Raw genomic sequence first — 576,716 nt, 5'->3', positions numbered from 1 at the left:
CTTCCAATGGGCTCACAGAGCATGTCGGAAGAGTAATGGAATTATCATCCCATGAATAACGGGGGGACCAGCCTCACCTCCACCGTCAGGATTACAATGTTGGTTTCTGACAGCCTTTCCATATCAGCCTTTCTGACATGAAAAGGCTGTCAGAAAGTGACTTTGGGGCCCCGGCTGGGCTCCCTTCCCCACTGCCCTCCACTATGGGGCCTGAGGGCACCTAAGGTGCCCCCCTAAACATCCCTGCACCGTGTGGCAGGCACCCTGAGGTGCCAGCCACACGGTGCAGGGATGTTTACAAACATCCATTCTCCAATGGCAGCTTGGGCTGCAGGCCTTTTCCGCCCGGCATACAAGCTGCCGTCCGCCTGACATTGTAATGATGCCCTATAGCTTTTCTTTTGATAATTTTTTTTACATCTTATAAAAATGTACATTGACTATTTATTTAAGTAAAATAAAAATATAATTTCACAATTATATGTGTGTTTTAATAAAAGTAAGATGCTGGACACTAAACATGCATAATTTACTATTCCCATTCCAAGACAACTTAAGTCAGGGAAGATACTGGACATTAAACATACATAATTTACTATTCCCACTCCAATATAAATTAAGTTAGACAAGGCACCGGACACTAAACATACATAATTTACTATTCCTACTCCAATATAACTTAAGTCAGGGAAGGTGCTGGACACTAAACATAAATAATTTACTTTTCCACTCCAATATACCTTATGTCAGGGAAGGTGCTGGACCCTAAACGTACATAATTTACTATTCCCACTGCTATATAAATTAAGTCAGGGAAGGTGCTGGACACTGAACAGACATCATTTAATATTCCCACTCCAATATATCTTAAGTCAGGGAAGGTGCTCGATGTTAAACTCAAATAATGTACTTTAGCAACTCCAAAATAACTGAAATCAAGGAAGGAGCTGGACACTAAACATACATAATTTACTATTCCCACTCCAATATAAATTAAGTCAGGGAAGGTGTTGGACACTAAACATAAATAATTTACTTTTTCACTCCAATATAACTGAAGTCTGGGAAGGTACTGGACACTAAATATTCATCATTTAGTATTCGCACTTCAAGATAACTTAAAACAGGGAAAGTGCTGGACACTAAACATACATAATTTACTATTCCCACTCAAATATAACTAAAGTCTGGGAAGGTGCTAGACACCTAGGGGCCTATTAAGATCTCGGTGGGAAAGCCTTTCTGATGGAGTGCGTTGGTTTCAATTCTGGCAGCCTAATTGCAATCTAGGCGGGTGGAATTGCAACTGGCCGATCATTCCGGCTGGATTTCGACGGACTCAAGGAGCCTGTCTGCCAGTCAGAGACTGGCCTGTAACCCCAACGGACGGTGTTTCCGCCATTGGGATTATGATGCTCGGTTACCGCCAGGCTTTCCATGCCGAGCTTTCGGGCATGGAAAGCCTGTCAGAAATCAAATTTGAGTGCCCCTGGCAGGGCCCCTTTCTCATTGTGGCCTCTAGTTGGGGGCCGAGGGGGCACCTATGGAGCCCCCCTGTTGATCACTGCACTGTGCGGCAGGCACCCTGAGGGGCCTGCCATGCAGTGCAGGAATGGACACAACCTCCCATTTCCCTATGGGAGCTTGTGCTACGGCTGGTTTCGGCCATAGCACAAGCTGTAATAGGGAAATGTGAGTATGCGACCACACCATGTGTAGTCACATCGTAATAAGGCAGTTGGGACAGCCGACCGGAGTTCGGTCGGTCCTGATTCCGCGATGATGTTGGTCGGAGGCAACTCCAACCAACATCATAATCAGCCCCTAAACATACATGCTTTACTATCCCCACTCAAATAAAACTTAGCTCAGAAAAGGTGCAGGACACTAAGGGACTGATTACGATATGGCCTGTAAAGGCTCTGACCTTCAGTCGGAGACTCGGGGCCTTTAGGGCCACATCGCAATGGGCCGGTCGGATTCCTTTCCGGCTGGTTTCCGACAGGCTCAGAGAGCTCATCCACCAGCCGGAATGCGGCCTGTAGTCTCAAGGCCAGCCCTTTCCACCCTTGAGATTACAATCCACGGTTTCCAACATGGTTTCCATGCCAGTCTGTCTGAAACCATGTCGGAAAGCGTGTTAGGGGGCACCCAGCAGGGCCCCTTTGGTGCGCGGTCTCCGGTTGGAGGCCGAGGTGGTACCTATGGTGCCCCCCTGTTGATCCCTGCACCTTGTGGAAGGCAACCTGAGGTGCCTGCCACACAGTGCAGGGCTAAACTGCACCTCCTGTTTCAATATGGGAGCATGCTTTACTGCTGGTTTATGGCCGTAATGCACGCTCCCATAATGAAATATATACGAATGTGACCAAACAGTGTTCGTCACATCCTAATTGAGCGGTCAAGACTGACGACCGGGTGTCAGCTGGTCCCATGACTGAGTTGATGTTGGGCGGAAGTGATCCCACCCAACATCATAATGAGCCCCTAAACTTTACAAATATACTCTACACTCCCCAAACATAAAACAATTCCTGAAAAATACTAGACATTGAACACAAAGAAAAGGGGCCTGATTACAAGTTTGGCGCAGTTGTCCCAGCTCTCCACCAGCACAGCTGCACCAAACGCCTTCAAGGACCGCCTGCCATATTACGAGTTAAACTCATACACCGTGGATGGTCCATCGACTTTCCCATGGTGGCACATTGAAAACAGGCACTTGAATGGGAACGGCATTAAGGTTCAAGCACGGTATGGATACTGATGTGTATTCCAAGCTAGAATTTTGTGGGTATATAGACGGGGGCCATGTTGTGCCCCCCTGAATGTATCCCCATGGCGGGAGGGAATGGGGGCCCTGTTTGTTCCTCTACCACCAACCTTTTTGTGGCGGGGTTACCATTATGAAATGGCTGTTCGAAATTATAATATGCTCTGCGTGACTATGCCAGTCTCACTGAGCATACTACATTTTGGCGCACCTCGACCACCACCAGGGACCAACTTTCCTCAGCCGCAATGACTTTGCAAGTCATAATGCGGCGGACAGCCACCGATAGTCGGGCAGTCGCAAGACCGCCAGACTTGCAATTAGGCCAGAAGTTTCCCCCCTCCAATATAAATAAAAAAAATTAAAAACTGTTAAAACTAATCAAAAAATTTCAAATTTTATAATAAACAGAACATAACTTGAAACACTACACAACAATCCATAAATATAATAATGCATAATATAAATTGTGTAATATTGTAGAATAAATACATTTTGAAACCATTTTAAAATGTAATAAAAAATACAACTATTCCTAACAAAACAAACCACCCATTTCCAAATAATGTATTTTAAATTTCTTGTTACAAATTAGGCCCTGATTATGATGACATCATCACGGTTTCCGGACCGACCGACCTCCGGTCCCGCCCGCAGTATTATAATGTGACCGCACATGGGGGCTTAGAATCGGGACCGACTGACTTGTGGTCGGTGGTTCTGACCGCTGGGCTATGATGCAACCGTACACTGTTCGGTCAGATTCCCATTGTTTCCTATCGGAGCTCGTGTTATGCCCGTGAACCATCCGTAACACAAGCTCCAATGGGGAAATGGGGTGAGTGCGGAAAACCCTGCACCCTGTCACAGGCACCCCACGGTGCAGACTTTTACAGAGGGGTCCCCTAGGTACCATCTCAGCCATCAACCGTAGGCCGCGGGGGCAAGGAGATCTTGCCAGCGGACCCAAAGTCACTTTCCGTTAGCCTTTCTATGTCAGACAGGCCGACACGGAAAGGCTGTTGGAAATCGACATTGCAATCCCGAGGTCGGAAACGCTGTCCATGGGGGTGTATGATGCGGTTCCAACCGACACGAATACTCCGTGAGTTGGTCAGAACTAATTCGGAATGACTGCAAACATCGTAAACGGGCAGGTGGAATGAAAACCAACTGAGTCAGTCAGAACAGCTCTGACATGGTCGAGGAGATTCCACTTGCTGGGAGGAGGCTTTCCGTCCAACATTGTAATCAGCCCCATGGTGTGGTCGCATACTCCCATTTCTTTATGGGGCCGTAAACGGTGGGGCCACATGGTGCAGAGTTTGACATAACGGTACCATAGGTGCCCCCGTGGCCCCCCACTGGAGGTCGCAGGGAGAAGGGGGCCCTGCTGGGGGCCCCCAAAGTCACTTTCCGTCAGGATTTCCATGTTGGAAAGCCCGACATGGAAAGCTTGAGAGAAACCAACAGCGTAATCCTCACGGCAGAATTGCCGTCGTATAGGGATTACGTGCCGGAACTGACTGGCCGACACCTAGATTGATAGAAGGCGGTCGGAATGGAAACTGTTGATGTTGGTCGGAAGTCTTCGACCTGTGGTCGTAGGCATTCTGACCTACATCAAAATCAGGTACTTAATTTCTAATTCAAAATAAAAATAAACATAATTTACAAAAAATATTTACAATATTTAAAATACATTTAACATTTAATGACATACTTTAACATACCTTCTCACCCATATTCTCTTAAAACCCAACATCCCATTCCTACATTTTTAAAATTAAAATCATTTTCAAAAAAGTTATACTTTTTTGGGTAAAAATTATAAAAATTTTTTTTTTTTACAATTTTAAATTACTACCTACCCCATCACCTTTATCACCAACATTCCACTCCTAAATTACTTCAAATATTTAAACTTGTATTTAAAAATAAAATGTAATAAAATATATTTCAATTTTTTTTTAAACTTTATAAATATATTTTCACTCCTATCCACTAAAATTCCAACATCCCACTAATATTTATCCACAAATTCTATATATATTTTAATAATTCCATACATGTTTTTTAATATTATTTTCAAAAATGTTACAATTATTTTTAATTTACTCTCCACCCTTATCCCTGATAAACCCAACATACCACTCCTAAAAAATTTTATTAAACACAAAAAGTAAACAATTCTACAATTTTAATGTATTTATACATAGAAAATTGCACACAAAAAAACTATTTTTTTATTTTATTTTAGTGTTAGACCTTGGTCCGAGTGTAATGCGTGGCAGGCATATGTCCTGATGAAGACCTGCAAGTCCTTAATAAAAGTGCAAGCACCAGCAGAGCGCTGTGGCCAAACCCAGAGGAACCTAGAGCAAGAATTATCTGCAACCAAAATTAATTTGAACGCAGTATCAGTAATTTAGGCACTACAGTGATCTAAGGTAAATTCAGCCAAAAGCTTGTTGCAAATTTAAAGTTCTATCTGCAGTGGCTGAGACACAGTAGAAAACCTAATTTGCTGACATCTGTCACAAGATAAAAGATATTTTCTGGTTTGCTGGTATAAACCTTGCCACCAATATCTTTGCTCTAAGAGTGAAATGATGGCAGCGACACCGGCATGTGCAGAAGCTATACTTTCATGTGCAGCTGCAATTCAATCATGTCTTCAGTCTGTGTTGTGAATCATACAATCACCAATGCCAGGAATAGTTACAAAAGGAACATTCTGGTCGTATTGGGGCTAACTATGTCGGTCCGACGAGCGTCCGACTGACATTATAGTCGAATGGAACCTGCCTGACCATAGGCCGGCGGTTCCACCCGCTGTATTAGGATGCAGTCAGAAACATCCAATTTACAATTGTAGCTTGTGCAGTGGGAGGATACGGCCAGCTTCACAAGCTACAATTTAAAAATGGATGTTTGCAAACATCCCTGCACCTTGCGGTGCCGGCCACACAGTGTGGGTTGTTTAGGGAGGTTCCCATAGAGGAGGGCCAGGAGGAAGCTAGAAGCCCCCAAAGTCACTTTCCGCCTGCCTTTTCATGGTGGGTTGACCACCATTAAAGGGCAGGTGAAATGCTACATCGTAATCCCAAAGGGAAAGCTAAGGCTGGCTCCATCATCATTATGGGATTCACATTCCGCCCGCCACCACTACGGCCTCTGTCAGCCTGTCGGAACCGGAGCAGAATCCCCCCACAGGTTTCCCTCTGACCGCTTGTATTGTCGGAGGGAACCCATTGATATTGGAAAGCCTCTGACTAGCTCTCTGATGGCTTTCCACCCGACATCTTAATCGGACCCTTAATTGATAAGAATACTTAGAAGGAAAACCCTTCTACAAGGTGAGGCCACTTTTAGTTACATTCACAGCAACCAAAATATCATTGTCGATACGAGTCTTAGAGCGAATTTATTGCTGCTATTTTAGTTGTGGCAACTGCTTCATCCGCCGAAGAATTTCCTACGGTGTGTGCTCCCACACAGTGATGACTCAATGTGTGTATAACATGAGTGTATGGCAACCTATCCTTAAGATCTGCCACTTTAGCCCAACGCACTTGTGCATGAGTATACTTCCCTCTGAAACTCTATAATGAGTTTATTTCCAAAAATGTAAATTATCATTAAAAGATTGCACATAATATATGAATCATACACTATAAGTGTGGGGAGTTTAGGATTCGCAATTTCAAGCACAAGGAGTCACGCCTTCAATTCAGCCAACTGCGCAGTGCAGTCACCAAGAGACTGCATGCGAATAGTTTGAGGATAGAAGGCTCCATCGGAGGTAGAGTCCAGAACGATGGTGCATGCGGCAGGAAATTGCTGTTTGGAACCTAAATCCGGTTGTGCATATCCATCACTATAAATGATGGATCAATATTGGTAAAGAGGCAGAAGAGAAGAAGACAAAGGATAAACATGTTCATATTGCAAAAATTCTTGTGCTTGCAAAGAAGGGTCAAAGACGAAGTATACAACCACAGCTGTTAAGGACGTAGCTCACAGAATCCAATGAATGTGGAGGGCTTTTGAATTTGGAACGCTGGCTTTTGTGTCAGTTTCTAAGGTTGGCACATGAGAAACAACAATAATGTATTTACCTTGCGCAAGTGGGCACTCCTTCAGGATGGCCATTTGCACAGAAGTTCAAATTTTTTTAGTTGAAGCAAAACACATTTTCGCAGATGAATACAAATGCGATTTATATGGAATGGGGACTGTCTCACCTTTGTCAAAGGTGACATAAGTAAATCCAATCGACACATGTATGTAAATGGCGTGTTTCAAGCAAATCAGACTGTAACGATCTGAGTGTGGCAGTGTATTCTGATGTCCAGCTGGAAGCAAACAAATCTGAACGTATTAAGGTATAAAAAAGTTTAATGCATTGAGCATATTCAGGTATGCATGTCCTGCCAAAATTCCAAATCCCAACAGGGACTGCTATTTCCTAAGTGTACTTAGAGGCTACAACTGACCACACTTTTCCAGAAAATGGGGGCAAGACTTGTTTCCCTCATTGGTAATTTCATATCCCAAGAGAAGGACACTGAGAAAAGGAATGTAATATTTTTTTTAAATAATCCTATAACCAAGTTCTGCAAACTGCAAAATAATGTGATACACTCTTGCTAAATGGGGGTTTAGGTCATCATCTGTCGAGTAAAATCCATTGTTCTTTTGCTCACCATGCCACCCCAGTTTAGACCCATATATATGGAAATCAGTCTTGACCCTGTGCCTCATGGGAACAGTCAAGCCGTGCTCTCCATGCCACTGGAGTCAAGCTAGCCTGGATGATGAGGGGTGAAATCCCAAAACCGGTCCTATGATGCTTGTTTTCCAGTCCAGGGAGCACCTGGCCTAGCAGTTCGGGCTGGACTGTTCCCATCGGGAACAGCGTCAAGACTGATTTTCATATGGCTGGGTTTAAACTGGAATGGCATGGGGAGCAATAAAACAATGGATTTAGGCCCAGATCTCTGTACTGGGGTGAATGTTTGACATTGTTCAACATTCTGTCAATCAACTGTTGTTTTAACTTTATAAAAGTGGCATTTTCAGAATTGCAATTTAAAATACGACTCTACTATAAGTTGTTATTTTAAATTGTGATTCCATAGAAAACAAACTTGAAATGTCTATTCAAACACAATTGGGATTACACTTAAAAAAGGAAATAAGGTAATCTCAATGTTATCCTATGGGAGAGATAGGCCTTGTAGTGGTGAAAAACGAATTCCTGAGTTTTTCACTACTGGGACATGTAGGGGGCACATTTACGATATTGTCACGCAGTGCAGTGCAGGAAGTAACCTTACTTCAGTGCCCTGAGTGACAAGGAAAGGTCAGAAATGCGCTGTATTTAAGACAATAGGGCACATTCTTACCTTTTCCCCTGCACTGGCACACTTTTAGCTGTCTAACGCCAACACAGGCACCCTTGCACCATTGTTCAAGGGCACCTATGTAGCATGTAGTATTGTTTCTGTACAGGAAGGCCACCAATCTTGAGAGGCAAATTCCTGCAGAATGCAGAACACTTAGAAAGAGTAGGTAACAAGGAGAAATAAAGATATTTCTCCTTGTTACATCTCCCCTAAGGATCTTTTTAGCACATTTACTTATTGACCAGTTCTGGTAAATCTAGGAATGTGTCAAAAACCATGGGAGTTGCATGGGAACACACATGTAATGCCAATGGAATGCTTTCCCAGAGCAGAGTAAGGCAATGCCGTGATTTGCACTGCGTTGCTTTACACCAGATTTATGGAGCAACTCAGTCCCATGCAAAGTGGCCTTGCGTGGCTTCATAAATCGCATTTAAGGTTTACATAATGCATGAACGATGTTGCGTGGTGCAAATGCAACACACACCTGGTCATAAATGTGCCCAGCAAAACATAAAAGTACATGCCCTACCTTTCAAAAACATTGCATCCTGTACTCTGGATTATTCAGTGTCTAGCGTAGGGGTATAAAGAGGGAAGTTTGGCCCTGGTAAAATGTTTATTTTGCCAGGCCGAAATAGCAGTGTAAACTGCACACAGGCTCTGCAATGGCAGGCCTGAGACATAGTTAGACATAGTTAGAGGGGCTACTTAAGTGGGTGGCACAAGAAGTTCTACAGGATCACTAGTAGCATATTATTTACAGGCTCTGGGCACATGTAGTGCACTTTACTAGGGGCTTGTAGACAAATTAAACATGCCAGTTGGGGATGAGCCAATATTACAATGTTTAGGGGAGAGAGCACATTCACTTTAGCACTAGTTTGCAGTGTTAGCGTGGACTAACACTATCAAAAACAAGGTCAGAAACACAGAGGAGGTTTCAGCAGGGGATTATGATCCCAGAGAAGGACCCTTCAAGAGACAGAGGGGCATATCAACAACAACCGGCGATAATTATCGCTCAGCGCTCTTAGCGTGAGGATAATTATCGCCGGCTAGCGTGAATTTTTATCGCTGAGATAGCGTGCTATTAGCAACGCTTATCTCAATAGCGATAAAAATCTACACGCTAACAGGCTAACGTGAGATTATCGCTGGAAACCCAGCGATAATCACACGTTACCTTGTTGATAGGGACAGGCAAACTTAGCCATGATATCCTCCTTCCATAGGATATCATGGCTAAGTCTGAAAATTAGCAGACGTAAAAAAGCAGCGTTAACCGCGGTTAGCGCTGCTTTTTTTGTCTCTAACAGGGTTAGCGACATTCTTGATAATAGGAGAAATGTCACTTAGTGACATTTCTCCTATTATTTTACTCTGGAACGCCCCCTTTGCATCTCATTAGAGATGCAAGGGGAAGCGTAGAGTAAAAGGGTGCTAACATGCAAATTTGCGTGTTAGCACCCTGTTGTTGATAGGGTGCTAGTTTTATCTCTGCTTTTTTGGCTTTTAAAGCCAAAAAAGCAGAGATAAAGCCCTTGTTGATATGCCCCAGAATTCTTTTTTAGACAAGGGCGAACAGAAAACAAGAGTAAGGTTCAAACTGCAACCATGGGAGATGAGGACAAGACGCCAATTTTACAAATCGTGAAAGCAACATCTATAGTGAAATTGTCTCAGAAACAGCTGACTAAAGATGAAGAATCGGTTTTGGAGTTGGGTCTTAAGTTTGTCCCCATTAGACCAACTGATTTAACAAAACTCAAACTAGAAGCAATTGAGTTTTTTCAAAAGATTCATTTGAAAGCATTTTTCGCTGGTAAAGGTAGTGAAGTTTCTGGTCTTGCCAAAAAATCCAAGTTCATTCCTCCAACATACAATATTCCAAAAGAAATTGTGGCTTTTGAACAGGTTATACTGTCATCTCTTAATCAACTGGAGAAGAGAAAATCCTTCTTGAAGAGAAATATATAATTAAAACAGCAAAAAGCTATTTGCGAATTGAAGAAAGATGACTTAGTAGTCATCAAGCAACCCGACAAGGGCAGAGCCCTAGTCGTATGGCCCCTTGGACATGTACCTAACAGAAGGTAGAAACCAAGTCAACAACCAGGAGTGGTATCGTCAAGTGAAAGAAGATCCTACAAGATCAACACAAGAAGCGATCTCAGAGATTTTAAAAACTGGGTTTGAGGAAGGCTTTTTTGGGACCAAAGGAATTTGATTTCCTTTAAAAAAAAATCCCAAGGATCCCGGTGATCTACTTCTTGCCTAAAATCCATAAAAGGCTTAATGATCTGCCAGGAGGACCTATAGTCTCGGGTTGTGACTCCCTCCTGGAGCCAATCTCGAAGTATGTAGATATCTTTCTAAAGCCCTTTTTGACTGAAGTGCCATCATATTTTAGAGATACTACTGACTTCATCACCAAAGTGGAAGGCCATGAGTTTGACGACCAGCTACATTTGATGGTTTCTTTTGACGTAACTTCATTATACACACAGTCCTCAAGATGAGGCTCTACAAGTTATTGAAATCTACTTGGAAAGCAGGCTAAGGCCCCATAGAGTCACTACTGCTTTTACTTTAAAACTTGCTGAAGTAGCAGTCAAAAGGAACTACTTCAAGTTTGAAGATACGTTCTATATTCGGATAAAAATAAAAACTGCGCTGGGTTGTCCCTTCGCTCCTGAAATGGCGGTCCTCTTCATGGCGAAATGGTGAAGAGAGATTCATCTTCAATAAGAACCCTTTCCAAAGTAACATCATACAGTGGCTCCAGTACATAGACAATATCTGGTGCCTTTGGAAAGGCACCGAAGAGGACTTGGAGATGTTTCACGGCTGGCTAAACACCCGACATGAGTACATCAAGTTCAGCCTCAACAAGAGCAAAACAAGTCGGATTTTTCTGGATGTAGAAGTGCTTCCTTATGAGAACAAAGTTACAACCTCACTATATCATAAATCTACTGATAAGAATACGATTCTGCACCATAGGAGTGCACATCCCAGACGTTTGAAGGACAACCTTCCTAATGGCCAACTGCTGCGGATTCGAAGGAATTGCTCCAGAAAAAAAGACTGCATGCTGCAATGTTTTGTGAACAAATGATCAATCGGGGATATCCTAAGAAAATGCTAAAGCATGCCACGAAAAGAGCATGGTGTACACCCTGCGAAGTCCTTCTACAAAATAAAGTCAAACCACCTCTAGAAAGATTGGTCCGTGTATCTACCTTTGGCCCCAACACGAACAAATTTCGGCAAATCATTTTAAAGAACTGGCATCTGTTATAAAACTTGGAATGCCCTTTCCAGAAGCCACTTTTTGCCATGAAAAAGAACACAAGTATCGGTCAACAAATTGTAAGGGCTGATATATTTCCCTCTTGTCAGAAGGGTGGTCAACGGGCCCAGTGGAAATTAAAACCTGTGGAATGCCACCACAAGTGTGGGAACTGTTCCATTTGCGACTCTACAATTGAAGGCACAGGATTTTTACATAATACCATCAAAAGGAGACACACAGAATTTACAAACTGCAAAACAAAATTTTTTATATATGCAGTCCGGTGTCCATGTTCAAAGATCTACATTGGCAAAACCAATCAACAAATAAGCCAATGAATCATTCAGCACTTGTCTAGAATTAAAAAGAAAGTATTGACTGCCCCTATGGTTGAGCACTACATGGCAAATTCACACAGTGAAAAAGACTTATGTACGTTTATGACATTTTGCAATTCACAAATCAATTTTACGAGCGATATTTTTACGACTCTATATCTTTTTATGTGTGGAGTCTCTGCCCCGAGTGCAGAGACGCATCAGTCATACAGATACTACTCGTAAAATACCTTTGCGAATTGCAAAAAATTCATTTTACCTTTGTGAATCAGGACCACAGTATCTCTGTGATATTAGAACAGCATTTTAATCACACACTAGCTTTGTGGAGACTTGAACATGATCATCAACCACCATCTTTGTGGTGACTTGAACATGATTACCTTCACATAAAATCATTATGAGGTCTTGAACTTTCCAGTAATCGCTTCATTTCTTTGGGGACTTAAACATCATTATCTACACACACTATACTTGTGAAGTGTTGAACATCATCTTTATACTCTATCTTTGTGGGAACTTGATCATCATTACCTTCTCACACCATCTCTGTGAGGTCTTTATTGCACCTAAAAACACACACAATCTTGGGAAAACATGAACATCCCTATAATCACGCACTATGTATATGCAGATTGGAACATGTCTACAATCATATACTATCCCTGTTTAAATGTGAACATCATTACCTTCACACACTATCTGTGTGGGGGACTTAAAGATTATATTTAAACACTACAATTGTAGGGACTTAGGGCCTGATCTAGATTTCGGTAGATGGGTTACTCTGTCAAAACAGTGACAAGTATCCCGTTCACCAAAATATAAATCCCATAATATCCTATGGGATTTATATTTTGGCAGGTGGGATATTTGTCACTGTTGTTGACAGAGTAACTCTTCTGCCGAAATCTAGATCAGGCCCTTGAACATTATTTTCTTTCCACACTATCTTTGTGGGCACTTGAACAGCCTGATAAACACACACTATCTTTGTGGCAGCTCAGTCATAAAGATACTACTCGTAAAATACCTTTGCGAATTGCAAAAAATTCATTTTACCTTTGTGAATCAGGACCACAGTATCTCTGTGATATTAGAACAGCATTTTAATCACACACTAGCTTTGTGGAGACTTGAACATGATCATCAACCACCATCTTTGTGGTGACTTGAACATGATTACCTTCACATAAAATCATTATGAGGTCTTGAACTTTCCAGTAATCGCTTCATTTCTTTGGGGACTTAAACATCATTATCTACACACATTATACTTGTGAAGTGTTGAACATCATCTTTATACTCTATCTTTGTGAGAACTTGATCATCATTACCTTCTCACACCATCTCTGTGAGGTCTTTATTGCACCTAAAACCACACACAATCTTGGGAAAACATGAACATCCCTATAATCACGCACTATGTATATGCAGATTGGAACATGTCTACAATCATATACTCTCCCTGTTTAAATGTGAACATCATTACCTTCACACACTATCTGTGTGGGGGACTTAAAGATTATATTTAAACACTACAATTGTAGGGACTTAGGGCCTGATCTAGATTTCGGTAGATGGGTTACTCTGTCAAAACAGTGACAAGTATCCCGTCCACCAAAATATAAATCCCATAATATCCTATGGGATTTATATTTTGGCAGGTGGGATATTTGTCACTGTTGTTGACAGAGTAACTCTTCTGCCGAAATCTAGATCAGGCCCTTGAACATTATTATCTTTCCACACTATCTTTGTGGGGACTTGAACAGCCTGATAAACACACACTATCTTTGTGGCAGCTTGAACGTCTCAGTAACCACACACTATCACTGCGGGGACTTGAGCATCCCTGCAACCACACAATATCTTTGTGGGGACTTGAAAATCCTAATAAACACACACTATCTTTGTGGCAGCTTAAATATTCCAGTAACCACACATTATCACTGTGGGGACTTGAGCATCCCTGTAACCACACACTATCTGTGCGGGGACTTGAACATCCTAATAAACACACACTATCTTTGTGGCAGCTTGAACATCTCAATTTACACTATCACTGTGGGGACTTGAGCATCCCTGTAACTACACACTATCTTTGTGAGGACTTGAAAATCCTAATAAACATACACTCTATTTGTGGCAGTTTAAACATCCCAGTAACCACACACTATCACTGTTGGGACTTGAGCATCCCTGTAACCACACACTATCTTTCAGGGGACTTGAACATGTTAATAGTCACACAATTTTTATGGGGAGATTTGAACATCATATTCACACCCTATCTTTGTGGGGACTTGAACAAGATTAATTTCCCACACAATCTGTTTGAGTTCTAGAACAGTCCTATAATCATGCACTATCTGTGTGGCGACCTGAACATCATTTACTTCACACGCAATCTTTTTGAAACAAGAACATCACTATAATAACGCTATGTATGTGCAGGGTTAAACATGCCTGTAATCCCTGGTTGGATGTGAACAATCCTACCTTTACATGCTATATGTGTAAGAACATGAAGATTATTTAAACACTGTCACTGTTGGGACTTGAACACTACTATAGTTGCATACTATCTCTGGGGGTACTTGAACATCATAATAAACGCACAGCTTGAACACCCTAATAACCACATGCTGTCTCAGTTGCGACTCGAACTGATCACTATCCACACACTATCTGTGGGGAGATTTGACTATTATATTCACACACTGTCTTTGTGGGGACTTGAATATGATTAACTTCACACATATTCTGTGGAAGGTCTTGAACATTCCCATAATCACACCGGGCCTGATTCACAAAGGTAAACTTAAACATTTGTGTAAGTTTATGACATTTTGCAATTCACAAAGCAATTTTATGAGCGTTATTTGTAAGACTCCCTACCTTTTTATATGTGGAGTCTCTGCCCCTAGTTCAGAGACTCCCCAGTCATAAAGATACTACTCGTAAAATTCCATGGGAAATTCGAAAAATCGTAAACAAGTGTAAGTTTACCTTTGTGAATCAGGACCACAGTATCTTTCTGATACTAAAACAGCATTACAGACACACACTCTTTATGGCGACTTGTACATTATCATCAACCACTATCGGAAAGGCACTATTCTACTGCAGCTTTGAAAGCTGATCATGCTGTAAAAGAATTGTGTAACCACAGTCCAGTCGCACCCTACATGAGATTACACCTGTTCTGACCATTGCAGTTGCTTTCAGAACCACAGACACATTACATCATTTTAAATTTGCCAGACCATATTTGGCTATGGAAACCCTTATTGCAACTTAGATTTGCAAACCATCTCTTTTTTTATTTTTAACAGTACCATATTATGTGATCTCTCTGTAAACACAAAAATCACTGAACTCTGTAGTGCCTGCCCCGCCTGTAACAGGCAACACTGCTGGAAAAATGGTGCCTTGGGCTGACGCTGTTCTAGTTGTTTGTTAGCTGGGATGTGGTGTTATAAGTATACAATTTCAGTGATGGAATCATCCACGCCTTCCCTTTACAACAATAATATAACTCTGCACCTATATACTTATTTCTTCAAAATTACCATTTTACTTGAAGCTGTTTATTTAATGTTAATTGGCGAGAAAGCAACGTCTGATGCGAACCTGTTAACTACCTCGACTGCACAGTGCGAGGACCACATAAATGCAAGAAGCCACACAGTGCCTTGAAGTCCACCTTTTAATGTCATTAGTAGAATAGAAGCAGTGATTAATCCAGTGGACTACAGAGTGGGCAGCAATCTGCACACTGAAGCCCAACAAGAGCCCAGAGTACAGAGAGTGATTTCACTTACTCACTACTTCCTGTCCTATGTTTTCCATCATACTCCAAGTGCACGCACACAGGGACATCTTAAGGATTTCGGAGGCCCTGGGCAAAATATAATTTGGGGGCCCCTGTTAGGAACAGCTTTGGGATCATGATCTAATTTCAGCTCTTTTCTGCTCTCTTTGACCAGGTCACTCAAAGTGCACAGGCTCACTGGTACATATTCCATGTGCGTTTTCATTTGATACTCAAGGATGGTGACCTGTTTTCAATATTAGAATGTACAGCGCCAGCTCACTAATATTATTGCAAATAGTCTTTGTAACTCCCACCTATTTCTCGTTTGTGAGGCCCTGCTTTGATCTAAAAGATGTTTTTATGAATGTAGCTATTGTTGAGAAACAAACATTTCCCTGAAATATGACTGCAATAACACACATTGCCCACATTCAAATGAAATTAAAGGAAAACAGTGTTTAAAACAATCTGTTTAAAATTTACCAAGGTCATCATGGCAACACTGCAGAACAAAGGTGGCTATATCAAGGAGGGGGGAACCCCCTGAAAGGCTGGGGACCTGGGCCAGGGCCCACTTTGCCTATGCCTTATGCCTTAAAAAGTCTCTGCACGTATGCACACACTCTTTCTATTGGCATTTTAATTTGAGCAGGAAATGGCCCCGTCTGGCTCTCTGACAGAAAAGGAAAGAGGAGAAAGGGTTTTGCACAGTAAGCTGTGGGGAACAAACGCTGCTGACAGCTGCTCTGCTCAGGGCTGCTCAGACAGTACAGTGCTCCAGTCAGTCAAGCAGCCCGGAGACCTCAGTGCTTTGACCGGGGACAGATTAGGCAGATGTTCCCAGAAGTAGACGTTACGGTGAGTGAGCTAACCGTGGAATGGTTTGTTGGACTGAGCTTTACTTTTAATGACAGCACTCACCGTGACAAGTTGATCTGATTCAGAGCCTTGTCTGGAGTCACACGATGTCTTCCTGGAGGCTCGACAGAACTTTCTTAAAAACCTCCTGCCTGGTGCAAGTCAGGCATGCCAGCCTCCTAAACTACGTCATCACCAGCAATGAGGCTGACTCACACTACCCAAAGTGGACCAGAGGGACACTAAGCAGTGCAACAAGGAGAAGCAAAGCTCCTGCCCGTCGCCTTAATTACTCAAATACGATGTTGTATTTTTAATGTGGTGACATGGGGCTGTGACGGGGCAAATGATACCTAGAGCAACCCCGCTGCCTGAAAGGTAGCTTGATCAATGCAGCCCTCAGGCTGCAGTGTCACCATCATTTTGTTTTAGAGTTGTAGCTGCCATGGCCATCGAATTTGCCAATATACTCAGTACAGTCTATGCAGCATCATTCTCAGACAGCAGAAAGTGTTCACTCTGCCAGATGCGCACTCGCGCCGCTACTAATGCAGCACCTCTCATGGTAAGGCTCGCACAGCGCTGTTGGTGTCAGCGTGGCGCTATAAATGCATGACTAACCTATTTTAGTGTGGTGATGTGGACACCACATTAAATGCAGAAGTCTACCGCCTGATGCATGGTACTTGGCAGAACAGACATGCTATCCCTGTTTGAACGTGAACATCATTACTTTCACACACTTTCTGAGCTGGCTGTGGTGAGACGGACGGAGTTCTTGTGTACGATGCTGAGTCCTCCTCCCAGGTGGTTGAGGCAGTCCTTCCTCTGGATTTTGTATTTGTTGGGGATGGCGGTTGCGATGTTTGGGGCGAAGGTGGCATTGGTCAAGGTTTCTGTGAGGAAGGTGACGTCTGGTGACAGGGTGTCGAGGAGGTCCCAGATTTCTACTGCTTGTCTGTGCAGGGAGCATACATTGAGGAGGATGCAGCTCAGGGTTTTGTGTGCGATGGTTACCGCTAGGTGGGCGGTAGCTGTCGGGGCCTGGAGATGGTTCAAGGTGTGGCGGCAGTGTCGGCAGGAGAACTGGCCATGGGTGGTGTTCAACGTTAACAGCTGGCAGTTGTTTCTTTCAGGGTTTAGTGCATGGAGGGCAGCTGAGTCATAGCGGTGGGAGGTCGAGAACCACGGTAGGACCGTAAATATGCAAGTTCAAAGATTTCAGTGGCAATATAGCATCAAAAAGCACAAAGATAACTGTGATTTTTTGATCAAGTTGGACCTATATTGGAGGCCTAGGTCAGAGCTCCCAATTTTCCCAGTTTTGAACTAGTGTAGCTCACTCAGGTAAGATTATTTCCTTTGCAATCTTGGAGTTGCGTTTGGTAATCATGTTAATACCATTAGGCAAAAGCAGTGGCAGATAAGGACAGAAATGGAGGCCCTGCAACACTGCACTCCACATTAAGTAGAATCGCCCGCATCCAGATATAACTTGGCTGTGATATCTGGATTGGATCTACATTACATTTCAAACCGGGGCTCATGTTAAAGAGGGCGATGACACAGATCTGGTCCCTGAAGTAATCCATATAAGTGAGAAGGGGGGGGGGGAATGGAATTGCTCTGGCATCGGCAGATGTGAGCATGCCCTCCAGAATGCAGGTATTGGCATGGGGGCTCAGGGTTGCTTGTGTTTCGGCTGCACTTTTCCCACTGGAACAGAGTCAAGACTGATTAGCATATGTCTGGGTCCCAAATGAGGTGGCATGATATGGGCAAAAGAACAATGGACTTAGTATGTTAGCAGAGTAGCTAAGGGTTATCCGTTTCATCAGTATGGTGACTTCTGTATTTTATATATGTTTTATGAGTGTGGTCATCTGTTAACAGAAAGATAGAGGCTGGATGTGAAGTAATGGGCCATGTGTTTGAAATGGGACATTTACTGAATTTGAGTAGGTGTGTAAAGGATTCAGAGTTCAGAAAGGTAACTTTGTATGTTTTCCAGTCTCATTACAACAGCATGGCTCATATGGACGGTGTTCCTAGCTCAGCTTCCGACTCCAAGAATTCTTGAAGAACAGGTGCCTCTTATTCAGGGAGGCTATGCAATATCCATGTTGTACAAAACATTACAAAAAGACGGGCCTAAACACAGATTACTGATAAAAAACAGACGGGATATTGAATGAATGAACAATTTACAAAAGGAGAGCGGCATTGGATGTGTCAATGTGTTCGTACTGTATATGGAAATACCAGATTCAAATTTACATAGTTTACAGTCTTACATAGAATGTGCCTCACACCTGAAGTGTTGCACATAATTTATCCCTGCTGGACAGACACTTACCACAGGTGCAGGGACAGAACTGTGAGATTTATGCACACAACATTAAATTGTTGGATTATTGCTATATGTTGGATTATTGTAGTTGAAAATCTGGACAGATGGGTTAGACCTAATGTAAGGTGTACTGTTAAGCGTTGCTTATTGGGAATCTATGCAGTGTCCCGGTAAGGCAAAATACAGCATAGGTTTGCAGTTCTATGTTTATTAGCGAGAGGGAGTAATGATAAAAGCTGCTGTTATCAACACATGACATTACCTCCATATTAGGTGAGCTATTTCACAGTAAAGATGGGCAATAACAGCTGGTAACCTTCTTTAAAACAAACTTTATTGGGTTTTGGAAATCAATACAGTACATTTGGTTACTTCATCAATGGACAGTGTTCAATCGTACAGTACTTGTACCTTATACTCAGTGGCGGCTCCTCTAGGGAGTGCTGCGGGGCGGTGAGGAGGGGCCGGGTGGATGGAAGTAAACTCCGGCATCCGGCCGAACGGAGTTAAGTAAATAAATTAATACAACAATTTACATTGCGTGCGCTGCATCGCCGAGTTGGCTTTGCAGCGCGCACAATGTAAATTGTTTTATTTATGTACTTAACACCGTTCGGCCGTATGCCGGAGTTTACTACCCCCCACCATGCCCCTCCCCCACCCGCCCCCCCGCCCTGCAGCACTCCCTCGAGGAGCCGCCACTGCTTATACTGCATCTATGTGTAGTTTAACAGAGGGAATCATAATCATTGAGAAATGTAGCATTTGATAATATTGTCTGTCTTAAAACCCCATAAATTGGTGAACTTCTAAACTCCATCCCCCCTTCCCACCTACTGACTACAATCATGAATTAGATCAGAAAAGAGAGCTTGAGCTGCTTTGAAAACTAATTTTTCGATAATACAACAAGCATAGTTATACATGTCATAAGATCTTGGGGAACCGGGTCATGTGTTAGAGTTATCATGGCTGACCTATTTCGGTACACCTGCAAACAGTGCACAGACACTACCAATGTCAGCAAAAGGCTATACCCCTCATGTGGTAACAGTGTTGTAACCTTGCAGGAAGTTACAAGTTGCGGCAATCAAACAATAGACAAGTCCAGGGCTTTAAAGGACTCTAGTACCCAATCCCAGTCCATGGCTGCTGGCCTCTTCCGTAACCCACAGTGCTCTTCCCTGTGGAGCGCTCCACTCTCCCCCATCTCTCCATACCCCCTCTACCACAAGACAGCATAGTGGGGATGCCTCTTTGTTATTAGACAATTTGCGAGGAGAAGAGTCAGATCTGCAAATCTCGCTTTTACCTCATAACCTTTTGGATGTGGGTATAGACCCAGAAGACAGCTCTCAGTTGTTCACCAGTTATTACATCCTACTATTTGCCCCAGTTATTGTGCTGATATGTGCCCAATAGGATGAAAGGGTTGGGCCAGTCAGTCAGTCAGTCAGTCATAAAGTCTTTATTCGGTTTAAGTGCAAACCATAAAAGCATACTACAATAAATACATATTAAAAAGACAAAGTTCATTTTGGTAGATTACCATACCTAAAAAAAAACACATTGACACAGAATAATTTAACAGGGCAACGTGTCCAATTAAAAACATTAAAAGGGTACAGTTCATTTCTTCAAGGAGCGAATTACCACAGTTAAAAAATTCGCAATATTAAAAGTTTCCCATACATTGTTTAACAACTGAAGATACAAGAAAGCAGGTCTCACTTGAACAAAGCATTTGTCTCTTAATATAGGGATTAAAAAACGTTTCCTAATATCAATAAAGTGCTCACAAAAAAAGAAAAAGTGTATCATATCCTGGGGGGAAAAATTATCACAAGAACAAGGGCCAAGGTCCAACGCCCTTTTCCAACCTTTCTTAGCTCCAATCAGTAGATGTAATTGATTCAATCTAAATCTGGTTAAAAGAAAACGGTGATTTGCATTTGTAACAAATCCAAGATAAGGTTCCATGGAGGATGTTGTTTTACAGAGCTGGTGGGCCCTAACGGTGCCCTTAACCAGCTCCTTCTCTTCCCTTACCGAGGTAGATATGTACATATGAGTTTCTTTACACCATTTGATGTCACCTTTTACCAGGGTCTCAGGAGAATGGAACAATTCTGGTCTACCAAGCTTAATAGCCAGGTTCCGAATATATTTCAACCAGGGTATATGTAGCCCATGATCAAGCGACATACAGTCTCTCAAAATTATGTGATTCAGGTGTAAATCCGGGTTAAGCCAAATGCTGATCCATTTCAGCATCGGGCCAGGGCAATACTGTCTTCTAGAAAACCGATACCAAGTTCCTGATGAACAATATAGTTAGCAGTTGAGATCGGGACTGAGAGGAGGTTTTTTAAAAATCTATCCTCAACAATCTGAATGCTTTTGGCATTATTAATGCCCCAAATCTCAGCTCCGTACAAAGCTATGGAGAGACACTTAGCTTTATAAACCTGGATAAGGGCCTTCATTGGTCTGGCACCTAGTTTTCTGGCGAAGCCCAGAACACCCACAGTTGCTCTTGAAAACACAATCTTTTTTGCCGTAATTTGGGTTACCCAAGAATCTCGATCATCAAAAAGAACACCCAAATAAGGAAAAGAAGAAACCCTGGATAATTGATGACCCCCACATAAAAAGGTTTTAGATTTAGCGGATTTAGGGCCGATAACCATGACATGTGATTTAACAAAGTTAACAGATAAGTCCAAAGCCTTCATAAAATCAGCAAATGAATTAAGCAGTAACTGAAGGCCCACTCCCGTTCTAGCAATTAGGGCGGCGTCGTCAGCATATAAAAGAGCAGGAATTAAACATTTCCCTGCACGGGGGATATCATTACATGAGGCGATTAGGGTATTGTATAATTCATTTATATATAGTGTGAAAAGGAGAGGTGCCAAAATGCACCCCTGCCTAACCCCATATGATATGGGTATATCTTTTGTGCAATTACCCCTTTGATCGTAACGAACTGTTGCTATTAACTCTCTATGTAGATCCGCTAAGTAGTGGACGATGTCTTTGTCTACACCAAGTGCTAGGAGCAGGGGCCACAGTTTTGATCTATTTACACGGTTGAAGGCCGATGACAAATCCATGAAGGCAACCAACAAGGTTCTCTTCTTGGCCACCGTGTATTTACCAATTAATAGTTGTAGATTTAAACATTGGTCTGTGGTACCCATCCCTTTTCTAAATCCATACTGGACCTTAGAGAGTTTTCCTGATTCCTCTAACCAACCATTTAGTTGGGCGAGGACCACCCTCCCCAGAACTTTCACAGAAGAATCTATGAGGGAGATTGGACGGTAGCAGCTCGGGTCGCCTCTATCCCCCTTTTTAAAAATAGGAATGATGACAGATTTTGCCCACGTCGATGGAAGGCCCAGTTGACAAGCATTTGTGAAAACATTAAATAGGATTTTGGACCAGAGTTTTATATCTGATTTAAAAAGATCAGCCGGGACTCCATCAGGTCCCGGCGCCTTATTACTTGTCATTTGCAAGATTGCATTTGTGACCTCTAGTTCTGTGAAAGACAAGGTATAACTCTCAGGGTTAAATGAGGTCCCCACCCTCGGACCATCTCCATCATACACCTGTTTAAAATGGGTATACCATTTGTCCTCTTTGATACCGCATTCAAGCTCATTATTACTTTTACCTTTAAAAAAAGGCTTGTTTACGATAAACCAAAATTTAGCACTGTTTTTGATAACATCAATGGACAGGAGTTCATTCCATGCCTCATCCCTAATTTCATTTTTACGTTTATTCTGAGCCATTTTATAGGCCTTCCTACAAATGACAATTTCTGCTCTATATAGTGGGACCGCTTTCAGAGCTGTCATTAGCTTCCGTTGGGCGGATGAGCAGCTGTGATCAAACCATTTCTCCCCAATTATGGGTTTAACCTTACATACTTTTTTAAGATCACTATTAACCTGACAGCAAATTTTACCATAAGCTGTCAGAACTGCATCACTACAGATCCCGTCTTGTAAACACAAATGTATTTCATCCCCAACCGTTCTCCAAGAGCTTTCAATAAAGTCCTTTGGGACCAGCTGACACCATTTCAGGCGGCGTGTTTGGTCAGTTGGCCTTATTTCCAGTGTTCTGACAGTAGGATTATCAGATTCTCTTTTTTTAAGATCATCAGTGAGAATTAACTGGACAGGGTTATGATCACTATAAACAGACCATTTTACCTTGTATTGACTTACATTATCGGCTAAATTAGATGTGACAAAAATGTAGTCAATGGTGGAACCTAAACCACTTCCTTTGTAGGTCGGGATGTCATTAATGTAATTGACGGGAAGGACCATAGAACTCCCAACAAGGAGCTCATCTAGAAACATCCCCTGTGGCGTGTGATCAAAATGTATATTTCCTTGGTTAGGTGGACCTAAACTGTCCCATATAAAACAATTGTTAAAACAACAATGAACATTAAAATCACCAAGCACAATAACCGAATAAGGATTTTTGCAAGATTCATTATACATTTGCAGAAAATCATATAGACTGAGTAAGTGTTCATTTGGTGTGCTCTTAATAAATGAATTATAAAAATTTACGATGAGCCAAATCCCATTAGAGTTGGATTGGATTTCTACTGCTAGACAATAAGGCGAGCCTGTCTCCACTTTACTGTATTTACCCTCAATAGTCAATGAGATAAGGGTTAGAAGTCCGCCTTTAGCCCTCCCCCTACAAGAGGCCACCGCTGGTGACCAAAAAGCAGAAAACCCATCCAGCAAAAAGGTATTTTCAGTGTCCCAAGTTTCTTGTAAACCAATAATTTCGTGGCCTAATAAACAGTCCCTCCATGTGGGATCATGAGCTTTGCTGTTTAGGCCAGCTATATTCCAGCTAAGGACACTTGTACCTGAGGGCATTCGAGGGGCAACGACAATATCATCCACTCTTTCATCAATGACATTCCCCATCGCAATCATAGCATTTTGGGTGCCCGCTATACTTGTACCTGGCACAGAACCACTAGAAGCCATGTCCTCTTCCCCTGTAGAGGATAAACTTTCCCTAATAAGTCTAGAGGTAGCCCCAACATGGTGCAGTCAGTCATTAGAATCTAAGTTACTCAAAGCCTGAAAACGATTGGAAATAACAAGACCTTGAGGAAACTGACCTTCTGGATAACGTACTCTGCCCTCCAACGGGGCACTACGGGGTACAATTATCTGTTGTTTGTAGAAATAACCCAGTGAGTGAAGGGTAATACCCTCATCTGTGTCAGGGAGCAAAGTAGCTTTTGATAAGATGTTATTCACTATGAAGGGATTTCTAAAATTTATTACAACACAGTCCCCCTTTATGGTCTTACAAGAGCGTCCAACCCAGGAAACTCTTCTCGTTGTTAATATCAGGTGGGCTAGATGTACTGGAAAACCATAATGCTTATTTAACCACGAGACTGATTTATTTTTAAGGGATTCGTGGGTTTCTGGGTTAATTTTCTGGGCAACATCCTTCAAGGGGGGTACGTTTGTTAACACTACAACAAATGGGGCACAGTCAGGGGGTAAATCTGGTTTTGCTCCTCCTGAATGTGTGCTTGCCGTTGCATTATTACTACTTGAACAACTTTCGGGAGGTAAAATGTTGTTCACATTTGTCGTAGGTTCGACAACCAGTGGATCTGCACAGTTTGAAGTATCCTTTGGGAACTTAGAGGTATCGGCAGATACAGATAGACCCTCAGCTACTCTGCACATATTCCCAGAGGAATTATTGTTACGTGCCAAAAGATTACGTAAGCCTTCGATCTCAGCAGATAGTTCGTCAATCTTGGTTACTAAGGGTTCAACAATTTTCAAGATTTTGGACTCTAAAAGACCTACCAAGGAATCAAATTGATGAGAATCGTTCTTGGCCATAGGGTTATTAGGAATGGCTAAGTCCTTGGTAACTCGATTTAATGAAGCAGGACCCGTCTTTTTGTGAGTACTTCGTGCGCAACCCTGTTTCAATTGAGTGCGTTTACGAGATCTTAGCACTCTCTGAGTTGACAGGTCCGGAGAGTCTTCTACGGTCTCATTAACATCAGTTACTAAATCCCTATTAACTTCAGGCGATTCTTGTTCAATAGGAAGTTGATCACCCAAGGTTACCAAATCATTATTCTCATTTAAACAGTTCATAGCATGAGATGGGGGAGAGGATATGGTGACTGTGTTATTTAACAGAGGGCTAGTAGTCGTTGAGTTTGAACCCTGTCCTAAGGATTTACGCCTATCGCTGTTAATTTTGGTGACTACTTTGACTAAGTAATTATCTAACGTTGACGTAGTCGAGGATTTACTGCTTGCTAAAGCTTTGGCCATATTTGGCAAACCCCTGGGAAAACCTTAAAACTTGAATTAAACTATCGCACAATGTGGCAACACCAACACATATGATGATACCTAATGGCCAAAAATGAACAAGTTAAAACCAATACAACACGAACGATATACCATGAGAAGGGCAGATCACCCCCACCGTGTGATTACTTATATAGTCTTGTAAAGTCTTACACGTTAGTGAGGTGGCCCGTCCCGGCCTCAATCGGTCCTCTGAGGGCCACAGAGGGCCCGCCCTTTGCCCGGGCTTAGCCCGGCGCCGCCCGCGCGCGTCCCGCGACACGGAGGGAGCCTCTCAGCTTTAAGCGCCTCCGGGCGCGCAGGAAAGCGGAAGCAGGAGGTGCCGCTAGGGACTCTGGGGGCTGTAGTCCTCCTTCGTGGCGTCCAGCAAGTGCGAGGGAGACCGCAGCATCTCCGACCCCCTAGAGATGCAGAAATGCGCAGCGGAGCGTCCGGGCATCAGGTGAGTGCCTCTGTTGCCCACACAATGCCCCCGCTCCACCGAGGGAGCCTCTCAGCTTTAAGCGCCTCCGGGCGCGCAGGAAAGCGGAAGCAGGAGGTGCCGCTAGGGACTCTGGGGGCTGTAGTCCTCCTTCGTGGCGTCCAGCAAGTGCGAGGGAGACCGCAGCGTCTCCGACCCCCTAGAGATGCAGAAATGCGCAGCGGAGCGTCCGGGCGTCAGGTGAGTGCCTCTGTTGCCCACACAATGCCAGTCCATAGCATATGCAATGGGTCAGCATCTTTTTCAGGGCACCTAGGATGTGCCGCAGAGACACTGGGAGATATAGAATGTAGGTTATGTCGTGTGAGGTAGGCTCAATTTAAAAATTACTATTGTATACATTTGAATCTAGAATTTTGGGAGATTTTCTGGGGGAATTCAAAAAGAGAATTCCAGCCTTTGTCCCGTAATTCCCTGCCATGTCTAGTTCCCACTGGCTCTGGAATTGCGACATAGATATTGCAAAGTATGTGTGTAGGTATCAGTATAGCCATCGTATCAAGTGTCCACCATTACCCATGAGAAAACGTGAATGTCCCTTCTGGAGCCCTTTGCAGTTTGACATATCTACGATATTTGAAAGTGTGAGAAACAGTGAATCAGGCAGCCCTGCTCATTTACAAATTCTGTGTGACTCAGCAGCATCCCATCTCCAAACAGTGCCCCCCACCGTTGTTACTCCTGCTTGTTCCCATGAGTGTAGCTGGTACTGTGTCAGCATTCCTGTTGGGGTAGGGAGACCTATAACAGCTGACAACTTATTTACTAGTTGTGAATGCTACTTCTTTGGGGTACCTGTGTCTAGCAGAGACCATATAATCCCAATTTCTGTATACATGCCTAATGTCTTTTGTGGCTACCTTGATGTTTTTGCATATGAAATATCAGGTGTTACTTAAAAATAACCTACAATGACACGAATGGTTAACTGTGTGCATGCTGGAAATCCTACCATCCCCATAGAAAGAACTTTAGTAAGAAACAAAAATTATTTGAGAGTTATGACTAAACAAAGTAAATGACATCACTCTTGTAACCCCAGTACAAAGTTTTTTAAATCAGTTTTTTATCTTGATATACTTTTATTATGTTCTACTGAGTGTAGTGCACAACCATTGGTCCTCACCCATCTCAGGGCTGACATTTGCAATCATGTATTTTTGAGATCTTATTAGCCTGACAAATACGTTCATGCATTGTGATACTTTGCAAACATATATTCATTTGACAGCAACAATTTGATAACTAAAGAACCATCTCCCTAAAAGTTAATAGCATAAATAGCTAACAAAAAGTTATCGTTTTGGCGGTCCTTTCCAGTTTTGGCGGAGCAAGAGCGCAGCTATAAATTAGCAACACTTTTCCACTGCCAAACAAGTAGTGCGATCGCTGGGTTTCGGTCAGTTGAGCTTCAACCAACTCCAGGAAACCATTGCCCCAGTGGTCTGTCCACTAGACAACCACCAGCTAAAACTCGCACTTGCCCTAGGTTGTAGTTACTATCACTGAAACTGTCTTTGTGGAGCTGCCATGTGAAGCATACCAGTCCTAGGAAGGAACATTTTTAAATAGCCCTGATGCACAAGAAGAAAACATCCTGGGACCTTTGTTTGTTGCTTGAAGTGTTTTATATTGCTGCAAGGAAAAGAGAATAATGCCATTAGGACCACTACAACATAGAGGCCTAATCAGCATTAAGGGTAATGAAAGTGTAACCGTCATATCAGTGGCCACATTTTCATTACAGTGATCAACACTGAATAGTAAATCATAGCAGCCAATTAAACTGTGCACAATATTTCTCTCCTCTCACTGATAAGCTCTACTGTCCAGGACAGGATAAGAACACTTCTGGTCACTCATGCACAGCACCAAAATGCTTTCCACATAGATCTCACTGCAAAACACCATCATTTAAGCTAAGCCTGTAGCATGCTAACCTTCTGATAATGCACTTCTGCACTCCTCAATGGGGTATGAAGCACTATATGAAAACGATTACAATCATCCAGTTTAATGGTACTACATTTACCCACCCCAGAACGATGGAAGACTGAAACATATTTCACTCAGATTCAAACTTGTGAGCATGCAGCTCACACAGACATCATACTACCTGGCGATCCCAAATACATCCACTAGACAGAAACCAGATGTACTTTGGGTGAATATCTGTATAAAAAGTGATATTATTAACTAAGTGTTGTAGGTGTATTTTAAAGCGCAATTATTACTTAGCAACATTGCCTGCTCTTATGTTCAATGCAAACTGAGCAGTTGTCCTTCTAGCATTAACATTCAATCCCATAATAAACACTCACTTTCATCATAAGAAAACACATTGATATATCCAAAAGTAAAATGTAGTTTCTATAAGTGATTTGTTGTGACACTAATGGACTGCAAGTAAAATTGTGTTGCTTAGCGTTAATACTGAGGCTTGCCCTTTTTAGTTATTCATTTCTCTAGCCCTGTCAAATGTTTGCTAAAACGATACAACCAGTAAAAAGCTGCGGGGACCAAGAGATGAAGGCAAAACCCACAGTCCAATAGTGTCTGAACAGCCATGTAGGTACCCTGGAGAGCCTCGGGCCATTGAAAAGTGGTAAAAGAGGCAGTGCTTTGAGGCGGTACAGCTTGAGCAGCCTTCAGCCCTAGAAAGCAATGTATGGAAGAAAAGCAAGGTGGGTCTAATTGGCCCATTAAAATACATACCCACTTAACTTCAAGGGTTGTGATCAGAAGTTTTGTAAGCAGGCTGATGGGAAGAGCAAATCCTATCTGGTCACATGACTGCCTTCTCCTGCCAATAAATGTTTGGGCCTTGGAAGTCTGCAACCAGCACCCTTCTACAGTGCCATAGACATATAGAGTCCATTGATTACTTATATGTACAACTACCATATCTGAATACAGTATCTTTGTTTATCAAATACTCTCCAGAACAGCTGCACAATCTGATGAATTACGACTTCACCAGCCCTGAAATCCTTATAATCTCCCTAAAAAATCAAGGGAACCAAAACTCTCACCATTTCTCTACCAATTGTCAGTGTAAAACAAAATGTGCGCAAAACTTATAGAATGTACAGTATTGCTTTATTAATGCTAGGCATATCACCAGACATTCCTACAACTTCACAGACCTGATTATCAGCCTGGCTTCAGACTATCCCATTGTCACTCAAACCTTAGTCACTGCCTTCTCTCTCCCGACATTTTGCCACATTAGCCCACAGATTACTCCCTCAAACTCACCAACAAACCTAAAGGTAGAGTGCATGTCTCACTCATTATCCATAAGAGTAATGTTCATATTCCCCATCTTACCATCTGTGACAGAAACTCTTTTGAATCCTTGGAAAGACTCTCCTAACCTTTCCATCAAAATCCGTACTTGCTCTCGCCCACCTAGTCCTGCACAAATCTTCTTTGAAGACTTCTCTTCTCTCTTAATCAACGTATTCCTCATATCCAGTCACCTCCTATCCATAGGGGATTCACCTTCAGGCCACAGACCAAACTATCCCACCCTTCAAAGAGTTATTTGGCAAATGCCATAGCAACAGCCTAGAAATAGCAATCTCTGCATTCCTTTAAATCAAAAGCCATTGTTTGACACTATAGTTCACCATGCACATAATATCACCCCGGCCATTTGGTATGACCATCACACCATCTTTGATAACCATATTCTTCAATATAGTCCTCTCTGTAACCAGTGCAATCACTAATAAACACTACACCTCCTACTTCTGCTCCAAGAAAGAAATCAAGTCCTATTCATTCAAATACTTTCTGGAGAAACATCTCTTGCTAGTCATCACCGCTAATTCCCCTCAATGTATCATGAACCCGATACACTCCACAATTTCCCTTACTGCTGATTCATGTTACCACACCTAAAATTATCTATAAGAAATATACACAATATGTGGTACTCAAAAGTACTGACACTGCCAAAAAATAAAATCCATCAACTGGAATCTGTCTGTTTTCCTGCACTTCCCTCAAACATGCCAGAACCACTTATATCACATCTTCAAAACCAAACAAGACTTTTATTCAGGGCAAATCTAAAATGCATTGAACTGCCCCTGAGATTTCTTCAAGATGTTTAAGAACGTTTCCTTATCTTCAAATGCAAAAACGGTTCAGCTACCTCTTACCAACAGTTCAGAATGCAAAGGTATGCCCCAGCCAGACCACTGCATTTCATCAAATTCAACTTCCTCCAAACTCCCAAATCCAATTGCAGTTAACGAGACAGATACTTTTCAGTTGTAAGGCCCCTCCTGTGGAATAGGGATGTATGATGATACAACGCGTACCATCACAACGCGGTATGTTACATCGCGGTTTTGACAACGCAAGTCGTTACATCGACTTGCGTTGGAGGGCGCTGGATTTCGGAGTAGTGTGAATTACTATTCCAACTCCAGTCTACGTACAGTAGGGAAGGTGTTGGAATAGTAATTCACACTATTCCTTAGTCTAGAGCGCCCTCCAGTGCAAGTCGGTGTAACGACTTTCGTTGTAAAAACCACGATGTAACCATACCGCGTTGTAATGGTTGCGTGGTAAAGGATGTTTCCCGTGGAATAGCCTTCTCATTCATGCATGGCAATCAGCCAATGACGCTCAATGGACCTCCCTGACAAGTCAGTATGTGAGCCTGTTTTATGGCAAGGTGGGCTGTTTTTTACTGTTAATTTCCCTGATATTACTGCAAGCATTGGCTGCAGCAAATACAAATGCATGCAGTCTCTCATATCTTGCAAAAGATCCATACAGTGTGATTTTGCAAGTTCAACACTGGTCTGATTTGCAAGTCTGGGGGTCACTTTTCAGCTGTCTGGTTTGTTAATAGGGAACACTTTTATTTTGGTGCACAGACCAATTTTTCGGTCCAGTCCAAACCTGGCTCAAGACCACAACTACAACAAACCCTGCATTATGTAAACCATTTCCCACCAGTCAAACTCTGCTAACAAAGCCACAGCCCTCCATTCGGCTTAGAACCACCATTCCCAGCAAACTGCATCTTTTGACCTGTTTCTAGTAAATTGGACAAAGCAAAGCATTGCTTTAAAGCACTCCCTGGGTTGCCCTCTACCTGTCAGGTCCCATCAAGGAAGACACTGACGAGGCACACGGACGAGACTGGAACCACACATCCCAGGATTCCCAGTGCTGCTCACGTCGATGACGTCATCGCGCTTCCGGAAGGACCTTACTTAGTCCTTGCAGAGGGAGCAGCGGGTGCCGGTTACTCCTACCGCTGAGACGCGGAGTCCTTGAGGTCCGTTAAGGGTGCAAGTTGCATCACTTTTCTTTGAAAACTTCACTCCTAGTTGCTCAGTGGATGTGGCATACCTTGGGCTTACTGTGGTGCTGTCACCGCTATCCCGTTGGCTGAACCTCTTACCAGGTACTTGCGGGAAAGCGGAAATCAGACCCGTTTGTTCTTTGAAAGCAAGCGGGGGGATTGTAAGCTATACTATACCCAGCCGAATCGGAGGGAGGCGGCTGCCTTTTAAAAAAAAAAAGTTTCTGGAGTCATCTCCTTGCAGAGTGATTACCCGTGAGAGAGAGAAAACGTGTTACTTTGTTCTATAAAGGATTTTGGATCCCTTGGTTCCCAACAGTACTATTGTGACTTTGCTATTTACAATGACTCCCTGGAGTCTTCAGCGCTCATAGGGAGCACGAACCTTGGCACACAATGGTTTGTTTGCTTTGTACTTTTCACATGGAGAGTGAGGCTGGTTCTGATCCGGTTGTGCTGTATTAACCTTCTCAGAAGTATCAGACGTTCTTGGGGCTTTCAAGGTTAGAAGCCATAACTTTGAAGCTAGTTAATTATCCTGTTCAGCCATCATAAAGCATATTAGCCTTACCTGCACTGTCTTATTACACGGCCCTCTTCTTATTGTTTTGCTACAGGGGAACCTGCAAGTTATTCGAGTCAGCCCTGCACCCCTGTAAAGCATCGCACCGCATATCCTTGGGTAGGTTGTAGGAGAGTTCGAAGAGAGTCACAGGTGTGTCAACATCATGTATTATTAAATGTGTTGTTTCATTTCTTTAGATATGTGCCATGATATGATCAACCATATATGCTGACTAGAGAAAGAAATAATTTTTCTTTACAGGTATTTACACAGAGTATTAGGTATTAGTGGTCTGGTAGTAAACTCCTAGTTGGGTGTATTGTTGCACATTACTGGATTGTTATTTCTTTGCAGGTCTTCCTCCCTGCTGTCCCCATCCTTCCATTCCCCCGCTTATTCACTCCATGGAGTCTGTACGCTAAATCAGACCGTGGTGGTATCGAGAGGTGGACCATAACAAGCAACATACGACTCTGAGGATCCAAGGCTGTGACACTACCGGGATCATGGTAGACCCTAGTTCCAAATCCTCTTCTTCCACCTGAGCACTACCAAGCACCTGCAGGGTAATGCTGCCTCTTGTCAATCTACAGTTTGAACATATCTCTCTGGGCCATCAAAACCTAACCCCCCAGCTTCCGACATTAATACCCGTCTTGCAAACTTCACTACATTCCGAGAAAACTATGCAGACTTCCATGGACAGATGAATGCACATAAGTATATAACTAAATTATAAGCAGCCTTGTACTCCACGTAACTCGACGTCAACCAACATTTATTGACTAGAAAAAATGGCTTGCCTACCAAAAGGTGTAAAGGTTTGCCAGCACGTGGACTATACTTCAAATTAATGGCTTGGAAAGTCCCCTTCCCCTCTCTATGCACAGCAGCCCACCCTAAAACCATAGAAATAATCTCGGCCTATACTCTGTTTTTGGCCTTTCATATTTTGCCCTGTTGCCTCTAGCTAGGTTTGGGCTACATACATACATATATATATACAAACATACATACATACAAGGCTTTAAGGTGATGGAAAACTGAGGTCTCTCTCAAAGGGGCGTGGTCAATGTAATTAAAGGTGTGGCTTAAAAACACGTAAGCTAAAAATCTGTGTTTAGCACAGTGTGCTGCCCGACTTGTATTTTGCTGTTCCTGTCATTGCATCCAGATATATGATACAACAAGTCACATCATACCTACAAGTCAGGACTATTGGCTTTGGCAATGGTTGCTAATTGCACAAGATAAATAAGCAGCAACTATGGTATGTATATAATATTGAAAAAACTTCCACTTAAAGCCCTGGTGACACCACAACAATGTTGCTGCTCCTGAGTTTCAAAAAGAGAAGGGAAATCCAGAGAGAAAATGACTCTCATTAAAGGATTTCCCTTCCTCTACAACACTCAACACACGCACATCGATGTGCCTGCTGTCCCTGCAGTCCGGAAAAAAAACTGGACCGCATGTGCCAGGGCACAAAACAGAGCCTGATAAGGCCGGTGCTCAGACCCGGTGACACCTGGCCCACTTAAAGCCCTGCATACATAGATACATGTATACACACATAGACACATACGTACAAATACATACATGCATAGATACATACAAACATACATACATGTATACATACATTTATCAAGTTGTTCTACATTCAGCACTTAACTCATCTGCTTTTCTCATTGTGGTGCTGGTAGTACTATATCTGTCAGGGTAAAAATAAAACTACAAGTTACAGAATGCAAAAAATAAAACAATGAATACAATGCTGAGAAACAATGCCAGCACCACATAATAAAAAAATATTCATAAACATTAGACATATAAAATTGATAATACGGAAAAAGCACATATTAGTTCACGTTTCAAAAATTCACTCTCACTAATACCTATAGACAAAGTACTATTCTAAATGAGATTCGAAATTAAACTTATTGGGGCAGATTTATGTTTCCTGGCGCATCCCTGCAAATCAGCAGGGATGCGCCAGGAAAGATGCGTCACGCAGGTTTACCCTTGCGCCACCACAGATGTGCCGCATTTACAATGCAGCGCATCATGGCGCAAGGATAAACAGATGCGTGACGCATCTGATGGCATAAGGGCGGCACATTGCTGGAGTCGTGTCGCAAGCACGACGCAACTCCAGCAATGCTCAGGGGCTGCCCATACCGAACATGCTGCGTCATGCCTTACGCCTGCTTCAAGCAGGCGCAGGTATTTTGACGCAGCAGCATCGGAAAAGTGACTCAGTGAAATCTTGTAGATTTCACTGCGTCACTTTTCTGACGGAATGCCCACCCTGCATACATTAAATCTGACGCAGGTTTAATGTAGCGCAGGGCTTTACAACGTGACGCATCTCCCTAGATGCGTCACGTTGTAAATAAGGCGCAACATGGTGCATGGTTTACGCCGCCGCTGCGTCACAGAAGTGACGCAACGGCGGCGTAAATGTCTCGCAAGGGGCTTGTAAATCTGCCCCATTGCATTTACTAGGAGTGTGAATATAGTTTAGCGATTTGAATTTCATAGTATTCTTAAAAGTACTACTGGATTTTCACAATCGGGTCCCTAGTCAAAATATCAAGGCTCCAATGCACGCTTTCAAGAACCAGGAAATGAAAGCTCCCGTGCCCCTGTCCCTGCCATTTCTGCTGACTAGAGAACACGCAGTGTGTATGAATCATGACTGAGGCGGACAGGCGCCTTAATTTGATGTACTCTGTTACTAAACTCACCCTTCTTCCGAAGTGCCCCATCCTTTGTGGAACCCTCCCCCATAGTCAGGTTGATGCAGGGGAGAGAGCCTCTTCTGTCTGCCTTCGTTGTCATGACTATGGTCGTGGATGAGGTGTGAATGGGCGCTCTCCCAGGTTCAGCATAACAAAGTGCTGAGAGCTCGAAGCTCTCAGCTTCATTCTGACCTGGCCATTTCACACCCTGAGCCAGGGCGTTCACAGCAGCAAGACATCCCGGGGCATCCTTGCATCCCAGACTGTAGTCGTATGGGAGGGGATTCAATGGACTCAACATACACACCTAAGCTGAAAAATGAACTTTACCCGCATCTCTTTAACTTTTCAACCTTTCATTGTGCGAACGTATACTTCGGAGGCAGCTGTCCAACAAAAGGTTATCAAGTGCATCTTCTTATAAAAGACTATGCTAAGACTATTATCTCATGACAAAAAATATATTTCTCAGGCTAGGACCTTTCTCGCTACATGTGAAATGCTGCCATGCCACTAGCTAGCATCATATTTATTTTACACTAACTAATTTTAAATTGTAAAATACTTGAGGACCCTAATAAATTGTGACAGGAACGTTTAGATTGCTATTTTTTTGCTTCTGGAAACATGGGTTCTATTTGTGAATTCTGCACAAGGCAAAACGTTTTTTCAGTTTTGCGGAGTCCCTTTATCTCCCTTCTTAACTGTTCTGCTACTCTCCAAGTCCCTATCACATCATGGTTTCTATAATAAAACGTTACTGATAATGCAGACATATTTCTGCAAACAGCATCTCGTTTTAAAATAAACTAATACAATAGAATCATTCGTTATACTCCTTAACACTATTCGTTGAATTATATGTCCGAGCTTCAGCAAATGCAAAACATTACATGGCAACAGGATAAGGGGAGAGGAAGGTATACGGAGATTGGAGGTGGAGTTAGAGATCTCGGCATCGGCTCAACATCTTTTGATTCTGGGCAAATAGCCTAATCTTCCCGTGCCTGAAAAGTGAACGTAACCTTGTGTAATGTAATTAGGGCTCAAATAAAGCACTTAAATGCCTTTGGGTATAGATTGTGCTATATGCAACTACAAATTTAAAAAAGGCAACAGGACTTCATTTTGCTGATTAGTTCAATTCAAACCCTGGAAAAACAGAACATGAAGAGTCATGGCAAGGAGATGACGGAAGGTTGAAATGGAGATACATATGTGGGAAAACAAAGACAACACAAACCAAGCATTGGCAAAGCCAATAGATCTCGCCTATGCAAGAGTTATTGGTTTTGCCAGTGTGTTTTTAACCATGTTTTACACCAGCGTGGCTGCTATTCAGCATGGCTAAAAGTTAGTGGTGTAGAGGAGAGCGGAGTGAAGTGTCATAGAGTCGAATGGTGAAGAGTGGAGAAGAGTGTTGTGACATAGAGTGTCATGAATTGGAGCGGCGAAGTGGAGTCACATAGAGTCTCGTTCACTGGAGGGTTGTAGCATAGAGTGAGCTGGAGTGGAATGCGTTGGCATAGAGTGTTGCAGAGTATAGCGGCATAGAGTGCAGTGGCATAGAGTACAGAGGCATGGAATTCAGCAGCATACAACACAGTGTTGTATAATCAAGTGGCATAAATTAGAGTGTTGAACAGTAGAGTGCAGTAGTGCAGGGTGAAGTGGTACAGAGTAGATTGGTGTAGAGTGCAGTGGTGCAGGTTAGAATAGGGTTGCAGAGTGTAGTGGCATAGAGTGGTGCAGAATAGAATATAGGGCTGTAGTGTGCAGTGGCATAGAGTGCAGTGGCATAGAGTGAAGTGCTGCAGAGTGCAGTAGCATAGAGTGGAGTAGAAAGGAGTGGCTGGATCTGGTGACTTAGTGGACTGATGCATCTACTGTAGGGGCCTGTGTTTGACCACATGGTTACAGGTTCAAATGGTGGTTTAGAGTGCAGTGGCATCGAGTGCAGTGGCATAGAGCGGAAAGGCGCAGAGTGGAATAAGATGATATAGATTGTAGTGGCATAGAGTGCAGTGGCATAGAATAGATTGTTTTAGAGTAAAGTGAAGTGGCATAGAGTGTAGTGGTGTAGAGTTGCATAGAGTGCAGTGGCATAGAGTAGATTGTTTCAGAATAGAGTGAAGTGACATAGAGTGGGGTGGTGCAGGGTAGAGTGTCAGAGTGCAGTGGTGTAGAGTGGCATAGAGTAGAATGGCAACGGGTACAATGGGGCAGAGTAGAGTGCAGTGGTTTAGAGTGCAGTGATGTAGAGTGCATTGGCATAGAGTGCAGTTGTTTCGAGTACAGTGACATAGAGTGCAGTGGCGCCAAGTGGATAGATGTAGACTAGATTGTTTCAGAGTAAAGTGAAGTGCCATATAGTGTAGTGGCACAGAGTGAAGTTGAGTGGCATAGAGTGCAGTTGCATATAGTGCAGTGGCATGGAGTAGATTGTTTCAGAGCAGAGTGAAGTGATGTAGAGTGGAGTTGTTTAGGTAGAGTGCAGTGGCATAGAGTGCGACAGCATAGAATTCAGCGGCGTGCAACGCAGCATCATAGGATGCAGTGGCGTAGATTAGAGTGGTGCATAGTAGAGCAGTGGTGCGGAGGGGAGTGTGCTGAGTAGAGTGGCAGAGAGTGCAGTCGCATAGAGTGATACAGAGTGGAATGGTGCAGAGTGCAGTGGCATAGAGTGATGCAGATTGCTGTCATGCAAAGTAAAGTGTCATAGAGTTCATTGGCATAGAGTGTCGTAGAGTGCAGTGGTGTAGTGTGGTGTAGAGTGCATTGGTGTAAAGTACAGTGGCATAGAGTACAGTGGTGCAGAGTGGAGTGCATTGGCATAGAGTGTTTTGGCATTTAGTGCAGTGGTTTTGAGTAGAGTGGCATGGAGTGGAGTAGAGTAATAGAGTGCAGTGGCATAGAATAGATTGTTTCAGAGTAAAGTGAAGTTGCGTAGAGTGGGGTGGTGCAGGGTAAAGTGCAGCAGCGTAGATTGGAGTTAATTGGTATAGAATTAATAGGGCAAAGAGTTGAGTGTTACAGAGTAAAATGCATTGGCATGAAGTCTATTAGCATTATGTGCAGTGGTGCAGAATGGTGTACAATGGAGTGGCATAGAGTGGAGTTGTTCAGAGTAGATTGGTGTGAGCTAGATTGGAGTGATGTAGAGGGTGGTGGTGAAGAGTGCAGTGGTGTAGAGCAGAGTGGCATACAGTGCATTTGTATAGAGCGGAGTGTTGCAGAATAGAGTAGAGAGGCGTAGAGTGAAGTGGCGTAGAGTGCAGTGGCGTGGAGTGCAGTGGCATAAATTGAAGGAGTGCAGAGTGGAGTAGAGTGCACTGGCACAGAGTGCAGTGGCATGGAGTGGTGTAAAGTGGAGTGGTGCAGAGTAGAGTGCATTGAAATGGAATGGTGAAGAGCAGAGTGGAGTATGCATGGTATGGTAGCACACTGCCATTACAGACAACACATTTTCAATTGAAATGTCCATTACATTTGCACAGACATACCATTTTACAAATAAAGCTATACAGTACACAAACAATATTGTGTGGAAATTCCATCACCTAGTGTATTGATTTGTTTTGATCATATTAAATAATTTGTTTCCAAAACACTTCAGAGTTAACAAAAAATGTGCTTTATTTGTATGTTGCTATTTTGCAATATTCAGAAATACTTGCACAGTTATTTTAAATGTTGTGTGCTAGAAAAAACCTTTCTTACATCTAGTATACAGCAAGAGTGTCACATAAATCCTCTCACTTTTATGTCGGAAAAAGAAAAGTAAACACCAAGCTCCCTCAGAAGACAGAGCCTGACATTTGACCTCTGTCTTTGAATGCAGAGCAAATGTGACAAGATACAACAAGATGTGCCGTAAGTTTGCCTAGATATTCACTGATGACATTTTATTCAGGAGATGTTCATTCGCAATTGTTTGATTTGCCTTTTGATGAGCAAAGATTGTTCAGCAAGTTTAGACTCTCATCTCCTATCTTTTTGGTACCTGGACATCCCTATAATTAGACAGCTGTCTCTGTGGGGGCCTGGCATCTCTATAATCACACACTATCTCTGGGGGGAGCTGGGCATCCCTATAATCTCATACTATCTCTGTGGGACCTGGGCATCAAAATAATCACACACTATGCTATTATCATGCACTAACTCTACAAGGTCTTCAACATGTCTATCAAAAAAGATTATCCACACACAGACTTGAATTTGACATTCATCACACCATTTCTCCACAGGTCTATAATCGCTAATTCTCTGAGGATGTGACATCCTTGTAATCCTCACTATCACTGTGTATCATCACACAATATCGCTACAGGCCCTGATCAAGAATATAATGACACAATATTTGTGCTGAGATCTGACCATTACTATGAAAACATAGCATCTCTGCAGAGACTTGAGTTTGACTATTATAAATCAGTGTCTCTACTAGGACTAGCAGAGCACTCTCTATGTGAGGACTTGAACCTGCTTATAATCACACACCATCTCTGTGGTATTTGAACATAACTATAATCACATACTACCTCTGGGGGTACTTGATCATGAATATAACCCAACACTATTTCTAGTTGGACTTGAGAGTAACTTTAATTAATGGTATATTTGTGTGGACTTAGTGTAATAAAACCCTATTTCTACCTGGGATTTAACGACTATCATAATACACTATTTCATTGTGGACTTGAACATGACTAAAAGCAAACTATTTATCTGTGGGGACCTTGGCATGACTTTAACAAGTCACTATCTCTTGGAAAGTTAACATGACTATAATCACCCACTATATGTGTGGCGACCTGAGCATCAGTCTCATGACATACTACCACATATGGCTTCAACTTAACTATCATCACACACTATCTATGCATTAACCTTAATATTACTATAATTACACAATATATCTCCAGGACTTGAACATAAATGTAACCACACACGATGTCTATGGGAGCAGGAGAGTGAGTATAATTAAATGCTATCTCTGTGGGGATCTGGGCATCAATATAATCAATCACACACTATCTTTATGAGGAATTGAACATGGCTATCATCACACACTATCTCTGTGGGGACATGGGCATCAATATAATCAATCACACACTATCTTTATGAGGAATTGAACATGACTATCATCACACACTATCTCTGTGGGGACTGGGGCATCAATATAATCACACACTTTCTGTGTAGGGACCAGGGCATCAATATAATCACACACTATCTCTGTGGGGGCCTGGACATCAATATAATCAATCACACACTATCTTTATGAGAAATTGAACATGACTATCATCACACACTATCTCTGTGGGGACTGGGGCATCAATATAATCACACACTTTCTGTGTAGGGACCAGGGCATCAATATAATCACACACTATCTCTGTGGGGGCCTGGACATCAATATAATCAATCACACACTATCTTTATGAGGAATTGAACATGACTATCATCACACACTATCTCTGTGGGGACTGGGGCATCAATATAATCACACACTTTCTGTGTAGGGACCAGGGCATCAATATAATCACACACTATCTCTGTGGGGGCCTGGACATCAATATAATCAATCACACACTATCTTTATGAGAAATTGAACATAACTATCATCACACACTATCTCTGTGGGCGCTGGGGCATCAATATAATCACACACTATCTGTGTGGGGACCTGGACATCAATATAATCACACACTATCTGTGCGGGGACCTGGGCATCAATATAATCACACACTGTCTCTGTGGAGACCTGGGCATCCACATAACCACACACTATCTCTGTGGGGACCTGGGCATCAACAGAATCACACACTAGCTTTTTGAGGAAATTAACAGGAATATCATCACGCACTATCTCAGTGGGGACCTGGACATCAAATAATCGCACACTATCTTCATGAGGAATTGAAAATGACTATTATCACCCACACACTATCTCTGTGGAGACCTGGGCAACAACATAATCACACACTATCTTTGTAGGGACCTGAGCATCAATATAATCACACACTATCTTTATGAGGAATTAAACATGACTATCATCACTCATTATCTGTGTGGGAACCTGGGAATCAATATAATCACACACTAGCTCTGTGGGGACCTGGGGTTCAATATAATCACACACTATCTCTGTTGGGACTTGGGCATCAATATAACCACACACTAGCTCTGCAGGTACTTGAACAGGACTATCAACACACACTCTATGTCAGCTCTAGAAACATTACTATAGTCACATGCCATATATTTTGAAACTATTATTGCACAGTCCTATACAGAAGAGGAGGCCTAGTGGTGAAGGTAATGAAAAAAAGCAGGTAATCCCAACTTGGCTTTCCCATTGGACCACAATTTAGGAGTTTTGGCATCTAAATTATTTTAACTATGCGTTGTATCCTTATTCCTTAAAGTGTGTGAGCACACAGCAATAGACTAAATATGCACTTGATATGCTATTGTTTTCTCCTAAAAAAATGCATTATCATTAAAATCAAATTTATGTGTGTCCCTATGACACATGGGGTTGTTCCTATAAGACTAAACTATCATGTAATTTAGGTATAGCACTGAAAAATTCCATTTAACAATTTGCCCTTGACTATATTCAATCACAAATTAAAAGTTTAGAGTAAGTCCTCACAAGGATAGTAACACACGTTTAAGTCCCCATAAGGATGGTACTGTGCGTGTGCAGAAATAAAGCTATATTTGCAAATTTGAAGCAGGAACCTGTATCTTGATTTTTTTCTTAACAATTTTCTGTAATTATTATGATTTGAGACCATTGGGAAAGGTTAGTCCCCACAAGGCAGGTATCCACACATAGTCCCCACAAGGATGGTAACACGTGTGTGTGTGTGTGTGTGTGTGTGTGTGTGTGTGCGTGCGTGCATGCGTGCGTACGTGTATGTGTGTGTGTGTGTGTGTGTGTGTGTGTTTCCCCCCCACACTAAGGGGTCCGGTCCTCATAGCGTGGGTAAACCCTGACAAACACTATTGTTGTGAGGACCGGTCCCCGTAGTGTGTTCAGGTACTTTCGAGCGAGTGTATCAAAAAACTTAAAGTGCAGTTAGGTTTGCTTCGGTCCACTTTATAACCTTTCCTACTATCAAAGCACGCGTGGAGTTAGAACAGTAATTACATACTTTATTAAGGTCAATGGCCGGTCCTCATAGTGCGTGCCTGCGCGCGCACGGCGGTTATGTAGCCAGTCCATAGTAGTAAGACTTCTTGTGTGGTGAAAGTATACGTGCATGGACTAGTGGGATGATTTTTGCATGACTTAAAAGAGAGTAGACACAGTTTCCCTACACAGGGGCCGTGTATTGATTGCATACTTGTGGATAGAGGGTGAAGACCCTGAACTGAAGTGAGAAAGAATGTAGAAAGGCTACCCAAAGAAATGATGGGAGGTCCTTTTTATCAAAGGGCTACTGATTAGCTCTACCGCAGTGATGATGTAGGGTGGAGGTTAGGAGTGGGGGGTGAGTCAGATGTTTTTCTTGTTAAAGGTGACAAAGTTTCTAAGCAGGGTGCCCTTTGTTTGTGCCTGATGACTGCTCAGGAAGGATGAAGCCAGCCAGGTGCCTAGATCATAGGCTTCCTTGTTCCCTTGGTTTGGATACTCCTGCTTGGAGCCAGCACTATTTCTACTTTAACAGTGTGAGAGACATCACCCAACACAAAGGGTGTGTCTGAGCTACAGCCAGAAAATGATATTTTAAAGAGAATCATCCCATGTCAGCTCTGAAATCTCAATAATGGATCCACATCCTCTCTCTGGTAAATGAGTATTAAAGTGGAACTGTGAAAAGATTGATCTGTAGGCCATAAGAATAAAGGTTAAAAAAAAATCTGTAAAATTGGTGTTTATTTTTTACAATATTTGTAATAAAGTCAATGAATTAAATTCTCCGTGAGTTTCATTTCTTATTGGGATAATTCATTCCTATTCCTATGACATTCAGTTCAATTAAATCTAGTCCCATTCCTTTGCTTGTGGCTCAGTGAAGGAATACTTCCTCTCATGGCCCGACAGAGCAGGAAGCCATCTAAGGAAGGACTTTAAACCATCTACCCTATTTAAAGTAACAGTTGGCTGTGAGGAACAGGAAAACATAATGACCTTGTCACCCTGGAAGAAAACTCCCAGCATGTGGGACCATTTGTTTTAATGTTTTTCAAAACCAAAACATTTTTTAAAGTCTTGCTGGCCAGCAATCATGTCTGGCAGTACTGTCCTTCAAGCATTTTATGTATAGACAGAAACCGCCATGACAAAAGTTCCTATCAATTAAAAGAGTTGTACACAAAGCCAATGGACAATCCAACATTTGTTGGGAAGTAGGTCCGTAAGGATGGCAGAGGTCTGCCATTCTTACAGAGTTCATTAACTTCATCCTCGAAACTCTAAATCAGGACCATAGTTTTATTTCATTCTGTCATGAGATTGAAATAAAGTCTCTCATTTACATTTCATTGTCACACAATAAGAGGCCCTAGGAAATTGTTTCTATGTTGATAAAATCACCCTAAGTATTATATGGCACCAGGTCATTGGGATACAACATTTCCATTTCTTGTTTTGTCATGTATAAATCATTGTATTCAGGTGTTTTAGTCAGATTTGTTTAATTGAACTGAACCAGAATGAATATCTCCAGTATGCACTAATTTGCTGCAGATATCTTTCTGACAACATGGAGCCTTGTGGTAATCCTATATCTGACCCTAGTAAATTCCCATGGCTTTGTGAGTAAGAGTGAATACTTACCTTTAAAAGAGTAAACAGCCTTGACTAATGTCACAAAGGTTTTAATCATCTTTATCATTAGTCACATCTGCAGGTAAACATAAAGGACTAGGTGCATTTGTGGAGCACAAGACAACTCCATAAAGGGCATCTAGTTTAGTGCCTGGACCTAAGTCAGTTTTAGTACTAAGGGCTTCATGTCACAAAATCACAAGGCTTGGGACCACAAAAGTGCTTATCATTATGCACAAACCCTTTTTAAAAATTGGAAAATTCTTTTCACTAGTAAAGGGACGTTTGCGATTGTGTCCGAACTTCAAATAGAAGGGTTCATGAATGGGGGTTCCCCTCTCCTCTTTCCAATTAAATTTTTTTGTTGTTGTTGATAGTTTGTGACTACAATTGGTGTTACAAACTACTGATGAGCTAACGATGCTCGAGTTGGGGTGGTAACTAATTTGCAAAGGAGAAGCAGTCTACTTAGAACCCCTTTTTCTTTCGCAATCATTTAAGCAACTTCAGGTGGGAGATGTTTTCCAAAACTGAAAAATATTAAAACAACACGGGCTGTTTTGAAAAAAAAAGTTTTCCATTTTGGCATGCAGTTATAGAGATAGTGGTTTGCTGTCCCTTGCAGGCCACCATCCCTGTGATTACAGCCAATCACAGAGAGTCGCAAATTGGCAACTGACTAATGAATAATTATTAGGCATGATGTTCTGCAACCACCTGAGAATCAATATTTTTTTAAACGACCAAAAAGTAGATATGTCAGTTTGCAAAATACTATTCCATTCGCAAATAGTGGGTGCGGAATTTGTGACTACTTTTTGCAAATTCAATAGTATTACATCGGAAACTTTCATGAGATGGATGCCAATTGTGGTCTCTCTTTGTTTGAGGTTCTACCTATTGTAAATACATGTTGAAATCTGCATTAAGCATAATAATAAAACGATTGAGCTGTTTAGTAAAGAGTCGGATAAATAGTGAAGTTCCTCTGCTATCTGCATGGCTATTGGCCAGGTTGTCATACTCCTTACTATTTAGCCAGCCACCAGGAGAATAATGAAGTGTAGTTCCTAGATATTTGCAAGGCCACCTGCAATGCAGTACGTCATGTCTACCATTTAGCCAGCTGCCTGGTCAATATTGAAACTTCTTTGGTACTTGCCAGGATACTGGTCAACGAATATATCATTTCTGCCTTTTAACCAGCAGCCACATAATTACCTATATTTGCGTGGCTGTTGGCCTAAGTGTACATTTCTGCTACTTTGCCAGCAGCTGAGTAATGAGTGATGTTTTGGCTAAATAACACAATGCCACTGCTATTTACCCTGTGGCCAAGTGAACAGTGAAGTTTCCTTGTCAGCCACACACAGCAAAACGTAGCAGAATAGCTATTTTGCCAGGGGCTCCGTTAATAGTGATGTTTTTCTGCTATTTCCAAGGCCGTCGGCCAAATAGTAAATAATTTCTACTATTTAGCCAGCGGCCAAGTGCATAGCAGAGAAAATTCACTATTTACGCAGCAGCCGGGTAAATAGCCACAACCAACTGAAAAAGCATGCGAATGTCTGCAGCTCTATCATGATAGGCTTTGGTGGCCCAGCACAGAACCAGGCACCTTTTTGTGCTTGCAGTGTGTAAGGGGAATTTATTTAATCTGCTATTTCCTTGAGTTATTTCTTTACTTGCAGCCAGTACAGTTAAAAAATTATTTCACTTTAAACAATGCAGGCGCATAAAAAGAGACGCTTGGCTCTGTGGCAAATACGGGCCCTTGGTTTCATATGATGCTAACTATCAGTTTCCCAGGAATAGAAACCATGGGGCAGATTTATGAGGGACTTGCGCCCCTTTAACGCCGCCATTGCGTCACTTTTGTGACGCAGCGGCGGCGTAAACCCTGCGCCATGTTGCGCCCCATTTACATCGTGATGCATCTATGGAGATGCGTCACGGTGTAAAGCCCTGCGCCACATGAAACCTGCGTCAGGTTTCATGTGGGCGTGTCTACTCAGGGGGGGCGTTCCATCGCAGGAACGCCCCTGAAAAGTGACTCAGTGAAATCTATAGGATTTCACTGAGTCACTTTCCCAACGCTGATGCGTCAAAACCCTGCGCCTGCTTGAAGCAGGCGTAAGGCTTGACGCACCATGTTAGGGATAGGGTAGGTTGGAACAGTGCTGGAGTTGCGTCGCGCTTCAGCACTGCGCCAACCTTACGCCGGCAGATGCGTCACGTATCTGCTTGTCCTTGCGCCACGATGCGCCGCATTGTAAATGCGGCGCATCTGCGGTGGGGCAAGGGCAAACTTGCGTCCCTGGCGCATCCATGCTGATTTGCAGGGATGCGCCAGGGAACATAAATCTGCCCCCATGAACGCAGTTAAAGAATGTTACTGTGTGATTTCCACTACCATGGAGACAATTCCATGTAAGTTCCAAGGGGAGGAGTCTGAGCCATTGCTTCACCTTTAGCAAACACATATACTGGTCACATCTACCTTCTGTAAAGGATAAAGAGGCTGCAAAACGAGGCAAGCTTCAATCGTTCATTTTTTAGATAATGCTATCTTGATTTTCCTTTCTTGCTTTAGGGCGTCTTTCAACTTTGATGCTACATTAGTTTCAGGAGGTCAGAAAGACAACAACAGCAAGAGTCGGGAACATTAAAAACAGGCAGCCTCTGAGAAAGCCCCCACGGGCTTCAGGGAACCGATCAAAATGCAGCAAAGTGGTTTTACAAACTCCCACCTTTGTTGAAGTATGGAGGCGTCCATCACTGTCACCTGGTAAACGCCGGGCAGTGTGAACTAAAAACTCTCCATGTAAAATATTTTTTCCTGATGCAAGATCCATGGTACACAGCACTGTTGAATACATGTCTTCCCTACGTCTCCCCATGTCAATGTCAGCTGCACCATATGCGATGTGCATTAAAGGTCTCAGTAAAGCATAACATTGGCATTAGCCATGCTGCACTCCCCCAGGAGCCATCAGTTCGAAAAGGAAGGTCTCATGCCGACTCAGGCTGCACCCACACTGCACAACTAACACCTTCCTGATGAACAGCACAAGTCGGAAGAACTGAGCAGTGCTGGCCTCCCGCTGTTTCCAAGCTGTGCTGCCTGCAGTTCATGGATTAACTCTAACACATTCAGAACTATAAATATCATAGCTGAATGAATCTGGTATACTCTGATGCAATGTAGTGTCTGATATGGCTCTTGCACTCGTGGTGGTTAGAAGACATTTGTCAGACGTGGAATGAATACAAAACGCAGCAGCCAGACTCACACTCAGGCTCCCACCCTGCACACACATCACCTCAGACCTCAAAGAGTTCCGCACACAAACACACTATCTTCACGCTCTTCACACACAGTTAGGAAGTCTTGCACAATCTAGGTCTCTTACTTCAACAGCTGCATCGATTTCCAATCCCTGACCACAAAGCTATCTTCAACCGGCCTTCTGCTCACTGACATGCTCTGCATCCGCAGAGTCAGAGCCGTGACTACACCCTCTGGTACCTCACACCCAAGCAATAGCCTGGGACACCCTCCCCCTGCACATCAGAGCCACCTCTCCAGTCCCTGGATTTCACAAGAAACAAAAGACATGGCTGTTCACCTGGACCTCAGACTCGGCCAGCCCAGCGCCCTCTCAACTCATGCCTGGATACCCTCCAGAGTGAGATGTGCGCTCTACAAAGAGTCAAACAGAACATTTGAAGCTATAGTTCAAAAAGATGTGTATATGTCTTTGCTAGCCCTGACAACATCGTTGGGACAATCACCAATAGTCAAAGCATGCTGGCATTCACATATTCACAAAAACTCCGAAATAAAAGAAAACTGCTTCAGCCTCTTTATGGACTGGCTTTGAGTCAGCTTTTATCAAATAATCACTGCACTCCTGGATTTATTGTGCAAGCAACTGCTTGGATATGCCATGGAGCTTTAGTGTCCAACTTGGAGACCCATGGGGTAGCTGCTTTCCGTATGAGCTTAGCACCCATTAAACATATACATTTATGTGGGCTCTTACAAATTCGTCTTTTCTGTATAACCTGGTGTTAAGTGTGGGTACATTTGTTTTATCCCAAAAATGTATATTTTCAAATATATCAACCCAGCATTGACACCCCATTCTGACACATCACATGTTTAGACTCCTGAAGTATTTAAGGTAATTGGCTATTCCAGATTAGAAGACATCTGAAAAGGTGGGTGAAACCTGACTACCATGAAGCTCACACTGTTAAAATATTCTCTTCAGCTCTTTTCTCTAATCTGTGCTTCGCTGCCCAGCTCAAAGAAAACATTGCCCTCTTCAACGCTTTATGTTATGTTATTGGCATTTGTATAGTGCACGCTCTGCAGTTGGTACAACATTGAAGTGGTTTAAGCTTTTTCAGTTTCCCACTCTTCTCAGCCCTCCTCTTGCCCTGCTACATTCTCCAGTGACCTTTACTTTCTTAATATCCCAACCTCACCTCCACCTTCCATTGCTCGCGCCCTTCATTAAGCCTCTGTCTGAGCTCTCTTCTGCCTAAACATGTAGCTCTACCCATTTCACCTATGCCACCCATCTGCCCTTCCCATCCCTATTCTAGGTCTGTGCTCTCTCCAAAAACATCTTATTCTGTCACCTTTATCTGCTGCCCTATTGATCTTTTTGACTTCCTGGCCTATTACCCAACCCTCCTATGTATGTATGTATGTATGCATGTATGTATGTGAGTATGTATATTTATGTGCATGTAAAAGGGAGCTGAGCAGTGCTTTACCATGTAGCAGTCCACGAGTCATTGGAGGGGATGTAGTGTTCTTTAAAAAACTGTCTCTTCAGCTCTTTCTGAAGTTGGAGAAGGCTCGGGCAGTCTTGATGTTCACAGTCATCTCTTTGCGGATTCTGGGTGCACAAATAGAGAAGGCCTGATTTTCTTGTGCACACTTTTCCGTCTCCAGTCTGATTGGTGCTTTGGTGGAGCGCATGCCGAGAACCACCACAGATGATGAGCGTGTCTACAAGATAAGCAGCAGCGCTGGTCATGGTGGATTTGCAGATGATGATGGTGCAGGCGGTTGGAAGTCCATTGGAGGGTGAGGCACTTGATGAGACGCTGCACAGTGCACGATGCCCCGCAAAGGGCCACTAAGGATTCTTGGAGACTGAGGAGTTCGATGTTGACCCCATCAAAATGCAAGAGAAAAAGGGCTTGAATGGCAATTATAAAACCACTCTTGTGTAGATAGGTGGTACCTGGCTGTCCAGCTTTTCTTCTTGGTGTTTCCTTGAGGGTGGAGTCATTTCCCACGTTTTTGAGCTAGGCTCAGACTAGTTGTTTCTTTTTGTTCTTTACAAATAATAGATCATCTGTTTTGGTGATGTTAAACTTGAAATAAATGCCAGACCTTAAGCTCTCGATGACATACACGCAGTGCACGAGGTGCTGAATGTCTGGAGGGAGGAGACTTTCCAGTGGAGTTGTGTGTCATTGGCATGATGCTTGATTTTAGTCCTTTTATGGGTAAATAGAGTTCAAGGGGCTCCATGTTGAGGTTTTAAGGAAGATGATGGAAGATGAATTGTGGGGGGACTAAGCAGGTGACAGGGAGGTTCTTGGACCCAGAGGCATATATGTGAATAAGCTGGCGTTGGTTTGATAGTTGGAGGAGAACCACTGAAGTAAGTTTCCTGTGAATCCCATTCGAGAATTCATGGCAGAGGTATGAAAGATGACTGAGAGACTGAGCAATTTGAGTGAACTGAGCTAATCTTTCGCTGACATCTGCAGAACGTTTCTGATATGTAACATATCTGTCTCTGTGCTGCAGTGTTATCTGGAGCAGAATTGGTAGCTGTGCAGAGGGTCAGTAGGTGTTGATATGATCATGGATCATAAGCTAATGAGGTTTTCAGGGTATAGGGAGGATTTCCTTAGAAGGTGGAGGGTCTGGTATGTATGGAGAGCTAGAAAGATGCCTTGCGTACAGGAGGCATTGACGATTGTGAGTAGGGGGGAGATAGCTTCTCCAGAGAAGCCTTAAACCGAAGGATGAGGGTAAGACATCCTCTTCATACTCGGAGTGACTGGGGGGAAGTTGAGTAAGATCTGTGAGAAACTCACCCTCTGTTTTTCATCAATCATTTCTCAGATATCTCTTCCCAGAGAGCTTCTCCCCATTATTCTTTCCCAAATATCAGAATCAACCCTCTTCAACACCTTTTATTCATCCTTTCACAATCCAATCCCTGTCCTCTTTCAATGTTTCCTCGTTTCTACTCCACCACACCTGTCAGATTAGCTGCATCCTGCCTCACCCTTCATCTCGCAAGTTACCTTTACAGTATTTATGACTCACCCTCCTCCTATCCCCAGCATCTTCCAGCCGGCTTAGCTAGTGCATCTTTGTGCTGATTGAACTGTTGTAGCACCAGGGATCCTCCGCACTCCTATTGAGATGGAACTTAAAGGAAAACTGTCAGGAATTTGGAACAGTGGAGGAAGAGTCACATGACCGGCTCTGAGACAGTGGAAGATGTAGGTTTTATGTCACAGTAGTGGCTGTATTGTACTTTAAATGTGCCAAACAGCTTTTGATGTGCTGTGCATCTGGGCTAAATACATTCTGTTGCATTCTACACATGGATGAAAACCTTTCTCAGTTTCCTGACCCAACGAAAACACCTTCTATCTATTTGCTATGGCCCTTTGCTTACCTTTATGGCAGACTAGTGATGTCTGCTCCATTCCTGCTCTCTGTATGCCATGGAGGCTGTATGAGTTGGCAGGAGACAGAAAGTTGCTATTGTTCTCTGTCTAATCACCCTAATTGCAATCTCAGCACAAGCACCATGGCTGAAATGAGGGTGCAGAGGGGGAGGAAATGTGGAAATGTGTCAGAGTGGTAAACATTTCTGATGACCCAACTTCAGGACATTTTTATTGCTTGCCTGGGTTCTAAATCAGACCCCCAGTATGAAGTGATTAGGATGCTACATGGTCACTTCTAATTCCCTTTTTCTTAAGTTTGAGTTAATTCCAATTTTGGGTAAAACTCTTCAGAATGGGGCTGCAGGTGCATAAATTAGCATTGGTCATGCTCCAATAGGAACAGTCCAGTCAAAAATGCCAGCCCATATTCCTTCTGAACAACAGCAAAAGGAACAGCACACCAGTTTTGACCTAGCTGCACCTCGTCAGTGAGGTATAGATTGAGTTCAGTTGCACAAGGAGCATAGGACCCATGTGCTGGCACAGCTGTAGCACTTAGTATATCACACTGAAGAAAACACAAAGGTGATAGTGGAATGCTTGCAAATATCCATTGCCAGTCACTCGGGTCGCATTCCAGTCCATCATTTTTCACCTGCTATTCAACAGCAGACTGTAGGAAGATTTCACATCTTTATTCACCTTCATAAGAGGCATCTTTTGAATGTAAAATCTTGAAAGCTAATTAGTGTCCCTGCAGGGACCAACATCAGGGACTAAAATACTAATAGGTGTTCAGAGGGGCTAGAATGTAAAAATGGCACCAGTGAATCTGGATATTTCACTGAGCAGGAACCATCTTCATTAAACAATGATCTATTTGGCATACATGTGGCTTGTCAGATATCAAACGTTTACAAGAAGTGAAATTAGTGATTACATTTTCTGTCACTTTGAGGAACCTGACCTTTATTGGCCAAGCGGCGCAGAGTACGCCTGAAATCCTCTAGTTCTCCTGCCTTGCAATACAGAGACACTGGACACTCCATCTGGCGTAAAAGATCGAGTTTTATTAGCTGCAGCTAGTACAGTTGTCCGTGAAGTCACACAGGGATGGGTTCACAAGAGACTGCTCCTGACCTCCGTGGCGCACAAACTTTTATACAGTGAAATACAATGGATACAATGGATAACCCAAACAAATATAGAATTTGAGACATCGACAAATGTTACCAACAATGGTTTAAGCTAAAAACTGACTCGGGTTCCACGTGATGTTTGTTGCCGGCCCCTTTAAGTAAATTGCAAAGAGAATCCACATGATACAGTTTACAAGAAAGGAAAACATGGTTGTATGTTCTAGAAGGACAGTCGTGAGACCAGAGAATGCTTGAGATGTGTAGCGAAGGGCAGTAGATAAGATAAGCGGGAGGAAAGAATGGTGTGAGCTAACAAATAGTTTGGGCGGGGATTATCCGGCTCAGACATGAATTAGTGTATTCGGCCAGACCCTGACACTAGTTAATAAACACGGGACGAAAAGCTACCTGACACGCAAGGGCAGAAATGACAAAAACATCTCGTTTACCAGCTGCCTGAGTGAGGGCAACCTAAGATGGCGGAAAACACAAGATGGAGTCTGGGTACGATCGAGAAACGACACATTTCAGAACCTCAACAGCATGTGTACAAATAAAGCGTAGACATATGTTGCTTGTTTGCTACTTGAGCGCTAGGTGCCTGAGCCTTTAAAAAATGTCCAAATAGAGGGATACTGTTAGGTTTAAATCCTGTAATTGTATGCTCTGTGTAACTTCATTTTGCTACTTGAGTGCTAAGTGCCAGAGCCGCTAAAACATGTCTAACCCAAGGGATACTATTAGGTATAAACCCTGTAATTCTATGACCTGTGTATCTTCATTTTTCCCCTTTCAAGTAGAGTATTGTTCATATAAGCACCCAATGGGAAGTCCTAAGCCAATTAGATGTCTTGCATTAACTCCTGTTCTTTGCCTGCATTAAGATAAAGCCGTAAACAAAGACAAGAAACGTATGCATGCAGGGGGGAATCTGGGGCTTACTTGAACTAGTCACCCCCTACTGCCAGATGTCACCACCACACAGCTATTATTTCCCCTCATCACCCCCAGTTCCCTTGACTCCAGCCCATAATTGTTTCACGAGCAATAACCACCCTCTAACTTAATTTTAACACCCTCAATAGACAGCAATATCACTTAACTATGTGGCGGGTGATGTTCAAGGGGTAGGCAGGGGAGGAAAACAAGGATGTAGGAGGTTGCAAGATCCTTCAAGATGCTTACCGTGAAGACACCTCCTTCCTGAAGTAGCTGTTTTTTATGTGTGTTGAATATAAATGCCATTTCGGTGACACCATTCAGCATGTTACATGGGTCAGTCTTTCACAATCTCCTGGTGCAGAGGCCTTATTCAGGACTCACATATCAATATTTCTAAATATCGTTAGGTTGTCGAGTAGCTATCTCTCCTTCCCATCATTTTCTATACGTTGTAGGTAACTCTTAAAGTGTTCACAAATATCTCAGAGCCTAGATCTGAGTGGGAGTAATTCCGCATATATGCTGTTTTGCTCCTGACAATATGTCATATCTTTTATCCATTCCTTAAATTTAGGGTCTTTCCCTCTTCCCCATCAACACACTACTCTGCTTTTCGCCACGAGTAGTCCTAGCAAAATGAATCGTATGATCGGCCTCTCAATCTTATTCGTGTAGCCTAATAGTCCAATAACCGGGGTTAGATCAATTTGTGCCTCTGCAATGTCATCTAAGGCCTTCCTCCCAGTATTTAGCTTTAGCAGTGCATGACCAGGCCAAATGCATAAAACCAGCTCCTTCCGGCCCACACCTATCACATTTGTCATTTTCCCTCAATTTAAATCTTTACATTATTGCAGGTGAATAGTACATTCGGTGCAGAAATTTAAAATGTATAATTCTCAGTCTGCTGCTCGCTGTGCTTCTGTTTGCTGACAGCAGATTGACCATATCTCATCTTCAAGTGGGAATCCCAATTCCAGTTCCCAGCCCGCTCTTGCCCGCCCAGTGTCCCCCATCCGCAGCCCGATAGTTGGATTATACATGCGTGACACTGCATGGGAGGGCCCGCCAGTGTGCAATAACAGGTGTAGTAGTAGCAAAGTGGGTGGCTCCTCCGGGAATAGTGGTGTGGCTGCTTTGACATCCTGTCTGAGCCTAATTGATAGAAAACGATCCATCGTAGTAGGAGTTTTCCCTCCAAAAAAGGGACCCTCATGTTTGAACCTCCCCTCCTCGAACATTTCTCCCCATGTGTGCATCCCGTATTTTAAGAGCATCCGTCTGCATTTTCCCTCACGCGTAGCTGTGCATTCTTGCTGATATCTTTCCATGTGGAGTTGGTGCATGTGAACGTTGAGTCCTTGCCTCCCGTTGCCTGACTGTTTGTTCCCAGAACTCTGGCTAGGGGAATGGGCGACATATAGCCTTGCTCAACGCTAGGTGAGTCATGAATGGTGGGGGCGTAAACCAATAAATACCATAGTGGGCTTGCGCGCTTAGGTAGTCGAGTTTAGGATCCGGTGCCTCGAATCCTCCCTGAGCGAAGGGTAGCTTGAGCATGCTCCATTTCGTACGAGGCTGTTTCCCCCCCCCCCCATGCTAGTCTAATTGACTTTTCAGTCTCCAAAGAAGGGACGTCCCAGCGGATTTGGAATATTTATGAACAAGTACAGGAAGTTGGGCAGTATCACCATCTTCATTAGCGCAATACGTCCAGCCAAGGATAGAGGCATTGCAATCCATCTGGTTATTGCCTCCTCAACCGAGTTAAGGAACCTTGTCTAGGACTTTAGCATCATAATTGATAAGGGTCTGTATGAGTCTGCACGGTTGGGCGCATTGCCTGGTTTCAGAAGAGATACTATGAGAGCTTCACGCATCCATTGTGCCAATATCCCCGACTGCGCAGCGTCTTCATACATTTGTTTGAGGCATGGGACCAGAATGTCTGTGTACATTTTGTAAAACTCGGCTGTAAGGCCATCACGGCCTGGAGCCTGGAGCCTGGCTGTCACCCATCTGCATTAAGGCTACTCTCATTTCTTCTTCCTCCAGGTCGGCAGCCAGGAATTCCCTGTGTGCATTACTTAGCCAGGCTAGTTCTATCTTCTAGAGGTATGCACCTGTTTCTGCCTGTTTGGAGCTAAGCAAGGTGTATAATGTCGAGTAGTGCACGGTAAATGCGTTTATAATTTCCGCTGTTTCCCTGTGTATTGTGCCATCTTCGTCCATGATTTCTGATATATAATTAGTGTTTTTGAAAGGGCGTGTCAATTCAGCTAGTGCTTTGCCTGACCTGACCCCTGCGCCATATTTCCTGGCTTTGTAGTACTTTCCGCGGAATAGGCATTCTCGCTCCGCCGTCTCTTGGTACTCGGTAATTGTTTCCCTAATGCTTGCAGTGCTTAATTTGTGCCGGTGCTTCCCGGTGCTTAGCACCGGTACTTATATCTCAGGGCCGGGTCTACACTCTAGACGAGCCCACATGCAAATGAGCAATAATTGCGCATTCTCGGAGTAGGTGCAGTCTCTCCCCATCCCTTTGAAGAGCTGATATCAAACATCAATGCACGCGCGCGTAATGTATTTCAAATCTGCCGCCCGGCTAAATGTGAGCCACACACCTCACATTACCGCCAGAAACTGTAACTGCAACTGCCTGGGGTCTGGGCTGAGTCTCGACGTAGGTCACGTCACACCCCATTTCCATTTTGCATTCATTCATTGGTAGGGCGCAAGCGTAATGCACTACCAATAACGATTGAAAAATATAATATTAGCCAGGCCCCACATCCCCCTTTGGTGAATCATGAAGTTTGTTCCCCAAATCGAACCAATCAGTAGTTGTTTTTGCCCGCGGCCCGCCCAGCACACTGCGCAGCTACATTCATCATTATCACGGGACAGAAGCAATCCGCGGGTCGTGAAGCAGGCCTCCTCCGCCGCTGATTCATTTAAACTAAGAAGGCTCTCCCGAAGTCCAGGTAAGAAATGAATGCCTTTGACCAGTGTTATATTGGTCTACAACCCAAGAGTTGAAATGTACGATCCTGCTAAATAACGTTTAATAGTGTGGGGCCCATGGCTGCAGATCTTCCTGTACTGCTGCTGGCTTTTAACTTTTGCAGCAAAATCTTTTTTTAAGTTAAAAGACAGCAGCAGTGGCAGAAGAACTGCAGCCGTGGGCCCCACACGATAAAACGTGATTTTGTATAATGAGAAATTGTAATGCTTTGTAGACAAATATAACACTGAACCCTAGTACACAGCTGATGGCAGAAAAGCAAGACTATCTGAATGTGATACTAGACGAAAAATTGCCTCGAGTTGCAGGTTTAGGTAATCTTGTTTTTCTGTAACCAGTTGTGTGCCATTGTTCAGTGTTATGATATACAAAGCATTCAAATGAGTGGAGTGGAGAAGTTAGCTCAGTTGATTAATGCAACCCTTGATGCTGGCAAAGTGCAACCGGAAGATCACAGGGTTGGATTCCAACAGATGCACTCAGCCTTTCATCCTTACTTCTGTTATTTAAACCTTGAGACTGGACTACTAATGTTCGCCATATGAATATATAATTTATTGTTGCTGCTGTCATTTCGAAGTGAGCTTCTCAAGGTGAAAGTTCTCCTGGCTAAGATAAAACATTGACTTATTATGGCTGCACAGGAAGAAGAAATAGTGCTGTTTGTGATACAGCTCAGCATTTTGTATTGGAGGAGTGCGCTGCAAACCAGGCTCTTTATGAGTGAAGTGGGGGTGAGGGGTGATTCCTCTCAGCCTCCCCTGTGAGTACAGGCCTTAAAGGCACAGTTGTTACATCGAGCCGCCAGGTCAACCTTCAGTGGTCGCTTCCGTTCCATGTCACGGCAAAGATACGCCTGGTCACTGCCAGAAGACACTTTGAGATGACTGTGACCCTGCCTCCCAAGCCATTCTTATAGCTTTGGGGGGCCTGTAATACTATGAATTGTCACACTTGTAAGAGTGTGATGGTTGGTCGATGTGTTTCTACTGCCATTGGCAGGTGGGAGGGGCAATGTGTGGTGCAAGCTGCAGTGGTCTCCCAGCGGGAGCCCCGGCACTTATTTTTTTACAAATTAAGCACTGAATGCTTGCTAATATGGAGTCCGCCTTGGACCCCTGTGCTGTCTTTTCTGATCTTTTAACTTCCAGTTGGGGTAGCATCTTCCTAATGTCTTTTAGGATGTCACCCGCCTTGCCCAGACATACCCCCCTCATAGTGAATTTTAGTGCCTCCCAGACAGACGCGAGCGAGAGGACCGAATCTATGATGTTCCTGAGGAACTCCGCTGTTTCTTGTTCGAGTTGCACCTTGAAGGCTGAGTCTAGCAGCGCATTGGTAGGCAGTCGCTATGCAATATATCTATTTCTGTCTTCCGGTGGGAGTATTCGCATATATACTGGGGAGTGGTCTGAATATGTACGCGCTAGGTGTTGCCTAGTCGTGATATATGAGGCCATCCCTTTGAGATTATCCAGACATCGAGCCTGGACCAGCTATTATGCACTGTGGAGTGAAATGTTACAATTGATGTTCAGCGATGATTTGCTGCATTTGACGCTGTGCTTTGGTATAGTGCTGCTTTTGGGGATGTGAACGGTCTTGTGTGGGACATAATGAGAGATCAAAGTCTCCTCCCCATATAATATGCGTGGAGCCTCTATTCACAACCAATCCCCATAATTTGATGAAAAAAGATTCATCATCAGTAATGGGGCCATAGCAGTTTATGAATGTTACAGTTTGTGACGCCAATGTGCCCCACGCTATGCAGTACCTGTCTTGTCAATCACTTAGCGTTCCCTCTTTAACATATGGTGTGTTTTTTTTAATTAGGATAGCCGTTCCCCTTGAGTATGCAGAGTAGGGAGAGAAATATCTGTGTGAAGCCCATTTTGTGGCAAATATAGGCATTTTTGATGGGGTTGTATGTGTTTCTTGGACCATAGCGATATTTGTATGGTGTCTGTCCATGTGGGACTTGGCCCTTTTTGGCTAAAGTTCCCTAAACTTTTTTGCTTTTCCCCTAGACCTTTTTTCTGACATGTGTTGCCAACTTTGACACTTTGCCACTTCTAAACAGTGTCAAAGTGCAAGTGCTCCCTGTGTAAAGTGTAATGGTGATTGGTTGTCCATTACTGGTGTATTTGCTTTACTAGTACAGTCCCTAGTGAGGTGCACTATGTGTGCCAGGGCTAGTAATACAAATGCTACTGGTGGGCCTGCAGCACTTATTGTACCACCCACTCAAGTAGCCTTGGAAGGAGAACATAGGCCTGCCGTTGCAGGGTCTGGGTGCAGTTTCCTAAACTGCCATGTTGTTTTGGTAAGTGCACGCACTAACCAGACTCTGCCCTTCCTTTTCCATACAGATCAGGCACCCCTATGGTAGGTCTAAGGTATCCCCTGTACAGGGTGCAGTGCATGTGAAAGGTGGGAAATGTACCAAGGTGGGTACCATGTCCTGGCAGTGAAATAATCTCCATTTCGTTTTCACTGCTGAAAGGCCATCTTGCCCATTAGAATAGAATGGAAAGGCTGTGTAATATGTTTTCCAGCCTGTCTTCCCAAAGGGCTTAAGATGGAGAGGTGAAGTTTAGTATGCCTGAACTCACCCTGCAATAACACATCTTTTTATAAAGATGGTTTTTGCATTGTGTGTTTGTAAGCCACTCTTTTAGAAGTGGCTGAGTTTTTGTGCTTTAAACATTTCTGTGTGTCTATGCCTGGTTGTGGATTGACTGGTTGGATTTGAAAGCGATAGGATCTGGGGAATGCCTTGACCCATGGGAGGAGGTGAGTCAGCATGGTCTGACCTGCAGCTGGAGTGTTAGAGGAGGAGTAGGTCTAGAGGTGAAGAGACCTGGGCTGGTGCTGTAAAACAATTGTCCTGTCTCCTGCTGAGTGATTGACAATCCAGACCCCCACTAATCAAAGGAAAAGGTATCACTGGGAGAGAGGCACCCAGAACTGGTTTGAGCAGGGGTCAGTGCCCCCTGTAACACAAAGACTTCAAAGCCATTGAGGGGTATAACTATGTGAGCTGAAGCCCCTGAACTTGAGAATGGCTTGATCAAGTATGTACAAGACTGGAGCTACTTCATGGATCAAGAGGAACCTTTGCCAAGGAAGAAATAACTGAAGAGATTGCTGGATAGGACTGCTCTTGCTGTGTGATCTGGGGCTGGCCTGCAGTTTGCTGTTTCAACTAAGGAAATGCTGTAGGGACTTTGCTGTGTGCTGTGTCCCCCTGCTTGAAGGACTTTGCTGTGTGCTTTGTCCTGAAGTAACTATCCACAAGGGCCCGAGGTGAGTTGGCTCCCTGTTTGGAAACACAGGAACACAAAAGTTTCCAGAGAAGACTCTCAGATACTCCGTGGGTGCGTGTGCTCTGTCTAGCCTGAGACCTTCGCAAGTTGTGTCCTGTGATCTTGGGCACCGGGAGTTCCAACCGAGACTCTGATATGCGGTGTGCGTGTGCTCTGTCTAGCCTGAGTCCTTTGAGAGGATCGTCCTGTGAACGTGTGTACCGGGGAGCCAAGTATGTCTCAGCGATGCAGTGTGTGTGTGCTTGAGGACAGCCTGAGACTTTCGTGTGGATTGGCTGTGATCGTGCACACCAGAAGAGCAAGTGTGTCTCAGCGACGCGGCGTGCATGTCCTTTCTACTGCCTGAGACCTGCGCAAGGGGTGCCCTGTGATCGGGGGCACCGGAGGATAAAGTGTATCTCAAGTGACGCGGAGTGCATCTCCTTTCTACGGCTTGAGATCTGCGCAAGAGGTGCCGTGTGATCGTGGGAACCAGAAGATCAAGTGTGTCTCAGCGACGCTGCGTGCGTGGGCCATGCGCAGCCTGAGACCATCGTGAGGAGTTGTGTGATTATCGTGCACATGGAGGTTCCATGAGTCTGATTGACTCTGTGTGCGGATGTAGTGTATAGCATGGGATCTTCCCATTGTCCGGAAAGTCAGAGAGTGCATTGGAGGCCAAAGTCACGGGACAAGGAGAGGAGAGTGGGTTCGTGCCCCCCAGGTAACGTGTGCTGATTCCTGGGGCAGGACACGGGCTCAGAGGGAGAAGCTCTCCGCCTCGCTCTCTGTCTTGCAGCGCAAGCCTCTACTTCGGCTCAGATCAAGGCCTGTGTGCCAAGGGAGTGGTGCACCAGGGCCTGAGTGCGAAGCTGTATTTAGTGTGTTATATCTTACCCGTGGGGGAGTAGCAACTGTGGCCGGAGACTAACCGCAAACCAGCACGAGTGGTGGAGAGACCGCCGGAGACACCGTGAACGGTGCCGGAGTAACTTACGTATTGCATTACTCCTGCATAGCGGAGTATCTGATGATTGTATGACGCATTGCTTAATTTCTGCACAACGGACTGCCTGTTCTGTCATATTGCCCATTGCATTAGGGTTGCATAACGAACTGCCTGATAGATGTGTTACGCTGTGTCTTAAGTCCTGCATCACGATCTGCTGGATTGTCGTATTGCACATGGTATTATTGTTGCATACTGAACTGCCGTTTGCATTATGGGGACATAAAAGTTTACCACGTTGTTGCGCTACGTATTGCATTACAGTGACAGTACATATCGCCAGATAACCGTGTTACGATCTGCATTATTCTTATGTTGTGGAGTTCCTTGACTGTTGCATAACGAACTGCATATTACGACATTAGGATTACGTAGGATTGTTTAGTTTAGCTCAATAATAATTGGCCAGAGGGAACATCACCCTGATGCATATGTTGGTTTAGTATTGTGTGGTCGCATCGTATATCTTTTTCTAAACATATACTTGTTTTATATGAAACGTGTGTGGAGTCTATTTGTGGTGTCATTATTGGGTTGCTGTGAGTGCAATAGCAAATAGTTCACACATTGGCCTTGAAGATAAGCCTGGCTGCTCGTGCCAAGCTACCAAGGGGGTGGAGCGGGGGCTATCTCTAGAGGCGACCTGTCTTTTCCCTAACGTTGGGGCTCACGGTTCCCTGTTTGGCCTACGGTAACTACCTCAGCCAACCAGGGATCCTGGGGATTCTAACCGTCCATGTATGCTAATAGATGTCTCTTCTTACAGGGATCCCCCAAGCTTCTTAAATTGCAGGTCATTATACCTATACCAGCTAAATGATCTTTGTATTTCCTGTACTGCAACATAGTAGAGAACTATTGTAGTCTTTTGAATTGGTACTGTGTATGCGCTTAAGTTGATTTCTGATTAGCTGCATGCCATCTTGTGTTCTATGTCTGCTGCTGTTCTTACCTAACCCACAACCCCCTCCCACAATGGCCACCCCAACCTGCCATGTGGCACGCCCTCCCATCCCAAATACCCCCAAACAGATATGCAAATCAACTGTTTCCTTGCATTTTCTACATCATCGCTATGGCATTTGTCCAGTATCCCATACACATTATTCACCTAACGGATAATTACAGTATGCTGGGACAGCAGCCTTCTTACTTGTATGGTTTCCTAACTTAACAGTAATTGCATTGCAAACCAATAGAACAATTAACAATCTCCTGTCGTGGGGGTAGCGAGAAGGTATACGTTTCTTCCCCCTCATTGGGAAAGGGAGAGGGATCTCCTTTTGGGGTGTGTCGTCTGGGGGGCGGAGCTGAACCTCCTGCCCGGTTGGCACCATGCAGGAGAGTGCCCGAGGCATAGCATTTTAGTGCATGGATAATTTTGTTGTGAGTTATACAGTTCCACTTGGACAGTATATATAACATATAACAAATAACATTGTGCACATATCGTGTAACAAGCTGTAGTCACATCTTAGAACTATTTTTTGTCGACGTCTGTCTGATTGCAACTATTGTGTTTATTAGTAAGTGGTTACTACTCCTCTTCACGTTGGGGCGACGAACCTCTGCTAGGTGAAGGTGATTTATCTGTGCGCTTAGATTGTCTCTGAAGTGACCCTAGGAACTCTGCTGCCTGCTGCAGTGTATTGCAAAAGTATTGTTTGCCTCTATAGGTAAGACGCAGTTGGGCAGGATATAACATGTTATAGTCCACTCCTGCGTGCTGTAGTTTTTTCATGATCGGTAGAAACCTTTTTCTTGCCTCCTGGACCGCCAAGGGAAAGTCGGGATATAGTGAAATTGTGTTGTTCTCAAACATTATTGTTCTCATTTCCTTGGCCTTACATAAGGCTGTGTCATGATCTCTATAATTCAACAGCTTTGTGACTATGGGCTTTAGAAGTGCTCCTGGCAGAGGTTTTGGTGCTAACATTTTGTGCGCTCTCTCCACAGTCAACAGGGGGGAAATTCTTCTCTACCATAGCAGGTGGTAAGTAATCTTTCTATATATTCCTCCAATTTCCCTGTGTTGATAGACTCTGAAATTCCAAGAATGCGTATGTTATTTCTTCTGGGCCTCACTTCCAGGTCTTCTTTCTTTGCTGTGATCACCTGAGCAATCTGTCCATTTCTGTGATTTGTCCTTTATGTTGGCTGTGATCATCTTCAAGTGTCGAAATTATGTTTCCTGTTTCTCCCAGCCTTCCATGTTGTTTATCTAGTTTCTGTGTTATGAAGTCCATCCTGGTGCACATTTCATCCATCTTTGTTTCAATTGAAGATAGGCTTTTTTTCATTGTGATCAATGAAGACTTCAACTCCACGTCCTCTGGATTTTGTACAGTTTGGTTGGCCGCTTCCATGTCTGTCTCTCTAAGCTTGTCCTCGGGTCATTTTGCAAGCCTCAAATGGTAGCTTAGCTGGTTTCTCATCCATTTTGGCCATTATTACTCATGTGAACGCTGTGTTACAATGGGCAGCGTTATTAGATAGCAGTTCTCTTTCAGGCGGTTGCGGCCCACTCTTGTAGATTGTAAGGAGTTGCAATTCAGTAGTCTCTGCTAGAAGCACTCTCAGTGGTTAGGACTTGTGATGTGCGTGTATCTTGTTGTTGTCATAATGATGACTTACTATAGCAGCCCAGCAATGATCACTGTTGCCTTAGCACCTCTGCATAGCCATTTTATATTCCACAATGTAATTAGTTCCTGGCAGGTATTTAGTGACCATGGGTGACAGTGAGCCCCGGCAATCTGCCATTCTCTGGATGCTCTTCTTGAGTGTCTAAGCAGCTTCGTATTTAGTGTGTTTGGCACCCTTTGCAGTCTCTCTGCTGCTGTAGCTCGGTCCACTGTCTTCTCTTTGACCTCTCCTGGGCTCTTTTCAGAACATCAAGATGGCAGCTGTGCCCTACGCAGTCTTATTTAAGCATGTGTTTCTCATGTCCGATCAGTGGCGTCTAAGAATGTGCGGTGTGCCTGCTTGCTGCCGTTCACAGGTGCGGCTGGGGAGATGAGTTCTGTGTTGGTGCTCCGCTTTTTTCTTTTTTCCTGTGCGCTGCCTGTGCCGGCAGCACTGGTTCGCGATCCCCCTGCCTTTGCCACTGCAACGTACTTGTGTTTTCGCGACGTCCGCTGCGGTACCGCGGTGCCCAGCCAGTGCGCTGTCAGCGTCTTCTTTTTCCCTTGCACCACACGTCGCCTGGTGGGGCCGTCATCGGCCCACATGGACTCTCCCCGATTGCCTGTGCGGTGCAGCTCACCACAAATCATTTTGTGGCAGCTCTGCGCTCTCAGCAGCCTTCGGGTGGCTCCGCAGGTTCCTCACCAAATCAGGTATCTTCTCCCGTCGTGTCGCACCGGCAAATCTTGTCCATACACAGGATATTTTTGGATGTTTTCCCCCGGGCAGATGGGGCCGCACTACAGTGCGGCCATCTTGTTAGCCCACCCCCTAGCGGCCCCTCATTAAGACATACAATTAAACAGACACTACACGAAAAAGTTAATCCATAACGTAAGTACGTTAGATTAATAAACTACACACAACCTAGCTATTAAAGTTATTCATGAAAATTTTAAACATGTAGACATCTCTGGATTTAGTAAGAAACCACAATAGGAATTTTTGCGACTGTAGTGCACTTATTTCAAAGCATGTTAAAACAGAAAATATTTTCTGCTACTTTACTGTTTGGCTGTAGAGAGTGAGTGCTGGGGGAGGGGCACTGAAACAATGACAAGTACTGCGGGAAGTGGAAGGCTACAGTCCGCAGTCTGGTCGCCGTGTCATTAGTCATCAAACAGTATATGGCAGTCCATGTCGCTGTCTAAAGTAAGTGCATCGGAGTGTATCGGGGGTCTGTGGAAGGTCATGAGGCCATGTGCGGCACCAAGCAGAAACAGGCCAGGTGGCGGAAATGAATGCTAGTGCCTCCTGGTCACAAAGCCATCCATGTCCTCGTCCCCGGATGTGTGCTCTGTCCCACCTGTGGGTGTTGCAGTACCAGCTGAGACACTGTGTGCCAGTGACACATCAGGTGCCAGAGTGGATACGTCTGCCGCACTGTGAGGCAATGGCACACCAGGGGGCGGAGATGTGGATGGTGTGGGGGCAGCAGTATTCATCTGCGCCACAATGACATGATGATGGTCTGCAGGACCTCCATCCGCACCATGTCCTCCATGAGCCTCCGCATGTGTGCCAGCTCACGGCTGGTATCGCTGGTGCCCCTCTGAGCGGACAGGTGTTCTTCTCTCCGCGTCAGGACTCCAGTGATGTCAGTCAGGCCTCTTTGGAGATCATGGAGTGGGCCTAGACAGCCATGGTTGGCGTCCAGTTTGGTAGCCGTGAGGTCGAACCCCACCCACACCTGGTCAGCCGTCTCCCTCTGGGCCTCCAGCACACGGCGTTGGAAGGCTGTGTGTTGTTCCTGGGGGTCTTAGGAGACTGCCTGGCCATGGGTGCCTCCTGCTGGGTGGTTTGGGTGGTGGGTGGGGTCTCCTCGATGCAGCTGGTCAGCCCTGGTCCTGGAGGTGAGTTGCGGATGATGTCAATGATGTCTAGGAGGGCGTGTGAGTCAATGCTGGGGTTGTCCTCCTCGTCATCAGTGAAGAGTGGCTGGGACTGCTCTGCAGGTGGTGTTGACGGTGGCCCTGCAATGTGAAGGGGAGATGGTGTATTGCAATGTGTCCATATGTGTGTAGCCACATGGTACATGTTGACATTCAGACAGCATGGCATTGTACATTGTGGCAGTCTATAGATCTGGGCGATGACCCAGAGTCACTGAGGGTGTGCACTGTGCTCTGCTTGATTGTGCATGTGTGCAGTGCTTTAAATGGGCCGGTACTCACCGGTACTGAGTACCAGTACTTTTATATTTTCTCTCCTTGAGTACCGGGACCTTTCCTCGGAAAAGGAGAGTACCGGTACTCATGATGGCCCAGTTTTGATGCGGCTAGTGCTGCACTCCTGAGCTCCATCCTTGCAGCTCTTTCTGCACGGCCTGCAATGGGTTAAAGCGCCTTTGAAACGGAGCTGAAGCCTGGGCTGCGCTGGTTCAAAGGCACCAGCACAGCAGCTCGTCTTCAGTAGAACACAGAGAGCTTTGTGTGCCTCTCTGGAGTGAAAGGTGGAGTATCGCTGCAGGGGCGGGTCGGAAGGTATCCATAAAACCTAATAGGCGTGAGTGTGGGCCACATTGTTCAGGGCATGCAGCTTGTTAGCATGCCCACTGTTTTAAACACCCGCAATTCTTTGCCCATCAACAATGGGATTTGCATGAAACAAAGTCCCTGCCCTCTGGATTAAATCAATGCATTCCTGCTTTTTTTTTTTTTATACTGCAGCACTAGTACTGTTTCATCAGTATGCCATTTATTGATAAACATTTGTTTTATAATCATAAACTTAGGTAAGTACTATGTAAATTGGACAATTCATACATATTTTTTGCATACAAAGCTTAGAAAGGTAACAAACATAGCCCCGCCCCTTGCCCCGCCCCAAACTCCACCCCCTATCCACTGCTTATTTTTGGTGAGTACCTGCACTTATTTTTTTCCATTTAAAGCCCTGCATGTGTGCCATCGTGGCCATCTCCACACGTCCCCCCAGTACCTGGTGGTCACTCATCCTGTTGCGGTTGTGTTGTGTCCTGTCGAGCAGTGTCCGGTCCCCCTGCTCCGGCCACAGTATCCATACTGATGACTGTTGACACCAGCTCCTCCATGTCATCCAGCACGAGCTGTGGCGCTGGGTACCCACCTCCAGTCTGCATTGCTGCCTTCTGGTTGGCTGCGAGTTTCTCCTTGGTCTTCCGCTTGATGTCATGCCATTGCCTCTTGACCTCGTCCATTGTCCTCTTGTGCTCTCCGATGGCATTCACATTGTCCACGATGTCCCGCCATATTCCAGTTTTGGTGCCCAATGACATGTTGGAGGTGACGAACAGTTGTTGATGGTGTTCCATCACCTCTGTGACTATGATCCTGTTCGCCTGCGGACTGAACTTTGTCTCCCTCTTCTTTTTGTCCTTGCCCTTCCCTGAGGTCCCGGGCTGGTCGACTGGGGTGCTTGTGGAGTTGCACTTGTTCTATGGGCATGCTCCGGCTGCCTCCATGGTGCTTGGGTGTTGGTCAGTTTGTGTTTGGGTGGTTTTTTTTACTTTTATGGGGATTTTTCCTGCCTGCCAGGTGTGTGTTGCAGGCCTGGTGCTGCTTATCGCTGAGTTCCTCATCGCGTTTTGGCCCATCGCAGGTTTTTTTGTGTTGTGGGTTGTGTTTTTATCTCCATCAAGGTGGTTGTATCGCAGACATTGTCCACAGTTTCGGCAGACTATCGCATGGTACCGCCTTGTTGTGAATTCCATGTTGACATGGGGTTATTTTCCCGCGATGGGCTGCGATGTCGAGAGTTGCGTTACGCTACTCTAGCGGTAGTTATCACACGTTCTTGTGACTATACCCCTGTGTTTAGCACAGTGTGCCCTCCGACTGGTAAGTAACATCACACCTACAACAAGCCAGGACTATTGGCTTTGTCAATGATTGTTAGTTGCATAAGATGACTAAGCAACAACTATGGCTTTGTTGTATATAATATTATAAATTATCCAGTTCTGAAATTATGAAACCATAAAAGAACTATAACGAGTCTCTTTGGAGTTACATCAAAGGCAGCAAAGGGCCCGATAGGGACCCGTCTCAGCACCTGCTTTTAGAACTGCCAGTGCTAAGCACTGGCAAGACCCAGCGCACTTAAAGCCCTGTTCCGAACTAAACATGGGTTGAAAAAAAGCCTTTTAGAAATGTAATTGTGGATTTCTTGCGTGCACCCTTGTGGCGAAATCTGCTAGAACTTACCACGACAATAAAATAATATGTCTGACAGTCAGTCACTGTTATGTGCTCGATAAGCAATATCTTCAGCAGGGGAACAACCTTTACAACGCAACTTTTACAACGCACTACCATTACAACGAAACTGTTACAACGCGAGTGCATTGACAACGCAGGACATTACAACGCAAGTCTTTACATCGACTTGCACTAGATGGCGTGCTAACATTAAAAATAGTGTAGTTTACTATCCCAACACCTTCCCTACTGTTACGTGGACTGGAGTTGGAATAGTAAATTACACTTTTTTAATGTTAGCACGCCATCTAGTGCAAGTCGTTGTAAAACTTTTGTTGTAACAGCATGCGTTGTAACAGCATGCGTTGTAACGTCATACATCCTCTTCAGCAATATCTCCAGGTAAGCTGAGTCGGGATATGTGCGTCAAATGGTGTCTTTTCCTTCTGTTCAGAATGGTCAAGTTGGTTCAGACTTGTGCTTGGCAAAGAGACAAGACGGATCTAACAAATTGTGTTTATTAAACAAAATGGTCGCACACTGCTGACCTACCTACGTGTTACCCCAATGAAATGTGGTCCCTGTAGTCAGCGTCGGCGGGTATGTGGTGCGTGCAAATCAGAGTAGCGTTAGCCATCCCTGGACACGTGTTTCGAGGTAGTTGCCTCTCGTCAGCAGGGAGTAGGAAGAGTGTAGGGTTGCTAGTGTAGGCTGCTAAAATCATATCAGGTCTGGTACCTCTCGTAGCAACGCAGGTGCGTAACCTAGAGCCCGTCGGCTCTCGGGGCTCAGGGAGCCACTAAATAACTAAACAAAATGGTCGCACACTGCTGACCTACCTACGTGTTACCCCAATGAACTGTGGTCCCTGTAGTCAGCGTCGGCGGGTACGCCTATGCTCAGTGGTGCGTGCAAGTCAGAGTAGCGTTAGCCATCCCTGGATACGTGTTTCGAGGTAGTTGCCTCTCGTCAGCAGGGAGTAGGAAGAGTGTAGGGTTGCTAGTGTAGGCTGCTAAAATCATATCAGGTCTGGTACCTCTCGTAGCAATGCAGGTGCGTAACCTAGAGCCCGTCGGCTCTCGGGGCTCAGGGAGCCACTAAATAACTAAACAAAATGGTCGCACACTGCTGACCTACCTACGTGTTACCCCAATGAACTGTGGTCCCTGTAGTCAGCGTCGGCGGGTACGCCTATGCTCAGTGGTGCATGCAAGTCAGAGTAGCGTTAGCCATCCCTGGACACGTGTTTCGAGGTAGTTGCCTCTCGTCAGCAGGGAGTAGGAAGAGTGTAGGGTTGCTAGTGTAGGCTGCTAAAATCATATCAGGTCTGGTACCTCTCGTAGCAACGCAGGTGCGTAACCTAGAGCCCGTCGGCTCTCGGGGCTCAGGGAGCCACTAAATAACTAAACAAAATGGTCGCACACTGCTGACCTACCTACGTGTTACCCCAATGAACTGTGGTCCCTGTGGTCTGCGTCGGCGGGTACGCCTATGCTCAGTGGTGCGTGCAAGTCAGAGTAGCGTTAGCCATCCCTGGACACGTGTTTCGAGGTAGTTGCCTCTCGTCAGCAGGGAGTAGGAAGAGTGTAGGTTTGCTAGTGTAGGCTGCTAAAATCATATCAGGTCTGGTACCTCTCGTAGCAACGTGTCCAGGGAGGGCTAACGCTACTCTGACTTTAGTTATTAAGCACCTCGGAACCATTTTACTGTTTCAGGATGTGGTCTGTCCGATTTGGCTATGGAGCATTTAATGCAAGTGCTTCGGGTGTTGCTGCTATGTCTGCACACAGGTTGGAAAGACACATTCACTCCTACATCCCTCCTAAACAAAGGAGTTCATTGGGCACTTTCAGTGCACAATTCAAGGAAAAGTTTCAAAACCCTGGACAAAATGCAACCCTGACATTCAAAGTGGTCGATGAGGACAGCGCGTGGTCTTCAGCCTTCCTGAAGAAACATTTGAACATATGAACATTAAAAAAACACCCTGGGGCAGATTTATGAGCCCCCTGCGCCACCAGTGCGTCACTTTTTGTGACGCACTGGAGGCGCATTTCACTTCTCCATATTTACAAGGAGAGGAAAAGCCACCCTGCGTGACTTTTCCTCTCCTTGGGCCCGATTCACAGAACTAACTTAAGACAAAATCCTAAACTTACTACTTTTGGTATTCACAGAAGGCATTTAGTAGTACTAAAGTTAGGATTTTGTCTTAAATCTGTCTTAAGTCTGTCTTAAGTTTGTCTTACGTCTGTCTTAAGTCTGTCTTAAGTCTGTCTTAAGTCTGTCCTACTACTTTTGGTATTCACAGAAGGCATTTAGTAGTAGAAAAGTTAGGATTTTGTCTAAAGTTTGACTTAAGACAGACTTAAGACAGACTTAAGACAGACTTAAGACAAATTTAGGACAGACTTAAGACAGACTTAAGACTGACTTAAGACAAACTTAGTACAGACTTAAGACAGACTTGAGACATACTTAAGACAAAATCCTAACTTTACTACTACTAAATGCCTTCTGTGAATACCAAAAGTAGTAAGTTTAGGATTATGTCTTAAATTAGTTCTGTGAATCGGGCCCCTTGTAAATATGGCCCCTTCACACGCAGCTCTTTGGTTGGAAGGGGAGTTCCATGGGTGTTGTGGTGGGTGTTCCCACGCAACACCCATGGAACAAGACACATTTCCAGATTTACAAGTGTGTGTCAATGCTATGACTCTCTAGGAGAGGCGTAGCGATGCACAACGAGGAGAAATGTTTTCTTTCTCCTCGTTTTTTCCTCTTTCAATGCATGCTGCATACTACAGCACACATTGAAAGAGGAAAATGCCTTTAGTGATTGTTTTTGTGCACAAGAACAATCTTCCCATAGCGCAGGCATCCTTGCACCATGGTGCAAGGGTGCCTGCGCCGGCGCATGGCTGCAGTTTGTGCACCAGGGCAGGGGAGAGCACAGGAATGTGACATATCATTGTAAATATGTTGCATTCCTGTGCTCTGAAAGTGCTGCAGCGTGGGGCAGTCAAAGGGCTTGCGGTGCCGCGCTGCAGCACTTTTTTGTAGATCTGCCCCTCTGTCTTTCTGTTGCCAGTTAACAAAACAGGGAGGTACTGGGCAGTAAGTAGCATGCCCTGTTTTGGTAGAGCTGGCTTTTCAACGAGTGTGCAAAACACCCATTTTTGTTTTAACTTTGTTCAATCCTGCAACTTTGAAGTTGTCATATCAGTCGTTTTGTTTATATAACTTCTTGACATACCTGAACACATGTGACACTCACATATTCGGAGGGTTTCCACTACTGCTCCTCCTGGTTTGTGGGGTTCTTGTACTTCTATTGCTGTTCCACAATGGCTGCTTGAACTGTGGCTCTACCAAGCAGGAACAGTTGCAGCGGCACCATGAGCGGATGCAGCTGCTTTTTCATTTGATGCCATTGGAAGGTCTTAACTGCAACTATTGGCTAACCTTGCGCTATGCCTACTTCAAGTGCAACCTGTGTTCTACCGCATCCGGTGCCCCTTTCAATGGGCCCTGCACGACTGCCTGTCCACCCTGCCCTGGAGTTTGAACTATTGATGGGTCCGTTGATGTCTCATAACCAGGACTGTTCCTTGGGTATGCGGCTTGTGTGCGATCCTTTGCTGGGGCCGGCGGCCGAAGCGAGTCCCTGTGCCCGTGTACAGCACCTCTTGGATCTGAGTTTCATCAAAGTAGACACAGCCTGCCCTGGAATGCTTTGCGCACGTCACTACATGCATTTATTTTACAAATGCCTCTGAAACTTACACACAAGAGCCTACAGTAGTTTTCACACTTTGCGTGTTCCTGAGATTTAGATTGAACATTGTGAACAAGGTCGAACAACAATGTCCCTTGTTATTCTGTTCTGGTCAGGCCCTAGTACCTATACAACACATGCTTTGGTCTTATTGGAATACACGGATAGGTGACACACACTTGGAGAGGGATTTTTCCAGGGAGAAGAGCATAACAGCACCTATGATGTCGATCTACCATCTATAGACTGAAGTACAGGGTCTGCAGATAATGCCCAGAGATCTTCTAATATATAATCATCTTGCTTCTATACAAGGGGAGGGAGATTAGGCTACACTGTCATTCACTATGGCAGCTCCTTTTATGAATTACGGACTACTTGCTATGCTGACCGTATTTCTGTTATGCATTTTTCTGTTTATTGTGGCATGTATACTGCATACTAGAGCACAGTAGTTAAACAATATTTGAAACTTGTTTGTGTCTCTGTCAGACCTTATTGTGGATGAGTATAAGAGTATGAGCAAAAGGGTGTGTCTTGCAACCACAATTCCTGAGAGAATCAGGACTGTTGTGTTCTGGGGTGTCTAATCTCTTGTTCCTCTATCAATGAGTAGGAGGGCAAGTGAGACACTATAGCTAGGCGGTCCTGGGATCATGGGTACTAAGGTGGTAGTATAACTCAGTCCCTACATACTAAGGGCCCAAAAACCAATGCATAGTTCTGTGCTTGTGCAGAATCCCTGCAACACTACATCATTTTATGTGTTTTGCTAAAATCATTGTTTACAATTTGTCTTTTTTCGTTTTTGATATAGCTACTCCTGCTGGTCCTAACAGGCAGGAAATAGCTGCCTGGATGCGGCAGAGGAAACTGGAGGCCATCAGGGCAGAATACCAGTGGCTGGTGGTACTGGAGGAGGAGGAGGCGGCAACAGCTACAGCAGATGCCGGGGGCCCCAGCCAGATCCCAGGGCCTCCAGTTCACTGGTGACGCAGTCCGATGGCAGCCACCCGCTGGCATTCCATCACTGCTGCCCCCCCTAATTCTGTGCATTTCAGCACCGCTTCATGCAGAGACTGACGTGTGTGGAAGCCAGGCAGGAACGGATGAATGTCTGACGTTACTGCGCATACATTTACAACGCAGCATTTTACATTGCGTTCATTACAAAGCAAGTCATTACAACGACTTATGCTGGAGGGTGCTGGACTTAGGAATAGTATGATTTACTCTTCCAACTCCAGTCTACGTACAGTAGGGAAGATGTTGGAATAGTAAATCATACTATTCCTTAGGTTAGAGCGCAATCCAGCGCAAGTCGTTGTAACGACTTGCGTTGTAATGACCGCGATGTAAAGGCATTGCAATGCAATGCCCACGTTGTGATGGAGTTTTTCCGGAACGGATGGAGGGGCACATGAAGAAGCTCCTTGCCCACTGTTGATGACCACTTCTGCCCCTTTTTTAAAGCTGTTTTTTGGTGGGTGGGACTTCTTGGGGAGAGGGTGGGAATGTGGGAGTTGGGAAATCTTTTTTTTATAGACAATTTCATTTTTGAGACTCTCTTCAGTTACTTTGGACCCAACTTTCTTTTGGAACAATGGTTGGAGACAGGGATAGGAGTGGGCCAGTCGTGGTTTAGAATATTTTGTTAGAGGAATACATTTAATATTTCATAGTTTTACATTATGATTAAAAAAAAAAATTGTGGTGTTACTGTTTTACTTCCACTGCTGCCTTTGCCGCAGCCTGTTTTTAAAATCTGCTGATAGTGTATAACAACAAATTAGTAATGCGCTACCCTCCATTGTCTTACCACTCTCTCTTCCTAGTCTACAACTATATTGACCCCTAGTGGGGTGGGGCGATTATCCATTGTATATATATTGCAAAACAACAATGATGAATCACAGTTCTCTTACCTCAGCAAATGAAATGAGGGATGCATGGTTTCCCAAAAGGCCATGGCGGTGGTAGTAGTAGCATGCTAGCACACTAACAGTGAAGGCATCAGAGGTCCCACTCCCTACTAAGTGAACTCAAACTGTAGGAAAATGTTTATTCATCACAGGGAACTAACTAAATTGAAATAAAAACTGTCCATCAGAGAGGGGGAGCGCCAAAGTTTTAATTAAGTAACTGTTCAAAATAGTAATAAATCCTCTGACAATCGAGTTCCATTAGAAAGGATCTTCTTCTTTATTTGTTTTTCCAACACATAAGTTCATGAGAAACGAATTTCATAAGGTTGCGTATCAGTCAATATTTACATTCCAATTTTTGGATTCACGGTTAAACTTTTTATGTCAGCCGACGCGTTTCGTCCTAAACGGACATCATCAGGGCTGAAATAAAATAAACACAAATATATCAGAAATGACAGTAATATCAATTACTGTTCTCAATTAAACCAGTTGTGCCTGCCCATATCCATTCTAAATAATCTACCAACAAGATGGAGTAACTACATAAATATGTCAACAGCATTTCATATGTATTGATTTACAGTACAATAATTCATTTGAAAACAAGAAACTATTCATTGTATGAGTATAATATCCTCTTGGTCATTGGAGAATAGTAAAAACAAACTTAATTATAATTGTCCTAATCTCCTAAATTTTGTTATTGTACAGCGCACCCAGGACCTCCTTTTAAAACAATATTTATATGTCAAATTATTCTTCTCCTATAACTGAGTAGGCCATTCTTCATATTATCCTGCTTATCATCCTAAATTGGTGGTTGGTTTCCTTTAAATTATCAAAAACAAGGAAAATTCTTCATCATGGGTATGAATACTATTTATCACTAATTAATTCCATGTACATGAATTTGAAATACCTACTGTGAAGCTATTTCCCTATTTATATCAATAAGCTTCGCTTAATATAACTCACCAGAATTTATAATTATATTGTCATTGAGTTCCTTGGTTCTAAGTCTTCAAGAGAAAGAATTCTACGGAAACCAGAACATAAACCTATTATTAGTTTGGTTTAAAAGATCTTATTTATCCACTGGTTATTATTCTAAATAATGCTAAACTCACCAATATCCCTGTTCCAAATTCTCTTATTCAAATTCAAATGCTAAAAGTTAAAAGAAATAGAATATCATTCTATCATTAACCATCACACACCTCACTATATTAACAGTTCATAGTGTGCGCCTCACTCGTAATTGACTCACCACTATTCTACCGTCCCGTATGTGCTCCTCATCAGCGTGGCCTGATAAATCCCGCCGATAATGCTTTCTCCCGCGCCCTTGCCTTAAATAATCCAACACAACCAAGTTGATCGCTTGCACCAATGAAAAACTTGCATTTCAAGACTGCCTCTTATAATTCATATGCTCCCTCTCTGGTCCGTTCTTTGCTTCAACCAATCATCACACTGCAGCGGGGAATGTTAAACAGCCTGTGCCGCTTATAATTCCTATGCTCCCTCTGTCGTCCGCTTAATTGCTTCAACCAATCATCATGCTAAAGCGGGGAATGCTAAACAGCCTGTGCCGTATATTATTGCTGAAGCCCGTTTGTTAGTTCACTACGAGCCAATTGTCCGCTATCGTCTCCACCAATTAAAAACTGTTGTTTATACAAGTTAAATACTCAAACTCTGCCTACTCATCTTACTAAAGTCCTGCACTTTGCAAGTATCCGATGTGTCTGTAACACATTCATTTTTGTAATTTCTGTAATCCTCACTAATTTCCATCCATGATTACCACAGCGCCAACAATAAAAAAATCACATTGTCATCTATATTCTACGGCAAAATACAGAGAACAATTTGTGCCCTTAACCCATAGGAGAACAACGTCCTGTTCCGCTTCTGATTAGCTATCGTCTCCACTGTTATTTGCTTTAACCAATCATCACGCTGCAGTGGGTAATGCTAAACAGCGTGTGTCGTGCGTTATTGCAGAAGCCCATGTGTTAGTTCACCACGAGCCAATGAAAATAGCCTCTCATGTCCTTAACCAATCATAGGACTAGCGCTCTGTTTCCTTTCTAGTCCGCTGTCGTCGCCACCAATTAAAACCTGTTGATTTATTACAAGTTAAATGGTCAAAATCTGCCTAATCATCCCGGTAGAATCCTGCACTTTACAAGTATCTGATTTATCAGTAACACTTCGTTTTTGAAATTTATATGATCCTTACTGATTTCCATGATGCCATTTATGAAATGACCACGTCGTCATCTATATTCTACAGAAAAATAAATAAAGAACAGCTTATGTCCATAACCAATTAGAGAACAACGTCCTGTTCTCCTTCTGGTTAACTTCCGTCTCCACCAATTAAAGCCGGTGAGTTATGCATGTTATTTAAGCATTCTCACCTAAACATTTTGAATAAGATAAATCGACTTCCTGCATACCTCTAGTACTTGTTTTAACTGTAAACTGATATCTCTCACAATCTGCATTACGTGAGTCAATCACCAGGAAAGATTTTTGATTATCTTACCACCAATTAATAAAACCTAGTATTCAAGAAAAGTTAATAAAATGTACCATGGTAGTCATATGTGAAGGCCTATAAATTATCGTTTCTTAATACAATTCTAACATGTATAGCCATTCAAACCAATCAATTCCTGCATCCTTATGTGGGAGGGTTACCAATTTGCTATCATCTGATATACCTATGGAATTGCCACTTATCTCTACAAATTAGAGGAAAAAGTGTAATTCATTATCACTGTTCAATCCTTCATAAACAGTCCTGCATCAACTAATCCATTTTGCTTCCTTTTGCCTTAGTGTCAGTTCCCAGTCTCCTCCTCTTGCATGTGGTATAATTCTTTGTAAGCCGTGAAACTTGAAACCTGTTCTTTGTGCATGATTTTTCAGTATATGTTGATCAATTGGTGAATTTTCATCCCTGTTTCTTACGGCTCTCCTATGCTCCTGTATTCCGAGTTTTAAAATCCTTTTTGTGCTTCCGATTTAGATTTTGGGGAAATCACAAATTAGTGCATATATTACTCCTGTACTATTGCAATTCATGAATTCCTTAATAATATATATCTTAATAGTGTTATAACTAAATTCTTTAATACGGTTGATGCCCATGTCACTCACATTACAACTACCACAAGTGTAAAATCCTTTAGGTTGACTGGGTAGCCAATTAGCCCCCTGTGTCTTCAATGGCTCTAAATAGTTCTAGTAATCATGTTTCCTATTGTGGAACCTCTTCTATATATCACCTTGGGTTTATCTGCAAGCACCTCACCTAGACCAGGTACTCCTTTTAATAGTTTCCAGTTTTTATTTAAAAAGAATATTATAAACCTGGTTATGGTGAACACTATATGAGATAATAGAAGACACTTGTTCCTGAGCCCGTTGTCTGGTTTTCTGGATCAGTGTTGATTCACTTTTGACCTGTTCGATTCGTGATCTAGCTTGCGACAGATTTCTGTTAGAATAGCCTCAGTTTCTTAATCTGTGTGTCAGGGCATCTAATTCCAGATTGAAGTCTGCCTTCAATCTGCCTCGCGAGAAATGCGCATGCGCGGGCGTTCGCACATGCACATTTGTGAGAAGAAGTTGCCGTCAACCAGGAAGAGGGAGCCCCGGGACGCCACACCGCAGGTAAGGCATTTTACTTACTTTTAAAATACGTAAACTTATTTTAAAATGAGGGCGGGCGGCGCAAAGAGGGGCTACGCGGAGGGCGCGAGTGTGCGTAGATTTGGCCACACTACGCGATGCTCCTCGTAGCCCCACTATGCCCAGGGTTAGAGATGAGCAGGCGGAGTTTGAGCATTTAACATGTATAAATAACAGTTTTTAATTGGTGGAGACGATAGCAGACAGTTGGCTCGTAGTGAAGTAACACAAACAGGCTTCAGCGATAATATACGGCAGAGGGTGTTTAGCACTCCCCGCTTTAGCATGATGATTGGTTGAAGCAAATAATGGACCAGAGAGGGAGCATAGGAATTATAAGCGGCACAGGCTGTTTAGCATTCCCCGCTGCAGTGTGATGATTGGTTGAAGCAAAGAACGGACCAGAGAGGGAGCATATGAATTATAAGTTCATCAACATTGGAAATCATCATAAACACATTTAAGCGTAATAGTTACAGATATACAAACACCCAGTGTCACTGCCTGCCACCACATGAATCATGTCAACACACTCACAAACAACAATCACTCAGCGTGCAATGCATGCCATTTACCTGTTCTTCTAATTCAGGCGTGGTCACTGTGGTACATTGTAGATCTATTGTTCACGAAACAGACATTGGCCAGTCTAAATCAAATAATGTGGGTCAATCCAGGTAGGGGAAAAATAAACTTCGAAATGATAGATACTCACGGCCCAGGGTTGGAGGCAGGCCCAAATTTGTTTGTGTCTCCAATGTCTCTGCGGAAAATGGAAAGGGGGCTCTTCACTGCATACTTTTGCAACTCCAATCTGACAATACAATGCGTCTCGAGAGTAGAGTAAGACGATGGGGCTGAATTAGTCAACCAGACACAAACAAATAAAATTAACTTATGTTCCCCTAACTATATCTTTTTTTTTTTTGGTGTCAAAGCAGATCAGCGATAGAGAAAGAAAGTTCTATGGTTGTTGGCCCAGGCCTAGTAGTCAGGGATGTAGAGCTCATCATCAAACTCAGGTGGTTCACCCAGAAGTAAGTCATCTAACACACTACTTCCATGACCTGAGTCTCCCTTATCTTCCTCCTGTCGTACTTCAGGTATGGAGTAATCCAGTGGTATAAAGTGCTGATTCATTTTAACCATGGTTAATCTCTCTATGTTTTGGAGTGAGAGATTGGTCCGTCTCACAGTGACAATGGCACCAGCAGCACTGAAAACATGCTCAGCATAGACAGTGGCTACCGGGCAAGCCAGATAGTTTATTGCCAGCCTGCTGAGCACTGGCCATTGGCGCCTTTTCCCATACCAAAACAAACAAATAGACCTAAACCATCCGCTCAATGATGCTCCACCTTGCTGGACATCTTTTGCCTTTGCCTCTGCACTGGACTTAAGCCCTGCTATTAGAAAACATTCTTTTGCAGATTGTGGGGCTGATGCCCCTGTTCTTGTTTTTGTTGGTGTTGTTGATGTTAGCTTTGGCTGCTGTGAGCCAACAGCACTGCCATTAGGCTCTGAACTTGAAGGCTGCCCTGCAGAATTTGCACCCTGGAGAAGTGGGCCTCAAATTCCCGGCTGTTGTTTTTTTTTTTTAGCTCATTGGCTTGCTCAGCTATCCATGTTTTGTATTTTGCAACATCCCCATCTGAAAAAGGAATTAAAGTGGACAGTAATGGTTTGTACCGTTGATCAAGAATTATGGAAGAGATGTAATGTTTGGATGACACAATGTCTCTTTCCACACTTGTATTAACAAATAAGCAAAGGACTAAGCTCCCCACCAACACATACGCATCTTTTTTTCCTCCACACCTGCGTACATTGCAGACACCTCTTTTAGCTGTTCCTGTAGCATGTGAAACAACAGGATAGCTTGGCCCATGGTTCTGTCCTCCTTGATGAATTCCCATGTGAACACCTCAAAAGGAAGCAGCATCTCTGACAGGCATTTGACTAGGTCCCATTGGTCCATCTCAATGATCATGCCTTTCACAGTTGTATCCCTTCTTTGCATAACATATTTATTGATCGGTCTTTACTGCTCAAATAGAAGCTCAAGCATGTAATAATTTGAGTTTCAGATGTCGGCATCTCCTGTATGAGTGCTTTAAATGGTATTCTATTATCACACTGAACGACCCTCGGCTGTTTCCGGGCTTTAAATGAAATGAGTCCAGATTCTTCTGCAGGTAGACAGTAAGTTGCTTACTTTGTCTTCTTTTTTGAAAAAGTCCTATACAATGATGTTGATGTAGTGCCCAAACACAGGACCCTGAAATAGCCACCATCTACCATGGTCTTAAATATATTACTTCAATTGTCCGTGGCAACAAATCCAATGCTAGGCCCTCTTGGTTGCAGCCATTCAAAGAACTTGTTGTTAAAGACTTCCAAAATCTTTGCAGCAGTTTGGGATTTCTCTATGGAGAACATGGGTACTGTTGCATGCTTCCGAGTGGCATTAAATATCTCAGCAGTGTCAACACCTACAGATATCTTTTCTCTAGCCCCCCACAAAAGAGATCCAGTGTGCAGTGACTTGGCAACTGGTCTACATGTCTGTTGTCAGATAGATACTGTGAACAGCACACTGCTACAAAGGTTGTCCAGGCAAATCCAGCACATCATGATGTAGCGCTGAAACAGTAACCAGCTGGGAAACTTACTTTTCAGGCAGATGGCTGCTACAAATTCAAGAAAACCTACCCCTTCCACAAAATAAATAGGAAGGAGGTCCATCACTAACATTTTAACCATTTTTGCATTGTACAAACATGCCGCTATGTGGTTGCATTCATATTGCCCCTCCTCCCTAAAAATGCCAGGAAATGTAGCCTGGATTGTTTTCTTTTCTGGTGCCACTGATGCAGGTGACTTCTTGAGAGCAGATGTTGGTAGGCTCATTGTGCGTTTCAGCGGGGAAGTCACTCTACTCTTTTGCCTAGACTGAGTCTTGTGCCATTCCAATGTTGCTGATGTGAGCATTACCACTGCACTGCTGGGGACAGTGCTGCTTTGCGTAACAAAAATCTCTTCCTCATCTTTACCTTCCACCATGATCGGATCGGATTTCTTGCTCAGACTTTCACCTCCTTCACCAACAACACTTGCAGTTTTTTGTCTGCTAAGATGAGCCTCTCTCATGTGGTGTATTCTCAAATTGGTTGTTTGGCATCTGGTACCATAGTTTGTACCAAGCTTACCCTGACTAACACTTGCTACACAAATGTAGCATATGGCAATGTTCACCTTCTTGCTAACCGTAAAGAAGTCCCAAACTGGGGAGGTCAACTATCTGACAGTGGTGCCACTGCCAATGTTAGATGAACTGGCAGTAGGTGGGAGTTTGGACTTTTGACTCTCTGCAGTACCTACTTCTACTGAGGTGGCTGTGGATGTAGGTCGCTGCCCTGACTTATATGGCAACTGGCAGTGCTGGTATCTGTGGTGCCACATCCCTCACTGCAAGTTTGGATGGGGTTACTTCGGTCTCCACTGGGGCTGGGCTAACATCCATGATGACGGGCTCATTGTCATCCTCCTCTTCTACATCTTCATCCATAAGTCTAAGGCTTTCAGGAACCTTGGCGTGTCTCACTCTCAGACTGAGGTGGGATTCAAGTGGTGTCTAGATCATCAGAAGTTGGCTTGGAAAAGAAGATGGTGCACTAACCCTCCTTTTTCTTGCTGGAGATCTGGAAGACAATGGATCTTCTGAAAGAGTGGCTTCCTCTACTTCAGCATGAAGCTCAATCTCCTGAACTGCTCCTATTTCAGGAAGAACTGCTATTGGTAAAATGATAAGTCAACCTCAACGTCTCTGCTCGTCGGCGTTGCAGTGATTAGACTGGCTGCCTCTGTGACAGACATGGGCTTGGGCCTAGGTTGGGGTGGGTCCACTGATATGGGGGTGCTGGTCCAAGATTGCTCCCTGGAGGCTGGTGTGGTAGGCACAGTTTTTTCCCAAAATAGGTTGGGCTTGACACACCAGTGGCGGTTAGTTCCTTCTTCTCACTGGCCACTTTTATGGTAGCACCTTTCTTTGGGGCTATCTTGAAGCTGTTAGTTGGCAGTGGCATTGAGCTTCACAAGTTGAAGGGATGTCTGTGATGTGTGGACAAACATTACATTGTGCGCAGGCCTTCTGTCTAGCAGTACTGTGGGTGATGTTTCTTCTCTTGTGCACCTAAAAGCAAAGAAGCAAAAAGAACATCAGTGAAATGTGTTGCAGTTCAATTAGTAGCACAAGGACACAAAATATCATTTAGTGTGGTCACCGGTTACTTAAGTTATTAATAATAATAATTAATAATACAGTATATCTATTCATAAAACGGAAAACCACATCAACATAAACTTTCATGGTTTACACTCAGGAAGGATAAGAAAGAGCAACAACTAAAACAACAAAACATACAGATGTAACTTTGCTTTATGTGGATTTTATTTATTTAAGTATTTATATAGCGCACATCTACACGAGGGCATGAAGGCGCTTGAAGAATCGGCACATAGTGTAAACTGAATGTCATATTTCCAGTCCTTACGCAAGGTTACAGAGTAAAGAGCCATGTCTTTAGACCCTTCGTAAAGGATAGCAGATCAGAGGCATTTGTCAAATCAAATGGTAGCTTATTCCACCATCTTGTAGTAATGCTGAAGAAACTTTTTCCACCCCATCTCTGAAGACGGAACGTGGGCTCGGCAATTAACTTCAGTGAAGTCGACCAAGTGTTCGTCCAGGGATATGCCATTTAAAGCGCTTAATCAGGTAAAGGGACCTGAAGTTTGTAATGCTTTAAAGGCAATGCATAAGGCCTTAAACCTTATGTGTTTCTCCATAGGTAGCCAGGGCAGAGTGTTGAGGGCATCTTTAGCTGATGTATGTTTGGCTAATCCAAAGAGCAGTCTTGCGGCGGAGTTCTGAAGTACCTGTAGCTTAGCTGCAACCAATTTGTTTACTCCGACCAGAAGCCTATTGCAGTAATCGAGTTTTGATAACACCAACGCTGACACCACAGTTTTCTGTAGGTTAGTTGGAATAAAAGGGAGGACTTTCCTTAGGATTTTCAAGGTGTAATAAATAGATGTAGTCAGCATTTTTACATGCTGGGAGAAGGAGAGGTTGGGGTCCATAATGACTCCAAGATTTTTAGCCTTGGCGGCTGGGACGGTCCAGTGGGATGTGGCACTGAGGGAGGTGCAGCTGACAAATGACAATGGGATAATCCTTAAATAATGAATGCTGTTGGTCACCGGTAACAGACATCAGGTTGATTCATTGATGCCAGATGTTTTGAAAATGATTAAAAAAGAATTCTAAAATAAAAATAAAAAATGGAAAACGTTAAAAAAATACAAATAAAATAAGAAACTTGAAACTAAAAAAAAAAAATTAGGAACTAAAATTGAAAATGAATAAAATATATATTTTCTATAAATAAGTGAAATTATCCTCAAGCCTGTAATTTTAATGTATTAAACTGTTATCTTATTGCACAGCCATCCATGCAAGCATTTGACAAAGGGCCACACTGGCTGGACACACAAGATGGCTGCCTGCAATTGCCACATGGTAATCAACACTGAGAAAGAAGGCCTTGGGAACAAAGAGAACACTGGAGGTCTATGGCAAAACCACACTGGCTGCCTACAAAAAATGGCCACTGACCGAACACATGATGAACCAGCAAGCAAGGAGGCATGGCCACAACATAATGATAGAAGAACAACACATACAGCTCTATGGCAAAAGCACACTGGATGTGTATGCAAAATGGCCGCCAGCCACATGGTCAAACAGCAAGCAAGGAGACATGGACAACTAAGAGAAGACACGCAGGCCTATGGCAAAAGCACACTGACTGGCTACACAAAATTGCCCCCAGCCACATTGTCAAACAACAAGCAGGCAGCCTGGAAAACAAAGAACACATGCAGGTTTTTGGCAAAAGCAAACTAGCTGCCTACACAAATTGGCCACCAACCACATGGTCACAACAACAAGCAAGAAGGCATGGGGAACAAAGAGAAGACATGTAGGCCTATGGCAAAAGCACACTGTCTGGCTACACAAAATGGTCACCGGCCACATGGTCATAGCAAAAAGCAGGAGGTCTAGAAAACAAAGAACACATGCAGGCCTATGGACACTGACTATACAAAATGGGGAGCAAAGACACATGGTGGCCTATGGCAAATACACTCACACGCTGGCCAGAAAAAGGAGGCATAGCAAAGATTACACAGCAGTAATTCAGCAATGCCAAAAATTGAAAATAACTGGGCAAAACATTTTTACAAGTTACAATAACACACATCCTCCACCTTACACATCGTTTGTAGGGAGAAAAAAACCTGAAATACCAAATAAAAACACTTTTTTGAATTTTAATCCAAATCCATCCATTACCTAAATGCTGTTTCAATTCAACAGACACCACAGAAACTGTTGTTGTATGCACCCATGACTAGCACTGAGACTACTGGATGGAAGGCACATTGGCAGACTATGCCAAATAGTTAAATAAATCAATATTGCAAATTTATTAAAAAAACATGGAGAAAATGTAGTGAACTGCGCAACATTTTTCCGTTATAAAAGAAGAAAAATTATTTGCAATGAAATGCCTATGACCCTACTGAAACTACCGGCCACCCACCACAATTCCTGTTAAAAATCAATTAAAAGTACAAATGAATCCAGGTGCATGGCCCTAATCAAACAAATAACAATAGTTTTTAGGTCTCATCTAGCGCTGCAGCGCAAATGCGCTGCCATCGCTTTGCAAGGCATGCAATATATACTGTAGTGTGGAAGCTTTGTGGAAGCTCCGCCCACTCTCTGCCCATTGGCTTTTGTCTTAAATGCTGCCTTCTGATTAGTTTGAGGCTCGTTAGTCCCTCCTCATTCATCATTTGTATCCTTCCACAGCTAATGGCCCCTTTCCTCCTAACACTATTTTCTTCCCTGTCTCACTACCCCACCGCCCCCTCCCTCAGTCTGTGACTTCTCACCCTCCCCTGCCTCCCACTCCCGTTCGTGTTTTCTTGCCTGCCGGCACTTCCATTTTCATCTTTTCTTATTGCCACCTTCAAATATGCAGGTTTAAGATGCGTGCTGCACAAAAACATCTTGTGTTTAATGAGCTAGATTTTAATGTTACTCTAAATATAATAAGACTCTATATGCAACATTCGGGGTATGCATTGCAACTGACACCTCTTAGTTTACAAATGGCATTGTTGTCAGGCGGGAGGAGCGGCAGTGTTTTAACTCATGCTTAAAACAAGCACTTTTAATAACTTCCTCTCAATTCAGTGCTATGATCTTGTGTACTGAGGTGACGCGCTAAAGAAATGCACTTTTTTGAAATCTAAAGAGACATTATCGCACATTTACATCATGTTTACTGTATGATTAACATGCCAATCATTTTCACGGCTCGCCCACTGGCTCGTATACGCTTGGCTCATCTCCGGCCGGCTGTATCTGTTAATTAATATATTGGCTCGCGCACCTCTAAAAAAGAGAGATGAATGAATACATGACAGTGAGCCCGGTAGATGGTAGAGAAATAGACTGGTGCAGACAAACAAACAAAGTCAATCTCCATTGCCTCACATCAGAATCATCACTTTCAATAACCTGGAAATCTGCTGGCAACTCCCGCATGCCCGAACCTCATCCCCCTCTCCTATTCTTAGCAGATGCAGCAGATTCTGAGCTGTGCCCTGCTAGTGCAGAGGAGCGAGGCAGAGTCTGAAGAAAGCACTGGGAGCCCTAGCCGCTCCGGACCGGCACCTAAGCCTTCCGGGTGCCTTCACACTCAGGATAAATGAATGCATTTTGATCTGTGCTTTAGTCGCCCCTCTGTGAGCACTGTCCGGTAGATGAAGCACTGTGTTAATAAACACATTCAGAGAAGTGGTTGTGTACAAACAAACAACAGCCACAACACCGTACGTTTTGAATGTGTAGTTAAATACCTGCTCCTCGAGTACCACATTGGCTGATCATTCCATGGCACTACCAAAATTACATTTGGACACATTTGCTCAACTGTAAAACACTCTTTTCCATGGGTCTTTTAACAACTCGTGGCTTTGGGGTTAGGTAACCTACTTTGGATGCTTTGTAAAAGAGTAAATACAAAAAATTATGCAATGAAACTGAGCAACCAGTACTGTCTAATACACTGTGAAAACTGACACGCATTCTGGCATTTTGTTAAGTTAATGTCGATTTTCTCATAGATGCGAGTAAAGTACTCTTAATATCTTAATGAAATCTGCACACTTTTAACTAATAGCACCGGGCGACCTTTGACAACTGGGCAATGAGTACATTTTCATGTACCCTCGAACCCCCCCTGAACCCGCCCCCTTGGCAAACTTCATTGCCTCCCAGTGTTTGGGGGATAACCAAGATGCAGGAGAGTGGGTCAAATAGTCTAGAAAATGAGAAGCCGGGATTCGGATTCACATGCTCCGATCCCGATTGCGTTGGTTAGTCTGTAAGCACTACTTTTATTAATGACTTTCGCATTAGTAAAGCACCATGGTTTGCATATGTGGTAACACTTCACCCATGAGGTACGTGCCAAGCAATTGTTAAAAAAATCCACACTTTGCGTCTTTTTCAACATATTTATTACGAAGTGCAGGACCTTTCCAAGGGATTTTGCACACTACATACATTCACTCCAAAAATAAAACATATAGGTAAAAACATTGCCATTTACAATGTCAATAGCTCTAACTCACAAATGCGAGACCTATTTGCATTGCAAATGCTTTTTAAACTTACTTGTGAAATCTGAAATGCAAAGTTCTTAAATCCAATGGTATATGCAGCAGACACAAAGAGTGATCCTTCCAGCTCCAAATCCAAATGAAAAGTGACCGGGAGATGGGCAAAGCATTGGGATCAGTCTGCTGGACAGGAACAGGAAGATGGAGACTCTGGGACACTTCCTTCCATTTCAATTTTTTTTAAAAGGACTCCTCGACAAAAAAAACAATGCCAAAGGTCCATTTGAGGAGGTTTGTGACTCCAAATTGTCATTTTAGGAAACATTTGATGCTCCTCGAGCAGAGAATCTTACCTTGATTGTAGCCACAGTAGATCCTAAATTTTCGGGATTGCGTATGTCTGAAAACATATGCCAGGAGCTGCTGGCAAATAGAATATTGACGTCTGCAAAATCTTGCAGGAGCATGCAGCCGGCTAGCAAATCTCGTAGTGCTGGTGAATGGCTCTGAAAAACTCGTGGGCGATCCCAAGCACCCGGCAAGTCGCTCACGCACTTGCGGACGTAGATTTTGAGCACGCTAACATAAAAAAATCCTCCGATCTGTTGCAGAGTGCGGAGTTTATCCGTAACTCCGCATTCTAATCAAAATGCGGAGATGTCGAACAATGTAAACTCTGCGAGCAACAACTGGACTGTAGTTACCGACCTGGCCCTTCTGCATCATTGAGTAGGTGAAAGGGATGCGAACGTGTGTGGGTCAACCTCTCTGAATTTGCCAGACGCCTTGACATTGGTGTTGATGAGACTCCGATGTACTCCTATCGGCAGGACTGTCACCTCACAATGTTCCCATTGGAAGGGCCATGAGGTTGCCTACTGTGCCTACTAATTTGCTTGTGAATATCTTAGATGATATGGTTCTTGACTACTGCATAGTATTGGCTGATGCTGTGAGTTTTGCCTCTCACCAGGTAGAAGCTGCACCTGATCTTTTGCAACAGGAGCAGTGCCATAACCTCAGCCTGGGGAATTGGAATTTGGTGATGAAACGCATCAGAAATGTATGTCTAGAACCACATAGGAGAGGCCCTTTCAGGTTATCTTGGTCACCAACAGTGCCGTCAAATGTGGTGTACTGCCTTACTCTGTGCATGCCTCCCATAAAAAGCGAGTGAAAAGTCCTGGTGAAGAGATGGCGATGACAAGCACTTCTTTACAAGGTCAAACTACTGATTACCCTGAAGGAGCAGAGGAGGATGGAGAGAGCACTCAGACATCCCAGTATCAACCAATTATTAAAATTCCAGAAGTGACACTAAGTCAAGTTGAAGCAAGTCATGAGGCTGTGGTGAATGAGCCAAGAGTAGCCACAGTGAACCAGCATACGGCACAAGAAAACCACGACTCTAATCCTAGTGAGCGACCCAGTAATGTGACCAAGGGATGACCGTAAAAGAGGAGGGTATCTAAGGGGTCATGGAAGACTGAGACTGAGCCAATATGTGAAACACATCCCACAAATTGTTCCTGAGGAGACTGAGTCAAGGGGGTTACCTGACATCGAAGATGAACAGCCAGTAGTCCAAAGATCAAAGAAAACGTGAGAGTTTAGTCGATGGTACTCTGCTCCAGAGTAGATATACTACGCAGACAGTGAACTTGACCAGATCCTCTTTGATTCGAGTGATTAAAGAGCAGTGCCAACAGAACCTCTGTGATTACAGGTACCAAAGCGAAAGTTTGAGTTCCTGAAATTAATCAGAATCAGCATAACAAACTGTGTCTATGAACTGAACTTTGCTTTATGGAATTCTGAAGATTCCCTGGGGCCAAGGATAATATAGAAAAGAAGGATTGTCATTTTAGAAGGAGATGGATTAGGGCTAGGTATAACTCAAGAAGACTGGTATACATAAGTTAATCATAACCAGTTAAACCTTTTTGCACAATTAGAAGCCAATCACCGAAATCATAAGCCTGCATGCTTCTGTTCTACTTTTAAGGTTTGACTGTAGAGAAACTATGAGTAAGCTTACAAATAACCAATGTAGAGTAGCAGTGGCTATATTGCTGAATATTGCATGCATTTTTGTGACTGCTTTGCAAATAGGGTTAAGTTCCCCTGCCGATACTGGTTCCATTAGTTTCACATCAAACCCACCGCACATGCCTCTTTAGTAGGTTTTAGAACTTCGCACAAGGATGCTTCCAATAAAGATTTTTCATCCAATGCCTTTTTAACTTGCTTTATGAATATACTAATGATAAGGACACTAAAGACTGCTATGTCTGCACCCACTTGCCTGCTTAAGTAGCTGAGGGCATCACCTATCATCATATTCCCGAATTATGATCTAGTCTTTTCAGAGGTCTCCATGTACAAACACTTAAATCCCAATGCTAATGCAAAAGAGATGGAGACAGTTTGGCATAGAAATAATTTGACTTGTATGATGAGTCCCACTGAGATGAAATTTAGTGCTGACTTGGAAGACAGAAGAGCAATGATACACCATAGAACAATGAGAGGGATGGATATTATGAAGTATGTATGGATGGAAGAGGAGGAGAAGTATAAATAGTTTACCCTAAATTTAATCTAGACTGGCAACATCAAGGGAAATCATGTATGTACAGGAGGGAACATAAGGTTCACAACCAGTTTATGGAAGTGACTCAGTGTGATCACAAGTTCGAAGTTCTAGGTAACAAAGATCAAGTGCTTGCAGGAAAGGATCCTATTATTCTTGGAGTTTAATAAGTTGCCTCCACATGCCGCTTAGCTTAAGATTTATCATGTTGCTCAACAAGATGCCCAAGAAGTAGGATTTTCCGCTAGAACAAGGCGTAGTAGTATTATTGTTTTACAAATACTATGATATATTTTTCAAGCTATAATTCCTTTAGTAGATGTTGTTCTAAATGATTCGAAGATTAGGCAGCTTTCCACACTTGTGAACAAACGTGCAACTGTGCAGGTGAATCTCTACAATCTATTGATACTGAGATGATAGCTGCTATGTCTATGGTTCTGCAGAACAGGCTTGCATTAGACATGTTGTTAGAGAAAGAAGGTGGAGTCAGGGAGATCCTGAAGATTCAACAATGTTTTAACTTTTTCCCAGATAAGAGTAAAGAGACAAGAGGGTATGTGAAGAATATTCCTGGAAAGGAAACTGAGTTGACAGGATTGGAAGCATCAAGTGCTTGGGAATCAGTTGCAAAGGGATTTACTGCTATAGGTAGTTGGCTTGCAGTATTGGCATCAAACATTCAGGAGCTATATTTAGGCCTATATTGTCAGAAATCTCTTTCCTCTGAGATAAGTACTCCGCAGAATCCAGGTGGTGCAATAATGGGTCCACCTCCTGACAACTCTGAATATAAGCACAGAGTATTAGGGCGATCAAGTGAGGGAAGGGTAGGAAAGGAATAGGGGGGGAAGGGAACCTGTAAAACAAAGAACAACACCATAAATAAACAAAAACATGAAAACTACTCTCATATGATCTCGCTAGATACTCTGCTCTACCTTGATCATCTGTTGGAAGCCTCCTCATTCTTCATACAACTTGGAATCTCTCTTCCGTCATGGACATAATTCTACAAGGTATAAAGCAACAGATTAATTCACATCAGAAGTCAACACCTCACCGAACAGTATACTTCATGCAGACCCCTTATATACCTGTTCCTAATAACATCATAGGTAATGAGAGGACGTCCAATAAAAAGGAAAAGAATGGAAATGGTCGATAAGCAGAGTCTTAATCCAAAGAAAAATAAACGCTCGATCCTAATCCCCAAATGTTCAGTTTCCAAAAGCAAAGTTAAGTAACACAAAAGAAAGTCATTATCTTCTTTTTCCTCCGACAACAGTAAAAAGTAAGACTCCAGCAAACCGATATTCCCTTAATAGCAAAAAGGTTACTGATCCCTGGCTCGTCGAGCCAAACATGAACAACTAGAAATGGAGGAGAATTAGTGGGAGAGCAACTCCTCCAGAAGCACAGAAACGGTAATGCGTGGTTAGGAATCACCACCGCATTCCGCTCTGAAAATTCAATGCACTCTGAGTCCGCTGAGCAAGAACAAAGCCACAATGCTTAATAAGGACGGCGTGACAGCGGGAAACCTTCGCCGCAGCACGCTCAAAAGTAAAGTCACCGGCCAATAATAAATGCGTGTAAGAACCGGATGCTGGTTCTTACTCACCCGAGATTTGTTCTTCCAGGCGTCGATCCTTCTTGCAGTCAGGTAACTTGCATTGCCCAAATGCGTGAAACAACAAAGCAACAACAGAGCTGCTTCCCAGAAGCTGCAGGACTCTCAGCCAAAAGAGTGAAACCCAGACACCTGAATTAAGCATGCCTGCGAGCGTGCGCCAGCCTGCATATAAGGCCACTCCACTGTCCCAATGCCTCCTGGGATTTGTGGTCCTGGCCACGGCACCAAGGTAGGTGCTACCCGACCCTATTCCTGACAGTGGGCCCTCCTGCCAAGCGCGATCATAGGACCGGGTTTGGAGGGGTACCTCCTATGGATGGAGCGGACAGCAGTTGGAGCATGCACTATCTGCCAGAGCTCCCAAGAATCATCCTCCACCAAGTATCCTCTCCAGGAGACGAGATACCATAGCCGGCGCATCCGAAACTTGGAATCCAGAATGCTCTTGACCTCGTATTCCAGACCCCCAGCACAAGACAACGGGGGGACCGAACGTTGCCTCGCCTTCGCAGCTGGCTTCAGAAGGTTGCAATGGAATACCGGGTGTATTCTGAGACTGCCAGGTAAATTCAGCTTGTAGGCAACCAGGTTGATATGTTTGACTGTAGTATACCGACCGATGTATCTGGGGTGGAACACACTACGTAGTTTGAACTGGATGTTCTTAGTAGACAACCATACCCGATCTCCCAATTGGTACTGAGGGCCTTCTGTTCGGTGACTATCCTCCCACTTTTTATAGACCTGTGTTGCGTGTATCAGATGCCCCCTCGCTCTCTGATGAACCGCCTGCAGCTTCTTCACATGTTCTTTAACCGTAGGCCATTTCGCTATGTCGGCCGGAATGCTGACGGGCAGCGCTCTTGCATTATAACCAAAGTTAACCAAAAATGGGATACCCCCGTCAAACAATGACAGGCGTTAATATCAGCCAATTCAGCCATCCACAACAGAGACACCCATGAGTCCTGAGCCTCTTTAGTATAGCACCGGAGATACTTCTTCAGAGTCTGCTTTAAACTCTCCGTCTGGCCATCAGTTTGCGGATGGAAGGTCATTGACAATGTGGAATGGATTTGTAACGCCTTGCACCACATTTTCCAGAACCTAGCGATGAATTGGGGACCTCGGTCAGACACGATCACCTTTGGATAACCATGGATTCGTATGACATTACTCATCAGTAACTGTGCAGTGTGTCCTGCAGTAGGCACGTTCTTGCAGGGAGTGAAGTGTCCCATTTTAATGACGCTGTCGACAACCACCAATATGGCTGAATAACCCTGTTCCATGGGCAACCCTGTTATAAAATCCAGGCTGATATTCTGCCACGGTTGTTGGGGAGTAGACATGGGCAAAAGCTTCTCTTTCTTCTTGGTGTTTTCCCCTTTGGCTCTAGCACATTCCTCGCACTGAGAATCCTGAGAAGAGATACCTTTACCTAAATTTTCCCACCAAAAATGTCGTTGTACCAACTGAGTCATCTTGAGTGTTCCTGGATGCCCTGCCAAAGGGGATTCATGGCATCAGACATAGGCTTTCTTCTGAAGTTCTGGAGTAGGCAGGTACAACTTGTCTTTATAGAAAGGCAGCCCTTGTTTCACAGTGCGGTCGATATCTTGTTCTGCCCATTCCTCCCACACAGAAGTTGTCTTGTGGTGGCCCACTGCCTCAAGAAAGTTTTCCATGGGGCGTGGCTTAGATGGCTGGAAGATGGCTGCACTCTAAGTGGGCTCTGCCGGCCAAGCCTTAAATCCGTCATTATCCTGCAGATTTCATTGGTGCTGTCTTTCCTACCTCAACGCCCTTGACTCCCTGCCTCACGGGGTGATGAAAGATCCCTCAGTTGGTGCCACACTCTGCTTCCACGCGCTTTCTGCCGAGCTCCTCTGGCCCTTGCGCAGCTGCCGGGCCTGCCTGGAGTTGCGCGGCCGGAGGTGGTTTCGGGACACCGCGGTGCTGGGGACTTCTTGTGCGGCTTCGCTGGATCTGTGGCTGCCTGTTGCTGTTCCCTGGAGTCCAGCCATCTATCCGGTCAGGTAAGGGGGCTCTGCGGGTGGGGTGGCTAGGGGTGAGGTTGGGGGTGCGCAGGCCGTACCATGGGGCTTGGGCTGCCTCTCACGCTGCTGTGTGCCTCCTGGTGCTCAATCGTTCCCGCTCAGCCCGCTCTACCCTCTGCACATATTTTGGCCCCGCGACATGGGTTGTACACTCCCCGCAGCTCCCCGTCGCTTGCCACTCCTCCGGTCACAGACCTCCCACAGCGACCCCGCTATCTTGCTCCTCCACCTCGGTGCGGCACGCTGGCCGGCCTTGGGATCGCCGCTTCTGCTGCCTGGACTGCTGCACCACCCAAGCCCACCACCGTGGCCTGGCCGGTCTGCTGAGCTGCCTTTGTGGCCCATTCTCTACTGCACCCCTCACATTCTCTGGGACTGCTGCACATTAGGAGGCCCTGCCAGTGATTGCCCACTGCCTCACTGTCTGGCCCGTGCTTAGACTGTAGCACACTTCGCCTTCTTTGGCTCCACTGTACATTGGGAGACCCTGCTAGCAATTGCCCACTGCCTCACCATCTGGCTCACATTGTGACTGTTCCCGGCAGTGGGGTCGGCGTAGCCCCCCCTACTTTCGCCTGCCAGTGCCATAGACCTGCTCCTTCCTGTTCCACCTTCTGTCTGAGGGCACGGGCCAGCTACATCATCCACTGTGTATCTTGTGGTTGCAACGTCGCCCTTTGGTCCCCGCCTCCCCTCAGGCCGTCCCACTGCACCTGCTTCCTTGGGGTGCTGGTGATGTGTTATGGGAGCTTGTGGTGGCCTACGTATGGGGAAAGCTGACCCCAAACAGCCAAGGCCAGCCTTCGACCAGTGCAGACTAACGCAACAGGATGGATCTCCCCCCGACACGGGTGACCCTGCCACACAGACTGAGACTGGTCCCACCCGAGAGGACGATCTAAAAGCCATCATGTTGGATGTTAAGGCCACTGTTTCTGGCATCGCTACCCAACTTGACCTTTTGTCTGCTTGCCTGGACACTGTTAAGACTCAGGTGGACGCACATAACTCGGGCGTGCCCAGGTGGAGGCGAGGGTTTCCGATGCTGAGGACGCAGCGACAGGTGACTGCCAAAAGCTTCTCCAAATGGACAAAGTGCTGGAAATTATTAGGAACAAGAATGAGAATTTGGAGGTGCGATCTTGGTGGAGCAACCTACGCATTATGGGCGTACCAGAATCCTCCAACATTTCCAAAATGGAGGACTTTGTTGAGAAACTCCTGAGCGACCTATTTGGCGATGTGCTATCCCCTGTCTTCATTGTCGGGCGGGCTCACTGCTCCCTAGGTCCGCGGCCCGCTCCTGGCTTGCCCGCACGTCCAATATTCGCCAAACTGCTAAACTTTCGGGACTGTGACGCAGTTCTCCGTGCTGCCAGGGAGAAGGGTGAGATCCGTCACCAAGGTAACTCCCTTGCCTTTTATCCTCATTACACGCTGGCAGTGCAGGCTGCTAGACGTGAGTTCCTCCCGGCTAAACGGCTGCTCCAGAAGCTGTAGTATGGCTTAGCCACGCCCTATTTACAACACTAAGTTAGCATAACCGAGAGAACTGTTAGAAAGCCAGCTTGTCATTTCTGCTGCGCTGCACACAACACTGTTGTTATGTGTTATTCAGTTTTAGAAATGTTGACTCGACTTTGCCTTACAGGATAGCATACTGTTTAACACTCTTAACAGAGAAATGTGTCCTTGGTCTGTACATCATGTAAAGAACGAGTCTGGGTCACTAGAAGGTACAGAGTGTTGTGATTAGATTGATCGTACCACTTTATAGACATATCATGCATGCAGCTGCCAATATATGAAGGACGAGTGCTTTTGATATGGCAGAACAGTTTGGTTTTGCATTCATTCGAACAGAAGAACTGATGCATGAGAGAGAGCTAGCTGATTCTTTGATGTGATTCCACTACGCTGATCTATAAGGTATGGGTTCCCCTATGCAAGCCTAAGAGACATTCTATTAGTATAACAATAATAATAAACTATTAGTTGTTAGAGAACGGAGTGTGACTGTATACCACTGTCATTATTATTATAATTGCTCCTTTCATTTTATATGGTATTGTAACAATGCTGATGGTCTTGATCTTAACCATTTGTCTACTAGTGTTAGCCAAAGTACTGCATCTTAGGACGCGACGTTTATAAAATAAACTCTTTAAACTTTCACCGTGTCTTTGTTATTCTGTTGTGGACGGATATATATGTATAAACAGGTATTTCGGATTCCCACCACTCCTGAGAATATCTAAGTCGCTTGTTCTGGGTTGTCTATACATTGGGACCGCCTAGCTAGATCTAGGCTAACAAATGGAACACTAAGCTAGTCGGGTAAGGGGTTCTTGGTTCTAAGGGGAGTTTCTGGTACACCACAATTCTCTGAGGTCCTGGTTTCCTGCGCATAGTTCTGTGCATAAGCAGAATCCCTGCAACATGGCGCACCTAACATTTGGTCTTATGATCTGAGACGCCTTAGTAGTACTTGTATTAGTCCACAACCGCCCTCACTCTAGTTTCCGGTTAACGGGAGTGACGGCTTAGCCTACCGAGGTTTTAGACTAAAGGTTCTTTCAAGCTTGATAATTAAAAAGGTTTCTCTTTTCTAAGCCCAAGTGCTACTGTAAAAATCGTTGTGGCTTTATATTGTGTCCTTATGGTGGTCAATATTCCCGCTCATAGTAGAGTTCCTCTGCGCACTCATTTGAGGGCGTGTGGGGTACCTGATGACGGGATGGCCGTGGTCTTTGTGGTAAGTGCTGATGCCTCCCACCCTTATGAGTTGTTTTACTCTTGGGTGACCTTTGAGGAGGTAAATGCGGACGATAATATGTTCCACGAATATAGAGCCACGCCTGTGCCTGCGGTTTATGCCCCATATAGCACGCTGGAAATACCTATTTCTGCTTGGCAGCATACAATTTGGTTTAATAGCGCCCTTCCCCATGAGGTCGTACCGGCGAGAATGGGCCCGTTGTCCATTGCAGAGGCCACTTGGCCGGTACTGGCCGGATATACACCTCATCCACGCTACCTGACGGTGAGTGTGGGTGACTTACGCACGACACATACGGCCCTGATTACGGTCCATAGGGCTTTAGTGCAGTATGTGTCTCGCACTGTACAGGTGGAGGCACCTGCGGTTGCAGGGCACGCGGCTGACCACCAGCATGCGGTGGTCATAAGCCCTGTTATGGTTAATGCGGTTGTCGGCAAGCGCCCCCTGAGTAAAGATGAATTTCCTTTCTGGCTTGCTGAAAAAATTGATCAACTAGACGCCGTATTTCCAAATACTACTCCTGTAGATAAACACAGGATACTCACCATTACTTTGCCGAAGGACCTGGTCCCTGACATTGTCGATTGTGACAATTGGGGCAAGGTCTTTGCTGCGACCTATTCGAAGTGCTACGGCACTCCGTCTATGTCTGTTCTACCCTCCGTCATCAAGAAGGTCCAAGACAATCATGGTGCGGAGGCAGCTATTGAATTGGGAATGATGCTTGTCGACAGTTTCGATGTGGTTTGTTCCATGGTGATGGGCAACCTCAAAGGAGATGCCATGCAGTTCCAAGTTGGTAATATGCTGGAACTTGTGGATGCAGCCGACAGACCCAGGGAGTTCGCAAAAATTATTGCAAAGGCCTATAGGATGGTTGGACTTAGTGCCTTAGGCGTGAAACCCACCATCAAAATTCCTGATGTAGTACAGCAAACTAAGGTGAGTTCGTCTACAAAAGACGAAAAGCCCAACTTTCCGAAACAAAGTTGGAGAGCTAAAAAACAAGAAAAACAGCAACAGAAACAGGTTTCTCGTTCTGCCTCACCCGTTCAGTCGTATAGTGAACGCACTTATGATTTGCGCGATCGTACTCGTATTAAGTCACCTGATAGGTTTCAGGTTTCTGAACAACGCTCTCCTCGTTCATCACAGGAAACATCGACGTCACAAACTGGTGGTGGAGAGCGTGGGAAAGGACGGGGAACTCAAGGTCGAGACCAGCCCCGCCAGACTGATGGTAAAGGCAAACAGGAAGACGCTGCGAGACAACGTCCCCCATTTCAGAAAAAGAAAGTTGCTGCAATCTCAGCGAGGTATGCCTCAGATGGTACGGACACAGCTTCGGAACCTGACATGGGCACTAACGCTGCTAGACAGCGCGGCGGAGGTTACAGTAGTGCGGCAAGCACTGCGTCCATATCTGGAGGCGACAGCAACTGAAATTTATGTAACAGTCGAAACTGCTGATACTCGCGTAGCCCCCCCAGAAAGATTATTTGAAATAGTACTTAATATTGAGGGTGACATACAGCGCAAAATTAAAGTGGTGTTTTGGGACAATCTAACTACCACCTATGACATTCTTTTGGCGGAGAAAGATTGGCCTCCGGCTTTCGTTTTAAACGCTCCACGAGGGGAGGAAGTTATTCTTCCTTCCTTCGGGCACACAGTGCCCAAGGAAGAGTCTAATAGGTTAGCCGGGGAGTGGGCACAGGTGCTTGCACCTGCGTTGTATCGTAATCAAGTTGGCTGGGATAAATGTTCTCCCAACCATGACATTCCATTGCGGTCCGATCCCCAGCCTCAACCCCAATACCCCATGCGTCGCGAGGCGAGATCTCACGTCGCGTCCATCCTTGAAGAATTAGAATATCAGGGAGTGATTGAGACATGTGTGTCACCCATGAATAATCCTTTATTCACTGTGACGAAGCCTGACGGGTCGTACCGCCTAGTTTTGGATTACCGGCACTTAAACTCGCACTGCCGGATGTGTGCGGTACCGAATACTCATAGTTCGGCTCTCGTCGATAGTCTTGTGAGAAAACGGTTCAAAACCACACTTGACTTGTCCAATGGCTTTTATTGCCATAACCTGTCCCCTCACAGTTATGAGTGGACAGCATTTACCTCGGGTGGAAAACAAAAATTGTTCAAAAGACTCCCGATGGGCTACAAGAACAGCCCTGGAGTTTTTGCTGCTCGTGTGGTCTCTCTCTTAGAGATGATAGACCCGGAGGCATACTCGTATGTTGATGACATCTAACTAACTGATGACGAGTTGCTTCCACACCTTGCTCGCGTGGATAACATAGTAACTATGTTTGCGGACTTCGGTTACAAGTTTAACTTTAAGAAGTCCCACATTGCTGAGTACACAGTGTTATTCTTGGGGTACGCACTCAATAATGAGGGTCGAGGCTTGGCACCGCAGTTCCTTGAGAAGTGCGCACGCCTTTGTATCCCTACGACACTGAAAAGACTACAATCCTTGATGGGTTTTCTGAATTTCCGTCGTTCCTACATTCCTGATTATGCCCAGCGTATCAAGACACTTTATGCCTTGGTACAACCAACTTTTACCAAATCTTGCTGGCTGCCAGAACATTCAGCTGCATTGTATTCATTGCAGACTGACCTTCTTACTGCTAAATACTTACAAACTCGTGATAACCACAAAAACCTGGTCATTAGATTTGTTCCAGGCGTAGAGGGTTTCACGTACTTGACGTTCAATGAGGGCGACACCGTCCCCATTGCTTATAAACCTCATCTGTACACTTCGGCTGAGCTGCGATTTTCCACTGTTGAAAAAGTCTTGACAGCAGTTCAGATGGCGATCCTGAAAGAACGAGCGCTATCACAAGGGAAGCGCATGCTGGTGGTAACACCGTTCCCTGCTCTAGAAGCAGTCACGAAAGCTAGTGTACCGAATTCTAAGGCTTTGCATCCAAGGTGGATACAATGGGCAACCTCCTTAGCTTCGCCTGACGTCGAATACATCTTTGACACGGCGTTGCAGACTCAGGAAAGTTTGAAGTATGAATTTGTTCATCCTGCTCCTCTGTCATTGCGCCCGCTCGAGGAATACCATTGTGTCATATACACTGATGGGTCTGCGCATCCCGCAACTGGATCAAAGCGCGCTTATTCAGCGGCTTGCGCGATTGTTGTCAGTACTTTCGTGAATGGAGATTTCCAATCTGATGCTGTGCATACACAGTCATTGGGTGATTGTACCGCACAGTTGGCGGAGCTTCGTGCTCTAGTGCTTGCACTGGAGTTTGCTGATTACAGGGTCACTACTCTTATAGTGAGTGATTCTTACTATTGTGTTCAATCTTACAACGACAATTTGCCTTTTTGGATTATGAATAAGGGTGGGCGTAGTTCGCGAAGTAGCACTTCGCGAAGCTACGCAAAGTGAAGTTCGCACTACGCGAGCTACGCGTAGCACTTCGCGAACTGCGAAGTAACATGTTCGCACTGTGCAAGATGTTGTTTTCAATGATTGCACAGTGCGGACAAGCAACCGGCACTGTGCAATCATTGAAAATGGCATCTTGCACAGTGCGAGCTGTAGTTTTCTGCTGCTCGAGTAGATTTTTACTCGAGCTGCAGCTTTCTCAACGCGAACTGGTAGTTTCTCATCGCGAGCGGTCGCGAGCATACGCGACCCCTCGCAATGAGAAACCTGACCTTCTCGCGTTGGGAATCTCGCCGGGAGGTTTATTTTCCATGCTCGCGATCGCGAACAAGGAAAAAGTCTCGCCAGGATGTCATTTTGCTTGCTCGCGGTCGCCAACTTGACGTTGAGGACCGCGAGCAAGCAAAAAATGACCGCAGCACTACGCAACACTACGCTACGCGTGTTCGCACTGTGCTACGTGCAGTTCGCGTAGTGCGAAGTAGCGCGAACTTCGCAAACTACGCGAGCGTAGCGTAGTGCTTCGCCCAGGCCTAATTATGAATGGTTTTCATGATTCCAAAGGTAGCACAGTGAAGCATAAAATGCTTTGGGCTCGAGTGGCGGAACTTAAAGGGAGTCTGCCACTTGTGAATGTAGTTCACACTCTTGGTCACCAACGAGTTGGTGTCCATGCTGTAGGTAACAGTTTGGCTGACGAGGCAGCAAAAATGGCAGTGGCAACATATTTAGTAGCAGCAGTTACAAGATCCAAATCTAAGATTGATGATGACATCTTGGCAGCTATTGCTGCTTCAGAGTCTGGGGAAAACTTTCCTAGAGGTTTTCCTTCTCGATACCATTATCGCTTAAGTCCTGATAACGTCCCGTTAGTGAGGATTAACGAAGTTGGTGATAGATTAATTCCCAACGCGGACTGCAGACCATCTTTGATAACAGCTGCCCACGAAGGTGTTGCGTCTGCGCATGCTGGAGTGTCAGCAACTGTGTCTCTATTGCAGGAACGTTACTGGTGGTACGGTCTGTATAAACAAGCGCTGGCTTATGTACTTAATTGTGACATTTGCCAGCAGATTAAACCTTCTTCTGTCGTGCGTTCACCTCAAACGCAACTGCATATATCTAATCAACCACTTGCGTGTGTTTATTTAGATCACTGCGGTCCTTTTACCTCTGATACTGCGTACAAATACATCTTGGTTGCAGTAGATTCGTGCACATGTTTTCTGTGGGTGTGGCCACAAAGGAGTGCTGATGCCAGGACTGTCATCAAAGTATTGCGTGTCTTTATAGGGAGTTTTGCATGTGGTACCCTTCACTCTGATCAGGGCCCTGCGTTCGCCTCTAAGGCGTACAAAGAAGCAATGAGAAGTTTGGGGGTCCAAGTCAAATTTTTGTCTCCATACAGACCTGAGGGCAATAGTGTTGTGGAATGGATGAACCGTGACCTAAAGCAATCGTTGACAGCCAAGGTGTTAGGTACAGGCGGGAACTGGCTTGCCCACTTGTATGACGTCCAACGTGCACTTAATAACCTCCCTAGAAGGTCTCTGGGTGATGCTCTTTGGGGTTCGAATGTTTGTTCCAGACCTTGATGGTCTAGACATGGCAGCGGCGGCTACGCCTTTTGACCTAGATGACCACTGTGCTGTATTGCAGAATCTACAAGAAGCCAGAGACACTCTAGCGAAAGAACACGTACCCTCTACATCCGAAGCTGCGCTCCAGATTCCGGTAGTCGGCTGGCTACCTCGAGTTGGTGACCTGGTCCGTGAGAAGGTGGAGAACAAGAAGGAGTTTGGCCCCTCTTATCGTGCACCGGTCCCGGTGCTTGGAGTACTGGGTACACGTACAGTTGTTTTACCCCCACTTCCTGGTCGCAAGGATAACAGGTACATTTCAATTGAGAATGTCAAGCTACACAGGGTGGCCGATTCTCCATAGTATGACACCTTCGGTTTCTTGCCCTTCGATGCTGAGAAATTCTGTTGTGGTGCCACCCTCTACCATCTTGCCTGATGTTTCCATTAAAATGCTCACAGTAACTGTTCGACCTGTGCCAACTACTGCTGGTGGTTTACCTAATGATCCTGAGTATGCTTATCCTGCAGAAGTACCTTTGCCTCTCTCACCTTCAACAGCACTTGCCCAGTCCCATTCTTCCTTTGAAACTGAATCATTGACTTCCACTGCCCCTTCCAAAATTTCTATATTTTTTGCCTGGTTCAAGAGACATTTTTTGGTTACACCTTGGACTTACATCTGGATGGTGCTGATTTGTATTTTTTTATTCATGACAATTGGTTTTGTGGTAGTGTTTTTTAGACTTATCAATGGACACTACCTGACTGAACGTTCTACAATTCGATTAATTGATGGAACTTTAGCCCCACATTCCTCATCACACATCATGAAAAGGGACCAGACTTATGTGAACATCACCGCCTGGCCTGTACGTGATGGGATTGCGTGGGATGCAGTGAACTTTCAGATTCATGGTCCCACCGAAGTTATTAATGTGCCAACTGTTTTTCGTGTTTCTATGGGTGATGCAGTTAAACAAAACACCAGATCAGATGATTGGGATGTACAAGCAATAGAAGCATTGTTTTCCGATTTGAAATATTATGCTGCTTTTGATGCTGAGGATTTGTATTTCAAAACTGCTAACTACGATGAACAATTTTGTTTTCAATATTATGGCACACATTTCCTACACAGAGCGAATACTTTTCGAAATTTTGTTAATTACACTCAGTGGGAACATTGTCCTGTCCCTATGCATGGCAGTTCTGCCACTTTATTGAAGAAATACACATATTTTTCGGATTTTAGTGTGTCAAACCCGGCGTCTTTCTATTTTAAGTTGGCGATAGAACCCGCATCTAAGGTTAGATTGACACACACCAAATTGTTGTATTCCAAATCCTTTATGGATGATTTGGCTATTGGAGGTTACGACCTATGGAAAGCTACTATCGATCTTAAATCGGTTTGGGGAACTAAACCGTGGCAGGTACAGGGAACAGAAGCTTTGCATCAGGCCTGTCTTATCCCAAACCATATGTTGTTTTTAAATTCATCTATTTTTCAGACCACCTGTATTGGATTGGCTACATCTAAAAAAATTAATTCTCCCTCAATCCCGGATCTGGGTGCTTATCCTGGTTGGGAAAATCGCTCAGATCTGTCCCTTAATATGTTGCAGTCCCTTGTTTCCAACGACACCTTCAACATTTCAACAATGAATCCTGAAGGATGGTTGGTTTGGCAAACAAGCTCGGATTCTTGTCAACGTCGGTTTCTGAATTTGAATCCAGGGTATACACAACTTAGGGTTGACCCTTGTTTTACATCTTCACACACAGTAACAACCTACTCCGTAGGTAAGTTATGTCAATCATGGCTGCAACATTCCACATTAGCTTCAGTTAAGCTTCACTTATCACGCTTACATGACAATATAGATTTAAATGATTTTATTAAAGGTCCCGCGAGTGGCAGGACCAAAAGATGGGTTTATGCTATTTACAATGAAATTTGGAAATTATCGCAAATTGAAGCTGCTTCTAGATTACGTGCTATTGACCAGACCAATATGGAAAAGTATTGGCAGTGATAGATAATAGTATTAATACCTTATCTTCTAGAATTTATACATTAGACAATATTGTTTCTTCTGTCGTAGACATTGTGCAAGATGATATATCTGTGTTGTATCATGGCCAACATCAGTTGCGTTCAATTATGCAGTTTGCATGGACATTGCAAACGTTAAAGGCAGGGAAAGTCCCGTGGGATTACATGAATATTTCATCGTTGTTCCTTCCTTTTAATTTGACAGCAAAACAGCAATTCATGTCCATGAAAGACGCAACTTACGCATTGCTGCACATTGAAAAATTAGAACCTTTACCTTTCTCTATTGCTGAGTTAAATTCCGCGTGTGGCTTGTACATGGATTGGTCACGTTACCTTTTAGTCTGTTTAAATTTAGTTCGTGCATGAAACATTATGCCATTGGCAGATATGAACAACTTGGTGATGCATTCCTGCACGAAGTTTGGTCACTTCCGTTTGCTTATAGATGCGTGAGAGATGGTAAGGAGGTTTATTTAAAAGGTGAAGAATGCTCGTCAGCCCCAGATCATTCAGTAGTTTGTAGACTTATACAATTACATGGCGCTTGCAATATAAATGCCCCTAATTTAGCTTGTGTTCTGAAAGGAATTCCAGTGTCGGTTATAACGCCTTCATTTAAGTTGCTTGTCAATGGTAGTTATTTGCTTTTGAATAGTGAAGCTTGCTGTGGGATGCTGGTCGGTATTCCTTACATAGTAACAGTTTCCCGAAGGGTGATTGCTGTAATAACGTCCTTTTCCCACCCCCGCAAGGCAGGCTCAATATATCTATCTGACCAGCGATTCCAACCTTGAACGCAGAGTTCAATAGGATGAGCAGAATAAGAGCTCTTTTGTCTAAGAAGGAAGTTGCGTTGACTTCATCCCGTGAAACATTTCTTCTTAACGTGGCGAATACCCGCATTTTTACATTCTATTTTTTCAAGTGTCTTCGGAGGGTTTCCCTTAATCCTTGCTCTTGTGGCTGGGATCCTCTTGTTGATCTGCGCTCTTCGCTATGGCTGCACACCTGGCGTTGCGAGACAACATGCTCAGCCTGCTTCATCTTCGTAACCGGATGTTTGAATACAACGGCACTCTACCTCTGGCGACTTTAAGTGTCAAGTATGGATTGTCGTTCCGGTTTCCTTTTTTTACTTGTGTGCAACCTGTTTTTCATTGCCTGGATTGTCCCTTCCAGTGGGCTCTGGATTTGTGCCTGTCAAACTTTGTGTCGCTTGACCCGGATTTTGATGAACTAATGTGTCCCTTAGTGGCTCATGAGTTTGACTGTTCTGGTGTCGGGTTTATGGCCTTGGGTGCTGCGCAAGGAGTCCTTGGTAATTGGGACATCGGCGAAGCCGCTATTGGATTTCTTGACAGGAGTTATATCGAGGATACAGGCACTTGTCCTGTGATGGTGCTATATGCTCCGATGATTGAAGAACACGTGTGTTTCTTTCCCTTGCTCAATTGGATGGCGGATACTTTTGCGGAAAGCTCTAATGATTTCCTCTTGGAAGCTGTTGCCACATACGGTGCTTATACCTTGATGGATTGATGTGTGCACCTTGTCACACCAGGGTGCATCAATGGATGTCAACTTTCCAGAATATTTTTACATATTTTTTCTATTCCTTCATTTCTCGGACTTTACACTTACTTTATATGGACTTGTAGTTCATACTTATGGTTCTGCTCCATCACTATTGAACTCTGCCTTCTTGAGAAAGGTGCCCCTATTGGTTAGTGCTCCGATCATGGGGGGGGGGTGTAGTATGGCTTAGCCACGCCCTATTTACAACACTAAGTTAGCATAACCGAGAGAACTGTTAGAAAGCCAGCTTGTCGTTTCTGCTGCGCTGCACTCAACACTGTTGTTATGTGTTATTCAGTTTTAGAAATGTTGACTCGACTTTGCCTTACAGGATAGCATACTGTTTAACATTCTTAACAGAGAAATGTGTCCTTGGTCTGTACATCATGTAAAGAACGAGTCTGGGTCACTAGAAGGTACAGAGTGTTGTGATTAGATTGATCGTACCACTTTATAGACATATCATGCATGCAGCTGCTAATATCTGAAGGACGAGTGCTTTTGATATGGCAGAACAGTTTGGTTTTGCATTCATTCGAACAGAAGAACTGATGCATGAGAGAGAGCTAGCTGATTCTTTGATGTGATTCCACTACGCTGATCTATAAGGTATGGGGTCCCCTATGCAAGCCTAAGAGACCTTCTATTAGTATAACAATAATAATAAACTATTAGTTGTTAGAGAACGGAGTGTGGCTGTATACCACTGTCATTATTATTATGATTGCTCCTTTCATTTTATATGGTATTGTAACAATGCTGATGGTCTTGATCTTAACCATTTGTCTACTAGTGTTAGCCAAAGTACTGCATCTTAGGACGCAACGTTTATAAAATAAACTCTTTAAACTTTCACCGTGTCTTTGTTATTCTGTTGTGGACGGATATATATGTACAAACAGGTATTTCGGATTCCCACCACTCCTGAGAATATCTAAGTCGCTTGTTCTGGGTTGTCTATACATTGGGACCGCCTAGCTAGATCTAGGCTAACGAATGGGACACTAAGCTAGTCGGGTAAGGGGTTCTTGGTTCTGAAGGGAGTTTCTGGTACACCACAATTCTCTGAGGTCCTGGTTTCCTGCGCATAGTTCTGTGCATAAGCAGAATCCCTGCAACAAAGCATGATGTCTCCTATTCCCTGGCCTACCCGGTCAAGCTGCATGTCAAGCAAGGCTCCCACATGCACGTCTTTACTGAGCCTAAGAATGCCCTGGCCTACGCTAAGAAACTTGAAAAACAGCACCGCTCTACCCCACCCAGTTACCAGCCAGTCGACGATGGTGGTTTGAGCGAAAACGACTGATATCAGCCCTCATGGCCAAGACTTTGCCTTTCTGGTTGCTTGCCTTGTTGTTATCTGATCCCACTGTCTGGCCGACCACTGTTATAATTGCACCTGATGTTTACTCTAGACGTGACTCATATGTTAATGTGTTATTGGTTATCTGTTTGCCTGTGGTGGATCACCTCTGATCCATTCTATTCTTTGCCTCGTTCTCCCTAGCACCCGCGCCACAATTGATGCTTGTTTATTATCTATGTTACACCCTCGTTGCGGGGATGTTCCATGGTCTCTATGGTTCTAGCTCCTGATAACCGCCATCATAGGTGGCTTGGCCACCCTGTCCTTGTGGCAGGGGTTTACTCCTGGTAGAGCCATGCCTCCTTGGGAGGATTCCCTGCTTTGCTCATGACTGCTTCCCTCCCAGTTGGGGTGGCCCCGGGGGGGTGGGTAGGGTTGCTCAACCTAATTGGGGCTTGGCGGGGGGTTATGGCACGGGATGTTGCCTCCTTGTATGTTGCCTCCTTTCCGAGGCCTGTTGTTTGGTTTGTTTTATGACATTTCATCTGCCACATCCCTTCCCAATCACATCTGGCTCCCACTTTGCATCTGTACTCATTCGCCACTCACTTTCACGACACACTTGCTTTCTTTAATTCTGCACTGCACATCTATTCCTTATCGCTCATGACTCTCGTTGCGCATCTGTCCTCATTCGTCATTCGCCTCCTTACTATAGCGGTATGACGGACACCACACTCTGGACCTGGAATGTCCGTGATCTAAATGACCATCGCAAAGCTCGCCTAGTACATGCTCACCTTATCTGCCACAAGGTTGACATCTGTTTCCTCCAGGAGACCCACTTGCAGCCCGCCACATCCTCCAGGCTCAATTCCAAACACTGGGGGGAAATTCACTCTTCTTTCTACTCCAACTACTCTCGCGGAGTATCCATCCTCATGCGCAGAGGGCTCCCCTGGCATACCTCTCAGGTCATCATGGATCCTGGGGGATGCTTTGTTATCTTGCGCGGCACTCTCCTGGCACAACCCCTGATCCTTGCAGTGATATATGGTCCCAATTTTGACGACCCGACTTTTTTGTGCTGGTGTGGCAACACATCTCTTTCCTGGGCCCCGCCGCGCTGCTCTGGGGGAGTGACTTTAACATCACTCCTTCCACCACCCTTGATCGCTCTGGACCTCATATTTGCACCCACGCGCCACCTCTCTTCTGCACTCCTTACTAACCGATAATTCACTGCACGATGCGTGGCGACATACCCGCCCTGAGGCGCGCGAGGGCACATGTGTGAAGGGCTCTCTGGGCTGTTGGTCCCACTTGGACCTCTGAATCACCACTCAGGACGCCTTTGCATGGGTCTCCTCCGTGGAACATATGGTGCGTACCACACTCCTGTACGTCTCTGCATACGTCCACCGTACTCTCCGTGCTGTGAGTTTGTCTGGCGGTTGCCCCCCAATGTGCTCCAGGATTCTGTCTTTTGCGATGAGATTCAAACCGCCATCACAAACTACTTTGACCTTAACGCCGACACCGTTGACTCCCTTTCCACGCTGTGGGAAGGGTTTAAAGTGGTCATCCGTGGCAAATGAATTTCCAAGCAGTCCGGGGTAGCTCTTGAGTGGTTGGAGGTGAAGACCATAGCTCTGGACTCCTTGCATTCTCTCGACCCCCTCCCCGATACCATTGCGCAGCTCAGGAGCAAACTTACCAATTTTAACGACAACGCCACCAGAGAGCTTTCTTTTTTGGGCAGGGAGGCAAGGGCACATCGCTTTGGTGTGGGTGATCGCCCTGGCACATCTTCTGCGGCAGCCTCATGCTGCCTCTTTTATCAATGCGCTTCAGGATGGTGATCCACAAAGAACAACCTCTCCTGAGGAAGTCGCGGCTAGATTCGCGGCCTTCTATTCTCAACTCTACCCTGCAGGGGCTGCACCGTCGCACTACATCCTTGATCAGTACTTTGATACTCTTGAACTTCTTTGGCTGGGAAATAGCTACCGGCAATATCTTGATGAACCCTTTTCTAAGGACGAGTTCCTGGCGGCTATTAATAGCTTATCGGGTGATAAGCCTCCTGGCTCCGACGGACTGCCTGCGTGCTTTTATAAGGCTTTTGTGCCTCTCCTGGTCCCGCACCTCGCCGCTATGTACAATGAATCTTTCAAGCGCGGCCATTTTCCGCCTTCGCTTCGTTAGGCCCTGCTAACGCTTCTCCTTAAGCCGGACAAGTCCCCTGTGCTCCTTGATTCTTAGCGCCTTCTGTCACTCATCAATACCGATAACAAGATCTTTGCCAAGTTACTAGCTTCTCGCCTTCTCCTTCTCATGCCCCTGATAGCTCGTCCAAACCAATCCGACTCCATCCCCAGCCGTGCCTCATCGCATAATCTCCGGACCATATTTGCCGTTCTTCATCAGATCAATCCCGCTCTTCCTGCCGTGGCCACCCTTCTGGATGCCACCAAAGCTTTTATTACTCTCGACTGGCCCTTACTCTTTTACCTTCTCCCTCGCTTGGGCTTTTGCCTGGTTTTTCTGCGCAAAGTCCAGCTTCTCTACACTCTTCCCACAGTCCGCCTTTGGATAAATGGTCAATTCACGGAGCCCATTTCCATTGCCAGGGGCACAAGGCAGGGGTGTCCACTCTCACCCATGCTCTTCTCTTTCGCCATGGAGTCCCTTGCTGCCAGGCTCAGGCAACATCATGCCCAGAGGGGTCTTGGCTTCGCAGCATGCGCCTTGGTTGTCTCCATGTATGCGGACGATGTCACACTCTATGTCCGCCAACCCCAGGAGAATCTCAGCCCCATGGTCTGTGAGGTGGTGGGTTTCGGGGGCCTGTCCGGCATCCAGGTTAACTGGGGTAAGTACATTCTTTTCCTCCTCACGGACGCCACTGTCCCCTTCACACTGGACTACCTGTTTGTATGGGCGTCGGGACCCACTAGGTATCTGGGCATCTGGCTCAGCAGGGACGTGGACGAACTTTGGAAGGCGAATTTCGGCCGGGCAGTGGACTGGTTGGAGTCCAAGATCCACCTCTGGCGTCAACTGCCTCTATCACTGGCGGGACGCATAGCCATCGCCAAGATGGTGGTGCTACCGTAGTTCTTGTACCATTTCTTGAATATCCCCATCCCTCTTACGGTTCACTTTTTTCGCAGACTCCGTTCACTCATCATTACCCTTGTCTGGGCTGGGTGTCAGCCCTGGATCACATACGACACTCTCACACTTACCTTATCACGCGGCAGACTTGGTGCTCCTGATTTCAAACTATACGCCCTTAGCGCCAAAGCCAGCTTCCTACACTTCTGGCCGCACCCAATGCCTTTCCACCCCCAAGTGGCGGTGGAGGCTGACCTTGCTGCCCCCTGGTCGCTTCTGACTGCTCTCTCTGTTCCTGCAAAACCCCCACGTGGCGAAATTGACAAGGTGGATTCCTTATGTTGGGCCTCGGACGGACTCCAGAGATACACCGGCTCTAGCATGCTCTCAGCAAACGCTATACCCAGTGTGTAACATCCATCGTCATCCCCCTTGCAGACTGCCGGAATGGTGAAACGCGCGACTCGTTTGGGTCTGGCCACGGTGTCGGCCCTTTACCCCAACAATACTTTCTTCTCTCTCGCTGCAGGCTCCGGCCTCATGGACACTCTGTTGTATTACCAACTAAGAGCCTGTTGCAGGGAGCTTCATCCTACGTTTCCGCAGCCTCCACCCTCGATGACTGTCCTAAATTTTGCATACACATCAAGTTCTCCTCATAAGCTGGTCACCAAGATTTACGCTCTCGAACTGGCCGCATCTCCGATCTCTGCCGACCGTGCCCGCGTTGCTTGGGGGGAGGATCTGGCGCCGATCTCTCTCATGAGGTCTGGTTGTACTGCTGTAATCAGACTAAAAGTTTGTCCCCCAACTACCTCCTGCACCTAATACATTTTAAATATTTGCATAGATTATACCGCTCCCCTGCCCAGCTGCACAAAATGGGCCTCATCCCCAGCGACAGATGTTTACCATGCTCTGCTCCTACCGCCGACTTCTCTTACCTTGCCTGGCTGTGACTAAGGGTCTCTGCATACTGGCGCAATGTATGCGCTGCCGTCACTGAAATCACCTCCACATCTGTCGTACCTGACCCTCTGCTTTGCCTCCTTGGCTTTGTGAAATACGGCCCAAATGCCTCCCACTGGCTGATCGCTATGCTGCTTGTTCTCGCACGGTGCAGGGTCACCATACATTGGGGTCTGCGCCCAAGGTCAACGCTTGGCTTGCAGATGCTGCGCATTGTCAGACACTTTTATCAGAATTCCGTGACTTGGTGCCGGCAACCAGCCGCCCGATTGACATTTGGGGCCCCCTTGTCTCCTACCTTCTGCGCCGGAGCGCCTCACCCCCCTCGATCTCTCATACGCTCCCAGCCGGCGCTTCGCCCGTGGTGGCTGCTGGAGGTGGCTTGTGAGGTGTAACCTCCGCATCCATACATCCTACTGATACCCTGCATCCCTCTTCACCAGCACTTTGCCTCTCTCATTTGCTCCTCGTTGCCCTTTCTGCTCCACTACATGCTATTTCTTTCTGTGTAATTTAAGGTGATGCTAGCGTTCCTACAATGTATGTAACAGATGTGGTTCTCCCTTTCGAATGCGAACCTTCCGCCTGCATATATTGTAAATTGATGTGCAAGTTTTTCAATAAAGGTTTTTTGAAAACATAAAAAAAAAGAAAGTTTTCCACCCTGATGGCACAAAGCACCTTTGAGGGATCAATGATTGCATCCATGGATTCCTGTCTGGACAGAGAGTCCGCCTTGCAATTTTCAGTACCTTGCCTAAAGGTAACAACAAAGTCATATTCTGCGAGGAACAACATCCATCTCATCTGCCGTTGGAAGAGATGCCGGGCCGTCTTCATATATTGGAGTTTCCTATGGTTGGTGTACACTGTAATGAGGTAACGAGCCCCCCACAGGTACTGCCTCCATTCCTGAAAGGCCTTTTTAATCGCCAATAGTTCCTTTTCAGCAATAGTATAATTTTTTGCCGCTGGGTTCAGTTTCTTAGCCACTGGATGTAGTAGTGTGTTTATCTCTCTGAGAGAGTATAGCGCCAATGGCCTCATCAGAGGCAACTGCTTCCACCAAAAAAGGATTCTCAAGTTTGGGATGTGTAAGTACTGGAGCAATAGTGAACGCTCTCTTTAGGAAAAGGAATCCTTCCTCAGCCTCACCAGTCCAAATGAAAGGGACTCCCTTTCGGAGCAGTCATGAGATTGGGACAGCAACTTGGGAAAAATGCAGAATGAACCTGCGGTAATAGTTCGCAAAGCCCAAAAAACATTGGACGCCTCTCACGTTTTTGGGGGTAGGCCATTCTTGCACCGTCTGTACCTTACGTTCAGCCATGTGCAACCCTTCCAGACAAAGCATAACCCCTAGGAATTCCACTTCATGCCCTCAAAACTCGCATTTTCTCAATTTACAATACAAGTGGTGTTCTCTCAACTTTTTTAGTACTAGCGTGACCTGTTCCCTGTGAACTTCATTAGAAGTGGAGTAAATCAATATGTCATCAATGTAGATGACTACAAAGTGGTCCACATATTCTTTAAGAACATCATTCAAGAAATACTGACAATCTGCCAGGGCGTTGCAAAGCCCAAACGGCATTACAGTATAGTCGAATAAACCATAACAGGTTTTAAAGGCGGTCTTCCACTCATCAACCTCTCGAATATGCACCAGGTGATAGGCCCCTCTCAAATCCAGCCTGGTGTAGACCATAGCTGCCCGCACCTTATTCAAGAACACTGAGATGAGTGGCAAAGGGTATCTGTTGCGTATGATGTGTTTGTTCAACATGCGGTAATCTATACAGGCTCTCAGGTCACCATTCGCTTTGGCTATGAAGAACAGTGGAGAGGCCACCGTGGAACAGGAAGGCCTAATAAACCCAATCTCCAGGTATTGATCGATGTATTCCCTCAAGTGTTTGGTCTCTGGCTCCGACAATGCATACACTCTACAAGCAGGGATGGTTGCTCCTTCTACAAAATCAATCTGGCAATCCTATTGCCTGTGTGGGGGAAGCTGTTCTTTCTGAGTTTCCCTAAAGACATCTGCAACCTGCTCATACCCCAAAGGTAACACTGTCTCCTTCTCAGCTGCAGTTCCCACAAAGAATGGGTAAGTTAACAGTGCAGCCTGAGAAGGTGTGTTCTGAGCAAAATGTTTCTGACACTCTTCTGATAGAAACCGTACCATTTTAGTCCTCCAATCGATAGTGAGATTATGATGACAGAAACAAGACATCCCCAATATCACCTCATACTGTGGGGCCTCGATAATGTTCAAGGATAGTTCCTCCACATGCAGTCTGGTAGGATCTATTACTGATAACCGTATGGACTCAGTTTGATCCGTAATAAGACCAGATGTCAGAGGCTTGCCACCCATGGCCAATACCTCTTCCAGCGTCTCACGGGGAACTCTACCCAACTCAAAGCTTGCCACCAAACCACTATCAATAAAATTCCCCGTGGCCCCGGAATCCAACATGCCGACACCAGATGGCGCCGATGATTCACTCAAGACTCATAGAGAGCACGATGTGGGATTCAGTGTCTTTTAATGCAGTGGTCGATAAAGATGGGATCCTCCAACCCTGGTCTGTGTCACCTTCTGTTCCTGTCACCCCGGGTACCCCTAACTCTGGGCATGTGACTGAAACAGCCACCTTTTTATTCCTAAACCAGGCGCCTGGTGACTTGGTTTTAGAGGGGCAGTCTCACACTTAATGACCTTTTTTCCTGCAGTATATACACAGTCCCTGCACTCTGCGACTCTCCCTTTCTTCGCTTGTTAACGGGGCTCTTATAGCTCCTACTTCCATTAGCTTCGCCCTGTCTCACTGCTTAACATAGCCCTACGGGGTTTTTGACGGACCGATAATAAGCTCTTTCCACCTTTTTCTTCTCTCCCCCTCTTTCTGACATCCGACTATCCTGTCTCAATGTTAAATTAATCAAATCTGTATAATTTGTGCCAACACATCCTTCATGGCATCGAGCAAACCTTGATAAAAGAGAGACATTCTCTTTTCCTACGGCCATGCGGCTTTGGCCACTGACCGGTTGAAGGACATATATTGATTATTTGCATTAGCTTGATTTGCCTATTTGCTTTGGTAAAGGGATGTAACTACATAAAAACAAAATAACTGGTAGTGCAAGAAAAGAGTACGATCAGGAAACATAATGAAGTTGAGATGGAGTAAAAACAGTATAAAGGGGCGTGGCTTGACGAGCCAGCATGGCGGACGGCTTTTAGCTGAGCTCCGGCTAGCCCGCCACATATCCTGTAATTATCCTGCTCCCCTGGCCGAGTTCCATAGCGCCTGACACGGCAGAGGCTCGGGGATCGCGGCGCTCCTGTTTCCCGTGCTCCGGGACCGAAAGCGGCGCCTGACGGCAGAGACGGGTTGGTGCGAAGTTGGGGCCTGGAGGCGACGCGGGAGCCGCGGCCTCGATTGCGGGCCATCAGGCGACTTCAGTGCTTGGCAGGGGCAGCGGCCGCGGAGGGGCTGAGAGCGCCCTGACGGGCGAGAATAGGTCCGCGGAACGACGGACGCTGTGGGGCGCACCAGCGCTGTGAAGGAGGTCGCCATCTTGGGCCCATGCCGGGAGAGTCCTTGAGCCCACGTGGAGGTTGAGGGCTGCGGGTCGTGGCCCCTGCGTGCAGCGGAGTTGATCCAGGAGGGCCTGGCACCTGACGACGGGCGGACGGCGGACTTGGCGGGTGGACCCTCGCCCGGCGCGTCTGGCCGCCTGGACCGCCGGAGACTGCGCCTGGGGACGGCAGCTGAGTCGGGCTGCGGCGCTCGTGGAGGAGCTGCAGGGTGAGTGTCTCGCCCCCGGTGGCTGGGGTATCTGGGCTTCCTCCCCCCCCCCCCATCTCACAGACTTCTACTCATCTGGGGGTTCGGCGGTGCTGTCGGCCCGCGTGGGGGTGCAGGGGGGTGGCCGGGAGGCCCGCAGCGTTTCGGGGATAGCCTCGAGACATATCCGGCTTGTCCCTCTACAGTACACATTGGACCCAGCGTGGGCTCTGGTGGCGCCCGGGGCCCGGGCGGCGTGGCGGCACAGGGATCAGCGTGGTAACTCTGGGGTGCCCCGTGAGTCTTGGAGTGGCTGCGTGACGAGGAGTGGGGCCGCGGGATCCGTGCTGACAGGTGCCACTTGGCTGGGACCCCCATACGGCCACTTCGGCAGTTAAATCGAGCTGCAAGGCCCGGATTTGGTTTGTGGGATTGGACCGCATCGTGCACGGGGCCGGCGAGGGACGCGGGAGCGGCGCCTCTAGAGGGACGAAGGCTTGTGGGGAGACGCCTTCCACACCATGACGAGAGACAAACCTGGCGGAGGGCCTTCTAAACAGAGCACGCTAGAGAAATACGCCTGCCCGGGGGGCTCGGCCGGGGCGGTGGCCGGGGCCCCGGGCGCCGTCCAGGACACTGCAGCCATCCTGGCAGCCATCACCCAGTCCAGACATGCCCTGGACGCCAAGATAGGAGCGGTGGGCTCCGATGTCATGCTGTTGCCCCAGGACCTGCGCAATGCCGTGGCACGTATTACCGAGGCCGAGACCCGGGTCTCCGGGGTAGAGGACGTGGTGACTACCCTGCAGCAACGAGTGGCGGCCCTGGAGACTTCCCAGAGGGGCCTGGCATCTAGGGTTGAGGATGCAGAAGGTCGGGCCCGACTCAACAACCTCCGCTTCATTGGCTTTCCAGAGGGCTGCGAGTCTGGGAATATGGAGGAATTTCTCGCGCGGTGGTTGGAGGGTTGGCTACCCGCCGGCTCCCTATCCACCTGCTTCGTGGTGGAGAGGGGCATAGAGCCCTGATGCAGAAGCCCCCTCCTGGAGCCAGGCCGCGACCTGTGATAGCGAAACTGCTCAACTATCGTGATCATTAAACAAGCCAGAGCCCACGAACCGTTGCAGTTTAATAACACCCGTATCCTCATATTCCCGGACTATACTAAACAAACTCAGCAACTGCGGCAGTCTTTCCTCGCGGCCAAGGCCCGTCTGCGGGAGCTCAAGCTTCCCTATGCTTTGCTGTATCCGGCCCGGCTGCGGGTCGCCTACCGCTCTTCTTTGACTCTCCGGAGGAGGTGTTCACTTGGATGGATGAGACTGTGCGACTGCGTCCTCACTCTCCACCGGGAAAGGATTCTGACTCTTCCTCAAGTGGGGTGGCGCGTGGCGGGCCTGGGGGCCGGGGAAAGAAGTTTCACCGCTCTAGGTCCAGACGGCGGTCCAGGTCTGGGGGGGCGCGCGCGGGCGGGGGGCCGGCGCTGGAACAGGAGGCGCCAGTGGATTGATTCCCTTCCATATGTAGGGTCATGTCTCTTGGACAGTCGTATACGTTGTGGCCAGGGGAGCTTTGCTTGGGCTGCCATCCCGATTGGTCTCGCCAAGAAGGGGTGGAGACTGAGGATTAATGGACTGTAAGTTGGGGATCCATTGGTGGGCGTGGGGTGGTACTCCCTGTTGGGGTCTGCTGGCACTGCCTGCCGCGACAGGTACTTCACTGTTCTTGAGGTGCGGGGTGGGGGGAGGGGGGTGTAGGGGTTGCGTTGGGGATTGTTGCTGTTTTCTTATCGCACTGTCTTATCGTGGGTTGGGGCTGCACCGTGGGACGGATCCTGGACAGCTGGGATTCGGCGGGTCTCTGATGGTTTGCCATGGCGGTAGAAACGGGTAGATTGCTAGGTCCCTTGGGGTCCCTGCGCATTTTGAGCTGGAATATTAGAGGTGCGCTGGATAAGATTAAGCGTGGCGCTCTCCTTAAGCAGGCCAAGCGCGCAGGGGCTGACATCCTGATGCTTCAGGAGACACACCTTATGGGTACGAAGGCGCTGTGCTTTCAAAGGTTTGGTTATGCGCAGGTGTTCCATGCGGGCTTTGTGCGGGGTTCCCGAGGAGTGGCCGTGCTGGTCCATAGGCGAGTTCCCTACCAGCATGTTAAAGCGTGGACCGATACGCAGGGAAGATATATTTTTGTACAAGGGGAATTGTGGGGGGCTCCGGTGATCTTTGGAAGCGTGTACGCCCCACCACCGCTGTCCTGGAGTTTTGTTGAAAAGCTTCTGATTGTATGGGCGGATATATCGAAGGGATTAGCGGTGGTCGGAGGTGACTGGAATGATGTACCGGATCTGGCCCTTAACAGACGGAGGCCCGATGGCGCCCCGGCCGGGGGCGGCTCGACCAAACTCTACTCTCTTATGATGGGTCAGGAATGGGAAGACCCGTGGCGCAGGTTGCATGGCGGGTCCCCGGGTTTCACATACCTCTCGGCGGTCCACGACTCCCTCTCCCGTATTGATTGTATCTTTGTGTCTCGGGACGACGCGGGCAGGGTGGTGGCGGCGGACATACTTTCGGACCACTCGCCAGTAGCGGTTACGCTGCGTGTCGGCCCCAAACAAGGTCCATTCCGATGGCGTCTTTCTGTTTGGAACCTCCAGCAAGCGCAATATAGGGCACACATGGGGGACGCTGTAGATCAGTACCTGCAGCGTAATCTGGGGACGGTGTCGATGGCGGCGTCCCTGTGGGAGGCAATGAAGCCCACGCTCTGCGGGGTTGATATCTCCTACTGTGCCTCGGCGCGCAGGGCCTGTAGAGACTCGCTCGTGCGGGTGGAGGCAAAGATTTTGGAACTCGAGGAGCGCAGTGGAGGCCCGGGGGGACGACAGGCCCGCCGCCAGTTGCTGCTGGCGCAGCGGGAGCTCTCCTCTCTTTCGCTAGATGAGGCCCGTCAGGCGTGGTTGGCGACCCGCAGCAGAATTTACCAGTGGGGGGACAAATCCAGTAAACTCCTGCATAGACTGTGCCAGAGAGCGACACGGCCCCTCACTCTCCCGGGGGTTGTTGAGCCTGAGGGATTGCCGATATCGGACCCGTTGACTATTGCTGAGAGTTTTGCGGAATACTATGCAGAGCTTTATGCGCCCCAAGAATGTTTGCCGGCTGAGGTTATTAACCGGTTCTTGGATGATCTCCCACCCAAGACTCTGACAGATGACGTGAGTGCGGAGCTCGACTGCCCGTTCACGGCGGACGAATTAACCTCCGCTCTTCAGGAGTTGCAGTCTGGTAAGGCACCGGGTCCCAATGGATTCCCGAATGAATTCTTTAAGAGATACTCCCAACAGCTGGGCCCTCACTTTTGCAGAGTGGTGGAGGAGGCCAGGGAGGCGGGCAGCCTGCCCAGTGATTGGCGACACGCGGAGGTCGTGGTATTTCATAAACCCGGTCGGCCCCCGGAGCATCATGCCTCTTATCGCCCCATCTCCCTTCTCAACGTGGAGGCCAAGGTCTTGGCAAAAGTACTTGCCAATCGCCTCCGTCCCCACATCTCGTCTCTTATACACCCCGACCAGGCCGGATTTATGCCCCAGCGGGCGACCCGCCACAATATACGCAGGGCGCATGCGGCCATAGCGGCTGCGGGTCGTTTGGGGGTCCATGCGGCATTATTACTTGCGGATATGGATCGGGCATTCGACTCCTTAAGCTGGACATATTTGTTTGCCCTCCTGCGTCGACTAAACCTAGGGCCTCGTTTTCTCTCCTACTTGACTCTACTCTACACGGACATTACTGCATCTGTGAGAGTGGCGGGCTCTGTCTCCGCTGTCTTCCCTATTGGTCGCGGCACTAGACAGGGGTGTCCTCTGTCGCCCTATTTGTTCGCTCTGGCGATGGAGCCCCTGGCGGCGTGGGTGCGGGTTGACGCGCAAGTATCGGGGTTCGAGTGGGCGGATGGCCTGTCAGATCGTATTGCCCTCTACGCCGACGATGTGTTATTCTTTCTTACACAACTAGATAGGACTGGCCCGCGGTTGCTACGCATTATGCAGGTGTTTGGAGAGACTACGTGCCTGCGTATGAATGAGCATAAATCTACTATTTGGGTTCTGGGGAGCGGGGCGGGTCCGGGTGCTTGGGCGTCTGCGGTTCAGGTGGCGAGTGGAGGGTTGAAATACTTGGGAGTACTCCTCTCCGACGTTAGGTTGACCTCGTGGGAGGGGAATCTGGTGCCTGTGTGGAACAGAGTGCGAGAGGATGTTCGTGCCTGGTCTCACATGCCCCTCTCCATATATGGCCGCTCGGCCATCTTCAAAATGGTTGCCCTGCCTCGGATGCTCTACCAACTGCAGAATCATCCATATCCTATTCCCGGGGGTTGGTTCCGCCAAGTCAACGCACTACTGGGTCAGTTCCTTTGGGGTGGAGGGGTAGTGCGGGTGGCGCTGCGTACATGTTTTAAGTCTACATTTTGTGGGGGACTTGCCACCTCAGATATTCTCTCCTACTATATGGCATCCCACCTGCTGGTCCTGAGTGAATGGTGGTATGGCGACAGGTCGGATCCGGCATATAGCCTTGAACGCCGCCTAATGGGGGATCACTCGCTACATACCCTCCTCTATTCCGCTCCGCTGCGACGGTTACTACCTAGTGTGACGCAACTGGTCTTTCAGATTTGGAGGCAGGCGCTGCGGAAGATGGGTTGGTGGAATCGCCTCGCGGGGGAGACTCCGCTCTGGAGAAACGGGGGTCTGCTGCAGCTGGCGGCCCTCCCCGGATTTCGGGACTGGGATGCGATAGGGATTTCCACCCTGGGTGACGTTATGAGGGGGCCCATCCTGAAATCCTTCCAGGAGCTCCAGAAGGACTTTCATATGCCGCGTACCCAATTCTTTAAATACTTGCAGTTCCGGCATGCTCTTTCCCCCAGTCTGGTGGGTCTTGAGGAGTTGGACGATTTTAGTCCAATTGAGGCGAAGGTTTTCATGGGGGACCTACGAGACCACAAGATTTCGAGAATATATCAGTCCCTGGTAACTCACTGCTCCCCGTCGTTGCAGCATCTCCGTGAGGTTTGGGAGGGGGATGTGGGTCAGCTGGAGGAGGAGGACTGGATGGAGGCTCTGGCCTCGCCGCGCGGGGCGGCTGTCGCTGTGAGCCTTTGGCTCATCCAGTTTAAGTATCTGCACAGAGTCTATTTCACTAGAGTTAGGTTGTATAAGGCGGGCCTGGTGGCCTCTCCGCATTGCCTCCGTTGCCTGAATGCAGAGGGGACGCTGCTACACACGATATGGGACTGCCCTGGGTTAACTAGGTTCTGGCGGGGGGTCTTGACCTGTCTGTCAGAGGTGCTGGGTTGGGATCTCCCACGGTCCCCCAAACTGGTGCTCTTGCATGTGATGGAGGATATAGGGGGCAATGTCTATAAGCGCCATCTGATGCTCCTGGGTTTTACTCTAGCCAAGCGAGATATAGCGAGGGCGTGGAAGGCGACAGTCGCACCTTCACTATCTGTCTGGAAGACCGGTCTCGATTTTTGTATGGGACTGGAGGCCCCCATCTATTTGGCACGGGGCTGCCCCCTTAAACATTATAAAATATGGAAGCGCTGGGCGGACTACAGGGGACTGGACTTAGAGCCCATATTGGAGGAATAGTTGGGTGGGTGGTGGACCATCTCCCTCTAGATTTAAAGAGGCATGGCACACACTGGAGTACCAGGCACAGCCGGGTCTGGGGGGTATGGGTCATGGACGGAACAGAATAGTAGTCGTGCATAGATCTGCTGCTTTGACTGGATGGACAGTGCGATGGGTGGGGGAGTGGGGTGGGGGATGGTGTTATGGGTTTTTGAGGGAGGGGACTGCTTTGGTTCTGCATGTCTCTTTTGTAGTCTGTATACGATACTTCATGAGAAAAATGTCAAAGCTGGTATGTTGTCTTTTGATATGGTTGAAGTCTCTGGGTCACAGAGCTTCGCTGGATGTGTCTTTGACGAATAAAATTTGTTTACAAAAAAAAAAACAGTATAAAGCTTATGATGAGATGAAGGAGTTGGAGAATTCTAGGCGTACTATGTTGAAGACAACAAAGTTATCAAATGGTTTCAGAACGTTGATTTGTTCTGTGTGATGGCTGTTCTAGACATGAGAGGGGGGAGTGGCGCAGTGTAATTTAGTGCTTCATGAACGCGTATATCGTTTTTAGCCATTATGCGATAACAATATATATATTTTTTTTGAAAATTCTTTTTTTATTAATTCGACTGACATACAGCAATTACACATTGGCAGGCGACTTCAGTTTCCATCAGTAGCAATTTACACATTTCAATATATATTACAAGCATAGTTTCTTTGTGTTTAGGGGGTTTCACGAGCTTTGTCATCAACTTGCCTATAAGGTGAAGCCTGGCCTGGGTTGCTACCACCCTCGGGGAGGAGACCGCCTCTTGCCAGTCTTCATCATCCAGTTCTAGGCCTTCACTGTTCCACTTGCCCTTGAGGATCACCAGTGGATCCTCCTTCCTGTAAATCAGGGAAATAGTTTTCTCTGGGATATGCCCGTCCAACACTCTGGCTTCCAGTGGGGAAGCCTCTGGCAGCGTCGCGTCCCTGGGGACCTGCGCTAGCAACGCATGGCGGATCTGGAGATACCGGTAGTATTCAGTGTCCATCATGTTATATTGTCTTTTAAGGGATGCAAATGGCAAAACCGTGTCCTTTCCCCACATGTCCTAGATCTGTGTGATCCCAATAAGATCCCACTTATCAAATCACTTGGATTTCCAGAGGCTCCCTAGCTTTTCCGAGTTCCATAATGGCGTGGCTAGTGTAAGTTTACCATCCCATCCCAAATGCTTATTGACAGCATGCCATATCTGGACTGCGTGCACGGTAGGGCCAGTCAACGGGAATCTACCGGGCTTGGTGTTAGACCTGGCACCATTGGCGTGGTAGGCCCTAGGGCAGGGTTCATTGTAAGGATAAGGTAGGACATGCCCTGAAGTGTGTGGCATGTCGTAATAGTGAATTACAGCCATTTTCGTTTTTCACTATTGTAAGGCTACCTGCTCTCCATAGGCCAGAATGGGCTGCTAGGTTATAACACTCTATAGTCCTAGCAGGCTCAGGAAGCACGGTAGAAATTCATGTTTAGTATGCCTGAACTCAGAATAATAAAATACATCTTTTAGTAAAGTTTATTTTAATATCCTATGTTTGCAAATGCTACTTTTAGAAAGTTAGCCTTTGCGTGCCTAACCATTTCAGTCCACCTCTGCTGGGAGGGGGCTATCTTCTTTGTGTGTAGCTTGAGTGACAGGGCTGGGAAGTTCCAGGAGACAGGCTGGGGCTGCCAGGGGGTGAATAGAGAGATTACACCAGGATGGGTGGGAGGAGTGCACCTTGACTCTGAATAGGGCTGTGCTCTGCCACCACAATGCTGGCTCCACCCCCTGGGGAGCGTCTGATGTCTCTGCCCTGCCTGCTGAAAGGAGAAGCCAGAGTCCCAACAACAAAGTGCTCCTTACTGAAAAGAACTGGACTGGGATTAGGCAAAGGCCCCCCTGGCCTGTAAAGACAAAAGAAACTTGGTATAAATGTAGGAGCCCTGCTCCTAAGATATCAGATCCTGATTGAACCGCGAAGAAACTCTGCCTGACTAGAAGGACCTGGAAGAAGCTGAAGGAGGAGTAACTTTCCCTAACCTGGGGGATTGGCCTACAATTGGTGCCTTGCTGAGAAAGGAGAGGAAAGGACTGAAAGAGACTTTGCAACTTTGTTTCAACAATCTCCAAGAGCTTGGAAGAGAGCTTGCCCCCTGAACTGAGTCCTAGGACCATTGGACTCATCTGCCTTCCAAAATTGAGTTGCCTGGACAATTCTTGCTTGTTTCCCGCTGGATTTGGCCCCCAGTACGACCCGTACCCCATTCGCCGCGAAGCCGTGTCTTTGCCGCCCAGCACCGTGTGTCTACGCTGATTTTAAAGCGTTAGTACGCACCGTATCCCTCCCGGCCGCATTGCACCTAACCTTCCCCGCCGATTCGAGTCGTACAGCCCTGGCTGCCTAATCCTGTACGCCTCAGACACAAGCTTCATTGTCCCGCAGGTACGGTCCGTACGCTGCTAAACGTACTGCACTGTGCCGTGCTCAGAGCTGAGAAGCCGCATCGCACCGATCCTCCCCGTACGCAGTACGGCACCGAGAAGTGTCGCCGCCTATCCGCACCGAAGGTACGGCTCGAACGCCGAACGCCACGGACTCTGCAAGCCGATCCGGGCCATCCGCAACGTATCCCTGAAGGTCCCGTATCAGTGCCGCGTACAGACGCCGCGACCCGACCAGCATCCGAATACGCTGCCGAGCTACGACCTGGACCCATCGACTTGTCCCGCACTGTCCGTCGCGGACCCTACGAAACCAAGGTACTTTGTTCTGTTCGCCCCGCAGCGTGCACGCCACGGACCCCGGAGTCCGCAACACTCGTACTTTCTTTGTTTTTAACGCCAGCGAGCTGCACATCCAGGTACGAACCGTACAGAGCCTTGAAAGAAGCGGACTTAACTAAAAGAAGCCTATTTTTGTGTTTTAAGCCTTTCTACAAGAACATTGAACGTTAAAATAATACTGTGGTCATTTTTACTCTTTATTCTGGTCTTGTGCTAAGCCTTATATAAAGAAAACTATTTTTATACAACCTCAACTGGTGTCCATTTGTGGTGTGTCATTGTATTACTGTATGTGTTCACAAATGCTTAACCTATGACGCCCTGAGAATAGTCTTGACTGCTTGCGCCACACTACCTAAAGGGTGAGCAGGGGTTATTTGAAAGGGTGATCCCCTTATCCTGACTTAGAAGTAAGAGTCCCTGCTTGTCACAAGTGCATACCTGTGCCAACCAGAGATTCCCAATTCTAACACTTGGCATATAGAGCCCTAGTATAGTACCCCCCCGGGAGCAGCCACCTATCCATAATGTACCTGGGATCATCTGGGCTACAATGCATACCATGGTTAATCGCCGCCAGCTGGGCTACCCAATAGTATTTTCTAAGGTCGGGGAGACTAATACCCCCATCGTACCAATTCAGGGTCAGCTTTGAATACGCGATCCGGGGTCTGCCGTCCCAGAGGAGTTTCCTCTGGAGACTCTTAATTTCCTTAAAGTATGACACCGGGACCAGATCCATCGTGTTCTGGAGCGCATATAAGAAACGAGGGAGGGCCATCATCTTAAAGAGGACTGCCCTTCCCAGCATGGAGAGAGGAAGGGACCTCCAACGTGCGACATCTGTTTTGAGTCGCTGCAGGGGTGGGTCCAGATTACGAGCAAAGCGCAGTCTCGGATTCAGGGAAACATAGATCCCGAGATATCGGAAGCCTTCCAAAGCAATCATTATTGGGCAACTCGATGGTATTGCGGGCGGATCGCCTGCCAGCACATAAAGTACTGACTTGGACCAATTAACTGTAAAACCCGAATATTTACCAAAAATAGCTAGTATGTCCAATAGGCAGATCAGTGACGCCATAGGGGCAGCGATATAGAGTAGGATGTCGTCTGCGTACAGGGAGATCTTATCCTCCCAATCGTTAGTTCACCTTAGTCCCCGAATAGATCGGTCTTGCCTAATCCATGCTGCCAGCGGTTCGAGAGCCAGCGCAAAGAGAAGCGGCGACAGGGGGCATCCCTGGCGAGTGGCCCTGCTCAACTGGAAGTCCTTGGACTTTCGGTTATTTACTATTACACGGGCCATCGGGTCGGAATATAGAAGACGGATTCAGCTCAGGAATTCCGGACCAAACCCAAATTTGCTCAACACCGCAAACAAATAGGGCCACTCACCCATGTCAAATGCCATGGTGGCATCCAATGAAACCAGGGCCGCCCGTTCCTGTATAGTAGATGCTCTACTCAGTATTCCATGAAGGCGGCGCAGGTTGAGGGCCGTGTTGCGATGTGGCATAAAGGCTGATGGATCCGGGTGTACCAGCGTATTGATTACCTTAATCAATCGCGTGGCCAACAGTTTTGCCAGTATTTTAGGCTCCACATTTAGGAGCGATATTGGCCTATATGATGCGCAATTCGCTCTGGGTTTGCCCTCTTTATGTATGACGACTATATTGGCCACCCGCTGGTCGTATGGAAGCATTCCTTTCTCTCTACTTTCCTCTAACATTGCACGGATGTGGGGGGCCAGTTTATTAGCCGCCAACTTGTATAGCTCTACGGGAATACCGTTAGGACCGTGCTGCTTTCCCGGACCGCACTCCTCTGATCGCCTGCGCCACTTCTTCATCTGTCAGTGGGGACTCCATGTATGCCCCGTTTTCATCCGAGAGTGTGGGAAGTTTTATGTCCCCTATCATCGCGCTATTGTCCTCTTCTGAATATTTCCCGGAGGTACTATAAACCGAGTGGTAATAGTAAGCGAATGCGTCTGCTATGTCCTGCGGTTCGGTAATAGGAGGCGAGTCGTCTCCCTGTATCTCGGGTACCAGACGTGAGGCCCATTCTCTCCTGTCCAGCCACGCTATCAACTTCCCGGCATTGTCACCCAGTTCGTACACTCTGCTCTGAACCCTGCCGCACTGCGCCTGCGCCCTATTTTTGGCAATGCTATTGAACTCCTCCTGCCTCAACTTCAACCGGTGGAGGCCTTCAGGGGTCACCCCTTTGGCTATCTCCTCCTCTGACCTCAACACGTCCTCCTCCGCTCTCACCAATTCCACATGCCTATCCCTCTTTTTTCCTGCTATTGAAGAAACAACCTCTCCCCTAATGACTGTTTTGTACGCCTCCCACAGGGTCTGCGCAGAGTCGACTGTGCCCCACTTTCCTGAAAGTAATCGTCAGTGGCCTTGATAGCATTTTTGCGGATGGTCGGATCCTTCAGGTACCATGGGTTTATTAGGGCTATCTTGCCTACAGTGATGCTTCCCATTCCCATTTGAAGCCACACAGGGGAGTGATCGGAGATACCCCATCCCAGATGACGAATCTCTTGGATAGTATGGGCCTGTGACGCTGGGACTAGGATGTAATCAATGCGTGACAGACTACGATTTACACTCGATACGTGAGTATACTGTGTCCTGTCAGGGTTGAGGGTACGCCACCCATCCACCATCCCCACCGTTTCTAGAAAGTTTGACAGCCACCTCTGGGAGGGTCGCATGTCCCGCGGTGGGTGCCTATCTACATCCCCGGCTACCACCGCGTTGAAGTCTCCCCCTATTACCAGGACACCCAGCGGGAATGTTAGAAAGATGGAGCCCAGATCTGTAAAGGTATCCGCTTGCAAACCGGGCGGGACATATATGGAGATAAATGTAGCCGTCCCTTCCCACTGACCCGAAACCCTGGCATATCTGCCACGGACATCGGCCCATGAAGCCGTTATTGTGAAAGGGAAAGAGTTCTTCACTAGTATGCCCACCCCTCGGGACCCAGATGTGAATCCCGAGTGTGCCACCATTCTGTAACCCCCCCTGTGCAGGGCCATGCATTTATTCCCAACTAGATGTGTTTCCTGGAGGAGGACTACATCCGGGGCGTGCCTCCTGACGAATTGGCTGACCTTCCCCCGCTTTAGTTTGTCCCCCAGCCCGTTTACGTTCCAACTGAGGACTTTGACCCCCAAACCCCGCTCATTGCTCATTACCATACTGTTGCCGAAGTCGCTCTCGCTCTGCACACTGCACCCCTGCTGATTGGGACCATCCATAACACACTGGCAGAGTGCCTGTCGCCCTATACCCTATCTCTAACGATAACTAAATGTAGTTCCGAGGAGGCAGCCCACCCACCGCCCCCAGGTCCCCTATTTCCAACAGAATTGTGCCCTGAATGTGACTCAGCAGTCCATTGCTGCGATGCCATGTTCCCACTGATTATGTCCCTTTCTGGGGTCCACGGCCCCCATACCTGACCACCAGTACAGTGTCCATAAGCCCGCTCGCCGACTCCAAGCCTGTTCCTGCATCTCTTCTTCCTCGCTTCTGCGGCGCCCTCCAGCCCCCTGAACGTGTTGGCTGTCGACCCAGTCCGCCGCCACTTCGGGGGTATCGAAAAACCACACCCTCCCCTCGCTCTCCACTCGCAGATGCGCCGGGAACATCATAGCGTATTTAATCCCTTTGTCCCTGAGCTGTTTCTTGACTGCGAGGAAAGTCTTTCGTTGTTTCTGCACCAGCTGAGTGAAGTCTGGGAAGAAGGAGAGGGCGGCATTCTCATTGCGCAGATGGGCCGACGCTCGGGCCGACTGCAGGATAGCGTCTCTGTCCCTAAAATTGAGGACTCGTGCAATCAGTGGGCGGGGTGGCGCTCCAGGCTTGGGTCGCCCACCCGGGACCCTGTGCGCCCGCTCGATGGTGAAGAATTTTCCAAAGCCCTTAGGCTTGAGGTGGTTAAGAATCAGGTCTTCCACAAAGAGGTCCGGCACGGGTCCCTCTGATTTCTCGGGCACCCCCAAAATGCGGACGTTGTTCCGTCTAGACCACCCTTCATAATCGTCCAACTTACGTTCAGCCAGTTCACAGAAACCCTTCAGATCTTGGACTTCTCGCTGGAGTCGCGACACGTCCTCTGTCAGGCCGGCCGTTTTAATATCCAGAGATTTGACTTTCTCGTTGACCTTGGTGAGATCTGTCCGTATTAAATTTACTTCTATGGAGACCGTTTCCAGCTTATGTTCCAGGGGTTCCAGCTTGCATTCAAGGGATGACTTGACCCCTCCTATGGTGGTCATTACATCCTGCAGGGTCAGCTCCGGAGAGGGACTCACTGAATCTCTCCCGGCCTTCAATGCCTGTCGCTGGTCCGTTGACGGGTCTTTAGGCTGCGTATAGCGATCTAATTTGTTGGCCTGAATCTGCTTGTTCCCTTTATTAATTCTAGGCTGGGACTTCTCAGCCTCCACCCTGCTCCCCATTTCGCTGGCAGGTCTCTGCACCGTCCCGCTGGCGCCGGTCTATGCCTCTCCGAGTCCGGGGCGATCTCTCTGCAACTACGTCCTCCTCCCGAACTGCGGTTCTGGTGTTGCCAAAGTGTCTTTTGATTTGTGCCCCCGGCCGAAAGAAATCACCTCCCGAGCATCGGCAGTGCGCCGCGGCGTCCAACCAGGTCCAGCGCTTACTCTCATGGACTGGGGCGTGAAGGGCCCTCGGTACCCCTCCCGCCACTCAAAGGTCGCCGCGGTCAGCCACCGTTCACTAGCACCTCCGCTCCACGCCCAGGAGCTATCCCGGCTCAGGGGGGTGAGGGGGGGAACCCACCGGCACCTCCACTTCCGCCTGCGTTGCCCGAATTTACGTTACTGATGGCTCTCCTGGATCGGCGGCCCCCAGTCCGAGTCCTAGGCCCTGTCTCTGCCCTCCAGCACCTGCACAACGCAGCAGTCCCCTGCACGAGCCGTGCAGGCAGGCCCGATCACTCAGCCCCCGGCGGCAGAGGGGGACGGGCCCAGCTATCTCTCACCGGCTACGGAGCGCCCAAGGCAATGCACCGACCGTGCAGCGAAAGTCTTACCCGCGAGGCGCCGCCGCTCCAGGCACCCCGCTCACCCGGAAGCGTCCTCCGGCGTCTCCGGCCTCACATCTCCACCGCGCCCAGGGGAAATTCGCAGTCTGTGCCCGCAGCAGGAGGGAGGGGAAAAAGCCACCAGCGCGCCGAGGAATGGCGTCCCCCCGGCCAGCGACTTCCGGTCCACGCCGCCGCCTCCGTCCCACCCCCTCGCCGTCCCTGTTTCACTCCAGCTCGAAGTCCTCGTGTAGGCCCCTACAAGCGGCGCCGAGAACTCAGCCGTCGAGGGGGGTAGAGACACCGGGTTTTCGGGATTCGGCACCGCTTGCCAAGTGATACCCTTACATATGCAGTTCAGGGCAGGATCTCATGCAGGATAAGGGGCCTCAGGGGTGGCGACCACGGAGCCTGGTGTTCAAGCGGCCATCTTGCTCCAGCGCTTGGCTCCTCCCATGCGATAACAATATTAATCTGTGTGCACTGCATTAATCAAATGACAGTAGGTGGCTGCATTTACCTGTACTGAGAGCCATATACATATAATCATATTTTAATCAATGTAATCACTCACGCTAACTATATCCATTTGATTGCCTTCTTTTTACTCAATGTATTGACCTGATTTGTGCTTAGGCCTTAGTCCCCCAAATAATTCTTTAAAAATGCATTGTAAGTTGTTTCATGTTTTCTCTTCTCTGCAGGTGCTGTCTCAAAGAGTGCTTGTTTGTTATATTAGACTTTTTTTTGTTTATTGTTGGAAACTGTTAAACTAGCTGGCGTAATTGAATATACAAAATGTTGCTAACTTCAAGGCCATGCAGCTGTGTACCTCTTTGTCTGACCATGGGACGTCTACCTGTTCCCAGAGAACATTGTCTTCTGACTAGAATGTCCAGAGGGAGTTGGCTGGAAGAAGGTTCCTGAACCTCCTATTGCGTATTAATTGTTTGTTCCTTAGAATAGTTTAGTAGATCCTGTCCTGACTTCGCTGAGAGAAGACCCTTCTCAAACTCTGCTGATTCCCCTGCCAAGGTGTTGACCACTTGTGCCTTCTTCTTGAATTTTAACTTGGCTCTACTGATGCAGACAAACTTCCCCTTGTCACTTTCAATGGTTTATTCAGAATAGGGAAGTTCATTTATGGAACCAATTTACATTATATTTTGTCTCTACATTGTTACATTTTGCATCTTTTTCTTTATAATATACAACTTCAGACCTCATAATTATATAGTTATTTGTGCTTTTTGAATTCATTGTTTTACCAAATGATTGATTAGTAACTCTTACTAATTTTGCTAATAAAGCCTTCATGATTTCTCTGCTGTGGAGCCAAATTGGTTTCACAGCCATTAATATATGTTGCTGATGCTATCTCCTTTAATACGCTTTCAGTCGACAATCAAAGGTCCATACGACCAGTGGGGACTCCTTTATAGCAACTATACTAGAACCTTTGGACACAAAGAGATCTGCCACATCAGTAGAATAAGAGTAATGCATGTCATCTACTCCCGGAGATGATGTAGTTAAGATTATTAATCAAAACCTTTTTTCCTAAAATCCCAAATTTGCATTGTATTTTACTTCTGCCTAATTTCTTTTATATTTAGGTCTGGATTTTGATAGCATAGCTGTCAAACAGTCCTACTGGAAACAATAAACATCGAGTGGGCTATGCGCCTTTCTCTTGCAACTATTGGCTCTCTTCGTCTAGCTTCTTTCATCCATTGGCTTGAGGCATTGTCAATCACTTCTTGGCTCAGCCCAAAACAGTAATTGTCTTTCACCTACTGCTATTTGCTGTTTGGGTGTATCCACTCAACCGGCTTGCATTGAACTACATGTAAGATCACTTTAAAAGTATTGGTCTCTTTGTTCACTTCTGCAATGTGTCTCTCACTCTGGAGAAGTTAAGACATGAAACCCAGACCTACTGGCTTGGCTAGTGCATGTTCATTTGTTTTGTTTGCTCACTTTCTCAGCTGTGGACCCACACATATAAACACAGGAACTATTTGGAAGTGTACCTGAAGGGCAAGTAGCATAATACAGTGGATAAAGCATTCTTTTAATTTTTTTAGTTAGTGCCACAGGTATATACCATAAGGATCAGATAAGTTGCAAATGTACAATGGCAGCCTCGCCACAAGATGATGAATTGGCAGTGCCGATGCAGACGAAACCCATTTTGGTCGAAACTCCAGGTGTGATGAAACTGAAGCTTAAGTTAAGCTGTATGGAGACATGTGATCTGAGTCACAGATCATGATAATTACACTAGGAAGAAAGGTGCGTTCTGTTTGTGCTTCACTCAGTGCAGAAAGGATCAAGCCAGTGCCAGTCGCACCCACAATCACCTGAGTAGGGGACCCGTAAACTTTCAGACAGCATTGAAGAGAGATCCTGCACGGCCATAGACATGCAAGACAAGAAGACGATCTGCCAGAAGCACAATGAGGGCTTGAAACTGTTTTGTACATATGACTGCACAGCTATCTGCCTGGTGTGTGAAAAGTCACAGGGGCACCGGAACCACGATGAGCGCCACTACCCTATTGAGGAAGCGCCAAAGGAGTACAAGGTATGGGGCGCCCTCTTTTCTTTTGCAGCAAGCAGATGCTTCATCGCAAAATATCCTGGACATAATTCCATTGAGAATAGTTTGTCAGAGGTGCTATTTGTCAGCAGAGCTTATTGTGTATTTAGTGAGCACAGAGATTGGGAACTACATTTTTCAGCAGACCTTATTGTGTATTTAGTGAGCATAGAGAGGGGAACTACATTGTTGCAACTGGTGCAGGTGCAGCAGGGCATTGTACTATAACAGCACATGTATCTGTAGAGCGCATTCACCCCAGGGTGTCCTTTTGGTGGTATTGACAGATAGCAGTTGTTTGATATGTGTGAAGTTTTCAGATTGCTTATCTGTGAAATGTCCATGATTCAGTGTCTATTGTTTTGGCGTGTGTATGAGTGACGTTATACCACCAAATGTGTGACACCTCGAGTGACACTGTCTCACAAGTAAATCAAATTAATAACCAGAATTTGGCTACCTGCCTGAGTTTCCTGTTATTGCATCCTGACAATCAAACAACAAGGAACATATGCCTAAAACAAGCTAGAGATGTTGGTGACGTCAATTCGTGTTAGCTGTATTCGATAAATGTGGAATAACAATGATTGTGTTGTGAATAATTAGAACTGAAAATACTTCTATTCTGAAAATATTAGACTATGAATTAAGTATTCCTATGGTCGGTGAAAAGGCTAGGGCCTCACGCACTCCCCCTCTCCATTAAGCAACACTTTCCTCTACAGTTTCTCACTGTTAGCCACTTCGAGCACTTTTCTCTCCACATCTTTCTGAAATCAGCCATCTACATATCTCACAAGCCTTTCCTTTCTCTTCATCAGTGTCTTTGCACTCTGTCCTTCCACACGTACTTCCTGGTGTTGATTCCCCTTCCTCAATTCTCATCTCTCTCATACTCAACCACCCACTCTCTCTCCTCTCCTGTTAACATGTTTCCTTATTCTTTTGAGCGGTCAATATTTCAGCAGCTGTGTATCCATACTTGTTTGAAAATCACTCCTTAGTTGTAGTAATGTGTCTACATTTGTCCTCCACTGAGGACCAAATATCCCATTGTAGTGAGGTGGTGTGAGTAATACCACTCAATAAATGATTGTTCAGTCTGTGCTTTTCTTTAGAAAAGTAAAAAGTACATATATTACACAAACACTGATCAATACCAAGCAGCAATTTACAAATATACACAAGCCGATGGAATTACGTTTGGATGACATTGCATACACATTCTTACCCCTCCCTAAAGAGGAGGGGTCTAGTACCCCCACTCACATGTCTAAACATTATCTTGTCCCTAAATGCCACAGGTTGAACATAACTTGGAGTAAGAGCGCCTAATACTGGCACCAAAGCAAGTGGCTGTCCACCTCATTATTTCAATAAGCATTTCACCATAGGCATAAATGAAGTCAGTACATATAAACATGACTGAGAGCCCTAAGTACTGCTAATAAAGTATGTCAACTTTGATCACAAGTGGCTGTCAGTCTCTTTCTGGAACTAAAGTATTAGCAGGAGTAAATGTCTAAGAATGATGGGGAGTGTGGTATACTCGTTATCTGGCAACATGAATCACAATTTAATCTCATTTATCTTTACAATATTGTGCAATTACATCATTCACCCCTAGAGGGTGTTGCAGGCTACACTTGAATCACTTTTAGCATAAATACTGTCTTTTATAACATTGTCCCTAAAGGACATTAAGTTTGTAAATGCACATAAGTGCAATTACCACCTTTCACCCCTAGAAGGTGTTTACCACTGTTAAAATCCGCATTAAACACTTTCAGGCCACAATGATTGCATCCATCATCTTTGCCCCCAGGAGGCACATCATTCCAAAACTGAAGAACAAAAGCTCTAGCAGAGGAAGGCCAAGCCTTAAGGGGTTATCTTTTTTTTTTTTCTTTTTTAGTTTGAAAAGATGAGTTTATTGAGAATAAATAAAAGAAAACATCAATGTATCATATAAGATATCGTCAAAAAATACAATGAGAGAAATATCAATGCTACAGTATAAGCTAAAATTAACACATAGGGTGATGTTAATGGTTGCAGATGAAAATAGGTCTTTTACTATATTAAATATGGAGCTAGAACAAATAAGGTTGGGTAAAACATCATATAATAAACAAACAAGTTATATCAAAATTCAAGGAGGCTTGACAACTTCTTGCATATACAGAGCAGGAGCAAAAGATTTTTACCATTATCATCTCAAAATTGTGTAATGGGGGACCATATTTGCAGTCTTTGTTTGGCAAGAGACATAGGAAATGCGAAAGCTGTGTCTAAGCGGTGGTTATGACAGACAGAATACCACCAAGCTAAGTATGAGAGTTTGGAGGCGTTTTTCCAATTTTTAGTTATCTGTTGGTAGTTGTGCTTTGTTAATATTCCAACCGGTGGCAAGGCTACCCAGGAAGATGTTATCAGGCATCAGCGGAACATTGGCGTGAAACATTTACTCGATTTGTGACCAGACTTGATTAAAAAAATGCCACGCCTGTGGGCATGTGAATATTAAGTGCTTTAAACCAGCGTGCTCAAATGTACAGGACCAACAAGTATCAAGGACATCGCCGTACATTTTATGTAAGGAAATCATTGACCAAAGGAGTCTATTATAACTGAAAAACAGATTTTGGGCAGTATTGGCTGCTCTGGATGATTTCCTAATTTTCAACCAGATCTTGACCCATAAGGGAATGGGCCAATGAGTATCCAAGTCATCTTCCCATGAAAGTTCTGTGTTTGTTTTGTTTCTTTCACGGGGGGAAAGAGATAGGTGAAGATAAAAAGTAGAAACTTTGGTTGAGATGTGAAGTAAGTTGTGTCATGTAGGGTCTGGTAACGGAGATGGAGGAGAAAGAGACTTGAAATATGCATAGGATTCTAATGCAGCGGAATATAGGGTTAAAAATGTATGCATAGCAGAAGAAGGCAGTTGAAAGAGAGAGCGTAGGTTAGGAAATGTAAGGAAAGTGTAATTGTCAAATAATTGGTGCACCCATATGATGCCTTTGGCTCTCCAAGTTTTCTAGTAAACAGGTTTATTTTTAATTTATTTGCCAAATGGAGGAGGTGAGAAATGAATCAATGTCATGAGGGGCAGAGGGTAAAAGAGAGTTCAAGACTAAGCCTGGGCGAAGCACTACGCTACGCTCGCGTAGTTTGCGAACTTCGCGCTACTTCGCACTACGCGAACTGCACGTAGCACAGTGCGAACACGCATAGCGTAGTGTTGCGTAGTGCTGCGGTCATTTTTTGCTTGCTCGCGGTCCTCAACGTCCAGTTGGCGACTGCGAGCAAGCAAAATGACATCCCGGCGAGACTTTTTCCTTGTTCGCGATCAGCAACATCAAGTTGGCGATCGCAAGCATGGAAAATAAACCTCCCGGCGAGATTCCCAACGCGAGGAGGTCAGGTTTCTCATTGCGAGGGGTCGCGTATGCTCGCGACCGCTCGCGATGAGAAACTACCAGTTCGCACTGTGCAAGATGCCATTTTCAATGATTGCACAGTGCCGGTTGCTTATCCGCACTGTGCAATCATTGAAAACAACATCTTGCACAGTGCGAACATGTTACTACGCAGTTCGCGAAGTGCTACGCGTAGCTCGCGTAGTGCGAACTTCACTTTGCGTAGCTTCGCGAAGTGCTACTTCGCGAACTACGCCCACCCCTTGCAGGAGTGATTTATAATGGGTGTACAAAGCTTCTGTGGTTTATGCGTGAAAGACAGAAATTCCTGAAACGAAAAAGGAGAAAGAAAGGATCTCTCTAAATCAAACTATAATGGGGATTCAAGAGACGTGTCAGACACCCATCTAGAAAGGTGTCCCAATAGAAAGGCTTTGTGATATTTGGGAAAGTTAGGAAAATTAACACCACCTTCTGATTTTGGCCGAGACAGTTTTAAAAGGGACATTCTGTTTTTTTTATTGAACCATAAAAAGAATATGAGTATCGAGTTAATTTTATGAAATAGTCTCACAGGGATAGGCAGAAGGATATTAGAAATGATGTAAAGGACAATAGGAGTCAACATCATTTTAATTGTATCGAGGCAACCCCACCAAGAGAGATGTAGGGGGTGCCATTTAGTTGTGAGGGTGGTCAATTTTTCCATGCATTTGTAAAAATTTTATGAAATTGATGTTTTGTTAGATGGGGTGAACCACAAACCAAGATATTGGATCTGTTTTGGATTCCAGGTGAAGTTAGAAATTGAATAGTCTTCCTTAAAAGTATATTTGTTTAGGGGTAAAATTTCACTCATCATTATTTAGTTTATAGCCTGAGACCTCTGAGAAGGATTGGACTTCCTCTAAAAAAGCCGGATGGGTGAGGAGGGGTTGAGAGAGAAACAAAAGGACATCATCTGCATAGGCTGCCAATTTAATTTGGAGGGAATTGGAAACAAAGCCGTTAATGAGTTGATTTTGTCTTATTCTGGAAAGGAAAGGTTCCAATGCTAAGTTAAAACGAAAGGGGGACAGAGGGCATCCCTGTCTCACTCCTCTATGCAAAGGGAAATACAGTGAAGTAAGACCATTAGCAAAAGTAGCCGCTTTAGGGTTTGAGTAAAGTAGGGAAATCAAAGATATGATTTTTGGTCCAAAACCAAACCACGACAGTGTACGAAAAGCCTTCTCTGCATCTAGGGCACAGTTACTCATAGTACGGCCCACGGGCCGCCAGCGGCCCGGCAAGCCTTCCTTAGTGGCCCGCGGACCTTGCAGACATCCTACCTGTGTTTTAAAAAAAAAGATTTAAATAGTGTTAGGCAAACACTGCCAGTTGCAGCAGCCCAGGCTCTGCTCTGTGGGGGCCCGGGGGATTCCAGTGATTGTCAAAGTGGAGATGCAGGGGCCTAAGAGGTGAAATTCAACAAAGCTTTATTAACATGTAAATGGTCTTTTAAAGACCTGTTAAGTACTCGGGTGTGGCTATGTGCGCGCGCTGGGAAGCTGTCTCAGCCCGGGCTGAGGGCTGACACACACACGGGTTAGATTACAGACGATGACGGAGGGAGGGAGAGGGAGACAGAGGTTGACAGAGGGAGGGAGACATAGAGGCGCAGTCTGGGGGAGACAGAGAGAGGGAGGCAGAGGGAGGGAGAGGAAGGGAGACAGAGGGAGGCAGAGAGGGAGGCAGAGGGAGACAGAGGGAGGGAGACGGAGGGAGGGAGGGAGACAGAGGGAGAAGGAGGCAGAGGGAGAGGGAGGGAGAGAGACAGGGAGAGATAGAGGGAGAGAGACAGAGAGAGAGATGGAGGAAGACAAAGGGAGAGGGAGGGAGAGGGAGAAAGACGGAGGGAGACAGAGGGAGGGAGGGAGACGGAGGGAGACAGAGGGAGGGAGACAGGGAGGGTGACGGAGGGTGACAGAGGGAGGGATGGTGAGGGAGGGAGGGAGGGAGACGGAGGGAGAGACAGAGGGAGACACATAGAGGGAGGGAGACAGAAAGGGAAAGGGAGGGAGACAGGGAGGGTGACGGAGGGTGACAGAGGGAGGGAGGGTGACATAGAGAGGGAGGGAGACTGAGGGAGGGAGTCACAGGGTGGGAGGGAGACGGAAGGAGACAGGGAGGGAGGGAGACAGAGGGAGGGAGACGGAGGGGGAGGGAGAGGGAGGGAGACAGGGAGGGAGACAGAGGGAGAGAGACAGAGGGAGAGAGACAGAGGGAGAGAGACAGAGGGAGAGGGAGGGAGACAGAGGGAGAGGGAGGGAGACAGAGGGAGGGAGAGAGACAGGGAGGGAGACGGAGGGAGGGAGGCGGAGGGAGGGAGACGGAGACAGGGAGGGAGACGGAGACAGGGAGGGAGAGGGAGGGAGGGAGATAGAGGGAGAGGGAGAGAGACAGAGAGGGAGGGAGAGAGACGGAGGGAGAGGGAGGGAGAGAGAGGGATGGAGAGGGAGGGAGAGAGAGGGAGGGAGAGAGACAGGTAGGGAGACAGAGGGAGGGACAGAGTCAGGGATGGGGACAGAGGGAGGGAGAGAGACAGGGAGGGAGACAGGGAAGGAGACAGAGGGAGGGTGACAGAGGGAGGGCGACAGAGGGAGGGTGACAGAGGGGGAGACAGAGAGGGAGACAGAGACAGAGGGAGGAGGGCAACAGAGAGAGGGAGACAGAGAGAGAGACAGGGGAAGAGAGACAGGGAGAGAGAGACAGGGAGAGAGAGACAGGGGGAGAGAGAGACAGGGGGAGAGAGACAGGGAGAGAGAGACAGGGAGGGATAGTGAGTGGGAGAGAGGGAGTGGGAGAGAGGGAGGGGGAGAGAGGGATGGAGAGGGGGAGGGAGGGGGAGAGGGAGAGAGAGAGAGAGAGAGAGAGAGAGAGAGAGAGATGTGTGTATGCCGGGTCTGGTGGCTCAGTGGACGAAGGCGTCTGCTGCAGGGACCTGTGTTCAAACTCATGGTCACAATTTTTTTTTTGCTTTAGCCCCGCCCCTCCCCCTCTGACCCCGCCCCCACCGGTGCGGCCCTTGGCCACAAACCACACTGTAAATTTGGCCCCCGAGAGAAAGTTTGTGAGTACCCATAATCTAGGGTGATGGCAGCAAGAGGCTCACTGTAATTTGATGATTTAGAAATTATATCAAAAAACAAACGAGTGTTATCGGTTATAGATCGCCCCTTGACAAAACCTGATTGTTACTTGCCCAGCAATGTAGGAAGGAGTGAGTCAATTCTAAGGGCTGAGGCTTGAGAGAAACGTTTGTAATCTATATTAACTAGGGAAATGGGTCTGTAGTTCTTACAGTAACGTAAATCTTTTCCATCTTTTGGGATAAGACAAATCATGGCTTCTAAAAATGTTCCTGAATAGCTTCCTGAATCAGCAAAAGAAGAAATGAGAGTGAGCAATTTTTGGAGAATTATTTGAGCAAAATGTACATAAAATTCAACGGTGAACCCGTCAGGGCCCGGGGCTTTATATTTCTTAAGGGTCTTAAGTACCGTGAGCAGTTCTGTCTGTGAGATGTCAACTTCCAGGAGATCCAAGTTCGGTGAGGGAAATGTTTGTTTGTGAATCGAAGAAAGGTAGAGAGATATATCGTCATCTGTGGGTTCAATCTCTGGTGTAAACAGACGTTCATAGAATTGAACAAATTCTTGCAGGATATCTGAGTCCTTGTGTTTAGAATAATTAGTCATCTATTATAGATTCAATATGAAGTTTATTCTATTTGGATTTAAGAGAATTGGCTAATAATTGGCCTGATTTGTTTAGCCCTCCATAAAATTTCGCACTAGTTTTTAATAAAAATAGGGAGGCGTTGTCTGTTGTGTCTTTATTGTATTTAAGCTTAGCATTAATAAGATCTGTGAGGCATTCTTTTGATTTAGAGGTATATTATTAATGTACCAATCTTTTGATCTTGGAAAGAAGATCAGCATTCACTTGTCTAGAAATCCTCCGTTTATTAGACACATAATTGATAATGAAATCCCGCGCCGAGGCCTTGAAAGCGTCCCAGACTATGTGAAAAGGTAAAGCATCTGTGTTGATAAATTGAAAGTATTCATGGAAAAAGTAGACAAATGAAGCAGTAAAATTAGAGTCTATAGAAGCAAGGAGTTATTAAAACGCCATCTCCTGGGCTGATCAGAATGGGGTAGAATATCAAGCTGAATAGAAACAGGGGCATGGTCAGAAATAACAATAGGGCCTATGTCCACAGAAATTAGGCACTGGGGAATATGTGAAGTGAACATGTAGTCAATTCTTGATTGGGTATGGTGAGGTGCAGAGTAGAAAGTATATTCCTGCAAAATCGGATTAAATAATCTCCAAGCATCCGTTAGGTGTAAATGTTTTATTGATTGTGTGAAAGCTTTGTGTGCTTTGGATGGAATAAAGGATGCCTTAGATTTCCTGTTGATGAAGGGATCCGTTACCAGTGGCGGCTGGTGACATTTAAGTGGTAGGGCGTAAAAGTTCAGGATGATTGCCCTGTGGCGAGTCAGTGCAGTGAGTGAGCAAATTTGAGAAAGCAAGAAGTTTTATAAGGCAATTGTGAAAGGGTAGACTTAAAATACTGAAACACATAAAAATGTTCCACATCTTTCTGAAATAAAACTGTTCAACAACTTATATATTACCGTACCTGTATAACTTACAAGTTATACAGACATTGTCTTCTATCACTGTTAGCAGCAAATCAAGCTGCACAGCCCATTTGCAGGTGCCTGCGTTACACCCCTGCCTGATATGTATAGAGGCACAGATTCTGATATTTATAAAGGGTCAGTTCCCCATCTGCACAAAGGCCTTAATTCATTGCATTTATATCAGCCTTGTGATGAAGCTATATGAGTTTGCCTCATAAGTCCTCAGACAACCTGTGCTCTATCAGTTTAACAGCATCTCCTCGCTGATATCTGCGCTTTGAGCTTACCGACAGCCACCGGGGGAGAACTGCTAGCGTGTCCTGCAGGGTCATAAAACATTTTAGAAACGCATTGTGTCTCGGGTCATCTAATAGTAATGTTTTGCCTTCCTGTTTACATTTTGTAACTGTCAAAGTTGTTAACCTTTCATTGCTTAACTGGTTATGGTTCAGCATCCTGATTCTATGCAAACTTCGAGCGAAACAGATATTGGCTAGAGCAATTGCTGCTTATTGTTCTCAGCAACAACAATCCAGATAGTGTTAAATGGCATGTGAGCAGTTCTGAACATGCCATGAACGCTGTGATCCCACCCACTGCCCCCCTCCCCAGGAGAGCAGCATATCCCCTAAAACACATAGATATGTTTTACACTCATCTGGCAGTCATAGTCCATCTAATTTATTTTTCTTTGTTTTAATGGCACGGGCTGCACCTGCATGCAGTACATTTATTTAATGAAGCAATAAAAAAATGACGCCTTGTCTCAGCCAGTAAGTTCAGCTTATCCCCTTCATCTAAGCCGTGCCACTACATACAACTCACATGCAAGGGGTTGGGTGGGGCTGCCAGGGTACATGTTAAAAACATATACACAAATAAAATACTGCAGTAACAATCTCTCAATCACACGAAGCTCGAGGCTGCCCAAGTCTGTGCCATACACATACTTTATGAGATGTCAATTCAAGGCGGCGAGTTCTACCTAGCAGCCTCCCGCAAGCATGGTGCGAACATGCGAATAAGAGTTTTTCATTTTCAACCAGACAACTAATCACACCTTACTAAAATAACCAAGACATAGTGCTGACGAGCCACGCTATTCCCTCACCTTCCCCTCTAATGAGAAAGACAAGTAGTAACCACCAGCCACTGCCGGCATCAGGGAAGCGGACCTGGCGACTGTAAAGCAATTGCAAACCACCGCTGAATAATACAAGCACCACGTAATTCTCCCAACAAAAGGTGTTTCCAAAATAAGATTACAGTTAAACAGTTACTGAATGATTTCCAGCGCCAGTCCGTGACATGACATTTTAAGCATGCATTAGCATATAGACTATGACGAGTGTTAATGAGAAACCGCACAGGGAAAGGGAACGGCTCGCCACGAAACATGTAGGGGCCCGAGGGATGGTTTCTCCAAGGGAACAAATGTGCAGTCGCAGCTCGCGCGGGGGGGGGGGGGGGTTGCGCACGGGGGGGGGAATTAAATATTTAATAAAAAATTTAAAAACTTACCTCACAGCCGGTCCCGTCCACGCCACCTTGCTCTCAGACCTCTGATCCCCTGGGCGCCTTCACTAGCAACGGTACTGAAGGAGGGGCCTGCCAACCCCTCTCAGCCAGCGCCAGGATTGGCTGACGGCACAGCTTACGCTACGCCGGCCGCCTGCCCATTAGGAGACCGAGGGGCTCCTAATGGGCATGCGCAAGGCAGTAAAATCACAAGTACGCATGACTGGGCACGGAGTAAAAATTAATCTCCATGCCCACTCATGCGCACTTGTGCTGCCTTTCCCTGGCTCGTGACAATGCATGTCAGTCAACATGACGCCGGACCGCCCACGGTCCGACGTCATGCTGCCTGACATGCATTGTCAGTTAGTTCTCCCCCACCCTCGGCGTCTCTGAACTTAAGTAAACTAAGTTCAGAGACACCGAGGGAGCTGCGGGCGCGGGCGGAGGGGGGGTTACGCCCCAACGCCCCAATGGACGATCCGCGCCTGTCCGTTACTAGATTACGATCACCAGCTAGAATTAAATTAGTAGCAGGAGATTGGGCAATTAAACAGTCAATTTTGGTCCAAAAGGGAGCATCTCCAAAAGTGGAAGCATACACGTTGAATAATGAAATCGGGACTTCACCAATCAACAAATTAGTGAATAACCATCTACCCACGCCGTCTGTTTCTCGGGAGATAAGTTGAACATGTAGTGATTTATGACATAAAGTTATGAAACCATTTTGTTTGCCTTCACCTGGCGAGAAAAAAACATCACCGACCCAATGTTTCTTAAGCTTCAAGGATTCAGTATCCGTGAGGTGTGTTTCTTGCAATAAAACAATATGATAAATATGATAATACTTGCTGTCTCTTGATAGGGAAATTCAAGCCTTTAACATTCCACATAACAATTTTTAAAAACAATAGCAATGAGAGAAGTATAATACAATGTAACAGCCATAATGTAAGCCAAGTTCAGAGAAGTATATGATATCAACAAATAAGAAAATGCAGTAAAACTCAAAAGAATAAGGAGAAAAGAGAAAGAGGGAAGAAAGAGAACTCGTAGGTATAGGAGAGTATTGCAAGTAAAGGACATAGATGGAGTCCAAGAGGATGAGAAAAAACTATATGCACATGTGATGTGAAACATTAGAAAGGGAAGGGACAACATACCTACAAAAACTCTTAGACAAATGAAAGGTAGGGGAGGATGAGGCCAAACAGAAGGATGGCACGTCCGAACTCCATGGGGGAAGACGGGTAGGGCAGCACCACAAACAGGTACAACAGATGGATTAGATGACAAATAGGCAAAACCTGTAAGGAAAGAAAAAAGATTAGCATCAAACAAGTATCTTAATATCAAACAACAGTAACTATAATAGCTAAATAGGAAGAGATCATTCAATTAGTGCACACATTTGAACCTGAAAAGCAACAGAGCAAACTGCTTAATATGTGAAGAAGAAGTGTTCATAGTCTCAGCAATACAGGAGTTGAGAAAGCTCTTCAGCCTTGTAGTGTCCTCATAAGTTGTATTTTTATTATTATAAGTCACTTTAAAATCATAAGATCTTGTTGTTCGCTGATGACGTGCTTCTCCCGGTGTCGGACTCCCTGGTCTCTCTTCCGGCCATCCAGACTGTGCTGAAATCGTTCGAAGGGGTGACAGGTTTTAAGGTCAACCTGACAAAGTCCTTCCTATTGAACCTGACAATACCCAAAGACGATTGACGGAGGATCGAAGGGGTGTCGCCTTTCCGCTGTCCTTCTAAGGAGATTCTGGACAAACAGAGTGCGTCTTACATCACCTGGTTAGGCAGGTTTAATGCCATTAAGATGAATGTTCTTCCCCGCTTACTTTATCTTTTCCAGGGGCCTCCTATTCCAGTGGGGGGAGGATTATTTAGGGAATTGCGGCTCATGCTGACCAAATTCATTTGGCAAGGGAAAAAGGCACGACTTCCCTATAAGTTGCTTATTCGACCACGTAAGGAAGGCAGCCTAGCTCTACCGGATTTTCAGTCCTACTATCGAGCGGCGCAAATGCGTGTCATTACGGAATGGTCACTGCGGTTCTCAGAGAAGCACTGGCTTCACATACACAGACAGATAACTGGGCACACTATATGGGATCTTCTCTGGAAACCTAAGCGAGACAGGCCACTCAATGCCAATGTTAGCACACCTACTTCCACCACACTTACGGTCTGGGACATTCTCACCTCCAGACTACAGCTTATAACCTTTCCCTCCCCTCACACACCAATACATTTCAATGTTGCATTCCCGCCCGCTTTACAGGAAGGTCCCTTTGAGGCTTGGCGGGAGGGTGTTTGCCACATGATCTCTCACCTGTTTGACAAGGGAGAACTCCTCACTTTCCAGGAGTGCAAGAAACAATTTGCATTACCTAACAAAGAAGAATACCACTACTTGCAATTGAAACAATGGGTGCAGGAGCCCTTGATGCGGCGGGCTGCTACCAGGGAGTTTCTCCCTATTGAAAAGTTTGCTCAGTCAGGGTCCTCTTCCTAGGGGTGTATCTCCTTTCTTTATGCTCTTATTCAATCGCTGAGTCCCAGAACAACGCCGCGCTTCAAACATTTTTGGAACACACTGGTGGATGCCCCTTTGGAGGACAACCAATGGGAGCATTTGGGTAGGGATATAGTGAAATTCAACCGCTCCATGTATCTTAGGGAAGCACACTATAAGATAATGTACAATTGGTACTTGTACTCCTCAGAAACTACACGCGATTTTTCCTGGTTCATCTGATAGGTGCTGGAGGGGGTGTGGGTTACTAGGCGATTTCAGACATATTTGGTGGGACTGCCCCGTCATCAAACATTTTTGGAAGGAGATCCTGTCCCAAACCAAACTTATCTTAGGCTATCCCATTCCCAGCTCCATGGAACAGATTCTGCTGGGAGTCCGGGACCCGCACTTTAGAAGACAGACACAGGGCGATAAATCCGTGTTGTGGCTCTGCTTGGGGGCGGCCAAAATGGCAGTCGCAGCAGCTTGGAAGAAACAAGAGGCCCCATCCTTAACCCAGTGGCATGCGAGATTGTGGAGGGCTTTGGCTTTGGAGCATATGACTGATATCGTAGAAGATACGAGGAAAGGTTTTGATTACATTTGGTCTCCATATGTCAGATACTTATCAGAGGGGCTTTCTTTGACGGCTTGCAATTCCAGACTTAGGGCTCTTCACTTGTTCCTTATCTAATCAACTCCCATCGGAGGGAGCTATGACAACTGCGCCGAGCACTGGAGCGGAGGCTCCGATTTTCCAATCCTCGCGCCCATTTCTTTTTTTCTCTTCATTTGCACCATGACATCTTAGTTCGATTTATTTCCTTTTTTTCCTTAGGTATAAATAAGTTTCCTTTTCACGTTACTCTCTAGGGTGGGCTGATCGACGTTTGAACACATTGACGGGATTGCGACATTTTATGATGAAACTGTGTTATATATTAAAGTTTATTCACCTTGGACTTAGTGGGCAAACTGTTTCTTTCATGAGCGAACTGTATAGTGGGTGGATGATATTTTCGATTAATGTTGCATCTGTAATGCTTTTGTGGCACTCTCTGAGAAAATTGCAATAAAAACATTTTGAAATAAGTCGCTTTAAAAAGACATGGGTGAAAAAGGCCAAAGCGGGCACCAAGAGAATGAAGACGAGGTCTTAGATTAAGAAATTCTTTACGTCTGTCTGCAGTGGATTTTGCATAGTCCTGTGAAAAAAAAAATGAGTTGCCTTACCATGAAATGCGTTTGATTGATCTTGCAGCCGTTAGGACCTTGAGCAAATCTGTACATTCTAAGAAGTACAAGATGACTCCTCTTGGCCTTCTCATATTGGAAGAAGAAGTAGCGGATGGAGGGCCCAGTCTGTGAGCGCGTTGTGTATTGAGAGGAGTACCATCTGAGATGTTGAGGAGTTTTGGAAGGAAAGATTTTAAGAAGGCGATGGGATCTGATCCTTCTGAGCCTTCGGATAAACCGTAAATGCGAAGATTATCACGCCTGTTTCTATTTTCAAGGTTTTCAACTTGCTTCTGAAGTGATGCTACTTGAGAATGAAGAGCTTCTACTTTAGATTTAGAAGATTCCAGAGATTGAATGCTGTGTTCAGCGATGGTAAGCCTTTCCTCCATACGTGACCAACTGTCTGACAAAGCTTGTATTTTAGAGCTTGTTTCCTCAACAAAAGAGCGAAGCGACGACTGGCTCTATGCACTACAGCAGCGAACATCTGTGATTATCGAGCTGCTGCTAGCGACAAAAACCACCTCCTCCTGGCGGCCTCTTCCATTGTGAACAGAACTCTTTGCACCAAACTTAAGAAAGTAACTCTTCAGCAGGACTAACCTTGCCCCTGTATCTGATCCACTCTCAATTGCGATCAGCCTGACTGTATACCACGAGTGCCACTTTATGCTTCTTTAGTATATTTTCATTGAAAACTTTAAATATTAATATCTCTGATTCTACTGATAGGATTTTGTTAATTTGTGTGTCATTATAATTATTTAACTTTATTCTATTTTTCTAAATTGCTTAGAGATTTTTCATGCGTTGTATTTTCACTTTACTACTGTTTGGGAGATATTCTCAAGAACGTGTGATAACATTGCAAAATTAGCGAAACGCAACTTTGCATATCCCAGTCTATCGTGGGAAAACAACGCTGTGTTAACGTAGTATTCTCAACACGGCGGCACCATGCGATAGTCCCTCGCTATCACGTCAAATGACCGCATTAAAATCAACGCGGCGCTACACAAATGCGGTACATGAACATGAAAAGAGTTGTGATGATGCCAATCGCGATACAAAAATCAGCAAAAACCAGCCACAGGCCTGCAATTCCCACGCGTCAAGTGGGAAAATGCACTATAAAAGTAGAAAAAAACCATACAAACAAAAGCCAAACAACAGCAAAGCACAATGGAGGGAGCCGGAGCAAGTACAGAGGACAACCAGAACCCCACAAGCCCCCCGGAGGACCAGCCTGGGACCTCGAGGGTCAGGGAAGGGCAAGGACAAGAAGAGTAGGAAGAAACGGTTCAGTCCGCAGGAAAACAGGATCCTGATAACGGAGGTGATAGAACACCATCAACTACTGTTTGTCACCTCCACTGTGTCACTGGCAACTAAAAATGGATTATGGCAGACCATCGTGGACAAGGTATATGCAGTCGGAGTGCTGAAGAGGACAATGGAAGAGGTCAAGAGGCGCTGTAATGATGTGAAGCACAAAACCAAGCAGAAACGCGCAAGTCACCGGAAGGCAGCAATGCAGACTGAAGGTGGGAGCCCAGCGCCACAGGAGAAGCTGGACGAGATGAAGGAAATGGTGTCCACGGTCATCAGTGGGGAGACGGTGGCAGGAGTTGGGGGCACGAACACTGCTCAACATGACCGGACACAACAGCAACAGGGTGAGTAACGATCAGGGACTGGGGGAACGGGGGTAGATGGGCACAATAGCACACATGCACAATTAAACATAGTACATCTGCAGACAAATCATGCCCGAGGCCCCCTACTCCCACCAAGAGACCAATGCACCCAAGTATGCAACATCTCAGCACTGTATAAGCACATAAGTCAGAGGCACACTACATGAAAGGGATAAGGGGCAGCTAAATCAGCGCTGCAGGGGCAACTCCCCCAAAAAGCAGCACACACACATTACATGCAGAGCACATCAACATTGAAAACGATGTGGTACAAACCGCAACACGTCCACAACAGAACAGAGGACTCAACTGGTGCCGCATGTGTGTGGAAACTGGCCAATCACATTTGGCATTACAGGGAAATGTGAGTTGACAATGTACAAGTACAAACACACATCCGTGATGTTGTGGGAATGTCCCCTGTCCCACATCAAATAGGCAGCTCTCCCCAAATAGTCACAATATACACTGTCATGCAGTCTGAATGTAAACATGAACAATGCGTCAACATGCATGTGAACACAATGTTAAACTGCATCTCCCCTTCACATTGCCTCTGCAGCCTACTTCCAGGAGCAGGGCACACCAGCTGCTACGAGGAGAACCCATCCCCTGCACGGGACACACAGCAGACAGCACCCACCACCACGGCTGCCTCCCAGGACCCCCATGACGAATACATGGTTTTCCAACGCCGTGTGTTGGGGTGCCAGGAGAAGCTGGCTGAACAGGTGCAGGTAGGGTTCGACCGCATGGCACCCAAACTAAACGCCATATGTGGGTGTCTAAGTCCCATCAGGGACCACTCACAGTCCCTATCGGACACCCACAGTCCGCTCCATGCTCTCCAATGAACCATTGCTGACATTGATAGAGTCCTGACTCTGTGACAAGAACGACTGTCTAGTCAGGGTGCCTCCAGCGATCTCGATCGGGAGTTAGGACACATGCGGAGGATCATGGAGAACATGGAGCGGACGAGGCAGAAAGAGCGGCTTCCACGGCTGCACACCAGCTAGAGGTAGCTGGGTCCCTCAATGCCCTAAAGACCCTCCTCATGGCATTGCTGCCACAAGCCCTGGCGCTGATGCATGCTGCTGCTACCACTCCATCCACATCTCCGGCCCGCGATGTGTCAGTGCCACACAGTGTGGCAGACATTCCACCTCTGGCCCCTGAGGTGTCACTGCCACACAGTGCTGGAGACAGAAAACCCCCAGCCACATGTGAGGCACATGTAACTGCAGAGGACGAAGATGCGGATGAATCTGCCTCCGTGGTCAGAAGCATTCATCTCCGCCATATGGCCTGTTTCTGCTTGGTTCTGCCCTCTGCATCATCACCTTCCAATGTCCCCTGATGCACTCTCCAACACTCACCCTGGACCTCGACATGGACTGCCATAGTCTGTATGGTCACCAATGACACAGCTATCAGACTGCAGACTGAGCTCCTCCTCATCTGATGTACTTGTCATTCCCTGAAGGACTCTGGCTGGCCCCCACGGGCCAACAATGTAAAGTGGGGTTTGCATGGCCCTGTACTGCTCCAGCTACAACACTCCACTGAATGTGCATTAAACATTCATATTCACACAGATGTGTCATGTCTATGATCTTTCAAGTGTGGAAGTATGGATGCATGTAGGGTCAGTGAGTTCCCCTTATGTCCATGTTGCTCATATTGTGGGACTTGGGTCACAGGGAGACACATTGCCGATTGCGGTCTGGGTGGCGCCGACACTACAACGGAGACACACGCATTAGTTACTTCCTTGTCCAGCCCAGAACGGAACCACGCCCAGAGCCCCGGGGTCATTGTTCACACCCTTACGCTGGACTGGCATACGCCAGCCCAGCCCACTCCGCTTATGCTCACAGGGGGGGACGACAATGCTATATGTCCCAGGTCTTCCGTGTAGGGATCTGCTGCTCACAGGTCTAGTTTTCCGCATGCCACAGGCACTCCCTCAGGGCTGGTTTACACCCACACCACACCCATCCAGCACAGCCGTCACATTTATGAGACAGTTGCGTAGGTGTAAATGTTCGGTTTGCACATTTGCAAAATTAACTAGAGGTTGCCAATTTTGAAAGTTATCATATTTTGGTAAAAATATGGGCACTGTGTCAGAGCGAGATAAAGATCTGCCCACGGTTCCACAATTAGGTATAATGGCGACCCCTCACCGCCGCCCTCATTTCTTTGGCTGGGTACTACGTCCATAAAGAAAAAACACACCTTCTCGGAATATATCTGTATCTAAGTGTAAAGTCTAGTCTGTTCCATTGTGCGCTGCCTTGAAATGGTATGTTGCACCTGACTGAATCTGTGAAGTGTGTGTCGTGTGGGGGACGGTGTTTTTTATGCGTGTCTGAGTTAAAAACTGTTCTGATTTCAAAACAACAGCCCACACAATATGTCTACATATCCTCCCCCGCGCAACATTCCAGCCATTGCCTGACAACTTAGGGGTGCATTCTTTCCCCGTCCCCATGCAATGTGTGGCCTCTCTGTTGAGAGTGTCAGTGAGAGGGCTGGGGCCGTTGCTGATGATGTGTAGCTGGACATAGTGAAGCGGGATAAGACGTCTGGAACGTTGCTTGTTGTCATAGATTTTATTATACAGACTCAATAACAGTGGTGAAAAGCTGGTTGCGCGTAGCAGCAGTGAGAAAACATGAAGGCCCACAGTAACCAACCACTTCTGGTGATTGCCCACTCTCTTTGCTGCCTAGTCCTGGAGGTTACATAGTTTAATGAAAAGTTTCATGGCCAGATGCTGTCAAGAGGCTCAGACAAGTACACGTTTGCTGCTGGGGTGAGTGTACCATCTAGGACTACAGGTGTAAACTTCGGTAGGGCCTACTCAGCCTTTCATCCTTCCAAGGTTAATCCATTGAGTAGAAGAGTACCGTTTAGAAAAAAAAGTATGGTATTTCAGCACTACATAAAATGCTGTTATTATGACCATTTTCTAATTGCCAAGTCCTCGACTTTATCCTGGTGGCCGGTATCATATTAGGTAAGAATAGATTTATATGAAAATTAGCTATTGTTGCTCCAAACTAAAACTGAAATGGAAATTAGTTTTTACGGAATTCAACTACTGCTGCCAGAACACTTTATGGGGCGGTCACTACCAACATGGCTGGTTAAAATGCGGCACCACTAATTCAGTTTCACTCCAAGAACTCATTCACTCTGTTTTTAACCCATTAATGGGGGTTGCAAGGGCACACCCACAGAGAGCCCACTTCCTTTCGTAACTTGCTCACCCAAAATCATATTTAAAATTGTAACAACACCTCGTCTTACCTTCCATTAATGGCTGCCAAGTGTTCTGTGTGATTGGATGACAATTATGGCTTGTATAGCGCTTCCAACAATTATCTCAAAGCACTTGTATATTAGGAAACATATTGAGTCAACTTGTTCTACTCATTTTAGTAGCGCCTTATAGGTGAAAGGCTGAGTAACTGACTAAGCCCTGACCATCTGTGGGCTGACTATCTAGGAGGACGTGCTCACCCCACTGACAAAAAAAGTTATTGCCGCAATCTAATATTACCTGTTCATAGTAGTACAGACAACATAAACTATATTTACTCTGGATTTTGTCATGCCTTACTGATTTTCCTTTAAATATAGTAGAAACTCCTTACGTTTGGGTCCTTCGACACAACTCAAGTGTTCAATATTGCTCATGTACTGCCCTATTGCTTTATTCCTTAACATTGGCTGGCATATATTTTTCATGAATGCCTGCCGGAGCGGGCCTCGGGTTTCCAGTAATGATGTGACGAGGCCCTCTCCACAGCTATTCAAGGGTTAACATATTCAAAATTCCTGGTCCCCTTCCGTGATTGCATGAATGAATGAATGCATCAGTTCGTGAGTGACTGAATGAGTGAGTTTTTAAGAGAATGAACAAATTAATGATTGTGATTACCAGTCAGTGAGTGCGTGAGTTAGAGGTTGAGGGACCGAGATAATGTATTAGTTAGGAGTAGAGGTGTACGAGCCGACAAAATTAACAGGGAGAGCCGGGCCAAGGGTCTGGCTCGGATCTTGGAGCCCATGCACGAGCCAAGCCCTGAAAATAAGTGTTTTGTAAATCATACAACAAACCACGTGAAATATGATACAGTCTCTTCGAAGTTCGAAAAAAGTGCTTTCCTTTTTAATTTTTTTTTTATCTTTTATGTAGCGCAAACTCGACCCGAAGGTATTGGCTTTCACACGTGGAAGCTTTGATATTAATTGGGCACATTACAGCACTGCATTCAGAAGTACTTATTAAAAGAGATAGTTGTGCACAACTAATAGTCTAATCTCAAATATTCGAAAGTGCTTATAATGCGATAGTGAAGGAAAAATAGTTTTTGTGAAATTAAATATTTGCCTAAGATCACACAATTTCAGTATGGAAGCCACGATTTATCCAGATTTTCCGGTTTCACTCTGTACAAATCATCCAGTAAATGGGTATCTTTTTGTCTTTCCTTATGTTGAGACTTTGTTTTTAGTTTTAACCTCTTAGTGCATTCTTCTGTCGTTTTTAAAATATAGCTCCAACTTGACCCGAAGGTATTGAAGCGCTTTACATGCGCACCAGTTACATTACACAATTACAACACAAAACATGCATTGTTTATAGGCTTGGGAGATTAAGTGATTTGCCCAGAATCACAGAATGATGAGCCTACGTCGACACCTGCTTCCCCAGTTCCATAGGCGGCAGCTCTGGCCATTACATGACATCCCGGTAGAGAGAGGGCAGCCAGAGTCACATAGGATCTCAATTAGGGTGCGGCATTTTTCAATTCTCGCCTAGGGCGGCAACTAGAAACGGCCCTGCACAAACGCAACACGCGCACTCACAGAATTAATGGGAAACACACTTTTTAGATTCAGCGAGTTCAAGTAAACGTTTCAAGAGATCACTTTTGTCACTTACAGCCCAGTTTCTCTGAAAAAAGTTCAGCAACCACAAACACGTTTCTTTCCCAATGGGGTTCATCATTATAACATTTTTAGAATATTCAGAGTCTGCTTAATAAATTAATTCAGTGATATGCTGAGTAGAACACCAGAAGGGGCCTGCACTGTGTAGTGTTCAGAGTACAGTAGAAACGAGGAATTGCTCAACATTGCTTCAGGGTTTCGCAACAAATTGTATTCGTGCGTCCGATCTGTGGATATGCACTCACTTTCTGTTGGAAGCACCGGGGATTCGAAGCTAAAGCTCAAAACATTGTCCTGAACCGAGGTGTTATCTATTCAAGTGTGATGCCTGACATTCCTCAAGAACGCTCCAAAATCACATGTAGAATGAACACTTGGACTCACTGTGCCTGGCACCCTCTATATTCCTTAATGTAGAACTGCATGCCCTGTAGTATAGCGCCACCTCCCACAGGAACAGTTCAGAATGTCCAGAACTTTTTTTCTCATGAGTACCTCTTATCAAATACTGTAAGTTTCGGGACTCATGTCGGGAATAATAGATAGAGGGGGCTGAGAAATGACTTCCCTTATGCAGAATAATCCTACCTCATTCCTCAGGCTTGGGTCTCATAAAAGTGACTTGGCCAAGGGCCCATCACAAATGGCCAGCATATCTGAATATTTGAACCCCTATCATCCGTCGAGTCCACATATTGTTAGGTGCACAAGATCTAGTATACACAGGAGGATGCCAACAATTTCTAGTAAACATAGCAGGATGTCTCTTGAACACTGAGTTCTGCAGGTCTTTAAAGGGCTCAGTTAGAAGCTGGGCTCTTCCCCTGCACCCTAATTTCATGGTGTGGGCCATGTTGTCTCAAGGTTGTAGTCCTGATCGTGGAAACATTTCAGTTATCTTTATGGTTTTGGAGCCATTATTGTGTGGTAGGACCCTGAACTTGTGATTCACTAGGCTGCGAAGCAGGTATCCCAGCCCCTCATTGACTCAGCCTTTGAAAAAATAGACAGTCTGAAGTTGACATATTTCAAGAGAGTGTTTGATGAGGTCCCCACTATAGGTTATCCCTGTAAAGGGGACTTACTATCAGTGGATCCCTGAATCATTAATTGTCTTAGCACCAATTTGGAGGCAAACGTTGTCTACCTAAAAGTTGTCTGTGCCCCCGTCACTGATCACCATCCTTAGTGTGCCATTTAACTGCACAGAGGGAACTTTGAGGCATATTTACAAGGGGAGTGAGGCGCTAGCCTTCCTGGCTCAACGTCTCACTCCACCACTTCAGAAACACACGGCTGCACCATATTTACAAGAATATGGTGCAGCCCTGCGTTTCCCCCTGCGATGGCAGCCTAGCACCCACGCAGGCACCCTTGCACCGTAGTGCAAGGGTGTCTACGTGTAGGGGAAGATTGTTCATGTGTAAGAAGGTACCCCTTACTGCAAATAAACAATCTTTAAATTCCATTTTGTAACTTCTATGTGTGCTGCTTAATGCAGCACACATAGAAGACGCAAAACAGCATTTAAAAAAAAATATTGTTTATGTGCAGGAAGTGGGACCTTTCTGTACATAAACAATTGTTGGCCTTTTGCTGTTTTCTTGTGTGTTGCACAACACAGCACACATGAAAACAGCAAAAACGAGGAGAAACAAAACATTTCTCCTTGTTTCTCCAGGGTAAGACCAGGTTTTCCCTGGTCTTAATTCTGGCGCTGCTTCCTCTTTACGCCTCTCTTGTAAATAGGGGGCAGCGTCAGAATCAATGGGTGTAACAGTGGAACGCCCACAGCAACACCCATTGCCCTCCCCCTTCACCCTAAACATAGCGTGAAAGGGGGCCTTATATACAAGGCAGCGTTAAGCCACGTTAAGTGGCTTTAAGATGCCTTGTAAATAAGGCAAAGCCCCTATCACCACAAGAACATTGTAAAAAGTGACGTTCCCATGGCGATAGGGGCTTGGAAATATGCCCCTATTACTTTGGGCCAGAGTTACCTTGACAGACATTTTCCCTTTTATGGGTTAGGAATCACCACTTTTTGGTTTTGGGAGTTAATCCATCTTGCACCCAGGGTCATTGGGAAATTAGTACCAAACGCACTCATAGCGTATCATAGTCTACTGCTATGTAAGATTCTCTTTGGCACCTCAATTTAGTGAGAAATAGACCTGTGAGCCAAAGATTTACAGAGATTGCTGACCTTCAGGAGCAGTTTCAGGGTCCAAGACTGCGGTGGCACCCATTGGGGGGCAAGACTCACAGCAGACAGAGTCCAGGTACTGGGTTCAGCTGAAAAGGTGTGTCTAAAAATAGCTAGGGGATTCCAAAAACAATTTTATTCGCTGGATACCGATGCTATGGTTAAAAACAATCGACTGTGAAAGTCGTGGCTGGCAAAGAAAATTTTACCTACTGCAGCTCAAACTGATGTGTGAAAAGTGGAAATGGTCGACATGTTACATGCCCGAGACATCCAGTAGGATCTATGGCATTTTATCAGGACCGGGGGATCCGCATCTACTCTAATATGGACGGTAAAAAGGTGGACTAAGAGATTCCGTCCCCTATGAACTGGACTCGTGGCATAATCCAAGGTGAAAGTGGAAGTGAGTGTAAAAAAAATGTCTACCTTCTGGAGAACACCTAGAAGGGGATGGAGTTAGACCCCAACCTCGATGTCCAAGATACTCGCACACTCGCGAGGCTAGAACAACTCGGTGCGAGGTGCTTTGGTACCTGGGACCTACCCACGTCTGGAAATCAGCTGATGTTTTTGGAATCCCCTAGCTATTGTTAGACGCACCTTTTCACTCCCACTTCTACTCACCATACACACGCCCGCACCTCTTTTTGGCTTCACGTCGGCAACCAGAGAAGACTTCTGGCAAAGAGCCCCCCTGAGGGACCCATTGGGCATTGCAGTGCCGGCCCAATGAGGAGCTGCCCTATGATGAAGCAGGACACCCCTTGGGGCGTGTGAGGGCCCTTGCTCCTTACAGGATTTATGCCACTCCCAGTCCACTTTCCACACCTGGAACACCCAGCCTCTTCTTTCCCTCTTCCCTTTCCTCTCCCTGCCCTCCCATGGAACTGCTTACCTCTGTTTTCACCAATATTACTAGGGGCCTGTATGCAAGACCTACCAAGCCCCTGTCCCTCCATTTGAGAATATTACTGAGATATGTTAGAAAGACTATTCAAGTGGGTGGCACGCTTAGTGCTGCAGGCACACTAGTAGCATTTATTTTCAAGACCTGGGTGCAGGTAGTGCCACTTTACTAGGGATTCATAAGTAAATGATATGTGCCAATTGGGTCTCAGTCAATGTTACCATGTTTTAGGGAGTAAGCACACATACTTTAGTACTGGTTTGCTGGTTTAAAGTGCACAGAGTCCTAAGGCCAATAAACATATATTCAACAAAAGATAGAGGAGTAAGGCCAAATGTTTGGAGGGAGATCATCCTAAGGATGACAGGCCTAACAGCATTATTATAGAACCACACTGGCAACACATTATGAAACTGCTTGGGATTCTACATCTGTGGAGAATTTCTGATTTATGTTGACTATTTTAATTTTTACTGATTTGTATAGTGGTATTGTAAATGTTTGTAAAGATTGTTCTGACTGGACAGCAAGGTTTATTGCATCTTAATATGTTGCATCATACTGTATAATAGTGTACTGAGTAATCAACCTTCAGAAAGTAAGCCTTGACTATTCGACTGCTCAGTCTCTGGGAGAGTAAAGACCCACATATGAATACAATACACTCAGTCAACAGTGAAATACTATCCACACCCCAAGGCCAGAGTAAGCAACTGTTCTGGACATTATTTTCAAAAAGAAAAAGGGAAAAGGGAAAATACCTGATTATTACATTTGAAAGGCTTGCTCAGGTTCTTCAAATTTATACTTACACTGTTTCTGTGAGGAAGTAGCAAACAAATGGATGAGTCAGAAACTGGTTTCTTTCAATCCTTGGTAAACCCCCTTTCACTTTGCCTTATCCACAACTACTCTTAAAATAAGGCACTGCTACTTATTCAGTGAGATATATATTTACAGTGATCCACCTTCCAAACTCAAAAAATCGGACATGTGGAAAGCAGCTGCAAGTGCATTTAGAGACGTATCATCAAGAATCATTAAACCACTTACACAATTACGTAATTTACATAATTTACATCATTCCAACATAGGGTATACATGTTAGACCTGGCATCCTAGGCGTGGTTTACTCCCTAACCTTTTGCTTTCAACCCTCCTGTTTTACTGGCTTCCTTTATGCTGACCTTAGGACTCTGCACACATTACCACTGCTAATCAGTTCTGAAGACCAGTGAGAAATCCTTTGTGGGTGTGCGTTTTCCCTAAAACATGGGAACATTGGCTCATACCAAATTGGCACCTTTAAATTACCTGTAAGACCCTAGTAAAGTGGCTCTACCTGTGCCCAGGGACTCTGAAGGAAATGCTACTAGTGGTCCTGCAGGACTGATTGTGCCATCCACTTAAGTAGTGCTTTCAAAAAGTCTTAGGCCTGCCATTACAGCCTGTGTGTGTGCAGTTTTAAACTGCCATTTCGACCTGCTAAAAAAGCCCTTTTGCCAGGCCCCAAACTTCTTGTTTAATATATAAAAGTCACCCATAAGTTAGGCCCCTGGACAGCCCAGAGCGCAGGGAGCAGTGGATTCAAACATTTAGGGGCCGATTCCGATCCAGGTCGGAAGGGCACCGAACGCGATCCGGCTGGAAAAACTACGAGCCGTACGCGTGTTTCCCGTCTGACTCGTACAGCTGTACGAGCGAGCAAGTACAATGCGAGCTACATGAAATTCACCGACCGAGTTGTTTCCGGGTCCGAACTGCCCTGTACGTCTCGGTCGTAAGCTAACCATGGCGTGCAATGGATGCGATTCACGACCGAGCCAGTACAATGCACGCGTCCGGATCGCAAATTGTCCAGCTGGTTGTCTTTGGGGGTCCGCGTCGGACCCCCTGTTACCCGCAGCCCTACGGCTCGGACACAGGGGGAGACCCATGGGTCTCCCCAACACAGGCATGTACGGTGCAGATGGCACCGATGCGTACCCACTGTAGGGGGCGCACTTGTCTGTGACATACCCATTCAGTCAATGGGAGCCCATGTACACGTCGTACGACCGGCTCCCATTGACTTATATGGGAGTCTGCCCGAACCGAGTCCGGCAGCATACGGCCACATCCTACTCGCTGGGTTAGACTGCAGGATTCCGGCTCGGTCGGAAAACACTCCGGATCCGGTTCGGTCGGAGTGCTTTCCGACCCGGATCGGAATCGGCCCCTTAGAAGTGTACGTTTAAGTTTTAAATGTCCTTGTAGTGAAAAAAAATGTCTTTCATTAATTCAAGGCCTACCTCGCTCCTTGGATAACATTGGATTTACCCAATTACGTTTAATAAACTTTAAATTCTACATGGGAACAGGAAACCACTTCATGTTTGGTGTCTTTGGAATTGTAATGAAAAATCCCCTTTTATGGTGAAGTCAAATTTTAAATTGCAATTTTGAAAATGGCACTTTTAAAAAGTTGGCATTCTCCGTCCTTTGCCATTTGGTGTCTGCAACTTATCTCTGGGTCACATGAGTGGTTGTAGTTGACAGTTGGACTTTGTGTATTCCTCCTAGACAGCCACACCCAATGAGGTGATTAGGTGTGACTGATGGGCTATCACTCACAGGATAGGAGGGAGTAGCTGGGTCCAACCCTTTTTACACTTAAATAGACTATGTCATGTCTCCATACAAAGGGCGGTCGTAGTTAGTAGTTAATCTGGAGGCACAAAGGCATGACACTGTGAACTTCAAAGCCATGCTTCTAGATGCTTCTCCATACAACAAAGGCTCACGGTATATGTACTGAACCTCACTCAGACATCACCACTTCAGTACACTTCTGGGCCTGTGGATACTCTCCATAGAAGAAGGACTACTGTGTTGCTGAAAGGACAGCCATTCTGCTGGACAGCTGCTCTGAAGGAACTGCCACCCTGCTGTGCTGACCTGCTGCCTTCTTCCCTTTTTGCCTGGGTGTGAAGGACTGGACATTTATCTCATGAACCCAGACCCCAGAGTGACTCCAAGGTCTAGTTTGCTGGCCACCTGATCTGAAGCCTCAGGGACACAACAGACTTCCAATGCTTCACCACTGCTGCATGGCATGGACCCATCACAAAGACCCGCATTCCTGCCACAGCCCATAAACCTACTTCAGAACCGTTGCATCCTTTGCGTGGGCCTTCGCATCCCTCTTCGACAGCAGCCTCGACGGCGATGTCGGATTCCTCATCGTAGCCTCGCAGCTCCTGGGACCCGACGCATCACCTGTTGGACTTTGCATTGGAAGCCTGTAAGCCCTCGTCGACTGGGTCTTTGAAGATGATGTGGTATCTCGCACTGCAGCCTCTCCGTGTCTTGGAATGGATGGATCACTTTGGCTGCACGATGCATCTTTGACACGTATCCATGCAATGCATGGCAAAGAAGCCATTTAATCAATAACCCAATTTATTACAGTACAGAAGATCAAAATATTTATATTGTAACCTCAAACTGTGGTCTTATTGGAACCAGAGAACATGACACATGCTGCGCTCTTTGGATTTCCTGTTTCCACTGAGGGTAAGTTGTTGGGTCCCATGCCTAATTTAGAGATGAGTGGTCTGCTTATTTTTTTTTTTAATTCCCACTGGTGGACTTGCTGCTAAAGAACTGCTGTTGAAAAAGCTGTATGCATTGAGAGAAACTCCTTGCACATCAGTGTTTTTTCAAAAACAAACCTCTGTGTTGACTAGGGGTTTTATTCTGTGGAATTCTGCTGCATTACCTAAAAACCCTGCCAGATTCCGTGAAGTTCTGCGAGTGGTGGAATTTCAGTAGGTTGCACTACTCGTGCTGATTTTTAGTGTCTGGAGATTGTCCTGCGCTGTAAAATCAGTATGAACGTCCCACGTGGCATGCCAGAGGGTGCTGCTTCATCTTGCCTCTAAAGTAGATTTTCTACTCGAGCGGCAGCTTTCTCAATGCGAGCGGTAGCGACCTGCCGCGATTGCTCCCGTTCAGAAATTGTGCTGAGACTCGTCCTACTGCCCAATTTTCTCATTTGCCTACTTAATGGTGGCAAGCCGCGAGTGAGAAAAACTGGCTGAGTTTTCAAGAACTCTGTGCTCCAGGCAGAGTGCAGAGTGGGCTAAACTCCACAAACTTTGCCGGCGGAGTGGGGGTAACCACCCACCTCTAGTGTTGACATGGCATCTTGACATGGCGGAATGCCATGACATGGCCAGCATTGTGTTTTCAATGAAAGTGCTTCTACCATTTGGTGGGAGCACTTCAGCAAAGAGTTCTCCTACATATTTGGAGGTTGGCTGCCGTAGGGGAGCTCATATCTAAATCAGTCCCTAAATCAGACTGATACAGTACAGTGGTGACCAGCAATTCTCCAATTTATGGAGCTGAGGGCAGTCAGTGAATTCTACTTCGTCTTTAGACTTATTTCACCAAAATTGACTGATTTTTAATTACCTGCATCAGACCTCTTGATCTCTCTAGCCATGATTTTGATGAGGCTCTTGATTATTGCCTGAGGATCAACAGTATAGAAGACTCTAAGCGCTAGGACACAATCATTTATGTCAAAGATGTGGAGGACATGATTGTCTGCTTGAAAGATTGCCACTGTCAGAGGTTGTGTCTGTTAATGTGAGCTTCCAATCCCACCTTAACTGCCTTAAGAAAGACTTTACCAGGAAAGACAGGTATGTAATGAGATGTGGATTGCTCATTTCCTAAGAGTTTAAAAAGTATTTCTTTGAGTAGCATAAACATGAATCTAGTTTCCAGTGACGGCTGAAAATTCATCTTGTTAAGGAGCATTTTGAAATATCTGGTTATAATATCTAGGAATTATGCAAGACCTGAGACGGGGAACTGCCCCAAATTTGGTGTCTTCCAGTGGCTCAAGATCTGTATATTCTTGAGCCAGAAGGTTCCTTCTTTGTGAGTCATCTCCAGTCTAGGCTCTCTGAGCTGTGAAGACTCTTTACTGCCACCCAAGGCAGCAGACTTTGTCAGCATGTAGCCTCCTCTATAAGTGCAGAGCTAGACACTGTGTCTGGTTTGCTGGCTCTGTAAGCCAGTGTATGTTTGGTGGCCCTGCCAACCAGTGCATGTGCAATGATCAGCACCACAACAAGGATCAGAATGTTAACAGGTTGCATACTTGATGTGAGGCAGTGCAGTCAGATTAATATTAAAGATATCTCTCCAAACTTCTTTCAATAGAGGAGAAATTACTGAACCATAGTCCTGCATAAAACCACAAAACTGAATTACTGAACTGTTTAAAAGCAGGTGGTTAATACTAGTTTGGTGAAATGTGGGCTCTTAGGCAATTCTATTGACAGCTAGCTAGCTTAATCAGGAATAAAACTGAGTTCATGAACCTGAACAAGAGAACACCAATTACTATCCAATCTGAATGTAGTGCAATCCAGTCTGACCTTGGCTTTGAACAGCCAATATATTTATGCAGTTTGTGGATGGAATAATGGTGCCTTAGAACATCATTTAGCGTTTGATGGTTCAAATCTTTAGTTGATGACTATTTTTCTCTGAAATGATTTCTACCACAATGGAGCAGTTTCAACGACAAATACCAGCTGATCCGGCATTGCTTGCTGGTCAAAATGTTTTTGTTCTCAAAAGACAACCCCATAGGCGCAGTTGAATGTTGAAAAAGCAATCAATGCCTGTGATGCACCAGCCATATTGCTTTCAGCCAGTGGCGCACATGTTTTTTCCACCCATGACCATGTCCGTTGGGTATAGGGAAAAAACCTCTTGCAAACCATCTGATATGGCATCAAGAGGCATGCCCTGTATAGGGCAGGCCTTCCGAAGTCATCCCAGCCATTGGTCCAGAGCAGTCCAGAGCAGGTCAGCTGTTGTCCCATTACCACCCATCTATACATTAGGCCCATCATTTTGTGTCCCCAGCATATTGATAAAAGCAGATACCTTAGTGCACCCCCAGACATTCCAACAGATTCATGCACAGGTGAAACAACACAGGAGACAGAATAACACTTAATAGAGTACAGGAAGTGGGACAGACTTAAATAAATCACTCTGCCCACCTGGGTTTTCACAAAGAAAAAAGAGTTGACCCACTCCTGGACCATTCTTACCACCCAAAGTATTTCTGAGTAAAATCTCATACCAGTGGCCCTATTTTAGCTCCCATGTCTTGCACAAACATCCATCGTACACTACCGAGGGGCTGCGGGCTGTCTTTGCTCTCTGTCCTCTGCCACATGAACTAGGCTAAGCCTAGTGTGACACAAGTAGCCCGAGGCCTCTTTGTGCTGCAAAAATGGTTGCTGAACTCAAAAGTAAGGTACAATAAAGCATAGTAAATGGATGTGATGCTTTGTTGCTTGTATAAAAAGGCCCATTTCTGCATACAAATAAACATTTAGCAGCATAATCGTTGTGTTTGTGCAATTGAAAATAATTAACTGGTGATGGCATTTCTCGTATTCTTCTTGACAACTCTGTCTGCTGCAGGTAAGTTACTGTTGCTTCATGAATAAAGATCAATCAGGAGGTTTTCTCTGGGCACATATGCAGTGTTTGTGTAACGTAAAAATAGCTGAAAGGCAGATGAGCATGGTACAAGGGCTGAAGCCAATCAGAGTGTGACTCCGAGGTTGGTACTAGGCAGAAGGGGAATGCACAGTACAATGTGTCATCATAATATTGTGTTCTTTAAAAAGCTGTGTTTTCAGATCTCTCCCAATTTTAAGAATGGTAGGGGCAGTCCTAACGGATACAGCAATGGCATTCCAGATTTGGAGAGTGAAGGTGGGGCTGGCCTCTTGCCTAGTTTTTAGATCTCACCTGCGACAGCCCCTGAGCTGCATGCACTCTAGCGTGCAAGAGATACTGTATGCAAGAAGGGGTTTGCAGCCTGCCTATTCCTTAACATGTGTTGGCGTCATTGTCGTTCTTATGTGCTGCCCTCTGATTGGTCAGAGTGTGCAGGCTTCACTTCCTCTTCTTTCAGCTGGTGCATGGACCAAGTCCTGATTGCTTCCACTTGATTGCTGTCCTTTCACTAGCCACGCTGTGATTGAGATACTATTTTTTTCTTCTTCCTTGCCATCCATTTCGAACCTCTTTCCATTTGCAGCTATGTTTTACTCTGCAACATGCATCTCAAAGAAGCCCTGTTCTCATTTGGAATGGATGTTTATTGTGGTAACTGATGTAACCTGCTTTTATTGCAACATCAAAAAGTACAATTATGTATGAAGTGTTGAAACTTTTGAAACATGGGAATAGTCCAGATCGAACTGCCAAGCTAGGTCCTCTATGGAACGGAAACATGCATCCTGGGACCGGTTTTGGGGTATCACCCCTCATCAGCCAGGTTAACTTGAATCCAGTGGCATAGCAAGCAAGAGACACACGTCTGGGAATACTCTAAGACACTTAGTGCGCACATAGCTAAATCACAAAATAAAATGATGGACGGAGTGTTGAAACTTTTTAAACACTCACCCCCAGTCATAGACTTGGGTTTAAACCATTGTTATTTTGCTCACCACGTACCCCAGTTTGGACCCAGCCATATGTAAATCAGCCTCGACCCTGCCGCTCATGGGAACAGTCCAGCCCAAACTGCCAAGCCAGGTCCTCCCTGGAACAGAAACAAGAATCCTAGGACGGGTTTGGGGAATCGCCCCTCATCAACTGGGTTAGCTTGAATCCAGTTGCGCAGCAAGCAAAGGACCCACTTCTGGGCATACCTTTAGCCACTTAGGGCACTTTTATTGAGACAATAGATGGTATCTGCTTCCAAATGTATTTTCACTAAGATATGGACATGGACACAATTGCTTTCTTTATGTGATATACAGAATGTCATTTGTTTAATCTTTTCCACGCAGAGATTAATTTACAAACAACAAACATTGACCAATCTAATCGGTCTTGCCTTTGAGATGATTGGCTCTGCCACTGCCTTTTGTTCATGCTGTACAGCATAGGCTTTGCTGTCTTTGCCAATGGTTGTGGCCATGCTGTATAGCGGAATGACTGCTGTGCTATATGGCTAAAAATAATGATAATAAAAGACTATAATGCATCTAGCACCAATGCACTTAAGACTGTTTTTTTGTTTTAAAGCGCATTAGCCCTAGCTGAGTCATTGTGCTTTCTTAGATTAGTTGTATCCACACTGCAAAGCATCTGTGCTGCTGTACAGCTTGGCTACAAAACACTGAAAAAGCCAATAGCTGTTATGGGCGAGACCGATTGTCTTTGCCAATACTTATTTCGTTTCTTGAACTTCTTTGTCTCTTGTCTGATGGTGCTCTGGCTGCGGCTGTGCTGATAGCCAATGAAGATAGTGAGTTTGTTAGCGGGTATGCAGCTAGTGACAGCTATGTAGATGATGCAGTCGGCTTTGAAGGTGAAACAGGTGGGCAAGGGGAGTGAGTAGGGTTCTATCAGTGGATTGAGATAGCCATATTTCTTCAGTTCAATAATGAGGTATGCTATGACATGTAGGATACCAATAAAAGGGGGCCAGTGTGGAGCCTGGAAGGCAGCAGAGAAGGGCTTTCCTCCATTCACACACAAGAGTTCAGGTCTAAACTGCAGTTCTGAGGTTGATTTCCGGAAGAATTGGTTTTATTATCTGCAGTGCAGGGAGCTGGTATCAAGCCATCATGAGTTTTTTGGTTATGTGTTTCTTGAGATTGAGACTGGTGGCAAGGGTGAGTCTGAGCGACTTGGCATTTGCGGAAAGCTATTTGTTGAATCCTTCTAAAACTATGTCATTGATTCAGGTTTGGAATACTTGTTGCTCATTGTTGCAGGTTACATGTAGGATCACGTTAAAGAGTTCTGTTTTGATAGAAATAACTTTGAGGGAAGTGCTGGGCGTCCATGTATGGATTAGGTGTAAGCATTGCTTTAGGCATAAGATGTCTAGGGAAGAGGAGTCTTTCAAGTATAGCGCTACTTGAACATGAGTAGGTATCAATAAAGCAGTAAAAATACCTCATGAAGAAAATGTAATTTGGTTCTATGAAATTTTCAGCAGCGTAATGAATGCAACCAGGGATAAAACAAGCATGGGCAAAGCAAATGCATCTCGATTAAAACAAATAAAAACAAGAGTGCTTTTTTATTGATTTGGGCATTTTGAATGTTTGTCTTGTTCTGTGGTTGGGTAAGCAGATTGTTAGAGAAAAAATGCCAAGCGACAGAAAGAATGTGGTTGAGGAGCGCAACCTCACCTCTTACCTCTATCTAGAAATGAAAGAGTTAAGGTCTCTATGCTAACTCAAAAATATTGTTGTGGAGTCCCATCTCTCGAAGCAAAAGCTCCAGGAGCTCTTGGCAGGGTATGCTAAGGGCCATCCATCTGAACAAGGTGAGGACCTCTCAGATGGGGAATGAAGTGGAAGGGATGAGGATACCTTTCAACACCCCTCACTTCATAGGGAGGACAGGGCCCATGTGCCCCTGACTCCAAGAATATTACTCACAGCCCCTAGATCCCACACAGGTGGGTCAGGTACTTCTGAGATCATAGAGGATAGCCTCAATGAAGAGACCAACCTTTTAGTAAGGTTGGCCAAAAGATTAGACCTAGAGACCAGACACCTAGCTCTACAAAAAGAAAGAGCAGAGATGGGCCTAGCTCCCATCAATGGTGGAAGCAACTCAATAAATAGGGACAGAGAGAAATCGTATGATCCCAAAATCCCCAAAGAGATTGTCCTCAAATTTGAGAAGGGTGATGACATCACCAAATGGTTCACAGACTTTGAGAGGGCCTGTGAAATGAGAAAAGTGAAGAAGTCACACTGGGGGGCTCACCTTTGGGAACTGTTCAGTGGTAACTGCAGGGACAGACTCCTGACCCTTACTGGGGCAGATGCTGAGTCTTATGACCTCATGAATAACACTCTGATTGAGGGCTTTGGGCTAACAACTGAGGAATATAGGTCTGGGTTGACTTCGTAGACTACTCAATTAAGACACTAAATAGATGGTTAACTGTAAATAATGTGTATTATTTCAATGGACTTTACAATCTTTTTATGAAAGAAAGAACATATTTTAAGTAATTGCACTAATGAAAAGTTGCATCAACATCTGGTAGACCTAGGTCTAATTTCTCCCCAAGAATTGGAAAAGAAGGCAGACTACTGGGTCAAGGCTAGGGTGAACAAAGCAAAAACAGGGAGATGATTGACGGAGTGCTGAAACTTTTCAGACACTCACCCCCAGTCACAGATTTGGGTTGAATCCATCATCCTTCTTTAGCTCACTTTGCCACCCCAGTTCAAACCCAGCTATATGGGTAACAAAAACAGCCACTGGTGGTGACTAAGAAAGGGGTTACCAAATCTCTTCCAGGGGAAAGGAGGTAAAAACCCCAAAGACAAAAACCAGGAGTCTTCTAAAGGGCCCCAAAAACCTGTTCAGGGGGTGGTTCCCAGACCTCTTCCCAAAACTCTTCTCAGACAACTGGTAGGTGCAAAAGGAAAAGCCTTGATCCCCAAAAGGCCTGTAAGAAGTTGGGACACCTGACTGGGTATGCTACTTACCCTAACAAGTCCCCTAGTCCTCCTCCAGTCAGTACTGTTGTAGCCAATCTCCAGATGGGAGCAACTCTGTGCGCAGAGCAAATCAGGGTTCACACTGAAGTTGTTTTAGTCACTGAAGGGGAAGTTGAGTTTGCCACTTTAGCTGTGTGACCTCCCAACTTGAAAAAGTATTTTAAATACCCCTGGATTAATGGGACTAATATAGAAGCCCTGCGGGATACAGGTGCCAGTGTCACCATGTAGAGAGACACACTGGTTTCCCAAGAGCCATACCTGCTTGGAAAGACATATCCAGTCACCAACGCTGACAGTGCTACTACAAACTATGCCACGGCTATGGTAACATTAGACCGGGGGGGTTTACTGGCCTGAAACAGGTAGTGGTCTCTCCAAGACTTCCAGCTGCCTGTCTTCTTGGAATCGACCTGGAGACCTCAGCATGGGCTGATGTAGAATTGAAAACCCATGCAGCAATGCTGGACATACCTGAGATTGTGTGTGTCAAGACTAGAGCACAGAGACGAGCACAGGGTGAAAAAGAAGTGTTGGAGTCTGGAAGAATGTCCCAACCTTCGACGAGAAAAGTTAAGAAGACTGGGCAACCTCCTTCATGACAGCTAAAGATTCAGGACCCCTCTCCTCAGGAAGAGGACTTGTCAGACCCAGAGGGAATTGAGCCCATGGAACTTGAGCACCTAGGCCCAGGGGAACCCACTAGGGAACAGCTGTGCCTTGGACAGCAGTGTTGTCCAACTCTTGAAGGCCTTAGGCAGCAAGCTGCTGGACATGAAAAGGGAGCTGTTATTGGAACCCACAGAGCCTATTGGGAGGAGGGTCTCCTGTATACTGAGGCCAGAGTCCCCAAACCTGGTGCTACTAGGAGAATGGTAGTGCCTCAGATGATGTACATATAGTTCTTAGTCACATTGGCCAATAACATCCCCCTAGCTGGGCATCTTGGCCAGCCAAAAACTTTGGACTGGCTAGTTAGTCATTTCTACTGGCCCCGGATGTCCCAGAAAGTAAAGAAGTTTGTCTGTTCCTGTGTTACCTGCCAAGCCAGTGGCAAGACAGGTAGACACCCAAAGGCCCCCTTAATTCCAGTACCAGTGGTTGAGGTCCCCTTTGAAAGGGTAGTTGTGGACAAAGTGGGTACACTTGAACCTCCCACAGCCTCAGGAAATAAGTTTATACTGGTGGTAGCAGATCATGCCACCTGATATCATGAAGCAAATTCCTGTAGGACTACTACAGCACCTGAAATAGCCCAGGCCCTCATTGGTGTCTTCACCAGGGTAGGATTTCCTAAGGAGGTGGTGTCAGGCAAAGGCTCCAACTTCATGTCTGCATTCCTAAAGCACATGTGGAATGAGTATGTAGTGCAGTACAAGTTTGCTACAGCCTATCATCCACAAACCAATGGTCTTATTGAAAGATTCAACGCGACATTGAAAAGCATTATTATGGGACTCCCTGAAAAACTCAAAAGGAGATGGAATGTCCTTTTGCCATGCTTGCTTTTCACATATAGAGAGGTGCTTAAGAAGGGAGTAGGGTTTCCCCCTTTGAAGTTCTGTTTGGCCATCCTGTTAGGGGACCACACTGTCTCGTTACGGAAGGTTCGGTGAAGCCTCTCTAAGAACCAAAACAAGAAATTGTGGACAATGTACTAGGCCTAAGGTCCAGAATGGCAGAGTACAAGGAAAAAGCTTCCAATAATCTTGAGGTCAGGGCAAAAGGTGTGGGTTTTGGAGCCTGTGGTACCAAGGGCTCTCAAGGACAAATGGAGTGGACATTACCCCATCTTTGAAAAGAAAAGTGAGGTCACCTATTTTGCAGACCTGGGCACAAGCAGGACACCCAAAAGGGTGATCCAAGTGAATCGACTGAAACTTTTCCATGACAGGGCTGACATAACCATGCTGATGGTTACTGATGAGGATCAGGAGACAGAGTGAACCTCTCCCTGACCTCCTCTCTTGCAGCCCAAAGATGGGTCAGTGGATGGAGTTGTCTACTCAGACACCCTCACTGCCCAACAGCAGGCTGACTGTAGGCAAGTCTTACAGCAGTATGCAGGACTCTTCTCCTTAACACCTAGTCAGACTCACTGGTGTACTCATGATGTGGACACTAGAGACAGTGGCCCTGTCAAAAACATAATCTATTGGAAATATGACCAAGTTAAGTAGAGCATCAAAGCTGAAGTCAGCAAGATGCTGGAGTTAAGGGTTATGAACCCTCTGAGAGTCCCTGGGCCAGCCCCATGGTTTTAGCCCCCAAACCCCATCCACAGGGTGAAAAGAGGGAGATTAGGTTTTGTGTGGACTACAGAGGTCTGAACTCTGTCACAAAGACAGATGCTCACCTAACAACCAGGGCTAATGAGCTGATAGGGTAGGGTACTGGGAGAGTGGCACGGCCCCAGGAGCGAAAGAGAAAACTGCGTTCCCAACACCTGATGGGCATTATCAGTTGAATATTATGTCCTTTGGTTTTAAGACTGCCCCAGCCACCTTCCAAAGGTTGGTGAATCAAATAATTGCTGGGCTGGAGACCTATAGTGTAGCGTGTCTTGATAATATTGCTGCCTTTAGCTCCACTTGGCAGGGAAACCCGATCCACCTGGGGAAGGTTTAACAGGCCCTGCAAACTGCAGGCCAAACTATCAAGGCATCCAAATGCCATATAGGGCAGGGCACAGTTGTTTACTTGGGCTACCTTGTTGGTGGAGGCAAGTACATCCCTTACAACCCAAGATCCAAGCTATTCTGGACTGGGAGGCTCCAACAATGCATACCCAAGTCAGGGCATCCTGGGCTTGGCTGGGTATTGGAAGGGTTATGGATCCATTGTGACACCCCTCAGAGAACTCATCTCCAAGAAAATGCCCAAGAAAGTGAACTGGACAGTTAAGCTGTCAAAAGGCTTTTGACACCCTGAAATAGGCAATGTGCTCAGCACCCATTCTCAGAGCTCCAGACCACACCAAGCAGTTCATTGTGCAGACTGATACCTCTGAGCTAGGCACAAGAGCGGTCCTATCCCAGACCAATGATGATGGCCAAGACCAACCTGTTACTTTTATAAGCAGGAGGCTTCTCCCCAGGGACCAGCATTGGAGCGCCATTGAGAGGAAGGCCTTTGCTGTGGTTTGGTCCCTGAAGACGTTGAGAGCATGCTTGTTTGGTATTTACTTCATAGTTCAAACTGACCACACACCTCTCAAATGGCTAATGCAAATGAAAGGTGAGAATCCCAAACTTTTGTGGTTGTCCATCCCCCTACAGGGAATGGACTTTACAGTGGAACACAGACCTGGGACTGCCCATTCCAATGCAGATGGACTTTCCAGGTTCTTCCACTTAGACAATGAAGACTCTCTAGGAAAAGGTTAGTCTCCTCCTCTTTTGTAGGGGGGAGGTGTAGGAAAGTGGCCATATTTGCATGGTTGCCCCCTACTTTTTGCTGGATGTTGATGCTCTTTGACTAAGTGTGCCCTGGGTTCCTGCTAACCAGTTAACCAGGGCCTATGTTCTTTCCCTAAAGCTGTACTTTTGTATCCCCAAATTGGCACCTCTCTGGCTACATGTAAGTCCCTTGTCAAAGGTACCATAGGTACCAAGGGCACTGTGACCATGAAAGGCATCTACGGGCTGCAACACAGATTGTGCCACCCTTAGAGGCCCTGTACCTGAACACACACACACACACTGCAATTGCATGCTGCGTATTTTGGTGCAGAGAAACGTGAAGAGTTGACATGGCACACATCCCTATTTGCCATGTCTTCAACCCACTGCCTATGGTATAGGTAAGGCACCCCTCTAGCTGAATGCCCTATACCACTGATGAGGGTGCAGTTGCATGAGCACTGCACCCCTACAGTGTCTAAGCTTCTTCTTAGACATTGTAAGTGCAGTAAAGCCATAAAAAATGATTCATCTGAGAGTTTGTTATTACGAACTCAACAGCACCATAATGGCTATACTGAATCCTGGAAAGTTGGGTATCAAACCTCTCAGCCCATTAAACCCACACTGATGCTAGTGTGGGATTTAATGCCAAATGCACTCAGAGGGCATCTTAGAGATGCCCCCTTAAAAATGACCTAACTCCAGTGTCCAGGCTGCGTGGCTGCTCGCCAGCTGCCGCCCCAGACATGATTCTGGACTCCTAGGTTGAGAGCCTCCCGCTGTTGGGGTCCTGGGACAAAGCACATCCCCGGCAGAGGTGCAAAGTCTTCTCCCCCAGGATGGGCAGGGTGCACTAAGGGGAAGCTTCAAGGCTTGCTGCTTTTGTAAGCTGACCCAGCAATTTGCTGCTCCCAGCAACTGGCCTCACTGGTTCTAACCTCCACTTTGTGAGGAAGAATCGATGGGAAACCCAAGATAGGAGGGGTGGGAGAGACGAGGTGAAACACAAGTCTCAGTCCCCGTCATCTTGAAGATGAGGGGACCCAGCCAACCGGAGTGAGGCTTATACCCCCCTCTCAATGGAGGGTGGCATAATAGGGGGTGAACCCCCCAAGGAAGGGACCCATTGTTTACAATATGTACCTACCTAAAAGACCCCTAAATTTAGTATTTAGGGGCAATCCCAAACCTCGCCTTCTCAGACAAGCAAGAAGAAGAAGGACCGAAGGGTTGTGCTGAAGGAAGAAGAGGGGGTCACCAACTGCCATGGCCCCAGCCCTACCGGCCTGTCCCGACTTCGACCTGTACCAGCTGAATCCCAGTGTGTCCTGCAGCCAGCAGCCCCCCAGAACCCGGAGGACTTGCCCTGCCTTCCCTACACAGACTCTGTCTGCCGTGAGCACCGGACTTGCTCAAGAACCAGACTCTGGCTCTGGCCAAATTTGCGAGTTGGCACCACTCTGCCTCCGATGCCTACGGTCCGAGTTCAAGTGACCCAACACCACGAGGAGGTCTCCTCAGTGAAGCCAACCTAGGATCTAATTATTCCTGACCTCCCTCAAGTCGCCCGACGATGCCTGCAACCTCTATCTGGAGAGTCCCCTGACCGCGACCGGGGCTGGTAAGGGTACCCAAGGCCTAAAGACACCCCTGCACCCAATGCTGCAAGGCCTTGAGTGGCCTAACCTATGGTGTCCAAGCATCCTCAGTATCCTAACTTACCTTTCTAACTTGTGGTCACCTCCAGAAAGTCTCCGTGCCCGAGCCTGCAGTCTTTGTTCCGACTGGAGATCTTCCATTGGAAACAAAAGGGCACCCGAAGCCAAATCAGCACCCTGCAGACCTGAAGACATGTTTTCACTGCCATTGCCCCTGTACTTGATAGCACAAAAGGTGCGGCAGTCCACTGTTGGCCTTTAACTTCCAGGCTCTGGGTAAAATCTATACCATATAGTAGTACTTATAGGCAAGTTAATTATGCCAGTTAGGAGGATGCTAATTTAACCATATTTAAAGGGGGAGCAGTAAGTTCAAAAGCCAGGAAAACAGAAAGGGCACAAATCTTGGGGTACATCACGCAAGTATGCTAATTTCCTACAGTATGTTTTTCTACTTTAATCATATGGCAGCCGTGTGTATGCTACAGCATGTATTCTTTTTTTTTCTTTTGTGGCACATGCTTGCAAATGAAAAAAAGAACAAAAAGTAATCATTGCATTGCCTCGCTAAGGCTAGACCTATTGGCTTTGCCAATGCGTGTTTAATTATGCTCCCACACAGCTCCTCACTGAATACACTGCTTCTACGAAGAAAAGGAGAGCACTAGCCTGACAGTGCTTCATCTCACAGGCACAGCAGTGGAAACTAAACCTGCAGGAGCCATCCTACACAGCGCTGTAGCCACCCACGGCAGACTACTGTTATTGATGTCTCTGAGGGTAGAGCTAAGGCTTTACTACAGTGTCAGGCAGCTTCTGTTTCAACTGCACACATCCTGCAATATCGGCTTAGTATTTGATATCTCCCATCTCATCACGGTTGTCTCTTCTCATGCAGAGGCAGAGCAGTTTCTAAGAGAAAGAAAAACACATGATTTCCAATCCCCTTTTCTAAATTCTTACAGTATTTATTGAGAAGTACCTCCAAAGACACTCCTTGAACTTGCCTATAACTGCAAAGGCAGATTACTGAATACCTCATTTTATGTCAGTGGCAAAAGAGAAATCTCCATCCTGTGTACTGGTACAGGGCCAGACACATATGGACAGGTAAATAGGAAAAATGCCCTTCTTCATGATGTCTGACAGCCCAAATACCCAGTGGCTGTCCTTGGGGCTGATCGAGGTGTGAATGACTTTGGCAACAAAGTTAATGGCTGACTCATTCTATTCTTGCTGTTCTGTTGCCTGATTCAATTTACGAAATGACATTCCAACTGAGCAATGGGTAAAGGGCCTTGAACACAAAGGTCCAAATTACGATGTCGGGCAGAAAGCCTCCGACCAGCTGTCGGAGGTTTTTCGTCCAACATCGTAGTTTTAAGTCCAACCACCGCATTAAGATGACGGCGGTTGGAGTGAAACCTGCGGGTAGATTCCGATGCGCCTCCGACAGGCACAAGGAGCCAGTCGGAGAATCGGAAGCCACCACAATCCCCTAATGACGGCGGTGCCAGGCTTGGCTCCGCCCCTGGGATTATGATGGCACTTTCCGACAGCCTTTTCATGTTGGCCTTTCCGACATGGAAAGGCTGTCGGAAAGTGTCTTTGGAGGGCCCCCTTAACATTAATGCATCGTGTGGCAGGTATGGCATGGTGCCTGCCAAACAGTGCAAGGATGTTTGAAAACGTCCATTTCCCAATGGCAGCATGTGTTGCAGGCCTTTTCTGCCTGCCGCACAAGCTGCCATTTGGAAATGGATGTTTCCGACCGCCCATAGGGCGGCGGCATCCAAATCCAGTGGTCAGGACCGTCGACCTATAGTCGGTCGGTTCCAGACCACAACTGTGTCATACATCCGACATCGTAATTAGGCCCAAAGTCTCTTTATGTATACGTATTAGTTTTCAGTTTTCTTAATGTATTATTATTTGTCTGGATAACATTAATGTAAGAGACAGCTAACCACAATTCTGTAGTTTCCTGGGTGCCGTGCTTCAACTAACAGAAGATTTTTTGGGTTGGACCTTTTTTACCATCATTTATTGTACTGTAATTGAAGGGATAATATATTTATTGCCACTTTTAATATATTGAACTTCAGTTATAATTTAACCATTCCCTAGGTTCTCCAGACCATTTGGAGTCTATGTTTGGTTTCCCCTGAGATGGCTGCTTTCCCGCCGCTCTCCCTGAGGTCCATCTATACTTCTGCTGCTGTTGTCTTTGCTGCATTTGGCAATGAGGATGATGTATTTTCACGCATAAAATGAGATCTGTTAGTACCTTCCTACATTCTAGGTCTACCAGTTAACATTACAGTTGATGCCATTGACAAAGACCTAGGTGCTGGTGTCACACAAAAGTGCAAGAATGTAGAAAAAACTATTGCAAGAGTACTTAGAGTTTCTGAGAAATCTTATCTGAAATAGAAAGGCAATATTAGCCTGCATTTGGGCAATACTAAAATCCAGCAACTTACTGTGGGGTACTCAACACCTTAAAAGGATCATAAACTACTAATGTATCTTTTTGGTAAAGCAAGTGCAAACTTGTAGAAGCTAACTGCTAGATTAACTAGGCTCACTACTAAACTGCTACACTATAATTTCACTGGATCTTCTAACAAAAGAAAATACATTTTTTGCAAGATTTCCAATCAACAATGAAGATATCTGCAGCACAGACACTTAAGAAGGCATAATGGTTTCTGTAGATGTTGATGTTCAAACTTGTAAATCAAAGTATCAATGGTTAAATGCTGTGTCAAATTATATTTTAATGAGAAAGGTATTTCACTGGATTGCTCATGGATGGCCCAAAGAAAGAAATCTTACAGGAGATTTATACATTTTTACAAAAATATAATCAGGCTTGTTGTTGGAGAATAGCTTTCCTTTCAAGGGGATAAGTTGGCTGCTCCAAGTTCTTTAAGGTGTAGATTACTGGATCTGGATATTTAGGTATGACTCTAAAAAAATGGTTATGCAAAACGCACTGGCGGCCAAAGATTGATTTAGGTGGAAGGGTTTGAAGTTTGCAGTAAGGCCGACAAACAATTGATAACTAGGACACCCCCCAAGGTAGCAGTGGAATTATCTAACAAGGTGTTGGAGAAGTCAACAATAGAGTTTTAGGTTATTTTACTAACTATGAGATCAAATAAGCTCTGATACTGGTTGATTACAGGTCAATATCAGTAGAGCTGAACTTTGTGAAAACTTCCCAACACATCTTCTGTCAATAAATGTTTGCAAATGAATTTTGCACATGAAGGTCTACCCAAGAAACTAGTTACAGATAATGGGGTACAGCTCAGGTCTTGTGAGATGGTGGGGTTTACTAAGGAGACAGGAGTGGAACACGGAACACATTTATATGACTCTCAAGGAAATGGTCTAGCAGAGAGAGAGAACAGGGTTAGTGGTGTAACCATTAGATTAGCCGCAGCCAATAGGTGGGATATTAACAAAGCAGTCCAGGACATGCTATGATCCTATAATGCTACACCACACTCAACTACCAGGATTTCACCGTTCTAGGCTCTACAGGCATGTAAACCAATCAGGTTAGATAAGCTTTAATGGATACAACGTGATAGGTTACCGCTGTGTGTAAAAAGTTGCACCAGTGACATTAAACCAAAATAAGGTGAATACTGATAATGTTACCAGGTTAACCCCAATTCAGTAGAGTCTTGCACTATGTTCAGAGAGGAGCCATGCCATGGTCCTTATTGCTGTGGGAATACCACCTGCATGGATGAAAGATTATAAGTAAGATCGTTCTATGATTTTCAGAGTATGGTTATGATACGATCTTGCCATTGATAAATATTCTTTACTTCAAAAGATTTAAATGTCTTTTGTTTTTTTAGTTATATTTTGTCTTTGATTTTCATATTTATCATATTATGGTTGTTCTTTATAAAAGATGAATATGTGTAGTGTTGCGTACAGTCCACGAGACTAGCACAGCGCTGGTCAAGTGGAGTCCACAGCCCAGTTTGCCTGTGGTTGAGGCAATTTAACTATTTCCTGGGTTCTCCTTAATATTGAGAGCCTCCTGTTAGAAACTGGGTTTCTGGTTGGCAGGGATATGAACCCTGTCCAAGCAGGAACCACAATGCTAGCCAGGGTAAGTCAGTAACACACTCTAAATTAACCTGTGCTCACCCTCTCGTAGCTTGCCACAGAGCAGTTAGGCTTAACCAAGAGGCAATGTGTAAAGTATTTGTGCACAACACACACAGTAACACAGTGAAAACACCACAAAAGGACACCACGCCACTTTAGAAAAGTAGCCAATATTTGTGTGAGTAAAACATGACCCACACAACAAAATCCCAAATAAGTAGAAACAGTTATGAATTTCTAAAGATTAAATGAAATTATAGTGCTTAGAGTCCTAAAGCTCCAACCGGGGACATCTGATTGCGCTAGACTGGGGTAAATCCAAAGTTCACACCAACCACAATGGAGGACAGGCCAACTACAGGACTCACACAGCTTCCACTGAAAAAGTACCTTGGATGGAGGAAGCGTCAACTTCAGAGTAGATGCGAGGATCAGAGGGGGCGATGCATAGTCAATCCCATGGATGCAGGCGATGTGTCAGTAATGATCCGCGCAGTCAGCAAAGCTTTGTTAATGATCCCCTTTTTGATGTCAGAGATGTGTCATAGTCAAATCTATTGTCTTCAAGCCACGCATTCCATTGAAGCAATGTCATCGAGTAGCAACTGGGTTGGCGCCGGAGGAGATACATTGGTTCTGGTTGGCAAAAAGTCATCGATTTCATGGATTCTGTTGGATCAACACAGAAATTCACTTCCATTGCCCCAGAACTGAATTGGCACCACATGGTAAGACAGGACTCACAGATTGCAGAGTTCATGTGCTGTTGCAGGAAGTCTTTGATGGCTCTGAGACATCAGAACAGGGGGCAAGACAACAAGCCCTTGGAGAGCCTTAGGTTCTGGGGATATTGAGAGTCAGGTCCAGTCCTTCTCACTCCCAGAAGCAGCAGGCCAACACAATAAAGAACTTCAGCAAAGTGACAGTCCCTCCTGACAGCACAACAGTCCTTCTTCCTGGTAGCATGTAATCAGTTCCAGAAGTGCTCTCAGTTCATGGTGTCAGAGGTCCAGTACGTATACCCCATTTGACCTTTGAAGAAGGGAGACTTCAAAGAGATGCTTTGAAGTGCACAAGACCCTGCCCTCCCTGCCCTGGTCCCAGACTTACTCCAATGGGGTATACAACCCTTTATGTGGGGACAGGAGTTAATCCTTTCAGGTGCAGAATATCACCACCTCCCTCTCATCCTGCCTCAGGATGACTCATCAACATACAGATGGCTGTTCAGTCACACCTACCCTTCCTTTGGGTGTTCTGGTATGTGGTTGAGGGAATGCAGGAAGCCAGCTGCCACGCACCCCAGATGTGTATTACGGAGACAGGCAGAAAGCACGGAATGGTATAAGTAAACCAAATACCGACTTTCTAAAAGTGGCCTTTTCGGAGCTGCAATTTAACAAACTTCACCATAAATTGTGTTTTTAAATTATGAGTCCAGAGATCCCGATTTTAGTTTTTCTATATTTTCCCAGCTGGAAACAACACTTATAAAATGTCATAAGGCAGTCCCAATATCATCCTATGGGAGAGATAGGCCTTGCAGTAGTGATAAACCAATTTTAGAGTCTGTACTAGACATTACAAACTTAACAGTACATGTCCTACTTTTTAAATACATTGCAACCCTGCCCATGGGCTGTCCAGGGTCTAAATTAGGGGTGACCTATATGTAACAAAAAAGGAAGGCTGGGGCTTGGAAGTAGGCTAACCTGCCAGGTCGAAATGACAGTTTAAAACTGCACACAAAGGCTCTGCAGTGGCAAGCCTGAGCCATGTCTAAAGAGCTACTTAAACACGGGGCACAATCAGTGCTGCAGGCCCACCAGTAGCATTTGATTTCTAGGCCCAGGGCACATGCGGTGCATTTGACTAGGAACTTATAAGTAAATCAGATATGCCAATTGTGGATAAACCAATTGTTATTATATTTTTGGGCAAGAGCACATGCACTTTAGCACTGATTAGCAGTGGTAAAGTGCCCAGATTCCTAAAACGAGCAAAAACAAACTCAGCAAAAACAGTCAAACACAGGAGGCCAGCAGGCAAAAGGATTGGGGAAACTACGCCAAGGATGCCAGATCCAATACTGCCTCTTTCTCGCCTCTCTACCTGTGGTCCATCTGTACTGAAATACAATTTAAGTCTGTTTAACTACTTTAGCTTCTCTTGTCTTCACTGCGGGTTCTTAGTGTGGCATGTTATTTCTCACATTTTATAGGGCGGTATTTTGCAACTAACGGAAGGTACCTAGATATTTTTTATATTCTTCATATTTTGTTAGGTAATATCTAATATATAGTGGTACTTCTAGCACACCCACTGGGTGTTTAAAGTACATCGATTTATGACACTGATGCTTTTGCGGGTTATTGTTCAGACGATCTAACAGCTATTCTTCTTTATTTAAAGGGTATCCTTGAAAAAATGAGTGATGACGTAAAGAAACATTGTAGAGACCTGCATCAGTGTCTGGGAAAATTTGAAACCATCCTGTTAAAGACAATTGAAGAGATGAAGGGAAAATGTTTAGCCCTTGATGAGGCCGACATAGCCAATGCCTCTGATAAAATATCTCCCTTCATTAACATGATCGCTGAGATAAAAGAGTGCACTCTGCCTGCAAAGGACTTTCTGAAGGTGAGTTACTGGCCAGAAGATTCCCCTCTACTTAAATTGCCATTGCCCCCTCTCTTTAACCTCTTCGGTGCCCATGACGAGCTGGACTCGTCATGGGCCGCGGTTGCGCTGTGCCCATGACGAGTCCAGCTCGTCATAAACCCCGCCCGCTAATGTAACGGCCGGCACAGGGCGGGGAAAGGGGCGGGCACTGAAGGGGTTAAGGTAAATGTGAAGTCTTCCCCTGAGAGACTCTTCTGGTCTGATGTGTATTACTTGTTCCTGTTGGGTTTCATTGGTGGCCAGGTCATTTCCTTCTTGCTCCCTCTTTATGTGAGCCCTGTCTCCCTGACTGCTAGTTGTGGGTTGTCCCTACAAACATGTCTATGAGGCCTGGAGCTCGTCTTTCAACGTATTCACAAACCATGCAGGGACACCTGTTGTGCCAATGCTGGGCAGTGCTGTGCTTCTGTTTTTTTTGTTCTATAGAAGTCACACTTGATCATCTCCTTGTTAGTCATGCCCACATTCTGCAGCACTAGACTCTTCTAAATTTGGCTCTGGATACTTTGCTTTAAAGACTAATCTATTTGGTTGTACTTTTTTCTGTTTTTTTCAGGAATCGGAAAGCATGTTGGACATTCTGAAAACGTTAGTAATTTATTTAACTAATTTCTATTGTAATTTGGAGCACGTGTGTGTGTTTGTGTGTGTGTGTGTCCCTCATTGAAAGACTCCAGGAAGGGACTCATGACCTTGCTCTTTGACTGAGACCCGAAGCCCAGTGCCTGCATACCTTCAAGGGTGATAAGCCGTGCTATATAAGTACAGCTTGATTGATAGACTGATATGTGGGGATTATTGAAAGGCACTTTTCCAAACAGCTATGCGCAGAATTGGTTAGTCTGTGTTATACTAAAATAAGTGCCTCAAATGAACACAGTTAGGGCTGGATTTATCAAGTCATTGAACACCAAAATCCATTCCTGTTTTCGGAATCACCAAAAAAGGTTAGCACCTTGCCATAAATCAACAGGTGGTAATGCATTGGGTATCTTATTCCTTCTCTGATTTTCCTTTTAGTTGGTCTGCACAAACTGTCATGGCGTTGACACATGCTTCTCTTCAGCACTTCCTAGATTCCCTCCGCTCTTCACAATTCTCTTGTGCTCCTAAACTGCTCCCTGTCACTCCAGACCTCACTAGCACCTCTAAAACTATCAATATGATCTCTTCAGGTCTTGCCCAACTGACAGAGAGATGTTCTGGACACTATACACTCTCCTTCAGGCACTTACATGCCTCCCTCCTTTTCTCACAACACATTTCAGTGATACTCCAAAGCTGACATAGAGACCATCCATGTCTGCCTCCTTACCTCTCAAGCATTCTGAGAGTGTATTGTTTTGGGTGAATCAGGCACTCTGTGTGTCCTTTCTGTTAAGACTTTGAAGTGTTGTACAGTAACAGCAATGTGTTCTTTTCTCTCAGATGTTTAACGCTGCAGTTTTTGCAGGGTGTAGCTTAGTCTGGGGAATTCAAGGGGTGTGAATCTCCAATTTCCCTACTAAAATGGAACTGGACAGCAAGGGTAATGGACAAGGTGACCAAGGTACAAGATGGACTGTTCCCATGAGAAGCAGGATCAGCACTGGTTTCCATTAGGTGGGCCTCTGGGGGCGCTGATTTAGATTTGGCAGACAGGTACTCTTTTACAACAGCGACATAGTACCCTGTTCGCCAAACTCAAGGGTCTGCCTGCCCGATTCTTAGTTGGGCGGACAGCAACTGTTATGACAGAGTCAAATTTACTTATTTGGTGTAAAACTTTGTCCGAGGGCCAGGCAGATAAGATGCTCTCGGAGGTAAGCCATCTGACCCTCCGACCTATTCAGAGTGGATAGTCGAGTGGCTTTTTCTTTACTGTCCCTCACCATCAAATATATCCTGGATGTGAGGGACAGTAAAGCAATTAAAATGGCCCTCACAACAGTATAAAATACTTTAGAAAAGTTTGATGGTCAGCGGTCATGTTTGATGGAGCTGTACATAAACGTTTTCTTCCATTGACAGAAACCACAATAACGCAGGTTCATGCCAATATTTAAAGATGTTCGCAGAGCTGGCAGACATCTATAAACTTGGCAGGTGGAGTAAAGGCACTAAAGTCCTCTGCTACCTTGTCTGCCTTTGTTCTACCAAACCCTAAATCAGGTCCTCTGTCTAGAGGTACACAGTGGGTGAAAAACAAGGGTTTGGAATGTTACCCTGAGGAATTACAGTGATTAGACTATTTGCCAGCATTCAACCCATCGCCTTATGGGTTTTTGATTGCCAGTAATATGCCGAGAAAGACGGGTGCAACTCTACACGCCTACTACTAACAATGATTGTGGATTCTAAAAAGTAGCAAATATCCATTCATCCAAGCAGTACTTTTGTAGGTGCAGATTTGCTACTTTTTTAGTAAACTGGTCACTATATATATGTAAGTTCCTCATTCCCAAAAATTACCTCTTAGTGAAACTAGGATGACGTGAAAAACAGACCTAATTCAGGGCCCCCAGACCCAACTACCAAGCTAAGAATGCATTTATTTGCTGATTTCCACACCCCTAACACTAACCCTGAAGCTGCATCCCTGAGGTTTTGGTCATACTTTGAGAGGGTTTTGTTTTCCCGTTTCCTGTGTGTTCTCTTATCACCGAGCATGCAGTATGTGATGGTTGCGGTACTGTTTCCAGAGTTGTGCACTCACTGATCCTCGGAAATGTAGCAGTTCTACAAGTTGGTGTGAAAGGCTTATAGTTAATGTTGTTTTATTCTGGATTGTATAAATGTAAATAGGTATTCTCTCCAGGTAATTGAGTGATGCGCATTTAGAAATAGTTATTATTTGACAAGATGTGTCACCTCCAAAACACCCTGCCATGCTCGCCCCAGCCTGTATAGTCACAAAGACACCCAACAGAGAAGCTGAGAGTGCTGGTGTTTCGCTTAAACCAGGACAGTGCTGGGCTCTTGTTCTACAACAGAATTGACCTTCCATTTGCCGTTGATTCTCCAGGTAGATGTGGACAAACAGGTCGGTATCTTAGTCACTGAGATTTGCAGGGAGTATGTGTGGATAAGGGTTCAGTCACAGCCTATTGAGTGGTGGAAAGGTGAGGGTTATCATTAGGTTAGCGGACTTGAGGGGGGGGGGGTGGAATGTCCTAGCAGTGATGGGGATGCTGCTATCAATCCAAAACCAAAGGGGATGATGGACGGAGTGTTGAACATTGCAAGTACTCACCCCCAGTCAACTGATCTGGGTTTAACCATCATCATTCTTTAGCTCACTCCGCCACCTCAGTCCAGACATGGCCATATCCAAATCAGTCTGACCCTGGTGCTGCTATCAATGTCACATAAGTGATGTCATAGGGCCCGATTCACAGAACTAACTTAAGACAAAATCCTAAACTTACTACCATTTTGGTATGCACAGAAGGTACTTATTCATTTTGGTATTCACAGAAGGCACTTACTCATTTCGGTATTCACAGAAGTTAGGAGTCCTAACTTTAGGACTCCTAAATGCCTTTTGTGAATACCGAAAGTCTTAAAATTAGGATTTTTCTCAGTTTAGTAGTAGTATAGTTAGGACTCCTAACTTTAGGACTTCTAAATGCCTTCTGTGAATAACGAAAGCCTTAAAATTAGGATTTTTGTCAGTTTAGTAGTAGTAAAGTTAGGAGTCCTAACTATACTAATGGCATTTCTATTGCTCATTCACCTTTTGAACTCCTGCATGGGTATTATGGGGGAGCTGTAGCACTCCCGGTCCCCCACTTTTAGTGCCAATGGAATTTCCAAGGAAGGCTGGTTGATGTTTCCTGTTGAGACAGGAATGTCCCCTGCATGATATACAGTGGTGCTCCCCTGTGAAAATCTGGTATCTCTATTTTTGATTTTGGCACCAGCCTCACCCTAACCTAGTGTGTGCATGAAGGCCTAGGCCTTTCCTTGGACATAAGTACGGTCCTGGACTCGTGCATAAAGTGTGCCCTCATTTTCTGGACAATGGAATACTCTTCCTATAAGTGGTTTAGCATGTAGCATGTTTTAGAAATTAATACTTGTGAATGGACCTTTCTATTTGGGTCACTGGAGTTGAGGCCTACGTACTAACATGTGTGCCAATTTTTACAACTTTAAAAAAATGACCTTGTGGGGACCTGTGTTTCATCAAGTGTGTTTATATTTCTGCTCAGCTCTGCCCATGTAGGCAAGAGGCGGTACTGCGGTCTTAAACACACTTTGCATTTAAACACACTTTGCTCACCAGAAAAACACACTATCAGCCAGAAGGCCAGACATTTGAAAGGAAAAGCTTTATAACTTGTGTTTATCCAAATATTTTTCATGAATATTAACCTTTTCTCTATTTATTAAAATAAAACTTTGTTTACATGAAGCTGCTGAATTTAGATTTTTTTTAGCCTGAAAATTGTTAGTGCTCTTATGAACATCACTAAAAGCAAAATAGGTCAGTTTCAAGTCCCAAAATACTTTGCTATTGCCATTTGATCCTCATCTGCAACAAAACAATGATGGTGCACTACACTGATATTCAATATAAACTGATTTTATTATTTTTTGCACATAATGTACAGGCATCAATATCTATTGTTACATTTTAATGCTTGTACCAGGAATTTAGAGTCTTTATTTTGCTTTTCCTTTGTTTGTATATTAATATGCACAATGTAATATGAACTTTTAGATAATGGCTAGATGATTGAATGACTAGGGTTGCATTTTGCAGTGAAAGATGATGGTATTCCCGACAGGGCCGGACTGGCCGTAGCGGGCACCGGGCAATCCCCCGGTGCGCCGCACGGGTGGGGGCCGGTTTGGGGCCCCTGGGGGCCGATTTTGTTACAGGGCCGTTTTTGCATCATAGCTGCAAAATCAGCCCTGTAACAAAATCGTCCGAAAACCGGCCCTGGCAAAGAGCTCGACGGCACCCCCAAGCCCCGGGGGGCCAGCCGAGCACTTTGCCAGGGCCGGTTTTGGTTCCCAGTCCGGCCCTGATTCCCGATAGTCTGAGGAGTAGGGGGTGGAATCCCATTCATTTTAAATGTGCTGTTCCCAACTACTCACATGCACCACTTCATGCATAGGAATGATACATGGCAATGGTGTGTTTGGAGATCTTAATTGTCTGCACAGCAACTAGCTCCAAAATAACCTTTACAACATCATATTGAAGTTTTAGCGATATGAGAAATACCATCTTGTGCCCGTTCTACTGTGTTATTCTGTGCCCTGGTATTGTGCCGTCTTTTGCTATCTGTTATGCTCTGTAATTTCTCTTATTCTGTGCCATGTTACTGTCCCACTTTTTGCTTTCTGTTATTTCTCTAATTACTGTTATCCTGTGCCTCTGTAATTGTACCTCTGATCTGTGCTTGTGATTGTGCCTTCTATTTTTTTGTGCCTCTTTGCCTGTTTTCCTTCTCCCTGTTTTTCCTGTTGTGCCCTACTATTCCACCGCTGCTGCCCCTGCAGCCCCTCCATCGCCGGTTTCCCACTCCCACTGCGCCTCCCTCCCACTTCCCTACTTAACGAACGGCGGCCATGCACAGTGGGCGCGCCACTGGCATGCCAAAGGCAAGCCCGTCTACGACCAGACCAGCGCCAGGGACCCTGGTTCTCCGACCACCCACCGCTACGATTCTGCTGCCGTCCTCACACTCATCCCCCAAAGGAATAACAACTGCAAGCTGTCCACGCTGAACACCACCCATCGCCAGTTCTGCTGCTGCCACTGCTGCTGACCCTTCACCACTCTCTGCACCACCAAGGCCGCTGCCCCCACACCCGACGGCAACACCACCGAAGCCCTGAAGTGCATCCTCCCCAATGTATGCTCCCTGCACACCATAGAGATTTGGAACCTTCTTGACACCCTCTCGCCAGACGCCACCTTCTTCACAGAAACCTCCTCTGCCCCCGACATCGCCTCTGCCATCCCCAATGGATACAAGATCCAGAGGAAGGACTGGCCCAACCGCCCAGGAGGAGGACTCACCATCGCACACAAGAGAAGAGCTCTGTCCATCTCTCCACCTCCACCACGAACAACTTATCCACCAACATGGAACACTTCCACTTCCAGATCTCAACCAGCCCTAGAACAACTCTAAGCAGCACCCTTGCCTACAGGCCAACCGGACCTTGAACAGTGCTCAACACTACCATCGCCAACCTCGTTGCCCTCCGTGCCATCGCCTCCACGGACTACTTACTCATCGGAGACCTCAAATTTCACCTCGACAACTTCAATGACCCCAACTCCTCCACCCCCCTGGACAACCTCGCCAACCTCTGACTGCAACAGCTCATCACCACCCCCACCCACATGGCATCCTCGCAGGAGGCAACAACGTCCACTTCAGCCACACCTCTCAGACCCTCTGGACTGACCACCACTGCGTTCACTTCCACGTCAACAAACCCACTGCTCTCAAACCTACACCCTGCCCATCTCGAAGGAACTGCAGCAAGGTCACCGAGGAGCACCTCAATTCCACCCTCAACCGCAATGCCCCCCACCCCGACAGACGCCAACGTCGCTGCACAAGAACTACACAGATGTTTCACCCCTTCGCAACCCCGACAGACAACACTCCAGAAAGGCCAACTGGTTCATTGCCAACCTCCATGAATCCAGATGCACCTGCAGACATCTTGAGAAGAATTGGAGGAACAGCAAATCTTCGGAAGACCACACCACATACAAGAACGCCATGACAGAACACCACCAACTCATCAGATCAACCAAAAAACCTTCATCCAGAACAAGATCACCGCCAACCCCAGCAACTAGAAGGAACTCTTCAGCATTAGCCAAGAATTCACTAAACCCCCCAGCGAAGCCACGGACATCACCCTCTCCCAGGACCTCTGCAACAAGCTCAGCGCCTTCTTCCATCTAAAAATCAAGTCCCTCTATGACAACTTCAACAAACTGACACAGGATGAGTAAACCACTCACTCCCCCACCAACGACCGTCAACCCACGATCTCTGCCTGGACCCCAGCCACCACAGAAGACACTGAATCAACCACAAAAGCATCCACTCAGGAGCACCCACAGACCCCTGCCCTTCCCACATCTTCCACAGAGCTGCTGCTGCCATTGCAACGGAACTACAACGCACCGTCAACACCTCCTTCGAAACTGGAATTTTTCCTGATGACTGGAAATGCGCAGAGGTCAAGCCCCTTCTCAAGAAGCCCTCGGCAGATCCTTCAGACCTCAAGAACTACCGACCCATCTCCCTCCTCCCATTCACAGCCAAAGTCACCAAGAAGACCATCAACGCCTAACTAACGAAGTTCAGTGAAGAGAACTCCATCCTCGACCCCTCCCAGTCCGAATTCCACAGCAACCACAGCACCAAGACCGCCGTACTAGCCACCACCCATCCTCCTCGACCAAGGATACACCATGGCCCTGATCGTACTTGACCTCTCCGCAGCCGTCTACACCTTCTCCCACCGTACTCTCGATGCTAGACTCCATGATGCCAACATACACGGAACCACCCTCAAATGGCTCCGCTCCTTCCTCTCCGATAGAACTCAAATAATCAGACTGCCACCCTTCCTCTCCGAACACGTAGAGATCAACTGCGGAGTACCTCAAGGATCTTCCCTCAGCCCAATGCTCTTCAACATCTCCATGGCCCCACTAGCTGCCATCGTCAGACAGCACGGACTGAACATAGTCTCCTACGCCAACGACACCCAGCTCATCCTCTCCCTCACCAAGGATCCCACCACCACCCAACTCCAGGAAGGAATGAAGGACGTCACATCCTGGATGAGCAGCAGCTGCCTGAAACTCAACTTAGAGAAGATGGAGGCCCTCGTCCTCAGACCCTCTCCCACTGCATGGGACAACACCTGGTGGCCAAATGCCCTCGGCAGCCCGCTCACCCCCACTGACCTCAGCATCATACTCGACTACTCCCTCCTCATGTCCCCTGCTTCAACACCCTCCATATCCTGCGCAAGACCTTCAAATGGATCCCCCCCACTGAATTAAGAAAGACCCACGCACTCATAACCAGCAGACTGGACTACGGAAACACCCTCTACGCTGGAATCAACAAGTCCCTGCTCCGCAAACTTCAGACCATACAGAACACCGCAGCCAGACTCGTCCTCGGCATCCCTCGACAAGAACACATCATCCAACACCTGCTCCCCGTCAAGAAGAGAGTGACCTTCAAGATACCCACCAATGCCTACAAATGTCTCCACAACACCGGACCCCAATACCTCAATGAAAGAATATTCTTCCACATACCCAAGAGAAACCTCTGATCCGCCAACCTTGGCCAAACCCTCCACATCCACAGAGCCAGAACAGGTGGAAGATCCTTCTCCTACATCACAGCCAAGACCTGGAACAAGCTCCCAGTGAAAATCAGATGCGCCCCTCTCTGCTCATCTTCAGAAAGATCCTCAAGACCTAGCTCTTCGTCTGACCGGACCCCACCTCCCCCAGCGCCTTGAGACCCTCCCGGGTGAGTAGTGCGCTTAACAATTCCCTGATTGATTGATAAGTTACTTCATTTATGAGGTCCTAGGCAGTGCATGATGAAGCTGCAAGATATAGGAAGTTGACTAAACTATAACTGGTGTATTTCAGTGTTTTTTTAGGTTTTTTAACGTTAGTTGTTCTTGCCTTCCGCCGCCTAATAATAAGGTAACATCAACCCTTGTTTTTTCAGTGAATTTCTGTTTTATTTTAAAACAAATGTTAAGGTGTTAGAACCTAATCTAACCAAACATCACTTTAACCTTTTGTATTTTCATAGATTTTTTTAAATCAAATTCTAAATTGGACCACCATCCAACCCTTTGCATGCAGCCACCCCTGCTGCGCTTGAACTTTGGCCATGTGCTGTTAGGGATGACCAGAGGGCCCTGCACACAACCCCATGTTTGACCAACCACACCATTCAGTACTTTGTAATTACTTTCTAGTACTGTGGTACTCCCAAGGAAGCTTGAACAGTTAAGAGGTATCATGAGGCAGACACTTGTACAGACTCCCACAGGAGGACAGACAAACCTCACAGGAGGGCCTCGTTTGGTCTCATTAGAGTAGTTTAGTACATTGTGCCCAAAGAAAATCATTATTTTAATCAGTGGGGGCATCTAAAGGCATTCCAAATCAAAATTGATAACACATTTTTAAGGACAATGTCAGTGAACTTGCCAGATGTACAGTGGTGGTCATTACTAGTAATCCTGCATGTAATGGTCACTAATGAAGTCTTGTCTGATGTCACTGTTGTGATTATTTGTGTAAGAAGCCTGATGGCCAAGGGGTGCCTACAATGCGCCTTTATTCTGGGGTTTTTCCAGGACTTTGGTACTGAGCCCACTGAGTCCAGTAATGGCACCTGCAAAATGTTACTGTGATGTGAGTGTGAGGGCCTGCAGTACAGTCCAGGGTAATTGTTGGACCCCATTGGGTGTCAGGAGAAAAGGCTCAATCAGCCAATGTGATTCAAGCAGTTTTAAAATGTTGGGCTCAGCTGGACTTCCATAGAAGTCCTGCAGAACCCAATGGTCCAGATAGCCTAACATTTTTGGAAAATGACCCACTTCATATCTAGGGCAAAATGTAAATTACGCTGGCTTAATTTGTGTAATTTCAGAAAAATTTGCCATTATACCAATTTATGTGGCCATTGTGGTAACAATTTGCAGTGAATGGTGTAATTCACTGTAACAAATTGCCACAAATACACAGGAACAGCCAATCAAAAATGACTGTGTTCACAGTGCTTCTATTTAACATGTTGCTGTGCCAAAAACTAATGCAGGGATGCATTTTGTGCTAAAATGTAATACGAAATGACGGATTTCTATTTCATGTGATTGAACTTAATTGTACGTAATTGTGCCATATTTCACATAATTACATTGAACTATATCTGTGCTTATGAAATTAAAAAAACATAACTTACCTGTATGGTAAAGTCCTGCATTGTAAGGTACCTATAAATAGCCTTTGTGGTACTTTCCTGCACAGTAAACACTACCTGGCAAAGGTGCTACGTGGTGAAGGATGCATTGTAAAGTTAACATACCCAAAATGGCAGTTGGGACAGTGCCACTGCTACTGAGGGTGCTTTTTAAAAACTGTGTGAGCACTTTGCTTAGCCAAACTGGTGAAGTTTAAATATTGAATTCCCAAAGTTGTGAAGTCTTGAACCTTGAACACTCCTACTCAAGAGTTACATTGCACCTTTACCCGAAGATACACCAAGCAATGGCATCCAATAAGTGAGACATTGGCATGGGTTGATCTAAACTCTGCACTGATATTTATATTACCGAGATAGAGTGCTCCTGTGACGCTCTGTTCTACTGCCAGGCATCACTGCGCGCTCAGTTCTGAGAGAAGGAGGGATGTTAGTAATAGCTCAGTTGAAAAAAATTCTGAGATCAGCATGGTTGCATGTTAAATCTCAATAGAATAGCTGATGAGACCTCTATGTTACATAAATCTGTGTGTAAACTGTTACGATCCAATCCAAGAAGACAGCGTAGAGGGACATTATGTCTTCTGCATCTACACGTTTCACTTGCTACTTGTATAGTACCTGCCCCCTTGTCTTAAGGGGGCTTCCACTATTCCTGCCCATGCCATTTGCTGTCTTGTGCTTTAGTGAAATCTGTGAAAATGCTTTTGATTACACTGTGGCACAATAATCAAACGTTTTCCTTGTGTCCCTAATCATTCTTAGCACTGTGTTTCAATTTAACTCGGTGGATTAAACTCTCACCTCTGCAGGTTGCACGTTTAATTTTTCAACACAGTCTTTTGGTCACCAAGAGTTAATGAAATGAACTAGAAGAATACAAATCACATTCCCAAAAGCTCTGTTTAAAGTGATTATTATGATAAAAGTACGAGATCTATGTTTTTTTAATAACAAAAATGGCTGTTTCTACCAACCATGAAAGTGTGATGCATTGGTTTCTCGGTCTTACATGTTTTAATGGATTTAAGCCTGTGTCATGTACCTCGAAAGTCAGAGCGACATTCACCTCAAGACCAGAATACTGTAATCAAAGATGAAAGCACGAGGGACCTTGTCCAGGAAGGTATTTGCTTAAAAAATGAATCCATCCTAGTGGAAGACACTTCTCGTGAAAAGAGGGCCTTGGCCGTGGGGGTTGAAACACCACATTAAAAGTGAGGGCGTCAGAATGCATTTACAACACTTTTAAATTTGGCTGCTCAGCAGAGGAAGCTCAGTTAAAAGGCCTCCACGGTCCTTGCATTCTCCAGGTCATGTTTACTTTTCATAAGAAGGAAAAGAACCAGAATCAGGATAAATTAACTGATTGTTTAAGCCAAAATAAAACCGGGAATATTTATTTTAGTTTACAAATATATTTAGACACAGCACATGAAATTGTCAAGCGGCTGCTGAACTTGTACCTTGTCGGTCTGTGCTTTGCGAGATCCTGACCCTCTGTGACATCATTGACTCTTAAATATGTTGTTTTGCACCTTCTCCCGGGCTTAAGAATGGAAACTCCCTTCCCTGTTACTGCTCGGGGAGAGCTTTACACTTTCAAAGAGGAAAGCGCGATTCACCTGCATCCTTTGAGACAGTCCCTTCCCCCTCCTGCTGATGCGAGGTGAGGGCTTGTATTGTCATTCCAGGGGATGCGAACGAGGTGCGAAGAAACGCTCTTGCAGGACAAAGGGCCTAGCCTGACACTCCCAGCCAAGTCGCTTTGACCCCCTGGCACCAGTGTCTGTAGATTTTTAGGTCTCGCTGAGCCCAGCGCATGCGCTGGCTCAGAAAGACATTTTGTATGGGACTTTTGAAAGTGCTACCGCTGGCATAGAGGCATGCACGCTCGCAAAGCAGCCATATGGCTTTACGTCGCTCTCCCTCATAGCCTCCTCTCCGCCCCCATCCCTGCTGCTATTTCACAGGTCGAGCTTCAGTGCCCACAAGACCTCGTCAGCTCCCTCATCAGCCTTATGCCTGTCTCACAAGCGAGCGTCCTTTCCCTTAATCGCGGCATCAACACTTTACTTTAACATGCTGAAAGGTAATCCTCTGGTGCCGCGATTGCTGCAAAACAAAAGAATTCTCTCGTGAGCTCCCTCATCAGCCTTATGCCTGTCTCACAAGCGCACGTCCTTTCCCTTAATTGCGGCATCAGCGCTTTACTTTAACATGCTGAAATCTAATCCTCCGGTGCCGCGATTGCTGCAAAACAAAAGATTTCCCTTGTGAGCTCCTTCATCAGCCTTATGCCTGTCTCACAAGCGAGCGTCCATTCCCTTAATCTCGGAATCAACGCTTTACTTTAACATGCTGAAATGTAATCCTCTGGTGCCGCGATTGCTACAAAACAAAAGAATTAGAAAAAAAAGTATTTGTTTACTTTTGGTATAATTGCGGCCCCGGCGGTTTACCTTTTCCTCCTCTCTCCATTCCACATACAAGTCTCCATTTATTGTTTTCATCTTGATAAAAATACAAAATGAGAAGGTGTATTTGTAAATTCACCTTGGGCACGGCTACTTCAGTTCTGCAACAGTTGATTGATTCTAAACTCGCATTTATTTATGACGTCAAACCCTCCAACTATATTACTATCATTGAATATTTCTACAGTCGGCTATTTATTTGGAGTGGAATCCGCGAGTTGCAGGTTGAGCTGCAGTGTAAACTGGTGCGCGTGTAAAGCACTCCAATGCCTTCGGGTCGAGTTTGAGATATATAAATGTACTTCTGTTTTTTTTTTAAAGTAAAGGAACTCAAAGGAGCCGATCTGCTTATTCAAATTACTAGAAAATGTGAAAACTTTTATTAGCACCTCTACTCGTGCTCTCTTTGTTCCTTGAAACTAAATATAACAGTCCTGCAGCACTTTAACTCCCTCCCCCTCCCTCACCACAGAGCACGTCTTTTTATTATTTACTTTCAGCCCATGCCACTCCTACATGAAAAAAATGCCAGCACCCTGCCATCTTAGTCAAACATTACGGGCTTGTTGTTTTAAAATATACACAGCGCGTGCATTTTGTAATTATGCTCAGAAGGTGCAATGTAAATAGCTAAATGCACGCGCTCTATATATTTAGGAACAACATGCCTGGAAGGTTTTAGTCAGAACAAAACTCTGTGTAAACCTTCTACCCTTGCGCCCCAACTCCCCACCCATTCCCCCACCTCTCCCCTCCCTCCTTTTCCATCTGCACTTCCTCCCTTTTCCCCCACCCCCACCTTGCCCCGTCCTTCCTCAGTCCCTCCCATTTCCCGCTCATCCATCCCTCCCCGTCCTCAATCACCCTCTGCACCACCTCCCTTATCCTGTTCCCCCACCCATCCCCCTCACCCTCCGCACTCCCACCCTTATCCATCAGGCCACCCAACACTCCGTGCTCAGCTCTCCTCTCCCTAGAAAATAAACTTGATTCTCTCATCTCTTCCATTTCCCAGCTTGTAGCGTCCATCTCACTTTTAAGCGCCTAGATGTCCCCCTTCCCTAATACCCTCCCGAGGAGTTCCGTGCTCCCACGCCCCAATAAAGCAAACCACAGTCTGTCCTCTACAGACATCTCCAACTTACTAGCCAGCTACAAGACCACCAGCATCACTCCCCCACTACCTTCATCTCCCATTAATTCTAAGCAGTGCACTAATCAGACCATCTACTCTGTCGGAACCGACCAGCCTCCCTCTTACCGGGCATCCTCATTCAAGAATCTTATCCCTATCTCCCTTAACAGCCCTAACACCCCCATCACCAAAACAGTTGCGTCAGAGCTGCACTGTTTGCTCCACAACTGCAGATCTGCAATCAAACACAAATTGGAAATTTCTGACATTATCACCCTCCAGAATCTTGACATGTTCTTCCTCACTGAGACCTGGTTTAATGACTCCTCTCATACTTTGTTTGATCTACTGGTACCCACTGACTACTCTATCCTCAGAAATGACAGATCAGACAAAATTGGGGGCGGTGTCTTCAGGAATTCACTTCAAATGAAAGCCTTCCCTACCGCCCTTTTCCGTACATTTGAATGCCTATCCCTAGAACTTCAAATACATCATGGTTCACCCTTTAGATTCCATGCCATCTACCACTCACCCGGTAACTGCTCTTCCTTTGTGGAGGAACTCACTGACTTCATCAGTGACCAATTCTCTCAAAGTGACAGACAGATCTTCCTGGGTGACTTTAATCCCCTTTGGGCTCTTTGGAAGACTCGGCTGCCAAAAAGCTTGCCACCTTTCTCTCAGCCAACGAACTCTTCCAACATTGCTCGGAAACCACTCATTTCAAGGGCTCAATTCTGGATCTTGTTATATCCAAAGCAGACCTGCTGACTACTGCTCCCCCCATCCATGTAGACTGGTCTGACCACTTCCTCGTTCCCTTCCGTTTTCAACTTTCGCATTTTATAACTCTCGGCCAACCTTAAAGAGCTACTACCTGGTTCCGCAACACTAAAAACATTGATCTTGACACTTTTTGTGACTCTGCTATGCGGTCACTTCCTAGACTTGACCCTAACATGGATGTCAATGCTCTCACCACTCAGTGCCTCTCAGTCCTAGCAGTTGAAATCGACAATGTCGCTCCACTCCAAAGCAAAAGGAAAAGACACACCCCCTCAGCACCTTGGTTCAATAAAGCTCTCTACAATGAAAGGAAAACCCTTAGAATCCTGGAGAAACATTGGAGAAAATCTCCTTCTACCTTCAATCTCTCTCTGCTACGTTCAGAAAGATTCAAATACCACAACCACATCTTCCATGAAAAAGCATCCCATTTCAGATCCCTCCTTGACTCAGCCAAAAACTCTTTGACCTCATCAAAAACCCAAACTGTTCTCCCTTAACTACTAAGCCCGAGGACTCCACAAAGAAAGCAGCCGATTTCGCCATTTTCTTTGATGAAAAGGTCAAAGCTGGATCAAGTCGCCCACCCCACCACCTTTGAGGAGCGGAAATCCTTAGTCACCTGGCAATACTTTGACGCCATCTCGGAAGATGACCTCCTCAAATGCATCCTTGAAACCAAACCATCCAACCACTCTTCTGACCCTATCCCTAGCATCATCGCCATCGATTTCTACACCCATACTCTCTCTTACTGGACCGGGCTAGTTAATCTCTTCCTCAGTCAAGGCTCCCTCCCTGTTGCCCTTAAATCAGGACAGGTTTCCCCTCTTCTAAAAAAACCCTCCGCTGATGCAACCGACCTCAACAACTTCCGCCCTATCACCAACCTCCCTTTTCTTTCGAAAATCACTGAAAAATGTGTTGCGAAACAACTTTCCCTATATATTATGGACAATAATCTCCTCGATGTTTTCCAATCTGGCTTCATCCAAAATTGCAGCACTGAAACAGCCCTGCTGCAAGTGATTGATGATGCGTTGCATATACTCGACTCCGGGGAATCGTGTCTTCTGATTCTTCTAGACCTCTCTGCAGCCTTTGACACTGTTAATCATAGCACACTCCTCAACACTCTTCAACAGAGAATGGGATTGGATGGCACGGTGCTTTAATGCTTTGCCTCTTACCTCTCAGACAGATCCCAAATGATTAAGATAGCGAACAGTCTTTATCTCCTTTGACTGTAGGTCAAGGTGTCCCTCAAGGTTCTATCCTGGCACCCACTCTGTTTAATCTCTACCTGGAACCATTAGGGAGCCTCCTAAGCAAATCTGGGATCCATTACCATCTTTATGCGGATGACACTCAAATCTACCTCAAGGTGTCTTCCGCACACGATCTCTCTTTACTCGACTCTACTCTCAACTCCATCCACAACTGGATGTTAGCTCACCAACTAATTCTAAATCCCACCAAAACTGAATTCCTCCTCCTTTCGACCTCTCTCGCACCTCCTCCTGTTCAATCATGGATGGATCAGCTGAACCTGCTCAACAACAAACCCATCATTGTCGATAGCGCTAAATCCCTAGGTGTCATTCTTGACAAAAGACTCAACTTAATCTCCCACATCAACTCTATTGCCAAGCACGCACGGTACCAGTTGCGCCTTCTATGGGGGATCTGTTGGTTCTTCCCGGAGAATGACTTAAAAACCTTGGTACAATCGCTGGTTCTCTCAAGACTGGATTATTGCAATTCTCTTCAGACGGGCCTACCCAAATCCCACCTCTCCCCTCTCAAATCCATCCTCCATTCAGCAGCTCGCTTCATCTCAGGGTCTAAACGAAGCGACCACATCACTCCTATCCTGTCCTCTCTTCGATGGCTTCAGATCGAGGCAAGATCTATTTACAAAACTGCCTGCATCACACACAAAGCCTTGCACAAGTCCTCCCTTCGTTACCTGGCAGATAAATTGATAGGATGAGCTGCATTGTAAACTGGCGCTTCAGTTCTGCAACAGTTGATTGATTCTAAACTCGCATTTATTTATGACGTCAAACCCTCCAACTATATTACTAGCAGTGATTATTTCTACAGTCGGCTATTTATTGGAAGTGGTATCCGTGAGTTGCCGGTTGAGCTGCATTATAAACTGGTGCATGTGTAAACCGCTCCAATGCCTTTGGGTCGAGTTCGCTCTAAATAAATGTACTTCTGTTTTGCCCCCCAAAAAAAGGACTCAAAGGAGCTTATTCAAATTGCTTGAAAATGTGAAAACTTTTATAAGCACCTCTAATCGCGCTTTCTTTGTGCCTTAAAACTATATATAAAACAGTCCTGCCGCGCTTCTGTTCTGATAGAGTTGATTGATTCTAAACTCTAAGTATTTAGTTTTGCAGCACAATATCCTTGGTGCAACAACATCAGCTGTTGCATGGCTAAACTTTGTACCTTATAAGTGTTTAGCCATGCAACAGTTGATGTTGTTGCACCAAGGATATTGTGCTGCATAACTAAATACTTATAAGGTCCCACAAGCGAGACCTATTGGCTATGCCAATGCTTGTTTAGAACTGCACTCACTTCACCAATTCTTACATGCCCACGGCACAAAGGCTTAAAGCAAGGTAAATTTTTCAGTGAAAAATAAACATGTTCAAAGCTGCAGCCTTTTAACATTCGTTTTTTGTCTTCATTGTCATTTTATTAATTATACACATAAAAATCCATCAGTGTTGTTCATAGTTCCAGATTACTGTTTCACAAACTGCACGACAGAGTACAGTTTCTATTGTCATATTTTTAGTAGTTACAATCCCGGCGCTCAAGTGTGTTGTAAAATAAAGCAACCCCACTAAAAGAGCCGAAGTGGGCTTCTGAAGTCTTTAATCGGTTGAAGAACTAGTTCACGTTCTTTAACTATTGTGAAAGAGCCGGGCCACAGAAGCAAATGCACATTAAAACACATTTATATTGCAATTTGAAATCATTACTTTTTTCCAGAGCTAGTAGGAAAACCTATAGCTTTGACTTAAATATACATTTAGGTACAAATGTTGACTGAATGCTTATGTCTGTGTGTTTTCCTTTACAGTCTAATGGTCTTCATTTTCTTATAAAAAACCCTGCCCTTTATAAGATCACCGCTTGAGCATAATTTCTTTTAGTTAAAAGCAGGGATATTAGAATTGTGTGATTGTGCGGCCGCTGCAATTTCCGCATAGTTATATGGTTATCGTGGACTTGCTGCATTTGCCACATAATCCTTCACCTGACACACAATCTGCTGATTTAAACAAAAAAATAGTTTCTAGCACAGTCGGTTCAAAAGTTACTAAAAATGCAGCGACATGTATTGCCGCATAGTGGAAGGCCCTTTGCAAAGGTTGACTGGTCACCTTTCTGTTGATATTTTTGAGTATTAAACTAATGCCCAGGTAGTGCTAACAAGTTTAAAAATGAAAAGCTAATGAAGTAATACTATCACAAGTTGTGCCACATCACTCAGCATAATTTGCCTATTCATGCCGCATAATTTTCTCAAACCTGCCGCAAAATTTGGCCCACCCCAGCCAAATAATTCCAGTGGGCCTGGTTAAAAGTCTTCCAGGGGACTGATCTCTCCACATCTCATGGTGTTCTTCTCCAAAGTATTTGACATATCATTGTACATTATTAGGCAGTATCCCTGCCTTTGAAAAAAATGGTGCATAGCTACTTCTCCTAGTACCAGCTCCCGTCATTACCGTTTGATGTCATTTTTAGGCCTTTTTGAAATTTAAATTAAGCTGCGTAATTTCTAGAATTTCATGGTACACTTGTTATGCAGAATTCCAGAAATTGTGCCATTTCACATAACTACGTGCCATTTGTGGTAAACATTGACCGCAAGTGCATGGGAATAATGTGAATGTCCAGAACGTGACCTTCTGTTGCTTGTGCCACAAATGTATTTTTGTGCTATGTTTTTACCGCAAAACTCTTTCCGTGCTCACATGCAGCAGTAAATAATTGATTTGCAGTTGCATTCTTACACGTGATTTCACATAATTTTCCTAACATTTTGCATGATTCTGCACAAATGATGCAAATTTTACACACTACCATTTTACACATATTACATAATCCTTTCTTGCAGATGTTGCCAGATGGATTCCCAAGCCATCTCTGTTTACCCCTCTTTTTTAGTTTATATATACATATCACCCTAATGTCCCTCTGATAAGGCTTGTGCTGTGTACTGCCTATATGCTTTAGTCATAACTATATTGTAATTTGAGTGCCTATCTCTCACAGCTCCTGCTCCACTCATAGGCACTGCACCCCAAGACAAGATAAGAGCATCTCTCTGGTTACTTATCCATGAAGTCAAAACACTTCTGTATAGAATGATTATAAATACAACACTCTGACAGCCACACACGCCCTCATGGTGTAGCATGCGACCTGTCCAAATAGGTGCTATGGCACCCCACAAGAATCACGGTACAATACAATAGCAGCGCCCAAATCCCTAATGTCAGTAGCAGACTGTTGTTGGCATTTCATCCTGGCTCTGTCTGGCACCACTGTACCTGCTCCAGTACTGATAGCTGCATCCTTATGCTCCATACTTGGACTTTGGCTACAATGCAGTGGGCTATTCACCTCCTTCAGCTCAGGTGCCACAGTTCATGCTGCACTAATGATATATGTACCCCTCTGCTCTGTCCTGGGAGCAGTTTGCTCTTTGATACTCGACTCAACACTCTCCATGACCAAGCAAGTCAATGCCATCTTGTCCTCCTGTTTCAACACCCTCCGCATGCTCTGAAAGATCTACAGGTGGATCCCCACCGACACAAGAAAAACAGTCACCCAGGCCCTCGTCAGCAGCAGGCTGGACTACGGAAACGCCCTTTACGCGGGAGCCCCGGCCAAGCTGCTGAAACGACTGCAACGCATACAGAACGCCTCTGCACGCCTGATCCTCGACATCCCTCACCAAAGCTACATCACACCCCACCTGAGAGACCTGCACTGGCTCACCGTCAACAAGAGGATCACCTTCAGGCTCCTCACCCACCCACACAAGGCACTCCATGACACAGGACCAGCATACCTCAACAGACGACTCACCTTCTACACCCCAAACCGCCAGCTCTGCTCCAAAGACCGCACCCTGGCTATCGTCCCCTCGCATCCGAAGAGCAACCACCGGCGGCAGATCCTTCTCCTACCTTGCCGCCAAATCCTGGAACACCCTCCCCATCCTCCTACGGCAGACCAAAGACCTACTAACCTTCAGGAGGTTACTCAAGACCTAGCTCTTCGAGCAGTAGCAGCACCCCACACCCCCCCCAAGCGCCTTGAGACCCTCACGGGTGAGTAGTGCACACTACAAATGTACTAATTGATTGATTGATTCATTCATTCATTTTTCTGAGCCCTGGTAGTAGGTTGCTCTGGACTCTTCACACCCATACACCCTGATGTGACTCCATGCTAGCTGCGTTCTCGTGCTGGGAGCAGTCTGTAAAAGGTTCCTCAAACATCTGATCCCTGGTGCCACTTAACCTCCTCAATCCCTATCTCTAGGGTTTCAAAGCTCTTCTCACAGATGAACTGAGTTTAAGAAAAGTGGTGTTTGGGTATTGCTTTTACATCAGTCACCATTAGATCATCATTGAAAGATTGCATGGCAGATCATGGGGTGGCACTAGCATTCTTCTCATTGTAACTGAATTTACTGTCATAGATGTCCCAATTAAATTTGGGGTGCGTAAAAGTTGTGTAATTGGCTTTCTTAAAATAACACATAATTACACAATATGCAAATCCAGCATTTAGCATTATATTTTAGTGCAAAAAATTAAAGTTTCCTGAACAACAGCTGCTTGTGCTCTAGTTGTTTGACAAGCTCCCACGTTCACATACTATGATTTTGGTATGAATGGGGTATAATTACATGGTGTGGTGTTATGAAGCAATTTCAGACATGAATTTCACATAATAAGCATAACTTGAAATTCCCCAAAATACGGGAAATTACACCATTGTGCTGAAAATTTCACCCAGGCCTAGAGTAAAATAAAAGAGATGTAATTACAGACATCAGGAAGATTCTCTTATGCCAAGATTCATTCAAAGGGGATGAGTAGGAGGCTGAGGTTAGGTTGCAGTCCTGCATCATGGAATCTTACTTCCTAGGTAGTACTAAAAGGAATGGAGATTCATCCCTCGATTTTTAGACCAAGATGTAAATTCAGGGCCTGAATCACATGAGTTAGTAAATATTTTACAATTAAGAGCCTTATTACAATGAGGTTTAGACCGCAACCGACAGCTTGTCAGTTGCGGTCCAAACCGCATCAATTGCTGCGGTCCGACTGAAGCTTTATGATGCATGCGGTCGGAGGCAGCAGTCGGAGTGTCTGACTGACACAATCTGCCCGTCTGTTGGTCGGAAAGGCCTCATAATCCCTTAAGGACGGCGTTTCTACTGTCGGAATTATGATGTCTTGTTTCCAACAGCCTTTCCTTGTCGGCCTTTCCGACATGGAAAGGCTGTTGGAAAATGACATTGGGGCCCCTAGCAGGGCCCCCTGGCCCACTGCATGTGGCCCTCCTGCACCGTGTGCCAGAAGGCGCAGGGATGTTTTAAAACTTACATTTTTCAATGGGAGCTCTTTCTGTGGGCAGTTTCGGCCCGCCGCACAAGTTCCCATTGAAAAATGGAAGTTTGCGACAGCACCCTGTGTGGTCGCATCCTAATTGCGGGGTCGGAAACGCCGACCTGAGGTCGGGTGGTTCCCAATCTGCAACAACATCGGTCGGAAGCAACTCAGATGGGCCTTGTTTCAGATGTCAATTTGCCAATTTCTGTGCTTTAGACTCCCATTTTTATTCTTAAAAATGCATTTAGTTAAACAGTGACAGACGCATTTCTTTATTTTTAAAGAGTGGAGTGGGCGAGGTCTGGAGGAGAGGAGTAAGTTAACAGAATCACATGAGTTCTACTCACCTATTTAAGTAACAACTTTTATTAAACTATTACCATACTCAAATATACAAATTTTGATCACCCAAAAAGGTGAAAACCTGAGCTGGCCTGCTATGGATTAAATTGTAGCATCTGCAGGGTCGATGGGGATTTCATAAGCAGTATGTTACTGTGAGTGGAACTTGCAGTCTGTGGAACAAATATAGGCACCTAAGAGTATATTTACTAACATTTTGCACTGGGTTTTCAGTTACAAAAGTGGCACAAATCAACGTAAGATGTTTAGTTGAAATATACTTTCCAGCGCAAAACTTGTTTTGCGCTGGAAAGTCACCACAAATAATGCAGAGCTTCACCTAGCATTCCTTAGCATCAAGGAGGCATTCCTTGGGTGGTATATGTGTTTTCCCATACAAACATCCTTTTTCATGCAAAACCATACCTACTACAAAAAGTGCACAGGGTTTTGCATAGAAAAATAACACTGTTTTGACATTGGTAATATCAAGGACAAATGCTTTTATTGTTCCAATCTTTCCAGCTTTTCATGTGTGCTCAATTATACACGACATATACAAAGTAAAAAACGTTTAAAAGCCGTCTAAGATTTGTATTTTGTACCCTTCCAGAACAAATTGTATGCTAGACATCATGCATACACCCTTGGACTCAGGTGCACTGTCCGAGGACCGGCAAACTCATGGTGGTGCAGCGGTGGCAGTCCAGGCACTGCTGCACCAGCGCTCCGTCTGCCATATTACAACTTGGCGGTCGGAACGCCATGGCGCTGCTGCAACTGCCAGGGATCAGAGATCTTTGGTGGTGGTGTGGAGGTCTGAGGGCCGAAAATATGCTTGGTGGTGTGCGGCAGCATCGCCAAGCATATTACACCTTTCCTCACCGCGAGCGGGCTCTCAAGGGGGTTCTTACTCCATGAAATTGCTGGCAGTGGGAAAGAAGGGGGGCCCTAATGGGCCTCCTCTTGGCCCTGTGCACCGGGTGCATTCAGGGGGGCACATGCTGTACCGCCCTGTGTGCATGCACGTCAGTTCCTGCACGGTATGGACTCTGAACCTTTGAACTGCCTTTAGCGCTCCCAGTGCTCATTTTCAAAGGCACCGCCATGGGACCGCCAAAGAAACGTCCACCAGACACAGGAAAACTCTCAATCCGGCAGGCAGTGCTCACTCGGCGTTGGTGGTGTGGGAGCGCGGCAGCGGCATGGCAGCCCTGCTCCTGCACTGTCACAGTCGTAATTGGGCCCTTAGTGATTGCCGACGATGAGATTTAGCAAGTTTGCAACCGCTAAATGGCTTTGTACATCAGCCATTAGTTTGAAAGAAGTGTTTTGGTGTAATTCCATGTATAGGTGCAATTTTAAAAGATATGAAAGAAGGTACAAGAAAAAGACTATGCAGGTAAGCTCTTTTTCCATTGATATATGAAGTGTATGTTGAGCATACAAATAATTGCAAAAAAGCTGAATGTGAACAGATGAGGGGGTACTTAAAGACTGCGATGTTAGCAAAAAGTGTTAGCCATACTGAAGCAAAAATGGGGAACAAATACATTTGGAATGATGAAAATGTCCCCTTAGATGCATCTCACCCCATCTTGTCCTATCATTTGTAAGTTTGGTTTGACAGAGCAGTGGTTAGTAGAAAAATATGGGATAGCGTGGACTGACATCAAAAAGGGGTAGGAGACAATTGCGCCTTGATCATGTCTGCATTCCTTTGATAGAATACAGCAAATTGGCATGAGTCCATTTCAGAAACATACATTTGCATATGCTAATATGTTGTCATGTGCAGAGCTGCCACCATCAAATGCTATATACAGTATAATATGCTTCACGCTCGGGTGATTAATAGACCAGAATGCTACCCTGAGCGATCACCAGTGGCTGATAGTAATTCAGGCACTCCATTCACCACATTTATGTTTTTTTGTATTTGACACCCTAAATGTGACAGGTATGCCCAGACATGGATCCCATGCTCACTGCACCATGAGACTCAAACTGCACCCTGCTGAAATAGGCTGTAACCAGTGTAGGGGTTGCCTGTGTTCCATTCTAGAGGGGACCCTGCCTGGCAGTTTGGAATATTCTGTTCGCATGTGGAGCAGGGTCAGTACTGATATGGATAAGAGGGGCCTCTGTCTAGAAAGGTATAGTGGGTAAAAAGAGTGGACTAGAATACAGCCCTGTGTTATTACCAGTGGTTGGCATCAGGTCAGGTATTTCAACCATCACCAAAATTTAATTCGTAGTTTGTGCCTAGGTCTAGCACATATTCAAATATGCAGCATCTCATACTGAGGAACAGCTTCATATGTATAGATGTAATCATGCATCCTCTTTTGCCCCTCCTTGTACTTTGTATTTTTTCCTCATTTTTTCTGCTGCCTTAACCACCTCTTCGTCATAACCTGATGCCATGAATTATAGCAGAGTTGATTGTCCAGGATGGCATTCCTTTGCATTCCTCCCGCCTCCTTCTAGTATGTCCAGCAGGCAAAACTTCATTCCGATGTGCCACAGTATGACACTGATCTCAGTCAATGGCTTGATTCCTTGCTGGTCAGTACTGTTTCTTCTTCTTCTACCCTGTAGGCAATTGGAGCAAGGATGTTTCTAGAGTCTGAGAGCTTATTCGAAGACCTGACATGGGAAGGGTACAAGGACGCCCTGTCTATAAATGAACGCTCAGTGTTGGTATGCACAGTCTTCTTTATGTCCAGATGGAGGTCAATTTTGCTGCCATCTAAAGTCCAACTCTTGTTTTTTTAAGCAGGAGGAGGTGGTCTTGTATGCAAGTGTGTTAATCACAGAGCAGTCTTTTCTCTTTTTTTATTTTTGCAGTTTTTCAGAACTTCCTTTTACAAGTTTTTTTTCTGAAGACGGATCACCTAGGTTTACTCTAAGGCCAGGCAGTTAAGCAAATTTTGCATTTTTGCCTTTTTAACATGATATTTTTATTAAAAGAAAATATTTTAAAAATGAAACAATTAGCTATATCAAGTACCAATCATCTCAATTTAGAGTTTCTTTTCAGTTTATGTCTCCACATCACTGCACTGAAATGCAATGTCAAGCTAATTTAGTAGCCTCTCTCTGGATTCACTTTGCTCAAGGTGGTCTCAGCATGGTAGTCCTACTGTATCTTAAAACCTGCTGGGTAAATGAAACAAACAGCAAATAAAAAATATCATGTGACATGAATAAAGTGCAAAAAGTTTGTGGATCAGAACATCTCAGGTTTAAAATGTAAAATTATTTATTATATTTAATTAATCATTTAAATGGAAGTAGCATGGTTTTGGGTTTGTAGTGGAATAGGGTGGGACGTTAACTTGTTATTAATGTAATTTTATTCTTACATATGTTTTTATTGTAAATTCTTAATTATGTATATTGTTTAATTGTTGTTTTATTTTAAATTAATTTGTTAAATGTAATGTATATTTTATTTTTTACATTTATGTTGGTAATTAATACTATAATAGTGGGCTGTTAATTCAATTATAATTAATGTAATTTTTATGTCATATCATTTTTTACTGTTACTGTAAAATAAATATATCATTGATTATTAATAATGAGCTTCATTATGATGGCGGTCTGACGAGCGTTTGTCTGCCACCGTTTCAGGCAAGAGCTTGCACAGCAAGGAGCCGACGGCTCCAACAGCCCAATAGCAACAGGACCACCCTGTAGGCATACAGTGGATTGGCGTACCGTGGAATAGCATACACTTGAGTGGGGAAGAGCAGAATAGCGTAGACGACAGTTAAGTACAGTGGAGTAGCATAGAGTGGAGTGCCATACAATGGCATAGTGTTGAGTTTAGCGGCATTAAGTCTAGTGATGTATTAAGTCTAGTGATGTACAGTGGTGAGGCATATAGTGAAGTAGCATAGAGTACATGGTACTACAATGGAATAGCTTAGACTGTAGAAGAGTAGAGTGTAGTGACGTACATTATAATAGCATACATTGGATTGTGGCAGAGAGGAGTGGGGTATACTGCAGTTGTGTACAGGGCCGGACTGGGAACCAAAACTGGCCCTGGCAAAGAGCTCGGCCGGCCCCCCTGGGAGTAGCCGAGCTGTTTGCCAGGGCCGGTTTCTGCTGATTTTGTTACAGGGGCCGATTTTGCAGCTATGCTGCAAAAACGGCCCTGTAACAAAAACAGCCCCCAGGGGCCCAAAATCGGCCCCACGAGGAAACGCTCGGTGACCGCTACGGCCAGTACGGCCCTGGTTGTGAATAGTGGAGTGCTGTTGAGTGGCTGGCTCCAGTGGAATAGCATAGAGTGAAGTGAAGTACCATGAAGTTGCACAGATTGGAATGGCATAGAGTAGCGTAGAGTGTAGTGTCATAGAGTGGAGTTGTATTCAGTGGAATACTGCACACTGGAAAGGTGCACAGTGGAGGCACTTACAGTGAAGTGGCTTAGACAGGAGTGTAATAGAATCAAGTGGTGTATGGTATATTATCTTAAAGTAGAGTGGTATAGCTTTTAGTGGAGTGAGGTGTAGTACAGTGGAGTGGCATACAGTTGATTAGCATACAGTGTAGTGGTGTATAATGGACTGGCATAAAGTGGAATGGTGTAGAGTGGAATAGCGTAGAGTAGAGTAGAGTGGTGTAAAGTGAGGTGTCATACAGTGGAGTGGCGTAGAGATGAGTTAATTAAAACAGACACAGTATGAAAGTGTGTGAATGAATGTAAATGTCATGTGGCAGGAATATACATTATGATGTGTAAATGTTTATTTTTTGGTAGTGGCCTAGAGTGAAGTGGGGTGAAGTACAGTGGAGTGGCGTTTAGTGTACAGTGTAGTGGTGTATAATGGACAAGGTGTAAAGTGGAGTGGCGTAGTATCTGTAAATAGTGCAAGTAGTGCTAAACTTCTAACTTAAAATCTTTTTACTTATATATTGTGCCACATTATACCGTGGTATGTTCATAACATTACATGGGGCTGAGAAGTGAATATGTGATTGGCTAATGGCTGTGTTTACCAAAGGTAAAATGCAGTCATGTCGTTTTTATCATAGTTTTTCTGGTTTCTGCGGTCAGTGTTTCACTGCTTTCTGGGTTAAAGTGTTATTTATAGGTACGCATTAGGTTTTATTGTTGTTCACTATCTATTATCACTTTATTTAAGTGGTAATAGGTGGTGATTTTTATTTATATATTTATATATATTTTATAGGAGTTAAGGGTGAACTGCACTTGTATTTACGTAGCGCAATAATTGGTAGGTACATGAATAATATTAACATTAATGAAAATAATTGTAGAAAATATTAAAAACAGAACAATTAGGTAAATAAATGAAAATAACATTCAAGAATAATAAACATAAAAAGATATTCAATTTAAAACATAACAGCAAGTAAAAGTAACAGCTAAATTAAATTAGAAAACTCCAATTAAAATAAAAGTATGGAAAGTGCTACACTTGAAAGGTATTATATTTACTACTCCTACTCAACATATACAAACTCATTGAAAATATTAGACTACAGACTCCAGTCTGAGCAACAGTACAGAAAGGTTTGCATTTTGCAAAGGTTAGACTTCCTATTTCCACTCTTATTTAAGCAGCAGAAGGAAAAATGTTGGACCTCAGGGAGGCTACATTTACTATTTCACTCCAATCTAAGCAGCAGTATAGAAAGTATTGGACTTCAGAAGGGTTGGAATTAGTATCCCCACTCTGATCTAGGCAACAGTAGAGTTACTCTTTCCACTTCAGTCTAAGCAACAGTAGGGAAAGTGTTGGACTTGGACAGGCCAGATTTTCTACTTCTACTTCAATGTAAGTAACAGTAGGGAAAGTCTTAGACTTCAGAGGGGTTCAGTTTACTATTTCTACTTCAGTCCAAGCACCAGTAGGGAAGGCGTTGAACTTCGAGCAGTCAAATTTACTGTTCCCATTCCACCCTAAGCAAAAGTAGGAAAACTGTTGAACTTTGGAGGGGTCATATTTACTATTCCCACTGCAATGTAAGCAAAGCTGGGAAAGTGTTGGACTTCAGAGGAATTAGATTTACTAGTCCCACCCCTATATATACAACAGAAGGAAAAGCATTGGACATTAAAGGGGTTAGATTTAATACTCTCACTCCATCCTAAGTAACAGTATGGAAAGCGTTGGACTTTGAAAGGGTTAATTTTACCATCCCCACTCTAATTAAGCAACAATAAGGAAAGCATTGGAAATGGATTGGCTAGATTTACTATTCCCACTCCAATCTGTGCAACATTAGGGAATGTGTTGGACCTTAGGAAGGTTACATATACCAATCCTACAGTCATTAACAAAAATATTCAAATATCTTAAAAACATAAAATGATTAACCATATTTAAAGTAAAAAATATATTTTGTATACATTTAAATAAGATGCTAAATGTATTATAAATCTATAAAAAAATGTATAAACAAATGAAATATTGAAATAAACATACATAGAATTTGCTTCTCTCGCTACAACTGAAAAAAAACACAAACACAAAAAGATAAATTGAATTATAAATAATAAAATAAAAAAAGTATGTAAACTAAAAAGAAACATAAAAATTATAAATGATAAATATAATATGCACTTGTTTGTAAAGATTACTAATTATTTCTTACAAGCCTTCGAACTTAGGTCGGAGGCTTTACGGCCGACATCGTTGGTTCAAGTCAATCTGGCTGGCTTCCAATGGGCTCAAAGAGCCTGTCGGCCACTCTGAACCGGCCTGTAATCCATATGGGCGGAGGTTTAAGCCATCTGGATTATGATGCACGGTTTACAGCTTGGTTTCCAAGCCAACCTTTCCGACATAGAAACCCTGTTGGAAAGCGTGTTTGAGGGCCCATAGCAGGGCCCGCTTTCTCTTGCTGCCTCCGGTTACAGGCTGAGGGGGCAGCTATGGTGCCCCACTGTTAATCCCTGCAGGCCATGGCAGGCACCTTGAGGTGCTTACCACGGGGTTAGGGATTAACACAATCTCCCATTTATCTATGGGGGTTTGTGTTCCAGCCAGTTTACGGCCATAACACAAGCTCCCATAGTGGAGTGGGAGAATGCGACCACACCATGTGCGATCGCATCAGAATTAGACGGTCGTGACCGGTCCCCTTTCTGACATGTGTCACTCGGAAGAAACTCCGACCAACATCGTAATAGGCCCCTAAGTCTAAGTAAAACAACAATTTTACATATTAAATAATCAAGGAAATAATTATATAATGATTTATAAATTAAATATTTAAATAATCTAAAAAATAAAGAAAATTATTTTAATTTAAATAATTTCCAAATTTAAACCAAAAAATGAAAGAACAATTAAATATTTTTAACATTTACATAATAACCAATACAATATTTAATTTACTTTATATCCCTTAACATTAAAAAACAATTCTTTAAAATATATTTAACTTCCCACCACATTCCCCTACAAACCCAAAGTCCCACTAGTAAATTATAAACGACTAATTACATTAAAAAAATTAAATTACTCAATGAAAATTACAAACTATATTTAAAAAAATGACAAAAATACTAATATTATCAGTATGTACATATATATTTAATTAAAACCAATGTTTATTACACCTATATTAAAGTACAGAATATTATTTACAACACTTTTCTTCCTAACGATATTGTATACAATAAAACCTACATTCTCACTTTTGATATTCTGTTCCACTATATTTTTGCAGAGGTGAGATTCTTGACAACATGTTTGTCGCATGATATTTTGGAATCAATGTGTGTTTTATTCACCATATATAACATGTGCCCATTTTGAAAATGTCCCTTTTCACATGAAAAGGGTAGTTACACAACTGTAAGGGATTTTCTCTACTCCAGCACAAAGGGACCTCAAACCTAATTGAAAAATTTGTGTTTAAGAATCTATGTACAAAATGCCCACTGTTGAAAACATGGTTTTCAACTTTGTGAAGCACTCCTATCTTTAACAGGGGCACATTTAAAATATTCTTTGCGCGCAAAAACAGCTAGGGGCCGATTCACAGAACTAACTTAAGACAAAATCCTAAACTTACTACTTTTGGTATTCACAGAAGTTAGGATTTTGTCTTAAGTTTGTCTTAAGACAAACTTAAGACAGACTTAAGACTGACTTAAGACAAACTTAAGACAGACTTAACACAGACTTAAGACAAACTTAAGACAAACTTAAGACAGACTTAAGACAGACTTAAGACAGACTTAAAACAAACTTAAGACAAAATCCTAACTTAAGTCTGTCTTAAGTCTGTCTTAAGTCTGTCTTAAGTCTGTCTTAAGTTTGTCTTAAGTCTGTCTTAAGTTTGTTTTAAGTCTTTCTTAAGTCCACTACATTTGCACAAAGGACACGTAGCCCCATTCTGGAAAAACCACTTACAAAATTTGTGTTTCCAAACACAGTAAATGTTTTTAGTTTGTTAAACAAGGTTTATGTACATATATATAGGTATTTATGTACATATATATAGGTAGAGTGTGAGCCTGGGTAGCTAGAAAGAGCCCCAAGAGCAGGTAGAATACATACTTGAGAGAAATAGGAGCTTTATGAGGGAAGTACCATTACATTCTTGAATTATACAGACGAAAATTATAAACATTTGCCAGTTCCTAAGTCAATTTCTCTATTGTAATAATCCTAAAGGGTCAGATCGAATCAGCATGGGGAGTTTGTTGCAATCAGAATTACAGTTGTATCTTCCTGATGGAGACTAGATTTCATAAGATGGTGGCTAGAAAAGAGAATGAGCACTCAGATACTTGGATCTGTAAGGAAGTGTGAATCTTCCTGAAGGCACACAGTTTAAATCAGTTAATGCTTCGTTTTAAGTGGGATTAATAGTTATGGAATAATTCCAGTCTGTCTCTGGTGTTGGCTTAAGTACCACTATATATCACATCACATCATCTCATGTGCCTATATAAAGTACACATTCACACTTACGGGTATCTTGGTGTTGACTACCATATGTTTATTGTTATCCAAGTAAATGGTACTTATTGTATGTACCTTTCAAGTATGGAAGACTGAGTGGAAGCACACAGATTCAAACATGTGAGAGAGAGGTGAAACACATATCCCACAAGAGGATTCATTAGTTTAATAAGCCACCAGACTAAAATAATCCATATGGATCCTTCAACGTACCTATCATAACACATCAAACTGAAGACTTGAGCATGACTATAATCACACACTATCTCTGTGCACTCTCCCTGTGCATAACTATAATCACACACTATCTCTGTGGGGACCTGCGCATCCCTATAATCACACACTATCTCTGTGGAGATCTAGGGATGGCTATAATCAAACACTATCTCTGTGGTGAACTGGATATCCCTTTAATCACACACTATCTCTGCGGGAACCTGGGCATGTCTATATTCACACACATTCTCTTTGGGGACCTTGGTAATAATATAGTCACACACTATCTCTGTGGGGACCTGGACATCTCTATAATCACACACTATTTCTGTGGGAACCTGAGCATGTCTTTAATCACACACTATCTCTGTGGGGACCTGGGTATGTCCAGTCCAGTCCAATATTTCTTTATTTAGGTATTTCACCATAAAAGAACAGCCACAAATATATACAAACAAGTAAAAATTTAAGAAGAATAAAAACAATTCATCAAAGATAATACATTGTTAGGTTAAAAAATGATAATAAAATCATGCACAATCAAGTCCTTGATCTTGCATCTGGAGGACGTTTCTCCTGACCTACCACATGGAACTTAAACAAGCATTTACAATGCAATAGGTCTCGCATTATTTAAGTTTGAGCTATTGGCATTGCTAAATAATGCAACACCAATTGCACAAACTTTAATAATGCGAGACCGATTGCATTGCAAATGCTGACGTCAGGAAGGTAAGCAGGGTAGGGGATGGTCAGGGCGTGTGATGGGAGCGGGAGGTATAGTGAATTAAGAGCGAAAAGGGGTGTTTGGGAGAAAGGTGAAAAGACATAGTGTTATTTGTTAAAAAAAAATCACTTTTAAGGTTTGTTGTCACTATAATATTAGTATGTGGGCTACACAGTGTGTCCTGCAGGCGTAAGGTCCCAAATGTTGTCTCCTGGTTGTGTTTTTGAATAACAAGAGAGAGTAATGGGGTGAGCGGAGACCTATTCTGTGGTCTCGTGCATTGTAAGGTAGGTAAAGAACAATATGTAAAATGATGGGTCAGCAACCAGAGACTTATTCTGTGGTTTGATGTTTGGCGAGGTAAGTTTTATAGGAAAAAGAGGAATTAGGTAGGTCGCTACTAGTATAATAGGAATCGATGAAGTATAAACACAGAAGTCAATGGAGCAAGATGTGTGGCTTGCGGTGTCTGCAGAAAACGTTTCTCTGTTAATTAATAAATGATCTATGAGGATCGATGTACCCCAATATTTGAAATAGGTGAATGCACAATAGTAAGAGGAGTACATACCATATAATTATGTCGCGTCTCGTATGAAATATAAGCATGTGCAGTGGGCTGCGTGGTCCGCCTTGATAAGCGCTCGCGGTCTGGTAAGAAAAGAAAAACATGTATATGAATGACCATCTGTCATGGGGATAGTTATATGAGTGCGCGGAAAGGTCCGCGTAATTCAATTAGAAAGATGATATAAAGCGGTAGCTGAATCAGCTAGCTGTAGCGGTAATAATCAATGAAACGCGGGTCAAAAGGGTGAAAATGGCAATCTAATGTGCCGGCAAGGCTACGGCCTATGAAAAGCCGAATGAGGAAATAATAATAAGGACTTCGTTTGGGACCAAGTGTAGGCAAGAGGGCCGTAAATGAGGTACAATACGTTTTAAAAGTGATGCGCGATTTCGCTAAGTAAGATGGACGAGAGAGTCATATGGGATGTGAGCACAACAGCTAGAGGGTAGATAACCGGGCAGGTTGTGAGCGGCTTGGTGTGCAATTGTGGCAGGGCGTGCTATAATTAAATATAAATACAGGCTAGTGTAGCGCCAATCATCCGCGGTTGGTGCGGCTTGACGTTCGGGTTGGTGGTGAGCGTCATTAGGATAAACAAACAAAAGTAAATAGAAAGCTAAAGGAGGCCATAGAATATGCAAATGGTGGAACAAAGTTGTAGCCAGGCAGTGATTTCCAGAGACCAATGCTGCGGCCGTAGAAACTATAATATATTTAAAAATATTTAAAAGCGCAACGGAACTTGCGAGAATAATAGAACAAAATTATAAACATTTTAAAGAAAACGTTCCCAAGTAAGCAGGGCTATGGCCGGAATAGGCCGAGGTTGGAGGTGGAGGCTATGCTAGGGACCATGCGCGTGTGGAGACGTACCTGTAGGATGAGATATCTCCTGCCTTTTGCTCCGTCCAGTGAGGTGAAATGACGGGTGGCAGAGGTGCCGGATAAATACTAAGAAAAAGCGCGGAGAAAGGCTCATGGAACGTGCAAATGAGCACGTAATGTGTGACGAAGACAGTATGTTACCTAGTGGCTGGAAGATGCACGGATGCATCCGTGTCATCTGGGTAGTGAATGACTGTTGTGGTGGCAGAATCAGAAGAAGTGCCTAATGTTTACAAAAAACCCGGACAGCGTAACTACATACAAAAATAGGTTGGAAGATGCAGCGGTTGCATAATCCGCAAAGTCTAGGTATGCAATGGGACAGTTTGTGGGTCGAGTTCGCGCTATATAAATATGCAACAACAAAGCAGAGTAACAGCCATGGGGAGTGAAAAGCATGAGGAAAAGTGGTAGGAGAGAGTGCAGGACACAGTGACAGGGGCGAAAGTGATCGCGATCAAACATCAAAGCGGCCGTCAAAGTGAAAGTAAACGCGTCAAGCGCACGCGCGCGCGCCCGCGCACATGCACTGTATCGCTAGGCTGGCCTGGTAGCACTTTTTGGAGCCCTCTCAATAAGTCTCGCAGTGCATCGCTTACGCGACAGCTCAGGCGAGACCTAAAAAGGTGAAACTGCATGGACAATATGATAATCTGTGTTGTATTTTAAGATTCTAAATGCTTCCATGCAATGTGTTGTGCCCATGTTTTTACACAGCTGAAGCAGCCATTTTTGTCTTGCTGTTTGATACCCCGGGCAAAAAAAGAAAACATGGACTTCGGTCTCATCACACAAATTACATGCTGGACACCCACTTGTGTTTCCACCCGACCATTTACCCGTGAAAGCACGCAGAGGGAGGCAGCCATGGCGAAACTGCACATATAATTTCCTTCCTAGTGCCGGGCGGATTTAGTCAAGACATGCCTCCAGCCTGCAAGTGTCTTTTACTTTCAAGAAGAGTGAAGTGAGGGTGCCATGTGTGGGTTGTGCATGAAGTTTTGCAGATGGTCTGCCCCAATAACTAGTACTCAAAGACTTACGTGATATACTCAAACAGGCTGTGTCGGGATTGTCCCATAATTGTTTTAGACCTATTTTATAGAGGCTCTCCCTGACAAATATCATCCACGGCAGCTTCCCTGAGCCGGGGATTCTCAGAATTTCCGAACGCTCTAGTCTGTACTCGGGCAATTCCGGTGTTACCCAAAGGCGCTGCCAAAAGAGTAGTGGCCTACAGGCAATTACCTCAGCAATGGATCTAACCCCTAGGGCCATACGCAATGGAACTAAGGGGGAGCTTATCGGTAGCCCTAGCAATTGTCTAAGGAAGTTGTTCTCTGTGATGGCTAAAGACCTATGATTAGAGTGCCCCCAGAGTTCAACTCCATATAAGGCGGCACTCCTCGCCTAGCTTTTATAAATATCCATAACCAGGCTAACTGGCTTATGGAAAGTCTTTCTAAAGACCGTAGCCAGGCCGCCTGTAGTTTGTGTCAATTTGAGGTTGGATTTCTTAATCTGAGCCCCCCAAGTCATGTTTTCAGTAAGGATTAAGCCCAAGTAGTCAAATACATGGACCTGGTCCAAAGGGATTCCATTCATATGTGGCCTTGAATATATGTTAATTAGGGCAATTGTTAACTCAGAATTGAATGTCAGTACAAGGCAAATTATGTCTGGGGAGATATGTGGCACTAGAGTGGTCCTGCATCCAAGATGACTCCCTGCCCACGGGCAGAGACCGCCCAATGGTCTACCTCATCTCTTAATTACAGCTGGTATGTGGAATGAAACAAAACCCTTACGGGTTGAGTCCACCACCGACCATGTTTCCTTAAACATGCAGATATCACACTTATCTACAAACATCCCCCAGTCGGGGCAGTCAAGCTTGTTTTTGATGCCTGCCACATTCCAGGACATGATCTTAAGCTCTTATGCTGCACTCTTACTGCCTACAAGATCCCCCTGCTCTAGAATCTTTGCTTGAATAGCAGTGGCTAGTTTGGGTGCAGTGCCTGGAGTTATTTCTGAAGGCTTGTTCGGGGGATCAAAAATTATTGTGGTATCTGGCCCCCTAACTATGTTGTCTTTGTTTCCCCTGCTATCACATGGATAGATCGGGGCTAATGGGTAAGTAATAATACCAGATTGTAAGACCTTGGGGGTAGGGGAAGGTTTAAGACTGACAGGTGAGATTGGAATTAAGGGGCGGTCAAGGAGAGTGATTTCCCCAATGTAGGTGTTTTCAGTGGTCAAGATAGGGTTAATTTCTTGCGGACTAGGTGACTTCTGCATTGGGTCCAGGGCCTTTCCCATTGGGTGATCCTTCGCATGGTATGTCCAAGGTTGCCCCATAATAGAGAGTCAATCGACCTCCTCTAGAGCCCCAAATCTGTTTGCCAGGGGCAGGTTGAAGACATAGGATTGCATTAAAGATGGGCCATGTCCTGTGATTGTCCGTGCCTGGTGCCATGTGTTGTGTTTAACTCTGGGACCTTCCCTGACTTTGTTGGAAAATAGTGGGACATATGGGGGACCCTGCCCTGTCCTTTGCCGACTCTGGCGCCATATGTGATGCCTCGATCTACGATTGTCCCTTTCATCATAAAAAGCTGCTGGTACATAAAAATGGGTGAGCGGGGAGAGTCTAATAGTAGTACCTATAATTGGAAGACAATTGCTTGAGTGCAATAGACTGTACACAGTAATGGGGTTTCTGAAATTGACTATAATACAGTCCCCCCTAACATCTTTGGGTGTATTACCCACCCAACCCACTCTACGTGTCAGGAGTATTTCAACAGCATTTGCAAAATTAAATTGGCTGTGTCTGGCAAACAGATGTAAACATTTATTTTTTAACTCAAAATGGGTTTCACTCTGTCCTTCTTTAAGAGATGAAACTCCTGTAAGAACAATGACATAAGGAGTGGAGGCTGGCGGGAGGTTTATAGTTGGCAAGTCCATCGCTTCCCCACCTCTCAGTCTCATTGTCTCCCCCTTATCATGGAATGGCCCAAAGGTACCCTCGTGTCCAGATACACTACCCCTTGCTTTGTCGGCTTTCTCACGCTGTTTGCTTTGGCCTGAGTGGCGTTTGGGTCCCTGCTGGTAGTATTGGACTTCTCTCTGGTCTGTTATTCCAGATTCATCTGGGCCTGCGATCACTTTGTCGAAATCACTTGCCGATGTAGAGGGCTTAGATACTATCCCAGCATTGCAAGTACATGTAATTGAAAGTAGGTCCAGTCGGGTGAAAATGTGGGCAAGTTCCTCAGTCATAATGTCTCGAATTTTGCCGCGTAATGCTTCAAGCACGGAAGCTACCCAACCTGGTGGTGTCAAGTCTGTGGACCAAAGTTCCCCCTCCGACATGATTGGGTCTGGCGAGCCGTCGTTGGTCTTCTTACGCTTGGCCCCAGCCCTTGTTGACTTGGATTGCTGTCTTGGGCAGACGGGTTTAGCTACACCCTTGGTGGCTCCCCTCCTTCTAGTAACGACTTTGGGGGTCGAGCCAATGTCAGACCCTGGAGACAGGGTCAATTTGGCTGTTTCTGGGGGTTGATCATTCCCATACTGTGAAATGTGAGAGTCTGTGATAGTACTGATCTGTGGGAAGTCTGGAGTTAGTGATAGTCTACGTTCAGTGAGTTCAATCTCATTTGCCACAACGCCAATTGCCCTTTGAAGCATTCGGTCAATAGATGTCTGCGGTAGAGAGGGGGGTACAAGCCATGGTGGTGCATGGAATAGAGCGATTGTAGTTTATTTCCCCCATGATAACAAATTTAGTTGGGTACAATACTAAAATCAGTTTAATATGCCTAGACTAGGCTCAGGTGTGCCCTTCCTCAGTTGTATGCCATGTTGGGACAAGAGGAAGGTCAGACAGAACTAATAAAATAAATGCAGCTGAAGGAAAAACAAAGCTTGGGTCACTTACAGTTTGTCTTGAGGTTGTCCTTAGAGTTGTTGTGGAAGTCCAGGCCTCAATTTGCCTCTGCTCTAGTTAAATGCGGCCACTACAAGGCAGTCCATTCGAAGAGCCGGGATAATTAAATGAGGCAAAACCAAGGGAGGGGGCCCAGCCCAGGCTCAGCCAGCCGCGGATGGGTGCTGCGGCAGCCCAGCCGCGAATTTCAAGCGTCTCCTGGCGCGAGATGCTGGCGTCACAACGAGCCACAAGGGAGCCTGGGACTTGCTGTCCTGTCCCGCTCCCTCGCTGCCACTGTGGTCTGGTGAGTCCTGCTCTCCCCGGGTGACCAGAACAATGCTTTACAGTGTGGTCCTCCCCCGTGCTGGTCTTAAGTTGGTCCAAGTGCAGGCGCTGGTCCAGGTGCCGGCGCAGGCACTTAAAGTATTAGGGCATCACAATGCATCCCTGAGCCCGCTCTATGGGGAAATCCTCGCTCTATGGGGAGTAAAAATACCCCCCCCCCCGTCTGACCACCCGTATGTTGTACCGGCGGGTGCCACAGGCTGAAGGTCGACGAGGGGTCAGGAGCACGGAACAGCAGCTCGGCGTCTCCCACGTTCACTTCGGTGTACTGCCCTGGCTGCAGATTTCAGCCTTCTGCCTGGATGGGCACAGTTAATTATCATCCGGTGAGCACATCGGACTCTTCATTATAGTGTTGTTTTATTTGGCCTTGCAGATTTACGGCGGGTTTTGGGTCCGGGCGTACAGCTTACAGCCTGCAGCGATCCTCAGACATGGACCGTGGAGTGGACTTTGGACGCCGAACCTACTCCCACAGAACTCGCTCCCGCTCCACAGCTGTCTCCGCCACTGCCTCTGCCTTCGTGCTCAGGTGTTCTCTTCCCACAGACTAGCACGGCGAAACTCACTTGCTGTCTCTCCCTGGACCCACCGCAATCTTTCCAGCAAATGAATTACAGCTGGATGGCGTACATGGGGTATTCCCCACCTCACAGCATTTCAGCATGCAGAGTGCTTCATACAGCTAGTTAATTTACACACTTCCTTCACTTTCACTGCATTAACTGGCCATATGCCGTTCCCACCACCTGGTGCTGCGGACAAAGGGACAAAGAAGTGCTTGCACCAGCGCCTTCAAGCTCATTCGCTCAGAGACTGGCCACTGCACTGGGTATATCTATAATCACACTGTCTCTGGCAGGAGCTGGGCATATCTTTAATCACACACTATCTCCATGGGGAACCAGGCAGGTCTTTAATCACACACTATCTCTGCGGGAACCTGAGAATGTCTATAATCACACACATTCTCTTGGGCAACCATGTTAATACTATACTTACACACCATCTCTGTGGGGACTTGGACAGCTCTATAATCACACACTATTTCTGTGGGGACTGGGGGCATGTCTAAAATCACACACTATATCTGTGGGGAACTGGACATCTCTATAATCACACACTATCTCTGTGGGGACCTGAGCATGTCTATAATCACACACTATCTCTGTGGGGACCTGGACATCCCTATAATCACACACTATCTCTGTGGGGACCTGGGCATGTCTATAATCACACACTATCTCTGTGGGGACCTGGCCATCCCTATAATCAGACACTATATCTGTGGGGACCTGATCATGTCTATAATCACACACTATCTCTGTGGGGACTTGGACATGTCTATAATCACACACAACTCTTTGGCGACCATGGTAATACTATAGTAACACACTATCACTCTGGGGTCATGGACAGCTCTATCATCACACTCTATCTCTGTGGGGACCTGTGCTTCACTTTAATCCCACAATACCTCTTCAGGACTTGAGCATGTCTATAATCACACACTATCTGTGACTCCAACTCAACATCCCTATACCATTTTTGCAGGTATCTGAGTATGACTAAGATAATACACCATTTCTCCATGAACCTGAATATTTCTATCATAACCCTCTCTTTATAGGGAGTTGAACGTGTCTATCATAACACTATTTATATGGTGACTTGAATATGATTGTAACCACACATTGTCTCTGTGAGGACTTAAACATACCTATAAATATACACTATCCATGAGGGGAACTTAAATATGAATATAAATTCACTCTATCGGGACTTGAGAAGTGATTATAATTAAATGCTATATCTGTGGTGACCTGGGCACAACAGGGATGGCATACTAGTTATGCATGAATATCAGGATAAGTATCACTGCACACTATGGAGGACTTGAATATAAATAGCATAACACTGTCTACGTGGGGACTTGAACATGACTATAATCACACACTATCTATGCGGGGACTTGAACATAACTAACCCTACACTATCTCTATGGGGACCTGAGAATTACTGTAAAAACACACTGTTTCTGCATGAACTGCAACATCACAATCATCGTAGACTATCTCTAGGGGTACTTGAACATGACTATAACCAAACACTATATCTCTAGGGACCTGGGCATGACTATAATAAACAGACACTATCTTTTGGAGGATTTGAGCATGACTATAATGACATGCTATCTGTGTAGCAACCTGGGTATCACTCTAATGACACACTATCTCATGCAATTTCAACATAACTATCAAACACTATCTCTACAGAGAATTGAGCATTATTATAATCACACACCATCTCGGTGGGGGCTTTAACATACATATAATCACACTCGGTCTATGGGGACTTGAGAGTGACTGTAATTAAACACTGTCAGTGGGAACCTGGGCATCAATATAATCATGCACTATCTCTGTGGAGGCTTGAAAATGACTGTCACAACACACTCCCTCTGTTAGCTCTAGAACATTACTATAATCCCATGCCATATCTTTAAAGACTATTATTGTACAGCCATATCAATAATATGGTGAAATTGATTTAAAAAAACTAGGTAGTCTCAACTTGACCTTCCCATCTGACCACACTGCATGCTCTTTGGCCTTTACATGAATTTAATAATTAGTTGTTTCGTTATCTCTTAATGTTTGTGAGAACTCAGCAATAGACTAGGTATATGTAAATCCCTTTCCGTGGACTTTATATACTATATGTTTCTACTGAGAAATGCATTATCAACAACATCAATTAGCTGGAGGCTCTTAGGATACAAATAGATATTCATATATGACTAAACAATCAAGTAATATAGGCAAATCACTGAAAAATAACATTTAGCCATTTGTTTGTGAATGTATTCAATCAGACATGATTATTATTGAGTAAGTCCCCACAAGGATGGTAACACACGTTCAAGTCCCCACAAAGATGGTTCTGTGCGCACAATTAAAAAACAATATATTTGCAGATTTGAAGCAGGATCCTATATAGTGATTTTTTTCTTAGCATTTTTCTGTTATTGGTAAATTTTTAAAAAATTGGGAAAGGTTAGTCCCCACAAGGCAGGTGTTCACCCATAGTCCCCACAAGGATGGTAACACGTGTGAGTGTGTGCGAGAGAGTGAGAGTGAGAGAGAGAGTAGATGTGTGTGTGTGTGTGTGTGATGCGCTTGCATAGTGAATGAGTGAAAAAACATATTAAAGGCTTGTGGTATCAATTTTGGAAGCCACTAACCTGTTCATGGGCACAAGGTGGAGGTGATGTTGTTTTCCTAGAGAGATGAAGTGGGATGTATGACGTTACAACGCATACTATTACAACGCATGCCTTTACAACACATTTTTAACAACGCAAATACCTTTACAACGCATGTTTTTACAACGAATACTGTTACAACGCGATATAGTGTTATTAGTTGTAAAGTGCTATTACAACAAATTCAAATATAACGCATACCTTTACAACGCATAAATATATATATTTTTTTTTTTGTTTTTTTTTTGTAAAATAAAACCTGGCACAGGATGCAGGGAAATTAGGGGTTTTTGGGTGGGGAAGTGTTTTAAAATGTAGAGAAAAACTGAACGTTAATTTAATGAAATGCAAAGCATTTATTAAAAATAATACTCGAGTATTAAAATTAATACTCGAGTATTAAAAAATACTCAGTGACTTTTCATTTTTAAAAATTTTACACAGGCAACGAATTATTAAATATAATAAACTTACAATATATTACTAATTCACTAAATAAGTATTCGTAAAAACAAACATTTGACATACACATAGGTGTCGACTCCGATCCTGTAGAAATATTCCCAGTACGAATCGTATCCGGATTTTTTTACGTACGAATCGGACAAGTCCCGTACAAACTGGCAAGTACGATTTGTATGTAAAAAACTCCATACGAATCGCATTGGGAATAAACCCCGACACGTCCTCGGGTCGGAAAAAGTGTCCGACACGTCCCCGGACGGTTTTACGTACAACTTTGTAAACCGACGTCCGAACGCGCAAGTACGATCCGTCCCGTCCGTCCGAATCCACAACCGTATGGTAAAAACACCATACGGAGCGAACCTCTATAGCAACCATGGAGACGTCCAAACATGTGCCCGCATACGCGCCGAACACCCCCCCATGTATGCGCCGTACCCCCAGCCCCCCGTATGTCCGCGACGTACCCCCAGCCCCACCGTATGTCCGTGATGTACCCCCAGCCCCCGTATGTCCGCAACGTACCCCCACCCCCCCTCATGTACGCCCCGTACCCACACCCCACCCCCGTATGTACGGTGCAGACCCCCACCCCCGTATGTATGGTGCGAACCCCCACCCCCGTATGTATGGTGCGGACCCCCACCCCCGTATGTACGGTGTGGACCCCCCACCTCCGTATGTACGGTGCGGACCCCCACCCCCGTATGTACGGTGCGGAACCCCAGCGCGTAGCGCTGGGGGTTCGCACCGTACATACGGGAGTGGGGGTTCGCACCGTACATACGGGGGTGGGGGTCCGCACCGTACATACACGGTTGGGGGTCCGCACCATACATACACGGGTGGGGTGCGGGTACGGCGCGGACATACGGGGGGCTGGGGGTACGGCACGGACATACGGGGGGCTGGGGGTAGGTCGCGAACATACGGGGGGCTGGGGGTACATCGCGTACATGGGGGGTGTTCGGCACGTACCGGGCCCCCTTTTCCTCACGCTTCGCGGCGTACTTAGCTTTTCCGGCACTTTTTGTGTGCCGTAAAAATATAGCCGTCCGGAGTGCTGTCGGTACGAATCGTACTTGCTGGTATGTAAAAAGCTGCCTAACTCCTAATGGTGTTTCCGTACGAATCGTACTTGCATGTTTGTATGGTGTTTTTACCGGGTACGAGTCAGACGGAGAAAACGCTCCGACCGACGGTTTGTACCAGGTTTCTCCAGGATCGGAATCGGCACCATAGTCGCCATTTTAAACATTGTAGTTCCAAAATTTGTCCTACAACACTTTCCATGAAAGTAATACCACAACACTCCTTTCAAAATGGATGCCAAAACGGAACTAAAAAGTGAAAAGAACACATCTTAACATGCTTTTTAAAATTATAAGTTTCCACAGTAATTAAACGAATCTTAAAAAATATAACCAACGCTGAATTTCTTAAAATTAACAATGACACCAACGAAAACTTATAAATACGAGCAACACACCATTATAAAATCAGTTGATTATCAACTCCCAGAGTGACCAGACGCCAAAAGCTGACCCTCTGACCTCTTCACCGAGATAAGACCCGAATCCATTTAAGAAGCATTATTTGTCGAAATACAAGTAAGTTTCTAAAACGAATAACAGAAATGTTTACTTGAAACATTTTAAAGGCTGCACCTAATAAGTTTGAGTTTGCATTTTTGAATAAAAATATAGCACCAAGCTATTACTATAGTTATGGAAACAAATATCATTAAATAAAAAGACACAAAATATTTTAAGCTGACTAAGATCTAAAGTAAATTGTTTATTTAAGAAAAGGATTGTCAAATAAATTAAAAGATATATTATTGTTCTAACATCACAAAATGATTTATTTTTTTCTAAAATAGAACTTCTATAAAGTGTGACGAAAAAGACAATTTTAAAAAAATAGCGTTTTGCAAAAGGAGCCACACTGCTCATCAAGAATAATTAGAAGGTATTTTTCTAAATTTTTGTAAACATAATTCTAAATTAGTAAAACAAAAAAACATTTTCTAATCCACACATATTTAATCTGTTTTTCACACAGAAATTCAATAACGAAAAATAAATAAATACTTTCATCTTTGAAAATTCAAACGTCTTGTTTTAAAGAAGGTAAATATTTTAAACATAAAGTAACTGCATTTTCTGTCTTCATTAATGAAAAAAAGATTGTGAAAGTGTAAGAAAGTGTAGAGGTTAAAATAATTCAGATAACTCCATAAAGGTGCAGCAGTAGGGAAAATGTGAGATGGTGTAGGGGTATCAATTACGATTCTAACTCCAGGAAGGTGCAGCAGTAGGGAAAGTGTGGGATACTGTAGGGGGAACAATTACTATTCGAACTCCAGGAAGGTGCAGCAGTAGGGAAATTGTAAGATGATGTAAGGGTAACAATTACTATTTTTACTCCAGGAAGGTGCAGCAGCATGGAAAGTGTAGGATACTCTAGGGGTAACAATTACTATTCTAACTCCAGGAAAGAGCAGCAGCAGGGAAAGTGTGGGATGGTGTAGGGGTATCAATTACTCTTCTAACTCCATGAAGGTGCAGCAGCAGGGAAACTGTGGGATACTGTAGGGGTAACAATTACTATTCTAACTCCAGGAAGGTGCAGCAGCAGGGAAAGTGTGGGATACTGTAGTGCTAGCAATTACTATTCTAACTCCAGGAAGGTGTAGCAGTAGGGAAAGTATGGGATAGTGTAGGGGTACCAATTACTATTCTAACTCCAGGAAGGTGCAACAGTAGGGAAAGTGTGAAATGGTGTAGGGGTAACAATTACTATTCTAACTCCAGGAAGATGCAACAGCAGGGAAAGTGTAGGATTGTGTAGCGGTATCAATTACTATTCTAACTCCAGGAAGGTGCAGCAGTAGGGAATGTGTGGGATACTGTAGGGGTAATAATTACTATTCTAACTCCTGGAAGGTGCAGCAGTAGGGAAAATGTGGGATGGTGTAGGGGTAACAATTACTATTCTAACTCCAGGTTGGTGCAGCAGTACGAAAAGTGTAGTATAGTATGTAGGTAAAAAAAAGTAAAATGTCACTTATGCACAGAAATGTTAACATTTTTGACTGTATCACAAACATTGCAATAAAAAAATACATTTCCATTACTTTCTCATTTTCTCAGATACTCACATAAATCTTCTCAACACCAAATCAAAAGTTGCATCCCACAAGACCAGACAACAAAAAAGTCCAGCAAAAAAAGAGAAACCAAACCAGAAACCAGACCAAGAAGAAAACACCTAAATCAAAAGGTATTTAAAATGAACACTCCAAACTAGAAAACCATTCAATTGGCAAAACTTGAAAAAACATATTCAAGAAAGCTGCAACAATACAAAAAGTGTGGGATAGTGTAGGGGTAACAATTACTATTCTAACTCCAGGTTGGTGCAGCAGTAGGAAAAGTGTAGGATGGTATAGAGATATCAATTACTATTCTAACTCCAGAAAGGTGCAGCAGCAGGGAAAGTGTGGAATGGTGTAGAGGGAACCAATTACTATTCTAACTCCAGTAAGGTGCAGCAGTAGGTAATGTGTGGGATAGTGTAGGGGTAACAATTACTATTCTAACTCCAGGAAAGTAAAGCAATAGGGAAAGTGTGGGATGGTGTAGGGGCAGGATTTACTATTCTAGCTCCAAGGAGGTGGAACAATAGGGAAAGTGTAGGATAGTGTAAGGGCAGGATTTACTATTCTAACTCCAGGAAAGTGCAGCATTAGGTAAAATGTAGGAAATTGTTCTCTCTTTTTTGTCTTGTTATTCCACATAGTAAAATCAAACATTTTTTCTTCACAGATAAGGTCTACTCAGGAAACAGCTTCCTACATAAAATCCAGAAAAGGAAACAGATTACTTAAGCATGCAAGATACATATATTGTAAAGAAAGGATAAGTTTTCCAAGAAATCATTGGAGGTGTCTGCAATACTACTCATCCCATTGCAGCGGAAGAGCGGTTACACATGATGATATCATTATTAAAACTACAGATCATAACCACTCTGTCTCTGCAATGGAGATTGATGTAAGGGAAACCTTAAATGAGATGAAACAACTTGCAAGCACCTCCAATGATTCTACTGGATCCATTTTAAGAGAGGTTGCACAGCCTCTCCCCAGTCATGTTGCTAGTAATATGCCTATAATTCCTAATTTGAGGCGAATTATACAAAGACAAAAGCAGGCAAGTAACATACAAACCACAACACCTCATACCTTTTCTGACATTGTTATTCCACATGAACTTACTATTTCTTTTGCTGAAGAACCCTTCCTTCTCCTTGACAACAAAAACCCTCTAAAACGTATTCTAATTTTTAGTACACCCCGCAACCTTGTTAAGTTAGAAAATAGTGAAATTTGGATGATGGATGGTACGTTTAAAAGTACACCCCATCCTTTCACTCAAATTTACACTATACACGCTAAAATTAACCATAATGTGATCCCCTTAGTATATAGTTTGCTGCCTGATAAGTCTACTGCAACCTACACTGAACTTTTATCAGCTATTAAAAATAAAACATCCAAAAGTCCTAGGAAAATAATTGTCGATTTTGAATTGAGCATGATCAATGTGATCAGTAAAACGTACACGGATACCCAAATTCAGGGCTGTTTTTTCCATTTTTCCCAGGCATTCTGGCGTAAGTTACAGAAAGCATCCCTGGTTGCAGAATACTCAACAGATAGCAAACTACAATTTGAATTAAAAAAATTAACATCTCTTTGTTTTGTTCCTCCCGCAAGTGTAGACGAGTACTACTCTGCCATTACAGAATCAGATTATTACAATGTAAATGAAGACAAATTGGCACCCATCCTAAATTATTTTGAAGACACATGGATTGGGCATCTAAGCAGATCGGGTCGCAGGAGGAAGCCACGTTTCCATGTGGAGTGGTGGAACTGTTACACGAGCTGTTTAGAGGGAGAAGCAAAAACAAATAATGCCATTGAGGGATGGCATAACTCCTTCAACCATACAATTGGCAAACCACACCCTAATTTCTACTCTTTTTTAGAAACTTTGAAGAAGGAGCAAAGTTTTCAGGAAATGAGACTTTCACAAACATTAACTGGTAGTCTAAACCCACGAGTTACACAAAAAACAAAGGAAATGTCTGAGAGACTATTGGGTATTATGCAACAGTTTTCGTTGTGTGTGGCTCTAGACTACCTTGAAACTGTTGCTAACATTCTAAACTTCTAAATTACTTTTTCACCTTTCTTTCCTGCTTTGCCCTAAATTTAATAAAACACTAATTACAATTGGCAATAACATTTTTCCAAAACATTTTTCCAAAATATACGTCGGGTCAGCCTACCTTTTGTTGCCTTCTTTCTTTTTCTTCTCCTTTTTCCACCATAATAAATCCAATTTTTGCAATATCCAAAAACCCCAAGCAATCCAAAGTATAAAGGAGATAAAAATTTTCTATTTTTCAAAAAGTGAATATCCATTCATATTTTGCAACCATCAGAAAGCATTTTTTGTTTGCATAAAATGCATTTTTATTTTTAAAATATTATCTTCTAGTCTTTGTTAAAAAAATTAATCTTAAATAAGCTTCTTTAAATAACCATGTATGTTTCTTCCGAATTTTGGTTATAAGCACAAACATTTTTTAAAAAGGTAAAAATCTGTAAATTGCTAAAATATCTAAACAGATATTTTCTAAAAACATTATTTGTATATTTTTTAAAAACAAATATACCACATCTTTGTTCTATCCTTTTTGGACTCAGTCCTTAAACTTTTTCTTCTTCTTACGGAGTTGCTAAAAAAAATTCTAAGAGGAAATAGTTTCCTAATTAGTATTTTATGACACAAAAATCTTCTTTGAAAAAAAAAACATAATTAGAAAACGAAAAAATCCAAAAAATCCATTATTCTTCTTTTTGGTAAAATCCAAAAAAATCCTTGTCCATAAGCATCCAGGCGAAGACCATGATAACGAAAAATCAAACTCTTTTGCACTCCTTGTTGATTGAATATGTAGATCCATCTTCTTTTTTTTTTAAAAACATAGTGCAAAAATATGACAGTACTATAATAGCATCCTAAATAAATTACTAACTCCTAGCAAAACATTTTCTCACTATGTCACCCTTGCTATTTACCAATTTGATGCTGAAATGTGCTTCCATTACTTAAAAATAGATCCAAATCTACCTTCTAAGAAAGCATATGCTCCCTATGTCAACCTCTGCTAGTTTCCTTTTAGCACCAGAAATAATTTCGCATTTCTTCTGACCAACCAATTCAAAATTAAACAATTACGACCTCCTACCAAACCATACTCTCACTATGTCTACCTTAATTATTTTACAAAACAACGCAAACAATGTAAAATGTTTATCTTTAAAGTTTTTCTTTCCAAAATATCACTAATAAATCAAAGAAGCTTTTTTCCATAGTAGATTAACCACATTTCAGACTGTTTTTTTAGAACAAAAACACCATGATAATTTCTTTAAAATACATGTTTAAATTCACCTTTTCATAAACAAATACGTTGTATAAAACATTTATATTACAATTATTAATCTTTTTTTTGCAACAAATTGTAAACACAAATAACTTTTCACTTTAACTTTTTGAGACCCGACATAGGCATACTCTAATAACACGATCGGCGACATGCTTTTTTACCAGTTTTACATTACATTCTTAAACCGCAACCTCTCCTTATCCTTTCTTTACAATATATATATCCTTTTTTAACTTAACATGTATAAATAAAGTTTCAATTGTTTCCTACCTGGACGTAGATCAGCTTCCTGCTGCTTCCTCCATCGATGCTCTTCAAAATGGCCGCTTACGTTCACATTTACGTGCTTACGTCATCTGAAGCTGCAAAGATTGTTAACGGACTATTTATTTATATTATTTTTAGAATTCCTTTTTTTATTTAATTAAATATTATATTACTTTTAAATAAATATGAAAATATGTGAAAATATCAAAATAAAAAATGCTTTTTTTCTACATTTTTGAAATAAAAAAAATAATTAACGAAACTATGTGAACTTTATTTTTATTAATGTATTTATTTTATCTATACATCTTATTTGTATGTTTTTACTTGTAAAATAACGTAATTTTATCCTTACCTGGATGCTTATTCCATTTCCTTTCTAAAGATCCCCTTTCGTCGTTTTTAACACCTTCCTTTTAAGTTCCGCGGGAGAAACAGCTTCATATATGGAAATAAATGAAGGACAATTTTTCCCATTCAAAACAATGCAAAAGCGTGGGACCTTTTTTTATAATAATAGTTTAAAATAATTTTACAACTAATTAATTTTTGAAAAAAGTATATATATTTAACATTTCTCTTTTATTAAATTTCAATAATTTTTTTACATTTGTATTATTATTTTTTAAAAATATTAATTTTAATACCTAAGTATTTAAATATTACCTTTACACTACTTTTTTATCTTAAAATATAATAAATAACTATTCCCACATTAAAATTAAATTTCCAAATTTACTCTGTATATTTTTTTAAAAAAATACTAGAGTATTAATTCCAACATTGTTTAGTTTCTTCAACATATTTTTTTTTTTAAATCTATATAATTGTATTTAATACCTGAGTTTTAAAACATTACTTTTTATATATTTGCTCACTTTTAATACTATTTGTTTCAATTAATAATACTTTCAATTTACTTGTCAATATTAATACTATTTTTTAAATTATTAATACTAAAGTATTATTTCTCAATACTGGAGTATTTTTACCATTTAATAATTTTAAATATTAATAAAACAACTTCACTAAATTAAAATATTTTTTAATACAATAAATATAATAAATCAGACATATAATTTAATAATATATATAATAATTTTAATAAAAATAAAATACAAAACATAATACTTGCGTTATAAAGGTATTTGCGTTGTAAAGGTACTTGCGTTGTAAAAGCAGGCGTTGTAACAGCATGCGTTGTAAATCCACTTGCGTTGTAAAAGTTCTGTTGTAATGGTAGTGCGTTGTAAAAGTTGCGTTGTAAAGGTTGTTTACCGATTAAGTGCATGTTGATATTCCTGAAGTTGTACGGAGCAGATCTAGAAACTGTTTCAACACAAAGGCTGTATCTGGAATACAGTCAGGAAATAACACTTCAAAAGAGAACAGACTCAAACAGGTTCTGAAAGTAGGTGCAGATTGAGAATACGCATCTCCTGTCTGATGTATCTGTGTAAAGTTGGAGGCTGTTGACCCACTGGTTTTTCAGTTCCAATTTCTCTTTGACCAAAGAAAGGAGAAGTCTGCACAATACCCATCTGACAGCTGGTGTCTGCCTGACAGCTAGCTTCCCGGTGATGAGGGGACATCACTTGGAGTCTGACCTAGAAACAAGAACTGTCTCCATGCCCTAAAGTACCTGGAAGCTGATTCGTCTGAATAGAAGGGGCAGGAGTATGCCAGCCATGCAGGATATGCTGACTATGAGGACAAGCAAAACAGCGGACCCTGGAGAGTGTGTCCATTTGCCCAGAGAGACTTGAAGGAGAGCAACCGTTAGGCTCCTTACTGAGAACATTGTCATTTCTGCCTGCTATGTAAAGCTGTGTCATTGCCCTTAAGTGGGCCTGAAGTGGATGATACCGCTGCAACCATGGACAAGGTTGAAGGTGTGGCACTGTCTTGAAGCGTCTCTGAAGTGGGCAATGCCACTCTGACCCTGAACGTTGCTGGTTGCTGGCACTGTCCTAAAGTGTGCACAAACGGCACAATGCTGCTGTAATGTAACCATTGGGCCAAAGACAGACCAAGCTGGTGTTGAATCAAAGAGCTTGGTGTGGGAGAAGCACTCTGCCCTCAAGAGGACCAATGGTGCCCTCTGATTCTTCCAGACTCATCCTTGTGTCTGGAAGAGGGCTGCTGACCATTGGCAACATCTGCAATTTCAGAGCCTATTAACAGCTAGACCCGTGTGGCAGCCCTTAGCCCCTCCAGCTGCTATAACCTAGAACAGAGCCGGAGTGCAGCTGCACTCACAGCCATTACACCCTCTTGTCTAAAACATACTCCAACAAGGCCTTACTTTATGATAAAGGTAAGTGGAGATGAAGAAGGAGACCTTACACCGAGGTATGTCAGTGGAAGAGTACCTGCATATTGTAGTGTGTAGTATTTCATTTTAAGTGAGTTTTTACCAAACACAAGCACTGAGTAGGTAATCAGTAGTTATAGCTCTGTTAGGTGAATATGCGCTCTGAGCTTGATGCACCTCGCTGAGGTGGTGTGGGGGCCTCAGACCTGCCCCTCGCTGAGAGTCAAGTGCTGAAGGGGTTGTACTTGGCCAAGTTTGCAGAGCCATAGTAGGACACCACAGGCAAATGAACCAGCCTCCAAAGCTGTGTTCCAGAAGCCCCTGCTTGCCTCCGTGGCCCCCACAAAGAGGTCTGACATTCCCCATAGTAAAGGGCATTCTTGAAGCCCTTCAAATCTATTCAAACGTTGATGTTTTTTATGTGATAAGAACTTCAGAAAACTCTATCAAATAGATTAGTTAGTTGAACTCATGCCAAGGAAACTGTGTCACCAGTTGGTTGCTGGCTCCATTCCCAGTAAGTTAGCAAATGAGGTTAAGTTCTGCTGCTGTGTATAACCTGCAGTTTAAATCTTACGAGTCACAGGCTCTACTTCCAGTAAAATACCTTGGTGGGTTTAACGTAACAGCTACCCAAGTCTGTGTGTGTGTTTTGTGTTTGCATGTTTTTTCCCTGAAGGTTTTGCCCATTTTTTGTTATATATTTCCAAAATTTGAATCTCATGCCGGGAATTCAATACAGATAATATTTTATGTAATCAGGAGCCTCTTAAACTTTAGGTGATGTACCCAGAGCACTACTGGGTGAAGACTTTGGTTGAAATCACATTAGAAAAACTGGAATATGAAGAGTTGAGTGACTTACATTACATATTGTTTATATTTGCAGTGTAATCCCAGGGATATTCAGCAATTTGCTCACAATCACATTTTTGGTCACATGACCAAATCTATATGTGCAGGCTGCAAGGTTAAAATGAGTAAGTCTGAAAATGATAATAATAAAAATTGTTTCTCAAAATGGATGCATGAGCCTGTGCGCAATCATCATTACACCTGTTCCATCGGTCCATGCTCCACTCTTTAACAATAGAAAAACGCACTTTTGAACCTCATTACGATGGCGTTTGGACAAACGTCTGACCGCCTTCGCCCCAGGCAGAGGACCACCTGACACAATGTGCCTGCTGGGCTGGCAGGTGGAAAAAAGTGCTCAATAACACTGTTGCTTGTCCTGTAGCCCTGGAAAACCGCAATGTTATTGAGCACTTTGTGCACATTCATGCTCTGTGTGCCAGGCTCCATGTGGTGCCTGACACACGGTGCATGAATGTGCGTTGGGGCACTACATATTACATTACATTGGCCCACGGGGGCGCAGGGTCAAGACTGATTTGAAAATGACTGGGTTCAAACTGGAATGGCATGGTGAGCAAAAAAAAGATGGATTTAGGCCCAGATCTCTGTACTGGGGTGAATGTATGAAATTGTTCTGCATTCTGTCCATTAATTCCTCTTTTTTGAATTGGTCACCCCGAGTTGGACGGGTATGCCAAAATGTGGGTCCCGTGCTCTCCATGCCAGTGGAGTCAAGCTGTCCTGGCTGATGAGGGGTGAAACCCTGAAACTGGTCCTACGATGCTTGTTCCAGTCCAGGGGGGACCTGGTGTTGCGGTCCAATAGCCGTATCTCGTACCTTGTGGCTGTGTGTGGTTTCCCTTTCCGTGCTGTGATCGTGTGCCTTTTCCTTCTATTCGTTTGTCTGGTGGGAGCAGGCTAGTTTTTCTTTTCACTTATTCCTTCTTTGTGGGAGGCACTGGCATTTTGTTTTTTGTGGTGCAGCCGTGTTGAGTAGAGGAGGCAGTTAGGGCATATTTAGAGCCGCCTTCCCGGTTCCTCCTCACTTGGGTTCATTTCCGGTTCCTGGTCCCGGAAGGATTCTGGCAGTAGGCGTCTCGGCGCGCAGCTGAAGATTGGAACACTCACTACCTGGAACGTTTCTTTATTGTTCTTTGTTCTAAGGAGGAATTGTTAGTTTCGGCTTGAGCAATCGAAAGGCACACTTCGTTTCTTGGACCTTGAGGACTTCTTGTCGAGGTCAGGGTAGTGAGGACTTCACCCTCGTTACTTATGGATTTTGTTTTCCTTTTTGCCCCCCCCCCTTCCTTTCCAGTACACGGGTTATCCTTAAATTTGTATATGAACTTCTCACCCTTTTTGTACTTAAAAGAGGTAGAGGATTAAGAGCAGGTTTGTTATAATGAAGACACAAAGAGGTAAGGAGTAACTCTTCTTTATTGTTCTTCTCACCACCACAGGTTCCAGGCAGCTCTCTGGAGGGTGCTGTGGAATGTTGGCAAACTCTAGAGGGGTAAGACCAATGGAAGGTGCAGGAGGGGGGGAACGGAACGTACCAAGTGGGAAAGATTACACCACACCTCCCTGCATAGGGTGAAAAAGAAAGGGCGGTAAAGATGAAGGAGGAGAAGGGAGGAAGGAGGAGGAGGAAGTAGGGCAAAGAAGAGCAGGTGCAGGAAAACAGAGAAAATGTAAAAACAAGCAAGTACAATAACCATGTGAATTCAATAACAAAGCCTGCAAGGGATTTCAGGAAGACAAAGAAACAGTGTCTATCACTTTACCAATAGTCTCTGGCCCACACGGGTGAGCTTCTTGTTATCAGAGATCTTCTGGGACCAAGAGACTCTGACTCTCTCTCTAGATTCCGACCGTTGACAGGATCACCACCTTGTTCATGTTATGTTATTTTATGTTATACAATACTTATAACGTGCACTAATACTCGAGAGTGTCCTGGCGCGGAGGCTGACAGCGAAACCCTGTAGGAAATCCATTAAAGCACACCTGAGAATAGAAAAGTTTTCAATTGTTTTTTGTAAAGCCTAAGATCTTGAATGACTCGAAGCTTCAGAGGCAAGGCATTCCAGGCAATGGCTGTTTTAACTGAAAGAGACTGGCCACCCAATCGAGCCCTGCGAAAGCGAGAAATCGCCAGCCGTCGCAGGGAGGCGGACCGCAGCACTCTATTTGGGACATATAAGGCAAACCTCTTTTGAATATAAAGAGGGCCCGTATTATGCAGTGCTCTGTGCGCCAAAGTCAGGGCTTTAAATTGCACTCTATGGAAAACCGGCAGCCAGTGCAGATCACGAAGTTGTGTTTTAACGCTGAGTCTACCTAAGATGTTAAACAGGAGTCTGGCAGCAGCATTCTGTATAGTCTGCAATTTATTAAGTAGATATCTTGGAATCCCCAGATACAGAGCATTTGCATAGTCGAGCCGAGAAAGGATAAGGGCACAAAGCACAGTTTCCTTAACTGACTGAGGCAGCAGCGGCAAAAACTTTCTCAGGGACTTAAGGATGCCAAAGCACAGTCCAACCAGTTTATTAATTTGGTGGGTAAACCGTAGATCTTCTGCAAACCAAACCCCCAAATTTTTCACAGGAACACCCTCCGAGATCGGACGGGGAAAGTCAGGTGGTCACAGAGATTCTCTAAAGTTAGATGGAAATTGACCATACAAGAGAACCTCGGATTTGTCTTCATTACACTTCAGCTGAGCAGAAGAATCAATTACTATTCTAACTCCAGGAAGGTGCAGCAGTAGGGAATGTGTGGGATACTGTAGGGGTAATAATTACTATTCTAACTCCTGGAAGGTGCAGCAGTAGGGAAAATGTGGGATGGTGTAGGGGTAACAATTACTATTCTAACTCCAGGTTGGTGCAGCAGTACGAAAAGTGTAGTATAGTATGTAGGTAAAAAAAAGTAAAATGTCACTTATGCACAGAAATGTTAACATTTTTGACTGTATCACAAACATTGCAATAAAAAAATACATTTCCATTACTTTCTCATTTTCTCAGATACTCACATAAATCTTCTCAACACCAAATCAAAAGTTGCATCCCACAAGACCAGACAACAAAAAAGTCCAGCAAAAAAAGAGAAACCAAACCAGAAACCAGACCAAGAAGAAAACACCTAAATCAAAAGGTATTTAAAATGAACACTCCAAACTAGAAAACCATTCAATTGGCAAAACTTGAAAAAACATATTCAAGAAAGCTGCAACAATACAAAAAGTGTGGGATAGTGTAGGGGTAACAATTACTATTCTAACTCCAGGTTGGTGCAGCAGTAGGAAAAGTGTAGGATGGTATAGAGATATCAATTACTATTCTAACTCCAGAAAGGTGCAGCAGCAGGGAAAGTGTGGAATGGTGTAGAGGGAACCAATTACTATTCTAACTCCAGTAAGGTGCAGCAGTAGGTAATGTGTGGGATAGTGTAGGGGTAACAATTACTATTCTAACTCCAGGAAAGTAAAGCAATAGGGAAAGTGTGGGATGGTGTAGGGGCAGGATTTACTATTCTAGCTCCAAGGAGGTGGAACAATAGGGAAAGTGTAGGATAGTGTAAGGGCAGGATTTACTATTCTAACTCCAGGAAAGTGCAGCATTAGGTAAAATGTAGGAAATTGTTCTCTCTTTTTTGTCTTGTTATTCCACATAGTAAAATCAAACATTTTTTCTTCACAGATAAGGTCTACTCAGGAAACAGCTTCCTACATAAAATCCAGAAAAGGAAACAGATTACTTAAGCATGCAAGATACATATATTGTAAAGAAAGGATACGTTTTCCAAGAAATCATTGGAGGTGTCTGCAATACTACTCATCCCATTGCAGCGGAAGAGCGGTTACACATGATGATATCATTATTAAAACTACAGATCATAACCACTCTGTCTCTGCAATGGAGATTGATGTAAGGGAAACCTTAAATGAGATGAAACAACTTGCAAGCACCTCCAATGATTCTACTGGATCCATTTTAAGAGAGGTTGCACAGCCTCTCCCCAGTCATGTTGCTAGTAATATGCCTATAATTCCTAATTTGAGGCGAATTATACAAAGACAAAAGCAGGCAAGTAACATACAAACCACAACACCTCATACCTTTTCTGACATTGTTATTCCACATGAACTTACTATTTCTTTTGCTGAAGAACCCTTCCTTCTCCTTGACAACAAAAACCCTCTAAAACGTATTCTAATTTTTAGTACACCCCGCAACCTTGTTAAGTTAGAAAATAGTGAAATTTGGATGATGGATGGTACGTTTAAAAGTACACCCCATCCTTTCACTCAAATTTACACTATACACGCTAAAATTAACCATAATGTGATCCCCTTAGTATATAGTTTGCTGCCTGATAAGTCTACTGCAACCTACACTGAACTTTTATCAGCTATTAAAAATAAAACATCCAAAAGTCCTAGGAAAATAATTGTCGATTTTGAATTGAGCATGATCAATGTGATCAGTAAAACGTACACGGATACCCAAATTCAGGGCTGTTTTTTCCATTTTTCCCAGGCATTCTGGCGTAAGTTACAGAAAGCATCCCTGGTTGCAGAATACTCAACAGATAGCAAACTACAATTTGAATTAAAAAAATTAACATCTCTTTGTTTTGTTCCTCCCGCAAGTGTAGACGAGTACTACTCTGCCATTACAGAATCAGATTATTACAATGTAAATGAAGACAAATTGGCACCCATCCTAAATTATTTTGAAGACACATGGATTGGGCATCTAAGCAGATCGGGTCGCAGGAGGAAGCCACGTTTCCATGTGGAGTGGTGGAACTGTTACACGAGCTGTTTAGAGGGAGAAGCAAAAACAAATAATGCCATTGAGGGATGGCATAACTCCTTCAACCATACAATTGGCAAACCACACCCTAATTTCTACTCTTTTTTAGAAACTTTGAAGAAGGAGCAAAGTTTTCAGGAAATGAGACTTTCACAAACATTAACTGGTAGTCTAAACCCACGAGTTACACAAAAAACAAAGGAAATGTCTGAGAGACTATTGGGTATTATGCAACAGTTTTCGTTGTGTGTGGCTCTAGACTACCTTGAAACTGTTGCTAACATTCTAAACTTCTAAATTACTTTTTCACCTTTCTTTCCTGCTTTGCCCTAAATTTAATAAAACACTAATTACAATTGGCAATAACATTTTTCCAAAACATTTTTCCAAAATATACGTCGGGTCAGCCTACCTTTTGTTGCCTTCTTTCTTTTTCTTCTCCTTTTTCCACCATAATAAATCCAATTTTTGCAATATCCAAAAACCCCAAGCAATCCAAAGTATAAAGGAGATAAAAATTTTCTATTTTTCAAAAAGTGAATATCCATTCATATTTTGCAACCATCAGAAAGCATTTTTTGTTTGCATAAAATGCATTTTTATTTTTAAAATATTATCTTCTAGTCTTTGTTAAAACAATTAATCTTAAATAAGCTTCTTTAAATAACCATGTATGTTTCTTCCGAATTTTGGTTATAAGCACAAACATTTTTTAAAAAGGTAAAAATCTGTAAATTGCTAAAATATCTAAACAGATATTTTCTAAAAACATTATTTGTATATTTTTTAAAAACAAATATACCACATCTTTGTTCTATCCTTTTTGGACTCAGTCCTTAAACTTTTTCTTCTTCTTACGGAGTTGCTAAAAAAAATTCTAAGAGGAAATAGTTTCCTAATTAGTATTTTATGACACAAAAATCTTCTTTGAAAAAAAAAACATAATTAGAAAACGAAAAAATCCAAAAAATCCATTATTCTTCTTTTTGGTAAAATCCAAAAAAATCCTTGTCCATAAGCATCCAGGCGAAGACCATGATAACGAAAAATCAAACTCTTTTGCACTCCTTGTTGATTGAATATGTAGATCCATCTTCTTTTTTTTTTAAAAACATAGTGCAAAAATATGACAGTACTATAATAGCATCCTAAATAAATTACTAACTCCTAGCAAAACATTTTCTCACTATGTCACCCTTGCTATTTACCAATTTGATGCTGAAATGTGCTTCCATTACTTAAAAATAGATCCAAATCTACCTTCTAAGAAAGCATATGCTCCCTATGTCAACCTCTGCTAGTTTCCTTTTAGCACCAGAAATAATTTCGCATTTCTTCTGACCAACCAATTCAAAATTAAACAATTACGACCTCCTACCAAACCATACTCTCACTATGTCTACCTTAATTATTTTACAAAACAACGCAAACAATGTAAAATGTTTATCTTTAAAGTTTTTCTTTCCAAAATATCACTAATAAATCAAAGAAGCTTTTTTCCATAGTAGATTAACCACATTTCAGACTGTTTTTTTAGAACAAAAACACCATGATAATTTCTTTAAAATACATGTTTAAATTCACCTTTTCATAAACAAATACGTTGTATAAAACATTTATATTACAATTATTAATCTTTTTTTTGCAACAAATTGTAAACACAAATAACTTTTCACTTTAACTTTTTGAGACCCGACATAGGCATACTCTAATAACACGATCGGCGACATGCTTTTTTACCAGTTTTACATTACATTCTTAAACCGCAACCTCTCCTTATCCTTTCTTTACAATATATATATCCTTTTTTAACTTAACATGTATAAATAAAGTTTCAATTGTTTCCTACCTGGACGTAGATCAGCTTCCTGCTGCTTCCTCCATCGATGCTCTTCAAAATGGCCGCTTACGTTCACATTTACGTGCTTACGTCATCTGAAGCTGCAAAGATTGTTAACGGACTATTTATTTATATTATTTTTAGAATTCCTTTTTTTATTTAATTAAATATTATATTACTTTTAAATAAATATGAAAATATGTGAAAATATCAAAATAAAAAATGCTTTTTTTCTACATTTTTTAAATAAAAAAAATAATTAACGAAACTATGTGAACTTTATTTTTATTAATGTATTTATTTTATCTATACATCTTATTTGTATGTTTTTACTTGTAAAATAACGTAATTTTATCCTTACCTGGATGCTTATTCCATTTCCTTTCTAAAGATCCCCTTTCGTCGTTTTTAACACCTTCCTTTTAAGTTCCGCGGGAGAAACAGCTTCATATATGGAAATAAATGAAGGACAATTTTTCCCATTCAAAACAATGCAAAAGCGTGGGACCTTTTTTTATAATAATAGTTTAAAATAATTTTACAACTAATTAATTTTTGAAAAAAGTATATATATTTAACATTTCTCTTTTATTAAATTTCAATAATTTTTTTACATTTGTATTATTATTTTTTAAAAATATTAATTTTAATACCTAAGTATTTAAATATTACCTTTACACTACTTTTTTATCTTAAAATATAATAAATAACTATTCCCACATTAAAATTAAATTTCCAAATTTACTCTGTATATTTTTTTAAAAAAATACTAGAGTATTAATTCCAACATTGTTTAGTTTCTTCAACATATTTTTTTTTTTAAATCTATATAATTGTATTTAATACCTGAGTTTTAAAACATTACTTTTTATATATTTGCTCACTTTTAATACTATTTGTTTCAATTAATAATACTTTCAATTTACTTGTCAATATTAATACTATTTTTTAAATTATTAATACTAAAGTATTATTTCTCAATACTGGAGTATTTTTACCATTTAATAATTTTAAATATTAATAAAACAACTTCACTAAATTAAAATATTTTTTAATACAATAAATATAATAAATCAGACATATAATTTAATAATATATATAATAATTTTAATAAAAATAAAATACAAAACATAATACTTGCGTTATAAAGGTATTTGCGTTGTAAAGGTACTTGCGTTGTAAAAGCAGGCGTTGTAACAGCATGCGTTGTAAATCCACTTGCGTTGTAAAAGTTCTGTTGTAATGGTAGTGCGTTGTAAAAGTTGCGTTGTAAAGGTTGTTTACCGATTAAGTGCATGTTGATATTCCTGAAGTTGTACGGAGCAGATCTAGAAACTGTTTCAACACAAAGGCTGTATCTGGAATACAGTCAGGAAATAACACTTCAAAAGAGAACAGACTCAAACAGGTTCTGAAAGTAGGTGCAGATTGAGAATACGCATCTCCTGTCTGATGTATCTGTGTAAAGTTGGAGGCTGTTGACCCACTGGTTTTTCAGTTCCAATTTCTCTTTGACCAAAGAAAGGAGAAGTCTGCACAATACCCATCTGACAGCTGGTGTCTGCCTGACAGCTAGCTTCCCGGTGATGAGGGGACATCACTTGGAGTCTGACCTAGAAACAAGAACTGTCTCCATGCCCTAAAGTACCTGGAAGCTGATTCGTCTGAATAGAAGGGGCAGGAGTATGCCAGCCATGCAGGATATGCTGACTATGAGGACAAGCAAAACAGCGGACCCTGGAGAGTGTGTCCATTTGCCCAGAGAGACTTGAAGGAGAGCAACCGTTATGCTCCTTACTGAGAACATTGTCATTTCTGCCTGCTATGTAAAGCTGTGTCATTGCCCTTAAGTGGGCCTGAAGTGGATGATACCGCTGCAACCATGGACAAGGTTGAAGGTGTGGCACTGTCTTGAAGCGTCTCTGAAGTGGGCAATGCCACTCTGACCCTGAACGTTGCTGGTTGCTGGCACTGTCCTAAAGTGTGCACAAACGGCACAATGCTGCTGTAATGTAACCATTGGGCCAAAGACAGACCAAGCTGGTGTTGAATCAAAGAGCTTGGTGTGGGAGAAGCACTCTGCCCTCAAGAGGACCAATGGTGCCCTCTGATTCTTCCAGACTCATCCTTGTGTCTGGAAGAGGGCTGCTGACCATTGGCAACATCTGCAATTTCAGAGCCTATTAACAGCTAGACCCGTGTGGCAGCCCTTAGCCCCTCCAGCTGCTATAACCTAGAACAGAGCCGGAGTGCAGCTGCACTCACAGCCATTACACCCTCTTGTCTAAAACATACTCCAACAAGGCCTTACTTTATGATAAAGGTAAGTGGAGATGAAGAAGGAGACCTTACACCGAGGTATGTCAGTGGAAGAGTACCTGCATATTGTAGTGTGTAGTATTTCATTTTAAGTGAGTTTTTACCAAACACAAGCACTGAGTAGGTAATCAGTAGTTATAGCTCTGTTAGGTGAATATGCGCTCTGAGCTTGATGCACCTCGCTGAGGTGGTGTGGGGGCCTCAGACCTGCCCCTCGCTGAGAGTCAAGTGCTGAAGGGGTTGTACTTGGCCAAGTTTGCAGAGCCATAGTAGGACACCACAGGCAAATGAACCAGCCTCCAAAGCTGTGTTCCAGAAGCCCCTGCTTGCCTCCGTGGCCCCCACAAAGAGGTCTGACATTCCCCATAGTAAAGGGCATTCTTGAAGCCCTTCAAATCTATTCAAACGTTGATGTTTTTTATGTGATAAGAACTTCAGAAAACTCTATCAAATAGATTAGTTAGTTGAACTCATGCCAAGGAAACTGTGTCACCAGTTGGTTGCTGGCTCCATTCCCAGTAAGTTAGCAAATGAGGTTAAGTTCTGCTGCTGTGTATAACCTGCAGTTTAAATCTTACGAGTCACAGGCTCTACTTCCAGTAAAATACCTTGGTGGGTTTAACGTAACAGCTACCCAAGTCTGTGTGTGTGTTTTGTGTTTGCATGTTTTTTCCCTGAAGGTTTTGCCCATTTTTTGTTATATATTTCCAAAATTTGAATCTCATGCCGGGAATTCAATACAGATAATATTTTATGTAATCAGGAGCCTCTTAAACTTTAGGTGATGTACCCAGAGCACTACTGGGTGAAGACTTTGGTTGAAATCACATTAGAAAAACTGGAATATGAAGAGTTGAGTGACTTACATTACATATTGTTTATATTTGCAGTGTAATCCCAGGGATATTCAGCAATTTGCTCACAATCACATTTTTGGTCACATGACCAAATCTATATGTGCAGGCTGCAAGGTTAAAATGAGTAAGTCTGAAAATGATAATAATAAAAATTGTTTCTCAAAATGGATGCATGAGCCTGTGCGCAATCATCATTACACCTGTTCCATCGGTCCATGCTCCACTCTTTAACAATAGAAAAACGCACTTTTGAACCTCATTACGATGGCGTTTGGACAAACGTCTGACCGCCTTCGCCCCAGGCAGAGGACCACCTGACACAATGTGCCTGCTGGGCTGGCAGGTGGAAAAAAGTGCTCAATAACACTGTTGCTTGTCCTGTAGCCCTGGAAAACCGCAATGTTATTGAGCACTTTGTGCACATTCATGCTCTGTGTGCCAGGCTCCATGTGGTGCCTGACACACGGTGCATGAATGTGCGTTGGGGCACTACATATTACATTACATTGGCCCACGGGGGCGCAGGGTCAAGACTGATTTGAAAATGACTGGGTTCAAACTGGAATGGCATGGTGAGCAAAAAAAAGATGGATTTAGGCCCAGATCTCTGTACTGGGGTGAATGTATGAAATTGTTCTGCATTCTGTCCATTAATTCCTCTTTTTTGAATTGGTCACCCCGAGTTGGACGGGTATGCCAAAATGTGGGTCCCGTGCTCTCCATGCCAGTGGAGTCAAGCTGTCCTGGCTGATGAGGGGTGAAACCCTGAAACTGGTCCTACGATGCTTGTTCCAGTCCAGGGGGGACCTGGTGTTGCGGTCCAATAGCCGTATCTCGTACCTTGTGGCTGTGTGTGGTTTCCCTTTCCGTGCTGTGATCGTGTGCCTTTTCCTTCTATTCGTTTGTCTGGTGGGAGCAGGCTAGTTTTTCTTTTCACTTATTCCTTCTTTGTGGGAGGCACTGGCATTTTGTTTTTTGTGGTGCAGCCGTGTTGAGTAGAGGAGGCAGTTAGGGCATATTTAGAGCCGCCTTCCCGGTTCCTCCTCACTTGGGTTCATTTCCGGTTCCTGGTCCCGGAAGGATTCTGGCAGTAGGCGTCTCGGCGCGCAGCTGAAGATTGGAACACTCACTACCTGGAACGTTTCTTTATTGTTCTTTGTTCTAAGGAGGAATTGTTAGTTTCGGCTTGAGCAATCGAAAGGCACACTTCGTTTCTTGGACCTTGAGGACTTCTTGTCGAGGTCAGGGTAGTGAGGACTTCACCCTCGTTACTTATGGATTTTGTTTTCCTTTTTGCCCCCCCCCCTTCCTTTCCAGTACACGGGTTATCCTTAAATTTGTATATGAACTTCTCACCCTTTTTGTACTTAAAAGAGGTAGAGGATTAAGAGCAGGTTTGTTATAATGAAGACACAAAGAGGTAAGGAGTAACTCTTCTTTATTGTTCTTCTCACCACCACAGGTTCCAGGCAGCTCTCTGGAGGGTGCTGTGGAATGTTGGCAAACTCTAGAGGGGTAAGACCAATGGAAGGTGCAGGAGGGGGGGAACGGAACGTACCAAGTGGGAAAGATTACACCACACCTCCCTGCATAGGGTGAAAAAGAAAGGGCGGTAAAGATGAAGGAGGAGAAGGGAGGAAGGAGGAGGAGGAAGTAGGGCAAAGAAGAGCAGGTGCAGGAAAACAGAGAAAATGTAAAAACAAGCAAGTACAATAACCATGTGAATTCAATAACAAAGCCTGCAAGGGATTTCAGGAAGACAAAGAAACAGTGTCTATCACTTTACCAATAGTCTCTGGCCCACACGGGTGAGCTTCTTGTTATCAGAGATCTTCTGGGACCAAGAGACTCTGACTCTCTCTCTAGATTCCGACCGTTGACAGGATCACCACCTTGTTCATGTTATGTTATTTTATGTTATACAATACTTATAACGTGCACTAATACTCGAGAGTGTCCTGGCGCGGAGGCTGACAGCGAAACCCTGTAGGAAATCCATTAAAGCACACCTGAGAATAGAAAAGTTTTCAATTGTTTTTTGTAAAGCCTAAGATCTTGAATGACTCGAAGCTTCAGAGGCAAGGCATTCCAGGCAATGGCTGTTTTAACTGAAAGAGACTGGCCACCCAATCGAGCCCTGCGAAAGCGAGAAATCGCCAGCCGTCGCAGGGAGGCGGACCGCAGCACTCTATTTGGGACATATAAGGCAAACCTCTTTTGAATATAAAGAGGGCCCGTATTATGCAGTGCTCTGTGCGCCAAAGTCAGGGCTTTAAATTGCACTCTATGGAAAACCGGCAGCCAGTGCAGATCACGAAGTTGTGTTTTAACGCTGAGTCTACCTAAGATGTTAAACAGGAGTCTGGCAGCAGCATTCTGTATAGTCTGCAATTTATTAAGTAGATATCTTGGAATCCCCAGATACAGAGCATTTGCATAGTCGAGCCGAGAAAGGATAAGGGCACAAAGCACAGTTTCCTTAACTGACTGAGGCAGCAGCGGCAAAAACTTTCTCAGGGACTTAAGGATGCCAAAGCACAGTCCAACCAGTTTATTAATTTGGTGGGTAAACCGTAGATCTTCTGCAAACCAAACCCCCAAATTTTTCACAGGAACACCCTCCGAGATCGGACGGGGAAAGTCAGGTGGTCACAGAGATTCTCTAAAGTTAGATGGAAATTGACCATACAAGAGAACCTCGGATTTGTCTTCATTACACTTCAGCTGAGCAGAAGCCAGCCACCTAAAAACTGCTGATAGACAGGTCTGCGCCGCCACTGTTGACAGATCTGAATCCTCCCATGTGAAAAGAAGTTGCGTGTCATCAGCATAGGCAATAATTTTAGCACCCAGCTCCTCTGCCAAAAAGATCAGGGGTGTAAGGTAAATATTAAAAAGCAGAGGACTTAAAGTGGAGCCCTGCGGGACAACCGTAGAAACCTTCCTCACCGTAGAGGAAAAGGGAGGCATCCAAACCTGCTGGGACCGATCCTCCAGGAAAGATTTGATCCAATCCCAAGCGGAACCCCAATACCGATGTTGGACAAGCGAGATAGGAGTAGCCCATGGGGAACCGTATCGAAGGCGGCAGAGAGATCGAGTAAAACCAAAGCTGCTCTGCCGCCCGCATCAAGGCATTCCCGAATAGCTTCGGCCACTTCTACCAACGCAGTCTCGGTACTGTAGGATGACCGAAACCCAGACTGTGCAGGGTGAAGGAGGCCAGAAAATTCCACGAAAGCTTCCAGTTGCCGAAAAGCCACCTTCTCACAAATTTTAGCCATAGCTGGGAGAAGAGAAATGGGGCGATAGCTGGTTAATTTGGTGGGATCAAGTGAAGGTTTTTTCAGAAGCGGTAAGAGTTTGGCCTGCTTTCAGCTACTCGGAACAATGGAGGCCTGCAGGGATAAATTTATAATTCTGTTTACCTCCAGAGAGATAACCTCAGCAACACCGGCTAGCACCCTAGCCGGAGCAGGATCAGAAGGGGACCCAGATTTAAGAGATTTTAAAATAGCCAAGGTGTCAGTTTCCTCTACATGTGTAAACCTACTGAAAAGAAGGGAAGGGGCCGAAAATGTGGGATGGGGGGAGCTAGTCAGAGATGGGGAGTCCAGGCCAAAGCTGTCTTGGATCTTTTCAATAAAAAAAGAAGACAGTTCCTCACACCATTCCAGTGTCGATGGAAGGGGAGTTTGTTCAGAGACAGGGGATAAAAAGCTACTGACGATCGAGAAAATCTCTTTGCTGTTATTCCTAGCTTTAGCAATACGGGCGGCATAAAAACTACTTTTAGCCGCACCTATAGCTGCATAGTAATCCCTCTGGGCTTTGCGTAAAGTGGCTTTTGCTGAAAGGCAATAGTCTCGGCGCCAGACCCACTCCAATGCCTTACAGGACAATTTAAGAGCTCTAAGAGAGGTCGAATACCATGGTTTGGGCGGGGTAGCCCTAAGCCGACAGGCGGAGGGGGCTTTAGACACCGTCTTAATGCCACCGGAAATCCATGAAGTAAAGCCGGCAATTGCATCCTCTAGGACGTTGGTAGACGAAGGCTCACTCAGCGCTAACGTCTTAGAGAGGGCCGGAATATCAATCCTGCAAGACTATAAATTATGGGCAGGACGGGAGCGGGGTGAAAATGTTCCTATAGACCAAGAGAAATGCAGCAAATAGTGGTCGGACCACAGGACCGGCAAAGGATCTAAAGCTAATAGATCAAAATTAGAGCATACCAAATCAATAAGATGACCCCCATGGTGCGTAGGCGATTTAATCCACTGAGTTAGGTGTGCCAAATCAAACAAATCATTGAGCTCCCTGACGCCTGGGGCATCCAAACCGTCAAGATGAATATTAAAGTCACCAAGAAGAAGGAACCTGGGAAAACGCAAAGCGCGGGGAATGATCACATCATCCAGTGCCTTCAGAAAACCTCCCGGGGGGCCCGGAGGACGATAGACCAGCGTGGCCCCTAAGGTAAAGTGTGGGGACAAAACAATAGAAAAGTCAAAGGCTTCTCCTTCTGCAAGCCCCACTGAGGATTCCCCGGAGAAGGTCCAGGTGTCCCTAAATACTACAGCAATTCCACCTCCTCTCCCAGAAGTCCGATCCAGTCTTGCAATTTTAAAACCAAGCGGAATGGACTGTTCAATCGAAGGGGCACAGGACTCATTAAGCCATGTCTCAGTAATAAATAAAAGGTCCAGGCCCTCATCAGATAGAAGTTAAAAAATATCAAGAGCATGTTTCACCATAGACCGTGAATTAATGAGGGCAGCTTGAATAATAGTTCCTCGTTCAGGACGCATGATAGGAAGATCTTCCTTCATGCCTAGACAGAAATTACAGGCAGGACAGGTCTTGGAGAGATTCTGGAGCACAGCCCAGTTCTTGCCACCATTACAGCTAGCGGTATTCAAAGCCATCAATTGGCTTCTACTGAACCTCTTACCTCCCTTCTCCTCCAGCCCCGAACCGGCAGCATAACTGGCCCATGGCGCGCCCGTTGCGCAGACGGGGGTAGATGGGCTTGCCTTAGGCGCGCCTCAGGCGCGCCGGTGGTGCGCCCGCTGCGCACGTCCGCAGCACGAACGCAGCATCCGGTATTTATGGGCGGGAGGAGATTAGGGATCTGCAACTAGAGCGCTGACCCCGATCGCGGGATGTCGCGCTAGCGTCACTAGTCAAAAACCAAGATAATTATTTAAAAAGTAAAAGCACACACCAGGCTAAAACAATTTTCAAATCCTAAAATTCGGTTCACACAAATGCCCCCCACAAGATTTAGCAGCAGCAACAAGAAAATGACATTACCGGCGCGAACGCAGCATCCGGTATTTATGGGCGGGAGGAGATTAGGGATCTGCAACTAAAGCGCTGACCCCGATCGCGGGACGTCGCGCTAGCTTCACTAGTCAAAAACCAAGATAATTTATTTAAAAAGTAAAAGCACACACCAGGCTAAAACTATTTTCAAATCCTAAAATTCGGTTCACACAAATGCCCCCCACAAGATTTAGCAGCAGCAACAAGAAAATGACATTACCGGCGTGAACGCAGCATCCGGTATTTATGGGCGGGAGGAGATTAGGGATCTGCAACTAGAGCGCTGACCCCAATCGCGGGACGTCACGCTAGCGTCACTAGTCAAAAACCAAGATAATTTGTTTAAAAAGTAAAAGCACACATGAGGGATGATTCTGTCCAAGCTCCATGTTTGGCCATTATCAAGATGGACTACATTTTTACCAACCCTTGAAATTCTGCACGGATCCAAAAATCTGGACACTTTTTTCCTGCGTGCTTTGGGTAATTCCACACGGACCCAATCTTCTTCTTTGAACATTTGGTTTTTGACGTGTTTGGTTTGGTCAAATCTGACTTTGTATTTGACTTGATATTCTCCTACTCTTCTAGAGATTTCGTTACGATTTACTACACATGTGTCATTCCTTGGCAATATAGGTGGTGTAAGTTTTGTTTTCGGAAACCTCCCTTTGAGAGATGTGAACGGGGTAATACCCAGTTACATTATTGGGAGAGGTGCGATAGGCCTAAATAGTGTCCATCAAAGCTGAACTTGCTGGTGTCCCCATAACTTCTGCCCTCTGCAGACACTCTTTGAACAAACGGTTGATCCGCTCAACTAATCCATTTGCACGGGGACAATACAATGCAGATCTGTGATGAGTAATGCCCCTGTGAGAGAGAAACTCTTTCATACTGTCCGAAGTGAACTGCACCCCATTGCCTGTTATGAGGGTGTCCGGTAATCCTTCCTCAAAGAAAAACACTTTCTAAGAACAGTATGAGAACTCTTATGTCGATTTGATGAACACATTTGTAGACCACCCAACGTGTGTGATAGTCCACTAGTACCAAAGTAAATCGTTCATTCAATTTTTTCAAGTTGAGTGGACCTATAATGTCCCAGGCTAACTTTGACCATGGTCGATCAGGCACTTCGATAAGAGAAAGAGGAGGTTTGCGGGTTTGGTGAGGTTTTTCACTGCGGCTACAGTCCAAACAAGATTTCACTGCATTTTCGGTCATGGCATCCATGCCTGGCCACCAATATTCCAATCTGATTTTGTTCTTAGTAAGACTGCGCCCTAAATGTCCTATGTGTGCTAGTTCCACAATCTTCTCTCTCAAGTTCTCTGGTGGAATCACTTTTTCCCCTCTGCAAACCAAGTTTCCTTGTATATTTAATTCATGTCGTATGTCCCAGAATTTACAAAAGGTTGTGGGAATGTTACTTTTATTATCAGGCCAATCAATTTTTGATGAACTCTTTGATAGAACTCACTTCTGCGTCCATTTGCATACTATTGTCCCATTCCTCCTTATTCAAGCAAGTAAGTTGCAGTATCACCTCATCACATTCACAACTCACAGAACAGCTTTCCCTCTCTGATGGAAAACATGATAAAAAGTCTGCAACCGTCTTTTGAGAACCTGGCACGTACTTTACACTGAAATTATAGCCCTCAAGTCCCAGGATCCACCTTGCAAATCTGCGGGTGGTTTTATTTGCCCCTTTAGTGGTGAAAGCAAACATCAGTGGTTTGTGGTCGGTCTTTACAGTTAATGGAATGCCCACAGAAAAAAATTAGTGTTTGATAGCCCAAAAGCAAGCAAGTGCCTCTTTCTCCACCACAGAGTAGTTGAATTCGGAACCCTTTAAAGCTCGAGAGGCAAATGCTACAATTTGTCCTTTCCCATCCACCATTTGGGTGAGACTGACTCCCAACCCTTTATTGCTTGCGTCTGTGCAACGGATCGTGGGTTTACTTGGGTCAAATCTACCCAGGGATGTGGCAGAAATTATGCTTTCCTTGACAGCTTCAAAGGCATTTTGACAGTCATCAGACCGCACAAAAGAAATTCTGGATTTGAGCAAATTACGTAAAGGTTCAACTATAGAGGCAGAGGGCCCGATTCACAGAACAAACTTAAGACAAAATCCTAAACTTAGTACCATTTTGGTATTCACAGAATGCACTTACTACTTCTGGTATTCACAGAATGAATTTACTATTTTTGCGATTCACAGAATAAACTTACTACTTTTGCTATTCACAGAATGGATTTACGACTCCTAACTTTACGTCCGCACTCGGGCCGGAATTTCCGGCCCGGAGGCGGAGCTTCCGGCCCGAAGGCGGGGCTTCCGGGCCGGAGGCGGGGCTTCCGGGCCGGAGGCGGAGCTTCCAGGCCGGAGGTGGGGATTCCGGCCAGTGGCGGATCTCCACCACTGGCCGGAATCCCCACCTCCGGGCCGGAAGCTCCGCCTCCGGGCCGGAAGCCCCGCCTCCGGGCCGGAAGCTCCGCCTCCGGGCTGGAATTTCCGGCCCGAGTGCGGACGTAAAGTTAGGAGTCGTAAATCCATTCTGTGAATAGCAAAAGTAGTAAGTTTATTCTGTGAATCGCAAAAGTAGTAAGTTCATTCTGTGAATACCAGAAGTAGTAAGTGCATTCTGTGAATACCAAAATGGTACTAAGTTTAGGATTTTGTCTTAAGTTTGTTCTGTGAATCGGGCCCATAATTTCTTACAAATTTGGAATAATATTCGGATAGGCCCAAAAATTATTTGAGATCTTGGACACATTTAGGAGCCGCTGTGTCGCGAATAGCTTCCACCAAGTCCATTTTGGGTTTAATACCATCTTCAGAAATGGTGTGCCCAAGGTACTCAACCGATCCCACTCCAATACGACATTTCTCTTTTTTAAGAGCGAGACCAGCTTTTTCCAAGTTGGTCAACACCAATCTGAGGGTGATATTATGTTCCTCCAAATCCTTCCCGTAGATTAGTATATCATCTTGAAAACAGAGTGTTCTGGGAAGATCTTTCAGAACATGCTGCATGATACTCTGGAAGGCAGCCGCAGCAGATGCCAACCCAAAAGGCATTCAAAGGTATTGGAATGCTCCCAGAGGTGTCACAAAAGAGGTGAGATGGCGTGAGTTAGAGTGAAGCTCTACCTGGTGATAGGCTGAGGATAGGTCGAAAACGCTGACGCAACTCGCACCTTTGATAAGGGTAAGGACCTCGTGAATGTGTGGAAGAGGGTGCCTGTCTACCCAGATGTTCTCATTAAGGTCCCTGAGGTCCACACATAGCCTAATGTCTTTACTGGATGCTTTTGTGGTGAGAACAATGGGGGCCAACCATTGTGAACACTCAATAGGCTCGATCACCCCCAAAGACAATAATCTGTCCAATTCCAAGCGAAGAGGAGCATGCATTAAATGTGGTATGGGTCTGGCCTTGTGTCCTACCGGCTTAGCATTGGATTTTAACTTAATGGAGTGTTGGTAATCCTTAAGTAAACATAAGTCATCCGAAAATACCTTTGGAAAATCGTTACAAACCTCCATCCCCCCAACTAAGGGATCCACCAAAAGAACCTGATCTGGACTATTAAGATCTAACTTGATCCCGAGTTCCCTTTGATGTTTCCACCCCAACAAATTGGATCCCTTCTGGGTGATGTAGATCTTGCCTACAGTATTCCTTCCTTTAAACCCTATCTCCTTGGTGGTCATGCCCAATAAGGGTATGGGGTCCCCATTGTAACCTCCTGGTTGGATGTCAGGGGGCTGTACTGTTTCTTGCCATGAAGGAAAAAGTTGGGAGAATACCTTGGCATCAACAAGGGTGTACGGGGAACATGAATCTGCAAAGTCAGTTACGGGTTTGTTGTCTAGGGTGATGTTGCAAGATGGAAACATGTCCGTATCATTAGTATCTTTGAGTTGGAAGATCAACTTAGGATCAGGAGACGATTGTGGCTCGATCAACGACACCGATTTGGAGCGCTGATCATGACAAACTCTGGACAAATAACCTTTTTTACCACATTTGTGGCAGATAACAGAACATGCTTGGCGTACGGGGTTGTTGGCAAGGTGGGTTGGGCTCCCACACCTATAACACTTGAGTTTGGTTCCTGGAGGTAACGTGTTAGCCAGCTTATTTTTGTTATCTTTAACAGTATCAGGTTTGATTATGGCATTGAACTCCGTGGATTTACCCCCTTCATCTTTCATTGCAACCATACAATCAGCTGTGTGCTCAATCCCCACCGCTATGTCTATGGCTTCCTTGAGGTCAGGGTTGGCCACAAGAAGCCTCTCCTGTATCTTGGGATTGTTGGCGCATCTAACCAACTGGTCCCTAATAAGGGAATCTTGAAGGGACTCAAACTCACATGTGTTTGCTAGACCCTTTAATGCAGCAATGAATGGTTTAACCTTTTCACTTTTCCCTTGTGTCCTTGAAAAAAACTTGTGCCTCTCTAACACTACATTTATTTTCTTGCTGAAATGTTTTTCTAATTTGTTTACTGCCGCCAAGTACACATTATCATCATCACTGTCACTTTCTCCCTCTGCATTAACCGTAATATCATCGTAAACTTTACGTCCCTCAATGCCCAAGTTGTGTAACAGTGTAGTTTACGTAAATGAGAAAAATTCTCCCCACCGATAGCAATTAGGTAGGACTCTAGTAAACCAAACCATTGCTTCCAAGGCAGTACAGGTTCTCCCCCCTTCGTTAAGGAAAGGTGGGCGTTGCGACATATTAGCAGCTGCCATGTTATCAACAGTGGAAAACTGGTTACAGAGAGGTTAAAACGTACATATGTATGATATGCAGCACACAGGGAAATGTAAAACAAGACAATGGTAATAAACACTTGAATGTTTGCTCGTCTGTAAAAATAATTATTCAAGATTACATGACAAACCCCAAAGCATTAAATTAAATCTACAATTGCTGTACACTGTGTGTACAGCAATTGTAGATGAACAGTACCGATAAACAGCGAAATTATGAGGAGCTGAGCCTGTCATCGTGAAAAGACAGGCAAGAACAAAGGAGAAATAACTGTGCCCATCAGTGTGAAAAACAATGTAAGGCTGTGCCCATCAGCGTGAAAAGAGAGGCAGAACAGTGACACCAAAAGCTGTGCCCATCACCGAAACGGTAAGGATGACTATGAATTTGTGAGACTCCCTCTGCAAGAAAACACACCAATTAGCAGTGCTCAACAGTATCAAAAAGTTAACTAAAAAAATAAGTTGCAGGTAGGTTGATACGAAATGCTGGTTGTATGTGTAAGCTGTGCCTGTCAGCGTGGTTGAAGGAAGGCAGGCGGAGGAAGTAGCCTTTTATTGGTTAAAATACCACACAGGAGGCTCACGCATGAGAAATTGCCTCGTAACACTTGACAGCTGGTGAACTGTGCAGAGATCAGTGATTAATACCGCTATCTTCGTTTTGTGAAAAAAACTTGACTGCAGAAGAAGGGAAACAGTAGAGCTACACTGCCACCAAGTGGATAGAAAGCAGAACCGCACAACAATTCACCACAGCTGAAGCTTCTGTCAGCTTCGCCGGTAACAGTTGAGAGTGCGTCAGAGTTCTCAGAGCAATAGTTTCTGTCAGAATTCTCCGGAAAACGTTACCAGCGGCCAGATCAGCGAGAATAAAGAGCCGGCACCACCGCTCCAATGATTTCCAGTGTGCCAAGAGAGGGCTTACGGCAGGATAGCAGTCAACAGCCACACACGCTACCCTCTGAAACGGCAATGAATGCAGGCACAAAGCCACTCAAAACTCCATGTGCGACGTGAGCCAAAAGCGGGGTGCATCCAAACGCCCTCACACGTTATTAACACACCGCTTGCTCCTAAGAGAATAAGAGTCCTCGTACTCAATGGGCTGACAGCAGAAATCAAATCTGCACCCTGTGGTATCGGGCCTCCGGCCCGCATGACGAGCAGCAATGGACACGGACACTAGGAACTGTACTGCAGTGACTGGCCTCGAGCACGTACACCCGGGCCTTTTTATTCGCGGGGCCACGTCACTCGTGACACCCGTGATGGATGGGTGTGGGGTGCAGTGTGTCCAGCCCTCAGGGGAGTGGCTGGAAGTACAGCTTTCTGCGGGACACTAGAACGTGTCTCGCAGGACACTACATTCCTCCCCAACTTTATTGAAGGACAAACAAAATGTCAGTCCAACCTGTGGGGAAGAAACAAACAATTAACTAAATACCACAGGGTCCATCAGTCTTTCGAGTCAGGTGGCCGGACGACGTCCGACATGGGCTGGTGAACTTGGCTGGCAGCAGGACCTTCTCGGCAGACACCCATAATTTAACCTGAGGGACTCCGGACACGACTGCTGGCTTGGAGACGTCCGCTGCATACAGTCAGTTTGCTGACAATGCCATGTCCTGCTGTCCTGCATGGCTTTCTCTTGGCTAACGTCGGTGATGGTCTGTGGTGAGTTCTAACAGTTCTTCTTGGCGTGCTGCGTCATGACCGTGGATGGAGTCTCACGTGAGAGTTCACAGAGTTGTTGCTGGACCGACTGTCCCTGTTGAACCGCTTGGCTGCGACCGGTACCATGTCGGTGGGGCAATGTCTCTCCTCGCTCTCCCGCCTGGGGAGGCCCGTTGTCGGGGTTGCTGCTGGACTGTATGAAGGCTGTGCTGGGGCCGCTGCTTGTGTGCCATCTGGGGGCAGCTGGAGGACCGCCGAGGAGCCGTTGCTTGGTCGCACGCACAACCCTCACGGGTGGATGAGCCTTGGTCAAGACCTGCACTCGCTGCCGCGGTTCCGATGTAGGCCAGGTTCACAGGTGGCTTCTGGTTTCTTTTAGTCGGCTTGTGTGACAACAGTTTCGGACTCCAGTCCATCAGTACTCAGGGAGTGGTGTTTGACGCATGTGCTGATGGCTGGGGTGGTGATGGTTGCCTGCCATGTGGTGAGTCGGAATGACAGGTGGTGTTGACTTGCTGGTAGAGTTTGGATGTCAGGATGGACCTGGGCAGCCACGTGCCTCCGCCTTGCTGATGGTGAGTGTCTGTGGCGGCTTAACACGTAGAGTGTGTGGATCCTCTCTTGCCTGGCTTGGGACCACTGCCGACTCCATCTTGAAGCGGTGTGAGGACGGACACTCAGAGCAGATCTTCACCCGTGGCGTCTGTGGACAGGAGCAGGGATGCCACTTGACACTTGGACTGCCGACACTTGGTGAGTGGCCGTTCACCTGGGGAAGCGTTGTGGAGAGACGCGGTTCGCGACTGCTGGGGCTTACATTCAGTTCTCCCGTGAGGCTGTGTCCAGGGATGGTGGTCCGCCTTGGTGGCTGTCGAATGTGTCAGGGTGAGCTCTTGGCTTGCTGTGAGTCCCTGGTCTACTCCTTTTTCCTGGTCTGTTCAGTCTACCTTTGTCTTCTGGTTCTCAGGGTGACAGGGCTGTCACTCTTCTTTCTTTGAGGGCATTGCGCTTGAACCTCGAGGCGGCGCTGTCAGGGCGCCGGCTTCTGCCTTCGCTCCGGCGCACTCCTTGCTTGCTGGGCGACGTGACGTCCAGTCGCGTGTCGCTGGCGTTGGAGCACCTGTTGCTGTGGCGGCCGGCCACGTGGAGTGTGCGACTCCTCTCTTTGCCTGCCGTGGGTCACTGCCGACTCCATCTTGAGGCTGTGTTGAGGAGGACACTGTGTCGCGGACACTGTGTCGCTTCCGGGCCGCTGCGGGTGCGACTCCTCTCCTGCCTGTCTTGGGTCACCGCCGACTCCATCTTGAGGCTGTGTTGAGGAGGACACTGTGTCGCGGACACTGTCGCTTCCGGGCCGCTGCGGGTGCGACTCCTCTCTTGCCTGTTGTGAGTCACCGCCGACACCATCTTGAGGCTGTGTTGAGGAGGACACTGTGTCGCGGACACTGCTTCGCCTTCGGGCCACTGCGGGTGCGACTCCTCTCTTGCCTGTCGTGGGTCACCACCGACTCCATCTTGAGGCAGTGTTGAGGAGGACCTTGTTGTTTTCGGCCCACTGCGGGGCTGCGGGTGCGACTCCTTTCTTGCCTGTCGTGGGTCACCACCGACTCCATCTTGAGGCAGTGTTGAGGAGGACCTTGTTGCTTTCGGCCCACTGCGGTGCTGCGGGTGCGTTGGAGCACCTGTTGCTGTGGCGGTGGAGATGTGGGTGCTCTCCTACCTGCGTTCAGCAGTGCTTTTTGTGTGGAGATGTCTCTATCTCCTTAGCGCCTGGCCGTGCTGTCGGATTCACTGGTGTGGTCTTCTGCACGCTTCGGACCACGTGCGCTCTGTCTTCGCCTTGGGCGCTCCCTTCAGGTACTGGTGTGCCTTGGGTGTGGTTGGCGGTTGTGCCTGTTCACCAGAAGGGGCGGGTGATGCGACCTCTTCACTGGCGGTGGCTTTGGGCAGCCAGGCGTGCTCTGCACCATTCTTTCTTGTGCTTGTAGTGGGGATGGTTACCTTGAGACGTTGCTGTCTGTCTGGTCTTCCACTTTTGCTGGTGGTGGGTGTCTTTGGCGTTGCTGCCTGTGTTTAGTCGGCGCTTGCCTGGGCTGAAGAAGCTTCGGGCTCCTTGGGGTTCCTGGTGACGTGCAACCGTTTTTCTCCTTTGAAAGTATAGGCGGCCGTTGGGGCATGTGGTGCACTCGTCAACGGTCTTAGCCATGTCAGTTCTGCTACTAATGCGTGTCGCAGCAGTGTTGAGTCCACAGTGGTGCTGCTGCCGTGGTGAGTGTCACCATCTGGCTCGAACAGCCAGTCTCTGCCCTGGGGCGTCTTAGACTTCTTGGGGTCTTTGTGTGTGCATGGAAGTATTTGCGCTGCCGCTGCCTACTTCTCCTGTGTTGCTGTGGCTCCTTTGGCTGTGCAGGGCATTCGCTGACTCTTGGTGGGTGTCCTTGCTGCTTTCGCTTGCAGGGTGCAGAGGGCCACGCTCTGAGCACTCCGTTCTGAGGGCACGTCTTGGTGTGAGCGTCGTGCACGCTGTGTGGAGGTGCTGAGTTGAGTACCACTCCTGGGGCACTGTGGCTACTGTTCAGGTACGGCTTGCTGCCACTGCGAAACCATGCTGGGGTGATGATGCAGGCGTGGGGCCGTGCGCATTGTTGGTGGGCCCCAGTCCTTGCAGGATGCTCTCTACAGTCCATCTTTTGCCACTTGGTGGGAGCTGGGGACACTGCGTGGTTTCCTTTTGGCTAGGGTGACGTGGTTGCTCCTTAAACCTGTGTGGGCTTAGGCATTCATCTCAACTTAGCCTTACCCCTGGGCATGGGACCCATCAGCGGCAGAACTTCTGTGAAACCGGGGTCTGGGATCTTCCTTGCATGACGAAGTTTCCATTCTGTTACTGCAGGCGTTCCTCTGTAGTCTATGAGAGTGGTGTGGTTGCAGTACCACATGTGGCCACAGGGTGGCAGTGCAGCACTCTGGTTGTGCCGGTCCTGGCAATCGTTCATTCGTTAGACTGCGAGCCGTGCAGCTCCTGCCTGCGACGTGGGGAGGCTAACCTGTGTGCTGGAGTCTTCTGTTGAGGTAGGTGGAGCGTTGTAGTTGTGTGTCTGATGGCACCGCCGACCCTGTTCTCCATTTACCACAGGGAGAGGCAGGGGTTGCTGGCCAGGGTGCAGGGTGGCAAACTGGGCGGCGCTGCAGGTATCTCACCGTGGGCCGTTTCTCCTTCTTCTGGACCTGGGAACTTTGCGAGTGAACACTGGCTGAGGTAGCGCTGCTGGTGCCCCTCATGGGTTTGCCCTGCATGTTGCGGGTTCCGGGAACGTGGGTGTGGGGGTAGTACTTGCCCGCATTTCTCTCACAGCTCATGATGCAGCATTCCAGTTGGCCGCCAGGCAGCGCAGACGCGTCCCACGTGGCTGCGGCAGCCTATCACACGCTGTCCCGTAGGTGCTGTAGAGACCGATGGTGGCGCGGGGTGAGGCGGCGTGATTGTGGCAGTAAGTGTTCCCTTCTTCTAAGTTCCTGGCACTACTGTCCGGGCGCGCCCGAGAGACCACTGCCGGCTTTATGGGATGCTGGGAGCCGGAGCAATATGCGGACGGGTTTACCGGTGGACATTACCAGAAGGCGGGCGCCAGGCGGGCCAGATAGCAGGTATTTCCGTGGTGCGGCGCTTTCAGAGTCCTTACACCTGCTCAAATGTGCTCCGCTGCCCGCTTTCCTTTTCTTTATCTTTGTCTCTACCATGGTGATGGACCGACAGGCAGTGTCGGGCTGGGACTGTGTGTGAGGGCTTCTCTCACTGCTGGGGGCAGGCTGAACATGCAGCGCAGGGAGCAGTTCCCTCGCGTGCTTTGGCTGCTTCACCGTGAACTGAACTCCGTTGCCCCCACAGGCATTTCATATCGGTCTCCGGCTGGTATGGGAGCGGAAGACACCCACCATGTGGCGGCTGCTGGGCAGATGCCGGCTGCACCGGCGAGTAGAAGTGAGGCGGGGGTTGCATTGGTGGGTCACTGGGCTCAGTGGACATACCAGTGAGCGTGGCGGCGGGCACCTTGCTGGCATCGCAGGCTCTCGCTCTCACCTAGAACACATGGCTTCTCATCCTGCTTCTAGAATCAGTGGGGATGCGGCATGGCCAGTCTCTGGTCGCTGCGCTACCCACCTCGTCGCCAATGTGGTATCGGGCCCCCGGCCCGCATGACGAGCAGCAATGGACACGGACACTAGGAACTGTGCTGCAGTGACTGGCCTCGAGCACGTGCACCCGGGCCTTTTTATTCGCGGGGCCACGTCACTCGTGACACCCGTGATGGATGGGTGTGGGTTGCAGTGTGTCCAGCCCTCAGGGGAGTGGCTGGAAGTACAGCTTCCTGCTAGACACTAGAACGTGTCTCGCAGGACACTACACACCCCACCTGCACATTAGCTGCAACCACGCTCCTCCTGAGCTGACCCTGCTCAATAAACCATGCCAATATCAAAACAGTCATGTAAGCCGAGCCCAAGTGAGGAAACGTGTAGGCAGAAGAAGACACTGGAGATCCTAAAGGCACATCCTAACGCACAGCAAAGACAGATGAAGAGATGAGGCAGATAGACAGGATGAATCAATGAGGAGGGTACTCACTCGTTTGTCCTTGAAACAGAACTGCTTACCTGGAGTAAGCGTTGGGGGTGGTGGTGAACCATCCCCACCCGGTGAATTGTCACCAGTGTTATAATGAAGACACAAAGAGGTAAGGAATAACTCTTCTTTATTGTTCTTCTCACCACCACAGGTTCCAGGCAGCTCTCTGGAGGGCGCTGTGGAATGTTGGCAAACTCTAGAGGGGAAAGACCAATGGAAGGTGCAGGAGAGGGGGAACGGAACGTCCCAAGTGGGAAAGATTACAACAAGGTTTTTTTTCTTAGGCCATTGCGTTTTTTCTGCTGCTTGAGGAGTTTATTATCCTCTTATGTTGGAATTCTCTTGGATGTTTGGGACCTTGTTATATTTTTGCCTTCCGTTTTTGTGTTATGGAATGAATTGAATTCAATTACCCACGGAAGCATCTCACAGCATAAGGGGTGAGCAAGAGATTTGATTTGTTGTTTAACTAGTTTATGCTTCTATGTTTTTTTAAATGTTTTTTACATTGTTCTCATTTACTAAATGTCTGTGTCCTTTTCCTTCAGTATGTCCCTGGGATGTTTGATGGTGTGCCTGCAGACCTAGTGAGACCCTGAGAGAAGCAAACAGTCATCCACTTCCTTCCCTGATTTTTATACCTTCCTACCTTCCCCCCGGTGCGTTAACCACTCATGTTGTGGTTATTTGGCACAGAGGGTTGAGGCACTGGGTAGGGGTGAATGGGACCATCTTTGTTCCCGCAGTACCTGTGATGCAGGTGAGTGGTGCTGGAACACCTGGCCTGGCAGTTCAGGCTGGACTGTTCCCATTGGGCGCAGGGAAAAGACTGATTTGCATATGGCTGGGTTCAAACTGGAATGGCATGGTGAGCAAAAAAACGATGGATTTAGGCCCAGATCTCTGCACTGGGGTGAATGTATGACATTGTTCTGCATTTCCGGCAAGCGAGACGGCACCAGTGTTCCCGCGGTTCAGCTTCTCCTCATTAGGATTCGCCTTGGCAATGGTGTACCCGCCTGCCATGCCCGAACACTGGACTGCCCTTGCATAATCCACTTTGCGGAACCCCGCAGGACCGCACAAGTACTTTAGCCTACGCACCTTTTAGGTTGGTGTACCGACGCCAACATATCTTCCTAGCTCCCCTGGAGTGCATCATCCAGCCGGTTTGGAATTATCACCGGCCGCCGGGTTGGCTCGACACGCGCCCACCCATCCTTCCTACTCCTTATCCGGAGCACATGACCCAGCCGGGTTGGAATTATCACCAGCTACTTGACTTTTGGTCCCAACCACACTACTTTCAGCCCTGTAAAAGTCACGGGATTACTCCCACATGTGACAAAACACGTGTCGGCTGGTTGCTCTCACATTTCCTCTTTGATTAAACAAACGTGAAACTACTCATCTGGTGTGGATAAAATATCCTGCTTTGAACACTGAATCGTACGGAACCATTTTGATAATCATTACGTGTGCCCTGGACTTTGCCTTGCATTGTTCTGCATTCTGTCCATCAGTTGTTCTTTTTGCATTTGTCACCCTGAGTGGGGCGACTATGCCCAGATGGGGGTCGCGTGCTCTCCATGCCAATGGAGTCAAGCTGTCCTGGCTGATGAGGGGTGAAACCCCAAAACTGGTCCTAGGAGGCTTGTTTCCCGTCCAAGGAGGACCTGGGCTGGCAGTTCGGGCTGGACTGTTCCCATGGGGCGCAGGGTCAAGACTGATTTGCATATGGCTGGGTTCAAACTGGAATGGCATGGTGAGCAAAAAAACGATGGATTTAGGCCCAGATCTCTTTACTGCGGTGAATGTATGACATTGTTCTGCATTCTGTCCATCAATTGTTCTTTTTGCATGGGGCCCCCAAAAGTCTGTTTTCTTCTACTTTTTCATGGAGGTAGGGCCACCATGAACAGGCAGTTGGTAAAGGACATCGTAATCCTCACGGCGGTGCCTGAGTTGGCACCGGTTCCATTCAGAATCACGATTCCGACAGCCGCTCTGTCGAGATCAGTAGATCCTTTTGGAGGCGGTGGTCCGTCCCCCGACAGCCAAGGGGTCGACCATCTGCATCGTAATGTGGCGGTTGGCCCGGAGGGCTGTCTGTTGGTGGGACAGTGCCCATAGATTTAAAAACCAGGATTATCCTGCTGCAGTAAGGCAGCTGAGAAGTAAGAATATATATGTGGCGTGATCTAATGACAGTTCCCACTTACCAATCAAAACATAAAAATGCAAGGACAGCTACTCGCTAGGGGGCATGTGATCTTTGTCCCCCATCACAGAAAAACCATCTCGGCCCAGTGGGCCATTGGCCTTTCTCCAAGTACCAGATCATAAGATGAACAAGTGAAAACATATTCTCATCATCCACAAAGGATGAGAAGCACAATTTAAAATGTGAGAGCGTTCTAAGCATCAGCTGATAATAGGGCCCTCAGTGCTCAATATGGTTATGCACTTCCTGACCCTGGTGTGGACGAGTGAGTGGCTCAAAGGAACACTTCAAAGGATCACAAGGACACATCTCTGCTGCTAGCTTGTCTGAAAGCAGCTGAAAGCACCTGCAGCCTGAACTAAACCCTGCTAAACTCGAGTAGGAGTCCCATTTGTGACTGCCAACTCAATAAAATAATTATTAGGAGATTGGACACCACTCAGACTCCCAGGAAAATATGCCCCTTTGGATGTGCAGTGAAAGCCTACCTAGTGTGCCACAGAGCTCCCATGAAATTATCAGAATAAAATGCATGCTTTGGTAACAAAGTCTTCTCAGACAGTGGCTTTCAACATTAAAAGACTCACAAGTAAAATAAGAACCAAACAATTGAACTATGATGAAGTAAATATACAAATTCATTATCATACATTTCAAGTCTTATTTTTGAACAAAATAATTTGTTTTCTATTAATATAGTATTTTTGTATTGAATAGTATTGTATCAAAAATAACTATCAAATATAGGGGATTTTATATTAATATAGTAATTAAGGTCATACTTCAATCAATCATTTCTTATTCATACGAACTCTATTGCTTTTAGTGTGGGAAGCCTGTTTGTTATGATGGCTTCTGTGTTCTTAACATAGTCCCTGCCAACTGCTGCTGCTCCTGAATACAGTGCAGATCATGCATTGCAATGGAAGCAATCCCGTGGAGGGCAAAACACACTAACAGCCATCACAATGACAGTGTGAGAGGGTAATACTTCTCTGGGCTGGTCAAAGATGTTTATTACACTGTCGTTAAGCATGGCATAAACAGTGCTGACTCAATGCCCTCTTTCTGTGTATTGCACACAGGAGAGCTGTGGCTTCACCAGTCTTTGAGACAATTTTAACCAGGCAGCTGCAGGCTTTTGGGATGATACTCTCAGGTGTAATGATAAGGGGTGCTGAATGCGTGCTGATGATGCTAGCTCTTTCGTCAGTATTCGATAAGTTAACTATACCATCTTTCTGGGCAGACTCCCATTGAAGCTCATGCAGATATGCATACACTAAAATGGCTCACCTGTTTCTTATCCTACCATTCCCAAAGAGTGCATATGGCCCATTTGTGTAAGAAGTCCCACAGGGTTCTTCTCTTTCACCAGCTCTGCTTGATAGGTACTTGGCTCTACTATTTGGGATATTTCATAATTTACTTGTCAGGGTTCAATCACAAACAGGCATACCAAAATTCTCAAGTGACATCACCCCGATCAGTAATGGGCAAACCATCCAGAGCAAAGAGAAAGTATGGATGAGTGGGAATTTCCTAAAACTTAGTTTAGTAACAAAAGAGAAATCATTCTACTTAGTGACAAAGGTAAACATATCTTCACATCCCTCGTTATCCCTAGCATTTTACGACAAATTTGACTGTCTCACAGAGGGAGCCCATTCCCCCACATGTCAACTCTGTCTTTCTATCAGGTCTGTTTCTGTAGTACCCCCTCTTGCCTATGTAACCGCTTTATCTCCTTCGCACTCTCTGAGCTCTCTCATACCAGTCTCTCCTTATTAGCTGTCCTTATTAAATCACTGGACCTCTCCGCGGCCTTCGACACAGTCTCACATCATACCCTAGCCTGCAGACTCCATGACGCAGAAATCCAGAACAAGGCCCTCGACTGGATCCGCTCATACCTCTCCGGCAGAACGCAATGGGTCCGACTGCCTCATTTCCTCTCGGAACCCACACAAACCATCTGTGAAGTCCCCCAAGGATTCTCTATCAGCTCCACCCTATTCAACATCTACAAGGCCATGCACGCATCCATAGTCAGAGCACTCAGACTCAACATTGTATCATACGCAGACAACACCCAACTCATGCTCTCCCTATCCAACAAACCCAACATCTCAAAACACAACTTTCAAGAAGGAATGGAAGCAGTCACCAGGTGGATGAAGAACAGCTGCCTACAACTCAACATGGACAAAACCAAAGTACTCATCATGGGCCCACACTCCAATGCCTGGAATGACACCTGGTGGCCCCTGCCCTGTGGAACCCTCCTGCCCCCACGGACCATGCACGCAACCTCAGAATCATCCTGGACTCCGAACTAAAAATGGACTACCAGATTAACACTGTCACCTCTTCCTGATACCACACCCTCCCCCCACTCTGAAAGACCTTCAACTGGATTCCCCTCGAACACAGGAAACCAGTCGCCCATGCCCTCATCAGCAGTAGACTGGACTTCAGCAATGCGCTCTACGCCGGGATCAACACAAACCTCACCCACAAACTTCAGAACGTCCAGAATGTTGCCGCCAGACTAGTCCTCAACCTACTGCGCCACTGCCACATCAGTCAACACCTATTGTCACTACACTGGCTCCTGTCAAGAAGAGAGTCACCTTCAAGTTCCTTGTCGGAGAGTAGGATCTGCATCACATGGGTATCCCCACTTCTTGCTGGTGTTTCACTGTTTTTCGACCTTAGTCTGGCTGTGGCCCTGATAATCAGGACCCCAGCCTAGCTGCTTCCTCTCTAAAATGGTTTCCATGTACATTAGGTACATCTCTAATTGGATTCTGGAGTGCCTTATAAGTCCCTAGTATATGGTATACTATGTACCCAGGGCATAGGTACCTCAGAGGCCTACCAGAGGCTGCAGCATGTATTATGCCACCCCTGGGAAGCACTCCAAAATGACACCACAGGTCTGCTACTGCAGCCTGGGTAAGGTGGTGCATGCACCCCTTACTGTGGTATAGGCTACCTATATCACTACCATTGCACACACATATAAAACCTCACTCCTAGGGCAAGCCTTAACAATCCTGAAGGCAGAGTGCCTGGATTTTATGTGAGAGGGTGCAGATGAGCAGAGCCCCTCTGTAGTGTTCGGAGTACCTCCTCTGATGCTGTTTGTGGTGCAGCCTGACCATATACTCTTTAAGTGCATTATAACCTCGCGGTAAATGCTAACTTTGGACTGTCTGCACAGAAACATGTCATGTTTGGTGTCAAACACTTTGGAATACTACCCCCTCCGCCAGTTCTGGCGGCGGGGGTAGCATTCCACCCTTCTAGAGGGAGAGACATGTACCCACTGGTCTAACCAGTAAAGACTTTCTAGAGCCCTGGCATCACAAAATGGATGCCACTGCCACAGACACAGGTCTGGCCTCCTGCTGCTGATTGAAACTCCGGCAGGGGAGGCCTGGACAATAGGTTTCCTGTCACAGGGAGGTGTAACCACCTCCCCAGACAGGCAGATGTGTATTGGGGCTGGTCGGGAGTACTCTCTGGTGCTTTGAAGTCCTGCACTGGGAGCACACTTGGTGCCCCTGTGCATGGTCCAGTTCAAACCGGTTGCAGGGGCTACATGCCCCTGCTCTGTCTTAAAACTGGACAAAGGAAATGGGTGTAACCACCCCTCTTTCCAAACCCTCCCATAGGTGGGTCCACAGAGTATGTCCAACCCCCTATCTTAGTATAAGTATAGGAACCCAGTCCTTGAAACTTTAGATTACCCTGGACGAAACTCTGCAACATATATCCTGGACCTTCGACTTTCTATTTCGACTAGAAGACTGAAGAAATCTCCCTTGGGTTGAAGGAGTGACTCCCCTGCTTGGCAGGCACCAAAAAAGCAACTGTCCGGTCCGCAAGTTTGAAGCTCCCATCGGACGCCAGAGTCTTTGCATCACCAGAGGTGGATTTACAGACTTCCCCGAGGCTACCCTGAGTCCACAGCAAAGCTGAGGCCTGTGGCTATCATGGGTGACGTGGAACCATGACCCCTGGACACCGTGAACGTTTGCCAGTACATCATATTCCTGGTCTTCCTCGAAGTTGTGCTTTGTGCTCCAATAGCCCCAGCCTTGAGCACCAACTGCATCGAAGATCTCTGGCCTCCACTCCACGAGTGAACCGTGGGCCCGTTTCCAGTGTGACTGCTCGAGGTTCCTTCGCGATCACTAGCCTGCTGGCTAGTGGGTCCCCACGAAGGCAACTCCTTTTCTGCTTGGGCTGAATTTCATGGTTGCTCCAGACGTGCCCTGACTTACCCTTGCTGGGTTAGTACCCCAGACCTTGCTGGTCTACACCGATGTCTTTCTTCTATTTCCACTTGACGTGCCGTTGCCAAGGCTTGTTGGGTCCATTCTGGTCGCTGACACCGCAGCACTCGACCGACTTCATGGGGCAGCTGGAATCCAGCTCCTGGTTGTCATCGACGCCTCCTGGTCCACGTGGCTGAAGAGTCAAGACACTCATCAACTCACCTGAAGCACCCGACATCTGTGGGCATTGGTCTAACGTGTCACTGGTAAGTGACCCAGACTCTGCCCCCTCTGCTCTCACGTTCCTTCCCTCCTCGATCCAGTCTTGGATCTGTTCGGTCACTTCTCCTCTTCACGGCAGCAGCACTTCTTTGCCAGCTTCCATTGAAAACGACGCCGCGACCCGACACCAAATGACACCTATGCACCCGGCTTCCCTGGGTGAGGTAACATGAGTACTCTGGTGCTCCCATGGGTGTTGGCCCTAGACACCTCTAAGTCCGAAAGGGTTTGCTTGTAGTCGCCCTCTAAGTGTCCTTAACTTGTAATTTTCCAACCGCGGCTTTCCCCATAGAAGTTAACGGCGATTCGCGCCTGTGTTCTAACACTGCACTTGTCCCCCGTGGGTCCCCTACGTCACTACCTTGGGTGGTTCCTTGGGGCCCAAGCACTTCTAAAGGCTCTAGACCTTGTGTCTAGTTCAGTTGTGGTTCCTATACCACTTTATTGATATATGGTTTGGTACGCTCCTAGGGCCCAAACGTGTATTTGTGCTTTTTCTGTTGAATACTGACTTGTAACTTAAGTACTTCGAACTCCAGCCTCATAAAGAGACTAGAGGGGTGTGTTTTATCTTAAATACATATATTTTGAATATATACCTGGTGTGGTTGTCCTTTCATTTGGTCATTCAAGAGATTATAGACTGGTAAAACAAGCTGCTTTACATTCCTTCAAGACTTAGCCTGAAGGCTGCTCTCTATAGCTACCACAAGGATAGCTTTCAAGAAAGGTTGTCTTTAACCTATCACCATAAGGGGTTGTTTGGACTGGTACGGTACAGGGTGCCCACTTTAATTAGTTGACAGCATATACCAGGCCAACTTCTCACACTCCTCACTCACACCCACAAGCCCCTTCACAACATCGGACCCGAATACATGAACCGCCACCTCTCGTTCCACGCAGCACAAAGATCCCTACGTTCAGCCCAGCTCTCCCTTGCGACGGTACCATGCATTAAGAAGACCAAAACAGGAGGACACTCCTTCTCCCGCCTCGTAGACCAGGCATGGAACTCCCTCCCTCTCTACCTCTGACAGACACCTACACTCCCCAAGTTCTTGAAGGACTTCAAGACCTGGATCTTTGACGAAGCACCGTGAATGTGCAGGAGCTGCGTGCCTCCCTCCCCCGCACCCCAGCACCTTGAGACCCTTTCGGGTGAGTAGCCACGCTCTACAAACCCCTCATTTATTGATCGATTATACCTGTCTCCGACTCTTTCCCTCCCTTTTGGCTGCCTCTTACCTGTCCCTCACCTTTCTTTCACTTATCCCCCCTTACCTCAGATGCCTCTCTTTCAAAAGTCCTTTCTTTTTAATGTATCTTTCTAGCCTGTCTTGCTACAATCCCTTTTTTACACCTGTCTCCTCCTCTTTGCTGCCTCTTTTAACTGTGAGTTCTCATCTGTGTGCCTGTCACGTCTCTCACGTATCTTCCTCACTCCCTGCCTGTGACTCACCTGTCTGTTTGATGTGTCTTCTTTCTCTCTTCTGGGCACTCTGCTGCCCCTGTTTGACTGTTAACTTTTCCCTTTCTTTTGCCTCTGTCTTATTATCCTCTCCCCTGACAATGCCCTGGGGCAGCCTCAGACATTGAAACACAGAAACACAATTATATTGCAAATATTTTCACAATACTGCACAGGCAGCTCAGGCCAGAGCCCCATGTCACAACTGTTTGCAACATGTTCTTTAATTGCAGGGTGCACTTCACTGCCTAATGTATTTATGGCGGGCAAACGTGACCGATTCGCTACAGGCTAAATAAAGTGTAAAGCTGATGTAGCCCTGTTTAAACTATGTTCCTCTCAGGCTAGGAGTCGCAAGAGGGATGCCTGGCTACTACAAATGGCAAAGATCGCTTAAAAACGTAAAGTTCTCTTTTTATGTTGATATGTCTCTCAACACCAGTCAGCAATATATTTATTAGCTGCTGTCATCAGTTTCCCAAATTAAGACGCATCCTTCCCCTTCTGTCTAACCCCACCCCCACATTCTGGTTGTAGGAAAAGTAAATAATTATAGGCTCCTAAACTCAACTATTGAAACTGCTTCTACATAGTCATTTTCGCCTCCCAGATCTGTTGCCTGTAGAGTGTGCAGGATGCAGGTATTAAGTCCGTTATGAGACTCGCGAATCAAGAGCGCGTACCAGACTCCATATGACTGTCCACTTCCTCCCAGTCTGGGATGCAATCACTTTCAAACTACCCTTCTGGATGTACCAGAACATGAATGGTCGTCAAGCCCTCAACTACTGACCACGCATATTCACCCCTATTTCCTCCACACCACTTCCACTTCCTCGGTATTAGAGGTACTTGAACTAAATTAAAATTCAAATACTGGCGAGAATTTTACGTCCAGGACCCAGCTGTCTGGATGTCTCTCCCAGACCACCTAACTCTTCCGAATGATCCTCGTTCCGTACATTCTGAAAACAGACAACACTAAGGGGCATATTAACAAGGGCCGGCGATAAATATCGCAAAGCACGCTTAGCGCTTGCATATTTATCGCCGGCTATCTCTGGAATGTATCACCCGGTTAGCGCGTTATCAACAACGCGCATCGGTGAGGCGATAAAAATTCCAGAGATAGTGTGGATATCTCCGTTTTCCATGGTGGAAAATGCCGATATCCTAGATGATAGGGCCTGTGGTCTTAGCCACAGAATTCACCCCCCATGTTAAGTATGCCTTAGTCAGGAATTTAGCAGACGTTAAATTCCTGCGTTAAGGCATACTTAACGCGATTTAAATAATCGCTACCCTTCCTTGTTAACATCGCGAAGCTGCCTGCGTGATATTTTTCCTGGTTGTTTTCACAGCCACGGCTACTTTGCATCTCATTAGCGATGCAAAGTTAGGCGTGCTGGAAACGGGCGCTAAGTCAGCAAAACACCCGATAGCGTGTCTTTGCTGATAAGGCGATAAAACTATTGCCGCTTTTCGGCCGACAACGACCGCAAAAGCGGCGAGAATTTTATAGCGCCGCCTTGTTAATATGCCCCAAAGAAAGGTGTCATGAGACCATTAAGGGCTGGTATGGGACTCACAAATGTCGATATTCATTTCCCAGCGTTTACACTATTTGTAATTCTGGACAACTGGTATTATGAGTCCTGAAGTAGCTGAGCCTGCTCACCAGGACCCACATGCACACGTTCTTCTTGCAAAAGAAAATAATTTTTTTGCTTAAGGTTGCTAAAATTAACATTTTGGTAAGTCACATTAAAGTTGTGCACAGTTGCACAAAGTTAGAGTGTGAATGAGTGATGGCCATGTTTTCTCCACTTGCACCTAAAAAGATTACATGAATTTTAAATACCCATTCTCCAAATGTGCAGACTGTAGGTAAACAAGTACAAAACATTCGACAGAAAGATTATATTTTCATGACATATGCTGTTAGTTCATGCTGTAAATTAATTCTTATTTATTAGGAGTTTTGTAAAGCACAATGTATAATCTTGAGGCTACTTTCCAGCTCTTGGATGGGTCAGAATGGAGTGTTACTGGGGTACCAGGAAAGCAGAATTCAACCACTGCGTGAGGCTCAAGTTTGATATTTTGTGTTGCAACCTACATGAGAATCAAGTTAAATTTTAGGCAAACTGGGAACGTTTTTTAAGGTTCTTTCTGAAATGTCCATAGTCTTTTTTCAACCTTAAGATTGAACACCTGCCGTTCCAGATCCACATCTATCCCGACACCACCCTCAGAGGAACCCTCGTCTACAGACCCCCCGGACCCCGACCACAGTTCAGCGACTCCATCACCGACGTCGTCAGCACGCACGCCCTTGCCTCCACAGACTACATCCTTCTCAGAGAACATAACTTCCACCTCGAGAACGTCAACGACAGCAACTCCACCACCCTGCTCAACAACCTCGCCAACCTCGGACTCAAACAGCTCATCACGACACCCACCCACTCTGCCGGACACATGCTCGACCCCATCTTTTCCGCCAGCAACCACGTCATCTTCAGCCGCACCACCGAACTCCACTGCACCGACCACAGCTGCATCCACTACTCTTTCAAGAAACACACCACTCACAATCACCCGCAACAAATCCCCCACTGCAACTGGAACAAGGTCACCAAGGACCAGCTAATCACCACCCTCGCCCGAGACCTACCAACCGACCCCACCGACACAGACAAAGCCGCCCGCAATTTCAGGCAATGGATCGAGGACTGCGCCAACACTCTCGCCCAGATCAGGAAGCCCTCAAACAGACGCACCGACAGGAGGGCCATCTGGTTCACCACCGACCTCCAGGCATCCAAGCAGACCTGCCGAAGACTCGAGAAGAAGTGGCGCCATGAACAAACACCGGACGACCACGCAGCCCTCAAGAACACCAGCCGCAAGCACCACCAACTCATTCGAACCGCCAAAAGGACCTCCTTCAAGGAGCGCATCAACAACAACGTGCACAACAGCAAAGAGCTCTTCAACATCGTGAAAGAACTCGCCAACCCCAGCTCCAGCTCCAACAACATCCCGCCGTTGCAAGACCTCTGCGACTCCCTAGCCACCTTCTTCCACCTCAAGATCGCAGACATCCACAACAGCTTTAACACCCAGACCACCCCAACAGCCGCCGACACTTCAGACTCACCGCCCCCCAACCACACCGGTCTCCTGTTCTCCTGGAACCACATCAACGACGACGACACCATCAAAATCATGAACACCATCCACTCTGGCTCTCCAGCTGACCCCTGCCCTCACCACATCAACAAAGCAAGCTCCAACATCGCACCCCAACTCCGGAAGTTCATCAACAGCTCCTACGAGACCGCCACCTTCCCAGAGAGCTGCAAACAGCCAAGATCAACGCCCTACTCAAGAATCCCAAGGCGGACCCAAAGGACCTCAAGAACTTCCAGCCCATCTCCCTGCTCCCGTTGAAAGTCATTGAGAAGACTGTCAACAGGCAACTGACCCACTTCCTTGAGGAGAACAACATCCTGGACTTGTCCCAATCTGGATTCCGCAGCAACCACAGCACCGAAACTGCCCTCATTGCTCCAACCGACGACATCAGGACCCTGCTGGACAACGGCAAGACCGTGGCCCTCATCCTCCTGGACCTCTCAGCCGCCTTCGACACCGTCTGCCACCACACCCTACACACACGCCTCCACAACGCAGGGATCCGCGACAAAACCCTGGACTGGATCACCTCCTTCCTCACCAGCAGAACCCAGAGAGTCCACCTTCCCCATTCCGATCCAGAGCCACCAAGATCACCTGTGGCGTACCCCAAGGATCATCCCTCTGCCCGACCCTTTTTAATGTCTACATGGCACCGCTCGCCAACATCGTCCGATCTCACGACCTCAACATCATCTCATACGCCGACAACACCCAGCTGATCCTTTCTCTCACCAAGGACCCCGCCACCACCAAAACCAACCTCCACGAAGGAATGAAGGCCGTCCCAGAATGGATGAAGATCAGTCGCCTGAAACTGAACTCTGACAAGACTCCTGGTGGGCGGCCACACTGGGAGCTGCACCGACACCCACCAACCACGCGCGCAACCTGGGGTTCATCCTGGACTCAACACTATCAATGACTCAGCAAGTCAACGCCGTCTCCTCCTCCTGCTTCAACACCCTCCGCATGCTTCGCAAGATCCACAGATGGATCCCCGCTGGAACTAGAAGGAAGGTCACCCAAGCCCTCGTCAGCAGCAGGCTGGACTACGGCAACGCCCTCAACGCGGGAACCATAGCCAAACTCCAGAGAAGACTTCAACGTATGCAGAACGCCTCCGCTCGCCTCATCCTTGACATACCCCGACACAGCCACATCACTGCCCACCTGAGAGACCTGCACTGGCTCCCTGTCAACAAGAGGATCACCTTCAAGCTCCTCATCCACGCTCACAAAGCACTCCACAACACCGGACCAACATACCTCAACAAACAACTCACCTTCTACACCCCGAATCGCCAGCTTCGCTCCGCTGACCTCGCCCACACCACCGTTCCTCGCATCCACCGAACAACCACCGGCGGCAGATCATTCTCCACCTCGCCGCCAAGACATGGAACACCCTCCCCATCCACCTGCGACAGACCCAGTGTCAAGAATTCCTGTCATGCGAGGGGAGGAAAACGGTAACCAGCGAAAACGGACTACATCTCCCAGGATGCTTAGCGGTTGAGAGGTTATGTAAACAGGAGATCTGTTACATAACTCAAGGAAAACAGCAGGAGAGCTGTTACATAACTCAAGGAAAACACGCCCTTATGTAAACAGGAGAGCTGTTACATAACTCAAGGAAAACAAGCCCTTATGTAAACAGGAGAGCTGTTACATAACTCAAGGAAAACAACGCCCTATAAAGGGAGGAACCGGGAGGTACAACGCTGTCGGATATTGTGTTTACAACTGACGTACCTGCTTAGTGAAGAGCAGTGTTCCGGAGTGGTGCTCCAGTAAGGCAAGAACGGAGGTAGGTCGAGTCGTTACTCCCTGGGCCGTGTCTTGCCCCATCGTCACCTGTGAAGGACCCGGAAGCTCTACCGGATAACCATTGAGCTTCGCCTTTTGACTCGGCTGAGTCAAAGCGCAGTGGCGCTTTTGCTGGTTGGAGTCGTAACTCCCAGCCCGACCAGAGATACAGGGACTGCCAGCTGTAACGCACACCAGGAGGTGTTTGCCGCGTTACAGACTCGGAAGTCCACAGGATCGATCGAGCGGCTGCTCTCGGTTCAGTCTTCTTTGCTTGTGATTGGGGTATCGGTGACGCATCACCAGGAGGTGACTCCGCGTCCCGGTGCAGTCTGAGGAAGAGGTTGAGCGGCTGCTCCCTTCAGGTAGAGACCCCGGCTGGGTGTTTCCCTGACTCCTCGATTCTCCCCAACACTCTTCGTGCCCCTCACAGCCTACCGATTGGCATTGTCGGCCATTTCATTTCTGCCCTCTGTTGGCATACGCCGGGATCGGCGTATATGCAGAGGACGGTTAGGACCATCCGTGCTGTGGGCTGGTAACGTACTTAGCCTGGAGGATTCCAGTGACTATAACCTTTGTTTATTCCTTGTATTATTTTTGCCTTCATTAAAATAACTAAACCTTCACATGTGGTTGCGTTCTCATTATCGTGTCTGTTAAACGATCCTGAGACGTTCAGGGCGTTACAAAATATCCGACCTTAATAACACTAACTGTCTCCCGGTCGATAACAGACATGGCAACACTTGATGATGTGCTGGCTGCTTTAGCGACCGTGCAAATTGAATTGGCTGCCTCCAGGCAAGAAACAGCCGATGTAAAAGCCAGACTGGATGCTATCCAATTGGACCCGCTCACGCCCAGCACCTCCCTCACGAACCAGACCCCTGCGGTAGTAGTGGAAATGCCGGTAGCCGTCCCCTTGGCAACACCAGAGAGGTACAGTGGGGATCCTAACACAGTGCAGGTATTCCTCACACAAGTGGCGCTACATCTATCGTGCAAACCAAGGGCGTTCCCCACGAGTCAGGCTTGTGTGGCTTTCCTTATATCCTATTTGGCTGGAAACGCGGCACAATGGGCCGTACCTCTGGTGAGCAGGGACGACCCTATCTTATGTGATTGGGGTGCTTTTCGCGAGGAATTCCTGAAGGTCTTCGACAGAAGGGCTGACTCGTACACGGCGGACCGTGAAATGCTTGAGTTGAGACAGGGATCCAACGACCTGGTGCAGTATCTCAACGCGTTCCGAAGGCTGGTTGCGGAAACCAAGTGGCCTGTTGCTAAACAGACGGCGCTCTTCCATCACGGGCTGTGCGATGAGCTCAAGGACGCCGTGGCTCATATTGACCCACAACCCAAGACATGTGAGGGCCTTATCAACCTGGTATTACGGCTGGAACATAGGCTAAGTGAAAGAAAGGGGGATCATGGGAGAAAAGGAAAATCCCTTCCATCCTATGTGACAGTGGGAAGTCCTGAAACTTCCACCGCATCCAAGGGAGAACCCATGGACATCGGCGCAATACGAGCGAGCCTCACAGCCACGGAGAAAGAGTCACGCCGTAAACAAGGATTGTGCCTATATTGTGGCAAAAAAGGCCACTACGTACGTGAATGCCCTGCCAAACCGAAGACGTCACGTTATCGGGCCAACCGGTCGATAACAGCCGTGGTGGACGCACCGGCGGAAAACTAGAGGACTCCCAGACCAAAGAAGGGGCATCTCGGAGTCACTCATCCATCCCTTCACTTTCCAACTCGGTCACTAAGGGACAACGACACCTGTTTCTCACGGTGCAAGTGGGAGTGCATGACCAGTGGATACCCGTTGTGGCCATGGTGGATTCAGGGGCCACTGGCATGTTTATGGACCACAACGAGGCATGCAGGCTAGGGCTAGTGCTTCTTCCCAAAGCTGTACCCGAAGACGTCTATGCTGTAGACGGAAGGCGATTGGTGACGGGGCCCATCGGGCAGCACACGGGGGTCCTTCCGATGAGATGTGGGAGTAACCATTTGGAACAAATCGATTTTAACATCATCCGAGCGCCCCAATATGGCGTCATATTGGGATTGCCGTGGCTACAGAAACACAACCCCTCTGTGGATTGGCCAACACATCGCATCGAACTGACGTCACCGTATTGCATCCTGCATTGTGGAATAGGAACGGAATCCCTTGACGCAGATGAGAGCGGGAGTCAGACGGTGGCTACAGCGGCAGAAAAAGATGTGGCTCTCCCCCAGGCTTATCACAGTTTTGAGGATGTATTTGATGAGGTGAAGGCGGAAGTGCTACCACCACATAGACAGTTTGACTGCCAGATCGACCTGGTGCCAGGGGCCAGCGTTCCCAGCGGCAGGCTGTATGCCCTGACGGAGCCTGAAAACGTGCATCTCCGGGGGTACCTGGATAAACTCCTCAAGCTAGGATTCATCCGCCCGTCCAAGTCTCCGGCCGCCTCGCCACTCTTCTTCATCCCGAAGGCTAATGGGGAGCTGAGAGCCTGTGTGGACTTTAGGGCATTGAATGCGATAACCGTAAAGAATCGGTACCCCTTGCCTCTCATCAGTGTACTCCTGGAACAGGTCAAGAAAGCTCGTATCTACACCAAGTTGGATTTGAAAGGGGCATACCATCTGGTGCGCATGAGGGACGGAGACGAGTGGAAGACCGCCTTTAAGACCAGGTTCGGCCTTTTTGAGTACCTCGTCATGCCGTTCGGTCTGTGCAACGCCCCGGCAGCCTTTCAGTACTTTTTGAATGAGGTATTCAGAGAGGAGTTGGATATCTACGTGGTCGTATATATCGACGACATCCTCATCTATTCGTCCAGTGTGGAGGAGCACGTACACCACGTCAAAGCCGTGCTCCAAAAGCTGAGGGAAAACATGCTGTTTTGTAAACTCAGCAAGTGTGACTTCCACGTCACATCCGTGGAATTCCTCGGAGTGATGCTGAGTCCAGAGGGACAGGAGATGGCAGAACGAAAGATCAAGGCGGTGAAAGAATGGCCGGTGCCCCAAAGCGTGAAGGACGTCCAAAGTTTCATTGGCTTCGCCAACTTTTACAGGCGGTTTATAGATGGATTTTCAGGATTGGTGGCCCCAATCACACAGCTACTGAGGAAGTCCAAGGAGTTTGTCTGGTCCCCTGAAGCGAACAAAGCCTTTGAGGCCCTGAAAAGCGCCTTTGGTAAGGCACCGGTGTTGGCTCACCCCGATCCGGATCTCCCCTACGTAGTGGAAGCGGACGCATCGGATGTGGCGCTGGGGGCTATCTTGTCCCAACGCAACCACGACACAGGGGTGCTTCATCCCGTTGCGTACATGTCCCGCAAACTCAACGACGCCGAACGCAACTACCATATTGCGGAGAAGGAGCTTCTCGCAATCAAGGACGCCTTCACCGAATGGAGGCATTGGTTGATGGGGGCAAGACATGTGGTATCGGTGTACACGGACCATCGGAACCTACAGTTCATGACGGCCACAAGACACCTTTCTCCCAGACAGCTGCGGTGGATGATCTTCTTTGCGGGGTTCAACTTCCGCATCACATATCGGCCGGGGACGGAAAACCGGAAGGCGGACGCCCTGTCCCGTCAATCTGCAGTTAAGGAACCATTGCCTGCGACCGAGCATTCCATCATTTCCCCGAGGATGGTATTGGGGGTTATCCAACCGGATACTTTCCTGAGGGGAATAAAGAGAGGGATCAGGTCATTCGCATGGCGGAGGTGGCTCCTCAGTCACAGAGAATGGCAGCTGAAGGACGGGATACCCCTGAAGGGCAGGTGCCTATTGATACCCACGCCTAGGCTAAGGAAACAAGCATTCATCTGGTGCCATGACTCTCCATGCGCAGGTCATTTGGGCTTTGAAAAAACGGTGGCTAGCATGGGACGGCATTTCTGGTGGCCAACCATGAGAGTGGATGTCAGGAGGTGGGGACAGGAGTGTCCTACGTGTGCTACCATGAAGGCCGACCATGGCCGAACCCAAGGGCTCTTACATCCACTTCCGACCCCGGATAGACCATGGGATAGCATATCACTGGACTTCGTGGTGGGCCTACCGGTAGACCAGGGGATGACGGCAATACTGGTGGTGGTGGATTACTTGACGAAAATGGGGCACTTCATCCCCTGCAAGAGAGTCCCTACGGCCGGGGAATTGGCGTATCTACTCCTAAAGAATGTGGTACGACTGCATGGATTACCTGGGGTGATCGTGTCGGACCGGGAGTCGCAGTTTACTGCGCAATTCTGGAAGACTTGGTGCACTGCGCTGCATGTTAAGACCGCCCTGTCCACCAGCTACCACCCTCAAACGGACGGCCAAACCGAGCGCCTGAACCAAACGCTCAAACAGTATCTGCGATGTTTTGTGGACCAGGGCAGGGAAGAATGGGTCGACTTGCTATGGGTTGCAGAGATCGCCTATAACAACGCCACTCACAGCTCCACACAGTCATCTCCGTTCTATAGCAACTATGGCCAACATCCCAGGTTCTTGCCATTTCTACATCCGTTCAGAGAGGACAGGATTCCCGCCACAGCGGACAGGGTGGCACACATAAAAGACACGTTGACGCGCTCAAGGGCTGTCCTAATAGAGGCCAAGAGAAGATACAAGGCTGCGGCAGACAGGAAGAGAAGGCCCGGGCCACTGTACCGCACTGGAGACTACGTCTGGATATCCACAAGAAACATGAGGTTTCGAAAGAACAGTGTGTTCCATCCCAAGTACATGGGCCCCTATCGAATTACCAAGTGTATGGGTCCCGTGAACGTGAAGGTGTGCTTGCCCCAGTCATTGCGGATACACCCTGTCTTTCATGTATCATTGCTCAAACCAGCACCCTCCACGCCGTCTGGGACACCTAGGCCGGTATGCGTGGAGTCGGAGGTGGAGTATGAAGTGTCGGGCATACGGGCGTCCCAATGGCGCAGGGGGAAGCTGTGGTACCTGGTTGCATGGAAAGGCTATGGCCCGGAGGAGCAGTCATGGGAACCGGCTGAAGGGGTTCATGCTCCGCGCTTGGTCTCCTTGTTCCATCGGCGTTTTCCTGCCAGCGCTGGACCCGTGGGGAGCCGCTGAGAGGGAGGATGTACTGTCAAGAATTCCTGTCATGCGAGGGGAGGAAAACGGTAACCAGCGAAAACGGACTACATCTCCCAGGATGCTTAGCGGTTGAGAGGTTATGTAAACAGGAGATCTGTTACATAACTCAAGGAAAACAGCAGGAGAGCTGTTACATAACTCAAGGAAAACACGCCCTTATGTAAACAGGAGAGCTGTTACATAACTCAAGGAAAACAAGCCCTTATGTAAACAGGAGAGCTGTTACATAACTCAAGGAAAACAACGCCCTATAAAGGGAGGAACCGGGAGGTACAACGCTGTCGGATATTGTGTTTACAACCGACGTACCTGCTTAGTGAAGAGCAGTGTTCCGGAGTGGTGCTCCAGTAAGGCAAGAACGGAGGTAGGTCGAGTCGTTACTCCCTGGGCCGTGTCTTGCCCCATCGTCACCTGTGAAGGACCCGGAAGCTCTACCGGATAACCATTGAGCTTCGCCTTTTGACTCGGCTGAGTCAAAGCGCAGTGGCGCTTTTGCTGGTTGGAGTCGTAACTCCCAGCCCGACCAGAGATACAGGGACTGCCAGCTGTAACGCACACCAGGAGGTGTTTGCCGCGTTACAGACTCGGAAGTCCACAGGATCGATCGAGCGGCTGCTCTCGGTTCAGTCTTCTTTGCTTGTGATTGGGGTATCGGTGACGCATCACCAGGAGGTGACTCCGCGTCCCGGTGCAGTCTGAGGAAGAGGTTGAGCGGCTGCTCCCTTCAGGTAGAGACCCCGGCTGGGTGTTTCCCTGACTCCTCGATTCTCCCCAACACTCTTCGTGCCCCTCACAGCCTACCGATTGGCATTGTCGGCCATTTCATTTCTGCCCTCTGTTGGCATACGCCGGGATCGGCGTATATGCAGAGGACGGTTAGGACCATCCGTGCTGTGGGCTGGTAACGTACTTAGCCTGGAGGATTCCAGTGACTATAACCTTTGTTTATTCCTTGTATTATTTTTGCCTTCATTAAAATAACTAAACCTTCACATGTGGTTGCGTTCTCATTATCGTGTCTGTTAAACGATCCTGAGACGTTCAGGGCGTTACACCCAGGACCTGCTGACCTTCAGGAGACTTCTCAAGACCCGGCTGTTCGAGCAGTAGCTGAACCCCCCCTACCCCCATCAGCGGCTTGAGACCCTCACAGGTGAGTAGTGCGCTCTGCAAATGAATGATTGATTGATTGACAGGGAATTTCACAGCCTACGTCTCTGTACTCTGAGGGTCTTCACTCCATGTTTAAGCTGTTTGAAGACTCGGTGAGGAGTAGAAGCTTTATCTATAGTACATAACATTTTGATGTGATCTCTCCTCTTTAAGTTCAACCATTTTCTGGCAACTTGATTTTGGAGCGATCGGAGCCTATTAAACTTCCCTCAGGAGTCTGGTGTAGATGAAGTTGCAATAATCAAGGTGTGTCATCTTTAGAGCTCTTGTCAGTTAAACTTGGGGGATCTCTTCTGAGGAGAATAGGAAAGGTTTCTGAGCAAGGAAAGATGTATATTGATGCTATTGGCCACAAGAGTCCCTTGGCAAATGAAAGAATAGAGCGAAACATGAACTCCAAATTCTTTTCATTGTGGGAGAAGGAAGTGGACCTAATTTTGAGGCACATACGCAAGGATTAATGTCTTAGTTTAGCATGAAATAATTCACATCTATGACTGGCCTCCCAAAGATCAATCTATTCTCCTTTTCTTACAGCTAAACTCCCCTGGGACTGAGGAGGCCAGCAATTCGCACCTCAGGGGCAGACCACATAATGAACTCAGAAAGGAGGGAGGAGAAGGGATGGAGGTTGATGCACTCCAACATCATCACCATTTTTTAGGCTCTATTGCAGCTCTCTATTTGGGACCATCAGGTACCTGCAAGAGTAGAAGAGGTGTTCGGCAATCAGCGAGTGGAGAAATGTCAAGCTGGAGTGTACCATTCCAATTTTACAAGGTCCTCCCTTTGCCTGATCTCTCTAAAGAGAACCAAATGCTGAGGGTTGCTATTGGGGACCCTGATATTAAGGCCCTGAGGTGTGTGAGAGAAGTGGTCATGATTGGGCTGGAGGGCGTGGTATAATAAAGGGAGTTATTTTCTTCCCGATGTCGGACAGGTCTCCACAATCAAGAGAGATAGATAAGAAAGTGTTATTTCCACCCCAGTTTTACAGTGCATCCTGAAGACATTAAACAGTGAGGAACTAAAAACAAGGGTCATTTCTTTATACTGCAGCATCATTTGCCAACTGGCTCACGAGGGGAAGGAACAGGCCTTCTTGTAGGTCAGGGAATCATTCTCATACAAGGAGATATTTTTGATGATTGCCACACTGAAATCATGACTAGCAGCATTGATGAAAAGATGTCCTCAATGCATATAGGGCTGAATTACATAAACTGTCCGTGTAATGCTTATGGGAACCAAGGTAGTGATTTGTACCTTGGTACCTATTCTATTTGTTTTTTTGCACCATTTAATGTTTTTGATGATCACTGCTGTCTTCCAGTGGCAACAAAACAATGCAAATGAGGAAAACATGAACATTGATTTTCTCTGTGATAAAACAGCATTGCCAGGCAATAATGCACCTAGTGTTATATATCTGAAATATGTGTTTTTCTCTGGAATTACCCATCAAACAAGACACACCAAATATATACATTTGATTCAGCTAAAATTAATTTAAATATAAAATATCAGATGAAAACATCCAGCATTACAACATAATGCATAAGGTAAAAGCGTAACATAAAAATAGATTAAAGGGATTCGTTTAAACTACATAGTTGCATCTAAGATTACACCTTTTCCTACTCAAAGACCAAGATAAAAAGTTTTACAATGCATCCTGAAGACATTAAACAGTGAGGAACTAACAACAAGGGTCATTTCTTTATACTGCAGCATCATTTGCCAGCTGGCTCACGAGGGGAAGGAACAGGCCTTCTTGTATGTCAGGGAATCATATTTTTGATGATTGCCACACTGAAATCATGACTAGCAGCATTGATGAAAAGATGACTTCTTCGGGCATAGCTAGGGAGGGGATGTATGATGGAACCCTACATGCATTTCACCCACATGCCTTTACAATGCAGTCACTACCCCGACTGCGACATTACCACACATTACAACAACTTGCCTTAGGGTGCACTGGACTCTGGAATAGTATAAATTACTATTCCAACTCCAGTCTACACAACAGTAGGGAGGGTCTTGGCTTAAAATCCAACACCAGTCCAACAAGGCGCCACCCCCAAGGCAAGTCGTTGTAACTAAAGTAACGTGTGGTAATGTCGCAGTCGGGGTAGTGACTGTTTGTAAAGGCTGGTTCACTGCGCGGTAAAGGATGTTTCCCCTAGGGAGGGCATTGCAGGTTCTGCTTCTGTGCCTGAGTAAGATGTAAGCTTTCTAAACCAGTGGCTTCAATGGTAAGATAGAAACAGATAACCCACAGAGGTCACACGTTCAGAGCTGTGCATTAGCATCTATGATGAAATTAGAATCAAATATAGATAAAAAGGATAATAAGGTTACATCCAACAAAAGGTTCTCAAAGTTAAATGAAGAGACTGATCTCAAAACGGAGGTACATAGATTTTTGTCTGAAGTTCCTCTAGATGATGAAGTTGTGAGCATGGTGTCAGTGATTAAAGTGTCCTGTGTGCCTACAAGAGGCTTAAGAAGAAAAGGGACAGACATTGGTGAAAACACACACACCATCCACATATATATATATATATATATATATATGTGTGTGTGTTTGTGAACATCTGAAAATGTCAAAAGTTGAGGAGATGCACAGTATTGCTCACCCAAAGTGAGATCACAGTATTGTACTTTGCTGTTGATGTTGATGTAATGATCCATTATTTACAATTTCTTGGTCCAAGCTGATGTTTTATCTCCCTTTCATGGGCCAGAGGAAATGGATGATACTTGCCTTGTCTGCATGTGCAATTGTGGCAACTACAATAGAGGTTACGACCTGGGGGAAATAATTATTATTTTGATTTACTCTCCACCATCTCCTCTCATCCCCGTTCTTCTTCACCTTTATGTAATAACCTGTGTTGAATATTATCCTAAAAACCCTACAAATCGTTCTCTGTAGTGCTTCTTAAGTGGCAGGCCATGATAATGGGCTATATTTATTGTAGCTTTGTTGGGTAAGTTCTTGAATGTTTAATGAAAAAGGTTTCATTTTTGAAAAGGTGAGAAAATGTGTTCCAAGACATCCATGATATAGTTCCTTGTGAATAGCTTAGTCAACACCATGGTGCTTTGAGAAGGGGGACCTTCCTTAGACAAGTGTAGCTTAAGTTAGCACAGATGGAGACTTAGTGGAAGAATTAGGAGACGTTTGGTGAGAGAGTGCTTTGAGCAGCGTGGACCCACTCTGCTACTAGTTCGTTTTTCTCTGGTGAAAGAGACAGTGTGATAGCTTTTTCGTGACGCCTATCCCTCGAACAGGAGCTGCATTACTTTGCTGCATACCATATGAGGTGGGGTCATGGAAATACCAGTTGGATTCACCCAGAGTTAATCCCTAATCACAGGCTAGTTTTATTCTTTTCATGTTCCTCCTTACCACCCACCTTGTAAAGAGCTGACTAAATGCAAAGGAAATTAGAAGATGAATCGGCATTAGACCTTCAATTTGCCATTATTTATAATGGGACACTATTTTACTTTTCTCTCTAACTATACAATTGATGTATTTTTCTTTTATTTTTTATATAACTATACACTATTCATCTTCCTCTGTTGAATTAACTTTATTCTTTCTATTGTTTGTTTTTTGTATATGTACCTCATACATTTATGTGCTGAAAGTCTTGCAATTTCAGCCAAACTTAACAGGGTTGCTCTATGTACCCCTCAAAGAAATAGCAATTAGGAGTAAGATTGTTTGGGAGCACATTCGCAGTTCACATCCAGATTGTGGGTTCTCATCGATGTAGTGTAACACTTAGATCACCCACATATTGAATATTCAGTAGAAATGTATGGTGTTCTATATGGTGTGCTGTTATCTGATAGACTGAGATGTGGCTTCTGTTAAACTGGTAATATTGAACACTTGTCATTGTTCAAAATGCTATTATCTATAATTTCCATGTGATTATTGACAAATCTTTGTGCTGATCTAGATATACCAATGAGAATCTGGGAAAACACGAATCAAAACGAAAAAATGACGAAGGTATATCGTATTTTATCTTACTACAAAGCTAAAAATTACTTTTGCAATTATTTTAAAGAATGTTTTGCAGAAAGTGAACATGAACATGATAATTGTCCTCAATGTACATGGTGCTGAATTACATAAACTGTCTGTGTGATGCTTATGAGAACCAATGTAGTGATTTGTACCTTGGTACCTATTCTGTTTGTTTTTTGGCACCATTTAATTTTTGGGATAATCACTGCTGTCTTCCAGTGGCAACAAAACAATGCAAATGAAGAAAACATGAACATACCTTAAACCCTAAAAAATACCCTTGCCACCAAAAAATCCACAGCCACCTTAAACCCTAAAAACACCCTTGCCACTCAAAAACCCACACCATGTTTCTAAAGAGACAGCAGCCTTGATATTAAATGCACCCACCTCCATTTGGGTTTGCGCCTGTCACAAGAGTGCAGGAGCTGAGTATTTTGTACAGGCATCTTGCACCGCCATGTTGGTGTTCCTGGTATTAGCATCGACGCTATCGCCAGTCATCCAGACTGGTGGGGACATGGACATTTACCAACTATGGCGCTGTATACGAAGGAACCTTATGGTTGACGAGGGGTCCTTTAAAGGAGTCATCTTAAACAGCGAGGTACTTTGAATTGAATTGGCAGCAACAAAGAAAAGAGTCATAATAACTTGGACTAACAAGTAACTTTGGAAATGCCAATGTTGTGGTGCAATATGTAACATCTACACTAGTCATTCAGACTGTGAAATTTCGTTTCAATATTCCCGGAGTACGCTATGGATTGTGAATTCCCGTAATACCAACGGAGGTAATGACATTGGTAGGGGATTGACCAATCACCTTCTTCCTTTGTTTGCAGCACTCAATGAGAATCGAGTTATGAACTTTAAAGTACCGTCATGCATTTGCTGTTTGTTTTTTAAATGCGAGCTGGAAGAAGGCAAAACGCCGAAACGCGTCCGTGCAATAAGCAATTTAATTGAACCTCGTGAGTGCACCATGTTTCTAAAGAGGCAGGAGCTTTGATATTAAATGGACCCACCTCCATTTGGGTTTGCACCCATCACAAGAGTGCAGTAGTCGCCTCAAGGTGGAAAAGGAGCTGAGTATTTTGTACAGGCGCCTTGCACCGTCATGTTGGTGTTCCTGGTATTAGCGTCGACGCTGTCGCCAGTCATCCAGACGGGTGGGGATACGGATATTTACTGACTCTTGCGCTGTATATGATGGGGCCTTATGGTTGACGAGGGGTCCTTTAAAGGAGTCATCTTAAACAGCGAGATGAGGTACTTCGAATTGAATTGGCAGCAACAAAGAAAAGAGTATTAATAACTTGGACTAACTAGTAACTTTTGAAATTGCTATGTTGTGGCGCAATATGTAAATCTACACTAGTCATGCAGACTGTGAAAATGTGCTTAAAAATTCCCGGAGTACGCTATGGATTGTGAATTCCCGTAATAACAACGGAGGTAATGACATTTGTAGGGGATTGACCAATCACCTTCATCCTTTGTTTTCAGCATTCAGTGGGAATCGAGTTATGAACTTTAAAGTACCGTCATGCATTTGCTGTTTGTTTTTTAAATGCGATCTGGAAGAAGGCAGAACGCCGAAACGCGTCCTTGCAGTAAACAATTTAATTGAACCTCGGGAGTGCTCCATGATTCTAAAGAGACAGGAGCTTTGATATGGACCTGGGGGCAATGAAAAAATATATGTAGCGGGGGCCCACCCCCCAGGGCCGGCTACCGCAATGTCCCGGGGTGCGCACCGCCAGGACATTGGAGTTGGCAAAGGCAGGGCAGGATCACGGCTCCCGCCCTGTCATTGCAAACTATGCTTCTCTTCATGGAAGCAAGAGCAGGAAAGCTGCTCTCTCTTCCATGAAGAGAAGCATGAAGAGAAGCAGATTGCTTTTGGACAAGAGGAGCTGCATGTCAGCAGCTCCCTTTGTCCAAAAGCAATGCCAGCTTCTACAGGAGGCGGGGAGCCAGCTGGGACTGCTGAGGCATTAGGGTTTCCCCCGCGGTCCCCAACATAAGGCCAGGCCCCGGAGGACCACGTGGCCCCCCTTCCTTTAAAAAAAAAAAAAAGGAATGGGCGGGCCCCGGGGTATGGAGTACAGGGGGCCGAAATCGGCCTGGGGAGGGGGGAGGCGCAGCCCCCTCCCTGAAAATAAATATAATAAATAAATGGCCAAGTCCCAGGGTATGGGGGGGCATGCGGCCCCCCTTCCTTAAATAAATAATTTGGAAAATGGTTCAGCCCAGAGGGATGGGGTCCCCAGGGCAGAAATCGGCCTTGGGTGGGGGGTCGTGTAGCCCCCCTCTCGTTTTATCTAAAATTTAAAAAAATTGGACTGGCCCTAGGGAATGGGGTCCCCAGGTTCCACAAAGGATCAAGGGAAGGGGGGCCACACATCCCCCTTCCTAAAATAGGGAAAGAAAAGGAGGCTGCAACTCCCAGGAGGCCCTGCTCCCTCTCTGCACGACTCTGCAAACGCGCCTCCTGGTGCGATCTGGGTTGGGGGATGAAGTCCCCTTTGATGGTGAGGGCCTTAGGTGCCAACTAGTCCACCTGTTACCTCCAGTAAGCCCCACACAGTGCGATTGCTGAGAAGTGGTACCAGGCCACTCCCCTTTTTACACCACTCTGCAAACGGGCCTCTTGGCGCACTGCTGGTTGGGGGATGAGGTCCCCTTGTGTCCTGAGGGCCTCAGGAGTAAAGTAGACTTCATACCCCGAGCAGCAGTGCACCAGGAGCTGCGTTTGCAGAGTGGTGTAAAAAGGGGGCGTGGCCTTGGACCACATCTCAGCAATCCCACCGTGTGGGGCTTACTAGAGATAACAGGAGGGCTGGTTAGCCCCCAGGAACTCTCAGGAGGCAAGAAGACATCATCCCCCAACCAAGAGCACGCCAGGAGGTGAGTTTGCAGAGTGGTGAAGAAAGGGGGCATGTCCTGGGTCCACCTCTCAGAAATCCCACTGTGTGGGGCTTATTGGAGGTAACAGGTAGGCTAGTTGGCCCCTATGGGTCCCCAGCACCAAAGGGGACTTCATCCCCCAACCAAGAGTACGCCAGGAGGCACGTTTACAGAGAGATGGACAAAGGGAGCATAACCTGGTATCAGAACTCAGCAATCCTGCTGTGTGGGACTTACTGGAGGTAATAGAAGGGGTAGCTGGCCCCCAAGGATGTCGTTGGGGACTAACTAATCCTCCTGTTAGCCCCAGTAAGTCCCACACATTGGGATTGCTAGGAAGTCTTCGAAGGCCACACCCCCTTTCTCCATCACTCTGCAAACGTACCTCCTGCCACATTGCTGGTTGGGGGATGAATTCCACGTTACTCCTGAGGGACTTTGGGGGCCAGGAAGCTTTCCTGGTACCTCCTGTAAGTCCTATGCGGAATTCCTGAGCGCTGGTTGGAGGCCCAGCCCCCTTTATCCACCACTCTTCAAACGTGACTACCAGTTAAAGAAGCATTTGCAATGTCCTAGGTTTCGCATTTGCGAGAGTTAGAGCTGCTGGCATTGTAAATGTAAAAGTGTTTTAGTGATGTTTCTTGGAGTGGAGTTGATGTAGGTTGGGTGTAGTGGAATTATGTGGTATGTTGTGCAGTGAAATTATTTGGATAGAATGTATGTAGTATTGAGTGTTTAGGAATTATGTAGAGTGGGATTACGTGTTATGGAGAGTAATTGTGTGATATGATAGTCTGTGTTGTGGAGTTGTAACATTCTCATTTCCATAGAAGCTAAACTATAAACTCAATGAGACAAAAAAAGAAGGAACCACTGAAGAGCACTTCTGGACCTAGTCAGAGGTATGAGCAGGGCCACTGGAATTATTTGAATGTTTGACTGCACTGACGTTTGCACAATTACACATTTTCCGCATTTGCCACATAATCCTTCATCTGCTGCACAATCTGCAGATTTGAACCAAAAAAAATGATTCTAGCTCAAACAGCTCAAACGGCCCCGTTGGGGAGAGAAGTTGGCCTGATGGATAGGGCGTTCGACCTCGAATCTGGGGCACCAGGTTCGAGTCTCAGCAATGAAGTTAAACATCCTGTAATTCTGGGCAAATCACTTAATCTCCCCGTGCCTAACAAAAACAAATGTGTCCTCACGTGATGCAACTGGTGCTATGTAAAGCGCTCTGATACCCTATACCTTCGGGTCAGGTTTGCGCTATATAAAACTTCATTAAATAAAAAAATTAAATAATTTTATTTTTTAAATGCTGCGACAAGTGACAGGCCCTTTGCAGATCTAGAATGGTCATCTGTTACTTATTGCTGAATGTGGGTATTAAATTGTTACTAATGGTGTGTAAACCATTCTTGCTTCTTTCTGCGCCTCTTTTGCCTCTTTCTGCATTTCTGTTGCTTCTTTCTGCACCTTTCTTTCTTTTTCTGCACTTCTTTTGCCTCGTTCTGCTCATCTCTTGCACTTTCTGCACCTCTTTTGCCTCTTTCTGCAACCCCGTTGCCTCTTTCTGCACCCATTTTGCTTCTTTCTGCACTTCTTTTTTTCTTTCTGCAACTCTCTTTCTTCTTTCTGCATGCTTCTTCCTTCTTTCTGCACCCCTTGTGCCTCTTTCACACCCCTCTTCCCTCTTTCAACACCCCTCTTGCCTCTTTATGCACCTTTGTTCCTTCTTTCGGCACTTATTTTGCTTCTGTATGCAGTTCTCTTGTTTCTTTCTGTATCCCTCTTGCCTCTTTGCCCACCCCACCCTTTTTTCTGCACTCCTCTTGCTTCCTTCTGCACCTCTGTTGCTTCTTTGTGCACCCCTCTTGCCTCTTTCTGCACCTCTGTTCCTTCTTTTTTCTTTTGTTTCTTTCTGCACCTCTCACTTCTTTCTGCACCCCTTTTGCCTCTTTCTGCACCCATCTTGCCTCTTTTTGCACCTCTGTTTCTTCTTTCTGCACTGCTTTTTTTTCTTTCTGCAGTCGTCTTGCTTTTTTTGCACCCCCTTGCCTCTTCCTCCAGCCCTCTTCCCTCTTTCTTCACCCCTGTTGCCTCTTTCTGCACCTCTGATCCTTCTTTCTGCATTCTTTTGTTTCTTTCTGTGCATTTCTTGCTTCTTTCTGCACCCCTCGTGCCTCTTTCTGCACCAGTCTTCCCTCTTTCTGAACCCCTTAGCACCTCTGTTGCTTCTTTCTGCACTGCTCCTGCTTCTTTCTGCACCTCTTTGCTTCTTTCTGCACCACTCATGTTTCTTTCTGCACCTCTCTTGCTTCTTTCTGCACCCCTCTTGCCTCGTTCTACCCCCTTCTTTCCCCTTTTTGCATCTCTGTTGCTTCTTTCTGTACTTCTATTCCTTTTTTCTCCACCTCTCTTCCCTCATTCTGCCCTTCTGTTGCTTCTTTCAGCACTTTTCTAACTTCTTTCTGCACCCCTTGTGCCTCTTTCTATACCCCTTGTGCCTCTTTCGCACCCCTCTTCTCTCTTTCTGCACTCCTCCTGCCTCTTTCTGCACATCTGTTCCTTCTTTCTGCACTTCTTTTGTTTCTTTCTGCACCTCTCTTGGTTCTCTCTGCTTCCCTCTCTCTGCATCTCTATTACTTCTTTCTGCACTTCTCTTGCCATCTTCTACACCCCTCTTACCTCTTTCTGCACCTCTGTTATTTCTTTCTGCACTTCTCTTGCTTCTTTCTGTACCCGTTGTTCCTCTTTCTGCACCCCTTTTTCATATTTCTGTACCTTTCTTGTCTCTCTCTGCACCTCTGAACCTTCTTTCTGCACTTCCTTTGTTTATTTCTACTGGTCTCTTGCTTCTTTCTACAGTCCCATGCCTCTTTTGCCACCTCTGTTCCTTCTTTCTGCACTTCTTTTGTTTCTTTCTGTACCTCGCTTGCTTCTTTCTTCAGCTGGCTTGCCTCTTTCTCCACCCCTCTTCCCCTTTCGGCATCTCTGTTGCTTCTTTCTGCACTTCTCTTGTCTCTTTCTCTACCCCACTTGCATCTTTCTGCCCCTTTCTTCCTTCTTTCTGTACTTCTTTTGCTTCTTCTGTACCCCTCTTGCCTCTTTCTGCACCCCTTTTCCCTCTTTCTGCACCTTTTTTTGCCTCTCTCTCCACCACTGTTCCTTCTTTCTGCACTTCTTTCTACATGTCTCTTGCTTCTTTCAACACTCCCTTGCCTCTTTCTCCACCCCTTTTACCTCTTTCTGCACCCCTGTTGCCTCGTTGTACATTCCTGTTGCCTCTTTCTGCACCTCTGTTCCTTCTTTCTGCACTTCTTTTGTTTCTTTCTGCACATCTCTTGCTTCTTTCTGCACCCCTTGTGCCTCTTCCTGCATCCTTCTTCCCTCTTTTTTCACCTCTGTCCCTTCTTTCTGAACTTCTTATGTTTCTTTCTGCACCCTTCTTCTCTTTTTTGCATCCCTCTTGCCTCTTTCTGCAGTTCTCTTGTCATTTTCTGCACCTCTCTTGCCTCTTCCTGCACTTCTCCTGCTTCTTTCTACACCTCTGTTGCTTCTTTCAGCAATTCTTTTGCCTCTTTCTGCACCTCTCTTGATTGTTTCTTTACATCTCTTGTGTTTTTCTGCACCTCTGTTGCCTCAATCTGTCCCTCCCTTGCTTCTTTCGGCACCCCTCTTGTCTCTTTCTGCACCCCTTTTTCTTCTTTCTGCACCTTTCTTGTCTCTCTCTGCACCTCTGAATCTTCTTTCTGCACTTCCTTTGTTTCTTTCTACAGGTCTCTTGCTTCTTTCTACAGCCTGTTGCCTCTTTGTCCCCCCCTCGTTCCTCTTTCTGCACCCCTCTTACCTCTTTCTGCACCTCTGTTCCTTCTTTCTGTACTTCTTTTGTTTCTTTCTGTACCTCGCTTGCTTCTTTCTTCAGCTGTCTTGCCTCTTTCTCCACCCCTCTTCCCCTTTCGGCATCTCTGTTGCTTCTTTCTGCACTTCTCTTGTCTCTTTCTCTACCCCACTTGCCTCTTTCTGCACCTCTCTTCCTTCTTTCTGTACTTCTTTTGCTTCTTCTACACCCCTCTTGCCTCTTTCGACACCTCTTTTCCCTCTTTCTGCACCTTTTTTGCCTCTCTCTCCACCGCTGTTCCTTCTTTCTGCACTTCTTATATTTCTTTCTACAGGTCTCTTGCTTCTTTCAACACACCCTTGCCTCTTTCTCCACCCCTTTTTCCTCTTTCTGCACTTCTGTTGCTTCTTTCTCCACTCCAGTTGCCTCTTTCGGCACCTCTGTTCCTTCTTTCTGCACTTCTTTTGTTTCTTTCTGCACATCTCTTGCTTCTTTCTGCACCCCTTGTGCCTCTTTCTGCATCCTTCTTCCCTCTTTTTGCACCTCTGTTCCTTCTTTCTTAACTTCTTTTGTTTCTTTCTGTATCCTTCTTCTCTTTTTTGCATCCCTCTTGCCTCTTTCTGCAGTTCTCTTGTCATTTTCTGCACCTCTCTTGCCTCTTTCTGCACCTCACTTGCCTCTTTCTGCACTTCTCCTGCTTCTTTCTACACCTCTGTTGCTCTTTCAGCAATTCTGTTGCCTCTTTATGCACCTCTCTTGATTGTTTCTGTACCTCTCTTGTATTTTTCTGCACCTCTCTTGCCTCTTTCTGTACCTCCCTTGCTTCTTTCTGTACCCCTCTTGCCTCTTTCTGCACCCCTATTTCCTCTTTCTGCACCTCTCTTGCATCTTTCTGCACCCTTCTTCCTTTTTCTGCATCCTCTTGCCTCTTTCTACAGTTCCTTCTTTATGCACTTCTTTTGTTTCTTTCTGCACCCATCTTGCCTCTTTCTGCACCTCTGTTCCTTCTTTCTGCACTTCTTTTGTTTCTTTCTGTACATCTCTTGCTTCTTTCTGCACCCCTCGTGCCTCTTTCTGTGCCCCTCTTCCTTCTTTATGAACCCCTCTTGCCTCTTTATGCACCTCAGTTGCTTCTTTCTGCACCCTTGTTCCCTCTTTCTGCACCTCTCTTGCCTCTTTTTGCACCTCAGTTCCTTGTTTCTGCTCTTCTTTTATTTATTTCTGCACCTCTCTTGCTTCTTTCTGCAACACTTTTGCCACTTTCTATACCCTGTTCCCCCTTTTTGCATCTCTGTTGCTTCTTTCTGCACTTCTCTGGCCTCTTTCTCCACCCCTCATTCCTCTTTCTGCACCTCTGCTGCTTCTTTCTGCACTTCTCTTGCTTCTTTCTGTACCCGTTGTTCCTCTTTCTGCACCCCTTTTTCATATTTCTGTACCTTTCTTGTCTCTCTCTGCACCTCTGAACCTTCTTTCTGCACTTCCTTTGTTTCTTTCTACTGGTCTCTTGCTTCTTTCTACAGTCCCATGCCTCTTTTGCCACCTCTGTTCCTTCTTTCTGCACTTCTTTTGTTTCTTTCTGTACTCGCTTGCTTCTTTCTTCAGCTGGCTTGCCTCTTTCTCCACCCCTCTTCCCCTTTCGGCATCTCTGTTGCTTCTTTCTGCACTTCTCTTGTCTCTTTCTCTACCCCACTTGCCTCTTTCTGCCCCTTTCTTCCTTCTTTCTGTACTTCTTTTGCTTCTTCTGTACCCCTCTTGCCTCTTTCTGCACCCCTTTTCCCTCTTTCTGCACCCCTGTTGCCTCGTTGTACATTCCTGTTGCCTCTTTCTGCACCTCTGTTCCTTCTTTATGCACTTCTTTTGTTTCTTTCTGCACATCTCTTGCTTCTTTCTGCACCCCTTGTGCCTCTTCCTGCATCCTTCTTCCCTCTTTTTTCACCTCTGTCCCTTCTTTCTGAACTTCTTATGTTTCTTTCTGCACCCTTCTTCTCTTTTTTGCATCCCTCTTGCCTCTTTCTGCAGTTCTCTTGTCATTTTCTGCACCTCTCTTGCCTCTTCCTGCACTTCTCCTGCTTCTTTCTACACCTCTGTTGCTTCTTTCAGCAATTCTTTTGCCTCTTGCTGCACCTCTCTTGATTGTTTCTTTACATCTCTTGTGTTTTTCTGCACCTCTGTTGCCTCAATCTGTCCCTCCCTTGCTTCTTTCGGCACCCCTCTTGTCTCTTTCTGCACCCCTTTTTCTTCTTTCTGCACCTTTCTTGTCTCTCTCTGCACCTCTGAATCTTCTTTCTGCACTTCCTTTGTTTCTTTCTACAGGTCTCTTGCTTCTTTCTACAGCCCGTTGCCTCTTTGTCCCCCCCTCGTTCCTCTTTCTGCACCCCTCTTACCTCTTTCTGCACCTCTGTTCCTTCTTTCTGTACTTCTTTTGTTTCTTTCTGTACCTCGCTTGCTTCTTTCTTCAGCTGTCTTGCCTCTTTCTCCACCCCTCTTCCCCTTTCGGCATCTCTGTTGCTTCTTTCTGCACTTCTCTTGTCTCTTTCTCTACCCCACTTGCCTCTTTCTGCACCTCTCTTCCTTCTTTCTGTACTTCTTTTGCTTCTTCTACACCCCTCTTGCCTCTTTCGACACCTCTTTTCCCTCTTTCTGCACCTTTTTTGCCTCTCTCTCCACCGCTGTTCCTTCTTTCTGCACTTCTTATATTTCTTTCTACAGGTCTCTTGCTTCTTTCAACACACCCTTGCCTCTTTCTCCACCCCTTTTTCCTCTTTCTGCACCTCTGTTGCTTCTTTCTACACTCCTGTTGCCTCTTTCGGCACCTCTGTTCCTTCTTTCTGCACTTCTTTTGTTTCTTTCTGCACATCTCTTGCTTCTTTCTGCACCCCTTGTGCCTCTTTCTGCATCCTTCTTCCCTCTTTTTGCACCTCTGTTCCTTCTTTCTTAACTTCTTTTGTTTCTTTCTGTACCCTTCTTCTCTTTTTTGCATCCCTCTTGCCTCTTTCTGCAGTTCTCTTGTCATTTTCTGCACCTCTCTTGCCTCTTTCTGCACCTCACTTGCCTCTTTCTGCACTTCTCCTGCTTCTTTCTACACCTATGTTGCTCTTTCAGCAATTCTGTTGCCTCTTTATGCACCTCTCTTGATTGTTTCTGTACCTCTCTTGCATTTTTCTGCACCTCTGTTGCCTCTTTCTGTACCTCCCTTGCTTCTTTCTGTACCCCTCTTGCCTCTTTCTGCACCCCTATTTCCTCTTTCTGCACCTCTCTTGCATCTTTCTGCACCCTTCTTCCTTTTTCTGCATCCTCTTGCCTCTTTCTACAGTTCCTTCTTTATGCACTTCTTTTGTTTCTTTCTGCACCCATCTTGCCTCTTTCTGCACCTCTGTTCCTTCTTTCTGCACTTCTTTTGTTTCTTTCTGTACATCTCTTGCTTCTTTCTGCACCCCTCGTGCCTCTTTCTGTACCCCTCTTCCTTTTTTATGAACCCCTCTTGCCTCTTTATGCACCTCAGTTGCTTCTTTCTGCACCCTTGTTCCCTCTTTCTGCACCTCTCTTGCCTCTTTTTGCACCTCAGTTCCTTGTTTCTGCTCTTCTTTTATTTATTTCTGCACCTCTCTTGCTTCTTTCTGCAACACTTTTGCCACTTTCTATACCCTGTTCCCCCTTTTTGCATCTCTGTTGCTTCTTTCTGCACTTCTCTGGCCTCTTTCTCCACCCCTCATTCCTCTTTCTGCACCTCTGCTGCTTCTTTCTGCACTTCTCTTGCTTCTTTCTGTACCCGTTGTTCCTCTTTCTGCACCCCTTTTTCATATTTCTGTACCTTTCTTGTCTCTCTCTGCACCTCTGAACCTTCTTTCTGCACTTCCTTTGTTTCTTTCTACTGGTCTCTTGCTTCTTTCTACAGTCCCATGCCTCTTTTGCCACCTCTGTTCCTTCTTTCTGCACTTCTTTTGTTTCTTTCTGTACCTCGCTTGCTTCTTTCTTCAGCTGGCTTGCCTCTTTCTCCACCCCTCTTCCCCTTTCGGCATCTCTGTTGCTTCTTTCTGCACTTCTCTTGTCTCTTTCTCTACCCCACTTGCCTCTTTCTGCCCCTTTCTTCCTTCTTTCTGTACTTCTTTTGCTTCTTCTGTACCCCTCTTGCCTCTTTCTGCACCCCTTTTCCCTCTTTCTGCACCTTTTTTTGCCTCTCTCTCCACCACTGTTCCTTCTTTCTGCACTTCTTTCTACAGGTCTCTTGCTTCTTTCAACACCCCCTTGCCTCTTTCTCCACCCCTTTTACCTCTTTCTGCACCCCTGTTGCCTCGTTGTACATTCCTGTTGCCTCTTTCTGCACCTCTGTTCCTTCTTTCTGCACTTCTTTTGTTTCTTTCTGCACATCTCTTGCTTCTTTCTGTATCCCTTGTGCCTCTTCCTGCATCCTTCTTCCCTCTTTTTTCACCTCTGTCCCTTCTTTCTGAACTTCTTATGTTTCTTTCTGCACCCTTCTTCTCTTTTTTGCATCCCTCTTGCCTCTTTCTGCAGTTCTCTTGTCATTTTCTGCACCTCTCTTGCCTCTTCCTGCACTTCTCCTGCTTCTTTCTACACCTCTGTTGCTTCTTTCAGCAATTCTTTTGCCTCTTGCTGCACCTCTCTTGATTGTTTCTTTACATCTCTTGTGTTTTTCTGCACCTCTGTTGCCTCAATCTGTCCCTCCCTTGCTTCTTTCGGCACCCCTCTTGTCTCTTTCTGCACCCCTTTTTTTTCTTTCTGCACCTTTCTTGTCTCTCTCTGCACCTCTGAATCTTCTTTCTGCACTTCCTTTGTTTCTTTCTACAGGTCTCTTGCTTCTTTCTACAGCCCGTTGCCTCTTTGTCCCCCCCTCGTTCCTCTTTCTGCACCCCTCTTACCTCTTTCTGCAACTCTGTTCCTTCTTTCTGTACTTCTTTTGTTTCTTTCTGTACCTCGCTTGCTTCTTTCTTCAGCTGTCTTGCCTCTTTCTCCACCCCTCTTCCCCTTTCGGCATCTCTGTTGCTTCTTTCTGCACTTCTCTTGTCTCTTTCTCTACCCCACTTGCCTCTTTCTGCACCTCTCTTCCTTCTTTCTGTACTTCTTTTGCTTCTTCTACACCCCTCTTGCCTCTTTCGACACCTCTTTTCCCTCTTTCTGCACCTTTTTTGCCTCTCTCTCCACCGCTGTTCCTTCTTTCTGCACTTCTTATATTTCTTTCTACAGGTCTATTGCTTCTTTCAACACACCCTTGCCTCTTTCTCCACCCCTTTTTCCTCTTTCTGCACCTCTGTTGCTTCTTTCTACACTCCTGTTGCCTCTTTCGGCACCTCTGTTCCTTCTTTCTGCACTTCTTTTGTTTCTTTCTGCACATCTCTTGCTTCTTTCTGCACCCCTTGTGCCTCTTTCTGCATCCTTCTTCCCTCTTTTTGCACCTCTGTTCCTTCTTTCTTAACTTCTTTTGTTTCTTTCTGTACCCTTCTTCTCTTTTTTGCATCCCTCTTGCCTCTTTCTGCAGTTCTCTTGTCATTTTCTGCACCTCTCTTGCCTCTTTCTGCACCTCACTTGCCTCTTTCTGCACTTCTCCTGCTTCTTTCTACACCTCTGTTGCTCTTTCAGCAATTCTGTTGCCTCTTTATGCACCTCTCTTGATTGTTTCTGTACCTCTTTTGTATTTTTCTGCACCTCTGTTGCCTCTTTCTGTACCTCCCTTGCTTCTTTCTGTACCCCTCTTGCCTCTTTCTGCACCCCTATTTCCTCTTTCTGCACCTCTCTTGCATCTTTCTGCACCCTTCTTCCTTTTTCTGCATCCTCTTGCCTCTTTCTACAGTTCCTTCTTTATGCACTTCTTTTGTTTCTTTCTGCACCCATCTTGCCTCTTTCTGCACCTCTGTTCCTTCTTTCTGCACTTCTTTTGTTTCTTTCTGTACATCTCTTGCTTCTTTCTGCACCCCTCGTGCCTCTTTCTGTACCCCTCTTCCTTCTTTATGAACCCCTCTTGCCTCTTTATGAACCTCAGTTGCTTCTTTCTGCACCCTTGTTCCCTCTTTCTGCACCTCTCTTGCCTCTTTTTGCACCTCAGTTCCTTGTTTCTGCTCTTCTTTTATTTATTTCTGCACCTCTCTTGCTTCTTTCTGCAACACTTTTGCCACTTTCTATACCCTGTTCCCCCTTTTTGCATCTCTGTTGCTTCTTTCTGCACTTCTCTGGCCTCTTTCTCCACCCCTCATTCCTCTTTCTGCACCTCTGCTGCTTCTTTCTGCAGTTCTCTTGCTTCTTTCTGTACCTCTCTTGCCTCTTTCTGCACCTCTGTTCCTTCTTTCTTCACTTCTTTTGTTTCTTTCTGTACCTCTCTTGCTTCTTTCTGTGCCCCTCGTGCCTCTTTCTCCACCCTTCTTCTTCATCCTTTCTGCATCTCTGTTGCTTCTTTCTGCACTTCTGTTGCCTCTTTCTCCACCCCTCTTCCCTCATTCTGCATCTCTGTTGCTTCTATCTGTACTTTTCTTACTTCTTTCTGCACCCCTTGTGCCTCTTTTGGTAGCCCTTGTGCCTCTTTCTGCACCCCTTTTCTCTCTTTCTGTACTCATCCTTCCTCTTTCCGCACATCTGTTCCTTCTTTCTGCACTTCTTTTGTTTCTTTCTGCTCCTCTCTTGCTTCTCTCTGCTTCCCTCTTGCCTCTTTTTTCACCAGTCTTTCTGCATCTCTGGTATTTCTTTCTGTACTGCTCTTGCCCCTTTCTGCACCCCTCTTCCCTCTTTCTGCACCTCTGTTGCTTCTTTCTGCACTTCTCTTGATTCTTTCTGACACCATTGTGCCTCTTTCTGCACCCCTTTTCCCTCTTTCTTCACCTTTCTTGCCTCTCTCTGCACCTCTGTTCCTTATTTCTGAACTTCCTTTATTTCTTTCTACAGACCTCTTTCTTCTTTATATACCCCTTGCCTCTTTTTCCACACCTCTTCCCTCTTTCAGCACCCCTCTTGCCTCTTTCTGAACCTCTGTTTCTTATTTCTGCACTTCTTTGGTTTTTTTCTGCACCTCTCTTGCTTCTTTCTCCACCCCTCTTGCCTCTTTCCCCCACCCCTCTTCCCCATTTCCCCATCTCTGTTACTTCTTTCTGCACTTCTCTTGCCCCTTTCTGCGCCCCTCTGCACCTCTGTTGCTTCTTTCTGCACTTCTCTTGCTTCTTTCTGACACCGTTGTGTCTCTTTCTGCACCCCTTTCCCCTCTTTCTGCGCCTTTCTTGCCTCTCTCTGCACCTCTGTTCCTTCTTTCTGCACTTCCTTTGTTTCTTTCTACATGTCTCTTTCTTCTTTATACACCCCCTTGCCTCTTTTTCCACACCTCTTCCCTCTTTCAGCACCCCTTTTGCCTCTTTCTGCACCTCTGCTTCTTATTTCTGCACTTCTTTGGTTTCTTTCTGCACCTCTCTTGCTTCTTTCTCTACCCCTCTTGCCTCTTTCCCCCACCCCTCTTCCCCATTTCTACATCTCTGTTGCTTCTTTCTGGACTTCTCTTTTTCTCTTTCTCTACCCCACTTGCCTCATTCTGCACCTCTCTTTCTTCTTTCTGTACTTCTTTTGCTTCTTTCTGCACCCTACGTGCCTCTTTCTGCACCCCTTTTCCTTCTTTTTGCACCTTTCTTACCTCTCTCTGCACCTCGGTTCCTTCTTTCTGCACTTCTTTTGTTTCTTTCTACACTCCTTTGCCTCTTTCTGCACCCCTGTTGCCTCTTTCTGCACCCCTGTTGCCTCTTACTACACCTCTGTTCCTTCTGTCTGCACTTCTTTTGTTTCTTTCTACACATCTCTTGCTTCTTTCTGCACCCCTCATGCCTCTTTCTGCACCCCTCCTCCCTCTTTTTTCACCTCTGTTCCTTTTTTTGGCACTTCTTTTGTTTCTTTCTGCACCCTTCTTCTCATTTTTATCCCTCTTGCATCTTTCTGCACCTCTCTTGCCTCTTTCTGCAACTCACTTGCCTCTTTCTGCACTTCTCTTGCTTCTTTCTACACCTCTGTTGCTTCTTTCAGCAATTCTCTTGCCTCTTTCTGCACTTCTCTTGCTTGTTTCTGCACCTCTGTTGCGCCTTTCTGCACCTCTCTTGCCTCTTTCTGCCCCTCACTTGCTTCTTTCTGCACCCTTCCTGCCTCTTTCTGCACCCCTCTTTCCTCTTTCTGCACATCTCTTGCTTCTTTCTGCACCATTCTTCCCTTTTTTGAATCCCTCTTGCCTCTTTTTTTATCCCTCTTGCATCTTTCTGCAGTTCTCTTGTCATTTCCAGAACCCCTCTTGCCTCTTTCTGCACCTCACTTGCCTTTTTCTGCACTTCTCTTGCTTCTTTCTACACCTCTGTTGCTTCTTTCAGCAATGCTTTTGCCTCTTTCTGCACCCCTCTTTCCTCTTTCAGCAACTCTCTTGCCTCTTTCTGTACCCCTGTTCCCTCTTTCTGCACCTTTCCTGCTTCTTTCTACACTTCTCTTACCTCTTTCTGTACCCTTAGCACCTCTTTCAGCAACTCTGTTGCTTCTTTCTGTACTTCTCTTCCTTCTTTCTGCACCCCTCCTGCCTCTTTCTGTACCCCTCTTGCCTCTTTGTGCACCTCTCCTACCTGTTTCTGTACCCCTCTTCCCTCTTTCTGCACCCCTCTTTCCTATTTCTGCAGCCCTCGTGATGTCATTTGACATGTCATCAGTGATGTCATCAGTGATGTCACTGACCATGTCATGAATGATGTAATATGTGACGTCATCAGCAGTGCATTGCGGGGGCGTGAGTTATAGTTAGCTCAGCTAACTATAATGGCTGAATGTCACAGGTTTTGAACGATTGAAATATCAGCCTAACTATAACGTCCCTAAAACCTGTGTTTTTTTCCGTGAATTTCTAAGGTTTTTTGAATGTTAATTCCTAACTATAAAGTCCCTGAAACCTTTGTTCTTTTCAGTAAATTTCTAAGGTTTTTTAACCAGCAGTCACATTTGCAGAGTGGTGGAGAAAAGGGGCTGGGCCTCCAACCAGCTCTCAGGAATTCCAATGCATAGGAATTACAGGAACTACCAGGAGGGCTTCTTGGCCCCCAAGGTCCCTCTGGATTAAAGTGGACTTCATCCCCCAACCAGTAGTGCGCCAGGAGGTGCGTTTGCAGAGTGGTGGAGAAATGGGGTATAGCCTCTGAATACCTCTTAGCAATTCCACTGTGTTGGACTTACTGGCGGTAACAAGAGGGATAGTTGGCCCAAGGATGTTCTTGTGGGCTAACTACCCTTCCTGTTACCTCCAGTAAGTCCCACACAGCAGGATTGCTGAGTTCTGATAGAAGGCCACGCCCCCTTTCTCCACTAGTCTGCAAACACGCCTCCGGTGCACTCTTGGTTGTGGGATGAAGTCCCCTTCGCTGCTGAGGGACCTTAGGGGCTAATTAGCCTACCTGTAACCTCCAGTAAGCCCCACACAGTGGGATTGCTGAGAGGTGGTCGCAGGCCACACTCCCTTTCTCCACCACTCTGCAAACGCGCCTCCTTCCAGCGAAAAAGGTAAGTGCATCTGGGCGGGCACCTTTATGCCTGTAGCACAGGGGCCTGCATTCTCTGCTCCGCCTGTCTCCGCAGGGTGCAGGGACGGTTTGCTTAACACACGAGGGAGGGCTTCACCCTTTAGCGGCACTGGCGGAACTGAACCAGGGAGTGAGGGGCAAATGGTGACGAGGTGCTAAAGAGCAGACAGGATTAGTGGCGGCTGGTCACTTTTAACTTTCGCCAGCCGCCACTTTCTCTCAGTGATCTCTGATCGTTAGCCATCATCAGGTGGCGAAACCGTTCAACGCCCCCCTTCTCAATGGGAACGTCCACACCTTTTACAAGTTTAACAACTAAACTTAACGTCAACGAGTTATTGTTGAACGTTTTTTTACTTGACACCCCAAAGTAGCTTGTGTTCCGGCTGGGCTGAGTTTAAACCATGCACAAGATAAAGTCGTCCACCTTTTCCGGCATCCCACGGGTGGATCAGTTCTTTTTCATTACGTGTAGTCTCCGTTTTCCCGTTGTGTCATCAGGCAGGCTGGCAAGAACCATAGTTCACAATGAGACGCTGAAAAGGTGCGACTGTTTCTATCCATTGTGACACTGGAAAATAGCGGATCACTGTTTAAGAGCAGACAAGTTAAATACAAAGCTGCAGTGATGCTCCCAATGTAGAGGATCACATTAACTGGCAGGCAGATTTCTAATCCATGCTTAATTTCAGCAGGTGGGTAGGCCGGCACTTATTTTCCTCACAGATACTTGCTGAGCGCAAGAGCATCAGCATTGGTACTCGGCCCGCCGATGTTTAATTGAATTGGCTGTGGGCATCTGAGCAGAACTTTGGACACCTCACAAATTAAACACTACTTCTAACCATTATCTGCGTCTCTGCACTCAATAAAGATGGCAGCAAGAGTTTTTGGTAACTTCTTCCTGCCTATCCATGCAAACGTTATAGAACACATACACCACAGCCTCTCTCTGCAGTGCTCCAGCTGCGGCACTAGCTCTTGTGTGTGCCTTGATTCGGGAGTGAAGCGCCTGAAGTTAAAAGCATGAGTCGAGGTAGAGAGAAGCTCTCAGAGGTCGGTGAGGGAACATGGGAGCTGAGTTCACAAATGTTTTGGTGAGGTCTGGGTCACATGACTCAAATCGTAATATAAATCGTGAGGAATTGCCGGTAGGACCTAAGTGTGTGGCAGGCTCATCCACTTGTGAACTGTAAGGAATTTGCTTTGTTGCTCATTTTAGTGACCAATATCTGCTGCTACCCCACTCTGCACACTGTGTCCACATACACTGCCCTCTGTGTCACTTCTTTTAATCAGTGGTGGGGGGAAATACTGATCCTGCTCAGTCGCTCTGTCCGGATATTGTCCAGGTCTCTGAGGTGGGTGGAAGGCAAAGACAGATGGTCTTACTAAGCCTAAAGCGCACACATGGGCGCTGCTGACCTCAAGAGCATGTAGTGGGCCACGCTCTCTGCTTTCTAGCAGCATCGACAGTGTTGTTCAGTCTCACTCCTAGTCCTAGGCCACGCACCTGCACTACAGGCCTGAAATGTTCAAGAGCCCGAAACCCACACCCTGAACTGGGCCCTCTGTCCCAACTTGTCCTCTCACTAACTGTTGCTCCTCGACGGAATGCTCTGGCTTCTTCAGCTGCTGGAACGGTAGCCATGAACAGCAAGGAAAGGTCCAAGCTTCACAGTGGCCACAGGAATACACTCTGGGGGGGCTACTAAATATTTCGAGGGGGGGCTAATTCTTTTAGCAATAGGCAGAGTGGAGATGAACGGGTGAAAAAACCAAGCCTTGTTAACACGTAAATGGTCTTTTAAAGACCTATGAAGTACTCGGGTGCGGCTGCGAAAAGCTCAAAAACTGTCTGTGTGTGTGCCCGGGAAGCTGTCTCAGCCTGGGCTGACAGACACCATGGGGGACGGGGCTGAAGCCCTTTGAGCCCAATGGGCACAACACTGACTCTGGAAGTTCTAAAATGCTGCAACCCAGTGCCTCTGTCTTTTGCAATTGAGGGTGTGGAAATGGAGTTGAGCTCCGGTGTGAATAAACATATAAAAGGCCACCTGTGTCTCACTTGAGCTGCATTGACTCAGAAGTATTGTGTCTCTCTGCCTTGGCAGCCAGGAGAATTTACATCTCAGTCTGTCTTGAAGCAAGTACACAGGAGGCAACATATTTGATAACATCAAACTAACACTACTACTTGCTTGTCTGTAAAGAATCCATGTTGTTCTACGCAGGAGCCAAGTGTCCCCAGGCCTTTCTGGGGCACAGGAAATGAAGCATCCTGAGGTAAGGTAAGAAAAAACAGGCCATGCTTAGGAGTGAATGAAAACCACCACAGGTACCAACATTTTGGTGAATATGTGAGTTGCTGAATGAAGACCAAACTTCAGGACTCAGTGCTGATGATTGCACTTTGGAAGAACCAAGCAGAAAAATCTCTGATGTTGGGCTGTCACCAGGATGTGAAAGAATGCATAAAGAAGCTCTACCATGCCCACAAAGTATTCTGCTCTTACCAGTGGAGTAGCGTGCTGTAAAACCTCCATTGTGAGCTAGAATGCACCTACCCATTGACCCTCTTCAGATCTATGACGGCCCTGAACCCCTGCGAACAAGGAGTATAATGGAATGTAAGCCTGATGGAGACTCATAAGCAAGGCATGTCATTTGTAATATTCCGGTGTCTACTGGCAACAAGCGGAGAGTTTCTATGCAGAGATATGCTATCATACTTTCAGGAGTTTAGGAAAACAAAAGCAGCTACATTCTGCATTGACTGCAGCTCATCCATCTTGAATCTGGGTGGTTCCACTGTCCACCACCTGAATTTCATCAAAACAGTGATCTCAGCACTGTTTCGATCCAGCTGACTAATCTGTTGCCCCAGGCTACAAGTCGAGATACTTTGAGATACTTACATCTGAAACTCAAAGTGGAATATAACAGCTTGCTGAGTACAACTGCTTATACAGACACAAAGGTCAGCTCTATTCTGCACACCACCTCAAGCCATACAACTCAACCCCAGCACAGATTGCGCCCTGAGAAGCTTCTTCAGGGCAGATGCAGTTGTTGCAGGTAAAGTGCCTATGACGATCATCATTTATTATTTATTTTTAAATGCACAGTTTTACCACGGCAGAGACCGGTTCCCCAGGTCCGAAGTCAGCAGCTCTGGAGGTTACAGCATGGTCTCTCTCTCTCTCCATCCAGCTGTTTTACTTTTGCTTGTTAATCCTTCTCATTGCCCCTCGGTGTCACTTAATATCCCTGTGCAATCCCCCACCACCACCTCATAATGCAGAGCACTGGGATTTATTAAGACAGTCGCACTGCAGGCCCGGTAAGTTCTCACCACCCTCCTGGCACCAGCTAAACGATAACATAAACTGGAATGGGATTTGGTGGTAGATTTCCACATTGCCTATTGTGCACCGATCGTAAACATGCGGTGAAAATGCTGCGCTTCATAGTTTGGTCTGAAGCCCTTCAATCTTCTTCAGAGAAACTACCCTGTGCCCCACCCTCCACCACTGCTTGTGATTTGTAATACTTTGTTGCCCTTCGCCGTCACTTTTAATGAACATTTACCTGTCTCAGCTCAATGCCCAATTCATGGACATCGCGCTTTATCTTTCACAAACGCTTGCTCGGTAGCCCCCTTTTCCCCCACCCCCCTTTCCCTACTGCTCCCCTCTCCTTCCAGGCCACTCATACTCCTTCTTGTTCCCCTTTCCTTCCAGGCTTCTTGTCCCTCCCTCTCCCTCCATTTGCACTCTGAATTGTTCGCCCCTCCTCTGAGAAATGGAGATATGAGTTGGTACAGCCTAGGGTGGCAGCAGCGTTGGCATGTTCCTTGACAGAACATGCACTGCTGGGGCACTGCGCCCCCTCCACCCTGTAGTAACAGGCATATCTCTTTAAGATGGGATGGAATTAGAATAGGGCTATGTCATAAGAATGTCTTGAGAAACGGTGATACGAGAATGTTATGATTCTCCAGCTGTTCCTGTGCTGAGCCGCATGCATTTGTACCTAGCTTCTTAAATAAAGCTTCTATTCAAGTTCCTGCATTAAGTGTGATTACTACACACCCCTCTGGCTGTCAGCCATTCTCAGAGATACACTCGAGGCAGAGCTTGCGGGGAGCTGAGCCTCGCTCGTCACAGAAACTCAAGGGTTGCATACACACACCCCCATCTAACCACAAACTACCTGTGTTGTATTCATTTAGTAATTTGTCATGATGTGTTGTGTGACCTGCGGCTTTTGGATTCGGGAGTTATTGAACCCTCAGATAGCCCTTGGGCTAGTCCAGTGGTCCTTGTGCAAAAACCTCACACCAATGGTGGGAAAAGAGAGGTGAGGTTTTGTGTGGACTACAGGGGTCTCAATGCAGTCACTAAGACTGATGCCCATCCAATACCAAGGGCAGATGAGCTTATAGATACTTCAGCCAAGTACCTTAGCACATTTGACTTGACAGCTGGCTACTGGCAGATCAGACTAGCTGATGATGCAAAGCCAAAAACAGCATTTTCGACCCCCAGTGGGCATTACCAGTTTGTGGTGATGCCCTTTGGTTTGAAGAATGCACCTGCCACTTTCCAAAGGCTGGTGAATACAGTTCTCACAGGTCTGGAAGCCTATAGTTCAGCTTATCCAGATGATATTTCTGTCTTTAGCTCCACCTGGGAGGATCACCTGGTCCACCTAAGGAATGTTTTGGAGGCCCCCGCAAAAGGCAGGCCTCACTATCAAGGCCACCAAGTGCCAGCTAGGGCAGAGTCAGGTTGTGTACCTGGGCCACCTTGTAGGTGGAGGCCAGGTTCAACCACTGCAGAGCAAAATCCAGACCATCATGGACTGGGTTGCTCCAACCACCCAGACTCAGGTGAGAGCCTTCTTAGGCCTGACTGGGTACTATAGAAGATTTGTCAAGGGGTATGGATCAATAGTGTGAATGACTTAACTTCTAAGAAAATGCCCAAAAAGGTTCAGTGGACAGCTAGCTGTCAAAAGGCATTTGATGACCTGAAGCAGGCCATGTACACTGCTTCCATTCTACAGAGTCCTGATTACTCCAAGATGTTCATTGTTCAAACAGATGCATCTGAATTGGGGGTAGGGGCTGTACTGTCACAATTGAATGATGAAGGTCAGGATCAGCCAGTAGCTTTCATAAGCAGAAGGCTGACCCCTAGAGAGAAACGTTTGGACTCTGAAGAAGTTGAGGCCATACTTGTTTGGTACTCACTTCCTTGTTCAGACAGACCATAAGCCCCTCTTATGGCTAAAACAAATGAAGGGTGAAAACCCCAAACTGCTTAGGGGGTCTATTTCCGTACAGGGCATGGACGTTACAGTGGAACATAGACCTGGGAGTAACCATGCCAATGCAGATGGACTCTCTAGGTATTTCCACTTAAAACATGAAGACTCAACTGGTCAAGGTTAGTTTAATGTCCCTGCGTTTGGGGGTGTGTGTAGGAGAGTAGGATCTGCTTCACATGGGTACCCTCACGTTTTGCTGGTGTTTCACTGTTTTTCGACCTTAGGCTGGCTGTGGCCCTGCTAATCAGGATCCCAGCCTAGCTGCTTCCTCTCTAAAATGGTTTCCATGTACATTAGGTACATCTCTAATTGGATTCTGGAGTGCCTTATAAGTCCCTAGTATATGGTATACTATATACCTAGGGCATAGGTACCTCAGATACCTACCAGGGGCTGAATCATGTATTATGCCACCCCTGGGAAGCACTCCAAAATGACACCACAGGTCTGCTACTGCAGCCTGGGTAAGGTGTTGCCTGCACCCCTTACTGTGGTATAGGCTACCTATATCACTACCATTGCACACACATAGAAAACCTATAAGTCACTCCTATGGCAGGCCTTAACAATCCTGAAGGCAGAGTGCTTGGTTTTTATGTGAGAGTGTGCCCCTGTATGAGCAGAGCCCCTCTGCAGCATTAGGAGTACCTCCTCTGATGCTGTTTGTGGTGCAGCCTGACCATATACTCTTAAGTGCATTATAACCTCGCCGTAAATGCTAACTTTGGACTGGCTGCACAAAAGCATGTCGTGTTTGGTGTCAAACACTTTGGAATACTACCCCCGCCAGTTCTGGTGGCGGGGGTAGCATTCCACCCTTCTAGAGGGAGAGACATGTTCACACTGGTCTACCAGGGAAAGACTTTCTAAAGCCCTGGCATCACAAAATGGATGCCACTGCCACAGACACAGGTCTGGCCTCCTGCTGCTGACCGAAACTCCGGCAGGGGAGGCCTGGACAATAGGTTTCCTGTCCCAGGGAGGTGTAACCACCTCCCCAGACAGGCAGATGTGTATTGGGGCTGGGCGGGAGCACTCGCTGGTGCTCTGAAGTCCTGCACTGGGGGCACACTTGGTGCCCCTGTGCATAGTCCAGTTCAAACCGGTTGTAGGGGCTACCTGCCCCTGCTCTGGTGCAAAACTGGACAAAGGAAATGGGTGTAACCACCTCTCTTTCCAAGGCCTCCCATAGGTGGGTCCCTAGAGTATGTCCAACCCCCAAACTTAGTATAAGTATGGGAACCCAGTCCTTGAGACTTTGGATTACCCTGGATGAAACTCTGCAACATATATCCTGGACCTTCGACTTTCTATTTTGACTAGAAGACTGAAGAAATCTCCCTTGGGGTCAAGGAGGGACTCCCCTGCTTGGCAGGCACCAAAGAAGCAACTAACCGGTCTGCAACTCTGAAGCTCCCGCCAGATGCCAACGTCTTTGCATCACCAGAGGTCGATTTCCAGACTTCCCCGAGGCTACCCTGTGTCCACAGCAAAGATGAGGCCCGTGGCTATCGTGGGTGATGGGGAACCATGACCCCTGGACACCGTGATCTTTTGCCGATCCATCATCTTCCTGGTCTCCCTCGAAGTTGTGCTTTGGGCTCTGAGTAGCCCCAGCCTTGGGCATTTACAGCACTGAAGATCTCTAGCCTCCACTCCACGAGTGACCCGTGGGCCAGTTTCCAGTGCGACTGCTTGAGGCTCCTTAGCGATCACTAGCCCGTTGGCTAGTGGGTCCTCACGAAGGCAACTCCTCTTCTGATTGGGCTTTCCTGGTTGCTCCAGATGTGCCCCAACTTACGATCGCTGGGTGAGTCCCACAGACCTTGCTGGTCTGCACCGACGTCTTTCTTCTATTTTCACTTGACTTGCTGTTGCCAAGGCTTGTTGGGTCCGTTCTGGTTGCCAACACTGCAGCACTCAACAGACTTCGTGGGACAGCTCGAATTCAGCTCCTGGTTGTCATCGACACCTCCTGGACCTCGTGGCTGAAGAGTCAAGACACCCGCCAACTCACCTGAACCACCCGACATCTGTGGGCATTGGTCTATCGTGCCCCTGGTCACTGGCAAGTGACCCAGACTCTGTCCCCTCTGCTTTCAGGTTCTTCTCATCTTCGATCTAGGCTGGGATCTCTTCAGACACTTCGCATCTTCATGGCAGCAGGACTTCTTCGCCAGCTCCCATTGAAATCGACGACGCGACCCGACACCAAAAGACACCTATGCACCCGGCTTCCCTGGGTGAGGTAACACGAGTACTCCAGTGCTCCCGTAGGTGCTAGCCCTAGAAATTCCTAAGTCCAAAATGGTTTGGTCCAGACTCATTTCTAAGTGTCCCTAATCTTTAATAATCTAACCGCGACTTTCCCCATAGAAGTTAATGGGAGCTCGCAGCTGTGTTCACATACTGCACACGGCCCCCGTGGGTCCCCTGTGTCACTGCCTTGGGTGGTTCGTTGGGGTCCCAGCGATTCTGCAGGCTCTAGGCCTTGTGTCTAGTTCAGTCGTGGTTCTTATACCACTTTATTAGTATATGGTTTGGTACGCCCCTAGTGCCCAAACGTGTATTTGTGCTTTTACTGTTGAATACTGACTTGTAACTTAAGTATTTTGAACTCTAGCCTCATAAAGACACTAGAGGGGTGTGTTTTATCTTAAATACATATATTTTAAATATATAGCTGGTGTGGTTGTCCTTTCATTTGGTCATTCAAGAGATTATAGACTGGTAAAACAAGCTGCTTCACATTCCTTCAAGACTTAGCCTGAAGGCTGCTCTCCATAGCTACCACTAGGATAGCCTTTAAAAAAGGTTGTCTTTAACCTATCACCATAAGGGGTTGTTTGGACTGCTACAAGGTGCCCAGTTTAATTAGTGGACAGCATATACCAGGCCAAATTCTCACACAATTAATGTGTGAACTTACTAAAGTAAGGTATGTATAACGTCAAGTAATACTGTTCCAATTTATTGTTGATGTCAGGGCCAGGAGATTTCTGTTTGGGTGGAATTTGAATGGTGTTGTATGCAAAAGTTCAGGTTTTACCTTTACTTTGAGGCACATACCTATTGTAGTAAGGTTTCCATAGTTTGCTTGTGGAAAATTTCACTGAAGAAAATATTATCTTGGTTGTTCAGTCATGGCTACTCAATCAATCTCTGCACCTCACGTCTTTTTGCAGGATCCAAGGCTTCCATGTATGGGATGGGAAGTCTGAAACATTTGAAACCTATTTGGAGGCTGTAGGGGGATGTTTCCCTTGCCAAAAGAAAATTGGCCATTTTAAATCATAGTTTGGGGCTAGGAGGCAGTTAAGTTCTCAAGACTTTGCCAAGACTTGTAATGGAAGGGAGATATGCAGATGAGGGGTCTGATTCAGAGGAGGATGATGCATATGTATCTGTGATGAGACCGCTGGAAGAGAATTTAGACAGGAAGATTAGCATTGTGGTCAAAAGACACAAGTTTTCCCGTAGACACGTGCAGGGGGAAACCTATTGGACAATATGTAGGTGTTCTTAGAAGGCTGGCTGTTTCGTGTTAATTCAGAGATATCTGGGATGAAATTATTAGAAATCAGAGGATTAACATGACAAACAATAATAGGATACAGGAGAAACTGTTGGGACTGAAAGACCCTACTTTAGCTAAATCCATTGAAGTTGCTAGGCGTATGGAGAATACCTCTTGCTATGTCAAGGAATTGGGAGGTGCAGCTGTTAAGGGGTCAGGTGAACCGTAGAATGCATGTTATGTGATCGTGGTGAATAAATCCTTGCAAAGAGGTGACAAAGGAGAGAAGAAAGAAGGTGAAGATCAAAATATTTAGAAAAAGAGAGTGTGTTATAGGTGTGGGAGTGAGGGACACACGACTGAGGCAATCAATTGTCCTGCTGGTGAGAGCAGGTGTTTCAAATGTAAAAAGATGGGTCGCTTCTCCAGAGTGCGCAAGTTGGTGAACAACTTGAAGTCCAGGAGAGCGGTGAATTTGGTGAATGGACAAGAAGTACCAGGGTACGAGGTGGACTTGGAAACAAGCGATGATGGAGAGATTGAATTGATAGTGGTGAGTGAGAAGGAACAACAACTTACGGGTCAGTGAAGGGAGTCTAGTGAGGAGTATCTCCCACCTAAATGTGCAGTACATGTTTGGGCTGATTCATGCTCTCCGTTTATCATCCTCGATAAATTGACGTGGGAAGGATTGGAAGGATGTGATTTATGTTCCCCGGATGGTGAACCCAAAGGGTATTGTGGAAAAAAATTGCCAGATTTAGGATATTTCCATGCTGAAGTGGAATTTCAGGATAGGAAGCCGATGGGAAAGATTTATGTTGTTGAGAAGGGAAGATCTTTGTTGGGGTGGAATGAACAATGAGCATTGGGCATGATTTTAAACCCAAATCACCCAATACATGTAGATCCAAACCCCATATCACCAATAGCCTTTCCTGAGTGAGCATGGAAACATTTGGCGATGGAAATATATGATTCCATTGAGTGCTTGGGGTCTAGGTGAAAGGTATGCAGTGGTTATGCTGGACTGTTTCCCGCAATGGCCAGAGGTGGCATTTATGAGAGAAGCAAAGGCATTGAAGGTGGTTGCTTTTTGTAAGGATGTGTTTTAACAAGAGGTTTATCCTGCCTCCATAGTGACTGATTGTGGTCCCCAATTTATTTTGAAAGAGTTTTAGTCTTTCCTGAAAGAGAGGGGATTAAACATTGTAGGACCACATTGTACCATTCCAGGGGAAGAGTGTAATGGAGCGCTTCAACCTCATGTTGAGAGAAAGCCTACGATTGTTAGTGATGAGTGAGGTTTGTTGGAGGAGTCAGGTTAAAGAGGTGTTGTGAAACTATGGGTCCACTCTGCACTCAATGACAGGTGAGTCTCCATTTTCCCTACTTAAAGGGAGAGTGCCCTGCGCTGTAGAAGAGCCAGCAGGAGGGTCAAGTCTAGGTATCTAGAGTTGGATGATGGGGAGTCGAATAAGAAGATGGAAAAGTGTCAAACTCTTTATGTTTGGAGACAGAATGAAAGGAATGAGAACAAAGGAAGGAAATTGGAAGACGGTGTGCATGAGAAGTTGTTTCCTTGTAACAGGGTGATGAAAGGTTATGCTAAGTTGTCCGAACCAAGGAGAGTTTGTAGCAGGTTGATGAAAGGTTATGCCAAGTTGTCCAAACTGAGGAGAGTTGTGGAATTAAGAAATGAAACTGTTGAGTGGAGAGTAAGGCAAAGACTTGTAAGGAGGAGCATGACACCTGCGTATGGGTGAAGTCCTAAGCTGTTTAAAGTTGATGTATGCACTTAAATTATACACCTAATTGGTGAACAAATGCTTACTGTATTTGTAACTCTTGTATGGTAGTTATGAAGAGATTTAGAAGCTCTATATTTGATTTAGATGTATGAGTATAATAATTATAGTATAGCAGCTATCAGAATTAAAGAAGGGGAATGTGTTGTATCCTGGCAACTGGATGCTTCCCCTGCTGGATTCTAGAGACTGAACCTTCACCCAATACCCTAGACTGAAGTGACTCCAGGGGTCAGCTGACTGACCGCCTGTTCTGAGCTACAGGGTCATAACAAGCTCCAGAGGTGTCTCCGCATCTGCCCAGCTGACCTGCTGTATAGACCTGTAACCGGACCTGCAATTGGAACTGCCTGAGCTCTTCTGGCTTCTGCTGGAGTGAGTTCCTGATCCTCAAGAGGTGCCCTTCAGATCAAGGACCATTGATGTGAGATCGGTTGAGCTCTTCCTTGATGAAAAGGAGGAAGCCTGAAGCTTTGAGCTTCTCGTCTGTGAACAAGCTCGTTCAAGCTAAGATCTTGCCGCCCGCACCATATGCCACCTTGAAGCTCCTGTGATCCTGAATTTTCACACTACAGTGATCACTAGCGACAACTGTCAAAATGAGGTATACACATTGTGCTACAGCATTGACAGCCCAAGGTGAATCTCCAGCAACGACCATCCACAATGCCCAACAGGATCTTTGCCTTATAGCAACAAACTACTGCAACACCCGGCCTGCTCTTCACACTATAGCAATGACCATCCGTGGTGCTGTCCCTGCTCCTTGCAGCCTCCTCCACCATGAATGGAACTCCTCGCCTTAGACATTAGAAGATAACTTTTGCACCTGACCCTCCCTTCTATTCTCCATGGTCCTTTGTGCATGCCCCTGCACCCTCCTTCTTGCCCATCATAGCCATTGTGCTGCCACTAACCCTCCCGCTTGCCATGTATGGTCTTCTGTGCTGCCATGGCCCCTCCCACCTTCCCTGTGTGGTCAGCTAGCTGCCCCTGATCACCTCACACCTTCCCTCCATGGTCTGTTTGTATGTCATCATAGTCTTATTGTTGCTCTCCATGGTGTGTCTTGTTTCTAGTGCCCAACCTGCCTGACCTCCATGGTCATCTTGCTGCTCCTGCCCTGCCCCCTTGCCCCCAGCCCTCTGTTTCCATGTGCAGACCCCTATTCCCTCCCTCCTGGCTTGTCTGTTCCATTGTAATGCCCCTGATCCGTCCCTCCTGCCCTTTATGGTTTGTTATGCTGCAGCTTTCTCTCCTGTCTGTCCATTATGGTCAGCTAGCTACCATTGCCTCTTTCCCCTCTGTTCTCTGTTGTCCATGTGCATGGTCCTGTCCCCTCCCTATTGCTTTCTATGGATTGTTGTGCTGCACTCCCGTACCGCATGCGCTATGTGGTGTATTGTGCTGCTGCAAACCCTGATGCCTGCCCTGTAGGGTCAGATTGGTGCACCTCTCCATGTCCCTCCTGTCCTCTGTTATCCGAGTCCATGTCCCTACCCCAATTCCTCCTGCCTACCATGATCCAATGTACCATACTTGCGAACATTTTGAACTTGGTAAGAGGGAGATTTTGAAAAAAAACTGGGGTATTGATTTTCCCCTTTGAGTTACATTGAAAAAGAGGAGATTGTAGACAGGAGACAGATCAAATAAAGCCCATTTGAGCTTAAAAACATTGGACGTTTCCTGGCTGAAACAGGTCTGTTGGCATGTATGGTTGTACTACCACTGCCTCTTCCTTCTGCCCACAATGGTCTATTATATTGCCACAGCCACTCTTGCCAGTCCTGTATTGTTGGTTTGTTGCCCCTGCTCCCCTTTCCACTGCCCTCCATAGTCTGTTGTGCTGCCACTGCCCTTCCTGTCTGCCCAGTGTGGTCAAATTGTTACATCTGCACTCTCCTACCTGCCTTCAATTTTCAGAGTCCGTGCCCCTGGCCTCTGCCTCTCAACAGTATCCCAATGAACAACTAGATTGCTAACATTCTATATTTATTACAAAAGTGTGACGTCATCTTGATGTAATCAAAACTGTAATACCTAGAGTATTTCCTTTAGAAATTACACATATGAGAAGGTCTTATTTGCATAAAAATTATGGTTAGTGCTCTAAAAAACTAAAATGAGGACATATTTTCAGAGTTTTCAAATAGCGACAAAGAACTTTTAAATTATTTGTAATCTTTATGTTTTTTTATCCAGTTGACCACTTGATTAAATGTTGCACCTAGGGGAGAGGATGTGGTGTTACTTCCAGAGCTGCAGACTTTGCAACTGGGGAACCAGGTTGGAGTTTCTGCTTCAGCTCAACATTCTGTGATTCTGGTCAAATCACTTAATCTCCCCATGTCTACAACCAAAATGAATTTGATCTTGTGTGATGTAACCAATGCTCATGTAAAGCACTCCAATACCTGACAAGTCTGCACTATATAAAACTGCAAATACACAAAAAATAAGTTTTTTGCACACTTCTGTCATTGGGCTACATGTGGGCTACATCTGGGTGATATTTGGGCTGCATTTGGGCTCTTTTGCCTCTGGTGGCCATCTTGGGAGATTTATTTGTTATGAAGTTTCCTAATTTCCTCATTTACTGCAGTCTTCTCAGTAGGAAATGCTTTCAGTTTTTTACTTTGATTCCATCAAGAAGGTATTCAGATAAGTCACACATTTGCCATAAATTCTGAATGTTAGCACTCTAGTTGCTCATTAGATCACTGTAGTAAAGCTACTGCTCACCAAGGAAGTCTGCTGCTGGTATTAAAAGTGCATGTTTCAGTCTGCATATCAGAATTTTTTTATGAAATAGAAGAGGATTTGAGAAGTCAAAATGTGCTCTACTTTTTCTTTCTGCAGAACTAATCATAAGTTCTATGGCAAAATGAACCCCCTCATTTTGTTCCTTTGTAAATTAAATGTTTTAAGTATTACCAGTTTATTCCAATCAAGATGGCTTCAGGTGTGCCATACTTTTGTCATAAGTAAGACAGTAAGCGCTCTAGTTGTTCTCAAGAACACTCTGGGACATTCTGTCATTGGGCTATACTTGGGCTACATCTGGGTGATATTTGGGCTACATTTGGGCTCTTTTGTCTCTGGTGGCTATCTTGGTAGATTTATTTGTTATGAAGTTTCCTAATTTCCTCATTTACTGCAGTCTCCTCAGTGGGAATACTTTCAGCTTTTTATTTTGGTTCCATCAAGAAGGCATTCAGATGTGTCACACATTTGCCATAAATTCTGAATGTTAGCACTCTAGTTGCTCATTAGATCACTGTAGTAAAACTACTGCTCACCAGGGAAGTCTGCTGCTGGTATTCAAAGTGCATGTTTCAGTCTGCATTTCAGAATTTTTTTATGAAATAGAAGAGGATTTGAGAAGTCAAAATGTGCTCTACTTTTTCTTTCTGCAGAACTAATCATAAGTTCCATGGCAAAATGAACCCCCTCATTTTGTTCCTTTGTAAATTAAATGTTTTAAGTGTTACCACTTTATTCCAATCAAGATGGCTTCAGGTGTGCCATACTTTTGTCATAAGTAAGACTGTTAGCACTCTATTTGTTCGTTAGAACACTCTGGGACATTCTGTCATTGGACTATACTTGGGCTACATCTGGGTGATATTTGGGCTCTTTTGTCTCTGGTGGCCATCTTGGGAGATTTATTTGTTATGAAGTTTCCTAATTTCCTACAGTCTCCTCAGTAGGAAATAGTTTCAGTTTTTTACTTTGGTTCCATCAAGAAGGCATTCAGATGTGTCACACATTTGCCATCAATTCTGAATGTTACTACTCTAGTTGCTCATTAGATCACTGTAGTACAGCTACTGCTCACCAGGGAAGTCTGCTGTTGGTATTCAAAGTGCATGTTTCAGTCTGCATGTCAGAATTTTTTTATGGAACTATGCCGCTACCGCAACCAGCACAGAATTTGCAAGTTAATCAGTCAGCATGACAGATGGGGGCATACTGAAATGCGAATAATTGGTTTTAAATGAAGACTACACGGAACCTACTAAGGCCATTGATTCCCTCCGATCCCAGCATGCACTGTACTAGACTAATGCACTTACCATGATCCACTGCGGATCTTAGCATGCACCTTTAAAAGCGATTGGAGTAATCTGTGCAGAACTTCTACCTGTCCATGAGGAAGAGGCTGCTGCCTTGAAACGCGTCGGACAAGAACTTTTAACCTCGCCTGAAATTGCTGACTTTCCATGTTTACAAGCCTCACGGCTTCGCAAGTACTGTCGAGTGCGCCTTCAAACCTCCTGGGACCATGGTGAAAAAAAAAAAAAAATATATATATATATATATATATATATACATATTACCTACTGGCGGTCGCCAGTAGGTAGTTATAGTTAGGACCACGTTTCCATAGGAAATCCTCAACATTCTATTTTGAATAACTTTGGCGCCGGTCGACGAATCCTCGCGAATTTTTCAAAATAGGTGGGGCGCTACGCTCCGCTCCTACCCTGAAAGTCTCGGGGGGATTCGTCAAGCGGGGGCTGAGATAAAAGGGGGGTCCCAAAACGCGTTTTTCCCATGCATTTTTCCATAGGACCTTTAGACATGGCTACAGCCCGAACGGCTGAACAGAATTACTAGAAATTTGGCAGAGAGGTAGTCCTCAGGTCAAGGAAGTGCCTTTTGTAGGTTTGGTGTAAATCTGTTCAGTAGATTCTGAGAAAATAGCCTTTAAATCAATATATATATCTGAGCCAGCTTACGGTGCGCTTACGGTACGCTTACCGTACGCGTACGGTGGCGTGCGCGAGCGCGATTCTGATTGGCTCTTAGATCTTAGTAAACATTCGAATCGGCCGAAACCAGGAAGCGGCGGCCGCCATTTTCTCTCTCGCACTGAGAGTTAGGTTGTAAAATAAAGCCAAAAAACATGTAAAGGGGCTGTTTAGACAGCTCCCACACACATAGCCATGTTGAGGGAGTCCCCAAAGACCCCCCAAGGCCAAAAATGCAATTTTTATTTTTCCGCTAATTTCGCCGATTACGCTTACGGTAAAAAAATTATAAAAAAAAAAAAACTATCCACACTCTCCCCACCCCGTGTGCAGTTGGTGGCCGCAGGCCACCAATTGTGCATGGCTTATCAGCGGTGTGATAAACTAGAATATTTTAAACAAAAATAATAAAAGAAAAAATTATCCACACATCCACCCCGTGTGCAAATGGTGCCCGAAGGGCACCATTTGTGCATGGCTTATAAAAATTACGAAAAATTAAAATATTACCTTTCAAAACGAAGTGCATCATATGTCCTCCATGTGCGCACGGTGCGCGAAGCGCATCGTGCGTACATGGCCCATCTAGCGTAACGTGGGCACGCGGTGCGCGTAGCGCACCGCGTGCCCATCGTGCGTGCACGGCCCTAACTGCGTAAAGTGGGCGCGCGGTGCGCGAAGCGCACCGCGTGCTTACTGTGCGCGCACGGTGCACGAAGCGCACCGTGCGCGCACGGAACGAACTGCGTTAAGTGGGCGCGCACGCCACGAATGGCGTAAAGTAACTTAGCATTTAAAAAACCGTACAAATTCACTGAAAAAACCATAGGTTTCACACACGTTATAGTTAGGAATTAGCATTTAAAAAACCTTGCAAATTCACTGAAAAAACCATAGGTTTCACACATGTTATAGTTAGCGGAAATTTTACTGATAAAAAACCAGTGAAATTCCCCCGTTATAGTTAGTGCAGGCAACTATAACTCACGCGACCGCAATCTTCTGCTGATGACATATGTGTCTTTATGAAAAAAAAATATTTGTAATATATGTATAGCTAAAAATGTATGGAAGAAGACATGGGCAAATAAGTGTCTAAATACAGTATTAGCATCAGCAGAGGATTGCGGTCGCGTGAGTTATAGTTGCCTGCACTAACTATAACGGGGGAATTTCACTGGTTTTTTATCAGTAACATTTCCGCTAACTATAACATGTGTGAAACCTATGGTTTTTTCAGTGAATATATATATATATATATATATATTCACTGAAAAAACCATAGGTTTCACACACGTTATAGTTAGGAATTATCATTTACAAAACCTTGCAAATTCACTTAAAAAACCATAGGTTTCACACATGTTATAGTTAGCTGTACATTTCACTCGTAAAAAACCAATGAAATTCCACGTTATAGTTAGATCAGGTAACTATAACTTGCGCGCCCACAATAAACTGCTGATGACGTCACATATTACATCACTCATGACATGGTCAGTGACATCACTCATGACATCAATGATGACATCTGAAATTACACATTGTGGATTGCGGTCGCGCAAGTTATAGTTACCTGATCTAACTATAACGTGGAATTTCATTGGTTTTTTACGAGTGAAATGTACAGCTAACTATAACATGTGTCAAACCTATGGTTTTTAAGTGAATTTGCAAGGTTTTGTAAATGATAATTCCTAACTATAACGTGTGTGAAACCTATGGTTTTTTCAGTGAATTTGCACGGTTTTTTAAATGCTAAGTTATGTATTTATTTATTTATTTTTTTTCTGGTTTTTCACTGTGCGCACACCCTGCTTACCGTACGCGCACTCCGCGATTTTTAAAAAAAATTTTTTTAATGTTTTTTCGTACTTTTGGGTCCTTCTTGGACCCCCTGACAAACACTAGGGGGTCTGCAACTCTCTTCGTTGCCCCCTTTTCACGTTCCCCACCTTTGTTTCTCAGTGCGAGAGACAGAAAATGGTGGCCGACACTTCCTGATTTCGACCGATTCGAATGTTTACAGTCATGTAACCACCAATCAGAATTGAGCTCGCGCACGGCACCGTACGCATACGGTAAGCTTACGGTAAGCGCACGGAGCGCGCTTACAGATATATATATTGATTTAAATGCTATTTTCTCAGGACCTACTGAACAGATTTACACCAGACCTACAAAGGGCACATCCTTGACCTGAGGACTACCTCTCTGCCAAATTTCAAGTAATTCTGTTCAGCCGTTCGGGCTGTAGCTCGGACTAAAGGTCCTATGGGAAAATGCATGGGGAAAACGCGTTTTGGGACCCCCTTTTTTCTCAGCCCCCGCTTGACGAATCCCCCTGAGACTTTCAGGGTAGGAGCAGAGCGTAGCGCCCCATTAGTTTTGAAAAGTTCGCGAGGATTCGTCGACCGGCGCCAAAGTTATTCCAAATAGAATGTTGCGGATTTCCTATGGAAACACGGTCATAACTATAACTATATACCGGCGACCGCCAGTAGATAATATATATGTATATATATATATAAGAAGCGTGTGTCTCTACTGGAATACAGAGAGGTGTCTGACACACCTTAAACAGGCCCCGACCCGGGAGGAAGTGGCCCTCCCTTGTCAGGTTTTTGGCTCAAGCTAACGCTTATTTGGAGGGCCCTCCGGCTGTGACATCGACCTTGATTGAAGTTTCTTTGGAAGGGCCGCGCTGAAAGGCCCGCCGTAACTGAAAGATGATCTTTTGAACAGCCAGGGTTTGCGTCCAGAACTTTTTCTGAGCACTTCGCGCTTGAAAGAGATTTGCTTGAAAGGCTGATTACAAGTATATGAAGAACTCGGTGGTAGCGAGACTCACCTGATGCACCGTGACCGAGGTATGGAACTTTTCCTATAAAGCAAATTATTGCACCAGGTACACAGTGAAGCAAGTGGAGGTGTTGCCAAGATCGACATTGGACACTATATATTAAATGAGGAGGCAGTCATGCAGAATTATGGGAAATGCAGTCCCAAAATGTTTATAAAGAGTTTTTTGATATTCTGAACGAAGGAAAACGTTTATTGGAAACCACTTGGGGGTTAATGCTGAACGTTATGTGAAAGATGAGTACTACCTTCGTTTCAGCAAAAAGAACAAAGATTTGTGATTACCTGTATGATTGTTGGAAACTGGACTGCCTCTTTAAAAGTTCTAATTGGACACTTGTCCGTCTCCAATGTCTATAAAGTTACGTTTTTTGAAGAGCTGAACGAACCCGCCGATGAGAGACAATGAGTGGCATATGATTAAGACTAGAGCAGTCGAAACGCGTAATGCCTGTGTTGTCATGAAATAAAAGCATTTTTAACCAGCGCTGTTGGTGTGGCCTGAACTACGCTGTTGGAAGAAGCGTGTGTCTCTACTGGTATATATATATATATATATATGTTTACTGGAAAAAAACATAGGTTTCAGGGACATTATAGTTAGTTGGTCTTTTCACTTGTACAAAAACAGAGAAATTTGAATGTTATAGTTAGTAGAGCTAACTATAACTTGCACCCCCGCAATGTACTGCTGATGACGTCACATATTACATCACTCATGAAATGGTCAGTGACATCACTGATGACATCTCAAATAACATCACTGATGGCATCACTGATGACATCATCCAGTGAATATGTGTTTTTGTAAAGTTTAAATATATTTTATATATGTTGATGCCAAGGTGTATTGAAGAATGAGGTGGTGTATAAGTATCTGTGTGGAGAATTTAATAGGTGTATGACTGACTGTATAATTTAGTGATTAAATGTCTCTTACTGAATGCATGGTTAGTGAATAAACTGTGTGAATGTCTGTATCAGTCTCTCAGTTGTTGTATAAGCTGCTGCATGGGCTGATGATAAGGTTACTTATTGGTAGCATAAGTATTTGTATGGGTGGCTCAGTGTTTGTGTGTGTAGGTGGGTGAGCGGTGTGTGACTTTCTGCCAACATGTGTGAGTGGCTAATTTACTGGGTGTATGGGCTCAATAGTGTATGTGGAAATAGCTGTTTCGGTGGGTGAGTGTGTGTATCACTGTGTTGGTGAGTGAATGTATATCTCACTGGTATATGTATGAGTAACTACATATGTGAAAGGCAATATATGTGAGTGTTGGAGTATATAAATGACTCTGTGTGATAGTGAGTAATTGTGAGAGTAGCTGTATAAATGAGTGTGTGCTTGTTTCAGTGATTGTATAAGAGAGTAAGTATATGTTAATATCTGTATGACAAGATTAGATAGTGAATGTATAACTGTATAGGTGAGTAAACGGCAGTGTTATAGATTCTTTACATGACTACCTAGGTGTGTCAATAACTCTATGGATGAGTGACGGTGTATGAGTGTTTGTATAGGTGTATGAGTACATATAATAGTGCTGTATTGATGAGTGACTGCATGTTACTGTATGGGTGAATGAAAGAATGTGTGTTTATAACTAGGAAGTAGTCAGTGGGTATATAGTAACTGCTATTGATTTGTCTATGGTTTAGAAAATGATAGTCAGTATTTTAGAGTAGGTGTATCAAAGGTTATATTAGGGTGTGAAGAGGTGCATCAGATTATCACATAGATGATGTCATCAGTGATGTCATTTGAGATGTCATCAGTGATGTCATGAGTGATGTCACTGACCATGTCATGAGTGATGTAATATGTAACATCATCAGCAGTGCATTGCGGGGGCGCGAGTTATAGTTAGCTCTACTAACTATGACATTCGAATTTCTCTGTTTTTGTACAAGTGAAATGACCAACTGACTATAACGTCCCTGAAACCTATGGTTTTTTCAGTGAATTTCTAAGGATTTTTAAATGCTAATTTCTAACTATAATGTCTGTAAAACCTATGGTTTTTTCAGTGAATTTCAAAGGTTTTTTAAATGTTAATTTCTAATTATATTGTTCATTAAACCTATGTTTCAGTGATTTTAAATTATCATTCCGTTCTCAACCTGGTTAAAAAAGCAAGTTTTCCAGCAATAGCTCCCGCCAAAACAAAATTGCCACAAATGAGAGCAAATAATATGCAGAGTAGGCGTTACTGTACAAAAAAAACACAAAAACGCCACTTCCCGATATTTTCAACGAGCAGCCAAATCTGCGGTGTGTTCCAAAAACAGGCGATAAGCTGCGTTAGCAGTAGAAATGTAACATCTGCCTTTTACTGATGTAAAGTTGGACGACTACCTAAAGTGTGAAAGGGAGCCCAGCCCAGAATCACATCTGAAGACCAACACATGTCATAGAGCTACTGTTCATGCACCTCCAACACCCAAGAAGACCACAAAACCCACTGCCACCACCCTTAGGATCTCCCCCCGGACCACCCCCCTACTACCACTGAGGCAGCGCAAAACAGGACAGCGGACCTTCCCAAAATGGCATGACCCCTCAGCCACACAATAGCTGAATGTAGCAAGATGTGGCAACCAAACGTGTGAAGAACGCAAGTCACCCACCAATAATAATGCACCCAATATCAAGAGTACAGGGTGACACATTGGCGCTTGTGGCCCGGGAGGCGGCAGCACTACAACAGGGACACCTGCATCAATTGATTCCTCATACAGCCCAGGACGGAACCACGCTCAGCGCTCCGGAGTCATTGTTCACAGCCTCACGCAGGACTGGCATACGCCAGGTCAGCCCAATCCGTTTACACATACAGGGAGGGACAACAACGCTACATGGCCCAGCTTTTCATTTTAGTGATCTGCTGCTCACAGGTCTAGTTGTCAGTACGCCACATCCACACCCTGATGGCTGGTTTACACCCACACTACACCCATCAAGCACAGGCGTCACAGGACATGTGACACTGCCAATAAAAACGACCAGACGCACGTGCTCCATGCCATTTCCATTTCAGACTTGGTGCACCGGATGCACTGTGGCCGGCACAGGCACGCCGCCACGGGACAGTGAATTTCAGTCCACTGAGGTAGGGGCATTGTAAGTGCTGAGCGGGTGTGCAGCCTGCAATGATGCCCCGTCCCGGTGGTCCGGACAGCTCACGTTTTGTGTGCCCTACTGGACCGCAGTGTAGGACTAAGCCATCGAACAGCTGGGGCCTACCGCCACTGGTCACTGAGTTAGTGGCACCGCAAAGGCTGAGCAGGTGTGCAACCTGCGATGATGATGGGTGCACTGGTATGTCCTCTGCCATGGAAAAATCAAGACGCAGCACCAAATGTGAGACCTGTTGGCCTGCGGAGTGGGGCTGCATGATGTGGAGGGTACCCTGTCCGCGAAAAGGTAAGCAGTGAGGCCTGGGTGCGCAGGGGCGGGCAGACACCTCTGCGTGGTGGGAGTGGATGGGGTGCAGCAGCCTGGGTGTGCAGAGGTGGTCAGATACCTCTGGGCAGTGGAGTGGATGATGTGCAGCAGCCTGGATGCACAAAGGCGGGACAGCGATTTAGGCATGCGCAGTCATATATACTCTGACATTCCTGATTCTGTACTATGTTTCAGATGCGGGAGCTCGAGGGCTCCACTAGGTCCCGGCACGTGGTTGGAGACACAGCAGTGGTGTAAAGGTGAGCTGTGAGGGTGTTGTCCACAGTGTGGGCACTCACTGTCCCTCCTCATCTCTTCCTTTCTCTCCCTCACACTCTTTCTCTCTCTCTTCCTCTCTCTCACACTGTTTCTTTCTCTCACTCTTTCTCTCTCTCTTTCTCTCTCTCTCTCACTCTTCCTCTCTTTCTCTCTTCCTCTTTCTCACACCCTTTCTCTCTGTCTTCTTCTCACTATTTATTTCACTGAGAGTGGATGGGTGCAGCAGACTGGGTGCACAGCAGCAGGCAGACACCTCTGGGCAGTGGGAGTGGATGGGGTACATCAGCCTGGGTGCACAGCGGTGGACAGACACCTCTGGGCGGCAGGAGTCGATGGTGTACAACAGCTTGAGTGCGCAGGCCGGACAGACACCTCTGGGCGACGGGAGTCGATGGGGTGCAGCAGCCTGAGTGCGCAGGGGCAAAACAGAGAATTACGCATGTGCAGTTGTATGTACTCTGCCTTTACTATTTCTATACTATGTTTCAGATGACTAACTTGAGGGCTGCATTATATCCCAGCATGTGGTTGGAGACACACCGGTGGCAGAAAAGTCAGCTGTGAAGATTTTCTCCACAGTGTCAACACTCACTCTCCCTCTCCATCTCTTCCTTTCTGTCACTCACACTCTTTCTGTCACTTATTCTCTATCTCTTCCTTTCTATCTCTCACACTTTCTCTCTTTCTCTGTCTCTTCCTCTCTCTCTCATTCTTTGTTTCTCTCTCTTCCTCTCTCTCACTCTTTCTCTCTCTCTCTTTCTCTCTCTCACACTGTTTCTCTCTTTCTCTCTTCCTTGTATCTCACTCTTTCTCTCTTTCTCTTTTGCTCTGTCTTCCTCTCTCTCACTCTTTCTTTCTTTCTTTCTTTCTTTCTGTATCTCTTCTTCTCTCTCACTCTTTCTCTCTTTCTCTCTCTCTCTCTCCTTTGCTGGACGCAGGAGCCACCATCTTATCTTTCTTTTTGTCTTGCAAGCTGTGATTCACAAATTGTCGAGGGATGACACGCCATACCTGTAGCTACTTTTATTTTCTTCTTTTGTTTAAATAAAATGTTTTAAATGTAAATCCATACATGACTAAGATTCTTATTTGTCCAACCTCACAAGCATCTTCTTATTAATAATTGTACCACATTAGCCACATTTTTAGGTTCCAGATTCCCTAATATGACTGTCATATTTGTTTGGGGGGTGTGGGGGTGAGGGGGGATGGCGGACAAGGAGCTGCTGCTGGGGGGTGTTTGAGCAGTGTTGGGTGTCCGACCTGAATGATCGTGGGCTCCATTGCATCTGTTCTCAGAGACTTGCTAGCCGGCGGGCTGGCTCGTAGATGAAGAGCTGCGAGCCAACTGGCTGGATCATCGAGGGAGAGCTGCGGCCCGTCAGTTCGCAGAGGGAGAGCTGCAGGCCAGCTCGCAGAGGAACAGCTGCGGGACGACAGGTATAGGGAAGTGTGCGGGCCGTCAGCTTCCAAAGGGATAGCTGAGGAACAGTGATGTGGGGAGAGGGACCATGAAGGGGGTATCTCGCAGAGAGAGACCTGCGGCATATTTCCAGTCTTGGCTTCACAGATACAACTGCAGCCCGAGAAGTCGCACCCGAAGAGCTGCGAGCCGACCGGCGGTTCGCAGAGGGAGACTTGCGGGCCCAAGAAGGTTGTTTGGGGTATGCTGGTGATGTGGGAAGAGGGTGCGTTACCTGCTGATGTGGAGAGAGGCAGCGTGAAAGGGGTATCTCGCACAGACAGAGCTCCGGTATGTTTTCAGAGTTGCCTCGGACAGATGCGAGCTGACGGACTGAATCACAAAATGGCTTTTCAATGCTCATATAGTGTGACTTATTAACAGTTCGCACCCAGGCTCGCAGAGGGACAGCTGCGGCCCATGGGCTCGACTCGCAGAGGGAGAACTACGGGCCGTCCGCTCCCAAAGGAACAGCAGCGTACTAGCTCACAGAGGTAGAGGCACAGCAGCTTACTAGCTCACAAAGGTAGAGAGCTGCGAGCCGACGGACTGGCTTCTAAAGGCATACCTGCAAAGTGGTGATGTGGGGAGAGGGAGCGTGAAACAGGAATCTCGCACTTGACAGAGCTCCGGTATATTTTCAGTATTGCCTCGCAGAGGTAGAACTACGGAGAGATACGTGCTGACAAACTGAATCACAAAATGGCTGCCAACACTTCCTAGTCTCAACAGTTCGCAGCCAATGAGCTGCAAGCTCGTGCTCATAACGCCTCAACCAATCAGATGTCAGAATTCTCAAATATCGATATCTGTACAATATGATATTTCTCAAAAACTACTGAACGGATTTACCCCATTTAAACAAAAGCGTGATTTCTGGACCACAACCTTTCTCCCTGCCAAATGTGGCGCGTCCGCTCGCAAAGAGGCACAGCATGGTACTAGCTCACAAAGGTAGAGAGCTGCGAGCCGACGGACTGCCTTCTAAAGGCATAGCTGTGAGCTGGTGATGTGGGCAGAGGGAGCGTGAAAGGGGTAACTCGCACAGACAGAGCTCCGGTATATTAAATTGCCCCCGGCACCTTTGTTTTATATTTTCATTCGATGCGAGGCACAAGATGGCTGCTAACACTTCCTGGTTTGAAGTGTTAGTAGCCAATCAGAGGACACTTCCTGGTCCGAAGAGTTAGCAGCCAATCAGAGGCAAGCTCCTGCTCGGAGTTAGGCTCCGCCCAGATCTAAATATATTTTTTTCCTTTAATAACTCAAAAACTACTGTACATATTTGCACCATTTCAACAAAAGTGTGCTTTCTGGACCAAGAAATTTTTTCCTGCCAAATTTGGCGTAATTTCGTTCAGCAGTTTGACCTGTAGCCTTTTCTAAAGTTTCCTATGGAAAATGCATTGAGAAAACACGTTTTGGGACCCACCTTTTTTCTCAGTCCCCCCCTTGACCAATCACCACCAAACCTTGAAGATAGGAGCTGATCAAAAAAGAGAAACGTTTTGGAAAATGTCGTAAAGATTCGTCAAACGACGCCAAAGTTATAAGCACGTGAAAAAATGCTTTTCCTATGGAAACGTGGTCCTAACTATAACTATCTACTGTATATATTTATTTATTTATATATATATATATATATATATATATATATATATATATATATATAAATATATATATATATTATATATATATATAAATATATATATATATATATATATATTATCTACTGGCGGTCGCCAGTAGATAGTTATAGTTAGGACCCTGTTTCCATAGGAAATCCGCAACATTCTATTTTGAATAACTTTGGCGCCAGTTGACGAATCTTCGCGAATTTTTCAAAATAGGTGGGGCGCTACACTCCGCTCCTACCCTGAAAGTCTCGGGGGGATTCGTCAAGCGGGGGCTGAGATAAAAGGGGGGTCCCAAAACGCGTTTTTCCCATGCATTTTTCCATAGGACCTTTAGACAGAGCTACAGCCCGAACGGCTGAACAGAATTTAATGAAATTTGGCAGAGAGGTAGTCCTCAGGTCAAGGAAGTGCCTTTTGTAGGTTTGGTGTAAATCTGTTCAGTAGATTCTGAGAAAATAGCCTTTAAATCAATATATATATCTGAACCAGCTTACGGTGCGCTTACGGTGCGCTTATCGTACGCGTACGGTGACGTGCGTGAGCGCGATTCTGATTGGCCGTTAGATCTTAGTAAACATTCGAATCGGTCGAAACCAGGAAGCGGCGGCCGCCATTTTCTCTCTCGCACTCTGACAGGGGGTTGAAAAACAAAGTGCAAAAACATGTAAAGGGGCTGTTTAGACAGCTCCCAACCACCTAGCCATGTCGAGGGAGTCCCCAACTATCCCCCAAGTGAAAAAGGGGAATTTTAATTTTTTCGAAAATTTCGCCGATTACGCTTACCGTACGCGTACGGTAATAAATAATAAAAAAAAATAAAAAAATATCCACATTCTCACCACCCCGTGTGCAAATGGTGCCTGAAGGTCACCATTTGTGCATGGCTTATAGATGCTGAACAAAACATATATTTTACCTGTCACAACGATGCTCATCATATGTCCTCCATGTGCGCACGGTGCGCGAAGCGCATCGTGCGTTGATGGCCCATCTAGCGTAACGTGGGCACGCGGTGCGCGAAGCGCACCGTGCGCGCACGGAACGAACTGCGTTAAGTGGGCGCGCACGCCACAAATGGCGTAAAGTAACTTAGCATTTTAAAAAACGTACAAATTCACTGAAAAAACCATAGGTTTCACACACGGTATAGTTAGGAATTAGCATTTAAAAAACCTTGCAAATTCACTGAAAAAACCATAGGTTTCACACATGTTATAGTTAGCTGGACATTTTACTGATAAAAAACCAATGAAATTCCCCCGTTATAGTTACTGTAGGCAACTATAACTCACGCGACCGTAATCCTCTGCTGATGACATATGTGTCTTTATGAAAAAAAAATATTTGTAATATATGTATAGCTAAAATTTAATGGAAGAAGACATGGGCAAATAAGTGTCTAAATACAGTATTAGCATCAGCAGAGGATTGCGGTCGCGTGAGTTATAGTTGCCTACAGTAACTATAACGGGGGAATTTCATTGGTTTTTTATCAGTAAAATGTCCAGCTAACTATAACATGTGTGAAACCTATGGTTTTTTCAGTGAATATATATATATATATATATATATATATATATATATATATATATATATATATATATTCACTGAAAAAACCATGGGTTTCACACACGTTATAGTTAGGAATTAGCATTTAAAAAACCTTAGAAATTCAGTGAAAAAACCATAGGTTTCACACATGTTATAGTTAGCTGGACATTTTACTCGTAAAAAACCAATGAAATTGCCCCGTTATAGTTAGTTCAGCTAACTATAACTCGCGCGCCCGCAATGCACTGCTGATGACGTCACATATTACATCACTCATGACATGGTCAGTGACATCACTCATGACATCACTGATGACATCTCAAATGACATCACTGATGACCTCACTGATGACATCATCCAGTGAATGTGTGTTTTTCTGAAAATTAAATATGTTTTATATATGTATATCTCAAGGTCAATGGAAGAATAAATGGGTATATAAGTGTCTAAATGGATGCTTTGTTTTTGAAAAATTTATTGTGTAACTGACTGATTAAGTGTATCATAGTGAATACATGGCTTACTGTGTAATGTTTAAATATGAAAATATCTGTATCAGTCTCTCACTTTGTGTATAAGTGGTTGCATGGGTTGGTGAGTAGCTACATGGGTGTCTATATAGGTTATTAGTTGTTTTTTGAGTATCAGTCTGAGTGTCTGTATGGTTCGGTGGGGGGTATTATGTAGTGCATAGGTGCATGAATGAATGATTCACTCTTTGTGTGTGTTGAACACAGCATGTGTGCAGGACTGTATGGGTGGATGAGTGTGTGTATGGGTGTGTTAGTGAGTGAATGACTGTCTCAATAGTGTCTTTATGAGTAACTACATATGTTTAAAACTAGTATATGTGACTATTGGTGTATATATGTGAGTATATGTGAGAGATTGAAAGAGTTCCTGTATGAATAAGTATGTGTTTCTATAAGTGATTGTTTAAAAGACTAAGTATGTGTAAGTTTCTGTAGAAGTAGGTGTGGTGGTGTGTATATAACTGTATATGCTAGTAAATGTATGTTTGATTCTTTATTAGCATGAGTGACTATGTGTGTGAGTAACTCTGTGGATGAGTGGCATTGTGTAACAGGATGTATAGGTGTATGAGTACATGTGTTGAGTGAGTACATGTATGAGTGACTGTATTGGACTGTTGGTGAATGAGTGGATGTTTATGTAGATCTTAGAATTACTGAATAGGTTGTTGTAACTGGTATTGGTATGTCCATTGTTTTGAAAATTTTAGTCTCTATTTTTGAATGTGTGTATCAAAGGTTATATTAGGGTGAGAGGAGGTCTGCCACTCTATCACAAGGATGATGTCATCAGTGAGGTCATCAGTGATGTCATTTGAGATGTCATCAGTGATGTCATGAGTGATGTCACTGACCATGTCATGAGTGATGTAATATGTGACGTCATCAGCAGTGCATTGCGGGCGCGCGAGTTATAGTTAGCTGAACTAACTATAACGGGGCAATTTCATTGGTTTTTTACGAGTAAAATGTCCAGCTAACTATAACATGTGTGAAACCTATGGTTTTTTCACTGAATTTCTAAGGTTTTTTAAATGCTAATTCCTAACTATAACGTGTGTGAAACCCATGGTTTTTTCAGTGAATTTGTACGGTTTTTTAAATGCTAATTCCTAACTATAACGTGTTTGAAACCCATGGTTTTTTCAGTGAATTTGCAAGGTTTTTTAAATGCTAATTTTTTTTTTAGTCTTCAATTTTTTCTAACATATTTTTAATTTAATTTTCTTACCTTTTATAAAGACTATGCTTAAATTTTTAAAATTCTTTAATATGTTTTTTTTATATATTTTTTAAAATAAACATGTAAAATTTATTTCCAGTTTTTTAAAAAAAAAATTTAGTACGCGTACCGTAAGCTCACGGTAAGCGTACGGTTTACGCAACGTCCGTAATCTTTCTATGCTGCTTGCGTATAGTTACGCACTTTGCGTAGCCGCGCGTACTGCGCGTGGGACGCGTGCGCGCTTACGCCACACGCGCACGTTACGCGGAAGTGTCGGGTAGTGACTGTTATGCGCATGCGCGCAAGCGCGTGTCTTTTTTACGCGCATGCGTACTTTTTGCCGTAAGCGCACCGTAAGCGTACCGTAAGCGTACGGTTGGTCATGTGATCATGCAACACAACTTTTGATTGGTTGAAACTACTTTCAGTTCTAGAACTCTCCTACACCACACCCATTCCCCTCATTTCTGCTTGTGATCCCTTAGGAGAAGGAGCTGGTTTGTCTTTGGGATACGATGGCAGAACAGCAGAGCCCTTCTGAGAGTGAGGCTAGCACCAGCAGCACTGTCTTGAGGCAGAGAGCGAGGAAACAAAAGCCTTCTTATGTTTGGGATTATTTTACTTTTCCTGAAGGCCAGCAAAAGGTGAATGCACCCTTAGTTACTTGCAGGCTGTGTCAGCGTGTACTTTCTAGAGGTAATCCTGACAGGAAGTATTCCTTTGGGAATCACACCATGAAGAGACACCTCCAGGATGTACACAGAAGGACACATGGTCATCTTTTTGGAGGTAACTCTTCAGAAAGACGAGCCAGTACATCCACAGCAGCTCAGCCTGGACCATCATCTGCAGGGCTGACTCCTTCTTCTGCAGGTCAGGTGAGCCCTTCATCTGTGGGGGGAGAATCTCCTTTTGCTGGCCCTCTGGAAATTAACCCTCGGTTTGCGAGGGTTGAAGTACGGTGCGCCACTTGTCACGATCTAATTACTTATAGGGAGACCAGTGTTTCCCTGGTGAACAGTAAAATAGATCAGCACACTTGTCGTACCGTCTAATATTCCCAATCTTTCTTTCCTCTGTCCCTGCATGAACACAACGGTTCTTTTAAGAGCCAACCTTATCTTTCATCTTTTTTTTACATATGTTTTTAAAAACTTTTTTTTATTTTTTTTTACCGTACGCGTACGGTGCGCGTACTTTTTTATTTTTTTTTTTAAAAAAACACTAAAAATCATTTATGACATTACATTGACCTTGAGAGACTACAATTATTATTATTGACTTACCATACTCACTGAAAAAATATTTATTCATTTCTTTTTTTAAAAAATAGTTTTAAAAATGTTTGTAGTTTTCGTAAATTTTCTATATCTATCTGGAAAAAAAGTAAAAAGTATTAATATTTTTAAAACTTTTTATAATATAGTACACATATTTACATTTTTTCCCAAAAAATATTTTTGCCTTATTTTTGCTGTTTTCAGAATATATTGCATTTCACTATAAATTGTGAAAGCCAGTTTTTAGGACTCAGCGGGATCAGGCTAGATTTCAGTGCCGGGAAGGGTCAGGGTAGTTGCTAGAGTTCAGGGGGGCGGGCTAGTTTTTAGGGCTCAGGGGAGCAAGGTAGTTTTATGGGCTTGGGGTTGTCAGGGTAGTTTTTAGGGCTCGGGGGGAGGGCCTGGGTGTGAACTTTACCAGACATATCCCTTTACTAGTCATGCCTTTACCACAAAATTGTGTGGTAAAAGCATACATGGTAATAGCATGCATGGAAAAAGAAAGCGGGCAAAAAAAATACCAATCACAAAGATTGTATTAAAAAAGCCCTGATTCTTTTTTTACTTAAACTTAACATTATAGAAATGCATAATATTGTAAAAAAATATCATCTAATACCAATACTTATTCCTTTAAAATACCGTCTGATATGTTTGTTTCAGAAGTATAATCACAATATTATATCTCAAATAACTCCAAAAAACATCTGATTTCATTTCCTTTAGGCCAAATAGTAATTTTAAATTTTTGTTTGGATTAAATTACCAACGGTAATCCAATAAAATTCTAAAGTTTAATTTGTCCAGATCTCACAGATTCTCTGTAACATTTTGGTTCACGAAAATTTTTTGATTAATTTATTTAGTCCACAATAGAATTGGTTACTTTTCCACATGGCCAAATAGTAATTTTTTAAATCATTTTTGAAAAAATTTCCAATGGCAGTCCAATAACATTCCAAAATATAAAATGTGCAGAAGTTACCGATAATCTCAAAATTATTGGTTTTTCAAAATTTCATTAAAAATTAAAAAAGTCCACATTACAATTGGTTATCTTTCCATTAGGCCAAATGATAATTTAAAAAAATTTTTTTTTACAAAATTGCAATGGTAATCCAGTAAAATGGTAAAATTGTTTTGTCCAGATCTTGCCAAGTCTCTCTAAAATTTAGGTTTCAGGAAGATTAGATATGAATTTGCTAAATCAAAAGGCAAACGTTGTTTGAAAATCAATTGAGAATCATTACACAGTGTCCAGCCTTTTTCACATTTAAGATAAACTGTGTAATGTCCAGAAGTAACAGTAGGTCCATCATGGAAAATTATTGCAACAGTTACAAAAGTTTTTCCTGAAATTGATAATTGCTGTCCTGTAAACTTCTTTATTAAAGTATCCAATGTTGAACCATCAGCTCTACATCGTTGCATCATTAAAATTACATACTGTCCGTATTCCTTTAAAATTAATGTTGAAAACATGTCAGAATTACACTCACCACATTTCATGCTATGATTAGCATCTTTAACTAATTTTGCAAAAGTGACTGTTTTACTCTCTGGCAATGTCAAATAAATAAACCTTTCATTATCAACAATAGAGCCACTTATATTATAACAATTATCACAACTATGTTCCCATTTATAAGAGAGACCAAAAAAAATGTCAATGGGAACTCCTTCTTCTTCCACTACCTGAAGAAAATACATCAAAAATTCATGTGCATCTTGCTGTTCATTTTGAGAAAACTGTGTTCGTCCTGAACATACATCTAAAAGTTTTCTAATGTCAGTAGCACTTTCTATTTGAGTTTTATCTTTACTCAGCTTTTGAAAAAGGAGACTCAGCTCTGAACAGAATCTTTTTCCCTGATTTACTATTATCTGCTCTTGCAAACTTTCCAGATAAAATGCAACATTCAGCACTACATTTGCGTAGCAGTTGACACCAGAGCTATTTTCAAAATGACATCCTACAACCTGTTCTTCATTTTCCTTTTTCTTTTTGCTTGCAATTACATCACTCCTCTTTTTTTTCCTCTTCTCTACATCTTCACTACAGATATTCTCATTTTTCCTTTTACGAGAAACTACACGTTTCTCCAACACAGGATACTGACCTAAATGAGGAGCATAGCTTCTTCTTAATCTATTATACTCCTTTACACAATTTGTATCAGCACTAACTTTTGATTCTTCAAAGTCTATCATGAATAAACCTGATAATGTTTTGACTCGTGACAAAGCAACATATGCCATACCTTCTTTGAACACAGTTGAACCAATGTTCACAAATGCACAATCTACAGTCAATCCTTGAGACTTGTGAATAGTTACAGCATATGCTAGAGAAAACGGAAACTGCTTCCTACGTACATATAAGTCTTTCACAAGCATAAAACGAACTGTACAACGACAAATATCTTTAACTTCATCTATCTGATCAAATTTTATTTTTAAACATTCAATTCCTTCTTTTTTCTGATAATTAATAAAACCCACAACTCTTCCCATCGCTCCATTAACTAAACCTTTCTCAACATCCAAATTTCTCCTTAAAAACACTCTACAGTTCATGCAAACATATAGATTTTTTTCTAATCCAGCTGTTTTGGAGATGTTCTTCTCTAGTGAGTCCAATTTATTTTTCAGTTTGCCTGTTACTGTGACAGTAATTCTTCCATCCTCAATTTTGACCACTGCTTCCAATTTCCTGATCTCTTCCTTTTCCAATTTCAAAAGCTCCTCATTGAATATTGAGCATTCACGTAGAGTTGGCATTAAGCAGATGACACTTTTGTTTTCTGCAATATTCTTGTATATTTTCTCTGCAACTATTTCTTCCTTTGGAAATAAATTATGTAGCAGCCGACTCTGTAATGCTTTTTTGCCAACTTCTGTGAGTAGTCCAATTCTGATATCTTTCAGAATACTTCCATATTCTTCATCGTTTGCTTGCCTCATATTAGTTGTAAGTTCCTTGTACTCAAAGAAGGACCAAATATTTGTATTTCCGATGCTTCCCAATGACTTCTTCGTGTCTTCATGTGTCACAGTATTAAACACTGGTTGTCCTTTAACTGGAGTAAGTTGCAAAAGATCTCCAAAAACTATGACGTGTTTTCCACCAAATAACACGTCATAGTCTGTCTTCAAAATTTGCTGCATTCTTAAATGCACAAAGGCAAGCATTAAGTTTGATACCATGCTCACCTCATCAATAATGAGAACTTGCATCTTCTTCAATACTCGTGAAACTTCCAAGGATGCTTCTCCAGTTAGCTTGTTGAATTGTATTTTGTTCTCATGCTCCACTGGTAACATTAGCAAACGATGTAAGGTGATTCCTTTTATGTTATATGCTGCTAACCCAGTTGGAGCAGTAACCACACAAGACAAAGTAGAATCCGTTTTTTGCTTTAGGTAGCTTCTGATGACTTTAATTAGGAAACTTTTTCCAGTGCCAGCTTGTCCGCTTACATACATCCTGATTGGATGAAATGATGTGCATGAGCACTCTTTTTTTACATGTAGAAATCCGTGATCAATTTTGTTTTTGATCTCTTCATAAATTTGTTGCTGCTCTTGATTCAGTTGTCTTTCCAAATTTTCTAAGTCTATAAATTCTTCTTGAGCTTGATTCATAGCCGTTTCCACTTCATTCATGGCTATTGATGCTTCATTTTCAACGATTGGTTGTCCTAGGGGATCTTGACTGTGTGTTCCTGAACTTTGGCTGTCCTGAGAACTGTCTCTAGCTATTTCTGCTGCAATTGTAGTTTCCTGTTCAATTTCTTCATTTAACATTTGCAGATAAGTTGTGAATGTATTGCATTGTATGCTGTCTTTGCAAGCATTAAATGAATCCTCATAGCTTTGAAATTCTCCCAGTAGTTCATCCTCTGTACGCCATGGTTTAAACAACTGTAAAAGAGCCAAGTAGTAAAATTCTTTCTTGTCGGTAGTGTCGCAACTCAGCTTCCGGTGATTTATCAAACTTCCTTTGGTTTGCTTCACCAAACATCCTTCTTCACCAACAACTTTATATTTTCCATTATTAATGTCTTCTGCAGCTTTCCGTGAATAAATGTAGTTCTGCAACACTTCATAGAGACACATGTTCTCCAGATGATGACTTCTCTTGGGATAATATGTGTCCAACATGTTTGTTTTCAAAATATCTGTACTTTCTGGGTCATTCTCGGCCAAATATTCAATTTCTCCAACAGATTTCAGTACCCGATTTCTCATTGCTGCAAGGCCTAAACTTGCCCAAATTATTCTTCTTGACTTCGAGTAGAGACTTGCAGAAGATAACCTATCTGAACATTCGTAGGATCCAATTTCTCGATGCGATAACATCTTCAAACTGAAACTGTACAGCTTCTTACTGACAGTCTTCTCGTGAGAAATCTCTTCCCACATTTCCTTCAATTCTGTTTTTTCTGATTTCGTAATGTAAGACGTTACATATCGTGCAACAGCAATGGAATTGTCAGCTACATACTGTATATCCATGTTAGCGTTCCACATGGATAAAATGACTGGGTTGTAGTCATTTATATTTTTTGATTCTTCTTTTCTTTTAAGGTTGTAGGTATTCTGAGGTGATTTTCTTGTGATAGTATGTCTCACAGCTGACGTAAAACTGTTTACTCTTCCATTTGAAAGAACAGGTCTAGGAAATCCAAATCGACATTTAGTGTAGTATTTTTCTTTGCTCTTGTATTTCCGTCGACAGTATTTTCCACACCGATGACTTTGGAAACGTAAAACTTGCTCCTTTAACTTGTTCTCTTCTGTGCTTTTTGGTATACCACATGTTGCATATTCTTCAATGTAAGATAACACTGCTTCATCAGTATCTGTTCCAAACTTTGGGGCATCCTTGATCCACAACAGCATATGAATATGAGGAGCACCTCTTGCCTGGTACTCTTTTCTCCAAAAGAAATCCACTACTTCTCCAAGGGGTGGATTTTTTTTATTGCAGATGAAGGACATCATAGCCTCAAATCTATGATTGAAATATCTGCAAACATTAACCGGATCCAATGAGCACAGTTCTCCTGCTGTCTTGTATTCGATGTTTTTAATGTTTGAATTGGCCTCTCGTAGAAAATCCAGTAAATCATCCCAAGCGTACTCGGCACAGCTTAGGGTAAGGAACCATGTTGGTGTTCCTAAATTGCGTAACATGCATTTTAGTTCACCATGGCGTCGGTACCAATATTCATTTGTCCCACGCTGACAAGCCATCTGATTGATCAGTTGTGTTTCCAAATGATCATCTCGGTGCTGCACTTTCTCCATAAAATCCTTAGCAGACTCATTTTGTAAATGTACTCCACTTTTTAAAATGTGATTTACTGCATAAGACAGTGCAGACAAGTCGCTTTCAAATAAAAGATGGAACAAATAAGGAATACTTTGTCGAAATCTGGGATCTTCAGCATATAGTCTTGTAGTCCGATACTCTGAAGCTGGAATCTGTTCTGGACGTTCATCGTATCGTCCTCCTTTTCCCGTAGGAAACAGCTGGGGAAAACATCGAGCTTCCAAGCTCTCCTCCCATACACTCACGGGAGTTCCTTTTGCTTTCTTCATCTGAAAGAGATCAATATTGTCTCCCATAACTTCTTTCGAATGAAGAGGATGTATGCTAAAATGTTCATAAATTTCTTCTTCCTTTGTCTTGTCCACTTTTTCAATTTGTCCAGTTGGTGTTTCTGTGTCTTCTTGAAAATCTTCGTCTTCTTCTTCTTCTTCTATATAAATTGATTCATACCATTTGTTATTTTTTTTCAAATACAAATTTGCTCTTTGTACTTTCTGCACATCTACCAGCTCCTGCCAAATCTTCTTATTCTTTGTAGGTACACCATTAACCAGAATAATTAATGGTTCAGTTTCCAAAGTATCCGCATCAATAGTTTCCATATTTTTTTTCAAATCCAAGGGCAAATACACCACTCTACCTTTTAAACCTCTCAGTAAATCTGAAGGAGGTAATTTACCAGTTTTGGGCTCCATACGTACTATGGTCTGGAACGGATGAACACATTGAATGAGTATAGACTCATATGTATTTAATTCAGAAAGTTCAGCAGGAATAGCATCCAATTCTAAATTATTATGTACAGCTCTGGTCGGCATTCTATTTTCCTCTAACTTGTTGTAACAGTATTTACAAATACGCTGATCTTCACCCAATTCAAAACAATTTTCAAGAAATATATATGTGGCAAAATCCTTCCACTTATAATTATCTTCATTTTCACTCTTTCTGTAGAGATCAACATTCCTAGTTTGTTTTCTATAATGAGTTCTGCGGCAACAAATACAAGTAACATTTGGTCTTTCATTAGAGACTATTGCAAATTTTGTTATGTGATCATTAAATGTCTTACTTACAGAAGGTTCTACATTCTCTTCCACTTCTTCCTCATTTACTGTGTCCTTCTCTGCACTGTTTTGTTCAGGACCAAAGTAACAAACCTGAATTTCATCAACAACCTTCTCTACATCTGATACCGTTCCTCGGAACAGAGCCCTATTCTATTCATTTAACTTTATTGCTGGACTTTTGGCAAAATACAACCGTCTCACAAACTTTCTCATTTCAGTATGATGAACAGCCAGCATCCTAAAATGATAGAAAACACTATTGCACACTTTTCTAGATAGACAGGCCAGAGAATGACCCTGCAAACCAGTATTCTCTCTCACTCTGCATGGATCCAGACTTTGAAGCACCTTAATCTTCTGTTTTACACTTTTTTTACTATATTCTCTTAGAAACTCTTGAAATCTGTCAATAGATTCCTGACGCACAGTGCAAATACTACTACAATTCCAAGTGTACACTGGGGCTTTAGGACGTCTCCCCATTGCCTCATCTGCCATCACTTATACCTCATCTCTTGGAACCATTATCTCCTTCTCCATTATGCAACCATTTTTTACTTCGTATGAACGACCTCTGGTGTCAACTGCATGCAGCAAACTATTACTTTGAAAATAGCTCTCTTCATTAAAAAAAGGTTCACTACTTGAACTATGCATCCACTTTCCTAAAAACACTTTACAAAAGTTTGTTCTGTTCACTACTCTTTTGCTTTTGCTTTGTGATTTCAGTACATTAACCATTTTATCTAATGTACGCATCCTATTCAAAATTAATATGAATAGTTTCCTTTTTAATTCTAATGCTTTTGCTGCAATGGCTTCAATTTCTTTTTTTCTCTTGTAATATTTTGCCTTTTGCTTATATTTCTTCACATCCTTTATCAAATTGGACATAACTCTTCTCTGAAACATTTTTCTACGTATCTCTTTAAACGCTGTTTTTCTGTTTATGTAAAACTTTTCAGTTGCAGAAGGTATATTTGCATTAACTAAATTCTCAATTTTTTGCTGTTCTCTTCGTTTTGTTACATTCTTTCCAGGACAGACATTTTGTACATTTTTCTTTGTTTTGAATATTTTTTTAAGAAATTGTTTTTTCTGCTTACCAGAAGATTTTTTCTTTTTCCCAACATGAGCATCTTCTACTAACTTTGGTCCTCCAGTTGTCTTCAAATATAGTTTTTTTTTAGCGTTTTTTGAACTCTAGATTTTGTAGGCATCTTAAATTTTGTTCACTGTTCTTCAGCAATACCTGAAAAAAACTAAAAAAAAATCCTTTATTGTATTTAAATATATTACTACATTTCTTTTCACAATAGTCACAAAACGAAATTTCTTTGCCAATTTGAATGCACACAAACTGCTCTTATTTTTGGGCAAGTGAAAATCACTTTTACAAACTGTCACATTATGAAACCACTTTTCAGATTTTTTAAAAAGCCCATGTCCAGAGTGCTACACTCCAGCAAGGGCAACCAGCCTTAGTGAAGCTGAATGTATTTGCATTACAGACTGAAACCTGAAAACCCCACTCGCTTGTAAATACTGTGCATGACTATACATGGCAAGCACATGGGTGTGTGCTAAGACTCTGCTTCTTCCCCCAAAAATTCGCTCCCCCTTTCCATCTAATGTAACTGTGAAATCACCAGAGCAAGACGCAATAAATCTCTGCCTATAATTCCTCTATGCACACAGAGTCATGTTTTCACATTAGTCCCAAAACGAAATTTCTTTGCCAATTTGAAAGCACACTTACTGCTCTTTTTTTTTCCGGCGCAAGTGAAAATCACTTTTTACAATTGGAAATCACTTTTACAGACTGACACATTATGAAACCACTTTTTTTGATTTATTTAAATGCACATGTCCAAGCTGTTTTTTCAGACCACCACCATGTGTATTCTCGGTGACTGCCTACACTCCAGCAAGGGCAACCAGCCTTAGTGATGCTGAATGTATTTGCATTACAGACTGAAACCTGAAAACCCCACTCGCTTGTAAATACTGTGCATGACTATACATGGCAAGCACATGGGTGTGTGCTAAGACTCTGCTTCTTCCCCCAAAAATTCGCTCCCCCTTTCCATCTAATGCAACTGTGAAATCACCAGAGCAAGACGCAATAAATCTCTGCCTATAATTCCTCTCTGCACACAGAGTCATGTTTTCACATTAGTCCCAAAACGAAATTTCTTTGCCAATTTGAAAGCACACTTACTGCTCTTTTTTTTTTCGGCGCAAGTGAAAATCACTTTTTACAATTGGAAATCACTTTTACAGACTGACACATTATGAAACTTTTTTTTTTGATTTATTTAAATGCACATGTCCAAGCTGTTTTTTCAGACCACCACCATGTGTATTCTCGGTGACTGCCTACACTCCAGCAAGGGCAACCAGCCTTAGTGATGCTGAATGTATTTGCATTACAGACTTAAACCTGAAAACCCCACTCGCTTGTAAATACTGTGCATGACTATACATGGCAAGCACATGGGTGTGTGCTAAGACTCTGCTTCTTCCCCCAAAAATTCGCTCCCCCTTTCCATCTAATGCAACTGTGAAATCACCAGAGCAAGACGCAATAAATCTCTGCCTATAATTCCTCTATGCACACAGAGTCATGTTTTCACATTAGTCCCAAAACGAAATTTCTTTGCCAATTTGAAAGCACACTTACTGCTCTTTTTTTTTCCGGCGCAAGTGAAAATCACTTTTTACAATTGGAAATCACTTTTACAGACTGACACATTATGAAACCACTTTTTTTGATTTATTTAAATGCACATGTCCAAGCTGTTTTTTCAGACCACCACCATGTGTATTCTCGGTGACTGCCTACACTCCAGCAAGGGCAACCAGCCTTAGTGATGCTGAATGTATTTGCATTACAGACTGAAACCTGAAAACCCCACTCGCTTGTAAATACTGTGCATGACTATACATGGCAAGCACATGGGTGTGTGCTAAGACTCTGCTTCTTCCCCCAAAAATTCGCTCCCCCTTTCCATCTAATGCAACTGTGAAATCACCAGAGCAAGACGCAATAAATCTCTGCCTATAATTCCTCTATGCACACAGAGTCATGTTTTCACATTAGTCCCAAAACGAAATTTCTTTGCCAATTTGAAAGCACACTTACTGCTCTTTTTTTTTTCGGCGCAAGTGAAAATCACTTTTTACAATTGGAAATCACTTTTACAGACTGACACATTATGAAACCACTTTTTTTGATTTATTTAAATGCACATGTCCAAGCTGTTTTTTCAGACCACCACCATGTGTATTCTCGGTGACTGCCTACACTCCAGCAAGGGCAACCAGCCTTAGTGATGCTGAATGTATTTGCATTACAGACTGAAACCTGAAAACCCCACTCGCTTGTAAATACTGTGCATGACTATACATGGCAAGCACATGGGTGTGTGCTAAGACTCTGCTTCTTCCCCCAAAAATTCGCTCCCCCTTTCCATCTAATGCAACTGTGAAATCACCAGAGCAAGACGCAATAAATCTCTGCCTATAATTCCTCTATGCACACAGAGTCATGTTTTCACATTAGTCACAAAACGAAATTTCTTTGCCAATTTGAAAGCACACTTACTGCTCTTTTTTTTTCCGGGCCAAGTGAAAATCACTTTTACAGACTGACACATTATGAAACCTTTTTTTTTAATTTATTTAAATGCACATGTCCAAACTGTTTTTTCAGACCACCACCATGTGTATTCTCGGTGACTGCCTACACTCCAGCAAGGGCAACCAGCCTTAGTGATGCTGAATGTATTTGCATTACAGACTGAAACCTGAAAACCCCACTCGCTTGTAAATACTGTGCATGACTATACATGGCAAGCACATGGGTGTGTGCTAAGACTCTGCTTCTTCCCCCAAAAATTCGCTCCCCCTTTCCATCTAATGCAACTGTGAAATCACCAGAGCAAGACGCAATAAATCTCTGCCTATAATTCCTCTATGCACACAGAGTCATGTTTTCACATTAGTCACAAAACGAAATTTCTTTGCCAATTTGAAAGCACACTTACTGCTCTTTTTTTTTTCGGGGCAAGTGTAAATCACTTTTACAGACTGACACATTATGAAACCACCATGTGTAACTACAACAAAAACAATTCCCATTTCTATTATTCATTTCTTAAGTTACCACATACATCCCCTCTCAAACTGTAAACTCACCTTTAAAATTAGTTAGTTGTGAAAGAAATGTGACACTCAAACAGCAGATTATCAGAGCCAGGATCTCTGTTGTGTTCACCTCTCTCCTCTCAGCAGAACCAGATAATGGCAAACTTTCCCTCTTTTTTTCCACACATATACTTGTAAGTTTCAAATCTCAGTGCTTCCCCCTTTTTTTCAAATGTAATCACACATTTCTATTGGTTGAAAACCAACCCTTTTCCAAAAGTACCCTTCCCCCAACTTGACTTCTGCCTAGTACCCTTCCCCCAACTTGACTTCTGCCTGCTACCATAGCAACAGCTCATGGAACACTGCTGTGTGGAGTTAGGTCAGAAGTTCGCCACACAATGTTTCAATTCCACAGAGCAAGAGTGATTGACTTTTCAAACCTTACAGCAAATCCATAGTACTGTTCTTTGGTTACACATTTTTTTGTACCAATACAAAACATGCTTCTATTAATTTACACATACAGCCTAGTTTTTTTTCTAGAATGGTATGAAACAGCCAATCAGTTCTTTTTGTTTTGTTAAAAATATGTATGCCTCCATTTCCAAACTGTCTTTCTTTTCATATTGCCATTCTACTGAAAGACACCTCCTGAGTGCATCCAGTTCTCCTTTGAAGATGTTCACAGCGTGGATTGTAGGGCACAGCTATGTCTTCTGGAGTGAAAAGTTTGCAGAGAAAACAGGTATGGTGAGAGACCTTGCTTTGCCAAATGTAGACATTAAATGGATTGGTCAGAGAGGGTTAAAGTGGCACCAATTGATGCCATTGGTGAAATCCTTCATTCAAATCCAACACCCTGACCTCATAATAGTGCACTGTGGTGGCAATGACCTAGGCACTTTGACTGGGGTAGGTCTGGAAATGCTTATGAAGGACACCTTTTCACAACTGTTTACACTTTTCCCTAAAACTGCCTTTGTGTTTTCCAACATATGCCAAAGGCAAAAATGGAACTGGTCCAATCATTTCTGTCCGCAGATTGACAAAGCAAGAAAGCACGTCAACAAATCTGTTTCTGCTTTCCTCCGTGACTATGGTATGGGTGCCATTTACCACAACAACTTGCGTTATGACATGCAAGACATTTATAGAGGAGATGGTGTGCACTTCAATGATGAAGGGAACAGAATCTTCCTCTTGAACCTTAGACTCTGCATCGGTACTTACTTGTAGGTACCACTAAAAAAATGACTTCATAAACACAACAGCTCTTTTTAGAGCTCCCTAATTTCTAAACTCTTAATTCGTCATTTCATTTATTCATTTTTATTTTTTTTGACCGTACGCTTACCGTAAGCTTACCGTACGCGTACCCCGTGATTTTTTAAAAAATCAATAAATGTTTTTTTTGTACTTTTCTGTCCTTCTTTGACCCCCTTACAAATGTTAGGGGGTCTGTAACTCTCCTCCTTGCCCCCTTTTCTTGTTTTCACTCTTTTTTTTTCAGAGTGAAACACAGAAAATGGCGGCCGCCGCTTCCTGGTTTCGGCCGATTCGAATGTTTACTAAGATCTAAGAGCCAATCAGAATCGCGCTCGCGCACGCCACCGTACGCTTACGGTAAGCGTACGGTAAGCGTACCGTAAGCGGGCTCAGATATATATATTGATTTAAAGGCTATTTTCTCAGAATCTACTGAACAGATTTACACCAAACCTACAAAAGGCACTTCCTTGACCTAGGGACTACCTCTCTGCCAAATTTTGAGTAATTCTGTTCAGCCGTTCGGGCTGTAGCTCGTTCTAAAGGTCCTATGGAAAAATGCATGGGAAAAACGCGTTTTGGGACCCCCCTTTTATCTCAGCCCCCGCTTGACGGATCCCCCCGAGACTTTCAGGGTAGGAGCGGAGCGTAGCGCCCCACCTATTTTGAGAAATTCGCGAGGATTCGTCGACCGGCGCCAAAGTTATTCAAAATAGAATGTTGAGGTTTTCCTATGGAAACGTGGTCCTAACTATAACTACCTACTGGCGACCGCCAGTAGGTAATATATATATATATATATATATATCATATAAACTTGTCCAGCAAAGATGAAGTAGCACTCACGTCAAACTCAGGGAAAAGACAGACGGCTGAGATTGCTGGAACCGGCATTCTTGCCTTGCGAGCTACATATCGCCATATCCTTGATCAAAGGCTTCCAGCTAAGCAAGTGCAACTAACAACCAAACCACCATACTGTTTTGCTTCCTCCTTTTATTAGCCCCACATGAGTAAGTATCAGGTTTCATTATGGGACATGTGGTTTCAGTCTCAAAATTAAAGCCCTTGTGGGTGTCACACTGCCAAAAAATTATTAAAAATAGTTACGTTGCCCCCGGTGAGGCTACAGCTTCTGTCAAAAACAGATTTTCAAAGCCCCTTTGACGCTCCGTTTCAGTCTGCAACAGCCAAGACACACAAATCCACTGTTCTCTTCTTAGCAGCGGTGCAACTTCACGGTTTGGACGACCATTTCCAATCATACAAGCTTGTCCAGCAAAGACGAAGTAGATCTCACGTCAAACTCAGGGCAAAGACAGAAGGCAGAAATTGCTGGAATTTTCTCTGAGTTTGACGTGAGTGCTACTTCCTCTTTGCTGGACAAGCTTGTATGATATATATGTATGTGTGTGTGTGTGTGTATATATATATGTATATATATATTGACAAAGGCCGTTTTTCGGTTGAAACGCGTTGTTGTTAGTGAGCGATTAAAAATACCTGAAACACCAGGACAGTGTGCCGCCTCATTCCTATTTTGGACTGAACTTTACTCAATATATATATATATATATATATATTACCTACTGGCGGTCGCCAGTAGGTAGTTATAGTTAGGACCACGTTTCCATAGGAAAACCTCAACATTCTATTTTGAATAACTTTGGCGCCGGTCGACGAATCCTCGCGAATTTCTCAAAATAGGTGGGGCGCTATGCTCCGCTCCTACCCTGAAAGTCTCGGGGGGATCCGTCAAGCGGGGGCTGAGATAAAAGGGGGGTCCCAAAACGCGTTTTTCCCATGCATTTTTCCATAGGACCTTTAGAACGAGCTACAGCCCGAACGGCTGAACAGAATTACTCAAAATTTGGCAGAGAGGTAGTCCCTAGGTCAAGGAAGTGCCTTTTGTAGGTTTGGTGTAAATATGTTCAGTAGATTCTGAGAAAATAGCCTTTAAATCAATATATATATCTGAGCCCGCTTACGGTACGCTTACTGTACGCTTACGGTAAGCGTACGGTGGCGTGCGCGAGCGCGATTCTGATTGGCTCTTAGATCTTAGTAAACATTCGAATCGGCCGAAACCAGGAAGCGGCGGCCGCCATTTTGTGTATTTCACTCTGAAAAAAAAGAGTGAAAACAAGGAAAGGGGGCAATAAGGAGAGTTACAGACCCCCTTACATTTGTGAGGGGGTCAAAGAAGGACTGTAAAGTACAAAGAAAACATTTATTGATTTTAAAAAAAATCACGGGGTACGCGTACGGTAAGCTTACGGTAAGCGTACGGTAGAAAAAAAAAAAAAAAAAAATGAAAATCAGATTTAAGTGTTTAGATATTAGGGGGCTCTAAAAAGAGCCGTTGTGTTTATGAAATGATTTTTTAGTGGTACCTACAAGTAAGTACAGATTTGTTGACGTGCTTTCTTGCTTTGTCATCGCACCTCGTGCCCACCGTGCGTGCACGGCACTAACTGCGTAAAGTGGGCACGCGGTGCGCGAAGCGCACCGTGCGCGCACGGAACGAACTGCGTTAAGTGGGCGCGCACGCCACGAATGGCGTAAAGTAACTTAGCATTTAAAAAACCGTACAAATTCACTGAAAAAACCATAGGTTTCACACATGTTATAGTTAGGAATTAGCATTTAAAAAACCTTGCAAATTCACTGAAAAAACCATAGGTTTCACACATGTTATAGTTAGCGGAAATTTTACTGATAAAAAACCAATGAAATTCCCCCGTTATAGTTAGTGCAGGCAACTATAACTCACGCGACCGCAATCTTCTGCTGATGACATATGTGTCTTTATGAAAAAAAAATATTTGTAATATATGTATAGCTAAAAATGTATGGAAGAAGACATGGGCAAATAAGTGTCTAAATACAGTATTAGCATCAGCAGAGGATTGCGGTCGCGTGAGTTATAGTTGCCTGCACTAACTATAACGGGGGAATTTCATTGGTTTTTTATCAGTAAAATTTCCGCTAACTATAACATGTGTGAAACCTATGGTTTTTTCAGTGAATATATATATATATATATATATATATATATATATATATATATATAGCACAGAAGTTCTCTCCACGCTTCCAAGGAAAGAAGACGAGCCACTCCGGTTTTGCAGGAAATATATATATATATATATTACCTACTGGCGGTCGCCAGTAGGTAGTTATAGTTAGGACCCTGTTTCCATAGGAAATCCGCAACATTCTATTTTGAATAACTTTGGCGCTGGTCGACGAATCCTCGTGAATTTTTCAAAATAGGTGGGGCGCTACGCTCCGCTCCTACCCTGAAAGTCTCGGGGGGATTCGTCAAGCGGGGGCTGAGATAAAAGGGGGGTCCCAAAACGCGTTTTTCCCATGCATTTTTCTATAGGACCTTTAGACACAGCTACAGCCCGAACGGCTGAACAGAATTACTAGAAATTTGGCAGAGAGGTAGTCCTCAGGTCAAGGAAGTGCCTTTTTTAGGTTTGGTGTAAATCTGTTCAGTAGATTCTGAGAAAATAGCCTTTAAATCAATATATATATCTGAGCCAGCTTACGGTGCGCTTACGGTACGCTTACCGTACGCGTACGGTGGCGTGCGCGAGCGCGATTCTGATTGGCTCTTAGATCTTAGTAAACATTCGAATCGGCCAAAACCAGGAAGCGGCGGCCGCCATTTTCTCTCTCGCACTGAGAGTGATGATTAAAATACAAAGACCAAAAACATGTAAAGGGGCTGTTTGGACAGCTCCAAAACACCTAGCCATGTTGAGGGAGTCCCCAAAGATCCCCCAAGGCCAAAAACGGAATTTTTATTTTTTCGCTAATTTCGCCGATTACGCTTACCGTACGCGTACGGTAAAAATATATAAAAAAAAAAAAATATCCACACTCACCCCACCCCGTGTGCAAATGGTGCCCGAAGTGCACCATTTGTGCATGGCTTATATGTGGTGCGAAAAATTAAAAAATTAACTTTCAAAACGAAGTGCATCATATGTCCTCCATGTGCGCACGGTGCGCGAAGCGCATCGTGCGTACATGGCCCATCTAGCGTAACGTGGGCACGCGGTGCGCGTAGTGCACCGCGTGCCCACCGTGCGTGCACGGCACTAACTGCGTAAAGTGGGCGCGCGGTGAGCGAAGCGCACCGTGCGCGCACGGAACGAACTTCGTTAAGTGGGCGCGCACGCCACGAATGGCGTAAAGTAACTTAGCATTCAAAAAACCGTACAAATTCACTGAAAAAACCATAGGTTTCACACACGTTATAGTTAGGAATTAGCATTTAAAAAACCTTGCAAATTCACTGAAAAAACCATAGGTTTCACACATGTTATAGTTAGCGGAAATTTTACTGATAAAAAACCAATGAAATTCCCCCGTTATAGTTAGTGCAGGCAACTATAACTCACGCGACCGCAATCTTCTGCTGATGACATATGTGTCTTTATGAAAAAAAAATATTTGTAATATATGTATAGCTAAAAATGTATGGAAGAAGACATGGGCAAATAAGTGTCTAAGTACAGTATTAGCATCAGCAGAGGATTGCGGTCGTGTGAGTTATAGTTGCCTGCACTAACTATAACGGGGGAATTTCATTGGTTTTTTATCAGTAAAATTTCCGCTAACTATAACATGTGTGAAACCTATGGCTTTTTCAGTGAATATATATATATAGATATATAGATATATATATATTCACTGAAAAAACCATGGGTATCACACACGTTATAGTTAGGAATTAGCATTTAAAAAACCTTAGAAATTCAATGAAAAAACCAAAGGTTTCACACATGTTATAGTTAGCTGGACATTTCACTTGTAAAAAACCATTGAAATTCCCCCGTTATAGTTAGTTCAGCTAACTATAACTCGCGCGCCCGCAATGCACTACTGATGACGTCACATATTACATCACTCATGACATGGTCAGTGACATCACTCATGACATCACTGATGACATCTCAAATGACATCACTGATGACATCATCCAGTGAATGTGTGTTTTTCTGAAAATTAAATATGTTTAATATATGTATATCTCAAGGTCGATGGAAGAATAAATGAGTATATAAGTGTCTAAATTGATGATTTGTTTTTGAAAAATTGATTGTATTACTTACTGATTAAGTGTATCTTTATGAATACATGGCTACGTGAGTAATGTTTAAATGTGTAAATACCTGTATCAGTCTCTCACTTTGTATATAAGTGGCTGCATGGGTTGGTGAGTAGCTACATGAGTGTCTATATAGGTTATTAGTTGGTTTTTTGAGTATCAGTATGAGTGTCTGAGTGTCTTCATGGTTCGGTGGGGGTTATTATGTAGTGCATAGGTGCATGAATGAGTGACTCACTGTTTGTATGTGTTGAAGACAACATGTGTGTAGGACCTTATGGGTGGATGAGTGTGTGTATGAGTGTGTTAGTGAGTGAATGACTGTCTCAATAGTGTCTTTATGAGTAACTACATATGTTTTAAACTAGTATATATGACTATTGGTGTATATAAGTAAGTATATGTGCGAGTGAGAGATTGGAAGAGTGCCTGTATGAATAAGTATGTGTTTCTATAAGTGATTATTTAAAAGACTAAGAGGCATATGCATCAACATTAGCATTTGCGATTCCTTATTAGCGAAAAATAAGGATTCGCTAATAAGGAATAGCAAAAGGCTATGCATGTAGGAATCGCTATTCAAATAGCGATTCCTTAACTTTCCTTAATTGCTACTAGCAAATAGCGAGTAGCAATTAAGGAATGCCGTCCCAATCATTCCTATGGGCCTCCAGGCCCATAGGAATGAATCGGAGATTGCATGAGCAAATAGCGAGTACCAGTAGGTTCTCGCTAATTGCTCATGCAATTTCAAGGGTGCAAGGGTGTCAAAATGACACCCTATAGCACCCCTGAAAATGATATGTGCACATATGTTGCACACACACATGCTCTAAGGGCATGTGTGTGCGCAACATGAAAATTTGAAAAATGCACAAAAGTGCATTTTTCAAAGTTTTTGCAAATTACCATGCAGTTCATCTTCATGGTAATTTGCTCCCCCTATTAGCGAAATCGCTAATTTTTTAACTTTGATGCATTGCATTTAAGGAATCTCACTTTGGGATTCCTTAAATGCAATCGCTATTTAAGGAATCGGTATTTAAGGAATCCCTATTTAAGGAATCGGTATTTAAGGAATCCCTATTTAAAGAATCGCTATTTAAGGATTCCTTAAATAGCGATTTCTGCTTTTGGGTTGATGCATTGGGATTGGGTATTTTTAACTTAATACCGGGAGCTATTAGCGAATCGGTATTTTACCGACTGGATTTTGGGTTGATGCATGAGGCTGTAAGTATGTGTAAGTTTCTGTAAAAGTAAGTGTGGTGGTGTGTGTATAACTGTATATGCAGGTAAATGGATGTTTGATTCTTTAATAGCATGAGTGACTATGTGTGAGTAACTCTATGAATGAGTGGCATTGTATTACAGGATGTTTAGGTGTATGAGTACATATGATGTGTGAGTACATGTATGAGTGACTGTATAGGATTGTTGGTGGATGAGTGGATGTGTATGTGGATCTTAGAATTACTGAATAGGTTGTTGTAACTGTTATTGGTATGTCCATTTTTTTGAAAATTTCAGTCTCTATTTTTAAAAGTGTGTATCAAAGGTTATATTAGGGTGAGAGAAAGTCTACCACTCTATCACAAGGATGTCATTTGAGATGTCATCAGTGATGTCATGAGTGATGTCACTGACCATGTCATGAGTGATGTAATATGTGACGTCATCAGTAGTGCATTGCGGGCGCGCGAGTTATAGTTAGCTGAACTAACTATAACGGGGGAATTTCAATGGTTTTTTACGAGTGAAATGTCCAGCTAACTATAACATGTGTGAAACCTTTGGTTTTTTCATTGAATTTCTAAGGTTTTTTAAATGCTAATTCCTAACTATAACGTGTGTGAAACCCATGTTTTTTTCAGTGAATTTCAAAGGTTTTTTAAATGCTAATTCCTAACTATAACGTGTGTGAAACCCATGGTTTTTTCAGTGAATTTGTAAGGTTTTTTAAATGCTAATTTTTTTTTTTTTCTTTTTTTTTTTACATATTTTTATTTTAATTTTCTATCCTTTTTTAAAGACTATGGTTAAATTTTAAAAATTCTACAATATGTTTTTATTTTACCATTTTTATAAAATAAACAGGTAAGATTTATTAGTATAACTTTTTTTTTTTGGTTTTCCATTTTTTTTTTTTTTTTTCTAAACGTACGCGTACGGTAAGCGCACGTGTTGCTTTAATTACGTTAGATTTCTACGCTGTTTGCGTTTGTTTACGCAATTTGCGTATACGCACGTCACGCGCGCACAGCGCGTAACGCGTACGCTGCACGCGCACGTTACGCGGAAGTGAAGGGGCGTGCCTGTTGTGCGCATGGGCGCGTGCGTGTGTCTTTTTTACGCGCATGCGTACTTTTTGCCGTAAGCGCACCGTAAGCGTACCGTAAGCGTACGGTAGGTCATGTGATCATGAAACACAACTTTTGATTGGTTGAAACTACTTTCAGTTCTAGAACTCTCCTACACCACACCCATTCCCCTCATTTCTGCTTGTGATCCCTTAGGAGAAGGAGCTGGGTTGTCTTTGTGATACGATGGCAGAACAGCAGAGCTCTTCTGAGAGTGAGGCTAGCAGCACTACCTTGAGGCAGAGAGCGAGGAAACAAAAGACCTCTTACGTATGGGAGTATTTTTCTTTTCCAGAAGGCCAGCAAAAGGTAAATGCACCCTTAGTGACTTGTAAGCTGTGTAAGCGTGTACTTTCAAGAGGGAATCCTGACAGGAAGTATTCCTTTGGGAATCACACCATGATGAGACACCTTAAGGATGTACACAGAAGGACACATGCTCGACTTACTGAAGGTAACCCTTCAGTAAATCAACCAAGCACATCCACAGCAGCTCAGCCTGGACCATCATCTGCAGTGCCGAGTCCTTCTTCTGCAGGTCAGGTGAGCCCTTCATCTGTGGGGGGAGCATCTCCTTTTTCTGGTCCTCTGGAAATTAACCCTCGGTTTGCGAGGGTTGAAGTACGGTGCGCCACTTGTCATGATCTAATTACTTATAGGGAGATCAGTATTTCCCTAGTGAACAATAAAATAGATCAGCACACTTGTCGTACCATCTAATATTCCCAATCTTTCTTTCCTCTGTCCCTGCATGAACACAACGGCTCTTTTAAGAGCCAACCTTACCTTTCATCTATTTTTTATATATGTTTTTAAAAACTTTTTTTTATTTTTTTTTTACCGTACGCGTACGGTACGCGTAATTTTTTTTTATTTTTTTTTAAAAACACTAAAAATCAATTATCACATTACAAGGTCCTTGAGAGACTACAATTAAAAACTGAAAATGTGATTGAAGAGAAGTGGAAAAAAGGGACCATGATATTATTGACTTACCATACCCACTCAAAAAAATATTTATTAATTTAAATTTTTTTTAAATTGCTTTAAAAATGGTTCTAGTTTTCGAAAATTTTCTATCTCAATCTGAAAAAAAAGAAAAAAGTATTAATATTTAATAAAACATTTTATAATACAGTACACATATTTACATATTTTACAAAAAATATTTTTGCCTTTTTTTTGCTGTTTTCAGAATATATTGCATTTCACTATAAATTGTGAAAGCAATTGCATTCATCATTTAACAGCAGGCAAAAAAAAAATTAACAATCTCAAAGATTGTTTTAAAAAAGCCCACAATCTCTTTTTGCATAAACATACCTTTATAGAAATGCATAATATTCTTAAAAAATATCATCTAATATCAATACTTATTTCTTTAAAATACCGTCTGATATTTTTGTTTCAGAAGTATAATCACAATAATATATCTCAAATAACTCCACAATACATCGGGTTCCATTTCCTTTATGCCAAATAGTAATTTTAAAATTCTTTTTTGGTTAAATTTCCAATGGTAATCCAATAAAAATGTAAAGTTTAAATTGTACAGATCTCACCGATTCTCTGTAACATTTTGGTTTCCGAAAGATTTATTAATAATTAAATAAGTCCACAATAGAATTGTTTACCTTTCCGCATGGCCAAATAGTAATTTGAAAAATCTTTTTTGAAAAAATTTCCAAAGCCAATCCAATAACATTCCAAAATTTAAATTGTGCAGATGTTACCGATTTTTTCTAAATTTTTGGTTTTCCAAAGTTTCTTTAAAAAATGGAAAAATTCCACATTACAATTGGTTACCTTTCCATTAGGCCAAATGATAATTTGTTAAATCTTTTTATTTGTAAATTCCAAATGGTAATCCAATAAAATGGTAAAATTGTTTTGTCCAGATGTTGCCAAATCTCTCTAAAATTTAGGTTTCAGGAAGATTAGATAGGAATTTGCTAAATCAAAAGGCAAACGTTGCTTAAAAATCAATTGGGAATCATTACACAGTGTCCAGCCTTTTTCACATTTAAGATAAACTGTGTAATGACCAGAAGTTACAGTAGGTCCATCATGGAAAATTATTGCAACTGTTACAAAAGTTTTTCCTGAAATTGATAATTGCTGTCCTGTAAACTTCTTTATTAAAGTATCCAATTTTGAACCATCAGCTCTACATCGTTGCATCATTAAAATTACATACTGTCCGTATTCCTTTAAAATTAACGTTGAAAACATGTCAGATTTACACTCACCGCATTGCATGCTATGATTAGCATCTTTAACTAATTTAGCAAAAGTGACTGTTTTACTCTCTGGCAATGTTAAATAAATAAACCTTTCATTATCAACATTAGAGCCACATATATTATAACAGTTTTCACAACTATGTTCCCATTTATAAGAGAGACCAAATACATTTTCAATGGGAACCCCTTCTTCTTCCAGTACCTGAAGAAAATACATCAAGAATTCCTGTGCGTCTTGCTGTACATTTTGAGAAAACTGTGTTCGTCCTGAACATACATCTAAAAGTTTTCTAATTTCAGTAGCACTTTCTATTTGAGTTTTATCATTACTCAGCTTTTCAAAAAGGAGACTCAGCACAGAACAGAATCTTTTTCCCTGATTTACTATTATCTGCTCTTGCAAACTTTCCAGATAAAATGCAACATTCAGCACTACATTAGCGTAGCAGTTGACACCAGAGCTATTTTCAAAATGACATCCTACAACCTGTTCTTCATTTTCCTTATTCTTTTTGCTTGCAATTACATCACTCCTTTTTTTTTTCCTCCTCTCTACATCTTCATTACAGATATTCTCATTTCTCCTTTTACGAGAAACTACACGTTTCTCCAACACAGGATACTGACCTAAATGAGGAGCATAGCTTCTTCTTAATCTATTATACTCCTTTACACAATTTGTATCAGCACTAACTTTTGAATCATCAAAGTCTATCATGAATAAACCTGATAATGTTTTCACTCGTGACAAAGCAACATATGCCATACCTTCTTTGAACACAGTTGAACCAATGTTCACAAATGCACAATCTACAGTCAATCCTTGAGACTTGTGAATAGTTACAGCATATGCTAGCGAAAACGGAAACTGCTTCCTACGTACATATAAGTCTTTCACAAGCATGAAACGAACTGAACAACGACAAATGTCTTTAACTTCTTCTATCTGATCAAATTTTATTTTTAAACATTCAATTCCATCTTTTTTCTGATAATTAATAAAACCCACAACTCTTCCCATAGCTCCATTAACTAAACCTTTTTCAACATCCAAATTTCTCCTTAAAAATACTCTACTGTTCATGCAAACATATAGATTTTTTTCTAATCCAGCTGTTTTGGAAATGTTCTTCTCTAGTGAATCCAATTTATTTTTCAGTGTGCCTGTTAATGTGACAGTAATTCTTCCATCCTCAATTTTGTCCACTGCTTCCAATTTCCTGATATCTTCCTTTTCCAATTTCAAAAGCTCCTCATTGAATATTGAGCATTCACGTAGAGTTGGCATTAAGCAGATGACACTTTTGTTTTCTGCAATGTTCTTGTATATCTTCTCTGCAACTATTTCTTCCTTTGGAAATAAATTATGTAGCAGCCGACTCTGTAATGCTTTTTTGCCAGCTTCAGTGAGTAGTCCAATTCTGATATCTTTCAGAATACTTCCATATTCTTCATCGTTTGCTTGCCTCATATTAGTAGTAAGTTCCTTGTACTCAAAGAAGGACCAAATATTTGTATTACCGATGCTTCCCAATGACTTCTTCGTGTCTTCATGTGTCACAGTATTAAACACTGGTTGTCCTTTAACTGGAGTAAGTTGCAAAAGATCTCCAAAAACTATGACGTGTTTTCCTCCAAATAACACGTCATAGTCTGTCTTCAGAATTTGCTGCATTCTTAAATGCACAAAGGCAAGCATTAAGTTTGATACCATGCTCACCTCATCAATAATGAGAACTTGCATCTTCTTCAATACTCTTGAAACTTCCAAGCATGCTTCTCCAGTTAGCTTGTTGTATTGTATTTTGTTCTCATGCTCCACTGGTAACATTAGCAAACGATGTAAAGTGATTCCTTTTATGTTATATGCTGCTAACCCAGTTGGAGCAGTAACCACACAAGACAAAGTAGAATCCGTTTTTTGCTGTAGGTAGCTTCTGATGACTTTTATTAGGAAACTTTTTCCAGTTCCAGCTTGTCCGCTTACATACATCCTGATTGGATGAAATGATGTGCATGAGCACTCTTTTTTTACATGTAGAAATCCGTGATCAATTTTGTTTCTGATCTCTTCATAAATTTGTTGCTGCTCTTCGTTCAGTTGTCTTTCCAAATTTTGTAAGTCTATAAATTCTTCTTGAGCTTGATTCATAGCCGTTTCCACTTCATTCATGGCTATTGATGCTTCATTTTCAACGATTGGTTGTCCTAGGGGATCTTGACTGAGTGTTCCTGAACTTTGGCTGTCCTGAGAACTGTCTCTAGCTATTTCTGCTGCAATTGTAGTTTCCTGTTCAATTTCTTCATTTAACATTTGCAGATAAGTTGAGAATGTACTGCATTGTATGCTGTCTTTGCAAGCATTAAAAGAATCTTCACAGCTTTGAAATTCTCCCAGTAGTTCATCCTCTGTACGCCATGGTTTAAACAGCTGTAAAAGAGCCAAGTAGTAAAATTCCTTTTTGTCAGTAGTGTCGCAACTCAGCTTCCTGTGATTTATCAAACTTCCTTTTGTTTGCTTCACCAAACATCCTTCCTCACCAATGACTTTATATTTTCCATTGTTGATGTCTTCTGTGGCTTTCCGTGAATAAATGTAGTTCTGCAGCACTTCATAGAGACACATGTTCTCCAGATGATGACTTCTCTTGGGATAATATGTGTCCAACATGTTTGATTTCAAAATATCTGTACTTTCTGGGTCATTCTCGGCCAAATATTCAATTTCTCCAACAGATTTCAGTACCCGATTTCTCATTGCTGCAAGGCCTAAACTTGCCCAAATTATTCTTCTTGATTTCGAGTAGAGACTTGCAGAAGATAACCTATCTGAACATTCGTAGGATCCAATTTCTCGATGCGATAACATCTTCAAACTGAAACTGTACAGCTTCTTACTGACAGTTTTCTCGTGAGAAATCTCTTCCCACATTTCCTTCAATTCTGTTTTTTCTGATTTCGTAATGTAAGACGTTACATATCGAGCAACAGCAATGGAATTGTCAGCTACATACTGTATATCCATGTTAGCGTTCCACATGGATAAAATCACTGGGTTGTAGTCATTTATATTTTTTGATTCTTCTTTTCTTTTAAGGTTGTAGGTGTTCTTAGGTGATTTTCTTGTGATAGTATGTCTCACAGATGACATAAAACTGTTAACTCTTCCATTTGAAAGAACAGGTCTAGGAAATCCAAATCGACATTTAGTGTAGTATTTATCTTTGCTCTTGTATTTCCGTCGACAGTATTTTCCACACCGATGACTTTGGAAACGTAAAACTTGCTCCTTTAACTTTTTCTCTTCTGTGCTTTTTGGTATAGCACATGTTGCATATTCTTCAATGTAAGATAACACTGCTTCATCAGTATCTGTTCCAAACTTTGGGGCATCCTTGATCCACAACAGCATATGAATATGAGGAGCACCTCTTGCCTGGTACTCTTTTCTCCAAAAGAAATCCACTACTTCTCCTAGAGGTGGATTTTTTTATTGCAGATGAAGGACATCATAGCCTCAAATCTATGATTGAAATATCTGCAAACATTAACCGGATCCAATGAGCACAGTTCTCCTGCTGTCTTGTATTCGATGTTTTTAATGTTTGAATTTGCCTCTCGTAGAAAATCCAGTAAATCATCCCAAGCGTACTCGGCACAGCTTAGGGTAACGAACCATGTTGGTGTTCCTAAATTCCGTAACATGCATTTTAATTCACCATGGCGTCGGTACCAATATTCATTTGTCCCACGCTGACAAGCCATCAGATTGATCAGTTGTGTTTCCAAATGATCATCTCGGTGCTGCACTTTCTCCATAAAATCCTTAGCAGACACATTTTGCAAATGTACTCCACTTTTTAAAATGTGATTTACTGCATAAGACAATGCAGACAAGTCGCTTTCAAATAAAAGATGGAACAAATAAGGAATACTTTGTCGAAATCTGGGATCTTCAGCATATAGTCTTGTAGTCCGATACTCAGAAGCTGGAATCTGTTCCGGACGTTCATCGTATCGTCCTCCTTTTCCTTTAGGAAACAGCTGGGGAAAACATCGAGCTTCCAAGCTCTCCTCCCATACACTCACGGGAGTTCCTTTTGCTTTCTTCATCTGAAATAGATCAATATTGTCTCCCATAACTTCTTTTGAATGAAGAGGATGTATGCTAAAATGTTCATAAATTTCTTCTTCCTTTGACTTGTCCACTTTTTCAATTTGTCCAGTTGGTGTTTCTGTGTCTTCTTGTAAATCTTCTTCTTCTTCTTCTTCTTCTATATAAATTGATTCATACCATTTGTTATTCCTTTTCAAATACAAATTTGCTCTTTGTACTTTCCGTACATCTACCAGCTCCTGCCAAATCTTCTTATTCTTTGTAGGTACACCATTAACCAGAATAATTAATGGTTCAGTTTCCAAAGTATCCGCATCAATAGTTTCCATATTTTTTTTCAAATCCAAGGGCAAATACACCACTCTACCTTTTAAACCTCTCAGTAAATGTGAAGGAGGTAATTTACCAGTTTTGGGCTCCATACGTACTATGGTCTGGAACGGATGAACACATTGAATGAGTATAGACTCATATGTATTTAATTCAGAAAGTTCAGCAGGAATAGCATCCAATTCTAAATTATTATGTACAGCTCTGGTCGGCATTCTATTTTCCTCTAACTTATTGTAACAGTATTTACAAATACGCTGATCTTCACCCAATTCAAAACAATTTTCAAGAAATATATATGTGGCAAAATCCTTCCACTTATAATTATCTTCATTTTCACTCTTTCTGTAGAGATCAACATTCCTAGTTTGTTTTCTATAATGAGTTCTGCGGCAACAAATACAAGTAATATTTGGTCTTTCATTAGAGATTATTGCAAATTTTGTTATGTGATCATTAAATGTCTTACTTACAGAGGGTTCTACATTCTCTTCCACTTCTTCCTCATTTACTGTGTCCTTCTCTGCACTGTTTTGTTCAGGACCAAAGTAACAAAACTGAATTTCATCAACAACCTTCTCTACATCTGATACCGTTCCACGGAACAGAGCCATATTCAATTCATCTAACTTTATTGCTGGACTTTTAGCAAAATACAACCGTCTCACAAACTTTCTCATTTCAGTATGATGAACAGCCAGCATTCTAAAATGATGGAAAACACTATTACACACTTTTCTAGATAGACAAGCCAGAGAATGACCCTGCAAACCAGTATTCTCTCTCACTCTGCATGGATCCAGACTTTGAAGCACCTTAATCTTCTGTTTTACACTTTTTTTACTATATTCTCTTAGAAACTCACGAAATTTATCAATAGATTCCTGACGCACAGTGCAAATACTACTACAATTCCAAGTGTACACTGGGGCTTTAGGACGTCTCCCCATAGCCTCATCCGCCATCACTTGTACCTCATCTCTTGGAACCATTATCTCCTTCTCCATTATGCAACCATTTTTCACTTCATAAGCACGACCTCTGGTGTCAACTGCATGCAGCAAACTATTACTTTGAAAATAACTCTCTTCATTAAAAAAAGGTTCACTACTTGAACTATGCATCCATTTTCCTAAAAACACTTTAGAAAAGTTTGTTCTGTTCACTACTCTTTTCCTTTTGCTATGTGATTTCAGTACATTAACCATTTTGTCTAATGTACGCATCCTATTCAAAATTAAAATGAATAGTTTCCTTTTTAATTCTAATGCCTTTGCTGCAATGGCTTCAATTTCTTTTTTTCTCTTATAAAACTTAGCCTTTTGCTTATATTTCTTCACATCCTTTATCAAATTGGACATAACTCTTCTCTGAAACATTTTTCTACGTATCTCTTTAAACGCTGTTTTTCTGTTTAAGTTAATCTTTTAGTTGCAGAAGGTATATTTGCATTAACTAAATTCTCAATTTTTTCCTGTCCTTTTCTATTGAAAACATTCTTTCCAGTACAGACATTTTGTACATTTTTCCTTTTTTTGAATATGTTCTTTAGAAAACTTTTTGTCTGCTTACCAGAAGATTTTTTCTTTTTCCCAACATGAGCATCTTCAACTAACTTAGGTCCTCCAGTTGTCTTCAAATATAGGTTTTTTTTGTGGTCTTTTTTTACTCTGGATTTTGTAGGCATCTTAAATTTTGTTCACTGCTCTTCAGCAATACCTGAAAAAAACTAAAAAAAAATTCCTTTATTTTATTTAAATATATTACTACATTTGTTTTCACATTAGTCACAAAACGAAATTTCTTTGCCAATTTGAAAGCACACTTACTACTCTTTTTTTTGGCAAGTGATAATCACTTTTACAGACTGACACATTATGAATCCACTTTTCAGATTTTTTAAAAAGCACATGTCCAAACTGCTTTTTCAGACCAGTACCATTTGTAACCTGGGTGACTGCCTACACTCCAGCAAGGGCAACCAGCCTTAGTGATGCTGAATGTATTTGCATTACTGACTGAAACCTCAAACCCCACTCGCTTGTGAATAATGTGCATGATTCCACATTGTAAGCAGCTGTGTGTGTGCTATGAGTCTGCTTCTGCACCAAAAAATGGCTCCCCCTTTCCTTCTAATGCAACTGTGAAATCAACAGAGCAATACACAATAAATCTCTGCCTATAATTCCTCTTTGCACACAGAGTCATGTTTTCACATTAGTCACAAAACGAAATTTCTTTGCCAATTTGAAAGCACACTTACTGCTCTTTCTTTTTTGGCAAGTGATAATCACATTTACAGACTGACACATTATGAATCCACTTTTCAGATTTTTTAAAAAGCACATGTCCAAACTGCTTTTTCAGACCAGCACCATTTGTAACCTGGGTGACTGCCTACACTCCAGCAAGGGCAACCAGCCTTAGTGATGCTGAATGTATTTGCATTACTGGCTGAAACCTCAAACCCCACTCGCTTGTGAATACTGTGCATGATTCCACATGGTAAGCAGCTGGGTGTGTGCTAAGAGTCTTCTTCTGCACCAAAAAATGGCTCCCCCTTTCCTTCTAATGCAACTGTGAAATCACCAGAGCAATACGCAATAAATCTCTGCCTGTAATTTCTCTTTGCACACAGAGTCATGTTTTCACATTAGGCCCTTTAACGAAATTTCTTTGCCAATTTGAAAGCACACTTACTACTCTTTTTTTTGGCAAGTGATAATCACTTTTACAGACTGACACATTATGAATCCACTTTTCAGATTTTTTAAAAAGCACATGTCCAAACTGCTTTTTCAAACCAGCACCATTTGTAACCTGGGTGACTGCCTACACTCCAGCAAGGGCAACCAGCCTTAGTGATGCTGAATGTATTTGCATTACTGACTGAAACCTCAAACCCCACTCGCTTGTGAATACTGTGCATGATTCCACATTGTAAGCAGCTGGGTGTGTGCTAAGAGTCTGCTTCTGCACCAAAAAATGGCTCCCCCTTTCCATCTAATGCAACTGTGAAATCACCAGAGCAATACGCAATAAATCTCTGCCTGTAATTCCTCTTTGCACACAGAGTCATGTTTTCACATTAGTCACAAAACGAAATTTCTTTTCCAATTTGAAAGCACACTTACTACTCTTTTTTTTGGCAAGTGATAATCACTTTTACAGACTGACACATTATGAATCCACTTTTCAGATTCTTAAAAAAGCACATGTCCAAACTGCTTTTTCAGACCAGCACCATTTGTAACCTGGATGACTGCCTACACTCCAGCAAGGGCAACCAGCCTTAGTGATGCTGAATGTATTTGCATTACTGACTGAAACCTCAAACCCCACTCGCTTGTGAATACTGTGCATGATTCCACAAGGTAAGCAGCTGGGTGTGTGCTAAGAGTCTGCTTCTGCACCAAAAAATGGCTCCCCCTTTCCATCTAATGCAACTGTGAAATCACCAGAGCAATACGCATTAAATCTCTGCCTGTAATTCATATTTGCACACAGAGTCATGTTTTCACATTAGGCCCTTAAACGAAATTTCTTTGCCAATTTGAAAGCACACTTACTACTCTTTTTTTTGGCAAGTGATAATCACTTTTACAGACTGACACATTATGAATCCACTTTTCAGATTTTTTAAAAAGCACATGTCCAAACTGCTTTTTCAGACCAGCACCATTTGTAACCTGGGTGACTGCCTACACTCCAGCAAGGGCAACCAGCCTTAGTGATGCTGAATGTATTTGCATTACTGACTGAAACCTCAAACCCCACTCGCTTGTGAATACTGTGCATGATTCCACATGGTAAGCAGCTGGGTGTGTGCTAAGAGTCTGCTTCTGAACCAAAAAATGGCTCCCCCTTTCCATCTAATGCAACTGTGAAATCACCAGAGCAATACGCAATAAATCTCTGCCTGTAATTCCTATTTGCACACAGAGTCATGTTTTCACATTAGGCCCTTTAACGAAATTTCTTTGCCAATTTGAAAGCACACTTACTACTCTTTTTTTTGGCAAGCGATAAACACTTTTACAGACTGACACATTATGAATCCACTTTTCAGATTTTTTAAAAAGCACATGTCCAAACTGCTTTTTCAGACCAGCACCATTTGTAACCTGGGTGACTGCCTACACTCCAGCAAGGGCAACCAGCCTTAGTGATGCTGAATGTATTTGCATTACTGACTGAAACCTCAAACCCCACTCGCTTGTGAATACTGTGCATGATTCCACATTGTAAGCAGCTGGGTGTGTGCTAAGAGTCTGCTTCTGCACCAAAAAATGGCTCCCCCTTTCCATCTAATGCAACTGTGAAATCACCAGAGCAATACGCAATAAATCTCTGCCTATAATTCCTCTTTGCACACAGAGTCATGTTTTCACATTAGTCACAAAACGAAATTTCTTTGCCAATTTGAAAGCACACTTACTACTCTTTTTTTTGGCAAGTGATAATCACTTTTACAGACTAACACATTATGAATCCACTTTTCAGATTTTTTAAAAAGCACATGTCCAAATTGCTTTTTCAGACCAGCACCATTTGTAACCTGGGTGATTGCCTACACTCCAGCAAGGGCAACCAGCCTTAGTGATGCTGAATGTATTTGCATTACTGACTGAAACCTCAAACCCCACTCGCTTGTGAATACTGTGCATGATTCCACATGGTAAGCAGCTGGGTGTGTGCTAAGAGTCTGCTTCTGCACCAAAAAATGGCTCCCCCTTTCCATCTAATGCAACTGTGAAATCACCAGAGCAATACGCAATAAATCTCTGCCTGTAATTCCTATTTGCACACAGAGTCATGTTTTCACATTAGGCCCTTTAACGAAATTTCTTTGCCAATTTGAAAGCACACTTACTACTCTTTTTTTTGGCAAGTGATAAACACTTTTACAGACTGACACATTATGAATCCACTTTTCAGATTTTTTAAAAAGCACATGTCCAAACTGCTTTTTCAGACCAGCACCATTTGTAACCTGGGTGACTGCCTACACTCCAGCAAGGGCAACCAGCCTTAGTGATGCTGAATGTATTTGCATTACTGACTGAAACCTCAAACCCCACTCGCTTGTGAATACTGTGCATGATTCCACATGGTAAGCAGCTGGGTGTGTGCTAAGAGTCTGCTTCTGCACCAAAAAATGGCTCCCCCTTTCCATCTAATGCAACTGTGAAATCACCAGAGCAATACGCAATAAATCTCTGCCTGTAATTCCTATTTGCACACAGAGTCATGTTTTCACATTAGGCCCTTTAACGAAATTTCTTTGCCAATTTGAAAGCACACTTACTACTCTTTTTTTTGGCAAGTGATAAACACTTTTACAGACTGACACATTATGAATCCACTTTTCAGATTTTTTAAAAAGCACATGTCCAAACTGCTTTTTCAGACCAGCACCATTTGTAACCTGGGTGACTGCCTACACTCCAGCAAGGGCAACCAGCCTTAGTGATGCTGAATGTATTTGCATTACTGACTGAAACCTCAAACCCCACTCGCTTGTGAATACTGTGCATGATTCCACATGGTAAGCAGCTGGGTGTGTGCTAAGAGTCTGCTTCTGCACCAAAAAATGGCTCCCCCTTTCCATCTAATGCAACTGTGAAATCACCAGAGCAATACGCAATAAATCTCTGCCTGTAATTCCTATTTGCACACAGAGTCATGTTTTCACATTAGTCACAAAACGAAATTTCTTTGCCAATTTGAAAGCACACTTACTGCTCTTTTTTTGGCAAGTGATAAACACTTTTACAGACTGACACATTATGAATCCACTTTTCAGATATTTTAAACAGCACATGTCCAAACTGCTTTTTCAGACCAGCACCATTTGTAACCTGGGTGACTGCCTACACTCCAGCAAGGGCAACCAGCCTTAGTGATGCTGAATGTATTTGCATTACTGACTGAAACCTCAAACCCCACTCGCTTGTGAATACTGTGCATGATTCCACATGGTAAGCAGCTGGGTGTGTGCTAAGAGTCTGCTTCTGCACCAAAAAATGGCTCCCCCTTTCCATCTAATGCAACTGTGAAATCACCAGAGCAATACGCAATAAATCTCTGCCTGTAATTCCTATTTGCACACAGAGTCATGTTTTCACATTAGGCCCTTTAACGAAATTTCTTTGCCAATTTGAAAGCACACTTACTACTCTTTTTTTTGGCAAGTGATAAACACTTTTACAGACTGACACATTATGAATCCACTTTTCAGATTTTTTAAAAAGCACATGTCCAAACTGCTTTTTCAGACCAGCACCATTTGTAACCTGGGTGACTGCCTACACTCCAGCAAGGGCAACCAGCCTTAGTGATGCTGAATGTATTTGCATTACTGACTGAAACCTCAAACCCCACTCGCTTGTGAATACTGTGCATGATTCCACATGGTAAGCAGCTGGGTGTGTGCTAAGAGTCTGCTTCTGCACCAAAAAATGGCTCCCCCTTTCCATCTAATGCAACTGTGAAATCACCAGAGCAATACGCAATAAATCTCTGCCTGTAATTCCTATTTGCACACAGAGTCATGTTTTCACATTAGTCACAAAACGAAATTTCTTTGCCAATTTGAAAGCACACTTACTGCTCTTTTTTTGGCAAGTGATAAACACTTTTACAGACTGACACATTATGAATCCACTTTTCAGATATTTTAAACAGCACATGTCCAAACTGCTTTTTCAGACCAGCACCATTTGTAACCTGGGTGACTGCCTACACTCCAGCAAGGGCAACCAGCCTTAGTGATGCTGAATGTATTTGCATTACTGACTGAAACCTCAAACCCCACTCGCTTGTGAATACTGTGCATGATTCCACATGGTAAGCAGCTGGGTGTGTGCTAAGAGTCTGCTTCTGCACCAAAAAATGCCTCCCCCTTTCCATCTAATGCAACTGTGAAATCACCAGAGCAATACGCAATAAATCTCTGTCTATAATTCCTCTTTGCACACAGAGTCATGTTTTCACATTAGTCACAAAACGAAATTTCTTTGCCAATTTGAAAGCACACTTACTGCTCTTTTTTTTGGCAAGTGATAATCACTTTTACAGACTGACACATTATGAATCCACTTTTCAGATTTTTTAAAAAGCACATGTCCAAACTGCTTTTTCAGACCAGCACCATTTGTAACCTGGGTGACTGCCTACACTCCAGCAAGGGCAACCAGCCTTAGTGATGCGGAATGTATTTGCATTACTGAGTCCAACCTCAAACCCTTAAACTATTATTTTTTTATACCAGTACACCTTAATTTATTGTGAAAACATAGTCCATATTATTTTACATGTTCCTCACATTTAAATTTCTCCCAAAACAGAAAATAATAAACACAACTTCAACAAAAAGAATTGCATTTCTATTATTAATTTCTTAATTTATCATATACATCCCCTCTCAAACTCTAAACTCACCTTTAAAATTAGTTAGTTGTGAAAGAAATGTGGCACTCAAACAGCAGATTATCAGAGCCAGGATCTCTGTTCTTTACACCTCTCTCCTCTCAGCAGAACCAGATAATGGCAAACTTTCACTCTCTTTTTCCACATATATACATGTTAATTTCAAATCTCAGTGCTTCCCCCTTTTTTTCAAATGCAATCACACATTTCTATTGGTTGAAAACCAACCCTTTTCCAAAAGTACCCTTCCCCCAACTTGACTTCTGCCTAGTACCCTTCCCCCAACTTGACTTCTGCCTGCTACCATAGCAACAGCTCATGGAACACTGCTGTGTGGAGTTAGGTCAGAAGTTCGCCAAACAATGTTTCAATTCCACAGAGCAAGAGTGCTTGACTTTTCAAACCTAACAGCAAATCCATAGTACTGTTCTTTGGTAACACATTTTTCTGTACCAATACAAAACATGCTTCTATAAATTTACACATACAGCCTAGTTTTTAGTGTAGAATGGTATGAAACAGCCAATCAGTTCTTTTAAAAAAAAAAAAATATGTATGCCTCCATTTCCAAACTGTCTTTCATTTCTTTTTACCATTCTACTGAAATACACCTCCTGAGTGCATCCAGATCTCCTTTGAAGATGTTCACAGTGTGGATTGTAGGACACAGCTATGTCTTCTGGAGTGAAAAGTTTGCAGAGAAAACAGGTATGGTGAGAGACCTTGCTTTGCCAAATGTAGACATTAAATGGATTGGTCAGAGAGGGTTAAAGTGGCACCAATTGATGCCATTGGTGAAATCCTTCATGCAAAACCAACACCCTGACCTCATAATAGTGCACTGCGGTGGCAATGACCTAGGCACTTTGACTGGGGTAGGTCTGGAAATGCTTATGAAGGACACCTTTGCACAACTGTTTTCACTTTTTCCTAAAACTGCCTTTGTGTTTTCTAACATATGCCAAAGGCAAAAATGGAACTGGTCCAATCATTTCTGTCCACAGATTGACAAAGCAAGAAAGCACGTCAACAAATCTGTTTCTGCTTTCCTCCGTGACTATGGTATGGGTTCCATTTACCACAACAACTTGCGTTACGACATGCAAGACATTTATAGAGGAGATGGTGTGCACTTCAATGATGAAGGGAACAGAGTCTTCCTCTTGAACCTTAGACTCTGCATCGGTACTTACTTGTAGGTACCACTAAAAAATCACTTCATAAACACAACGGCTCTTTTTAGAGCCCCCTAATATCTAAACACTTAAATCTGCATTTCATTTTTTTTTTTATTTTTTTTTTACCGTACGCTTACCGTACGCGTACCCCGCGATTTTTTTAAAAATCAATAAATGTTTTCTTTGTACTTTTCTGTCCTTCTTTGACCCCCTTACAAATGTTAGGGGGTCTGTAACTCTCCTCCTTGCCCCCTTTTCTTGTTATCACTCTTTTTTTTCTGAGTGAAACACACGAAATGGCGGCCGCCGCTTCCTGGTTTCGACCGATTCGAATGTTTACTAAGATCTAAGAGCCAATCAGAATCGCGCTCGCGCACGCCACCGTACGCGTACGGTAAGCGTACCGTAAGCGCACCGTAAGCTGGCTCAGATATATATAATGATTTAAAGGCTATTTTCTCAGAATCTACTGAACAGATTTACACCAAACCTACAAAAGGCACTTCCTTGACCTGAGGACTACCTCTCTGCCAAATTTCTAGTAATTCTGTTCAGCCGTTCGGGCTGTAGCCCTGTCTAAAGGTCCTATGGAAAAATGCATGGGAAAAATGCGTTTTGGGACCCCCCTTTTATCTCAGCCCCCGCTTGACGAATCCCCCCGAGACTTTCAGGGAAGGAGCGGAGCGTAGCGCCCCACCTATTTTGAAAAATTCGCGAGGATTTGTCGACCGGCGCCAAAGTTATTCAAAATAGAATGTTGCGGATTTCCTATGGAAACGTGGTCCTAACTATAACTACCTACTGGCGACCGCCAGTAGGTAATAGATATATATAGATATATAGATATATATATATATATATAGATATATTACCAGCCAAGTTCCATTCTGGGGGCATCTGACCCTGCAGGGCGGCTGCTGTATCAACGGTGATGGAGAACCCGTCATTTCAAACCAAAAAAAAAATAAGTGCAGAGCCCGATTTTGAGATACATTTAAGCATTTATTTTCCGATTGTACTGGCTATATTTAGATCTGGGCGGAGCCTAACTCGGAGCAGGAGCTTGCCTCTGATTGGCTGCTAACTCTTCAAACCAGGAAGTGTCCTCTGATTGGCTGCTAACACTTCAAACCAGGAAGTGTTAGCAGCCATCTTGTGCCTTGCATCGAATGAAAATATAAAACAAAGGTGCCGGGGGCAATTTAATATACCGGAGCTCTGTCTGTGCGAGATACCCCTTTCACGCTCCCTCTGCCCACATCACCAGCTTGCAGCTATGCCTTTAGAAGGCAGTCCGTCGGCTCGCAGCTCTCTACCTTTGTGAGCTAGTACCATGCTGTGCCTCTTTGCGAGCGGACGCGCCACATTTGGCAGAGAGAAAGGTTGTGGTCCAGAAATCACGCTTTTGTTTAAATGGGGTAAATCCGTTCAGTAGTTTTTGAGAAATATCATATTGTACAGATATCGATATTTGAGAATTCTGACATCTGATTGGTTGAGGCGTTACGAGCACGAGCTTGCAGCTCATTGGCTGCGAACTGTTGAGACTAGGAAGTGTTGGCAGCCATTTTGTGATTCAGTTCGTCAGCACATATCTCTCCGTAGTTCTACCTCTGCGAGGCAATACTGAAAATATACCGGAGCTCTGTCAAGTGCGAGATTCCCGTTTCACGCTCCCTCTCCCCACATCACCACTTCGCAGGTATGCCGTTAGAAGCCAGTCCGTCGGCTCGCAGCTCTCTACCTTTGCGAGCTAGTAAGCTGCTGTGCCTCTACCTCGGTGAGCTAGTACGTTGCTGTTCCTTTGGGACGCGTTTCGTCTGTATGTATGTATATGTATATGTGTATGTATGTATGTATGTATATATATGTATCCCTTCATCATATATCTTTATCTCTTGGCTTGCATGTGTCTTCTTCCTACCACAGCTCATAGCATAAGGCAGTGTGCATTTTACTGAGACAAAAATACAGTGCAGTTTCCCAACAAACCGATAGAAGGCACTTGGCTTGACCAGTGATTGGTAGCAGCTAAATATATATGTATATGTATTAGGTTGTCTTTACAAGTATTCCATAGTAATCAAGACACTTATTGGTAGTTGCGATATTTATTCATTACCATATACTAGTATTGTCATATTTACTTATCTTATTCGAATCAAGCATGATTGTTTAGAGTAGCAAAAGTTAATATGTACATTTTTATGTTGAAGCCACACCCCCTCATCTTTGTGAAAGACATTTTAAGCAGTTGCATCTTACTCAAGAGAGACATTTAGTAACAACCCGAGTTATTGAAGCATTGTGACAGACTTGTTAAGCAGCTGCTTTTGACTTGATAGGTATATTTAGTAAAGGTCTGAAGGGCAGCAGTCTATTAAAGACTTCACACAGTTTTTTCTGACCCAGAAAGGACATCTAGGGGCTTATTTATAAGCACCTTGCACTGCCGATGCGTCACTTTTTGTGACGCTCTGGTGACGCAGGAGCCTTCTACATATTTACCATGCAGCACTAAGCCACTTTTTTGGGCTAACTGCTGCCTTGTAAATATAGTTTCCTTTTACATAGTTTTCTGCATTAAAGGGGCGTGCAATGGGGGTAACTGGGAGTGTTGCCAGCAACATCAATGGCTTTTTGACACTGCCTCAGATTTACGAGAAATCATAACTCTTAGGCAGCACCAAAAACACATACCTTTGGTAGGCACAATGAGGAGAAATATTTTTATTTCTCCTCGTTTTTCCTTTTTCTATGTGTGCCGCATTCTGCAGCACACATAGAAAGAGGAAAAAGTCTCTTGTGATTGTTTTTGTGCAGGCGGGTTTTCCTTCCTGCACAAAAATAATCATCCACACAACGCAGGCACCCTTGAACCATGGTGCAAAGGTGCCTGCATTGGCACACTGCACTGCAGCCCATTGTGCACCAGCACAGGGGAAATAGACAGGAATGCGCCATATCTGATATATACGGCGCATTCCTACCCTTTTATTTTGCCGTAGGGCAGCACAGCAGGAAGGCCTGTGTCTCTTTACTACGGTAGAAACTCATAAATGAGGCACCTAGTAATTAATTGAGATAAATGTAGCTATGTGAAAGGCCAGACCAATTGCTTTTGCCAATGCTTGTTTTCTATGAGAGGGTGTTGTTGTACCAGAGGTTGGCCATGTGTGTTGCTGGACTTACTGCTGTCTTCTTTCTTATTAGCACTTTAGAAGTGCAGTAAGTGAATAGCATTTTGTAGTATGTTTGTAGTACTATTGTACTTCAAAACAAGCAACAAAATGCAGTTTGTGCATAGCTCCCAGGCCCTTTTATTTGGTGGAGACATGTAAGTTATACTTTTGGAGAAAATTTGCACTTAGATTTTGTAACTAGCCAAAAAGTAGTAAACTTAATCAAAAGTGTAAATAACTCGAAAATATAAGTTACGTTTGTGAATCAGGGCCTCCGCTACCTACAATTATCCCTTACTGCTTCTCCCCTTATCTTCTCTGAGTGTGTTTGCCTCCTCAACTTGTCTGCGAGTATACATCTAAAACTGCCATATGATCTTAAGATCTGGAGAATGTTTACTGTGTTTCAGTCCCAAACTTCTTTAAATCCTCAATCCTTTACACGAGTTCTCAGAGACTGTCATCGCTTACTCTGCATATGTCATAATATTTTGCAAAAGTTAGGCCCTGTGCTTGCAGTGACCTAACTTCCAAAGTGGAAGAACGAATCCTTCCACTTACTGTCTAAGTTAAAACAATTTACAAGATTTTTTTTTCCTCTTGGAATGTATTATGATTTAGTGAATGGGTCCATATGCACCCTATGAGTTTCAGATGCCAGGTCTATTTAGCCAATATCTTGAAATAAATTGTATCCTTAATGTCTTTTACTTCACATGTCTCCGGATGTTCAAAATCTATATGTTGTAATGTCTAGCATGGTTTTCAAATGCCACCATAAACTTAATCTATGAGATTCATATTTCTCTGAGACATCATCCACTTTTTAAAATCTGAATCAATACATAAGGCTTGAATCTTTCTGATATCTCTATGATACTTCAAAATTAGCAATCATATTATGGTTAATATGATGTATTCATGTCCTCAGTGGCAGCTCCTACTGCCTCTGAATTGATCTGTGCTGATTTCACTGTTGCAGCTGGGGTTATTTGATTATCCACTGAATCAGTCTTTACTGGCTTATTTCCATCATCTGTCTGCCTAAACAGTGAACTGATTTGACACAGAAATTCAACCTAAATCTCTGACAGTAGTAAGAACGTTCGGCCATGCACTGGCTGTCAATGGTTCTAAATAAAGTGTAGATTCTACAACTGAGTCTAAAACTTGGATTTAAGCTGATTTTGCAACATTTGTGGGAAAACATGCTTCCGGGCTGAAATAAATGGTTCAATACCAACTGTAAAGGAGTGTTGTGGGCTGCTGCATTATCTTCATTCATACTCAACATTGTAAGGTGAACAATTGATTTGGATACATTAATGGGCACAGGTGGCACAATGGGTGAACTCCAAGAGAGGACAGCTGCTGCACTAAATGTGCATTAGATTTAAATATGGTATCAGCTTTAAGGTGGGACTAGCTGAGCATATTGCACCTGAGATCCTCATACAAGTCTCAGCAGAAGATGTATTTTGTCTTGGTTTCTACCAATGACTAGAAAAGTCTACCTAATATTCTTGACATCTTTATCACAACTCCTACCATTTCAGTTCTAGGAACCTCAGTATGACCTTTCCTTACATTATCTTGATAACCATCTCTCATAGTGTCATCCACTCTAATATTAGAGATTCTCTTTGGTTTTCACTATGCCCTTCAGAAAGATCTGCTGAGAAACTTAGAAAACCTCCCACCCAACCTTTCAATTAACATATTTTTCTGACTTTCAATGTGATCTTGCCAGTTCCATGGTAAAGCAACTTTTTTGTGAATTTCTCTCCCAAGCTTGTCAACACCCCCAACCCTCCCTTTCCTAAAGATTAGATAACAAAGGCCTACACCTCAGATGTGCAGCACTTTAATTCCTCTTTGGTATAGACAGTGCTGGAAGAGTTACTCTGACAAGCGGGCATTAGGACATAATCAAATGCCAATACAAAGTCTGATGAAAGGGGAATAATGCTTGTGACAACTGCTATACTCTCCCTGCAATCCAAAGACAATAGCTGCATACATGACCCACCTGAACCCTTGTTGTCATCTAGGTCCGTGATCCTTCCAAAAATACTACTAAGACCGCACCTGATCTCTGCATGTGGCTTCAGAGCACAGCTGCAATGCAACAGGTCTCCTGCCTCTGGATCACATCTAAAAGGGCCAGGCTCATAAGTTCTAGACCAGTTCTAGAGTCACACTCCAATGGTTCTTTTTTGCAGCATGAAAGAGTAAGGGGGAGAAAAGTCCTTAGGAACAGTAAATTAGCCAATAATTCTCTTGGATACATAATAACTCACCGGCAACTATTTAAGGTTAGTTAGTTTATTACAAAGACTAGACATAATGACACCTCAACCCGAGGGTGTAGAAATACAAAGGAATTAGCATGAAGCCAAATCTGCACATCTAATTTAGACGGTGCAGCATAAACAAACCTATTAATTCAAGAAGTAGGATACAGAAGATCAGGAAGCATGAGTCCTAATTTCCATGTATCAAGGGTTGAAAAGTGAAAAGCATTAATTCAATCCCTACTTTTGCACTACGATGACTTCCCTTATCCAGGTATTTCAGATGGGAATGAAAAAAGTTGTCATTGCATGGAGTCTTCCTAAGAAGCCCCTCTACCATCAATGGGGCAAGTAGCATAAAGCCACCATCACAAAGAAAGAGCTTGGTCTAGGTTCTTCCTCTGAAGCCAAGAAATAAGTGGGCGCTTTCCTTAGTTCCAACAATCAGTTATCCACAGCTAGTATTCCCACAGTGCACCTTTGTCACGCCATCAGCTCTGGGTACAGTCCTGGATGTACTCTCCCATGATGTTGTCCCTGGACCTTTCTTGCAACAATTTGTCCTTAGATCCCAGGTCTTCCTATGTGTGGATCGTAACATCATTCCTTTATCGACCGAAGTCGCTTGATTGTCACTTCTTCCTGATTTGTCTAGCTAGTAAAACAAAGACATTATTCTACCTAGGGAGCGCTTCTTCACCTGCAATACAAAAACGTGAGAAGAAACAGATTCCACAGCACACATGAAATCCACCTGTTAATTCTAAAGCGAGAGTTTTCAGGGACTTACATTTCAGGCCTACGACTTTAGCTAACATCAGAATACAACATGTAAGCCTACGAACTTACATAAACATTTATGCAATTTCAACCAAAGAATTTATATACGTCGAAACATCATAATTAACAAACACATTTAGCACGTAAGAAATTGTCAGTTGCACAACACAAGTTCTTCATGTTAACGTGTCTTCTAGTTACATTCATTTTCTACATTAATTCTCCACACACTTGTCAATAGCCTAAAATACGTCATGTATTCATGTTAATACATTTCACAACTCTAGCACTTCATGTTAATACAGTGGATGATTATATGCTGGTGCTCACTACACATGATTATGATGCACCCCTACAAATGAAATGAGATTTCCACTCCATCACATCCATTCCTTGGCACTAACTGCAGCCAAACCCGTGCTGTGACTATTGAAGTTGCATTTTCCCCAACACTGCCCCTGAAGTGTGGCTTTACATCTCCATTCTGAATCATTACAAAACAGGGCTGCAGCTGATGTGATGTAGCATGGGTTAGAAACACTGTGTCCTGGACTCTTGATTAGCTTTCTGGTACTGTGTTGAATTCAGTTTACATTAAGGATCTTGGGTTAGAAGGAACTCTAGCATGCAGGCCCTCGGTCTTACAGGCAAGTCACCAGACAAAAACAGATTTGATTCATGTTATTGAGGGCTAAAATTAATTGAAGTGTATGCTACAACTTATCTGAATTGTGCAAGTTCCCAATGTAGGATGTATGAATGCACAAATATTCATTTGCCTGATACTCATCACCAATGAAAAAGATAAGAGTTGGTATTTAAGAAAAAAATTAACACAAATAAAAACTAATACTGACCTTGGGTTTTATTTGTTTTTTAATTTTCCTGATTAGCGGTGTTGTCAGAGCAAAACAAAGCTAAGAAAATGAAAACCTTGGGTCAGAATGGCACCACTTCATCTCCCCTTGTAGCAGCTCAAGATCCTTCTCCTCAGGCTTCTTCCTCACTGATTGGTAAGTGACAATCCTATGGTGTAGCAAATTTGTTCTTTCTGTATTTTTCACCTTTTTTATGGATTACTTTTTGCTTGCAGTATCAGTGTGTGTATTGTGACACTGAAATTCAGTGACACTGTGTGTTTGCTTCAGCCCTATAAATATAGGATCAAACTGTTACATCCATTTAGCTATTTACCTTTCCAAGGTAAGTGGTTTTATTTTTAACAATCCCGTCGTCTGATGACTTCCACTCTCCCCACCCTGCCCCGCCCCACCCCACTACTCTTACTTGCGCTGGCGGCACCTGAGGCCGAATACTGACCAGGCCCTATGATAAAGGTCTTTTGGGCACTGGGTAGGGGGCCCCACAGGACCTAAGGTCCTTGCACAGGCCTGCCGCGTCTCAGAGTGCTCAGGATGGGCTGCACAGGTCAGAGCTCCAGCTGGTGCAGTGGTGCAAGCCCATGGCGGTGAGCTCCGTTCTCCGGGTCACCATGTTGCAAAGTACCACAGTCCCACAGTCACAGGGAATGCTCCTCGGCAGGACTCGGTTAAGAAGCTCTGAACATGCCATGGGTCAGAGCTCCTGGTTGGGGTTCCCCAGGACCTAAGGCCCATGCACCTGTCCTCAGTGGCTCCCAAGGAGGACTCCCCTGTCTCACTGGCTAAAGCACTTCAGACTGGGACAGTGCCACAGCTGTTAACCCAGGACATTTTCCAACCCTGTCACAAAGTGACGGGACAGGGTCCTGCATGGCCAGAGAGGGCTCCCCTGCTGCACCACAATACGAAGCTCAACCGAGCCCTGTTGAAGCTCCAACTGCACCAGCGGTGCAAGCCCCCCCCCTCCATTCTCCAGCCTGCAGTGTCGCAAAGTTACCTGGATGAGGTCCCCCGGACATGGAGAGAATTCCCCTACTTCCCCAGTTTAATGAGCTGTGACCGGGCCCTTGGTCAGAGCTCCAGCTGGCCTGGCATGAGAGCCCTCGGGCCTGGGGTCCAAGTACTGAACCACCATGTCTCAGAGTGCCTGGGAAGGTTCTCTCCACTTAGCCAGCTTAAGGAACTTTGACTTGGCCTTGGGCTAAAGTTCCAGCTGGCCTAGACTGAGGGCGCCTGTGACCTGGGGTCCATGCACCAGACCACCATGTCTCAGTAGGTCCAGTTTGGGCTTCTACAGGCGATGAGAGCTTTGCTGGCTCGAGTGGCAATTTTTTCCATCGCCTTCTCTGCTTTCAATCTCCTGAAAGAACAATTGAATTCTTTACACCAATGACAGGATCAAATGTGTGCATTAATATGGGTATTACAAACATTCAAAATACACAAAGAGCCATGGCAGCTCATAAACAAGCCAGCCTTCTTTCTCAATTATAGTCGTACATCAAGACAGATAATGAGCCTTGATAGGGGCATGAAACCATTTTCTCTCAATTGAACATACAGAGTACTCCTTTTCTGTTGCTGAAGAGCCATATCTTATCTGACTCTTGTATTGAGTATTATCCTTGCCAAACACTGTTTTTAATTAGTATAATTGTCAGAAATATACATCTCTTGCATTATATGGAACCATGCACAGTGCTTCTTACAACACATCTGGAATTTTCCTTTTCAGTATAATTGTTGGACAGAAGTCATTGCAATCCCTTGGAGCTCAGCCTTGCTTCTAAATGCCAGACGTCATATATTTTCCAAGTTTGCCTGTATCTTTTGCGCAATTCTTATGCAACTACAATCTATTGATTTATGTCTGTAAATATGGATCATGATCTGCCCTCAATGCATGCATACTTTATAAGTAGATGTTTAAGGGCTCACTAATTCACCCGTCCAATTGATGCCGAATAACTTTACTGCGTAAGTCTAATTCACACTATAAAACATTCAACCGTTTGTTTGTTCTGATTCCCCAAATTGGTTCTGTGGGAATGCAGTGTATGTAAAATATACCACAATGATTTAGGTAAGGAAAATTGTACATATACCATAAATATTAAGTTAATTTGTATTATTTTACCTTAATCCCACAACTTTCCCATTCAGCCTTCTTTCTGTCTCAGATTTATAAGATGCCTGCCGAATTTCCACTCACCTGTAATCAGCACTACTCACGCCGTTACATAGAGCAATTTGCCCATAACCCAACCATCCATTGTGCTCTGCGCCTTACATCTCCATGATGCCCACCGTTATTCTATTTGCCCTTGACTAGCATTGGTTACGCCATCACGCAGAACACATTTCACTCATGTGCAGCCCTCATTTGGATAACGTCCGCGTACAGGCTTCTGACACTGCTGTCTGATTCCCGTAGATGGACTGTTGCAGATCGCCCTTCCTTCATTGATCAATCACGTTAAGTCAGTAGCTTCTCCTGAGCACTCACACTGGTTCCAGATGCTCCAGTTTAGTCATTTAACACCGTGGCACATTTCTTTCAGCATTGCCGCCCTCCCCTGCCACAGGAGTGCTTTCAACACGCAACCTGGTTATTTTTCAAAACGATCCTTGCTTATTGCAAAGCCTCTCTGTAAGTGACGCTACCTTTCCTATCGGGCATGACAATTTAATTATGTGCGACTGCCTGGACGTGCCTCATTCGCCCTCCTTCCATTTTTAGGTCTTGCCTAGCGTTGCGGCGCATGCACTGCTCGCTATGCGAGGCATGCAGTATACACTATACCGTCTACTCTCTGCCCATATTTTTGATTTGGCCTGTGTCGTAAATGCTGCCTTCTGATTGTTTGTAAACTTGTTAGTACCTCCTTATGATGGCCATGTCATCATTCGTGTCCTTGCATGGCTACTGGCGCTTTTACTGCAGACTACTTACTTCCCGGTGGCACCCCCCTCCCGCATTCCTATGCCTTCTCCTCCCCCCTTCCGTGCCTTGTCACCCACAAGCATGCCCGCATTAATCCCGCATACATTCTCACATTAAACATCACAGACTGACCCGAGCCCCCGTCACCCTGTACGAGCGGAAGGAAGGGGAGGAGGGGGGGTGGCGGTGGGACAGAGGAGCAGCCCTGCATTGGGAAGAGAGTGTCAGCAGCTGCCGAGCCCAAGACACCAAGGTACAGGGGATTGGTGGACTCCACAGTGTTTTTTAACAACGCACTAAAGTTTTCAGTATTTGAAACTCTGCACCAAGTACTAGTCGGGTGGCACAGGCACTATATTGGTGGCACACAATTTTAGTTTGTATGATTTAATAGCCTCAATTACATGAAAACGTTTGGATAGCTAATAGTGCCAAACGAGCAACCCGAGCAGAACTATTTGCCTTCCTGATGGACAAGAAGTACAACTTCAATTGTGCAAAGTGGCCTTATGAGTACTCATGTGCGTGTCAGTTGGCAGAGCGAGAGGGCAGCTGCGGCAAAACAGCAGCATCAGCACCGTAGACTCCATCAGCATCTCTCTTCTGCGTTTTGCATCACTACCTACAACACGGGAGAGAAAAAGGCATTCGCCATGCTGGACAACTCAGTCAAGGAGCGTGAGGCTATGCAGCTGATGGTCGAGGCCGACAAGAGAGTCAAGAACTCGCAGTCCTTCATGCGAGGACTCTTCAGGTGAGGGGTGGGTCATAGTCGGGGGAGCATCTTTAGGTATACAGAAAATAGAGAGATCCCTACTTCCAGCTGGGCTCCGCTTACTGTAGCGCAAGTGGATAGAGTGCGCTGCAGCCATCATCGTGCTGAGTGCTCCGTTGCCACCATTGTCCCCTCCCCCTTCTTCCTTACCTTTCCTTTCTACGCACCCCTCACATCTCCTATATGTCTTTTTCTGCCAGTCATCACACAAACTGTCTTTCAAAACGCTCTGACATTGTGTATTCAGGCTTACTTCAAGGCCCTCACCCTATTGGACCTACCTTCATCAGAAAATAATATTTCCAGCACTCCTCACAAGTTCTTTACATGCTTTTTCATACAGATACACAATTATTTCTTCACGCGTACTTTATCCACATGAATTCCCTTAAAAGCAGCCAGCCACACCTACCCTACTCACACTCACACATTACTATGCAGATGACCTGTAAGCATAACATTTTGCAGGGTGATAGTAAGTATGTGGTCTTGGGTAACCCTGGGCGGACAACTAGGCTACGCTCGCGAAGTTTGCATAGTTTATGCTACTTCACGCTACGCAATTTGCAGGTAGCACAGTGCAAAATCGCGTAGCGTAGTGTAGTTGGAATTTTTTGCTCGCTCGTGGTCCTCAACGTCAAGTTGGCGACCGCGAGCGAGCAAAATTACATCCCGGCGAGACTTTTTCTTCTTTCGCGATCAGCAACATCAAGTTGCCGATCGCGAGCGTGGAAAATAAACCTCCCGGCGAGATTCTCAACGCGGGGAGGTCAGGTGTCTCAATGCGAGTGGTCGTGTATGCTCACAACCGCTCGCAATGAGAAACTACCAGTCAGTGTTGAGAAAGCTGCCACTCGAGTAAAAATCTACTCGAGCGGCAGAAAACGACCGCTTGTACTGTGCAAGATGCCGTTTGCAATGATTGCACAGTGCGGACAAGCATCCGGCACTGTGCAATCATTGCGAACAGCGCACTACGCAGTTCGCTTAGTGCTACGCGTATCTCGCGTAGTGCGAAGTGCACTTTGCGTGCTACTCGTAGCGCTACTACGCGAAGTACGCCCAGGGCTAGTCTTGGGCATGCTATTCTGTAGTGTTAGTCTGTATGTTACATAAGAGGACAGCATTTCATAAAGTATCACTAAATATGTGGCGTGGACCCATGCTATTTCTTAGTAGTACCTTGTATGTGGTGTGGTGGCATGCCTTTCTAGAAAGTGTTACTTTTCATGTGATGTGGGTGGGGCAAACTGTCCCACAGACCGCTACTTTGTAAGTGGGATGGGGCATGTATTTCTATAGTGCTAGGTTGTTTTGTGACATGGTAGCATTCTGTTCTGCAGAGCATTAATTTGTATGTGATATGGAGGTCATTCTCTTCATTTCCCCACATGTCGATTGTGTGGTATCTAATTTTGATGTATAGTTTAATCCACTTTCATGTTCATGAAGAAGTGCGTGTTCTGTGACCATCCTCGCCTACCACCACCACGTAAATGTGCCCTAGAACAAGTGTTTTTGAATCATGAGGTTACTTTTGGTTGCCTCGTAAAAAAAGTTGAAAAAATATAATTCACATAAAAGTATTGTTATACAGATGTTATTCAATGTTTGGAAAGTTCAGTTGGCAACTCTACAATTCCAATCATCTTCCAAAGAGCACAAGGGTTTGTGTACTGGTATTAATACTTTTATTCTTATCTTAAATTCTTTTTTGCCACACCACTCTGGTGCCTGGACGTGCACTTTTTAAGTTCAAGTTTTATTCTGACCAGGCCCCATTATTTCTCAGTTGTAGTTAATGTGCCTATGACGTGTTAGTACCTCAAATTAGCAGTGTCAGTCTGGCGCAAGAGTACTTTATTTCCTCAAGAAATCACTCCGACAGCTAATATTGCATTGTTGTTTTGCACCTTTTGGAACAACCGTATAGAATGACGTTTTACCTTTTCCTGGGGTAGTACTTCTGGTACACTGCACGCTAGTGTTGCTGTATCCTTGATTTGTGGGAGTTTTGTTGATTAAAACGTGCAATCTGGGAGTTGAATGCATACCTGGTGAGTCACACATTTTGGTGCTTACTTTCCCTCCATGTTAAAGAACAGTAGATGTTTCAGCACCTAAGCTAATGTGCTGCATAGCTAAATACATAGAAGGTCACAAAGGCGAGACCGTTTGCATTGCAAATGCTTGTTAATTTCAACTTCTAACACCGGATGATTTATGACCCTAGCCATAAGTGCATTCATTTCTTATGGCAGCACCAGGTTTGTGGCACTTTTTCTAATTGAATCTAACTACCTTGCTTTAATTATTCGCCTTAATTCCTACAGTCTCAGCTCATCATCCCAACTAGGATTGATGTTAGGTCAGTGTTTTTGATTGTTCATTACCACCATTCTGTCAGTCTGTACTCCCTCTAGAAAATTGTTTTAAGCCACATTAAATTGATATACTCATTCTCAGGACACCATCTGTTTATCAATTTGATTCATGTACGTGCATGGTATGAAAGAACACCGCCTTCAACCACTGACTAGGATTATAATTACATTCTCAATTCTTCCCTGTTTTTCTTCCTTTCTTTTCATTCCTGCCTTTTCTTTCTTACAAACATTTTTAAGTCTCAGGTATACAAATAAAGTCCTGATGATTATCCCCAAACTAATAAGTGAGATTGAAACGCCATCGACATACAGTACCATGACTATCGCAAATACCGTTGTTTTATAAGTTTATAGCATTGGGACTTGAAAGAAAATGTGACAGAATCTGCTTAACATTGTTACAAGTCACTCTAAAAAATGACTGAGTATCTTCTCAGTAGCTTTTTGTCTTTTGTTTGCCACTTTTTTTTATGTGTTATGTGATGGAATAAATACATTTAATTTTCCAATTTAAAAGCTCTTGTGACAGAGAACGTATTTATTTTCTATGTCCATTGTTCTGTGAAAATTCATACTAAGGAACCACCTGTTCCTCTATAAACATTTCATACTCACGGTCTTTATATATATCATGTGCTCCCTTGTCCTTGAAACCACCTCTAAATTCCTTGCAGCACCTGCTTCATTTATTCCCTCTTATCACATACTTCTTTTTTTCAGTTTAAAGAGGATTTTATTGAAGAACGAAAGAAGTTGCAATACGATAATAATATACACTTGTGATAAAAAATATACTGTAAAACATTTCAGAACAATAGAAGAAGTAAAGAGAGAAAGAGAAAGAAGAAAAGAAGGAAAGAAAAAGGGATATCATCAAAAACATATTACAACAATATATTAAATAAGTGGCAGTATAAGGAACAAATATGATTTCATAATACAGGAATTAGTATTTAACAAGAGATAGAACAAATTGGCAAAGTTACATACATTAATACTATCAGAATTATTAATAAAAACAAGAACATCAAGGAGGTTTAGGTACTTCCTCCCTGCAGGGGTTATGTAAGGGAATGGATTGGGCAGACAAATTTAGAAAAGAAGTAATGGGTAGCCATAATAAGTCCCTTTTAATCGCAAGGGAAATAGGGTGGACATATGCTCTATCTAGCCTATGATTATAACAAACCCCATACCACCATGCTTGGTAGGAAATAAGGGAGGTATCCTTCCAAGCTTTCGTGATTTGTTGAAACGCCACAGCAAGAAGGAGATCAACAATGGAGGTATCAGTGTTGGAGGAGGACCACATTTGTGAGAGACTCCCAAGAAAAATATGAGAAAAAGAAAAGGGGAAATTGGTAGAAAAAATGGAATTAATTTGTTGCCAAACTCTGCCCCAAAAAAGGTGAACAGCAGGGCAAGTAAACAACATGTGTTTAAGATCAGCCACTAAAGCCGAACAGGACCAACAGATGGACGGGATAGAGGGGTCAATGTGGTGTAGTTTGGATGGGGTAATTAAAAGTCGATTGTATATAAAAAATAGCGTTTGGGTTGTATTTGCCGCTCTAGACGATTTCCTTATTTTGTTCCAAATGTTATCCCAAGTAGTAAGAGGAAAACAATCCTCTAAATCTGATTCCCAAGCACATTCCACAGCAGATTTCACTCGATTAGCAGACGAATCTCGCAATTTTTTGTAAATTTGAGAAGCAGATGGAGAGGAAAGCAAAAATGGTAAGGAAATGAGAGAGGAATTATATTGAATGGAAGTATCCGTAAGAGCATCAAAAGTAGCTTGAGCCGCCGATTTTAATAGAATATATTTAGGATAAGAAGAGAGAGGGAGAGAGAAACGATCCTGAAGAACAGAAAAGGGGATAAAAGAACCGTCATGAAAGAGTTGATGAGTCCATTTAAGACCTAGAGATAGCCAATCATTCCAAAAGATAGATCTATTTTTAATCTTGATAAGAGAGTTATACCAAATAGGGGATTGTAAAAAACGAGCACGGTCATCCAGGTTATGTAAAGTAATAGGTTGAAAAGTCTTGCAAACATGTTGAAGAATAGGGAGAGAAAATTTCTTTAGAGCTTGTGACAATGAAACAAATTCTTCAAACGTAAAGGGCTGAAAAAAGGAAGTCTCAACCTCTACCCACAGAGGGCAAGAAGAGGGGTCAGGAGTATGATCAGAAATAAAAAAAGCAGAATGAGTAAGAAAAAAGGAAGTATGATACGACGAAAAATCAGGAAAATTGACACCACCTAAGTGTTTAGGAGATTTAAGTCTAGAGAAAGACATTCTGGCAGTTTTGTTTTGCCACAAAAATTTAGATAATACGGAATAGATATTCTTGTAATAAAACTTAGGAATGTGAACTGGAAGATTCGACAAGAGAAATAAGACTAAAGGTACCAACATCATCTTGATAGAGTCTAATCTACCCCACCAAGATAAGAACAAAGGATGCCATTGTTTCGTAGAGGCAGTAAGAGCAGTTAGTAAATTTTTAAAGTTCAAAGCCACTGTGTCCTTAATAGAAGATGTAAACCAGAGACCAAGATATTTGATTTTGTTCGGGCTCCAGTTAAAGGAAGAAGTTAAGAAATCGGCATGAAAACAGAATTTATTAAGAGGAAGGATTTCGCACTTGTCTACATTAAGCTTATAGCCAGACACTGATGCATAATTCGAGACTTCTGATAAAAATGCCGGGAGAGAAGTATGGGGATTCGAAAGAAATAACAAAATATCATCTGCGTATGCAGAGATCTTTAACTGTGTAGAACCATAAGGGAAACCAGAAATATCCGCGTTCATACGAATTTTAGTTAAAAAGGGTTCTAATGCTAATATAAATAGGAGCGGAGACAGCGGACAACCCTGTCGAACCCCACGAAGAAGAGGAAAGGAAGAGGAAACAAGGCCATTGGCTAGAATAAAGGACCTAGGGGAAGAATAAAGCATTGAGACATAAGAAAGAAACTTAGGGCCGAAACCAAACCAAGAAAGGGAGGAAAAAATAAATTGCCAATTGACTCTATCAAAAGCTTTCTCAGCGTCCAATGCAATCGCTGCCAATGACGACTTATAAGAATGAGATTTACTTAAAACATTAAAGAAAAGACGGGTATTGTCAGATAAGTGACGTCCCTTGATAAATGCACATTGTTCTTTGGCGATTAATTTTGGAAGAATTTTTTCTAAACGAAGTGCAAGGATCTTGGCAAAAATTTTGTAATCTAAATTAATTAAGGAAATGGGCCTATAATTCTTACAAAAGGTGTGATCTTTACCATCTTTGGGGAGAAGACAAATAAGGGCCTCCTGAAAGGTACCTTCAGATTTTTGGGATGTTATAAAGGATGAGAATAGTTGGTGAATTCTAGGAAGAAGTAAGGAGGAGAAATGGGAATAAAATTCTATAGTAAACCCATCAGGGCCAGGGGCTTTACCCCTCTTTAGAACTTGAATAGCCTCCAGAATATCTTTTTGAGTAATGTCAGCCTCTAAAAGGGAGAAATCAACCTCTGAGGAGGAAGGTGGGGCAATGGAAGATAAATAACGAGTAATTTCAGATACGACCAGAGAGGATTCCGGAGTATATAAACGCTGATAAAAATCCGTAAATTCAGCCAAAATATCTTCGTCTTTATGAACCACAACATTAGAGGAGGTAACAATGGATTCAATTTGAGTACGTTCCTTCCTGACTTTGAGGTATCTAGCTAAAAGATTACCGGCTTTATTTTGGGCAGTGTAATACTTAGCACTAGACTTAAGTAAAAATAAATTGGCAGAATCAGTAGAAATTTTATTAAAGGAGAGTTTAGCCTTAATAAGATTATCTAGGTCGGATTGTTTCTTAGAGAGGTAAAAGGAGTGTTCTAATTGTTTGATTTGTGTGTTAAGTAACTGAGTCGATTGAGAGGCTTTACGACGTTTACGGGCAACAAATGTAATAATGAAGTCTCTAGAGGCGGCTTTAAATGTATCCCAAATAAGGGAAGGGGTTAACTGAGGCGAGTCATTGTCTACAAAAAATTAAGAGGCAAAATCCATAAAAGCTGGTGTAAATTGTGGGTCCAGTAAAAGAGAGTTATTAAACCTCCATCTCCTAGTGCCTTTCACGGGGGGGAGTAATTCTAGACTTAAGGAGACTGGAGCATGATCAGAGATTAAGATAGAACCTATGTCTGAATGAGTAATAAGCTGAGTGAGGGCTTTGGAAATGAAAATATAATCTAACCGGGACTGGGAGGAGTGAGGAGGTGAGTAAAAGGTGTACTCTCTAAGAGTAGGGTGGCAAAGCCTCCACAAATCAACAAGGGCTCTTTGGGAAATAGTGGAGGTAAACAAAGAATGCATGTGGGAGGGGGAGAACCTAGAATCAGATCTTCTGTCCAAAAAGGGGTCTATAACCATATTACAGTCACCACCCAAAATCAGATAATCATCAGTGACTTGCATGAGCAAGGAAAGAATATGGGGCCAAAAGACTTTATCTGAAACAGTGGGAGCATAAATATTGATAATAGTCAGAGGAATTTTATTAATCAACAGAGAAACTGCTACCCACCTACCATCTGCATCATTATCTTGATTGACAAGCTGAACATCTAACTTCTTATGGCATAGAATGGCGACACCATTGCGCTTCCCAGACCCAGGAGAGGCAAAAACATGACCAACCCAATTACGACGCAATTTAGGAATTTCAATATCTTTAACATGAATTTCTTGTAATAAAACAATATCCCCTTTTAAATTTGCTACATGAGATAAAACTCTTTGGCGTTTAATAGGTGACCCAAGACCTTTAACATTCCAGGATAAAATATTCAAAGTCATTCACAGATAAGGAAGAAAATGTAAATAAAAGGAAAACAGAAAAGCATAAGTAGAGAAAAACTGGATAGTAATCCTTACATTAGTAAGAGAAGGAAAAACAAAGCATTGCAGGGAGAAGAGATAATATCAAGTACAAGAAAGAAAAACAGATACATTATTTAATAAATACGACCAAGGAACCACCATAAACACATTATACTGAAAAGGGAAGAAAATCAAAGAGTACAGAGAGAAAACGAGAATGAAATAGGAATCAACAAATAAGAAAAAGGGGTAAAAAATAGGTTGAAGGAACTGGATAAAGAGAAAGAGAGAAAGAGAGAAAGAGAAAGAAAAGAGCAGTAGGTAAGAGTAAAAGGAAAAAGAATGAAGCAATGGTAATGAAAAAAGAAATAAGGAGCAAGAGAAGAGAATAGAATAAAGAGAAGAGAGTGACAAAGCAAAAACAACCAATTCCATAAACATAAGAACACAATGGCAAAAGACATACCACAGGAGAACAAGAAAGGATGAGGGTGTTGGAACCACATCAGGGAAATGGAACGCCGAACGGGAAACCACAGGGCAACAACGGCAGGGAGGACGTCATCCAGGAAAATTGAAGAGGATAACAAACAGGGGCCCAAATATCCAAAACTAAGGGGAAAAAGACAAAATACAAATGTTAACAATGTGGAACAACAAAACCATATATAGTAAAACAGCAAACATTCTACATGAGGGAAACAAAACAGTTAGAATCTGGAAACATCCATAGATTCATGACGACAAGTAGTCAAAAATTGTTGGAGAACAGCCGGGTCTTCATAAGAAACAGTCTTGTTATTATATGTCACTTTAAAAAGGCATGGATGAAAAAGGCCATATCTCGCATTAATACTTCGAAGAGCAGGTCTCATTTCCAGGAACTTTTTCCGACGATCTGCAGTCACTTTGGCATAGTCCTGAGTAAAAAATAGATTGGAGCCATGCCAAGAGATCTTTCCTTTTTGTTTGGCAGCTTGGAGTACTTTGAGCAGGTCCGTATATTCCAGAAAATATAAGATAGTACCTCTAGGTCTCGCTGAGGAGGAGGAAGAAGCAGACAACCGGCCCAAACGATGAGCGCGTTGAATGTTCAAAGGAGGAGATTCAGGAAGACCAAGAAGAGACGGTAAGAATGACTGGAAAAATGAAATTGGATTGGAACCTTCAAGGCCTTCAACCAGACCATAAATACGCAGGTTGTTGCGCCTGTTGCGATTTTCCAATTGTTCGACTTGTTGTTTAAGACGATCAATTTCTGTATGTAAAATGGGTACCTGATGTATGGTATCCTCGGACGCGTCAACTCTTTGTTCAAGGGCCACAACTCTCTGGATGGTGTGAGACCAGTTGTCCTCAAGGCTTTGTAAGCGCGAATTAGTTTCTTCCATATAAGGCTTCAGAGCACGAATTTCATCAAGGAGAAGCTCCATAGAGACTGAAGAGGGTGGATTAGTAGGAGAAGGGGGGTTAATTTTTGCCCGTTTGCCAGAGGGCGAAGCTGCTGGTAGTTTGGAGAGTTGTTTGGGGCGAGTATCCGCCGAAGAGGAGGTTTTAGGATCAGAGGATTCCGGGGGAGCTTCATCCATACTATCTCGTAGGACATTAAAAGGGTTGTTATCAGCCAGTGGCGGGGAGATAACTTGGTGAGCCCCAGCACGAGCACCACTGCGAGCACCACGCGGCATTGCCATGAAGAAAAGGAAGACAAAGTCTCTTTTGGTGATAAAAGAGACGGTCACAAGGAGAGATGATTCAGACAACAATACCTGTCAAAGTTGGTGGAAATCCGCAACAGAGCGATGATGAAAAGAAAATGAAAAACTGAAGAAAAAAGATTCTGCAGGAGGTACTCCAATAATTGTCACAAAGAAGACCAGGAAATTACACCGCAAATGAAGAAAAACCTTTGTTCATATGATATAATATCAATCCCGTAGTGAATGGTACTGATAAAAAGGTAACGAATGCATCAGGAAACTATCGTCACAAAAAACAAAATGGCGGCCGTTGTTCTGACTGACCGCATTTTCCGAAATAAAATCACCTTAACGGCATGGAAACTCTCCGCTATTCCTCACACCGATAGCTGAGGTATTCCGACGGAGGACATGCCGATTTCTGCGACCCAGTACAGAGGAAAAGAAGCCTGGAAGCTCTCCACTGTCTACGTCGCCGCGGAGCTCCCGAAATCAGCGGCCATCACCAACGGCTCCGAAGCCACGCCCCCTATCACATACTTCTAGGAAATGGATCCCACATAATTAAAAACAAAGGAATCTTGAGTTTTGTATATGTTTTAATGGTTCAAAAAACTGTAAAATGCCATGATATCACATTTTATACTCCATGGAAAAAGATGCTTGGAAGAGTTTTTTCGGTGAAATTAGGCATTATTAATATGCACCTTGATAAATGAAAATGTTTATTGCAATTTTTACCCAGAAAGAGGGATCTTTGACCTCTGCGGCAAAAATATTCCGCCTACCAACAAACCAGTCTGCATCCGAGCTTCAGCAACTCTTACAGCCCCAGTTGTTGGTGCATTTCGATGACTTATTGCACACTTTATATCCTGCTTCAAATACAACAATGTTTTTAAAACCATTGGCTCTGGGTGGCTGACTGGCAATAAGACTATTTTTGGATTCATTCAATTCTTCTTCAGTTCTTTACTTTTTTGGTGGGATATCAACTACATTCCTGATAGTAATTTTTTTTTCTTCCTGGTAATGAAATAAAAGTCAGCATGAAAGCACATGTAAATGGAGATGTATCTTATCCAACTGAATAGCAATGCTTTGAAACTGTGACATTCTATTTAGGGGTAGACCTGCTTGCTAGGTAAAGTGATAACTGGAGTCTGACTTTTCACAAATTTCAAGTTCCTCGAGTGAGATTTGACTTCCCATCAACATCTGGGAAGTAATTCAACCAATCAGAGTGTAACAAACAATCTGCAATGTAGTTCCCATTATCAAAGCTGCTGTGTATGATACTACATATGTGAAGTCACCTGTGGTGACCTGGATATGTGCCAGACCACTGAAAAATGGTACAACTGTTTAAGGTAATCGGTGTCATTCTATAAAATGCTTCAGCAACTAAAGCTATCTCTTAAACTCTATAACCGATGCCATATTCACCTTTGGTCTCACCATCTTAATTCTTTGATCAGATCATGGCTTCATCATCAACAGCTGGCATGAACCAATATCCTTCTGCTAACATTTCTATTTACTTAAAAACATCATCATTTTCATCTATGAATCTTCTTTTTGATGCTGCAAGTCAGAAAGTTTCCATCAGTTTTCATTATTATACAAACTCAGTGAAACATGCAAAAAATAATTAGAATCTGTAATACGGCTAAGCAAGTTGAGGAGAGTGCAGTGGCAGTATCCTTGAGTTGTTAGAACTGCAGAAGAGGACTGGGCCAGTACAACCACGTGGGTGAGTTTTACGTGCTTGTTTTCATGTATGGAGAGAGATGTCATTTATACATTGAAAATGAATAACAGCACAGAATGATTCCCATCAAGGCTCTATATCCATGATAACATCTGATGTGGGTTGTACGACTATTTAGTACTATACACAAACTGTGACTGTCCTCACTCTATGACTATGTAATTCCTCCAATGTAAGCCGTCAATTGCACTTTTAAAGGATTAGAATCTGACACTCCCACAGTAACCTGCATTGAGAAAGGCCAACTGGCCGAAACACATCTGCATGGTGTTGCAAAAAAATCTGGGGAGAACGATTTCTGGAGTCCTGTGTTGTGGCCCCATACCTCCACAGAGTGATCTCGAGCTGTGTTGGAACCTGGTCGTGATTTGGGAACCGGGTCTTTTGTGTAATATAAAAGAAATCCCGATAATGGCAAACGTCAAAAGAAGCGGGCACGGACTCCTGCAACAAATGGTGAATTTATTATATAGAAAATTAGTTGTCCTATATATATATATATATATATATATATATTTCACGAAGGTTGATTCAAAACCGGAAAAGAATCCACACGAGCCCACTCGATCGTCAAAAGCAGCTTTATTCTTCACAGGGCAGAAGAGGACGACGCGTTTCGACCACGTCCGTGGTCTTGGTCACATGACCATAGTCTCCATTTGCACCAGTTAAATAGGGTAAGTGCACTTTTTTTTATAAGTATAGACATAAAAGAAATACATAGCAAATTGGAATAATTACAGATTTAACGTAATTACAATTCCAGAAAAATAAGGAACATAATTAAACAATACAATTTCATTCATTGTATGATTGTAACAGTGACCATGTGATGAGTATGCAAAGGTATATGTCATAAAGGACTAGTGCCGGTTGTTACAACTATGTGCCCACGTGTGGTGTAGTTTCAACATCGTGTGATGGAGACTAGTTCTCACAACAATAAGGCGAAAAAGGTGATGGAGGGTCTAGTGCCCTTTGAACATCTTATCCAAATGGTGACTTGGAGTCGGGAGAACTCCGGTGCTCGTAATTCTATCACTGGTGTGAGATACAGGTGAATTCAGAATGATGTTCCTGTATAGAATCAAAGAGACAATTTGAATTAATGCCATAGTTCAACAAAACCGTAGTTTTAGGACAAAGCTATATTTCACATTCACTGGTCATATGTAATTGCATAAATGCTGTACATTCAATAAATTGCAATCAGAAAAAACAAAAATGCACATGTTTATAGGGAGGGGGGGGTTTAGGGGGGAGAGAGATATGGGCAGGGCATGAGTAGCCCACCAAGGTCTAACTATTTCAGTATCAAATGGTGCCTCATTGTAGGTGGGAATAAAGTTCCTCGTCCTGATTCAGGCCATCCGGGAATTTGGTGCCTGCCAGGAGGATGAAACGTGATTCGAGTTTGCGTAGAGAGGCAATGCGGTTCCCACCCCGAGCATTGGGTTTGACTGTGTCCAATCCAAAAAATTTGGCTTTGGTCCAGTCCGCCCCATGTTCCTTCAAGAAGTGTCTAGCCGTACTGTAAGTTTGGTCGCAATTCGTGATTGCTCGCCAGTGTTCTAGGATACGTTTTTTGATCGGAAAGGTGGTTGATCCGATATACCATAGCTGGCAGGGGCATACTATTGCATATACCACGAAGTCAGTATTACATGTAATGAGTTTAGGTATTTTCCAGAGAGTTTTCGTTCTTTTTAGTGTGACTTCTGATACATTGTTGCTGTTTCTACAAGCCTTACAATTCCCACATTTCCGGAAACCTTTCATTTGCTGAAGCCAGCTAGTTTCTTTTGTTTGTAGATGGCTATGTACCAGCATGTCTCTGAGAGATGGACTTCTCATGTATGTAATAGATGGGCTAGCCCCTATTTCATTTCTCAGAATTGGGTCCTGTCTAAGGATGTCCCATCTATTTTTGAGGATACTCCGCATCTGATTGGATTGACTGCAAAATTTCGTTATGAATCTTACTGTTTTTTTGGGAGTGTTCTGAGTGATGACAGTCTGCTTGGTTTTGTTGAGAATTTCTTCCCTTGATTGACTGTCCACTCTTTTTTCTGCCTGTAGTATCGCTTTTCTGGGGTACCCTCTTTCCTTGAATCTCATTTTCATTTCATGCTTCGTTTTTTCATATGTTGGGTTGGTACTGCAATTGCGCTTAGCTCTTAGAAACTCACTATAGGGGATTCCCCATCTGAAACTCGGTGGATGCGCACTGGCAGCATGCAGGATTGAATTTCCTGCTGTTTTTTTCCTGAAAAGATTAGTGCTGATTCTGCCATTGTCATTACTGAGTTTCAGATCGAGGAAATCGACACATTCTTGGCTGTAATGTTTGGTAAATCTAAGGTTGACATCGTTCTGGTTGAGACAGTTAATAAACAGATTGAGTTCCGCCTCTGTTCCTTCCCACACAAAAAAGATGTCGTCTATGTATCTGAGCCATTTTGATACACAGAGAGTCCAGTGTTCAGTATGTTCGTTCCAGAGCACCTGCTTCTCCCACCAGCCGACCATCAGATTGGCATAGCTGGGAGCGAAGCAGGTGCCCATGGAAGTGCCTTGCAGTTGTTTGTAGAATTCTTTTTCAAACATGAAAACGTTCTCCTTTAGACAGATGTTAATCATGTCCAAAAGCATGAGGGTGTGTTCTAGCAGTTCTATTCTACGTTTTTTGAGAAAAAATTTACAAGCTTTCACACCATCATCATGTCTGATGCTGGTGTATAATGCCTCTACGTCTAGACAAACCATCCAATGATTTGTTCCTAGTTTGACATCCTTTATTTTGAGTAGAAAGTCAGTGGTATCTCTAAGATAGGATGAGAGATCTTTGACAAAGGGAAAAAGGAAATGATCTACATATGTGCTCGTGTTTTCAAGCAGACTGTTTTTTGATGAGACGATAGGTCTCCCTGGAGGTTCGATCATATCTTTATGTACCTTCGGAAGAAGGTAAAGTGTCGGAGTTGTGGGGGTATTGTTCGTGAGGAAATTTCTCTCGTCCCATGAAAGTAGGCCTTTATCATGCCAAGTTTGAATTTTGTCATGATAGGTTCTTTTTAGGTCACTGGTATATTTCCTGTCTACTTTACAATAGCATGTGGGGTTATTCAACTGGCGCATTGCCTCTTTAGTATACATTGTTCTTGTCATAATGACAACATTACCTCCCTTGTCGGAGGGTTTGATCACTATTTCCTGATCTTTTTGTAGAGCGTTAACCACCCCCCACTGGTTCTGTGTCAGATTGTTATTCTGTGGATTTCCCTTTTTGATAAGATCAAGGAAATCTTGTGCCACTAGGTCACTAAAAACATCAATGTTATCTTTGGCCAATGTTGGAATGTACTTAGATTTGGCTTTGAATGCTGTGCTGGTGGTCTCCGCAGTGTCTAAATCAAGTGTAGTGATAATCTGGGATATCTGTGAACATTCAAGGGGGTCAACAATCCTATCACTGCCCACAGAAGATTCTATTTCCCCCAGGGTGGTTATGGCATGTAATGTGGGTATATCACCAATCGATAAACCCTCATTGTCAACAGTTGGTACTCTTATAGTTGTTTCGGTCTTTTTGTTAGCATGCATTTTACATAGTTTCAACTTCCTTTCAAATTTATATAGGTCAACACGTGCCTGTGCATAATCAAAACGCATATCTGGACAAAAAGATAGGCCTAGTTCTAATACATTAATTTCATCTTTGTTAAGTACTTTTTTCGTTAAGTTAATTACCGTCATTTTTGATGTATTGTCCTCCATTATAGTGTTGGTGTCTTCTGGCCTCTTGTTCCCATTCCAGTTGTCCTTGAGTTTCTTGCGTCTGATGTTTCTCTTGTGGTTTTGTCTGCGTTTTCTTGCTTTTTTCTTCTCGGTCTCCCACGGTTCGATTGTTCCTTTGCTTTCTGTAGAATCTGTAACTCCTTGGAAAAAACCTGTTGGTCGGTACTTGTTGAGGCGATACTGCTCGTAGATTCAAGGTCTGAGCTGAGATCAGTCGTTGATCCTTCCCTGCTTGACTCGAGGAGACTCAGTGTTTGATCTTTTGCAAAGTTTGTTCTTATTTTATCAAATTTCTTCGCGAAAGTTAATATTCGTCCGGACGTGTAATCTCTTTCATCTCGTGCGAACTTTCGTTGTTTCCTTGCTATCACGTCCTTCTCGAAGTTTTTCATGCGCACATCGACTGTTTTGATCATTTCATCAACTTCTTGTTGATTACTTTCTTTCTTGAAATCCTCCATCAGATCCTGGATTTGTTTAAGCAAGTCTTTATGTTCATCCCAGGCATTCATGATATTTGTATATATATATATTATCTACTGGCGACCAGTAGATAGTTATAGTTAGGACCGTGTTTCCATTGGAAATCCGCAACATTCTATTTGGAATAACTTTGGCGCCGGTTGACGAATCCTCGCAAAATTTTCAAAATAGGTGGGGCGCTCTGCTCCGCTCCTACCCTGAAAGACTCGGGGTGATTCGTCTAGCGGGGGCCGAGAAAAAAGGGGGGTCCCAAAACGCGTTTTCCCCATGCATTTTTCCATAGGACCTTTAGTCGAAGGTACAGCCCGAACGGCTGAACAGAATTACTTGAAATTTGGCAGAGAGGTAGTCCTCAGGTCAGGGAAGTGCCTTTTGCAGGTCTGGTGTCAATCTGTTCAGTAGTTCCTGAGAAAATCAAAAGTAAAATCATATACATATGTGGGCGGAGCCTAACCACACATCTCATCCTGAGATCTGATTGGCTGTCAGCACTTCACCCAAGAAGTGTTGGCAGCCATCTTGGGACCAATATACATGATAGCACCTCATTAAAAAGCCTTGCAGTTAATAAAAGGTTTTAAGACTTTAGTTACATTATAAATCATTTGTTGATGGTACCATACTCATTTTAGGAATTGTGGTATGTTCTAAGGTGATTTCACCATGTGAAAAAGCCTTCTGCTGGGATATCATGATTGAGAGAAAAATATTTTCTCATGCTTTTCCCACAGAGGTTTGGAAGGTGATCTATAAGCTAAACTGAGAGCTTATTTTCTGTAAATTCACATTATCTTTCTCAGTCATGTGAGAATGAAGTCTGACATTCTCAGTAAAACATGTACATCCAACAAGGGCAGAGACTGTCAGTTGATTCCTTTGTGTTCTACTGCAGCTTCCCAGAGTGTTCCAAAGAACAACTAGAGCGCTAACAGTCCTACTTATGATAAACGTATGGCACACCTGAAGCCATCTTGCTTGGATTAAAGTGGTAACTCTTAAAACATTTAATTTAAAAAGGAACAAAATGAGGGGGTTCATTTTTCCATAAAAAGTATGATTAGTGCTGCAGAAAGAAAAATTAGGGCACATCTTGAGTGACTTCTCAAATCCTCTTCTATTTCATTAAAAAATTCTGACATGCAGACTGAAACATGCACTTTCAATACCAGCAGCAGTTTTCCCTGGTGAGCAGTAGCTTTACTACAGTGATCTAATGAGCAGAAAGAGTGCTAACATTCTGAATTTATGACAAATGTGTGACACATCTGAATATCTTCTTGATGGAATCAAAGTAAAAAACTGAAAGTATTTCCTACTGAGGAGACTGCAGTAAATGAGGAAATTAGGAAACTTCATAACAAATAAATCTCCCAAGATGGCCACCGGAGACAAAAGAGCCCAAATGTGGCCCAAAATCACCCAGATGTAGCCCAAATATAGCCCAATGACAGAAGTGTGCAAAACACTTATTATTTTGTGTTTTTGCAGTGTTATATAGTGCAGACTTGTCAGGTATTGGAGTGCTTTACATGAGCATTGGTTACATCACATAAGAACAAATTCATTTTGGTTGTAGACATGGGGAGACTAAGTGATTTGACCAGAATCACAGAATGTCGAGCTGAAGCAGAAACTCCAACCTGGTTCCCCAGTTGCAAAGTCTGCAGTTCTGGAAGTAACACCACATCCTCTCCCCTAAGTGCAACATTTAATCAAGTGGTCAACTGGATAAAAAAAACATAAAGGTAACAAATAATTTAAAAGTGCTTTGTCGCTATTTGAAAACTCAGAAAATATGTCCTTATTTTAGTCTTTTAGAGCACTAACCATAATTTTGATGCCAATAAGACCCTCTCATATATGTAATTTCTAAAGGAAATGCTCTAGGTATTACAGTTTTGATTACATCAAGATGACGTCAGGCGTTCCACACTTTTGTAATAAATATAGAATGTTAGCAATCTAGTTGTTCATTAGGATACTGTTGAGAGGCAGAGGCCAGGGACACGGACTCTGAAAATTGAAGGCAGGTAGAAGGGTGCAAAGGCAACAATTTAACCACAATGAGCAGGCAGGAAGGGCCGTGGCAGCACAACAGACTATGGAGGGCAGTGGAAAGGGGGGCAGGGGCAACAAACCAACAATACAGGACTTGCAAGAGAGGCTGTGGCAATGTAATAGACCATTGTGGGCAGAAGAAAGAGGCAATGGTAGTACAACCATACATGCCAACAGACCCGATTCAGCCAGGAAACGTCCAATGTTTTTAAGCTCAAATGGGCTTTATTTGATCTGTCTCCTGTCTACAATCTCCTCTTTTTCAATGTAACTCAAAGGGGAAAATCAATACCCCGTTTTTTTTTTCAAAATCTCCCTCTTACCAAGTTCAAAATGTTCGCAAGTATGGTACATTGGATCATGGAAGGAAATGGGGTAGGGACATGGACTTGGATAACAGAGGACAGGAGGGACATGGAGAGGTGCACCAAACTGACCCTGCAGGGCAGGCATCAGGGTTTGCAGCAGCACAATACACCACACAGGGCATGCGGGACGGGAGTGCAGCACAACAATCCATAGAAAGCAAGAGGGAGGGGACATGACCATGCACATGGACAACAGAGGGGCAAGAGGCAATGGTAGCTAGATGACCATAATGGACAGACAGGAGAGAAAGCTGCAGCATAACAGACCATAAAGGTCAGGAGGGACGGATCAGGAGCATTACAATGGAACAGACAAGCCAGGAGGGAGGGAGTAGGGGTCTGCACATGTAAACAGAGGGCTGGGGGCAAGGGGGCAGGGCAGGAGCAGCAAGATAGCCATTGAGGTCAGGCAGGATGGGCACTAGAAGCAAGACACACCATGAAGAGCAACAGTGAGACTGTGATGGCATACACACAGACCATGGAGGGAAGGTGGGAGGGATTCAGGGGCAGCTAACTGATCACACAGGGAAGGTGGGAGGGGCCATGGCAGCACAGAAGACCATGCATGGCAAGTGGGAGGGTTAGTAGCAGCACAATGGCTATGATGGGCAAGAAGGAGGGTGCAGGGGCATGCACAAAGGACGATGGAGGATAGAAGGGAGGGTCAGGACCTGTGCACAGACAAGAAAGTTCAGGGGAAGGGGCCTCACAACAGACCGCACGGGGTAGGCAGGAGAAGCAGTTGCAGCACAACAGACCAGGGAGGGCAGAAGGGTGTGGCAGTACAATGGACCATGTAGGACAGGAGGAAGAGGATAGGGGCATGGCATGTGGACAGGCAGGGTGGAGGTGGCAGGGACAGGTTACAGTTATCTGACAATGCTAGGCAGGTGGGAGGGGAGTGGCAGCTGAACAGAACACTCAGAGTAGATAGGAGTGGCACGTCCATGGAACATGGTGGGCAAAAAGGATGGAGCAGGGGCATGCACAAAGACATCGGAGGGCAGGGGGGAGGAGAATAGGGGCAGCAAGCTAAGCACAGAGTTTAAGCAGGATGTCAATGATGGGGCATAGAATTGGGCAATGGAGGGCAGGAGGAGTGGACTGGTACATCATACTAAATTGAGGGCAGTGGCAACACATCAGACCATGCATGGCAGGAGGGAGGAGGCTAGTCCATGGATTCACACAACAGAGGATAGGGAGGAGGGGGATGGGGCAGCAAGCTAACTGTTCAGAGAAGGCGGGTATTAGGAACTTTATTGTTTTTAAAACGTGTGTCTGTGCGAACTACTTAAAATATGAACAAGTATGCAGCATAATCTCACTTTTATTCAGGAAGAAGAGGACGTTTGTGACTGTGACTCCGGGCTCACTTGGCAGAAACACCCCCTGACCCTCCACCCCCTATCGCAAAATGTAATGCCCGTGAAAAGGGTAGGTGAACACAGTGGTATATAGAACATAGTCCTGAGAGCACGATTGAAAATGAAAACTAGATGTAGTGTATGGTATAAACTATGCACCAAAAAGTGTGATATAAGATGAACCGGGCGTGAAATCTAATATTCAATGCATTGTGCGCAATGACAGATTCATTGGAGAGCGCGAGATAGCACAGGCACTAGCGCGTGCTATGCGATATGCGCCTTGGAATGTAATATGCACAGGGCAGTGTTGTGTAACCTAACTAGTCTCTAAAGTTGTAATATAAAATATGTGCTGGGGAGTGTAACGTTGCATATGCACTGTGACAAAGATATGGATCCCAGATTGTAATATGTATGGCATAGCACTGTGCGTTATAACATAGGCATCGAGGAAGGCACGTTAGATGGGGCAATATAACCCGTGCGAAGACAAGTGTGGCATGACATATTCACGGGGTGGTGTTACAGTGCACATGGGCTAGAGAGTGTCATAGCATATGCACTAGCTAGTGGAATACAACACAGAGGTGTGTGGCACTCAGCAGGCAATGGTGGGTGTAACACAGCATTGGGCTCTGCCAGGAGCACGCTGTGACTCTCAAGTGATGTTCGTCCCCTTTCCAGAGAGTATAATAAAAAGTATTACACATCCGGCAGTGGAGGGGGGTTTCTTGCATAGTTTTGGTCGAATTTTTGTCGAATCCCCTTTGAATGGCTTGGTGTGCATGTGCATTAAATGTGCCCGTCAATAGCTACCCATGTTTGTATAAATAAACGACAAGGGTGTCTACCGGGATTAGGCACGGTAGGGCATCAGACATGTCAGAGCTTCACTAGTGGTGTAAATACATTCCACGTGGATTCATTGTATGCATAGTCGCCTTTAAATGAATATCACGCAAATCGTCATGGTGATAGGTACGTACGGTTTGTCCAGCATGTTCTAGGTGTGTCTATAAAAATATATTTTTTAAAAATACTAAAAAACAGTGGCCGGCCCTGGGGAATGGGGTCAAAAAAATATAATTAGGAGACAGGCCCTGGGGGATGGGGTCATCAGGGCCAATAAATTAGAATAAGAAGGGGAACCACACAGCCCCCCTTCTTAAAAAATTAAAATAAATAAAAGACTGGCATCGTGCCGGAGGCCAAGCCCCCTCCTTGCAGCACTCTGCAAATGCGCCCCCTGGCGAGTTGTAAGTTGGGGCAATAATTCCTCTTCAATACTGAGGGTCCCTGAGGGCCAACTAGCCCAACAGGCATCTCCAGTATGTGCCAGGGAGCTGCGCTGCAGACAGGTGTTCTGAGGCCAAGCCCCTTTTTACACCTCTCTGCAACGCAGCTCTGTGGCGCTTACTGGAGGTACCTAGTGGTCTAGTTTGACCCTAGGGACCCTTAGGATTCAAGGGCACTTAATCTCTCAACTTAGAACAGCAACAGGGCGCGTTTACACAGTGGTGAAGGGAGGGGACGGGGCCTGAGGTGACGTGTGCAAACACGCACTATGGCACGTTTTAAATTGGGGATATAATTTTCCTTCAATACTGAGGGCCCCTGGGGGCTAACTAGCCCACCAAGTGCTTCCAGTAAGCGCCACTGAGCTGCATTGCAGAGAGGTGGTCCAGGCCGTGCCACTTTTTACACCTCTCTGCAACGCAGCTCTGTGGCACTTACTGGAGGTACCTAGTGGGCTAGTTGGACCCTAGGGACCCTCAGGATTCAAATGAAGTTAATCTCTCAATTAAATACGGACACAGGGCGTGTTTACACAGTGGTGAAGGAAGGGGTCAGGGCCTGAGTTAACGTGTGCAAAAACGCCCTGTGGCCTGTTTTAAGAGGTAGTTTTAATCCCCCTGCCCTATTATATACTAGGGGCTTACAAAGGAGGTCATGCTAATCACAGGGGGACCCCAACGCATAATGTTCCCTAGTGTATGTAGGTGTTTTCACTGTATTCTAAGTGTCTTTTAACATAGCACTGGCTCTAGGACTGGTTAGTCAGACTCAGTTACCAACAGTATCCGTCTGAAAAAGTTGAGGGTACAGGATGATTTTGCAACAAGGCTTCTTTCTGCTCTTCTTTTTGTTCTTTCTACATGTTATCCTTCTTCCTGCACTTTTCTTTGTCTTTGAGGACTTCAGTTGCTTCTTTCTGCACTTCTTTTTTTTCTTTCTGTGAATTTTTTCTTCTTTCTTCACATGTCCTATCTCTGTAGGCATAGTTAGAAATTGCCATTTAAAAAACCTTTGAAATTCACAGAAAAAACCATAGGTTTCAGGGGTGTTATAGTTAGCTGGACTTTTCACTTGTACAAAACCATTGAAATTCCCCCGTTATAGTTAGTTCAGCTAACTATAACTCGCGCGTCGGCAATGCACTGCTGATGACGTCACATATTACATCACTCATGACATGGTCAGTGAGATCACTCATTACATCACTGATGACATCTCAAATGACATCACTGATGACATCACTGATGACATCATCCTTGTGATAGAGTGGCAGACCTCCTCTCACCCTAATATAACCTTTGATACACACATTCAAAAATAGAGACTAAACTTTTCAAAACAATGGACATACCAATACCAGTTACAACAACCTCTTCAGTAATTCTAAGATCCACATACACATCCACTCATTCACCAACAGTCCTATACAGTCACTCATACATGTACTCACTCATCATATGTACTCATACACCTATACATCCTGTTACACAATGCCACTCATCCATAGAGCTACTCACACACATAGTCACTCATGCTAATAAAGAATCAAACATACATTTACTTGCATATACAGTTATACACACACCACCACACTTACTTCTACGAAAACTTACACATACTTAGTCTTTAAAACAATCACTTATAGAAACACATACTTATTCATACAGGAACTCTTTCAATCTCTCACTCTCACATATACTCACTTATATACACCAATAGTCACATATACTAGTTTAAAACATATGTAGTTACTCATAAAGACACAATTGAGACAGTCATTCACTCACTAACACACCCATACACACACTCATCCACCCATACAGTCCTGCACACATGCTGTCTTCAACACATACAAACAGTGAGTCACTCATTCATGCACCTATGCACTACGTAATACCCCCCACCGAACCATGCAGACACTCAGACTGATACTCAAAAAACCAACTAATAACTTATATAGACACCCATGTAGCTACTCACCAACCCATGCAGCCACTTATACACAAAGTGAGAGACTGATACAGATATTTACATATTTAAACATTACTCACTAAGCCATGTATTCACTATGATACACTTAATCAGTCAGTTACACAATCAATTTTTTAAAAAAAAATCATCCATTTAGACACTTATATACCCATTTATTCTTCCATCGACCTTGAGATATACATATATAAAACATATTTAATTTTCAGAAAAACACACATTCACTGGATGATGTCATGAGTGATGTCATTTGAGATGTCATCAGTGATGTCATGAGTGATGTCACTGACCATGTCATGAGTGATGTAATATGTGACGTCATCAGCAGTGCATTGCGGGCGCGCGAGTTATAGTTAGCTGAACTAACTATAACGGGGGAATTTCAATGGTTTTGTACAAGTGAAAAGTCCAGCTAACTATAACACCCCTGAAACCTATGATTTTTTCAGTGAATATATATATATATATATATATATATATATATATATATTACCTACTGGCGGTCGCCAGTAGGTAGTTATAGTTAGGACCCCTTTTCCATAGGAAAACCGCAACATTCTATTTGGAATAACTTTGGCGCCGGTCGACGAATCCTCGCGAATTTCTCAAAATAGGTGGGGCGCTACGCTCCGCTCCTACCCTGAAAGTCTCGGGGGGATTCGTCAAGCGGGGGCTGAGATAAAAGGGGGGTCCCAAAACGCGTTTTTCCCATGCATTTTTCCATAGGACCTTTAGACAGGGCTACAGCCCGAACGGCTGAACAGAATTACTAGAAATTTGGCAGAGAGGTAGTCCTCAGGTCAAGGAAGTGCCTTTTGTAGGTTTGGTGTAAATCTGTTCAGTAGAATTTGAGAAAATAGCCTTTAAATCAATATATATATCTGAGCCAGCTTACGGTACGCTTACCGTAAGCTTACCGTACGCGTACGGTGGAGTGCGCGAGCGCGATTCTGATTGGCTCTTAGATCTTAGTAAACATTCGAATCGGCCGAAACCAGGAAGCGGCGGCCGCCATTTTCTCTCTCGCACTGAGAGTTAGGTTGTTAAATAAAACCAATAAACATGTAAAGGGGCTGTTTAGACAGCTCCCACACACATAGCCATGTTGAGGGAGTCCCCAAAGACCCCCCAAGGCCAAAAATGTAATTTTTATTTTTTCGCTAATTTCGCCGATTACGCTTACCGTACGCGTACGGTAAAAAATGTAATAAAAAAAACACTATCCACACTTTCCCCACCCCCTGTGCTTTTGGTGGCCACAGGGCTTATTAGAGGTGTGAAAAACCACAATATTTTAAACAAAAATAATAAAAGAAAAAATTATCCACACTCTCTCCACCCCGTGTGCAAATGGTGCCCGAAGGGCACCATTTGTGCATGGCTTATAAAAATTACGAAAAATTTAAATATTACCTTTCAAAACGAAGTGCATCATATGTCCTCCATGTGCGCACGGTGCGCGAAGCGCATCGTGCGTACATGGCCCATCTAGCGTAACGTGGGCACGTGGTGCGCATAGCGCACCGCGTGCCCACCGTGCGTGCACGGCACTAACTGCGTTAAGTGGGCGCGCACGCCACGAATGGCGTAAAGTAACTTAGCATTTAAAAAACCGTACAAATTCACTGAAAAAACCATAGGTTTCACACACGTTATAGTTAGGAATTAGCATTTAAAAAACCTTGCAAATTCACTGAAAAAACCATAGGTTTCACACATGTTATAGTTAGCGGAAATTTTACTGATAAAAAACCAGTGAAATTCCCCCGTTATAGTTAGTGCAGGCAACTATAACTCACGCGACCACAATCCTCTGCTGATGCTAATACTGTATTTAGACACTTATTTGCCCATGTCTTCTTCCATTAAATTTTAGCTATACATATATTACAAATATTTTTTTTTTAATAAAGACACATATGTCATCAGCAGAGGATTGCGGTCGCGTGAGTTATAGTTGCCTGCACTAACTATAACGGGGGAATTTCACTGGTTTTTTATCAGTAAAATTTCCGCTAACTATAACATGTGTGAAACCTATGGTTTTTTCAGTGAATATATATATATATATATATTACCTACTGACAGTCGTTATAGTTAGAACCTAGTTTCCATAGGAAAAGCATTTTTGGATATACTAATAACTTTGGCATCGTTTGATGAATCTTCGCAAAAATCTCCCAAAAAAAGTCTATCCAGGTCAGCTCCTATCCTGAAAGTTTAGGGATGATTTGTCAAGTGGGGACTGAGAAAAAAGAGGGGTCCCAAAAAGTTTTTTCTCCATGTCAATTTCCATAGGAAATTTTATTCAAGGCTACAGCCCAAACTGCTGAACGGAATTTAATGAAATTTGGCAAAAAAGGGGTTCTTGGTTTAGAAAGCAACCTTTTTTTTAAATGGTGTAAATCCGTTCAGTAGTTGCTGAGAAATTCAAAAAATAAGATTAAAAAAATCAATTTCCCATAGGAAGCTTTAGCCAAGGCTACAGCCCGAACTGCTGAATGGAATTACACCAAATTTGGCAAACAGGTACTGCTCGGCTCAGAAAGCGACCTTTTTTAAAAATGGTGTAAATCCGTTCAGTAGTTGCTGAGAAATTGAAAAAAACAAATATCGATATCTAGAGGCACAGTGGATCCACGAATCCTCCCAACCATGAGCTTTATTCGAATTGGCTGTCAACACTCTAAACCAGGAAGTGTTGGCAGCCATCTTGTGACTCGGTAGAACAGAGTCACAAGAAAACAGAAAAACAAAGGTGAAAAAAAGAAAAGGGGGCAGGGTAGAAACACCCTCACCCCCTAGGCCTGCTCAGGGGGTCCCACAAGGACTCCCAGGGCCAAAAAAAGCATTGTATTTAAAAACAATTCGGCGAAATTCACGCTGGGTCTGCGAATCCCGCCGAACTTTTTTAAAAAATGAAGCGTGGGCTCTCGTGCTTAATTTAATTGAGGCCCTTGGGTGGGCCAGGTCCCGGGGGCAAATATATGTGGGGCTCGGGGACCGCCACCCCCGGGGGTTTGGTAAAAATGATGTGCGGCAGGGCACTCGGCCCGCCTGCAGCCCCGGGGACTGCCACCCCTGGCCTCTTTTTAAATGTGTGGGGGCCTGTTGGACCTATGTCCTGGGGGTAGCTTGGCTCAGGTCAACACACTTACATCTCCACTTGGCCTCTCATGCTTGCATCCTACCCAGCTCGCAATCCTGCGCAGCGCCACTCAAAAGAAAGGACACTACACCGATCAAACTTTGAAGATTACTCCAAGACTTTATCTCATTAAAATCGGATGTTCACTTTGACATTACAACATGAAACATTCCATTTCGTTTTCCTTGGAATGTTCCTCTAACTCTTAAGACACAACTGGCCCTTACAGATCAACATTAAGTCTGACTTGGCATGAATTCATCATAGTTCGAACATGTCATTGGAAATTACTTAGCATAAATTCATCATAGCACGAACATTTCATTGGAAATTACTTAGCATAAATTCATCATAGCACGAACATTTCATTGGAAATTACTTAGCATAAATTCATCATAGCACGAACATTTCATTCAATATTACCTGGCATGAATCCCTCCTAGGACGAGCATGACATTAGGAATATCCTAGCATGAATTCCTCATTGTACGCGCATATCATTAAGTATACTTTGGTATGAATTCATTATAGTAAGAACATGTCATTAAACCGCTTTAATAGGGACACTGGGGCTTTACCCCCCTTGTGAGGGGAGCAGCCTGGCGTATGGCTTCCAGATAATACAGTCGGAGGGAGGTTCCTTGGGGGGTTTTAGCGATTGCCTATGGCTCTTCCCCGCCTCACACGCTCGGTGGCGTTAAGGCCATCAATATCCCACTCCTCCCGGTGTCTCCTTGGGCACTCGCGGCCCAGTCCCATTCTTTCCCGGGGAGGGGCGGATGCGGGGCTGCCTCCGGAGAGACTGGAGACTTCTCGGCAGCCCTCCCGCGCTGATGAATTCTCCGCCCCCCTCCCCGGGGATTTTACCTGTGCTCTTAGGCCCTCCGGGGCCCTTGCGCTGGTCTCGCCGATGCCCGGAAAGTCCTGAAGCAGCTTCACTCCCGCTAGAGCGGCACAGCTCGCAGGGAGTGATGACGAGGGGTGGAGGAGGCTGGACAAGGGCGAAGGAGGCAGGACGAGGGCGGGGGCGAGGGCTAGGACATGGCCGGCGCCCCCGTCACGTGATAGGAAGGAATTTCCTCGACTCTGCTTCGGCCGCCGGTGCCTCCACGGAGGAGACTCTCCTCAGCTGACGCGAGGGACGCGACCGTGACGGCCAGCTCCCCCAGACAGTTGCAGCTCCTTCGGGCAGCGGCGGTGAGTTTGGGGCAATTTCCAGTCTTCCCGATATCCCGCTGACAGGAACCCGGCAATCGGGGAGGCAACCAAAGGTAGAGGGCAGCACTCGGGAAGGAGGGGAGATGGCAGTGACACGGTGCCGTTCCTCTCACGCACCAGGGCTGGAACTGTTAGGACCCTCAGGCCAAGGGCACACACACCATTCCCAGCATCGTTAACAGAGACAATCCCAGGCGACAGCGGAGCTGTCAGACACTAGCCCCCTGCAATGGCCCTTTCTCAGAACGAAGGGATCAGGGCTTCGCTCCTCTTCAAGTCCTCCACAGATACTGGGATAACTGAAACCACTGGCAGCACCCAGGGACCGGTCAACAGGTTGGGGGGGGGTTATCACTGGCAAGGGAAAACACCGCAGGCCTAGAGACCTGTCACTCCCTGACTAGCGCAGCCACCTCCCCACTCAGGTGCCTTACTCCTGGCTAACTGGCTGCTCTGCTCTGCTCTGCTCTAAAATGGCCGCCCACCTGTCACCTCTATTTATCACCTTGGGCCTGACTTGCTAGAGGGGCCCAGAAGGTTCCGGAAACCTCCCATGGCAGTCAAGGTCCAGGTGCTGAGGTGACAGTTGGTGCCACCATTTTGTGAAGCTCACCTCCCTTCTCTAGTTTTACTCAGCGGAGCACCTTGCGCCTCCCCCTCAGGTAGTGAGGGTGAAGCGCCCAGAACCTCTACATCAGCCCCCAAAAAGTTTGGTAGACAGAAAAATGAGAAGGGGAAGGGACAAGAAAAAAATAATAATATGAGGAGGGAACTGCCAAAGGCTGACAGGTCTAACAGGGCCTCTAAGGCACCCCCAAGCCCCGGGGACTGCCACCCCCGGGTATAGTTTTTAAAATTAAAACTTAATACTGTGTGGGGGGCTCGAGCCCCCCACATGCCCCTGGGACTGCCACCTCCCCAGGGCACTAAAATGGAAATGGGAGGGTCCGTTATGGACCCCTGAGGACCACTACCTCCCCGGGGCTTTAATCACATAGGGAGGGAGGCTGCGTGGGCCTCCTCCTGGATCCCGTGATGGCCCTGGGGACCGCCACCCCACAGGGCCGGCTCCTGCAGTGTCCCGGGGAGCTCAACCCCAAACACTGCTATTTGCTATGTCAGGACGGGAGCCGGGGTGTATTTGCACAGTGGTGCAGGGAGGGGGCGTGGCCTGATGTGACAAGTGTGCAAACACACCCTGTGGTGCGTTTTAAGTTGGGGAATTAAGTCCCTTTGAATCCTGAGGGTCCTTGGGGGCCAACTACCCACCAGGTACGTCCAATAGGCGCCACAGATTTGTGTTGCAGAGAGGTGTAAAAGGGGTGTGGCCTCGGACCACCTCTCTGCAACGCAGCTCCCTGGCGCTTACTGGAGGTACCTGGTGGGCTAGTTGGCACCCAGGGACCCTCAGGATTCAAAGGGAATTAATTAACCAACTTAAAACCTGCCAGGTGGTGTGTTTGCATAGTGGTGAAGGGAGGGGGCAGGGCCTGATGTGACATGTGTGTACTTATGCAATCACGCCAAAACCCAAGCACTTATAAATTCACCATGCACTCTGCTTGCAGCACTTTAATCATCCAGTCACTACCCATGCACTCATGCAATGACCTATGCACTAACTCATGCACTGCTACAATACCCTGAGCAGTTCCCATGCAGTCCAGCCATCGCCCTGTCACTACCCATGCACTCCTCTAATCACCCAGCGAGCACCATGTACTTATCCAATCACTCCGTCAAAACCCAGGCACTTATAAATTCACCATGCATTGTCCTTGCAGTACTCTAATCATCCAATCAGTACCCAGATACTTATGAAATGACCCAGGCACTAACACATGCACTGATACAATCCTCTGAGCACTACCCATGCAGTCCAGCCATCGCCCTGTCAGTACCCATGCTTTCTTTCAATCATGCAGTCAGCACCATGTACTTATCCAATCACTCCACCAAAACCCAAACACTTATAATTTCATCATGCACTCCCCTTGCAGTACACTAATCTTCCAGTCAGTACCCACACACTCATGGAATGACCCAGGCACTAACACAAACACTGCTACAATCCCCTGTGCACTACCCATGCAGATCTCTAACCACCTACACAGTACTGATTCAGTCCTCCAATTACTCAGGTTGTACCCATGCAGTCCAGAAATCCCTCTGTCACATATGCACTGCTACAGTCCCCTGAGCACTACTGATACAGTCCAGCCATCTCCTTGTCACAACCCATGCACTCCCCCAATCACCCAGCCAGCACCATGTACTTATCCTATCACTCCACCAAAACCCAAGCACTTATAAATTCACCATGCACTCTCCTTGCAGTACTCTAATCATCCACTCAGTACCCACGTACTCATGCAATGACCCAGGCACTAACTCATGGCAAATACAGAGGAGGTCATGCTAATCACAGGGGTACTCCAACGCATAGTGTTCCCTAGTGTATGTCAGTGTTTTCACTGTATTCTAAGTGTCTTTTACCATAGCACTGGCTCCGGTCCTGATTAGTCAGAGTCAGTTACCACCAGTACCAATCAGTAAAATGTTGGGGGCACAGGAGGACTTTCTGCTCCTCTGTTGGTTCTTTCTGCACATCTCTTGCTTCTTCCTGAACTTTTGTTCGTCTTTATGGACTTCTGTTGACTCTTTCAGCATTTGTCTTGCTTCTTTATGCGCTTTTCTTCCTCTTTCTTTACATGTCCTACCTTTGTAGGCATAGTTAGGAATTAGGATTTAAAAAACCATTGAAATTCACTGAAAAAAACATAGGTTTCAGGCACGTTATATGTAGAAATTAGCATTCAAAAAACCTTAGAAATTCACTTAAAAAATCATCGGTTTCAGGGATGTTATAGTTAGTTGGACATCTCACTCGTACAAAACCATAGAAATTCCCCCATTATAGTTAGTTCAGCTAACTATGGCTCGTGTCCCCGCAATGCACTGCTGATGACGTCACTAACTATAACAGGGGAATTTCTATGGTTTTGTACGAGTGAGATGTCCAACTAACTATAACGTCCCTGAAACCTATGGTTTTTTCAGTGAATATATGTATGTGTATATATATATGTGTATATGTATATATATATAAATATATATTTCAAAAAAGCAAACACCCTCGTGGCCGGCACTCTGGGCAGAAAGAGTAAGACTCTTGTCAGGCACGATGCTCCAGTCACACCCCCAACAGCTGGTCCGACCCGTTTCGGGAATTGCTCCCTTCTTCATGGACCCTCTCAGTAACAAAGCAGCAAGCATTAATGGCTGCATTCATGCCTTCTTTTATTTCTATGCGACACAGGAAGTCTGTATTATTGCAGGAAGTCTCTAGCGATAGCCAAATGCATTATGGGGCATGCAGTCCATGAAAAATTAATCCCCATGTGGGGTGCCCACCGCTGAGTTCGTTGAAGCCAAAAAGTTCTTAAAAACAATGAAGGGGTGAGAAAACAACGCTCCGCCTTTCACAAGCAGCTTCCAGGCTGCCCAAACCGCAAGCCTGCCAAGTGTAACAGGCGCGGTATCCGCAATATTATTTTTGCAGCGTTGCCATGCCGTGGCCGGGTTGAGGCCACTCTATATTTCAAAAAAGCAAACACCCTCGTGACCGGCACTCTGGGCAGAAAGAGTAAGACTCTTGTCAGGCACGATGCTCCAGTCACACCCCCAACAGCTGGTCCGACGCGTTTCGGGAATTGCTCCCTTCTTCATGGACCCTCTCAGTAACAAAGCGGCAAGCATTAATGGCTGCATTCATGCCTTCTTTTATTTCTATGCGACACAGGAAGTCTGTATTATTGCAGGAAGTCTCTAGCGATAGCCAAATGCATTATGGGGCATGCAGTCCATGAAAAATTAATCCCCATGTGGGGTGCCCACCGCTGAGTTCGTTGAAGCCAAAAAGTTCTTAAAAACAATGAAGGGGTGAGAAAACAACGCTCCGCCTTTCACAAGCAGCTTCCAGGCTGCCCAAACCGCAAGCCTGCCAAGTGTAACAGGCGCAGTATCCGCAATATTATTTTTGCAGCGTTGCCATGCCGTGGCCGGGTTGAGGCCACTCTATATTTCAAAAAAGCAAACACCCTCGTGGCCGGCACTCTGGGCAGAAAGAGTAAGACTCTTGTCAGGCACGATGCTCCAGTCACACCCCCAACAGCTGGTCCGACGCGTTTCGGGAATTGCTCCCTTCTTCATGGACCCTCTCAGTAACAAAGCGGCAAGCAATAATGGCTGCATTCATGCCTTCTTTTATTTCTATGCGACACAGGAAGTCTGTATTATTGCAGGAAGTCTCTAGCGATAGCCAAATGCATTATGGGGCATGCAGTCCATGAAAAATTAATCCCCATGTGGGGTGCCCACCGCTGAGTTCGTTGAAGCCAAAAAGTTCTTAAAAACAATGAAGGGGTGAGAAAACAACGCTCCGCCTTTCACAAGCAGCTTCCAGGCTGCCCAAACCGCAAGCCTGCCAAGTGTAACAGGCGCGGTATCCGCAATATTATTTTTGCAGCGTTGCCATACTGTGGCCGGGTTGAGGCCACTCTATATTTCAAAAAAGCAAACACCCTCGTGGCCGGCACTCTGGGCAGAAAGAGTAAGACTCTTGTCAGGCACGATGCTCCAGTCACACCCCCAACAGCTGGTCCGACGCGTTTCGGGAATTGCTCCCTTCTTCATGGACCCTCTCAGTAACAAAGCGGCAAGCATTAATGGCTGCATTCATGCCTTCTTTTATTTCTATGCGACACAGGAAGTCTGTATTATTGCAGGAAGTCTCTAGCGATAGCCAAATGCATTATGGGGCATGCAGTCCATGAAAAATTAATCCCCATGTGGGGTGCCCACCGCTGAGTTTGTTGAAGCCAAAAAGTTCTTAAAAACAATGAAGGGGTGAGAAAACAACGCTCCGCCTTTCACAAGCAGCTTCCAGGCTGCCCAAACCGCAAGCCTGCCAAGTGTAACAGGCGCGGTATCCGCAATATTATTTTTGCAGCGTTGCCATGCCGTGGCCGGGTTGAGGCCACTCTATATTTCAAAAAAGCAAACACCCTCGTGGCCGGCACTCTGGGCAGAAAGAGTAAGACTCTTGTCAGGCACGATGCTCCAGTCACACCCCCAACAGCTGGTCCGACGCGTTTCGGGAATTGCTCCCTTCTTCATGGACCCTCTCAGTAACAAAGCGGCAAGCATTAATGGCTGCATTCATGCCTTCTTTTATTTCTATGCGACACAGGAAGTCTGTATTATTGCAGGAAGTCTCTAGCGATAGCCAAATGCATTATGGGGCATGCAGTCCATGAAAAATTAATCCCCATGTGGGGTGCCCACCGCTGAGTTCGTTGAAGCCAAAAAGTTCTTAAAAACAATGAAGGGGTGAGAAAACAACGCTCCGCCTTTCACAAGCAGCTTCCAGGCTGCCCAAACCGCAAGCCTGCCAAGTGTAACAGACGCGGTATCCGCAATATTATTTTTGCAGCGTTGCCATGCCGTGGCCGGGTTGAGGCCACTCTATATTTCAAAAAAGCAAACACCCTCATGGCCGGCACTCTGGGCAGAAAGAGTAAGACTCTTGTCAGGCACGATGCTCCAGTCACACCCCCAACAGCTGGTCCGACGCGTTTCGGGAATTGCTCCCTTCTTCATGGACCCTCTCAGTAACAAAGCGGCAAGCATTAATGGCTGCATTCATGCCTTCTTTTATTTCTATGCGACACAGGAAGTCTGTATTATTGCAGGAAGTCTCTAGCGATAGCCAAATGCATTATATATATATATATATTACCTACTGGCGGTCGCCAGTAGGTAGTTATAGTTATAGGAAATCCGCAACATTCTATTTTGAATAACTTTGGCACCGGTTGACGAATCCTCGCGAATTTTTCAAAATAGGTGGGGCGCTGCGCTCCGCTCCTACCCTGAAAGTCTCAGGGGGATTCGTCAAGCGGGGGCTGAGATAAAAGGGGGGTCCCAAAACGCGTTTTCCCCATGCATTTTTCCATAGGACCTTTAGACACAGCTACAGCCCGAACGGCTGAACAGAATTACTTGAAATTTGGCAGAGAGGTAGTCCTCAGGTCAAGGAAGTGCCTTTTGAAGGTTTGGTGTAAATCTGTTCAGTAGATTCTGAGAAAATAGCCTTTAAATCAATATATATATCTGTGGCAGCTTACGGTGCGCTTACGGTGCGCTTACCGTACGCGTACGGGGACGTGCGCGAGCGCGATTCTGATTGGCCCTTAGATCTTAGTAAACATTCGAATCGGTCGAAACCAGGAAGCGGTGGCCGCCATTTTCTCTCTCGCACTCTAACAGGGGGTTGAAAAACAAAGGGCAAAAACATGTAAAGGGGCTGTTTACACAGCTCCCAAGCACCTAGCCATGTCGAGGGAGTCCCCAACGATCCCCCAAGCGAAAAAAGGCAATTTTAATTTTTTCGAAAATTTCGCCGATTACGCTTACCGTACGCGTACGGTAATAAATAATAAAAAAAAAAAAAACAATATCCACATTCTCCCCACCCCGTGTGCAAAAGGTGCTCGAAGGGCACCTTTTGTGGATGGCTTATTAGAGCTAAACCAAACATATATTTTACCTGTCACAACGATGCTCATCATATGTCCTCAATGTGCGCACGGTGCGCGAAGCGCATCGTGCGTTCATGGCCCATCTAGCGTAACGTGGGCACGCGGTGCGCAAAGCGCACAGCGTGCTCACTGTGCGCGCAGGGTGCGCGAAGCGCAGGGTGCGCGAAGCGCACCGTGCGCGCACGGAACGAACTGCGTTAAGTGGGCGCGCACGCCACAAATGACGTAAAGTAACTTAGCATTTAAAAAACCGTACAAATTCACTGAAAAAACCATAGGTTTCACACACGTTATAGTTAGGAATTAGCATTTAAAAAACCTTGCAAATTCACTGAAAAAACCATAGGTTTCACACATGTTATAGTTAGCTGGACATTTTACTGATAAAAAACCAATGAAATTCCCCCTTTATAGTTACTGTAGGCAACTATAACTCACGCGACCGTAATCCTCTGCTGATGACATGTGTCTTTATGAAAAAAAAATATTTGTAATATATGTATAGCTAAAATTTAATGGAAGAAGACATGGGCAAATAAGTGTCTAAATACAGTATTAGCATCAGCAGAGGATTACGGTCGCGTGAGTTATAGTTGCCTACAGTAACTATAACGGGGGAATTTCATTGGTTTTTTATCAGTAAAATGTCCAGCTAACTATAACATGTGTGAAACCTATGGTTTTTTCGGTGAATATATATATATATATATATATATATATATATATATATATATATATATATATATTCAAGTTCCCAATTGCCCAAGCATAGGATGCACTCGTCCAACAGCAATAATATCAGGCTGCAGCACAAACGCAAACTCAGTGTTCAATCATTAATGCCTGACGCGTTTCAGACTTCCATCGTCCTTGTTCACAGGCAGAGTTCTCGCTAAAAAATGAAGCCAAACCACTGATTAGTAACACCTCTGTATTTATTGCCCCAGTGGGCCTCCTGATAAAGCACTATGCATTCTGGGATCGGTGGTTAAAAATTCATTTCACAGTTCATAGTAAATACTGCTTGCAATTCAAAATATCCAGTGCGATGCCTCTCACATATTTGAAATAATCCAGCCATTAGTGGGCTAACACTGAACTGTTGTTTGTGTGCAAATTCAATCTTACGCCATGCTGCTGGTCCGGAAAGAGCCTCGTACTCACAAGGCAGCCGGCCCGCTGTTCAATCAAGCGATGGTGCAACCTCACGGCTGGACTGCCGTGTATAGATTCAAGTTCCCAATTGCCCAAGCATAGGATGCACTCGTCCAACAGCAATAATATCAGGCTGCAGCAAAAACGCAAACTCAGTGTTCAATCATTAATGCCTGACGCGTTTCAGACTTCCATCGTCCTTGTTCACAGGCAGAGTTCTCGCTAAAAAATGAAGCCAAACCACTGATTAGTAACACCTCTGTATTTATTGCCCCAGTGGGCCTCCTGATAAAGCACTATGCATTCTGGGATCGGTGGTTCAAAAATCGTTTCACAGTTCATAGTAAATACTGCTTGCAATTCAAAATATCCAGTGCGATGCCTCTCACATATTTGAAATAATCCAGCCATTAGTGGGCTAACACTGAACTGTTGTTTGCGTGCAAATTCAATCTTACGCCATGCTGCTGGTCCGGAAAGAGCCTCGTACTCACAAGGCAGCCGGCCCGCTGTTCAATCAAGCGATGGTGCAACCTCACGGCTGGACTGCCGTGTATAGATTCAAGTTCCCAATTGCCCAAGCATAGGATGCACTCGTCCAACAGCAATAATATCAGGCTGCAGCACAAACGCAAACTCAGTGTTCAATCATTAATGCCTGACGCGTTTCAGACTTCCATCGTCCTTATTCACAGGCAGAGTTCTCGCTAAAAAATTAAGCCAAACCACTGATTAGTAACACCTCTGTATTTATTGCCCCAGTGGGCCTCCTGATAAAGCACTATGCATTCTGGGATCGGTGGTTCAAAAATCGTTTCACAGTTCATAGTAAATACTGCTTGCAATTCAAAATATCCAGTGCGATGCCTCTCACATATTTGAAATAATCCAGCCATTAGTGGGCTAACACTGAACTGTTGTTTGCATGCAAATTCAATCTTACGCCATGCTGCTGGTCCGGAAAGAGCCTCGTACTCACAAGGCAGCCGGCCCGCTGTTCAATCAAGCGATGGTGCAACCTCACGGCTGGACTGCCGTGTATAGATTCAAGTTCCCAATTGCCCAAGCATAGGGTGCACTCGTCCAACAGCAATAATATCAGGCTGCAGCACAAACGCAAACTCAGTGTTCAATCATTAATGCCTGACGCGTTTCAGACTTCCATCGTCCTTGTTCACAGGCAGAGTTCTCGCTAAAAAATGAAGCCAAACCACTGATTAGTAACACCTCTGTATTTATTGCCCCAGTGGGCCTCCTGATAAAGCACTATGCATTCTGGGATCGGTGGTTCAAAAATCGTTTCACAGTTCATAGTAAATACTGCTTGCAATTCAAAATATCCAGTGCGATGCCTCTCACATATTTGAAATAATCCAGCCATTAGTGGGCTAACACTGAACTGTTGTTTGCGTGCAAATTCAATCTTACGTCATGCTGCTGGTCCGGAAAGAGCCTCGTACTCACAAGGCAGCCGGCCCGCTGTTCAATCAAGCGATGGTGCTACCTCACGGCTGGACTGCCGTGTATAGATTCAAGTTCCCAATTGCCCAAGCATAGGATGCACTCGTCCAACAGCAATAATATCAGGCTCCAGCACAAACGCAAACTCAGTGTTCAATCATTAATGTCTGACGCGTTTCAGACTTCCATCGTCCTTGTTCACAGGCAGAGTTCTCGCTAAAAAATGAAGCCAAACCACTGATTAGTAACACCTCTGTATTTATTGCCCCAGTGGGCCTCCTGATCAAGCACTATGCATTCTGGGATCGGTGGTTCAAAAATCGTTTCACAGTTCATAGTAAATACTGCTTACAATTCAAAATATCCAGTGCGATGCCTCTCACATATTTGAAATAATCCAGCCATGAGTGGGCTAACACTGAACTGTTGTTTGCGTGCAAATTCAATCTTACGCCATGCTGCTGGTCCGGAAAGAGCCTCGTACTCACAAGGCAGCCGGCCCGCTGTTCAATCAAGCGATGGTGCAACCTCACGGCTGGACTGCCGTGTATAGATTCAAGTTCCCAATTGCCCAAGCATAGGATGCACTCGTCCAACAGCAATAATATCAGGCTGCAGCACAAACGCAAACTCAGTGTTCAATCATTAATGCCTGACGCGTTTCAGACTTCCATCGTCCTTGTTCACAGGCAGAGTTCTCGCTAAAAAATGAAGCCAAACCACTGATTAGTAACACCTCTGTATTTATTGCCCCAGTGGGCCTCCTGATAAAGCACTATGCATTCTGGGATCGGTGGTTCAAAAATCGTTTCACAGTTCATAGTAAATACTGCTTGCAATTCAAAATATCCAGTGCGATGCCTCTCACATATTTGAAATAATCCAGCCATTAGTCGGCTAACACTGAACTGTTGTTTGCGTGCAAATTCAATCTTACGCCATGCTGCTGGTCCGGAAAGAGCCTCGTACTCACAAGGCAGCCGGCCCGCTGTTCAATCAAGCGATGGTGCAACCTCACGGCTGGACTGCCGTGTATAGATTCAAGTTCCCAATTGCCCAAGCATAGGATGCACTCGTCCAACAGCAATAATATCAGGCTGCAGCACAAACGCAAACTCAGTGTTCAATCATTAATGCCTGACGCGTTTCAGACTTCCATCGTCCTTGTTCACGGCAGAGTTCTCGCTAAAAAATGAAGCCAAACCACTGATTAGTAACACCTCTGTATTTATTGCCCCAGTGGGCCTCTTGATAAAGCACTATGCATTCTGGGATCGGTGGTTCAAAAATCGTTTCACAGTTCATAGTAAATACTGCTTGCAATTCAAAATATCCAGTGCGATGCCTCTCACATATTTGAAATAATCCAGCCATTAGTGGGCTAACACTGAACTGTTGTTTGCGTGCAAATTCAATCTTACGCCATGCTGCTGGACCGGAAAGAGCCTCGTACTCACAAGGCAGCTGGCCCGCTGTTCAATCAAGCGATGGTGCAACCTCACGGCTGGACTGCTGTGTATAGATTCAAGTTCCCAATTGCCCAAGCATAGGATGCACTCGTCCAACAGCAATAATATCAGGCTGCAGCACAAACGCAAACTCAGTGTTCAATCATTAATGCCTGACGCGTTTCAGACTTCCATCGTCCTTGTTCACAGGCAGAGTTCTCGCTAAAAAATGAAGCCAAACCACTGATTAGTAACACCTCTGTATTTATTGCCCCAGGGGGCCTCCTGATAAAGCACTATGCATTCTGGGATCGGTGGTTCAAAAATCGTTTCACAGTTCATAGTAAATACTGCTTGCAATTCAAAATATCCAGTGCGATGCCTCTCACATATTTGAAATAATCCAGCCATTAGTGGGCTAACACTGAACTGTTGTTTGCGTGCAAATTCAATCTTACGCCATGCTGCTGGTCCGGAAAGAGCCTCGTACTCACAAGGCAGCCGGCCCGCTGTTCAATCAAGCGATGGTGCAACCTCACGGCTGGACTGCCGTGTATAGATTCAAGTTCACAATTGCCCAAGCATAGGATGCACTCGTCCAACAGCAATAATATCAGGCTGCAGCACAAACGCAAACTCAGTGTTCAATCATTAATGCCTGACGCGTTTCAGACTTCCATCGTCCTTGTTCACAGGCAGAGTTCTCGCTAAAAAATGAAGCCAAACCACTGAAACCACCATAGAAATTCCCCCATTATAGTTAGGTCAGCTAACTATGGCTCGTGTCCCCGCAATGCACTGCTGATGACGTCACTAACTATAACGGGGGAATTTCTATGGTTTTGTACGAGTGAGATGTCCAACTAACTATAACGTCCCTGAAACCTATGGTTTTTTCAGTGAATATATATATGTGTATATATATGTGTGTATGTATATATATATATATATATATATATGATCAAACCCCCTTCAGGTAAGCAAGGAGAAGAGGCCATTTCGGGGAAATCAGGGAGTCCTTTATTAAAACAGCATGTGCATAATGCATTTCGGCTAAAATAGCCTTCCTCAGATGCGGCTGTTTCTTGGATGTTGCTCTGCCCCCACCTTTGAATGTCCTGCAACAACCTCATTGGAGGAAAATTAATGACCCCTAATCACCTGGTCACACTGCCACTGCAATCCATGGTGGACTCCATTACCCAGAAATCACTGTTTCTGGCTCAATGTTGCGAGGGGAAAGGCAGCAGGAAAAAGGTGCATTATGAAAGGACGGGACATCCAGCGCCGATGTTGTCAGGCTCCCTTAGGTCCCCTTGACGTTCCAGCCTTGGGTGCAGGAATTTTGCCAGGCTCTGAGACGAGATGAAAGAACGCTCGAATCCTCGTGAAATCACGAACCACCATAGGTAGAAGCCTTTGCTCAGCCGGACCCCAGGGCGGACAGGAGTTGATCCGATACCTCGGAAAAGCAGTTCAAGCTGAAACAGCCGGTGCCAGCACTACTCCCGCCACATTCAGGAACGGTGCCTCTTGAAGCGCCACTGGCAGACGCGCAGAATTCATGATCAAACCCCCTTCAGGTAAGCAAGGAGAAGAGGCCACTTCGGGGAAATCAGGGAGTCCTTTATTAAAACAGCATGTGCATAATGCATTTCGGCTAAAATAGCCTTCCTCAGATGCGGCTGTTTCTTGGATGTTGCTCCGCCCCCACCTTTGAATGTCCTGCAACAACCTCATTGGAGGAAAATTAATGACCCCTAATCACCTGGTCACACTGCCACTGCAATCCATGGTGGACTCCATTACCCAGAAATCACTGTTTCTGGCTCAATGTTGCGAGGGGAAAGGCAGCAGGAAAAAGGTGCATTATGAAAGGACGGGACATCCAGCGCCGATGTTGTCAGGCTCCCTTAGGTCCCCTTGACGTTCCAGCCTTGGGTGCAGGAATTTTGCCAGGCTCTGAGACGAGATGAAAGAACGCTCGAATCCTCGTGAAATCACGAACCACCATAGGTAAAAGCCTTTGCTCAGCCGGACCCCAGGGCGGACAGGAGTTGATCCGATACCTCGGAAAAGCAGTTCAAGCTGAAACAGCCGGTGCCAGCACTACTCCCGCCACATTCAGGAACGGTGCCTTTTGAAGCGCCACTGGCAGACGCGCAGAATTCATGATCAAACCCCCTTCAGGTAAGCAAGGAGAAGAGGCCACTTCGGGGAAATCAGGGAGTCCTTTATTAAAACAGCATGTGCATAATGCATTTCGGCTAAAATAGCCTTCCTCAGATGCGGCTGTTTCTTGGATGTTGCTCCGCCCCCACCTTTGAATGTCCTGCAACAACCTCATTGGAGGAAAATTAATGACCCCTAATCACCTGGTCACACTGCCACTGCAATCCATGGTGGACTCCATTACCCAGAAATCACTGTTTCTGGCTCAATGTTGCGAGGGGAAAGGCAGCAGGAAAAAGGTGCATTATGAAAGGACGGGACATCCAGCGCCGATGTTGTCAGGCTCCCTTAGGTCCCCTTGACGTTCCAGCCTTGGGTGCAGGAATTTTGCCAGGCTCTGAGACGAGATGAAAGAACGCTCGAATCCTCGTGAAATCACGAACCACCATAGGTAGAAGCCTTTGCTCAGCCGGACCCCAGGGCGGACAGGAGTTGATCCGATACCTCGGAAAAGCAGTTCAAGCTGAAACAGCTGGTGCCAGCACTACTCCCGCCACATTCAGGAACGGTGCCTCTTGAAGCACCACTGGCAGACGCGCAGAATTCATGATCAAACCCCCTTCAGGTAAGCAAGGAGAAGAGGCCACTTCGGGGAAATCAGGGAGTCCTTTATTAAAACAGCATGTGCATAATGCATTTCGGCTAAAATAGCCTTCCTCAGATGCGGCTGTTTCTTGGATGTTTCTTGGATGTTGCTATATATATATATTACCTACTGGGGGTCACCAGTAGGTAGTTATAGTTAGGACCTTGTTTCTATTCAAAAAGCGTTTTTAGGTCTCGCCTATGCAGCGCGCATTCGATGCGTAGGAAAAAGACCTTTAGCCATCTAGTCGGTTTTGAGGCCAAAAACGTGTACGCGTTGCATTGCTTTCAATGGCAACGCATGCACGTTTGGCGATTCCCTTGCGGGAGCGAGCAGCGGCGCCATATGTTAGCAATTATCGCGCCTTGCTGCACGCTCCCGCAAGGGAATCCGGCGCAGGCCCCCTCCCCCTGTAGCCGCGCGAGGTGCGCGCGCTTGGTTCCTGGTGAGTTGGTTGCTAATGGGCAGTGGTTTCTTTGGTGCAGCTGAGAGGTCCGGCGTCGAGTCCTGGTGTTGCAGGGCAAAGAGCCAAGTTTGATTTTCAGGGCGCTGGGTTTTGTTTGTAAGTAGCACAATCTCTGTTTTCGGGAGGCTAAGCTTCAGAAAGACATGGCACCCTAGTTTCATGTCCCCAGACGCCATCCCTGCAAAGGCACCTTTAGCACTAGTGAAAATGAGTGAATAGAAGGCTTCGTGTTCAGGAACAGTCTTAATTCTGGCCTCTCTGGTTACATCTTTAGTTCTTTTGACCCGCTCTTTTGAAATGCTTTAAAACTGATCGATAATTTGAGGACTACAATGAAAGATACATTTTAGCTTTGCCTTAAAGCTGCTTTAGCATTCCGTTGCTTAGATTACCAGCGTTTGTATAGCGCTCTGAACCATTAGCGTGGCGTCATGGCACTTTCTCAATCTCGGTTCCCTATCCCACATTTCTGAGGCTTCTCTCGTTCAATCCCGTGAGTTGTTTAGTGTTTTTTTGTGTGTGTGTTTCCTGGAGAGCTAAGTGTTGAATATAAAAATTGAAAGGTTGTGATTTCGGTCGTAGAAGCTCTTTGTAATGTCTTATTTGAGTGGACGGCTGTGCTGAAGAGTTATTTCTTCGATTTGGGCAGTTGGTTGTCCATGGTGCAGCCAGTTTACAGTCAGGCTACCAGGGGTCTTATTGAAAGGAAGGATATGGGCGCCCAGCTGCTGTTTGAATGATACAATATAGCATAAATCAGGATTCAGTGGGCTCTTCAGGCCTCTGGGTCCCGGTGCCACTGCACCTGCTGCGCCAGTGGAAACCATGCCCCTGATTACGCCCACGCAGATAAGTCAGATGCAGTGTTGAACATGTGATTGTGTGATATGTTTGTGCTGGGTGTATCAGAGTTGGTCCGACGTCTGTTCGTGTAGTGACATCATTTTCGAGTTGGTTGTTATGTGATTTTATACATTTCTTTTATTCCGCTATGCACGATAGTATCTTTGAAGAGGTTCCACCCTTAGAAACGGAGTCGCATTATGTCGTCACTTTAAAAAGGACATTTAATATCGTTCCTAAATGACGCATGTATCAGACTGGAGGTTTGAGACTTTACAAAGGTTGATTTAAATATGTACAATGTACCATTGCTGTATGGACCTCCGTAGGAGTTCCTTATTATAATAAATTAAACAGAAACTAAGTTGGCATCCCTTTGTCAAGTGTACCAGTGTGTGTCTTTGGTGCCCTGATGCCACATGGATAGGAGTGGTCTGCTGTGCACTATTAGATAAAGGCCGGCTGTGGAAGCGATGGGAGAGATGGTTTGTGGTTTTATTGGCGGCTGTGAAGTGCAGTTTATGGCATATCGGGTGTGTGTCGGATGCATGAGGTAAGGACTGTCCTAAATGTAATTATCTTCATTTGTGCGGTTTACCTTAAATTTGAGGGGTGTAAACATTCATGCCAGATCTGTTGGTCTCCCAAAAATAAGGGTCTCTGCCCTGGCCACTACAGGAGATGCGACGTGACAGCACCCACCTGCAATATGGTCACACTGATTGAGAAAAAAACTATAGTCAGTGTGTGCGCCGTGTATGATAACTCACTTCTTCACTGTAAATACATAAAAAATTCAATAAAGACCTACAGGGAAAAAAGAGAGGGATGAGAGAGAGAGAGAGAGAGAAAGACTGTCTGTGTGTTTCTCTGTCAATCTCTTCATAGAATCTTTTATTTTCATTGTGGGTCTTTAAAAAAGTTCTGTCTTCATTAAAAACATCATGGAACTGACATTTGCTATAATAACCTGCAACTTCATTGCCTGACCGACGTAAGTGATTAGTTTGAAAGTGGTTCTTAAAGTCATATCTTTCATCTAACATGATTTACTGCACAGGTTGCCTGTGAGGCTGTGACTGCAAGGACATGTAAACACAAGCGAATGAAAATGTTTGAGAATGAAGAACAGTAAAATAATTTTGTGGAAAGTTTTTATAAATGACTACTGGAAACGTTTCATTCCCTCGAAAGGACAACAATGAAATGACGTTAAATTGTCAACATCATTAACATCACATTCATGTGTTGTGCAGAGAATGAAGTCTGATCAAATATAATCATGGATACTGCAGCATAACTAGTGAGGAGGCTGCACCAAATACCTCTAATGTATTCTATAAATGCTGTTACTACAGGTGTTGGATTATACCACAGAAATTGAGGTTAAATGGGCTTACTCAGGTGCCTCCGTGTTTATTTTTGAGAAGGCAAGGCTTGTCTGGCCATGGACTCTGAAGTATTCCATTACAAATTATTTCTCTTAAAATAGGCCACAGATTGAATGGGTGTTAGGATTCCTCTCTTTTCTCCAACTTGAATTTCACATCCTCCACAGAGTGGCTACATAGTAAGGATACATGGGCCCTCCAGCCATGTGGCATCCATCAGTTTAGTGGTTTATCTATCTGTCTGTCTACTCTTCGGTCTGATAGTCAGTTCCTCCATTTGTGTGTCTGTGTGTTGACTGTTTGAGTTTATGTATATGCGGGTGCCTGTGTATGTGTTTTTGTTTGTGTGCGTGAGTGTGCACAGGTTATTAGTTTGCTGCTCTTCTGCAATGCAATATGTCTTGCATTTGTGAGAGTCTGAGCTATTGGCATTGTAAAGGACAATGCCTTTTAATTATGTGATTTGAAAACCTGCAAGTGGTGCTTAAACACGCCCTTTGTATTTATAGTCCTTGCTTACGAGAAGCACTACTAGCAGTAAAAGAGGACCAGTTACTGTCATCCTTGCTTCTCGTAAGCAACAACTAAGTACAAAGTGCGTGTTTACACACGGCTTGCAGGTTTTTAAAACACATATATCAAAGGCATTGTTATTTACAATGCCAATAGCTTAAACTCTTGTAAATGCGAGACCTATTGCATTGCAAATGCTTGTTTCTTTTGCCAATATCTTTGACGCCGTTTGACGAATTCTCCCGAGCACGAGCTTAATTCTAATTGGCTGCCAACACTCCAAACCAGAATGTGTTGGCTGCCATCTTGTGCTTTGCTAACCGAGTAACAAGAAAAAGGTTAAAAAAGAAGAAAAGGGGGCAGGGTAGAAACACCCTTGCCCCCTAGGCCTGCTCAGGGGGTCCCACAAGGGCCCCCAGGGCCATAAAAAGCCTTTTTTTAAACAAATCGTCCAAATTCGCGCTGGGTGCGTGAATCCGGATGAAAAACCCCAAAAAACCAAAGCACGGGCTCCCGCACTTTGTTTTCAATAAGGCTCCGGGTGGGCCAGGTCCCGGGGGCAATGTTTATAATGTATGCGGGGGCCCATGGGCCCCACACAGCCCCGGGGACCGCCACCTTCCCGGGGCTTAGTTTATATGGGAGGGGGGCAAGCAGCCCCACCGCAGCGGTCCCTTATTAAAATGCATAGGGGGCTCCTCCATGCTGCCCCGGGGACTGCCACCTCCCCGGGGCATTGGTAATTAAAAGTGGGGGGCCACCTTCCCGGGGCTTTATTGAAATAAGGGTGGTGGGCCTCACAGGCTTCGAGTCCCCCCAAGCCCTGGGGACCGCCACCTCCCCAGGGTTTTCTCAAATAATTAAAGTGGGGGGTGCGAGCCCCCCCACACTGCCCCGGTGACCAACACCTCCCGGGGCACTGTTTATTGAAATCCGTTGCAGACCACCGGCCCCAGGGACCACCACCTCCCCGGGGCTATTTGCATGTTGGGAGGGGGGCCATGCAGACCCCCTCCTGGTGCCCTCGATGGCCCTGGGGACCGCCATCCCCCAGAACTGGCACCTGTATTGTCCCGGGGTGCCCACCCCCAGGACATTGCTGTTTGCTATGGCAGGGCGGGAGCACGGCTCCCGCCTTGTCATAGCAAACTCATGCTTTGCTTCATTGAAGCGAGAGCAGGAAAACTGCTCTCGTTTTAATGAAGCAAAGCAGAATTGTTTTTGGGCAAGTGGAGCTGCATGTTAGCAGCTCCCCTTGCCCAAAAGAAATGCCGGCTCCGCAGGAGGCAGAAAGCTGGCAGGGATCATGGGGGCATTGGGGCTCCCTCCACGGTCCCCAAGTTGAGGGCTGGCCCTGGGGGATGGGGCCCAGGGGAGGGGGGCCATGCGACTCCCCTCCTAATTAAAAAATGTTTTTAAAAAGAGGCCAGGCCCCGTCGGATGGGGTCCCTGGGGCTAGAATTGGCCCAAGGGAGGGGGGCTATTTAGCTCCCCTCCCTAATTGAAAAATATTTAAAAAACATTTTTAAAAAGGAAGGCCAGCCCCGATGATGGGGTTCCCGGGTCTATAATTGGCCTCGGGAGGGGGGCCGCGCGGCCCCCATCCCATTTTTTTTTTAAAATGTGGCAGGCCCTGGAGGATGGGGTCCCCAAGGCTCAAAAAACATTGAAAGAAGGGGGCCACACAGCCCCCTTCTAAAAATAAAAAAAGCCGGCATCTCGCTGGAGGCCCCGCCGCCTCCCTGCACCACTCTTCAAATGCGCCACCTGGCACGTTCTAAGTTGGGGAATTAAGTCCCCTTAAATACTGAGGGTCCCTGGGGGTCAACTAGCCCACAAGGTACCTCCAGTAAGCATCACATGGCTGGATTGCAGAGAGGTGGTCCGAGGCCACGCCCCTTTTTATACCACTCTGCAAACACGCCTCTTGAAACACTACTGGCGGGGCGATGAGGTCCTCTTGTGTCCTGAGGACCTCAGAACACAAGTGGACTTCATCCCCCAATATTATACAAGAGATGTTCATCCTGCTGTTAGTCCTGCTGTGCTTCTAAGAAGCCTCATGCATAATGTATGAGATTCGAACTAGGGGGAAACCCGCTTTCTGAATGCAAGGTCGTATCTAGGTAAAAGGTCAGCCCCTAAGAACCGTTATGTATATAATGTAGGGAAGAATAGAGGTGAAAGGTTGCAATGTCACCTCCACCTATATAGGGTAACTATATGGAATATAACAAGAGAGGTGCAGAAAGAGGCAGGAGAGTTGCACAAAGAAGCAAACAAAGGCAGAAAGAAGGCAAGAGAAGTGCAGAAAGAGGAAGTAAGGTGCAGAGAGAAGCAACAGAGGTTCTGAAAGAGGCAGGAGGGGTTCAGAAAGAGGCAAGAGAAGTGCAGAAAGAAGCAACAGAGGTACAGAAAGAGGAAAGAGATGTGCAAAATAGGCAGGAAAGGTGCAGAAAGAGGCAACAGGGGTGCAGAAAGAGGCAAGAGGTATACAGACATTTGCAAGAGAGGTGCAGAAAGAAGCAAGAGCAATGCAGAAGGAAACAACTGAGGTGTAGAAAGAGGCAAGAGGGGTGCTGGAAGAGGTTGGAGAGGTGCACAAGGAGGCAAGAGGGGTACAGAAAGAGGCAAGAGGGTTGCAGAAGGAAGGAAGAGAAGTTCAGAAAGAAGCAACAGAGGTGCTGAAAGAGACAAGAAGGGTGCACAAAGAGGCAACAGAGGTGCAGAAACAGGAAGGAGAGGTGCAGAAAGAGGGAAGAGGGATGCATAAAGAGGGAAGATGGGTACAGAAAGAACCAAGTGAGGTGCAGAAAGAGGCAACAGAGGTGCAGAAAGAAGCAAGACAGGTACAGAAACAGGCAAGAGATGTGCAGAAAGAGGCAACAGAAGTGCTGAAAGAACCAACAGTGGTGTAGAAAGAGGCAAAATAAGTGAGGAAAGAGACACGAGAGTTGGAGAAAGAAACAAGAGAGGTGCACACAAAAGAAAGAGAAGTGAAGAAAGAGGCAAGTGAGGTGCAGAAAGAGGCAAGATAACTGCATCAAGAGGCAAGAGAGGTGCAAAAAGACGCAGGAGATGTGCAAAAAAAAGCAAAAGAATTGCAGAAATAAGGCAAGAGAAGTGCAGAAAGAGAAAGTAAGGTGCAGGGAGAAGCAACACAGGTGCTGAAAGAACAAGAGGGTTGCAGAAAGAAGCAACAGAGATGCAGAAAGAGGCAAGAGAGGTACAGAATAGGCAGGAAATGTACAGAAAGAGGGAACAGGGGTGCAAAAAGAGGCAAGAGGGATGCAAACATTAGCAAGAGAGGTGCAGAAAGACGCAAGAGCAGTGCAGAAAGAACCTGCAGAGGTGCAGAAAGAGGCAAGAGGGATGCACATAGAGGTAGTATAGGTACAGAAAGAAGCAATAGGTGTAAAGAAAGAGGCAAGAGGCTTGCAGAAAGGGGCAAGAGAGGTACAGAAACAGGTAGGAGTGGTGCAGAAAGAAACAAGAGAAATGCAGAAAGAAGCAAGAGAGATGCAGAAAGAGGCAGAGAGGTACAGAATTAGGGAAGAGGTGCTGAAAGAGACATGAAGGGTGTAGACAGAGGTAAGAGAAGTACAGAAAGAAGCAATAGAGTCACAGAAACAGGCAATAGAGGTACAGAAAGAGGCAAGAGAGGTGCAGAAACAGGCAGGAGAGGTGCAGAAAGAGGCAAGAGAGGTCCAAAAAATGGCAAGAAAACTGCAGAAAGAGGCAAGAGGGATGCAGAAGCAGGAATGAGAAGTGCAGAAATAAAAAAGAGAAGTACAGAAAGAGGCAAGAAAGGTGTAGAATGAGGGAAGAGGGGTGCAGAAAGAGGCAAGAGGGATGCATACATTTGCAACAGAGGTGCAGAAAGAAGCAAGCGCAGTGCAGATCGAACAAACCGAGGTGCAGAAGCAAGAGCAGTGCAGAAAAAACCAACAGATGTAGGAGAGGTGCACAAAGGCCCAAGAGGGGTACAGAAGGGCAAGAGGGGTGGAGAAAAAACGGAAAGAAATGCAGAAAGATGCAACAGAGGTACTAAAAGAGACAAGCAAGGTGCAGAAAGAGGCAAGAGAATTGCAGAAAGAAGCAACAGAGTTGCAGAAAGAGGCAATAGAGGTGCAGAAAGAGGCAAGAGAGATGAAGAAAGAAGCAAGTGAGGTGCAGAAAGAGGCAAGAGAGGTGCAGAAAGAAGAGAGTCATGTTCAGGAAGGGGCAAGAGAGGTATAGAAAGAGTCAAGATAAGTGTAGAAAGGGGCACCCGGTGTGCTTCTGCATATGTTGATTACGTCTAGATCCTACTATACTCATTCCTTAGGATCTCTCCATTTATTCAGGCTGTCAACAATTATCCTTGTCCTGATGAAGACCCGCCCTTGACGCATATTAAGCTGCGCTAATCCGTAGGGTCGAAACGTCGACGCTGCAGTCACGCTGGTCTACGCAGATACACAGGCCCCAACACAAAGTGATCCCTGTGCCGTGTAGTCATGCTTTGAGAACATCAGACAGCATCATATTACTACTGTCGCTCTTACATGTTGTCTATTTGTATAATACATGTATAGCACTATTTTCACGTATTATCACAAAGTCATTTGTTGCACTCTACACACTGAACATAAAAGCAACATTTTATTTCCTGTTAGCCAACAAAATCAACCCTTGGGTGGTCATTTTTCACATTTAAGAGAAATGATCACCCATGGCAAATATGGTGCCTCTAATACCTGTTTTAAAATAATAAATTAGTACAAGGAAACACTTAATGTTATGCCTGCTAAACAACATTATGGAATAAATAAGAACACATAGACTAGCACGTTGTTTTATATTTTGTTTTTTTGTGTAATGATTTTGTGAACTTTGCACTTTGTATAACTGAAAAATGCTGAACTTCCTTTTGTTATGCCAACATATTGATAAAACATTTTTATTTTTATTCTTTAAACCTGGCTCATTTTCTACAGAAGAATTGACTGTTTCATCAACGTTAAAGACAAAGGTAAGTGCTTAGCTAGTATCTTCTGACGACTGGTGGGCAGTGTTTCAGGTTTAAATAATGGCATAAGCCTCATCATCTGTTTTAAAGTTTTGTACAAGAAAGGACCTTTCTTCATACGTCAGCTTTTATCATGATACTCCACAGCACACCCTTTTGTTTGGCTCTTGCCAACCTACTACTGCCACCTAAGATCTGAAAGTGGTATCATGAGGATGTTTTTTCTCTTACCAAGTTGCCACTACTTGGAATTTCCTTCTCTTAGAACAGCACCGGGCTACTACCTACTTGACATTTAAGACAATGTTAAAAACATGGCTCCCAAGCTTTAAGTATGAGAAGAATGTACTTCAGGTTTAGTAGCACCAGGGTGACTTTTTGGTAATTCTTCACTTCAAAAAGTTGAAAATTAAATAAATACATGTTTTAGTGCTGGAGATCAGTTGTCAAAATTGCGGTCCATCAGCAAGTACTATGAGCTTAACTCACAGTGGAAACTGCAAACATTTAGAAAGTGTCTCATCCTTGATTTTGGTTGGTCATAATTTATGATGGCCATTCATGAGGACTATAATTCTAAAACAGGGCCAGAGATGGAATTCACAGTTTCTGCCTCCCTGGCCAATTCTCAGAGTGAAGAATAACTTCTTGTAAATTATACCAGTACTAATGATGCCCTCGAGCATCGGACACATTAATTTACATTGTACAGTCTTGATCACTTAGCCGAGTCCAGAGCAGCTGTGGCCAGAAAGGCTCTTTTCTCATGCCAACATTATACACAGACTGTAGATAGCAAACCTAAGTGTTGATTCAGCATTTTAGATTACATGATTTTGATATCTCATCTAAGCATATGGAAAACTGATGCTTCATCACCATGGTTAATATCCTTTTTAAAGGGCCGTTCTAAGTTCTTACAGCTGGGTCACTATAAACTGCCACTCTTTAGGATGACTACCAAACTTCAATGCATACATAATAAGCTGCAAGGCCTCCTTTTCCTGCTTCAAACAGGACTTCGAATCCCTACTGCTTAACAACTATTTCAACACGCTCCCAAGCTGATGCATGTTTTCCTTATACTCAACCCCCCTCAACAGGATCTTTCGGTACAGTCACCTGACCGTTCAGTCTCTAATCTGGCACTAACGTCATTACCTTAATGCTTTATAGTTATGTACTTTTCAACTGTTCTAACCTCCCTAATCCTGTATTGTTTATAATTGTTTACAACTGTTTTTAGCCCACACAAATCCTCCCCTGAAACTCGAGTAAACCTATGCATACATCTTGTAAAGCGCTCTGATACCTTCAGGTTTAGCTAGCGCAATAGAAAACTGAAAAATAAATAAATAAATAAACCCTGCCAGGTTTAATTATATTACATAGTGTTTCAAAATACACATATTCTGATGACATCTAACTGTACATAAAGGAAAACAATTTCCCAAACGGATCATTAAATATTGTTTTGGGATCGACTGAGAAACATTTTTTGATAATCTCTGATAACAAACTTTCTTTTATCCAGCAGACTGCAAATATCATCAAAAACAAATTGACCTAACAAAAAGGCAGTCTGTACTTTTTTCACTTCTATCTTAACAGAACCTTTACTAGGGCTGTCACCATATTTCGAATCGATTTTTCCAATTTCTAAAAAATCACTAACACAAATTACAGCATAATGCTAACAGAATCATTGACCAATCAGAATTTAAAGACTACATCACTCTACTATTCAAAGATCCTAACTGGCTGCCATTGAAAAAGAACCATATTAAAATTGTCTGTGTGTGCCACTTCATGATATAAAAGTAGAAGGTAAACAGAAATATTTACAGACAGGTCCCTAATTCAAGTCATCTGTTCTTCTGGGAAGGAAATATTTGTTTGGATAGCAATTGCCTAAGTTTGAAGGTATATTACTGTGAATAATTATCGATGCCTGTGACTTTAGAGGTGCTTTTAGACCGTTACTCTATACTTGACCTTGTGGTGCCTGTGCTGCATGGCACCTGGCTCATGCCAAAAGTCTAAATCCAGATGCAGTATCAAGATACAGTTGCAGGATAATACTGGACCGATTCAGTGCTTAATTTGTGTTTGTGGTTGTAGATGGTAGGCACTGGCACGTTTTTTGGGGGACCAAGAGTTATTATTCTTCATCTGACCCAGATCAAGAGAAATGCACAGAAGGAAAAAAGGAGGAAGAAAAAGGAGGAAAATAGTGATAAAGAAAGAAAGAAGGGGTGGGAAAGATCCTACAAGAGTGAGATATAGTGGAAGTGTAGGGCATGATGTGTAATCAAGTCAAGACAACACTGATATTTGGCAACCATGGAATTCACCTGTTCCAGCAGTGCTCCTTGAACAAAAGCTTGCAGGTTGGGAGCATCTTTTAAGTCTTTCTTCAACTCAATAAATTCATTTTGACATCCTTGAGACCATTTAAATTCTTTGTTTTTCCACCGAGTAGTTGTCTCATACTAGACTTACTGGCCAGATTTTTAATTAACTTTGCATAATATTCAACCATTCCCAAAAATGAGACAACTTCCTCTTTAGAAATTGGTGATGCTAATTTGATAATAGTATCCACCAATTCTTTCTTTGGAACAACTTCTGTACCAGTGATGTGATGAACCAAATAATTTACTTTGTGAACTGAAAATTTACATTTTTCATATTTCAAAGTTTGACCAGCCCTTTGAAGTTTTTCTAACTCAACTCTTACTCTGAAATCATGTTCTTGCTGGGATATACCACATATTAAAAAGTCATCTTGATAAAAATGTGACCCCTTTTACCCCCTTTAAAATCGATGACATTACTCTCTGAAAAACAGAGGCAGCAGACACAAGGCCAAATGGCATTCTCCTGTACTTGAACGCACCTATAGATGTAATAAATGCTGTCAACTCCTGGGAACTCTGAGTTAACTCTACCTGATGATATGCTTGTGTGAGATCAAGAGTCGTGAAAAACTTTGCTCCATTTAAAGTTGATATTATCTCATCTATGTTTGGTAGCTGAAATTTATCCACAAACACCTCTTTATTTATAGACCTGAGGTCCACACATAATCTAATTTCACCATTCGCTTTCTTAGCAACAACAATTGGTGCCAACCATTCAGTGGCCTCTACTGGTGTTATGATTTCCTGTTTTAAAGGTTTTTCTAATTCTTGTTCTACTTTCTCTTGCAATGCAATAGGGATTCTCCTAACTTTTGCCACTGTCAGCACAGCCCCCCTTTTCAGCTTAATACACTGTTTATATCCTTTTCAACACCCCAAACTTTCTTTAAATAAATGTTAGAAATTCTTTTACAATATCACATGAATTGGTTTCAACCTTCTGTATCTGTACCTGAGGTTCTGCATTTGGATTCAAAGTAACCCCCGACAAGCGTTGATGTGGTCACCCAGGCAAACCATCTCCTTTTTTTGATACATACATTTTTCTAACCATTAACTTCTTGGATAAATCTATACATGCATTAAAGTAGCCTAGCATGCTCATGGGTTGACCACCATAACCTCCTGGACGCACATCCATATCATACAGCTTGTCTTGTTTTTCCCACGAAACCACTTGCAAAATGTTTCATTTGAAATAGTGGTGAGATGAGAGCACCAATCAAATTTTATCTCCAAATCTATCCCATCAATCTTTACATTTCCAACAGCATGATCTTTACTTTTATACTCATTGATCTGAAATATTACTTCCTTTATTTTCTTTTTTAGAAATCTTGTGTGTTTATTTCTACAATATCTTATAAAATGCCCCCTTTTTCCTCATCCGTGACAGATAACACTCAAAGCAGGACACATTTTGGAATTAGCTTTGTGAGCAGTTCTCCCACAATGAAAACATTCAAACAAATGTTTTAATCCATCATCTTTCACAACCTCTTTTAAAGTTGATTTTTCCTTTTGTTTAAGGCATACATTTTCCTCCAATTCTTCCACACTTGGATGAACTTTACTTTTCTCACCCTTCAATTCAGTAACACATTTTAACATGTGTTCAACCCTTTTCGCTATTAAAATTACTTCTTCCAACAGAGGCTCATCCTTAAGCCATAATACTTCACAAATCTTATCCTCTCTACGCTTTAAAACAAATTGATCTCTAAAATGTTCCTCATTAGCTGCTCCAAACTTACAACTTGATGCAAGTTTTCTCAGACTAGTTAAATAATCCTCAACTCTCTCCTCCTTTTCTTGTTCCCTTAAACCAAAATGATATCTTTCCATTATCGTACTCACTCTTGGTAAATAATGTCTATCCAGTTGCATTATACTTATTTCATATTCATGTAACCCCCTTTGTTCCTCTGTAGATAACTCAGGTAAATTCTCTAACACTTCCTGTCCTTCACCACCAAGACAGTACAATAACAAAGAATGCTTTCTTTCCGCACTCAAATTTGTTCCACATACTCTTGCATAATGTCCAAAAATCTTTTTCCATTTACTCCACTTAATATCAGGCTCCCTTGGACTGATAACAAAATGGAGGTGCTGGCACATTTTGCATGGTGTACTATTAAATTGATGTAACTTAATTACAAAGCAAAGTTGAAGCTGTAACACAAATCAACACCATAAAGAAAATTGAGTTAAACAAAATTAATACTAGATGTGTAATACACCTGTTTCAATTTCTTTTTTATAAGTAACTAAATTTTCAACAATTTTGATAAACATTTTCATATATATGAAGTAATTTTCTTGTAATATATATGTTCGTCACAGTTGAAGGCACAGGTGAAAACTCGATTTTTCTATGTGCCACTTCCAAAGTAAACAATTAACTTGCATAAGAGTCAATAGTTAAAAAACACTCTCTGGTGTGCGCATCACCATTGTAGTCTTCTTTTTTTAAGCTTACTTAGCACAGACGTTTATGTTTCCAATAATTATCTCTGCTAAGCACAGACTTTCACTTCGTAACTCTTCGTCTTTACAAAAAAGGTAATCATAACTGCGTGTACCTCTTTGCAATCTCCAAAAATTCCTACCACAGATTCAGTAAGTGAAGAGTCAACATAGATTATTTTTATTTATTGCCGCTTTAAAAATAACTTGTTAGCTCAAACTTCACTCATGTGCTCACGCATCAGACAGAGTGTACGCATGCCATTTCCATTATCCTTCTCGCGCTGTCACATGTGCTGTTCTCTCTCGCTGCACTTATTTAAACACCTTCCTCGTGCTTTCTGAACCACTGCATTATTCTTTAACTTATAAACGGGTGAAAAATAAAACCAAATAAACAGTTTTACGGGTCAGATCCACCTGTGATCCTGAGTCAAAAAGAAGCCTCCAAATAGGTTCTACTACTCTTGTGTGAATCGTTCCAATAAATCACCAACAGATTTAATAACAGCATGCCTCAACAGCAGCCGCTCTTCTTTTAAACTTTGAATCCTGATGTTGAGGTGCTTTCTTTCAATCTATCCCTCGCTCGTCGGTAGTGAAAAGTTCTTAATGAAATCGATGACACTTGTGAATGTGATACAGGTGGACGTTTATTGAAAGCACCTCATCCATCCAAATCTGGCCAGCAACTGCCAGGATATATACAATTCTATTTACATTCTATGTTCTATATTCCATAGAATTAACTGTGAATACATGTAATAAAGACAGACATCACACACCCCTAAAAGCCTTTGGGCATCTAGGGTACCAAGGAGGTCTACTGTAAGGGTCACCCACATTGCCTATGTATTCTAAAGTCAAGGTGCTATGTTTAGTGTCCACAAACACTGTCTGCACTTGTCCGTGTGGTATGGGAATATTGTTGACAGAATATCATCTAACATAAATATTGTGTCCTACATAGTGAAAACAAAAATATTGCCCCATTGGAGTTCATAACAGAGAAATCTACACCTAAATAGAAAATAATTTAGTAAGTTATATTTATGATTAAATATTTCTGTATGCTGTATTCTGACACACAACTTTCAAGGTTTAGATCTGTCATGCTAATTCTTTTTTAACTTGTAATCAATCAATCAATCAATCAGACATTTTTAGAGCGCACTACTTACCCATGAGGGTCTCAAGGTACTGGGGGGGTGCTGCTACTGCTCAAACAGCCAGGTCTTGAGGAGTCTCCTGAAGGCCAGCAGGTCATGGGTCTGTCGCAGGCAGATGGGGAGAGTATTCCAGGTTTTTGCAGCGATGTGGAAGAACGATCTGCTGCCAGCAGTTGCTCGACGGATGCGGGGGACGGTGGCGGGGCGAGGTCAGTGGAGCGAAGCTGGCGGGTCGGGGTTTAGAAGGTGAGTCGTACATTGAGGTACGCTGGTCCGGTGTTGTGGAGTGCTTTGTGAGCATGGCTTAGGAGCTTGAAGGTGATCCTCATGTTGACGGGGAGCCAGTGCAGGTCTTTCAGGTGGGCTGTGATGTGGCTGTGGTGGGGGATGTCGAGGATGAGGCGTGCAGAGGCGTTCTATATGTGTTGTAGTCGTTTCTGGAGTTTGGATGAGGTTCCTGCATAGAGAGCGTTGCCGTAGTGCAGTCTGCTGCTGACGAGGGCCTGGGTGACCGTCCTTCTGGTTCCAGCGGTAATGTGGATCCATGATGCATCCTTGCAGAACATTTGTTATGATTTTGGAAACAGCTTTTCTAAATGAAAGAAGATTGGAGATAAGTATTAAAATTGGTAGGAAAAGCATTGCACAATCTAGGTACAATCGAATGCAAACCACCTGTCTACTTCTTATGTTATGTTTAGATTTTTTATATAGTGCATGTTGACGAAAGTTTCATGGCACTTCATAGACAGAGAGGATTACAACAAAACGTTGTCTCTAACCTGCAAACAAGTATGTCTTCATATGTTTCCTAAAGCAGGAAAGTGAAGACTCTTTCACTAATCAGATTGAAGCAAATTCCAAGTTTTGGCTGCATCAACAGAAACAGTCTCTATATTTTACCTTTTTGGCTCCTTCTACATCTATAAGAAATATAGCCTAAATTTTGACTCAATATAATCAAAATAAACATTCAACATGTTTTTGGTCTATAGCCATGGATTTATAAATTATACTGTTGCAGATATGACTCAGTGTAATTATCTTAATGTAGCTGATATATGCTGGTAGTTTGGAGTGTTGAGGAAAGTCAAGCCGCTTCATTTTGAAGCCAATTTCATAGTTTTGGGAGGCTACAAGATAGATTGCCTGGCTGAAATTGAAAGGAAATTTCCCCAAATAATTCATTATTGCTAAATTAATATTCTTATTAATAAAAGTAAAATTGTTCCGCAAAGGTTTTAGTTGATAAAAACATGTGTTAGCCACTTTGGAAGCCTGCACATCCAGATACGTTTTGGGATCAAGAGAAATACATAAATTGCGTAGCACAAGGGAATGATTGTAACAAGTGCCCATAACCTACGGTCATTGCAAGCTGTTAGGCAACATTGCATTGTCAGGTATAATTTATGAGCCTGTTTCGGATTATTTTAACGTACTTAAATTTTTTAGACATCCATCGTCACACCCAGGATAGGATTAAAGAAGTAATAGAGTTCTTTGGAGATTTCTTTCAAACTTGAAAACAAACTGTGTGTCAGCATACATACAGAATCTCACCCTAACTGATTTAAATGCAGGCCGAGGGTAGATCATAGATATTGAACGTCATTTTTGTTAGAGTTGGCAGAACTTCAATGGGCAAGTGGTCCCTCCAGGGTGGACTTGCGCCAAGGGCAGATGACTTGCCCTCCTCTGGAGGGACCACCTGCCCACTGAAGTTTTGCCAACTCTGGCATGTCTTTTGAGGGGACATCCTTCTCTGCAGACACCTGGTCCCTCGTCCCTCAGACTTAGTTTCCAAAAGTCCTCATATCCACAAGGAGTCTGACTGACAAAACTTTCTGTCCTTTTTCTTGCTCTTAGGTGCAAGGGCCATTTTTCCAGACTGCAGGTTCCCTTGCTATCCTGTAGGGCTATTTGAGCTCTTGGTGCCACATACCCCCAATCAGGGAGGCCCAGCATTGCTGCATGAGCCCTCCTTTTCACACCTTCCCAAGCAGAAGTTTCAAGGTCATCTCCAAGAAGCCACTCCATTGGGATGGCAGGGGACCATCCTCAGGCCAGTAACCACTCCCCTATCAAAGTTCGCCAAAGCATTGGGTGAAACTTTGTGTCATTGTCCGAGTTTATTATCTGGTGCACTTCATCATGAATGATTTGGCCTGGGTAAACCAGCTTGACCATGACTATTGTTATGCTGGTACCTGCATCCCCAGAGCCTTTACTCCAGCCCTATTGATCCTTGGCCACTGCCTATTCCTTTCCATAATTGGAGGCCAGGTAGCCAATGTGTCAATTTCCACGGCACCTACTGATACTAGGGTAAACCTCAGTATGATACTTGAGTAAACCTCAGTATACCCATTGGAATCCCCAGGGAAAATGTCTACCCACATCCCTATACTGGCAAACCCTTTGGAATGGCCCCATTGGGTGGCTTCTTGGTTCACAGAATTTCCTCTTGTGTCCTGCCTGCTGACAGTCAAAACACATCCAAGCCTTTGAAGGGATATATTTCAGGTCTCTCACTTGGGCATTTTTGGGTCCCTTTTGAGCACTCTTTCTTTTTATTTTTGTTGCCCACATCTTTCCCCTGAAGAGGGACCTGATCCCCTTTCAAAGGATCACTTCCATGGAACGTCTTGGGTACCCTAGTGCGCACCCATTTATCTGCTATCTAGCTCAGCTTTCCGGGGATAGATAGCTTGGAATCTACCTGATGCTGTAATAATGTCTCTGTAGAACAGTTAGTAAGTATGTGTTACTTTACAAACAAACAATAGACCCCTTCATCCATCTTTAACTTGTTACCCTTAATCCAGCCATCCAGTGCCTTTATTGAAGCATTGCCAAAGTCAACCCATGTCTGTGTTGAGTTACTTCGCAAGGAAGAAAGTCTCCAGTCCAGTTCCAGGGTTTATGGGCAAAATGCCACATGAATCAGTGGAGTGGTCCTGAAACAAAGGATACAGGATGCTGAATATGTGTTGGGAGTCTTCCTGTGGCCACTGCTTGGTCCACAAACATGGAGGGTGACTTGGAAATGAGAAGTTGTCCCTCAAAGTCTTGGCGAAGTCTGGCCAAAAGCAGTTGCCACTGCTTTACTGACTTCTGTTCACAGCAAAACTAGTGGTTCCCTTTAACTAGCAGTAACATCTGTGCTGGGCACTTCAATGACTCTCACCGGTCCAGCAGATTCAGGTACAGCTTTTAAGATTTGGGATTTGGTCTACCAGGCTGTACCTTGACGTCCTGTATAGTCAGGGTTCTTGGCACTGGGCTCTCAGAGGAGCAGGCTTTTCAGCTTTTATGGAGCTTTGGCTGTAACGGAAAGTGAGTGAGCCAACTCTTAGAATCACCATCTCTGTCTGTGGCTCGAGTTGGCTTTTCCTCGAGAGGGACACCACAGGCACAATCCTTTCTTTGCTAGCCCAAGAAGCTGCAGTCTAGTCTTTTGTGCAGCCTCTCTTTGCTGGGTCCAGGGACGTCAGGGCAGTCCTTCTTTCGTTCTCTTTCCAGTTCTAGGTAGGCCAGAACACACCATACTACCAACTTTCAATATGGCAGAACTTTTCTTTTGGGTTGTGGATTACTCTAGCCCATCCCAGAGGTGTGGTTACCTGGGGATATTCTCCTAAGGAAAAAATGTTTTGGCAATGGTTCTCCTTCTTTGTCTGAGATGCCACCCCAGCTACTAAAACAAAAGAGCATCTGCTCTCATGTGTGACTACCATTTGCCCTGCAAAAGCAGCTTCCCCTTAAAATCTTGCTTTTTTGCATCCCACCCTTCTTGGCAATCCTGCCAATAGGAGGTCACACCTCATCGCTCGGCAGGCCCTTTGTTTTCCTTCCTGAAACCCGTTCACACCTTTCAACAGGAGGGTAGAGGGTTTTCTTGAGGACGCCAGCTTGAGTGCAACTGCAAACAGGCACGGAAATTGTTTGGACCGAAAAGTGGCAATCTGCTAAAGTTGGCATTTGTGCAAATATTACGTTAAATTCAACTATAATGCAAATATAACACTTAGGGGCATATTCTCAAGAACGTGTGATAACTACCGCAAAATTAGCATAATGCAACTCTTCACATCACAGTCTATCGCGTGAAAATAACGCTGTGTTAACGTGGTATTCCCAACATGGCGGTTCCATGAGATAGTCTTACGATAACGTGTCAATTGAACGTGTTAAAATCAGTGCGACACCGCAAAAACGTGTAACACAAATGCGAAAATAGAAGCGATGATGCCAATCGCGATACAAAAATCAGCGAAAACCAGCCACAGCCCTGCAATTCGCACATGTCATGTGGGAAAATGCACTATAAAAGTTAAAAAAAACATACAGACCAAAGCCAAGAAACAGCGAAGCACAATGGAGGTTGCTGGAGCAAGTGCAGAGGACAACCAGAACTCCACAAGCTCCCGGAGGACCAGCCTGGGACCTCGGGGTCAGGGAAGTGCTAGGAATGATGTGAAGCGCAAAACCAAGCAGAAACTCACAAACAACCGGAAGGCAGCAATGCAGACTGGAGGTGGGAGTGCAGCGCCACAGGAGGAGCTGGACGAGATGGAGGAAATGGTGTCCACAGTCATCAGTGGGGAGACGGTGGCAGGAGTTGGGGGCCCGGACACTGTTCAACATGACCAGACACAACAGCAACAGGGTGAGTAACGACCGGGGACTGGCATGATGGGGGGAGATGGGCACAATGGCACACATGCACAATTAAGCACAGCACATCTGCGGACAAACCATGCCCCAGACCCGCAACTCTCATCAAGAGACCAATGCACCCAAGTATGCAACATCTCGGCACTGTATAAGCACAGAAGCCAGAGGCACACCGCATGTAAGTGATAAGGGCCAGCTAAATCAGAGCTGCAGGGGCAACTCACTGCTCACAGTGCTGGAGACAGAACACCACCACCCACCTGTGAGGCACATGCAATAGCAGAGGACGAAGATGCAGATAGTCTGCCTTTGTGGTCAGAAGGACACAGTAGCATTCATCTCCGCCATGTGGCCTGTTTCTGCTTGGTTCTGCCTTCTGCATCATCACCTTCCACTGTCCCCTGATGCACTCTGCGACCTCGATATGGACTGCCATATTCTGTTTGTTCACCAATGACACAGCTATCAGACTGCGGACTGAACTCCTCCTCTTCTGATGTACTTATCATTCCCTGAAGGACTCTGGCTGGCCCTCCATGGGCCAACAATGTGAAGTGGGGTTTGCATGGCCCTGTACTGCTCCAGCTGCAACACTCCACTGAATGTGCAATAAACATTCATATACACACAGATGTGTCCTGTCTATGATCTTTGAAGTGTGGAAGTATGAATGAATGTAGGGTCAGTGATTCCCCCTTATGTCCATGTTGTTCATGTTGTGGGACTTGGGTCACAGGGTGACACATTGCTGATTGCGGTCCAGGTGGCGCTGACACTACTACAGAGACACACGCATTAGTTACTTCCTTGTCCAGCACAGGACGAAACCATGCCCAGGGCCCCGAGGTCATTGTTCACACCCTTACGCTGGACTGGCATGCACCAGGACAGCCCACTCCGCTTACGCTCACGGGGAGGGGGGGTGACAACGCTACATGTCCCAGGTCTTCCCTGTAGGGATCTGCTGCTCACAGGTCTAGTTGTCAGCATGCCACAGCCACTCCCTCAGGGCTGGTTTACACCCATCCAGCACAGGTGTCACAGGACATGTGACCCTGCCAATAAAATGGGCCTAGCGCACGTGCTGGACGCCATTTCCACTCTCTAACTGGGTGTCCCCGTGGTTATCATCTATTCATGAGGACCTAGGGCCCTGCCACCTCATATTACCCAGTGCCAGGGGTGACATGATGGCATCCGCACCACGGGACTCAATCATAAAGGGTCCATGGTTAGCGGTGCACAGACTTGGTGGCGTCGGATACACTGCGGCAGGCACAGGCACACCGCCGCGGGACAGTGACTTTCGGTGCACTGAGATAGGGGCACCTTGAGTGCTGAGCAGGTGTGCAGCCTGCATGATGTGCAGTCCTGGCGGTCCGGACTGGTTAGGATTTGTGTGAGCCCTGCTGGACCGCAGTGTAGGCCTGAGCCAGCGGGCAGTGCGGGCCTCTCGCCATGTGGCATTGCCTCGCGGTACACAGAGTTAGTGGCACCTCAAGGGCTGATCAGGTGTGCAGCCTGCGATGATGCCGTGTGCACTGATATGGTCTCTGCCATAGCACAATCAAGACCCAGAATCAAGTGTGTGACCTGGTGGCCCCCGGTGCGGGGCTGCATGATGTGGAGTTTGCCATGGTTGCGGGCCCCGGGCCACAGGCATGGAGATCCACGTGGTGGGCCCTCTTGGAGACACACCGGTGGTGGAAGGTAAGCAGTGAGGCCTGGTTGCACAGGGGCAGGCAATCATTGCTGGGCGGCAGGAGGGGCTGGGGTGCAGCAGCCTGTGTGCTCAGGGGCGGGCATGCGATGATGGCGTGTGCAACTGTATAGACTCTGCCATTCATGTCTCTGGAAATTGTTTCAGATAAGGGACCTGGGGGACTGCAGTGTATACCGGCACATGGTTGAGACACACCCGTGGCAGCAGGTGAGCAGTGAGGCCTGGGTCCACAGTGTCGGCACTCTCTCTCCCTCGCTCCCTCTCTCACACTCTCCCTCTCTTTCTCTCTCACTCTCTCCCTCTCTTTCTCCCTCCCTCTCTCTCTATCACTCTATCTCTCCCTCTTTCTCTCTCTCTCTCTTTCCCCCTCTTTCTCTCGCCCTCTCTTTCTCTCCTTATATCTATCTCTATCTCTCTTTCGCTCTCTCTCTCTCTCTGTACTTTGATGAGCGCATGACACATCTTCTTATCGGGATTTCTGTCTTGCAGGCTGTGACTTACAGAATGCACTGAGAAGACCCACCATAAATCTTCAGAATTGTTGTTTTTGTTTTTTTCTGTAATAAAACTTATTATTGGGATATTATGAGATGAATGTATGTTTCCCTTTTTCTGACTAAACATGTATGTTAGGTGTTTTGATTGTGCAACTTCAGGCGAATTGTTTGGTTCATGATTTCATGGAGTTGATGTGCAATATCTTTGTCCAAAGTGGGGGGAGTGGGGGTGGTGGGGGTGGGTGTGATTGCCCTATTGGGGCTCCGGGCTGCATGATCAGTTGCTCCAGGGCATCTGTTGTTCTTCATGTGTTGCTATGGGCCTTGCTCCCTTGTCTGGTGCCTGTTTTCATCCGACTTTGCACCAGGTAAGAGCAGGTGTTAAAATCCTGCTGCTAGAGCGCTTTATCGCATGTTTTGTGATTTTATCGCCGATCTGGCTGGTCATTGAGAATGTTGTGGAGTGGTGTTGTCACGGTTTTTTGCACGGGAATGCCCACTCTGCATCTCATTGGCGTTAGTTGCCGTGGTCATCTGTGGCGATGTTTTTTAGCGAGTGCTATCGCAGGTAAACTGGTGATATGGGCTGTTAGCACCAGCTTGTGAATGGGGCGATACATTTTTCGCGACTTTGGCTTTTGTCCCATTGGGCCGGTCACCCCCTCGCACCGTGCACACTCCTCAGGAGTGAGCTCAGGCTGCCCCTCGTTCCCGCCAGTGCCGCCGCTGCCAGCAGCTGTGACCCTGCGCACCGCTGACTGAGCCCAGGCTGCCCCTCATTGCCACCAGCGCCGCCGCTGCCAGCAGCTGTGTTCCTGTGCACCGCTGATTGGTGCTCAGACCCCGCCTGCGCCGCGTTTGTATTGCGAATCCGATTGTCTGTGTAATTCTGCTCCTTGTTTTCTCCTGTGCCCCGTGTAGTTTATTTTTTGTTCCTCTGTGTTTTTGTTCCCCTCCTGTCTCTCCCGGCCCCTGCCGCGCTTCCCGCCACCTCCCCGCTCCCCGCCGCTGCCCCCTGCGGCCCCGCCCCCTTCCCTATACAGCCCTACCCATTCGCCGCCCCGCTCCCGCCTCCCAGCTGCTCCTCCCTCGCTCCGCCCCCCACTCTCCACTTATGGCAGAGTGGCAAACGCGCAGCGTTGACGCGCAGCGGGCGCGCCCTAAGCGCGCCGAAGGCGCGCCAAAGGTAAGCCCGTCCGCGCCTGGACCGCGCCCAGTGCCAGGACCCCTGGCCCCCGCGGTGCCCACCCCACCCGCCAGACGTACGACGCCGCCACCCTCAACGCACTCAACACCGGCCGATCCCCTGGATGCTACCGAGCCAGCCCGAGACGCACCCACGGACCCTTCAGCTGCCACGCCTGCAAGTTCACCTGCACCCAGACCGGCACTGCACCAGCACCCACCAAGCCGAACACCAGCAGCAACCACCTGAAGTGCATCCTGCTCAACACCCGCTCCGTCCACAGACACGCCGTTCAACTCTGGAGCCTCCTCGACACCACAGCCCCTGACGTCGCCTTCCTCACGGAAACCTGGATGAACGACTCCTCAGCACCCGACATCGCCATCGCCATCCCGGACGGATACAAGATCACCCGAAGGGACCGCGTCAACCAGATGGGAGGAGGCATCGCCATCATCTACAGGGACACCATCCGCATCACGACCAACACCGACGACACCCTGACATCCGCCGAACACCTGCACTTCCAGATCCACACCGACCCCAAGACCACCCTCAGAGGCACCCTCATCTACCGACCCCCGGGACCACGCACACAATTCAGCGACGACATCGCCGACTTCATCAGCCCGCACGCCCTCCCCTCCGCTGACTACATCCTCCTCGGAGACATCAAATTCCACCTGGAGAACAACAACGACCGCAACACTACCACCCTGCTTGACAACCTCGCCAACCTCGGACTGAAGCTGCTGGTGACCACCCCCACCCACCTCGCCGGACACACACTCGACGCTGTCTTCTCATCCAGCAAGGACATTGTCTTCAGCCACGCCACCGGACTCCACTGGACGGACCACAGCTGCGTCCACTTCACCTTCAGAAAAACCACGACCCACCACCACCAGCAACAGGTTGCTCGTAGAACCTGGAACAAGATCACAGCAGACCAGCTCGCTGCTTCCCTGAGCCAGCACCCTCCCGCCAGCTCAGCGAACCCCAGCCAGGCCGCCGACAACCTCACGAAGTGGATCAGCAACTGCGCGGACAAACTCGCCCCACTGAGGACCCCACCTAGCAGACCCGGCAGCAAGAAGGCCCCATGGTTCACCGACGAACTCAAGAGCTCCAAGAAGAACTGCCGAGCCCTCGAGAAAGCCTGGAGAAGGGAGCCAACACCGGACAACATGACTGCCCTCAAGCTCGCCACCCGGAAGCACCATCAACTGATCCACGCCACCAAGAAAACAGCATTCAAGGACCGGCTGGACAACAACGCACACAACTGCAAGGAACTCTTCAACATCGTGAAAGAGCTCTCCAACCCCAACGCCGGAACCAACGACATCACCCCATCGCAAGACCTCTGCAACTCCCTCGCCTCCTACTTCCACAACAAGATCGCAGACATACACAACAGCTTCAGCACACAACCAACGCTCCCCACGACCGCACCAACGCCCCCCACCACCACCCTCAACGCCTGGACCCCGATCAACACAGAAGACACCACCCGCACGATGAACACCATCCACTCCGGATCTCCGACCGACCCCTGCCCTCACCACATCTTCAACAAGGCCGACGCTGTCATCGCTCCCCACCTGCGGGACATCATCAACACCTCCTTCGACACCGCCACCTTCCCTGAGAGCTGGAAGCACGCCGAACTCAGCGCTCTACTGAAGAAGCCAACAGCGGACCCCACCGAACTCAAAAACTACCGCCCCATCTCGCTCCTCCCGTTTCCAGCCAAAGTCATCGAGAAGACCGTCAACAAGCAGCTGGCCGCCTTCCTCGAGTTGAATGGATCCCTCGACCCCTCACAGTCTGGCTTCCGAGCCAACCACAGCACCGAGACCGCCCTCATCGCTGCCACCGATGACATCCGAGCCCTGCTGGACAACGGAGAAACGGCGGCCCTCATCCTCCTAGACCTCTCCGCAGCATTCGACACTGTCTGCCACCGCACCCTAGTGCAGCGCCTCAGCAATGTCGGAATACAGGAGAAGGCACTGGAATGGATCATCTCCTTCCTCAGCGGAAGGACACAGAGAGTCCACCTACCACCGTACAAGTCAGAGGCCACCGAAGTCATCTGCGGCGTCCCTCAAGGATCCTCGCTCAGCCCCACCCTCTTCAACGTCTACATGAGCCCCCTCGCGGCCATCGCACGCCAACACAACCTCAACATCATCTCCTACGCCGACGACACCCATCTGATCCTCTCCCTGACCAACGACCCCGCCGCCGCCAGAACCAACCTCCACGAAGGGATGAAAGACGTAGCCGAGTGGATGACGACCAGCCGCCTGAAACTGAACTCAGACAAGACGGAAGTCCTCATCCTGGGCTCCTCGCCCTCCGCCTGGGACGACTCCTGGTGGCCCCCCGCCCTGGGCACCGCACCCAAACCGACAGACCACGCACGCAACCTGGGCTTCATCCTGGACTCCTCCCTCTCCATGACCAGACAAGTCAACGCCGTCTCCTCATCATGCTTCAACATGCTACGCATGCTACGCAAGATCTTCCGGTGGATCCCCACTGAGACCAGGAAGACGGTCACCCAGGCCCTCGTCACCAGCCGACTGGACTACGGCAACGCCCTCTACGCCGGAACCACCACCAAGCTCCAGAAGAGACTCCAGCGGATCCAGAACGCCTCAGCCAGACTCATCCTCGACATCCCCCGACGCAGCCACATCTCCGGACATCTGAGAGACCTGCACTGGCTCCCCGTCAACAAGAGAATCACCTTCCGTCTCCTGACCCACGCACACAAAGCCCTACACGACCAAGGCCCGAGCTACCTCAACAACCGCCTCAACTTCTACGCTCCCAAACGCCACCTCCGATCGACCAGTCACGCCCTCGCCGCCGTCCCCCGCATCCGAAGAGCGACAACAGGAGGAAGGTCCTTCTCCTACCTGGCCGCCAAGACCTGGAACTCCCTCCCGACCGACCTGCGCCTGACCCAAGACCACCTGTCCTTCAGGAAGAAGCTCAAGACCTGGCTGTTTGAGCAGTAGCGGCACCCCCCCTCCCCCCCCCCAAGCGCCTTGAGACCCTCCGGGTGAGTAGTGCGCTCTATAAATACCTTGATTGATTGATTGATTGATAAAGTGCAGAGAACTCAGCGATAGATCCTTGAAAATATGCCCCTTAGTATTTTCATTCAGACGTTAGCACTGCTTAATTGCCAGTGTGTACTTGTCAATTGGGCTACTAGCCTTTAAACAGTAAAAAAATTATGATGCAGGGTTTTTACTGGCAGGACTTGTAAAATTACTAAAACATATGTACACCTTTTTTAAAATAATGCACCCTGCCTTTAGGGCTCAGTAGGCCTGTCTGACAGGAGACTTACAAATACTCTCAAGCATTGGCAAAGCCAATGGGCTGTTGTTGGCTTCTAACCTTTTAGCACTTCTTGTTTTGGTTCATCATAGTTTTTTTACAAAACTTTATTGGTTAGGTAGCTGCTGGGCCCTCATCAATCTAAACAAAAGCAATGGCTAAAACATTTTGTTCAAATGATAAACAATAAACTTGAACAAAAGGAAAATACATATACATTAAGCATTGTAAACACAAATTAACACATATCAGTATAAAACAAAATCCTGTAACTTCACAGGAACAGACCTTACTCTACAACTAATATTTCTTACTTCACTACTTTGACCAACATGTTGGCAACCACCATGACAATCTTGATACAAGTTACCATCACCACTGATCACCACATCTTGTTTGTGAGCTTTATTTGTCAAGATATCCAAATCAAACCAATCAACACCATCATTATTTCGTTGAATACGCAAACCATTTCTCATTCTTGTATATTGCGCCTTAGTCAATTTCCATGAAGCACTCTTATTCCACTATCCTTTATTTTCCAACAAAGCTGCAGATTTAGGCACTCTTACAACTTGTACTGGACTAGAAAACTTTGATTCACCTTTCACAACTTACATTTTTTTTTTATAATTACAAAATCTCTATTTACAATATCCGTTCATCTTACACTCTACTTTTGTTCAAAATACTTCTGAATCTTTGATACATCCATCTTAACATCAGAAGAACCAACCATCTCCATAACCCATGCTCGATTCAAACTAGAAACAGTTCCACCCCTTAACAACACAAACGGAAAAAACCCCAGTGGTACCATAGGGTATAGCCTTGTAACTCCAAACGTTGTCTTTCAAAAACTTTACACATTCAAGTTATTGGCAGTAGCAGTTTGCACACCTTTTATTAAAAATCTATTAAATCTCTCCTCTAAACCACTAGAAGCTTTATTATATAGTTGTACTTCATCATGTTTTAGGGCATGTTTGTCAAAGAACTGCAACATTTACAAAGATATAAAATGTGAACCATAATCAGTAACAATTTTTTTAGAAATCCTGAAACATGAAACAATTGTTCCAAAACCGTAATAGCCCTACTTGAGACAGCTGTTTTAACAAAGGATTTATAAAGCTGTTTAGAAAAATACTCAACAGCTAATACAATAAATGTAAAATCATTTAATAAAATGGTGTGAGGACCAGAAAATCCAATACTAACTTTTCCCATGGCTTCTCAGCTCATGGAGTAGGACTTGCTCTCGATTTTCAATGTTTGTCAGACAATACACAGTCCTAACAACTATCAACAAACACCCTGACTTGACTATTCAGTCCAGGCCACAAGTAATTCTTTCTATTTTGAGCACCATTGCTGACATTCCCATGTGCCCTAGGTGAGTGAAGTCAATTATTTTATCCCTGAAATATAATGGTGGCACCAACATATCTAGTCTAAGCACCATATCACTAACAACTATTAGTTCTGAGGAAACTTGAGCAAATACTTTAAACTCATTATCCAACACGTTCTCATGTGTCCAACCTTTAACTATGTAATCCTTAACCTTGCTTAGCAAATGATCTTCACTGTAACCCCTAATTAATTCTTACTATGACATTTTAGACTTAAATGTGGTGACTACAACTGTTATATCACATTCATCCTCATCACAAATGTCTTCATTGCAATAGTCATCCTTATCAAGCAAACAAGGAAGACAATCTGACCTTACATTTTTTCCTCCGGGCAAATACTTGATATTATAATTGAACTCCTGAAAACGAGATAACCTTATTAACCTTGAAGAAGCTTTGTTGGAACGACTGTTTCCTAACATATAAATTAAAGACTTATGATCCATTTATAAATCAAGTCTCATTCCCCAAATGTACATTTTAAACTTTTCAGCTGCCATGAGCATACAGACTCTTCTCTCTCGATAGTGCTGTATTTGCACACAGCATCACTAAACATAAGGTAAGCAATTGTTACTGTTTGATCAGATTCATTACACATTTGGTAAGTACTGCACCTAAACGATATGCACTATCATCCACTGTTATAATACACTTATAAATGTGAACAAACAGCTTTATATTTGGTGCATGAACAATAAGCTCTTTATTTTTCTAACATGCCTCACTTAAATCATCTGTCCACTTAAATCTGAAACCCTTCTTCAAAAGATTGTGCAATGGTTACCCAACAAAGGCACATCTTTAACCAAACCTCACATAATCTTCACTTAAGCCTAAAAAAGACCTAAGTGCATCTATCTTTTCAGGTACAGGAGCCTCCTGAATTGCCTTGATTAAAGACATTTTGGGTTTAATACCTTCGGTGTTATATTGTGACTTAAAAGGTCAAGCTGTGAGATCTGAAATGTGTATTTGTCTTTATTCACAGTTATGTTATGTTGTCAAAGATTTTTCAACACCACTTCTAATCTCTTATTTGCTGTTCCACACTATCTGCAAAAACCAAACTGTCATCTTGGAATGCCTGAATACAAGTTTCATCACCAAACACCATGTCCATGATCCACTGAAATAAGCTTGCTGCGGATGCCAAACCAAATGGCATCCGCAGATACATGTATGCCCCAAAAGTCAAAACAGAAGCTGTCAAAGGTTAAGATTCCAATGAAAGGAGAATTTGATGATAAGCTGATCGCAAATCTATAGATGAAAAATATTTATTTCCACCCAGATTTGCCAACATATCTTGAATACAAGTTAGAGGATGACAATCAATAATTATATTTCAATTTAAAGAATGAATATCTGCGCACAGACAAATGTCATCTGGTTTTTTCCTAGCTATAACAGCAGACAAAAATAACTCATGATTCTACGGGTTTGATAAAACCTTGTGCACACATTTTGTTCCGCAACTTCTTCAACTCAGGTTTGACAGACAATGGTACAAGTCTCACTTTTTGAATAACTGGCTTGACATCATCTTTTAATTTTATTCAGTTTTTTCAGAACCTTAAACCGAACCAACTTTGTCCTCAAAACGTTGTCATACTTGACAATTAATTCCTCAACTGCTTCTTTCTCACTTTGTGTATTCACTCTCAAAAGAGGACGTTCACACAAAACCACAGGATTATTCATGCCAAGCTTCAATGGATATACCCAGCCTTCCTTGGTCCTGCCAACCCATTATGTCACGTCTCTTTACAGTCACAGATATTTTAGTAAAATCTGTCTTAATGTAACCTAACATAGTGATATAAAATTTTCTAAAAGCCTTCGGATAGATATCTGTTGTCTTTAAACTTTTCTTTATCCAAAATGTATGATTCAGATAGTATGGTGACAGGTAACCCAGAATCAGCCATAACACAGAGATTTGACAAATATTGGTTCTTTAAAATCTTCTGTTGAGCATTAACCATCCCAACCTCAATAGTTAAAACCACATTGGTTAATTCAACAAACGCCTCTTGAACCATTGAATCAATCTGACACAAACATTTGACTTAATATTTTTACACATAGCCTAAACATGTCCAAATTTCATACAATCATTGCAACTTTTGCAGCAGGACATGTCACACTGTTTGCCTTTTGTTTCTGTTTTTTAACAGCAGGGGATTTCACAGTGCCTCAGAGCCACTTTGCGCTCCAGGGGCCCTCTCCCCGGGGCCCTTGGATTTTATTAGGGGGAGGGAGCACACAGTGCGCCCACCCTTAGCCACTAAGGGCTCTGAAGAATGGCACCCAATCCCCCTGGGGCTTCTTTTTAATTAAGGGGTGGGAGGCACGTGGTCCCCGTTCTCAAACCAATAAGGGCCCGAGGTATTTTTTAATTAAGGGGAGAGGGCACATGGCTCCCCTCCCTGAACTAATAGTTGCCCTGTGCACCCTGTCCCCTCTGTCCCAAAAAGATATTTGTAATGGGGAGGAGGGCATGTGGCCACCCTACCCGATCGACAAGGGGCAGCCAGGACCAAATCCTCTGGTGCCTTTAAGGGGATGGGCACACAGTCCTCTTCCGAGCCAATTGTATGTCTGGGGCCAAAACATATGTATTAAGAGTAGGGGGCACACGGCCCCCTCCCGACTCTAAATAGGCCCAGTAAGTCCATCATCTGGAGCCTGTGCTGCTTGTGGGTGGGTGCCTCAGTGCCCACCTGGGGCTCTTACCAAACAGTATGTTACGGGTTGCAAGGGGACCTGAAGGGCCCCCGCAACCCCTGCCGGCTCCCAGAATGCACCCATCCCTGTAGCTGCAGGAGCCACCATTACTACTGCCCGGTGGGAGCAGATGCTGTTTTTATATGCTCCTGCCAGGTGGTCGCAATTGAGCGAACCCGGGTGATGGGTTCCATGGGCCTTTCCTGACTCAGGGAGAGTGGCTAGATGCCCTCCTCCCCTTCAAGTAAAGTTCAGCAGACACAGGGAATGGAGTACTCAGGATGTATTAAGGCTCGGTGAGTGGGTGGCAGCAGGGCCCCCTTCTCCTTTTCTAAGGAATTCGGCCCGAAGGAGATGGGGTCCTGGCACCTATTAGGGCTTTGGGGCCGCATGCTCCCTTCCATTTGGAAATGAAATTTATCCCCAGGAGATGGGCCCCCTTTACCCCCCACACCTCTTATTTTACATTATGGCTTTTGGGGATGGGATCCACGAAGTCTCTCAGAGGCTCAAGGAGGGGAAAATGTTTTGCACTGGGCCCTAGACCACCCTGTGTAGGGGGTTAATAGTAGCGTGGGAGCCCAAGCTTTATTATTTTTAGGTCTCGCCTAGCGTTGCAGCGCGAATGCACTGCCATCGTTTTACGAGGCATGCAGTATACACTATAGCTGGAAGCTTTGTGGAAGCTCCGCCCACTATCCGCCCCCACCTTTTTCATTGGCTTGTCTCTTCAATGATGCCATCCAATTGGTTGTAAGCTTGTTAGTCCCTCCTTATGATGAGCATGTCGTCATTTGTGTCCTTCCATGGCTACTGGCCCCTTTACTGACAGCACTCTTTTTATCCCGAGCCTCCTACCCCTCCCACAGTCCGTGCCTTCTCAGCCCCCTCCGCCAGCACTTGCTTTTGTGCTTTCTTGCTCCCTGTGCTCCCGTTTTCAATGCAATAGTTCTCGCATAAATGCGAGTCTTATTGCATTTCAAATGCTTGTGCTCTGTTCCTCGTACATCCAATTGAAATGAGTGTTGCGTGTTTCAGAGTATCTTGGTGCTGTGGTAGATTTGGTTAAGGCTGGGAGAAGAGCTGCCGTCAGTTCTCCAAGGTGAAGCGGTCTTGTAATATGCGAGTGGATGTAGCAGGCGTTCCCGCAGAGACAGTGAATGGGTAAGGAGTCAGGCGGAAGTGGGAGGTGCCTGCTCTGCTTCAGCTGCAGGCAAAGGAAGTTTAGAAATGGGGTTGAACTGCTGCTGGACCGGGGTGCTGTTGTCATTGCAGCCAGAGCTAGCGGTGCTCTTGCCATGAGAGTGCACCTCACCCGGTATTGCTTCCCCAGCTACCCCCGCTGTCTCCTCTTTCCTCACACCGGTCAGTGCTGGTGTACTGGCCCCGTGCAGAGATTCCCACCGCATCATGCATCGCCGCCCCCGGGCAATGAGCTGCTCATACCTGGCACTAAGACTCAGGCTGCTTCTTCTGTCATGTGACGCACGCCGCAATCTAGCAGCAACGAACGTCACTCCAAGTATAAGAGCATTTTGTGCAGTGAAATGCTAGGGGTAGGTGCTGTCCTGACAACAAACGCCAAAGCAGGAGCTGTCGTACGTAGTTCCTGGGTAGCCTATGTTTCTTCTTTGGGTACCATGGGCTTTGAGATCAGAAAACGGAACACTATTTAACCTCTGCTGAAATATTTTGGGCAGAATTTTGTAGTAGTAAGGCTCACAGATCCTAAAGCTAGTGGAGTCAGGTGGGTAAAAGTGTGGGGGGGACACTGCAAAAAGGGTCATTTCTCACAGGCAGCATTCAGCCTGCCTTACTTATCCGCTGCCCAGAGCTCCCAGTGGAGCTGATCCTAGTTGTTTTCGAGTTAGAGTGTCCAGGCTGCCAGGGACTGCCATCAGTGGCAGAACCAATGGCGCAGGAAAGAAGAGAGTCCCATCCCGGAAGTTCTGTCCTCGTCAGGACATACGTCACAATCAGCTGAGAATCAGAGTGGTATATGTTGGCCTTGCGTGTGTGAAACGGTTCCATAAATAACAAATCTGAACTTTAACATACCAGAACCACTTTCATGAGGGCAAAGTCTTCGCTCCTGCAGAGCAGTCCTGGAATGTACCTTAGTATTTCTAATCACAGTAATGAGAACAACACCCTAGAGCCCTGAAAATGTCCACTTTTAATTTATTTCAACGCAGAGCGCAGTGTTGTAAGGTATTCCGATGCTGTTCAAGTGTAAAGCAGTGCCTGAGAAATAATGCTTAGAAAGTGATCGTGAAAACAAAGGGAGCGCCTGACAGGCAGGCTCTGAAATGCCTCCCAGCTGCTCACGCTAAGCAAAGACACACCAGTGAACCTACACAAATGGATTCCTAGAAAACTGCGGGAAAAGCTTTTATGGGGGAGAGGCGAGGCTGTGAGCAGCCTCTCTGCAGAGCCGTCAGCAGGCACATTAGTCACACATGGATGGATGTCAGGTACAAAGTATGCAATGTAAAATAAGTAATCAGGTGGAAAAGCACCTGTTAAACCATTCAGGGAATCCATCCGCTTGAATTATTTTTTACCCTGGTTTTTCGGTTCAAAGGAGGGCGCAAATACTTAACCATCTATAAGACAAAAACGTCTTCACCCACTTATGCGTGTGGAAGTTCAGGACAACACAGCAGAGATACTAACCTGATGGGTAACAGGAGAGTAATTTTTAGGATCACTGGAAAACACAAGACATTGGAGGTGAAATAAAAGATAGTGGCCCTTTTTCGTTCTTGAAATGGTAGACAGACCTGGCACGCGACACTAAGCCACTGAGATAGTCGAGAAGGTAAGTCTTGACTAGCTTCGGAGACTAAATGATGTTACAGTGAGGTCAATTTGAGTTCCAGTGGCACAGGATCTATACATGGAGATCTTTCTTTGGTGAATTCCATGTGCTGAGAAGTCCTGTAATTTCAGTGTATACATAGTCTCTCCCTATCTTTAGTATCTCATCACCCTCTGTTCCTGCTCATAATCTTCAGTCTACCACTCAGATCTGTTTGAATAGTGCCTTGAGGACTCTTTCTTATGCCGCTGGGTAGGACTGGTGCTTCCATAAGGCGAGTGAGGATAGCAACCTTAGGTTACCACCACTCAATGGCGCCAAATTTCAAGAAAAGTCCAGGCAGTGCTCCGACAGTAACATAATATTTTCAGACAGGGCCGAAAATGTATGCACAGTTAATGCCCTTTTTTTATTTTTGATCCCCTGCCTTTATCATTTCTTTAATATTATCTTTAGGTCTCGCTTAGCGTTCCAGCGCGAATGCGCTGACATCGCTTTACGAGGCAAGCAGTATACACTATAGTGTGGAAGCTCTGCCCACTCTCTGGCCCATCTTCTTCATTGCCTTAGGTTATCAATGCTGCCTTCCGATTGGTTTTAAGCTTGTTAGTTCCTCCCCATGACGGCCATCACAGTCATTTGTATCCTTCCATGGCTACTGGCTCCTTCACAGCACAGACTACTTTCTTCCCGTGCCCCCCCTCCCGCAGTTCGATGCCTTCTCGCCGCCCCCCTAGTGGTTTTGGTGAGGGTGAGGAGTCTCTGCCATGTGTATGTGCTTTGACTGCAGCCGTTTACTTTCGCTTTCATAATAGTTCTAGATCTCTTTGGAAATTCAGCCCCGAGGTCTAGCGTGTTGAACCTTCGTGGGGAGCGCCCCCGTCTCCCTTATGCCGCCACGTCCCAGCCCAGCCTCCGGGAGCCCTACCTGCCAGGATGCCCCGGTGCACTGATGCGTTGGACTTTGACGAGAACAATGACCTGGAGGTGTTCAGCAAGGTATGGGCTGAAAGTAGGGATGGTGAATCTCTCTGGGGATGCTAACGGTCTGAGATTGTGCTCGGGCGGCGACTTGCCTTGTCTCCTACCCGTCTGAAGCTTTTCGGCGCTGCACCAGGAGCCGCCTGGAAAGGGTCACACCGGAATTCAGGGAGTCCCCTGGAGCAGCGAGTGCACACAAACATCAGCCTCCACCCTGTAAGGGTGCATCTCACAAGGGCTAGCATGTGGAAAACAACTAAAGTCCTCAGATAACAGGGTTGGTCCTTTAAAAGAGGAGATTCGCCGACTGGCACTGCTTGTAACCACCGCCCTGTGCTTTAAATGGAAATACAGAAGTGCCGGTAAGCACTATTGGAAAACCTGTTTGCTCCTAAAAAAGTGCCAGTACCCTCCCATTAACTCCCCCCTCACACTGATCCCTTATGCGATGTCTAGTATGCATGATTTGGGTGATGTGCAGTTGTTATGTATGGACAATGAAGACCTCTATTAGTGGGGGGGAAATCAGTAACTCCTAATAATTAATTCAGGGCTTGCCTTTCTGTGAGCCAAATTAATAGGAAGGGTCGTTGTGCATGCAGAGTATACACAGCCTTGGAAACCTCTCAAGCAGAGCTTTGCCTCCTAGCTCCCTATGTGGGTAAAGTAGCCCAGTGGGGTTTTACTACCACTTTGGAGTGTCTCAAAGATGCAAAAGTCATCACAACCACATGTTTTTCCAACTATGGGATCAAATATATTAAGTACACAGTGCTGGCCAATGGACAAATATATGGGTTCCAGGTGCCTGGAAGTTCAAGGGTGCAAGTGCTAACATAAAGCATTGATTGATATGTTCATCTCTGAAGTAACTATTTAAAATGGTGTTAATTTTGACCCTTTTCAGTTCAAGTTCAGCTGGCCAGTGACCTTGCAGCGCCAAAAGCAGGAGTGAGATTACTAGTGTGTGTAGAAGTAGTACATTGTAAGCACCCTGTGGTTTCAGGCCGACCGGCCCATCACAGACTCGTAATCTTGGTGGCCTGGACATACTTCGAGGTGAAAACAGCACCAGTCTGCTTGCCTGCAACATATCCCAATCTGGCACTCACTCAGAAATTGATCATGAATAAGTGCACGTGAGAAAGTCACAATCAAAACGTAGACTGTGGTAACATTAGGGAAAGAAAATGTGGTGATACTAGCCCCAGAGACATTTTTAAGCTCAGGACCCCCATCTTCCAAGTGGCCTCTGGGCAAGCAAACTTTTACTCTGTTATAATTCTATTTCTCTATCGCATCCTTTAACATGGAATTCAATAATGCTTGGCAACATTCATGGCGCTTGAATTAGCAGAAGAAGCATAGTAAAATTCAAAGTTATTCAGATATATTTCGTGACCTTGTGTTACATTTTCAGCTCCCACCGTAACTGGAGGAGGTGCGTGGGCAATTATGACTGAAGTTGTTCTCTTCACAGTACCCCAAGAAAGCAAGGTTTTGCATACCTATAGTAGTTTATTCCATTATTAAATGTGTTCCTAAATGCAAGCAAGCAAATGGGGAAACACGATTCTTTGTATAGAAAAAGGTCTCTTTTATACTCCTAAGTTTAGGTACGTGTGCATCAATTAGACTGGGTGGGGTGTTGTGCTATCCTGTAGGAATCCATCTTTGGTTCGCCACTGCCTGTGCCACATCAAGGTGCCTCTGGGGGCGTGAAATGTATGGCCTCTGTGGGCCCCTCTAATATACACCAGAGTTTTTACCCCCGCTGCTCTCGTCTTCATTTGCCCCATGCCTAACGTGCGTCCCATTTGTACCCTGTCATTGTCATCGTGGGTTCAGATGTCCCCTGGCGCACGGAGGCTCTGCACATCTTAGGCACGCTCCTGTGACAGAGTTAATAATTGCTGCGGTGCCGTCTGCCATCCACGAGACTCGTCGTGTTTTGAAACTTTGCATGTGGCATGGATAGACCAGACACTAATATATACATTTTTGGTTATACAGAATGGATTAAGGACTGGTTTTATGTGACCCCATGTTATGCACCTTCAACCAGGACCCTGCTTTTACTGAGCCTGGTTATGCAGCATGCCTGAGAGCCCACTTCTTTGTTTGCCTGGTTATGTAGCATGGGCAGTGACCCTGTTTTATGAGCTTGGTAATTTAGCTGGCATCAGGTCGTTGTGAGTAAGGTTTTGTACCCTGGGTCAGGGTACTGTCCTTTGTGAGCCTGGCCACGTCTGGTTATTCAGCTTGTGCCATACCCTGCTGTCCTTCAGTCTGGTTATGGAGCTCGTGCCTGAACCTTGTTTCCTCTAAGCAAAAGACACACAATTGATGGACGGAATGCAGAACAAATCAAAAAATTCACCCCCAGTCAAGAGATCTGGGTTGAATCCATCATTCTTTTGCTCACAATGCCACCCCAGTTTAGACCTGGCCATATGCAAATCAGGCTTGACCCTGTGCCTCATGGGAACAGCCCAGACTGGACTGTCAAGCCAGGTCCTCCCTGGACCGGAAACAAGCAACCTAGGACCGGTTTCGGGGTTTCACCCCTCTTCAGCCAGGATAGCTTGATTCCAGTGGCACAGTGAGCCCAGGACGATGGATTTAGGCCCAGATCTCTGTACTGGGGTGAATATATGACATTGTTCTGCATTCTGTCCATCAACTGTTCTTTTTGCATTTATCACCCCGAGTGGGACGGGTATGCCCAGACGTGGGTCCCAAGCTCTCCATGCCATTGGAATTGCATTGTTCCCTCTAAGAGCAGTAATGCTGTGTGTTTAGCGCCTCGTTTTTTGTGAACGACGTTTTCTACCATGGATCATCTTGGCAGAATGCTAAGCAGGCTTGCCAGTATCTTGTGGGTCACTGCCTGACCCTTCCTCCTCTGGTGGTGTCTAATCGAACCCCTCTGGCTCAGGATATAAAATGTGGCATTCGTAGAGCTCTTGGTTTGCCAGCTACTTTCTCTTGTGGTGCAGATGTCGGCTAAGGCTCTTCAGAGGGCCTTTCCTTTCCTGAACCAGATTGATGTGGGTGAGTGGTTTGGAGGGCGTGTGTTATTCTCATAGTGATGCACAATATGAGGACCGAGGGGCTCTTGTGATCTTCTATCCTAAGCTATTTGAATGTTGTGTGTAGAGGATTTCCTCTGTGTGGTTTGTAGGGTCTTGAGCCCCCTTATTCCCCAACCTAACCAGTATCAGCTGTCATGTGCCTGACACTAGTTGAGTTCTGATGGGCCTCTTGCTGCAGAGGTGTTGTGCTAAACATTAATTATGCGTAGCTAGAGTGAGAGATCATGCTGTGATTATTAATTGATTAACCACATAATATTATTGGGGAGGTAGATTCCCTGATGTTGTTAGAATCTTGGGGCCCGATGAATCAAATGATTTTTCAATTGCGTGCCTATGTGAAAACACGTTCGTATAAATGGGATATGATATGTTGATGGTAGTTCTGAGGGCCTGCTTCAGCTTATCCATTGCTTAACATGAGATCCTTAATGTCTCAAGGTGGTAACCTGCATTTGTTGTGTCTTTTTCTTTAGTTCTTAGTTTCTGTGTTTTCCTGTCCCTTCTCCTGCTGTTTCCTTTTCACAGTGTAACTCACCCCAAGCAATGGTATCTTGTTTTTTGGCATATTTTTTGAGCTTGGAGTTCCATGAAGCCAGAACTTAGTTTCTTGTACAGTGCTTTTTCTCCTTGCACCCACCCCGCCCCTACCCTCGTGTGGCTCTCTGCCCACCCACAATAATTTTATAATCTCAAACTTCTTTCTACTACTTTTTCCAATGCACTACCCTATCTCTCACCCTATACATCTATCAATATATCCTCTACATCCACTCTGTCATTTATCCCAAACCCCATACCACTACTATGATCCCCAAAATAACCCTTTCTAGACTCTCTCCTACTCTACCCCTCCTTGCATCATCTGATACCTCTTTTACTATACTGATCCCCCAAAACAAACCTTTCTAAACTCTTCCCTATGACTCTGCCCCACTAAACCCCTTTTACTCATCCACAAGCCTCCTCCTACTGCTATGATCTAAAAAAAAACATAATAATAAAAATAAAAATCCAAATCCTTCACTCTTCTATCCCTCCACTATCCTTTTCAATCAAAATAACAGACTAACATGTTCACTTCTCAAATTCCATATTCCACCATAGTAATTCACCTCTAGCCCTTTATAGGTTCCAGCGAACCGTACTACTCGCCAGTAAAGTGTTCAAACACCCCATCAGGGTTACAAGCTAAGTAACATATCCACCACTCAAATTACTTTCATGTTTCACCATACTAATTCAACAATAATCATTATGGGTTCTGGAATAGCGTGCTACTCGCCAAAAAAAACGCTTCAAAACCCCATCAGCGGTAGCAAGTGCTATATGAATACAAACCTCTTTCCCTCTTCTATCCTGCCACCTACCCTCGCTATCCAAATAAGTGAATAGCCTATCCACCACTCAAATTACTTCATATTTCACTATACTAATTTTCAACACTAATCCTTTATGGGTTCCGGAGTAGCGTGCTACTCACCAGAAAAGCGCTTCAACACCCATCAGGGGTAACAAGTGCTATATGAATGCAAACCTTTCTTCTCCTTCAATCCCTCCACTATCCTTCTCACTCCAAATAACTGACTAATAGCCCCCACTCAAATTACTTTCATATTTCACCATACTAATTCACCACTAATCCTTTATGGGTTTCCGGAGTAGCGTGCTTCAATACCCCATCAGGGGTAACAAGTGCTATATAAATCCAAACCTTTTTTTTCCACTTCAATCCTTCTGCTATCCTTCAGAATCCAATTAACTGACTGACCTATCCACCACTTAAAATATACTTGCATGTTTCACTATACTAATTCAACACTAATCCTCCATGGGTCCTGGAGTAGCGTACTACTCGCCGAAAAAGCGCTTCCTCGCCTCGACAGGGGTAATAAGCGCTATATAAATGCAATAACAATTCAATACAATACTTTTAGCTTTTGAGTAACGGCACATTGCGTGCTAGGATGTTGCGCCCACACTGAATTTTCCCTGAATGCAACATGCAGCAATGTTGGCTACAAAGAATGGTGAATGACCTCCTCCCATTCAGGAGGAGATTAAAGACCTGGCTTTTTCCGAGCCCCTAAATAATGTTGCTCTTTTCTTCTGTTGTTTCGGCTCACATTAAACAGTCGTCGTTGCTTAGCGCCAGGATGCCTGCAAGGTGATAGTGCGCTGTACAAGTTCGATAAATAAATAAATAAATAAATAAAGCCCGGAGTGGTGGAGCTGTCACACATCACATGTTGCCGCATGGTTGGTGTTGTGCTGATAACAGCTACTTGTGTGTTGCATTTAGTAATATATTTTGCTTTGTGTGACTGTGTCCTTTAGAGGTGCATGACCCGTTTAAAGCCAGTGCCTGTGTATGGCAGTATAGGTTTATGCTTTTCCGTTGAGACCATGCTTGGGAACTGTGGGCGGAGAATCGGAGGGCGGGAGTAACTTGAGAACATGCATTTTTATTTCCACAAACTTACACAGACTTTTTTGTAGGCTCGACGTTTTTAAACATTTAATTAAAACGTATCAATAATGTAATGTATTTCTCTTCAAACAACTCTTAAGTGCTCAAATACCACGTTCACTTGTCTGTTGCCAAATCTACTGCCAGTCCCATGATCACTGCCACACAGTTCATAGCTAGGCTTCATTCCAGTAATGTAAGCGCATTAAAATGTTTATAAGGTCCCAAGGCGAGACCGATTGCATTGCAAATGCTTGTTTTATTTTGCTGCGGTGGAGCTAGATAAAAAAAAGGGCACAAAAGCAAGGAAGAATGCCCTACTTAACTACTAACTGGGGAGTAGCCTTTAAAGAGAGCAATGAGCTAACAAAGGGCAGACGAGAAACTCCCTAGCTTCAACAGCGCCCTCTGTCTCATCTTCTGAACACTCCTTAGTCTGATCGACTGACTACAAGGGTTCCCTGAAATGCTATCTATGTGGTGCTCCTTGGAGTTCACAACTGCCATCTGGGCCCTCACCAACTCTTTATGTTAGGTACCTCAGGAATGTAGTACATACTGGATGGATATCGGTTTTGCTCTTTCTACCGGTGCCACACACACTCCAAGCTTGCATGCCCTAGACGTGTAAAATATGACTCACTCGCAACACACACCACTCATGTGTGGGTGAAGTGGCCAGGGCAGGGCAGGGCACTGGCAAATCACTTTAAACAGTGGGCGAGGCAAGTATGTGCTTATCACTGGCATAGGCAGGTAAACACGCCTGCCTGCTCCCAATAGAAGGACCAGTGACACCACTGCCAGTCCCCTCCACCCTGGTGATCACACTGAGCAAAGCGGGTGCACATGTTATGCCCTCCCTGAGTACAGGGCCCTGCTCTGAGTCTCAATCCATGTCACAAAAATACCTCCTGTTCGCACATATGATCGTCACATGTTCTGAGGTAGGAGGGTCAACACAGCAGGCATTTGCTATGGTGAATTTGAGTCAGAAATGTGCGCTTTCTAGTACCATGCAGCGAACCTTTACCCAACGCAACAGCAGTTAATTCCCCTCAACTGGTCTTTTTCTTGGGGTTGAGAACAACTCCGGAGTCTGTGTAGGACCCTGAGCGCTGCAAAGTCAGGTGGCACTGCTCTGCCATTTTGGCCATACCCTCTCTGGTCCCTTGTCATCAACAACTATTCTAAGCCTTCAATTTCCCCGCCTGTTTATCATTTTCGAAATACCTAAACATGCGTAGGCTTTGTGCTAACCTCTTTTCACCTTCAGTACCCCTTTCGAGCACCCTGCTCCCTTGTACTTCTGCATATTTCCGCATCCACTCATTCATTTCTCCTCAATATGTTTCCATAGCTCAATGTCCCTCCCAGAGCTCTGTCCCTGGCGGTATGTCCATTGATATGTTGCTCTAAGTGTCCTTAGAACAAAATGGTCAATATACATGATAATAATGATAAGAATATATTTCTTGTTGAGGGATAAGGGTAGACCGAACCCTCTCTATTAGACCTTAATCTGCGATATAGGAAGAAGAAACCTTGCAACAGATTTCGAGACCTGGCACTAGTCATTGCTAGAAGATGCAACCCCCTGTCTTGGAAATCAGTCTCGCCACAAGAGTTTAATGTCCTGCTCTCAGAAACATGTAAAGGGGGAGGCAATTCTAACATCACTCTTGTATGGGAAGAAATACTACATTCATTTAAAATCAAACAAATTATTGTAAAGCAGCCTCTACCTACACTAAGTGGACTTACTGCACTGTTTTATCAGGCCCACGAAGGAGTGTAAGTTAGGATAGGCAAATAGCCATTCACTACTCATGAGTCAATACATATTTTGCCCTGAAGAAGCAAGTCCAGTGCATACCGCCTGACACACACTCAATACAATTGCCTAATATTGTAGTAATGACTACTTACCTCGACCTAACTCATCTGTTCAAGTAATAGTGTTGGTAGATGAGAATGTTCCCAGTACATCTTAATATGGTATATGTGTATTGCCAAATACAAGCTGTAATCGTGTGTAGGGCCGAAACTGATATATCATTTGGAACTAAGTACTATTTGAACTATTAAACTGATTTATGATATACATATGCACCATTACTTGAAAATAATAAACATTTGATGTAAAAAGTATTATCTTTTGCTTGCAGGAAGGGATGAACACCCCGAAAAAGTAAGTTTGATCACATTCTGAATTTTGTTCAAATGGTTGTGAATAGCTGACTATATTCTTTGCACTCTCAAGTAGATTTAAGTCTGATCCAGCAAATTTAAGAGAAATTAATGTATCAAATATGGATTATTAATAATTGTGAAATGGAATGTAGTCTTGGATGTTTCTAGAGCATAGGCAGTAGGTGGGGCAGCAATATGTAATGGAAATGAATACAAAGGCTGTGTTAAAAGTTTTGCTTAGTCTTGTTTTCTACATAGATATGAACTAGGTGTGATGTGCACAAAGTACGGTGTATGGGTACATAGGTGAAATGTCATTTCAAGATGAGAGTTCAGAGCAGCGTTTGAGCTCTTCTGTCGTGTAAACAGTAATTAAGGGTTGGGGTGTGGGTTTAACAATGTCTTTAAGTACCACAACAAGGGGAACGACAGAGTAGCACACACGTTTATACTTGATACAGCTGGGGCTGTATTAAATGCAAAACCAAAGGGGATGATGGACGGAGTGTTGAACATGTTCAACACTCCGTCCATCATTTCCTTTGGTTTTGCTTTGTTCGCCATAAGTTGGCAGGGTATACTCAGACGTGAGTCCCTTGCTCACTTTGCCACTGGATTCAAGCAAGCCTGGCTGAAGACGGCTGAAATTCCAGAAACCGGTCCTAGGAAGCTTGTTTCCGGTCCAGGGAAGACATGGCTTGGCAGTTCGGGCTGGACTGTTCCCATGAGGCACAGGGTCAGACTGATTTGCATATGGCCATGTCTGAACTGGGGTGGCGGAGTGGGCTAAAGAACGCTGATGGATTAAACCCAGATCAGTTGACTGGGGGTGAGTGCTTGCAATGTCCAACACTCCGTCCATCATTTCCTTTGGTTTTGCTGTATTAAATGCCACCGTTAATAGGTTTATAAGACACGCTGAGGAATGATTTTGTATAAGAGTGATTCATTTGTCAGCCAGACAGAGAAAGTGGTTTATTCTGCCTTTGCAAACAGTGGGCTATTGGGTTGTTTTAGATCGACTGAAGGAAACAGTGAAATACCGTCCTCCTCTTTTGATGTCGATGCCCATGAAAAACCGACAAAGAATAGTGGGGGCCAAGGTCCAAGACCTTCCCAGGATGATAATGACGACATAATCGAAGTAAAAAGTAATCCTGCAAAGACGATGAAATGGGTAAAGAAATACATAGGTAAGTGGAAATCTTACATTTTGTTCATTGTTGAAAATAATGATTTTTTCTACTTGCACTGAAGAAGCAAGTGGTTTTGCTCATGACGTGTCATTAGTTTTTCTAATACCTAAGTTTTCACGTGGGCCATGGGGACTTTGTCGTCTTCACTAAGTTAGCATGAGCTCTGCAGACATTACGCAGCTTTGCGTACATTACTACATAGCTTCACTCTTGCAAATACTGTCTTTGTCCTTTCACATGAGAACGGTCTGCTGTGTGCATTCTCTGCCAGTTCCTGGAATTTGGTCTGAACATAGTGAGCAAGGTCGATAAACAATGGCACTTGTAATTCTGTTCTGGTCAGGCCCTAGCACCTACACAAAACATACCACTGCAGTTGTTGTGTGAAAATCATACTTTGGTGTTAGGGGGATACAGGCATAGGGAAGACACACTTGGAAGGGGACCTTTCTGGGGAGAAGAGCAAGAAAGCACCTATGATGTAGATCTACAATCTATAGCCTAAGGTATGGAGTCTGCAGCAAACATTTAGGGATCTTCTAATATATAATACGGATTCTTAGTAAGGGGAGGGAGGATAGGCTCTATTGTCTTTTCATGATGACATCTCCCTTCATGATTTATGGATTAGCTGGTAGCTGACTGTATTTGTATTATGCATGCTTGTTGTGGCACGTATACTGCATGTTAGGGCACGTTAGTTAAAATAAATATTTTCAACCGTTATATTCCATATAGGTACCCCAATATAGGCCTGGGTAACATCACAACCTTTCCCCTATGTTCGTGCCCACATTACATACATAACGAGCTGTTAGGACTGACCCTTTACCTTGTTATAGTACTGCTTACAGAACGTGGGGTTTTACCTGAACAATAGCCTCATACATTATGCACGAGGATCCTTGGATTCTTGGAAACTCAGCAGGACTACCATCTTTGGCATAATAACTATGTACTGGGTTCATTCCCGACGTCATCCTAACTCCAACAATGGCACAGCAAGGTAGGAGGGCCAGTGAGGCACTATAGCTAGTCGGTCCTGGGCTTATGGGTACTCAGGAGGTAGGATGACTAGGTCCCTACTTCCCTACTCACTAAGGTCCCAAAATCCTATGCATAGTTCTGTTCTTGGGCAGAATCCCTGCAACAAAGTGTGATGAACATGTGTGATGAGTTTGGAGGGTAGCAATGTATGTTGATGATATATAAGGAGGATGAATGAGGTGGAGTGTTGATGAGTATATATTGTGAGGTTTTGTGGTGTTGGCATATGATGATATTATATGCTACAGATATACAATTAACTTGTTAGATGAAGATGTATGATGGGCATCTTTGGTGAGAAGGGTTATTGATTGGGATGTATGAGCATGTATGGTGAAAAAGTAGGGAAGCCAGTAACTGTTTATGGTGTATCATGGGGGTACGTCATGAGTATATCCGATGAGCCTCTATGATAGGATGAGGATGTATGATGATGAGCATGGATTTTGTTTATGTACGCTGATCAGGTAAGATGCATATGTATAATGTTCATGTGGGGGCACTGCCAACATGTAAAAACCAGTTCTCCCTTTCCATTCTGACATTTGCTGTTCATGTTATTATCAATTTCTCACAGTTAAAAGTATTTGCTATGAGTGTTAGTACAACAAATGCTTGCATCGCTGGACAGTTGGTTCAGGGTTGCTGATCATCTTTAGCCAAAATGAGTTAGTTAGGATGCTTGAAATGCTGCTTGTACTCTGCCAGGTAAAAGTACCATCCCAGAACATTGTCCACAAAACAACTCCTAGAGGAGTCAAACTATTAGGGGAGGGGGGAATACTTTGCCAACATATCAGAACCATCGCTCCCACTGCAATCTGAGCTCTTATTATCAAAAGTGCTCCAGGGGAGTGATAGGCATGTGCACCTGCTTTTTGCGCCACTGTGGCACTTTGGTATTGCAAAGGAGTCGTAGATAATTATGCAGCCCCTTCTGTGATACGGACTGGGCCGGTGCACATTTAGCACTGGCTCATCTCAAGGGGGCATTCTCTCATTTGCATGGGGGTGTGATCAAGGCCGGCTTTAGCGCTGGTGGCGCCCAGTGCGACAATAATTTTTGGTGTCCCCCCATGACCTCCTCCTCGGATTCTCTCATGACCACTGGCCAAATGTGCCCCTCATCTCTCCAATCATAAGTTACTGCTAAACACAGCTGAGCCCCTACCCACCCCCTGCCTGAGGTCAGCGCCCCCTCCACAGGTCAGCACCCAATGCAGCAGCACCGGTCGCTCTGCCCTAAAGCCGGCCCTGGGTATGATCCCATGCAAATAACAAAATACATCACTTCTATGCCTGCACACCTATACAGTGAAAGGCATACAGGCAGCTTCAAACAGTCAATCTACCTTTCACTAATCACTTCCCTCTAGACAGGTGCAAGTTTGCAGCTGTCTTCACCTTGTGTACCAGGTTAAATGTTGCATCACGAACCAGACTGGGACAGTGCACCCTCCACATAATGCTGCTCCTGGTATTTGCAGGTCACAGTATTATCAACTACTCACAAGTAAAATAAGTATTGTCCATGAGTGTTGATGCAGCCAGTGCCTGCAGTATCATATATAATGATAATGTCTAATAGTAATATATACGGGGGTATATAATAAGATGAGGATGAATGATCTGAAGGTATAACAAGCATATACCATTGCTTGCACTATCATATATACTGGTCATGTATAACTGCAATATATAAGGGGATATATAATATGATGAGGATGAATGATCTGAAGGTATACCAAGCATATATGATGAAGATGTCAATTGATCATATAGGATAAAAATATGTGATGGTAATGTGTTATGAGGATGTGTGATGAACTTGTATAAAGTTGCTGTACAAAGCGTGATGAAGGTGTTTGATAAACCTCCCGGATAAGGATCTATGAATGGCGAGGATATATGATTAGCATAAACACTGGCCATTTATATGGTACATAAATGAGAAGCATTTATGATGGGCAGGAATGATAACGATTTAGGCTGATATATGGGGATACATAATGAACAAATATCAAGAGGGTGCAGAATGAGCTTGTAGGATGAAGGTCCATTTTGGCCATGTATGATTAGGTTTTATGGAAATTAGGTATCTGGTGATATTATTGCCATGTATAATTTCCATATACAATTTGTGAAGGAGATACTTGAGTAGGATGTATGTTGACAAAGCAGAATGAGAATGAGTATGCATGTCTCCGATAAGCATTAGATAATCATGCATGATTAACTCATAAGCATCATCAAAATAATTATATTTGCTATAGAAGAAGTTGATAGGCAATTGTGCTATTTCAGAAATCCAACATGCAAAGAACGCTAATTTGCAGTGCATCGATCAATACTGCTGGTTTGAATGCTGCAAGTCTTATGGAAGACTTGAAACATTTCATTGATAGTTTAATCCAGTTTCAGTGATTTATGTCCGAATACTCTACTTTATGAGTGGAATTGACATACATTCCTGCAATCAATGCCCAGTTTCTAAAACTATTGGTGTGCATAGAGACTTTGTGTAGCTAATAAAACTTTTAAAAAAAACATGTAGTGTCTTTTAATAAAAGAACGCAGGCCAGCGTAAGCATTTGAGGGATGAGTTGAAGGCAGGCTTAGAATGCCGAATTCTGACTTACATGTAGCAGAATAGAGATATGTGGTGTAGTTACTGGTGAGTGCCTAGGCTAGCAGGACGCTACAACTGGTGACGAAAAAGGGGATCCGAAGCCTGTACACTAAAAGCGCTCTTTCAGGGAGTTTGCACTGGTCCAGCAAGCTGCTTGTGTGTTCCAAGTGTGCTGCAGTCAAAGTGTGGAATTGACGCTGGCACTGGTGGAATCTTAGCGCAACACCTGCCAGTATGCAGACCCTTGACCCTGCTTGCAGGTCAGGCTGCTCCCCACGCCGCAGAGCACCTCCGCTGTGTCCGTGCCTTTCCCCTGCTGCTGCCGTAAGTTCGCAGCTCTTCCACTGTAATTTGTGCATGTAATTTGTGTCATTTGTGTAATTGTTGCCCACTTTTCTCTTCTGTGCCCCTTTCTCAATTGATTCTATCACTTGGCCTGTGCTTGTTCTGACCCCCTTTTTGCCGCCAGTTCGCCGCTTCTCCACTGTAATTTGTGCCTGTAATTTGTGTAATTGTTGCCCACTTTTCTCTTCTGTGCCCCTTTCTCAATTGTTTCAATCACTTGGTCTGTGCTTGTTCTGACCCCCTTTTCGCCGCCAGTACCCCACTCTCCCCTCCGTTCCCACCGCTGCTTCCCTGCGGCCGAGCACACTCACCACCCCGCTCCCACCTCCCAGCTGCTCCTCCCTCCCACCTCCCCTTATATGGAGGACGAGCAGCAGCCGCACCGCTGGCGCACCGAAGGCGCGCCTAAGGCAAGCCCGTCTGCGCCCGTCCGCACTTGGACCGTGCCCAGCGCCAGGACCCCTGTCCCCCACGAATGCCACGTCGCCCGCCTCTGCTATGACTCCAGCACCCTCCATGCACTATACGCTGGTCGAGCACGCACCACTTGCCTAGCTGCCCGAAGCGCACCCAAGGACCCTTCTCCTGCCGGAACTGCAGCTTCACCAGCATCCAGCCTGCCAGCCCACACACCGAAGAACCCAACTACCTCAGATGCATCCTGCTCAACACCCGCTCCTCCCGCAAACACGCCGTCGAACTCTGGGACCTACTCGACACCAACGCCCCAGACGTCGCCTTCCTGACGGAGACCTGGCTAAACCCCTCCTCGGCACCCGACATCGCCATAGCCATCCCGGAAGGCTACAAGATCACCCACAAGGACCGCACCAACAGAGTAGGAGGAGGAATTGCCATTGTCCACAGAAACGCTCTCAAAACCTCGACAGACACAGACGACACCCACAGCACCGCCGAACACCTGCACTTCCAGATCCACACCGACCCCAACACAACTCTCAGAGGCACCCTCGTCTACAGACTCCCCGGACCCCGACCGCAGTTCAGCGACTCCATCGCCAACTTCATCAGCACACACGCCCTCCCCTCCATGGACTACATCCTCCTCGGGGACCTGAACTTCCACCTCGAGAACAACAACAACACCAACTCCTCCACCCTGATCGTCAACCTCGCCAACCTCGGACTCAGACAACTCGTTACAACACCCACCCACTCCGCTGGCCACACGCTCGACCCCATCTTCTCAGCTAGCCCCCACGTCTTCTTCAACCGCACCTCCAAACTCCACTGGACCGACCACCGCTGCATCCACTTCACCTTCCGGAAACCCACTACACACCACCGCACCGAGCAGATGCCTCGCCGCATCTGGAGTAAAGTCACCGAGGACCAGCTAACCACCGCCCTCGCCCAGAGACCACCCGCAGACCCGACCGACACCGCAGCCCAATGCCTCAGACAATGGATCGACAACTGCGCTAACACCCTCGCCCCGCTCAAGAATCCCCCCAACACACACACCAGCAAGAGAGCCAGCTGGTTCACCGAAGACCTCCAGGCCTCCAAGCGAACCTGACGAAAACTCGAAAATAACTGGATCCGTGAACGAACACCATAAAGCTACACAGCCCACAAGAACGCCACCCGCAGACACCACCACCTCATCAGATCCGCCAAAAGGACCTTCTTCAAAGACCGCCTAGACAACAATGCACACAACAGCAAAGAGCTCTTCAACATCGTGACGGAACTCTCCAACCCCAGCTCCAACACCAACGACATCCCACCATCACAAGACCTGTGTGACTCGCTGGCCACCTTCTTCCATCGCAAGATTGCAGACATCCACAACAGCTTTGACGCCGTCACCACCCAGACTAACCCTCAGACCCCCGCCCCCACGACCACCACCCGTGCCAACCACCTGCTCACCTGGACCAACATCAACGACGACTACACCATCAAGATCATGAACACCATCCACTCCGGTTCCCCAGAAGACCCCTGCCCACACCACATCTTCAACAAAGCCAGCAGCACCATCGCACCCCGTCTCCAGAAAACCATCAACATCTCCTTCGAGACAGCAACCTTCCCGGAGAGCTGGAAGCATACAGAGATCAACGCCTTACTCAAGAAACCCAAGGCGGAACGCAAGGACCTCAAGAACTTCCGACCCATCTCCCTGCTCCCGTTCCCGGCGAAGGTCATAGAAAAGGCCGTCAACAAACAACTGACCAGCTTCCTCGAGGAGAACAGCATCCTGGACCCGTCCCAGTACGGGTTCCGCAGCAACCACAGCACCAAAACTGCCCTCATCGCCGCCACCGACGACATCAGGACCCTACTTGACAACGGAGAAACCGCGGCCCTCATCCTCCTGGACCTGTCAGCTGCCTTCGACACGGTCTGCCACCACACACTACAAACATGCCTCCACAACACCAGAATCCAAGAGAAGGCCCTGGACTGGACCACCTCCTTCCTCTCCGGCAGAACACAGAGCGTCCGCCTCCCCCCTTCCGCTCCGAAGCCACCGAGATCATCTGCGGTGTACCTCAAAGCTCATCCCTCAGCCCAACATTGTTCAACGTTTACATGGCACCGCTCGCCCACGTCGCACGACGGCACGACCTCAACATCATCTCCTACACCGACGACACCCAGCTGATCCTCTCCCTCACCCAAGACCCCCTCACTGCCAAAACCAACCTCCACGAAGGAATGAAGGCCGTCGCTGACTGGATGAGAAACAGCCGACTGAAGCTGAACTCAGACAAGACAGAGGTCCTCACCCTCTGCCTGGGAGGACTTCTGGTGGCCGACTGAACTAGGAGCACCCCCCACACCCACCGACCACGCACGCAACCTAGGGGACATCCTCGACTCCTCCCTTTCCATGATGAAGCACGTCAACGCCGTCTCCTCCTCCTGCTTCAACACCCTCCGCATGCTTCGCAGGATCTTCAAGTGGATCCCCACTGAAACTAGAAGGACGTCACCCAGGCCCTCGTCAGCAGTAGACTGGACTACGGCAACGCACTCTACGCAGAAGCCCCGGCCAAACTCCTGAAACGGCTCCAACGCATCCAGAACGCCTTCGCACGCCTGATCCTCGACATCCCTCGCCGCAGCCACATCACACCCCACCTGAGAGACCTGCACTGGCTCCCCATCAACAAGAGGATAACCTTCAAACTCCTTACCCACGCACACAGAGCACTCCACAACACCGGACCAGCATACCTCAACAGCCGGCTCAGCCTCTATACCCCCACCCGCCAGCTCCACTCCGCAGACCGCGCCCTCGCCACCGTCCCCCGCATCCGAAGAGTGATCGCCAACGGCAGATCATTCTCCTGCCTCGCAGCCAAGACATGGAACACCTTACCCATCCGCCTACAGTAGACCGAAGACCTCCTTTTCTTCAGGAGACTCCTCAAGACCTGGCTCTTCGAACAGTAGCAGCGTCCCCCCCTTAGCACCTTGAGACCCTCCCGGGTATGTAGTGTGCTTTATAAATGCTATGATTGATTGATTGATTGATTTGAAGACAATGGAAGCGAGGTCGAAAGTCTACGTGTCGGTGGCCAGGTACTGAACAAAATAGACGCAAATAAATGGTACTGTGCCATTACGCAAATTAATGTTGTAATGTTGTATGTTATACGGAGTAAGAATGATAAAGGCAGATGCAACCAGGTTACAAAAACAGCGCACAGCAATACTTCAGTACAAATCAAATTGAAATTAATGTGCTATGAAGCAGATATTAACCAGGTGGTTGTGAAGAAACATTTAAGTACAAACCCGACCAAAAATCTGAATGTGATCTGATTTCATGGACTAGTAGAATACAAGATTTATCTACCTACCAAAACCATTAACGAATCATCATGCCACAACCTGCTGCGGTGGGGCTCCAAATGGAGGGCAGGGGTCGTGCCTGCGGAGTTGTCCTCAGGCAAAGCGGCCCACTACCAAAGCTGCCACACAGGGGCCATAACAACTCCTTAGACTGTCATAAGATAAAAAGAGTACCAGGGCGAGATACAAACTTCAAAAGTTGGTACGGGTGACCCCGCAGCCAGCACATCACAAGGTGCTAGAGAAGCTCCAGGATGGGTGAGACATGACAAATTATCCACAATTGCCATCACACAAATGTGTATGGACCCCATCAGTCCTCCCTTATGCCATGAGGCTTTGCTTCCTTCACAGAAAGTTTCAGGCTACTATATTGGTCCTTAAATATTGATGTGTCCGAATACGAATGACCTCCTGGACAACACGCATGGGAGTCAAAATACTGACATAGGTTTCTCATAATCTGGGATTATCCTAAATACACTTGGTCCTTATGAACGCAGTAGACTCTCCAGGGCTGAAACATGTCAACCTCATACACTATATGTATAGGATTAGTAATTCTTCCTAACGACATCGCCCTTCTTTTAACCCTATCCCCTTCCCTTTTTATTTTAATTCAATGCACCTTTTTCTGAATGGGGTATAATTTTAATTCACTCACACATCACTACTGTCTCAATATAGACAGTTAACCTCCAGGATGAAGGATGGCTTTTCACTTGGAGAATGGGACACTCAGATAAAAGAGATCCTATGATGATGCTATCCACGACATCACCCTAGCGAGATAATATACCACTTTGAAGCTGAACACATGGACAAGGGTCTTCAATGGAGTCCTCCACGATTCCTTTGAACACTTATTTGTTGTTTGAGATTCACTTCTTTTGATTATTTACATTGACGTTGGAGGCTAAGTGAACCCATCATCCTTACCTCTACCTCCCCCATTGATTTATTTGTCTAGAAAAGCTCTGTCTGAGCGAGCTCCCCCGGAAGCGCCTGAAAGACTTCTGCTGTTCACCAATGTATATATGGCTGCTGCATTCTTAAAAGCTCCAGCTGCATTTGATACTGCCAAAAAACACAATATTTGCTGTAGATGGATTGCATGGATAGAGACTTTTGAAGATTTCATAGGTGCAATAGATGAAAAAGATGGTAAAAGGATTATAAATAGGCTTTCCTGTTCTCAGTTTCTATTTTTGGTAATGTTTGGTGGTGTTTTCCAGTCATTTCAGTACTTCAAACAACAGTGCTTTTCAGTGGTTACTCATTTTTGCGCCATAAAAAAACAGCAGAAACAGTGTTTTACCGGTGTTTATGGAAAGCTTGGCTTTTATTATTGCTTGCTTTCTTCATTGATGCATGGTATATAGACAGTATACGTACAGTGTATATGAGGTCCAAATAACTTTTTACAAGTCAAACTTATTGTAGTACACCATACAATATTTCTTCAGTGAGTCTTTGGTCATGTGCACTTTCTCTTTCTTTCCCATGTAAACTTTTACTTGTGAAAAGGCCCTCTCGACATTGGCACTTGAGACTGGCAACACCAAAACAGCCAGTACACAACTTGCCAACTCTGGCCACTGACGTAGCTTTCCATACCAATACTTGTGCACCTGAAGGTTGAGATTCTCTGGCACAGGTTCTGCAACATATACGTTGAACTGGGTGCATATTCCTTCAGAGGTATTAAAACTGTCGAAAATGAAGCTGCACTTTTCAAAGTCTGGAGAAAAATCCCCTTTACGGAAGGGATATAACATTTGTGCAGAGTATCACAGTGAGGCTTCATTGACTTCAAATGCCATGGTTGGTGAAGGGACATTTCAATGCATCATTGCTAGCCATTTCTAATACATTGTAAAATAAAAGTTCCGGAAGTGGTCCTCAACACTTCTTTGTTTTTGCTTACCAAGTGGCAAGCATTCTAACAGGGAACATGTTGCAGTGCCAAAGTCACTAAAAGTGTCGCCTATCATACTCTCGAGGAGATGTTTCACATCTACACCAATTATGCTGAACACTTGGAAGACAAGGGTGTTTTCAGACTCTAGTTGTTTGATTTTGTCCACTACCGCAGTCATGTTTTCCAGTAAAAATCTATGAATTCAGTAGAGTGTACTTTATTTCACATCAATATCAATGCACCCGAAGATCCTCACATTTCTTGCCTTTGGCACCATCACTAAGCAAGAATTCTGTAAACCGTTGCCACATGGATAATATTGCATTCACGGCCTCTAGGACTGAGAACCACCGACTAAATGACACAGTTGGGATGACTCTTTCTTTGCTGCCACACAAAACACAAAATGAGAAATATTTGCGTTTTAGTTCCCGCACATGGCGAAACAGTGCACCTGAATGGACTACAAAATCAATAGCATTCTTCATTAACTCTGAAGATTGTAAAGATGCTTTCAGTATACCATCTAGCAAGTGTTAAGGATCTCTTACAGGGTAACACTTCATCTCAGGTATTGCTTTTGACAGGTCATCACATAACTTTTTCATATACGTAGCCAAATCGCTGCAAATACAAACAATATCAATCCAATCTTTGTTAAACTTGGTAAGAACTCTCTGCAGCAGCATTCCAAGTGACACTGCATTGCATGTTTCCAGTACATCTAGATCTGCCATGATGGTACGTCTGTACCATCCATTTTTTGCATCAAAAAATGTGATTAGCACTGCCACTGCTGGGTCGCCACGCATTTCTGGAGTTTCATCAATGGTAACAGAGATCTTTACATCACCTTGGAGTAACTCTGAAATATGTTCAATATCTGCAAGGAACACCTCTGTTAGGTATTTGTCATACATTTGTGTTGCTTTTGGTAATGGTTTGCAAGCTTGTGCATGCTTGCGTAACGGATTTCCAATCGGTCCATCGGCTTGGTGTAAGCTGGTTCCAGATTGCACTAGGGCATGTACAAATTCATGTACCACATCCTTTTCTTCCTCACGTTTTCTTTTGAAGCGTGTCATTGTTTCAGCAAGAGACATCCTGCATAGGCTGTCACTATTAGGTGGCTCTTTCAATTTCAAGTGGGACTTGGTGACAAAACAGCAATTCGGCTATTGGGATACTCACTCTGCAAAACCTGCAAATTAACATATTTTGCCCACACACTTGTTCAATCATGAAATCTTTGTTTTCCAGCGCATAATCTTCTGCCATTTTAATTCTGCGGGGCATGTTACAAACCAGATCAATACAAAAAAACACTTAGAAACTGGGTGCATAATGTTGAGATAATAATGAGAAAGACAACATTTTTGTGGTCTTCCTGATTTTACCAAACTTGATTACGTTCATTGCCAAATAAAAATTCCACATCTGAATGTGTTTTTATTTAACGATCTACAACCAGCAAGATAAATTAACAAATATAAAGGATGCATGACTGCAGGCAGTGTGGAGTATCAGGAAGGACTCAAGAGACCATGAGAGATCCTGTCTAATGTACTCTGTCTTACTCAAAATAAACTTTTAAATAAATGGAATGAGATGGCACATTTCATCGTAGGGTCTGCAACTCGCCCCAGTTGAGTGGCTTTTGTTAGGAGCAGGCTCCAATGGAGCTTTCAGTTGGGTGGTCTTCAGTTGGAGTGGAGCTGGTGTGGTGGGGGCTCTCCTGCATTACGACCCCATGGCTTCTACCAAGGCCTGCTAAGCTATCCTAGGTGTCAGAAGAATCCCTAGGTTGCCAACGCAGAGTTTTTTGGCAGACATAAGAGTCCTTTACCATAAGGCAACCTAGCATGATGAGTCACAATGAAATGCAATAGCTTTGGGAAAACTATATATCTAAAATGTATTTATGTATTTATTTGAGAGTTTTATATTGTGCCGGCTAGACCCGAGGGTATAAAAGTGCTTTACAAGACATAGCATTGATAGAAGGATGGACATAGTATTACAAGGGGGGATGAAAACAGTGTAACATAAAATACATATCTTAAAAGTAGGGTGAGCCTTTGCTTAGGCCTGGCTGTGACCTCAAAAATTGAGCAGACGTAAATGACATAGTGCCAGCATCTGCTCAGCATCCTGTGATTCTGGGAAACTCACTTAATATCCACTGGCCTGTTTTTGTAAAAACAGGCGCTTTTAACAATGTATTGAAGTTCCTAAGGGTTATTGAATGTTGGTTGAACATCACTGTGCACCACTTTCCAACGATGGGTCTTCATCTAAGTTACACCCACCCCCCACATGAGCCAGGCAGGGGGCCTGGTGTTGCAATGGCCTTTGGCCCATTCGCACCTTGGCTCCCCATGTGCCGGACCGGCCCAGAAGCAGTGTTTTCCCCTAAAACCTCAGCGCCAGGCCACCACAGGCAGGCCAATGTGGATGAGAAAGAAAATATGCGTGGGGTCCCCAGAGTCTTTTACTCCTTGGGGGTATGCTTTTGCTTATGCCTGGCTGTGACCTCACTTCCTCCAAAGACAAAAATTGAGCGGACGTAAATGACATAGTCCCAGCATCTGCCCAGCATCCTGTGATTCTGGGCAACTCACTTAATCTCCCACATGCCTGTTTTTGTAAAAACAAGCGCCTTTAACAATCTATCGATGTTCCTAAGGGTTATTGAATGTTTGTTGAACATCACTGTGCACCACTTTCCCACAAACTTTTTTGAGCCACAATTCATTAAGAAGGCGACTTCTTACAAAAACATTATCTTGAACCACAAACACGCTACTAACAGCTGTGAGCAGGAGGTGGGCAGTAACACGAGACATCAGTAGATCGACTTGAAGACTGCACTTTCTGACATGCCTGTGCATATACTTAGCAAGAGAAAATCGCTATATAAAATTTGTAACTATTGGCTTTGTTAGTTATTGTTGTTAACTAACAAAGCCAATAGTTAAGAATTTAATGTAGCGATTTTCAGAAACATCTGAAAAATTCACTAGCATGTGGGTCTGTTCAAAAAGATAGTAGGCATTCAGAAAGGTATGTAGAGAGGAAGGGTTAGAGCTAGGATGAGTAGGAGCAGAACGCAATGTGTGGTAGTGATTTGAAACATTTTGTGCAAGCTCACACATCTATGGGGCACAAGCTCTGCAAAATAACGCATCGTAGCAAAGCAGGTATATTTAAATACACAAGACAAAGCCTGCCTATAATGAAATAACACAAGTGGATTTATAAACAGCCCACAGAACCTTTTGTGCTGTCCTTTCCCACTCCCCTGCCATGCTGACAAACTGGGGCAGGGGAGACGGGGAGAGTATAGCAGCATCCGTTGGGCCATCTTCATCTAAGTTACACCCTCCCCCCCGTGAGCCAGGCAGGGGGCATTGTGTTGCTCTGGCCCTTGGACCATTCACACCTCGGCTCCCCAAGTGCCGGCCCGGCCCAGAAGCCATGTTTTCCCTGGCACCTCCGCGCCAGGCCACCACAGGCAGGCCAATGTGGATGGAGAAGAAAAAGTATGAATGGGGGCCCCAGTTTCTTTTACTCCTTGGGGGTGTGCCTTTGCTTCTTCCAAGGACAAAAATTGAGCAGACGTAAATGACATAGTCCCAGCATCTGCTCAGCACCCTGTGATTCTGGACACCTCACTTAATCTCCCACTGGTATGTTTTTGTAAAAGCAAGCACTTTTAATAATCTATCGATGTTCCTAAGGGTTATTGAATGTTTGTTGAACATCACTGTGCCCCACTTTCCCACCAAATTCTTTGAGCCACAATTCATTAAGATGGCGACTTCTTACAAAAATATTATCTTGAACTACAAACACACTACTGACAGCTGTAAGCAGAAGGTGGGCAGTAACACGAGACATCAGTAGATCGACTTGAAGACTGCACTTCCTGACATGCCTGTGCATATATTTAGCAAGAGAAAATCGCTATATAAAATTCGTAACTATTGGATTTGTTAGTTATTGTTACTAACTAACAAAGCCAATAGTTAAGAATTTAATATAGTGATGTTCAGAAAACAAGTGGATTTATAAACATCCCACAGAACCTTTTATGCTGTCCTGTCCCACTACCCTGCCGTGCTGACAAACTGGGGCAGGGGAGATGGGGAGAGTACAGCAGTGTCTGTTGGGCCATCTTCATCTAAGTTACACCCTCCCCCCGCGAGAGCCAGGCAGGGGGCCTGGTGCTGCTCTGGCCCTTGGGCCATTCACACCTCAGCTCTCCATGTACTGGACCGGCCCAGCAGTAGTGTTTTCCCCTGACCCCTCTGGGCCAGGCCACCACCGGCAGGCCAATGTGGGTGGGGTTGAAGAAGTATGCTTGGGCCTCACTGGGGACCAGGCAATGTGGAGAACTTTCAGGGCATACGGAGGAAGGTAATTCTCTCCCTATCTGGCAGCCTGCTGGGAGCTCTGCAGATTTGCAGCCAGAGCAGACACGCAGAGTGAGGTTGGTAAAAAGTATAATAAAATGGGTTCCCATGCAGAAGTTACCTGCTGAACTTTGGAGCACTAGCGGCCGTCGTCTCATCGTTGTCATTGTCGTCTGAAGTGTGGTGAGGTGTGTGGGGCCAGCCAAAGTCCAGACAGTAATTTCAATAGAACAAGCCCCACCCACCAACCTTGCCAACCAATGTGTCTCCCCTAATTTAATGGGGGTGACCCATGTTCCGAGCTGCTTCCTTCTAAGGCCTAAATTGCAGTTTGTTTTGTAATGCTTTGGCTTCATCGAATGGCTAGGAGGTGCAGCAACTATGAAAATCAGTGACACTCGGTTTAAACCGGGTCAGCTGATTTTCATCCGGTAGGGTACTGTCGGGCACAATCGGGTTTAACCGATTTTCAGACAGCCTAATTATGAAGTATCTGAGGAACATGGCTGATGAAGGAGTGAAAGAAGCCATGAAAAAGATGCCACAAAAAGGTGAAGTGACATACGATCAAATCAAAACAGCCTTGAATGCCAAGTTTAATCCAGTGCAAATTTGGATTATGAACGATACATATTCAGTCAAGAGTGCCAGAGACCAGGTGAAATCATTGATAAGTTTGTGGAGAGACTGGCTGTTCTGGTGAAGCACTGTCTATTCAATGATTTTATTGATGAGAAAACTATCATCCTCAGAGTAATCAAGTGTGCATCAGGATTTAAGGTACTGTATTCAGAGGGCCTAAAGTGGGTCCCTGTATCTGGCCTGCGCTCCATCGCAGTCGGCCTGAACTCTTGACTTTGTCCCAGTCCAGAGCTTTCCACTTTATACACTATTTTCACCTAAATCTTCAAACTTGCATATCTGAGGATCCACATATTTGTTTTTTGTTGCTATTGTCTTGTTTTCTAAACTGCTGTGGAGTCTTTTTGTGGTGTTTTCACTGTGGTACTGAAGTTTAAATGTTGCACAAATACTTTACACATTGCCTCTTAAATTAAGCCTGATTGCTCTCTGCCGAGCTACCAGAGAGTGAGCACAGGTTAATTTAGATTGTGTATCTAACTTACCCTGACTAGGATTGTGGTCCCTACTTGGACAGTAAGAGCCTGTCACAAATAGAAAATGTTTACTTGCAACCTGATGATGATAATAAATGTTTATTGTTTAGATAATTAAAACCTTAACAATCTATCGCATTATTAAAAATAAGCAATAAAAATTCTTCATTTTAAAAACTTATAAAGCTTTGCAATCTCAGTTGTTGTGCTCCTAATGGATTTCATAACCTGCAATTGACATCCTGCTAAATCGTAAAGTTTCTGCATTCTGCCCTCAGTTGAGAGTTCACTTTTCAGGCCTGGTTCGGAAGTTACCAGCATTCTCCACTTTCGTATCATGGACAGTAAAGTTTCTTATCGTGTCATGATTTATCTATCTATTGTGTAGCTAATGTTTGAGTTTTCAGTGGCAGACCATGGAGTTTGAGAAATGTTGTCAGTTGGCAGTTCATTTGAGGATCTGATGGGTCTAGCCCTGCTATTATGGCCACTTTGAATGTCCTTATTCTTCTGATGTTTAGCGTTTTTCTTAATAAAGTGACTCATGCTGTGTAAAGTTTGGGACATGTGCAAATTAAATTAATAAAGTCCTCTTACTTACTGCCGTAGAGTTGGTATAGTGTTGGCACTTTGTGGAGTCAGGTTGGCTTGTCTGCGATCGATGGTAGTTTTCCGAAGCGATACATTGAAAATGTAATACTTAAATAAGGTGCCGATGCAAGGGTCTTGTAATTTTTAATTACCATCCAGGCTTGTGTTCTCAAACTGAAGGTATTTTTGTCGTCTAACAAGGAGTGAAATTTTGCAGTTTTGTTTATTACTCGCTTGAAGGTTGAGTAGGGCAGGATGTTATTCCAAAGCTGGCCCGTACAAGTGGTTGTGAGGGCTTTATAAAGGTATTGATTGTATGGTGATTCTTTGTCGTTGTCTAATTCAACCCAGAGAGCTTTGTCCAGTGTGGAGTTGGCTGTATTTTGTTTTAGCCAGTACCAAAGCTTTATAGTTGCATACATCCTCCCTGTTGTTTTGTTTATTAGACCAAATTAAAATCTCACCTGGGCTGGTGAAGCAGACCGATGTATCTGGAAAACCTTTTCATATGTTGAGATCAGTAGTTTGTTCAGAAGTTCGGAGTCTTTGCCGTGTAGAGCAATACTAGCGTATGTTCTTGTTGGAACATTTTGGGCGATATCACTGCAAGCAAAAGTTTATATGATGGCCCCTTCAGTTTTTTGCCAGGGTCCTAAAGGTAAACGTCAATGCATTAGTTCTCTGTGACATATACGTTTTCTGTTCTCGGTGGTTTAGTCTGTTATCCATGTAAAACCCCATAATTGGTTACTTCCTCTAACAGATTACCCGCAAGCCATATGTTTTATTTGGCAGTTGGGTAGTTACTAATAGCATTATTTTGCTTTTTGATGTATTGATTTCTAGTTTGTTGTTTGGTATGTGTTCCATCATTTCTATGAGTAACCTGCCGAGGCCGATCTTAGTTAGGCTCATTATGACTACATCGTCTGCATATGAGAGATACGATAATAACAACATTCCCAGGTGTGGTGGATGAGAGTTGGTCTTGTCAAGCGGTGTGCCAAGACCGACATGAACAAATTAAAACGGTTAGGAGCCAGCACTCATCCTTGTTTTAAACTGTTGTTTGTAGACACCTTTCCAGATAGTCCTGAGAAGTCTCCCAATTTTGTTCTCATCCATGTATGGGAGTAAAGTAACATTATTCCTTTTAATATTCTCCCAGGAATATTCTAGGCTTTCAGTTTTTCCCATAGGATGTAACTATCCATACTGTCAAATGCAGCCTTTAGATCTATAAAACAGAGATGCAGTTGTTGTTTTCTCCACTTGTACTTGTCTCCAGGATAAACTTGCAACCTGAGAAAAAATGTTTGGCATTGGTCTGGGCTTGTGAATATTTCCATGTTTTCTTGTACAGAAAGCCTTTCAATCTACTGACTGATCATCAAGCACTTGGAGCAGCATAATTTTGGCTCCGTCCCTATCTTTTATGAATTTAGAATGACTGTGTGCAGCTAGTACACTATGCACGTAATTGTGGTTTAATTTTACTACCTAAAGGTGGGATTTCAAATGTATTATTGAAATACTCCATTGTAGCTCAATAGAATTTATAACGTGCATATTAATGGGTAGGATAGTTGAGAAAATGAAGTATCATAAATAGTTACCCATATATATATAGATGTAACTCTTATTTGGATGTGTTAGCTCATACGTAACCATATTTTATTATTTCAGAATGTATTCTTATTGACCTGTCGAATTGTGACCACATGTGCACATTTATTTAATTTGATGTACATTAATTGTTTCTTTAAGTTAGTGTAACTAAAAGCCTAAAGCTTTATGATTTTCAATGTTTAGCCTCCAACGTGAAAGTTGCTTGCTTGCATGTTTTCTCCTCTGCAGGTCCAAGACTCAAGGCTTAGTTAGTTAGTAAAGGGCATTGTTCATGTAGTGATAGCAAGTTATTGGAGGAAAGGTTTGGCAAGAAAAACATGAGCTAGCAAAGCTGGATACGAATTTTCATGGCAAAGAAAGGGATACTCAAGGTCGATTGATGTTCCTCGTTTGTGGGAAATGATGCATGAAGTTGTCAACTATTACTGTGGAAGACGAAAATGTACTGGAGAGGATGACGTGGTCTACCTTGGATATTGTGTATTAGTTGGTAAGTTTGGTGAAAAAGGGGGTAGGAGCAAGCTCCCCCACCCCCGTATGTAGTTAGATACATGGTGGGTCTCAGAAACCAAATGCAATGCTCCGGAAGACGGCCTTTGCGAATCAGGATGACAGCCAGAGGGTAATGAAGGTCTGGCATGACCAGAAGGCCCCTCTGGTCTAGTTTCAGCCTGGCCACAAAGTGTTGGTTATTCAGCCAAGCAGCCCAGGGCCCTTCAAAGTCCACTTGTCAGGTCCATATGAGGTGAAGGAGAGAAATAGGTAGGTCACCTATTTGGTTGATCTCAATACCATCAAGAACTCCTTAAGGGTACTCTATGTTAATCGCTTCAAACACCATTATGAGCGGTCTGAAGTCGCCATGCTCTTGCTGATAGATGATGGGGTGGACGAGTATAGTGAACTTCTCTCCAGCCCCTTATCTTCTCAGGACCAGGATGGGTCAGTGGAGGGTGTCAACCTCTCCCCTACACTGACCCCAGAGCACCTGAGGGACTGTTGGTGTGGTTTGCTTCTGTTTCTCCCTCACTCCTGGGCTCAGACATTTGTGTACCCATGACATAAATACAGGGGACAGTATGCCAGTGACAACCAAAATGCAGTGCCTATCTGACAAGGTGAGTGCCAACATCACAGAAGAAGTATCCAAGATGCTTGAATTATGGATGATTGAGTGCTCCATTAGTCCTTGGTCCAGCCCAGTAGGGCTGATACCTAAGGCCACCTTCCGCGCACCTCCCCATATCTCAAGTTCTGTGTGAATTATAGGGGGCTCAGCCCAGGTGTCAAAACTGGTGCTCACCCTATCCCGGAGCTAAGAGGCTCATAGACAGGCTGAGAGCTGCCAAGTTCCTGAGTACCTTCGATTTAAAATCAGGGTACCTGCAGATTGCCCTGACTGCAGGGGCTAAAGAGAGATCTGCATTCTCCACCCTTGAGGGGAGAGCTGTGGCGCCGCGGCCAGGACGATTGACGCTGGAATCTGGGGATCAAGGTTCGATCCCCGGCACTGGCAGCAGATTAGCCCAGCACCATGTGACTCTGGGCAATCGCTTGCTTAATCTTCCCGACGGCCCCCAGCACCTGGAGACCCTTACGGGTGATTGTTAGCACTTTACAAATGTGGATTATTATTATTATTATTCTTGAGGGCCACTTCTAATTCAGGGTGATGAAACAACCTTCTGGGTAGGAAGGGGCACAGTATCACCTGCCTATGGTAAATGTGAGCGCACAGCATCTCTATATAGTCTAAGATGGGTCTCTCAGCTGGGGAAAACAAACTAACACGATATATAACATAATCAATGAAACATTTTAGTGCATACAGGCAAAAATGGGTACACAATGGGCAGAAAACAATACTTTATCAAAGCCAAGAAATCGTTTTTATATGTAGGGTCCAATACCAAAAGGATAAGTCCATTCATACCACTAACTCTCTATCGCAATCATACAATTAAAAAGTTTGCAGAACAAGAGCGACGGAAAACAGGATTTGGAGAAAATTATTGGGCTGAAAGCCTGGTCAGGGATCAGGTAACTCAGTGTAACGTTGGGGAGAGTTGAAGGATAAATAGTAAACCAAAATCTCTATACAGGTACACGGATTATATACATATAGTGGTAGGTTTCAAGTTGGGGAGACAATTTTTAAGGTGTTTCATTTATAACACTATGTAGTTTCCGTCAAGCCAACGCACCTTTAGGTGAAAGGCTAGAACCCTACCTGTCACCTTCTTCAGGGCACAAAACTGATGCAGTCCAGCAAGGAATGTTTGACACAACGGGGGACAAGTAGCACCAGAGCTGTATGGTCACTGAAACTCAGCAGGGTCCAGGGGTCCACTGGATGACAGCTCTCAGATGGGGTTAAATCGGTCAGCTATGGAGTACAGATATAGGTAGCTGAAAATGCGTCCAACTCAGGCAAGGCTCAAAAGGGACGAGAGAAGTCCCAGCCAGAGATCAACGTATGGGTAGATGGTAGAACTGCTGAATGCAGGGTCACGAAGAGTCAGATCCCGTAAGAAAGGATGTAAAGGAATCCAAGGGGTCGTTCAAATAGAGCCTCTCTGGGAGAATGACTGAGTCAGGAGGACGGAGGCGGCCCGGGGCAGAGCCCCCAACAGCGTTTGGCGTGACCTTTGGGGAAACTCCTGTCGAACGAGGCTTAAATGATAAACTGGAAGACGGGCTGCTCAGAATGAATGTGGAAGGGATGAATCGAGTTGGGGACCGCGGTGAGTCCAGAAGGATTCGCGTGTTGGTCAACAGGTCCTGGCTGTGACAAAGGCTTTCTGTTCGACCTACTTTGATGACATAACTATCTTCAGTTCCAGCTGGGAGGATTACTAGTTCTGCCTTCAGGAGGTGCTTGAGGACCTGCAACAGGCAGGCCTGACTATCGAGGTCAGCAAGTGCCATATAGGGCAGGGTTCTGTGATGATTCTAGGACACCTAGTGGACGGGGCAAGGTGCCGCATCTCCAAGCCAAGATTGAGACTATCCTGGCCTGGGAACCCCTAAAACTCAGACTGAAGTGAGGGCCGTCCTAAATCTCACTGGATGCTATAGGAGGTTTGCCAATGCTGTAGGGTTCAACAGGGCCTCAACACAAATCGCCATTTAGTTACACGTTTAAACTGGATATCTTTCTAAACTTTGACTTTTTATTTGCTTTGCACATTTATGATAGCATACTTCAAAAATTGTCCGGTTGGAGAAGGCTCTGAGATGCAAGGCAACCAATTACATCAGTGCTGCACCTCTGACACAGTGCAATTGCAACAATGCTTTCATTATATAAAATACCTCTGAGTTAAATGCACCAGAAGATGACTTTTATGGATTATCCTGGAACACTTTGCCTGTGACTGAGATGCAGCCCTGCTGACTCCAATCTCTATCCTGCAAAGGACGGCGACCTGTTCCACCTAGGCTGACTTCCTGATACATCATAAACAGGTGTGGGGAGTTTGGTTGTCTCAAGAGATCTGGCAGAGGGTACTCGCACTATGCTCTCGATAGTGTAGGTTGTATTAGGCAGGAGTATAAGTATATGCATAATCGTGTATTCATATAATCACATATTGCTGTCATAATGGTTAAATGTTTATCTTCTTCATTATACTTGTAATGCTGGTAAACATGCTTCGTTTCCTCCTGATAACAATTGCAGCTTATGGTTTTTAAACAAAAATACAATAGCTTCAAAAAATATTTGTTAGAAATTGGGTTCCTGGCTGACTGGGGTGAAAGCCCTGGCCAAGCGGTAACCACAATTCGAGCCAGGGTACGTCACAAAAACACCCTAAATTAACCTGTGCTTTCCCTTGTGCAGGAGACAAGCTTAACTTAAGAGGCAATGTGTAAAGTGTTTGTGTGACATTTCAAACAGTAAAACAGTGAAAACACCACACAAAAAGGTTCCACACCAGAAAAATAGAGCTTAATTTAATTAACAAAACAGGACCAAAATAAAAAAAATCCAATCAGTAGGCCCGGAGTTCTGAAATTTTAAAGACTAAACTGAAATGTAGTGCTTAAAAGCATAAGAGGCAACCGGAACTATCTGGTCCCACTAGACCGGGTCATATCCAAAGGTTCAAGCTAACAATGATGAAGTCCGAGTCAGATACAGGGACCAGCCTTGCACCCCCATTGCAAAATACCTTGCTTGCGCCAACGTCAAAGATGAGATGCGGGCTGCAGTGAAGGCGATGCGTCCTCGTCGATCCACACATTCGGCAATGATGCATTGAGAATGGAGTCGATGCGTCGCACAGTTAGCTATGCTTAGGAGTTGATCCTTGCAACGGCGGCAATGCAGCCGCAGTGGAAGAGATGCGCTGGTTCCGAGTCCGTACAGCAACAGCGATGCTTAAATCTTCTTGGAGCAGCACTTCAAACCCACTTCCAAGGGTCCAGCCATGGCAATCTTAGTTTTGTTGGACCTGTCGGCAGCGTTAGACATGGCCCCACATGCCAGGCTGCTCACTTCCTTGAGATAGGCATTAGAGATAATGCCTGAAAATGGTTGAAGTCCTCCCTTGAGGATAGGAGTCAAGAAGTCTGGCTACCTCCCTATTCCTCTGCAAGCCGAAGAGTTTCAGTTGGAGTTCCTTGAGGCTCTGCACTTAGCCCCACTATGTTGAATAGATTGCCCACCTTAGCAAAGGTGGTGGAATCATTTGGGGCCTAGGTTATTTCTTACGCAGATGACACCCAGATTATCTTTGCTTTTAGCAAAGGAGTGCCTATCGATCAGGATGCCATTCAACTCTCTCAGCTGTCTTCCAATGGATGACTCACAACCATTTGAAGTGAGAAGATGGATGTGCTTAGCTTTGGGCATAACTTTATTCTAAACCTGGATGTCCACTGGCCTGCCAGACACCCAAGCTGTTTCTGTAAAAAACCTAAGGTTTAAATTTGATAATGAAATGTCATTCCACAATCAAATCATCTTGGTATTTGATGCGTGTTTTGGCATCTTACGCATGGCAAATACAATTCTGCACTTCCTCTCATTTTCAACAAAGATCACAGTGGTATTGGCACTAGACTGGACTATGCCAATTCATTATATGCAGGCCTGCCAAAGAATCTTCTGAATTGACTCCAGATTGTTCAGAATGCAGCAGCTTGGTTAGTTCTCGGTCTCAAAACACATCTTCAGGCATTTTTATTTCTCTGTCAGGATTGCCATCTACAGCCCGGTGACAGTGCTACACTCTTTCAATAACTATCTGGCCATCATTCCTAGAGTTTGCCTGGCTACAGCAGATCGTTGCTCCTTCTCTTTCTTGGGCCTGGTTGGTTGGAACAAGTTCCCCTTAGACTTGCGTCAAACAAAGGCTGAAGCTGTTTTTTTAGGAAAAAGACAGGGATCTTTTCACAGTAACTGTCATCTTCCTTTGCTTCTTACTCTGGCCGTTCTGAGGTTGCAGATACCATCTGGTTCCCTGTACGGTTAGGGGTGCACTGTGCGCTAGGTAGTATATGGGGCAACATACTCTGATGATTTGGAAGAACTCAGTCCCCATATTCTAACGATTATGTTGTCCGGATACACAGTCCTATTTGATTTGTAAGAACTGTATGACACCAAGGGGTATTTTTGTCCCCTTGACTGGCCTGATGTCTAAAAGCTCCCCAAAACGGTGATCTGGATAGAAGAGGTTAGTGCCCAGGGAACAGAGGTGCAGTGCTATGGAAAGAAAAGCTTTTGCTGTGATCTGGGCAGTGAAGAAGTTGAGACCATACCTGTTTGGAACTCACTTCCGGCTTCAGACAGACCACAGGCCCCCCGATGGCTCATATGGATGAGGAGTGAGAATTCCAAACTGTTGAGTTGGTCCATCTCCCTAGAGGAAATGAATTTTATGGTGGAACACCGCCCTGGATCAGCCCATGCCAGTGCTGATGGGCTATTCAGGTTCTTCTGGCATAGTGATGAGAACTCCCATGAGGATCAGTAGTTCTCCCTACTTTCAGCTAATGGTCAGACATGTTTGAAATGACAGCCTTTGGTGGGGTCTTCCCCTACACCTTTTGCCATCTTCCTTCCTGTTTTGCTGAATTCGTTTTTGTTGTCTTGAGGAATCTGAGCAGTTTACCACAGCTAACTAAGTAGCCAGGTGCTCTACAAATCTCATTTTCATTTCATTTCATGGAGGCCTTGGTTCCCCTGAAGGAGAGAGAGAGAGCCTGGGGCTTCTCGCATTAGGCACAGGACCCGGATTATAGAAGAACCCAATGGCCTGCAACTCGATACCCATGGGAGGATCATCCGTCCCCTCAAAAGAGGCTATACTTCTACCTGCAGCTCCAATATTACTAAAATTCACCACTATGCAGTCACAATGAAAGGATTCAGTATATTGTCCCACCCAACCCACTCTTTGTACCATATTGATTTGAGTTTGAATGCACGCTTCGGCCCCAGCCCTGATAGTTAGCCAATATGTCACTTTGTTCTTTAACTGAAAAAACTTTTTGCTAGCATTTGGTTTTAACGGGGGCAAGTTTACTTAGACAACCACATAAGGTGGGCAGTCGGGTAGACGATCGAACTGATCCGTTTTACCTCCCTGAAGTAGTCACTATTCGATCCCTATTTAAAGTATGTGGGACAGGTGTATCTCCTGTCTCAGAGGCACACAGAGAAAGGCATTAAATAGTATTCCCAGCTTTTGAATTATCAGTACAAACATTTGTTACAACAGTAATAGCCCCATATCCTGAGGAGTTAGGAGCAGTAATATTAGATGGATGGAGTCGCAAGCGTAGGAAAGGACAAACTATTATAAATTATTATAACTAGACACCCAACTTGGCTGTCTTTTTTGACATGCTGAGTGTTTGCAAGACTAGCTTGACCAATGTTTCTCCATTAAACTGTTATTAATTTCTAGAAAATTTAAAACCCTCTTTTTTAAGGCAGAAACGGCATCTCTTATAATCTTAAAATCATTCCTTAAATTACGTATACAAAATATAGTTTTGATTTAGTACAAACATGCAACATTAGGAGCCAATCCGAAAGTTATATCCTGATCCTATCCACTATTTAAGTCAATTGGTGAAGTACATCAATAGGCTGAACTTAGAACTATTTAGTTGGGTGTTAAGACTCCAGTTGCGGCCCACCATTAACAGGGACTGTCAGAGTGGCAGGCAAAGTAATAGAGTCCATAGTGCTTTTCCCTGCCGCATTTTGTAGACTGGCCGCAGGTGGATTTTTAGTACTACAGTGAGCACTATTTGACTTCCCTTTATAAAACAGACTGATCTTTGATTTTGGGGCTTTAGTAGCCTGTGGCACTGGTGGATTGTTTTCTTAATCTTTATCCTCTACCTTCACATTTAAATTGTTTATGACCTGTAAGGTACAGTGTTCAGCTGCATGGTGCTGGGCCAACTTAGTTTCCTTCTAGTCACCCAAAGGATTATCAGCTGCCTTTATTTTGCCCATATTAAAGGACTGATGCTTTAGAGAGGGGGACTGAGCCTGGACTTTGTTGGCCTTGCTAATCTGGCAAAACCCGGATTCACAACCAATCACTAACATAACGAACTCGGCGGGAATCATTCCTTACACACAAACAGAGATTCTTCAGGCCTTTCATGGATATTACGTGGAACTATACAAAGAACCGACACCAGACAGATCGGAATACGTAGACAGGATCCTAAACCCCATCACCATGACATGACTAGCTACCTCAGATAAGACTTCTCTAGATGGACAGATCACATTGACAGACATTAAAAACGCAATCCACAACCTAGCCATGATGGCCTACCATTAGAATATTACAGCACATTCTCATCCCAGTTAGCCCTGAGACTCGAAACAGTCATCAACATGGCATTGAAACCTGGGGAACTCCCCAAGTCCATGCACAAATTCATACTAGTGACCTTTCCTAAAATGGACCGAGATCTCATATTATGATCTTCATACCAACAAATCACATTACTATCATCAGATTGGAAAATCTTCGGCAAAATCCTAGAGGACAACCCCCAACCGAATACACCAGGACCAATGCGGGTTCATACACTGGAGAAATACCTCCCAGAACATCTGCAGACTCTTCCACATCCAGGATGGGGTGCCAGGCCGATTCCCAAACACACTTGGACTTGGAAAAAGTTTTTTAAACCTTGGCATGTCAGTAATTGTTCGCAGTGCTGCAGTGGGTGGGGGTCGGTCCCAAACTCATGGCATAAACCAGACTATTGTACACAGGTCTGCATTGGCCAACACATATCAGCTCCCTTTCGGGTAACCCGCGGGATGCGCCAGGGGTGTCCTTTCTTCCCCTCCTTTTCGCCCTCGCAATATAACCATTAGCAATAATCAGGTTCCGCGAGGGAGGTGAACACTGGGGCATCCCATTAGCGGACCGCACCCACAGCTTGTCCCTATATGCGGATGATCTCTTAATATACATACAGGATATCACCATGGACCTGGCTCCCCTCTGGGCCACACTGGTCGACTTCAGGAAGGCAGCAGGGCTGAAAGTCAATTGTGAAAAACCCACTATATACCCTTTCCACCCATACATCCCCCACGAGAAATATGCGTTGGGTCGGTTAGACTAGCGTGGAATGGAGGCACCCCAAGGTACCTAGGAATCAGACCATACCACTTCCCGAAGGACCTTTTTGAGGGCAACCACAGTAGAACACTGAGGGGCATTAGGACCCAGAATATCTTCGGGTGCACTCTGCCCTTGGCCCCAATAGGAAGGGTGGCCTTTTTGAAAATGGTGGTAGTGGTGCAGATCGGAGCTTCCGAATCCCCTCTACTTCCCCAGACGGAGTGATTTCACAGTCACACGCACACACACACATCACACGCTGGTGGGGCCCATTACACCAACATTCAACCTACCACTCTATCCGTGCCATGTATAAGGGGAAACACTTTCAGTACTTAACCAATCTGCATATACCTTGAGGTCAATGGCATCAACTAGTTGCTATAGATCTGGTGAAAACATTTTAGACATGCAAATAAATTCAATTACATGACAATAAAATTATCACCCGACACAGTGATTCAAACAGAATATTCGTTTATCTAAATTTGTATGAAAAGCCAATTAAAATGCAAGTTCATTTCTCTCATATTTACCTATTCTGGCTAAAAGTCAGATCCTAAGTCAGAACCGGTCCTCAGCAAAAGTATCAAAGTTTCTAGCTGTCATGTAGAGTCACTGTCCTCTCTCCGTCAGCATCGGGACCTCTGATCATCAGTTCGGGAAGAAGTGGCACTAGACCTCTCTAGTCTACTAATATTTACACGAAAATTACATTCCAGAATGTTGCAATCATATCGTACAAAACGGATGAATGGCGGAAATAATGTCGTCTTGGTACACTGGGCTACATTAGAAAATTTTCACACACATTTGATCGTCTCAAATAATGAATAAAAATAAAGAGTCCATAACTAATTCGTTACTTCTACGGATGTCTCTTCTGGATAATTTGTATCCCCTTGGTGGGATCATTATGAGTTCATAAAGTCAGTGTTTGGTTTTGCAACAAATTTCAGGTTCAGGGGCTCTTGGCATCCATCCTGGATTTGTCGTCATGGTCATGGCTTTTCAGTTCATCAAGAAGGCAAGGTCACAGGCAGCGCGAAGCCTCCTTGCTAAATTTTCCATCAACTCGAATGCAGGCTGCGGGTGGTAGCCATCTTTTAGTAGACCACATTGGTCAACTTAAGTAAAATGAAACACAAAACAAAAATACTGCACGGAAATGATTATACAGTGTTATTCCCCTACTAATACCCTTATGTGTATGTATTTATCTAGCCATTTGCGACATCACAAGCCATTAATGCATATTAATTATAAGCGCAAAACACAATAACATCACATAAGCAACATCTATTTCTGTCAGTTTGCTCACCAAATTAGTTCACTTATTATTTTAGCCATGCAATAGCATTCCCACGTGTAATTCTTCTGTTAATAAGGTTGATTAGACTAGACGCGACACATCTTTAATAGTTATTAATTAATCAGTAGTACTTTTAATTATAACATGCGAAAATGAAACAGGTATTTGGTTTTAAAGTAAAAACCCTGCTCCATCAATCCCCCCTTTGGTGATATCTTATCACCACAAAAAAATCAAAAACCCAAAAATCATTTTATTTTCCCCTTTTTGAAGAAATTCAAAATATCTTCTTGTTCATTTTTCAAACCCTTGTTTCCATCTCATCTTCTTTCTTAGTTTCTATATACATGCTTTCTCTTCTAATTCTATTTCTTGTGGATCTCTTTCTAGTTTCTTTTGTCTCTTTTTAACATTTTCTTGCTTTGTAATTTTCTTTTCATGTCTTCCATATCTACAACACATACACCCTAGTCTAAGAATCAATAATGCAACAATTACACATGTTAATGGAAATTATATCTTACCAAAAATGGTACTACCTATTTTAGCTACAAAGTTCTTAATAGCAATCATCTTATTAGCCATTTTAGTCCAGATACTTTCAGCTTCCAGTGGTACTAATTCTTCATGCAAATCAGTAATATTTTTGATATAAACTTTTAGATCTTTGCTTTCGTCAGGAATGTAAGTGCAACAATGTTGAATTTTCAGCATTCCACAGACTCCACCCTCTTTTGCCAATAGAATGTCAGGGGCAAGTCGATTTTGCATCGCCATAGCGCGCAAAGCAACCATTTCAGTATTTACCAAAACAAAGCCTCCAGCGGTGCTTGTTGACAAGCGATCCACCACTGTTGACAGCTTCCGAATGCCAAAAGCATTCAAAGAAATTCCCACTGCTGGTATCAAAGCTCCAAAAATATCTCCTACAATTTCTGTCCATGTTTCTCTTCTATAGCGTGTTAATGGATTAGTTTGTTCAGCATTGTCTACTCTATCCATGTGAAAAATCTTTGGAAAGACCAGGCCAATATAACATGTGCCAAACCAATGGTCGGGCAAACGGTAATAAGCCTTGTTCCCACAAATATAATACACTCCCGGAAAAACGGGATCTTCTCCTCCTCTAAAACCCCATCCGGTTGCAATAAAGTATGTATCATGGCACTTACTAGTCCCTATGAAATAATAATCATATTGGGATCTCTTCCTGGTAATGCATAATTTGCCTTTCTGTGGTGCATCTATAGCCATAGTTGGACTGGCTCCATCTTTCAATTCTTTTTCTTTCTCAATGTCCCACATTGTTTCACTCATTTTATGCCCTTCTGCTTTCTTGTGCATGTTCAACCTTCTTCTCTCAACCATGTCTAGAAAATTCTTCTCTTCTCCTTTCAAACTGCAAGTTAAATTGTTTCTAAAAACATATTCTAAGGTTAATTCTCTTGTTTCTAAAAAAATCTCACCTAAAGTGTTAGCTTCTTTTGCAGGATTCAGTTCTTTATTCATAGGCAATTGCCCAAGAATATTATCTACATTAGACATATTATAATCTAATTTCCCTAACTGATAAAATATACTAATCAACACACTACATGAAATTCCATACGTAGCCGGAAGATGATGATAAGTCATTCCTTCCGAAACAGAGGCAGGTAATTGCATGCAAACGTAGCAATCCCTTACTTCCATTGTCTTTACGTATTCATACAATAATTTTGAAAAAACATTGCTAGAAAAATCATTAATTGACCTATCCTTATGTATATGTACATTACTAGTTCTAGTTGGTACTATCTTTTGTGAACTTTTCCCTATATTAGTCCTGTTCTCAGTATGTCCTTCTAAAGTGTCTATTGTTACTCTAAAAGAGATCAGTAGAGCAAGCACGCTCCAAAGCAGCATTAATAAACCTGTACAGCAGCAGCACATCTTGCACCATCTTTTCAGAAAAGTACATCTACTTTGATTATTATTAGTGTCAGCCATCTTGCTAATTTGACCGTGTCTTTTGACTTAGCCTCTTCTACTCCACTACCGAACTTCAGGGTAGCAAGCACCCAACAGATTATTACAATCTACTAGTTTTAGTATTACTTTCTTTCTTTTCTTCTCCAAAGGATTCCTTTGTATTTATTCAATTTGGATTTTCATCACTTTTCACTGTTTCTTCATCATCATCAAACTGTATTAGGTCCTGAACATCCGTCTCTTCCCCAATGTCGGACAAGATAACTCTCAGGATTCCCAGAGCTTCTTCTTCAGCAACCACTTTCAGTAAAGCCTCCTCTGGACTTCCTTGACTGTCTGCCTCTTCTCCTTGTTCAGGCAGTGCCACATACGTCCATTGTGGTGACTTATACCTCTGGTTTGGTTTTCTTATTCTTTTAGTTCTCTCAGGTATCTTTGTTTCTTCTTCTTTAGTTGGATTTTGACTTGACACTTCGTTCACTTGTTCAGCTTTCGAAGAGTTAACTCGTGTCAGTCGATACCTCAGTCTCTTTATCTTATTGGGCCAAAGATCTCCTTTAGCATTTCTCTTTTGTCTTCCTTCTTTATTGTTTCTTTCTCCAAGCCAAGTTCTCTTTCTCAGAACTCGTCCTCCATGTATCTCATTGTCACTTTCATCAGATTCTGTCTCAGTTACCTCTTGTTCATCAACAGTTTTCTTTTCTCCAACAGCTTCCTTTTCTCCAACAGTCTCTTTTTCCACCTCTTGAGATTTCCCTACTTCTGTCCCTCCTCGGGTCTCCGACACGCAATCTTCTTGCTGTCTACTTGTCCCTTCACCTAGCTTGTTGTTGATGTTCCCTACACCTCCTTTTCCTGTCCCTTCTTCTTCAGGATTTATCTCAGGTGGAACTTGTTCAATTTCCTCATTTGATTCTGGTGTCACTTCTGTTGGAATGTTCTTTTCTTTTCTTTCTTTCTTTTTGTGTTGGTCACTGTTAGTTGAAACCTCAGGTACTTCTTCAGAATCTGAACTCGCCTCTGCGGTTTGTACTATTCTTTTCAGAACCTCTTCTGGTGGGATGAAAATTTCTCTTGACTCACTCTCCCCACTTTCAGGATTCTTTTTCCTTCTTACTGCCTCACTGTCTGCATCATCACTGGAATCTGATTCTTCAAAGTATTCTTTTCCAGTGCCGTCTCTTGGATTTGGAACTCTCAACGTGTGACTTGCATGTAACCAATTGTTCACTCTAGCACACTTCACAGCAGTCGTTGTGGTCAGAATGACTTGTCTTGGCCTTCCCCACCTTGGAACCAGGCAATTCCTTCTTCTGTGGACCTTTATCCTTACCCAGTCCCCTGGGCTCAGATCATGGGCTGGTTTCATTTCAAGTGTGGTGGCGTCTTCTCCAACCTGGTGAAACACAGAATGAACTGCGTCAGCCAGGCCTTTACAGTAATCCAAAATCATTTCATCAGTTATAGTCATCAGCTTGTTGACTGGTACAAATGCATGTCTCATAGCACGTCCCATGATAATTTCATGTGGACTCAAACCTCTTGTTCTGTCTGGAGTAGACCTAATGGTCATCAGGACTAGAGGCAAGACATATGGCCATTTAATTCCTGTGGCTAGACACATTTTGCCAATTCTGTTTTTGATGGTACCATTCATTTGTTCAACCACACCAGAAGCCTCTGGTCGGTAAGCACAATGTAGCTTCTGCTGTACACTCAATGCTTCACAGATCAGACCCATGATTTCATTATAAAAATGTCCTCCTCTGTCTGATTCAATGGTCACTGGGAACCCATACCTTGGGATGAACTCTCTTAACAGTAACTTGGCCACTGTTATCCCATCATTTCTTCTTGTTGGATATGCCTCCACCCACCTGGAGAACAAACAGACCACCACCAGGACATACCTCAATCTGTTGACTTGGGGCATTTCAATGAAGTCTATCTGCATTCTTGTGAAGGGTCCTCCCTCCCTGCCTATTGTTCCTAGGCTCACCACTGTTTTCTTTCCAGGATTGAATTGCTGACATATCAGACATCTCTGACAAAGACTCTCTGCTATCAGCCTAAATTTTGGACTGTACCAGGTATGCTTAAAGGCCCTTATCATAGCATCCCTCCCCAGGTGTCCTTGGCCATGATACATCCTTGCCATTGTTGATAGCATGCTATTTGGCATGACTGGTCTTCCATCCCTATAGACCCACACATGATTTTTTCCCTTGGTGCACAACCAGCTTTCACCCAATCTTTCATTTCTTCATCTCCTGCCTCATCCTGCAGCTGTTTCACTTCCTCCCATGTTCCCACCTCATTAGTAAACATTAAGGAACAAGAAGACATTTCTCTTTCTTTACTCCGATTAATGGAATGATTGTTTCTTGCACAGTATTGTGCTATGTCATTGGCAAATTTGTTTCCAACGGTGACAAAATCATCACCTTGACCATGAGCAGCACATTTTACAACTGCTAGTTCTTTAGGCAGCTGTATCGCCTCTAGCAGCTTTCCAACCACTTCAGCATTCTTTATGGGAGTTCCACTTGAGGTCAGGAAACCTCTTTGTAGCCATAGCTGGCCAAAATCATGGACAACTCCGAAGCCATACTGGCTGTCAGTCATCACAGTCACTCTCACATTTCTCCCAATCTTGCAGGCTTTTGTTAATGCCACCAATTCTGCCACCTGAGCGGATTTAACTCCTTTCAAAGGTGAGGCTTCCACAACTCCTGAAACCGTACACACAGCATATGCAGCACTCAGTGTTCCTTCATCCGTTCTCAAGCAAGATCCATCCACAAACAACACATGATCACTCTCAGGCAGTGGCAGATCTCTTATGTCTGGCCTTGGTTTTGTACAGTAATCAAGCACATCCAGGCAGTCATGATCAACTTCATTTCTCACTCCCACACATTCAGCATCAGGCAACAGTGTAGCTGGATTCACATTCACGCATCTCTCCAGGCTCACATTGGTTGCACCAAGAATAACTTTCTCATATTTAGTCAGCTGACTATGAGACATGAACTGTGTCCGGCTCCTTGTTAAAAGGATTGCCACATCATGAGGTACGAATACCCGTACAGGATATCCCATTATGATTCCCTCACTTTGTTCCAGACTTCTACAGGTAGCAGCTACTGCTTTTAGGCAACCTGGTAAACTCACAGCTACTGGGTCAAGTGTTGATGAGAAGTAGGCAATTGGCCTTCTCAGACGTCCATGTTTCTGGATTAACACTGAGAGTGCACATCCATTTCTCTCACTACAGTACAGCTCAAATTCTTTTTCGTAATCTGGCATTCCTAGGGCAGGGGCTTCACATAGTCTGTTCTTTAACTCTTTAAATGCAGCCATCTCTTCTGGGTTTAGTTCCAATGGGTCTTTCACCTCACTGTTGGTCAATTTAATCAATGGCTTGGCAATCAAGGAAAAGTTACTTATCCACTGACGACAGTAACCCACCATTCCCAGGAACATTCTCACTTCTCTTTGTGTCATTGGGGCTCTCATCCCTCTAATGATTTTAATCCTGTCAATGGTCACTTTTCTCAGGCCTTTCTCAATGTTATGTCCCAGATACTGGACTTCTTTTTTACAGAATTGCAATTTGGCTGGAGATACCTTTAATCCTCCATCTGCCAAGTGATTCAGTAAAGCAATGGTGTCTACTTCACAGGCTTCACGTGTTTTTGATGCCACAAGAAGGTCATCAATATACTGGACCAAAACTGAATTTTCAGGCATTGTTAGACTTTCCAGAGATTTCTTCAGCAATTGATTAAATATTGAAGGGCTCTCTGTATACCCCTGTGGAATTCGGCACCATGCCAAAATCCGCTCTCTAAATCTAAAAGAAAATATTGGCTGGCTGTCATGATGCAACGGGATTGAAAAGAAAGCATGACACAAATCAATTACGGTATACCATTCTGCATCTTGGGGAATCTGATACAAAATCACTGATGGATTTGGCACAATGGGACAGCATGACACAACAATCTTGTTAATTTTTCGCAAATCCTGTACTATTCTGAACTTTCCATTAGGTTTCTTCAGTCCCATTATTGGTGAATTACATGGGCTGCTCAGTATTTCCCTTAACACCCCCTGCTGAATCATTTTCTCAATTATGGGTGTTATTCCTTCAATTATTTCAGGTGTCAGTCTGTATTGTGGAATGTTTGGGTAAACCACTCCCTCTTTTACAGTAATCTTTACTGGATCTACATTTCTCATCAGGCCCACATCTTCTCCAGTAAAATCCCAAACTGCTGCTTTCACTGTCTGTTTTAATTCTGGGGGTAATGCATCTGGATTAAATACAGCATATGTTCCCAAAGCCTCACATTCCCTGTTATCCATGGTCATTCTGTATAGGACATCTTCATCTGGTGTCTCAAAGGTTATTCCATCCGGAGTACAGTAAATAGTGCAATTCATCTTGCACAGCAGGTCCCTGCCTAGCAAGTTCACAGGACTAGTGTCACACACCACAAATCGGTGCATGTCTGAGAATTTTCCAATTTTAACCCTTACTGGTTCAGTAAGAAGAGTTTTAATCTGTGTGTTAGACACACCAACTACTTGGGTGGCTTCATCCGAGAGAGGAAGATTCTTTATATCAGCTGACCTGACAGTTGATCTCGTGGCTCCGGTGTTAACTAGAAAAGTAACACTTTCACCATTGATTTTTCCATCTACAAAAGGTCCTGCCTGGTCTATTTCTAGAGTTGCGCCAAGTACGCACTCCTCCTCCTCTCTTCGGCACCGTCAAAAGTCTCCCTCAGAATCACTTCCCTCATTTTTCAGCCAATATTGAGATACGGCGCTTGCGCGTTTTGGCTTGTTTACCTGCTCTTCATCGTAGAACCCCGACTCTTGACTGTACTTCTGGGATCCTCTTCTCTGTGGCAAGGGTGGTTTTGGCACCTGATTCTGCTGCTTAACAGCCTTCTGCTGTTGCTGATGCTGACCACACCCCTCACTCTGCACCTGTGAATTCAATGATGGATTTTCATCATTAGTAGACGGTGGATTCTTACACTCGGATTTCCAGTGCCCTAATTTTCCACAGTTGTGGAAAGGGAATTTTTTCTTTGCTTCCTCAATATTTCCTTTCCCTCTTCCTGGACCAAACCCGGGTTTATTTCCTGGGTTATTTGCTTGTTCAACCAACTGAGCTTCCTGTCTTTCTGCAACTTTCACCTGTGCCCACATTGCCTTTTCCTTCAATTTCCTTTGCTTTGCCTCAATTTCATCACTGAAGTATTTTGCATGTCTCAGGATCTCATCAAACTTTTTGCTCTGCCAGTCTACGGTATGCTGTCTTATCATTTCACTGATTTCAGGTCGCAAGCCATACACAAATCTATATACAAAATGGCTCAAATCCTTGTCACCCAGATGTTCCTCTCCACTGAACTGTTTGAAAGCCAATATCAGTCTTTCATAGTAGGCATGGACTGATTCTTTCACTTCCTGATGCGTTCGATCTATTTTAACCCAGTCTGTTTCCTTGGGGGGTATCTTATTTTTCAGGAACGCCATAACCTGTTCATACTTTTTCATAACCTCCGGGTCTGGAGCTCCTGTCTTTGGATCTCTTGGGTATTCTTTAGTGGGCCAGTCTATGACTATTTTACATTCAGCCCACAGGTCTGCTGGCACAATTATATCACAATTATATCAAACAGACTATTCAGGTCAATCCACAGCACTTTTGACAACTTCACAAATCTGTCGACCTGTCTATACCACTCGACGGGCTTTTCCCTTAGTCGAGGGAAATCATCAGTAAATGACAAAATATCCTGTCTGGTCCATGGGACATGTACGTACCCACCTCCTGGAATCTCCCTCATAGGGTAAGCTGTCACTGCTTTCTCTTTTTCTTTCAGGGGAAATGTTGAAAAAGTTCTGTCTGCTGCATCCTCTCGTTTTCTATACCATCTGTCTTTCCATCTCTCCACATCACCCCATTTTCTCAGCAAAGCAATCATCTCCTTAATCTGCCCTGTCCGGCCTGCATTGTTCAGATTCTCAATGTCTTTATCAGTAAAATCCACTCGGTAAGGCTTTTGTAAAGCATTTACCTTGTCCATGTCGATCCCCATTTCATTGGCTATTCCTTTCAACCTGTCATGTATGTTCTTTGCTCTCCATGTGATACTCTTACATACGAACAGAATCTCCCCTTCCTGATAATTTTTCAACGTTTCTGTAGGGATTGTTCCTACAATCAGCTCCTCCATTTCCATACGTAGCCTAGCTACATCAATTCCCTGGGATTCTTTCTCTTTCCTCTGCAAGGCCTTCAGCCAATCATTCAAATCCTCAGCAGTTATTCCCATAGATTTTTCTGCACCCCCTGGTTCTGACACTCTTTGGGGTTCTAGGATTGATCCTTCCACACATCCAGAGTTCAAACTCGAGTTAGTCTGCACACTCAATTCTCCTCCACATATGGTATGTCTCCACTGATTTTCTCCCGTTCTCCACTGTGTTTCTCCTGCTCTCATTTCTGCCTGCTCTGGAGGAACAATCAATCTATTGCCCACATATGGAACTGTCAAACCACTTTCGCCCGTCCTCTGCTTGTCGAAAATCGGCATAACTGGACCTATTGTCACAGGCACCGTAACTGCCTCAAGATTTTTAGTCAATTCCCTGATTTTCTCTGTCAATTCAAAGGTAGTCCTTGCTAGTTCTCTGGTCTTTTCATCCTCAACTTCATTCTCCCTTTCTCTTTCCCTTTCTCTCTCGCTTTCTCTCTCTTTTTCTATCTCTCTTTCCGTCACTCTTTCTCTCTCTCTTTCTCTCTCTCTTTCTCTATCTCTCTCTCTTTCTCTTTCTCTTTCTGCCAGAAAACAACCGCTTTTCAACCCAGGGGTGGTACCCTCTGTCTTAATAATCCGCAGGGTGTCTCTCATTGGGGTCACTGCTGTTCCTACTTCTGGTTCTCGTCTATACGGGGTTGGTCTTTTGTAGAGCATGTCTTCTAGGACATCATCATCAGACTTATTCGCCCCATACCTCCTTGTTTCTACATTATGTTCTTTCTCTGTACATTTTCTCCCTTCTGTCTCTTCTGCTGTTCTCATAGGATATAATCCCTCAGTCGTACTGGCATCTCGCCACCTTCTCATCCGGTCATGATGGGTTTCGCGATCATACTTTCGCCCAAACATATACCGGTAATTCCATCCACTCCTCTGCTTTTCTCGCTCATGCACTTCATCTTCCCATTCAGTCAATGCCTCGAATTGTGTTGGCCTAGGCCCATCATCCTTTCCCGTAAATTCCTCATTATGGCCAGATTAAATGAGCCATGTTCCGGGAAAGCTAAAACCCCATCCTCTTTTGTATACTTCACCCAGTTATCTAACCAAATACAGGTATGATACCCATATTTTGCAACCATGAAGGATGCGGGGGTTGTTATCGGAGTAAGTAACTGTCCTTCCCTGGTCACAATATCCTTATCCTTGTCAAACCAGTTCTTAACCTTACTAAACAAGGATTTCTTTTTCTTTTCCTCAGCGTGGTAATACATTTTCTTATTTTTCCCAACCCTTTCGTCCTTCTACAACTGTACGATCTCCTGTCCAATTGCAGCGCGACTTACACTAACGCACCAATTCTGGAACGTCTACGTCACTGACTCAGTCCACTAATCCCAGCGCGACTCACACCAACGCACCAATCCTGGAGCGTCTACGTCACCCTGTATGTCTCCCAATCGTTGCGCGGTGTACACTAGCACACCAAACACAGTGCTTCCACCGTTCTAACCCACTGTCCAATCACAGAGCGGTCTTCCTGACGTCAGCAGTCGCTGCGGCAGCTTCTGCTCCTGTCTCCTGTCTCTCTCGTCTACCTCTCCTTTACAAGACTGCTTAGTAGACTTTGTTTCAACTTCTACAAGTCTGTTAGTTACAACATACAAACATCTCCATTGTCTGCTTCGCTAGCCACAGAACAGCAAAAGACCTTTCCCACGAGAATTCTGCCTTTCCCGAGAGCAGCGCTTACCTCTGCCCTACTACAGAATCGTTACTTTCGTTGATAAAGTAGCACATCCCTCTACTCTACCCTTCTAACAAGCACCAATTAACTGTTTTCTCCGGAATGCTCCTAAGAGTTTCACAATTAACCAGAATGCCTTCTCATTCACGCACTTTCACACCAGAAAATGTAGTACATTCACACAGAATTCTGTCTTTCCCGAGAACAGCGAACAGTCTGTCCTACTACAGAATTATCTCACACGTTAACAAAGCAGCGCTTACCTCTGCTCTGTCCTTCTAACAAGCTCAGAGAATACCTATTACCTTTCTAGTGATAAGCGTTAACGGAATGCCATAAGGATCCCTGATACCTAAGACCAGAACTTCACAGATAACCTTCACTATCATATACACTTCACTTACACAGAAAATACGTTTCTAATGGTAACACACGACGATGCTACCTCATCGAACCCAGACAATGTGACGCGCAACTTCAATTGTCACACGTTTTCCCCTGTCTACATACAGGGCTAACAATCCCGCCTTTTTCCGAGAGCACCTGCGGAACTGTCACCGACTTCCTACGTCCCAGAAGCCGTACACACTACACAAAACTCAATACGACTTCAACACACAGTGTTAGTACAAACATCAATATCAATCAATAATCAACAAGCCTATATACACGCAAAGTCGCCAGATCAAGACAATAGTTAACCATCATTCTGCTACCAAGAAACTGGTGCAGATCGGAGCTTCCGAATCCCCTCTACTTCCACAGACGGAGTGATTTCACAGTCACACGCACACACACACATCACACGCTGGTGGGGCCCATTACACCAACATTTAACCTACCACTTTATCCATGCCATGTATAAGGGGAAACACTTTCAGTACTTAACCAATCTGCATATACCTTGAGGTCAATGGCATCAACTAGTTGCTATAGATCTGGTGAAAACATTTTAGACATGCAAATAAATTCAATAACATGACAATAAAATTACCACCCGACACAGTGATTCAAACAGAATATTCGTTTATCTAAATTTGTATGAAAAGCCAATTAAAATGCAAGTTCATTTCTCTCATATTTACCTATTCTGGCTAAAAGTCAGATCCTAAGTCAGAACCGGTCCTCAGCAAAAGTATCAAAGTTTCTAGCTGTCATGTAGAGTCACTGTCCTCTCTCCGTCAGCATCGGGACCTCTGATCATCAGTTCGGGAAGAAGTGGCACTAGACCTCTCTAGTCTACTAATATTTATACGAAAATTACATTCCAGAATGTTGCAATCATATCGTACAAAACGGATGAATGGCGGAAATAATGTCGTCTTGGTACACTGGGCTACATTAGAAAATGTTCACACACATTTGATCGTCTCAAATAATGAATAGAAATAAAGAGTCCATGACTAATTTGTTACTTCTACGGATGTCTCTTTTGGATAATTTGTATCCCCTTGGTGGGATCATTATGAGTTCATAAAGTCAGTGTTTGGTTTTGCAACAAATTTCAGGTTCAGGGGCTCTTGGCATCCATCCTGGATTTGTCGTCATGGTCATGGCTTTTCAGTTCATCAAGAAGGCAAGGTCACAGGCAGCGCGAAGCCTCCTTGCAAAATTTTCCATCAACTCGAATGCAGGCTGCGGGTGGTAGCCATCTTTTAGCAGGCCACATTGGTTAACTTAAGTAAAATGAAACACAAAACAAAATTACTGCACGGAAATGATTATACAGTGTTATTCCCCTACTAATACCCTTATGTGTATGTATTTATCTAGCCATTTGCGACATCACAAGCCATTAATGCATATTAATTATAAGCGCAAAACACAATAACATCACATAAGCAACATCTATTTCTGTCAGTTTGCTCACCAAATTAGTTCACTTATTATTTTAGCCATGCAATAGCATTCCCACGTGTAATTCTTCTGTTAATAAGGTTGATTAGACTAGACGCGACACATCTTTAATAGTTATTAATTAATCAGTAGTACTTTTAATTATAACATGCGAAAATGAAACAGGTATTTGGTTTTAAAGTAAAAACCCTGCTCCATCAGTAGTGCCCCACCTCCTTTACCACTTTGCAAACGTACCTGTTATTCCCCCACAGGCCTTCTTCGGCAAGCTCAACCCCCTGCTAACTTCTCTGATTTGGGGGCAAGGCCCCCAAAGGGTAGCTCTGAAGACGCTATACCCCTAGTTTGCTATAAAGTTAATACTCCATATTCACAGAAGGGACACTCATCGACGGAGCCCTAGAACTAGAGTCAGTGGACATAGACCCAGAGTATCGTCATCCTGTTCACACATGACACAACACACCCAAACACTCAGAAAACTCCAGTTAGCCATATTTCAATGATATAATAATAATAATAATAATAATCCACATTTGTAAAGCGCGAACAATCACCCGTAAGGGTCTCTAGGCACTGGGGGCCGTCGGGAAGAATAAGCAAGCTATTGCCCTGAGTCACATGGTGCTGGGCTAATCTGCCGCCGGGGATCGAACCGTGATCCCCAGATTCCGGAGTCAGTTGCCCTGGCCGCGGCACTACAGCTCTTTATAATGCAGCAACTTCATGTCTGTCACCTGTAATTGATGTTACTATCGAATACTCATTCTCAAATTTGGAAAATTCAATAAAAAGATTTAATTAGATTTTTTTTTAAAAAAGACTAATGCTTTTATAGCACTGTGGGAGAGTGTTCCAAGCTCCTCCCCCTCCTGCTGCATTGTAGAGTGGCGTTACAACAAACAAATGATGGACGGAATTCTGACAATGCAGACATTCTCCCCCAGTCAAGAGATCTGGATTAAATCCATTGTTCTTTTGCCCACTACGCCACCCCAGTTTAGACATGGCCATATGCAAATCAGTCTTGACCCTGTGCCTCATGGGAACAGTCCAGCCCGAACTGCCAAGCCATGTCTTCCCTGGACCGGAATCAAGCATCCTAGGACCGGTTTCTGGCTATCAGCCGTCATCAGCCAGGATAGCTTTACTCCAGTGGCATAGTGAGCACGGGTCCCACGTCTGGGAATACCCATCCCACTTAGGGCGAAAAGCGTTACAACAAACAAATGATGGACGGAATGCTGACAATGCAGACATTCTCCCCCAGTCAAGAGATCTGGGTTAAATCCATTGTTCTTTTGCCCACTACGCCACCCCAGTTTAGACATGGCCATATGCAAATCAGTCTTGACCCTGTGCCTCATGGGAACAGTCCAGCCCGAACTGCCAAGCCATGTCTTCCCTGGACCGGAATCAAGCATCCTAGGACCGGTTTCTGGCTATCAGCCGTCATCAGCCAGGATAGCTTTACTCCAGTGGCGTAGTGAGCACGGGTCCCACGTCTGGGAATACCCATCCCACTTAGGGCGAAAAGCGTTACAGCAAACAAATTGATGGACGGAATGCTGACAATGCAGACATTCTCCCCCAGTCAAGAGATCTTGTTTAAATCCATCGTTCTTTTGCCCACTACGCCACCCCAGTTTAGACATGGCCATATGCAAATCAGTCTTGACCCTGTGCCTCATGGGAACAGTCCAGCCCGAACTGCCAAGCCATGTCTTCCCTGGACCGGAATCAAGCATCCTAGGACCGGTTTCTGGCTATCAGCCGTCATCAGCCAGGATAGCTTTACTCCAGTGGCGTAGTGAGGACGGGTCCCACGTCTGGGAATACCCATCCCACTAAGGGCGAAAAGTGTTACAACAAACAAATGATGGACGGAATGCTGACAATGCAGACATTCTCCCCCAGTCAAGAGATCTGGGTTAAATCCATCGTTCTTTTGCCCACTACGGCCCCCCAGTTTAGACATGGCCATATGCAAATCAGTCTTGACCCTGTGCCTCATGGGAACAGTCCAGCCCGAAGTGCCAAGCCATGTCTTCCCTGGACCGGAATCAAGCATCCTAGGACCGGTTTCTGGCTATCAGCCGTCATCAGCCAGGATAGCTTTACTCCAGTGGCATAGTGAGCACGGGTCCCACGTCTGGGAATACCCATCCCACTTAGGGCGAAAAGCGTTACAACAAACAAATGATGGACGGAATGCTGACAATGCAGACATTCTCCCCCAGTCAAGAGATCTGGGTTAAATCCATCGTTCTGTTGCCCACTACGCCACCCCAGTTTAGACATGGCCATATGCAAATCAGTCTTGACCATGTGCCACATGGGAACAGTCCAGCCCGAACTGCCAAGCCATGTCTTCCCTGGACCGGAATCAAGCATCCTAGGACCGGTTTCTGGCTATCAGCCGTCATCAGCCAGGATAGCTTTACTCCAGTGGCGTAGTGAGGACGGGTCCCACGTCTGGGAATACCCATCCCACTTAGGGCGAAAAGCGTTACAACAAACAAATGATGGACGGAATGCTGACAATGCAGACATTCTCCCCCAGTCAAGAGATCTGGGTTAAATCCATCGTTCTTTTGCCCACTACGCCACCCAGTTTAGAGTGGGGCATGTAATCCCCGAGGAAAGAAACAGCGGTCCCAGCCCTCGATACAGTGGGGCCATGAAGGCTCTTTTATAGCACTATGGGAGGGTGTTCTAGGCTCCTCACCCTCTTGCTGCAGTGTAGAGAGTCTCAGATTGCTTCATATGCTTCATATGCATCATACATTTCTGCCAAAAACTAGTTCACAAGAACTCTTTTACGATGTCATGGGAAACTACTGAGTTAAGGCAAGGAGAGCTAACTCAATTTGGTTGGCATCCACCCAAGTTGTTTTTTTGTTACCAACTCTACGTTTTGCCCTATGTGTTACCTCCCATCTCGCAGGTGATGCCCGTATCTGCCTCTGTGAAAGCCGCCGAAAGCAGCAGGTGCTCGCAAGACACCTGATGCCCACTGCAGGTGTGGGTGGTAGATCAGACTCTAGGGCAGAAAAGATCACTGTTCAGGGGTGCAGGGATGAAGAAGCAGAACTTGTTCCTCCCTAATTTATATATGGCGGGTTGACCGTTTCTCCATCAGGGAGATGGAATAAATTACTCCCTCGCCCTGACAGAGGTGCCTCCAGCTAAATGTAGAAATGACTGACATGCTGGCAGTCATTTCTAAAGCATAGGCAAGAACCGCTGTCACTGCAGATGTTGTCAATGCTATTCACAGTTTGGTGCAGGGCTCTGTTTGTTTTTACTTCTGTTTTTTCAAATAGAAAATCCTGAAGCCGGAAAATACTCCCCTCGCCATGAGAGCCTCTTTCTGCCAGGATTTTCCTGGTGATGTTGGATGGCGAAAACTGATCTCTAAATCCACCCATCTAAGTTAGGTGGGAGGAAGTAGAGGTCTTTCTCCTAAGTCCCTTACTTTACAGGGCCACTGAAGGGGTTTCATCATGGAGGAGATGGAGTAGCCCCCTCCAGTATTAAACCTAAGGTCCATCAGTGTCAAAATTGGGCTCACTGACCCTTATTTTGGCAGAATGTCCATTGTAATGGTGATGGAGTACACATACCATCAAGACAAAAATAATGTCCCTAAGCCACATAACTGGTAAAGTCATATCTATCCCACATTGAATATGTACTGTTCTAGACCCTCAAAGAGGGAGCTTATTTATGGGAGCTAAATTTTAGACAAAGAACCAACATTAGGAGACCATAATAGGATCACATAGAGTAAACAATCATTGGCAAGGCCATTGGGTCTTGCCTTTGCGACCAATTGATTTTGTATAGAGTTGGCACTCGTGATCCTGTACAGCATGGACAAAATTTTAAAAAAAGGTGCAGTTACTTGGCTGCTCTGTATGCTGGTACTCAGGCACCATTTACATCCGAGATGGATCAGTAAATAAAATAAATCTTAAAATTAAAAAGCCAAAGGCCTTTAGCACTTTGCTTCCTGGCCCTTCAAAAATATATACAGTTCAGCAGGATCAAGGTAGAGTGTGGTGGTGGAGTAAGGGAAAAGAAGTGAGGCAGGGAGCTACAGGGATGATGGATAGTGATGCACACAAGGGAGAGAACAACAAAAGGGCAAAGGGAGAAGCACATGGACATGAGCAGCACAGTGAAGAAGCACACAGGTGAGTGCAAGCGGTAAACAGCAATTACAACGACGGCTGAACCACGCTTTGCCTCTGCATTGTGGTCTGAAAAACAATTGCGTCATATCCACGCATTCCTTTACCAGGCAAGTAAAATGAAATGCCTTAGGTAAAGGGGTTGTTGGGTGGGCTGGAGTTGGAATAGTAAATTATACTGTTCCAAATTCCAGCGCTTTACCTAAGGCAACTCTTTCATGGTAAACGAATGCTTGGTTAAGACACATTAATTGTTTCAACAGCGTTGTTTTGGAACGTGTGGTTTAGACATGCGTGGTTGCATCATAGAACCCTGCAAGAAACACAAGCAATGTGAAGATAAAAGCACGCAGGTAAGAGAAATTAATGCGAAGCATACAAAATAGATAATAGGAGAACGTTCTCTCTCATTGAGTGCTTAGCTAAAAAGTCGTTCTCTATAAGAAAGCAAAGGAAGGACTTTTTCTGAGGGGCAAACTAAAGATGGACAAGGCACGCCATCAAATAAGATGCAAGTAAATGAGCATGACAATAAAGAGAACCAACAGTAAGCAATGGGTCGGGTTTAACCCCACTGTAAGTTCTTGCTAAGTAGACAACAGAACTTTATCATCCTATTGTTGTTCTAAAAACTGTTCATTTATTTATCACTCAACCCTACTTACTTACTACTTAACATTGCACTGCGAACAGTAATGCGTTGGACATTGTCTTTGTAGAACACGATGCAAAATAAAAGTACCTATGTGATTTGCCAGGTATGGGGACTGTTTGTTTTTTGCAACAGATGTTTGTGTTTATCACAGAATGCAGTATTAGATGATTCCAGGTTCCCGCACAACAATATGATGATCCTACAGCCAGTTCCTAATATACAGGTCTCTTATGGAAATACTAAAGCTACTATGGGACAGAGAAGTGACTGAGCCATCCACACAAAGTGGGTTGCAAATGATATATATAATGGGGCCAGGGAAGAAATCAGTATAATTGTTATATTAGACAATCTTCATCCAATCTGGATGAGTTGAGGCAAAAACGGGCAATAGACAAGACAAGCAAGAAGGAAGATTAGAGTTGAATACTGGACTATGCCCCTAGATATTTCAGCAAAATGCTTGTTTTGAATTGATACAGTTTAGCATGATACATGGGACCTACCTTACAACCCGAAATATTCATACATTTTATTCAGTTCCAAATTCTCTGAGCCAGAGATGAAAAATAACCGGGGTGGGATTTTTCCACATGATTAGTGATTGTCCTTGCTTAGAGTCATAGTACTTACCATAAACATAGCCACCAATATAATGATCTAATTGGAACCAGAGGCCTGCCTACTAAGCCTCTTTCCCAGCTCTACTAACAAGCAGGTGACTAATAGATGTCCCTACCTTGCCTTTGTTCTGGCAAAACGACAAATAGCAATGACCTGGAAAGTGATGGGTGTCCAGGCCCAATTCCTTGGAGATCAAAAGTACTAAATTGAAAGCGTGGAGATCACGAAGTGTTTTGAGGAAACCAGATGTGGGTAGAGCCTGGGATAGGGTACTGCTGACAGGCTCCTTTCTTACGTCAGACTATTATGCCACACATCGGTATCCAAGAAACTGATCTACGGGGTCCCACAGGGTTCATCTCTCAGCCCCACTCTGTTTAACATGTACATAGCTCCGCTTGCTAACATCGACAAGTAATTCAGTGAGTTTCTCCTACTTCCACATCCTACTTGTTCTACAAAAGATCTTCAAATGGCTACCCCAGCACACCAAACGTACTTTCAGCATGCAAGCACTCGTCACAAGCAAACTATAGTACTGCATTCACACTACACCGGGATCTACAGCTCCTACACAGAATGCAGACCATTCAAAACACCACCACAATACTCATCCTCAACCTCACAGGTTGCACCCACATCTCACCACACTTCAGAGGGCTCCACTGGCTCCCCATCCACAAACACAGCCAATTAAATCTCATCACACACACATACAAAGCTCTCCTTAGCATTGGATCAGCATACACGAACAGCTGATTTGACTTTCACCAGCCTGCTAGGCACCTATGCTCAGCATCACTCTCACTCACAACCACCGCATTCACAAAAGCAGCACAGGAGATCACTCAATTTCTTATATTCCTACCAAAACCTGGAACAACCTCCCACAACAAATCAGAGCCTCCTCCTAGCTTCTTAAATTCCTTAAGAAGCTGAAGACCTTGCACTTTCACTAACTCTACAGGGCCTCACGCCTACACACCTGCATACCTTCACATGTGATTAGCGCGCTATACAAATCCTTATAATATAACATGCATGACCACTAAAAGCTAGGGAGAGAGAACATAGTGGCAATACACTTCCACATGACGCACAATAGTACCTAAAGAGACAAGCATACAATGAGAGCAAACAACTCATTGGGGTAGTTGGAGTTTGGGCATACTGAGCAGTTTACAAATATATAATGGGCATAACTGGCTGCTAAACCAATGTCTGGATTTCAAACCACACATAAATGAGGCCTTATAACCTTCAGTGAGACACTGAGTTGATACTGGTGGCCTGGCTCGAGAGAACCCTTGTTAGTTTAAACTGTTTGACTGTTTTATCAGCAAACATCAACAATAAACAAAATACTATCCTTTGCTGCTAATGACCCAATTTCTTGCAAACCCATTTCTCAAAACAACTTGTACTAAGGTGAGCATTCTCAGCAATTTTCTTCCCGTTTGCAACCTATCCTTCCTTGTAAAAATATTTGAAAGATCTGTAGAGAGCCTCCTTAATCATCAGATTTAAGACAACAACCTCATAGACTAATAACAATTGGGGTTTAGTCAAGGTTGCAGCATTGAAACAACTGTGCTCCAGGTGGTCGATGATGCACTGTTGGACCTGGCCTTTTTTGCAGGGTTATCCTCAAACGATTTGCCTTCTTCCTCCTATTTTTCTGACCTTCTTTTTGTTGGCTTTAGGGCTCTGGGCATTTTACCACTGCTAATCAGTGCTAAAGTGCATGTGCTCTCTCTCTGAAACATGGTATGATTGGTTTACACCTGTTTGGCATATTTATTTTACTTCTAAGTCCTGTGTAAATTGATATCCCATATACCCAGGGCCTGTATTAAATGCTACTAGTGAGCCTGCAGCGCAGATTGCTCCACCCACAGAAGTAGCCTTTCAAATCTGTCTCAGGTCTGCCACTGCAGTGTCCACAGGAGCAGTTTACTGCCACATTGACTTGTCATTTAAAACTACTTGCCAAGCCTTAAGCTCCCTTTTACCAAATATAGGTCACCCATAAGATAGGCTCTAGGTAGCCCTATGGGCAGGGTGCTGTGCAGGTACAAGATAGGACATGTGCCTTTGTTGTGTGGCATGTCCTGTAGTGACAGACACACTATTTTGTTGCTCATTACTGTGAGGCCTACTTTTCTCTTTAGCAAGCATTGGGAATTCCCGTATATGTACTTAAATGGTAATTCTGTTCTGAGAGGAGTGGTTGTGTTTCGATTTAGATACCAGTATATAGGTTTCCCTGCATCATGTCCTTATATAGGCACAATTTGTATTGCCCTTATTAAGGCATAAGAATCCCAGTCCTTATTTAGGCATTAGCCATGCTATCCAAATACAGGCATGGTCACCTACATCCGTCCATCCCACGTCAAAACGAGTTCTTAGAAACCAGACCCTTAAGCCGACGGGACTTTCCCTAGCTAGGATTATTGATTTCTCCAAGAACTCATCTATTATGCATGAACTACTATTCCTTAGGGGTTCATCCATGACGTCCTCCTCTGCCCGACTTTAGGTCAATGCTAGCATTCCTAAGCACCTTCCACGGCACGACTCAGCACAACTTGACTGCACGGTTCGCCACGGCAAGTTCGGAAGAGACCATATCCCGGCCTGAGGCACTGACCAGACGCTGTCATCCCTGCTCGCAGAGAATCCAGCTTCCAGTGTTCTGACTCCCTTCACAGGGTGTTAGAGTTTGAGACCCGGAAAGAGATTCCTACCTCTCTCATTCTAAGGTATGGAGCTGACTAGAACCTAGAGGGACTCTTGGCATACTAAACTTAGTATATACCATACTATAGAAAACAGCACCTACTTCTTACCTCATACTACACTTAGGTTAGGTACACTGGGGTAGAACAATTTAGAAGCATCAGACGAGTATTCACTTTTTAGCCTGTGTTAATTATGTATGTATATATGAATATATGCGACAGCTATAAGACAATGCTATTGCAGTATTATTTCTTCTTACTGCTTACTCTGTGCGTATTATATCTTGCTTACTGTCTAATGATTGTAACAGCTCATATCTCTTACACGAGAAAACAAGACTGTTCAATAAATCCTTTGATTGAAACGCCGGTCTATCTATTTCTGTGTAACTCTGGAGAAACTAAGCATGCACGATTGACTGAGTGAAACTGTTATCTATTGTTTCCACGATTCTGAGACTCGTTCCGATTCTAAGGGAAACAAAGTTGTCATGTTTATGCGGTTATCAGAAACTAACCCCTTCTTGTTCATTCGAGAAGTTTCTAGTGACCTCTGAGTTAGCTGGCACACTCAAGTAATTAAGTTTAATGTACTTGATAGGACCATACTGACCTTAGTCCTATGCAAAAACTATAGTGTATATTATTCCAATGCACAGAGCCTATAAGGGAAATAGGAACTACATTACAGAGTAGTATTGCCATGCATGGTAGTTTAGAATGGCAGTGATAAAACATGCTTACTTGGCGTAGGTAGATTTTTCACTCCTATTTTAGAAATGCCACTATTAGAAAGAGAGCATTTCTCTGTGCTTGTAACTCTATGCACGTTGCATCCTGACTCCAGTCTCCTTCTGGGCCTGGTTGACAGCTACACTTTGTGCATACTTTTCAGACAGCCATCACACAGGAGGGGCAGGGTGCATCTGCATACTGATAGTCTTCCTGGGCTGGGAGTGAGGGAGGTGGGGTACACTTACATTTGTATGGGCTGTAACCTGCCCTCATACAAAGGGCTTGTTTACCCCATACTGTATATCTGGAGCCAGGGCTGCGATTGAAAGGGAGTGCTGTGAGCTTGTAAGGAATCATCTGAAGTCCAGCCTACATCATAACATTTTAATAATAAGTGCAGGGGCTCTGCCCCCATAATGGGAGAGCACTTTTGGAACTGGAACTGAACCTCTGTCGGAACGATTGCTGTGCTGCACAAATAACTCAGCTGGGCTGCTCTACTGCTGTTGCCCTGCTTTCTGCTACTTGTTGGTTGACATAAAGGACTCACTGGATTGCGTTTCTGCTTGTTGCCTTACTACCAGCTGAATTCGGACTCCCTAGGCACTGTGGTGGTGGGAGGAGGAACTGCTATCCCTGCCTTCTACCTGCCTGCATAGCTGGCCTGCTGCCCTGCATTGTGCCCCTAGTGTTATCCTGGGACGGGCTACCCCAGAATTTGCCAGGGGACCCTGAGTCCGGTCCACAATTAGCACATGATGAGCAATTTAAACTGGTTGCCTATCTGTGTCATGAATTCGGGGTAAGCGTTTCATTGGCCATTTGATTTCTGCCCTAAAGAGGGACCAGCGTTTGGTGTGCACTCCTCCTTTCACAGCGCACTGATTGCTTTTAGTGTGGGCCCCTTCAAAGGGGAAACATGACGACCGGCAGTTGGATCTTTAGCTGCTGAATCAAGGCACTACTGGCTGGCACCTCACATCCACACCGCACTAAGCAAAACCCCCTCAGCATGGCCCCTCTGCATTGACGAGGTGGCCAGGAGTGAGTATGCTGCTGGGCCCACACTCCGGCACTCCCTCGCTATAGCTAACTCAGCAATGAGGGCCCACCAATGCAGTGGAGCCCACCAAAGTGATGTTTTATCACCATGGATTCGTGTCTGGTCCCAGCCCTGCCTTCACTGCTTAAGCCACGCAGCAGCACAAGTTCCTGGCCACACCGGGACACCAGTGCCTCTACCTCTCACATCAGGGACCCAGGATGAACAACGAGACCCACGTGGTTCTTGAAGGCTACTTAGCCCACCATTAATTTCGCTCCAAACGGGTGCTGTCCTAAGGGCAGATGCACCGCAGGTTTGCGGGCAGCCCTATCTGCTGATTCTGCATGCGGGGGACCCAGTGAGGTCTGCCCACTGACTTTGACACTGTGTGTATGCCCCCCTCACCCGAAAACATACCTTGGGGCACTTAATTGATTTCCTGCATTACTAGGTTAGACCGCGACGGAGGCTCCCCGGTTCACTGTTTGGGGGAAACTGCTAAATTATGATAGTATACTTATTTGGCACACAGCAGTTCCTAAAGCCTACGTATCACGCCTGAGTACATAAGTTCATATTGGGCTCAGATACCTACCATAGTCCGACTAATAGGAGCGTCGGTGTGCTGGGCCCTATGTTGTCATGTTTAGTGGTGGACTCCATGTCACCAATTCACAAAGGTAAAATGAAAGGTAAGTCAAACTTTACGACTTTCGGTATTCACAATTGGCATTTACTACTCATAAAAGCCCTTTGTGACTACCAAAAGTCATAAAGTTCGACTTTCGGTATTCACAAAGGACTTTTACGAGCAGTATATGCCCTTTGTGAATACCGAAAGTCGTAAAGTTCACCTTTCCTCTCAGTTTACCTTTGTGAATCAGAGCTTATGTGTTTATCACAATTGCAAAACCTACGACGTATTCATGGTTTTCTGGTGATATGGTGATTCATGTGTTTTCCTTGGTATATCTAAACTACTGCATACCGTGCCCTGATGTCATAATATATGCTGGATTGGTTTGTATCACGAGGTTAACAAGTACTGTTTCAGTGATTACATGATATGCATAGTATTTATGATTCCTGTTGTTTTGGTCTATGTTATGTACAATATACTTTATATTTCCTGTGTGGAGTCTGTTGTGTGGTATATTACTGTGTTACTGATGTGAGTGTGTTGTGCAAACGCTTTTACACATTGCCTATGTTGATAAACCTGACTGCTCTGTGCCAACTAACAGGAGGTGAGCACAGGTTGTCTTTGGTGTGTAACCTATTTGCCCTGACTAGAGTGGTGGGCTCTGTCTGGCTTAGGTGCATACCCTAGCCAACCAGAAACCCTATTTCCAACATGCACTCTGTCCTAAATTCAGGCAACTCATGCCTCCTGATTCTTTTCGACCTACCTCCGGTCTACGATACAGTAAATCACTCCATGCTTCCTGATAAGCTCAAAAACTGGATGGTCATTAATAGAGTGGTCATCAAATAGTGCAAATTTTACCTCAGGGCCAGGTCAAAGATGCTAAAAATTGATGCACGCTTTTCAGAACCAATAACACAACTGGCCCCACAGGGATTTGTCATAGCCCTGACCTTATTCAACCATTACATAGAACTCCTTGGAGTCTTACTAAGAAACCCATGCGACCTTTATTATCAGTATGCTGATAATATCCAGCTGTACTCAAAGGTATCCTCTCCAAATTACATCTCACACCTTTTCAGCACACTAAACACAGACCAAGACTGGATAACTTCACATCATTAAAAACTGAACCCATCCACAACTGAATCTCACTACAATCCAGGGGTGACTTATTCAGCATCCTTTTTTAGGTCGAGCATTCAAGACCTCTTGTATATACTTTAGTATATACTTATATGTGTATGTACTTTGTGGGGTCTGGAGATCAGCCCTAGGACTTGTCTGCTTCCACTTAGGGAATATTTTTCTGTTCAACTGCCTCCTTTAACTGTTTTAATAGAAAACGACCAGCAGAGGTAAGTAAAATACCAGAATTGCTTTCTGCTTAGAGACTTTCTGTTTTTTTCTTTTTCTGGCAACTGCCTCTATTTAACTTTCTTTATAGAAAACGACCAGCAGAGGTCAGCAAAATACCAGAATCACTTTAGGATTCTCTAGATTCCAGTCCATAGAAATGGTCTTCCATGAGCACCCGTAGACAATAATATTTATTTCAAATCTTGTATTTTCAGTGATATGACCACCGAAGGCCCTAATTTTATATTAAAAACACAGCTTTGGACTATAGTATTTCCCGTTGAAAGGCAATATTTCTCTCCATGTGTTCCCATACCTGGCATGTCACGCAGTTTGGTGCTTATTTTCCCTCCATGTTAAAGAACATTAGATGTTTCACCACCCAGGCTAATGTGCTGCATAGCTAAATACATAGAAGGTCCCAAAGGCGAGACCGATTGCATTGCAAATGCTTGTTTATAACACTTTCTTATTGTTGACTGTTCATTTATAGCAGAGCAAAATAAAAAGCATCAATGTTCAGTAAGTTATGAAACAAATGATTTCAAGGCAACAAGTCTTTAACTTAATCTTGCGATTTCCACCTAGACCCCCACATTTGGAGAGTAATTCTACCACAGGTCCCATACTTTTACATATTTTTGTAGGTATCCCTGTGACTTACACACATATTCCTCTCCCTTGGCATGCCATCAAAGGTCCCATTGCCGCCAGTAATTTAGCTCTTGGACTACCCCATATATATATATATATATATATATATATATATATATATATGGGGTCGCCGCCGCGGGTCGCCGCGTAAAAATCAAAGCTACCAAGTACCCAACGTACGAGGAGCACTCGGGCCTCAGCTGCACACAAGGAGCCAATCATAGGTAAGCACGCCTCCATCACAACGATTCCTTTCACTGTTCAAACTGCCCTGGATGCCTGACGCGTTTCGAAGTGTCCCCACTTCTCTTCAGAGGCTTTGGCAGTTCAAAAAGAGCGCGTAAGGCACCACCCCCTACGGATCTTGCACGAACCATGCACAGCGAGGCCCATCTGTGGGCTCGAAGAAGTTGCCAGCTGAACATTTGCGCGTAGTAAGGCACTACAAGTCCCATAAGCCCATCCAGGGCGTGCATCCATGTATTTAAGGGGGTGGTGCCTTACGCGCTCTTTTTGAACTGCCAAAGCCTCTGAAGAGAAGTGGGGACACTTCGAAACGCGTCAGGCATCCAGGGCAGTTTGAACAGTGAAAGGAATCGTTGTGATGGAGGCGTGCTTACCTATGATTGGCTCCTTGTGTGCAGCTGAGGCCCGAGTGCTCCTCGTACGTTGGGTACTTAGTAGCTTTGATTTTTACGCGGCGACCCAGCCGCGGGAGGAGCACCACCCTAGAGAAGTGGGGGCCACACGGCCTTATCATCGGGCCGATATCGTGGGGCAGCAGCCTACGGATCTTGCACGAACCATGCACAGCGAGGCCCATCTGTGGGCTCGAAGAAGTTGCCAGCTGAACATTTGCGCGTAGTAAGGCACTACAAGTCCCATAAGCCCATCCAGGGCGTGCATCCATGTATTTAAGGGGGTGGTGCCTTACGCGCTCTTTTTGAACTGCCAAAGCCTCTGAAGAGAAGTGGGGACACTTCGAAACGCGTCAGGCATCCAGGGCAGTTTGAACAGTGAAAGGAATCGTTGTGATGGAGGCGTGCTTACCTATGATTGGCTCCTTGTGTGCAGCTGAGGCCCGAGTGCTCCTCGTACGTTGGGTACTTGGTAGCTTTGATTTTTACGCGGCGACCCAGCCGCGGGAGGAGCACCACCCTAGAGAAGTGGGGGCCACACGGCCTTATCATCGGGCCGATATCGTGGGGCAGCAGCCTACGGATCTTGCACGAACCATGCACAGCGAGGCCCATCTGTGGGCTCGAAGAAGTTGCCAGCTGAACATTTGCGCGTAGTAAGGCACTACAAGTCCCATAAGCCCATCCAGGTCGTGCATCCATGTATTTAAGGGGGTGGTGCCTTACGCGCTCTTTTTGAACTGCCAAAGCCTCTGAAGAGAAGTGGGGACACTTCGAAACGCGTCAGGCATCCAGGGCAGTTTGAACAGTGAAAGGAATCGTTGTGATGGAGGCGTGCTTACCTATGATTGGCTCCTTGTGTGCAGCTGAGGCCCGAGTGCTCCTCGTACGTTGGGTACTTGGTAGCTTTGATTTTTACGCGGCGACCCAGCCGCGGGAGGAGCACCACCCTAGAGAAGTGGGGGCCACACGGCCTTATCATCGGGCCGATATCGTGGGGCAGCAGCCTACGGATCTTGCACGAACCATGCACAGCGAGGCCCATCTGTGGGCTCGAAGAAGTTGCCAGCTGAACATTTGCGCGTAGTAAGGCACTACAAGTCCCATAAGCCCATCCAGGGCGTGCATCCATGTATTTAAGGGGGTGGTGCCTTACGCGCTCTTTTTGAACTGCCAAAGCCTCTGAAGAGAAGTGGGGACACTTCGAAACGCGTCAGGCATCCAGGGCAGTTTGAACAGTGAAAGGAATCGTTGTGATGGAGGCGTGCTTACCTATGATTGGCTCCTTGTGTGCAGCTGAGGCCCGAGTGCTCCTCGTACGTTGGGTACTTGGTAGCTTTGATTTTTACGCGGCGACCCAGCCGCGGGAGGAGCACCACCCTAGAGAAGTGGGGGCCACACGGCCTTATCATCGGGCCGATATCGTGGGGCAGCAGCCTACGGATCTTGCACGAACCATGCACAGCGAGGCCCATCTGTGGGCTCGAAGAAGTTGCCAGCTGAACATTTGCGCGTAGTAAGGCACTACAAGTCCCATAAGCCCATCCAGGGCGTGCATCCATGTATTTAAGGGGGTGGTGCCTTACGCGCTCTTTTTGAACTGCCAAAGCCTCTGAAGAGAAGTGGGGACACTTCGAAACGCGTCAGGCATCCAGGTCAGTTTGAACAGTGAAAGGAATCGTTGTGATGGAGGCGTGCTTACCTATGATTGGCTCCTTGTGTGCAGCTGAGGCCCGAGTGCTCCTCGTACGTTGGGTACTTGGTAGCTTTGATATATATATATATATATATATATATATATTCACTGAAAAAACCATGGGTTTCACACACGTTATAGTTAGGAATTAGCATTTAAAAAACCTTAGAAATTCACTGAAAAAACCATAGGTTTCACACATGTTATAGTTAGCTGGACATTTTACTCGTAAAAAACCATTGAAATTGCCCCGTTATAGTTAGTTCAGCTAACTATAACTCGCGCGCCCGCAATGCACTGCTGATGACGTCACATATTACATCACTCATGACATGGTCAGTGACATCACTCATGACATCACTGATGACATCTCAAATGACATCACTGATGACCTCACTGATGACATCATCCAGTGAATGTGTGTTTTTCTGAAAATTAAATATGTTTTATATATGTATATCTCAAGGTCGATGGAAGAATAAATGGGTATATTACTGTCTAAATGGATGATTTCTTTTTGAAAAATTGATTGTGTAACTGACTGATTAAGTGTATCATAGTGAATACATGGCTTAGTGAGTAATGTTTAAATATGTAAATATCTGTATCAGTCTCTCACTTTGTGTATGAGTGGCTGCATGGGTTGGTGAGTAGCTACATAGGTGTCTATATAGGATATTAGTTGGTTTTTTGAGTATCAGTATGAGTGTCTGCATGGTTTGGTGGAGGGTATTACGTAGTGCATAGGTGCATGAATGACTGACTCACTGTTTGTATGTGTTTAACACAGCATGTGTGCAGGACTGTATGGGTGGATGAGTGTGTGTATGGGTGTGTTAGTGAGTGAATGACTGTCTCAATAGTGTCTTTATGAGTAACTACATATGTTTTAAACTAGTATATGTGACTATTGGTGTATATAAGTGAGTATATGTGAGAGTGAGAGATTGAAAGAGTTCCTGTATGAATAAGTATGTGTTTCTATAAGTGATTGTTTAAAAGACTAAGTATGTGTAAGTTTCTGTAGAAGTAAGTGTGGTGGTGTGTGTATAACTGTATATGCAAGTAAATGGATGTTTGATTCTTTATTAGCATGAGTGACTATGTGTGTAAGTAACTCTATGGATGAGTGGCATTGTGTGACAGGATGTATAGGTGTATGAGTACATATGATGAGTGAGTACATGTATGAGTGACTGTATTGAACAGTTGGTGAATGAATGGATGTGTATGTGGATCTTAGAATTACTGAAGAGGTTGTTGTTACTGGTATTGGTATGTCAATTCGTTTGTAAATTTTAGTCTCTATTTTTGTATGTGTGTATCAAAAGTTATATTAGGGTGAGAGGAGGTCTGCCACTCTATCACAAGGATGATGTCATCAGTGAGGTCATCAGTGATGTCATTTGAGATGTCATCAGTGATGTCATGAGTGATGTCACTGACCATGTCATGAGTGATGTAATATGTGACGTCATCAGCAGTGCATTGCGGGCGCGCGAGTTATAGTTAGCTGAACTTACTATAACGGGGCAATTTCAATGGTTTTTTACGAGTAAAATGTCCAGCTAACTATAACATGTGTGAAACCTATGGTTTTTTCAGTGAATTTCTAAGGTTTTTTAAATGCTAATTCCTAACTATAACGTGTGTGAAACCCATGGTTTTTTCAGTGAATTTGCAAGGTTTTTTAAATGCTAATTCCTAACTATAACGTGTGTGAAACCCATGGTTTTTTCAGTGAATTTGCAAGGTTTTTTAAATGCTAATTTTTTTTTTTTCTTCTATTTTTTCTAACATATTTTTATTTTAATTTTCTTACCTTTTATAAAGACTATGATTAAATTTTTAAAAATTTTTAATATGTTTTTTTTTATATATTTTTTAAAATAAACATGTAAAATTTATTTGCAGTACTTTTTTTCAATTTTTTTTTTAATTTTTTTAGTACGCGTACCGTAAGCTCACGGTAAGCGTACGGTTTACGCAACGTCCGTAATTTTCCTACGCTGCTTGCGTATAGTTACGCAATTTGCGTAGCCGCGCGTACTCCGCGTGGGACGCGTACGCGTGTACGCTACACGCGCACGTTACGCGGAAGTGCCGGGAGTGACTGTTATGCGCATGCGCGCAAGCGCGTGTCTTTTTTACGCGCATGCGCACTTTTGCCGTAAGCGTACCGTAAGCGTACGGTAGGTCATGTGATCATGAAACACAACTTTTGATTGGTTGAAACTACTTTCAGTTCTAGAACTCTCCTACACCACACCCATTCCCCTCATTTCTGCTTGTGATCCCTTGGGAGAAGGAGCTGGTTTGTCTTTGGGATACGATGGCAGAACAGCAGAGCTCTTCTGAGAGTGAGGCTAGCACTAGCAGCACTGTCTTGAGGCAGAGATCGAGGAAACAAAAGCCCTCTTATGTATGGGATTATTTTACTTTTCCTGAAGGCCAGCAAAAGGTAAATGCACCCTTAGTGACTTGTAAGCTGTGTAAGCGTGTACTTTCTAGAGGTAATCCTAACAGGAAGTATTCCTTTGGGAATCACACCATGAAGAGACACCTCCAGGATGTACACAGAAGGACACATGGTCATCTTTTTGGAGGTAACTCTTCAGAAAGACAAGCCAGTACATCCACAGCAGCTCAGCCTGGACCATCATCTGCAGGGCTGACTCCTTCTTCTGCAGGTCAGGTGAGCCCTTCATCTGTGGGGGGAGAATCTCCTTTTGCTGGCCCTCTGGAAATCAACCCTCGATTTCGGAAGGTTGATATTCGATGCACATTTTGTCAAGATCTAATTTGCTATAGGGAGACCAGTGTTTCCCTAGTGAACAACAAAATAGATCAGCACATTTGTCGCTTTGAATAATTTTCCCATGCTTCCTTTCCTCTGTCCCTTAAACTATTCTTTTTTTTTCCAGTACACCTTAATTTATTGTGAAAACATACTCCATATTATTTTACATGTTCCTCACATTTAAATTTCTCCCAAAACAGAAAATGATAAACGCAACTACAACAAAAACAATTTCCATTTCTATTATTCATTTCTTAAGTTACCACATACATCCCCTCTCAAACTGTAAACTCACCTTTAAAATTAGTTAGTTGTGAAAGAAATGTGACACTCAAACAGCAGATTATCAGAGCCAGGATCTCTGTTGTGTTCACCTCTCTCCTCTCAGCAGAACCAGATAATGGCAAACTTTCCCTCTATTTTTCCACACATATACATGTAAGTTTCAAATCTCAGTGCTTCCCCCTTTTTTTCAAATGTAATCACACATTTCTATTGGTTGAAAACCAACCCTTTTCCAAAAGTACCCTTCCCCCAACTTGACTTCTGCCTAGTACCCTTCCCCCAACTTGACTTCTGCCTGCTACCATAGCAACAGCTCATGGAACACTGCTGTGTTGAGTTAGGTCAGAAGTTCGCCAAACAATGTTTCAATTCCACAGAGCAAGAGTGCTTGACTTTTCAAACCTAACAGCAAATCCATAGTACTGTTCTTTGGTAACACATTTTTCTGTACCAATACAAAACATGCTTCTATTAATTTACACATACAGCCTAGTTTTTATTCTAGAATGGTATGAAACAGCCAATCAGTTCTTTTTTTTTTTTTTAAATATGTATGCCTCCATTTCCAAACTGTCTTTCTTTTCATATTGCCATTCTACTGAAAGACACCTCCTGAGTGCATCCAGTTCTCCTTTGAAGATGTTCACAGTGTGGATTGTAGGGCACAGCTATGTCTTCTGGAGTGAAAAGTTTGCAGAGAAAACAGATCTGGTGAGAGACCTTGCTTTGCCAAATGTAGACATTAAATGGATTGGTCAGAGAGGGTTAAAGTGGCACCAATTGATGCCATTGGTGAAATCCTTCATACAAATCCAACACCCTGACCTCATAATAGTGCACTGTGGTGGCAATGACCTAGGCACTTTGACTGGGGTAGGTCTGGAAATGCTTATGAAGGACACCTTTGCACAACTGTTTTCACTTTTCCCTAAAACTGCCTTTGTGTTTTCCAACATATGCCAAAGGCAAAAATGGAACTGGTCCAATCATTTCTGTCCACAGATTGACAAAGCAAGAAAGCACGTCAACAAATCTGTTTCTGCTTTCCTCCGTGACTATGGTATGGGTGCCATTTACCACAACAACTTGCGTTACGACATGCAAGACATTTATAGAGGAGATGGTGTGCACTTCACTGATGAAGGGAACAGAGTCTTCCTCTTGAACCTTAGACTCTGCATCGGTACTTACTTGTAGGTACCACTTAAAAATCACTTCATAAACACAACGGCTCTTTTTAGAGCCCCCTAATATCTAAACACTTAAATCTGCATTTCATTTCATTTTTGTATTTTTTTTTTACCGTACGCTTACCGTAAGCTTACCGTACGCGTACCCCGTGATTTTTTTTTAAATCAATAAATGTTTTCTTTGTACTTTACAGTCCTTCTTTGACCCCCTCACAAATGTAAGGGGGTCTGTAACTCTCCTCTTTGCCCCCTTTTCTTGTTTTCACTCTTTTTTTCAGAGTGAAATACACAAAATGGCGGCCGCCGCTTCCTGGTTTCGGCCGATTCGAATGTTTACTAAGATCTAAGAGCCAATCAGAATCGCGCTCGCGCACGCCACCGTACGCTTACGGTAAGCGTACGGTAAGCGTACCGTAAGCGGGCTCAGATATATATATTGATTTAAAGGCTATTTTCTCAGAATCTACTGAACAGATTTACACCAAACCTACAAAAGGCACTTCCTTGACCTAGGGACTACCTCTCTGCCAAATTTCGAGTAATTCTGTTCAGCCGTTCGGGCTGTAGCTCGTTCTAAAGGTCCTATGGAAAAATGCATGGGAAAAACGCGTTTTGGGACCCCCCTTTTATCTCAGCCCCCGCTTGACGAATCCCCCCGAGACTTTCAGGGTAGGAGCGGAGCGTAGCGCCCCACCAATTTTGAGAAATTCGCGAGGATTCATCGACCGGCGCCAAAGTTATTCAAAATAGAATGTTGAGGTTTTCCTATGGAAAAGGGGTCCTAACTATAACTACCTACTGGCGACCGCCAGTAGGTAATATATATATATATATATATATATATATATATATATATATCAAGCCAAGAAGTGCCCTTTTAGGGTTGGTCAAGACCGTTAGGCCCACCAACTGAGTAGGAGTTGAGTGAATGCATTGTATGACTGGGCATGACCACACTGTTTGATGAAAGGTACCAGGTTCACCTTTACAGAAGGGGCAAGACCCTTTGTCATCTCACTGATATCACCATGACTCAGGGGCCATCTTGGTTTAACTCAGTCTGCATCATCTAAAGGACATATATCAGATATTATTCCTATCTGTTTCGTAATGCTGCGAGGGGCTGAGGAGTGTTGGCTACTAGTGTGCGATATAGTAGAGGTCTTTACACTGTAGGGCACGCCCCCCTGGAGGTCTATGGCTGCATTCTTAGGGTGAGGGGGTAGAAAGGACTCAGCAAAGACATGAAAATGAAGATTGCCTGATAGTGCAACCTTCTCTATTCGGCCCGCATTTCCAGGCGGTGTTCATTTACAAACAGAACTTGAAGATCATAAAAAAAGTTATGCGAACTGTGACACGGAGTGCCATCGGTGCGGGGGTCACAAAGTGTGGTGGTAGGGTCAAAGAGGGGGCTAAAAATCACAAAATATTCTCTATGTATTTTGTTATTTTTGCCTTCAGGTAACTGCATATAAAATAACCCGTACACAGTGAAATTAAAAGTACATGCATGTTAAACATCCTATGATTCGGAGCAAATTACTTAGGGGCAGATTTATAATAACTGGCGCATCCCTGCATATCAGCAGGGATGCGCCATTTATTGTGCGCCACAGCTCCGCCACCATGGATGCGCCGCATTTACAATGCGGCGCACCATGGGGCAAAAACGGCACAGATGCGTGACGCATCTGTGCCGTAAAAGTGGCGCATTGCTGGAGTTGCGTCGCAAGCGCGACGCAGCTCCAGCAATGCTTTGGGGGGACCTATCTTCACAATGCTGCGTCAATCCTTACGCCTGCTTCAAGCAGGCGCAGGGTTTTGACGCAGCATGGGCTCAAAAGTGACTGAGTGAAATCTTGTAGATTTCACTCAGCCACTTTTAGGAGGCGTTCCTGCGACGGAACGCCCCCCCCTGCACAGGTACGCCTACTGCCGCGCAGGGCTTTACAACGTGACGCATCTCCTAGATGCGTCACGTTGTAAATACTCCGCAGCATGGCGCAGGATTTGCGCCGCCGCTGCGTCACAAAAGTGACGCAACGGCGGCGTAAATGAGGCGCAAGGGCCTCATAAATCTGCCCCTTAATCTCTACTTGCCTAAAAAATAAATGTGACCTTGTGAAAAGCAGCTGCGTCCTGTGCAGGTAAGAGTGGTGGGGTGGTGAGGCCGGGTGAGGGGGGATTTCGACAGACGATGACGAGGAAAAATTAAATAAATAAATAAATGTCCCTCATCATAGTCCGTCGAAATCCCTCCCCACCCACCTGGCCCCACCACCCCACCACTGTTACCTGCACGGTCCTCGGCTGGTGAAAAGTAACTGGTAATCAGACTCTACCTAGTACAAACATTTTAGTAAATGTCTCTATTACTCCAACCAAGCAGATAATGCTTGCATTACCTCTTGAAAAGAATACATCTTTGTCACCATAAAGCTTTGAGGGACTCCATCAATTAAACACTGGTGAGACGGCCTTTTTCTTCTTTAGCTCTCTGTACCCCACTACTCCCTTGGCTTTCAGGCAAAGGCACCTCAAGATCAGCATTAACCATTCAGGGACAGCTGTTTCTTTTTTTTGTGTTTTACAAAAGTGACTCCATGAAGTGGCAGGGAAGAGGCAAAAAGTGTTGCATTCAGATGCAGAGCCCTAATCCTCTGGACTCCAGAGTAATAGCCCGGGACAAACAGGAAAGGAGCTAGATCCATGGATAGTGACAAAGATATGGCCCAGAAGAATGTGCACTATGTGGGGGCTAATTTTTTATTACAAATGATCAGAGAGCGCTTCCTCAGAGGGATGCCCATGAATGAACAGGATGATATAAATGGTCTTTTTTTAAAGAGCCATCACTATCATTACTGCAATAGGTACTGGGGCGTGTAATTGACCACTGTACCCCAATTATGTCTGTTTTACGACCAAAAAGCAGGATAGAGGCAAACTAGCCTGCATTAGACTACCAGTCACCCTTGTTTTTTTTTTTTTTAACACGAGGGGGCAGAAAGTATCATAGGTGTTATGGCATAGTGACACTGGGGCCCCTTAACATGAGGAACTTACTAAACCCCTATCACTGCTGTTTTACTATCCATCTTTGCTTGCATTAGGGCCCAGTGCACACTTGCTATGCCAGTAGTGCTTTGGGCCTCGGAGGGAAAGCATAGGAGACACCTTAGTTTAGCCTCAGCGAGATGGCAGGAAGAGGGATGTGGTAAGATAGGAGCCCTGATTTTAACAAATAGTACAAGGAAAAAGCTATCATTCGTGGAGCAGGTGTGCAGCACTGGGACCCAGGGTTATTAGGGGTACAATGCATCACAATTATGACTGTCTCACTGTAAAGAAAAGGGCATTGGGGCATATTTAGTTTTCTAGAATTAGGACCCAGGCCGCCCTTGCAAAAAAAAGGGGGACAACATATGGGAGCTGTTTAGGTCTCGCCTACGCAGCGCTCATGCGCTACATAGGAAAAAGACCTTTAGTAATCGCTTCAGCTCTGCAGGCAAAAACGTGCACGTGTTGCATTGCTTTGAATGGCAACGCGTGCACGTTTGGTGATTCCCTTGTGGGAGCAAGATTTGACAGATGGTTCCTGATTGCTCCCGCAAGGGAACCAGGTGCAGGCCCCCTCCTCTCTCCCCTCCCACCTCCTCATCTCCTCATCAAACTTGTTTTTAGAAGGTGCGACACGCGTCCCTCCTTGACCACCATTACTGTCTTGGTTGTGTTGCGTCGCTCTGCAGCCTTTGAGCTCAGACTCTTGTTCTTCGTAGATTTGTGAATGAAGGGCATTGTATTTGGTAGCACTAGTGCTGCGAAGCAGCAAGATTCACAGTAGGAGGCTCTTGTTGGCAGCTCATACCCAGAGAGTGAAGGTGGGGTAGCATTTTATTGCCCTCGGTGCCGTACCTGGATGGTTGTTGCGGGTCCTCAGACTGGCGTGTGCCGAGTAGAATGATGCAAGTGCAGTGCCTTGGCTTTGGATTCTGGGGCTGGAGAGAGCGGTTGCATGCGGATGGTGCAGGGTTCGAGTCCTACGTTTTTCTGGCGACAGCGTGGAGTCCGCTGTGTACATCCTGTCGGTGTGATCCCTCCGTGCTCCGGTGCAGGCAACAGGGGGCGCCGCATAGCCTCTGCTGCCTCTGATGAACGGGCTGAGCGCCTCTTGTATACAGAGAGCATTCCAGGCGCTCCTGCTCTCCGACTCCAGGGCATCGCTCACTCACAGAGACCCTCTCCGGTGCCAGCTGGACCCCTCGAGTGCGGAGATCTCCCCCCCTCTCCTGTCTGGGAGCTGCACACCATCACCCTTAGCAGTGTAACCAGCAAGACTAGCGCCCACCAGTCAGTCGGTTCCTGAGGCGCTCTTCACAAATGCATCAATTATCTATCTCTGGTGCATGCTGTAACCTAGCCTGTGCATGGGAAGCGTGCAGTGTGTGTTTACGCCTGTTGTATTACACCAACCTGCCCCCCCCGGTCTTAAACCCATAGTTATAGGTGATTACTAAAACGGCCGCTGTCCGGTTTCTCTTCCGTTGCCTCGTGTCTTGTGTTTCCGCTCTAAATCACCCGTTCTTTAGTTCCGCTTTCTTACCTCGTGACCTAGAGTATTTCACTTTTTGAGAAAGGCTGGTATAATGAGGATGATTGGGAGTTCATTAATATTTTTAGGCCTGTCCTAAAGAGATCCTTAGCTGTTTCGATCGGCTTATAGAATCGGGAAAATCATTAGAAAAGAAATATAGTTATATACTATTGGAGCGGGTTTGTGTCAGCCCGCTGCGTCCATTAGTCTGTTCAGCTGTAATTCACACAGCATAGCACGGGGCAGCCCAGTCCAGCCACTGGCTGTCTTGCACTATAAGTGATTACATTTTTCATGATTTCTTGTGCACATCCGCCTAAAAAATTGTTCACTTCAGTGCTAGCGGTGGTGAGCAAGTACTTTGTTTTCCAGTGCTGTTTTCTTTCCATTTTCTGATCTTTTATATATTTTTGTGTCATATTTGTGTTTAACTGTCTTCCAGGTACTTTCAATAGTACCTTTCTTTTTACCAGTAAAAATCGTATTCTCCTGTGAAGTGCATTAACACTAAAATGGATTTCGGTACTTGTTCTGTACACACCTGCCTGTTCAGACGTTGGTCTATTGAAAGTAGTCACTGCAAATTTGTATGTTAAAAATGTTATTGCAAGCCATTAGCCACAATGGCGAGATGTTTTCTTTTTTTTACCATATACTTTCAATTTATAAAACAAGAGAGACCTTCACACCAGCTTGCCAAGGACAGACTTTTTTGGATTTGCCAGTGCTTGTTCTGCGAAGCAGCAGGAGATGTTTTAGCTTTTTAAGTGCATATGCTTCCTGTAATATCAGTGTTTTTCCTCTGAGACCTTTAAGGGATGGTCTTTAAAATATGGAAAAGAAATTCCTTCATTTTTACAGTCCTACCTGCAGTCCCTTGTGTCTGCGACTCTAAGGTTGCCACATAGTACTGTGCCATCAGGACTTCAGACTACCAGCCCTGCCCTTTTCTGCTACCAGTCGTTTATTCTCATTGTCTGCGTTAGTCCAATCAGTTCGATGAAAGCAGCTCAGGGTTACAGCTCCCAGAATGCACCGGGCTGTAAATCGAAAGCTTTGAATGTTGACATCACGACATGGATCGAGGTGGCAAGACCTTGTCGACAATGGAGCACTCGTCGAGCAGCATGGGCATCAAAAAAAGATGCATGAAGGGTCCATCTTGCTGACCTTGGGTGCCCACTCTTGTGGCCTTGCAGCTGCCAGTTTATCCCTGTCCCCTCCTGCTCTTCCAGAGATCATCCAATTACTGTGGCTAATTGGAGGTTTAAGGAAGAGTCTGTCTAAAAATGAGCACATGGCCTTGGCTGCCATCCGCAGACTGGGCTGATAAAGAGCAGAAGTCTTTAGGGTTGTGTCTCATAACGGTGCTCCAGGGGCCCCCTCACTAATAAAATGGTGCGCACGCCGCACGCCCGGCCTCTTAATTAATTAAATGGTCCGCCGGGTCCCGGGCAGACCTCTGAGGCAGGCTCTCAACCATAACAAGCAAGCATTGGCACACGCAGAAACAAGTTGCCAGCATTTAAAGAACAATATTAGATCAAGACATTATTTATAGGTAATACTTTTTTAATATAGTCTTTCACAACGTAATGCTTTCTTGGTCATATATAAGGTAACCAAAATGCTTTAAACACTTCTTAATTATAACTTTGCAGCATTCTACAAACGAATGTACAGCACAGCTTAAAAACATAGGCAAAGTCAATATCTCTCGCTAAACACTTATAAGGTCCCAAAGGCGAGACCTATTGGCTATGCCAATGCTTGCTTTTTCCTGGAAGGGACAGAGAGCTATTGCAAGATCGAAGTGATGATTAGGCAAGATGGGGAAAGTGTGAAAAGGTCAGAGGTTATAGCCTGCTACTCAGGGCCTCAGTTATCATTAGTGCAAGAGGTGCAGTTGCATTGGGACTCAGGGGCATGAGGGGCTCACAACACCCCAATTATGGGGAGCAGCATGTTTGGGTCAATTACTAGTTTTTTTATGCATTTGCTGTTTTATATGTTTCACATGTAGTGTGGCATACAAGACTATGGTAAGGTACTCAAGAAATGATGTCATAAGCCCAACCACCTGTGCTCAGCCCCATCTTTCCCACTCCATAATGTCTTGCCATAATGTTTTGGAGGGGGGCCCACCTTTAAAACATTTTGCTTAGGGGGACTCAGAGCAAAAATGTTTGAAGACCTCTGTTTTAGAGACATCCTTGCCTTCTATGGCAGACAGTGTGATTTGCGCCTCCAGGGGATTATATTCTGGGTAGTTGGTGAGGTCCTGTAAAAAGGCCTCTGATGCATGACGTAGTTTAAGATATCGATAGATTTGTGAGTGGTGCATATCATTCGTCTGAACCAAATGACAAAAGGGTAGAATATGGTCTCCCTCCCCTCTTGCATAGTCAAACAAAGCTTCTCTGATTCATTGATTGATTTTAATGTATACCTTGCTTTAATGTCTATTGTTAATGTCTCACCACCTTATGTAATATTCAGTTTATTTTATGACAGACTCTAGCACTGTCGGGCAGCTTTAGCGCTATATAATACTGCAGGAATAAATAAACAAACAGATACATTCACACACTTTTTGCAGACCCATTTCCACCATGGAAACTGTCAGTGATTTACTTCTGTCAAGGGCAGGAGTAAATCAATTCCCAGCGTAAAAAAAATGGAAGGTAACCCCCCCAAAAGTTAATGGGAGTTGTACGGTGTTTCTCCACATGCAAACATATTTTACACATGTAGTAAAAATAGAAAACAAAAAATGTAATGAAAAAACACTCCAGCGGCATTTCCTTATGCAAATTACACAGATGAATTTCCTTTGCTTAGAAAGTAGGCCTTTTCCGAACTTTTCAAGGTGTACAGGAAATCTGAGACCCTCTCGACTCCCATGAATACGCCTGGAAAGGTTTTTGTATTCCTGGTATTCTGCACCCAGGCAAGAGTATAAACCTGCGGGCACAGATTTTACGAATATCTTTGTGACGCTTGTCCTTTGTGTCTCTGTGGTCACTGACATCTGCAACTTATTCTCCGTAGTCACTGAAACTCTTTGTATGTCTATTTTCCAGCTATTGTCAGACTGGATCTAAAGACAGCCAACCCATGGCTCATCCTATCCGGAGGCGGAAAATGTGTGTCAAATAAAGGCAAGGAAAAAAAAAGTCTTCCGAAACTGCCGAGCCGATTTACAGTCCATCGCTGCGTACTGGGAAGAAAAGGATTCGCCTCAGGGAAACATTACTGGGAGGTGGAGGTGGGGAGGGTGGGGGACGGCTGGTGTGTTGGTGTGGCTGGAGAATCTGTCAAAAGGGATAAACGTATCACACAGTCTCCTGAGGAGGCAATCTGGGCAGTGGGGCGATGGGAGGGCAAAGACGTTGCCTTCACCTCTCCTGAGACCCCCTTGTCTCTAGGTAAGTGTAGGAAGCTGGGAGTGTATCTGGACTATAAAAAGGGGGAATTGTCAATATTTAATGCTGCCACCATGAAGCGTCTTCACAAGTTCACCCATAAGTTTAGTGGAAAGATCTTCCCATACTTTAATGTCAGAAACAGAGCAGAACTTCGTCTCCTGTAGATCTAAGTGCACCTGTCCCTCATCCAGAGCAGGGCTGAAGTCCTGGTGCAGCACTTGAAACTCCATATCATTCCTCTGGTCAAATGATTTTGCTGCAAGTTTCATGAGTGCAAGTTTTTATCAACGATAATGTGGGGCGTTGAAACAGCAAAAGTTTGGTATTTTGATATTTGTAAATCAATTAAAAACATCGCATCAATGAATTCCTTATTTTTTGTACTCTAACGTATTTATTACTGTGTACATGTTGTGTTGCTCACATTTTGTTAAAATATGGCTTCAAGAAAACTTTGTGCTAGTGAGCAGTGTTTAATTATTAATATACAAAATGTTACTACTACAGAGCTCACAATGGATTTATCAATTGAAGGTACGCTTTCTCTAGAGTCTTCAGTAACCATTTTTAAATGATTGCTGATTGAGCTATTACATGCGGTTGTTATTACTTTTCAAGGGGGAAATATTGGGATAAAAGAGGAATAACCAGGGGCCATGAGACCTGAATCATGCATGTTTCTTTTAATGCTAACTCCATGCAGCCGTTTAGAAGCAATACATCATTAAACAAATAGTTCTAGAACAGAAGGGTCCTGATGTATAATAGGCATGCACATAGGGTAGACTGCCTCTTGTAAATGTGGCTCCATGCAGATAAGTATACCTTATTACTAATCTAACTCTTTGATATGCGTGTTGTTTTTACAGCATGTTTGTTCACTTGTACCATTTTTCATAATATCTTCTGTTTAAACGTATTTTTCTCGGCTTCCAATTTACCGAAACCTACCCCTGTTTCTAGTCCAAACTTAAAATGTTGCGCGTTATTAATATGCCATCAATCAACAACCTGAAGGGGACCTGAATTCCCCTGAATCGCGCCTGCTGTGTTTAGCCCCGCCTACTGGAAGCACAACCCTTTTGGACTGGTAGCAGGGCAACCCCGTGGCTACCGCTTGAAGCTCAGTGAGCGAGCGCACACTCGGTGAGTTCCTGTGCGGCTCTCATCCCCCAGGCTCTACCTCCACTGCACACTGCTGCTTTCACAGTGGAACCAGACCTGCCGCTGACCACCCAAACGACAAGGGGCTCATAAGCTACTCGACCATCATCGACGCCCCTATCAAGGGCGTGTCAGGAAAACGAGCCGAGGAAAGACCCTTGGCAATGGCGAGCAAATGCCACGCTCCCATGTTACCACAGCAGCAATAACACCGCCTAGACAGCAGCTCAGCAACCATCACGCTGCCTGGGCAACAGCTTACAAAACAAAGCATCTGATCGCTCGAGAGATACCGTGACATCAGGAAATTCCTGACAGTTACGGCACCTCAGCAATCAGCTGTTGGACTACTCTACGATTGTTAGGATCACAAGTATCAAAAGCTGCTTTCCTGTATATTAATATTAATATTTACACTACGAGGCTACAAATATCTGTATATATATTTATCTAAATATCAAATATGGGCAAAAAGAAGGATATTTTAATTAGTATAAACCCCACTAATAAGTAAGTGCTGATGTAGAACTCGATAACATGGATATGCCTACTCCTAATCTAAACCGTGAAGAGATTAAAAAAAAATATTCAATAAGAAATGTGCTCCTGCATGCAAGAAATGCTGAGCCTAGTCATTTCAACCAAAAGGGCCTTAACTGATGAGGAAGATAGCATTATTGAGAGCCTGAAAGTGGGAGAAGGCGACTATAATAGAAAAGGGGGCACAAGACTAAAGAAAACTAACAATATGGAAGGAATAATTCCCATGAGCCCATTGGGAGCTCGAAGCACCTTAACTATTGGAGGTCTGAGCACATCAAACCTATAAATGAGGTCTAAGCACCTCAAATTATAAAGGATGTCTATACACCTAAATGGTATCAGGTGTCCTAAGCTGTACAACTAGTAAAGGTGTCTGAAGCAGCATACAAAATCTAAGTGCTCCTCAGGATACACAAAACATAGAAATAGAGAAACAAGGGCAGCAAGGTGCAAACTTAACGGACGAATACATCCTCGATCTAGATCAAGTTGACTTAGATTTTGAGATCGCCCTATCAGAAGAGGAACGCGCTTCACCCTTCAAAGAAATTATAACTGACACGCCAGGCGAAGAGATGTTCTCCCCATACAATATTAGACATCCGAGGAGCGCAGAATGGTGGCCTCAAGACCACATGGGCAAATTGATAAAGAGGTGGATTAGGAATCTCCTAGAGAAAGAAACACGCAACATTGTGAGAGCAGAATGCTCCAGACTTGTCATCCAAGACACCTAACCTCGACCCAGAACTGATCAAATTCCTATTTAAACTTGATAGGTAACCCGGGAAAGGGATGGAAAGGTCAGTCAAGGCCTGCCAGGAACGCCTTCTTGACATTCTAGGACCAATGCCAAGAATTATTGACATGACGGAAGAAATCCACATCAATGGCACACCGCTAGACACAAACCTACTCATGGGCTGGAGCCAGAGAGCCCTAATCCTCCTAGGAAACACGAATGCGGGCGTAAATGCAGGATGACGGAGAGTAGTCCTTACTAAGATCAACCCAAATTCGGGCAACATGGCCAATAGAGAGCCTTCAGCAAACCCCAGAGGTCTCTTATTTGGGGAAGGCATGATAAAGACTTTAAGTAAATACGTTGCAACCTTCACAGCCCTCGACAAAGCGCAGAACAGCATGAGACGTATCTTCAACCCTTGTGTTTTTGGACAGACCAGAAGAAGGTGCCTTTCTAAAGGCCCTACTACAGACAGAGAGACTTTGGAAGAGGTTACCAAACGAGTAACACCCCACCATTTTACCCCCAGATAGGAAGATCCTCCCGCTCCAGAGGATTTAGATCCCGTCGACAAGGGACCAACAGTTTCCAGAGTGAGTTTTAAAATCCCGCTTTCTTCTTCTTTTTCCATTGGAAAGGTGGGAGGTCGACACAAACTCTTTTCACAGGCTTGAAAACCAATTACACAAGACTTCTGGATCCTAGAAACCATTCAAGGCTTCAACATAGATTTTTAGGAAAACCAGTACAAATTTCACCGCCAAAAGAGCTAATACTCACCGCACAACAACACAAAATTGTGGAGGAAGAGGTAGTCTCCATGTTACACAAAGGAGCAATTATAGGGGTCTCATGGGAATGCATGAATTTTGTAAGTACACTCTTCCTTGTAGAGAAAAAAACAAGGGATTGAGACCAGTTATACATCTTAGGGAATTGAACAAATCCCCCATCTACAGACATTTCAAAATGAATGAATGAATGATGGTATTTATAAAGCGCAACGTTCACTCCAAGAGGCATCTTGGCGCTAGCGGAAAAAACATCTGATGATCTGTAGTGGGGAGAAAACCAAGTTGAGGCACTGGGAGCAAGAGATTAGATGAGAGCTAGAACAGCATGGTCTGGTGTGGTAGAAATCCAGGACTTTAGGAGCTTCTTGAAAGTAAGTTCCATTTGTGTATGTCTAAGCTGGGTGGGTAGGGAATTCAATGCTTTAGTTCCTATAACCGCCATTGCCTTGCCCCCTCTAGATTTCAGTTTGAAAGAGGGGGGTGCTAACAGGTTCTCTGAGGATGACCGTAGGACACGATGGGTAATGTATAGTGTGATTCTAGATCTTAGGTATCCTGGTCCTGTAGCCCTAGTGGCTCTGTCAATGATAGTCAGGATTTTAAAGAGAATCCTATTGTGAATAGGCAGCCAGTGAAGGGTTCTAAGTGCTGCCGCTGAAGAGGAGCCTTTTGGTTATTTGAGTACCAACCTCGCTGCAGCATTTTGGACAATCTGTAATCTTTTCAGGACCATCTTTTTTGTTCCTGCCTACAGACTATTACAATAGTCCAGACGTGATAAGATTAAGGCAGCTGTAACCGTTTTCCTAGCTGATAACGGGAGAAGGTAAAAAAACTTTCTAAGAGTTTTTATCGTTTGGAAGCAGGTACCAGTCACCGCAAGGGCTTGCTTATGGAAGAATAATGTGGGATCAAATTGGATCCCTAAATTTCTCACCATGTCCACTGTGTTAGGAGGTGGGGCCGAATTTAAGGGCCTCCACTGGTTTGGTGAAAATAAGTTGGATTTTCCAAACAACATAATTTCTGTTTTTGAACTGTTGCATGTAAGATGATTCAATTTCATCCAGTCCATCACTACTGTTAGGCAATGATTAAACTTTTCTTCCGCTACTGTGGTGTTTTTGTTGAGAGTAAGAATCAACTGTGTATCATCTGCATAGGCTATGGATTCAACATAAAATGTGAATAGCAGGGTGAGTAGTGGTGTCATATAGAGATTAAAAAGATTTGGGCTCAGGGATGAACCCTGGGGTACCCCTGATGGTACCCATTTTTTTCAGATCGATAACTTCCCAGTGTTATTATCTGATGCCTGTTTTCCAAAAAGGATGTGATCCAGGCCAGTGCCTTGTTCGTAATTCCGCTATATGCGTGCCTGTCTCTCAAAATGTCATGAGAGACAGTATCGAACGTGGCTGACAGGTCCAACAGAACCAGTACCGCATCCTTACACTGATCCAGGGCAAATTTTAAGGTCCCAGATGTGTGGAGTAGCACTGCTTCTGTTGAATGGCCAGGTCTGAAACCCGATTGCTTAGGGTGTAATATGTTAGCTTCTTGCAAGAAATCATTCAGTTGAATATTTACTAATTTCTCCGTAATTTTACTTAGGCAAGGCAGTAGTGAAATAGGTCTAAGATTGGAGAGAGTGGTAGAGTCAGGGATTTTCTTTTCTTGAAGAGGCTTCACAGCTGCGATTTTCCAATTTTCAGGAACTCTCTCTAGTCTAAAGGTTGAATTAATTATCTGGTTAATGGTAGGATTTATGATATCTACCAATGCGTGTAGAACTTTTGGAGGACAGGGATCGAATGGTGAACCTGACTTGCAAGAAAGAATAGCTTGCCTAGATTGGTCCAAAATGACCGCTATGAAACAGGTGAGTTTACTTTTTTTCCTAGGGATTGAGTTTCGTTGGGCGGGGGGATTACGTCCGTAAAGTCTTTCCTTAGGTCTGTAATATTTTTGTAAAAGAACTCAGCAATTTGATCTCATAGACCCTGTGAAGGAGGAATTTCTTGTTCTAGGCTTTTTGGATTTGTAAAAAATGTCACAAAATAAAGATAGTTTTCTGATTGTCAGCCTTGTTGATTAAATTGGAGTAGTATACCTTCTTTTCTACTCTAATTTGCAGGTGATATGATCTAAGTGCCAGGTTAAAGAGCCCCAGATCTTCTGATTTATATTCTTTTCTCCATCGTTTTTCCAGTTTTTACATTGTCTTTGTAGATTATTAGATGGGGGTGGACCAAGGGGCTGACTCTTTCTTGGTGCTTCTGCTATGCTCTGTAGGTCAGGGTTTGAGAGCATGCTATTCCACTTCCGTGTTTGTGCACATCCAAGTTGACTAGGATATTTTTCTGGTTGACCAATTTTATAGCCGAACTTGAAGGGAATTTGCTTATGGTCTGACCATGTTATAGTAGCTGGGGGGTCAGTAGATAGAGGGAATCCACTTCTTAAGGGACATGCAACTGGAGAAAGATTGGCTAGTGAAGTTGGATCTAAAGGATGCCTACTTCCCCATCCCCATGGCTATAGAATACCAACCCTACCTCCAATTAATATGGAACATTCACCTCTTCCAATTTCAGGCCCTCCCCTTTGGATTATCTTCAGCCCGATGGTGTTTCTCCAAAATAATGAAAGCTCTTGCATCCTTCTTGAGAGAGAGAGGGATACGACTGATTGTCTATCTCAACGACATCCTCATTATGTCGCAACACTACTCTCAGAGCCTATAGGATATGAAAATAGTAGTAAATCTTATAGAGTTTAGGCTTCATAATAAACAAGGGAAAATCTGTCCTAATTCTCTCCAGATCACTGGTATTCTTGGGATTCATGGGAGACAAAATAAATTCCCTTCTCTTACTACCCAAGAAGAAGATCACCAAAATACGGAAACAAGACCTCTTAACCCTAAGAGAACTGGCCAGACTTCTAGGTCTCCTATCTTCCTGTACCCAATCTTTTTTTTCTGGGACCTTTACTCCTTGAGAGTATAAAGGCTAAAGACTTACAAACTAGACTATGGTTTGAAGACAAAGTAACCTAAGATCACAGGGCCAAATCAGAACTGAGCTGGTGGCTAGAGAACCTAGACACCCTGAATGGCAAAGCCATTTTCGGGAGTCCCCCATAGTATATCTTAGAATCAGACACAAGCCTTTATGGCTGGGGAGCTTGCTTGAACAACCAGAACACAGGAGGTGTATGGGCATATGCAGAGTGCTAAGCAAACACAAGGAGATGATGGACGGAGCGCTGACACTTTTCAGACACTCACCACCAGTCACAGATCTGGGCTGAATTCATCATTGTTCTTTAGCTCACTTCGCCACCTAAATTCACACCCAGCTATATGCAAATCAGTCTTGACCCTGTGTCTCATGGGAGCAGTCCAGCCCAAACTTCCAAGCCTATGCAGAGAGCTCACATCACACAAACTATTTAGAATTGACAGGAGAGCTGTACGCCCTGATTAGCTTCAAACAATTCCTACAAGGCAGACAGTCATTCTAAAAATGGACAATATATCAGCTGTTGCATACATAAATCACCTGGGAGGTACAAAATCCTCAGACCTGTCGATACCTAGTCAAAAGACTCTGAATGTTCTGCCTAGAAAACGATATAACCCTGATAGCAGAATACTTACCAGGGAAGACCAACTTCACTGTAGATTGGAACTCGAGATTCCTGTTAGACCATAGCTACTGGAAGCTTAATGAGAACCTCTTTAGAGCTCTAGATCACCTCTGGGGCCCTTTGGCAGTAGATCTGTTTGCAAGCAGACTGACATTCCAACTAAAAAACTATATCAGCTGGATGCCAGACGCGGGTGTTCGAGCAGTCAATGCCTTCCTTCAACCCTGGAAAGGAAATCGAGCCTATACCTTTCGCCCCAATGCAATGATCCAGAGAGTCCTCCAGAAAGTGAAACAGGAATGCTGTTCCCTAGTACTAGTAACACCCTTCTGGCCATCCCAAGCGTGGTTCCCCGGCGACCCTGCAATTAGCCTGTGACAATCCCTTACTACTACCAGCTGAGGTAGGCCTCTTAAGGGACATAGATGGAGGAGAACATCCCATAATACAGAACCTTCTTGTGTGCAAGATGTCAGGAGATCCAATGTGCATGCCTATTATACATCAGGTGATGTATTGCTTCTAAGTGGCGGCATGGACTTAGCATTAAAAGAAACATGTATAATGTTCGCCTCCGTGTCTTTAATGAAATCCAGATTCTCTTGGCATGTAATTAGGAGAATAGCAATTTCCTTTTAAATACCAAATTTCTTATGGGACCTTCAGGGCCTCACTCATAATCAGCCAGTAATTTTACATCTCTACATTTACCAATACACCAGTCTGTAGTACTAACAAGTGGGGTTAGAAGGGCAAAGTTACCAAACAATTTTCCTGGGCATTTTAGGTTAGATTTAGTAAGTTTAACACTGTGTAGGGATCAAAGCACTATTTAATAAGTAGCACAATACAGAAATTGCATGGATTTTTTGATAGCTTGCATGGCGCGAAAATTTGGTTAGTGATTGAAGGGACCGAAACCCCTACTCAAACAACAACCACAGTCCTTGTGAGGGTGAACCACAAAAGTCACTAAGTCGTTGTGTTGTGTAGCGCAGCGCCGTGTGAATATTTGTTCTTGTTTGCAATGGGGGGGTGTAAGGGCAGAGTTATTGCAAAACCAACACAAACCCTATGCAAAGTGAATTAGCATTTCCTAGCAGAGCCACACAATCAAGTGCAAATGTAAAATAGTGCAGGAAGATAGTGTGACATTAAGATATGTGCAAAAATCATTGCCAACGTAACAAGTATATATAAAGGAGGAGCATGAGGCCATGCCCCACTCATAGCACAACCACCTCTGAGAGACAGTCATTCTGTGGCATCGTCTGCGATTACATTGAGTTGCAAAAAGAAGACGAAAAAGAAAGGAGAGGTTAACTTTAAGACTTTCGGTATTCAGAGAAGGCATTTAGGAGTCCTTAAGTTAGGACTCCTAACTTCTGTGAACACCGAAATGAGTAAGTGCCTTCTGTGAATACCAAAATGGTAGTAAGTTTGGATTTTGTCTTAAGTTAGTTCTGTGAATCGGGCCCACAATATGTAACAAGTGTCAGAGCATGCATGTTAGCAGTTGCAGTTGCAGCTGCAGTTCAAACACACAAGACCTCAAATCTTTTTATTGGACTAACCAATATAGCATGCTGAGGGGGGACAATACAGGATCCTTTGTCCCTTGCAGATGTGCCCTTCAGAAGCCAGTATCCTTCCATCTGTTTTACTTTTAGACTAACTTGTACAAACCAGCAGAAAAAAATAACAGGATGTGATGTAGTGGATCAGGGGTTATGAGCCACAGGTTGTGGGAGTGGCCTGGAGGGAAGGGATGGGTTAGAGTTTTGCTTGGAAGTTCTGGGGGGAGGAGCTATGTTCATGTGGTTTGGACTGTGACAGGGAGGTCTGACGAGGAGGTAATGTGCAATAGGTAACATAATGTCAGACTGCGACAATCTGATTGCCAAGACAAAGGTTGACTCCACCGCTGCATGAGAGAATGTAGCAATATACAGCTTGGACAGATTGTGCTTAATTGCTGACAAAAACACTGGTTGGGTGGTTAATCAAAAGCTTCGCATCACATAAAATCAAGGCCTCTGGGGTCCTATAAGTGTAACAGTAAGTGACATAATTTGTGTTTTTTTGCCCAAGTTCTGCCTGCTGGCTCAGAGCACATTGCTAATAAACGCTAAAAGGTTGTTTACATTGCCGGAGTGCTTGAGAAAAGTTATTTTGTTTTCTGTTGTAATTTACATTTTTAAACCATAATTGGATTTCCTAATGCACCGACTTTCCTCTCTTGAGTTTTAGAGCGTTTATTATATTTTAGTTTCCATGGGCGTAGCTTGGCTAATAAGATTTTTTGGGGGGTCGGTGGGGATTGGGGGGAGTTTCAGATTTTCCGACAATCAGAATGGCATTTAATGTTTAAATACATTATATACGACAAGCAGGGCACATGAGAGAGGAAAAAGGGGCAGTGGAAAGGCAGAGGAACGTGGATCAGAAAGGGTAGTAAGTGAGAAAAAACAAAATATGTTGCTAAATAACCAACATTTTTGAAATCTTTTAAAGCAGGGAGGGAGAGTTTGTGTGTGCTCTTTTGTCTGCGTTTACGTAACAAAATCTTTGTGAAACCTGACTCACCATACCCTACTGAAAACACCTGTACCCAATTATTTACCTGAAGATACATTTATTAGCAGGGTGTAACACCCCACACGCACCCCATGAAGCTACGCTCCTACTAGTTTTGTGTGTGCACCTATCACTCATCTAATCCATGCATCGCATGCTGTTCTCTCCATTACTGTCATACATTCACTTCTGGGTTCATAATAGAGCAGGTGTGTTTTTAATGGGAAACAGTTTACTCAGCATTGGTAACAGTAGAGTTGTTTCGACCAGATGTTAAGGACCAAGTAGTTATGAGCCCCTGGGCTAGAGACGGCACTGAAGTACAAGGGAGCTGTTTGGATAGTAGCTGATTGTTTTTGATAAAATAGCTGTTGACGTCCAGTAGGCAGTGAATGAATTACAAAAATATGATATTCACAGTGAGCCAGGCAATGTCCAGATTTTCTTATGTGCAAAATAATTAAAGTAATTACACCCCGAAGGTAGCTGAAGTAAAGGTGAGAGTACATGGGCTGATCGGATGCAATTTACAATATGAGGAAGACCCTAATGACAAAAGTAACATCTTTTTAAGCAAACCTACCTGCTGTCCTGCCCGTGAAAACACCTAAGAGGCTGAGGGATGGGATCTGTGCTTGGTGCCCCCTCGCCTCGCATGCTGCCTGCTTTGAACGCTCAATGGCTGAGCTCTCTTGCGCTGAGGTGCTCTGGGCTTGGATGTCTGCCGCTGCCGCTCCCTCCTCCGGTGCACATGTGAATCACTTAATTACTCGCTCCCAATACACCACAGAGACGTCTGCATGTAATATATCATAGCCCTGAGTCTAGGTGCATGTGTAGACCACGAGCCACCATTTTAAAAACAGAAGCGAGACTGCTGTGGGACACAAGGAGTGAACGAGGCCATGGATAGGAAGTGAATGGGGAAAAGGAAAAGAATTCTCCCAAAAGAACTCACAATCAATGCACGTAAGAAAACAGTAGTTGGCCGGTGCTCTTTTGAGGATAAACGGAAGTGAGTTATCACTGCCTGAACCAGTTAGAAGGCAGCAAATAAGAGGGACACTGAACTGAACCAATCAGGAGCGGGAGACTGGGGCAAAGTCCTTCTATTGGCTACACCAGGTCTTGCAGGCAGCACATGTGCACTGTAGGTTGGCTTGATAGAGCGTCACAAGATTCTGAAATTTGTAGGTGTGCATCATATTCACCGTTGGCCAGCACCCACATTTTTTTTTTGTAAACAAATTTTATTCGTCAAAGACACATCCAGCGAAGCTCTGTGACCCAGAGACTTCACAGCACCCACATTTTAATCAATGTATGTTTAGTAGTGTCATAGAAATGTATTGATGTAATCATTTAACTTAGCTCCAAAGCCATCAACAAGTGAAAAAATGTCCAAAATGCGGTGAAGATAAGGCAGATGATATACATATGTTCTGGCAGTGCCCCCATCTCGAAGACTTCTGGCTAAAAGTTGGTAAGACGCTGACGGACCTTCTTGGTCAACAAATAATTGTAAGTATGGAATTGGTAATCTTTGGGATCTTCAAAACAATTGTAAATACAAGTAATTTAGGTCTAAGACAGGAGAATCTACTTTTTGTATTAATTCTTTTAGCACGCAGAGAAATATGTATTAACTGGGTTTGCACCACACCACCTAAACACTTGGATTGGTGGAAATCTATTGGTAGAGTGAACAGATTAGATAGAAGTGAAAAGCCCAGGAAAAAATACAACTTCTGGGAAATTTGGGAGCATTTCTCTAATCCTTGTGACTAAAGTCCAATGATTTAACCCAGGCAATACACTAAATAACTAAGGGTGGATGGCCCCCTCCGTTGTGTCTAGGTGATAACTGGCTTCCAGCTGCAAGGAAAAACTTTCCTTTGAAGGTTTTCTGAGTTGCCCAGGACAGTTGAAATAGCAGCTCTGGTCTCCAATATCAAAACCTGCACAAGTATTGCAAAATGAGGACAAAAAAAAAAAAATCGTTTAACTTAGAGGTGATTAGAAACGTAATAATGCTCTTGTCAGGATCAATGCTGCAAGTTATTGTGAATGTATTCAACAAAACGAATAATCATTATTTTTCGTACAATGCAATGTATTAGACTAGACATGTGCCATGTTAAAGTTTACACATAGGTTGCTTATTCACGTACATGGAAATAGTGAACTAATGCTTAGAGTGTGTTTTAATAGTGTTTAATGTGTAAAGGCCTAATCACATATATACTAAAGAGAAGGCCTGTTCATTCCTTATGCTAGCAAATGTTGTAGGCCGAAAAATGATTCCCTTGGTAAAGGCTTTGGATTGCAGGAAAATGTAAAATCTTAAAGATGTGAAATGGCTTTTCTCATTCCCATGTTTCTGTTGCAGGTGCAAGAACATTTAGCTCGTTAGAGAGAATAGATCTTTGTTTTAGGAGTTAGGATGCTGTGAGAAGCCAACAGGGGAGTGCATTGGAATGTGAGATAGATACATTTGCTGCGCAAGGTGCCTAGGACCCAAGGTCAAGCTAACCGTCGTTGGATGCAAGACATCTTTGTGGAAAACTACCGAGAGAAGACCTGGCTGAAGAGGTGTGCCGAAGGGCGTGTTCTATGATTTTGGGGTTTTGTATTAGGGACAGTGCCACGTAGGTTGAGCAGATGAGGTTTAGACGGGAAGCTAGAGGGAGCATCTTAGAACGAGCTCTGACTAAGTGAAGGTACTTCTTAAGGGAGTCTTCACTTCTAACACCTTTTCCTTGATTCTCTTGCCTGGGATGGGAATGCTATGTAGGGATGTCACCTTAGAGGTAGTGTAGGGACAGACTAACGTTTTCCTTTTTGACTAATGATCCCCAATTTAGACATAGGTCTTACAATCGCCTTTTTGATGATTTTAGAATCTGTAATTCTTTTCGTTCTGAGTCAGATGAGAATCCTACGTAGGCTTGCATTTGTATTAGTGCCCACTTACCTTTTACACCTTATTCTGAGGTGTTTGTATGTTCAGTTATTTTTGGTTGTAATAAAATCTTACAAATTTTAGATTCAGAGTCAGTGGTTCTTTCCAAATGAAGTCCAATTGTGGTAGATATATTTTGATAATTGTGTTCATCCCCTCCACACTATCTGGCAAATAAAAAGATCCTGGTGACCTGTGAGGATTCTTGGAGATAATCAGGTAGGCAAGAATCCGGCCTTATCAGTTGGTAGCAGAGTAGGATGGTTATTTCCGATAGTGAGGGGAGATCTAGATTAGGATAAAGAGATCCTTGAGGCCCATAGAAGTCAAGTGATGTTGACTCATCAGATGGCGAGCAGCGGACGACGGCGGCTGATGGAGATTTACGGAGAGTAGCAGTGCGACGGAAAGCAGCAGTTCGCGGAGGAGTGAGTATGAATAGTGTGAGATGTTTGTAGATTGTGGTGTTGTTTTGTTGGGTGATGTCTTGCGGAGTTGGAGTGAGTGTTGACTGATTGTGAGATCAGGCTGTGAGTCTTAGGCTCGACGAGTAGCTTAAGCGATTGTGGTTTAGAAGACACCTGAGGTAGATTTTGTTGACCACCGAAAGGGGATCGTGAGACGTCATCGATTACCCAGACCGAGATGGGGGAGCGAATGTGTGAGTGCGTGAGTAACCGACGCTGGTCGTGGGTTGTTGTACGTGGAATTTGAGTATTTGTAACCTATCAGAGGTGATTGTCTGGCCGGACGTGGACAGACAGTTGCCAACTGAGGTCGACAACTTCAAGAGACTGTGGACGGACAGTCAGAGAAGTAACTTGTTTGGGACAAACGGTTATTTCAGCATATGAATGGGACGAATGCAAGGGGGAGACGTGTGCTGTGAAGGAGAGGAACTGCTGCAAGCGGAGGACGGGTGACGTCAGAAGGTGCCACGCTGCGATAGGTTGGTTGGTGTGAGTCGCGCTGTTATTGGTGGGTTTTAACATCAGGAAGAAAACGAAAACATTGGGTGCGATTGAAATTTGTTCATCATGAAGTGTTTTAAAGTTTTTCGAGAATTGTGCAGAGGTGATAAACATGTGGTTACTCATGGGGGAGAAGAGGCCCCTCCCGAAGATACTCCAGCGCATTATATGGCAAGAAATGTAGGGTTGCATACTATAATTTGGCTTGAAAATTGGCATAAAATTACCCAGAATGAAGGAGAGCTAGCTTTCCCGCGATATGGCTCATTTAGATTGGAAGTGTTGTACCAGTTGAAATCTGTGATGGCGGCATTACGACCCTTGCCGAGACCAACCCAGTTTGAAGCGTTGCATGCATGAATTAGAGCAGCGCATGATAGGAAGAGAGATTGAAGTCAGGTGAGGGTGAAAAAGTCGATTAAGGCATTTCAGAATGCAAGGTGGGATGCAGAGGAGAAAAGGTGGAGAGTGCAAACGATAGAAGGAGACAGGTTGTATCCCCTGCTGGTAAAAACTGATGGCTCGAGGATAAAGAGAGTAGAGGATGATGATGACAGTGACACAGATGATAGCCTGCTAGAGAGGTTGTTGTTCGAGAGACCACCTCCATACAATCCCGATCCTTGCGACGGAAAATCGGCTCAGTCAGACGGGAATAGTGGAGTACCGACTCAGTCGGAAGTGAGAATAGAAGGGAAGATCTCGACAGGAGCTGAGAGTACTAGAAACCAGCCTGTAGCCAGCACAGAGGTTGGGAGAGGTGCGCGGTTACCAGATGCTCTAAAGGTACCGGTCACCATTGGACCTATCGTTTCTGTTTACGACCCAGATCGAGAGAGAGTTGAAAGTTCAGGCCAGTCAGTTGTGGGAACGAGGAGTGGGATTGAAGGGAATGGATCAATGAGCAGAATGGAGCAAACTCCAAAGCCTATAGAATGGAGTACGCCATTGCCAGCTACAGCAGACTCCTCTAGGGGACAGACAGAGGTGAGACCAGTGAGGCCGAGGTCTTTGGCCGAGTCAAGATCAGAACTGCGGATGTGGGCACCACCAGTGAGGAATCAGAATCAGAGTGTGAGATCAGCAGAAAGTGAACAAGGCACAATAGTAAATCGTTCAGTTCCTGTGAGTATGTCGGAAGAGAGTAGATCTCAGGAACGGGAAGGTGATTATGATGGAAAGGATGGTGCAACTTGTAGGGAAATACTGAAGGGAGCCCTGAAGGGGAAAATGGTAGATGTTGTGAGGCTAAAGGCAGAGGTAGATGAGATCATAAGTGGGAACTTGCCTCTTGAGAGAACATGCATGTACGAACAAGATGAGTTACTGCACATGAGAAGTTGTCAGAATTGGCCAAAAAGTATGATGTGGACTTGTCCAAAATGAAATCATTGCAAGGAAGTCATAGATTGCAGTATAGGGATCAGGAATTGGAAGAAAAGAGAATCATGGGTTTGAGAACTCATATCAAGGATTTGATCATAGCAATGCGTGCATGGATCACGCTGGATAAGTGGGAAGAAAGATGGTCCAAGAAGAAAAGTTCGAGGAGAACGATGGAGATAGGGAATTTCCCGTTACGAGAGGTACAGAATGGAGGATATGTGCATTTACCGTGGAGTAGGGGTGATTTGGCTGCATTTACAAATGATTTTCCCCGGTTGAGGGAAAAGCCTGTGGAGTGGTACAAGCAAGTTGATTGGTTTGTCAAAATTTCGAAGGTGTTGTGGGTTGATTTTAATACATTATTTGACATTGTGGTTCCGAGTGATTTGTGGTCGGCATGTAAAATTGCTGTTGAGTGGCCAACCTCAGAGCCTGACAGGGACCAAATATCGCATGGTCCGTCGCCCATAGTAATTCAAAAGTTCGAGCAGGTGATTACATGGTTGAAGTCGAAAATCTCACCTCAGGACATTGAGTGGGTGAAGATAGATCGGACAGCGCAAGAGCCAAAAGAGACGGTGCATGAGTTTTATGAGAGACTTTTGCAGGCGTTTAAAGAGTACAGTGGATTAGACGTGCTAGACACGAAGGACATGGGACAGTTTGTTTCTAAATTCGTGTTGGGATTGAGGCCAGAAGTTAGTCTCATGATACAGCAGCATTTGATTTGTTGGCAGAATAAGCCAGTGGATGATATTTTACGGTATGCTAGGTTCTGTAGTGATGAGATAGAATCGAAGCACAGGAAGTTGAAACACAAATTGATGCTTGTCCAGATGCAAACAGCTCAGGGACAGCCTAATGGAGGGACTTTGGGAAGAAAACAGGGGAACAATCAAGGAGGAAATCAGAGTGCTCAGTGTCAGGGAAGACCAAAGTCAATTGATCCTAAGACAGGAATGGATGTGGCGACATTGAAAAAGACCTCTGAGTGTCATCTTTGTCACCAGATCGGACACTGGAAACGCGAGTGTCCTTTGAACCCGTTAAATCAGATACAGCAAGAAGGAGAGGTAGTTCAGGTTCCTGTGGCGGACATGGTCCCTACAGTGACTCGACCGAAGATGGTTAAAGGGGGTCTGGTGTTCCGCAGATGCAGGTTCCTCAACCACCTAGGATACCGAATATGCAACAGGGAGTCCGACCTTACCTACAGATGCCCATGTTTGAAGGGAGTGAGGAATACAGCCCAGATCCGTTGGCACGACCGTGCCTGAGGGGGGAAGAGGACTGCGCGCTTGGAGCAGTCTTGGAGGTAGATCAGAGGGGACCATTTGTGGAAGCAAATATTGATGGTCACCCTACAACCTTTTTGGTCGACACCGGTGCTACTCGGTCTACTGTTCGATCTGCAGTAGTCCCTGACCTACCCCTCTCGGGACAATCAATCCAAGTCATTGGTGTAGCAAATAAGAAAATGACTAGTCCATTGACCGAGCCAATTCCAGTGAAGATAGGAAATTTCAGAGATCGGCACCAGTTTGTGGTGTGCGATTCTAGTCCAGTTTGTCTGTTAGGTAGAGATCTGATGTGCAAGCTGAATTGCACCATTTAGTGTACCCCAAAGGGAGTAGAAGTACAGACGAGGGACGATGATGCAACCTTCAAGGTTGCGAATCAGCGTGTGTGCATAGAGATGTATCCAGCATCGACAGTGGAAGAACTCCCACTAGACTTGAGGGATTCTGTGTCAATTGATGTTTGGGACATCAGTGGAGAAGAGATCGGATTGGTCAAGGGTGTTGACCCAGTGAAAATCCAAGTTAAGCCAAATGTAGAGTTCCCTAGGACACCCCAATATAATTTGTCACCTGAAACTATTGCAGGGATCAAGCCTGTAATTGAGTCAATGATCAAGCAGGGAATTCTAAAGGAGATCATGGGTAGCCCATGTAATTCACCTATCATGGGACTACAGAAACCAAGTGGAAAGTTCAGGATTGTACAGGACCTGCGAAAGATTAACGAGATAGTCTTTCCATGTTCTCCAGTGGTACCGAATCCGTCTGTGATCCTGTTTCAGATCCCATGTGAAGCTGAATGGTTCACGGTGATTGACTTGTGTCAAGCTTTCTTCTCGAATCCTCTACATGAGGAAAGCCAATTACTTTTTGCTTTTCGGCTGGAGAATCGTGTGTTAACGTGGTGTCGTATCCCACAGGGGTATACGGAGAGCCCGTCTATCTTCAATCAGATCTTGAAGAAGAATCTTGAAGGTCTTGTGTTGCCGCAGAACTCTGTTCTGGTGAAATACATTGATGATCTGCTCGTTGCGTCGGAGACTGAAGACGCTTGCAGGATCGATACAATTGCCCTACTGAATTATCTGGCAGAGAATGGACACAAGGTGTCTCCGAACAAACTGCGGTACTGCCTGAGTGAAGTGCAGTATTTGGGTCACAGAATTGAGAAAGGCAGGAGAAAGGTGTCACCAGACCGTATTGAGGCTATTATGAATATGCCTGTGCCTACCACCCAGAGAGAAGTCAGAATGTTCTTGGGGATGGTTGGCTACTGTCGCCAATGGATTCCCAATTTCTCCTTTGAAGCGAAGCTTTTACAACGGCTGACGCGCAAGGATGTGAGTGATCCGGTACCATGGGACGAAGACTGTTTGAGATCCTTTTTGAGGCTGAGAGAAGCCTTGTGATGTGCCTCAGCTTTGGGGATGCCTGATTACAATAAGGCATTTGCCCTATTCTGCTGTGAAAGGGAAAGTTGTGCATTGGCAGTCTTGACTCAGAGTCATGGAGGTGTCCGTAGACCAGTTGCCTACTTCTCAGCTACTTTAGATCCAGTAGCATCTGCCTTGCCCGGATGTCTCAAATCCGTGGCTGCAACAGGTGTCAGTATTGAAAGATGCAAGAGCATTGTAATGGGTCATCCGCTTACAGTTTATGTACCACATTCTGTTGAACTGTTGATGACAAGGACTAAAACACAGCACCTCACGAACAATCGATTAACTCGCTATGAGCAAGTCATACTTGCTGCAGAGAATGTGACGTTGAAGAGGTGTTCTGTTTTAAATCCTGCTACGTTATTGCCTATTCCAAACGTAGATGATGAAGATTGTGAGGACCATGATCGTCTCGATGTGACTGAATTGTGCACCAAACCGGGACCAGACATTGTTGATGAGCTGCTCACAGACCCTGATTAAATTTTCTTTGTGGACGGTTCATGTTTAAGAGACAGTGCTGGTCGACTGAGAGCAGCGTTTGCTGTATGTACCATCACAGGAGTGGTTGAAGCCGCTTGTTTAGAAGGAGTACACTCCGCACAGGTGGCTGAACTTATTGCTTTGACCCGTGCGTGCTTGGCTGCTGACCAGATTTGGGTAACAATCTACACCGATAGTCAGTACGGGTTTGGTGTCGTTCATGATTTAGGGCAGTTATGGTCACAGAGAGGGTTCATGACATCTTCTGGTTCGCCCATTAGAAATGGGGAATATGTGAGACAGTTGTTGGAAGCATTGCAATGTCCAGAGGAAATCGCAGTTGTCAAATGTTCTGCGCACAGCAAGGGGAACGATTTTGTGCTGCGGGGTAATAGCTACGTGGATGAGGTAGCCCGGTTTTGTGCAGAATATGAATGCATATTTACTGAAGGCCATGTAGAAAAGAGCCAAGAAAGAGCCGATCTCGGCATGATGTTGACCATGGCTGATACCTGGGAGGAGCTAAAACGGGAGCAGGATGAAGTTACTGATCAGGAGCGAGACAGTTGGATACGAGCTGGATGTGAAAAAGGAGATGTGGATGTTTGGATTTCGAATGATGGACGAGCTGTGTTGCCAGAATGTTTGTTGAACCCAATGACACGACTGATACATGGTGCTGTACATCTTGGTAGAGACGCGATGATGCGAGTGTTTCGACAGACCTGGTACAATCCGAAGTTCCGTGCAGTAGCTGAAGCTGTGTGTCAGAGGTGTGTTACATGTCAGCAGATGAATGCAGGAAAGAGAACTGCTGTGACTTTGGGCCACATTGGGAGGTCAGGAGGGCCTTTTAATAGGATGCAGTTGGATTTCATTGAGATGCCAAAGTACAATGGGTTGAGGTACATCTTAGTTGTAGTATGTGTCTTTTCAAGATGGGTGGAGGCTTACCCAACACGTAGATGTGACACACTCACTGTAGCTAAAATATTATTAAGAGAACTTATCCCGAGGTTCGGTTTTCCGACCTCTTTGGAGTCAGACAGAGGGACACATTTCCATAGTGAGATCATGAAATTGCTTTGTGCTGCCTTAAATGTGGATCAGAGATTGCATTGCAGTTATCGCCCAGAGGCTTCTGGGATTGTGGAACAAGTTAATGGGACTTTGAAAGCACGGATGACAAAGGTGTGTTCTTCGACATCACTGAAATGGCCTGACGCACTACCCTTAGTTCTCATGAGCCTCCGTAGTGTTCCTGATAGGAGGACTGGGTTGTCACCTCATGAGATACTCATGGGGAGAGCAATGCGAGTAACAGCAATACCTGCTACTGCTTTGATTAACATCACTGATGACTTGATTCTCGACTACTGTAAGGGCCTGGCTGACGTAGTCCGTTCTGTGTCTCAGCAGGTGCAAGCAGCAGGCGTTCCAGCCGCAAGTGACCTGTGCCACGACCTATGCCCAGGGGATTGGGTGTTTGTGCGTAAACACGTGAGGAAGAGTTGCCTGAATGCTCGTTGGCATGGTCCGTACCAGGTAATACTGGTTACGAACACGGCAGTGACGTGTGGGGGACTGCCGAACTGGGTGCATGCCTCCCATACCCGCAGAGTTCCAGCACCCTTGGAAGATACAGCCCCTCTCGTGAATGAAAATCCATCTGAGGTGGCAGAGCCATCTGAGAGGGCAAGCCAAGCTGTGAGGGTTGCTGATGCAGTTGGTTGTGCACTAGACCGAGCTGAAAGGGATTGTGCAAATCGAAGCCCTGAATTTGACTCAGACAGAGAAAGTGTTGTTGTGGGTGGAGTAGAGTCAAATTCTGCTGAAGAAGGAAGTAGTGCACAGGGTCCTCGAAGGGAGAGCAGAAGTGCCACTGAAGCAGAGAGAGTTTGGCCTGTGAACCAGAGACGGGTAAACTTGAGATTGGCACCTGGAAGAGATCTTGCCCCAGTTTCTGAAACATCTGAATCTGAGCAAAGTGCCGAAGAGCAAGCGCGAGTTAATCTGAGAAGGTCAAGGAGAGCAAGAGTGCCGTGTCAAAGGTACGCCTCACCAGAGTGGATATACGCTGTGACTGATGCCAGGCATACCGAGCACAGGGAGGCTGAGATCCCTGACATTGATCAGCAATTCTCTGAACTTGAAAATAGAAGTGTTGCTGAGAGTTCCAGGATTGGAAATCAAAGGAATACTGCCCCTCACTATTCCGAATCCACCGCTTCTGAGTAAAGTTCGTGAGTTGATTCTGGAGACGTTGGTTTTTCCGACTTTTGCTATCGTACCACCACACCAGGAGTTGGTGATCCTCCGTCTTGAGATTTTGCAAGGAGTGTTAGAGCTGTTGGGAGCAAATATCATCCTGGATTAAAAGTAAAACTCTTTGTTGTACCTAAAGGTCCAAAAGAAGAAGATAACCTACGCCCAAGTGGAAGAAAAATAAAGTTAGGGACTTTCCGTCAGGACACTGAAAGAGGGCTAAGGAAGTATTTTTGTGGACTGTGCAAATAAGGAACTGAAAATTGCTAGGGGACTTCCAGCTTCAAGGCGTTGTGTGAACTGGTTTGACAAGCAATACTCGGATGAGAAAAGAGACTTTTCCTGTTGCTGTTGAACTGAAATTCTGAGAACGTTGCAAAGATGGCGGATGCGGGAAAAACACATCGTAGAGCTAAAATAGTGATAGGTACACTGTTAGGGGTAGTGATAGCTGCTATAGTTGTGATAGTGGTAGCCTCATATATCGTTTCCGATGAGCAGGAGGGGGAGGTACAGGAGACACCTACACCTACCACCTCTAGCCAGACAGAGGTTACTATAGGAGCTCAAAGACTTGAAGAGAGTCACAGGTTTCATATGGATCTGTCTAGAAGTGACTTTAAGCTTAATGCTTATGCGAAGCTGTTATATGAGTATGTTGATGCAATGGATGCAAAAGATTGCTATGTGTGCATGCAGCTACTTTCTTCCGTGGATGAGGGTATTAGATACCATCATCTTCCATTAACCTATGGGATTTCTTGCAGCATACTGCTTAGCATCTTTTATGAGAGAAGACAATTTGAGTATTTCTTTTCCAATTATGATGCAATACTTCCTGAAGTACCGGCATATAGGCATTTTAATAAGTACGACTATTATAAGTCAGAGGACAGACTTCGGAAGTATTTCATACCTACTTTGAGTTTGGATACAGTTTATGCTCACCGACATAATCTAACGTGTTTATTGTCGGAAACGGAAAATAAATTTATTGGCCAGATAGAGGATTGATATAGAAAACGAACCCAGACACGGAATACAGGAGAGAGTCCAGTAGATTGGACTGATGAAGAGAGATTACACAGATCTAAGGGAAGTTATGGACCTATAGCACTAGATCAGACGCAGAAGGGGAAGTTGTGTGTGAGACGTCCTCAGACTTATTATGAGAAAGTCTCGGTAGGACAGAGTACGTGCGATCATGCATTTACCATGGAGGGCTCTGCTAAAAACTTTTTGCAAGGTCCGGTGCAAGTGATTCCAACTGTGTATTTTGTGTGTGGAAGGAATGTCTATGTGAGGTTGCCTGCGAATTGGTATGGGACATGTTACTTGGCTATTATTTTTCCGAAGATTTATCATACAGAAGACTTAAATCTTTTGGAGACTGGACATCATTCTAAAGTGCGGAGAGCTGCAAGTGCAGGAGCAGTGATTGGTATTATCTTTGGAGCAATGATACCAAGTTTGGGTGTGGTTTTGAATGATGTGAAGATAAGAAAGTTGGCGACTGTGGTTGATGAGTTGTCAATGAATACGGCGAGGTCTTTGTTGTTGGTAGATGGAGAGATGTTGTCGATAAGAACTATGGTTTTGCAAAACCGTCTTGCTTTAGATGTGTTATTGGCAAAAGAGGGTGGCGTCTGTAAATTGTTGAAAGTCCAAGAATGTTGCACGTATATTTCAGATAACAGCAAGGATCTGGAGAAATATATTGACAACATTACCACGATTCACCAAGAGATTGCGGATTTGACTGAAGAGGGTGTGTGGGAGAAGATTGGTAAAGGATTCAGTCGTGTGGGAAGTTGGTTTGCGAGCTTGGGAAAAGGTTTCCTTGGATTTGTATTGAAGCCTCTCATTATTGGTGTGGTTTGTGTGATCTGCTTGTGGGGTCTCATTAGAGCCTGTAAGTGGTACAGAGGAAACAAAGTTGAAAGAGCTCTTAGATCGAGTGAGAGGCGAATGGCTAGACTGCAGGACAGTCAATACCAGAATCTTAAGAGAATGGAGAGGTTCCGACAAAATAGAATGGCAACAAGCACTGTTTAGGTCTGTTCTTTCTCCAAGGGGATGAGGTTGTGATGGTGTGATGACATTTGTCATCAAAGGGGGGAACTGATAGAGCGTCACAAGATTCTGAAATTAATAGGGGTGCATCATATTCACCGTTGGCCAGCACCCGCATATTAATCAATGTATGTTTAGTAGTGTCATAGAACTGTATTGATGTAATCGTTTAACTTTAGAGGTGATTAGAAACGTAATGATGCTCTTGTGAGGATCACTGCTGCAAGTTATTGTGAATGTATTCAACAAAACGAATAATCATTAGTTTTCGTACAATGCAATATATTAGACTAAACGTGTGCCATGTTAAAGTTTACACATAGGTTGCTTATTCACATACATGGAAATAGTGAACTAATGCTTAGAGTGTGTTTTAATAGTGTTTAATGTGTAAAGGCCTACTCCGATATATGCTAAAGAGAAGGCCTGTTCATTCCTTATGTTAGCAAATGTTGTAGGCCGAAAAATGATTCCATTGGTAAAGGCTTTGGGTTGCAGGAAAATGTAAAATCTTAAAGATGTGAAATGGCTTTTCTCGTTCCCATGTTTCTGTTGCAGGTGCAAGGACATTTAGCTCGTTAGAGAGAATAGATCTTTGTTTTAGGAGTTAGGATGCTGTGAGAAGCCAACAGGGGAGTGCATTGGAATGTGAGATAGATACATTTGCTGCGCAAGGTGCCTGGGACCCAAGGTCAAGCTAAGCGTCGTTGGATGCAAGACAACTTTGTGGAAAACTACCGAGAGAAGACCTGGCTGAAGAGGTGTGCCGAAGGGCGTGTTCTATGATTTTAGGGTTTTGTATTAGGGACAGTGCCCCGTGGGTTGAGCAGATGAGGTTTAGACGGGAAGCTAGAGGGAGCATCTTAGAACGAGCTCTGACTAAGTGAAGGTACTCCTTAAGGGAGTCTTCACTTCTGACACCTTTTGTCTTGCCTGGGATGGGAATGCTAAGTAGGGATGTCACCTTAGAGGTAGTGTAGGGACAGACTAACGTTTTCCTTTTTGACTAATGATCCCCAATTTAGACATAGGTCTTACAATCGCCTTTTTGATGATTTTAGAATCTGTAATTCTTTTCGTTCTGAGTCGGATGAGAATCCTACGTAGGCATGCATTTGTATTAGTGCCCACTTACCTTTTACACCTTGTTCTGAGGTGTTTGTTTGTTCAGCTATTTTTGGTTGTAATAAAATCTTACAAATTTTAGATTCGGAGTCAGTGGTCCTTTCCAAATGAAGTCCAATTGTGGTAGATATATTTTGATAATTGTGTTCATCCTCGCCACACTATCTGGCAAATAAAAAGATCCTGGTGACCTGTGAGGATTCTTGGAGATAATCAGGTAGGCAAGAATCCGGCCTTATCAGGCTCGACCTAAAAATGAAACATAATTATCAAACTTATGTTAACAAATTATTTATCAAACAGTCATTTCAAAAGTACCAACGTTTTCTTTTCTTCTAAACACTAAAATCCTAACAGACACACTTATTCTAATATCTGTAGCTAAACTAATGCTAATCTATGAATTATAAAAAATTCCTGACTTTGTAAAACGGACCCATCAACCTCATCATTAAAAATCCAAATTTAACAACCCTTAACAAATGACAAAATACATTACTAAATTCTTAGGACAATAAGAAAGAGGGGGAAGGTTTAATACAACTTTATGCTACAGCAACGTCACACAAACTGACACCAAGTAGTGCTTCGCCTTGTAAGGGAAATTACTACCCAGTGCAAAAGGTATTTGTGCTCGAAAGGAACTCTTTTTCATGTATTTTTTGATTTTTTTATTTTCTCGAAAAACAGTGCAATTGCAGCAAATAGTTAAAATACTTATACACACAATCCAAAAAACGCATTTAATTTAGAATAATCATTATTATAAAGCCGGGTAATGCATTAGTCAAATAAGAGCTGCATAACAAAGGAAGGAGAATATAAGAATATAAGGGCTGTATACAGGCGATAAGCAAAGAGCTTAGGTCGTTTTGGTTACTTTAACCATGGAGACCGATAAAAGTAGAAAGCAGCAGCATATTAAGGGCCCTATTAGAATTTCGGGTGGAGGCACCACCGCGGTGCTGCCGGTGGCACAAAATGCCATTTACCGCACACCGCGATACCAAAGGGGGATGATGGACGGAGCGCTTGAGCAAATCAAACACTCACCCCCAGTCAACTGATCTGGGTTTAATCCATCATCATTCTTTAGCTCACTTCGCCATCCCAGTTCAGACATGGCCATATGCAAATCAGTCTGACCCTGTGCCTCATGGGAACAGTCCAGCCTGAACTGCCAAGCCATGTCTTCCCTGGACCGGAAACAAGCATCCTGGGACCGGTTTCGGGTTCATAACCCTCATCAGCCAGGCTATATTGAATCCAGTGGCAAAGTGAGCAAGGGACCCACGTCTGAGCATACCCTGCCAACTTAGGGCGAACAAAGCGATACCAAAGGGGAATGATGAACGGAGCGCTTGAGCAAATCAAACACTTACCCCCAGTCAACTGATCTGGGTATAATCCATCATCATTCTTTAGCTCACTCCACCACCCCAGTTCAGACATGGTCATATGCAAATCAGTCTGACCCTGTGCCTCATGGGAACACTCCAGCCCCACCTGCCAAGCCATGTCTTCCCTGTACTGGAAACAAGCATCCTGGAACCAGTTTCGGGTTCATAACCCTCATCAGCCAGGCTATCTTGAATCCAGTGGCAAAGTGAGCAAGGGACCCACGTCTGGGCATACCCTGCCAACTTAGGGCGAACAAAGCAAAACCAAAGGGGGATGATGGATGGAGTGCTTGAGCAAATCAAACACTCACCCCCAGTCAACTGATCTGGGTTTAATCCATTATCATTCTTTAGCTCACTCCACCACCCCAGTTCAGACATGGCCATATGCAAATCAGTCTGACCCTGTGCCTCTTAGGAACAGTCCAGCCCGAACTGCACACCAGCAGCGGTCCTCACGCCTCCCCCCCATATTAGTATGGTCAAACATAGCCCATTTCCCGTCCGCCACGGTGCGACACAAACCACCATATAAATGCGCCCGCCACCGCGGCGGTAGGAGCCAATGGAGACCCACCGCCTTGCGGGATGACGTCCCGACCGACGTACAAATCAGGATGCCCCAAACAGCCAGTTTCACCGCAGCGGAGAAACAGCCCAACCAGAGATGGCGGAAGCGCGACTTAGGGGTGCGAAACCAGATACCCGGTCCCGACCGCAATGGATTCAGCTCTACATGTCTTCCCAGTGCTGTACCTGATACACTACCAGCAAGTCATGCATCATCGCGGACGCCGGCGCAGGTACACAATCACACAACTCTGCACACAACCACAACACACAACTCATGGGCAGATATAGGGTTCCTGTCCACACCAGACACCCTGGTGGGGACAGGAACACATCCACAAGTGTACCCACCCATGTCCTACCTGTCACCAAATCACCCCTCCGCATCCAGTTCACCCACTGTTAGACCTGTCAGCCCTTTGGCAGTTCCCTCCTCAGTTTATTATTTTTGTCCCTTGTCCCCTTCTCATTTTTTCTGTCTATCCAATTTTTTTTAGGTGCTAATGTAGAGGTTCTGGGCGCTTCTCCCTCACTACCTGAGGGAGAGGCGCAAGGTGCTCCTCTGAGGAAAACTAGGGAAGGGAGGTGAGATTCTAAAATGGTGGCACCAACTGTCACCTCAGCACCTGGACCATGACTGCCATGGGGGTTTCCGGAACTTTCTGGGCCCTTCTGGCAGGTCAGGCCCAAGGTGATAAATAGAGGTGACAGGTGAGCGGCCATTTTAGAAGAGAGCTGAGTGGCCGGTTAGCCAGGAGTAAGGCACCTGAGTGGGGAGGTGGCTGCACTGGGTAGGGATTGACAGGTCTCAGGGTCTGCACAGTTCTCCCCGCCAGTGACATCACCCCCAACCTCTTGACCAGTCCCTGTGGCCGCCAGTGACTTGGGGGCACGCGTTCCAGGGAGGCCCTAGGGAGAGTGAACCCCTGACCTCTTGGTTCACAGAGAGGGCCATTGCTGTAGGCTTACAGCCCTGTTATTGTCCGGAATTCCTGGATTGGCCTGGAGGTAGCCACTCTCTTCGACAAGCGAGAAGAGGTGGATGAGCTTGAGTCCCGAGAGCTTAGCTGACCTCCGCCCCCGTTCCTGTGAGGGGACCGGCATCCGTCAAATCACCACCTTCTTTCCCCCCCCCCTCCACGAGACCCGTCCTGAAATACGGACCGCCACCCTTCCCCCCAGTTCGAGAGAGTACCTGGGGTCTTTCAGCAGGAGTCGCTGCCGCCGGAAGGCCAGGAGTGAGGAATTGGCCCGGGTGTGTGGAGCGGGTGAGCAGCGCGTCTGGCGGCCTGAGGAGACCCTTCTCCAGGAAGTGCGGGAGGGGAAGGCGGTGAGGCCGAGGTCCTCATCACGTGCGAGGGGCCTAGCGCCGCCCCGCAGTTGCCGGACGGAAGCAGAGGCCGCGCCCCCGTTAGACGCACTGATCCTGGCGTCGTGGGAGCGCCTCCTGGCAGTAGCGATGAAGAGAGGCTGTCGCTCGTAAGGGGTGAGAGCTACGTCGTGTTCTCTTGTGGGAGGAGGCTGGAGGGTGTGCGCAGGCCCCAGCCCCCCCTCTTTATTGAGTAGAGATTCCTTCTGCTTATTCCGCCTGCAAGCTTCGTTCCACAAAGTGAAGGGAACGCGCCTCCCAACAGCGGTGGACCATCCACGAGGAGGACCTCAAGAGTGACAGTAAGCGGGGCCCTTGCCGAGGGATAGCCAGGGGCCCGTAGTAAATACAAGCATCTCGTCCCCATCAAGTTGAGGAGGGGGGATAACGGGGCGAGCCTTGCCAGCGAGGAAGCCAAGGGAGACTGCCATTTGGGGATAGTTTAGCTTAGTACTAGGGGATCCTAGAACCTGCCTGTCTGTAACAAAGTGGGCTGCTAGCAGTTTAGTGAGCCCAGCTGACAGGGGAGCCTCGTTTGGACCGGCGGGGACAATATGAATTGCCAGTGTTCTTCAGAGCGCAAATCGTGAGGAGGTTGACAATCCCTCCAGAGCCCAGGCGCCGGGGTGGGGTTACCTAGAGGGTCTATAGATCTGCTGAGCTAAAATTCCCCGAAGGGACAGTTATCCTGAAATGTAATGACATGGTTTATCGTGAGACATGATGAAATATGTTATCCTGAAATGTAATGACATGGTTTATCGTGAGACATGATGAAATATGTTATCCTGAAATGTAATGACATGGTTTATCGTGAGACATGATGGAATGTGTTATCCTGAAAAGTAATGACATGGTCTATCTTGAAATATGAGGAAACGTGTTACCCTGAAGTGTAATGACATGGGTTATCTTGAATGGAGAGAGGCATTCACCCTATGATGTGATGAAATGTTTCATTCTAAAAGTTTAAATTAAAAGTCCAAGTTCGCAAAGGAAAGATAAAGATCTGGTAAAACTTAAACTTGTCTGGTGTAGTGTTCTTTTTGAGTGGTGCTGCGCTGGATTGGAGCTAGGTAGGATGCAAGTATGAGAGGCCAAGTAGAGATGTAAGCCTGTTGACCGTGAGCCAAGCTACTCCTAGGACATAGGTCCAACAAGTTGGTGCTCAGCGGTGGGATTCCTTATTCAGTGCTTGCATCCGCTTAGTGGCAGTTTAGCGTGCATCACCACCTACACTGGATTGTTTTGACTGGAGTTTTCTCCAGATTGTTTTCTAATTGGAGGATTTTTGAAATTGTCCTGTGTATATTCCCTTTCTTGAGTAAAGTTCTTGTTAACTGTGTTGGGGTCCCATCTGGCAGGATGGAATTCGAATTGGGTAGGCTGGAGGAGTATACAGTGGCCCAAATGAAGGAGTTCTGCCAGGAACGGGGGGTATTCTTTAAGCAGGGGGCGAAGAAGACAGAGCTCCAGGCAAGCTTAAGAGCCTGGGTTATGGCCCACCCTAGCGGGAAACGGGAAGAAGAACCAGGACTAGATCTCCTAGAAGAACCGGAAGTCCTTCTTCCCCCTGGGAGCGGTAATATGGACGTTGGGTCCAGGGCCCCATCAAGAGTGGGAAGTAGCGCCTCAGGGGGGAGCCTGTCCTCTGCTGACCTAGTTGATCGAAGGGAAGAGAGACAGCTGAGAATGGATCTGGCCCGGTTGGAAAAGGAGAGGGAGGAGAGGAGGTTCCTCCATGAGCTTCACTTAAAAGAGTTAGAGCTCAAAGCCCTTCAACTTGGAACCCCCAGCAGTCCTAATGGTGGCAGCATACCGAGAGAAGTCCCGAGAGAGTCCAGGCCCTACCTGCCCAAAGATGTGGTTGCTAGCTATGGTATAGGGGATGACATTGTAAAATGGCTGGCTGCCTATGAGGTTTCTCTAAGAGCCCATGGGGTCCCCGAAGCCCAGTGGGGGGGTGGCCTGTATAGGTATATGCCTCCGGTGGGGAGGGATGCCTTGTTGGCACTAGAACAGCCAGACCAGACCAGGTACCCCGTCATGAAGGTAGCCCTAGTAAGGAAATTTGGACTGACCCCTGAAAAATTCAGGCAGAGGTTTCGGGGCAGTCAGAAGTTGTCCACTCAGAATTGGGTGGACTTCTTGGACTATGCCAGGAAGGCCTTAGAGGGCTGGGTGCAGGGCAGTGATGTCAAGGACTATGAGGGACTGTACAATTTAATTTTAAAGGAGCACCTCCTAGAGAAAAGTTTTCCAGAGCTGCGTCAGCACCTGGTAGACAGCAAGCTAACTAATCCCAGGAAGCTTGCAGAGGAGGCAGATATCTGGGCGAGTACCCGGGTATCCTCAAAAGGGACTGGAGGGAATTTCCAAGGGGCTGGTCAGGGCGCCCCCCAGAAGAAAGAGGGGGGAGACAAAAAGAGGGAGTTCTCTAAAGGCCCCCAAAAGAGTTCACCAGGGAAGGGAGTAGGATTCCCTCCTAAGGTTGGTCCCCACAAACCCCCTTATCCTGACCGTGGTCAGCAGCCTAGGGTTGTCCGATGTTACGAGTGTGGTGAGGTTGGGCACTATAAGGGGGATGCCAAGTATCCCAAGAGACCACACCCTCCCATTGGAGGAAAGACCCCTGGGGTGGCGAGTGTAGTGCTCGGGGAGGAGTTGCCCCTAGATAAGGGAGGTGAGTGGGCAGGGCTAACCTTAGTGTCCTTAGGGGATTGTGAGATGGTTCCTAAGACCCAGATGCCCTCGAATACTACTAAGTACAGGCAATGGGTCACCATCAATGCCCAGAGGGTGGAGGCTCTGAGGGACACAGGAGCCAGCATGACTATGGTAAGGAGTCAGCTGGTGTCCCCAGAGCAGGTGGTCCCCAATGTTGTCCACCCGGTTGTGATGGCTGACAACCGAGAGGGTCACTATCCGGTGGCCCAGGTTCCCTTTGAGTGGGGAGGGGTGGCGGGTCCTCTACGAGTTGCGATCAGCCCTGCCATGCCGGTCGACTGCCTGTTGGGAAACGACCTTGAACACTCGGCATGGAAGGAGGTTGAGTTCAGGGCCCACATGGAAATGTTGGGGACCCCTGAGTGGACGTGTGCCCACACTCGGTCCGTGACCATCCGAAGAGGGGATTCACAGAGGTTGGAGCCTGGGACAAAGGCCCAACCAGCTGCCGGAAAGGGTAGACGGGGACGGGGAAAGCCTGCCCCGGCATCTGACCCTCCAAAGGTGGATGGGGCAACTAAGGTGGTCCCGGAGTCTACGGAGGGGGATGTAACGTCCCTGGAGGGCTTGCCTACCCCTGCAGACTGGCAGGTGGAGGGAGGACCTACTAGGGAAGAGTTTTGTCGGGCCCAGAAGGAGTGCCCTACCCTTGAGGGTTTACGGCGGCAGGCCGAAGCCCAGGCAGCGGGTAACGATTCGGGGAACTTCCACATATATTGGGAAGATGGACTCCTGTATAGCGAACCCAAGGCTCCGGTGCATGGTTCCTCCCGGGCCTTGGTAGTTCCCCAGCGTTACCGAGCCTACCTATTAGGACTGGCTCATGAAATACCCTTGGCAGGACACTTGGGACAAGACAAGACCTTTGCTCGACTTGTCCCTCATTTTTACTGGCCTCAGATGAGGATTACGTCCGATACTTTTTGTAGGACGTGTGTAACCTGCCAAGCTAGTGGGAAAACAGGGGTGAAGCTGAAGGCTCCCCTGGAACCACTGCCTGTCGTTGGTACCCCCTTTGAAAGGGTGGGCATCGACATTGTCGGGCCATTGGATCCACCAACGTCGGCCGGTCACAGGTTTATCCTGGTTCTGGTGGATCATGCCACACGGTACCCAGAGGCTATCCCTCTGAGGACCATTACTGCACCTGCGGTGGCACGGGCCCTTATGGGAATTTTTACCCGGATGAGATTCCCCAAGGAAGTGGTGTCGGACAGAGGTACCAACTTCATGTCGGCCTACATGCGGGCCATGTGGAAAGAGTGTGGAGTTACCTACCGGTTCTCCACTCCTTATCACCCCCAGACTAATGGTCTGGTGGAAAGGTTTAACAAAACCTTAAAGGGCATGATCCGGAGTCTGCCCGAGAGCCTGCGGAGGAAATGGGACGTCCTCCTACCTTGTTTGCTGTTTTCGTACAGGGAGGTACCACAGAAGGGAGTGGGCTTCAGCCCCTTCGAGTTGTTGTACGGGCACCCTGTGCGTGGACCCCTCAGCCTGGTGAAGGATGGATGGGAAAAGACTCCCAGAAAACATCCCCCGGATGTGGTGAGCTACATGCTGGCCTTTCGTAGCCAAATGGCTAGGTTGTGGAAGCAAGCTTCTGAAAACCTAGAAGCCAGCCAAACGGTCATGAAGGAATGGTATGACCGAAACGCTCACCCGGTGGAGCTGGAGCCTGGCCAGAAGGTGTGGGTGATGGAACCTGGAGAGCTTAGCGCCCTCCAGGATCGCTGGTCAGGTCCCTTTGAGGTGGTTGAGAAAAAGTGCAAGGTTACCTACGTGGTAGATCTTAAGACCCCCAGGCAGCCCCATCGGGTGCTCCATGTCAATCGCCTCAAGCCTCACCAAGAGAGACCCGAGGTCACGTTAATGATGGTGACTGATGGGTCAGAGGAAGAGGAAAGTGAACCTCTTCCTGATCTGTTTGCGTCCCAAGAGAAGGATGGATCGGTGGAGGGAGTGCTCCTTTCACCGTCACTAACTCCTGAACAACGGAAGGACTGTCGCCAGGTACTGGAGCAGTTTGCTTTCTTGTTCTCCCTTATCCCGGGAAGGACTCATCTGTGTACCCATGACGTGGACACAGGGGACAGCCCACCTGTGAAGTCCAAGTCCTACCGACTGACGGATAAGGTGAAGGCTAGCATCCATGAGGAGGTTACCAAGATACTAGAGCTAGGAGTGATTGAGCCTTCGAGTAGTCCCTGGTTCAGTCCGGTGGTACTGGTACCCAAAGCTGCCCCACCGGGCACTACCCCAGAACTCCGGTTCTGTGTGGATTATAGGGGACTGAATTCTGTGACAAAGACAGACGCTCATCCAATCCCGAGGGCGGATGAGCTCATTGACCGGTTGGGAGCTGCCCAATATCTCAGTACCTTTGACCGCACCTCCGGGTACTGGCAGATTTCCCTGACGGATAGAGCCAAGGAAAGGTCAGCCTTCTCCACACCCGAGGGTCACTACCAGTTCTGTGTGATGCCCTTCGGGCTCAAGAACGCCCCTGCTACGTTCCAGCGATTGGTGAACCAGGTCCTCTCTGGAATGGAAACCTTTTCAGTTGCGTACCTGGATGACATCGCTGTCTTCAGCCGCAGCTGGGAGGACCATTTGAGTCACCTTCAGGCCGTTCTTCAGGCTTTGCAGCAGGCAGGTCTGACGATCAAGGCCAGTAAGTGCCAGATCGGGCAGGGGTCGGTAGTGTACCTCGGTGACTTGGTGGGTCGGGGCAAGGTGCAACCCCTCCAGGCCAAGATCGAGACCATCATGGCCTGGGAACCCCCCAAGACACAGACAGAGGTTCGGGCCTTCTTGGGCCTCACTGGTTACTACCGACGCTTTGTCAAGGGATACGGTACCATCGTAGCCCCCTTGACCGAGCTCACTTCCAAAAAGCACCTTCGACGGGTGATCTGGACCGAGGGATGTCAACAAGCTTTTGACACCTTGAAAAAGGCCATGTGTGCGGCACCTGTTCTCAGGGCCCCTGACTTTGCCAAGGAGTTCATTGTCCAGACGGACGCGTCGGAGCACGGTATTGGGGCAGTGCTGTCGCAACTCAATGATGAGGGTCTAGACCAACCGGTGGTTTTCCTTTCTAGGAGACTACTCCCCCGGGAACAGAGGTGGAGTGCAATTGAGAGGGAGGCTTTTGCGGTGGTGTGGGCTCTGAAGAAGCTGCGGCCATACCTGTTTGGCTCGCACTTCCTGGTTCAGACCGACCACCGGCCCCTCAGGTGGCTGATGCAAATGAGGGGCGAGAATCCCAAGCTGTTGAGGTGGTCCATTTCCCTACAGGGGATGGACTTTAGGGTGGAACATCGCCCAGGAGTGGACCACGCCAATGCTGACAGTCTCTCCAGGTATTTCCGCCTTAGTGAAGAGGACTCCCAAGGGGTTGGGTAGCTCTCCCCACTTTCAGCTGGGGGGGGACGCGTGTTAGACCTGTCAGCCCTTTGGCAGTTCCCTCCTCAGTTTATTATTTTTGTCCCTTGTCCCCTTCTCATTTTTTCTGTCTATCCAATTTTTCTTAGGTGCTAATGTAGAGGTTCTGGGCGCTTCTCCCTCACTACCTGAGGGAGAGGGGCAAGGTGCTCCTCTGAGGAAAACTAGGGAAGGGAGGTGAGATTCTAAAATGGTGGCACCAACTGTCACCTCAGCACCTGGACCATGACTGCCATGGGGGTTTCCGGAACTTTCTGGGCCCTTCTGGCAGGTCAGGCCCAAGGTGATAAATAGAGGTGACAGGTGAGCGGCCATTTTAGAAGAGAGCTGAGTGGCCGGTTAGCCAGGAGTAAGGCACCTGAGTGGGGAGGTGGCTGCACTGGGTAGGGATTGACAGGTCTCAGGGTCTGCACAGTTCTCCCCGCCAGTGACATCATCCCCAACCTCTTGACCAGTCCCTGTGGCCGCCAGTGACTTGGGGGCACGCGCTCCAGGGAGGCCCTAGGGAGAGTGAACCCCTGACCTCTTGGTTCACAGAGAGGGCCATTGCTGTAGGCTTACAGCCCTGTTATTGTCCGGAATTCCTGGATTGGCCTGGAGGTAGCCACTCTCTTCGACAAGCGAGAAGAGGTGGATGAGCTTGAGTCCCGAGAGCTTAGCTGACCTCCGCCCCCGTTCCTGTGAGGGGACCGGCATCCGTCAAATCACCACCTTCTTTCCCCCCCACTCCACGAGACCCGTCCTGAAATACGGACCGCCACCCTTCCCCCCAGTTCGAGAGAGTACCTGGGGTCTTTCAGCAGGAGTCGCTGCCGCCGGAAGGCCAGGAGTGAGGAATTGGCCCGGGTGTGTGGAGCGGGTGAGCAGCGCGTCTGGCGGCCTGAGGAGACCCTTCTCCAGGAAGTGCGGGAGGGGAAGGCGGTGAGGCCGAGGTCCTCATCACGTGCGAGGGGCCTAGCGCCGCCCCGCAGTTGCCGGACGGAAGCAGAGGCCGCGCCCCCGTTAGACGCACTGATCCTGGCGTCGTGGGAGCGCCTCCTGGCAGTAGCGATGAAGAGAGGCTGTCGCTCGTAAGGGGTGAGAGCTACGTCGTGTTCTCTTGTGGGAGGAGGCTGGAGGGTGTGCGCAGGCCCCAGCCCCCCCTCTTTATTGAGTAGGGATTCCTTCTGCTTATTCCGCCTGCAAGCTTCGTTCCACAAAGTGAAGGGAACGCGCCTCCCAACAGCGGTGGACCATCCACGAGGAGGACCTCAAGAGTGACAGTAAGCGGGGCCCTTGCCGAGGGGAAGCCAGGGGCCCGTAGTAAATACAAGCATCTCGTCCCCATCAAGTTGAGGAGGGGGGATAACGGGGCGAGCCTTGCCAGCGAGGAAGCCAAGGGAGACTGCCATTTGGGGATAGTTTAGCTTAGTACTAGGAGATCCTAGAACCTGCCTGTCTGTAACAAAGTGGGCTGCTAGCAGTTTAGTGAGCCCAGCTGACAGGGGAGCCTCGTTTGGACCGGCGGGGACAATATGAATTGCCAGTGTTCTTCAGAGCGCAAATCGTGAGGAGGTTGACAATCCCTCCAGAGCCCAGGCGCCGGGGTGGGGTTACCTAGAGGGTCTATCGATCTGCTGAGCTAAAATTCCCCGAAGGGACAGTTATCCTGAAATGTAATGACATGGTTTATCGTGAGACATGATGAAATATGTTATCCTGAAATGTAATGACATGGTTTATCGTGAGACATGATGGAATGTGTTATCCTGAAAAGTAATGACATGGTCTATCTTGAAATATGAGGAAACGTGTTACCCTGAAGTGTAATGACATGGGTTATCTTGAATGGAGAGAGGCATTCACCCTATGATGTGATGAAATGTTTCATTCTAAAAGTTTAAATTAAAAGTCCAAGTTCGCAAAGGAAAGATAAAGATTTGGTAAAACTTAAACTTGTCTGGTGTAGTGTTCTTTTTGAGTGGTGCTGCGCTGGATTGGAGCTAGGTAAGATGCAAGTATGAGAGGCCAAGTAGAGATGTAAGCCTGTTGACCGTGAGCCAAGCTACCCCTAGGACATAGGTCCAACACCCACCAACCGCGATATCAATGCAATGTCCCGGTAACGTCACCACAGCGGTGAAGACGCGGGAAAACATGCGCACAATGTAGAAGGCAGGGCCAGCGCCAGGCATGGGCAGTCCACAAAGATCATAGGGCCCCACCTCTACCCTCCACATACTATGCCCCCCACACACAATAAGGGGCATGCCACATGCCCCTCCTGTGCTCCCCCATACACAATAACCAGCCAGGTGAACCCACACCCTGCACCACACACCAAACAACCATGGAGACAGTCTAAGCAGATGGGGCTGCAGAGGAACACACAGCACAGAAGCTCAGGGCAAGGGTAACCCTCACACCACACCTACACTACACTCATGTCAAGAAAACTGAGTCCAAGCACAAAATGAACACTCATACAGAATATGAACAATCACTCAAGTGGACACACAGCCTTTCAAGTCACACAGACATACCCCACACTGACACACAGCCACATACACAGACCAGATGTCAGCAGCAATGGAGGACAACAAATGGGCAAGACCAAAGTGAGGTTGACACTAATGGAAAGCCAAGGAGCTAGCCACAAAACATTTGTACATCACATGCAAGAGAAAGAACATATCACAACACCCTTAGGCCATCAAATCACATATGGCTGGCACAGTGAGTAAAATCAAACCACAGTTACCCCTGTGCCACAACTCAGGGAGTCAGCAAGGCAACCCATGCATAGGCACAGGCATGATAGGAAGTCTCTGAAGTGAAACAGTGATCAGCCACACATATGTATCCAACAACTTGACAGGTGTATGTCATCAGCACAACACACAGGGTCCATTTACACACTCCATGACTGTCAAACACAAGTTAAATCCTTCACACATACCCCTCCCCCACCCACATCACACCCGCAACACTCAACACCAGTGTAAAAGATACAGAATGGTGCCAATAATGTCCAGAGACTACACGGACAAACAATCACACTCCCTGGGGGGCATCCACAAACATCACACACACACACACTCAGGGATGCCTGAACCAATGCTGGCACAAAAACAACACCCAAACACAAAACTCACTAACAACATACACAGAAGTACAACAAGCCCAGACCTGTGCAGCAAAACAGTGGAAAGTCAATGGGAGCCCAGACAGAACAGGAGTACACAACATCATAACTCAGGAACAATGCACAGGCAACATACCCCAACACAAACAAGAAGTGCATCATCTCAAAACAATCATGGACACAAACTGGGAGCAATACCACACCACCCATCGAGTCAACATGGTGTCATATTGTACCACATGCTTGCACATGCACAATCCTGGCAAGTGACAGGTCAAATATAAAAGTGGAGAAAAGACCAAGGATGCACCCACAACAAGCCCAGGAACAAGAATAGCCCTAAGTGCATGTGGCAGACACACAAGTAATGCACACTGCACTTGCAACACACATCTGACTGTATCACTAGGCACAAACAAATCACACAACACAGGCCAAACACTGCACACATCCACATCAAACACGCAACAGAGGCACATGCCAATCCATCACATTGCAAACACAGCTGTACATCAGGGGATGCACACCAGGCAAGGACAAGGCAACATACACTCACAGCACTGCATGCACGACAAGCAATGTGTGCACACCAACCATACCAATTCCACACAGACTTGAGTGCCACACCATGAACACCCACAACACCAATCACCATAGCACACAGACAACATCACACTCAGGAAGGGAAGAGGTACCTCAGCAAACACACATACAGCTCACCCATCAGCCACAGATGCCCAAGTCTGGGACACCCAGGTGAAAACCACATCACCAGAGGACTGTGCAGCACAGACAGTAGAATTGCATCTGAGCAACCATGACTGCAAAGCAGTACAAGAAAATCACATATAACCAATGGGGAAACTGTCCTGAGTGGCACATTGGTCCTGAGCTCAGATCAGCACCACAAAGCATAGTGTAACTAATAAGGTGGTGGGGAGGCACACACACTGGTAACCCCAGGAGATAGCTGACATGGGAGTGAAGTGGTGTGTATGTCAGCAGTGGACATGTCTGGAGTGCACCATACACACATAGATGGAGCGCTCACTTACAATGGGTAGGCATCAGAAGCACAGATAGTGGATGTCATAACTTCACAGCCCGCATGACATACTGGAACAAAAAATGCCTCAAGTGACAGCAATGCATGGGAAAACACACCTACAATGTCAGTGTGGATGAGCAGGTCTGCACAGTAAGCGCAAACAGTAACAAGACACATGTTTAATCACCAAAACACAACACTGACTTGCCAGTCACACACTCTGGATTCTCACTATTGGCATCAACAACACGTAGGTGTCCCCCAGAAGTGTAGGGACACACCAACACACCGCACAGTGCACAACCTACAACTCCCACATGTGCACACAATCACAAGCACAGGGCTGACCAATCAACCTAACAGGCACCCCATTCCAGGTTGACACATGTGTACAGTTTCCATCGCAGGGGCACATTTCACCTGTTAGGTGAAGGTGAACAATACAATCGCTGCCACATGCCTCTGGGTGGGTGGGGAGTGCTCCATCTTGCTAAGTTGAGGAACAAGGGGGACTGTTGGGAGTAGTAGTGAGGGTGAACAATGCAATGGCTGACACATGCTTCTGGGTGGGATTGCTCCATCCTGCTCAGGGATGGGACAAGGGGGACTGTTGGGAGTTGTAGTGCTGGCCTCCCACACACACACACACACACACACACACACACACACACACACACACACACACACCTCCCTGTTAAGATGGCTACCTACCTGTTAGGTGAAGGTGAACAATACAATGGCTGCCACATGCTTCTGAGTGGGTGTGGAGTGCTCCATCCTGCTCACGGATGGGACAAGGGGGACTGTTGGGAGTTGTAGTGCTGGCCTCACACACACACACATCTCCCTGTTAAGATGGCTACCTACCTGTTCGGTGAGGGTGAACAATGCAATGGCTGACACATGCTTCTGGGTGGGAGTGCTACATCCTGGTCAGTGATGGGACAAGGGGGACTGTTGGGAGTTTTAGTTCTGGCCTCCCACATACACACCCCTCTCCCTGTTAAGATGGCTACCTACCTGTTAGGTGAAGGTGAACAATACAATGGCTGCCACATGCTTCTGGGTGGGTGGGGAGTGCTTCATCTTGCTAAGCTGGGGAACAAGGGGTACTGTTGTGAGCAGTAGTGCAGGCCTTCCTCCCCCAAACATCACTACCTGGGAAGATGGCTACCTTCCTGTTAGGTGAAGGTGAACAACACAATGGCTGCCAGATGCTTCTTGGGGGGTGGGGAGTGCTCCATCTTGCTAAGCTGGGGAACAAGGGGGACTGTTGGGAGTAGTAGTGCAGGCCTCCCACCCCCAAACAGCACTACCTGGGAAGATGTCTACCTACCTGTTAGATGAAGGTGAACAATACAATGACTGCCACATGCTCCTGTGTGGGAGGGGAGTGCTCCATCCTGCTTAGGGATGGGACAAGGGGGACTGTTGGGAGTTGTAGTGCAGGCCTCCCACACACACACACACACCCTCACTGTTAAGATGGCTACCTACCTGTTAGGTGAGGGTGAACAATGCAATGGCTGACACATGCTTCTGGGTGGGAGTGCTTCATCCTGCTCAGGGATGGGACAAGGGGGACTGTTGGGAGTTGTAGTGTTGGCCTCCCACACACCCTCACATCCTCCCTGTTAAGATGGCTACCTACCTGTTAGGTGAGGGTGAACAATGCAATGGCTGACACATGCTTCTGGGTGGGAGTGCTCCATCCTGCTCAGGGGTGGGGCAGGGCTGCCTGGTGGGAGTTGTAGTACTGGCTGTCTGTACACATGCAACCCTAGGAATGTTGCAGGCTACCTTTGGGGTGATTTAGATGGAGTGGATGTGTGAGACCTGTGTTGGGTATTGTGGTGCATATGAATGGACTTGGGCCTAGGAGGTATAGCTTTGTAGTTGTGCAAGACAGTACATGGCAGTGTAATGGTTCACATTTGTTTGTCCTTACCAGCCTGCACTCCCCCGGCTATTCATGTGAGACTCTCTGGATGCAGTATGGCAAGCACCTTCTCCTCCCATGCAGTGAATGTTTTTGGTGGGATGGGAGGGCCACCGCCAATCCTCTGAGCCAGCTCACGGTTATTGTTCCTCTTTTGTTTCACAACCCTCTTCAGGTCATGCCACCACTTCATGATTTCATTTCTGGAGCGCGGAGTGGTTCCTACTGCATTGACATTGTCGACTATCCTTGCCCACATTTGTGATCTTGTGGCTAATGGTGTCTGTTGGTCCAGGTGATCAAACACTTGTGGTTCGACTCATCTACCATGACTGACAACTCACTCTCTGTGAATTTGGGCATTTTCTCTGGTGCCATGGTGTGTGATGTGCTAATGTTTTGAGGTGCAGTTGTGAGGGTGGTGTAGGTGGTGTGTGTGTGTGTGTTTTGTGCAGGTGAGATGTGTGGTGTTTTGCCTATCCAATGTGATGCAGGGTTTGGTTCCTTCAGTGCTGGAGTAGAGCAAGGGATTATGGTCAGGGAAGGGGCTGGCTTTATACTCAGCTGTGTGGGTGTGTCAAAATGGAGTATTGCTGTCAGGTGTGTTGTATGGGTTGACCTGGGCTTTGTATTTTTGAAGTTGCCTTGGGGGTGTGTCATTGGGTTGTATTAGGTGTTTTTGGGGGCTGGGCTAGTTTGCTGTGTGCACTTGGTGGCCTTGTTGTGTTTTTTTTGTCGACCGCCATATTTGTCATGGAGCGTCCGCAGTGGTGGCTATGCTACAGCCCTTCCGCCGGCTCTCCCATTTATCACTGTTTGTGACCGCGGCAGTCGAAAACAGCGGAATGGCTCGCTGTCACATCGGGGGAATCCAAATTTTCTGTGCGGTCTCTCCGCTGGCCTGGCGGAGGTTTGGTGTGTTTCCACCGCGAATCTGACTGCCGTGGTTGGATTTCCGCCTGCTCTGCACGCTACGGGCGGTCTTTGGTGGCCTCGTTTCGCCGCGGTCTGATTTTTTTGGCGGTTGATCCTAATCAGTCCGCCGTTTTTGCCGCTGGACCAGCGGGCGGTTGATTTCTGCGACCATGGCGGTCGGGGTGATTTTCCGACCGCCATCCTAATAGACCCCATAGTGTTGAGCAATAATTCAGTATATATATGAAGGGTAGTGAATACATCAGAAATTCATCGTATAAACAAAATCATGATTGGTTGATATCATACCATTCATTCTGCTTGAGTGGATGGAATAACCCAGGCAGTTAAAGGGCCCCAAATCCTTTTCCCTTTGATCCTGCCCTTTCTGCGCCTCCTTTCATAAAGTGCTCTTTCTAAATTATATATACGCAGAGTCGAAGGACTGATATCGCTAAAAAAAATGAGCACTTCTCCGCTTTTCCCATCTTGTTCAGTTACACCTAGAAGTATAAGCTGAGGTGACAGGGGAACGTCCTCTTTCAATACATACTGTAAAAAACATACATTTCTCGGCCAATCTGTTCTGTGCGTGGGCATGTGGAGAAAATGTGTACCATATCTGCACCATGTGCCGTACACCTGAAACAATGAGTTCCCTCCACTCCTCCACATTTAACAATTTTCTCAGGCGTTATGTAGAGATCAAATGGACTTTTAAAATGGTGTGACCGCAGGTTGGCAGAGCACATTACAGTATCCCCCTTTTCTAATGATTTCAAAAAGCAAGAATCTGTAACCCCTAGCATATCCTGCCATCTCAGCCTATGCTTGTCATTCCCAATCAAGGGGGTATACCTACCAAACCCACCTACCCCAGGTTTCTTCTTTACGCCTGCCCAATTACGAAAAGCGGTACCTAAGATCTTAAATTGTGTTTTTTTTTAAAATAGCTTGATTCATAAAATTTCAGAAGGCAGCCAGTAGCCCATACTCCTATCAAAATCTCAAATATTGACGGGACATAGCTGGGGTCATCTCCATCCCTTGCCTTAAAACCAAAGACATCGCAGCTCTGCGGCTATATAATATACCTTGAAATGAGGGAGCCCCCATCCCCCTCGATCCCTAGGAAGAGATAGGAATGGGTTGGCTCTCCTAGTCCTGCCATAAGACCAAATAAATCTGGCTACCTCCCTCTCAATTTGCCTAAACCAATGATTGTGTATTTTCATGGGAATCGTACGGAAAAAATACAATAGTTTTGACAAAATCATCATTTTGATGAGGTTGCACCTCCCCATTATCGACAGCTTCAGATTGTCCCCGGGCTTAAGGTCATTCATAATCTTCCCCATTATAAGGACAATGTTTAGATCTACTATATCCTCCACCTTCGCCGTGATATGCATGCCAAAATAGACCGCTTCCTCAATGATCCTAGTGTCCGAGGCTGTGGCTAATCTATTTATCAAAATCTGTGCTCTATCAGGGTCGAATGTAGTTATAGCCATATCATTGGCATACACCAATAGTTTAGTGTCCCAGCCATGCAAGCTAACACGTATGATGTCAACGGAGGCCTCCAACCATCTGAGAAAGGGATCTATATATAGTACAAATAACAGGGGAGAGGACGGACGCCCCAGCCTTGTCACCCTGCCAATTGAAAATGTCTCAGTTTCTTCCCCCATTATTCGTAGTCGCACTGTAGGGTTGGCATACAAAACCTGTATTGCATTCATAAAAGAGACCCCTAGGCCATTGGCCTCCAAGATCTTCCATAGAGAGCTCCATGACACCCTGTCAAAAACCTTCTCAGCGTCCAAGAAAGCCACCCCCATAGGGTTTGTAAGACCCTCTGTAGCATCAAAAAGTAAAATTACCCTCCTGACATGATCGGCCACCCCCCTCCCCTGGATAAAACCATGCTGCCAAACTGATACAAGATGATGCATCACACTGTTCAAACAGGTGGCAAAAATCTTTGAGTATAGTTTGGCATTGCTGTTTAAAAGCGTAATAGGCCTATATGAGCCCATGTTAATAGGAACTTTGCCATTCTTTAGAAAAATTATAATATTGGCGGTGCCCATGAGCCAGGTGGTGCAGCCTCTTCCCTAACCTCCTTAAATAGGTCAAGCATATCTTGGTAGATCTCTCTAAAATAGACGTTGTAAAACTCGAGAGGTTTACAGTCAGTTCCTTTTGCTTTGCCCGATGGAAGGGTTTGGTGAGCGCAATGAAACTCCTCCTGAGCTATAACTGACCCCAATTGGAGACCCTCCTCCTAGGAGACCCTTTTATTCGGGACAAATTCTGATGATTCACCGTTCGTTAACAAACCTGCTGTGATGAAGCCATATATAAACCCTCATAGAACTCCCTAAAAGCCTCCCTGAAATCCTTTGTATCTGTGACTACTTTCCCCTGCACATTCCTGACCTTCTCTATATGCCCTGCCGCCACCTGTTGCCTGGCCCCCTGACTGCTAGCAATCGACCAACAGTTTCACTATATTGATAGCAATCCTGTCTTTTGGCAAGGTACCTCCCTGTCGTCCTCTCGGCATTAAAATCATTCACACAGGCTTTAGTTACCATTTTTGAGTTCAGGGCTGAAGAAACATCGCCTCCCTTAGTCACAATACTTATTAATTCTGTTTTGAGACGGGCAAGCCTTTGATAAAGCTGTTTAATCTGTTCTGCCCCTTTTTTTTGTTTCATCAGACTATATAGCCGTCTCTTCTCTCACTGACGCCTTAAAAGCATCCCGATCATTCCGGGGGGGGCACTATCATTATTATTATTGAAAAACTAACTGATCCAACCCTTCATATAATTAACAAATTCTTGATCAGATAGGAGTGCCCTCTCAAACGTCCATCTCTTGTACTCCTTTCTTGCTTCAAAAAGTGGGAGTTCCAGGACGACGGGGTAATGATCTGACATTACTCTGGGAAAGAGCTCCACCTGAGCCTCCTGAAGTAGAGATGGTGAGATTAGAAAGTAATCAAGCTCTTGGGCTTTCAAATTAGGCCATGTGTCTACCAAACTGATATCCCTTAGAAGGTTTTTAAACGTGCTTGAGGATTGTGGTTTACGTCCCTTGCTTGAAGTCCCGTGACCCCCTGAAACTCCTTTGGATCCATTAATATTTAGGTCCCCACATACAACATATGGTGCAGGGCAGGAGAGTAGTTCGATAGATAGAAAGTTCAATAAGTCTGGGTCATCTAACACTGGAGCTTAGACTGAGCATAGTGTAAATGAACCAGTACTATACCTACACTCCAGTATTACCCATCTGCCATTCTTATCCACTGCCTTTCTTCCGGTGATATAGCACTGCCTTTCGCAAAAATAGCGATGCCCTTGGTCCTAACATCTTGAGTTGTATAGGCAGCTACTTTCAACCCCAAAGACTTAAGCAGATTGCTGTCATTCTGTGCTATGTGGGTCTCCTCGAGACAATACAGATCTGCAGTTAGAATTTTAAGATCTTCTTGAATCTTTCTCCTTTTGGCACTGTCGTTTAACCCACAAATATTATTAGTGGCAATGCGTAGCTTAGTCATTATGCCAGTAGATCATCTTATCAAACCGTATTACCTTGTCGCACTTAACACAAGCATTATACTCCCCGAAAAAGCTCTCTGGTCCAACCCTATTTACAAATACCAAAAATCTAAAAAAAACTTCAGCTGCATTTTACACTTCAAATTTTTACCATGTGCTCCGCTTCCTAACCCTGCAACACCCTTCACTCCATCCCCCCCCTACCACCCATACCCAAGAAAGCAGCCAGAACCGCTGAGTCTGTGTGATAGAGATAGCAAGAAACACCACAGCTCCTACCCCCAAAACCCACTCCGCACCCCATCAAACCATTATTACAAATGCTGAAGAAAAAGACCATCTGTATAAAAATAAATGCCCTATCTTGTGAAATTTAGCCCAGGCTCATTTAGCTAAGCTGTTAAACTACCTTGGAGAGCGTATGCGGTTCTTTTCTCCACCTGAACCTGATCCAAATACTCTCTAGCTTGAATTTCAGAAGTGAAAAACTTAACAGACCCTCTAACAATTGTCTTCAGCCTAGCTGGGGCCTGCAGAAATGCCTCAATTCCGGCATCTTGATAGGGCTTAATTAGTTGCCGTAATCGCCATCTGCGTTCCACAGTTATGTAACAAAATTCAGAGTGCACAAAAAAAGCGGATTCTTTGTACTGCCTTCTAGCCTCGTGCTTTCTCAAATATAGCCTGTCAAAGCATATAATTATTTTTTAAAAACTAGAATGGCCCTCGGCTGATTTAGATCTCTGCCAGACATTTTGTGACGGGCAAATGGGAACCGGTGTACCCTATGGATTTCCCATTCCCAATCCCACCCCGTAAACTCTGGGAAGGTTTCTTTAAGAAGGTCTCAAATAAAAGAACGGATGTCCTCCCCTTCCAGGCCTTCGTTAATCCCAAAGGAAGCGGAGGTTATTCCTCCTCTGACAATTCTCCATGTCTTCCAATTTCCACATAGCGTATAGACATTGAGCTTCATGAGATTTTGTCTCCTCTTTCACAGCGGACAGTTCTTTTTCAACAGCAGAGGTTTTCTCTTCCATGAAATTCTGCTGTTCGCCAATCTTCATGCAGGCTTTACCTACTTTCCGTGCCGCACCCTCCAATTTCTTCATAGCCTGTCTTGCTTTCTATCTATCCACCTGGGGCTCTGTGCGGTGCTCTTTAATTGACTCTAATATCATGCTCAAAGTTGGATTCATATCCGCTACTCGCCCAGTTTGCTGTCCACCTAAGTAAGTTTCAGCCTGATCAGTTGCCATGTCCGCAGGTCCTGTTATCCATGTGTGTGAATAATCCCACTTCAGCCCTGAGCCAGTGGAGCGTCTACTCTTATTCTTCCGTGTCTCAGTATGACCCTTAGATCCTTTAGAGCTCCTTCGATATTTTTGGCGCTTGAGGGCAGTCTCTGGCGCTTCGAGTGTGCTAGAGCCTGAGGTCGATGCACTGTCCTCAATTTTGCTGTGGCCAGAATCAGAAGTTCCTCAATGTGATTCCTCAGTAAGAGAAAAAAATTTATCCATCCCATCGGATATGATATCAACAGCCAATAGCCCATCTAGACCTGTGGTATAGGCCAACCCCCCAGAAGCACCTTCTAGTAAAGATGGTAACATACTAGATTGGGGATCAGGTGTTGTTCGAGATTAGTTTCCCGTGATTCCTTGAACCATCTCTTTTGGGGTGCCGATATCTTTATGATGCAGCTTCCTTTCCTCCAGATGCACCATAGTGGTTTCCTCCAGAGCGTCCCCCGTATGTTCACTTGAAATCTGGTCAGGTATCTCGAGGAATGATTCATACAGGGATTCAGAGGTGCGTTGACTCCATGTTCCATCCCTAGTTTTAAAGAAGACCGTAATAGCCGACTGGGGTGTCGCAGAGGTAATAATTGGATTGTCCCCATCAGGAGTTGCCCCCCCTTCTTCCACTACTTTTGAAATTGTCAATTTCCTCCCTCCGGTTTGTACACGTTCAGCCAAATCACTCCACTTCCCTGCCCCTCCACTGTCCACCAGCTTTTTTGAATTGCGAGGCTCATTAGGCTTACCTGCATGGACCACGACGTCCGGTGAAGACCCCTGTCTGGTTCCTTGGGGTTGTGCCAGGTTTCGCCCTACCGCTTCCTTGGCTTGCCTCGTTGTTTTGGGAGGCATCCCTCCTATCTCTGTTGCCAAGTTAGAGCTTGTTGCTACTATGTGTGCCCTCTGGGCAAGTTTCTGGCTGAGAGCAGCTGAAAGCCCACCCGTGACCTCAGGGTGCAACGAAGCGACCAAATGATTCTCGCGACCAACACACTGCATGCACTGAGGCCACTCTTCCTTCAATCCACACCAGCTGAACCACTGCCCGCCCCTAACTCCTTTTGCGTGGAGACGCCGCCCGGTACCTCCGTCCACATCCGTTGAGCAAGCCTAAGCTCCGATACTACCCGGAGCAGGCTGCCCATCCGTGATTCGCGATCTGCGGTCCATGATCTGCAGTCCGTAGGTAAGCCGTGAGCCGTGTGCCGCAAGCTGTGCTGAGCTATGGGTGCTTCAGGGGCAAAAGGAAGGGAGCTCCGCTGCTGTGATCTACGCTGTCGCCATCTTGCTTCCCTATGCCTGGGGAACTCTTTTTTCAGTGAAAATAGTGCTTTGCTTGACTTTGCAGCAAGAAAGACCCTATGGTTTTTGACTCAAAGTCTGTAAAACTAAGATTGTCAGACTGGGCGTTGTGTCAAAAAATAATGCCTTCTTGAAGCAGGCTCAACGTTGGAGAAATGTTTCAATTTCTACAAACACATGTGTGCCGCACTGTACACTTTGAGTGTGTGGATGCAAAAAACAATAGTCTTGGCATACAACTTTGTACTTGAAGGGTATACTTCCAGTAAACGTTCTATGCTAGGCGTCATGTATACACCTTTGCGCTATGGTGCTAAGGTGTTAAGGTGCTAAGGTGTGTGCATGGTGCTAGGCAACGTGTTTGTGCACCAGTATAGAGGAAGATATTTTTAAGAAATATGGCTCTGTACTTCTTCCTCTCTGCTATGCCAGAAAGTGCAACAGTTTGGGTGTTGCGTTACACTATCATTTAATAAATCTGCCCCAAATGCTCACCAGACGTCCACAGATTAATGAGCACATGACATAATAGTCTTTAAATGGTGCATAAATAAATAAATATACATTTTTCTGCCCTGACGAGTTAAACTCTGTTTCTGTCACCAGCAAGAGTCACAGGAGTGGAGAGGATGTGGGCAGTGGCCAGAGCTGCTGACTGGAGAGCTGGGGATCTGGTTTGGGTCTCGGAGACCCAACACTCTGTCATTCTGGGCAAATCACTTGATGTCTCCAAGTGATAAATTGAGCTATATAAATCTGCTGAAAGACGAAAGAGGCAAACCTTTATGAAACAAATAGCTCCACCAATGTGGATGGTAACAGTATATCGGCGACTGGAAACTGATAAGAGAAGCAGGGTAGGAACAAGCATTGGTAAATGCAGGAAAATATGCCACAGCCAATAGAAATAGAGGAAAAGTTAGTGGCAAGCACAGGAACCAAAGAAAAGCAAGGAAAGAGCGTGGGCAGGATGGAAGCCACTTTTAAGTTTATATTAAAAACAAAAGATTTCACAAGCACTGTGCAAGCGCTGTGCAGGCGAAACCTAAAAATCACCCAGGCTCTTCAGCTGGCCCAGCCTTTGGGTACATTTATGTTTCACACAGCAGGGCAGTATCCAGCCTAAACCACCGACAACAGAACCACAAAACGGTGTGAATTGTAAAGCACCTGGCTGCCAACCGTGCAAAAAAAGGGTGATCGCAGAAAGAGGAGAGGGCAGTGTTATATCCTGTTTTCTCCTAGTTCCGCGCTACTCAGGCTGTGTGAATGTGATGTAATAGATTGCTCATGAGTGCATGGTTTGGATGAGTGGTCAGTTGGAATCAGGTGGGGCTGGGCAGCATGATACTGTTCCCAGTGGGGCACAGCAATACTTATCATCTTACTTGTAACTGAATAAAGCTACCTATATCATCGCACTACTGGCTACTGGATTGATTACCTACAGGGGCTTCACATTGTTTACAAAAGGCAGGACTCATCTAAAGTATATTCACCTTATACAACAGTCTCAAGTCCACCCCTGGACCTTAACTTCCTAAGATATGGAACAGTAATCAGCAGCTCGTTGCTAAGGAAAAGTGCTCAAAGGTTACATGAAGGTAGCCTGTCTCATGTACGTATTTACCACTCTTCGCTCAATCCTCAGGAAAATCAAAAATAGATTTGCAGTCATAATACAAATCATCAACGCCATATTGTGCAAAAGACAAGCCCAAGGATAAAGAAATGCATCTCACAGACTTACTTCAGTATGTCTTATTAGGATACTTTAAACGAACGGAAAGGCCTACTCTAGCGTATGTGTCACGTTTCTGTACAAAGAAACACGAAATGTGTTAATAGTTTCAGTATCACCAAACCTTAGTCCCAGAGGCAAGTATCCAGAGTCTAAATGTGGCATATCACACATAGCATGTTTGCAACCATATTTTGTCGAAGTGTAAATCCATATTGCAACTTCTTCAGTAGATAGTTAGTTGAAATAGTCCCTTCAGTAACACTATTGAAGACTTCCTTAATTGTGTGTTGCTCCGTCTCTCCTTGATGAGTATGCATATAAATGTATTTGTTTGCACAGGATTGGTCAACAATTCAGGTTCCCCAGTCATTCTCAGTGTAGCCTCAACATGAACCACCCATCAACATTTCTTGAGCCTGGCCATGGTCTTGAATTCACAAAGTGACGTTTGGATTACACCAGCATGGGTGTTTTAATGCAATCTAATCCAGAACCTACCAAGTGTTTAGGAATGCTTTATCGGATATACAATTACATTTTATTCCAACCTTAGAGTCATACCCTGGCTTTGAGGAGATAAAGCTCTCAAAGAACTGTGTCACAGTTTTTTGTAGTAGGTGCATATTACTAAGAATCTACTGCTGTGATACATAGGTAGCTGCTGCAAAAGCATTCATGGTATAGACTTGCAAGATCGCAAACTGCAGGATGCTATTGATCCTTTCTTTCTTTCCTTTTTTTATTTTTAGATTCTTTATTTGATTTTATATCAAGATAACATACATAACCAACCCCCAGCCTCCCAAACAGACATTTTACCTTGAGATAACAAATTCATACAATTCTTAATTATACAAAAAATGAAAGCAAAAAGAACAGTTAGCCCCTTCGACGCTCATGACGGAGCGGTTCCGTCATGAGCGTCGGTTGCCCTGTGCGCATGACGGAACCGCTCTGTCATGGCCCCGCCTGCGCACAGAACCTTCAGCACGGCGCGGAAATCCGCGCCGCGCTGAAGGGGTTAACAAATATCTTTCACTATGGTCGATTCCACCATAGGCAGCCTCACCTATATCAACTCGCCTAGGCATCCTGCCTAGTGACGTTTTGTAATTTCCAGTTGCTAAAAGGAAGCCAAGCTCTCGACATCTTTTCCCGGACCTTCAAGTTCTTTTGTGAATAGATAACCCTTTCGAGGTGATAAATCGAAATTAGGCATGCAAACCAATGATGTAACACAAGCTGGTGCTAACAGCCCTTAGCACCAGTTTACCTGCGATAGCAGCCGCAAAAAACATCGCCACAGATGACCCCGGCAACTATCGCTAATGAGATGCAGAGTAGGTGTTCCCGAGCAAAAAGGCGCAACAACACCACTCCACAACATTCTCAAGCCAAGCAGAAGTCAAGCACATCCGAAAGACAGCCATAGCTATAAACATGAAAGGTTCAGCATTGGATAAAACGAATTCATCATGGACCCCTAAAAGAATCCACCTAGGGGACACAGTGACATTTATCCCTAATTTATTGACAAGAAAATCATAGACCCCAGATTTAAGAACATCTAGCGCTCAGCGTTCGTGGATGAGCATGACCAACAAGTGTCGGGAAGTTCAGTACTAATCTTGTGTAGAAATGAAGGGGAAAGGAGTAACCTATTGTATATGAAAAAAAGTGTTTGCGTGGTGTTAGCTGCTCTGGATATTTTCCAAATTTTACGCCAAATTTGGGGGCATATCATCAAAGGATTTATCGCCACGTTAGCGTCAGTTTTTGGTGATAAAGCGGCAATAATGTTATCACCCTATCAACAAGGCGTCGCTAACCCCCTTTAGCGTTAGTTTTCCGGCGATAGCGACCAGAAATTTATCGCCTTGCACGGCAGCGATATTCAACGCTAATGACATGCAAAGTAGGCGTTCCTGACTGAAAAAAGTCGCTAACACAGCTTCTTACTATTATCAATGATATCACTAACCCGCTTAGCTATAAAAAAAGTCAAGCTAACTCCCGTTATCTCCAGTTATTAACACCTGATAACAACCTGACTTACACTGGAGATAAGTGGGTGTATATAAGGGAGATTAGGCCCGAGCTTCCCCAGAACAGCCACAGAAGCCATGGAGGTAGACATCATGCAGATTGGAGTCCCACCAAGGCAACAACAACCACCGCCAACGCCACCACCCCAAGACCACCACCACCGATGCAGCGACGAAGAAGACAGCTGGCACTGCGCAGACGTGTCTGCCTCTCAGACTTAAGGCCAGAGGAAGTCATAGCCCACTACAGGCTCAAAAGGACATCCATACAGAATAACCTGACCCTGATTCTGCACAGGCTGATGCCACCAACACAGCGTAGAGCCAACATCCCTCCGCAGACAAAACTGCTTGCTGTGCTGCACTTTTTGGCCTCTGGGACATTTCAACCAACACTAGCCAGAGTTGGGGGAGTATCACAGGCAGCCTTCTCAACCTTCCTCCCCACTGTCTTGGATGGCATACTTAGCCTGATTCCCCAGCACCTTCACTTCTCCAACACTGTGCAGGAGCAGATTGCCATCAAGCAAGGATTCTATGCCATCGCTGGCTTCCCGCAGGTGGTGGGTGCAATTGACAGCACACATGTATCATTTGTGCCCCCTGTGAACAGCGCACACATATACCGAAACAGAAAGCACACGTATTCAATGAATGTGCAGGCAATAGTGGACCACCGCGGACTGTTCACAAATGTCATTGCCAAATTCCCAGGGAGTGTGCATGATGCATTCATCTTCCGACACTCCATCATAAACCAGCGCTTCCAGAATGGCACATATGGAAATTCATTGCTTGTCGGTAAGCACCAACTGAACACACCACATGCCCAAAATACACAATCATGTTGACCCATCAAGAGGGAGGATGTAAAGATGTTGCCTAGGTACCGATAGGGGGGGGGGAGGGTGGCGCAAAAAGGCATGGACACATCACTTCGTATTACATGCTGATGTATTGTGTATAAGGATGAGGTCTACAGGCTCCACTTCGTAGAGTAACCCTCAGCTTATGAACATCTATGTAGCAAATCAAAGTCATCCTCACTGGTATCCCAGTCCGGTGTGTGGTCGTATTGTCGAGGCAGATGATTATGTTGCTGTCCTTGTTGTTGGTGACCTATTAGGCTTGACCCAATGTCGCATAAGTACTCACACATGTAAAATCAGTGTGTTAAGTCAGAGCCCTGTTGTGACCAAGGTTGTAACAATGCACGTTGAATGTAGGAGTTGCATTGTGGGGCAAATGTGCATGTGTAGGCTGAAAAATCTGTTATGAAACCACCATCTAGTGCCATTGGTGTTGACTGCAGTGTAGTGGGTGCTGCTGTTGATGGTGTTGTGTAGCATGTCCTCTCTGACTCAGCTGCACATATTTCTCATTGTCACATCTGTGATATGGTGTGTTTTCTGTTTGCCCGATGAGTAAGTGGATGTGTATTTTGTCACTACTTGTGTGTTGAAATTGATGTGTAAATGCTAATCTATTACAAATGCCAAGAAGTGTCCAAAGGTGAGCCATGCCATGTTTAACAGAGTGGTGAAGTGTGTGGACAGTCTGATCTTGTCAAATAATGCTTCATAGTGTGAATGATTTTGAAAAAGCGCACAACTTACCCGTGAGGGTCTCAAGGCGCTGGGGGTGGGGAATGCAGCTACTGCTCAAAAAGCCAGGTCTTGAGGAGTCTTCTGAAGGTCAGCAGGTCTTGGGGCTGCCGTAGGTGGATGGGGAGGGTGTTCCAGGTCTTGGCGGCGATGTGGGAGAACGATCTTGCACCGGGAGTCGCTTCCTGGATGCGGGGGACCGTGGTGAGGGCGAGGTCAGCGGAGTGGAGCTGGCGGGTGGGGTGTTGAAGCTGAGTCGTCTGTTGAGGTATGCTGGTCCGGTGTTGTGGAGTGCCTTGTGTGCGTGGGTGAGGAGCTTGAAGGTTATTCTCTTGTCGACGGGTAGCCAGTGCAGGTCTCTTAGGTGGGGGTGATGTGGCTGCGGTGAGGGATGTCGAGATCAGGAGTGCAGAGGTGTTCTGGATGCGTTGAAGCCGTTTTAGGAGTTTTGGCCGAGGCTCCTGCATAGAGGGCGTTTTCGTAGTCCAGCCTGCTGCTGACGAGGGCCAGGGTGACCGTTCTTCCCGTTTCGGTGGGGATCCACTTGTAGATATTGCGGAGCATGTGGAGGGTGTTGAAGCAGGAGGAAGATACGGCGTTGACCTGCTTATTCATGGAGAGGGTGGAGTCGAGGATGACCCCTAGGTTGCGTGCGTGGTTGATGGGTGTTGGAGCTGTTCCCAGTGCAGTTGGCCACCAGGAGTTGTCCCAGGCCGAAGGGGTGGATCTGAGGATGAGGACCTCCGTCTTGTCCGAGTTCAGCTTCAGTCGGCTGTTCCTCATCCATTCTGCGATGGCCTTCATTCGTTTGTGGAGGTTGACTTTGGCAGTGTGGGGGTCCTTGGTGAGGGAGAGGATCAGCTGGGTGTCATCGGCGTAGGAGATGATGTTGAGGTCGTGCAGTCGGGCGAAGTGGGCAAGCGGTGCCATGTAGATGTTAAACAGCGTTGGGCTGAGGGATGAGCCCTGGGGTACACCACAGATGATCTTGGTGGCTATCATAGCGGAAAGGGAGGAGGCGGACGCTCTGTGTTCTGCCAGAGAGGAAGGAGGTGGTCCAGTCCAGGGCCTTCTCTTGGATTCCGGTGTCGTGGAGGCGTGTTCGTAGTGTGCGGTGGCAGACCATGTCGAAGGCGGCTGACAGGTCCAGGAGGATGAGGGCCGCAGTTTCTCTGTTGTCTAGCAGAGTCCTGATGTCATTGGTGGCGCCGACGAGGGCAGTTTCGGTGCTGTAGTTACTGCGGAACCTGGACTGGGACGGGTCCAGGATGCTGTTCTCCTCAAGGTTGCGGGTCAATTGTTTGTTGATGGTCTTTTCGATGACCTTTGCCGGGAACGGGAGCAGGGAGATGGGCCGGAAGTTCTTGAGGTCCTTGGGGTCCGCCTTGGGTTTCTTGAGTAAGGCGTTGATCTCGGCATGCGTCCAGCTCTCCGGGAAGGTTGCTGTCTTGAAGGAGATGTTGATGGCTTTCCGGATATGGGGTGCGATGGTGGTGCTGGCTTTGTTGAAGATATGTTGCGGGTATGGGTCTGACGAAGAGCTGGTGTGGATGGTGTACATGATCTTGATGGTGTCGTCGTCGTTGATGTTGGTCCAGGAGAGCAGGCGGTTGGTGCGGATGGTGGTCGTGGGGGCGGAGCTCTCAGTGGTTGTCGGGACGGTCGTGGTGTCGAAGCTGTCGTGGATGTCTGTGATCTTGTGATGGAAGAAGGTGGCCAGCGAGTCGCACAGATCTTGAGAAGGTGCGATGTCGTTGGAGCTGGAGTTGGAGAGTTCCTTTGCGATGTTGAAGAGCTCTTTGCTGTTGTGTGTGTTGTTGTCTAGGCGGTCTTTGAAGGAGGCCCTTTTGGCAGATCTGATGAGGTGATGGTGTTTGCGGGTGGCGTTCTTGTGGGCTGCGCAGCTGTCCGGTGTTCGTTCACGGAGCCAGTTCTTCTCCATCTTTCGGCAGGTTTGCTTGGAGGCCTGGAGGTCTTGAGTGAACCAGCTGGCTTTCTTGTTGGTGTGACTGTTGGAGGGTTTCTTGAGCGGGACGAGGGTGTTGGCGCAGTCGTCGATCCACTGGCTGAGGTTGTGGGAGGCGGTGTCGGGGTCGGTGGGTTCGGAGGGTGGGTTCCGGGCGAGGGTGGTGGTTAGCTGGTCTGCAGTGACTTTGCTCCAGCAGTGGCGAGGCATCTGTTTGGTGCAGTGGTGCGTGGTGGGTTTCCGGAAGGTGAAGTGGATGCAGCGATGGACGGTCCAGTGGGGTCCGGTGGTGTGGTTGAAGGAGACGTGGGGGCTTGCAGATAAGATGGGGTCAAGCGTGTGTCCGGCAGAGTGGGTGGGTGTTGTGATGAGCTGTCTGAGTCCGAGGTTGGCTAGGTTGTCGATCAGGTTGGTGGAGTTGGTGTCATCGTTGTTCTCGAGGTGGAAGTTCAGGTCCCCAAGCAGGATGTAGTCCGTGGAGGCAAGGGCATGTGTGCTGACGAAGTCGGCGATGGAGTCGCTGAACTGTGGTCATGGTCCGGGGGATCTGTAGATGAGGGTTCCTCTGAGGGTGGTGTTGGGGTCGGTGTGGATCTGGAAGTGCAGCTATTCGGTGGTGCTGAGGGTGTCGTCGGTGTTGGTCGAGACTCTGAGAGTGTTCCTGTGGACAATGGCGTTTCCTCCTCCTACTCCGTCGGTGCGGTCCCTGAGGGTGATCTTGTAGCCTTCCGGGATGGCTATGGCGATGTCAGGTGCCGAGGTGGGGTTGAGCCAGGTCTCCATCAGGAAGGCGATGTCTGAGGAGGTTGAGTCGAGTAGGTCCCAGAGTTCGACGGCGTGTTTGCGGGCGGAGCGGGTGTTGAGAAGAATGCATCTGAGGTAGTTGGGTTCTTTCCTGGTGGTTGGGTTGGTGGGCCGGATGCTGGTAAAGCTGCAGTTACGGCAGGAGAAGGGTCCTTGGGTGCTCTTCGGCGCAGGTAGGCAGCAGGTACTTGATTGTCCAGCGTTGAGTGCGTGGAGGGTGCTGGAGTCGTAGCTGTGACGGTTGTTGTGGCAGATGCGGGGGCCAGGTGTTCTTGCGCTGGGCGTGGTCCAGGCACGGACGGGTTTGCCTTAGGCACGCCTTCGCTATGCCAGCGGCGTGACTGCTGCGCGCGGACACCATAAGAACGGGAGGTGGGAGGGAGGAGCAGCTGGGAGGGTGGAGCGGACGAATGGGAGCGCGTTGGGGGCAGGGCCACAGGGGACGCAGCGGCGTGAAACGGGGGTGTGGGACGGTGCGGGATACAGAAGGAAAAAGATGGGCAAAGGCCACAGTGATGGCACAGGTGGAGAACAAAGACACCGACAATTACAGTGAAATGCATTAAAAATAAAAATATAGTGAAAAATACCGAGAGCATGAGCGGGAGCAAGAGAGGGTCTTGAGCCCCTGTCAACAGCACCGGCAGCCGGGCTGAGGGCACGGGCGCACAGATGGTGCTGTGCGGCGTGGGGAGCAACCTGCCAAAGGTTAAGGGTCGAAGTTGTGTTATGTGAGTTTGATGCTCTGCTCGTGACAGATGACGCAGTCCAGGAAGTCTACATCGTGTCATGTGATGTTGTTGATGGTGTGTGCAAACCGTCACTGTCCTTAGTGGGCCCTGCAGGTGAGGTGGCTGCTGTCTGTTGCTTTGTTTTAGCTCTGGACATACAATTGCATGGCTTGTGTGGTGTCACAGGTCTGCCATCAGCATGAGATGCATGTCTGAATGTGAGCTGTGTCAGACGTGGCCTATGTCATTTGAACATTCACATGGCGGTGAGTGCGAGGAGTGTGGATCAGTGCCACCGCTAGATGGTAGGAGAGCCAGGGTGCCTGTTGGTGTCTGTGTTTTTGGTGCAGGTCTCATTCACATTTTGTACAGTTGTATTGATGCTGATGCAACCGTGCAGCAAACACTAGCAAAATAGCTGTTTGGAGGATCAACACTGAGGCAATGTACTCAGCATTGATGCCGCTAAATAGCCAGAAGCAACACATGTCTAACCTAAGTCTGAAAATAGCAAAAATCACTATAGACAAAACTGTCAACACTGCCAACATAGTATGCCTAATGAATCATGGACCCATCTCCCTCTTACATGTCACAGGGGATCAAGGACATGCTCTCTGCCCGTGAATGATGACACCCATACGAAACCCCACCACCCAGGCACAGAGGCAGTACAATGCTGCACATCGACGCACACGTTGTATCGTGGAGCGCACATTTGGTGTGCTGAAGTCACGTTTCCGTTGCTTGGATATCACAGGTGGCAAACGGCTGTACAGCCCAGAAATGGTAAACAAAATCATACTAGCATGTTGTGTATTGCACAACATTTGTGTGCGCACAAATGCCCCCTGGATCCAAGTGCCTGCAGCACCGGACGATGATGAGAAAGATCTGCGAGGTGGACCCCACCACACAGCCACTGCAGCAGGAATTGCCCGAAGGGACAGTATAATAAACAATTACTTTCCGTGAGCACACCACATTGTGAATGTCAAAAATAAAGATAGGTCTTTGGAAAATTACCACAATAACTGTTTGTGACAATAAACAAACTCAACACACATACCCTGTCTGCAAATTACTCTCCTGCATAAGTAGATCTCTATGAAATGTTACCATTGTACAATAATTGCAAGTAAGATCCCAAAAGTTAAATCATGGTGTGTATGTCCCCTCATTACAGAGATGCCATAGTCAAATCTGGCACCCAATTCATCAATTTATGTGTCAAATTGTATGTAAATCATGATTCAGAGGGTGTACTTGGTATGAAAACTTGAAATGTAGGGGTTTGTAAGTGGTAAATTATGAATTTGAATGTTTAGTCGGTGTTAAATGTCACTGTTAAGGTTGTGAAAAGGGGGCCAAATCTGAAAATTGGGTGTGGAATGGGGGGTCAAATCTGAGAAGTGGTTGTGAAATTGGGGGTCCAATCGGAAAAATGGGTCAGAAATTGTGGCCAAATAGGAAAATTGGGTGTTGAATGGGGGTCAAATCTGAAAAGTGGGTGTGAAATTGGGGGTCAAATCGGAAAAATAGGTGAGAAATTGTGGGCAAATAGGAAAATTGGGTGTTGACTGTGGGTCAAATCTGAAAACTGGGTGTGAAATGGGGGTCAATTCTGAAAAGTGGTTGTGAAATGGGGGTCAATTCTGAAAATATATCTCTGCATGCATCCAATACTTCGAATGAGCCACCAGCAGAGCTCACATGAACCCCATCCCTGAACACCTTAATGAAGACCGTCAAGACCTGTCTCTACGTCGAACAAATCTGCTCATCGACAGTATGACCCAACAGACAAGACAAACTATCTGACCATCTCCCTACAGCCTGTGGCGGACAAAGTCACCCAGAGACTCATAAACACCCAACTGACTGCCTTCATTGAAGAGAACTTCATCATGGACCACTCCCTGTCTGGGTTTGGCAGCAAGCACAGCACCAAGAACGCACACCTTGCTGCCAATAATTACATACGAATGCCACTTGACCCGGGTCACATTGCGGCCAACACATCCTACTATACCTCTACGCAGCTCTCAACACCGTCTCACACCGCACCACATACGCCACACTCCATGACCCGGGGATACGAGGAACCGCCCTCTAATGGATCCACTCCTTCCTCTCCGCAATAAGCCAAAGCATAAGACCCCCCCTCTATCTCCGAACCCACAGAGAGTACCCCAGGGACCGTCACTAAGACCCACGCTTCTCAATATCTACATGTCCACCCTCACCGCTATTGTCAGCCAGCATGGGCTTAGCATATCATCCCACACAAAGAACTCACAGCTCATCCTCTCCCTCACGAAGAAAGATGCAGACACAAAACCCTGCGCCCAGCAGTGAATGTCTGAACTTGATGATTGGATGAAAAACATCTGCCTAAAGCTTAGCTCAGAGAAGAATGACCTCCTCATCCTTGGTCCATCCGCATCCGCATGGTACAACCCCTGGTGGATCTCTGGCTTTGTGAGCCTGCCCCCAGTGACAGACCACGCACCCAACCCCGGCATCATCCTCTACTACATCATCATGACCTGCCAGATCAACTCCATTGCCTGCAACAGCTACAACTGCATACTGATCCAACGCAAAAAATTCCAATGGGTAACCCCATAATACATCACAAATGTCATCAACGCACTTATCACCAGCAGACTGGAGTACGGCAACGCCCTCAATGCAGGGCTGAACAAAACGCCACTACACAAGCTCGAAAACATACAGAAGGCTGATGACAGACCCGTCCTCAGAACCCCACGTCTCTAACACATTAGCCAACACACACAAAACGTCCACTGACTCACCGTCAAGAATAAAGTTACCGTCAAACTACTCACACACGCCTACAAATCACTCCACATCATCGGACACAAAGACATCCACGACAGAGTCACCCCAACATCCCCAAGAGGAACGGCTGCTCCGCCAACCTTGCCCTTGCACACTCCCTGGATCAGTAATGCCAGAGTGGGAGGAAGAGCTCTCACCTACGTCGCTGGCAAAGCCATGAACAAGATGACAGTCAACAACAAATGCTCCACCACCATGCACGCTTACATGCGGTATGACAAGGCATGGCTATTTGACTGAGACGGAGCTGCACTCTCACTGGTGAGTAGCACACATCATGGCCACACTTATTGTCTGATTGATCTGCGCACATACTCATTATCTACAGACCACCACAGGTGAGTAGTACCCTTACAATTGACATCATTTTTTGGAATAAATGTTTGTGCAAATTGCTATTGAGATGGTGATGATTCATTTTGCATGCAAGTTAGGCTGTCAACTGACATGAAATATAAAATGTAGGCTGTCTTCATTGTGGAAATAAATCCTTTCAGTGTATTATTGTGCTTTGATTTGGAATTTGCTCTGACTGTTCATCTGTGTATGGAATTTGTCTTGGCGTTAAATATTCACGCCCACGCGATGTTTCTATCATCCTTGATATGGAAAAAACATTGCTGTACAATACTGTATCAGCATTTGGACATTTGCGGCCTCTTTGCGTGCAGATTTTAATCGCATTCAACAAAACGGGCCGCATACACATCACTGTATCAGACTAAGGACATTTGCGGCCTCTTTGCGTGCAGATTTTAATCGCATTCAACAAAACGGGCCGCATACACAGCACAGTATCAGACTAAGGACATTTGCGGCCTATTTGCATGCAGAATTTGATCCCATTCAACAAAACGGTCCGCATACACAGCACAGTATCAGGCTAAGGACATTTGCAGCCTATTTGCATGCAGAATTTTATCGCATTCCAAAAAAAGACCAGCAAACACACAGGAAGTAATTTATGCATGCTTCCTGTCTCACAGGGGAGTGGTCTTCACTTTTGAGCACATTGCTGGTGATTTGTCTGAGTGAAGGAGGTGTCTGGTGGTTTGTGGTGTTAGGCTAAGAGTTAGAGAGTGTTGCTGTGTCCTGTGTCCTGTCAAAAGTGTCTGTAAAATCTGTTTTTATTGTTTTAAATTGTCTAACTGTCTACTGTCCTCAGTCTTGTTGTGTTTGTGTAGGGTTATTTAATTACAATTTGTTTAGAGAGTTATTATTTGTTAGGCTTGAGTGGTTACTGGGGGGCAGGGAGATGCCGGCTGTGGGCAGGTCTGGGAGGATGACTGAGGGGGCATTGGGGGTCTTCCTCCGGATGATATGCTTTTACCTGCCATTAATGTTGGAGAGGGGAGGACGTATCCTGCAGGGGTACAATATCTCAGTGCGGAAGCTGCGGTGGGAGCGAGTGCGTCCCCAGATGCTCCGGTGCTTTGGAGTGGACCGGACCGTGCAACAGTGGAAGCACCGCTGGCAGGACATGCTGGCACGTGAGGCCGACCTACTCGATTTCACTGCTGGCCTACAGGCTGGTAAGCACAAAGCCTATTTTTGTCCATGACTAATGTTACGTACATAAATAAGTGACGTATGTGACAAGAAGGGATGACGTCATAATGCTGTCTCAACACCGTGACACTGTAACAACATGGTCAACATAATGCAATTCACCAAATACACTTGCGCATAATGCACAGAACTTTGGATTTGTATGACTTAGTCTTCCCACAACAGTGTGTGCAACAGTAGAGAAGGTGTTTGAATAGTCAATCCTAATATCCCTTATTGTAGAGCGCCATCCAGTGCAAGTTGTAGTGATGAGTTGCATTGTAATGACCACGTTGAAAAGGTTTTGCACTGTAAAGACCACATTGAAACAGAGGTCTCACGTGTGACCCATCCTAAAATTCATATGCTTATTGTGAGCGGCTACTCAGCAGTAAGGGTCGCAAGGTGCGGGGGGTGCTTTGCATGTTGAAGTACATCAAGAGGGGTGTCTGTCGAAGAGATATGTCGAGACTTTATCATTATTGATGGTGAGCAATGTTGTCTGTCGGAGGTGGAGACGAATGTCGTTACATGCTATGTCTGTGAGGTAGGAAAAGGAGCAGACTCACAATCTGGTCTCTCTGGTGAGGGTGAACATGTTGTATGATAGATGGTCTGATCGTAGGGTCCTTTGGTGTGTGTGGAAAGTGAGTCGGACGTTAAGATATGCTGACCCAGTGTTGAGGGGGGCTGTGTGAGCATGGGTGAACATCTTGAAGGGGACTCTAGCTCCAATGTGGAGACGGTGGAGTGTGCGCAGGTAGTGGGAGATGTGTCAGTGTCCTGGCAGTGTGAGGATCAGTCCTGCGGTGGCATTTGGGACATCCTGTAGCTTGTGGATGTGGTTTGTGTTAATTCTGGCATGGAGATTGGTGCTGTAGTTGGGTGAGCTGCTGCCCAGGGCGTGAATGACTATCCATGTGTGTTTGAGTGGGATACATTTTATCAGAGGCTGTGGAAGCAAGAGGAGGAGATGGGGTAGATCTTGCGGTTCATTTTGATATTTGAGTCCATGATGATTCATAGGTTGTGTGCGTTGTCCGTGGGGGTGTGTGTGGTTTCCAAGTGCGTGGGATCACCAGGTGTACACCCATGCGTCGCTGTTTTGGAGCATGACGGGACCGGATGTTTTGCTGTTGTTTAGTTGTAGGCAGTTGTCTGCCATCCATATGGCGATGGCTTCCATGCCTTCGCAATAGTTGTGTATGGCGGAGTTGTGTCATTTGGATGTGAAGAGGAGGAGTTGTTTGTCCTCTGCGTATGGTACAATGTTGACCCACAGCGTTCGTCCGTAGAGGAAGGAGCAGATCCGGTTGAGGGCCTTGTCTTGTATCCCTGCGTCATGGAGTCTGCATATTGGTGTGTGTTGAGAGACAGTGTTGAATGCCGCAGAGAGGTCAAGTATGATGAGGGCAGCAGTGTTTCCTTTGTCCAGTAGAGTGCGGATGTCATCCCTTGCGTCGAGGATGGTGGTTCACAGACTGTGGTTTTACATGATGCTGTATTGTGAGGAGTCGAGGATGTTGTCATGTCTGATGAAGGTTGCAAGTTGGCTGTTGGCGGAGAGCGTTTGATGGTGTGGCAGAGTATGGGTGCAATGTATTTTGCACACAAGTTGAAAAAGAGGGTGCGGCAGGGGTCCGTGCAGCACCCGGAGTGGATTGACTTCATTGCCTTCAGTGTGTCTTCGTTGGTGATGGGTGTCCAGTTGTTGATCGCTGGTTTCCGGTTGGTGTTGGTGGTTGGTGAGGGTTCCATCTGTTTGTTGTCTTCATCAGAGTTGTCGTACATTCTCATGGTTTAGTGTTTTAAACACGATTAATTATAAAAAATGCAGAGTTGGTCGCAGATGTCTTGTGAGGGTGAAAAGTTGGTGAAGTCGCTGGTGTGTTGGGCCAACTCCATGGATGATGTGGAATATTCCTTTGATGTTGTGCGCATGAGTGGGGATCCTGTCAACATTTAATGTTTCTAATGTTTGTCCTGATGATTTGTTGTTGGCCGTTGCTGGCAGGTCGGAAGTTATAGTGTTGTTCTGTTACATGTTGTTCCTCCATGCCTTCTTAATGCGGCGGCAAGTGCGTCTGGACTTGCAAAGTTTCTTTAAAAACCATCTTGCTTCCGGGGGGGGGGGGTGTCCAGTTTCTTCTGCGGGGCCATGGTGTTGTCGCTGTTGGAGATGCATCTGTGCATGTTTTGTGATGCGTTGTTATTGGTCTAGTCTTCAACAATATTTGGGGTGGAGTTGCTGAATGATGAGTTTGGATGTTGAGCACTGATTCGGGTGCATTCAGTTTGTGGGAGTAGGTGCAGGTTCCTGTGGATGGTGACTGGCTTGAAGGTGAAGTGGACACATCCATGGTCAGTCCAGTCAATGCAATTTTGGGGGTGTGGCTGAAGCTCATTGAGTCTCCTGTTGTGTAGAATGGCGCAAGTGTGGGTCCTGATGAAAGCGTGGGGTCAGTCACTGTTAGACCTGGCACCTTGGCGTGAGTTTCCCTTCCACTTTTTGATGGTGTGCCTCGATTGTTTTGCTGGTGTTGTCCGCTCAGGACACTGCGCCACGGCTAATCCGTGCCGCAGTGCAAGTGCTCCCGAGGTAAAGTGTACCTGTAATGGATGTCCATGATTGGTTTATTGGATTCACTGTCAGTCCCCAGTAAAGTGCACCAGCGGTGCCAGGGCTTGTGGATGCCAATGCTGCTGGTGGGCTTGCAGCGCTGGTTGCGCCACCCACAGAAGCGGCCTTGTAAAATGTGTCTAGGGTCTGCCACCGCAGACCCTGTGCGCGGTCCGGGACCGTCGCGCTGACTGCGCAAGTGCCCCCACTTGCCAGTCCCTAAACCTTCCCTTACCTACATATTAGCCACCCCTCT

General features: G+C 44.8%; 1 protein-coding gene across 3 annotated transcripts; it reads left to right on the top strand.

The window, feature by feature from the left end:
- The first annotated feature begins 127,100 nt into the window (after positions 1–127,100).
- LOC146854122 (E3 ubiquitin-protein ligase TRIM39-like) lies at positions 127,101–514,695 on the top strand. Of its 3 annotated transcripts, none has more exons than XM_085650514.1 (9): positions 127,101–127,372; positions 172,764–172,991; positions 173,590–173,621; positions 273,615–273,667; positions 361,422–361,541; positions 413,276–413,310; positions 446,498–446,520; positions 447,540–447,715; positions 513,987–514,695. In XM_085650514.1, exons 1-9 carry the CDS (start codon positions 127,211–127,213, stop codon positions 514,493–514,495), a joined length of 1,338 nt encoding a protein of 445 aa, XP_085506640.1. In that variant the 5' UTR covers positions 127,101–127,210; the 3' UTR covers positions 514,496–514,695. The 3 variants fall into 3 exon arrangements, with proteins under 3 accessions (XP_085506640.1, XP_085506639.1, XP_085506638.1); XM_085650513.1 differs by having other exon boundaries at positions 273,609–273,667; positions 413,279–413,310; XM_085650512.1 differs by having other exon boundaries at positions 273,609–273,667.
- The last annotated feature ends 62,021 nt before the right edge of the window (positions 514,696–576,716 follow it).

The sequence above is a fragment of the Triturus cristatus genome, chromosome 4_1, assembly GCF_964204655.1.
Source record: "Triturus cristatus chromosome 4_1, aTriCri1.1, whole genome shotgun sequence".
Taxonomy (NCBI): Eukaryota; Metazoa; Chordata; class Amphibia; order Caudata; family Salamandridae; genus Triturus; species Triturus cristatus.
Note: the sequence above shows the minus strand (reverse complement) of the source record. Positions and strands in the feature narration are given on the sequence as shown.

What these genes read in the sequence shown, in the direction of transcription:
- LOC146854122 (XM_085650512.1), top strand. Translation starts at nt 127,211, where the DNA reads ATGCAAGACAAGAAGACGATCTGCCAGAAGCACAATGAGGGCTTGAAA. An exon ending in CTGCAAAGGACTTTCTGAAG is followed by an intron (nt 172,992 to 173,589) that starts GTGAGTTACTGG and finishes TGTTTTTTTCAG; the next exon opens with GAATCGGAAAGCATGTTGGA. An exon ending in GGGATGAACACCCCGAAAAA is followed by an intron (nt 446,521 to 447,539) that starts GTAAGTTTGATC and finishes GGGTTGTTTTAG; the next exon opens with ATCGACTGAAGGAAACAGTG.